The sequence below is a fragment of the Stegodyphus dumicola genome, chromosome X2, assembly GCF_044657685.1.
Source record: "Stegodyphus dumicola isolate Sdum_Otavi_A_Nest chromosome X2, ASM4465768v1".
Taxonomy (NCBI): Eukaryota; Metazoa; Arthropoda; class Arachnida; order Araneae; family Eresidae; genus Stegodyphus; species Stegodyphus dumicola.
In genome coordinates, this window is record NC_140781.1 from 114,688,805 (window position 1) to 115,265,520 (window position 576,716).

Below are 576,716 nucleotides of genomic sequence, written 5' to 3' on the forward strand. Positions count from 1 at the left end.
ATAACCTCTCCTCCTCTACATTTGTTTTATTTCAATGACAGAGTACTTCTTGTCTTCTAGTTCATTTTTAATTTCTTCTATTTCTGTGGTTAGCAATAGCCCGTTAATCACAGCTTTTAAGTTTTTATCCTGTGGAAGGACATATGAATGGTGTTCTATTTTTAATTCTTTTAGAGTTCTGACAATGCTTCTATAACTGTACTCATCCTTAGCTATAACTTTGATACTTTCCCTAAGTGTAAGACCTATCAACCCTAATTTCTTTTGATGGAAAATTTCTTTGATTTTTCCCCATGTGAAGTTATTCTCCCTGAGTACTATAGGTGGCAATCTAGTGGTTTTGGTCGTGTTTTCAACCTCTGGTTGTGTTTGATTTTCATTACTGCTACTTTGATTGTTATCCGCAGTGTTTGTGTCCATATCGACATTTTCTGAATTTGTATCATTAACCTGAATTTCAGTATTAGTAACCTGATTTTCCTTATTAACCTTGTCAGAGTTTAACTGAATGACAGGTGAGATTAACTGCGTATGTGTGCTACACATGGTCTCTGAATTTTGGATCTTACCGTTTGGTCGCCTTTTCTGCGTCTAGGTGTATCCTCGTCTGAGCTCGTATCTTGATCGAGCGTTTTTTCCTCTGTACTAGTTGTAGTGTCACCATTGATTTTTATTGGGCTGCGAGCCCTCTCATTTTCATCATAACTAGTGCATTTAACATGGTGTATCTGCATTTCCTCAACTTCTGAAGTATTATCCAATTTTGTGTTTTTCTGATCCTTTAAAGCCTTAACAATATCGAGCGAACTTAATAAGAACGCATAAAATTTACCTTCAATATTTGAAAGTGCACGTTTATCATTTTTGATTTGTTCTAATTCATTAATCCGCGCTGTGTAGGTCTCTACAAGCCTCTCCATGGTCGCATCGGAATCTAACCAAATACAGCCTCAGGTAATGGAGTCCTGCACTCCGGAATAGAGCCTGACTCGATGGCCTTCTCTACAGACGGATGTGTGCAAGGCCCCTGACAATCACCCGAAGCGAGAGCTTGGGGGTAACTATGCACAATGTCAAATCCAAAAAACCTTAAATTTGATAAATTAAATGAAATTAATTAAATAATTAAAAGAATCCAATTCAATTTACACTACACGTGCAAATACACTTAACTAGGGGCACTCAGGCTAATGGTATAAACGTGGCGAAAATTTTTCATCAAAATTAAAAATAATTCAAAATAATCCGAGAATAATTTTCGTGAATGCTAATTAGCACTTCACAAAAAAAAAAAAAAAAAAAAAAAAAAAAAAAAATACAAACCCGCAAATAGCATTAAAAAATGCTGATGCAATCAGTTTATCCGCGCACGTAGTCACGCTAAGCGAGCCACGATGTACAGACAGGCGTACTACGTCACTAACCGGATCTGGTGGCAGGAGCAATTTCAATCGACGTGCTACCCAGGCCCCGTCCAACCTCCGAATGATTCCCTAATGCATCGAAATCGAGTGAATGGTTAGGCGGCAATTAGTAGCCTCTGCTATAACCGTCTCTGTTATATTCTCTGTTAGATATATGCCCTAAGGCGTTGGAAAAGAATTCTAAATAGCAAGCGATTAACCAACTAGGCGAAGCTTGAGCAAGTACTCAAGGTACGTGAATTGTGAGATTTAGAATTTGGAGGTCCAAGCATCTGGTCGTGAAGGAGTCACCTAATTGGTCGCCGTTCGAGCCGTGATAATCCATCGCTAGTCAGAAAGAGATGATTCGTTGAGGCCAGCCACGTGGGTGGTCACCCACCCAAGTATTGACCCCGAGAGGAACCGCTTGGGAATGTAAGGCCAACCTAAGGAGATGGGAAGTAAATTAATGAAGTTCTTGTATTCTTTCGATTCTCATCGGCTGATGAGAATTATTCGCTATCTTCGGCGAAATTCATGAGGGCCATTGCTGTTCTGAATCCTGCTGTGAACTTTTCTGCAGTTGTATTAGCGGCACGTATCCTCTCTACATGGTTCACTATGATTCTGAGAAAGTTATTAATTTTTGGATCCTGGAACCATTCCATCGTTTCTTTATATTCGGTCGGTGGAGGCTGCAGTTTTATATTTAAATTTCTTTATGCTGAATGGCAACTAGTTCTGATTCGTGATTGCTAGGTTTTGGTTACAAAACGTTGCTCGTAGCGTCGCATTTTGATAGCTGGAAAATAAAATGCAATAAACTTAGCTATTGGTTTATAATTCATGCTGTTCCTAATCATAAATTAATTTTAAACATTAGTAGCCAAGGCCACATGTATATTCTCATGGCTTATCGGTAAAGGTGTACCAAAAAAAAAAAATCAACTGGCAAAATATTAGGTACTGTTCTATTATCGGGACTGGATTAACAAATGTATGCATGTAGGCATGTATATACATATATGTGTATGTGTATACACATACATTCGTACTTACATATATGAACACATACACACATACATCCATATATACATGCATACATATCTACATTTCTGAATTAGGTCCTGATAAAAAAACAGGGCTAAATATTATACAGAAATAGATAAATTATGTGTTTAATAGACAATAGAGTGGCTATTAAAATAACGCCCTCATTAACCGGTTAAAAATTTTTTACCTACTTCAGCACAGCCTCTTTTTGCTCAGACATTTATAGATTTAGAAATTTCCCGTGAGGAGACATCAGTAAATTTTCAAGTCCTTGCTACATAATGTAGAGTTTTATGAAATTAACTAAAACATATATAATACAGAGTAATGACACATTTCTATATTTTAAAAAGAAATTAGAAGGCATTCATAATTGGAGGATATCAAAATCAAAACGTATTGATATGGCAACAAAATGAACTGAAATATAAACAGAACCTTAATTTAAAAAATGTTACGATACTTCTTTAGTATTGCAGCTTCCATTTTTTAAATATCAAGCTGTCATCAGAATTATTGCCAAGTTCATGTCTCATGTACACTTTGTTGTTGCACTGCTTCCTCAATTGCTTTTAATATGGCATAAGAAGCATTCCAAAGTCTCAAAGATTTTTGCTATATTAACTCTGCAAAATAAGATTCATGATGATAGTAAAACGTGCCTCTTCGATTTTTATTCTACCACTTAGCGGAGCTCCAGTCTTTCTATATTTTATATATGAGCAGCTGTTGTTAGATCAAGAAAATGAAATTTATAGTCCACAGAAAAATGTCTGTTAAGCTAGTATTTACCGGTTCCTGTCTTTCATATTCTCACCAGAAGTTTGAATAAATTGTCACTCCCTCATGTAGACGGTCAACAACTTTTGGCATAAGTGTGGATGGCTCTCTATTTAGAAACTGAGCGAGAAAGAATTTTTCAGTTTTTGTCATATATACAGTATTGTGGAAGAAACATGCCAGGTTTGGTTTTTTGCTGTACGAACAGATTTTTCACTATGTTCAAAATTTTTTCAGCGCCGCCTAATTCACATATTTGGTTGGCGGATCATATGCAGAGAATACATCTCTCTCGTAAAAATGTTTCGCTGCACCTCTAAATGCTTTCACTGGTGTGAAATTTTACTTATGTCCATTTTGCATATTCGAATGTGATGTAAAATACGTGCATTTCTTGAAAGAAAGATATAGCAAGCATCTTCCTCACTTCTCCGTAAATTCAGAATTTTAAGATTAAAATATAAATAAAATTCATCAACATGTAGACTACTGAGAGCTCTTCTTGTGATGAGAGAATTCTGAGTGATTATGAATTATTAGCATTTGCATGATAAGAAATATAATATGGTTTCCTCGAAGCTCTTCTCATTACAAGCAAACTGTAAATCATCATTGTTGGGGCTGCCAGATGTTTCAGAATAGTTTACATTGACGATTTATCAAAAAATCTTGACGCCTTTAAAAAACAGGATCCATAATAATAAGGAAGAAAGAACATCACATCCTCACCAAAGCTTGGTTTAATTTATTTGACTACAGCACATAAAGGCTATCAACCTAAAACGATGGATGTCTTTGTGAAGGACTTTCTGGGGGAAACTGGCTCGTATATACTCTAGAAAAGCCTGGAATCCATCTTTGAAGGCATTTTTTAAATTGATATTAGCTTTCTATGAAATCACCTTGGCAGCTTCACAAGGGCTCATTCATATTCAAATCTGAATGTATTTCACAGGATAAAAATTTGTTATCTAAATTTAGTGTGGGTGCAATATATTTTTCAAAACTATTCAGAACAAACTTATATACACATTAAAAATTCTGAGCATACAAAAACTAAAAAAAAAACCTTTCAGTAGATCTTTTGTTTAAATATAATATAAGATAGTTTTTCCATCCAAAGATTATGTAAATAATTTATATTTAAACCAGATTCCTTTCAGATATACAATAAAATAATACAAGTTGTCACATTTATTACAAAATGTCCGTAATTTTAAATTAATTAATTATTCATTTGAATAATATATAGAGAAACAAATATTAATTTTTTTTCTAATACAATGATGAAATTAAAGCACAAAACACTAATTATTAGATGAAATGTATTGGAAATATTAACAGAATGAATTTAAAACTGAAATCTCATGTTTCTCAGTGATTTAAAATAAACACAAGAGTATATCGAAAAGCTATACATGTTAAAATGTTAATATTTGATATGCATTTAGTTAGCATATGTAGTATTTTCAAAAAATTATCTCTGTTTCTGAAATTCATATTGCACAAGCATGTTTCAATTTATGCGCAGAAATTTACTGAGCATAAGGGGCGTATCTTTGATGTGACATCATCTTACACGTAGTTCGGATGTCACGTGACCTCCGTGCGCGTTTGTGGATTTAGCCCAACCCAATTTCGACATGTTGGGCTTTACGGTTTCAAGCGAAAGTTGCGTAAGCATGTTGCAATCGTAAGCACATGCAATCGTAAGCATGTTGCAATCGGTTCCGTATTTATTATTAAATAATAAATAGTACTGCTGGAAGTATAGTTTCTCAAAGATAGGAACTGTCAAAAGGCATTAAAATTTTAGTGCTTTATTGAAATATACTTTTATTCTTAGTTTCTTTTTTATAAAAAATTGCATAAGTGGTTTTTTTTTTTTTTAACTCATTCATGAGATTTCCGTCTCATGAAATATCTAAAAGTTGACCCTTTTCTTGAACTGAAGTGTTATTTAGCATTATATTCGAAACAGAAAACGGATCTCATATCCAACTTTCATTTTCTAAAGTTTTAGAAATGTAGGCATAAAAACTTTTAACAAGTTTTTCTGTATCTTCAATTAGTTATTTAATCAGTGACTGATTATTTTCCTAGAGAAACTCTTCTGATATTGGTTAATGAAGAAACTTTCTTGCTTTTCACGTTTTTAATTATACTGTCTAATTTTTTCATAGCTGTATATACTTTGTCATGTACAGTAAAGGAACTTTGTAACTTTGTAAATTATAATTCAGTTTGTTCAATTTTCCAAAAAATATCGGAAGAGTAAAGTTATAGCCAAAGTTCATCAGTAAAATAATGACGGCTCTGAAGTGCAAATTTGGTTTCTGTCAGGAATACTTGGGCCTCTGAACGAGTCTAGTTAAAACGTATTCGCATGACAGCCATCGCACTTCAATGTGTCAAAGGAGCTTATTTCAGTTACTACCCATTTCACTGTATAAATTGTAAACAGCAGCGAATTAAGAGTCCAAGATTCAAGAAGATTCACTGTCTTCACAGCCTGAACTAAATCCTACCGTTATACAACGAAGAAAGAGGAGAAAGAAGGGAGAAAATACCCAATCATTAAATCCTGGTGGTGAAAAATCATCATCCGCCACCTTTTAGTTCGGACGCCACTGCAGAGTCATTAGGTTATGTTGGTGCTGGAGATGTGAACAATGAGCAATGCCCTCGCCGGGACAAGAATCTAGACCTCTCAAATATGCGCCAAATGTGCTACCGTTACACCACGAAGGCATGCAAAAAGGAGGGAGAAAATGCATTATAAGCTATCGAAGTGTGAGGTAAGGGAATAGGTGAACCACAGTAACGCTCCGAATCGTCAAACTAAATCTTTGGAAAAATATAGTAAGGATTTTAATAGTATTTATTCACAGAACCGTAGCTAGCATATGGGCTCTGTAGCCGGCGTCATAGGCACGAATTTAAGGCAAGTGCCAAAAACGGAAAAAAAAAATTGTGTATCCATCCGAAAATTAAAGATTACATCAAAATGTTAAAAGAGGCGCCATTTTACATTCATTTTAAACATTCATTTAAATATTTTATGCATAAAATATACCCCTAAAAATAATAAATTGTAATGTACCCTTAGTGGCATATGAAAGCGAGAAACCATACTTTAAAACATAGTTTCCAGACTTTAAAGTCCACTTTTTCGAGTTTTTTCCCCCCCGTCAGCAATCCCTACGATTTTGCTCAGTGCTCCCTATTCTTGCAAGAGCAATCAATTAGATATCTTTTGAATGTGACCTGTAGGCTGAATACTCTAGGAAAATTTTAGGTATTTATTGCACTTTTACTACTTGGAATTATTAAATTTATAGTCATCATATAGTGTAGAAACGGAACGGTAATGATTGAAGATTTATTTCTCAAAGCATTTATCGCGCAAAGTGGCGTATATTGAAAGAATATGTTGCTGGAACTTACTGGATATAAATTACAAGTACGTATATGTAGTCGAGTTTTTTTTTTTTAATTTTTTTTAATTTTTATGTTTTCTCGGAATAGAAAACGAACACGCACAGCTCGGATAATCTTGTGCCCAGAGCTCTGACTGTTATGATTTAGTAAGAGTTCGTAAAGATTCCAGAGTTAGGTATCAGTATGTGTATTTGGTATAAGTTTTTATATTTGGTATTAATTTGTGTATTGAGTCTGTATATTAGGTATGAATTTTTACAAACTCCAATGTGACTCCAGTGTTTATATAAACACGAGAATGTTTGCTTCTAAGATATTTAAGTATCAAAATTTCCAAGAGTGTCCTTACTGCTCACTTATTTCTCAAATCCCTCTTAATTCATGGCCCTCGGACAAGGAATGCCACCAAGATTCTTCAGGTACAAGCTGTGGGTGGTATCGCCTACGCTGGGAAACATATTGCTTTAATGGCACATCTGAAGTCAACAGATCTGATGAGAATCTTTATTTCCCCCTTTGTAAAATTTTTACTTTTATTACTAAAAAAGTCAGAAATACCATCTTAGTTGGAAAAAAAGGAGAGAATGAGAGGTAAGTTTTTGATAATAATTATCGCTCTGTCAGCTGGTAATGAAGCTATATAACGTTATTAAAAATTTAGCGAAATTATATTCCTTCGTTATGTGCTCCGGGAGCTAAACCGCAAGTATTGATATCCCCAAAATTTAAAAACTAAGTTTTTGATACTAATTAACATTCTATCAGTTAGTAAAGAAGTTATGTAACGTTATTTAAAAATCCAGAAAATTTCCTTCGTTATGTGCTCCGGGAGCTAAATCCCAAATATTGATATGACAAAAATTTAAAATAATTTTATAATTAAATATCTAATGTTAAATTGCAAATGAGTAATGAAAAAATATTTTCATGAATATTAAAATTTCATGTTGTATTTTCTGTCTTAAGGATAGATTTGGAGCCTGAACAGATGATAAAACATATTCGCATTTTTGTGCTTATTCAGAAAGTACTAGTAAACGCAAAATCAGAAAGTTTCTAATCATAATGCAATGTTTTGCAGTAAGAAGAAGGAAACGAATTTCTTAATTACTCATTGAGGTTAAGTTCTTTTGTGAGCCTATGTAAAAGTAGGTCACAAATTTAACATTGCCAAAAAACTAACCGTCAGGAGAAAGAATTTCGAGACTGGATAAGTAAAGCTTTGCTCAGCTGCGAAAGAATCGGATATGTCTCTCTTACGAACAGCAAAATATTCTGCCCAAAGAAGCTTCCATTTCCTGTTCTAGACGGTCACGTGGCGACAGCTAGTGAGCAAAATCGGTGGAATTAGGATTTCATTCTTAGTTCGTCAGGACTACCTAAATTCAACGTAATTTTGACCGAATGTATTCTGGGAAAATGGAAATCAAAGATTTTGTACCTCTATTCTTATGCCACTAACTTGAGAGAACATTTGGTCTGGTAAACTTAATTTCTTACGAAATTAAGTTTTTAGTCGCAAATATCTCTATTCTGCAAAATGACTACAAAGAGTATTATTCGCCATAATGTCTTTCCGGAAGGTGATATTATTAAGTGTTTCCTTTCCATTCCGCTAAAACACTTTATTCACAAACGTTCCCATTCCGCGTGGTGACTAAAAATTGTGTCCTTCTTTTCATAAATAAATATTTTACAAAATGATTATACTACAAAGCAACCCTATTCCGCGAAGGCTGTTACAGGCACAAAAGGGCTTTAGAGGAGTAATTTATCTGACAGGAAAGACTGTGGATGGTCACAATATTTAACGTTTCTTTCTGCAGGAAATTTATATTTTTAATTATTTTAAATAAAACTATTAATGAGTCTCGAACCTGGACCTCTCGATGACCCGCCGAGTGTGCTACCGTTACACCGCAAAGGAATGCTGGAAGGAGGAAAAAAAATACCTCATACATTTTTATGCCTGAAGTCTCAAATAATTTCCTATACTTAGAGTTAAAAGTTCAAAATCGTTACAGTTAATGGTCTAATTATAATTAATGGTCTAAGTTAATCCAAATACATGGTGTAATATATTCATATTCAATACATGGTTTAGCAAGATTAAATAACCTGTCCACTTCCCCAATAATTCAAATCAGACGCAAAGTGTTTATGGAACGAACCACCAATCTCATTAATGAAGCAAAAAATAATTTCAAAGTTATGAGCACAAATTTGTTAACTAATTGGACGAAAAATGAAGTGAATACAAAATTAATGCTTTTGCTATTGAATAAGGGCTCTTACTTAAAACGGAATCATTGCTTTTGCTTTTAAATTAGGGCTCTTATTTAAAACGGCAAAAAGAAAATTTTCTGCTAGCTTTATCGATAATTAAAGGGATAAAACCTTTTTCAGTATCAGCTGTTCTCAATTACTCGAGTAGGCTGGTATATTGATTGTGTGCTGCTTACGAAATTCTTGTATAGGGTTCCGTGATCACTAACCTTCACCGCAAGATTTTCATCCGTATATCTGCTTTTGAGATATTATATTAATAGAATAAATTAGTTAGAATTGAACTGGTTAGAATGAATTTTTCGCCCAACTGGATTTTATTTTGATTAAGACTAGGGCTAAATGATTTGCTAATGAGGCTAGCATTAAGAATAATGCTCGCCTCAACTGATGGATTCATTCTTTCCGTATATTTTTCTTTTAAGCTTAGTAGCCATTTTCATATTTCATGCCATTATTTCTAATTTGCGAACTACTTTGTATTCATTAACCAACTATTTATATTTAGCAAGAATTTACTGGAGAAGACTGGATAATTTTTCCATCCTAAGCTTTCGGTCTTAGCTTCCGTTCACAGTGATGTACTAGGGCATTGCCAGTGTCGCTAAGAATCCACTCCAAAATGCCAGGAATTATGTAATGTTTCATGAATTATGATGCAGTCTCTACTTCTTTTCGATTGTGCTGATTAGTGATCAGTCTGGGGACCTATCTTCCGGAAAATGTACATTACTCCAAGCAATATGCACTTAGCAATATGCGTAGTCATGGGTGATATTTTAACAAGCAGTAATCTCGAGTAAGTTATAATGTTAGACTTCTGTGATCAAATCATTTGCCTTATTCACAAAATTATTAACTTCTGAACTTATGTGTTTCGTTAAACTACAGTAGCTATTTGTTTTAGGTACAAATTTAGTAAAATTTGCATATTTTTTAGGATAAATTAAATTTTTATGAATTTAAGCATAGTTCTTTACAGTTACAGTGTTTTCTGGACAACTTCTTTACAGTTTAAATAATTTTAGACCTAGTTATAAAAAAATACATTAAAAATGATGGGTATGATACATTATTTTTGGTATAATATTTTACGTAAGAGTCATGTGTATACTGTTCTCCTTACACTTGAAATCAAATAAGTTTATTTATTTAATCGTAATTGAATAAAATACAGTCCGCACTCATTGGATTTAAATCATAGCACTGCAATGATAAAATTTTAAAAGCGTTAATATAAATTATGGACAGTAATTGCCAATGATTATATTTGTGGTTGAAAATACACAGTTCATTAAAGCTAATTATTTGGTAATATGAGTGCATAAAGGATCACAGAGTGTCTATGAGTGTACTTCAGGAATTGGTACAATTTTACTAAACACTAGAAAAAAATGACCCGTTACAAAAATATTTTAAACAGATTTACTAATGAGAATGAATTAAGGTCTATACGATAAGTTCCTTCAATAAAAATTAGAAGTTCCTTTGTCAAAGGCGCTAAATTTTAACATTTCTGATTTGTTCTAATAACATTTATTTTACAATCTTTGGTTGACTATGAGGTAAATGGTTTTATTTTGTTTTAATTTCCCAAAACGAAATTAAAGTAAAACAGTTCTTGATTCCTACGTTATTCAAGTTGCGGTTTCATACGTGCAAAGCTGTTCAGAAATCTTGTAAATTGTAACTCTGGAAATCGTCTGTCGCTTATTACTAAGTGAAACGAAACATTACAAGAAGGAAAACAAAACATTAAGGACATAGTCCATAAAGAGAATTTTCATATCTTATTTTCTCTGTTAACATTCCAGGCTACTTCCTTAAGAATTAAACTCTTATAACACATAGAAAATAAGAGGGAAAATCTAATGCAGCCACTCGTTCGCCGACTGTTGAACTATCAGTGTATAGGAGTCGTATTTGCTCTGCAGCTAGTGGTGTGTGTTGTTACAAGAACCAACCAAAAAGATCCCACCCATAGAGAGAAGGAAAAAAAGAGAAAAAGAAGTGTCACGTTAAAAATATACTCGAAACAAAACTTTGAACCTTATCTCATCTTTAAAAAAAAAAAAAAAAAAAAAAAAAAAAAAAGAGAAAGGAAGGAAGTGGAGGCGGGACTGAAAAACGAAACGCTAACCTCTTCACTCCTTATCACTATATTATTTCAACAAGCAGGAAATAAATATTTCAGCATGCAGAAGACTTTTTGAAAAGTAAAATGGAAAAATAATACAACTGAACCTAACTCAATCAAGAAACTCATATTTGTCACAAATTTCAAATTTTAGCTACCCAGTGCAATAATTTGAAAAGGAAAGATTAATAATTAGCATTTTAACCGTCAGTATAGCGTAGAAAAGTCTTACAATGAAACAGAATCCCTTCGAATTCGATTAGAATCAAGAAAGGCTGCAGAAACGTAGGAAATTATTCAGTTGCTTTAAAAGGAAGCTAAACACTGCGAAAACATAAATAACATGTAAACAAAATCATTTTCAAATTCAATTTAGAAATCAACCATATGAATATTAAACTTAATTAAATTAACAGAGCAAATCCAAACTTGAAACGAACGAAAAGAGAATTAAATTACCTGAAAAACATAAATAGAACCTAAAAGAAAATTAAAAGAAGCCTAAAAATAAACTATATCAAATTACGACCCGACAGTAATTACCTAAATAAGTTATATAGTTTACATAGGGTTAAACCCGCATTTCATTTAATAATATTATTGTCATTTATAAAGAATTATATGGGAAATGTTGATCGTCCTTATTGAATAAATATCAGTTGCTGATATAATGAAAACAGGAAAAGAACAATGAAGCCAATGAGATTCTGAGAGGTTTGGAGGACTAGACTAGATTATTTGGATTATGGCAAAGCTTGGCGAGGGATTATCTGCCTAAGGGTTGGGATACATTCGTGGAGGACGTTTTAAGGGAAGCTGGCTTGTACACATGTTCTACATGGGGAAAACTTCCACGCAGTTAGTTGCTCGCCGAAATTCGAACTTGCGTCAAACTACTAGAATTCAGCTGTTTTAACGCTCAGATGAATGACTCTGAAATTATATCCCTAGTTACTTTCCGCCTTTGTGGCTGTTTATAACTGTAATAACCTTATATACGTTTATCAAGACACAGATTGATGTGACTTGTAAGCTTAATATAGACAACTAAAGTAAAATTTTATTAAGCTTTTTTTTTATTCCGATCTACTGAAATCAAAGTGAGTTTAACTGCATAGTTGTAAACTAACTACGGGCATAATTTGAAAGGCGAAGTAATAAATTACACAAGGCACATAATTACAATAAATTACAATTGGTTAACAAGCGCATTTGTAAATTTTTGAATAAATGTTATATCTTTAAAAGAATTTCTTTAAAATAGCAAGGAAAGTAGTTGCCAGAAAATGTACGATTTCGGAAGTTGTAGCGCAAATTTTAAACTCAGGCGTTTAACGAGTTTAAATATAAAACATGCAACAACATTGAATTTGGATAACTACTCTAGCTGCGAAACATGATAAATTATAATGCAAAGCGTGTTAAAAATACTATTACAACTAAGGAGAAATAAAAAAGAATTGCATCTTCAGCAATTTTGGTGTTGACTGAAGATCTACGTTCGAATCCTTGTTAAAGTAGAGATTTTACGACACCTGTATAATTCTGTTATAATGATTCACATTCTGTATAATGTTGTAAAAATGCAATAATACCGTGCGAGTTTGCATCCTGTTTGTGATGTCAGAACTCACTATGAAATTACTTTGGAGACAAGCTTTTTTTTTCTTTTATCCATGGTAAGAACGCTATCTAATCATAAGTACGGAGGCAGAATTAAACATGCGAAAATACCAGGTTTCGAAGTCATGTCATATATTAAAAGAAATTCTAAGTTTCGCTAACAAATTTTTTAATATTCTTAAAACAGTGGATTTTAATTTTGGAAACAAATTCTTAAATTACAAAAACGCTGAAAGCGGAACAAAATAAAAACGTATGAGAACTACAATAAAAGTATACACGCAGGCTATAAAGCTGTTAATATGCATTACCTTATAAGGTACTTCTCTCGCCTTCTTTGTGTGGTGGTCTGCACGCTGGGCGCATATTCCAGGGGTCCATGTTCGATTCTCGGCGAGGGAGTTGCTCCTTTTACATCTTTCTTGCTTCGAAAAAAAAAATACCTAATGTCTCTACAACTTTATAAATTATATTCTAATACTCTTTATAACAGATCAGTCGTTTATGAAGGTAATATAATTTGTGACTATGAGTGTGGATTCTGTTAAAGGAGGGGCCACTGATAAGAAAATCTTCAGTATAAGACAAATAGTGGAAAAGACCAGAGAAATTGACATGGTATTCATTATTTATTCATAGATTTTAAAACTGCTTATCATTCAGTTTATAAAAAAAAAAGACTTGTTGATACTATGAGTGAATTTAGATCCCTGAAAAGCTTGTTATACATGTTGCCATTACCTTAACACAAACCAAATTAAGAACAAAGAGACAGAATATTTTTTCAGAACCTGTTCTTTTTACAAATGGTTTGAGACGACAGAGAGATGTTTTGGCTTGTCTTCGCTTCAATTTAGCTGTTCAAAAAATCATTAATGACTCAAAAGTAAATACTAGGAGAGGTAATTTTATTAAATCAATTCAAGTTTTTGCATTTGTGGATGATATTGGCATCATTGCTAGAACTCCTGAAGTATTTAAAAGGGCATCTCTATCCTTGGAGGCTTAAGCTGCTAAAATACACCTTAGCATCAACCGAAAAAAAAAAAAAAAAAACTAAATCTATGTAGAAACTGATAAACATAAATTTGAAGTTGTTGAGTGTTTTACATATCTTGGCTTTGTAATAACTATAGGAAACAGCATTTCTTCTGAAATACGTAACAGAGTAACACATACTAACCTACGCTTTGGTTTAAAGAAGTATCTGGAATCACACTTTATTAAAAGAACAACTATGCTGACAATTTACAAATGTTTAATTAGACCTGTATTGACATATGGAGCTGGAACCTAGACACTGACTGAAAATGATAAAGAAATACTTGCAGTTTTTGAGGGAAAGATTTTGAGAAGCATTTTTGAAGGTATTCAAATAAGAAGAACCAATGTAAATATCTATAGGACATACGGGTGTCTAGAAGTCACAAATTTTGTCAGCACCCAAAGATTAAGATGGACTAATCAGAATTACCGAAAATAGAACTATCAAAAATTCATCAGGTACAAGCCATTAGGCACCCGAAAGAGAAGGAGACCAATGACTAAACTGTCTGAAGAGAGATTTGTCTAACTTAAAGGTAATTAATTGGAAAACTAAGGCCAAGAGCAGAACAGCCTGGAATGAAATTTCAAAGAAGCCCAGGGCCCATCGTGGGCTGTCAAGTCACTGAAGAAGAAGATATTGTTACGAATTTGTATATAGATATATGTAGAGCAATTATATGTGAAATTGTTGTATTTTTATGTGTAACGTTACGCGAAAAAAAATTTTTAGAGACACAGCTAAGCAGGAAAAATAAGAATACAGGGACAAGTCTATTTAACATTGACTAAATGGGTATCTCGGTAATTTGGCCAGATATCACCAAGCTGGCACCGGTTTTAGTGACTAATTTTTGTCGCCAAATTCGGCGATGAATCGCCAAAAGTCGCTAAACTTGGCGACATTTTGGTCCGGTTCCTGTATCACCGTAATAGGTATCATAAATGAATACATATAATTGATTACTATATTAGCTGTAACCGTAATTTGACCCTAATATTGCCTTCCAGTAATTTCGAGAAGCAGAAAGTACTAGAAATATCGCGGCAGACGGATGAAAACTATATAAGGTCGTAGAGAACATCTGTTCTCAGTTGTTGTAAGGTGTTAGCTCAGCGTGAGTTCGGAATACTGAGGCATCTCCGGGTAGCTTTCTCTTTAGCTGCGCTTTGCATTGCACTATGTTTAACGTTCATAGTAGTTTGAAGTGTAGTTACTGATTGTAATCTGTGATATTGGAAAGAGTTGTAGTACTATTTCTGTGGAAAGTTCCAGAACTCTGAAGCGTTTCTTTTGTTAAAATAAATTTTATCAAACTCTCATCGAACCTGTATGCATTCAGTCTATTACGAACCCGTACGCACTCAACAGTGCGCATTCAAAATATTCAAATATTGCTGTCATTTCTTAACAACTTAAAAACAACTTAAGTATTATTATTATTAACCATACAAGTTAACACACCGAGTTAACAAACTCACGTGTGGAGTACTCATTAATTTGCAGTTCCAATTTACTTATAACAGAAAGATTTACTTCTGCGATACAGTTATGCAGATCAAGCAATTATTACATTAAGAAATTAGTTTGAAATTGAGTTTTCCTTTTATAAATACGGCATTCTGTATTATTTTGCTTTTAACTTGAATAGCACGTATTTCATTACTGTTTTGCTCTGATTTATTTACTGCAGTTGATATTGTTTTACGAAATAAATCTTTAGAAACAAACCTGTTTCAAGTCATATTGGTTATCGCCTGAAACGCATGAACGTGATTGAAAAAGATAATCTAAGTATATCAGAGTTTTAAAATTTTCCTATTTCTTTTGCATCTTGTGTTAACTTCAAAAGTTTTTCGTTGTTGTTTAAGTACTTTAAAATTAATTCTGGAGATTTGTAAACTGTTCTAGCAATTTTAAGTTGCCATTTTAAATATATTATCTACCTGCTTTGGTGAGCTTCACTTATTGCTTTTTTGAAATTTGAATTAGCTTTCAGGTTTACAATATTTTAGATAATGCATTAGTTAACGTACTTTAAATTTTTCTCGAAAGATTTCGTTATTTGAATTGAAATCTTTCCATTTCTTTGAAAGCAAATTTATTTTTATATTTTTCCTTTTTCGTATTTTATTTTTTATGCTTTAAGCTTCTTTCTTTTTCCTCGCTTTAACATTTAATCTATATAAGCTCTTTTGTTTTAAAAATACCTATTTTACAATTTTTTCACCTATATACGTATTTTTCATTTATTTTATTATATTTTTCTCAGTTATGTTTTGTGAGATTAAGTTTATCTAATATTATTGTTATGTTTCCTGTCTTTCATGTTTGTTTAAACTTCTAAATCTTAGCTTTGAAGTCATTTTTCGAAAATGATTTAACCCGAAGATCTTCGTGTAGTTTTCGTCATATAAAAGCTTGCAGAGAAAACAAATTATGATACTACATTTTTTCATAAAAGTAAATATTTAAGAAGAAATGAATTAATGCTGTAACTGCATCTATATTTTCTTAACGCACTTTACAAGAAATTCCAAAAGTATACATTTTCCACGCATTCAACTATTTCCATGTGCAATCATTATGAAAACAAAACAGTAAGGCTTATTCATACTTTGTATCCAAAAATAAATATTCTATGAAACAAACTAACAGTATGAGAATCATATAAACTGTACTCTTGAATACGAAGTCCACGAATTTGGAATTTTCTAATGGCTTCGGGGAGGGGGATTACCGCTTATAGTAAATGTTTCTAAAGACATTTCTTAAGTTTCCTTCAAAAGAGTTTTCTTTAATCCATTGGATTTTTAACTTACCTTGTAAGGGTTTCCTCCTTCCTCGAAGCATGTTCGGCTAGCAATCGGAAAGTTCATAATTCCGATTCTGAAGAGGACGTTAGGGATTTTGCTGTGTTTCCTGCTCCGATAAGCACGTAATCATTCTATAGTCGCATCCAACTAAAATGTGGCGGGTGATAACCGTCACCACTTGGACTTGGCTACTGGATCCAACTCCTTCCCAGTAAGTCTTTAAGTGGTAAAGCATGTAAAGAATTCTCTTCTTCCTTACCGAGTGCCTTCGAGGTGTAATTTAAAGCTCGGCACCGACTAGCAATCGGAAAGTTCGGAGCTCTAATGCGGGCCCTGGCATCGTTGATTTTGTCATGTTTATTGCTTCGAAATACCCAACTGCTTTACAATGGCGACCGAATAAAGACCTGGTGGATGATAACTCGTCACAATGTGGATTTGAAAATTAGATCCGCCTCCTCTTCAGTTTAAGTGGGAGAGGATATGAAGAATTTTTTTCTTCTTTAGCGCGTGACTTCGTGGTGCAACTGGAAGTACGTTGGTCTAGTATTCGGAAGGCACAAAGTTGAAATGCCGAGGAGAACATCGCAAATTTGATCTTGTTTCCCGCTTTGAAAAGAATAATTCACTCTACAAGCTTGTAGAAATTAAAGGTTATTCTTGTTTGCTACTTACATTTAGAGAAAAACATCTGTATGGATTTATATAAAATAATTCGTTTTCTGTACGTGGAAATTCAAAAGCTGCGGAATGAAATTTTTATTAATTTATATGAAATAAAATTTTATTTATTTTTTATAGCTAATATTCATAAATTTAATTTTTTTACTCAAAACTGATTTTTCCTGTTTTCAGTTGCGTAAAAGTTACTTTGGCTGAAGTAGTGATGTAAATGTCCTTTCGAAGTAATAAGAGATTGCTTTTCAAACTTATGCCATTCCTGTAAATTCCATATATGAAACCATTTTAGAAGTTAAATAAATTAAATTAAATTTATCAACTAACACAATGTGGTATTAAGCACATTTCTATACTGAATCTTCCAGAAACCATCGCAATTCGGATAGTGTGGAGTAGGGGACGTTTCTGACGGTGACAGAGGGAAAGGGAAATGGAGAAATTCTCAGCACAGGAAACATTAGAAATACAGGAAAATTTAAAAGTTCTGAGATAGAAAATAGACAATAATCAATTTTGACAGTTTTAGAGTTACATGATTCAGAGGAAAGGACTGACAGACTAAAGCTCTTTTCCCCACCCTGACATATTTCAGCAAAATTCGTTATTGAAGACAGATTTTTTTTGAATACCATATATATTGAGCTTAATCATCTTAACAGTCTGTGGTAGTTAGAGATTTAATTACAGGTACTGTAAAATGTAAAATAAAAAAGTGTATTTCAGGAATGAAGTATTGTTAAAATGAAGAATGGAAGGATATGAAAAGCTAATTTTCGAAAAAGAAATTGTATTAATTTGCGTGCTGTGCTTAACGTATTTTCTGTTTCAGGAAAGGCTTAAATAAATATCAAATATAAAAATTACGGCTAATTTTGGGCATCTTGAGGGAAAAGTATTAATTAACATTCAGTGTAATCTAAAATCTTTTAATATGTATTCTTTCTATTGCAAGCGTTGATTTAAAGCAAAATTATCTTATTTTTCACATGGTTTGATACAAAAAAGGTTAATTCATTTACACCGTAATCTTAAGTAAAGAATGTGAACAAATTACAATGGTTCAATCTTCTATTTGATGCAGTGAGAGAGCGAAAACGGCTTTCAAACATATACTATCTTTTTAAATTTTACAAAGCAAGTTTCATTAGAAATTAATTAATATTTTCCTTATTTCTAACAAAATAAATTTCAGTTAATCCATTAAGACAATGTGGAATGAAGTGATATTCCATATTAAATCTTCCGAAACTACCGCCTCTCCGGTGTGTAGGGTGGGAATAGGTTACATTCCTCGCGATGGATGGAGGGAAGAGGGGGAAACAGCAGAAGATCTTTGCAAACCTTAATTCTCCATTCTCCCAGAGCTCTCATATTGTAATTATCCTTCAGTTTACTTACGTACAAAAACCCCGAGGGCAAATTCTGACGCTTTATTATTAACTTTCACTGCAGAATATTTTCCTAAAATCATATATGCGGCCACGTTGAACTACGACGAGACTAGCATATTACTAAGCAAAATATTTAGTAACTTATCTCAGGAATTTGTAGATATAATATTAACTCTACCCATAAAAGCGTACGGGCATTAATTTTAATCTTTATGAAGTCTTACAGTTTGGATGTCTATTAACTAATGGCTTAACCAGAGTTAACTATTACGTTTTGAATTATTACTCCTACTGCATCGAAAGTAACTCCCAAAAGATCTTAAAAAAAAGGTTCAAAATGCATTGATACATAATTGCAGAGAATTTGTTTTACGTTGCTCATTATCTTTTTATTTGAACTGTACTATCGATTTTACGTTTTGTTAGCTGTCATAAAGATGTAAACGGGATACGTATATATAAAAATAGAGTTTTTGAATTTAGACAGAGAACTTTAGAACTTTAGACAGAGAACATTCTGGACGTTGTGATATTTGTCTCGCCCGATTCTGAGACTTGCGCTATCCGGCGGCAGCCTTTTTGCTAGCCGAATTCACTCGGACGCTTAATATCAATTAAGCCAAAGCAAGTTAAGCTTTTGCACCGTATAACTCCACCGTTAATTAGTTCACATCTGTGTTATCTGAAATACCACAATCTGCGGTGATTTAAATTGTAAGCAGAAGCCAAGCCTTACTGAGTTTAAATAAAATGTTTGTTTAAACCTTCTTCTGAATCTGTAGTTACTTTAGCAGAGGAAGCGATAAATCGTCTGGCAGTCTTTGTAGGATTCAAGGAGTTTAGTATGAAGAGAAATATTATATACTTAGACTACGAAACAACCAAAATACAAACGAAAACTTGGTTTGCAGACTTTTCTGTCGTTTACAGCGTCAGAAACAACCCAATACACTGGATGGACACGATGATCAGAAACTCTCAGTCTGAACTTATCCTAACTGAAATTTGAGGAATCTAAGCATGACACACTGCTAATAGAACAGTTCTAATACTATAACAGTCATCATTATTCTACATTACAGAGCAGCCTGTAACAAAGAGCAACAAGAATCTTCGTTTCAGCAAACAGAAGAAACAACAGGTAAACTAGGGATATTAAATAATAATAACTTTTTGCTTTAGTTTTCTCTCCTGTTGATTAGACACTAATTTATATACTTCTAGAGAGCGTTCCGTAAGTAAAAAGGCAGCAAGAAAGAAATAAAACAGAACTTAACTTTTAGAAAAATAAGTAAATCCCGACGTCTTGACTTTAGCTTATCGTTCTTTAATTTGTCAAATTTAGCTTATTTTAAAAAATTTGAAAAAGAAACATTTTATTTTCTTCTTTTAGACTTTGACTTCAATTTTTAATGACTATACGTTTACTTATGCACAAAAAAACACGTATTTTTAATACTTTGCAACCTTAATAAAATAAAAAAAGAGTAATTAAGCGATATATACGCAAAACTAAAAAAAAAAAAGAATGCGCAGAATAAAAGTTGACAGTTTCAATAAAGTGACGCTAGTTGGCATGATTAGACAAAAACTTCCCTGTAAAGTAATTAATTAAATTCAATAAGCAAAACTTGGAGTAAAGGATTTAGGGATGAATAAAATGGGGTAGCGAAAAATATTTTAGAGATATAGGGTGATAATTTTTTCACTGTTTTTCTTATGATTTACGAGAATGTAAGTTAAAATAAAATGTAAATTCATCTTTGATCCAGGTCCTGTCAAAATAGGTACTTTAAGCTCCCACAATTATTATTTTTTCAGAACTGAAAAAAATTAGACTTCGGTTAGAAATGGGGGATTAAACTATTATTCCGAGGATTAAAATTTCAATGCATTAAAATTTATAATTAGTAGTTATTTTTAGAGGAGCGAGGTGTTAATTCTACATAAGTACTCTTGTTTTAACGTATGCATGCTTAATATGTTACATTCTGCTACCAGAAACTGTTAAATAATTATAGATTTGACAACTTACTTTCTGTATAACAAATTATTATAATTTTGTGTATTACATATTTTGACATATAACGTATAACAATTTTCATATTGTGTCCCAGTCTCTAACAGTGCAATGGTTGGGGTCTGTGATTTGAAATAAACTGAGCCTTTAATGCCAAGTGAATAACTTGGAGCTAAATGCCGTTAAATTCAATGAAAGTACCATGCATTTGAGTGGCAATTAGAATATTCATTGATTCACATGCGAATGCTGAAGAGCGGTTTCCTGTTTGCATTTACGTACAAAACAAGAAAATTTATCTGATGCATTTTTATTAGATTAATATACCTTATACGTATATTGTAACTTGTTTTGTAATTGTGTACTTAGTCCTGATATATTATTAGATTATCTAAATTATTCACAGTCGTTTGAGTGAATAATTTAGATAACTTTAGATATTTTGCTGTGAGTTATCTCACTTGCTTGACAGTAAAATCAGAAAAGGCCCACGAAATTCATTATGGCAAGGAGAACAAGATTGCTCCTGTCGTTAGCAAGAGTCTTGAGCACCATGCAGATGACAGTAGGACTTCGCTCAGTTCCGCTCCCCCAATTTTGATGGAGAGAACCCCGTGGGGGATGGGTCCGAAGGTCTCCCACTCTCTTTCTCTACTAGCGATTTCTCAAGAGGACTTTCGGCTCACCATATATTTAGAGTGCTACCATGCCGCGAAGACACTATACATTTACAAACATCCATGCCTTCTCCAGGATTTGAACCCGGGCCCTTCGGTACCGAAGTAGGCTCCCCTAACCACTATACCGTTTAGGAGGCCTTTTGCATTTAGTTTAGACTATCTTGAACTCTCCCTTTCCAGAAGAGTGCATACTTAAAAAATTAAGTACTAAAAAAAAGAAAGAGAGAAAACAATATTTGCATACGAAAGATATTCAAGTGAGAAAATTTGAGAAATGTGAATAAAATATTCATGTTAGTTAAAAAAAAGCTGGAATGCGCACATTCACTTCCTAACCAACACTTTACTAACGAGTCAATGAATCAAGATATCATATAAGGTGTTTCTCCCGCCTTCTTATCGTGCCTTCGTGGTGTAGTGGTCTGCATGCTGGGCGCGTATTCCAGAGGTCCGTGGTTCGATTCCCGGCGAACGCGTTGCTCATTTTTCATGACTCCTGCAAGAAATACCTAGTGTCTCTACAATCTTAGTCTAAAATTTTATAAATATTCGTAAAAAGTACGTGATCCATTACTTTATGACGTCTGAAATTAAAATACATTTTAATATTCTTGTTTGTTTCCTAATAAAAGCAATTAAACGCTAGGGATTTGAGTGCACACACTATCATATTTTCCAATCTTATATACTAGATTATGCACTGATTATAATTTTGTTACACATGAAGATCCTATTCCCGAAAATGAATCAGTTGTGATTGGCTTCTCTTTTACGATTTAATATTACAGCAAAGTGGGCGGTTCATTTAGAGTTGGGCTTTTCTAAAAAGAACTATGAAGAATGCTATTACTATTAAACATTAAAAAGTACTTTTTTTTATTTAAAAAACCTTATTGCTATTCGCGACGAAACTACCAATGAAATAAAACAAAATTTGTTATCAGAAAGCTTACTAGAGTCCGATAAGGTAAAATCCGTTATGGAAACATCCACCAAAGCCTAACAGGTAAAGTTATTTGAGCTCTTATGGATTTTTAAGTAACTGACATTGCTTTATTTCAGTCATACTGAGTATCAGGAAATAAAGCGATTGAAATAATTCTCTTATGAAGGAGAAATTATCTTATGAAGTGTTTCCCCAACAGAGCTTCTTTTATAAATGAACACAATTATAGCTTATTTTGCTTCCAAAACTGTTCAGCCGAAAGGATATTGCTAATAATTAAGGAGCACCTGGAAGTAACGTACTTTAACAGATCAAAATATACACTGGTGTGCAAAACTGAAGCAACAGGTGTTCTTTTTGCCATAACTCCACGAGAAACCATCTGAGTGACATGAAATTCAGAAATGAGAGACAGCATTTTGTATTTAAACGATGACAAAAGCACAGTTGCTCAAAAATGAATACGATGAATATAATACGGAATCAAACAAAAAAGACTTTATTGAACTCATAGTACCGTTACATATCGCCCGATGGCCAACTTTCAAAGGGATGCAGCATTCAGGACGGCTGGCGAATAGGCCACCTTTGTGAAGGCGTCTGGACACAGTAAACGGCGGGCAAGTGTCACCCCGCTGCTGTACGCAATTGCTGAGCTATGGCACTTTCGGGCTCTTTTCGCTTGCAGGACTATACTATATCGGTCATCCACTGCAGTTGTTTTCTTGGACGGCCGCCACCAACCTTTCTATGGCTTGGAAGACTTTCCAAGCTTGCGAAACGACACTTTTTTGTTGATTCCGAACTCTTCAGCTACACTGGTCACACTACACCCCTCCTCCAGCTTTCCGATCATTCTTCCATGTGTGAAAACATCTAGGTGATTTCTTCCAGCCATATTTCACGAAGGAACTCACTTGCACGTGCATACGTGCATCGAATGTCTTTAATTGCGTCTCCGTCCTTCCTTTTTTTGCAGTATTGAGATGAACGCACCAACTGTACGCGTTTTGCGTACGCTCACGTCGCCTGTGACGTTTTGTTCCGGACATTTGCATACGCATGACCTTTTTACCGAATTGGGTGTTCATTGTACCCCTTTTCTGCAATTTCATTGCTATCTGATTAAAATTTACGCTGTTGCTTAAGTTTTGCACACCAGTGCATGTGTGCTGATGGTAAACAAATTTAAAAATATTATAATCGGTTATTTTGGGTAAATAAAATTAATAATGCGTCATTACTTAGAAAAATATTATAATCGTTCATTTTGGATAAAGAAAATTAATAATGCTTTCTTACGTAGATAAACATATAACTACAGCTTGTGAAACGTACATTGCTAATGTTGTTTTGATAGAAGTACTGCTGCGAATAAATGTTTAGTGCATGACTTGATTGAAGTCACATGAAATATCGACATACTTTTAGAGTCCTACATGATATGGAAGTATTGTGAACATTGTAACTTTTAAAATATTTCAACATTTGTTTAATGACAATGGCAGCTAATATGTTTCAGTTACAAAATGTAAAACAATAAAACATTTAATTTGACTCTTGTGTCTTTTGCGAAACAAATAGCTTTTTTTGGAACCAAAAATGGCGATAACTTGTGAATAAATGTCTGTTTCCTCTTGAAATAATGTCTTCATCTTTCGGTGTATTAAGTACGTGATAGTTATTCTTGTATTGAGATAGTCGATCCTTTGACATGTTTGCAATTTTTTTTGTTCGCAAGTCTTGAAAATTTACCGAATAGTGAAACAGAGGAGGTGCCGCTATTCAGGAGAAAGATGTCAGCTTTCTTCTAAACAAAGGAATATTGTCAAAATGTAGAGAATGTTCCAAATCCCACCAAATGAAATTTTATATTATTGAGGGAAACATGTTGTGTAAGAACAACACTGAAAAGAAATCGTAAGAATGATAACAAATTATTGATTTGAAAGATACCTGATATACTCCGCTCGAAGTCACAATTTATTTACTGACATCCAGAGTAAGATCACAGGTACTTTGACAACAGCTAAAGTAACAGGTACTCAAAGGATTGTCAAAATTATTCTGGCGGAAGCCGAATCTCACAGTTTCAGTTAAAACGAAAGTACCTTTACTTTTCTAGTGATAAGAAAATATTCGCTGTCATATTTTTAGAAGTGGAAACAAAATAAATAAATTTTAGTAAGTAGAACTCAATCCTATACTAAACAAATTACTTGATTGATTTAAATAATTAAATAAAAATATCATGCAGTTAAAAATGCTGAATGAAAATGATTTTGAAATAAAAAGAAGACTAAAATCAATATTATTAATTATTAAAGCTCAAATATTAAGAAATTACTGCGTATGAAGCCGCATAGTCTTTTAACCAAGTCAAGAAAAACTAAATCGAAATTTCTTAAAATTAGGTAGTCGTAAATTTTCATGCTTGTTTACATATTTATTAAAACAAGTGTCAACAAAAGCGGATAGGAATAAAAACATTCTCAGACGAATAGTTATTCTTTTTTAAAATTATTGCGAATTCTATTATTGAAGTTAATTGAATGTCTTTTTGTAATTACTGAAGCATTAATTAGATAATGTTAAACAGATTTCGATTGATTTTAGACAGTGTTACAGAGACATATCTAGTATTACGAAATTAATTAATATCATGGTCACTGTATGCATTTTGCTTACATACATCGAAACTTGCAATTCAAAAAGACATTCATTGCAAATTTGTGTCTGCGAAGAATAGTTTTCAAATCACCTTACAAAGGGATAATGGTTAGTGACTCTGACTACCGCACCGAAGGCCCGGGCTCGAATCCTGGAGAAGGCATGGATTGTTTATAAACATATTGTGTCTTTGCGGCACAGAGGCGCTTTAAATATAAGGCTAGCCGAAAGTCCTCTCGTGTGGTTTAATGGTAGGGGAAGAGGAGAGGGAGACCCTCAGTCTCATCCACTGGGTAGATTTCTCTCAAAATTAGGGAAGAACTGGGAAAGAGCGTAGTGTCACCTATATTGTGCTCAAGGTTGTTGCCAATGGCTGACGTAATATTCTACTCCTTGCCATGATATATTTCGTAGACTTCTTCTGATGATGAGGTCAGATAAGTGAGATTAGTCGCAACAACAACGCACAGTTTTCAAATCGAAATGAAGAAGGAAGGAGGTTTAAAGATGAACAAGAAAGCCTAATTTTTTCACAGGTTTCAATATTTATCTTTCAAATTATATCAAAAACCTTAATTTTTTCCCGAATGACAGTTAGTTACCTTCTTATCCCTACAGAGAAGCAAAACAATAATTAAAAATTTACTGTTAACCACAACTCTGGATTTTATGGAACTAAAGATAATCACAGTTAAAACTTATGCTAATTACAGACATTATGTTCAAGTGACAACAAGTGAAATTTAGTGATTTTAATTTCGTCGAGCTCCTTATTATCCCAAAGTAACCCCAATTAACTAGTTTAATCTTCTCCAAGTGCTCATCTTCAAAGTGTAAATTGAAACACCATAAAATGTTGATAAGTAGTAACTTCACTTTACAGTAAAAGTGATTAAGTCTAGATCTTAGTCACGCGTTAAGCCTCTTTCCACACTATAACAAAAAGCAGGAGTTAGTTGATCCTTAGCTCAAAAGAGAAATATCACCAGACAAAACCAAATGACTAACGGGAAAAGCTCTAAGTAATTTAAAATAAATTAACGGTAGCCTGACAAACTTAGTACAAACTTTTCCAATTTTGGAAAGATGACTGTTTTCAATGGTTTCGCTACAAATATTATCTTCTTTCTTTTTAAGTAAAATTTTATAATATTTAAAAATTAATGAAATAGTAGTTCAACTTAATTTCAAGTTTAGAAAAAAATCAATTTGTCAAAAACAATCAATATTCATATACACACATGCACACATGCAATCAATATTCATATACACACTGTATATATATATATATATATATATACAGTAAACAGAAAAAGGATACAATAATAATAATAAAATACATAGTAGTGTTAGGGACACTGTTCTTTAAAATTAAACAATAATATGAAAAAATAAGATCACTGATTAAAGGTTTAAACTTAATGTACAATGGCATAGTTATTTATGTTAATTATCTGCAGCTGAACCCTAAACTGGAATTCTACGCATAGGTTAGAACATGAAATATGTAAATTAGACTACTGAAAACATGCTGAATAATTAAGACACAATAACACGCCGAACAAATACTAATTCAGAAGTCAAACAACAAAAATCATCGTTATATTTTCAAAAATTCACAGGACTAGTTTCGATGGATTTACCGAACCTCCATCCCCAGCTGCAAAAGCGCAAATGAACGAGATAGGATATAATGACCAGATAAGATAAGAAAGCCTGGACAGAAAATAAGCTAGTGGCGCCATCTGTTGATGAAACCAGAACTAAAACATTATTTCTTTAAAGGCCGAAGGCAAAGATGGATTGGAATTAGGATCGTTAACTAGAACAGAAAGATTTTTTTGAATGAAATGCTTCTAGAAAATCCAGTGCTCCAATGGAAGATGTTTTTTGAATAATTTTGGCAGCAGAAAAATTGAATGTGTGATTTCAAAAAACATCTTCCATTGGAGAACTGGATTTTCTAGAGGCATTTCACATTCAAAAAAGCTTTCTGTTCTAGTTAACGATCCTAATTCCAGTCCATCTTTGCCTTCGGCCTTTAAAGAAATTATGTTTTAGTTCTGGTTTCATCAACAGATGGCGCCACTAGCTTATTTTCTGTCCAGGCTTTCTTATCTTAGCTGCTAATTATATCCTATCTCGTTCATTTGCGCTTTTGCAGCTGAGGGTGGTGGTTCGGTAAAACCATCGAAACTATGAAAATATAACGCTGATTTTTGTTGTTCTGAATTAGTATGCTGAATAATATAAGCATTTTGGTCAATTTTTGTAGGATCCAAGATAAGATTTTTGTGCTTTCTTATTTTATAATGAGGGTAAAAGTTTCCTATGTGTAACTATACGGATCGCAGGACCACCTAAAAAGTTAATTTCGTAATTTTCACAAAGCAGATGTTTTTAAAATTTAGTAATAATAACCAAACATTGATATTTGCTTCATTTAAAACATTTTTGTAACTGGATGTATATATCTAAGACAAGTAGTTGCATAAATAAATGCAGCATAATGACTTTTCTGGATGCAGTATTTACAATAATATTTCTGGATGCAGTTGTAGAGTCATTAGGTTATTTTGAAGAAGGAGTGCATGAAAAATGAGCAATGCTCTTGCCGTGACTTGAACCTGAACCTCTCAAATACGCGCCGAGTATGCTAACTGTTACACCACGAAGGCACGCTGGAAGGAGGGAGAAAATACCTTCTAAGGTGATTCTAAAATATTTTGCCAAGTTTTTCGCATATATAGAGAGATGACTCCTTGTGCAGGTATAATTTTATTAGAAAAGTTGAGTAGACTTGCTGTTCAGTTTCTGAGACTGTTGAAGCTTTGTCCGTGTTTTAATTGTTGGATAAGACGCTTAATAAAAACAGAAAATATTAAAAGTAACGATTAATCAAATATTATCTGCATATGTTTTAAACAAAGTAGCCTTCGTATCACTTTAATTTCTATACTCTGGGTAAGAGTGGAGAAATAAGAAACTTTTTAATACACTGGGTAAATTCAGAAAAATAAGAAGAGGTAAGACGACTCAAATCAAAACTCTAACGATAATCAAAACTTTAAACAAAATCTATTCTGGTAGCTTGCTTCGAATAACTGCTCACGTTTCATTCGCAGTAAGAAATACCGTTCGGTTCAATAAATATCTTTCGCTTTTGAAGTTTCACATTATTCTTTCTTTATTTAACCAAAGATATTTGGAAGTCCACCTTCCAACATAGGAAACTAGATGAAAGAGATTCTGCAAATACTCAAAAGAGAAATAGTTCTAATTATTGAGCTAATTTTCGTGTAAAGAGAATCAGTTCCAATTATTTGCTAATATACATTTTTCACTTGCAGTAGAAAATACCTTACATTAGTTTTAACTACAAAACTTCTGTATCACATTTACCACATGTAGCTAATCCTTATGAACTCAACATCAATTCTAATTGCTTAATGTAGAGCAACTGCGCACTTTTCACTCATAGCAGAAACTATATCACAGTCATTTTGTTTCAATAAAAAATGCTATGATGAAAGAAATGTAACACAGTCTTGAGACCAGAAACCTTCATCAACATAAAGCTAACTTCTGTATTTCTTATGATGATGATAATAATCCTGACACGAAAGAAATTTCAGGTAATCGAAGCACAAACTATCGATTTTTCTTGCGATTGTTATCCTTCCCTCTGTGATATCGCTCTCGTAGGAATATTAGGTTCAGTGCTTTTCCAGAGTTGAAATAACTAGTAGAACACAGGAAAGAACTTTAGATCCCCTTTCTCCACCGGATCATAATATTACGGAAAAACTGTAAGAGGATCTATTAAATTTTTAGCGTAATGCATGTGTTAAAATATTAATATTGATTGATTAAATTAATAAAGTCGTTTCAAATGAGGTTACTGCAGTTATAGCTCTACTTTTGATGAACTCAATTTAAAATAACTGTGACAAAAGAATATTAAAGAACATTATTATAAACTGTGATTTTTATATCAGAACATTATAATCCTGCACAGTTAAGCACTGAGTAGTTAATTGAATTCAGAGACAGTTTTAAGAATTAAAAACTATACATTTTAAATCCGAAAAATAAAAACAAATATTAACTTGGAAACTACTTTTGCTTATATAATAAAACCACTGAAATTACTGGCATAGAAATTTTGTTCGTTACAAATAAGTGTAAAATCATGGTTCTTTCACTGAAAAAACATATTACGCTTATCAGCTTCAACGCCATTTGAACTTGGAAGAACAAAGGTTGAAAAAAATGGACGGCTTTATTACTACACCTCTGTATGTTTTACCATGCGATATCGCAGAATAATTAAAAAAAATCACTTATTATTCTTTATCTTTTATTCCATCGGCTGTCTTCAGAACGTAAATTATTTTAAGTATTAAAGCGTGATTAAAGATTATTTAGCTAGTCAGAAAATGAGGAACAGCTGTCTGCTTAGAAAGCGACTATCTTACCCTTAGGGATAATGAAGTGAGCGGGTGAGTGTATATTTTCTCAAATTTAATACTGAGTTTAGACATAATTTAGTCTTGTTAAAATGTTGGGGTGTCGGAAATGTTTAGTTAATTTTCTACCGATTTAATTATTGTGGATTATTTTAGTTTGTTTCTGATTTCTTCGTAGCACTGGCCAATCTGTTTTGAATTCTACTTTTTTAACTTTATAGAAATTCTAGAATAAAATTTTAAGCTGGGGCTTTTCTTCTAAATTGTTACTGTCTCAAAAGCAAGCATTAAACAGCGACACCATTTTTTTGCTTGAGATAAATTCAGTTTGATTTAAATGAGAACTTTGTAACACATTCTTCCAAGTAACTTGCAGATACAAAATTCGCTAATATAATCTCAACTAAGCAAGACATTTTAGAGTAATTAATAACGTACTGTCGAATTTTCTTGTTCTTTTCGGGATTATCCAAAGGTACACTCTACTGAAAAGACTGACTAGCGAATTCTTTCTATGTCTTTGAAGAACAAGTACTGCAGAAGAACATATTAACTTAGAGAGATAACTTAAGAACAAATAAAAGAGGTTTAAATAACCTTTTTTATTTGAACTAAACTTAATAAAGGTTGCACTCACTCAGTGCTCACAATTTACTACTTGTGGCTAAGTAACTCGAACTGAAAATAAAAATGGTGTATGGTGTAGTGGTGTATTTAATTATGGCAAAGCACACTAGGGCTATCTGCCTAAGGGGAGGGATGCCTTCGTGGAGGACTTTCTAAACGAAACTGTCTCGTACACACGTTACACATAGGAGAAAACTACGAAAACACCCATGCAGCCAGCCCGTTCGCGGGTTTCGAACCTCGGACCGAACTACCAGTGTTCAGTGACTTTACCGCTCGGCCGCTGGTGGGCGGAAAAAAATAATAATGTAAAATTTCAATAAAGTAAGATGGGTACTCGACTGGCTCTTAATTATCTAAACCACCAAATTGGCTTCACACAGCAAAGTCGAACCTAGAATATCAATATAACCTGAAGAGGGTGTCTAACATCAACTATTCAAGTACAGAGCTACTTTAAACAAGCGTCATCAATTCGGAACTAACTCTCCTACTGTTACTCTTAAAACCGCAACTTAAATACAATTCCGAACTCAGATTTACATACTACGCCATTAAAATTTACATTCTGGCAGGAAACTGAGATCAGAAGAGAAAGGAAAGTTTCACAACTAAAAATAATTAGTTACAATAAAATAAGGTCTTTACAGTAAAACTTTTCTCTATCTACGCTATACCATCATAATTTAGACAACAATTATCGCGATGATCCGTACAAATTGCCTTCGGTAAAAGACTACAGAAATTCGTCCTCAGTTTGATTTGTGTAATGGGCAAAAACAGCATATGAATTTTCTATTTCCTTTACACGTGAGGGAATAGAAAACAGGATTGCATTTTTTTATTGGTCCTTATCAAGAAAACTGTGTTCTTCACGCACGCCTTTACGATTTTTTTAACTATTTTGTTTAACAAATAACTGACTTCTTGATAGTTCAAATCAGCACAATATTATCACCAACATATTTGTTGGCAATTTTAGATTCAAGTAAAAATTGAATAATTTAGGAAAGCCTGCTCTTTCAAACAATCATTAGAATAAAACACTAATTTGATAAAAGATTTTATTTTTACCAACCAATACTCAGGATAGTAGACCGACAATGCAAAAACTCAGCTTTGTCACTAAGCTTTCGTATTATTGATCACCCGAATTTAAAAACACGTACGAAAATTGAACTCTATTAATCATAATACCATATTGCTAAACAGACTTTGCTTTGACTTAAGATACTCGAGCACGGGAAATTGGGTGCCTAGAATGGATGAAATTATACAGTATTTGCCCAAGGGACTTGATTAAATCATGCAATATTGCGCCGTGGACTCATGAAATTTACGAATTTTATGGGATCTGTATTTAATAATGAATTTCGGCTTTAAATGATCTCACTGTAACAACGCCTGGAAAGAAATTATATTTAGTATGAAAATTAATCCCTGTGTGTTTCTGAAAATGTCCACCAGAGGAGATAAGACACATAAACAATAGCAGTTCGTCGACGGCTTAATTGCCAACGAATGGGCTGGCTGATTGGAGTTTCATGTTTTCCTCATATGTAAAGCGAATATCAGCCATTTCGTCCTAGAAAGGCATCTGAAATACTTCTCCTCTTAGGAAGATAGTCCTCGCTTGGCTTGTTGTAATTAATTAAACAAACGAGTAAGCATCTCTGAAAATAGTTACTTATTTATTTATTGGAATATATTGTGGGATGTTTCATGTAGTAGAGTAGTTATGTTTATAAGGTATTTCTCCTGCCTTCTTAGCATGCCTTTTGTAGTGTAGTGAACAGCACGTTCGACGCGTATTCGAGAGCTCCGTGGTTCGAGTTGCAGCGAGGGCATTGCTAATTTTTAATTTCTCCTGCTTCGAAATAACCCAATGTCTCTACAGTGGCGCCCGAACTAAAAAAAGATGGTGAATGATAATTCTTCATCACCAGGATATGGCGACTGAGTCCTCTAAAACCCCAGTCGCCCTTTAAAAGGGGGGGATTATATAAGGTATTTCTCCCGCCTTTTTAGTATGCCTTAGTAGCGTAGTGGTCAGCACTGTCGACGCGTATTCGAGAGTTCCGTGGTTCGAGTCCCGAGGAGGGCATTGCTCATTTTTCATCTCTCCTGCTTCGAAATAACCTAATGTCTCTACGTACTGTCTGCCTTTTCTTTAGCTGCGTTAATTATAATGCATTTGGGAGAAAAGTGCATCGAAATGTCATTTCAGTCTGCTTATTTCAGGGAATAAATTCAAATGACTGCACGACAGTATGTTTAAGAGTTAATTTTTACCTAAATGAAACAAGTATTCAATGTTTTTTTAGTTACATGGACGATCAAAACAGCTTACAAAAACAGGCCTGTATCAATAATATTCAAAAATTTTTAATAGTTAAAGCTTCTTTCTCATATTTACATGCAAATTCATAATTTTTAACCCTCACGAATATTTAGAATTTTATGTTCTCTGCTCTTGTTTCAACACCAGCACATGTAAAGTTGTTTCCTTCGTACACAGTATTTTGCTCCAAAGAAACAGGTTTTACAGGCTGAGATGTTCTGATTGGTAGTACTGAAAACACTCTGTCATTAAAATCTCTGAAAAAGTTATAAAACGTTTTATTTCTATTAACATTTAATTATGTGAAAAAGAAGAAATTTTCGTTCTCGGATAAACTGTACAGAAGTACACTAAAAAAATGAGCCTTGCAGCGTATTAATAACATTTAGGGGAAGTAACGTAACATTCGTAAGTTCATTTACAAACTTAATTTTAAACATTCAGGCTATTAGATAAAGTATTTGCTTAGTCATTCGTTTGCATTTCAATTCATCCAGTCTAACCCACAACGCTACCCATAATTCCAGTAAGATTTATATTTGCAGTTCTCGCTCCTTACAGTGAAACTGTCATAAAAAAATCTATATCCTGTGTAAAATGTTAAATTTGTATCATGCCATATAATGCCTATAAACTCTTTATCAGTCAAAAATTTTCACATTGAACTTCACACGCTATTTTGATGAAATTTGTGGTTGTTAGATAATTTAAACTATATATCAGCGATTTCTTGCATAACAATCAATTTAAAAATATGTTACATTAATAAGGTATTTCTCCCACTTTTCTAGCATGCCTTCGTGGTGTAGTGGCTCTGCACGCTGTTCCGGTATTCCAGAGATCCGTGGTTCAATTCCCGGGGAAGGCGCTTGCTCATTTTCCAAAAATTACCTGATGTCTCTACTGTGGCGCCCGAATTAAAAAGGTGTTGGATGAGGATTCTCCACATCCAGGATTTGGCGATTGGGTCCCCTAAAATCCCCAGCCACCCTTTAAAAAGGGGAGTATATAAGGCATTTTTCCCGATTTCCTAGCGTGCCTTCGTGGTGTAGTGGTTCTGCACGCTGGGCCGGTATTCCAGAGCTCCATGGTTCAATTCCCGGCGAAGACGTTTGCTCATTTATCATTTTATCAGCTTCCAAAAAATCCTAATGTCTCTAGACAGTTATTAACAGGAATCATTCACGTATTCCGAAGTCTTTCTGACACATAATTTAACATAAAAAATAGCAAAAATGCTGCTGATATTAGTGACAAAAGCATGCACAGTTTACTATGCATCACACAGTAATCTGTTCCCTAAATTGTTTCTATTACATTAATAAGTAAGATTAAAAAACGGAAAATGAGCATTTTAGTTTCCGAACGAAAATATATAAATGCTTTATTAATATAAAAAAGATCACAATATTAATGTTTTTTATTGCTATTGAAATCTATTAGGAGCCAGACAGTTCGTTCACAGGATGGTGTTTGTAGGCGATGAATCAAGTATTGTAATCTGATGTTATGGTCCCTTGAAGAGCTTAATATCATTGAAATGATGTATTCAAGCCTTGGGAAATTATTACATTATGTTTGATTTTCTTGATTTTAAAATAAAAATATCGCAAGAAATTTATTTTCATTTGGTTTTCACCCATAGAATGTTTCTTTCTAACTCAATGTGATAAAATAAATTTTGAAACGATACGGACAAAGCAAAAGATTTTTCACAACATGGGCAAACTGAATAAATGAACATTTGTACTTAACTGATAGACATTTGCTCGTAAAGCATGTAGAAAAAACAACAATCTGAAAACTAGAAATCATCAAATGTGTCGCATGTGTTACAACTAGAAGGCATTATGAGTTCATGTGTAGGAATTGAAAATTTACCATTTTTTATAATTTATGGGTAATGCTAAAAGGAACATGCGTATTACGACAATTAACAACTACTATTAGTAATAAAACATTGCTGGGAGAAACAACTACAATTAACCTTTGAACTAAACGAGGATGGGCATCAGCAGATGGAGCAATTACACATCCACGTATAATAGTAGTTATCTGCTTAGAAATGTAAATACACTACCCATTAGTATTGAAAATTGTACTGGAAAAATAGTATCAATAGCCCTTCAGTACTGGAAAAATATAATTACTTACTAAAGTTTTCAACCGATGGCCGGTGATATATTAATTTGTATTAATTATATGCAACTGAAAGAAAAACTGGACTTCCACACACAGATTAGCGAGGTTAGCGTGTAAGGATCCTAAGTTTTACTAACGTTTATTTTAGTTTAAAACTTTTCTAGCTTTCTTATTTTCCATTTCCGGCAGAATTAAATGATTTAACTTGTTTATGCAAATTGTACTTGCTAACCCCCAAGTATTTAAGTTGTGGCTTTTTGCGAAGAGTTAGAGAGAGGGAGAGGAAGCGAGCCGCTTGCCACTGCTTTCTTACGAGTTTTCAATCAGTTGCTGCTTGCTTTTAAGGCCAGAGGTTTAGTCCTTTTGATATTTGAAAACGTATTGTAGTTTCAGCAGTTCGGCGTACTACATACGTACCCTTTTAAAATGGCCAGTTTTAGTGTTAGGCATTTGTATACTAATTCAGAGTTAGCTTTTAGTTAGAGTTTTAGTTAGTGGTTTTATATTTTTACGTTCAGACCACAAGTGGTTGGTCTCTGTATCCCGAAGTACGGGAACACCTGTAAAGTAATAGAAAATAAAGGGTTCAGTATACCCTTCCTGCACATGTCGTCTATTCCACGCAATCTGGAACATAGCTATAGTAAGCTCCATGTTCTTATTCAGGATACGTTATATTTCCGAAGCAAGTTAAAAGACATACAAGTCCTGGCAAGCGTATGAAATGTACAAATTAGGCGTCTGACAAAGTGTTGCGCAATGGACGTATTAGTATGAAAATTGTTGCTTGAAGCTAATGGGACTTTTGAGAGCACGATGAATATTCATTAGTTATGATTCAAAAGGTATAATTTAAGCGAAGAACAAAAGTGCAAGTTAATTGGTAGACACGTAAATAGACGTACATAAATGGAACAAAATCTAAATATCCTTCGAAATATCAAGTCACGAGCTTGGAGCGGCTTTCTAAACAGTGAACCAGTTCGCAGATAGCTTGGTCAAGGGCGGCCAATCTGAAGAAAACCGCGAAGCGACTGCAAGAGAGTTACGTTCATTCAGGCTGCGACAGGAATGAACCGTTTTACTGCTTCACCAAGGCTTCATGAGGTTGTACCTGATGCGAGAAAACAATGGTTTGTGTCCTAATCCATGGTTTGTGTCCATTTTCCAAAGGTGATATTGTTGCCATGTTCAATGAAGTCACAAGGAATTGGAAGTGTACTTGTTACTGATGAGTCTAGATATAGCTGCAAACGTGTTTCTTTCCTTTGTTCATAAAAGACTCCATTTGCTCAGAAGCGAGTTCATGGTTTGGGGTTTGAGATGCCTTAGACCACCCAATCTAAAACTTTCTAAAATGTGGCGTGAAATTTACCAATTTATAAAAAGTTTGTTATATTTCATAAAATCAAGGTGAGAGGTTTGTATTTTTGTCAGAGGTGCCCATACGCCCCGTTGAAGAAAGTGTTTATATGAAACATGAAAGATATTTAAATTTCTATAAATTTGACTTTAAATTCAGCATTTTTGCGATGAGTCAACTGGAAACATGATAACTTACGCTAAATAATGCTGTACAAATTGATGCTATTCATTTTTATATAAAGACAGTTTAAATTTTACTTCTGTCAATAAACTTTAGTTTAGAAAAGTAGTGTAATTGTAGGGTTTTGCTATTGTGTTTACTAACCAGTTATCGTATTCGTTTTTGCTTTTACTGACACTTGTGCATTAGTTATTATATCGAACACCTGAGTTTAAGAAAGCGCTTTCAGCAGTAATTTGCTTATCTTCTTAATACACTTCTCTCCCAGCTTGAACCGGCTATGGGCTATGTTATTACGTGAATTGAAGTCTTTGTTGACCGTATTTGTTCGCGTAAATTGAAGGTCTAAGCCAAAATGTATATACAAATTTTATTTTGTGAATCTCATAGTTTAATATATAAATTTTAATTTGACGTTTGTTTTTAGAAACCCTGCGAGTAACGGAAATTGTTATGTTAATATATTGGTTGTCGAAATTTTTAGGCTAATAAACTAATAAAACGTTTATTTTAAACATTATGTGTTCGGTGTTATTTCACTGGAAGATTAAGATGGAGTGATAAATCGCCTGAATATATTCACCGAACCAGAGTTAATATTTTAGATAGGGTACTGTACATATGAATAGCTGGTGTTGATTAGAAGCTTACCAATAACGCAACAATAAATTAAAGCATATTTTGCATGCTGAATGTGTTATAAGTGTTCCTAACGTAAAGAGAACTTAATTTGTAATTTCAACTAAAAGCTTAATACATTAATAACAAAACACGTTCACTATAGTGGCTTGCAAATTGCATACGACTAATTCGTGGTAGTCTAGCCTATACTATAATAAATCATCAGAGTCATCTTAAAATTCTTTTTGGCGTGGAGAATTACATCCATATTCACAAGTGTCCTACAAATACTACATATGAAACATTCCAAACCTTTCCTCACAACAATTTTCTGCTTTAGCAATTTCGGTATAATAAAAGCACATCGTACAGGGCGAAGTGCATTATATTAAGCTATCTAGTATTATCAAAAACTCGAAAAATAACCGAGAATCACAGCTGATTACCTTTTACTCAACTCTCAATTTAATAGTTTGACAAACGGTTCAAGTGGAACTGTGCAAAGTCAAATATAATTTTAAAGCAAATACTCGAGATCACACCAGGAGGAAGTAGCTGCGACTTTCTTACAATACACCAGTTTACACTGCAGTTAATTTTATGCAGCCATTACCTGCTATTATATTTGTCTATATTTATCTCATTACCAAACATACATACTATCTGCGCTTACATCTTGACAAGTTTAACATTTTATAACTTATTTGTTATTTTATACATAAAAGTGATAAAATAAATAAACTAGAATCTACAATAGCATGTAATGACTTTTCGATAAACATTATGTTTAACATTCCGTTGATATTTATAACTTACGTAGTTTTTCTGAGGTTTTCTTCAAGATGTTCTAAATGCTTATAAAGCTTTCTATCCGCTCATTTCAGATCTGCTACAAAGGCCAAATCTGTAATAGAAAATAAGTTTCTTGATTAACTTTCGTATAAAAATTAAAAATTAAAGTACCAAAAACAAACCTTCCTACAAACTGGTAAATACTCCATAATAAGCAGTGTACGTAAAAAATAAACTATTTTTAACTTTATTTAATTATTAGGAATTTAATGTTATTCAGCATTCATTGCCAAACAAAGAAATAAATATGATGCACGTACATAAGATTTAGTCATTGTTATTACTTCATATTCATATAAAAGATTTTAAGAAAAAATATACATTACATTATAAATAATAAAGACATAATACATAATAAAATAAAATAATAATAATTAATAAATGCACAATACATATTTACATAAATGTCACTAAAATACTTAATAAATATATAATACATATTTAATAAAATTTAAAACTAATACTGTGAATTACAATGAGCTGTTAGAGTACACAAATTAAAATTATGCAGTGCTACTCGCGATAAGATTTTTGCGCAAAATATGCATGCGAAAAAATGCTACTTTTTAACAAAATATATTCTTAATTGTTAAAAAAGATTATAATCTAAGAACAAATATATGCTATGCATGATTTGTTATAAAATATTTTTATTTCCTTTTGCACCTCATTAGAGATATTGTTTACCTTCTGTTACGTTTCTGTTTTGTTCAACGATAATTTCTTCACTATTTTTTGAAAGACTTTCTTTTAACTGAGATATATTGACTGAGACAGAGACTGAGATTTGAATCTTCTGTTTTGGGCATGGCAATAATACTTTGACACAATCATCATTATAATTGACTGGGATATTTAAATTCACATTAATTTTTGAGTATTTTATCTGTTATTTCTGGAAGGAATCTTTTTATTTGCTTTACGCAAATCACTAAAAATAATCGCCATCATAATAAATAAATCGTATTTATCATTTTTACTCATTCTGTTTTCACAATTGAAAAAAAAAAAAAAAAAAAATTCTAGACATAAGTTTTGTTTTATTCTTTTCATTTATTCTTCTTTTGATTTGCAGCTTATCATGCTACATTCGTCACGGATTCATCCAGCATAAATTTTAACGTAACATCTGTAGAGTATAAATTAACATCACTTCAACATACTGCTGTCACTATACTTTTGTTTAATTACGAATGGATAAGCTCAGAACACTGATAGATTAACAGAGTTCAGTCCTCGAACAAAATGTTCGACTCCAGACATTTACTGCCAAAAAAATATCATTATTACTTATGATTGTTGTGGCAACAGTTAATTTGGTTTCTATCACCTGGAAACATTTTTATAGTTAGTTAATGTTTTGCTGACGATCCCTGATCACTTCGTCAGATATCCGGCTGAGAGGGGGGACGCATATTTGGAGCACTTTCTTTCGGATTCATTTCTAATTTCAAATGAATACACATTCTTTTGATTATTTAATAGTCATTTTTTATTCCATCTTTAATTAATATGAATTATTAATTTATCTTTAATTCATTTTGAATTTAAACTAAAACTAACAATATAAAGCACAGTACATAGTTACTTTCCTTCAACTTTGCTAGCATCAGGTACTTTTTTTTTATCTCTATTTGCCGCTTTAACCAGAGTTTATTTCCTCTTATCCTGTCTCCCTTTGAGCAGCTTCTGCTTTAATCGCCCAAATTTTCATCAGGGCAATATAAGAAAAGTTGGAAGGCACTGCATTAAAAGACATCGTATTGCTTCGTTTAAAATATAAAGCAAAGTTAAATTAGAACATTGTTAATTAGAACTTTGAAACGTCTTGAGCTTGCTATCAAATGGGCACAGATAACGGTGTTTTCAACTTTAGTTAGTGGTTGTTATTACCTGCGCCTATTCGATTATAATCTCTTCGTTTACATAGTTTTCAATAGTGTTTTAAGCTAGCTTGAAATAATGGCTCTAGGAAACGAAAACCAGAGCTATATTTAGATATTTCTTCATCTGAAGCAAAAGGTTATTTGAGATTCTCTATTACTTTAAGTCCTAACACAGTAGCTTGTATCTGAGTTGAAAAGTCAGTAGACTTTTGGTACATTAGACAAGGTCCAAATTAGCAGCAAATGGTTTAGTTGTACCTCTGTTTTCGCGGTTTTTTCTATTAATTCTTCACGAAGACATCCGTCCTCTTAGACAAATAGCCGTTGTGTTTTTTGTTGCACTGTAACAAATATAATACTATATATTTTACATAAATGTTTCCTCATAGTTTAAAATATCTAGAAATGATGCATGTAAAAGTTTATATTTTTAGATGAAAAACATTTAAAATATTTTAGCTTTCTAATTCACTCAAGCTAACAAATAACAATGAAATATAATAAATAATAATATACTAAGTACAAAAATAAATTGTGCTATTTCCCAAGCTGCTCCATTTAAATTACCTACATCTGAAGACATTACATTTTAAAATCAAAAGATCTTTCTCTTAATTTTTCAATTCCACAATTTACTTGTGAAATATGTATTACTTTTATCAGTTCTTTTAAAATATATTATTGAAAAATTAGTTCCTTTGGGAATGATTCTTCACAATCTCATTCATTAAAACTTCTTTTCCATTTCTTATCAAATTTTGTGTTATATTCTTCTCTGAAGCTCAGGTTTAAAACCTACCAAAACAAAACTGAAAAATATATTTAAAAATGAGCTAAAAGTAATCTAATATTCATTTTACCTTTGTCTACTGCAAAGAAATTAGATAAGCTCTTATTAATATACTGTTTAATATTATTAATTACACACTAATAATATTTATATTTTCCCAATGCAGGTCAACAAGTTAAACGTTTCCCCCCTCAGCTTTGTAAAATAAAATTTGCAACTTTCATCTGGGATACTGATACTGGAAATTCATCTTATAAGCTAAATAACATGGTTTGTACTTGTAATCCTTAATTAACGCTCGTGACCATCAGCAGTGAAAATAATATGACCGCTGAAAACTGGTAGCTTGGCACGGACTCAATTCCCTACAAACGAAGGTGATGCCTTTTCAACTGCTTAACATGAATGTTACCCGATTTCTCTCATAAAATCTTCCCTGAAGACGGATAACCGCGCTCGTGCATTGCCATAATCGATAAATTAATCTTTTATATTCGCTCATACTTTATCATTTCAAGTGATTTTAACTTCTGGATTTCTGTTAGAGGAAAGGCTTAGTTGAGCCTCAGTAGGACTTTATATGAAAGTTAACCACTATACATCTCACTACACGGCAAAGGTTATTTTAAAAAGATGGAATAAAGGGATGGTAATGCAATACATTTTGTTTTCAGTCAGGGATTAATATCCCTAAACCGTTTTAGTGAATTTCGTGCGTTTAACCTGCAGAAATAAAATTAGGATAAGAACCACCCCTTACGTTGTTCATATCCAAAAAACGTTTTAGATGCTAGCATAATTTCTAATAATTTGAGCTAAGGAACCTTTCGGAGGGTACTTTCTTGTGGCAATAACTACAGCGAATATCTGCAGTATGGGAGTTAGTGTGTACGAAAGTATGGGTGTCAGGACGTTTAAGAGGCGGATTAATTCTATGCCGTTAATTATCCTAATTATATTATTTGGCTTTTTCACATCCAAAAAATCTTTCTGTTCTAGTTAACGACCCTAATTCCAATCGCCATTCAACTTCAGCCTTTAAGAAAATTATGTTTTAGTTTTCTTGTTTCATCAATAGATAGGGCCAGTAGCTTAACTCCTGTACAGCCATTCTTACCTTATCACTATATATTATTTTGTTCATTTGCACTTTAGCAGCTGAGGTTAATAGTTCGGTAAAACCATCGAAACTAGTCCTGTGAAAATTTGCAAATACAAGGCTGATCTTTGTCGTTTGACTTCTAAATTTTTGTTCGGCGTGTTATTTTTACCTGAATTATGTATACACTATATTTGTAACTGTTCGTAATCATTATATTTTTTTAAAGGTATTGAAATTACCTATTTGTTTGCATTCGAACACTAAAAATGCAAATACAAGAAAGAAGGAAATAAGGTATTTCATTACCTTAAAAATGCTCTTGTTCACAACCTCCTTGCTCTTTAAAAGCATGACATATCCTCCATAAAAAGGGGAATGTCTTATATACGCATACTTTCTTTTTTTAAGATGCACATAAGTTTAGCTTTAATTAATACTTTCACGGAGGGAGAAAGTCCCCTTTCCCAATAAATCCTCCCTTCTTCCAAACTTTCAGAACTCATCGTTCAGAAGCTCCCATTAAACTATCATTGAAACTTCAGATATATAAAAATGAGTAAAACACAACAGCTTCAGGCACGGAGCATGTCCAGAAAATTTATCTTTTATTTCGTCTAACTGCTTCTTTATTATCGGAACTGCGCTCAAGTAACCTATCACTCACAAATGGTGGGTGAAGAAGATGGGGTTGAGAGGCATTAAGTTACTGCCGAACCACGGGCAATCGCGTGTTTTGTGTGGCAAACTTTTATTTTCTAATTATTTAAATTACTTTGTATTAGAGAGTCTCATTCGTGCCAATCTGTTTTATTTATTTAGTTTTTATCCTTAATGAGAGTTTCATTTAAGTAAGAAGAGAAGCGCTGGAAAAGATCGATTTTTGTTAAGAAGCCTATGTTACGCGGAGTAAACACTGATGAAGGCGTTAAACAGCGAATGGTACTATAACAACAAGAAGAGAGGAAGAAAAAAAAATCACAGAGGAGGAACACATTTCCGAGGCAGTACAAAAGCGCTTAGAGTGGAGACACTAGCTCTCACAACGCCAAATAATAGAAATTTATTATTTTGACGCAAAAAAGAAGAAGGAAAGACAGTCTGTTATTCATGGCGAAAATTAATTGAAAACGTACGAGGATTTCAGGTGGTATAAAAAGAAAACAGCTTGGAGAGGCGTGCCGAGTTGGAAGCGAAGCAAACAGAGTTTAATGAAATCTGAGTCTTGAGACTTGAAGCATGCAGCTCCGAGAAATTATTCCGATGTCGATCGAAGAAAAATAAATTGAAAAGCAAGAAATTAGGTTCTCGTTTTTATACGTCTCTTCATGAAGCATGACTTTTGTTTCGGAAACGTGCTTTTTGGAAAGTTTTTCTCGACAGAGATATTTTTTCAAAATGTTTTCTAAGATCTATACAAAAATTCCACTCGAACCTTTATAAATGTAAAATACTTAAGAAAAAGAGCTTGTGATAGTACCCAACAGAAACTCTTGAAATGTGAAACAAGATAACCTCTCTTCGACACTGAGCATAGACAGAAACACGTTCTACTATTAAACAGGAAGATAAGATTTTAAGTATCAAATACCTGTTTAATAGTATAAAATAGTTAAGAAAATAATATTTCCTATTTACCAATATAAAAAAAAATTCCTTTAACAAACATTTCTAAAGTGATTACTCTAAACATCATCTTCACTGAACTTCATAACAAATTAGCGTAATTAAAAAATATTACTTTTCTACCAAATATATATAGTAATAAACCCATAATCACTACAGAAGAGCAAAGAAACTGGTAATTAATGTGAGGCATTTTAATGCAACTAAAGAAAGCAGTTTCAAGAATATGCCTTATAAGTTTTAATACTTAAATGTAATAGAATCTCTGTAAAAAAGATATCTTAAAGTTGCAAAAGCAATTATTATAATTAGCTGCAAAAATAAAATGAGAAACAATGATAGAGTTTTCTTTCTTGACTATATGGCTAATTAAAACATGTATGTTAAAATAAAAATGTTAGCTTTGTAAAAACGGGCAAACAGTTTTTCTAGCTGTGTATTTATTCGTCCAGATAACTTTAAACAATAATAATTGATATAAGGACCTAAAACTTTGGAATTAGTAAGCAAAAATTTAACCTGCTCATGTAAACCGGATCTTCTATATCGGATGTTCTTGAAACAAACGAAGTAAAGAAAACGAGTAATGTGAAATACTATTTAACAATTAATCATGAAGCTGATTGGAGCATTTTTTGATAAAGAAGTTGTCTGTTTTCAAGCTACATTTATTTCAGCACTTGATTTTAATGAATGTCATAATGTTGGTGGAAATACAGCTCATCATATATAAGTCTGTTGTTGTTACTTGTCTCACTTGTCTGACGGTAACATCATAACAAGTCCACGATATGCATCTTGGCGAGGAGTCAAATATCGTTGGCAAGAGCCTTGAGACCCATACAGTGACAGCTCGAATTGAGCTCAGTTCTGCCGCCAATTCTGAGAGATAGCATCCTTGGTGGGACGGAGTTCGAGGGTCTCCTACCCTTCTTCCCTACCAAAAAGCTCTCAAGAGGACTTTTGACTCGCTGCATATTTAGAGTGCCTCCATACCGCACAGACACTAGACTTTTATAAACATCCATGCCTTATCGGGCATTCGAACCGGGCCTTTCGGTACGGCAGTCAGAGTCACTAACCACAATCCCGGTTGGGTGGCATTTTAAATCATAATTTCCTAAAAATGTTATTTTACTGTTCTGCTTACTGATTTTTTTAAACTGGCTGATTAAAATTAAAAAATTTTTTGAATAATTGCATAAACAATATATCTGTATAAAATGAATAATTATTTAACTTCTGACATAACGATTTTGAGATCTACAATTAAATTTGAAATCATATGATTATTTCAACTCCTCATATTTCATTATCTTAATTAAAATTAAAATGATTACGTATGGTTATTACGAATACTTTTTAAATATATAATTAATTATACATATGCCTTTCAAGGAGACTCGGTACCTTTTGAATGTTTTTTTTTATTTAAGCACTTTCATCTACTTTTTATGAATATTATTAAATGGTAAGACAAAATGATTTTAATCTGGAAAAAAATTTTGCTACTAATTGTTTTTTAAATTAAAATATTTTGAAGGAAAATTTAACAATTAAAATGCCTTTCTTCCCCAAGAGGTTTCAACGTTTTTACAAAAAATTTTAAAATTTTATTTATTAGATTGCTCTCAGTAACCTTAAGGATCGATTTTGCAATTAATGAATTAGTTGAGAAAAAAATAAAAACAAGTTTTTATGTAAAAGCTTTGAAAAAAAATATTATCTCAATCACATTTTCACTTCCAATAATTTTTCTTTTCACTATTTTCCAAAATTCGACCTTGTTTCTATTAAGTATATAATTTTAAACAAGCAGTAAAAACATTAAATGATTTTTATTTAGTCCATATCTGTGTAAGGTTTAGGACTTTAAGTAAGAGGATTCATCGAAAAAATGCAAACTGAGAAAACGCAGTTTAAAGAATGTTAATTGTCTAAGCAGTCATGGAATCATTTAAATTTTTTAAAAAAATTTATTAGTAAATTTCAATACACACACACATATATATATGTAAGAAAAATAAAGAAAATATAAAAGATTAAATTAGCAGTGTAAATTAATTTCCCTTCTAGCAACATAGCTCTAGAAAATAGCAACATCTATTTGCACTGCGTCATTTCGAGAAAAATCTATGTCATATGACTCGTTGCAAAAGCAATTATTATTAAATTGTAATTCTGGTGATGTAAATTGAACTAAAACTCAAGCAGCTAATAATAATTTTACAGAAATATTAACTATCCAATCAAAATGCTTTGAGAACCAAAACTAACTCAGTTTGACTTGAGATTTCATCCTGAACATTACGTACTTTTTTTCTACGCTTTGCCTTATCTGGACTCCTTCTTTTTTGCTGCAAATCTATCAAAAATATAAGCCTTTTGGAACACTCACATTTAATGTGCCGACTTGTGTGTAGCCGCAAAATGTTGCTGAAAATAAAACTGAAGATTTAATCTGCCTTCGCCTCCAATTTCCTAGTCATTATGGATCAACACTTCTACACCATCAAAATTCCTGGTCCTGGTCATTGCTTGAGTTTGAATATATTACATATATATATATACATAATAAAACCTAGTACTATTCAATTGGTTAATATACACATGACAAGCATTTGTTTAAAACCTTATCTGATTAGAAATACTGTAAAAAATTATAAAATGCAAGTAGAATTGTTTTACATGTTTTTGTTTTCTAAAACGCATTCAAAACAATTTTATTATACGAATTAATCATTATGTATTTTCTAAAGTACTTATAGTCAATATTAATAATATTTGTTTGTCATTTTGTTCATATTTTCGAAAACTAAAATTTGAAATTTGAATATACATAAAACATTTTAGTTAAAACCTCTCAGCAGGCTATGTGATTTCTTCTCTTTTTTTAGCCCTTTGGTCTCGTACATTGCATTGAAAAAATTGAAAATCGGTAATTTCATCGATTTTGTGAAACTAAGTACCCTTAACTTATAAATATAATTTTATACTGTGTTATTAATATAAAGAAAATAAAGTGCACTTACAATATTTGAAGGCAGTTATGTTTATTAAGCTATAATTTCTCAAAATTATAACTTCCCTACCTGCGAGCACGATTTCTCTGAAACCATTGGTCAGAATTTGAATAAAGTGTTCCCAGTTGTATGAACACTATATGAATATGAAATGACCAACAATTATATATCTCACATAAAGCCCTTAAAAATAACATTTAATTTTACATTCAAAAGATATTTGATTCGGGGGTCTAAAAAAACAGTTTTTTTTAATTCTAATTCTTTAATAACTTACGCATTATTTTTCATTTTTGAAAAAAATAGTTAAAATAATTATTTGTTTATCTACAATGCTGAGCGAAGTACGTGCTTCAATTTTATATCGATGACGAAGAAGATATTTAAATTTATTTTATTTGAGGTGTTTTAATATCTAGAACATAAAGCGAATGCACATAATACAATATCAAAGATCGAAAACAAATATGAAATTTCACCATTAAGAAACCAATTAATTATAAAGAGCGTCATATTTTCCCATTTTAAGGCTATCTCGTACCTTTAAATTTTACCAGGTTTATCACATAGTTAATATGTGAAACAGAAAAATTTGATTCCACGGTTTTGTAGATTATTGAAATAGAAACTAAATAACAGAGCTGTAGATAAATACAGAGCTTTCGTCTTCTAGCTTCTTACTGTTTCTTTTACCTAGACAGGAATAAAATAATTATTACTCAGGAATATAATGTTTCATTAACTAATTAACTAAAGGAAATATTTTGAAAGCTTTAAATGAAAGGAAATAATTTAGTAATTGATGAACTAAGGCTAATATTACGAAAGATTTAATTTCCTCTCCCCGGTTATCTTTCATATAACTCAGTTTCAATTCAAATATACCAAAACAAAAATAATGCTTGTCTGCCAAATATAACGGAAGGTAAAACATCACATACAGCGGCATTCCTTAATTAAATTTATTTAACAACTTTTCCAATCGAAAAAATTTCCAGTTAGTTGCTACTACAAACACAGAAGAGTAATACAGATTTTGTTAATCTCGTTCAAGTATGATCAGACAGAACCGGAATGACAAGTCTGTTTTGGGCCAGCACTGTTGAGTTAAAGCTTTTAATTACCTGCAAGTATTCGTAATGAGTTTATTACTAAAATTAAGTGAGAGAATAATTAGCTGCATTTGTATCAATAAAAATTTTGTCTGAAAACTAAAGAGTAAAAGCGGATGCTCTGTTAGGTCATGTAAAGTTCCGGAAGCTAATTTATATAAATAAATTTAATTAATTTTTTTTATTAAGCTTGAAATGGATAATTTAGCTATAGAAGAGCATTAGCTCTCTAAAATGCTTATATGGAAGCATTTCTGACAGAAACCGGTCCGTATTAACGTTACACAGAAGTAAAAGCGCAAAATTTAGATAACTCTTTGTTTTAGAATCAAAGAGCAACACGGAAAAAAATAAAATAAAATGGAATAAATTTTATATCCTTTGTTACTAAATAAGTCAATATTGCCCTTAAGAAATATCACCGGTCGAGCGGCAAGATCGCTGAACAGCAAAGGTTAGACTCGAGTTAAATCCCGGCGAACGGACTGGCTGCATGGGAGGTTTTGTCCATGTGTAACATGAATACGGGTCAATTCCCTTAAAACGTTCTCCACGAAAGCATATTTCCCCTTAAGAGTCCTGTAACCTTTGGAGTAATCCAAATAACATTGTTGTGCAGCAAATTCTCTTAATTATTTAATTTATGACTTATCAAAAATTAATTTATTAATATTCTAAATTTGACATTTCTGCCAATGTGGAAGTCTCGTCATATCTAAAAGGAGTTGCAGGTGGGAATTTCGTCCTCTTGATGCTTTTGGCCATGTTCGCTTGATTTTCACGCTCTCGTGGTTGCTGTTATTTTTGTCACCTCAGCTTGGCGATGGGAGTCGTTAGCTTGGGTTCTCGTGGCTATAGCCCGAGAACAGATTTTTTTTGCCTACTCATGCTTCCCCTTAAGGAAGCTTGTTGCCAATCGTTACGAGAAAAAGACTGTATCAGATTAGATTAGTCGATTAAAGTAAAGTCTTATAAGAAAGAAAAACAAAAACAAAAAACTTCTCCAGAAATGATTTTTACTCTACCAATATTCTTCGGTCGTCTTCATGCAGAGTTCATCCTCACCTCAGACATTTTGTCACCCATGATCCGAGTTTTTTATTCCATCTGGTCTGAAGGAGAGAGGACCTCCAGAAATGATTTAGCTTGTTTCTACCAAAATTCTTCATGCAGAATTTACCTTCACTTAGGATATTTTGCCATCCAAGAACCGGTTTTTTTTATTCCATCTGGTCTGAAGAAGAGAGGATCTCCAGAAATGATTTAACTTGCTTTTACCAAAATTCTTCGGTCGTCTTCATGCAGAATTCACCTGAGCCTCGGACATTTTTCCACCCAAGTTCCGCTTTTGTTTCACCTGACCTGCGGAAGTCAGACTGAAGAGAAGATAAGTTTTATTTTTTTTTTGTTTAGTCTAAATTTATTCGGACAATAACTACCATTTTCTGCCTTGATTAATTGTAAATTTAAATTTTTGGTTCCTTATTAAGTTAGAAGAAAGTTTAAGTTGCTCGGTTGACTTGATCAGCTTAAGAGTATAGTTGTTTTAATCAGTACCTATGGAGATTTTCTTTGCAATGAAATGATGATAAGGAAATTTTAAGTTCACTATACCTAAAAAAAATCTTGTTATAGTTCTTAAACTAGTTAATGCTCCGAGACTAAGAGAATTTATATTCTCGTTCCTGCTGCTAAGTAAAAGTCACTGGAAGAAATAACTTAGGGCAATAATTGTAAATTAAATACTGCTTGTATGAATTAAGTTGAGTGTAGATGATCCTTCTAGGAATTTTGTAATGTTGTGTTTTTGTTTTATTTTTTTTTTTAAATGTGAAATACGTTGGATAAATATTTTGTTCTACGAAACCTTTATATAAATACCCTTTATAAAGTTAATTTGATTAAGTACTGTAACAGTGTTCGGAGAAAATATTAAACTAAATAGTGCCTTAAAGTGCAATCAATATATATATATATATATATATATATATATATATATATATATACCTATGTTTTTTTGATTTCTTTCGGAATGAAATATTTTTTTAGGTAGAATATTTTAAATATTTTTATATGTTTTAGAAGAACTCGATTTGATAAATAAATATCATGCACTTCTTGGGATAACAATTGTATGTTTTATTTAATTATTACTCATGATCATCACCAGTTATCAACACGAGGTTATTCCGGTTTATATTAATCACAACGAAATGAATACAATGATTTAGGTTAGATTTTAGGAGAATTTAATTTGTGTAAGGTGTCTTCTTAAAAGCCCCTTAACAACATAACCTATTGTCTTTAAATTTCTCAGAGGAATTTCTGAATATTCCTTCTCCCTCCCCACTTTTTTATTCTTATATGTATGCATATGTGTATGGAATATACGAACAGAGTATATTTACAGTTACTTATTTTCCAGTATATTATACAAGAAAATACCTAATAATCTTGTGAGGATTTATTTTGACTACTATTTATTTTGAATAATAGTTAATTTTAAAGCAACTTTCCTGTCGCTGTCTTTTTCATACGTGCTTTTAACGCCAGAGTGTAAATGAGATAGCACACGTTTATTCAGATTCGGGAGAAAGATGTGCTATTTAAGCGAAGATTTTGCGAGCTGAATTTAAAGCGTGTTCTGCCTACTTGAGGCCACTTTGTTACTGTGACTAAATAGAAATTACATTCTGTGGTGTTGAGTGCTTCTAGCTATTAAGCTCGTCTTGCCGGCTTCTACGAGCCAGAGCCTTCCTGCGCATTTACTTTATCATGTCAGCCGTTAAGCTAGTCTAAATTACATTTTATTTTAAGTTTAATATTACTCTTTAAGTTAAGCCAGAAATATTGTCTTATGTAAACCCAAGTGGGGTCGTATGATCGAATAAAGGGTTATTTACACCCTTCATCTGACTTTGTCTGTCTACCTTTAAAAGACAGAGGATTATAAGGACAATTTAAAGGAAAATTCCTCTACAGGTTTTCTAGAGCTCGTGAGTTTATGCTACTAAAGATAGTGAGGCTCTATAATCTGTTAGAAATAAGAAATTAAAGCTACATTGCAAGTCTTTGGAAGAATTAAAAAATTCTAAATAAATATCGAAATGAAACGCAGAATTTACAATTCTGAACGTATAACGCGTTAAATAATGCAATACACGTTCTATTATTAATGAAATTGAATTGATAATGTACTTTTAAGCTGTATTCATAACAAATACCAGGTATATGCTGACAGCACTTGGTGACTCAACATAAATTTGAAAAACTGCAAATATTTCACTATTTCAGTTTGTCCTGTAACCGTAAAGATTACTAGAAACTTGTGTCCTTAATTTATGAATATAGCCATAACTAGTATCATATACATATATGTATATTTATGCATGTAAAGAAATTATACTTAATTATATATATAAAATTCAGACAAAATAATCAAATCAATAATGTTGGCAAAAAAGCTAACAGGAAAAATATAGATCAAAGTTGAAATAAAAAGCAAAGCAACATAATAAAATAACACAATAACATTATAATATAACATAACATCAAGGAACAGCTGATAAATTTTGATAGAGCCACTTTTCTGAATAATATGAGGATGATTATCAAAACAGATTAAAAAAAATATCAAAAAGTGAGTGTGAAAAACAAATTTAAAGTAATTTAAAAGAACAATGCAAAGAAATTAAAATTTCTTACATATCGTTATTAAAGAATGCTAATAAAACTTTTGTTTTATTAGCATTCACATTTTTTTAATGTATCATCAAGACATTGAACATTTTTCTAATGTATCATCAAGACATAATCTGCTTGGACGTGACCCTAAACGAATTATACTCTACAAAAATTAAAAATTATGAAAGTAGGATTCTCGAAATTAGAAGCTAGAAAAACGATTATGCAAATTAAAAAACAGCTTGATAGAATTAATATGCTTAATCAAAGAAAGAGCAGAAACTGCTAAATAATTGTTGCAAAACAAAAAGTAATTAAATTTTAAAGTAAAAATTTCTTGAAATGAAATCAAGTTGTGTTAAAAGATAATTTACCTAAAAGTAAAGCAAATAAGAATCTTCTAAGATAGTTTTTGCGAAAATAAAATGTTTCCAAAATGAGGAAATAAAGAAAAAAAAACTATGTGAAGGAACCAATAAGCCTAAATTTTGTCATGTTAATAAAATACATTTGAGATATGATTAAATTGAAAATAAGCCAAAATTTAGAAAAAGTATCATTTAAGTAATAAACTAAACAGAACAGAAAAACCGAAAAAAAAAAAAAAAAAAAAAAAAACCGCTTAGAATAACTATCCTTGTATATACTGAAATTTTTAGCATGGGATTGCCAAGAAAGAAAATGTGATGGAAGTAAACGAGTAGAATTGTAGGTTTGCGGTTTGATAAAATAGAAACGTGGCTCTCTTGAAAATGTTTTGGCTGAAAAAGACCAAAGACTTTTCAACATATGTTATAATACATTATTATATTATTATATTGTTTTATTTTTGTTTCTATTTTGGTTTATATTATTCCTGTCAGCTAATGATATAATTATTATTTCTTGATTATTTAATTAATTTCGCAGCGTACTTTAATAATTAATAATTTTAAATTCTTGTTTACATTCCCTTCGACTGTGTACGTGACCGTGCGACACTCCAATGGTGAATTCGATTCCTTTTATTGTACAATGTCTTTTGATGTCTTTTTGTCTTTTGAATCTCTCAGTGATCTGTTTAAACGATTAGTCAGCGGTTAAGCTTCTGTTAGATCTTGAGAGACCTTTTAGAATAGGTTGGATTTACACAGAATGTATTTCTTGGCCCCCAACGTGGGACTTGAACCCATTACCTCGACATTAACAGTCTCGTGCTCTGTATTCTTTACATATTCGAGATCAAACAATCACTTTTAATCTTTTAATTAATGGTCAGCTGTCAATGAATATAAAACATAAAAATTCATAAACTTTGATTTAAATGAATATTATCATAATGCTCATACCCGGATGTTAATCCTGGAAGTGAATGAAAACTAATTTAAAGAGAATTACTACATAAGAAAATAAAAACAAGCTGATAATCCTTGTGCAAAATGTCCTTATGGACTGTTTCAAGCAGCAGTCCAAAACATTATCAATGGAGCCACGTTTTTGATTTTTAGCTGGAAAAATTGCTAATTTCAAAATTCCAAATGAATTTTTAGAGGAAAATTAAAAGAATACATGTAAAATAAAAATAAATAATTTAAATTTCAATAAATTATTGATTTGAAATTTAAGATAATTTCTCTTTCTTTTTCTGCTTCTAATTAATGTGTTTAAAAACATATATATGTTTGTGTATGCACGTATTTGAATAAATACAAGACTCTTCCCTACAGTTATAATTGCATGCAGAGTAAACGTTTCCATTTCAGCCAATTTTCAAGCACCGGAAGCTAAAGTTTAAGCAGTTTTAAATGGTTTTTATTGTCTTGTTTAGGCAGGTTTCATTGCATTTCAGATCAATATTTAATTTAAATTTCAAGCGAGGCAAGTGGAGAAATCAAACTTATTCAACCGTGAATGGATACAGATCTGATGATGATAATTTAGGGGGTTCGAGAGCTTTCATTTCTTCACTACACAATAGTTAATCTACTTATTATCACATTCTTTAAAAAGTACCGAAAATGCCCATGCATATTTACCCTTTTAAATATATTACTATTAGATGTGTCAGAAATAATCAAAGTTTTGCATATAAATGAAGAACTTTGATTAAACATTTGAGTTTCAAAGGGCGGAATAACCTAACATTATTAAATTTAAAAAAAAAAAAAAAAAAAAAAAAAAAAGACGTGTGCTACGCAGCTTCATTCTCTTTTTCTCCTTAATTTTGTATTTTGATTTTTATTGTAAAGCATTTAACGCATTACACAGCATATGAAGAAACTTAAATCGGATTATTTAACTTCAGACAGCGCTATTTAATTAAGGTACAAGAGGGCCAATTAGCTTGCTGTTTCTGTATGAAAAGAAACATGTTACATTGATCTTTTATGAGTTCTCTCACTCAGCCGATTCTCAGTGTGTTGCTGTACTAAATCCTCCCATCACAAGATTTAGAGGGTCAACTGGTTTTATCCCGAAATAATTTCACTTCAAAAGAAGACTTGAAGCATTTGCATTGAAAAATGCATTTGACTGTGTACTTAAGTGAAAGGCGTGAATTATTTTAGCATGATTTCTGTTCAAAACAGCTATGTCTAACTTACACATTTTTTTTTTCGCTGAAGAATTCATTTTTCATTTGCACTTGTGTAAGTAATTGATGTTTATGAATCTAATCCTGGAATGTCATTAGATAATTTTATCCAAGTTTTGACTGAAAGCAACTCGAGGAATGGTGAAGAAACTCTGAGCCAAACATAAAACATCCTGTTTTAGAACCAATCTGACGGACTGATTCTTATGCACAACATTTTATTAGAGAATTCAAAAGACTGCTGTTAGCACCGGGTTACGCGTAGATAAGTAATCGAAAGAGGGACAGACTAAGTGCAATCCTGTACACGAGCGATACAAATTTATCCTTAAGTGTCTGAGTCAAACTTTCTGTTATTAGATAGTAATCTAACTATTCAATCAAAATAACAGAAAAGTTACTTGTTAGCACAATATTACCCAGAAATGTTGATTCTAAAATAGTGCTCAAAATAAAAGGATAGATTCTGAAGCGTTGCAATTTGATTGCTAATTGAAGGATAAAAGTAAAAATGATGCTAACTGTACAAAAAAAAATCAAGATGATGCTTTTGAGTGGAGTAATTTATGCTAATTTTATTCGGTTGAAAACCCAAACATACTGCTACACGGCTATCTGAATATCTGAATATGAAAATGAAACGGACGCGGACAAATCATAAAAGAAAATATAGCATGAAAAATGGAAAATTTCTAAACTTGCAAGTGGTCAGATGCCGCAATGTCGAAATATCGTTAAAGACAATGCGGTCAGATGTCGATACATCGGTAAGTTTCAGAAAAGTCCCATACATGTGGATCCCTCCGAAATGCTGAATATTTTTTGAACGATATCTATATCTATAACTATCTAGCTATATATTGCTGGAAAAACCATCGAGGGCAAATGAGACATCTAAATACTCTTATGTTTCAGTCCTAGAATGAAAGAATCATTACTCAGCTTTTAGACAGTTGGCTTTGGGCTTCAGCAGCTATTGAGTTTGAATAAGCAGACTTGCTTATTCAAATGCTTATCGAGGGATCCGTGAGCACGGTCTTTAGGTGAAAAACCACTGCATTGTCGGTTACCCTATAAGGTATTTTTCCCGCCTTCTTAGCATGCCTTCGTAGTGTAGTGGTCAGCACGCTCGAAGCGTATTCGAGAGGCTCGTGGTTCAAGTCCCGGTGAGGGCATTGCTCATCTTTCATCTCTTCTGCTTCGAAATAACCTAATGTCTCTACAACCCTTTCAAGTGGAGAGAGACTGAAACACGCAATCTTCCATCGTATATCTTCGAAAGTCGCTGTTTACATGATGGGGTTTATTTGTTTAGTGGCATCATGAAAGACAATTGCACAGAGTTCCCTACTTTTGAGACAATTCTGTACCTTCTCAGAGGATAAAGATAAGATATGCTCTTCCAAGTACAGTAATATCTGAGCCTATAGCATAAGGTGCTATAGGCTCAGATATTTTGTGCATTGATGGCAATGTTCAATCTCGTGGAGAAGTTAGTTGAAATTGGCCCCATTGTTATCTGACCTTAAACTTATTCAACGTGTCTGAGAATACTCTAAATCCGCAAGTAGCGGTATTTCAGTTCGCTCTTCAGAGCCTCCAGAACCTTACATTCACCTTTTTAGAAGAACGGCATTTAATTCCACAGGACTTAATTGCCACTTTAATTTATAATATAAAAAGCATATGTTAAGTGTTCATTTACACAACTGAATATCATACAATATAGTAAATGCTTGTATACAAAGAAGCATGCCCTTATAAGCCGTTTACGTTTAATTTCTACATATTTCTTTATGCTGTAATAAAAATTTAGTTTCATTTTAAAATTACCCTTTATTGTTCTTAAACTCAGAACGCTGGTATATTGCTTTAGACATGCTTGAAGATAATTCTTGAAATATGGTTTTATAACATGCAACTTATACATTTTAAATATGAATACAGTATTAGTTTGGTTGTAAGACAATTAGTTATAGAAAAGTTTTGTTTTTACACTTATACAAATTATATACTTATTGTTTATATGATTTCGTTTCAGTGTCAAATTAAATATTTGATATTGATTAGATATTTGACAATTATATCGGAAATAACAGGAATTAAAATTTTGCAAATTAATGTAAAGCTACGAGTTTGTGCATCTCATTTAACTTTCTGTTGAATTTCGTTCTTATATTTTTAGTTTAATTACGCATCTTAAATATTTAAAATGCATTATTTTGTTAGTTAAGTCCTCTTTTTATTTTGCATAATTTAAAAGTTAAAGAAAAGTATGGATTTATTAATATCATCTTCTGACCTAAGTTAGGATCACCACTGGCGGAAGGGATAAGTCTGCTGAACACTGGTTGTTTGACGTTTGTTTGAAGAAAAAGATACTTGCATTTTTCCGAGGTTTCCTTCACGCATAACGTGAGTATGAGACAATTTACCATTGAAAGGCTTCCTTGAACTCCCCCTTTCCATTATACAGACAATCGTGGAGTGCTTTGCCGTATTTAGTAAACAGCGATCAAATTATCGGGCGAGCTTGTCTTTAAATTTACTGTTTTCACTTACAAAACGTACCAAGACAGTAAACAATATACTATTACGTCTTTGTATTAATTTTTGTGTATATCTGGCATAAAGGTTTATTTCCAATGGCTATGCAAAAAGTTACATAGAAAGTTACAAGTTCTGGCAGAAAGTAATTTCTGAAAAAATAAAGGAAGTTTAAATAAAGATTATGACCATTTACAAAATCGTATTTATTTGAAACTAATTTGTCTGCCAGTTCTGAATTCCCAAATTCCCTTAAATGAAAGCTCGGTAAGCCTCACAATTACCGCTTATTTAAATGAGAGATAGGCAAGACCTATAACTAGTCAGAAACAAATTTATGGTATATTTCTCAAACTCGTTTCAAACAAAAACCTTGGGTATGCATGCATATGTATTTGCAGCTAGAATTGCTTCCTCTGGGGAAGTTCATAGAAACAGTGCTATGAATAACTAAAGCCTCTTATTTGGGAGATTTCTGGAAAGCATTCCTTCGTAAGCTTTCAGGAAGGTGATTAATAGTACTTCGCAGGAACTTTCACATAAAGCTCAGAACTCTTTAGATCCGAAGAATTATTTCTAGCAAATGAAACTGGAAGAGAAGGAGGAAAAGACTTGTTTTACACTACGGTACTTCGATTTCTTTCCATAACATTTCCTTCTCAAAGATATTCATCGTGAGACAATTAACACTAAATCTGCATGTTCAGGCATACGTATTGATATATACGACAAATAAAATAACAGATAATAAATGAGATGCTGAAATTTCCTGCGCATGTGTAAAGATATTGAAAATTTTAGAAAATGAATTAAGTCTAGACGTTCTGTATAATGTAAAAGTAACCCAAAGCAATGTGAAACTAATTAAGAATGTAACATAAAGTTACCGTAACTTAAGGGCGAATAATAATGCAAACTGTATAATTATACACTTACTTAGATTAGTTAAAATGACTAATACGTTCTTTATTATCCAACTAAGCCGCAACATTTTAATTAATTAATTTATATATTATTAACTACTAAATTATACATTATGTAATTGCTATACAAGTTTAAGCATTAAGATTTAGCAAAATTTTAGATGTAAAATAAGGCAAAGATTATCGAAGTTTCATTCCCGTGAGTTTATGATTTGAGAAGTGAAAAGCTGTTCTTGATAAGTTTTGCATATTTAAGTTTTTTTATTCAGAAAATGTTTTGCTTTCTGGAGATTTAGCCAAGATCAATCTTTTTAGTTTTGTTTTACATTTTTTGCAAAATTTCTCTTATGGTTTTGGCATGATTGTAATTTCACTTCGTAAGATAAGGATGAGTTTTCAGTAGTGGTTAGTTAAGTTGAAAGAAACCTTAAATCCCTTAAAATTTTTAAAGTTTCTGATGTCGAGAGTGGTGGCATCTTCTGCTACTCATGTTATGCAATTTAAAATAGGAAAATCTGTTGAACAACCAGAATATAAAAAAGAGAAGACATAATACTGAAAATAATTACCCAGTAGTTGATTAAAAATGACTACATTTTCGTATTTATTAAATTCGGTTTACGTTTAATATGTTAGATTAGTTGATGACTTGATTTACATTGAATTCGAATATGAATTAAACGTCTGAAAGACACTCTATACTTAAAATGGTAACAAATTAATATGAGATGTTAACTGCATTTGATCCACTTGCCAATGGACATGTGGATTAAATTTATTACAGTCATTGATTCTGAAGCATCAAATTGAAATTAATTTGAGATATCAATATTCATGTTCAGGTTTAAACCCAGTACTTTACAAGCCAATTAAATAGCTACGCAGAAACCTCCTTGATGTATCTAGTCATAAATAAAGTGAAGAAAATTCGTGACAGAAACTGTATTTTTTGCCAATAGACTGTCTTCATTTAAAATTCATGCAAAGCACGAATTTAATTTCCCTTCTGCAACAAATTATATTTTTTAAATATTTTCTGTGACAGTGATCTGCAAGATTATGATTTAGATTATAAGGTATTTCTCCCACCTTCTTAGCAAGCATTCGTGGTGTAGTGATCTGCACGCTCAGCGCGTAATTGAGAGGTCCGCGGTTCGATTCTCGGCGAAGGCGTTGTTAATTTTTCATCTTGCCTGCTTCCAAAAATACCTAATGTCTGTACAGTGGCGCCCGAACTAAAAAGGGTGTTGGATGTTGATTCTCCTCACCCAGGATTTGCGGACTGGGTACCCTAAAATCCCCAGTCGCCCTTTAAAGGGGGTTGTATATAAGGTATTTCTCCTGCTTTCCTAGCGAGCCTTTGTGGTGTAGTGTCTTAGCGCGTAATTGAGTGGTTCGCGATTCAATTCCCGGCGAAGGCGTTGATAATGTTTCATCTTGCCCGCTTCCAAAAAATCCTAATGTCTCTACAAGATTACGAGCAGTGCGGTTGCCGTGGATTGTTATATAAAAATGAACCAGTTGTTAAGACAAGATGAATAAAGGAACAGAATGTTCAGATAGATATCAGTTAAACTTTAACTAGTTTTGGAAAATAATTTGTGCATAGTTTGCAGGGTCAAGTTCTACGAATCCTAAATAGATTAATGCTTTCATTGACAATTTGCCTTTTTTCCTTCTGTTGAACTAGCTAAGATATGAAGCCTTCACAGTTTCACCTAGAAAGTATTTCAGTGAATACGTCTTTAGTGATAAGATATGTTACACGATGAGATAGAAATTTAGGTAAAAATGTACTCAGTATTCTCAGCACATATGTAACGAATTATTGTCAGCATCATATGCAATAAAATAAAAATAGCATTAGCAATAGCATCAGGATGCTATAATCCTTGGGATCGTGCCATGCCATCTAAAGCTAAGATTAGTACGCGCTGATATATTTCATTATTTGATCAGGCATATGCATTATCATTTAATGAGATATGAAAATTACAACTCTATGCTCTTGCAAAAGCTGATATGTTTTCCAAATAATGAAAAGAAATTCAACGTGGTTAGTTTGATTTCATATGATTATAATTCAGCACCTATTAACCAATTTGATGCACATTAAATTCAATGGGAAATCTAGTTTCAAATGCTATGAAAAGAGAGCAATAATGTCATTGCAGTTCCGAAAAAAAAAAAAAAAAAAAAAAAAAAAAAAAAAAAAAAAAAGATTTTTGAGAAAACAGCAGCTGCATAGCAGAAGTCTTTTATGTGCTGGAATTTTCATGATTCAAGCCGGTAACCCTTTTCAGCGCCCAATTCGTTAGTGTGAAAGAGTTCTTCTTTGATAGATGGCATAGCTCTCAAGAGCTGCCTGCAGAATTGAGAAGATATTGAACTTGACAATTATTGCTCTCTAATGCTTAATTTTTTACCAGCTGCTTTTGATTTTCAGAATTTTTTACAATATGCTAATAGAATGATCTTTTGGTTTTTCATCTTGAATTTTATCATTATGTTTTTGCTTCAGTCTTAAAAATGAATGCAGGAAGGAACAAATTAAAGCTTGCTTTCTGTGGGAATTTTCAGATGTTTCTACATTTAATTTTTTAAGAGACTTTAAGTCAAAAATGATTAGTGTTCATGTTACGTAGGGACTAAAAACTCAGAAAAGCTCATTAGTCAAGCCCCTAGCCAGGATTCGAATCTAGAGCGAACTATTAGTAGGGTTTTATCCACTTGGTCAATGGTTAACCTTTTATTGGTAAGATATTGATTATATATTCGTTATGCGAGTTTGATGGTATCATCAATAACATGATTAATTTATACGGCTGTAAAGATATAATGATCTGTGTTTATTAGCAGGCTTTCTTAAATCAAGGATTTATGTGTTATGGTTGTGAGGTTTGGGAGATATGTTAAGAATGCTTCATTCATCTTCTACATGATCTCAAGAACTGCACTATTGTGCTTTTGAGAGTTTAACAAAACATATGTTGGAGAAAGGGGGCAAGAATTTGACTATCGTATTAACATTATTTATGCAAGTAAGCCATGTAGAGCACATCCTACTGATAAGGGCTGTACATGTGGGGGTGAAGTATCAGTGTTTAGCGATCTTATCCACATTAGTACTGGTAGGCCTGCAAAGAGCTAGTGCAAGCTAGCATGGTTCTGGTTGACATCACTAGAATACATAGTGCATAATTGCCTCATTTTGTGATGTTGTTACTTAAAATGTTTTTACTATAAAATTTAATACTGTAACTAAAAAAAAAATCCAGAAATTTGCATTCTCTAAGAAAGTTCTGAATCAGAATTTTAACAACAAACCTTAAAAAAGAATGAAATGTTTCCCTGTTTATAACTTCTTGGGGTTAGCATAAACGTTTGAAGGCTTATAGAAAATTATTAATTGAATATTTTAAAGTTATACGCTTACAGTAATACCGAAAACTTTGTGAGCAGAATTAAAAAAATGAGAATTCATAAATGAATTCTGTCGTTTGTAATTAGAATCTTTACCACATGTACTATATTTTACAACTACAGATTCCTTTAGTATAACTTAAGTAACCCCTATAGAATGATCGAGTGGTAAACCAATGACCAAGATCACTAATGACTGAGCCAATAGGACTTTTCACAACTTGGGTGTTTCCTTTCAGGTTCAGTTCCTAGTTATTGACTGGGCTGATACATGGAATCTTTGCAGTTTTCCTCATGTTTACAGTAAGTAATAACCACTTTCATATAGAATACAGTGGATAAAAATGTATTGGCAATTGCCTACAATTAATAATATAAGCTAACAAAGGAAATGCTTGACAATTTTAGATGGACGTAATGAACACGCAAATCTAATGAAACTTTCGTTTTAATATACCGTTTGCGCAAAATATACAACAAAAACGTAAATTTGCATGTCAAAAAAGTATTCGAAAGATCATACAGAAAAATGGGGGAACAAAATGTAATATTTTGTATTCATAACTTTTGCATTTATAACAGCTTGTAATCTATTTTTCATAGAGAAAAACAGTCTTGGTTGTACTATTGGGAATTTCGTGCCATTATTGTAGGGGTATATCCTTAAGTTCATCTTTACACGAAATTTTATGTTTCCTGACTTTTAGGTCCAATTTGCGCCATAAATGTTCAATTCGATTTATGTCAGGGAATTGAGGTGGTGTCTTTAACTGGCGACGAACATTATAGAGTAACTACTCAAGGGTGAGGTTCGCTGTATCATTAGGGTCATTGTCCTGTTGTAACACGAATGCTGTTCCTTCGCCAAGTTTTGGGGCACTGAAATTCAAGCTATAGCGTAGTATGTCAGCGTACGTACATGCTGTCATAATACCATCGATGAAGCACAGGTTACCAACTCCGTTCGGGTGCTGCCATACTGCCGCAAACTACGACGCTCCCTCCACCATGTTTCACAGTCGGTGTTAAATGTTCTTTTTCCAGTTTGGTGTTTGACTTTCTCCACACGTATTATCGTCCATCACTTCCGAAAATGTTAAACCTCGATTCGTGGGAGAAAATAACAGTGTTCTAAAACTCGTCTGGTAAATTAACACGAGATTTTGCAAAATCTAATCTCTTTCTCTGATTGAAAAATTCTGAAATGAAAAGCTCCTTTCTAGCTGCCCTTCCATAATAACTCCATTCAAGTATAACATTCCGTACAGTCTGTACGCTGTGTAGAGACTTTAGGATTTTTTGGAAGCAGGAGTCATAAAAAATGAGAAACGCCTTCACCGAGAATCGAACCACGGACCTCTGGAATACGCGCCCAGAATGCAGACCACTACAAAACGAAATCTTGGGTGTGGATAATCATCATCCATCACCCTTTTAGTTCGGACGACACTGTAGAGACATTAGAATATTTTTATAGCAGGAGCAATGAAAAATAAGCAATGTCTTCGCCGGGAATCGAACCACGGACCTTTGGAATACGCACCCAGCACGCAGACCACTACACCATGAAGGCACGCTAAGGAAGCGGGAGAAATACCTTATAACTGAAAGTTTTATGTGAAATATTAGCAACATCTTTGGCTAACTGGAGTGCACTTAGTTTAGGGGTTTTCCTAAGCTCTTTAATAATGCCCTTTTTCCCTTGCAGAAAATATTTGAGGCTGACCACTTCTAATCTTATATTCGGTCGATCCTGTCTAGTTGAACATTATTACAACTTATCCTCAGTTGTATTCCTATAGCACGATAAGTTAAACCCTCATTTCTGAGCTGAATAATCATGTTTTTAACATTAACATCCAACTCCTTCGACTTCGCAGCCATTTTATCACAGTATTAGTAAAATAACGCTTTAAAAGATTTAAAGTAGCACTGCAGATTTTATACTAACAGGGTTTCTTATCAGTCTAAACACGCGAACTCAACATAACAAAATTCGCATAGCAGTTAGAACTTTGCCAATATTTTCTTGACATGCAAATTTACGTTTTTGTTGAACTATTTTGTGTTAAAGGCATATTAAAATGAAAGTTTTTTTAGATTTGTGTGTTTATTACCTCTTGTGTTCGTTATGTCCAGATAAAATGGTCAAGCATTTCCTTTGCTAACTTCAATTATAGGCAAATGCAATACTTTTTTTTATTCACTGTATATTCCGAAAGGTTCTCATACTCATCTCAACTTTAATATTCGCAAAATATTCTTAAAACTACGGCAGTTATCTTTTGTAAATTAAACAATCCCCAGTAATGAGTAATTCATAATTTGTCGAATTTCGATCTTAATATAGACCTTCCTTGCAAAGTGTCAAAGATGCGGTAAATATTCAAAGTAGTTACGAAATAGGCTTCAGTTTAGTTGGTTATGACAAAGCGCGCTAGGGCTGTCTACCTAGGCAAAGGGATGCCTTCGTGGAGGACCTTCTAAGGGAAACTGGCTCGTATACGCATTGCACATTGGGGGAAGCCACGAAAATGCCCATGTAGCCAATCCGTTCGCCTGGAATTGAACCTAGGTCGAAACCACCAGTGTTTAGTAATATTACCCCGTGGCCGCTGTTTATCCTACTACTGAAATAGTGAAATCTTGTAACGCTGGGAAATGCTGACAAACATAATATTGATTCCGAGTACTTTCAAGCGCTACTCGATTTTCTTATTTCAGCATTACTTTGAATGTTCACCACAAAGATCTTTTGATATTTCAACACCATACTTTATGTACAATTGATTGCGTCAAAAATCGCAGCACTATACTTCTTTGTTTCTAATGTTTTACGAACTGAATAGAAAGGAACATGAATTAGTAGTCCAGCTGAGATGGAAAATTTTGTAAGAGATAAATGTCTTGCCTTCACAACTTCTTCGCAATGAGTTTTAACTTTGCATGACGTCAAAAGCTAATGAATGTATTTGGTATTGGTATTCGTATTATTCAATTATGGCAGTTACACATGGGTAAAACCACGAAAACGCCCATGCAGCCAGCCCGTTCGCGGGATTCGAACCTCGGACCGAACTACCAGTGTTCAGCGTCTTTACCGCTCAGCCGCTGGCGGGCCTGAATGCATTTGGATTTGTTAGATTATGGCAAAAAAATTAGGATTATTATGAAGTTAGTGTACGTGGGCTGTGTCTGGTTTTAAAAAACTGAACTTTTTTACACGCCCCGTGTAGCTACCCTAAATTAAATTCCGTCATTTAATTTCTGATCTTAATAATTGAACCGTTGTTCTTTAGCTGTTTATTTAAATTTTTATTACATGATAACCCTCGAAGCGTTTGAAATAAACTCTTCAGAATCTGTACCAATGTTTTAAACACAAGTCTACTAATTCTTGTGCTACACATAGGTTCTCTAAGGAATTCTTTTGCTTTGTTAAGTTAGTAGCAAAACCCTTTCCTCAACAATTCAAATAATTTTTATAACACGAAACCCTCGGTATTAGGAATCAACGCATGATCTATTTTTACAGTTGTTCATATTTGTTACTCAAGACGACCCAATTACGAAGCCTACAATGGGAATAGTCTGCCCATTTGCGGTTCATGGGTTGTAAATTGGGAGCGGAATATTACACATCAGTGGCTTAAGAATAACACCAAAAACAGTAAGAAGATAGAAAAGACCATCGATTTTCGATGTTTCCTAAGCACTTTTCTTTTATCGTCGCCGACGGGATTTTTATTAAAGACGTTCATGTTAAGCTAAGTGGGAGAATGCTTTAGTGCCCGTTTATAGCTTGGCAAGAGGCATTATTAGCATCTGCCGATGTGAAACAACCATAAATTGCCTGCTTTTAAATTTGCTTGAGTTAAGCAGATGCTTGCAGACTCAGATGGATGTGACATTAAGGGGGACAGGGCTTGTCCCGTGGGTACTTTCATTCATGCTTCATTTCTCATTGGTTCTCTTTGCTGCGAATTTTCTGCTCTTTAACAAGCTCAGAAAAAAACGTATTATACCCGAAAAGTGGCCGTTCAAGAAGTGGAAAATGGAAATCTCAATGTTCCCCAGGAGGAAATATTCTCGATGTGAGAAACGCTCCCAAGGATACTTTGTCGCAATTTAGAAATGCTGCGAAAACCATTTTGTCTACTTCAATAAAGCGATATTTATGGCCCCTCCTGTTAAAATAAATCACAGAACCTATTTGCTCCCAAAAGAAGTTTTCTAATTAGTAACGAATTATTCCCGATCCAAATATGGATAAATTAAATTTTATTTGATTTCTGTTAAAATTTGGATTTTTTTTTCTTTTTGAAAGTGCACACAGTTCATGTTACGAAATTCTATTAAATAATATCTCATGAAAATTCTTCATGTTGTTTTTGGATCGCCAGTCTTCGTCTTTAGGCATTATATTAGATGTGTAGGATATCTAATTTAAATAATTCTCACTGAATTAATTACACTTATAAATTAATAAGTTACTCTTTGCAATCTAAAGAATTTTAGATTTATTAAATCTGTAAGAAAGTACTTGTTTGTTCTTCCCCTCATTTCTGCGGAAAACATCAAACAGAATAATCAGTATAGTAATTTACCTACACTGCAGCGGGATGCATATAATTTTGATTCCTCATTCAATGAGTGCTAGGTTTATAACACAGGCTTCAAAAATGCTTTGACATTAATTTAAAATTATATTTATGTGGGAGTCATCAACGTCCAATGCTGAATTAGAATACCAGGATTATGACGTCATCAGTATAGCATCACCCAGCGCAGTAAGAATCATCCCAGACAGCGCTGAGACCTGGTCGAGAGTGGAGGGCAGATGTGAGCAGACGGCTCACACGTCTTCAAGAGTTTATTAACTTAGATTGTGCTTTTGATGTTATGCCTTTACATCATTATGTTAATCCTGCATACCGTTAACTTCATCTTTATATACTTCTATTTCTTTCTATTAAATAAACCATTTAAATATTACTTCGTGCTCTCATGCTGTGAATCAAGTCAAATTCTACAAAAAAATATGGCGCCCAACGTGGGGCCTCGAGTTCCAGAATGTGCGAGTAGTAGAACTGTTCTTACAAGTTCTTCGATTTTTTGGATTACTCGTATAAAGTGTGGATTACCCAATTGACGACGATCATCTGTCGGGTGAGTACAAAACTTTCTTTCCAATATGAAGTTAGTAGAAATTCCAGAATTGAAAGCAGCTTTAAAGAACAGTAAAAGTTCTGAAATCAAAAGTTTGCATATGCTTATTTTTAATACTGATGGAGACCGAAATAACCGGAAAAGATTACGTGAATTTTCTGGGTTTATATTTAAACCAGATTCTGAAGAATTTAATAAGAAAATAGATGAAGTGCAGAATAGTTTTACTTTGAATGAGTTAATTAAAGTTTGCAATGTACTGTGCATAAATTCAGAAGGTTTAAAAACGGAAGTCGTAACCCGAATTGTCTCTTACCTATGTGATTTATCTGTATTATTTGAAAATATTTTGCATGAAGAAAATAGTGATATTGAAGATGAAACTATTAATAAAATTTCTGAAGTAATGCTTGATGATAATCAAAGAGACAATCCTGGTTTTAACGAATCTCAAGTAAATAAGAGTATGCAGCTTCCAATTCAAGATCATTTTAAACCTCATCTTAGTTTTTCTGATATTGAAAGTATTGTTAATCCTTTTTCTGGTAATGCATATGAAAATGTTGATAAATGGATTGATGAATTTGAAGATGTTATAAACTCTTTGAAATTGAGTGATTTGCATAAATTAGTTTTTGCTAAAAGATCATTAAAAGGTAAAGCGAAACTATTTATTCAGAGTGAACCTAAAGTTAATGATTGGTGTAAGTTAAAAAAGCTTTTGAAATCTGAATATGGTAAAGCTTTTAATTCTGCTGAATTGCATGAAATGTTATGTAAACGTAAATTAATGCCTAATGAATCTTTAGATGAGTATTTTTTGAAAATGAAAGAAATGTGTTCGCGAGGTAACATTGAAGATGCTTCATTAATTAAATATGTTATTGATGGTATTCCCGATTCTGTGGTTAGGAAAACTATACTGTATGGTTGTGAAACAATATCTGAATTTAAACAAAGGCTTAAAATTTATGATAAAATGAGATCGGACAATGATAAGTTTAAAAATCCGAAACCGAAAGTAGACACTCAAGTTAAAGATAGAAGTAAGCTTTCGTCATCAAACCGAAATCAATCTAACGTTAATAAGGTCAAATGTTTTAATTGCCAGGAATTTGGGCATTATTCTAAGCATTGTGTAAACAAATCAAAGGGTGTAAAATGTATAAAATGTAAGAAGTTCGGGCATTATTCAACAAACTGTCCAGAGCAGACCCCCGAGACACATTAAGCAGCTTTATTACAACGAATTTCCGACAAGGATAGAATTATGAAGACTGTAGAAATAAATAATCATTTAGTTGATAGTCTAGTTGACACTGGTTCAGATGTAACGATATGCAGCGTAGAGTTACACAAGCAGATTGGTTTTCCTAATTTAAATTGTAGCGATATCACATTAAACGGAATTGAATCAAAGCAAACGTACCCCATCGGCTTTTTCATTTCTGATATTTTAATTGATAGTTTTTCACTGCGTACTAAAATTTATGTTGTTAAGTCATTATGTAATCAAATTGTATTAGGTTTGGATGTATTGAGTCAGTTTAACTTCTCTTTTACCGAGAATGGCCTTCAAATAATTTCTCATCGGAATAAAAGTAATGTAAACTTGATAACTGCTGAGTCATATCGAAATTCTAACGTTCGTTGCGTTATGGGAAATTTGAATATTGCTGTCTCATTGAAGAATGTTTATGATCCTTCGCAATCGTCTGGCGTCTCTGTTAATGTAAACAAAAGTCCCGAAAGCGGAAGTAGCGCGACGTTTAATTACCTTTCACATCTGGTGAATACTATTTCTGTCAGCGAGATTGATTTATCGCATATTTCAAATGCAGAACATAAAGAAAGACTGTGTAATTTAATTAATTCGTACCAACCACGGAAAAATAGACAATCTGACTTCAAGATGCAAATAAATTTATGCGATGATATTCCTGTCTGTCAAAATAGAAGATACATGTCTTTCGCGGAACAAAAAGTTGTTGACGATCAAATTAAGGAATGGTTGAAAGAGGGCATAATAAAGCCTAGCAATTCTAATTATTCGGCGCCTGTTGTTTTGTGTAACAAGCGTAATATTTCGAAACGTTTATGCATAGACTATCGGAAATTAAATAAGAAGATTATTAAAGACAAATTTCCACTGCCTTTAATTCCGGAAGTACTTGATCGCTTAGAACAGTCAAAAGTCTTCACGACACTAGATTTGAAAAATGGCTTTTTCCATGTAGACATAGACGAAAATTGCACCAAATATACCGCATTTGTAACACATAATGGTATCTACGAATTTCTTAAAGCTCCTTTTGGTTTATGTATTAGTCCAAATGTTTTTCAAAGGTATATTTATTCAGTATTTCGTGATTTGTTAAATGAAGGTGTACTAATTATTTATATGGATGATATAGTCATACCGGCTAATGATGAAGTTGAATGTTTAGACAAATTAGAAAGAGTACTCAAAACTGCTTCGGAATACGGATTACAAATAAATTTCAAAAAGTGCCAATTCTTAAAACGTAAAATTGAATTTTTGGGACATGTAATTGAAAACGGAACTATTCGACCATCGCCTTCCAAAACTGTTGCTGTTCGAAACATTCCACAACCGCGTAACTGTAAACAACTACAAAGCTTTTTAGGACTAACAGGATATTTTCGTAAATTCATTCCTCAGTATGCTAAAATAGCTAAACCTCTTAGTGACTTGCTTAGAAAAGGTATTGGTTTTAAGTTCGATTCCGAACAACAGGAAGCTTTGTGCAGATTGAAAGAAATTCTCTCTCAAGCACCTGTTCTACACATATTTAGGCGAGGATATCCATTAGAACTTCATACTCATGCTAGTAGTCAAGGCTTTGGTGCGGTATTACTCCAATTGTCTGATGATGGTAATTATCACCCAATCCAGTATATGAGTAAGAAGACTTCACCGCAGCAAGAGAAACTCTGAAGTTACAAATTAGAAGCCCTTGCAGTAATAGAAGCTCTGAAGAAATTTCGAAACTATTTGTTAGGGACTAAATTCAAAATTGTAACTGATTGTAGTGCTTTTCAGAAAACTTTAGATAAGAAAGATTTAACTCCTAAGATTGCAAGATGGGCAATGTTTATTGAAGAATTCGATTACGAAATTGTACATCGTTCAGGAAGCCAAATGAAACATGCTGATGCTCTAAGTAGAAACGCTCTAATTTTAACATCGTACACATCCGATGTAACTGAGAAGATTCGGTTAGTACAACAACAGAATGAAGATGAACATGCGAAGTTAATCAAGAATTTAGTTGAGAAGGGAGAAGAAAATGGATTCTTCGTGAGAAATGATATTTTGTACAAATTTGAAAATGGTAAAGATCTTCTAGTAGTGCCAGAATCCCTACAGAATGAAATCATACAGAAGGTACATAAAAAAGGTCACTTTGCTGTAGATAAAACCGTGAATGCTGTAGGGCAAGAATTCTATATTCCGAGACTGAAATGTAAAGTTGAAAAAGTAATTGCTAACTGTATAGAATGTATACTGTACAACAAGAAGCAAGGAAAAGCAGAAGGATTTCTTCATCCTGTACCGAAAGAAAACGTTCCCTTGAGTACGTATCATATCGACTTTATTGGACCTCTTCCATCAACGAACAAGAGATACCAACACATTCTAACTGTTGTCGACGCTTTTACGAAATTTACTTGGTTCTATCCAGTGAAATCACCAACTACGCAAGAAGTTATTTCAAAATTGAAGCAACAACAGACTGTATTTGGAAATCCAGCCAGAATCATTTCTGATCGAGGTAGTGCCTTTACATCGAAAGAATTTTCAGCTTATTGTACTGAAGAAGGAATAGAACATGTCAAAATTACTACCGGTATTCCAAGAGGTAACGGACAAATTGAGCGAATTCATAGAATTTTGATTCCTGTTTTGTCAAAATTATCACATGAAGATTCAACGAAATGGTTTAAGTATGTTCCAGATGTTCAGAGAATAATCAACAGTACAACTACGAGAAGTACGAAATATTCACCGTTTGAGCTTCTCATAGGCACGAAAATGAAGAACAAAGAAGATTTGAGAATTAGTGAGATATTGAATGAAGAATATCTAAAACAATTGATACAAGAACGTGATGAAATAAGAGAAGATGCGAAAAACAACATTCTAAAGATACAAGAAGAGAATCGAAAACAATTCAACAAGAAACGGAAGAAACCGAAACTATACAAGATTGGCGACTTGGTAGCCATTCAGAGAACTCAATATGGGACTGGTTTGAAACTACGACCTAAGTTTCATGGACCGTATAAAATCATAGCTGTTCGATCAAATGACAGATATGAAGTCGAGAAAGTAGGATGCCATGAAGGACCGAATTTGACATCTACTGCGGCTGACCATATGAAGCCATGGTCAAATTGATTTGATGTTTGTATCAGCTCAAAGCCTAAGGACCTGATACTCGTTTTTTTTCTTTTTTGTTTTTTTTATATTATCTTTGCAGGTACATGATAGTGATGTCCATTCAACAGACATCGAGGACGATGCCTCTTCAGGCTGGCCGAAGCTGTGGGAGTCATCAACGTCCAATGCTGAATTAGAATACCAGGATTATGACGTCATCAGTATAGCATCACCCAGCGCAGTAAGAATCATCCCAGACAGCGCTGAGACCTGGTCGAGAGTGGAGGGCAGATGTGAGCAGACGGCTCACACGTCTTCAAGAGTTTATGAACTTAGATTGTGCTTTTGATGTTATGCCTTTACATCATTATGTTAATCCTGCATACCGTTAACTTCATCTTTATATACTTCTATTTCTTTCTATTAAATAAACCATTTAAATATTACTTCGTGCTCTCATGCTGTGAATCAAGTCAAATTCTACATTTATAAACTCTTATAAGGTATAATTATTGCAAAGATCTAAAATAAATCGCTAGTATCCTATCCTTTAGCTTACCATTTCACAATCGCGTTTAACCCAGTAAATGAAATAAAAGATGCATAAGAATCATCTTATATTTTTCAAAGAAAGAGCTAAATATCTGTCATAAGTACACTTGCTAATCGGCTACTCAAAACATATTCTCATTTCTACTGAAGATTGCAACAACGTCTAATTTATTTCTGAAAATCGCAGTATTCTTTTCCGGTTTTATGCCAAATTTATTACATTTTCCATTTTCTAGTTTTAAAATGTATATCAATAATTATATCAATACTGAACTACTCAGTTCTTTTACAGTATACTAGACAATTATATATTTCCTAAGTTGCGTTATAATTTGCAGAAAATATTAAATTTTAATATTATTAGTTACTTAAAGTAAGAAAATAATAAAAATTAACATTTTTGGGAAGTTGATGATCAAGGATAATAATGTATAGAGTGGATACAATTATTGTTCATGAAATTGGTTTTAGGAAAAACAAATTGGAAGCAGATGCATGCAAATTCTATCCCGTTTATATCATAAAGTTTTATTTTAATTTCAACTGAATAACTACTATTTTAGCTCACCTGTCCTGAAACACGTCACTCTGTCCAGAAAAGGCAAGTTACCTTAGAAAGAGTGGGCATTATTTTAACTCAGTACTTGTTGTGTGTTCTTACCACTAACGTAACTACTACTAGAACACAGTTGAAATACCAGTTGCATAATTTTTGGATTAAAACTTAAGAACAGCAATCTGCAACTAATTCTTGCGGAAATGAAGAGAAAAAGAGATGAAACTTTTTTCACGAGTACCTAACCCAGTGGGCCAATTGTTCTTTCGATGGCAAATAGAAAGAAAGAAAGCGTACCAGTGACCCAGGGGTAAAACCGTTGAACACTGCTGTTTCCACTCCGGCTCATATCTCGACGAGTAGGCCGGTTGCTTGACGCTCCGGTGGAGTTGGATGATGCATGACGCTGCGTTGAGAATGAAAGCATTTGTACGCTACTGATATGCACAGTAATCCATAATAAGTCCCACCGTTTGAGACACTGAGTGCAGAAGTTGGAATTAGGCACACATATTTTTGTGCATTTTTCATATCAAACCGTAGAACTGATATATGTCAACTCCTTGATATTTTGATGACGTAATGCCGTATCAGCTCTTTTAGATTTTAATTCGTTCAGTTAGATTGTTTCGCAAACTAACTGGATCTAAAGATATGAGAAATTTACTAATGTGATCCAATCCATTGGATTAACGGTCCTAATTTATGATTTGAAGTATACTGACGAGTGAAGAAATATTTGTTCGAACTCGACATAAAAAAATGGCCCATACCTGTAAGTCCAACTGTTTCATACATGTCGGATGCATAAGAAGTTGATTGCTGATTCTGAAATCAACAAGATTATCAACACATCTTGGGTACAACAGTAAAATATAAAAATGTTAAAAATCAAAGATTTTGATTTCCGGAATTTTGTTTTGCAAGCACAGGTGTGTCCATGGTAAACAAAAACAACAACACCTTTACAGGTATTAAAATATGTAAATTAAAACAGCTATCGGTATGTGATCTAAGGTGGTGTGGTGTGGTGTATTTAATTATGGCAAAGCACACGAGGGCTATCTGCCTAAAGGGAGGGATGCCTTTCGTGGAGGACTTTCTAAGGGAAACTGGCTCGTATACACGTTACACATGGGGAAAACCACGAAAACGCCCATGCAGCCAGCCCGTTCGCGGGATTCGAACCTCAGACCGAACTACCAGTGTTCAGCGTCTTTACCGCTCGGCCGCTGGTGGGCCTGTGATCTAAGGTACGTATGTATTAATACAGCTACCTTCGCGCTGTTTGGCGAATTTTTGCAGATAAAACGATAAAAGACACTTATAAGGTGAACGTTGGTTTTCGCGACTTTTTTAAAGATTCCCAAACTACCGATTTTTATCATAAGCTGGCAAACATTATCAACACTCGAAAAGTGAGTGAGTGAGTGCACCGCTATGATGGCAAACATACTTTAGCAATTTAAAACACAAATTTAAATTATTAAATAAGGATTACATGACACATTAAAAAATAAAATACTTACGTTCGCCTCCAAATCTTTCTGCAATATTTTTGCGCTATTATTCTTCCCAAGAACACAGCCAACTGTTTTCATTAAAAAGAATATCAGAGAATTGCAGAGACTCGGCATAGAACAAAACTCGGTAACAAGCGGCTATCTACCAAATACATCTCCTCATTGTTCCCTTTAGAGATTCTGCAGCAAAATTCTGTATTCCTGCAGAAATTTTATCGCAGTTTCTTTCATTACTGGCAAATTCCACAAGTGCCTGTTTCAAAATTATGTTCAAGGCAAAAAAATATCTCGGTTTGTTTATAAAAAATCATTGGAACTGAAAGAACGCACATAAAAATAGCGCCGTTGCTTGACTGAAGGACTGTTACGCACATGGTTTCCAGAGTTTGGAACATCCTGAAAATTTGGCGACTTCTATGATGGTTGCGATGACACGCAAACGTATTTTATCTAACTTCAATGAGATGTTGAAACACGAGGGCATCAAAAGGAAACATGACGTTGATTAAAAAATAATAAATTTTCGCTTTGCTAAACATTTAACATTCCGAAATATCAAGGCACTATTTGTTGTTCATAAAATTCCGAGGACAACTGGAATGTTCGAAACTTGCAATCGACAAATGAGTCTCGTACATGCTTTTGTAATGTGTCATCAGTTGCTTTTAAGTTATATTCAGGGAAATGGAACATCGAAGACAAAACATGATCAATTAAGTGTTACCATTTTCAGATTAAGTTTAAGTTATTATGCTATGAGATGTTTAATCATAAGTCTACACGAGCCCACTTAAAGCTCTTTTATGACACCAAAAGTAATGACAGAAGCCAAAAATATGTTAAACTACTATTTACACAATTATAAAATAACGGAAAAAATTATATTGTTTAATGGTATTTGTACTGCTATGGTTAATTTGCATTGCTATGTTGTTTAATGGCTGATTGTCGGGTATGGAAAGCATACACAGTTCCAGAAGCATACACAGAAGGATACAGAGTTCCTCGCCGGGAGAGGGAGAACTTTTGAGTCTCCTCCTCTCTTTATTGCTATAATTTCTCTTTTGTTCTTAATAGAAGAATGCATATTGAGAGAATCTTCAGAACTCGCAACAGAGATTCTGAGAAATCAAAGTATGCCTCTCGAGCTTCTCTTTTGTCAGGCTCATGTTGAAACCTTTTACGTTTATGGCTTTTGTTATTATGTTTTATCTTTTACTAGCATCTTATCTTCACCGCCCAGACGGCATAGTGGTTAGGGGAGACTGACTGCGATACCAAAGCGACCGGGTTCCAATCCCGGATAAGGCATGGATGTAAAATTGTCTGTCCTTTCATAGGATGGTAGCGGTGGCCGCCGATTGGGTGCCTCCACAATGAAAAGGTCACCACTCCCGTCCACTAGTAGTCGTTAATGCCGTTATAGGCAAATGCCCGCCATTCGTAAAAAAAAAAAAAAAAAAAAAAAAAAAAAAAAATAACTTATCTCCTTATAATGTTGGGTACTGGGCTTCTTCAACGCTTATTTTCAAGGTCTGTATTAAGTAAGAGTTCCCATCCATAACATTTTATCAGCAGATCTCTACCGTATATGTAGATTAAACTACCTAATGACGTGATACTGAAAATTATGACGCACATTTATAGACAAGCAAGAGAGATGTATTTTGTGTGCTAAGAAATTACACGTAAACCTATAAGGTTTCTCCCGCCTTACTAGCATGCCTTCGTGGTGTAGTGGTTCTGCACGCTGGGCCGGTGTTCCAGAAGTCCGTGGTTCGATTCTCGGCGAAGGCGTTTGCTCATGTTTCATCTTGCCTGCTTCCAAAAATACCTAATGTCTCTAAAAACCTAAGAAGCAGAAGCAAAAGGAACACAAACAGTGAAAAACTGAATATAATAATTCCAATATTTAGTAATCAATATAATAATTAGAATATTTTTATCCAGTTTTCCAATTAACCAATATAAACGAAGTTTCGATAAGCTCATTTACAAAATGAAGTTATTGAAATTCAAAATATTTGTTTCCTTGAATATTATTTGATTGCATAGCGTTTTCTGCTTCAAGCACCATCGAAACTCTGAGTGTTGTCAGCACGGTAATGGTTTTCGCTGAAAATTTGTATTACTGTATTGCTATATCTTTGTTAATTCTTGAGAAATGATACAACTCAAAGTATAGTACATGAATTAGTCTATGATGTGTAACGTGAGTCGTTACACGAAACAGGGTGTATCATGAAGCTATTCTCTGGCTGCGTGGAGGTAAACGATCTGAGTAACCGTTAGTTTCATGAACTTAAATATGAGCAAAACTCCCGCAGTAATGGGAATTCAGTCTATTTAGGAGGCTTTAAGCTTTAATTTACCTTTTTTTTATCTACCTTTAGATGTAATAACTACTGCGATGTATTGATTTGTAACAAAACTGATACGATTAATTATGTGTTTTTAAATAATACAGTCATAATATCAATAAATTTTCAAACTAACTCTAACGAAACAAAATGCCATTATTAATAGCTTACGTAAATATCTTTACATCTTGACAGCTTACGTGTGCCTGACAACTTTGTTTAACTGGTTAAAAATAAATAAGATGATAATGTTATTTGAAATTTATTTTATGAAACTCTTAAGAGTAAAATGTCATTCTCGAATATAATATTTAGCGAGGCCTTTGAAAGCATTAAAAATAACCCCAAAACAACGCCAAAAATTAACACTGTCAGATATAAAACTGTCCTCCAAAATTATTTATATTTTCTTTTTGCACGAAAACTGAGTACAAAATAAAGTTTGAGTGAAGACTATATATATATGCTTACAATAAAACAATTATTTACAACACCAAAAATACTCCAGGCTTGAAGAGAAATTGATTGACAAAAGTACTTTCACTTTTCTTTCTTCACGTAAATGTTCTCTTCCCTCTTTTGATAGAGAGGTTCTCACTTAAAATTTCTTTTTAATTGAAACTCATTAAAGTTTAACATCATTAGAATGGATAGTTTCAATATTACAACAGCCCCACGCTCAAGGCGGTTCAATGTGATCAGCGACAAGAAACACCTAAATTAAAATTTTGACACAAAGCTTCAATGACAGCTGTACTAATACCAATTTTATTTGTAGTAAATTTATTTCATGACCGAATGAATGTACGAAATATAAAAAATATTATGACACTAACAAAACAAAAAGTTTAAGGTTAAAAAATAAATCAGATGATAAAGTTATTTTAAATTTATTTTAAGTAAGTCTTACGCGCAAAATGTCTGACACGGGAAAAAGTCAAGTTTCTGTTTCTAAAATAAATTTCCAGGTAATTTGAATTAAAAAGCAAAGGGTGGTTATAAAAACACATCCCTGGGATATGAACCCCTAGAGGCTTAAACGCTCAACCAATCAAAATGAAATTTCAGATATTGTTATTTGAAGGTATGTGCTCGAGACTATGATGATTTAAAACAATGGTAACGGTGATTTTAAACAATGGTCTCACGGTTACGTTTATAGTGGAAACATTTCGAAATTTTTGAAAGACAACACACACATTTTTCCTGAACAAATTGGCTCAGCGTATTGACAAACAATAAATGGCGTTGGAACGATACATTTATGACGAAAATTACTGACGTAAAACATTTGTAAGGAAGAACATTGTAAAGGACCCTTAACATCATAGAGAGGCGGTGCATTGACGCACTTTGCATGCTTCGAAGAGGTCACTTCCACAGTTGTGATAATGTGCTCCATGACAAGTGCTCGGTATACTTTAATGTTTCTGAATTACGTAATTCCAGAACTGTGTGGTTTTACGGGCGTGATCGCCAAAAGTGTCGATAATAAGAATATCAAGTACAAATTAATTTTGCGTAAATACTTAAACTAAAATTTGGTGTTTAGTACATTGCATAATCATTACTAAATAGATTAACAAGACTTACCCACTGATGCATGCATGAGCCGAATATTTTCTTTTTCCAATCTCATATTTATTTTAATACACATACTTTCTGGATTAAATAAGACACATTTATCACACACATATAAATACTAAAATATCATAACTTAGATACACGCAATGCGATAACTCAAATGGAATGTCTGTGGAGTGCCGAAGCGTGACTATTCGCGCAATCCTGTCCCATCGAATAATTTTGCGGTTGAAACGTGGTCATATTTATCTTCGTATTATCGCGCTGTCTGGTTACACACTTATAAGCTCTTCTTTTTTTCTTTTTACATTCATATTATTTTTGCACACGTCATATCACGTGGTGACACATTGCTGGTCAAGCACATCTTGAAGTCGAACAGTTACTTATATTCTGCTTGCGCGTTTATTTTATGTTATTCACGTCAGCCGGACTTAGTGAGTCTCAAATCAAACACTCTACTTTAAGTACTGGATTTCTTCATTCTGCTTCTTTCTCGGCAAAATTAGACAGGAACAAATGGCGACTGCTGAGTGTGTGTGGCCCGAAGGCCCACACATTCGCTAACACGACGTCAGGCAGCAAGAGGGGAAAAAGGAAAAAGAGAGAGACAAACCAGTCCTTCCAGTTTTTATACCTTTCGACGCACGTGCTCGCGCGTGATAATGATACAAGAATCGATGTAGCCACAATGTTCTCACATTCCCTCCGGCCGAAGAAAAAAAAAATTGTCCCATCACTGGACAAATGAAATCCCTCTCTGCTGGACACACTTGAACTTTCGTCTGCATTAGATACACATTTCACACCAATCTTTACATCATTTGCAAAGGCACTGCACTTTATCATTTCGTTGGCACTCCATACATTCCTCATTCTATGAACACAGTTGAGCTTTCGTATGCACTATCACACATATTTCACGTTAATATTTCACATTGCTTGAAAAAAAAAACACAGCATTTTAAACATTTTGTGATATATATTTTTTACATTAGTATTATTCTTTTACGTACTCATGCATGTCTACTCTTTCCTAAAATATCACCACAGATGCGATTCCAGGCAATGAAAATTTGGCACTTAAGACACATAATTTACAATTCACATATGATTAAATATCCAATCAATCACTTAAACTAAGAACATTTGCATTATCAATTTTGATGGAACTCCTCTTAACCATTGTTTACCTTATTTCATTCTTTACATTTTAGAATCACATTCACTATTTCATTACATAGCTACTTTTATCATTTGATCATATTCATTTTACATATACATTTCATATACCAATATGTCATGAAATTGTTACAAGCTACATTTGTATTAGATCCACTACTAAATTAGACAAGGAAAATTGAACCACACTCTTTTTTTTTTTTTTTTTGAATCTGCTACCTAGTAATCAATGAGACCCTGCATAGTATAATCCAATTCTTCTGGTATATGGACCAGCCAACTCTACCAAAATCGTGCAATTAGCGCTTTATTACACTAAATTGATCCATACCACACATGATCATCATTCATTATCTAGCTTGTACACATGCTACATTCTAATCATAATCACAATGTCTTTACATTTTTTTTTTTTGATTTGCTGATCGACAATTTACACTCCTAATCCTCATCTTGTGTTGAATCTACTCTTGAAGGCTTTTGTAAAAACAATTTACTTACGTGAACTTTAGTGGTTTTATTCTCTAATTGTATTATATAATTGTCATTTCGTAGCTTTTTTATGATCTCATATGGCCCCTTGTATTTTGGATGTAGCACCCTTCGATCAGTAAATTCCTGCATAAAAACTTTATCCCCTGATTTCAATTCTGGAATTTTTCTCCCTTTCAAATATTTTTTTTGCACAATTAAAGTATTCATCCTCATTTAATTTTACTTGTTGCTTATCTCTACTCAATATTTCCTTTATTCTTTTGGAATATTCCTGGAAATCTTCTGCTAATTTAAGAGGATCATTGCTATCTATGGGAGTATTTAATGTTCTACCGAAAAATAGTTCTGCTGGTGAAAATTGAGTTACAGAATGTTTAGCATTATTATAATACAGTTTAAACATCAGTACTTTTTGTGGCCATTCAAATATTTTGTTTGATATTGCTGCAACTGATTCTTTCATTACCCTGTGAACTCTTTCAATCAACCCATTGGACTGTGGATAATAAATTGAACTTTTTCTGTGTTCTATTTTAAGCGATTTTAAAAATTGAGTAAATTCTGTGGAACAAAAATAGGAACCGTTGTCTGATAACAAAATTTTTGGAATGCCATATCTGGCAAAATAATCATTTAAAGATTTTATGATGGATTGAGAAGTGCAGTTGTTTAACGGAACTGTTTCCAAATATCTGGAATAATGATCAATGATAGTGAGTACATAAAACTTATTATCTATGGATCTTGGCAGTTTACCAACTATGTCTATAGCTATCATCTCTCCAGGAGCAAGATCTTTCTTAGGAATTAGACGTGGCAGAGTGTTGTGAGGTCTAGACTTATTTTGTAAGCAATCTGAACAATTTTCTACAAAACTTTTCGTATCGCTGTACATACCTTTCCAATAATACTTTGCCTTTACAAACTGATATGTCTTTTGAATACCAAAGTGAGGCGCAGGAACTGACTGTAATACATCTTTAATTAATGTCTTAGGAATTAGAATTTTATTCTGGATACTTCTGTCTTTCTTTCTCATATTTACAGGTTTTAATTTTATGATTACTACATCTGTATGACTATCAATAAAATATTGTTCTACACTTTCTTTGTGGTTATCCTGTAATTTTTTTATAATTGATTTTATGTCTGGATCACTTTGCTGTTTACTAATTATGTTTTGAATAGACAAATTATCATTGGTCTTAAATATATTTACATTGTTTACCACTACATCCTCTGAAACTCTTGACAAGTAGTCTGCTGGGTTTTTTAAACCAGGAATATGCTCCATCGTGTATTGAAATTCCTGTAAATATAACAACCAACGTGCTACAATATCTGGCTGTTTGTCAAGACTAATATGGAAAGTCAGAGGTTTAGCATCCGTTAATATTATAAATTTTTTCCCATACAGATGTTCGTGAAATTGCTTTACTGATCTGAAGATTGCATAAAGTTCTCTCCTAATTGAAGGATATCTAGCCTCAGCAGGTGTTAAAATTTTTGATTAAAATTGTACTGGGAAAAACTTTTCATCAGTTTTTTGCATTAATATGCCACAAATGGCTGATCTAGAAGCATCGGTTACTAAATATAAAGGTTTATCATTTTCTATTGTTTTTCATTGTGGGTTTTTCTAAAATTAATTCTTGTATTTTATCTAATGCATTTTGGCATCTCTCGTTCCACACGAATGGTATATTCTTTCTTGTTAAATTTACTATTGGCTTGACAATTTCTGCATAATTAAAAATTAAGTGTCGAAAATAATTTACTATGCCTATGAATGTTTGAACCTCTTTCACATTTCTTGGCCTAGGAAATTTGGCTACTTTCTGAGTATTCTCCTCTGAAGGAGCTAAACCATTCTTATTAACCGAAAAACCTAAATACGCAATCTCTTGTTTACATAACTGCAATTTGGCTGGGTCTAATGTTAAATTAAATTTTTTTAACTTGTCAAACACCTTTTGTAAAATAATTACTAGTTCATTTATACTGTTAGCTGCAACAATTATGTCATCTAGAAAATATTGTAAATTTGGACCCTGCAATTCACCTAAACATTTTGATATTAGAGTATGGAAATAAGCAGATGAATTTTTTGCACCAAAAGGTAACCGAGTTGGTTGAAAATTGCCAAGTTCCGTGCAAAAGGCTAATTTTTCTTTATCTTTCTGATCTAACTTTATTTGAAAAAATGCTGACTTAAGATCTAGCACACAATAATAACTTTTACCTGCTATATTATGCAAAATATCTGAAATCTTAGGTAGACATATTTGATATGATTCAGTTATGCAATTTAACAATCTATAATCTACTGCCATTCTAAATTTTAATTTGCTAGGATCAGTATTAGGTGGTGCTTTCTTTTTGACAAAAATTACTGGAAAACTGTAACTCGATGTCGATGGCTCTATAATACCTGCTTCTAACAATTTGGCTATCTCCTCTTGGGCATATTTTTTAGCAATGCGAGGAATAGTGTATGGTCTAGTTTGAATTGGAAAGTTATGTAATAAATTAAATTGTGGCACGACAGCATCAGTCTCACCCAGAGTGGTGTAAGATTTTGAAAACACAGCTGAATTTTTCATGAGCATTTCAATCATCTTATTTTTTTGTTCTGCTTCTAAATGACTTAAATCAAAATCATCTGGGCTTAATTCCTCCTTTCTTAATTGTTTAATTTCTTTTAAAGTTATATGGTTAATCTGCAAATTTTGTTGCTCTCTAGGTTTTTCAAATTGTTTTTCTTCGACTTTATATACCTTACCAATCTTTTCACCCTTTCTTAGAATAATTGCGGCATTGGAATTGTTTTCAATTATGGTGAATATATATTGCCTGTCACTTATCTCAACGGCACCATAAATGTGGTGTTACGGGCGTGATCGCCAAAAGTGTCGATAATAAGAATATCAAGTACAAATTAATTTTGCGTAAATACTTAAACTAAAATTTGGTGTTTAGTACATTGCATAATCATTACTAAATAGATTAACAAGACTTACCCACTGATGCATGCATGAGCCGAATATTTTCTTTTTCCAATCTCATATTTATTTTAATACACATACTTTCTGGATTAAATAAGACACATTTATCACACACATATAAATACTAAAATATCATAACTTAGATACACGCAATGCGATAACTCAAATGGAATGTCTGTGGAGTGCCGAAGCGTGACTATTCGCGCAATCCTGTCCCATCGAATAATTTTGCGGTTGAAACGTGGTCATATTTATCTTCGTATTATCGCGCTGTCTGGTTACACACTTATAAGCTCTTCTTTTTTTCTTTTTACATTCATATTATTTTTGCACACGTCATATCACGTGGTGACACATTGCTGGTCAAGCACATCTTGAAGTCGAACAGTTACTTATATTCTGCTTGCGCGTTTATTTTATGTTATTCACGTCAGCCGGACTTAGTGAGTCTCAAATCAAACACTCTACTTTAAGTACTGGATTTCTTCATTCTGCTTCTTTCTCGGCAAAATTAGACAGGAACAAATGGCGACTGCTGAGTGTGTGTGGCCCGAAGGCCCACACATTCGCTAACACGACGTCAGGCAGCAAGAGGGGAAAAAGGAAAAAGAGAGAGACAAACCAGTCCTTCCAGTTTTTATACCTTTCGACGCACGTGCTCGCGCGTGATAACGATACAAGAATCGATGTAGCCACAATGTTCTCACAAACTGCAGGAGATAAATGTCGTTAATGGTATCGCATGGATGCAAGATGGTGCTCTTCCACACGCCGCCACATGTGTTCGGTAAAGTGCAACAGCACTTTGGAGATAGAAGAGTCATTTCCCGTAACTTCGCAGTTCCATGGCCATTGCGATCCCCTGATCTCACTCCAACAGATTTTTGGTTCTGGGGTTATATGAAATCTAAACTGCACATGTCAAATCCACAAGGTTTGTCAGAATTGAAAGATGCCATAAAAAGTGAAGTTATACTGATTTCTCTTGTGTTGTGACTTACCTCATTTGTCTGACAGTAACATCAGAATAAAGCCAATAAATTCCCCGGGCAAGGCAAGAAATATTGCGCCTATCGTTGGAAAGAGCCTTGAGCCCCATACAGGTGACAGAACGACTTCGCTCAATTCCCCTCCCCCCAATTTTGATGGACCCTAGGACCGACCCTAGGACTTGACGAGTCTCTTGGTGTAATTATCATGTTGGCAGATATCATCTGATACCTGTTATTCGTAGTTACAGCTAGTAGGCAGAATGGCATTTTTAACAATTCTCCGAAAGATCACAGTGCTAGATATACATACAGTTTTACATATAGTACTATACATTTCCGATGCTAGGATGTTAAATACAACTACTTGTTATGACTTACTTAGCTCAGTAGTTACATTTCCTATTTGTTAGATATTACTAAAGGTTCATTTTGCTACACAATTTCAAGAGGTTATTTAATTAGTATTGTGCTTAGTTAACCAAAAAAGGTTAACAAAGCACAATACTAATTAAATACATAATTCAAAGTTGCACAAGGTTAATAGATCCTGTTATGAATTAAATACAAAATTCACACTTTTACATAAACAAAAATTACAATAGAATCGATTAAGATCAATATACTCAAATGACATTTCGATTTTCTGAAATTTCATTTCGATTCGTTGAGCGGATAGGTCACTAGGTGTTCATGTATCGGGGAAGTTTTTTATTCCCACCTTGTATTTACTTTCGGCTGGTTTTTATTTCTTTTAAATACAGATGGTTTAGAAAATTAAATTTTCAGAAAAAAAAAGATTTTTTCGATTAAAACTAATGTAAAATTATACCAAAATGTAACTTTATGTTTAATCCAGGTGAACGAGCTGCAATTCTTTTCACATAGAGTTTGAAACCGCAGTGTTTCCTCATGAAAACTATTTACTGATATTAACGATTTTCTGAAAAATAACTAATACGTGTGGTCAGGTTTTGTGGTGTCTATCCAAAATGAAGTATAATAAAATCGTTTCGGAGATGTAGTTCTGGAAACTGATGAGCTTCTATTTTTTCAGGAAATTTCCTCCGTTCCAGTTTCCTTCCCAGCCAGTTTCGATTATTATTTAGGGAAAACATTCAATACCTTTTGAATCAAGAAACGTTTCCAGTATGTCCAGCTATGCGAGATGTCAATAAACAAACAAATGACTTAATTGAATTTTTCTCAAAGTCTTTTCCGTTTTCTGGGGCAAAGCAATTTTACAGCATCGAAACAATCCCTTATTTGGATTTTTATTTTATCATACCAGCCATTGGTCAGGATCGAGAAGCAATTCATAAAAAGTCCATTCCAAATAGAACGCTGTAAATGACACATTCTCTCCGCGATGAAAACAATTTAAAAGATATTGACAGTTTTTGGAGAGCCTTTTCAAAATAAATGGCAGAAGATTCCGTTCCCTTAGCAACCAACAACTGTACTTTGTTTTATCGCTGGAGTATTTATGACTGGATAGGCATAAATGGTTTTTTTTCTAGCAGTAAATAGGGACTCGACCTTATACATCATGTTCATTGGCTAATATATGAAGAATTTATAAATTCATTTGCATTTAATTCGGTCTGAAACATCACTTTTCAGTGTGATACGAGTGATTATGCTTAATTCATTTGGCTTCAAAATAACTGCTAGCAGTAACATCCAGATCTGTAAAAGGTAACAGATATTTAAATGAAAAGATTGAAAGAAAGTAACAAAGAATTTCTTTCGCTTTTAGCATAATTACCTACAATTAGTTTTTTCAAGAAGGAAATAAAACTAATTGCATTTTACATGCATAAAAGTATACAGATCTGTATATCTATACACCTTGTGCTGAGTCATTTATCAACTTTAATTTTTTAACGCATGATAAAAATCAAAGTCTGAAGTACATAGTTTGCTTTTTTAATAAAACTTGTTTTTAAAATGGTACATAAGCTGCATATTACGCACAAGCATTAATTGAAAAGTGGCAAAGGAGAAACTTGCACATCCGGCGATAAATCACTGAGATGATGCAAAATAAATAGCCTATATAATCGCGTGAAAAATCAAGGTGATCAGCAGAATCAATGAATAATTTGCGGTTTTAATCGCATTCATCATGTAACATTTACATTTATCTGATTCAGTTTTCTGGACAGCAGTTCTTCATCTGGAAAGCGAGCAGTCTCAAGATATAATTAAAAAGCATTGGTCAGCTCAGAATTGTTTCCCTTCTTTGCAGCAATTTGATGAGGTGTGTTTAGCGTATCAAACACATGTGGCCAACGCTATTTGAGGCAATGAACGAGTACTATTTAGCTTTAAAAATATAGAAGAATAAATGTATATTACAAAGTAAATGTCTTTGCCTTCATTAATGAAGTGTATTAAGGCAAAACGTATGTCAAAAACTTTTTCATGTTGGCCCTGTATGCTAGCAAACGCATAGGTTATCTTCTTCATCTTTTTACTATACAGCTCTTCTGAACTTTGAAGACAACGTCATGCTTGGAATAAAATAAGTGATTGGGTTCTTTTTTCCTTTCACTAATTATTCGAGCTTCAGCTTGATAAATAAAAATTGTAAATAATTTATTTAGAGAGAACCAGGAGGACAGTATCTCTCGTCAAATCGAAAAGAACGAGATTCCTCTGCAGGCGGTAGTTTAATAGTAATATTAATAGTAAGAACATAATAATATTAAATGAATGTATAATTCTGCACGTGTTTTGGAAAGGCAATTCTAACTCTATACATTACAGAGACAAAATCTGGCACTTCTACGTTAAGCTTTCCTGTGAACCTACCGGTCTTAACTTTCTGTTAATAAGCTGTAAGGATTTATATTTATTTTTACTAATAATTTAAATTTTAGTTCAGACTTTCCTATAAGCCTTCATTCCCCTAATTATCAGTGCCAGAATAGTTAAATTTTGGTAGCGCGCGTGGAAGAATGCAAATTCTACCTTGAGGAGAAAAGTTTAAATACCGTGTGTTTAGAAGGAGAGTTAGAAAGTTGGGTTCTAGCTGCCGTCTCTTCCGTAGTTACGTTTGCTGATTGCTGGTTGAAGTGGCTTAACTGAATTTATCTGCTGCCACTAGTTTTAAAAGAGGTTTGAAGTTCGGGATTTCGCTGAGCCCTGTAGTCTAGTTATATCATTTGTTTTCATAATCTTCAAATTTTTAGTTTCTATTCTCTGACTTTCAGTTACCGCCCAAATAGAGGCGAAGTTTGTTAGCGTCAAGCAGACGCATTGTAAATTTTAATTTCATTATTAACACAAGTTAATAATGGGTTTGAATCCTTTTTCTGTGTAGTTTCCTGCTACTCCTGTATCCAGATAGAAGTTAACCCCCTGGACACTACAAAGCGAAAAATCTGATTTACAGAGACCTGTAACTGAAACGACTTCTTTTAAACTGAAGAATTTAAAGAACAGAATGTCGGTACAGAATCCAATGAGACTGATTACACTGACAGATGTATTACTTGACAGCCATCACTCTCAAGCCTTTACTGCTTATGACGAAGAAGGAATTTATTGGAGAGAAACGTTACAAATAGTCTGATTATGAGTGTGCACCTTGATGCTGATTTTAAGAAGTCGTTCCTATTTCATATTAATCACATCTATTGCATGTACAAAGATTTTTCTGCTAATCTGCATTTCATTCTTTTCCAGCGTACGTTTTAGTTTGAATTCTCTCTCTCTATAAGCTGCGTGTGTATTCTCTAGGTTACTTCGCTCTTGTGTTTTGTTCAACATTGATACTTTTCCTTAAATTGGATCCTCTTTGAAACTTTAAAAAAGTTCTTCGTGCTGCTGATCGTCAAAAGCAAATATTATTTTGAATAATATTTACGACGTTATCATTATTAAGCTAGTGCCAGTTTCAAAAAGCATAATGTTTTAAAAATGTTTAGTTTGTTTACTGATTGACTTTTATTATGAAGTTCATTAATATACTCCCATTAATACAGGGGAGGTTTGACTAAATATTTATCATTCAGCTTTTGTTAAAGAAAATCGTCGACGGATTTGGTAACTTATTGAAGCAAAGCATTTGGCGACTTATAGGACTAACTAATTCATAATAGTGCTGAACAAAGGGGGAAGCAAATCACTACAGCCAACTCAGTTAGCTGTCAGAAGCTTAATTCAAGATGAACTACTAGTATTTTCTCACTCTCAGTACTCTTATCTCTAAGACGTTGAGAAAACGTTATTGATTTGGATATATTCTAATAAGTCGTAAATCATCGAATACAAAATTAATGACAGCTAGTTCAAGTTATAACATTTGTTTGAGTCTGGTTTACCAATCAAGAATATACTTTTCTTTCTGAAAAAGGGTTATCTTCAAGTAATAGGGTACGACAATGTGACAATTACAATTATTACTATTATTACAAGATTCAGTTTTGATGTTCCAGTCGTTATTTATGTGTTGTTGTTTTGTGTTGTGTTGTGACTTGTCTCACTTGTCTTACAGTAACATCAAAACAAGCTCACAAAATTCATCGGGGGAAGGAGAGTAATATTGCGCCTGTCGTTGGCAAGACCCTTTAGCACCATACAGGTGAAAGTACGACTTCGCTCAGTTAAGCCCTCACTTTTGATGGGAAGCCCCGCAGGGGATAGGTGCAAGGGTCTCTCCCATCACTTTTTCCCTACCAGCAACCTCTTGAGAGAACTTTCAGCTCTCCATATATTTAACGTACCCCACACCGCAAAGACACTATACATTTACAAACATCCATGCCTTCTCCGGGATTCGAACCCGGGCCTTTCGAACCGCAGTAGGTTCCCCTAATCACTAGTGGTTAGGGGCTTGCTATAGTAGTTTGGAGCCTGCTATTGTGATTAGTCCTGCTTTTTACATGAACAACGCCCGCCCATGTTCTTATAAGCCAGTTTTGTGATTTTTCAGCTAAATGTGTCTAAATTTATGAGGCAGTCTGTAAACTTGAATTAGAGAAAAATATTTTGATACAGAATTATGTATTAATAGATAGATATTTGAAGGAATACCTTGTGATTTATCTCACGACGGACAATTAGCCTAGCTGTATTACCTAATACAATCCTATGCTTACATCAAGGAAAGAAAAACAAGACAATACGAGTACTACAGGGGAATTAGCACGTCAGCTCTTACTGTTCGCTTTATTGAAAAAAAAGTCAAGATGTTGTTTTTAATATTAAATGAATATAGAGTTTCATATATTACAGAAATTCAATTTTAATTTCTAGCCATTTGCAATAAAAAAGAATATTTGTCAGTAACAACCTATTTTTTAACAAATAGGAAACCTGAATAAGACGTTTTTCTTGTTATTTCACTTATACCTTTCCAGAAAAAGCAGTTTTCAATTATTCAGCTTCCACTTATATGATCTATAATGTATTATATTTTGGTGTATTTGAAGTCTTGAAAATAAGAATAGAGAACGCAAGGTATTGGGAAGTAATGGTAAATCATGTTTTCCGTCACAGCCACAGTTTTACGCTTGTTAGTGTGCCATCGAAGAGAAAGGAAAATCATGACACAGAGAGGACAAACATGCTACTGAACAGTAACTGTAAGGTATATTTCTAATTAATTTTACAATTATCTTTTAAGAAAACAGTAGATTCAGGAACTTAAGCTAGAAATTCTGAAAGTGCGACGAGCTCACTTACAAGCCAGCAGACTTCATATTCGCGGTTTCGTTAGAGAAATGTTTAGAGTAGCATTTTTTTTCCAAAGAAAGGCCTTCTTATAGTCGTTAGTGAATTCCGTTTTAGCAAATGTTAGAACTAGAAATATATCACAGAATTTACTTAAATTCTTTCTTCTACAAGAAGAATTTGAAGATCGACAAGAAGGCTGAAATGCAGATGTAGCTTACCTTTTATCAGTTTTTAATATAGAAGTTGCATCTTTTTGATCTATTAAAGACGAAATTGGATAATACAAAGTAATTACATCATTAAATAATTAAAAATACCTGAAAGTGCGTAAACTGATTATTTTTCAAAACTTAACGTATAAAAACATTCCAAGGATTTAAAATGAGGAAAAATGTATTTTCATTTAGTTATTCTAATTTATTACCAGTATTTTAGTTTGTTTATTTAATTACTTTATTTTACAATGGCTCTGATTATTCAAATGATTTATGTCTTTACCATGATTAATAAAATATGAATGCATATTACGTTCTAGATAATTTTTCCTAATCAAAGCTACAGGAGATATTCTAGAAAAATTTTGCATGTCAACTGTAGACGAAGGCTTCCGTAGTCAGAAAGGAAATGAAGCGTCTAAGGAAACGACTTTCCTCCCTTTTGTTTTGATGAGAAAATGCTTTTCATAAAAGAAATTGTAAATTCTCAAAATTTGCAAATCAGAGGAAGAGCTGTTCTGGGACGAAACGCTAGCAGTTTGCTTCAATTTGGACGATTGGAAGAAAAAGAAGTTCTCTAAATTGCGTTGGGAATAAAACCCTTTTCTCACTTCATTACTCGAGAAGATTTTGAAGGAAAAACAAATAAATTGAAATATTTGGGAACAGTTTCTAAGCAGAGAAATTCAAGCAAATGTTTCTCTTTTTTACATCTTTCTAATTTATAATTCAAGTTAAAACATGGGGTTCTAGTTGGAAGCATATTTGAAGTTAAAATTGCGGAACACAACAGAATATATTCCGCTTTTGGAGAATACATTTTCCAGTCTAGTAACACATGCTAACTGTAGTTTTGGCTTGTTTGCTGTAACTTAATGAAATATTTGTAGCCTTATTCTTATTATGTGCAAATTCTTTTTCATCTCTAATTTAATTGTTGATAAATCTGAAACATTTTACACCATTTTTTCCTTTGTTACTTGGGATACTATGGTCTTCATGGAATGTCAAAATACGAAAAAAGTAAAACACCTCCTGCTTTGTACAGTTCTATTATTAATTGCAGTATGCAGAAATCTGTATTTTTGGACTAAAACTTTATACTTTAACAAAGCATTCACTAATTCCAAATAATTTAAACTATGTTCCTCCTATTATTTGCTGTTCATTCTAAGCAACATTCTAGTTTCTAAGTTAAAACTTATTTATTATTCATATTATTGTATCAGATTAGTTTTTTCTGGATCACCAGTGGCCGAATGGGTAAAATTGCTGATGGATTGATGTAGTTTTGTTTAATATCTGACATAAAACTGTTTCTTAAACTACATCGTTCAAAAATATTCAGCCATTTTTCTTGTTTTCCATGGTAAATAATTGACTTGACTAAAGCCTGCTCCCATTAGGTAAGAAGAAACAACAATATTTTTTTTGTGTACAAATTTTTGTTTTAGGATATTTATCTCGGGGTATTTTTAAATTTCAAAACTTAACGCGCCCATGTGTTTTGAATAAGTCATGACTTTGTATGATATAGATTTATATCAATAAACAATATCAATTTGAATAATAACTTTTTTTAATCAATAGTTATTTATTATGGTGATCAGTTGTCGGTACATATTTCACTCTCGAGCCCAGTCGGTACCTTGACATCAATCACTGCCTTTAAATTCCATTGATCCCTGGGGGGTGTCAGTAGCGACACCTTTCGGAACCCCTGACTTGGATGATTAACTGCTGGTGTATTTATAAAGTTAGAAGGGATAATATAACCTTTCTTAGTCACTTTAATCGCATTCCACTACGCGTGCTGCTATGGTGTTGGAGGTTAACACGTGCGAAAACCCGTGGTTCGAATCCCGGAAAGGGAACAGTTGATTTTTCATTCTCCTGGTTTTGAAAGACTTATCAGTCTCTATAATAGAACTTGCAAAGGAAAATTATTTCAGTTATTCTTATTATTAAATTTGATATGACCAACAAATTTTTAATTTATAAAAGGAAAAATTGTGCTTAATAAATCGACCAATCATGGATAGCAAAATTCACTTTTGGTTTTTTTTCTTTCCAGAAGTAAAGGATAGACTTTTAACGAAATTTGTTATGACACAGGTTGATATACAGCAAAAATATGTAACTGACAACATTCATCGTACACATGAGTGATTGTGCTAAAGGCTCATGGGTGGGGGAGGGTCTAAGATATAGACTGAAACAAAGAACAATAAAAAAGGACTAATAGGAGATATGGTCTGCTCTAGCAGTCATACAGCTCTCATAATGTGACTTAACAGTGAGAAGGAAGTAGTGTATGAGTCCCTGTGGCAGCCTGCCCACTCTTGCAGCAGTTCTGTTTTCAGCTACTAAAAGCTTCTGGAAAGAGAAAGGAAAGTTGAAATTACTCCTCCAAGAGCGGCACAGACATTTTCTAAAGAGTTTAGGTCCGGAGATGTGGCTGGCCAATCCTTTCGGTTAATGTCTGCGTTTTTCAGGAAATCATCCATCAAATTAGCTATGTGTGGACGATTGTCATCATCAATAAAAATGAACCGAGGGATAACTACAACAATGGAAAGGCGAACGTTTTAAATGATTTAAAAATAATATTGAAAGATTAGTATTCTCTTTGGTATGACAGCATTGAATCTATTTTATAAACACTTTCAGCAGAGATTTATTTCATTTGAAAGCAATGCCATAAATTAATTAAATTACTGTTATAGGAACTCGAAAAATAATAGCTGAAAACATCAAAATATCTTTTATCAAATACAGCTGCAATATTTAGGTTTTATTAAGTGATTTGATTGTTGCTTTCCAGAAAAGTATACTCTATGCGTTTCGTAATTTAACAAACATGTTTAAGCTTTAAACAGGTTGTAACTGCTAAATATGAGTGTTTATTTCTTCTCAACCATATGATTCTCAATCTATATTTTTGCATAAAGTTGTAAGTTATACTGGAATATAACAAAACAAATACAGACATAAATTCAAACTAAAACTCTATTGGAATGTTACTTTACCTCAAGACAATTTAACTTATCAAAACAAGTTAATTTGTTCCCTTCTTTGTCCTTTCTCTTTTTCATTACATATTGTCTATCGAAATAGCAGGATCGTTACATATCTAGTTGTCCGAGATTTCAGCTCCTTTTTTTCTACACGATAACAAACACATACTGAAGAGGAAAGGAGGAAGTATTAAGCTAAAGTTTCAAAACACTTAATGCAAATAATAAAAAACTTACAACTTTTCAACCATAAAAAGGAATTAACATTAATTGAATCTTTTTTGTGAAAGAAGTCGAAAGAAAGAAAAAGAGATTAAAACTATGTATTGTATATTACATCATATAAGTCTGGTTAATTTCCGTGGCTGTTCGATCCCAATAAAAAGCCTCAAATCTAAGCATCTGCATACTGTTGCGTGAGTAATGGATTGGATCGTAATGGATTGAATGCACAAGTCGATAAAAATAGTTAATAAAATTTATTCTTATCCCAAGAAATAAAACAAAATGCTGATATTTCCTCAGAGATATTCGTACAATATTACAATATCTCACAGTAGTTATATTTTAAACTACTAAACGTTTAATAGAACTCAATTAAAAACAGAAAAAGCTTATCCAATCTCACCGCGAATTCGCTACCATCAACAACAAGAAATAAATAAAAAACTGAATTGAGATGTTTTATTCCGGCTTTTGTAAGGTTTTTAATCTGTCAGGAGAAGCTTCTCGTAATTTCTCGAGTTTTCTGGAAAGCAAAAGAGTACAATTACGATATATCTATTTATTAAATGCGCGTGCTCCTGTATTTTAACTTTTCCGGCGTAGCTTTCTCTTTAAATAAGTCTCTTGCTGCATTACACGGGGATATAAAAACAATTTTAATGAATTTTACTAAAAATAGCTAAATAAATACAAAAACCGTAACAATACAAATAAAAACTAGTGAATCGTAACTGGTATTGACAAAGTAAGCGCAATTAAAATTGAAACGGTGTAACAGTGAAGTATTTTAGATAACACACTATTGTTATATTATTATATTTTATATATTTTCCTTCTCCTTTCTATTTTTCCGTAATTTCACTAGAAAAATCATATTAGGTGGAGTTTATGTAACGGGCGAATGACAAATTTAGAGAGAGTTAGTTTTGGAAATGCATCAGGAAAGCAGTTTATCTCCCGAACCGTTCGCCTGTGAGCCGTTTGAACGGTTTCTGGTAAGTATTTTCTTGTATTAGGCAGCATTTATACATATAAGTTGCAAATATTTGGAGATGAGCTGTGTAGAGATTAAATCTATTTGTTGTATTGTATATATTTAACAATTTGCATTCCAAAGACCCCTCAAGTAGCAATGAATAAGCTTTGGTAAATTTTACTTGTGTCTACGAGACATGGTATTATACAACTATTTTCTCCTGTGATCTTAAATTTCTAGTCTTTTAGTTCGATGATAAGAAGATAAGTTATTCAAACCCTAGAAATATTAACAAGGAGTAGTTAATAGGTAACTGTATTTACTTTTGCAACTGAATCTTTAAGTCTACTGTATCTTCCCTCTGCAATAAAATTTAAGATGTACCTGAATTTTAATTTGATTAGAAAGAAAGGAATAGATTTTGATTTGATATTTAGTTTAGCCTTTAAAGCCTAAATTGTGATTTAACAAGTTTTACTTGTTTCTCTCACATTTATGTGTTTATTTAAGGTTTAGGACTATTTGTTTAAGGTTGGTGTAAATAACTGTCGATGATAATAACTTGGCAAGAGACATAGCGGCTACTCGTTAAATAAAAGGTCAACAATGAGGCTTTTAATTACATCGGTCTTTATTTTATAGGTGTCTCACTAAATACTGTGTGCATGCATAAAAGGAGCTTTATTTTCACAGAAGTATTTTCTTAATTGGAGTTAAGTATTTCGAAAAGGAGAGATAATAGGAAAGGGAAGGTAATATTTTCCTTCTAATAATAAGCATATTACTTAGCACAATTTATATCAACTTTCCATACCTCGCCACAATTGTAATAATATTTTAAGAGAAAGGTAAATACATTCCACAGCTAAACATCAAGATCTGACGACGATAAAATCTTATCTATGGCATAATGGTATTCGGAGTATAGTCACAACTTGCTACGAAATATGCCATTAGGATTTCAAAATCTGCGAAGGGGAAAGGATTAGATAAATCATATGATATGTTAAACAGTGATGATATAAAACCGAAGCGATTAGATGCATGCAATTTAAAAGGGATGAAACCAATATCTTTAGGTAGCAAGGTAGAGATATTATCATTTTTGCCTAACATTTCTAAAGCTTAGAAACAATTGGAAATCGTTTTAACAGAAAAATGAGAACTTAATGCAAACTGCATGCACATATTTCGGGAAGCTACGCGTAGCTTTACGATATAGCACTCGCTTCCATATTTATCGGATCCAACTAAAATAAAAATTCCGTTATCAAATTATAAAAGGGGAGCAGCTGTTAGACTGCAGGACAAAATGCATTTTGATTCATAAATTTTACATCAGAATCATTGCAATAATTTAAAAAATACAAAGAAATTTGGTAACATTCGAAACAGAGATAATTACCAAATAAGATGGATGGTAGCAACCGATCCAGATATCAAAAACCATATAACTACCATATAAAACGTTCGCATTTGAATTACAACTCCAGTTTATGATATCCTTCAATTTTCTGGCGTTGTGAATTTCTTTTCTTTCAAATAAAATGAACTGAAATTTAAATCAGTCAGTAGGAATTATTTTCTCATTCGAATTGAAATTGATATTTTTTGAAGAAGACGGTGACGTTTAAGGAAATCGGATTCTTTGATTGATGAGAAAATCTGCATAATTTTAATGGAAAAGAATTTAAAAGAAACTTCTAAGTAGCAGTAATGACTAGCAATGGAGTTTGATAAATTTTCTGTTTTCTGTCATAAAATTTGTGTTTCAAGTATAAAATTTAAGCTTTCTATTAGTTTAAACTGTGAATGTAAACCTCATTAACAAGTAATATCCCCTAAGAATTGCAATTCTACAGAATTTGAATTTTATTAGTGGAAGAGAAAATAACTTTGAAGTTGAATTTGTGGAGAATATAAGAGATTATTGATTGCAAAATTGCGATAACAGCGAAATGATTATGATTATTTTGGTGGAAAGTTATTCTTGATGATGGTAAGGAAAAAAGGCTTAAAAACTTTGTCATTGACAAGAGAAACAACAGTTTTCAGTTAATTAAGTTTCTTAAACATTCATTGCGAAGAACAAACACGAAGTGCACGAAATACGTATGAGTAAAAAGAAATCATCTTTGTTTAGCATAGCGGAACATTTTGGCGTGGAATGAAAGGCAAACAAGAAAAACTTATGTGACTAAAATTAAGCATATTAAGCATTACTGAAAATCAAATCAAGAAATATGATTCAAAGATTGAGCTTCCAGAAAGAACTGAATGATGGGAGTCATATGATTTCATAACAGAGCAAATAATTCTGTTGAAATTAGAAAGTACGAAGGTGAGGGGGGGGGTCGAAGGGATTCTAAATTTATAGAGGCAGGACAAATGGAAAATTTTCTCTACTTTTTACTCTAAAAATTTTCAAATGTTTCGTAGCTTCAAATTTAAAGTATAAAAAGTTTTCAATTAATGCATAATTTGAAACCTGCATTAAATGTGTAGAGACATTAGACATTTTTGAAGCAGGAGAGATGAAAAATGAGCAATGCCTTCGCAGGGACTCGAACGACGGACCTCTCGAATACGTGTCGAGCGTGCTGACCACTAAAATACGAAGGTATGCTAAGAAAGAGGAAGAAATATCTTATAGACTTCCCCTTTTAAAGGGTGACCCAATCTTTAGGGGACCCAATCGCCAAATCCTGGTGGTGAAGAATCACCATTCACCACCTTTCAGTTCGGGCGCCGATGCAGATTTATTAGGTTATTTCGAAGCATGAGAGATGAAAAATGAGCAATGCTCTCGTCGGGACTCGAAGCACTGACGTCTCCAATATGCGTCCAGCTTGCTGACCATTACCCTACGAAGGCATGCTAAGAAGGAGGGAGAAATATCTTATAAATGAAATACAAATTTAAAAATATAAATTTTAATACAAATTAAAAAATATAAATTAAAAATACACCTATATTTGTCAAGGAAATACAAACGAAATTTAGAAAATGAAGTACATAAATAAAACTCTTAAAGGTTATTTTATCAACATAATTTGATAAAAGGTATTTGAGTAACAGTGTAAAGAACAGAAAATGTTAAAAGAAGAATTAAAATTACCATCATGAACCTTTTTTAATAGTTGTAGCACATTACACTACATCTAGCTCGAAACTTTGGGAATCAAATGCAAACTAATTAATAGATGATTATTTAAATTTTAAACTCTTGCAATTTGGAATGCTGCATTGCATTAAATTTATTTCCAGATACAGAAATTGAACTTTTATGTAGCTGTATTATTTCTCGAAAATAACGGCAGCATCATAAAAATACTATATCATTCCATCAACTCCTTAAATGTATAATCATGAATTATATTAGTCTTCCCAAACAGTGAAACTGAACCAAGAACTTGATTTCAAAATCTAAAAAGCATAATAAACAGTTTCTTTTATAAAGACGTCCATAAAGGCATCCCACAAGAAGCAGCTGCAAGTTCTTTACCTAATAAATTACCCACATATCAACTTCTCAAAACATCTTTTATAACGGTTAGCAAATGTAAAATTTTTGAACTGTGCGCTTATAAAATAATTTGTAGACAGAAAAATGTGAAACAGAAAATGTGTTTAACAGGTCATTAATGATTTAGTTGCTTTTGATCTAAAAACAATAGTGATGTTAATATGTATAAAATAATTTTGAGTCAATCAAATATTAATTTAGAAGTCAAACAACAAAAATCAGCGTTATATTTTCAAATTTTCACAGGACTAGTTTCAATGGTTTTAAAGAACCAGTATCCTCAGCTGCAAAAGCGCAAATGAACGAGATATAATGATTAGGTAAGATAAGACAAGAAAGCCTGGACAAGAGATAAGCTACTGGCGCCATCTGTTGATGGAACCAGAACTAAAACATAATTTCTTTAAAGGCTGAAGGCAAAGATGGATTGGAATTAGGGTCGTTAACTAGAACAGAAAGATTTTTTTGTATGTGAAATGCCTCTATAAAATCCAGTTCACCAATGGAAGATGTTTCTTGAATAATTTTGGCAGCAGAAAAATTGAAAGTGTGATTTTCGGACCAACAATGTTGGGCAACAGAAGACTTCTGTGTTTCCTTTTTTCTAACATATGTCTCATGTCCCTTAATGCGAAATTTTAGGGCTCTCTTAGTTTGGCCAATAGAAATTAAAGCACACTGGCAAGGAATCCTGTAAATACCCCAGGAATTCATATCCGGAATGGGGTCCTTGAGTATGGAAATCGGAATTTTATTGATAGGAGAATAAACGACCCGAAAGATAAATTTCTGCAAAATACGTGCAACTTTATAGCTAATTGATGGAAAGAAGGGAATGACAACAGAATTTTTATAATCTCCTAAACAAAGAGTGTGCCTTTTGGTGTGTTGAGATGAGAATTTTTTAACTTCTTGATTAATAATGTTGGGGTGAATGAATCAAATATATTAATAAACTTGAAACTATGTTTATAACTCTTTTTAAGTTAATCACAAGTGACAAAAATATTTTCTTAGGACGTCAGCAATAGTTTAAATGACTAACAAAATGAATGGAAATCATGCATTTGTCACAGAACTACTTAAATATATGAACAACATGAATAAAAAAACACTCACTCACATACAGTATAAATGAGTAGGGAATTTAAGAGATATTTATGAGAAACTTCGAGATACACATGTAACTGCGAGTTGCGCGAAACAGTATGTAAATTTCAAAAGAGGAAAAATAAACAACATAATTTTCTTTTTCTTTGATAATTAAAATACTCGAGATATTATTGCACAAGAACAGGCATATTTTATAGAACTCTGGCATTCTTAGATGCATAAAATTCGTATTTCTCCAATGTTTTCATCATTATGTATTTTACACCTGCTTTACTTATTGTCGAATTACGACGACTTTTGAAATTGCAAAATTTTGTAACTGCTTTGTTTTCCTACTACGAAGATTTTTTCCTTATTTTCTTTTTTCCCAAAGTGAACCTGTATGACAAGGATTTGAAACTGTAAAGTTTTGTCATTGCTTTCCATATTTCTAACACAATGTATTATAACATAAAATTTTTTCTTTGCTTACTTTGCTCACGTTTCATTTGGATTTGTCACATGTTTATAGTCTTTTTGTTATTTTTAGTAAGAATTTTCACGCTTTCAAAAAATGATGAATTGATAGAAGGGGAAAGCATGAACGAGAAGGGGAACCACGAATTGTGAAACAGTGTTGTTTACAAATGCCAAGCGCTTGATTATTACGCCATTATTCCTGTCTTGGAAGCATTAATTGACGACTTCGAAAATCATAGCGGCTTGAATCTACAAGTCGCAAAAGAAATAGAGAATGCATTGACATGAGATTGGTGAAAAGTTAAATACACCTATGAAATTCGTCAAAAAATTAAAAATAATAGTATTGGACTAATAGTGATTATTATTATTTTACAATTTTTGGAAAACGGGGCGAAGTCCATGAAGCTAGTTGATACTCAAACTTCGTTTGGAAAAACTTCATGCACTAGCAACATTGATGATTCCAAAGCAAAAACTGATTAATAATAAATAAACTATGGATAGATTTATATATTAATGAGATTAACTAACAGGCCCTTGAAATTATTATATGCAGTTTGTTTCATTCCACAATACATTCAGAATGGTGAAATAAATATTTTACCGTTATATGTAATTTTAGCTCGATAATCCGTAATATCTGATAATCCGGTATCACTGAAGTCTCGTATTTGACAGATTCAGGGACATTTTCTGCATGCTGACTTTTGATAATGACAGCGAATCAGGAAAAACTTGTACGTACCTAAAAAACAATAATAGCGTTCTTCCATCTTACCCATTGTAGATACTAACTGTTCTGAATTTCATGACTGCACGTCGGCTATCTGATGCAGCATTTTAAAAAATGTAAAATACCAACTCACATTTTCTCTCTTCTGTCACGAAGATAGGAGTTAAAGAAGTAATTTTTTAAGAACTAAAAACAATACTTTTAAAACATTTTAGAGTACTCATCTTTTAGAATGACGAAATTCAGTAATGACACTATCGTTAAAGAATGTTTTAATTTTATTATATTTTTATTCGTTTTAAAATTTAACTCTAAATATGATTTCCGTAATCAGCATCGGCTTGTTGTTTATAAATTGCGAATAATTATGCAGCATAGTTTATCGAGTGAAAAACCTTAACTTAATATATGTTTTAATTAATATTATACAGATTGGTATTATACATAATTTGCATACAAAACGAAATCATCGCTGATTTCGACGATCACGTTTATTACGTGTTTGGTGATTGAAATTAAGTATGATGTTATAGTGATGTGATTATGTGATGTGATTGAAATTAAGTATGATGTTATAGTGACAAGTATACAATTATATCTAATTATAGAACGAATATATAACTAATTTAAGGTATTGTATAAATAATTATCAGCTTATGTTATTACATTATTGCACTAAAATGTTCAAATAAACATGCTATAAGACATATGAGATGGAATAATTTGGAGGAACTTTCTTTAAGGTAAACATTCGTGGAACACAGATTAAGAGTAAATATCTGTCAGATGACAAATTCACCCCAAATACTTATCTAAGACGAAATAATTTATACCCGACATTTTAAAAATGCCTACTACTGCAGCAGTTTTAAAATGACACTTTTTACTATACACACAAAAGAAAGGTTTTGTTATTTTTATTTATTTTATTCCAAAAAAAGAATTAAAAAATATGGCCATGTATTTGGTTTGAGTAGATTTAGGTATTTTTCCCCTCCTTCCAGCATGCCTTCATGTTGTAACGATAACACAATCGGCGGGTATTTGAGAGGTCCAGGTTCGAATCCCGGCGAGGGCATTGCTGATTTTTCACGTCTCCCGCATCAAAATAACTTAACGACTTTACAAATAGCACCCGAACTAAAATGTGGCAGACCATTATTCGTCACTTCCAGCATTTGGCGACTGGGCCCCCACCCAATCTCCAGTTGCCCTTTAAAAAGGGGGCAGTATATAAGGTATTTTCCCCCTTCTTTCCGCATGCCTTCGTGGTGTAACGGTAGCACGCTCAGCGCGTATTCGAGAGGTACAGGTTCAAGTCCCTCGAGCGCAATACACATTTTTCACATCTCCTGCTTTAAAACAACCTAATGACTTTACAGTGGCGCCTGAACGGTGACGGACGATAATTCGTCCGTTAATTGGCGATTGGGTTTTCTAATCCCCAGTTGCCCTTTAAAAAGGGAGAGTATATATTTTCTTGCCCCTTCCAGCATGGCTTCGTGGTGTAATGGAAGCACACTCGACACGTCCAGGTTTCGAGTCTTGGCGAGGGCATTGTATATTTTTCTTGTCTCTTGCTGCAGAATAACTTAATGGCTCTACAAGGTATAAAAAATGTCCAATGTTTTCCCCTAAAAGTTGTAGGAAACCTGTAGAACTGTAATCAACGTGTTTATCTTACATTTTGCTGTACTATATACTTTACTACTATAATAATTTTGCTGCTGCTAATACTTCGTTAAAATATAAATGGCGAAAACTAAATTATGTTCCAACAGTTTCCTTTTTTTGTAAAAACAACAGTTATTTTTCAAGACTTCCGTAACACACATTCAGTTATTTTTACATCCTGAGATAATTTACGGCAATTACTATAATTTCGTGTTGAAAGAGAAGTGTCAGCTTAAAATTACGTAAAATGGAGGATGTCACGCGAAAGGATAAACAAAGCTAAAAGAAAAGTCTTTTGTTTGTTACTGTTTCATAAAACACGCTCAGCAAGGTTTGCCAAGGATTTAAAATTGGATATAGGCGGAGAATTCAAATATCAGAGAAGGGGGGGAAAAACTAAAAAAAAATAAATAAAATAAATAAATGTTTAAATAAAAATAAACGTATTGCACTTAATTTTGAGCGGAATTAAAGGGAAGTAGTTTCACAGACGTTAAGCTAGCTTCAGAGTAAATTTTTTATTAATGGAAACTAGTTTATTGTTTAGAAATTGCTTAAAATTAAATTTTATGTTACGAAGATAAGGTCGTTTTTTCATAGTAACCACTTAGGAAAGAATACTGGAATAGGTAAATAAAATAACAGAAAGAAGGTATATTATACGATTTTATTCAGTGAAATATTAAACATTAACATTCATGAGATTAAGTAAAATATTACATGCATATTATCATACTAAGTTGAAAACTAGTATATGTTTGTAGTAGCTTGCTTACATCCATAATTAGCATGCAGAATTACAGCATGGAAAAGCGTGGACTGTAACAAGGCTTTTGTCTGTGCGGTGCAGCTTGACGAGGACTTTAAGTAATGGGATCAATGCTTATTATCAGAATGCAGAAAAGTTATAGCCGGTTAACTAAGAATGCCATTTCGGCATCGAAAATTTGGTAGCCCAGCTCCCATAATTTAGAAATTCCGCAATGGAAAGGCAGAGGAAATGAAATCGAAGAGACAAACTGTCTTACGGTCGGTCATAAAACATGGACTTGTCAATGATACTTATAAGAGTAGGGATATAAAGTATTGCGACGAGAAAAACCAGGTACAAGAACATGCACACGAGCATCAGGTATGACAATTATATCAATGAAAAATATTTTCATGTCTGATGCCCAGCTATAGCTGGCTGCTGCAGTCGTGGTGCCTATAGGAACTTGCAGCAGCTAGTTGAAAATTATATATAGACTGCAGCAGACGTGCAGCTCTCAAATTCTGTGTTGCTATTCGTTATTAACATTTAACATCGACCGCCTAAAACATAGATGCTTTCCTACTGCTGTTATGGACTTAATGACGGACATGGGAAAGCACGAAAAGGGGTTAATAAAGAATTTCCAGGATAGATTAGGTTGACCTCAGTGACAAGTACATGTAAGCCCCAATGAAGACTGAGTCCTCATATTGAGGCAAGGTGACTACAGAGTAAACCAGCTTCCATTTTGGGAGCACTATATACAATGAAACGTTTATTATGGGAAGCGATAGACTGAGGAAGTTGATTACATTAGCTGTTATCTAGTCATCCACCCCATAACATTATTAGCGTTAATTTCACTGAAATACGATATGTTAAAAACATAATATGACGTGAATCACAACCATACATGGAGATATTGCAAAATTACTTTTCAATAAAATAATGCACTTTAATAATCTTTTAATCGAGTTGAAACCGATTATTCGCAAAATGTACATCTCTTTGCTAATCCACTGACAATAATTTATGCTGTATGAAAAAGGAGCATTAAGTTGTAAGGTTTACCACTGAGTATTTGCAATTATGAGTGAAAAACCTTAAGAACTAGTTAGCGAATAATCGCTCCGAGGTTCGAAACCCGCGAACGGACTGCATGGATGTTTTCGTGGTTTTCCCCATGTGTAACGTGTATACGAGCCAGTTTCCCTTAGAAAGCCCTCCACGAAGGCATCCCTCCCCTTAGGCAGATAGCGCTCGAGGCTTTGTCGTATATCAAAACTGGTAAATAATCGCTTAAGTTCGTGTGACAAGGAAAAACAAGATGGAAGGGTAACTAACGCTTTATTATTCGAATAAGATTTAAACAAAACTCCGTCTTGGAGTGTACAATAAAAGCCGACACTTGGGCTTGAGCTTAAGAGACTAAGAAATAAACTAAAACTAAAATTAACTAAAGAGATATAGCCGAAGCTATCAAGATTCTCATCGAGTTGGCCCCTTAACTCTATTTGACTACAATTTTACTCAGATTCATTAGATCAATTCAGATGGTATAAGCCCAATTCCGGCAGAGACCCTTCTTCTTCTTCTACAGGGTCCATATACACCTGAAACATAGAATTCTGGAAATTAAGATTCGCGCTAGCTGCGCGTAAGAAATCCACGCCTAATATTACTGCTGTGAGTAAATTTTTCACAACCAAAAAATTCACTTTTAATACTTCATTTTTGATTTGTACGTTGAGTGCGGTTTTTCCCAGACATACGCACTGTTTACCTTGGACAGCAATAACTTTTTGCGCAGTATTTCTAAATAATCTATAACGACGGAAATGTTTTCTATAAAATTCTTCAGAGAGAAATAAACACTAAGCCCCTGTGCCGAGTAAGGCAGTAGTTGGCGCATTATTTATAAGAATATGTATTTCAGGCATGGCTAGATTTTTGTATTACAATCGTATTTAAATGGATTTCTGAGGGGTCTTTCTTCCCACTCGGTGACCGTTGCCCCTTCTCGATCACCGGTTCGCGTTTAAATTCTGATTCCCAGCCCCCTCTTTTCGTTGATTTTTATATCCACGACCCTTAGGTTTATTCGCCCTCTTGTTATTGGAATTTCCAACCTTTACCCATCTGCCTATACGCAATCTGCTGAGTTTGCGGTTTCTTCTGCGAAGTAAGCCTTGAGTACTGGACTGACTTGCACGCGCTTTCTCCGAGTTTCTTGTACTTTGGAATTTCGCCGCAAGCTGGAATAAAACTTCTAATGTTTGCGAATTACGTACTTCGAGGAAATCTTGCGCTGATGGTAGAAGAAGCTGTAGAATTACTTCGACAAGTTCATTATGGGGCCTCTTCCCATATAATAAGCTGAAAATATGAACTTTTCTTAAAATGAACTCCGTCAAATCCTCGAAACCGTTTTGATATTTACTATACAATGCGGCTGGCTTCTTCGATGCACGCAATGTTTCCACGAGGAATCCAAACCCTTCTACTGGATTTGTGAACGTCTGAGGGACCTGAAAGGTTGGAGGGGTCAAAGTGAATTTCCCGGACTCTAACGAGATGGTCCGTTATCAATTTTTCGGGGGCCAAATGTAAGATTTACTACTGAGTATTTGCAATTATTAGCGTAAACCTTAAGAACTAGTTAGCGAATAATCGCTCCGAGGTTCGAATCCCGCGAACGGGCTGCATGGGTGTTTTCGTGGTTTTCCCCATGTGTAACGTGTATACGAGCCAGTTTCCCTTAGAAAGCCCTCCACGAAGGCATCCCTCCCCTTAGGCAGATAGCGCTCGAGGCTTTGTCGTATATCAAAACTGGTAAACTGGCGAATAATCGCTTAAGTTCGTGTGACAAGAAAAAACAAGATGGAAGGGCTTTGAGAGAGAATAGCCAAAAGGCAAATCAGAAACTCTGATTCTCTCTCATTCAGCAAGTAGAACTTCGCGGTTTAAATACCGCTCCTCCTCATTAAGTATTCAGAGTGATTCCAAAACTACATTCCGGCCGGAAGTAGTAAGTTGAAGTTAAGAATTTGACAGGAAAGGAACTTTAACTTAAAATTTAACTGTTAATAAAATTAACATAATCCTTACAAAGTATTTTGCGCAACTCTCAAGATTATATTTGCCATTTAATCGATTTGTTTCTTTGCAGTTTTCTCGTTTCTTGACAAATACACTGGCTGTACAAAAGCTATTATTATTTATTAAATTGATAACTGTGAACGAAGACTTTTAAGATCATTTATTTATTACGAACAACAATAACTATAACTAATGCTAAAATATACCTGAAATAGTAAATTTGCAAATGGGATTGTATGAATGGAAGATTAGTGAATTTTATTAGGAATGTGTTTGATTTTCCTAATTATTTCACCTGACTGACAATTAAATTCGTTATTTTTCTATTAAGTTTCTGAATGTTGCAACTATTCATTTAAATTCTAATTGCTTTTATAGATGCTTATTCAGTTAAAGATTAGTTAAGTATTTCAACAGAATAATACGCGTTGACTTTCGCAACTGAATTTTACTATGCCCATCTAGTTTAATGAAACTGGATTTAAAGACATTTATTGATTTTTGAGACTTTTGTGATTTTTTTCCCATTCGACTTCAAAAATCTGTTGTCCTTTAAAAACATGTAAGAAGAATTAGTGTTTTATTGACAAGTTGTTAGAAAAGAATTACACGGTTTTAACCCGCGGGAAGGCGCGTGGGGTGTATCATACCCCAACCCAACATAAAAGTGGAATATTCCTAACTTGTGAAACTGAAATTCTGTGCTGCTTTCAGTAGCTGAGTTTCTAGTTGTGGTTGACTTTCAGAACCGCTTTTTCTTTGCCTGTGTGTTTCAGAAAAATATTTATAGGTATTTTGTTGGAACTGGGGTATGACACACCCCACGCGCCTGTCCGTGTAAGTGTTTTTCTGACTGAATATTTAGTTCAGAAATTTATTTCTAGAGTGTAACAGTAAATATTTCTACTCGCAAGTGATTTTAAAGTACATGACATTAAATTCTTAAAAATTTCTAACTGCATTATGGTAAAAAGAAGTAGTCCCTATGAACTGGAGATGCAACGCATGCGAGATTTATTAGAAATATTTGAAAGCGATGAAGATTGCATTTCGGAAACTGAAGATGAAACTAAGAATATTTTCTACAATGTTTTGGTTTCGAAAAAGATAAAACATTAATTCCTGATGTTCCTAAAAAAGGAAAAACTATTCTTATGCTTTATATAACGATCATTATAACATTATAACATTATATAACGATCATACTATAGATGATACTATTGGAGAAAATAACACGTTAGGAATTATATGTTTTAATAATATGACTAAAGGAGCAGTGGATATGGGGGATGAAATGTCAGTCAATTATTCAATTTCCAGAATAACGAGAAGGTGGCCAATGGTAATTTTCTTTCCTGCACTGAAGGTTGCTGTAATAAATGCTTGAATTATATTACATTGAACTGCTAATCCACCAACAAGAAACATAAGTCTGTTTTTGAAGGACTTAGCATTACAATTAATGAAAAAAAGTATTGAACAAAGATCAGAGATTAATACTTTTCCAAGAAATTGGCGTACTGCATGCAAAACAAAAGCAGAAGTTTCGATGAAGAATTAAAACGAATACATGAAATTAGAAACAACTAAGTATGAAAGATGTGTTAAATTTTTTGCCCTCGCGCCAAGGACAGAAGAACGTGAATGCAATGTTTAAAATGTGAAAACATTCTGTGCCAAGAACACATGAATGTATTTCGTTCAAAGTGGGAAGAAATAAAAAAAGCATGGTGTATTAGAGATGCAATGAAGCATAGAGGCATGATGTTTATTATTTTCATTTATCTTAATTTTAACTCTAAGATTATTTCGGAAATTAATTTTTTGAAACCCAATTATTATTCACTTATTTATAATACACGAGAACAACAACAACAACAAAAAAAACAGTTTTAAAACTAAATAATACTATTTTTATTCTATTTTAAATATTGGGGTATGTGATACCCCACGCGCCCGTTCTAGTAACTTTTCTTGGTGCGCCTTCCACCGGGTTAATATTCAAATAAATAAACGTGTAGTAATTACAGTTATTTCTTCATGTGCTAAATACAGCATCTACAATCTTTTTTGATAAATCATTGAAATTGTATCTTTTTTTCAATAACCCTGTCTTATAATTTGAGTCAAAAGCTTAATGGGTATTAGTAGTTACTTCTGGTAACTAAAATTTAAATATCTTTTGATTATATTAACAACTTACCTTAGCAATTAAACATTCTTTCCTTCATTACGATAATTAACATACATTCAGTTTTGGGTATTAGTCTAATTTGGTTTATTTTTCAAACTGACTTCTAAATTAATATTTGTTCGTCGTGTTATTGTATCTGAATTTAATTTGATTAAAAATTTATAACCGAACAACTGTCTTTCATTGCAAATATATTTCAGTACTTTCTATTTATTTTGACATGTAGGTAAAGACATTTATTGATTTTTGAGACTTTTGTAATTTTTTTCCCATTCGACTTCAAAAATTTGTTGTCCTTTAAAAACATGTAAGAAGAATTAGTGTTTTTTTTGTAATAGTGTGATTACAATGGAGTATGAATAAGCAAGACAAACAATCTTTATTTTGATATGCTTAATGTTTTTAATGTATGTTTCGGAATGTATAATAATTGACATAAATTGCTTTTGTTTTAATATACAACTACATGTAAAAGTTTGATAAATAATATTTATTTTCACATACTTTTAAACAAACCTTTTAAACCTTTACTACTCTACCTTTTAAACAAAATTTAAGGAAAGCGAACTGAGTAAAATTACCTTTATTTACTATCATATTTGAACTTAGTAAAATTATATTTATTTTTAGCTGAGTAAAATTATCTTTATTTTGATATGTAGGCGCATTGCAATAAAAAGTCTAATAAATAGTCCTTATTTCGATAGTTTCTAGCTTACGTGTTTTAAAGAAATTCTAAGCATATTCATTTGCAGCATTTATAACATATTTTTTGTAAAACATATTTTCCTGAATTAATAATTTATCATAATGAGACACTTACATTACATTAATTTTTATTTTTTAATAATTTGCATAATATAGACGATGGTGAAGCATAAAAATTGTTCATCGTGTATTTAGAACCGTACCGTAACAAAAACAGTATACATGTCTACGAATATTCTAAGAACATATTTCTTCCAATATTATGTTTTTAAAACTTTACTGTTTAGGGTGAAATGCATTCCTAGGAGAAAAGAAAGTTTCTATCTATGAAAAATTTCACAATCTCCCAAACATTTTTGTCAGACGTGACATAAATACATTTAGAATAAAATACTTCAGTTTCCTCTGCACTAGTTCAGTATTCAGTTCACTAAAAGCTTAAATTTTAGTTCGCTGAAGACAGTAAAGTTAAAAATGTACGTGAAGTCTTCGTCAGAGGAGGATCAGAGGTAAGGAACCATTTTAATTCAGGTAATTGTTTGAATATTTATTATTTAAATTGTAAGGATTATGTTAATTTTATTAACAGTTAAATTTTAAGTTAAAGTTCCTTTCCTGTCAAATTCTTAACTTCAACTTACTACTTCCGGCCAGAACGTAGTTTTGGAATTTGCTGAATATTTAATGAGAAGGAGCGGTATTTAAACCACGAAGTTACTTACTGAGACAGAGAGAGAAACAGAGTTTCTGAACTACGCGCGTCTGCCTTTTTGGCCGCTCTCTCTGTCTCAAAGCTGTTATTATGCTCGGCCGTACTAAGGCCGTTGCTAAACTTCGTAGTCAAATAAGTTAAGGGGCCAACTCGATTTGAACCTTGATAACTTCGGCTATACTTCTTTAGTTAATCTTAGTTTTAGTTTAATTCTTAGTATTTTAAGTTCAAGTCCAAGTGCGGGCTTTGCTTGTACACTCCCAGGCGGAGTTTTGTTAAATCTTATTGGAATAATAAAGGGTTATTTACCCTTCTCTCTTGTTGTTTCCTGTCTTCAAACTCTAGCGATTATTCGCTTATCAGTTACTAGGTTCCTCACTTCCAACATTAACTTAGAATTTCAAGTGAGGGACCTTGAACAAAATGATAACATTTGGAAAGATTACGGAAAGATTACTTACAACATTTGGTTGCAGCTTATATAAGGATAAATCATTATGTGTACTTACTCAACTCAGTGAGAGAAGATACAAATTTAAAAGAATCTGTTTGGCAAGGTGCAGTAGAATCTTGTCAAACGCAGGGGTTACGTTATTAACTCATTGCGCGTATAGTAAAATCGTGTTCCTTAAAGTAAGCTTCCTGTGGAAAAACTGTGTTTGATATAATTCAAATTAATAAAGTATGTATAATATTGTAATTAAAAGGAAACAGAAACGAAACAATTGTTAATGAAAGGATTTTTATTACGCCTTAATAAGTACGTGATACAATCATTTTTTGAAGAGATGGTTTTGCTTAGGATAATGACTGACGAAACTCTTTACAAGTTTCGCGACATGAACCGCCAAAGTTTTCAGTGCCTCTCAAAGTTATAAAGTATTTTCTCCCTCCTTCCAGCATGCCTTCGTGGTGTAACTGTAGCACTGCCGGCAAGGGCATTTCCCATTTTTCATGTCTTCTGCTTTCCTCTACAAAATGTACTCTTCTTTCTTCATTTGGGTCGATCACCTTTGCAAAATCAAACAGTTCTTTAAAGTTAAATGTCCATCATCACTGCTTTTACTTCTAGATGCTGCTATGAGTTCTCTTTATCTTTTATTCATCATTTCTAGATTAATGTTTTGACATATTCTTCTTCCGTATCTGAAAATCCTTTGTCACCATTTGCTTTTAAAATATGTAGGATCTCGTTGGCTTTACTTGTCAGTAAGCATTATATGATAATAAATGAAAGTTTGAATGAAATTTTTATGTTGGACAAACTAAATGGAAACAAAATAACGCGTATATGCGAAATTGCATTCTGCAAATCTTCGTTCAGCAAGGGTTTACTATACTACGTGAATTAATTTAATTACAAATAACCAGAGACAAAGCACTTAAAATTAGTTGAAGCACTAAACAAGCATATTTCATATGTAATTTGGGAGAAAATCTAAATTTTTAAGGAAATAAATGAAAAGTATGGAATAACAAATCTAAAATTTTTGTGGATATGATATGAGGCGCTGGTCATGTTAGTGGAGCCACTCCTTTACAGTGATTGGTAGTTGGACGGGATGCTTTTAAGTTACGTTGCGTTTAAAACTATACATTGAACTAAAAACACATTTAGCATAAAGCTATGAAAGCTTTGTTACAATAACATAACGACAATTGACATCAATGTTGAATACATAGAAACAATTATTTAGAAGACAAACAATTATTATATTCATTATGGGAGGATGTTTGTAGCAGTAAGAGTCTTAGGGCTTACTGAGTAGTCTGAAGCAAGTCTGTCTGGAGCAAGTACTCATATTTTGCAGACTGGAGTAGTCATTACCTTTTAATTTTCTGTTGTATTTTATGTCCTCTAATGCGTTCTAATTGCAGATGATATCAGAAGAGCTGCAGAATCATTAGTCAGCCTTCTGACTTCGAGATGCTTTGATGGCAGATAAAACGCAGATTAGCTAAAATCTAGTGGTCGTGAGGCTAAGGCTTTTGCAATGTCGAGTGGAGGTATTACTGAACAAGTTATTGCTTCTGTAATGTCAAAGCACGTCTTCTCGTGCCTCGTAACAACTCGAAAACTGCTACTTGTGAGAAGACCGCATACATGAATTTCTTAGTCTTGTGTCGTCCACCGCAGATATTATATAAAATTTTATGAATACCATATGTATATATCTTTTACGGATGTATTGCCACATTTTGAAGTTTATAGTACCACAACATGATGAACATAGTGATCTATAAATAATATAGTAAACCTATCTTGCACGTTATCTTCCCGCAGTACGATAGACATTTACTGATAAGAGATTCACGTCTTTACGAAAGTTGCAACCAAAACTAATTTATTCATTAATAAGTTGCTAAATTTTACTATTTTGCATCCAGTGAAATGAAAACGGATCTAATTATCGTAAGTTAAAATATTGTTACAGTTTTTGTATTGATTTATTTAGTTTGCTATTTTTAATAGGAAAAATAAAAAATACAGGAGCACGCGCGTTTAATAAATATATATCTCGTAATTGTACGCTTTTGCTTTTCGGGGAAAATCGAGAAAGTGCATTTAAAAAGCTTATATAAAGAGGGATCAAAACCTCTCATCTCAGTTGTTTTATGAGTTTGTTTAGAAAACTGCTGTTGTACACTATAGCGAATTCGCGGTGAAATCTGATTAGCTTTCTCTACGTTTCTCTGTTTTAAATTAAGTTCTGTTGAGGGATTTTAGTAATTTAAAAGATAGCTACTGTGAGATATTGGGATATTGTACGAATATCTGAGAAACTTTAAGCATTTTGCTTTATTTATTGTGATAATAATAAATTTTATTCACTTTTCACCGGAATTCTGCATTCAATTCATAACGAACCCGTACGCACGCAACAATATATTTCCATTTGTAAAGCCGTTGTAAAAACATATTTTGTGTTCCAAATAAACGTATGCCCAAAATATATTTCAGTATAACACTGCTTTTATTAATGTATATGTAACATAGACGTGCATGTACCATATTGCATTGTGGCAAGTTAAAAATACTACAAAAACAGAAAAACCTTAACTGTACTACATAAATTGTTACGCTTTTGTGTTCCGTTTGGGTACAATTTTATTTGGGACACATACATAAGTAAAGAAAAATACTTAATGCATGCCCACTTTCTTAATGATTACTCATTAACCTATTGGAAAACACGGAACAAAATGACATGCGTTCAATATTCAATTAGTGTCGTCTAACGTTCGTAAATGAAATACGCGACGGAAGAGGCAAGCTATAGAATAATGAGAAGGTTATTTTTGCTGTGAAATACTGCCCTAAATTTTACTCTTTCTCCTTTAATAAGCCCATTTCTTAATTCTATTACTTGATATGACTATTTGTACAGTAACATGACATACATATGTGTTCATCATTTTTCTTAAGTTTCCCATTCTTTCCCAGATAACTAGCCTCACTGCCTATTCCGCAGATTTTAAAAATGAATAAATATGTCAAATATTAAATGTATTGAGGCATACGGGTTGGATCTTACTGTTGGATCTGAGAGTTGTAATATTGTCGGGTATTACGCCCAACAATATTAACTGGCGAAGTTGGACCTGAAATTAAATTAAAACTAGCACGAATGGTACCAAAAGATAATAGTGGTTTTCAGATTTTCAGTAGATAATCAGGCATTCAGCAGAAACAAAATCCTAAACTAAAATAAAAATAGGTGGTAGCCAATTTAACATTTGTGATCGTAATTTCCTAGGAAGTTGATTGTGTTGTGTTTTTTTTTTTTTTATTTTCCGGGACTGTGCTCATGGCAGAATGATCGAGTAAATTATAACAGTACACAAGAAAAAAATAATGCAAGCAAATTTATTAAAGCACATGGCTATTATTCTTAAGTAATAATTTTCCCAAATTCTTAATTATTAACTCATTATTTTTCTACTTATAAATTCAATTTTCTAATTATTAAATCAATTATTTTCTGCTTATAAATTCAATTTCTGTTACCGAAAATTAAGTTATGAACAATGAATTAATTCTATGGAACACAATTACTATAAACACACAGGATAATAGTACACCACATATTTTAGTACTTTCATTGATCATGAGGCAAAGCAAAATTTCAAAAATATTTCATTCGTACTTATCGTAGCTACACTATTATTGATTTTGCAATAAAAACAGGTTTAATACCAATAAGAGCTTCAGACAAAACACATTCTTGGTTAATACCAGTACATTTCAGGTACAGAAAATGTGTGTAATTAATAAGCGAAATCAACAAGGTAATTAGCGTTCAAATTTTGTTGATTAATTTCCAAATTTTTCGAACTAGTTAAGTCTAGAGATGTGCCAATATGACAATGAGTATTCCTAACATGAACTTATGTAAAAAGAATTAAAAAAAAGTACCTCCCCACTGAGCTGTCCAAGGTCGAACCTTGCAAGACATGAAGGTCTCTTTTCCAGGGCCGAAAGGGAACACGTGTCTTCGTTACAAGCAGACATATCTGCATTCTTGTGTTTGCTATCTTCCGAAGAAACAGTTTCAAATGTTATGGAGGATCTCATTTTTCTCCATAGCTAGATCTGAAGAGATAGAACTACTAGTTCACCAGAGCGCAGGACCTTGATCATCGAGCGCGAGACCACGGGGTAACCCTAAAGAAACGTCGTTATAAGTATGCAACATCATCTGGCAACCTTTAGCAGGCAAGAATCGTTCGTCATATGCAAGAAGAGCATACAGAGATTCGCTGTAAGGAAATAGAAGCTAGGAAAACACCAAAGTTCTTTTCACAATGAGGCGGAAAATTAGACCGCCGTTCCCCGTTCCGCGACCATTTGGGCGGAACAAAAGTCAGTCGCACACGAAGAATTTTTAGCTCCTTGTAGACCTTCCAACAAAAGTGAAGTCTTTAGATAATTTTCTCTAACTCGTTTCTTCAAATTTATTCTCGTAGAGAGTTAAAATAATCCTGGTCGGAGGCATGACTCCCCTAGCAGCCGAGGAACAAAATGACTACTTCTCGGACCTCAAAAGAACCACCACCTATCAAGATGCATACGAAGACAAAAGTGACCTACGCTTCAAATTTTTCTCCCACTCTCACAAAAACCAGCTACCACAAAATCTAGAATTTCGTCCCCTTTGTAGAGACAAAATTTCCACTTTTTCGTCCAAATTACAAAACAAACTGCAAGCGCAACCAGCCAAGTCCCCCGGAGACAAACTGGATCTCTCTTTCGCCAAACCAGTGACCTCCAGTAGTAAGAAAACCATTAACTCCTGACTCGTGTCACGTACCCTATGTACCTTCTAGCAACTGAGACAAAGAATTTCTAGAATGTTCTAAAGAAATGACTCAAATCTTGAAAGAGTCGCCTTTCAAGACACGGCAAAGGCCCACCAGTGGCCGAGCGGTAAAGTCGCTGAACACTGATAGTTCGGTCCGAGGTTCGAATTCCGCGAACGGGCTGTCTGCATGGGAGTTTTCGTGGTTTTCCCCATGTGTAACGTGTATACGAGCCAGTTTCCCTTAGAAAGTCCTCCACGAAGGCATCCCTTCCCTTAGGCAGATAGCCCTAGTGTGCTTTGCCATAATTAAATACACCACCACACCACACCAAGACACAGCAAAATTCACCTTTTCTTGAATCTTCTCACAAAGAAAAAACGAAGTTTTATTGGTTAATTTAAATAAAAAGAAAAATATCATTGAAGCATTGTTTTTTTCCAAAATGTAAAATTTAGATAACAGAATGTTAATACATTAAATTAAATAAATCCAAGAATTAAATAAAGTTCTGATTTTTCTTAAATAAAAAATATAATTAACTTGAACTTTTCTCAACAGAAATTCAAACAATTATCAGCTTAACAGTGTGTTCGTTTTCGTAACCCTTACAGCTAGCTCTATAGATTCTAAATATTAGGCGCCAAGAACTTCCGTACAGGCGTTAACGCCATGGAAGTGAGGTTTTAAGATTCAGGAAGACACGAACACAGTAAAATTCAATTTAAATTTGATATACGTAACCATTTGGAGCAAACGAGCTGCATGACTAAGTAAGACGTGATAGTAAAGATGCGAATTAAAACCCAACGTTTTAGTTAAACTACACTAAATTGTCACAAGTGATCAAATAATTTCATAATTTTACCATTATTGTATTGATAATAAGAATCAGGAATATTTACCGCAGAACAGTTCCATTTATCAAACTAATTCACTTTATTCATTCGTGGATAGGCATCCAATTAATTCTCAGCATGGTGTGAAATAACTCCTTTTTTTGTTCTAGAAATAAGGAGCAGTGCATTAGTTTTTACAATTTATAACTAGACCGCTTTAAAAGTCCTACAAGTTGACATCTTAAAAAATTTGCAAAATAAAATACATAATCGCCTTTCTCCGACTCCCATGATACTGATGACTTCATTAGCAGTGATAGGTATATTCAAATGAGCTGACATTATCACCAGAGCAGTTAATTTATCATTGCCCCGAAAATATGTTTTTTACACGGTTAAAAAGGAAACTGACTGGAGAACAGTTTTTAAGGCTTTCTGCAGGCAATGAATTTTCTAGGAGAGATATTTTGTCGCAGACAGACCGCAGAACGGAAATTTATTTTCATGCTTTTCCCTCCAATATTACATTCGCGAATTCTTTCAGTTGAAAGGCTTTGTTTTTAATATGTCGCATGGTTTTCCTTTGCAGCTATCTAGTATTCTAGTTTAACGGCAGGTTTGTATTCTTATAGTATAAAAAGTTTAAAATATATAATACTTCAATCAAGCATTTGAACCTTAGTTAAAACTTAAAACATGAACATTAATTCTCACAAATAGCTTATTGTTGCAAAAACAAGTGATATGTGAAAAGAATTAATTCCTCTGTTTGAACTCTGAGAAAATATGATGAGATAAGAATCGCTTTTTTTTCTAAAATGTAATAATAAACTTTAAATTAAAGCTAAATATAAGAAATGCATAATACATAATGTTAACTACATTAGACTTCCATGTTTTCATAAACCCGGGGTATGATTATAAGTATACAGTTTATTTGTATGCATAATTCATGGCCTTTTTATTTATCAAAAGTAATATCAATAATAATATAAACATAGGAATTATTTTTATGTAAGATCCATTTTGCAATATAAACGAAACAAAATTATTTCAAAAATATTCATTTGAAGAATTTACATATACTTCTCTAGTTTTCTGTATATTTTCCTTGCCGTTTTTAACATTTATTGCAATGAATAACGAGGTTTTTGAATACTCCTGTCTCTTCCGCTACCGAAGACAATCAGTTAGTCACCGTCATGTTTAATTATCAGTTTTTATTTCTCCAAACTATTTCCTCAGTTTTCTCTTTACGTGAATTTGGGTCTCAAATGCCTTCACCAAATAGTCAGTACTTACAGACGGACGACTGGAGAATGATTCATTATGATCGTTTCCCGACCTTTCTTGAGCAGGCTTACCAATTTTCGCATTTTACTATCAATCACTGCACTATCGTATCGTTGCACACTTCAAACATCCAGCAATGAATATTGCAGCTTTAATGTTTCTTGCTATTAAAAACCGGGTGATTGACCGCCTTTCACTGTCAACGGTGAGCTTGATTTCCTTAAATATTTTAATCTCATACTACTAAGTGTACATACGACCTCCTGAATACAAGGATCATCGGATTCTGCGGAAAGAATGCCGAGAAGCAACACATGCACTTATTCTCACGCAAATGTGAAATTTCAAACTGTACTAACAAACAAATCTGACTTAAAAATAGCAATATTTATGCACATTCACATAGATCCGTTTGAAGTCCTTGCATATATACTATGTGTAATAATTTTAAAAAGAAAATTAAGATGCTTGCAATATGGCCGATTTAACACATTTTACTTTATTCTTGAGAAAGAAACATAATCTTAAAATTAATCACACATCATAATCTGCGCATCCGTCTTGATCCGAATTTTTGACTATCATATGCTTTATGACAATACAATTGATAAAAGAGAGAGATAAGAAGCGACATATTAATAGAAAATCAAGAAAAAGCAGGAATACGTCGTATTAAAGATAAAAGCTGGGCCAGAAGTTATCTAAGTTCCCAATTTTCCTACTGCCTGAGAATTAACAGTTTAGGCTCCAATGGAAATTTTATTCACTGAAGCCTTTATCCAAGTGCCTTTAAGTTTATGTAAGAATCACATTACAAGGATTTATTTTGAAATGATGCTATTTAGAGAGATTATAAGCAGTTACTATTTTTAGGACGGAAAGGAGAAACAGCTGGATAAATAAACTAAATTTCCCAACGGTTAATTTAAAATCATATTTTCCAGTTATTTGTAAACTGATGTTAATTAGTAAAGATTATTAAAACATATTTTCAAACAAATTTTTGCTTCTCTTATTTTATTTACCTGGTATCAAGATATCGTAATTGTTTTTTGTTTCCTGCTGGTGGTACTGAAATTAAAGGGAATATCTTAGAATCGCAGAAATACAGTGTCAAGTACGGGTACTAAAAATTTAGTTGCTGTGTCATCTCTCGATGAAAAGATTAAAATGTCAGAGTGTCTTACTTTCGTCTTTATGAGAGAGAAATTACAAATATGTGATGAAGAAATGAAAACTATGGTTAATTTGGTTATCACTTTATTTACTATAAATAATACTTCTCTATGTGCAATTAATCAGCTTTTCGGTAATATATATATATACACCTATAGCATATTTAATGCAGTGTCCGCTAGAATCTGTCCATACAACTTCAGTCTCCTGTTGTAAGGGACTTTTCTCCTTTCATTTCGTGTACCTTCGCAATGTAATTGGAAGTACGTCCGGCTGGCAATCGTCGGGTTCAGAGTTCGAATTCCGTTGAGAGTAATGCTCATTTTTCATGATTCCTCTTTCAAACTAAGCCTGATGAATTTACATGGCTGGTATGGCAGTGTACAAAAAGAATTATTATATAATAACACAGACGGCAGAAATTACCAAAAACCGATTCAACAAAATTATGTTAAAATATCCTTTTTTCAAAAATGCAATGCATATATATATATCAATGTATGTATGAATTAAATCTTCACATAAAAACTGAAAATGAAAAAAAGAATATTAAAATTTAAAAAAATTAAAAAATCGGTTATGGAACTCAAAAATCTGGAAATCCATTTATTATTGATTGGAAGACAATGGCTGTTAATTAACAAATGTGATTTCATATTAAAATAGCCCACCAGCGGCCGAGCGGTAAAGTCGCTGAACACTGGTAGTTCGGTCCGAGGTTCGAATCCCGCGAACGGGCTGGCTGCATGGGCGTTTTCGTGGTTTTCCCCATGTGTAACGTGTATACGAGCCAGTTTCCCTTAGAAAGTCCTCCACGAAAGGCATCCCTTCCCTTAGGCAGATAGCCCTAGTGTGCTTTGCCATAATTAAATACACCACATCATATTAAAATATTTTAGACCTAATAAAAAGGTATAATTTAAGTTGCGAAACCTACTTGACATAGATAGTCTGCTTCCAAAGTTCTAGATCAATTACTGGAACTTACAAGCAATGCTAGCAATGCTACCAGAGACAAAGCTTGAAATATTTATGCAGTTATCCCGTGCAATATTCGTGTCTGACTGATACAAGCGCTTTTTTTAGCACTGGTTTAGCAATCATGGAAGATGCGAAGTTTGAGGTCGGCTTAAAAAAATCAATTTTTTATTAGGATAAATGCATTTTATTAAATGGGGTTTATGTTGAAAAACTGCATTAAATTTCTAGAAGTTTGGAAATTACACCCAGGATACAAAATAACCACTGAGAAGTATAAATGCTACCGCGAGGTTTCCAATAATAATTGTACACACTTTGGTTACCGAAATCACTCTAGTCTTGATTTTTTTCAAGCTGTACTTTAGCAATTTACGTTATTAAGGTAGACAATGATGCGGCAAATTAAGTTATCTTCAATTTTAGAGCAAAATCATTTTTTCCTTCCGGTGCTTTCAGTCATAAATTATTCATCTTCTAAAAACCCGAAGAAAAGAAACTGTTTCGAAGCATTTGTTTCGTCAGAATTTCTTTTTTTTTATAATTAACTACATAAAAAAGCTTTCCTATTCCCACTTGAGCGTCATTGTTCTTTAATGTCGTAATGAGTTCTTGATTGCGAAAAAGGTTTATTTCCAACAAAAGGTGTCTTAAATAAATGATAGCACACAAGACAGTATTTTAATGCGAAAATCTTCACATTCAGAAAATTAAGGAGAGTAAATACAATACCCTCTATTACATAAAAAGAAACCACTACAAAATGCTATTATGCAACTTGAAAACTTTTTGCATGGAGTTTAATTCAAGGTTTTTACTTTTCACAAAATACGTTTTATCGTTGCAAAGAATAAAATTAATCACATGGACATTCTCTAGATAAGCAGCACAATAATTCTAATTGAAAACAGAATAGAATAAATGTGTAAAATTAATTGCATCAAGGTTCTCCATGTAACCTCAATGACCTAAAAAAAAAGAAAAAGAAAAACGCTTTTTTTCTTAAACAGAATCGCAAGAATTTAAACATTGGCTCATAATCACAAGAAAAAAATTGAAAACGAAAGCTTTACAATACAACCTTTTCCACGTAAGTAATAAACACAAATTACCCATGGATTTCAGCTTTCTTTCTTTTCGAGCATTAGTGAGTAAGGGGAAAAAAATCTGAATAAATTAGATTTTGCTTCTTTTATTAGTATAACACGAGTAGCACCTATCCGTTTTAAGATAATTCTATAGGAAGCTCGGTGCAATAGTTTTATATTTTATAGTTTTAAACCAAAATTTTCTGCAATTTTTCTTTTTTATAATTTATAATTTTATCAAAACTGTGATCCTAAGTCCTCACATTTTTCCCTTGAAATTCCATTTCGACTGTGGCAATGAAGGTTGGCTGAAATAATCTATAAATAGACCGATTTTGAAGTTTTTCTCTCTGCTGTTTCTTTTGTGCTACCAAAATTTGACAATATCATTTTCAGTGCTCTTAACAATCCTCTCGACGGCAAACTCACAGAAAACATTCTACTTGCAGTCATCGCAGAGGACTCTCTTACAGTTCTTGCTAGAGACCTTAACTCAATGAACGTCGACTGGGGGTGCAGAAGCACTAATTTTAACGGTAAAATTCTATACAGTTATATTCATATCATCCTGTTAACTCCGTATGCTTCGCGGGAAGCCACATACGTGCCGAATTGCTTTAGAAAACGTCCGGACGTTCTCGACCTATTCGTCTTTAATACTTTTAATACTTCAATTTCAGTGGCTCTTGAAACAATAACTGAACTGTCTTACAATCATAAAGATTCCCGAAGAAATACGAGACATCATTAAGTATATAAATAAGCTCAGAAAGTACTGGGAAAAGACACGAGATTTACTAGTTAAGAAAGAAATTAACTCCGTAAACAGTCATATCAAGAAACATCACTAACTGCAAGAAAGCGTGCTGGGAAAAAACTCTCAAACCTGAACTCCAGCTATGGCTTCTTCTGGTACTTTGGCAGAAGGCTGAAACGTAAGCCCTTAAGATAGAGACCTCTGCATTAGGATAATCAGAGTGCATGTTCCCATGCGGAAAAATCAGAAATATTCGCAGATCACCTCGAAGATCAGTTTTCACCCAGTAGAATTCCTAGCAATCCACAATTTATTGACAAATTAGATTTCACAGTTAAAATATGGATGGAAACCGCAACGGCAAGGAACAAAACAATACAGCAATAGTAAATAAAACAGTACAATAAACTGAATATGAAAAACATTTTTAACATATAGGCTTTCATTGTGAATAGTTTTAAGATATTAATAAATAAATATCATAAATTGATCTTCTAATACTTGTTTAATGTTCCCAGGTTGAACAACGCAGATTAATTTGCATTTTTTGGCAGAGTTGAAGGAAAGCATAGAAGTGCAGAAGGTGGTAAAACTTTGAATCATATAAAATTATGTCCACACAGAAAAACAACTTTTTAAATTCTTTTGAAAGAACAATTTTAATACAACAGAAATAATAATACTACAGTGAAAAATATATAACACGAATCATAATGTATTTTACCCCTAATTATTAGACTTCAGATCTTGATAAATTACAATTTGACTTTTAAAAATATATTTATTTAAAATCTTTTGTTTACATAAAAATATATTTTGCTTTGATAAAAGTGATGGTACTGTTCTGTTATGATTTCATTTAAAAGTCTGGAAATTTTGTAATTGCTGGCGGAACAAGGAAGCAACGTTATACCAGATGATATGAAAAGTATTAAAATTAATACATGCCACTGAGAAATCTAAACATGTAATGGAATGAAATAATTTAAGGCCAAATTAATCAAACTTGCTACTGCCGGAGAAATCATAGAAATAGTGAAGAAACGTAACTCATGAAAAACTGCTGGTCTAGACAAAAATTACTGCTACGATGACTCAGAGTTTTCTGCAAAACCGCTTCACCAAATTTACCAGCATAATCAATGCCAGTCTCACCTGTTCGCACTTCCCAACTCAGTGAAAAACAGCAGTACTTACCTTGATTCGTAAGCATAATAAGGACATCACTCATCCTGAGAGCTATAGACCAGCAATTCTACTTTCCGGACTTAGTAAAGTGTTTGGAAACGTGATCCAAACCAGAATCCGAACATACTTGACCCTTCTGCCGGATGAACAGTTTGCAATATATGCACTTCAGTGTAATGGGGATAGAACTAAAAACGCATTCTATGCACTTTGTTCTTCAAATAAAGTGGTGAGATCGTTGAATTCGCTCAGTTATCCACAATACGGAAAGCGTCGCATTAGCCTATTTGATTTTTGTTAGCAAAATTTTCGTTTTGTTTTGTTGTTATTTTTTGATTAGCAAATTTTGTGTTTTTTGTACTTCACGACTGCAATTGTCTGCTGTAAAAACTTGATTTAGGAAGAAATTTTCACATCGGTCTCTCCTGACAAGTTGATATCAGCCATATTCACAATCATGCAACCTTCCAAGCAAAACGTCCTTACAGCTCCGAATACTGCCAGCTCGAACAGGAGTCAATCCTGTTCGATCCCTGTTCTAGGAGTGGGTAATTTGCGCGTCTCCTGCCTTCCTTGGATGTGGTAGCCCTTTTTCAGGCTCCCTCTCTGGAATCTAACCCTAATTTCCCGTCACCCGTTACGACTATGGTAGGCGCGTAACCTGCCATCGACAGCTAATAAGGCAGACACTTTAAAGATACTTCGCCGGGACGAACCCGTGCGATCAGCCCAAAGTTATACAGAGTCATCACATGATACGGACATCATGAGCCCCGATTGGTTTTCGTCCAATAAACGCGTTCGCCCCAGAGGGTTGAAGCTCTGCTGAATGTATTACCTCTAGAATTGCCACAGTTATCCCTGTCACCCGTTACGACCATGGTAGGCGCGTAACTTACCATCGACAGTTGATAAGGCAAACACTTGAAAGATGCGTCGCCGGGATGAGCCCCTGCGATCAAAGTTATACAGAGTCACCACATGATACGGACACGAGGTCCGATTGGGGTTGGTCTAATAATAGCGCTCGTCCCCAGAGGGTCGGAGCTCTGCTGCATGTATTAGCTATAGAATTACCACAGTTATCCAAGTAGTAAGGTACTATCCAGGGAAAATAATAACTGATTTAATGAACCATTCGCAGTTTCACCTTAATACGGCATGTACTTAGACATGCATGGCTTAAACTTTGAGCAATATAACTACTGGCAGGATTAACCAAGTAGCAAGCAAAAGGCGGCAGAACGCCGTCTGTGTGTGTGTTTGTGATTATGGCAAAGCCTCGAGGGCTATCTGCCTAAGGGGAGGGATGCCTTCGTGGAGGACTTTCTAATTGAAACTGGCTCGTATACACGTTACACATGGGGAAAACCATGAAAACGCCCATGCAGCCAGCCCGTTCGCGGGATTCGAACCTCGGACCGAACTACCAGTGTTCAGCGACTTTACCGCTCGGCCGCTGGTGGGGCAGAACGCCGTCTGAGTTGGAATCCTGTGGCTTCCCACGTCCAAGGAGCACTAGCGACTTGTCCTGTCTGATTTATCTGGGTTGGGCGGAGTATGAGCGTACGCGTTGGGACCTGAAAGATGGTGAACTATACCCGGGGCAGGACGAGGCCAGAGGAAACTCTGGTGGAGGTCCGCAGCGGTTCTGACGTGCAAATTGATAGTCAGATCCGGGCCTAGGGCCGAAAGACTAGTCGAACCATTTAGTTCCCTTCCAAGTTCTCCTCAGGGTAGCTGGCGCTCGAGATTCAGCCTCATCCAGTAAAGTGAATGATTAGAGGCCTTGCGGCCGAAACTACCTCAACCTATTCTCAAGCGTTAAATAGGTGATTATCCCGCCACAGTCACAAAGCCTGCAGCGCTTTCCTTCCATCAGACGATCCACGCCTGTCGTTAAAGAAAGAGAAAGTACTAAAACAACTATAGGGTCACACTTCAGGCCCACCAGCGGCCGAACGATAACAGCTGCTGAACACTAGCGAACGAGCAGTCCTGGAGAACGGGCTGGCTGCATGGGCGTTTTTGTGGTTTTCCCAATGCGTGACGTGAGTACGAGCCAGTTTCCCTTAAAAGGGTTTCCACGGAGTATCCCTTCCTTTCCGTTGTGCAATGCCTATTGGCGGAGCACGTAATAAAGAAAAAAGGGGTCACGCACTTCTTTTCAACCTATTCAAGCTTCCATTTCTGCGGAGTTCACTATCAAAGAACATTCATCGTCACGTGCAGTAAGGCCCAAATTTCCTCTTGTGCTGGCGAAAACTACGCTTCTTCCAATAGAATAGAAATAAAGTATTATATTCGTATTCCTTCTCTCTCTCATATTTTGAACTCTTAGCTCGCACGCGCTGAAGAAGCTAGTGTAAATGCAGTCTGCAGGACATGTCGGGCGACTTTTTTTCCCTACCCGATTCGGAGCGACAGTTTTCATTAGCAAGGCCTTCGTGTTTCCTCATGTAATTATTTATTTTCTTACTTATGAATATCTTTAATCTCGTCCATCAGGATATTATTTCCTCATCGGATGAAGATCTCTAGGATGAAGAAGACTTTGTAAATTCGGAATTGAGCATAGCGGCAAGTTTATTACGCCCTTTTGCTTCGAGTCACGAGTTAGAGCACGGAGTGTAGTTTCGTAAAAGAAGAGAGAACATTTTCATTCTTGACAAGTCCTACAATACTATATTGCAGACAAGACGTCGAAAAATAATTAATGACTTTTGCGATGTTACAAAATTTCATTTCTTTCTTCGTCGGGTTCTTCTACGATGAATTCGCGAATGCCAGTATGTGAGTAGTGACTACATATTGTCTAAATTTCTACCACAGTATTACTGTTGTGAATAAATAAATGTCTCATAGGTGAAGATATTACATTATTCGTTTTGACACTAATAGTACATATGGAAGCCAAGGTTTACCTTTTACCCAGTTTTAGGTTCTTAAAGCATGCCATTATCAAATTGTAATGTTCTCTTCCTTCCGGGTTATTGTCAGTCTGAAAACAAATCGCACAGCCAAAATCAAACTTCAATTATCTCTGAAAGTTGTCACCCAATATTTAGAACAAAAATACAAGACGGATTCTAAATAGAAGTTACATACAACAAAACAAGTAGGAAAGTATCTTCAACACGGGAAAAGTGAAACTAGATGCGAAAAGTTTACATTAGAAACACTAAGCTACCCTTGGTTGAAAGCAAACACCATATTCAGCTATATTACGAAATTAAATAGGTAAGGGTCATAGTTTGGAATAAACTAATAAAGTTTTGAGAGAAGTAATAAAAGTTTGATGTTAGTTAATGAATTAGATTTAAAAAGGCGGTTTTAATATAATATTAAATGAATATATTTTTGGTTTCGGAGCCACGATTTTATTGACACATCTTTTTATGTAGCTATTAGAACATTGTAACATTGTAAAAGGAAAATACTTAAATTAGATATGCCGCATAAATTTGCTGCTGTGCTTGAAGGGAATTTCTCTTTCACTAAAGATTTTACGTTAATTAATAAGCCAAGAGTAAAACAATTTGTTTCGAGAAAAGGTTATTCTATTTATAGGTAGAATTTAATTACAGGAAAGCTTACGTAGAAATTCTCAAGCGGATTACAACTGTAAATGAAACTACAAGGAATTTTTTATTTATTTATCGTACTTCTAGCATAAGAACTAGTGCAAATAACTATTTCTTTGCTTTATTAGAAACTGGTAAAAAGGATCAATTGTTCCTAAAAGAAGCCGAATAAGTTTGGACAAGATTCCTGTGAGTTCCTTGACAAGAGTCAAGCACTCTATTAGATTAAAAAAGAAAAGCGAAATAAATGTGGTAATTTTTATATTGAGTTGATTCACTAATTTCCACCATAAATGTAGCTGAAGAATTTCTAAATGCTAGGGAAAATATGTGAAGTTTTAGTTTTGGGAAAATACATAAAGTTTACCTTATTCATGTTTCAAGTTTAAATATTTAGTTTTTTACAATAGATAGCTAAATAGCTAACGCTAAGTGAAGTGTTGAGTTCTAGCACTATATTCAACAAGAACAGATAAGCCTAGAAAATAATAACAATAATTCGTTTATTTATTAATTTTTTTTGTAAATTACGTACCATTAAAAATTAGGATCTAGAGCTGGACAGGAGAAGCTAACGATAGCACATAGAAGTTACATTCTTTATATTAATTCAAACAGGAAACAAGAGGTTCAAATACTAAATTCAGTTTATTTTGGCTTGAGAGAAAAATACCAGTTTGTTCTTTTTCTATGTGCTAGAACAATTAAAATTGTCACCGATATTTCGAGTCCATTCTGAATCTCATTTCAGGACTTTAAACGATGGAATTCAACCAGATTGAAGAAAGGATTAACTATATCTGCGTAGATATTAGAAATTCAGAAAGCAGGCTGGTATGCCATTTTGTCTCTGAGTTATAATTTAGTATGCCCTAGTCTAAATTATATTTTGATCGTACATTGGTATTAACATAGAAAAATCATTTTCATACTTCTGAACCAAGCAAAGCTTTTATAATTAAGTGATGAATACATGCCACAGGTAAATAAGCTTGCCATTTTATTAACTTGTTAAAACTTTTGTTTGGAACTGTTTATAGCTTGGGATGATCAGTTCTTTAACTGCAGAAATAACGATAATTATGTAGCTGAACCATGAGAAATCTAAATATTTAAGAAATTAAAAGAATTATCAAACATGGATTGCTTACACAAGATGATTCTTTGAAGCTATTACTAATAAAATAAAGAATTACTAATAAAATAAAGAATTACTAATAAAATAAAGAATTACTAATAAAATAAAGAATTACTAATAAAAATAAAATCGAATGCAAAGACTACCTTAATGAAAAATGGCGACGGTGCATAATGATAAAAATAATTACATTCTTGTATACCAAAAGCTGTTAAAATTTTAAAATTTAACTCGATGTAAAAAGCAGTAGAAACCCTGACAACAAAAGTCTTTACCCACTTGGCTCATTACAGGCTGGAGGGTAAAGTTGCTAAACACTAATAATTCGAAATATATGTTCAAATACCAGCGGAGGCTACATAGGCGTTTCTGTGGTTTTCTCCACGTACGCCGCTACGAGCCAATTTACCTTAGAAAGTCTTCTACAAATTCCCCTTAGTTTATTTTTCGTGTTTTAGAGTTCGTAAATTAAGAAAAAAAAAAAAAAAAAAAAAAAACAGTTTTGTAAAATCTTGAAATCTAACTTTCTATATTTTGCTTCGGTCCATATAATAATATTCAGGAAAATTTTATACTTATTAAACACAACAAAATGCAAAAGGTGTGACTCTCTTAAGATAAAAATTGACCAAGATACTTATTTTTAAAACTAGAAATCCTAATCAAGGACGGTACATAAATTGAAGAATAAGTGTTTGCATTTGCGATTAGCTAAAACAAATTAAAAGTTCGGTAAAAAAGGGTTATGCATATAAATTAAGTGATGGAAATTGCTATGCATATTTTTGTGAAAAGTATTGATCAATATAATGTTTTTCAAAAAAAGAATTTTGTTAACAAATTCTTACAGAATTCGTGTTCTACACTGACTACCAATAAGTATTTGGACACCTGTCATAGAAAAGGAAAACTAACTTTATTCAAAATCAATAGTTGGTAGAGCCTCCACGAGAGGTAATTACAGCGTGGACCCTCCGGGGCATACTTTCCACAAGTCTTTGTGTGACAGCTAGTGGTATTTTCTTCCACTCGGCTTGGAGAAAACATAGAAGTTCCTTCACCGATTTTGCAAGGGTAGTGCACCCCTGAATTCGGTGATGCAACTCGTCCCAGAGGTTCTCGATAGGGTTCAGGTCTGGACTCTGGGCAGGCCAGTCCATTCGATGAACTCCATTGGCACCATACCAAGCCTTGGTTAACGCCGAAACATGACAACTGGCATTGTCGTCCTGAAAGTAACAGGGGTCCAACCCGTAAAACTGCCACAACGTAGGAAGCACATTGTCATCCAAAATAGTGCAGTAGGCATCGGAGTTGAGCTTACTATGAATGGGGACCAAGGGTCACAGCCCATACCAGGAGAAACACCCCCAGACCATAATTCCACCTCCGCCGAACATGACTGTTGGCACAATGCACTCTGGCAGGAGACGTTCTCCAGGTAGACGCCAGACCCAGACCCTGCCATCCGAACGGTAAAGGGTGAACCTTGATTCGTCACTCCAAAGAACCCGTTTCCACTGATCTACGGTCCAATTTCGATGTGTTTTGCACCACATTAACCGAGCAGCGCGGTTGGACTTTGTGATCAAAGGCTTATGGGCAGCAGCACGACCATGAAAACCAAGCAGATGTGCTACCTTTAGGATGGTATTCATTGAAACAATACTCCCGGATGCCTGTTGAAACTCCTCGCGGATGAGGGCCATCGGTTGGGTGCGGTTCTTCCGAATTTCTCTGGACAGCACTCGCCGGTCTCTATCTCCCAGTTTCGTTGGTCTGCCGACTCCGGGGCACATTCCGACAATCACCGCTCACCTTCCACTTCTTAATCACATAAGCCACTGTCGATTTTGGGTACTTCAGATCGCTAGATATGTCCCTTAAGGATCGACCACATTTGTGAAATCCGATAATTATACCTTTCTCGAAATCAGAGAGCTCCGAACTGCGAGGCATCTTGCATGCGACTAAAGCCGATGCTCTTTCCTACACGATATATACCGGCGGAGTCCGTGACGTACCTTAGAACCGCAGATATCGTCATTTGCATAGGTGTCCAAATACTTATTGGTAGTCAGAGTAGAAAACGCAGGGAGGCTTCACTGTTGTCACATACCTAATTTTTAGTATCACTTTCATAAATAAGAAATTAAAAATATTTTACCGAACATTTCCTATGATTTTTTCTGTGTTAAGTAATAAAACTACATGAAAATATTAATAACATATTCTTAGGATTTGAAAACTTTTAAAATTTCTTATGTAAAAATTCTTATGTAAAAATTCTTTCGGTATACAATGTGTATCAAAATTATGAATTATGGAATGTCACATGTCACGAAATCGCAAAAGAGTATTCATTAATTGGCCTTTAAATAAAATAAAGTTAAATTCGAATTATTCTAATTTATTTACTAACTGATCCCTGAAGGAAATTTGAAAATGACGTCCAAAATCGAAAATTTTAAAATTAAATTTGTCAACCAATTTTGGTCATATGAGAAATGAAATATTTTCTCATTTTTAATTTTTATTATAGTACAAAAGTTTTTCTAAATATAAGTATCCGAACCGGGGGATCACGTAAAAGTTAATTTCATTTTTACATGATTGATTTCTTTAAATTTAAGAATACCAAACTATGAATATTTGCGCCATTTAAAATACTTTTTTAAATTTCAAGTTTTGTAACAGTCTACTACTAACGGTCACGAAAATAAAGGCAGGATGATGGACACGCACTATATAGTTGTTCAGGACATCTAAATTCAGGTAGCTAAATAAAAGGAACAGCAGCGATATAAAGTAAATATTTCGGAATATTTATAGCGAACTGCATTACTTTTGCATGTACATCACCCAACGGTTTAATACTTTAATACTTCCTTGCTTAACTTGGGTTTTCAACAGCTTTCCAGGAAAAATATTACTAGTAAGCGGATTTCAGTTGGAGGTATTATATTACATATTTAGAGTATTTAGCATAGTCCTTCTGTTCTCAGTATTTCGAGTATATTAATCGCGTGACTGTGTTCGAATTTGAGGTCTTCTTTCTGGAACGAAAGTAAATGACAATAATTTATTTTTCTTTATTTAGTAAATTAGATTGATGCATAAGTAATGTGATCCATTCGCAGAATGGCGAAGGGGTCACTAAAATAGGAAAACAGTTCAATAAAGAAATATTTCAAACTCACAAGACAGAAAGTTTAATCATAGGACCTTTTTACTACACAATACCTGCTATCAGAACTGATTTCTGAAGATAATACATTTTTTTTCTTTTCTTTCATTCTTCCTTTTCCCTTTTTGAAAATCAATGGTCGAACGTTTCTAAAAATAGAAACAGTTCATCTTTAAACACATGCTGTTTCAAATGTATGCTTCTTAAACAGAATGTAATTTTTAAGATCATTTTCATTTAAGTCGTTTAAAAGAAATATTGTGGAAGTGTAATTACAAAACAACGGTTAAAGTGTTATTGCAGCATGATTTTTAAATTGCTAAATAAATGTATTGCAGATGTAGTTCTAAGAAGATTTAGCACAAATTAGCTATGTGCCGTAATTCAGCCCATGGGTATTTGCAAGACCGTAAGGAACATAAATAACTTCTAGTTTTCCAGGTATGGAAATCTTCTTCTGAAATAACGTCAATATCAGGGATAATCTTTTGACAAAGTTTGATGCGGAATGGCAAAATTCACCTACATTGAACTGCAGTAACTTATAAATAACCTATTGCAATCGTTAAATCTCTCTCTCTTTCTCCTTTTCTTTTCTTTTTTTACAATTAATAAATTCCAAGAAAATTTCAAAGTACTATGCTTATTTTAATTTACATAAATTCATCATAATGAATACTTGAATACCACATACCTGAAATTAATACATTGGAAAAAATTAGCAGTTCATTATAAAATATAATATGGCTACTTACCGTTTTCGTAAATAAATATTTCTCGGTGAAATATGTAAAACTAAAACAGTTGATGTGAAAAAATAATCGATATTTCGATCTATTGATTCAAAATTATTTTCCCCTCCATTCTCTGTTAAGGGGGATTTTAATTACGCCATATTCGCTTAAACAGGATTCTAGTGCAACTCAAAAATTACATACTATAGTTTATCATTGAATATGTTAATTACTCATAATTTACATTCTCAGAAAAAAATATAACAGAGATAAAAGAAATCTACCTCTGAAATAAAAGATAAAAAAAGTCTGATGAAACTTAGTATGTAGATGTGTTTAAAAATAAACTTTTAAATCCCTAAGATTTTTATGATCATCATTACTAGCTTTGTGATTTTTCAACGTTGGTTTTATCCCGTGTATGCTTCAAGACTCGAAACAAACTGAATTTAAAATTAGTTCTGATTTTTCCAACAACATTCCACACAATTGCATTACTTTACATTATTGCACAGAGTGAATGATGCACTGAAGTACGTCTATCTTGTGGAATGAACGAGGGGATAAAAGTTTGATTTTTTTTGGGTTCACCAATTAATACTGAATTATACATTTTTACAATAGTTAAATATAATATCTCTACACTGATTAGATAGAGCTCACCATTCTTTTACACTTTTACGAGAAAAATCTCCTACTGATTCATTTTTAGTTGAAAGCAAAATCAAGAGCGAATTTATCCGTATATTCGCTTTACGGGACTATATTCAGTTAAGGGCAAACAAAAGTTGATATAGTAAATGTATTATTATTATTAGAAAAAGAGAGGCTGTGAAAAGTGGTGTTAACATAGAGTTACGCCTTTATGTGTTATTGGTAGTTGTAAAAGAGATATTAATCGAACGAAAAAGCGATAAAAATCACATTAAGGTATACCATTTTATGACAGTTATATGTTATTTAGCACAAAAGGGATACGAATGCTCAAGGTTTCACGATCTGCATAATTTGCACAAAATATGCAAATTATGCAGATCATGAAAGGAAGAATGTCAAAGGTTCATATATTTTTGTTAAATGTAAGGTTATAAGTTTTTAAGTGGCCGGATGAGGTTACTCGGGTCTTAATAACTATTGAGAGAATAGCTTTCAAAGCATGAATGAAAAAGAAACTACAAAAAAAATTATAAGCAAATGTAATTGGTATAAATGGATTTCATAGTAAGCAAAATACAAAGAAAACTGCAAAAGATAAACACTAAAAACAAACCTATTTCTCTTCTTATGAATGTCAGCACTGCAATAGATACTATGCTTAACTATTCTGCTATAATTTGATTATTTAATTATAAAAATGCATTGTAAAGGATTACAGATTTATATTTTTTGTTTATTATGATTTGTTTAATTTTAAGTAAATAAGATTTCCTAAATTTACATAATCATTCAGGAATTTCAAAGAACTGTATAATTTTCCGAAACATTCGCTAGAAATCCTTGGAAAGAAAAAGCTATATAGTTCAGACATCCTACAGTCATTCGTGTGCACTCATTTCAGCTTTTCTCTTTCCATCTCAATGATATTATTAATATCAATTATCGCACCCTCCGTAAAAGTATTTAAATGACTACCAAAGAGAATTTATGCTAAGAATTTTATGCAAATGTCTCAGGATTTTATCACTTATAAATATAATTCTTGTATACGATGTGTAATTCGTTGTTTCGATTTTTTTTATACATTTTGAAAACAAGTTTATTTGTCTTTTTGCTACCTTTTGTACATATAAAGAACATTATACAGCTTTCGAGCTCATTCGGAAGTGATATATATCGTGTATTATTCAGGTCATTGACTGATATAATATGGCAAAACATGTTCGTATGCTAAAATGTTCGTATTCTTTGGATTTCGAATATCTGATGTTTCGACAATGTTCTGATTTGCAACCTGTAGAAAAAGTAAAGGGAAATTGCATCTACATTAACAGTATTATTGGTTATGATAAAAAGGTTCTTTTTTACGGCAAAACAGTCGAGAGATTATCTGCTATAGAAGGGCCCGTTCATGAAGAACTGTGTCGTATTTTCATATGGCCCAGCTCTCAAATGTTTAATCGATTGCATACCCACAGAAGAGGTCAATCAAAAGGCCTTATACAGCCATTCAGCTCAGCTACTGAAACCTCACATTGAACTAACTACAAATATTAACTAACCAAACTCACCAGGCAAGAAGTACGTCCGGTTTGAAGGAAATAAATTACACTGTTCTGCGTTTAAAACCGTTTTATTCTCTGATACGATTCTGGGTATTTTATTTCAGATTTCATGTTGCTAAATCCATTAATGACATTTATCATTCATTATCGCCCTCTAATTTTATTAAAATCAAGTATATATACCAGGGTTGGCCAAACTTCATGTAAGTAAGAGCCGCACGTTTGAATTCAGGAATGTTCGAGAGCCGCATCTAGATTTTCTAAAAGCCACAAGTTTATATTTACATCATTATAGAAGTAGTGGAGGAGGTTTTAAATAGAAAGAAATCCCTGATAAATTTGTAAAAAGAGCCTAAACTAATTAATTACTTCCTTTTGGACACTGAATAGTTTTAGTTTACCATATTTCATACATATATTTTATATGCACGAGCCGCACGAATTGCCTGCGAGGGCCGTATCAGACTCGCGAGCCGCACTTTGGCCACCCTTGATATATACTAATGTTTGCCAAGAAATAACTTTTAAAATCCCCAGCCATTTTATTTACAGTCTTAACAATCAGTTTTTTAACATTCTGTTTTAAATGAATTTAATGTTAAAATGAATGTTTTAATTAAAGCTGAAATAAATAAATCATTTAATTACTTATTAGGTTTTTACATGCTATACTTTCTCAGTATGCGTAATACGAGTAAAGAATTTTTTATGACGAAGTTTTTCCCGGCTCGAATATTCCATTTGCTTAAATACATGCAGCAAATATCAGTAATGCCATAACCTGTAAATTGCCTCAGATAGCCGACTCGTGATTTTCATAGCTTCTATTCTGAAGGAATGATGATCTGTCATTAAGTTTCTACACGTTTGCAGCTACAGGAACAGCAATCAATTAATTTCCACTGAAAAGTAAAAATTATCCTTAAACTTATTTTGGATAAGTCAATGATATAGCGTTTTCTCAGTTGAGTTGATCTGGTGAATTTTCAAACTTACAACGATTTTGTCCTCCTATCTCGAGATACTACGTTATATATATGCCGAGGGGAGTGCCACGATATGGCAAGATTTGTACCACATTTTCCTCTGCATTCCTTCCATGATCATTTCCTATGATAAATGTGTCACACACTAAGGTACAGAAAAATCAATAACTTCGTTTATTTTTATGAAAAAAATCGATGCAGATGATATTGACCCTACAAGTAAAGACTGGGCATATTAAATAATAATCCTATCATAATACATGATATTAACTTCCCAATAAAAAATTCTGACAAATTTGCATTTGCACACGCGTTTATTTATAATGGTATTTGTCTCGAATCCGTTTTCCGACTTAAATGATCAAAACATTGTTATTCAGCTTCTAGGTCTAATCATCATGTTAGCAAACCGAGAAATGTACAAATAACAAACCGAAATTTAAACGCACACTTTTGTTAAAGACTCCCCATAACACACTCATTAATCCTTGACTACTGTGATAATAATAACTTCGTTCACAGTCATTAAAGCTTTCTCATGGCTACTGCATTTTATGATATGTACCTAACGTATTGTAAGACTGAAATTTATAATTATCATATGACAAAACTAATTTCAATAACTTTGCCTTTTCCTAATTACAGATGCCTCTTTCTTATAAAAAGCAAGCAGTATCTCAAAAATGGTAGGTGAAATAATATTTTTAAGATCAATTTTAGAGAAAATTGTGTTTAAAATGCACAGAAGGCTCACCATTTTTATACAGATAGTTTTGTTGGAATTATGATTTAAGTCAAAATATTTCTTTTCATTCTGCCTTACGTTTGTCATTTGTTTCGCCAAAATTGTATTTATACGCAGTTTAAGGAAACCCTTATGAAATTCGGAACTCCTTATGAAATTCTGAAGTCTAGAAAATCTAGGGGACAAAGTTTCACGATGTTTTAGTTCACTTTCTCGCTTGTCCATCAAGATTAAACTGAAGAAGAAAAGAAATCTGGGGAAGGGAAGTAGGGAAAACCCAACAGAGATCAAAATATCTGCAATCCAATGCCATGAAAAAGCAAATAAAAAGCAAAATGAGGTCAGATAAGACGACAAAGTAGTTTTGGCAGAAAATTGCACCCCACAGCTGCTCGTGGCGAGCTTGTGGAACAGGACATGAGAACGCATTCTTTGAAGAAAAAACAAGGAACTAATTCTGTGAGGTTTTCTATTCTACAAAATAAGTAAGGAGGAAAACCAGTAGAAATTCCAGAATCATATTTCAGTAGATCACAAAATTAAAAGGAAAGAAGAGAGCAGGGAAAGCGTTTTCGGGATCAAGGATAAAGAACATATTTCGGTAACGCATAATATATCAAAATAAAGCCTACAACATTTTATACAGGAAACTACTTTTTGTACCACAGGGTCTTAGTTGTTCAAAGCAATATATTCTGAATAGGAAATAGGAAGTGAATTTAGGAGAACGGCCTCATAAAGTATTTTCACCCTCATTTTCACTTGCCTTCGTGGTATATCTGAAAGCACTCTCGACGCGTATTCAGGAGGTCCGGAGTTCGAATTGGGGCAAAGGTATTGCACTTTTTCATGTTCCTGCATCGGTATAACTTAATTACTCTACAAACTTGATTAAAATTTTCCCAGAAAGAAATAGCTATATTAAACAGAGTTTCACTATTAATAACTAATTCAAAATCTTCGACTTTCGTGCTGAATAATGTGCTAGTACATTATAGATTGTACTTGCTTACTTAAAAAACTTATGAAAATTATTTTCTGTCACTGTCATTAATCTATACAGTTATACAAGGTTAACTATTTTTGAGAATCCAGTTGCATCCGTTTGGCTCCAAGAAGCATTTTTGTTTCAAACTTGCAAATGAAAAGGAAATTTTAAGGAGGAAGGGAAAGAGATGAAGCTATATAAGTATTTGTTGATATGCGACAGTCATTATTATGCTTTATTCACAGTTAAATTTAATTTAGACATTGTACTGTCTTCTCTTTGTTACATGTCATCAAGCCAGAAACTTACGCTAATTAGGAGTATGCCAAAGAGGGTTTAAAAGATAGTATGGCTAACTGCAACTCAGGCCTAGCGGTGTGTAAAGCCATCGAGCTACATGGGAGACATAATACCTATATGTATTTGTTGGAGTACATAGTGTTTTCCGTTTGTCGTTTTATGGTTAGTAGGTGACTTTACAATCAGTTGAGAGGAAAAACCCTGCATCTTATTTGAGAGAAACTATTTTGTAATAATTGCATCACCCAAAGCGTAGTTCCAAATTTTTAATGACATCGCCGAGAAATCAATCGACCTTTTGCTTTAGTTCTAGCTCTCGAGACATTCTAGCTTTAGTTCAGTGAAAAAATGAAATATTTTTCGCTGAATTTTTATGCATTTGCGTGTAAGCTAAAATTAGTCAGGGTGATAATTCACCAATAATTTAAGAAATAGCTCTGTGTGAAGAACCATTAGATAGACATATTTTATTAGAGTAATTAAAAATTCAGCTTATCGAAGTTCGAAACTGTCTTCTTTTGTACCCATCAGAAGGGGAGCGACGTGTATCTTTTATAGCTGTAATGCACTTTCAGATTTTGCTTCACATAGGTCCCTGTTTTTCGGGAACAAAATGTTTTTCCTTCAACACAAAAAATAGGTCAGGCTCGAGATCGATAAAGTTTAATTCAAAATTTAAGTATATTTAAGGTGGCTGTTATGCCTGATTTAAAATTTCACTTTGACGTGTTGCTCTTCCAGTACATTTATTTGATATATATGATGTTTAGCGGTAATAGCTAAATACTGAGAGTTAATAATAATCAGACAAATAAAGATGTCAAGCCCTTGTTAATGAGCAAATAAGTGGAAATATGTTTTGTAGTTTTTAAAATTAAATTACGCAAATACTTTTCAGTTAAAAAATAAACTAAAGGAAGCTTGGTTTCTCTACTTTATAGTGGTATCATTTTCACTTATTTTCTTATTGCTTAGCGGTGCATGGAAACATTTCCAGAGAAGTTATTCAACTATTCTAATTTTGAGAAACGTCGCACTTACGAAGCTTATAAAAATATTGTTTGGTAAAAAAATAAATTGTGACATCATTTAAAATTGTGCATTGTTTTCTTCTGTTATTAAAATATTTGCAATGTATCAAATGAAATATACGTTTCATATTATCAGATATAAGATTTTGTAAGGAAAAATTTAATATAACTTAAAAAAGCATTTAATTTTTAATGAAGCCTTATGACAAAATTTAAAAATAATATTAAAAGCTGAAAATAATCGAAACAGTATAATATATAAATATGTTTTGAAATAGTTTTTATAGTTTTTACTAACAACATAAAATATATAAATTGAATTCATTTAATAAAATAAGGATGATTGATTCATGCACAAAACTTTGTTAGTTTTTCAATTTATTATTTTTTTCTTAGTTAGAAAAATAACGTTTTGTTTTCAACAAATACTTAATGAAAATTGAGGATTTAGATTCCTTCTAAACTCATGACAAAATTGTAGAATTTTATTGTAAAAATTGTCTGAGGAATTAGATGAAGCAGTCACACATTAGTTTACTCATTACTCTAACCATATTTTTAATGTTTCCTAACTGATAAACTAAGAAAAGATAATTAAGAACAAGTTGAAAGTAAAGAACCAGGCTTCATTCTTACGTTCGTTTCCTGATACGCATATTTGCTTCAGGTCAGTATGTAAACATACAGTTCTAGCGATGCTAATGTTGGTAAAATTGTTTAATTTTTATGATACGTGCAATTTAGAATGAAAATCATACACAATCGATTATTTTTGATATAACTATATGATAGGATATAACTATATGATAGGATAGTGATAACACGAGGAATTTTTCCAAAGTTCTAGGAGCCTGAGTATAATTTTCTTTATATCATCAACTTTCTTCAATATTATATTGCATTATTTCAACATAATCCCCATTTAATTTATCTCAACGAAAACCTATTTAAGCAGTAGTTAAGGAACCTTTTTAGTGTCTGCTCTGTCACTTCGTATGGCATGGTTAATCTCTCAAATCGAACATCCTGTAAAAATTTTTTTCAATGTGGGAACACAATACTCTTGCAGACATTGAACAGTTTCTGAAGTTTTTACACTTTCTTTTCATTCGTATCTTCTCCGGTTGCAAATGCAATGCTACAAAAATGAACCTGTATTAGTCAAACAGTTAAATCGAACTAAATAGTATTGCTGGGAATAGCTACAGAAACATGTCAAAACTTGCCCATAAGTTTTAGGAATGAGTTCTAGTCCAATTCCTATACCTGTGGAAACTGATCTAATTAAATATCTCTATGACCAGCAAGGAATGATATTCAAATAAAAATAACGCAGAGCAAAAATATTCGAAAGAAGGGCATAGATTTAGAAAACATTTTCGAAAGGTTTCACTTTAAATCTGCAGAAAATATGCACACACACACTCACACATACAAACACATATATATTATCTTGAAAAGAAATTTGCTGTGCAATCCGATAATTTGAAGCTTCTGTGTATCAGTGAAGTTTTGGTCCTTCAACGTAAATATAAGATTAAACAGAAAAAATAAATAACCTTTTGTTAAATTTTATAGAATTCAAAATTTAGCATTTATAATCTTAGATTTACAATAAGAACCAGAAAGAGATCTAACTTACGTATTCAATTTGAGTGGTCTCTGATGAAATAAACTAATAAATGAAATCCTTCTTTTTATATTTTATTTCTGCAACAATATTATTTTAGTGGTAATGTCGTAGCTATATTCACGTAATAGGTACATTACTTTTCTTCTTAAAATTTATTCAGGGTAATGGTTTCATATTTGGAAGTGCTGTAGTAGTTTATTTTTACTTTTTCGAAATTTAATTACGAGGTTTTGATCTTTAGCATAAGCAATAAATTAAATTTTAACATTTTGCGTTTGCGTTAAAGCGTGCATTTATGTATATGTATACAGAACAAATAACTAACATATTTCTTAGATAGAAAATCAAACGATGAAAATATATAGCATAACAGAATAAAGTGATATCAATACTTATAACATTGACAGCGCAAATAATGTTTTTAAGAATGAAATTGGAAAAAAGAGGAAATGAAGGAATAATAATAATACTAATACTACTACTAATAATAATAACAGAAATAATAATATTGTAATTATTACCGCAAATAATTACAGTAATAAGTAAAAATGTAAACACGCAGTACGAAATGCAGTCATTAATAACAATATAACAATAAAGATAACAGGAACTCGATAAAATTCTCAAAAAAAAAAAAAAAAAAAAAAAAAAATCAATTGCAAGCTCTGTTATATATGTTTTAGAGCTTTTCTTTCAAAACGTTTTCTCAGCTTTGAAAAAATGTCTGTCCTTGTCACCACTGACCTCAATGAATTATGCATAAATTTGTTCTTTATAATTGAGGTAACACTACTTGCTGATTGTTTATGCATAAAAATGTAACGTAGGATATACACAACTGCAATATAAAGTGGATTTAGTCCTGTAGATTATTTTTCATAAAAATAAAGTGAAGTATTTTTAACAGCTATCTAAATTTATATAGACTATAAGAAAACAAGTTATTTAAGGCATCTTCAAAATTCGCTACATAATCCAGCATGAAATTACTTGCTTCAACGGCCTTTTTTTTCCGCACACCGAGAAGCCAAGTAAGGCATTATGAACGGAGTTAATAACCCTATATCGTATTTTACGAGCTGTTTACAGTACATAATTGTGTATTTACAAATAATTAATGGCGGGGATCCGGCAACAAAATTGTCTGAGTCGAAACTCGTCTCTGACACGATCGAGTGAGAGGCAGTTTTATTTTATTTTCTCTCAACAAAAGCTTTGTTCGAAGAGGGAAGTGAGTAATTGTTGTGGAGCGTGGGATCGATCAATACAGAAGTGACGCAGGTCTTCGGTGCTTAGTCATTCTCTTCAAAGTAATACGCACTTTCCAGTTCCCAATTAAGGGAACCAATGTGAAAGTATTAATCGACTCTTTCGTTACAGGCAACGCGCCGGGCTGCACTTTTTTCTTCTTTTCCATCGTCTCTGCCGCTTATCATTCTGCTTGAGGGGCAACTGCATTACATCAGATGAAGGGCTTTGGGAAGGGCTGAGACACGACGGGGTAATGCGGCAACGGGCCGAAAGAGTGTGCGGTCTTTTCACATCCGCAATGAGTGATGACATGAGAGCAAACTGCAACTGAACTGTATTTGGGATTCATTCTCTCCAATGTGTTGAACTTCATCAATTAATTTAGTTTCTTCGTTAGAAAATAATTTTAATATTCTCTCTTTTTTTATCAAAATCAGCTTCCATCAGGAGCATTCCTTAGATGATAATTATTGAATTTTGCAATCATAACTGAATTTTATCAAATAACAATAAATAAATGACTTACCAAATGATAATTACTGAATTTTATTCAAATGATATGAAGCCACTGAATGATACGAAGTAAGATGCAGTGACAGAACTGTGCAATATTTGTTTCCCTGAGAGAAGATATACCTCTTTAACGAAGAAAATCGTAAAATATCATTTAATTCCTTTATTTGAGTCAATTATGAAAAATTTCAAATTTCTTATTCAATCATATTTTGGTTGCACAGGATAACAGCAAAAATTCATACTAATAGGAGACACAATCCATCCAGGCAAAAAATAAGAAAAGTAACTTGGTTGCCCATTTTATGTAGCCTAATATATCTTTATTATGACGTAAGATTACTATATTTTATTTTTTCATTAATTGTACAAGGAATGGGCTGTTAGAGCTACGTAATTTGTTTCTGGATTTTGCAATAACACATGCCTACGCCAATCGTGAATATGTCTTACGCTACCACATTACGCGCATAATACTTCGTCTAAACACTTTTGACTGTTACATAACATCAAAAGTCAAGGTGATGATAGAGTGAATTAAATAGGTCTGCTTATAATCCATTTTTTATTTAAACACAGTATTGTATATAAAAATAAACTATTTGATAACAAAAGGTAAACATGATATTGCATAAATATTGAATACGCAATATTATTACAAATATAGCATTACTACACATGATACTAACTGCCCAAAATAACTGAACAAAATGTTTGTCTATGTTATTAATACTAAATATGTTACTTAACAAGCACGGACTTGCTACTGACATGAAGTTATAAAGATATTAATTATAACCATTGATTACTAATCATTATAGAAATTAACTTCTACCAGTTGTAGATTTATTTCATCCGCTATGAAAACTGGTTCATGTAATCGAGGTCTTCTGCAGTTTTTCAAATTCCGTAGGACGTAGTTTCACCTAAGAATAATTTGAATATGATCCAGTTTCCGTCAGACAGTATTTCATGAAGTCATCCCTTCCCTTAGGAAGATAACCTTCGGATATTTTGCTATAATCTAATTGATACCGCAGTTCTATAGAAAATTTAATTTACAAAGATGATAGTAAAATAAATGAATACCCGTACTGGCAGTACCCACCCGCTTTGTTTCTATTTAATTTCTTAATAATGCAATTCTATTTAACTAATCATTTAACTAATCTTAGAACAAACGCCTTCCGGGTCTTTGTCCTTAATATTTTCAAGGAAAGTTGAGCTTTGCATCTCATCGAGTTACTCCTAGCTGGTCAATATTAAACAAGCCATCACTAAACCTCTTTTCCGTAATCTAAATAATCAAACACATCCGATTTACAGGATGTAAGCAGCTGCTTCTACTTTTAGTGACGTATTAAAAAACGGAATCTTATTTCTGATCTATTAAAGTTGCCTTTGCTAGCCAAAATCGTTTCTTCTTGAAATGCTTTTACGTTTTCGGCTATTTTGTTAAATAATTGGTGTGGGAAAGAAATGACTGTGTTTAGAACATTGCGGTTGATTAGGTTTTTAAATCAAAGCATCTAAATATGTTTTCATATCAGCAATTAAGGGTTTCTAATGATATTCGTATGCAGAGTAATAAGTTTTTGATGTTAGAAACGTTTATAAGAGAATCTTCCCGAATTTGGGCCACTAAGTCTCCTCACATAGCAACTAGGTACTTACTTATTCAACATGCTGTGTGACAAGATATGCCAGTTCATGAAAAATGAAGTATTTAATTCATTTGCAAGTAGCATGGCCAATGGTGAGTTCGCAGAATGTTGCCGTTTGAAACCCCGTATGATCGTTATATTTCAAATTACAGTTACTTGAAAACTGAGTAATTAAATTTAATAAAGTAATTTTAATTTTAACTAAATACAATAATCGTAGTTCTTAATATTTTGCACCTCTATTTTAGTTTCTATTTACTCGTATATATGTGATCGATAAAAGTTATAACATATTGAGCTTATGATGTATCCAAATGAAAATTGTTATGCACATTTGCAGTAGAGCTGTAGATAATGGAAGGTATTTGCACTGCTACATATTCTTTGCTTCGATACTGAATTATTTGCTCTTTCTTAAGTTTTGTTCAACATTTTGATTTCTTAGTTTGCAAGGTATTCTTTTCTTGTGAGTTCATCCTCTACTTGAAATCTTGCGTTCACGCAGACAGAATTTCATCTCTGAATTACAAAAATAAGCGACTTCAGATGATTTTCTGCATAAAGCAATTTATTGTATCCGGGTAATTTCTAGATGGCAGTTAACTGTGGGTGAATGTGGTTTGAATTGTGTTCTTTACAGGTGATTTTAGACTTTCTAGCTGGTCAATTATAGCAAGATTCAAACTTTTCTATTACTGTTAAGTAATAACTGCTTTTTTTATTTTTACTTCTGATCAAATTTCATACTTAATTTCAAGCTTTAAATAAAGAATCTTTTGTAAAAACGGCTTGAAGAACTATTTTAACTGAATATAAAACGAAAAGCATCTTGCATAAGCCTACAAGAAAACATCCGCAAACAGATAAAATTCCTAAATCCTAAGCTAATTTAAAAATCTGAGCAACAAAAAACTTCTAAATAGTTGAAATACAAAACTAATTTTTTACTGTAAAAGGTATGTGATAATTTAAAATTGAAATATTCTAAAGCATGCTTGTGAAAGTCATATTTCTATATGTAGGAAGTCATTTAAAGTTTCAAATACAGGTGGAGTAAAATGAATAATTTTCGACATTTCCGATACAGACGTAGAAGGTAATGTAGAAATCGATTCCGTTATTTTGATTCGGTTACCGAAGAAAAATTTTGATGGTATTTTAATAACGAATTTGCGTGCTTAGATGTGTTATCGCTACATAGAGAGATAGAGTGAAAACGAGGTAAAAATATGCGATGCTGTACTTGAGCAAATGCACTAGATATTTTTCTGCCAGTATATTTCATTTTATAATGTTATTTTATACAAAATAGTAAGATGCTTTTTTCCACACAAAAATATTTGATTTTCACTTATTTTCCGATTTCACTACTATAGAAAACATTTCCTAATCTTAAATTCAGCAAACAAAGTCCGTCGTTATTTATTTTTTCTTTAGTGTTGAGAGTTTCATGAGTAGTGATATATTAGTTAAACGATACATCTACTGTTGGTCATAAGACTTAGTCATGGATGTCACAACAATTTTTATGCTATTTTAATTTTACTGGAACTAGTAATAGGATATAAAACATCGTTTCATAACGATGGCCAAGAAACAAAATACAAAAGCATATTGTGGTGAGAAACTGGATCACCCTATCATGATAAGTTAAGAGCCCTAAAAGTTTCGAAGAAAACTTATCAGGTTCTAAGTTTGTACTATAACTTAGAAGCACTTCAGCCCTATTAGACTCCCAGGCTAGGGTTATCTTACTGTCTGTAAATTTACGACCAATTCTAATGACATTTTTAAATAATGTTTTTTTTATTTAAGCTTGAATCTAACAGAAAGTACAACTTGTAATTGCAGTCAAACTTCCCCACTTGCGAGCATTAAATAACATAAATAGCGAATTTAAAATTTAAACGGGATTCGTAACATGGCTAACGCACACATTAGCCTAAATCGTTGGTTCAAAATGGCACTATTTGGCTTCGGCTAGCAAAATGGCTAATGCCGGAATAGTAATGTAAAGAACTTGACGACAGGAAGTAAAGGGGCGAGACAATTGCTTATTGATTATATACTGTATAACATCTCGAAAAAAGGTATTTATTTTGCTAAACGGTTGGACAGATAACCTCAGCAGAAAAATGTTGCTTTTTCGAGAAAACGCTATAGCACTAAAGTCTCACATTTCTCAGTCTACGATTCACTAATGCAAATTTCAGCTTCTTCATCGGCCACATCAAGCATGGACCCAAATGACTCAATTTTTGTTTAAAAATTGTAAAACATTGTATAGAGTTTTATTTCAAAATATGTTTTTGTTCTATACTTTTTCGGCAAACTTCATAAGAATGAAAATTAGCTTGATGTATAAATAAGAATCAAATTTCAGAGTTTACCAGTAAGCAACTGAATTGACTGTTTCCTTGCAGTTCTGCTGTTTGCATTAGCCTGCCGGCAAAAATTGTTTGCTTTTATCTACATTTTCAGTTTGATAGAGGGAGATAAAATGATAAGATATGCTTTGTTCATACTGTGAATAAAACTCTCAGTTTTCTTGAATTCTGATTTAGAAGCTTGTTGCTGTAACCGGGAGTTCATGGAAATTCAGTTTGCTATAATTTTAGTTTATGCAACCATCAAGTCGATACTCTCAGAAATATTTTCTTTTCACCTTACTTTGGTTGTGATACCTTTAGTAAAGTAATCAGATGGTACATGGGTCAAAATTCGCCTGACAGGCCTTTTTGCTGTGATTAATTACTTATTTTATACTCTAAAATTAATAGCTTAGTTATACAACTGAAGCAGTACATGTGCAGTTTATGTTAAGCGATGATAAGGATTTGAAGTATAACGTCAAGGAATGGTTTGCAGGCTGAAAAAAACAATTTTTTCTACTGGAATCTGGCTCATACCAGATAGGAATTTTAAGTACATTGAAATCAAGGGGAAATATGTTAGAAACTTGAAGAAATGCTTTTTCGTTTTTATCTTGTACAAACGTGCTAGGCTTAAAATTTATTGAACGTCTCTTGTATAACTTAAATGCAATGTTTAAGTAAAGTGCCTCAAATTCCTAAAAGTTATTCTAGTGGACTATGTTTGGTTCAACAAGTAGTTATTCAAGCTTCGTCAACTTAATGGTGATATTTCTGTAAAACGCTCATAGATGTTACAAAAATTTGTTAAGCGATTTTCATGTTATCGCAGCTAAGAGTTAGCACTTTAGGCTACTTCTCGTTTTTGTCACATTTGTGTTTATTCGAAAAATTTGCAGCGACTTTCATTTATGAGTTTTTTACATCTCGTTTAAATGAGGAACTTGGTATGCATTTAAAAATATCCACTTGAATCCGATTTGTAAACTATTTCATTATAACTCTGAAGAATAATACCACTCTTTCTAATAAACTAGCTTTTATAATTTTTTAAAGGGTCACGCAGCTATTTCAGTTACACCCGTTTGCTTGTCTAATTAATTTTGGGAAAGCCCATCAGATATATCTGCCTAACGGAAGCAAATTTTGGGGAGACCTGTATAAGGGAAATTACCTTCTCACGTTACATAAAGAGAATCCCGAAAACGCGCTCACAGTTAGTCCACCAGACGAGACTCAAATATAAGTCGGATGAATGACCTATCTGTCCTGCTACTAACAGGCTCCATTTCAGTTCAGAAAAACGAGTGAATAATTTAATATTGCGCTTAGCAAGTTGCGTCGAAAACCCGATTATAATTTTGTCTGCATGCTTTAGGTGACATTTAGTGGTATGGCGATCGCCTGTTTATTTTGCTTTCTTGGTTGGCTCAGCGCGAGACTTAGTGAGAGTTATTTAGATTAGTCTGCCTTGAAATAATTCAAGGCAAAGACCCATAGAGCGTCAGTTGTCGTAAGGCAAGCTTAATGAGATTACGCTATTCAAAATTGAATGGGAAGAAAGCAGACATATATTGTCTACTCATATATTAATTTTGTTTATTATTGTTTCGTAAAAAGTAAAGTTTCTATGAAATTATGAGCTTAGTTTGAAAAGAAATTGATTCTCTTCAGTCTGCAATTTCTGTACCTTAATTTAATTAATATATCTATATTTATATAGAACTGGTAATATTTAATTGTTTATATATATATATGTAATTGAAATAATATATAATTATATCTGCCGAATATAAATATGGTGGTAAAATTCAATTATCAAAACATAGGATGGCATTTATGAACGTAAACCCACATTTAAATCTCGAACACTTTTTAATAAATAGCTGAAATTTTCCGATTGACATTCCAAAGGGAATGGTCGAATCCATCTGTCATTTAACTCTTTCAACTGTGAGAAAACTACCGAGGATGCAAAACGTATTGTAGACCAATAATGCATCCGACCAATAATACTATACAAAGCTATAGGAATAAAAAAGAAACCAAGATGAAACCGCAATTGTTATCAAACACATTCAAAACATGGAGGAAAAAACTTAAGCTGTGACAAATATTCAAAATTTTAAAACATCTTTGTATAAAATGCCTTGGCAGGAGGCAAAACAGCTGTTAGAGCATCGAATGATATAAACATCTTAGGGATATGCAATTTATGCGTATTACGGTCATATAATTCTTTAAATTTCGACAGAGTTATATTAATTTGAGTATTTTAATTGTAAAGGAAAGAATAAAATATAAATTTTGTATTTATTTGCCTTCATACGGCTTTGGATATAGATTTAAATTTTATTTCTCTTCATCCTTTCTGGATTATGAGTACACCTTTTTTACATCATTTGTGTTTTTTGTACTGGACATTAGAATCTTTAAAATATAATTTTCATATATTTAAATAGTTTTAATATAAAATAATAACAGAAGAATCCAACTTTCTGTTGATCATCCAGAAATTTACACTAGTTGTCTAAGAAAATATTTTTATCACTTTATAATTATAACTTAGTTTCACAATAATCAATGACATGGGCTGGTTTTTAGTTACTTATTTCACATCAGCCTCATTGCTGTTTTGGTGTCAAAACTACAGCACGTCGAAATAAAAATATAACTTTAAAAGTAGTTAACTAAATATCTAAGTGATTTAATTGGGAATTACCGATAAATAATATGCAGATTCTTCATTATTTAATTTCTTTAAATATAATACAGGGCTGTAATATTTGATGGCAACATTTCGAGAAGTGAACCGATATTTAAAGTTTTCAACACAAAATGCCAAAACAAAATTAATTTCCCTTTTGGGGTAACGCCCTTTGGGCTAAAAAAAAAAAAAAACCTTTGCAGTTAATTGATCTTTAAAAAATAAAAATCTTATATGTTTTGATTTCATTTTGTAAATTTATAAGGTATTTCTCCCGCCTTCTGGGCATGCCTTCGTAGTGTAGTGGTCAGCACGATCGACGCGAATTCGCGAGGTCCGTGGTTCGAGTCCCGGCGAGGGCATTGCTAAAAAAAACCTAATGTCTCTGTAGTGACACCCGAACTAGAAGGTGTTGAATGATGATTTTTCACCACCAGGATTTGGCGATTGTGTCTCCTAAAACCCCAGTCGCCCTTAAAAAGGAGGAATATATAAGGTATATCTCCCGCCTTCTTAGCATGCCTTCGTGGTGTACTGGTCAGCACGCTCGACGCGTATTCGAGAGGTCCGTGGTTGGACTCCCGGCGAGAGCATTGCCCATTTTTTATCGTTTCTGCTTCAAAAATACCTAATGTCTCTACAAATTGTCTTATAAATGTTTGACTTTAAAGTATTGTACTTATAAATTTGATTCATACAAAGTAAATACTTGCTACAAATGTAGTGAAATACGCGTTTCATGGCACTTTATAATATTTTGTACTGTTTGCACTTCTTTTATCATAGTTATTTTTATGTATACTTCTTAGCATTCAAGAGCACCTTTCTGCATGCGTAAAAACGTGATTTTCTTTGTCGTAATATAGGTAGATTAGACTTCGTGGATGAATTTATAAGAAAAATTCTTATTTATCAGCTAATAAGTTTGGTACTCTCGCTTATGTGTTTTACTATATTAATCATAATTTAACTGACTTTAAGTATTTTTAGATATTAAGATAGTTTATAACCAAGCATTTCAGAAGTCGGTGGCAATATCTCATTAATATTTTTTGGAGAGTATCTTTTTGTCAGTAGATAAATCAAAAACTTAAATTTAGTTACATTTTAAATCTAAAAATAAATTGAGTACCAAGTAGAAGTTTAAAAGTCACGGGCTAAATATCTAAATAATCACTAGTTTAATTAATTTACATTTTACTGCTAGCATTTCGAACTAGTTACATGCGCTCTAAATATTAATAAAGTGTTAAAAAGTAATTATAATTCTCCTTTCAGCAGTTATTTATGTTGGGCATATTATTCATATATGTGAGAAGTTGCTGGATATATGTATGGTCAACTCCAGGGTATTATCCTTTTTTCTGATGTCCGTTAGTTAACGCTTGTTAAAATGAGAAACGCAGGTTAACATATCATTAGGACGGAAGTCATAATATGCTATATATATAAACGTTCATTTATGAAATAAATTGTGTAGATTTAGTTTTGAATAAACCGTTTCTTCCCACCATTTATTACACATATATCTTTTATTTATTTAAAAAATTTTTTTTCATTACATAAGTAGATGTTTAGAATTTTGTTTCTTACAGTTTTGCTTCAGATAAAAACTATATATGCTTATTTTTAGTCCAAAGGGGCTTTGTTCCTGAAGAACTATTGTTTTCGTTTTGCGATTTTGCGTTGAATCACTATAAACGGTGAAACACTTTTCGAACTGTTGCCACCAAATGTTAGAGCCCTGCATTATATTTGAAGAAATTTAATGATGAAAAATCTGCATAAATGTATGTAAATTTCTCGCTTTGTGATAAAACAACGTTACACAGAGCTATCGAATTTTGAATGACGTAATCCTCCTACGAATATAGGCATGTGAAAGACCAAATTTGAAATCTGGAATTTGTTTTATTGTCCATTTATATTTTGTAATTTTTGAGTAATAAACTCAACGGTTTAAAAGCGAGCAACGGCAACACTCTACGGGGAAAAAACCTTTCTATCTCCAGCGCGCGAAACTGTGTATCGGAAATTCTAAAAATATGCTCATTTTAAAATTATTTTGCGACACTGCTATTGAACTGAATTTTATGGTTTAAGTGCAAAGAACATGATATTTAATAAATAAAGAAAACGCAGAAAACGTTAAAAAACGCCCCTTTGGACGTACTTTAAAATATGAAACCTTTCAGGTTTTTATTTTTTTGTTATGCATGTCCTCTCACCTCTGTTTCATTATTCCTTTATGCATTCTAAAGAAAACTCGTAACATTATGGTGTAAAATATATTTCGAAGGTATGTCTACAGAGTTTGGAAGCACCTGCAAAAACTAGCACGGTTTTCTTTAAAATGTTTTTTGTAAAATATAATATTTCACAAATGAAAAATGAAGCTTAAATTTGAATAGTTTCAAAGATACATTTGAGTTCTAATATCTTGCAGTAGATGTATAAATTTAGTAAAAGACGGTAAGAGAGGACGGACTGAAAACATATAGATTTCTCTTCTTCTACACAAATGCTAAGATTTTTGAGACGCTGTCTATTATACATGCTTGACAAGAACTAAGAGAACTTGCCAATCATGTCTATGTTTAGGAAAAGTATTGAACTAAAGCTACTAATTATGCCACTGAAGAATTATGCAAATATTTAGAGTCGTATACGTAATCATAAACATGGGTGTTTGAGGAGCAGTGATTATATGTAGGGGGTGATTTAGGCGATTTGTGTGCTCATACGCTTCAGGATATTTGCCGTGTGTCTCGCAAGAGTTGAGTAAAATTTATAAAGTATCAAGTCAAATGAGTAGCCACGAACACATGTATGACAGAACGAGATGAAGAATTTTCGGCAGATTGGAGGCAGGCCAGTCGCAAGCGCAGTTGTCTACAGAGCTTCATATAAGGCCCCCAGTGTCGTTTTGAAAAAATTTTGAAAACAGATTCAAGATACTGGATCCATAACGAGAAGACTTAAATCAGGTCAGGCAAGATTCACAACGACGAATGAGGTTCGTTATTTGGCACTTTCAGTGTGGCGACACAGGACTGCTACAGTTTCACAATTCTAAGTGAGCTCTATGCAGCCACTGAACCCGAGTTTCACGTTTTGAAGTTCACAGAAGGCTTTACGAGGTTGTATGCCAGAAGACCCGCTATTTGCGTTCAGCTTATTCTGTCAGACAAGAAAGAATGTATACATGGTGAAGACAGTATAGATGAGAGTCGAAATTTAGCCTGGGCACTGATGTTCCTCGGACTTATATCTGGAGAGAGCCTGGAATACGATACCATCCCTTCCTCATCACGGAAAAAGATTATTACCGTGATGGAGGTATAACGGTTTGGTAGCGCATTATGATGGACAGCCGCACACCCTTGCATGTGTTTGACAAAGGCTTCGTGACTGCTATGAGTTACAGAAAAGAGATCTTAGAGCCCTATATTCTACTTTTCAGGGGCACAGTTAGTCCTGGTTTCCTGTTAATAGACGACAACACTAGTCCACATAAATCTCAGCTGGTTGACGATTAACTGAAAAGTGAAGATATTCGCCGCATGCTTTGGACAGTCAGAACTCCTGACTTGAACCCTATAGAGCATGTCTGGGACTCTCTTGCATGGGAAGGTAATTTCATCTCTCCATGACTTTTTGAGAACCATCTAGAAGTTGAAAACTGCCTTGCTGCTGGAGTAGTATCGAATGCTCGAAGACTTCTTAACTGCTTCCTGTCCAGTATCCGTCACCCTGAGTTACCTCTCTGGTTGTGAGAGGGGATCATTCTTCATATTGGGCGTATTTTCCGTTCGACATCAACGTGGATTTTGGACATGAACTTTATTGATAAGCATATATACATAAAATAACGTTTAAATGATTCTTTCTCTGTTATAAATGCATATTCATACCAAATTTCATTAAAATCTGTCTACTAGTTTTTCAGAAATTCGACATAATGTGAAAATTATCTTTCGAGTAATTTTGAGCCACATTGTAATATTAATACAGATTAACAGAAATGAAATTCGTTAAAGGAATTAAATTTTCCCGTCCAGTACTAGATCATTATTTCAAGAAATATTTTGTGTAAATTTATTTACTTATTTTATTTGAGAATGCCAAATATTATAAGCAATTATAGAGCAGACAATTTATGTTCAATAATTGTCTGAAGTAAATTCACAGCGAACATGCTTAACTCTAAAATCTAAGGTTTAAATCGGAAATAAAAAAAAATCCTGAAAGGTTCAAGAAGTTTTATATTTTATTAATAGTTAACTTAGAGAATTAAAATTATTAAGCATTTAATCGTTGTTTGATTTTGTTGTGGCAAAGGAAAAAAAGGGAAGCAAAGATATATCGCTGAAACGTGTACGGTTACTGGGTTAATTACATATTCGATAATTTAAGTGAACGAGAAAATAGCAAGTGCAGCTTAACGTAGACTAAGTGTGGCTGCTTTGATTACATACTATTTTCTATATTGATTTTGATTATGCTATTCAGTTCTAGTTAATTGTCTCCAGGGTTTTGCATAGCTTCTTCTTTTTTGCTGTTAATTTATTTTGGTTTTCTTCGCTTATTTGAAATGCTTTTGTAACTAGTAACTTGTTCTATAACTTACAAAACCTGAAAAAGAAATAGAGTGGAGAAAAATATATTAACTATATGTCAGATTTTGTAGTTCACCTTAGCAGTGATTTCTATTAGTAATTATTTACTAATTATAATTTTAGCATTTTAACAACCTTTCTTCATATTTCTTGATAGCACAGTTTTAAATCAAGAAAAATGGAGAAAGCGCAGGAAATTTTTCTTTAATTCGTTATTGTGTTCTCTTAATTAAGCCAAACTTGCATACGTGAATTAGTAATCATGCTGATATAATTACTTAATAAAAGACAAAAAGTAAGCGAACATATTTGATATTTAAATTAGTTCAGTAATTACATATCTATCAGTCATTGGCTAATTTTTCTTTCCTTCAAATAACACTAAAATTAAGTTAAGCTAAAGAATAACGAATAATCTATTAATTTAGAAGTCAAACAACAAAAGTCCGCTTTATATTTGCAAATTTTCACAGGACTAGTTTCGATAGACTGAACCATCACCCTCAGCTGCCAAAGCGCAAATGGATTTGTATTATTGTAGATTCAATACGTTTAATTTCATTTACTGTAGGAATAACAGCAAGAGATCCGGATAGTTGGAATTCCGGACAACTGGAATTTCACGGCATGCATTTAATTCCCAATTTGTCAGAAACAAAAAAATATTCACTCTTGTTAAAAAAAGAGCTTATTTCATATCTCATTCATTTCATGTCTGCGTGCAAAAAACGTTTTTTCAGGAAAAAAACATCGGTAACCGAGTCGTTAAGACCGCTGAATGCTACTAGTATGATCCGGGTTTGAATCCTCACGAATGGGTTAGCTGAATAGTTACTTTTTGGGAATTATCTTGTGTGTAATATGAATATGAGCCAGGTTTCTTTAGAAAGTCCCCTTCACGAAAACGTATCTCTTGCTAGCTCTCATAGGTTCTGCAATATTGAAATAACCTAACCTTAAAGAAAACTCCAACACAAATAGGAATTCAAGAAACTCAACATTTCTTGCTATTAATACCAAATAACTGAGTGTCTAGTTCATACCAAACAACTGCGTCTTTAGGAAAAGGAAATAGCCACCTTAAGAACAGAAGAACCTCGATTAGTCCATATAATTGCGATAATAATCACTTTGAATAATCTAAAGCTCGGTTACTAAAGGCTAAATTTTAAATTATAGAGTCATTACGTTATTCTGAAGCAGGAGACGTGAAAAATGAGCAATGCCGTCAACGGTACGAACTCTGTACCTCTAAGATACGCGTCGAGTATTCTTCCAATTACGCCTCGAAGGCATGAAATGGCCTTTCCAAATGATGTAGAGGAAAAATATCTTATCATGCGATTATTGATTAATGTACTTAAATTTGTTTGAGTGTATGGAAATCGTTCTCTAAACTTCTAACATTACAAATAAACAAAGAAATAAAAAGATCTTAATGAATAAGTTTGAATTACACCTTAAAATTGTGTGGAAAGGAAAGCGCGGGAAAAAATATGCTATTTCATCTCTTTCGTGCTAAGTAAACATTTTAATTTAACACTCGTATAAATGTGTTTTGTGGAATTTTGTACATTTAAGAGAATAAATACACATTTCTGCAAATGTTTTGGCATGAGATACTTTACAGCTACTACTACTACATTTTACCACAATATTTTGTATGAAATTAATTTAGAATAACGAAATTTTGTCGCCAAGTTATTTTCTGCAACCATATTTAGTAGCATGGTGTTCTCGAATATTAGTGTTTTTCCCTGGCTGGCCTTGCAACGGTAATGATTTCTAAGACGTTGATTTCTATTCGTGTTTTTATTTATTTCGAGATATTCGGTAGGCATTCAGGCTTTCTTGCGTGTCCGCCAACCACTAATAAGCACTCCATACCAATAAAAGAGACTTAAGTTCATATAAGTTCATATATTATAAAATATATCCTTATGTTTTTTAAAAGAAATATGATATTATGTTAGAACTAAAATATTTCGATTATTATTTTTAGAGAAATCATAAGAACTTTTTAAATACAGTCCTGTATTTAAGTGTTTAGAGAAGACAATTTAATGTGATATAATTTTAATTTGTCACAGGAAAAGCAAATCTTATACATTTAGTACCAGACGTGATAGACATATATTTGCCTTATTTCATTCGAGTATTTTTAAAAAAATGAAACAGCACATTATAGTCTTTTTACTGCCACTAAAGGAATTGGAAATCATATCGTATTATACGGTTATAATGCAGTAATAACAGTTTGGAGAAGTAGGAAAAATTCGGAAAATTTAAGAAATTTGGGCCTTTCATTTTGGGAAGGGGAAACCTAAAATGGAGCTCCCTCGGCTTTTCAGTACATTATTTCAGAATTAATGACATACATAGAGAGATTCATGTAAGTACATAAAGCAGAAGTGTAAAAGACTGCCACACATTTATGGATGCGACTGATCAATATTTCTTCACTTCAAAATATCGACAACAAAGTTACTTTTATTCTTCAGGTTCTTAGACTTAAGCGCAGAAGAAAGGATACTCGGATAGAAAAAACTTCAACAGAAAGTATTCGCAACAGCTAATTATTTTAAAATTAATAAATGCGTAACTTAACGGTTTTTGAACTTCAGTATTTCCTCATATTTTCTTATATTCAACACCCACCAGCGGCCGAGAGGTAAAATCGCTGAACACTAGTACTTCGGTTCGAGGTTCGAATCCCGCGAACGTGCTGGCTGCATGGGTGTTTTCATCGTTTTCCCCATGTGTAACGTGTATACGAGCCAGTTCCCCTTAGAAAGTCCTCCACGAAGGCATCTCTCCCCTTAGGCAGATAGCCCTAGTGTGCTTTGCCGTATTCTCAATACACCACCCCACCAATACACACCTTATATTCAACAGGTTATAAGGTTATTTTCCTTTCTGCATGCCTTCGTGGTGGAAGCATAGTCTACGCGTATTCGAGAGGTCGAATTCGAGTCCTAGAAAGGGCAGTGCCCATTTTTCATGTCTCCTGCTCCAAAATAACATAATGATTCTACAAGGTGTGTTTTGACATTGAAATAACATAATTATACTATAAAGTAAAGAATTAGGTGGCCCCCTCGCTTCTTCATAACATAACATCATATAAAGTAAAGATAAATTTAACAATAAATTGACTTGGTTTTGCAGAAAAAATTTATGTATTTAGTGGGGGTGGAGCTCTAATACAGGAAACGACGCAAAAACAATCATTTTCGAACAAATGTGTTCCTGAGAAGATTATGAAGAATAAACATTAATATGACGAATAAGATAAGGCCAGAAATAAGAAATTTTTTGTTAGTAGCATGATAAGATTTGGCATGGTAAGAAGGTGTCCGCCGATAACATCGCGGCAAAAACATCGCGGACGAAAACGTCGCGGAGAAAACAACGCAAGGCGAAAACGTCGTGCTACAAAACATCGTGGGAGAAAACATCGCAAAGAGAAAACATCTCAGTTTTAAAACATCGTGGTATAAAACATCGTCGTCGAAAATAAAGCGGTTCAAAAACTTCGCAGTTTGAAAACATCGTCGCCGAAAATATCGTGGTAAAAAATAAAGTATCTATAAATCATCGCATGACGATAACATCGCAGACATGCTTTTTTTCAGGTTTTAATAATTATAAATGGATATTCCCATAATGATTTGTGAGCACAAGGTGTAAAGAAGGATAATTTTTACTTTCACATTTTTTTATTAACTAATAAATTTTTGCTAAAAAAGTAAGGAAACTTAAGCATACAAAATTAAATGCAACTTATAGATTATACTTTTCATGAAAAATTACCAGTAAAAACTTTATAAAAATGATTTATTATTGGCCTTTGTTAGTTAACTATGTCGGTTTAAAATTCTATTAAGTGCTATAAGTTGCATTCATTTTCTATGCTTAAGTTTCCTTTTTATTTTCTCAGCAAAAATGTATTAATTAATAAAAAATATGAAAGTAAAATTATACTTCTTTCCATCTTGCGCTCACGAATCATTATGGGAATATCCATTTACAGTTATTAAAGCATTTCTGCGATGTTATCGTCATGCGATGATTTGTAGATACTTTATTTTTTACCACGATATTTTCGACGACGATGTTTTTAAATTGCGAAGTTTTTGAACCGCTTTATTTTCGACGACTATGTTTTGTACCACGATGTTTTAGAACTGCGACGTTTTCTCTTTGCGATGTTTTCTCCCACGATGTTTTGTTCTCGCCTTGCGTCGTTTTCTCCGCGACGTTTTCGTCTGCGATGTTTTCTCCCACGATGTTTTGTTCTCGCCTTGCGTCGTTTCCTCCGCGACGTTTTCGTCTGCGATGTTTTTGCCGCGATGTTTTCGGCTGTAACCGGTAAAAAAAGCAAGCAGAAAATGGTATTTCATAAACTGCACTTCTGAAATTAAAGTTACTCTGTGCTGTTACAGTATCAAGTAAAAGAAAGGGGCGGACTGAACTGAATTACTTGAAATATATCAAATCATACGAAGGCTATGTGTCTACGAGGAGTGATGTCTTCACTGATGACTTTTTTTAAGAGAAACCGGCTAGTTTTCACTTTACGCATGGGAAAAATTAGAGTTACCATCATGGAAAGTTTGATCTTGTATGACGTCATCGACTCTAATTCTACTCAAAAGCAAATTGTTACGTACTCCCTTTGAGTCTTGTTTCTCCTACTTCTGTGAATAAATGACGCCAGCGTTGGGAAGAAGCTAACCTTGGAAAAACCATTAAAACTTTCATGCAGTCAGCTCGTCCGTCAAGTTAGGAATCAGGTTTGAATTATCAATGCTCAGCAACATTCAGTAAAATCTCGTCCATTGGTGAGCTGGAAGTTCTACAAGATTGAACCCGAATGGTGAAATCTGGGGAGTTAGCAGTATGTAAAATATTAGTTTCATTCTGTTTCTTGCATCAAAAAAATTCGAAGATATCATGCCAGTCTCTGTTAAAATGTGTAAAGCTTTTCGATAAAATTGACGCCAATCCAACATTTTATTTGGCCTTATTTGAAAATTTAGATTAGTACATTTCCCTTCATTATAATATAAACGAAGGTTGCTCAAGTTCCCTTTAGAAAAATCACTAATTAATGAGAAATCTGCTAAGAAAAAAAGAAAAGCTTTTTCTCCTCAATACCTTAGGAAAAAAAACATTCTTCGTTTGAGCGTAAAATAAATTAAAATGCATGTATTTTTGATTAAAGTAGCAAAAATAATAAAGATTATGGGATTTGCATCAAAAATCGTACTATATATGGCTTAAAACTTACCAAAGAATAAAAGCTGAGCAAAAACCTAACCTTATCCTATTACTTCAACTATTAAGTGCAGATATGACATATAAGTATTTTTTGTCTTTTTGCCCCCGCCAGTGCACATGCCATGCACCAAACCTTACATTTCAGACACTGAATCATACTTTCTTCACAGGCACGCTCTGGCTGAAAGTCGCTGTACACTGGTAGTTCGGTTCGAGGTTCGAATGCCGCAAACGGGCTGGCTCCATTCGCATTTTCGTGGTTTTCCCCATGTGTAACATGTGCAACGTGCGAGTTTGCCTTAGAAATTCTTCCACGAAGGCATTCCTCCTCTTAGATAGATAGCCCTCGTGGCTTTGCCGTAATCACATAAAACAAACTATACATTCTTCACGTACTTCGCCATAGAAAACCAATCTCCTTTACTTTTTCCGGCTTTCGTTTTTGTAACTTCTGGCTTCCTTTTAACTGTGCCTTGAATTTTAGACTTCATTTCGATCTCAGCTTTTTGCGGGGAAAAGGTTATTATTATAGACAAACGTATATCTTTACGGAAACAGTGAGAAACATCTCCCAACTGTGGAATGGGATATAAAGCATTTATATCCTATTTTATTTTGCTTTGACTCAACAGTGAAATTGATGCGATAGGTTCTCCAGAAAGAGTGCCGATCAGAATTTCATCGGTAGTCACCTGGTGTGCTGGAGGAATTGTGTCAACTGGATTGAATTGGATTATTTAATTATGGCAAAGCACACGAGGGATATCTGCCTAAAGGGAGGGATGCCTTCGTGGAGGACTTTCTAAGGGAAACTGGTTCGTATACACGTTACACATGGGGAAAATCACGAAAACGCCCACGCAGCCAGCTCGTTCGCGGTATTTGAACCTCGGACCGAACTACCAGTGTTCAGCGTCTTTACCGCTCGGCCTTTGGTGGGCCTGTGTCAACTGGAGAGCTTTCAATAGTGAGTAATATCTCAGCTTGTGCTAATTTACCACCTGATGAGTTTTCATCGATTAGAATAAAAATGGAAAACTGTTCATCCTGAAATATGTGTCAGTTGCATGGTCATAAACCTGTAGAACTGAAACCCCTTAAAGCAGTGCCCAAACGAATGGCTTTGGGAAATGCAACGCCCAGTTGTCTAGAAATGGTAGCTTAATTAGTTACCTTCTCGGATTTGTTCGTAACAAACAGATTCCGCTACGATATATTAGGTTTTGAGAGATTTTAAAAAGGTCTATCTTGAGGATGAAGACGGTGTGATGTATGAACAGGAAACGGTACTTTTCCGTTTTGCCGGTGCAGGCGATAAAGTCGTCAATAGTGGTACAACTGATACCAAACGGAATATCCTCGCTGGTAACCTTTTACGCCTCATTTTCAAAACAAGTCGCAGCTATTTCTTATGAGATTGATTGTTTCTCCCAATACTGGTTATAAAATTACGTAGAATTATTACCAGATAGCTCAATTTTATGACCTATTCGCGGTAATTTAGTCAATTAGGAGGCAATCACACCGCTCACCCGAAGGCGAAAATATAGAAAAGGCAAAGTCCAAGGTTAAATTCATGAATTCTAATCAGAATGCACTAGCGAAGTAAAGCAGTGCGGTTTTACATAATTTCTGAGTAAGCTATTCGTACGAATTGAAATAATTCTTGCATTTTAAATTTGAATTCCAAATTAAGATTTAACTTGAAATTAATGTAGATAATTATATTTTTGTAGCGTAGTTTACGTGAGATGAGATCACTCGGGATCACGTGATATGAACTGGCGAATCAGGATGTGGAACCACGAAAGCATAGTAAATTCTTAAATTAATGTCTTTTTACAAATTTATTGTCTTTTTATAAAATTCTAAACTATATTAAAAAGTTTATGTCTTCAAAATAAACAATTCTTAGAACTAACATTTGATAAATTTTTTTTATGTGTATACTGTATCGTGTCGCTTGGCGAGATTTGCGCCGACGAAATGTTTCCAAGAAACCCAGGAAATAACAGCAGTCTTATGTTATATTCATGTGCAACTTGAATCGCGTCAGTATTTATCGGATAAGGGGCATGACCATCTGAACAAATTAGAACTTGCTGCTTTTCGGTAACTCGGTGTACTTGATGAAATGGTCTAACCACTCAACAGAAAGTTCTGTTATTCATCTAATTCTTTGAGCACGTAAATATGAATCCTAGTGGAGATCCTTGCGTGAGACAGTAATTCATGCGTTTAAATATCAGCACTGAAGGCACAAACTTTATCAGCAGCATTCATGCAACATTATGCATAGCATTGTGGCACTCCTTCTTTCGCTAGTAAACGCTTCGTGTTTTCCGATGGTTTGGGGACTATCGAAAGATCAGTTTCATCAACATTTTATATATGATGAGCAAAGCATTTGTGCTCATCTAGTGTTGCTTCGAACTTGTAAAAGAATTCATAAACACCTTCTTTATTAAAACTTCTATCTCTTGCCGTTGAGGTTGCCTTTGGAGTGCATAAACACGAGGATCTTTGCGTACTTGGAATAAGGAAGGATAGTCTTTCGCCATTTTCCCCCAGCAGTTCATTTAAAAGTTAAAAAGATGCGGAAGTTTATATTTTTCAGCTAATTCAAACTCCATATTCCTTAGATCGGTTGCTGTGATTCCAATAAAACATGATTCTAATGTAAGAATAACTATGTCTTGTTCTATTTCTTTGGGCCTTCCAAGTCTGACGTGCCATTAAGCTGCATTAATTCTTGAAGATGACGTCGGAGAGTCGATTTAGGAATTCCATACTGCCTATGAGCCTTATTAAATCTCATTTCGTAATTTGATTAACGCTTCAACCACATCTTATTGTTTCCATTTGTTTTAAATTAGTTTTGACATTTTGGGATCTGTATAATAAAAACAAATTAAACATCATTTTCCATTCTATATGTTATCGTTCCAAACTAGTGCACTTACCAAACTGGTACCAAACTACCGAAGTTACCAAATTTGTGCCATAACTTCTACGGTTAGTTAAGTTGTACCAAATCCTAAATCATAGCGGCTACGATTTAGGAATCTGACGTTGTTATGGTTTAAGATGTTACTTGAGTTGTATTCCAAACGAAACATCACGGCGCTGTTCTAACCAAATAACCGTTTAATTACTACAGAAAAAGAAATATGCACCAACAAATAATCTACTTATTACAAAAGCTAATAATATACGTAAAACATTTTACAGAAAGCAGCAAAACTTACTTTTTAGCTGCGTGAATAGAAAGCGGACGTTTTTCGTTGAAGGCGGTGTGACTGAATGAATACCACATCACACTCATCAGAAGCACTGCTTTTGGCGCTTTTTAAAAATATTGACCTTTTCCCAGCAAATACGATTTAAGCACTGCTATGACTTGAGCAATCTTCTCCTAAATATACATTTGAAAATTAGAAACAGAAATCCAATTTCAGTCAAAAATATATGTGAAGAATTCTTTTTCTCAAATTTTATAAATGGAAGAAGTTTACATGACTTTCAAAGAATTCAGATTAAATGAAAATTCCCTTACTTTATGCCTTAATGTTCACTTTTAATTTGCAGCCGATAAAGAGATCACATTGCCATTAAAACGAGGGATTTTATAATTCATCTTCTGAACATTCACTCCCATTTTCTGTGAAAAAATACTTCTTTTCCTAATTTATTGCGGACATAAGTGATCAAATTTCAAAGTCACGCGAATAACGCTATAAATCCCATGCATTTATTTTAATAAGGCAGCCTTCGAGTTCTCTCCAAGGGGCTTAAGATGTTTAACCGAGTAATTGGCTTTTAGGATCACAACACTACTGCTAAGATTTAATGGTTTTGTAGATTGAAAATCCATTTTCGGGAAAATGTAAGATTTAAAATTAGTATGATAAGAATACTTTTTACTTGAATTGTATTTATTATCCTAGAAATAATAAAATAAATTGCATGCAATATTTTAAAATAGCCGGATAACGCTTTTGGCTGGCAAAAGCTCTTAAATTCTATATTTCTAACATTATTATATTTATAAAATAATGTTTGAACTAAATTTTAAATCTATTTTAGATTTTGAAATTTCAATGTGAACATTAAAATGCGGCCTCCCAGACGGTATAGTGGTTAGGGAAGCCTGACTGCGATACCGAAGGGCCTGGGTTCGAATCCCGGAGAAGGCATGGTTGTAACTGTCCGTCCCCTTCATAGGAGGCAATGGTGGCCCACCTATTAGGTGCCTCCATAATAAAGAGACCGCCACATCTGGCCTTGTATAGATTAATGGACTGTGCTACACTGTAACTGTTCACAATTTGCCATTGGGAAAAAACATTAAAGTGCGTATTTCAATTTAAACATTAAAGTTCCTTTTAGAGAGGATTTATATTTGACGGAAAGTTTTATTTAAAGCCAAACAATTAGACGAACCCTCCCAAATTCAATGCAGTTTGGATGCCTTTTTCCCATTAAAAGCCGCAGGTCTATGCTATGCATCAGTGCTTTTCCTGCTTAAGTAAAAAAAATCTCTAGCGGTAAATTTTCTCTGATGCAAAATACTTTGCCACTTCAGAAGGTAGAGAAAAGAACTTACTTGTAAGAGTAACGGTACCATAAGTGATAAGTGATAAGTGACGGTGGACGGGGGCACTGTCCCTTTGCCGTAAGGATTAATCAGTACAGCACCACGTCCACCCTTATCTAAAGTTGGCTAGAGATTGCATATAGCTACGTATAGAACATAATAATTATTTCTGTAATTACGCAAGTGAGCTTGGGGGAGCTTTCATGCAGGGCTAGTACATATACACTACATGTGTGCAGAAGGCGGTTGCAACTAAATTACTTCAGTGCACGTATAGTGCTGTGCATATACATATTTACATAATTATGACATTGCATGTCTTATATATACACTATGCAATACGGCACTGACAAGTAAAATTTCATGCTTTCTATACAGCGCTTTTACCTTGAGAAAAGAGAGAGCATCTTTTCGACAACGGCCTTGCTAAACGAAATGTTCAGACAATTCACACAAATATAGGTGTGAGATACATACATCGTATTTAGGGTATTTTTAAGTGCCATACCTATTTATTGATCTAAAGTTTTGGTGGAAGGATACAGTACAATGCAGCATAGAAACAATAAGCAAGAGGTTTCGAGAATAGTGGAAAATGCTAGTTTTCACGTTTCTTGAGAATACCATAGATTTACTAACATCCTCGTAATTCATAAAAAATTAACAATAAGTGTACATTTTGCGAGAAAAATCTTCTATAAGGAAAGAGGATTTGTCGTGTAACTGTTACATTTGGATTTGCTGTGTAACTGTTAACTTATTTATAATTGATATTTAATAAGTGACTTTCCCTGTTCTCGTGCGAAACTTCAAGAAACACTTTTAACCGAAATTCTCTCGGACAACGGCTATAATAAACAAATCAGAAAAATTTCTTCTTCGAGGGAAGTCGAAATTTTCTCACTTCCCACGAGTGACACACGTGTGTAGTTTGAAAGTTAAGGGGAGCTGGAACCGCGGCTGTCCGCCATCCTATGACCCGAAGGAGGGTAGTAGTCTGCGAAAGAAAATCACTCGCTTTTTAGCTTACAATCCTTTCCACTAACTTTTTAAGAAATCTAGCGCATTCAAGAGAAAATTATGTTTAAATGATACTATATTAAATTCATTAAGAATTAGCACACAAAAATTAAATTCATTATGCATTGTGAAATAATACACAATAAATTATGTTTTGGATGAGCGAAAAAATTAGCCCATATTTTCTCTTGTTGATTGCAAGTCGATTTTTTTATCTATTTCTGTATTGTTGTGCATTTGTTCTAATTTATTATTTACTTACCTCATTTTTTTTGTTGGTTGGTATTTTTTCATATTTTTAAAATCTTACCTTACACTGTTATGTACTTGTTCGTATATATTTATCGTCTGATTTAGTGCATTGTTTGTGTCATTTCATATATATTTCTGATTTAGTTCCGTTTAATCTTGAATTTCTGTATGTTACTTTGTTTTTATTATTTGTATTATTTCATAAAGCTTTTAATTTTGAGTCGACTTAAGTTGGATTTATAAGGATAGCTTAAGTAGAACCGGAGGAATGAAAATACGTCTTGCCTAGCTCTAGTCAACATGATGTTCATTATGGAAAGTCCCAAAATCATGTTTTGAGCGCAAAGGAGAGATTTTTCGAAAAGTTTCCAGCTGTTTTATCTAGACGCATTGATAAATAGTATAAAATGAAGCTGTGAGCAGCCATAAACAAGTTGGGTTAGAATTCTTAACCAGTTGCAGAATTTTGAGCTATTGAGTTGTTAACCATTTCAAGCACTCAAGCAAAAATAAAGTTTAAGGTTTTCCGTTTACCTGACCTAGTTATCTAAGGAAAGCTACAGAGAAACATTTAACATGCGACAATGCAAAATTGCAAAGTGCAAAGATAATCAGTGTCCACAAAAGTTCTTACTTGGTCTTTATTTTAACAACCGTTTGTCGTAATTACATACTACTAGTTGCAAAAATGTTTTAAATGGCCCAAAGATTTATATTTTGACATTTTTAAATTTAAAGAAATTAATTTTGTACAAAATAAGAAATTGAACATTTTGCACGTTACCTCGAGTCCCTACATTTTTATTACGAAAATTTAGTACTCATTATAAAAAATAAAAAAAAAAGAAAAGTTTGATTCGTACTGAAAAAATGGATTGGTATATTTAATCTGAAAATCTGCGATTTTTGACGTCATGTACAATTTGTATTCAGAGATCAGTTAGTAAATAAATTCGAGACCTCGAAGTTCATTTACGCCTACAAATAACATTAAATGATGCTGTTTTGTAATTTAATAGTACATTTCATTTATATATATATAATGTTGTATGATAAACCGTATACATTTTAACAATTTACATTAAAGTTACTTTAAAACAATTTTCGGAATTAAACTTCCTACCTATGGGTCACTCTTTTTAGATACTTCTACTAAAATTAATATTAGGAGATAATATAATCAACATTTCTTTAGTAAATATATATATATATATATATTTACTAAAGAGTCAAGCAATTCGGTATATATATATATATATATATTTTACATTTGGTATGACAAAGAAAATTTCACACAAGTAATTTATAAGTTTAAAAGTATGTTATTAATATTCTCGTGAAGTTTTAATTACTTTAGAATCATAATATGGGTCATTGTACGGCAATTCCTTAAACTACAAATATTTTTATTTTTAATGAATGCAATTTATATTACTAGGTCGCTGAGAACAGAAATCCTATGAGATTCTGTGAATATGATCTCTATTTTGAAAGAAAATTCTATTAATCAATACGTTTCGCAATTATCTGCATATAAATGCTCTTCGCGTAATCTATTAATATCAGAAACCATTTTCTAAACTGATATTTTGCTTTTAGTTACTTATACATACGAACATTTCGCTCCTTAGTTTATGTATGATCCCCAGATATGATCCGCGACTTTAAACCCAAATATGCTGGTTAATTCTTCGGGCTAATAATATCAAACTTTTCGGTTTTACTTTTTATAACCAGTATAAAATTTTCCTAAATATAAATATAGCAATCGTGCGAACGTATAAAAAATTAGATCTCGAATCTTACAAAAAATTAATGTTTCTTAATTTAAAAAGCAAAACATGATTTTTTGCGTCGTTTAAAACATTTTTGTAATTAAACGTTTATGTCTACGACCATAATAAACTCCGGACAGCTTAAGTAGGTTCTACTTAAGTTGCAAAATTAAACTCCGGGTAGGGACTTTTGTGGACATGGTATATATTTGCATTAACTATTCCTTTTTTAATGACGCTTAATTTAATTGCATGTTTCGTACAAACAAGATCAATATTTTTAAATATTTCTTATTGAAATAAGAATAAATTTATACAAATGAATTTGTGCCGGGACTTCCGCTTCTTAACTTATTTAGATTGCTGCAGATTTCTCTTATGTCACATCTTTAGAATTTACTTTATGTTCATGGGTCTTTTAGCCACTGTGATAGGTCTGGTATAAGAATTATACTTAATACATATTGGATGTGGATATAAAATTGAGGATATGATTTGTTTTAGCGAGTATCCAAAAAAGGAAGCGGTATAGAATATTTATTTTAAACGCTCATGGGGAAGGTCTGAAGAAATGCTTCTAATTTGCTATAAAAATATTCAGATAGTGCAGTTCAGTGAAGATATATAACAGGCAGTTGCTGTGGAATATCTACGCAACACATCAAAATTTTGAAAGAATTTTACAAAATGTAAAATTTGTTGTAAGTTAAAAATTATTCTGACGAAAATGCATTCAGTCTTTTTTCCCAATTGTTCAATAAATTCAACAATATTTTCGTTTTTTCCTAGCAAAAAATGCAAACCAGCCGTATAAAATTTTCTTTCTCTCGGAATATCTGAATACACACTGTTTATCGAATCAAAGATTTTGCTAAAACAAACGGAAATAGCAGAATTGTTTTAAAAGTACTCCGGACGCGGGCGAACAACAAATAAACCTAGAAAAGTATTTGAATAAAACCATAAAGATGTCTATTAAGCAGACGGTAACTGGGCTTTACTTTAAAGCAAAATAGAATTCTTTATCCTTAAGAATGTCTTCCAAGTGCAGTTGGAGACGCCAGATTAAATTTTGATGTTCTTGTCAAAATAGAGCAAGCTTTCATTTGCTTTATGTAGGATCATAAAATCTTTCTTGATAGATGCATACTTTCAAGATCTTAGTGAAAGTAAAATCAAAACATTTTAATCTATTGTATAGGTGACTTCCTCAAGTACAAGCCCGCAAAGTGTGTTAGTATTTTTTTTTTTTTTTTTGAGTGGACGAATGATGATGACGCGAATCAGAAGAAAAGTAGTGTGCTGATAAATATAGAGAAATAAAAGCCTACATGTTTACTTCAGCTCTGTTTTTAGATTAATATCATGCTAAGAAATGAAACCAGGCATTCGGAAACTGGATTTCTTCCTCGACTCTAAGTAGTTGGGTACATCTAGATACTGTGTATGATTAGATACTGTGTATGATTGAAGCAATGTTTTATTTCAAATCTTCAGACATCTCAGGAGTTAGGTATCTTTTCTTTTGCCTAAACATGCGGTTAAGTTGGCTAGATAATCCAAACTTGACACTAGTATAATATGTCTTTAATAAGAACTTACCTGATCTCAGGAACTAAAAGCTTCAAATTCATTGTTGAACGTCCATAAGAATCGTATAAACTTCTTTTCGGAAGTTGTTGAATGAAAGAGTTTCATAAAATCATTTACCATCTGTTAGAGAAGTGTGCACATCATAAACAGGTCTACCCTCATGTCTCATTACTCGTTGAGTTTGCGAATACTCTCTGTAAATTGTATTTTCAGTTTGCAAATCTAGTAATTATTATTGAATTATAACCTAGTGAAATAATAACATTTCTTTATTTAAAGTAACTGGGCATCATTTCAAGAGGAAAATATATATTATAAATATATAGAGAGAGCATCGACAAAAATAATTTTATATAAAATATTTTAATATAGTTTAAAGTTAAATCTAAAATATCTAAACTATTTTAATGTAATTTAAACTAGTAATTTAAAGTGGCATTTGCATCACTAACATATTACTATAGAATAAAATAATACGCTTGCCAATGTTTAAGTTCATTTTAAATGGTTTACCTTAAATATACACAAATTCTGAAAATTATACTTTTTATTATTCAAGCAAATAAGTAACGCTGCTGGATTGTTTTGAAAATGTTGATTAATTTATGCATTAAATTTTAAGTTAGTTCTTAATTTTGCCGAAACCTGCCATTTCAATAGTTTTGCTTCTGATATGATTTAACACATTAATTTTCATTTGAAGAGCGATTCTGCTAAGAAGATTCAATTGTTAAAATTTTGTACCTACAAGTAGACTATAGCTTGAAATAGATTAGAATAGAAATATATTTTATTTTCCATTCTTTTTCGAATTAAATGGGATTGTAGTTTCAGTCTGAAAGCATGAAAACACTTGTTATAAATCTTTTGTTGGAATTTTTGCGCAAAGAAGCTAAACTGAGTTTACCAGGCTCAGCCGCTCGCTATTGAACTCTGCAACCAAAATTACTGGGCGGCATCGACAAGCAACAGTATTATTGAAAATCGATAAAAGAAAAATGGAACTATTAATTATCAGATGGAAACTGCAGTTCTTCTGAAATTGTGATTTCCTCTTTCAAGGAGCAGAAAGAAATATGTGGTGACGAATGTGAACGAAGATTTAGAGATGGAGGAGAAAGCAGAGTTGAAGGATAAATCTCAATTTGTGGACGCAATTAATTCTCTTAGAGAGACAGGAAAGAGAGGATCACTTAATTTAAAACGGAATTCTCGAAGTATTTGCAAGTTGCAACTCAAACAATTAAGAAAAGGCATACTTCTGCAGTTATAAATTTCTGCAAATACAGAACTTCTAAGAGACAGCCATTATTCCCTAATGTAATAGAGTAATGGGCTCCTCGATTGTAGTCTTATTTTTGAGCCTGGGAAAAAGTGAAAGGGTAAAGTAAGCATCAGAGGTCCTATTAGTCTCAATCATCACTTTTTTGTCCGTACCACTTTTGTGTACGTATCCCTATTGTGTTCTTATCACTTTTCAAGTAAAAAGATGTTGCCACCATATTTTATCACAATGCATTATTTTTTAAGAAATAGTGTAACGAATATAAAAAACATGTATAGAAATTCAAATAGAAGGATGTTGCTACCAAACGTTATCGTCATAGAGTATTTATTTTTTAAGAAATAATATAGAGAAATTTAACACTCTACCAGGAATTCGAACTATATTTTGTTTTTAAATACTTTGTGAGTTTGCTGTTAAATTTTTGAGCCTTAAGTATGAAGAAAGTGATGTTTAATAAATAAAGTGAAACATGTAAAATGTTAATAATGAAAATGCGAAAAAAGTTGTGCAAGTTATCTTACTAAAAAAACTGAGTGTTGATATGATGAACCGAGAAAAATTGAAAAAAGTTAAGGGCAAAACAATGTATCAGAAATTCTAAATATATGCTGCTTTTTAAAATTTACTACTTTACAGTTAAATTTTATGAGCCGCTAAGTACAAAGAAAGGGATGTTTATTATATAAAGCTCAAAAGATATAAAATTAATAATAGAAAGATTAAAAAAGTCATGTAAGCCATCTTACTAAGAAAACTGAGCATGCATATGATGGACTGCAAATAGACTAAAAAATTAATAGCAAAATTCTAGATTCTAAATATATAATTTGAAAATTCTGAAAATGTAATCCTTAATTCTAAATATGGCTGCTTTTCCAAATTTTATGGGACGTAAGGGAGTAGGAAGCTATGTTTAAGAATAAAGTTAAAAATGGTTATAAGGCATTTTCTTCCCCCTTCCAGCATGCCTTCGTGGTGTAAGGGTTATCTCGTATTCGAGAGGTCCAGGTTCGCGTCCCGGAGAGGACATTGCGCATTTTTCACATCTCTTACTTCAAAAATCCTAATGACGCAAAATCCTTCAAAAATTCTAATCCTAATCGCTACAAGGTAATACAATTTTTGTCAGCAGGGGTGAATCTAAGAGCAGACTGATAAACTGCGCTTTCAGCGAGAGCATAAAAAACCCAACAAACCCTAATAACCTTCTTGAAATAGTAATCTCTTCAGATTTTGTTTTGTAATGAGATTTAGTTCCTGAGAAAGGTTCCTTGAAAACTTTCACATAAAATATTAAAAAATAAGAAAATCACAAAGTGGAAAACATGGTATGTTTCCCTTAAATATTCTCTGTAAAAACTGCAAAAGATTTAGAAGATATCTCTTGAAATTTGCCTTAATTAAATAATCCAACTGAATCGAATCTTAAATAAAAGACATTTTTCAAAACGGATCCAAAATTTCACGTATAATACTGAAAAGTGTAATTTTTCCGAAAATTCATTACACACACGAAGCTATTTTACAAATTAACAGCCTACCTTGTGAAGCTGCGAAAAATGTGCAAATGCAGAATAAATTTTAATAATTAAAACATATCAGTCAATGTAAACTCTTTATACTTCAAGGCAATTTTTAAGGTATGCGGGTATTAACTCTAAGTTACCGCCTTATCACTCTTTGTAAAATATCTTAATATATATTCAGCAACATATTACAATCCAGTAGGTACCTAGAATTTCAGGATCGTCATATATGGTTTGCATAAGAATAAGTTATTCGCTGACGGTATTTGGATTTTAAGTTCTTTGTATGTAAGAAAGAGATTTTCCAAGATATGTCAAAAAATGGTAAAAGATGCACGGTTTCATGTTTGTAACTTTCGACTTCACGTCTACCGTTTTACTATTTAAAAGTAAATTTCAGTTTTGGAAGGTATAATAACTCCCTTTACAAATCCGTAGGAATTAAGAAAAAAGTTACAAAAAAAATTCAATTCAGGGTATCCTTGGAATTTTGCAGATAATTATTTCCGATGTTTCTAAAAATACTGCGTAAAATGAAGCATTAGTTTCAATGAAAGTTTCAATCATACTTTAAAATCTTTCTGAAATGCGATAACTTGATTTTTAATTAAATTAACTTTTATCATGTCAGTTAATGTTAAATGCATTTATTGCGCATTTCATTCCAGAAATAAGATGAATTATAGCTAACGGTTTCAAAATTAATTAACGGAGTTATATAATTAACTTATTTCACATTCGAAGATCAAGCAATCAACATTAGTTTGTTTTCCCATTGCGAACGGCCCACCAGCGGCCGAGCGGTAAAGTCGCTGAACACTGGTAGTTCGGTTCGAGGTTCAAATCCCGCGAACGGGCTGGCTGCGTGGGCGTTTTCGTGGTTTTCCCCATGTGCAACGTGTATACGAGCCAGTTTCCCTTAGAAAGTCCTCCACGAAGGCATCCCTCCTCTTAGGCAGATAGCCCTAGTATGCTTTGCCATAATTAAATACACACATACACACACCCATTGCGAACATGATTCATTCCTGAGTATTTTTCTGTAAAGTATTTGATCCATAGACTATTTAAAAGCCTGTTATTATTACATATACCATTTATCGGAGATAATTTAAATACCTGTTATAATTTTATATACCATTATCCTTTTAATGAGTTATAATGCAGGGTCTTCTATCTCTTTCATTCATAAAGGAAGAATAAAATATTTATTTAATCTTCAAAATATGTTTAGAATTATCTAATTTATTATAGAATGACTGACTGCATTAAAAAGCCCAAGTAACTAACTCCTTTACTGAACTATTCAGTGTGCAAAGCGTATTTTAATCAACACGTTATTTCTAATCTCGAAGCTTTCCCGTGCTTCTGTTATTTCGCCTATTTCACTAGAATGAATTATAAATAGCAAGCAAGAAACTAAGTTTAGGTGAGAGAACAAGTAAACCTATCCTGCCATATTGAATCTCTTCCGTTGCGGTCTTTTTTCAGCGCTATGCTATGATTTTAATGAGTTTAATTTTCATGTCACATTACTTTAGACATTGCGGATTAGCGGAATCATGTTGTGAGGCCTTTAAAATTAAATTTTGTTGCGTAAATGATTTGAATCATAACTATTTATCCACCTCTATAAAAGCGAAAATATGTTTTTTAATTGCATTAGTTTCCATAACTTATTTATAGGTATTTAGAATTTTTTGACGCCGGAAAGCATAAAGAATCTGAGATGACCTCTCCGGGATTGGAACTCTGAACCTTCCGATTGCTAGCCGGATGTACTTACGATTACACCACAAAAGTATGTGGTAGGAACAAGAGGAAGAAAACAGTTCCTTACAAGGTGAATGGTATCCATTGACGCAAGAAAAACTAACAAGGCAATTTACACTTAAAGGTTTACTCTGCAAACTAATATTATCAACTATTTGCACAGAGTTGCTCGAGGGAAGTAATCAAAGTAAACTGAAAAACTTAAATTGATGAAATGTGATTAGATTTCGGTTCCAAAACGTTCACCAGATTAAAGTAGCTCTAAGTAAATGTTAAAAAGAGAAAATTAATATGACAAACTGGCTAGAACTTCAATTCAAAAGCCTACTTCAACAGGTGCAGTAATACATTAATATCTTAATAGCTAATAGTAACAGTTGCTACTGCAAGCGACTCAAACCACGTTTTAATCATAATTTCGAACAAGTACGAATATAAAGTTTATTTAAAGCTTGGGTAACTTAGGTTTCTTACTTGTCTTCTCTTACCTCATTCAAACAAATTATCATGATACGTGTGATACAAATTATCATCATACTACTGTGCAACGTAAACTTCAACAGCGTACAATGATAAAATTTAGCTAAGTATTTATTCGTTGCTATTAAAACTCAAAATTTAACATTAAGTAAGGAGAATCTGCTAAGAAAGATTAAATTAACCCAAAATGACATCTAAAATACTGAGATTCCGCTATAATGCTCTTTGAATAATGCTAACTTGTGAACGGATAAATCAAATCACTCACGAATGTTCAATCAGGCAGCAGTTCAGGAAGCAAGGCTCACGGTTATTGCTACATAGGATGAAGAATTTCTTGGCATAGGTTACTAAATATTTATTGTATTCTCTATTTATGCTTATTTCACTTTTAATGAATGTCGACGAAAAATAGAAAGCACAAAAAAGAATGGAGATAAAATATTTCATTAATTAATTAAAGTTTAACCGGTGACCTAATTTCACTTCTGATGAAGGCTAGCGGAAGAAACCGGAAGGCTAGGAAAGAACTAACATAAGTTTGTTTCGCCTATGTCGGCACCGGCCACTTCTAAGGCCAGATGTGGTGGCCTTCTTTATTATGGAGGCACCTAATAGGTGGGCCACCTCTACCTCCTATGAAGGGGTAGACAATTTTGGCATCCGGTGCCTTCTCCGAGTTTCGAACCTGGGCCCTTCGCTATCGCAGTCAGGCTCGCCAAACCACTATATCGTCTGGCGGCACTAACATAAAATAAATGATGAATTTAAGTGAAACTCAATAATTGTTTTAAATGTAAGCTATTTTCTGTTTCATATATTTTGGAGGCTGAAAAAATTCCCTCTGCTTATTCTTCCTTTTCAAAAGCAGAAATCTTAGAATTACATATTCCTTTATTGAAAAGTTGATAAATAATTCTATAACGATATTTCTTCATAAATAATTCTATAAAATATTTCTTCATAAATTTTTCTACAAAGTTCCTTTATAGAAACACTGTGAAAATCATTCTCTCCATATTGATTAACTGGGAAATAAATGATACTTCGATGGATATATCTAATACCCAAAGAAGAAAAAGAGGCACTATCGTAGTTCCTCTGCCAACGCCGATTTAATATCAGTGGTAGTAACTTCGATTTGCTGTGTTGTAAGGTTTTTTTGCTACTTACCGCAAGCCTTCGTAGTATTAATGGAAAGCACATCATCCGGCTAATTATTCGAAGGTAAGAAGTTCGAACCCCTGCAAGGGCACTGCCATTTTTGACGTTTACTGTTCCAAAATAAAAATTGCAATGACTTTACAATGTTGTTCAACGAAAACGAAGAAGCAAATGATCCTGGACTGAAAAATATTTCTTTCAACTGAGTGAAAACATGTATTATAATGAGGTCATATATTAAATGACTTACAGCATGAGCTCTTTTGCATTGACGACAAGCAATCTAGGTAATTTTGATCAATATTTTACGTAATCATGATCCTACTTTTATCGCAGTTTTATTGTATCACATGGCAAAGAATATAATACAATGGCATTTATTTTGCCCGTTTTGTTTATTGACGGAAAGCAATATGGGTTTAGGATCTAAATCATTTTTATCATTATTTGGATGTGTGACGGAATTTAAATTTTTCAGACATAATTAATTTTTTCTTTAATGTTTTCTGAGGTGCGAAACTAAGATTAAAAGACAATGTGGTGTTGGCATTTGCATTGAGAAATTTGATTAATGCTCTGACACTCTTTCGATGCTAATAATCCTTGCAGGTAGAATTTAGGCCTCATTAAGGATAATACTGAAGAGTAAATATATAACGGAAAGAATTAGTATATTTGTAGTCTTTGACACTGTAGCGGTGTCTGTTGTCTGTTAAATGAACCGAGACATTAAATGTGCACTTAATCTTCTTTTGGAAGAAATTTTCTAGGTAGAGAGAAGATTCTTATATATGTGGTCTGTGTTTAGACTCTTAACTGATACCCGTGGGAAAACAGCATAAGTAAAGCGACCTGTAAAGGACTCCATCTCATTGATTTTACTACCTCTTGATTACTTCCTGTACTTCTTTCTTCATAACTTCTTCTGAAACGGGAATCTTAATGCCGATTGCAGCTGCTCCATAGTGGATTAGCCTGTAATTTTCCTGCTCGAAAATTGCCTTGATGTTTATCGAGAATACTCCAGCAAGAATTTTGGCCACTATAAACGTAGGTGAGAATACCACGATTATCTCCGTAACATAAGCTATCTGAATTCGTAGTAATTCTTAATTTTTTCTGGTTGTGTTGTCATCCAGCTGGACAGCCAGTAGTCTAAAGGATCGTTTTCTCTACATACTTAGACATAAGTCTTTCATAAGCTTCTTTTTTGAGCCCCACTTGCTTTCTACTGGAATATAAGGAATATTTTAAAGAGGTTATAATGTATTTATACCGCATTCTTAGCATGCCTTCGTGGTGTAGTGGTCAGCACGCTAGGCGCGTATTCGAGTGGTCCGTGGTTCGAGTCCCGGCGAAGGTACTGCACATTTTTTCATGTCTTCCGGCTTCAAAATAAACGACTCTACAAGGTAATAGGATAGTAATGAATGTAGTAATAATAAAATATACTGTTGGTTTCCAAGTGATCAGACGCCTGCGAATTTATGCATTCACCGGGAATGACAAATGAATTCTTGGTTATTTAGCTATCTCATCACCAAGAACGTTGCCCAGGGTTCATAAAATATAGCATATAGTGATTTCTCTAATATAATCCTTTATTAAATATATGTTAGTGTAGAAATGATGGCTTGAATATTTTGAGATTTCCAACTGGACACATCTTGAGAACGGCATTTTCCTTCCTATTTGCACTACTACCGTTATATCGGAACTTAGTACTGCTAATAGTAGGAGCACTGGAAACGAAATTATAAATGCTGTTTTAGCATTGTGACTAAAATAATTCTTTCTGAGTTTTATAAGGGTTCCACTCAATGTGTTCTTAAAATATGGTGTTTAACACATATCATTAATATGTCCTTATTATTTTATGTTTCTTCTCTTGAAATACAGCACTTCAAAAGTGCTGTGAATGTATTTGCAGTATAGTGTTGTTATCCATCTTTAATGCACTTTATTTTTCTAAAGTAGCATTTAACATTCTCTTTATATAATTGTCGCATATATGTAGTGATGAATTTTATTTGTGGTTCCTGTTTTGGCAATTAGTTTAAGCTGGGCGCCTTTGCTTTACAAACATTTGTCTGATGCTATACGAACGTTGTACTCTTCTTTCCAAATTTAACCATGTGACTGAAACTAAGCACTTGTGGCCCTAAATCAGGGATAGGTAAATATTTTTTTCCAGGGCTCAAAAGGTCTGTTTTAGGCAGATTGAGTCGTCGCAAGTTGCAATGGTGCTTATGTGACGTATAACATACGTCACATAACGTATATAATACTGAAAAGTGTAAAATCCGCAATTCAAATTCAAATATAAAGATAGAACGCAATATAAGTATACTTTTGACTAAATACTGATTTAAACAATATTATGAAAATTGGCGGTCCCCGATTATGTTAAACTTAACCTTTAATTACAAGAAAACGAATAACTTCTCATAGAGATTGCATAAATAATAAACTTAAAACAGATCCTATTTCGGCAGAAAACTGAAAGTCTAATATAAACAAAATTGAAAGAACCTATGAAATACAAAGTTGAAAAAACGCAAACTTACTGAAATCATATGGCATTCTTCAAACGAAAATTTACTGAATTCATCAGATGACCAAACTGAGTTTCATGTAGAATTCACAGTGGCTCTGAAGAAGCCGAAGATGGAAGTTCTTGGAAAAAGTATGCGATAAGGTTCAAAGTGTCTAATAGCAGACAAAGTATTTAAACATATGTTCAAAAAATCCTGTCCTATTAAACTTTGTGTGCGGGGAGTGTCAAATGTGGGCGCGGTCGTGAAAATTACTACCATGGGGAAGGGTAATCTTCGAAGTTCAAAATGGCGGCTTTAAGAAACTCTAAAAGAATGCTGTATATATATATAATATTGAATGAACTGAAATTCATTGAAATCGAAATCGGAAACAAGTTTTTCTAATACTTGCGCAATAGCTGCAAAGTATATAAACAGTGGTAAATTGCATGAAATTTGCAAAAATGTTAAAACCAAAACTGAAAACTGAAAAATGTAATTTATATCTTTCGCTGCATCTTCATTTTATGTTTGGTGCAACGAAAGAAGTAAATACATCAGCCTTTTTCTAAACTAACAAAAATCACAAATTAAAAAATAGAGTTTACTTAAATAATTTCGAATTAAAATGTAAACAATAACATAAAATGTAAAGCAATAGACTGGAGATCATTCATCTGAAATTAAGGAAACGTACTTCCAGGTAATAATGGGTTACGCAGGAAAAAACAGGCTCGCGTACTTGCATAAGCAGAAATAAGCGCATCCAGCTTGCCTTGCGTTTTGCGATTATAACTACCATACAAAATCCATGATGACCTAAGTAAAAAACCATGTGAAAGAGGTTACGTTCCAGAGACATTAGGATTTTTTTGGAAGCAGAAGACTTGAAAAATGAGTAGCGTCTTCGCCGGGAATCGAACCACGGACCTCTGTATTAGCGTGCTAACCACTACAAGACGAAGGCATGCTAGGAAGGCGGGAGAAATACCTTATATACTCCCCTTTTAAAAGGCGACTGGTTTCGGGGACACAATCGCCAAATCTTGGTGGCGGAGAATCATCATCCACCACCATTTTTAGTTCGGGCGCCACAGTAGAGGCATTAGGTATTTTTTTGGAAGCAGGAGACTTGAAAGATGAGCAACGCCCTGGCCGGGAGTCGAAGCACGGACCTCTGGAATACGCGCTCAACATGCTGACCGTACACTACGAAGGCATGCTAAGAAATACCTTATAACGTTTATGTTATTCTCTTGAGTAAAGAATCGCAAAAGTGAAGGCTTGCAGTTGCTAAACAGGACGGACCTTTCTGGTGCTATCCTATATAGATTAGAAAATTAAAACACACTGAAAAATAAAAAGTAGAGCATCCAGATGTTCTTTGCCAGTTGCAAAGCAAACCCAAAGCGGAATAGTCAGATATATATCATACAAACTCAGTAAAATGGAAAATAAAAAATTTTCTTAAATTTAGATGCAAAATGGTGGTTATGTATTACGCTCAACTGAGACCCGAAAGTTAAAACTATCTGTTAGTCAGTGATCTGCTACATGAAATATGATGAAATGCCCCAATTTTATGTAGGTTTGGTTAAAACTGCTTCGGGGCTTCCGGCAAGCTAGAACTTGCGGGCTATCTAAAGTGATCTCCTTTAAAATTTCGTTTTTAGGCAATTACAAAGTCATTGCCACTCATTTTATTTAGAAATGAAAAAGTATCGACATTTATGTAATATATTTGCACATTAACAGTTTTCAAAATTATGTAATTTTTCATAACCAAATTGAATACAAGCGTAATAAAAATAAGGTTACACTTTCCTTTCTAAACAGTGCTAGTCCTTGCTTCGAAAGAATACTGATTTTTTAAGTTTCAGCATTTGGTATCCGTGAATTGAACAATACACCCCGAAACATTTAACCAATTAATTTTTTATACCTTTTTTCACATTCATTTACTTGGACCTTTCAATAAAGCATAGCATTACATTTCCAGGCTCATTGTAAGTGTATAATCACATGCCTACCTTTTAAATTACTTTATTGACATGCTTAAGAATAATGTACCCGATCACAAGACAAAGAAAATGTAAATGCTGTGATTTCTTTTAGCAAACCAGATATCTCAATGAAACAGAGGGATCTCTTTTAAAGTTTTTGAGCTGTTTAGATTTATATTATAGTATTTTCAAGTTCATTTATAACAGACGTAATACTTTCAGATCTAATTTACCATATGATATCACGAAGTTTTGAGGAACTTTACTTGTCAGATGATAGGTCAGATGCACATGATTTTCAGAATTTGTTTGTATTTTACAGATGCATAAAATAAAGTAAACAATATCTGGCCGGCATCGAAAACAAAGTAATACGATTGTTCAAAATTTAACTTCATCATTAGCAACTAAATTGAAAATAATTTCATGAGTCAATTACGCATTGAGAACAATTAAGAGTTTGAGACTTTTCTTCTGCTTCCTGGCGCCGGAACCTATTCTTTTTGTTGCATGCAAGTGAATCTGGAAATACTTCTATTATTTCATTTTTTTTAATGTCTGCAGTTACACGAATGGTTTTTCCTTTTGTAACTCGTATTCTGTTATATGACACCCTATTTTAATTTCTATCTTTGTTCTTTAAAATTGAAGAATTTGATGTCAGATTTTGTTTTGAGAAATTTTATTGCTACATTCGTGGACTTTATTTCCCATACTAATATGGTGTTTATTCAAAGCGCACTGTCGCCTTGCGTTTTCTTTAAAAATGCTCTCAAACAAAACCTTAGTAGAACGCAGACACTACTTTAGCCAGAAATCCTTAATCTATAATTTTATTTATGTATTCACATAAATGATGGTTGTGGGTTTGTCAAATTTGGAAACTATTTAAAATATTGCAAAAATATCCTAGATAAAAGACATACGTTCGGGGACATTAACGCATTCTGAAATCGAATCGTGGAAAAAACTTCTAAACTCTTTATTCATGTTCAATCTAACCTAAAATATAGTAAATTGATATATTAGAAAGCATATTATCTCACAAAGAATATAATTCCTTCCTAGTAAGGGTGTATTAGACTCTGTGTTATAAAATATGCATATTGTCTAGAAAAAGCAACTGAACAGAAAAGGAAGCTTAAGAGCAGAATTTAACTTGTAGCATTGTAAGGATCTTAAGTTTTACTAACGTTTATTTTATTTTAAATCTTTACTATCACTTCTTATTTTCTACTTCCGGCCAGAATTATAAGCGTGAAGGAGTTTATGCAAAGTTGTCTGGCGAACGCCAAGTATTTAAGTGTGGCCTTTTTGCCAAGCAGAAGAGAGGAAGCCGTGAGTTCGAAGCAGGCCGCTTACCTTAGAAGTTACGCAGTTGCTACTTTGCCTTCCAGGCCAGAGGTTTTAATCCTCTTGATAAATTAAACGTATTGTAGTGTTCACAGTCTCTGTGCTACATACGCTTCCTGTTATTATAAGGCCAATCTTATTCTAAAGTTAAATTAGAGTTTAGTTTTATTTTGATATCTTTTAAGTTAGACCCCGAGTGGAGGGTCATTGTATTCCGAAGTACGGAAGTCATTGTATATAAAGAAAAAAATAAAGGGTTTTGTATACCCTTCGTCTGTATCCTGTCTACTTACTACAATTAGTGAACATAGCTTTAGTAAGCTCTCTGTTCTAGTCAGGTCATTCTATGTTTCCGAAGAAGGTTAGAAGAAACATTGAACCTGATAGTGGCGCCCGACGAAGAATAACCATGGCCGAGTTTCAAGAAGAACCTGTGCTGCCTGCAGAAACAGCTCAGAATCCAGAAATGCCAGCTGCCGCCCTGGAAGGATTTGGGTACATTGTCCAGACCATGCGCGCTTCGATGAAACCAGAAGCAACGTTTAATGGAAACTCACAGGTAACCAGTTTTTTGGAAAAATTGGATGACCACTTCATGCTCTACCCCGTGCACGAGTTTCAAAAAGTTACCTTAGCTGCCAGCGCTTTGAGGGGCCAAGCGCTTAACTGGTTCAAATGTATCGGCAGAAGTCTCTTGGGTCAAGCAGGAAGTCCCACCTATACCTACGAAAATTTCAAGACTGCCCTACTAAAAGCCTTCCCTGTTGTAAGGGATCGTGCGAAATTAGAAACAGAACTTTTCAGTATATATCAACAAAGAATGGAAAACCTCTCGAGTTTTATTTTAAGAAAAATTCACGTTTTCAAGCTCTTGTATGGAAACCGTCCGGATCCTGAAATAATTCAAGTGATTTTGCCGAGGTTACTACCCCAAGTGCAAGACTTTATTGAATTGAGAAATCCGACTACACTGGAAAAATTATTTGAGCTAGCAATCCAGTTTGAAAGTAGAAGAACGGCGGACGTCGAAAGAAGACGCCAATATCAACAGCGAAACCAATTTGGTACGCCAAGACTACAGCAAACTCAAGCACATGGCTACGGAGAAAAAGCGAATCAGTGGGCAAGGAAACCCGAGCATTCAAAAACAGCCGGCGAACGTCGACAGTTCAATAGCAACCCAGGAAAAAAGTCTCAAGGCCAGTGGAGAAAGAAGGAAAGCACCGAAAGGAAAAATAATTTAAACTAAAACGGATTTCTGCTGACGAGAGGGTGCGGAAATCCGAAGGCCACGAAAACCCCTCTTCCTACAAGTTAAATACAGTAATGGTGAAAAATTTAACTCTTCCGAAGATTGAAGTCTTGGTAAATAATATCCCGGCCACCGCACTCCTGGATACCGGCGCGCAGTGTTCCTGTGTGGCAGAAGTCTTTTTTAGAAAGTATTTTCGCAAATACCGCATATATAATGCGGATAATACAACAGTATTAGCGGCGCAAGGAGAACAATATAAGTGCGTAGGTAAAGTACCTTTGTACATCCGTATCAAGGACGAACAAGTAAAGGTGATGTTTTTTATAGTAAAGAATTTGCAAGCACACTTAATACTAGGAATAGACTTTCTTTCAGACGCACAAGCTACACTGGATTTTAATGAAGCGTCTCTTAAGCTGACGATGAAACCAGTGCGTGTAGAAAAGGTTGAACCGCCAAGGTTAAATCTCGACCACCTGCCTAATGACGAGCAAGATAGAATCCGACAAGTGGTAAGTGAATTTGCTTCCTTATTTAGTGATATTCCAGGATTTACCCAGGTTACTAACCATAGTATTGACACCGGAGATGCATTGCCGGTTCGTCAAAAACCATACCGGTATGATAAGAATAAGGAAAAAATTATAGAATGGCATATTACCGATATGCTACGTAAAAAGATCATAACGCCTATCTCAAGTAGTTATGCTAGTCCGGTGGTTTTATGTAAGAAAAATAATGATTATCCTTTGGAGCATCCAAAAAGGTGGAGATTCGCTATTGATTACCGTAAATTAAATTCCATAACGAAATATCCGGTATATCCGTTACCGATTATAGAAGAAATTTTAAGGAACATAAAATCAACCAAATTTATGACGACTTTAGACTTAACGAATGGTTATTTTCAAATAGGGATCAGGCCTGAGGACGTGCCTAAGACTGCTTTTATAACCAAGTCTGGCACTTATGCATTTTTGCGAATGCCGTTTGGCCTTTCAGGCGCCCCAGCAACATTTCAGCGATGCATGGACATTGTGTTAAGACCTGTTCTCGGAAAGTCCACATTTATCTATTTAGACGATATCATTATTACTAGTGATAATCTAGACCAACATGTACAGGATTTAAGACAGGTGTTTTTTTTATTAAATGAGGCCGGTCTAAAAGTTAATGTCGAAAAATGCAAATTTGCAGCCCCTGAATTAAAATATTTAGGTTACAAAATATCGCAAAAAGGGATCGAGACAGATGAATCAAAAATAATCGCTGTACAAAAGTATCCGACTCCAAATACGGCGAAGAAGCTCTCTTCTTTTCTAGGACTTTGTTCATATTATAGGTCCTTTATAATAGATTTTGAAGCTATTGCTGAACCATTGATAAAATTAAAAAGGAAAAAGGCAAGATTCTCGTGGACGGCCGAAGCCAATAGTGCTTTCGAAAAATTAAAGCAAGCATTAACGCAAGCCCCGATTTGAAATTTCCTGAAAAAGATGAGAATTTAGAAATTTCAGCGGATGCTTCGGATTATGCGGTAGGAGCGGTACTTTCGCAAAATCAGCAGCCAGTGGCATTTTTTAGCCGAACTTTAAATCAAACACAAAGAAACTATTCCGCGACCGAGAGAGAGGCACTTGCAGTTCTGTTAGCAGTGCAAAAGTTCCGAGTCTATTTTGGAAAGGCGCCGACAACAGTATATTCTGATCATGCGGCGGTAACTAGATTGTACTCTGGGAAAAATTTATCCCCAAGGTTAATAAGATGGGCACTCAAGCTGCAAGAATATAATCTGGTAATCAAGCATACCCCCGGAAAGGAAAATATCGTAGCAGATGCCCTATCACGAATTAAATTAGACGAACAGGGTAATACCGTAAAAGTTGCAATGCTGACAGCGTGTACAATAAATTTCCGAGAAACTGTAATAACCGAACTGGGTAAGGATCCTGAGTTTGGAAGTATTTATGAGTATTTGAAGGATCCTGAAAATTTTAGCCACCAAGATATTGTGGCGATAAGAAATAGGGCGGCCCATTACGAACTAATAGATGGTCTATTATTTTATACAAAAACTACGAATTCCAACAACGAATTTCGACCTGTTATCCCAGCTAGTCTTAGATTAAATATCCTGCAAGAGCTCCATGACAGCCCTTTAGCTTCTCATGCTGGTATTCGAAAAACTATCCAACGCGTACGCGAGGCAGTCTACTTTCCTGAACTGCAAAAGTTAACAAGGGCGTATGTCCAGTCCTGCCCAACATGTCAAGCCGTTAATTATATTAATTTCCGCCCGGCCGGGTTTCTAAATAGTATTAAATCCGAATTTCCAAATGAAATAATCGGCATCGATTTATTGGGCCCTTTCCCAAAAAGTCAGTTAAACAAAAGTCGCTATCTCCTTGTTATGGTTGATCATTTTAGTAAATGGACCGAAATTGTTCCCTTAAAACGAGCCTCCGCGAAATTAGTTACTGATTCTATTTTAAATAAATATATTTTAAAATACGGGGCGCCCCTAAAAGTTATATCGGATAATGGTCCTCAATTTGTAAGTAATATATTTGAAGACATGTGCCAAAAACTGGGCATACGTCATTTAAAAATGGTCCCGTATCGGCCGCAATCAAATATAGCGGAACGGGTCAACAGAAATATAGTGAAAATTATCCGTAGTTATGTTAAAAATTTTCATAAAAGCTGGGATAACTATGTCAATGAATTTGCTTTCGCCCTTAGGACCGCAAAACATGATATAACGGGCAAAACTCCTGCTGAGTTATTTCTAGGCAGAAAGGTTATAACACCGTTAGATAAACTATTTTATGTGCAACAAAGAGCCCCAGAATTTAAAATGGGTGATATAGAAAAACTAATAAAAGAAGCAAAAAAGAATACGGAAGTAGCACAAAGAAAACAAAAATTGTATTATGACTTGAAACGACGGGGAGTAACTTATAAAGTAGGGGATGAAGTACTAAAAATTAAGCATTCACTTTCTTCAGCACCAGAAGATAAAACTGCCAAATTTTTTCCACGCTTTGAAGGACCATATGTTATAGAAAAAATAACTCACGCTGTTGTAGTGTTAAGGGCAAGAAATGGTGAAACCTGTTCCGCAAACATTGACCAGATAAAACCATTCTATGACCGTAATAAAATGCAAATCTTTTCAGATCTTTTGCAGGATCCGGTACGGCAGACACCGCAGGTACAAGTTCCAGAGGTGGGAAAACGACAAGTACAAGGGCAAGCCAATGAGAGACAGGAGCAAGTGAAAAGAAAATTGCCCCGCGGAAAAATTGAAGGTACAAAGAAAAAGAAGCCGTTCCACCGTCCAAAAAACAGAGTGCACGAACACCCCCAGAATGAAGAAGGGAGAAGGACGACGTATGTGGAAAAGACAGGGAGAAAGGACGGCAACTATAACCCGGCTGTGAAACGGAAGATTGACTCATCCGACAGAACTCTCCGCAGCAAAAGTCGCCGAACTGCGGAAGGGCCATCAGCGGCGGAGGAAAAAGTACAAGAAAAATTTGAACGGCCAACAACGAGGTCCAAGCAGGATCACGACAGAAGGTTCCCGGTTCCACCAAGACCAGCTGCCTTCAAACGGCCAAGACCACAAGCAGAGCACAAAAGGAAGATGTTCAAGGGTGGCCGTAGTGGTGAAAAACGGAAGCTTCCAGAGGAAAGCACTGAAGGGCGAGCCCGTACAAGAAGGAGGATCAACCAAGCTACGGTCTGCAGCACCTTTAAAGACTGGGCCCAGAAAAGGATGTCTGAATATTACAAAGATAAGTAAAATTTTATGTTACTTTACAAACTTAAGTTAATCTTTCATTCTTACTGCAAGTGGCAGATTTCAAGAAGTTTTACCTCATGCGAGGTCTACCTTTATCGCCAAAAGGGCGAGAAATGAGTTGTGACCGATTTTCTTATTATGTTTTTCAATTACTCGCGCGTAAAACTAAAGTTGATGTATAATAGCGTTGTATAAAGACTTAAATATTGTAAAAAGTTATTGTATAAATTTTATTTAAAACATTCTAACAAGAAAGAAGTTTTAGTCTGAAAGACTTTTTGAAATGTAGTATTATTTCAATGTAGAAAGAATTGGCACTTGCTTTGAAAAGAATAGAAGTTAACAATGTACTACTAATGTATGTTTTCAAATGTGTAAAATTAACGGCATCTTGATATGTTCTTGTATACATGTGAACTGTTATTTTGAATGTTAAGAAATACCGTGATATGGTAAAAGTGAAAGTAATGTTAAAAATTTGTTATTCGTGTGACTGTAAAGATTAAATCATGGTGAATATGTGTTAAAGGTTGAATGATGTAGTTAGGCTCTCTTACGCTACACTTTAGAGTTAGCCACTTTCAGAATAGTACCTCAGGGTCTAGAGTTGAAATTAGGGTGTGTTAAGAGGTCTCGTATGTTGAATTTTAACACGTTAGTGTTTTGATTGTAGGAGGAAGTGTTGAACACATAGACAGAAACACATTCGTGTTTGGTGTTTTTACAACACATGTCAGACAGCACGGGGAGAAATAATTAAAATAGTCATGAATGAAATAAGAATGTTAAGAAAAGTATATTCTATATGTTATTTGCAATGTCATTCTGTAACATTTCATTAAACTAGTTTTCCTTCCAGATCTCTGGAAGGAACCAGGATTGAATAAAGCTCCTGTTTAGATGCAGTACAGATGAAAAAGAAAAAAGATTGTTGTATATTCCAGGAGCTGCTATTGTAACAAATTTCTTTCTTTTAAAATTTTCTAGTTTCTAGCTAAGTTATGATTGTAAAAGGTTGGCCTCGCGTTAGTTTCTAGAGATAAAAGTTTTCAACAAGGTCGTTTTAGACCTCAGTTTCAAACTAATTAACTCTGGCGGGAAGTATGTAAGGATCTTAAGTTTTACTAACGTTTATTTTATTTTAAATCTTTACTATCACTTCTTATTTTCTACTTCCGGCCAGAATTATAAGCGTGAAGGAGTTTATGCAAAGTTGTCTGGCGAACGCCAAGTATTTAAGTGTGGCCTTTTTGCCAAGCAGAAGAGAGGAAGCCGTGAGTTCGAAGCAGGCCGCTTACCTTAGAAGTTACGCAGTTGCTACTTTGCCTTCCAGGCCAGAGGTTTTAATCCTCTTGATAAATTAAACGTATTGTAGTGTTCACAGTCTCTGTGCTACATACGCTTCCTGTTATTATAAGGCCAATCTTATTCTAAAGTTAAATTAGAGTTTAGTTTTATTTTGATATCTTTTAAGTTAGACCCCGAGTGGAGGGTCATTGTATTCCGAAGTACGGAAGTCATTGTATATAAAGAAAAAAATAAAGGGTTTTGTATACCCTTCGTCTGTATCCTGTCTACTTACTACAATTAGTGAACATAGCTTTAGTAAGCTCTCTGTTCTAGTCAGGTCATTGTATGTTTCCGAAGAAGGTTAGAAGAAACATTGAACCTGATAGCATCATTAGGTTATTTTGAAGCAGGAGATGTGAAATATGTATAATGCCCTCGCCGTGGATCAAACCCTGAAAATCTCGAATATGCATCGAGTATGCTTCCAACTACACCACGAAGGCATGCGTAAAGGAGGATGAAAATATCTTATAAAGTACTAAATTTATAACTGGAGGAGAAACAAATCAGTGTAAAATTTAAAATTAGGCAAAAAATAGCAACCTTAGTTTGAAACAGATTATGAATAAAATTCTCATGATTTCTGGGATGCTACTAATATAGAAAATTTTCTTGTGTCTGATTTCCCTTGATATCGATACAATTTCATTAAAACTCAATTCCAAACTAAGGTTGTTTTTTTGTCTAATTTTAAATTTCCTTTAAAAGCATAATAGTTTCATGTCATTAATTTGATCGCCATTAGAAGCTTATTCGGAGATCCGAAAATTGCAGTAGCTTCAAACTTTTCACGTTCTTCCACACAAAAGCGATTAAACATTAACATATGCCAGATAAGAAGAAAGGATAGCGATTATCATTGGGTGTCTGTCCAACAGGGAGCTAACAGCAGCCCATTTGTCATGGCTCTGGAGCCTGATAATTATAATTTCGAAAACTCTAAGTAGAGAAATACAAAGAAAGGTTTAAGACCTGTCCTTAATAATATTACCTGTCAAGAAGTCACAATTTAATTAGTACTGTGCAGGTATGCAATAAATGTTCGGTATTAGGCCTTCCCCAATTGTGGGAAATGGGGGACCCATTAACCGGGCATTGGGGCTATCTTAGTTATGAAATTATGCTCTCTGAAAAAATTATACTCCTAATTGTAATTTTTAGTATACAGCGAATTTGTTTTAAAAATAACTAAGCAATATATTTTCGTAAAAAGATTGCTTTTATAATGTTTTGACGATTTTGGAGTCCAGTACTTTAATTCGGTAAATTTAGAACGTCAGAATGAGAAGAAATATTAATTTAGGCTTTTTAGTATTCTATTATTATTAGAAGATTTATGTATATACTATATATTGCATATTTCAATACTGCACTTGAAAATTTAGGTATTTCTTCCAAGCCATTTCACTGAATCTCAGGGTACATCTAATCCCATAATTTCTTTATTTGGAGTATAATATTATTCACTTCGTTTAAGGTAGTTTCCATATTCTCAAGGTATGTACCAAGTCTTGTATTTAGAATATTATATCCTGTATTCCTTTTAAACCAGTTTATATATTCTCAAAATGTATACTTATTCTTGTGTTTGAGGTATTACGCTAGAGTCTTTAGAAAAGTTTCATAATTCTTGTTCAAAATGTTTAGTTCAGTGATACTTTGAATTATATCTATTTAAGCTACAAGAATTGATACTTAGATTCAATTATTTGCCACTGAAATGAAACGAAATATTTATTATCTCTTAATGCAAAATGAATTAACCGTTAACAAAGAACTCCGACTTAAAAATGAAGAGATATATTTTATGCTTTTGGTCGAAAGACTATATTTATTAACATTTTCATAATTCCGATGGGAAAAAGGAAATACATAGAGAGAGTTCAGAAACCTTATGAGATCTTCCCAATAGTGAGCTTGGAGATTAAAATTTAGTTCCTTAGGAATATAATTTTTATGCAAAAGTATATAAATTAACGGGAATTGTGTTTTTAAATTTAGAGATCGGTTGCATATTTTGAAATTTTCATTAAACTTTCTCAGGTATACATATCTGCCATAATTATATTTGAATGTAAAAGGAATTTCTACGATTGAAATGCACTTTTCACAAAATCTGTAGCCTTTGTAATTTAAACAAAAGTTGGTTTTAATGCATATATATTATGACAGCTTATCTTTAATGTCTTTGATTACAGTGAATTCTTTTAGCAAATAAGAGAACTACCCTGGATCAAAGCAGATCGTTTCTGGGAAGGCCACGTTCTGCGTAGGATAGAGGGCGCTGCAGTGGTAGGATCACGTGCGGATGTGCGGGAGCATCTTTTGCTCCTCTTCATCACACCGCATCCAATCGCTAACACATCACTTCTGATACCAGAGCTGGCGGCACATTGTTGTGGACGTTACACACACTATCTACTGAGCACATCATACAAGTATCCTGGGCCTGGGACCTCCATGTTCAGGTCTCAGACTGACAAACTGAACATTCTTCTTCGCTATCACTTTGCAATATTTACTGTAATGACAGAGGTTAGGAAATATTATCTAACATGTGAATCGAATTATATCTCGAATTAAAAAAAATTATAGGAGGGAAGAAGAAAAGAAAATTTTGAGAAGAAAAAGAGGAATAAATGAAAATTTAAACTTTTATAACACTCTTCATAGTGTCTTTGAAACTTTTTCTTCGTGACTTTGCTATATTCGGGTTGAAAAAAATTAAAGAAACCCGGATTATTGAATTTTACTCAGAATCAGGAAGACGCAATCTTTATTTTCCCAAAATTGGTAAGTTTTCAACTATTTATTTTACAACATAATTTATAAAAACGTTTTCCATTATATACGTGTTCGGTAAACAGTTAAAAATTCGTCTAATATTTACTCCATCAGAAAGGCTGATATACTGTATTTTTGTGTTTCCGTTTGTTTTTAAGAAATTGTGGATAGTATTATAAATACTGTATTTTTTTAAATATGTAAGGTTTTTCTCGATAAGCCATAAATTTAAAACATATGTTACTTGTAAAGTATATTAACCGTACGCAAATTGTTGTCACAAAAATATATTTATAGATATAATACTTAGGTGGTTTATAGATTTATTACTCATGCAAAGAGGATTTTATTAATCATGGACTGCTTTTCTCTGTAAGATTCCTCACGTTCTGGTGGACTATCAAAACTTTTCACTCAGTCTTACATACATATTTTTCAGTCAACAATTTTTAAAAGAAACATTTTTACGTAAATTTAAGTAAGGCTAAAATTGTCTTACATGGGTTCAGTAGTGAGGATGGATAAGTTACTGATGAATTCATTTTAGAGGAAAAGAAATTTTCGAAGTTGTCAGGAAAATAATGTGAGAAATTTATCTTTAATAATATTTTAAAAGCGATATAAGACTTAATAAAGAAGTTTGGGAGAATATTTCACTGGAAGCTGAAAAATGTTTCAAGAAGTTCTGTTTTTAGTGGGGGAAAAACGGATTAGTCGGAGTGTAATGATGTTACTTACATAAAAGTTAAAAGAAAACTTACTTTGAAATAGTATATATTTGCAATAATTCAGCAAGAACTGGTAAAAGACGAAACGCTGGTAAATTCAAAGAGGTTTTTAAAAATAATGAAGAAGGAAAAGTTGCGGAAAATATTCTGAGAAACTTCAGAACTTGACATACAAACACGCGTTTTACAAAACACATCTTTTCTAGATAACTTCGACAGTATGTTACATTGTAAATTTGAAATATAATTTCCTCGACTTCTTTTGCAAATTTCAAGAGCATTTTTATTAATTTTTATTTTATTCATATAATCATATTTGTGAATGGTATATTCTATAACATTATCTAAATGATTTAAGATCAATAAACAATCTTCATATTAGTAAAACAAAGCATTTGAATTTCTACCAACGACAATCGATATGCTATTTGTAATTACTGGATTAAAGACATTATACAAATCGCATCTTATTTTGAAATATCAAAAACTGCAGTATTCATTCAGATCATGACCACTCTTCTTACATAGTTTATGTCCATTCATGTCTTCATAGAAGGAAGAGAATACTTAAAATATGGGGCAAAGTAAAAAGCAAAATACTAGAAACAAAAGAAATGAACAAAAGAGCTGAAACAAAACATATCCTTGCAGATTACGTTTCCCTTCACTATTTCACTTTGAATGTGTTTCAAACACTGCTTTGAGAAGAAATGATGAGAAAAGTATGCATTTAAAATGTTATTGTATATTAATAGATTGTGAAAAGTCTCTGAGTGTGATTGTGATAAAGTGGTATAAGTTCGGAAAATCTGATAGTTTTCCCCGGATTCGCGCGTAGATTCACGCGTATTCTCGTGTATATATTCGGAAAAATTGTTTTCAGAAATTTTTTCGCGAGGGCATTCTGTTCCATACACAGATAATCTTATTGTGTTGGGCTGCAAGCAAATTTTCTTTCCCCTCCATTTGATTGGCATGGTTTTTTTATATTTAAGGTTTTCCTACTATATCGCACTGTATTATTATTAGAATGAAAAGCCAAACTTAAATTGTTCATTTGTGAAACGATTTTGGTTAGAATGTAATTCAAACAACCGATAAAGAAAGTAGTACAGGTTAGAGTGGATTAAAATGAGAATAGCAATTTATTTAATGTTATTAAAATCCACTTAAGCGCTAAATAAAGGCAGCAGTGCCGTACTCGTATATTATATCGTTGGAGCAGGGCACTCGTATTAAATCTAATAATTAGAGTATTACAGCACGTTCATATCTTAGCATTAGATGATAATTTTTGCCCTAATTTAAAGTAATTTAGAATATAATTAATTCATGTTACTTATTTTTATGTTGGGTATGTTATCATTTCCCTGAGAAACTTGATTTGAATTCTGTTATGCGTATGGTTTAATTCCAAATATGTAATTAAAGAGCTTATGCTATCATATCTTAGTATGTTAATAATAGTTTTACGGCAGTATATGGGGACTGATTTTAATTACATACTTTAAAAGCGTCTTTTGGAATATCCTGATATTTTAATTTATGTTTCACATCAATAAATTAATGATACATTTAAATCTCACATGTTCATTGAAGGTAATAAAAATTGGTTTAAACTCAGTATGCTGCCATAAAAATATAGCGTTACGTTACAGTTCCTCACATATGTCTCAAGTTAAATTGTAACTGTAGTACTGAAATAAACTAGGAATAGTTTCCTAATATTGCGGTATAGTAGCTTAATTTGCATATAATACAGCAGAGCCATGAGTTAACATTTTTCCTTTTGGTTTGAGAATTGAGAGTTGCGCTTGAGTATGAATGTGAACCATAATTTCATCTTCGTTGTATGGCAAGTAGATTAATTGCTCCAGTATATGGTTAGAAATGCAATTTAGCGTCGACAAAGATGTGGGCGGATGCTGCTCTTAACACTAATTTGATTGTGTCTTCTTGACAAATTATGGCACTAGAGCGTATCGTCGTAACTAATCTCATTGCATTTAGTTAGGTCTGTGAAGCCACATGACATGTTATTACATAGTTTTCTCGACAAATATGAGGCAGATTAGTTAAAGTGCGGAAGTGTTCGCTTGCGTGTGTCAGAAAACAGCAATCAGTCTTATTCGGGAATCATGCAAGCAGCACTTTAACTATGTATTGTTAAGTGTTTTATTAAAAAGAAGCTAAAGAAAGTATAAATAGCTTATCAAGGCACCTGCAACAAATAGAATTTTATTTTAAAAATTATCAAAATCTCAGATGTTAGAGCAAACGTGATATATGAAATAACCCTACAATTTGGTTCCCACAGTTGTTAACAATCAAACCTTCTATGAAATTTATTGCATGGGATGTATGATGGAGCTTCATTAGATAATTGAAAGTTATGGCTACTATGAATAATTAATAGTTATTAAAAATTCCGTTACATTAGAAACAAAAACTTTGCAAAATCAGTGAAATTTTATCTTCTCATCCTTACGTCAGAAATTCCTTAATCGTTAATGCAGCAATTATTTAATTTGTTAGGTTCATAATATTAAATGTAACTGGTACATTGCTTATTCATTAACATTTTATATTTTGCTGTAATAATTAATAGATTAGTTTTACGAAATAAATACGAATATAATTTTTGAGTGCTTTACGGATAATCTACACCTTCCCTGAAAAAAAGGAACTGAAACCTAAAGTGAGTAAAAAGCTTTAATTAATTTGAACATACATTTGTTTTAGAGTCTTTTGAAAACAAATCCTTTCTTTAGATTTAAATTTAGAAGATTTTGGATCCCTTAAAACCTAAAATAAGCTACGTAATTATTATGCCTTTATGGAGCAAATTTTTACTCATCAAAAGTGTCGATTTAGCAAATAGTATTTAGAGTTTGGAGTTTTTGAAGCTCACGAGAAGAAAAGGCTGTATAAAAATAATACCCAGTTTTGAAAATTTTGATTTGTTAATATATGTCATTGTTTTTCATATTGCAAATATCCCTTCTCTTAGAACTAAGTTCACGAGAAAAAAAAATCAGTTAAAAATATTTTTTAGACAAGCAACTACCAAAGTGTTATACTTATAAGGTTATACTCCCACTTCCCTAGCGTGCCTTCGTGGTGTAACGGCAGCACGCTGGGACGGTATTCCAGAGGTCCGTGGTTCGATTCCAGGCAAAGGCGGTTGCATGTTTTTCATCTTTTCTACTTCCAATTAACCTAATGACTCTACATACTTATTAGTAACTTCTGATCATAAAACAGACACACCGAATTTACTGCTGATTCTTGATTAATGATAATTCTTGTTGCTAATCCGTATCTGTAACTTCTGATTCTTTCTAATTTTTCATTTCGATAATATGTGTTGTCAACACAAAATGGATGAAAATATTTATATTTGCAAGAGTATTACTTTACAACAAACGTCTTTCTTATTTTTGTAAACAGAATAACTTTCTCCTTTCTCTACTATTCTGTTAAGCAAAATAACAAAATAATATAATACACTAGCTGTTAACTTGTTTCTGGCTTTATTAAAAGTTAGAATTAAAACCTATAGAAATTCAGTGTAACAGGTTTAATTACGGATATAAGCAGAAAACCCAAAGGAGAAAGAATTCCGAATGTATTCGTGTCATCAAGCAACATGGTTTCTCTCTCGCTCGCATTAAGAGAAATGTGTCTAGAGAGAGAAAGGATGACACTTAAAGGTTAAGTAATTAATACGAAGTTCTGGGAATACAGAAATTTAGTATTAGAAGTATTCTGAATCTTTATTAAATTAATATATCTAAATTAATATGCTTCCTTAAATACATATGTTACCTCAGGTTTCTGAAAGACTGGTTACAAACATTGTACGGAAAATCTATCCCTTAGAATTTAAAGAACACTACAAAAGTTTAAGGATAACAAATGATAGTACTTATACAGATTAACTGTATGATTGAAAATGGAAGTTGTTTATGTTAGATCTTTGCTATGAACTACCAAGAAACGTAGTCATAGTTTTTTCATGCAGAAATTCTGTTGGAAAATGTAAGTGTATAATACGTTTCTGACACTTCAGTGTCAATACATATTCCATTGTATTTACTAATCCCCCTTATCCTTTGATATTTAAAAACAAATATGACGTTTATTATTCCTGACATTCTGAAATTTTTTCAAGTTTTTGTTTGTTTATGAATCTTCCTTTTGACGTCTGTTTCTACAAATAAAAATTTCTGCTTTTGAAATAACTTTACTATGAAGATTATTATCAAATAATCAAGCTGTAGAGATATTAGGTATTTTTGGAAGCAGGCAAGATGAAAAATTAACAACCGCCTTTGCCGGGAATCGAACCACGGAGCTCTGGAATACCGGCCCAGCGTGCAGACCTATTACACCATGAAGGCACGCTAGGAAGGCGGGAGAAATACCTTATATACTTACTCTTTTAAAGGGCGACTGGGGTTTTTAGGGGACCCAGTCACCAAATCCTGGGTGTGGAGAATCATCATCCAACGCCCGTTTAGTTCGGGGGCCACTGTAGAAACATTAGGTATTTTTGAAAGCCGGCAAGATGAAAAATTAGCAACCGCCTTTACCGGGAATCGAACCAGGACGTTCGCCGGGAAGCTCTGGAATACCAGCCCAGTGTGCAGACCTATTTCACCAAGGAGGCATTCTAGGAAGGCGCGAGAAATACCTTATAAAGCAACTAATTAATTTGGGTAGTTAACTAATGGCTTGAAAAACTTTCAAAATTTTAGAAAGGCTTACAGTGAAAAAAAATCTCTCAAATGGTATCATTTTCAAGGAGAATGTCTTCCAATAAGACTTTTTAAAAGGAAATAGTTTATAAACCGGTATATCTTAAAAAAGTATATAAGTAGACAGCTTACTAGTTAGCCAGAATTGAAGCTGAGGTAGTGAGACAATCTTATTCGCTTAGTTTTTCGCAAGTTACCACAAATGAAGAAATAACTTTCGAGAGAATGAGGAAAAAACGTTAATTAACTGCATGAAGTCCGGACGAAAAGGGCCCACCAGCGGCCGAGCGGTAAAGACGCTGAACACTGGTAGTTCGGTCTGAGGTTCGAATCCCGCGAACGGGCTGGCTGCATGGGCGTTTTCGTGGTTTTCCCCATGTGTAACGTGTATACGAGCCAGTTCCTTAGAAAGTCCTCCACGAAGGCATCCCTCCCTTTAGGAAGATAGCCCTCGTGTGCTTTGCCATAATTAAATAATCCAAATCCAAATCCGGACGAAAAGGATTAGACTAAAATTAATGGAAAATAACCATTCAAGGTTAACCATAAATATCCTTATAAAAGGCCAGTAAGTAAGTTTCTTTAATGGTCACTAATATTTCAACTTTGTTGAGATATACTGCTGGAATTGGTTGTTTACTCCAATAGATGAAAGCTTTCGAAAACGTCTAACTTAGATATTTGATCGATATGAGGCCTTTAACCTTAACTGAATTTTTTTAATGAATCAAATTTCAGAAATGAAATTAAACGATGCAGAGTCTTCATTTGTTAAACTAGATTCAAATATCTGAGGTATAGAAAATGCCAGATAGATGTTTTACAATTTCATGTGAGAGGAAATGTTTTATAAGTTTCTAAAAGGTGAAAACTGAGCTCAGTGTTTTCATGCAGTGAAAATTTACATCGCCAACAACATAGGTAACATACATGTATGCCTAATATTTATCGATTTACTATTTAATGGAAGTAACTGTAGTAATCTGATTTCATTAGCTGTCATACGAATCCAATTATAAATCAACCCTGTGCGAGGAAAGGAAAGCTATGAGGTGTTATCTAAATTAGAAAATGTAAGTATTATCATAAATGCCCAGGCGTTATGGCTCAGAATTTCTGCTACTCATTTATTTAATCTTTAATAACGACTATGCACCACTAAGCTTTCACAGATGATATGATTTAACGGCTGAGATTAATAATTAGGTTGCAAAATGAACGAAACCTGTGTTTACCCGCAGTTTCCCGATCAATACTTCAGCAGCGAGTTACAGTAGTCACCAATTTTCTAAGTGTTAGGGAAATTACTTCACATCCGCATGAGATCAAGGATTTCTAATTTGACATCTTAAAGTGTAATGTTCTTTGAATTATTAAACGAAAATTAACTTTCCAACAAACTTCCGAGTTAATTTTAATTTATTGCATCATAATTGCAACTGTAGTACGAAGATGGAGTGTGCTGTAGAGAAGACAAATTTAAAGTCATCCGTTGTGTTAGATACAAAACCAAGGGTATTTTAAAATGTAATTAAAATTTAACAATGGCAATTAATTTAACAGTTTTATTAATTTCAGAAATTAGGAATGATCTAAGGACTATTATTTTTTACTTTATTGTACAGCTGAATAATGCCATGATTCTTTAGAAGTTCCTTATATTTCCAGCAGTTCCCCTTGTTCGCAATTTTATTAAAAGAATAAAACCTTAGAAAACGCAGGCCTTTGAATCTGGTTCATGTCAAAGGAATGGAAGAAAAGGCTTTTTATCAAACACAATAAAAATACTGCGTTTAAACTTTTAGACCCACTTTTATTTGAATTTTAAAACATTTCCTATTATGCTTTTAAGTATTCACTTTATATGGTTTTTTATTTCTCCAAAGAAAGAACTGAGTTTTATGCAAGCATTTTTATCTAGCGTAAATCTGTTTAAACGTGTAATGAAATATTCAGGAAGCAGGCGCTCATTCACCAGATTGTTAATTATTGTTCATCTGGGATAGCTTGATTCTGATTAAGGAAGAATGTTACGATAAATCCATTTTGACTCAAACTGAATTATTTGAACTTAATTTTATACTTATTTTACAGCTTATTGATTTCCAGCAAAGCGTATCACTGTTAAAGAATAATCCCGACGTTCCTCAGCTGTATTAGTATTTCTTACAAAAGTAGCTTGGGAAAGTTGATGCATTATGTGACATGACAAAATTAATCCCTATATATTCCATTAATTTCACGCACATAAAAATAGTGGTATTTCATGAAGTTTCCATTATATTAATTTTTGCATGAACCGTGAAAAAAAAGCAAACCTAATTATATTTATCTTTTTACTTTTTTCATCATACAAATAATGGCGTGCTGGTATCTAAATGCATTGCAAACGCTTTGCTGGCACTGCTTTTCCCTTGTGAACTTATGAAATTCAGATCTTCAACATTTATTGCATCAAAATAATTTTGAATTGTGCCAGATCATCATTTCGAATAATAACAAAGGTGAAGATTGTAGGCCATTTGAACGCAGGGCAGGTAATTATAAAAGCAGCAAAGTGCTTGAACATTACAAGAAAGAGAGTGTATATCGTCAGGAAACAGATTACAAATTCTAAACATTTGCCAGGAAGGAATAAGCCCCTAGAAGAAAAATAACCCCTTCTCAAGGTCGGTTCCTCTTCGTAACTGCCTTTCGCAACAGGAACGTGGTTGCTAAGCAGCTGAGTTTAGAACTTGCAGCCTTTGGTTTTTGAAGCCTTCGTTTTAAATTTCGTATCGCAGATAACTGTATATAGAAGACTTAATAAGAAAATTTCTTATACCAGAAATCAAGTAGCTTGTGCATTACTGACCTCATAACTAAAGAAAGAACTTTGAACTGATACAGAGGACTTAAGGTCTAGAGTAACGAACCTGTATTCCCTTGGATAACATACCGGGTTCCAGTTTAACATCTCACAAGAAACACATTTATATCTGGAGGGAACTAGAAGCGCAAAACATTTCCCTCAACATTAGGGAACATGACCGATATGGCGGGGCCAATGTGGGGGAAATATTCAACTGTATGGGGAGAAAAAATGTTCAGCGGACGTTCTTCCCTACATATGTTCGAAATCTGTCTGACCAAGAGATATTGAGATGAAGTATGATACCCTTACGGGAGGCATTTCAGAGGTATAAGTAGGATTTGCTTTCTTTTTATTGATGATAAAACTCGACCATAGCAAGCAAACCTGGCTGATGCGTTTCTTGAAACAAAAAGTATTGAGTAAAAAAGTGCCCAGTCAATTCTTTTTGTTTTAAATAACTACAGAAAACTTACGGTATATCTTTAGTAACTGCTTTTAGATATTTCATTAGCTTGAAGATTATAATCTATTCCCTTAAACTCTTATCATTTTAATCGCAGCATGATATTTCTTTGTGATATATGTGCAACGAGCTGATAATCACATTCAGTAGTAAGGCCTATTATTCCCTTCAGAGCAATCTATCTTTCTTACATTTAAATGCCACACATAGTTTCAGTATTATTTACATCATAAGAGAATTTTGTATCACATATATTCATATTAAGTTTTCAACACATGTATTTTTGTAATGCCTATATGAATTAATCAGGCGTATATGTTAAATATAATACTTAAAACAAGCAAAGGAAGAAGTAAGATAAGGTATTTAAAAAATGGACATCCATAGTTCACTAAATGCAATCTTACAGAATGCGAGTTCTAAAAAGAGGCAAACAAGATGCCCTTTTTATCCCCGGCTTCTCGTATTTTCTTGTAAAATCACGGGTAACGTAATGCCCTTAACATGTGCTAAAATAAATGTTTTGTAAAAAGCATGTAAATATTTACTACGGAATAAATTAAATAAAAATCACTTTCGGAGTATTTTCATTATTGATTTAGTTTTTGAGAGAAGTTAATACCTGCCATTCTTCAGATGATGAACATTAAGAAATATGGCAGGTTTCAAATTTTATGACGTGGCACATTTTACCCTAACATCGATAAGTTTACGTGACATTTGCTGCCTTGCTGACGCTCTGAACAGCCAACATTCTGTCAATTACACTGTAGCCGATGATAAATTAACTTAATCGAGACTTAACTGAGATATTTTTATTCTTATATTCAACAAGATAAAAATGACTTTTTGACAGTAACTACTATGGCAGCATCGTAAAATGTTACTGAAAAGAGCTGCAGTATGAGCATAAAAGTGCTGAAATTTAGCCCAAAAGAAAACATTATCTAAAATTACAAATATTCTAGAACATTTTGGGCTATTAGTAATATGTTTTACATATTTTTTGAATAAAGCAACAAGCATGAAACTCTTACTTATTGAATGACACTGGGTAAAGCTAAGTTACTACGCAGAAGCTTTCCGATCTGCAACTTAAATGCTAAGAAGAAACAATTAATTTTTATAACATTAATTTACGGATACTGAGTTATGGTTTAGAACTGTATTATTAATAATAATTAGCCCAGAAAACTTGCCATTCTTATGAAAAAATAAACCATAGGAACTCAGTCATTTTGCTGTTGATTCGAAACTAAACTCAGTTATTTTGTTGTTGATTAGAAATTAGACTTTAAAATCTCCAGTTTTTAAAAGAAATGGAAAATATGTATTTCAATGAATATGGTGTTTGAGTGAGGCATTTTTCTCGTTAATTTTTATACAGAGCGGGGATTCCAAATGCCAGTAAACTATGGAGGTTAGTGACTGTATCACCTGCTTAGAGGAGTAAAATTTGCAGGCGCAAGAGCCCTTTTCAGTGGATAGTGACAGAAAGAAAGGTTACCCCCAGATTTCACCCTCAGGAGTGTATTGATCCCAGGTAGAATAATGTGGAAGTACAAGCATTACATCCTTATTAAGTTGAATGCCTATAGCCAACGACAGATGCCTCAGTATTCCTATTCATGATTCTTCGGGGGTTTCAATATCTGGTACGACAACAATGAAATAGGGCAACAATGAAAAATGATGTTGAGTGTTGTAATGGAATACAGAGGTTGATAGAGCGTAAACTAGAAATTTAAACCAGGCAAAATAATACTTCTTTGAATTTTGTGTTTTTTCCTATGAACTACACTCAAAATTACCTCGCAAATTAGAGCAGCAAGAAGTGTAAAGAGTAATGAAATTAATAACATAGTTATGCATCTTACCTTGTAGGGAATATACATTTCATACTGGTGAGGCCACGTGAATGACAATGCAAAATGTGCTTAAAATCATAGTAATTAGAAACGTTTGTCTCTAAATTTTAGGCGCTGATTGAGTATAAAGATTTTTTGAAGATTAGAATATCCCAAAAGATGATTTGGAGGATTATATTTTCTTATGGATTATATGTATTTTGAGACGCATTTGGCGATTACCTACTAAAGGACTTGCAGAAGAATAGAATGTAATTGATGAAAGAGATTGTAAAAAGCGCACCAGATTCGTACACGTAGCTAAACGTCTCTCGAGGCAGGCTAGCAAAATAAATTCACACGAGTCTTAACCTCGCGTAAGAGTTTTCCGAAACTAGTCTGATTGTGACTATGAATTCAAATACTAACTTTATGCGTCTTTTCAGTGGAGTTGGCCAAATACGACGATTAGATCGCCCGTCATGCGCTAGAGTCGCTCATATGACATCATAAAGATTGAGTTCTACTTATAGCATAATTTAAAATAAACTTTTCAAAACAAACTGGCTACTTTAATAACTCAGTAAGTAATAGAACTATTGGTATTTGCATATAGACTTTCTGATTTTAAGTCTAAAAAATTAGCAGGTAAGATTTGTATCAAACATAAACTCTTCGATAAATGAGAATTAATCCACTTTGTTGGTAATTCATATATAAAAGTTTAATCCATTTCGACAAGTACACAACACAGCTTTGCTTCTTAAGATGAAAGCCATGCTTCTTCAGAAGCATTCCCTTATGCAGGAGTAAATGATCTTTATTTCTCAGGAAATTCATGAGAAAATAAAATAGAACACGCTTCTTTAATCATGTGAGATCCTAGTAGCCACTGAAATATTCTAAGCGTTTAATAAGACAGATCAGCAAGGGAAACAGTTTTCCATGGGAAACTGTCGACAGTTTAGAGTATAAATTTTATTAAAACAAGGAAATTTATGTATTTTAATGCAGAGAAAAATTACTCTTACGGAAGCTACTGTTTTTCATTTAACAATAGTCTTGTTAAAAAAAGGATTTGATTGATGCATACTATCCTTGCGAAAAAAAATTTTGATTGCCACAAAATTTCTATTCAACTTTGAAGTAACGCAGCTTAGGAGTATTGTATAGTATAAAAGCTTTTATTTTAAACGAATGCGTCCAAAATAAGCAACTTCTGCCAGGAATGATAGAACACATCTTGCATTCTTTCCTTTACACAGAGCGAGGCCAATTAGCTGGGAAATGTGGATGAGGAGTAGCTAATTGGTACTGATACCCGCCTAAGTACTTCTAAGGGAGAAGATCCGTAAGTATATTGTGTAAGAAACAGAACAAAAGAAGAGAGGAGATAAAATAGCAGGGTAAGTACCTCACTAAATGCTGTTTTTGTAACTCATTACAACAGACTACGCCCAAGCATTTTGAAATGCAGTGATTCTAACAGTGTCTTGAAGCTGACAAGCAAATAATTAAATATAAAGATTTAAATCTACAGTTTAGACAGGTAAATATTTTTTTAAGGTTATCAGCACCAAATTAATTGATTGCTGAATTTAATTGATTGCTGAATATTTTTTTGCTTAGAGGAGAAGCCGTTTTAATACCATTAGCTGTATGACTCTTGAGGAGTTCCGAGATAATGCTGTAATTTCCTAAAGCTCGTGAAAATAAACGTGTTTCAGTGCAGATTATCTTTGCTTTTGTACTACCTTGAATAAAAAGAGTCCGTTGGAAAAATAGATGATTCTTTCACAGAAAACTATCATTAGATACCTAATTTTGCCTCTGGTTTACTAACAAACGTGTAATTTCGCGAAGTTATAAAAGAAAGTTTCTTAGAATACGGATAAAAGAGCAAGGAATTGAAATACACCTTTTAAGTCCTAAAATGTAGCTGAGACGTACCATATGCATAAAAGGTAGCACTTTTAGAGGTAGATATGGACACTAAAAATTGAGACCTTTCAAGCGACAAACACTTATTCTTCAATAAATTAATCATACAGGAATTGTAATTTGTATTCTATAACTATCTGACCAATCAATCTATGCACAGGTTTCTAAATAGCGAAATAATTGTTTAACTTAATTCGAAAATCATAAAGAAATCTTACATTAAACTATAAATAAATATTTTTTCTACACGTATTGATAGGTTGGTAAGTAAACGATATTCGCATGGCAGACAGAGAGGACAGAAGCAGAAAGTTGACATTTAAATCAGGAAAATCCTGTCATTTATTAAAACACTGAATATTCACCTGTTAAATTTCGTTAATGCTATAAAATCTGAATCCACACTGTTTGACAGAGGAAATGACAAACTTTGAAAGAATTGTCGGAAAGAGACAAAATTTGGCTGGCACATAGACAAGTATGTTGCAAATAAATTATTTTGCCTTTGCCCATTTCTATGAGTTTAATAAAAGGACACGCTTCGTAACGTAACCTGGCTCAATCAAAGTCATATGATTATCAAATCCAGAGGTATATTTAGTAACAAGGCTTGGCCTTGTGTCTTTATATTATCGCATTATTTATTGCCGACCATTTAATAGAAAATAGAGTACGTATTTCCTTTCAAGGGTGTTTGGCAGGGGCACGCAATTGGTTTGGAAAGAATTTATAGAAATTCCTAAAAATTGTTCACGTACAATACGATATTTTTATTTCAGAGATATTTTCTTTGTTAGGCTTGAAAACATTGGTACGAAACCATTGCAGTCTTCCATGAGGAGGAACGAGAAGGGACAGTTTTCTCAAGAGATGGTGGGATTGCTAAGCTGCCTATCACATTTCAAGGTAAGAATCTATGCCCTTACTGGAACTAACAATCTGTGTCGTTACTGTAACGTGCAAATCTCCCTATTGACTTGGATGAATCTTGGTAGCTGTATATATGTTATCGTGAAAGACCGAAATTGGAGAATGTCGACTTTCACCGGAGAATATCAACATTCACCAAATACGTCGGTGAAAGACCGAATATTTCACTACATTCTTGTATATTCGGACCCTCACCGGTGTATGTCGACAATCACAGATATGCTCTGGTGAAAGTCGAAAAGAGAGGTCATAATGGGCCATAATAGTTTAAATTGTTGCAATAAATAAGATTTGAATCACATAATTTAGTTAATTTAGTAAATTTTTTATTACTGTTATTTTATTTTCTCATTTAGAACGTACTGTATAATTAAGTAAGTTTTTAACTTCTATTATTTTCCTTTCTCATTTTGAATGTATTGTGTGTTTTAGGTTCTCATGTTCTTAAGTTCTCATTTCAAGTTTCAAGTGCGTTTATTCGCGACTGAATTACGGAGAAGAAAATATAATATTGTTATATGTTCTGACCGGTGTAAGTCAGAAATAAGAGTATTTGGAAAATATTTCGGACATACACCAAGAGATCATGTGAATGTTGACATTCACCGGTGAAAGTCGACATTCTCCAGATTTCGGTGTTTCACCGTAACATATACACAAGAAAGCTGCAAGTCCATCAGTTTAGAGGCGCCGCGAACGTCTTCTGTCAAACCTTCCCCAGCCCTACTTCGATGATTAACACTTTGTTTGACCAATGTTTCTTTATATGAATCACAGTTGTTGTCTGGTATTGCGTGTCAGCCAAACAAAGACGCAGAGGCGTCTAATTACGCAGGCCTCTATTGAAAAAACGCAGAGTTATGATGAAAGCTGCGTTGAATGCATAGTTTTGATGATACGAACATTCTCGGGGAAGGAGCGTTTTATCTCTCAAGTCTCAAACCCTCAAACTTATAAAAATGAACAGTAAATGATCTTTATTTTATATTACGGTAATGAAAAACGATATGTCCTTTCATCCCTTCCATTATCACCTCTTTCATTTGGGACTACCATGATTTTCATAACCTTTTCTCAGTCAAGCAGAATATATATATATATATATGTGATATTAGCTTATCAGCTGAAGCTAAAATAAAAAATTCAAATAAAAAATTTTGCGCTTAAAGCTGCGAAAAGGAAAAACTAATTAAAGTAAAAAGAACAAACGAAAAAAGACCTATGTGGTCAAAAACTTTGCGCAACTTTGCATTGTTCTGCAAAATTTCGAAAAAAGTTAAAGGAAAATTCCTAGTTCGTACGCTAAAAAGTTTCTTAAATACTGTGGTTTCGTGAAAATATTAACATAAGCAAAAGGTGCAATTAAATGTGTTACAAAGATAAAATAAACAATACAAACACTTGAATATTTACAAATAAAAATCAATGCTAATAGTAAGCAATATGCTAATCAAAGTAAGGCATATTTAAAACATTAGAATAAAGTACGAACAAATGATTTAAGCAAAAATATAAAAACTAAGAAGCGGTAAATGGTAGATTAGCCTAATTCGAATCTCATTATAGCTCTTTAGGGGAAACTATTTTTAATGAATTTCGAATCAAGCTAACTCCATATCGCGTTTCGCCGAAACAGACAATTGAAACTGTATACGAAACACTTTTTATAAATTATTTGAAAAACTTTGCCACAATCTTTAGTCTCAATTCTCTGTTCCAATTTCCCGACGCGTCCGCTTGAAGAAACACATTAAGGTGTAATAAAAACTATAGATAATGGAATGGTAATGCCGATGAACAAAATAAATAAATAGCGATTTGCCTATTAGTCAGAATATACAAGATTTTATGGGAGGACCTACTAGCTTATAGAGTTTATACTTTGTAAAAGTACCAAAAATTAAATTTAAAATTTAAAATAATAATAATAAAACAGAGGAATTTAAGTAAGGGTCTTGTCAAGACCAAAAATCTATATAAGAGAAAGAAATTTTTTTAAAAAAACTAGACCTGGAGAGGCGCCGTCTTCATAGTAGTAAGATCAAACTCAAAAGAGGGGTGGAAGCCTCGAGTAAGCAAACTGCTAACCAAATAAGGCAAGATGATGTAAAAAGGGGGAAAAGTTATGAGGAAACAGCCAATGAAAAGTGACTGACCGTTGGCAAAAACCTGACTCAGTGAAAGGGGGTATATATATATATATATATACGTGTGTGTGTGTGTGTGCGAAAGATTAAGTGGATCGCAAGCATATGCAATGGAAACATCACGTTAATAACGGATAGGGTTCACTCTAGCTGAAATGCCTGCTTGACAACGGCCAGTCAAGCTGTCAATAGTGTGGTTGATCGCTTGCTGTGGCAGTAGTGCTCATTCTTGTAGTAATGAATGGCGAAGTTGGTGTAGGATGCCTGATTTCGTACTGCGACCTGCTCCGTCTTCCCAACATGTCCCACACATGCTTTATGGGATTCAGATCCGGTAATGTAGCAGGTCACGGTAGATGTGCAATAGTATTACTCTTCGGAAAACTCCTCCTCATCCGAGCTCTATGCGGGCAGGCATTATCGTCCAAAACCTGCACATTGCAGTGGTAAAACAACGCACGGGAGGGTGTAGAATTATGTCACGATATCAACCGGCTGTGATGAAATCACGTAGAGGTCGGCGCGGCTGTTCGTTGATATCTGAGCTCCTACAAATAAGTCTTCTCCTCGGCAATAGTCTCTTTCGTCGATGTCCTGGTGCCCGATAACGTGTGCCTGGCTCTCGCCATATCATTGATCTTCGGGAAGTGATCTGGATGTTAAATCGAGACTTGTCCATGAAGAGTGCATGGCTCCACTGCTCTGGTGTCCATGTACGATGTTCCCGGGTACAATTGCACAGAGCTCTGAACACGTGATGGGGACAAAGGAACACAAAATACAGGTGGTCAGGCGTATAATCCAACGCCATGCAGTCGATGGAGCACAGTTTGTCGGGATATGGGCCTTCCTGCAACAGTAGAAAGATGTGATGCTGATATAAAATGCATGTTTCTATTCATCTTTTACATTTGCATATTTTCTTTTAGCGTTTGTTGCTTATGTTTTGTGCACGAGTGGATATATATATATATGCATTCTGTACATATATTCTATAAATCGAAGGAGTATAATATATGCAAAATGGTTCATGTTTCAAAATAGTTGCATGTGAACACTTGCTATTACATGTAAGTAATTAATGCAGAGAAAATGATAAAATCAAAGCAATTTTTTTTAATCGAGATAAACAACATAGCTTAGGTTAAAACTCTGAATCCTTAGGCAAATGACGTCACACATTATAAACGTACGCCATTAATTAGAGAGGGTTTCGAAGCTCTGAGTTAGCAACGTGGTTGGATTAAATCTAGCAACCGATGCGTTGCGCGTATCTTAATGACGTATTGGTACTTACGCCTATAAGGGCTAACTAGATGACGTTATCGCAACCTCTGCCAATTTGGATTGTCATTAATTTAATTTAAATTTACGGTCGCTCTGTCAACATGTTTCTGTTTGAAACTGGAATATTTGTGTTCGGGTAATGAACTGAAACATCTTGTTTATAAAAATATTTGTAACCGAAGAAACGAAAAAAGACATATTAATAATAAGAAAAAATAACTGACATATAAAACTATAATGTTTAATTGAGGTAATAAAGTACTTTTAAATTAATTCTTATCCGCGTCTTCTTCTTTCGTCATTCTCCTCCAGAGTGCAAATTAATTTGAGTTTAAATACCGAAAGAAACTGTTATTTAGGATTAGTATTGTGACAACCACTTTGTACAGCCTGTTAGCCTGAGGGAAAAGGCTTATCACCTAGAACATCAGCTGACGGGTGCTAAATTTTGAATTTAGTTGAGTGAAGGGTTAAAATCTCCGAGTTAGTTGCAACTATCAAGATATAAGCCAATGTAAAATCTCAGAAAGAAGTATAATAAGCACGTTAATTAAATTTTACGTCTTATATATTACTGAATTGTAGGATTTCTGTTATGTTTGGACTTTCAAAATCAAATACGAAATGCTTTAAAACTGCGCATTAGAAATTTACATTACAATATAAATATCACATTTTATTCATTATATACAAAGTTAGCCTAAAAGAAATGCACAGATTAAATGCTTATACCCGGGAAAGTGTTTGTTTTTATCAGAAAGCATCTAATGCTGTTTTGTAGAGAAACACTTTAAGTTTTTGACTTCCCCTTTTATTAGTCTCATGACATCAGCATAACAGGAGAGCTGTTGACGTCTGGTGGCATATATGTCCATTAAGCAGACAGAAAAAGCTTTTCACGCTATATATCAGGAAAATGGGGAAAGATTCGAGCCTGAATCCAGTTAATATTGCATTTTCGGCCACTTGTGTTCCTATTTGAAGCGATACATCAACATTTTTTTGTTGCTGTTGTTGATTAATAAATAATTAAGATCAGTGACATTAGTGTTTGAACAATTAAAATGTATGTTGCTGTTGTTTAAAGTTCTAAATGTAGAAATTTAAATCAGATATATTATGTAATTTTGAAATACAGAGAAAATATCAACTGTAGGGTATTACTATTAATTTTCACTGAACAGTTATTTTATGTTTTGGATATTTAATGTGACTTCTCATTTCCATTTCCATACCAGAATGTAAATGAGGGAAAAACAGATAGTATTTAAAGTAAGGCTTCCTCGGTTTAATTCAGAGAGTGTTCCGCCTCTCTAGGCCACATTACTAGGTTGCTGCTACCTGAGATACGATTTGTAGTCTTCGGCCTTGTATTATAATTGCTGATATTGGGATATCTCCTCCAGGTAGATTTGTGAGCCAACTTCGTGGTAAACTGAATTGTGTAGTCTTTGACTACTAACGTATTTTAAACTTGAACTTACTGTTATTTTAATTTATCTCGCCACAAATGGTTGGCTGAATTATAAGCACGAGAAGTGCATTTTATGTTCAAGTTCTGATTTAATAAAACAGGTTGTTTCAAAACATTCGGAAAACTCTGTCGTAAATTTTTAGCGTAATTTGCTGTCAGTCTATCTAACATTTGGATGGAATTCATGATAGCTAACATAACTAAATTTTATACCACAATTAATGATTAGTATTCTTTTATCGATGAAAAATTATTCAATATTTCAAATTAACGTTTTAAGTTGAACGAAAATTAATCTGGTTATCAATGATTAAATTTGTAGGTACGTATACAGTCGACCATAATTCTTTTATTTGGTCACTAATCAATAGTCAAAGAAAATAGCCATGAAGCAGACTGAAACGACTAGTGGAAAAAAATAAAGTAGACTTAATTGGATTTTTTTTGTGAAGGAGTTTTCAGTCTCCAATCTTTGTGAAAGAAAAAAAAAATATTATTGATCACTTTGCTTACCCATGCCAAATAGAGCACAATTTTGCTTAACTTGAAGGATGAACTTCATTTCCCTAAGGGCAGTTGCCCTTTTTTCGTTGTGGCAATTTATCTGACATGCAAATGTGATATGTTCCTGAACCGTTTATCTTCCCGGTGATCTATGCCTTTGCTGTTTTCCCCTCTTTTATCTGAACAAGTAAACGCTTATTTGGAAGTATGAATGCAAGTTACCGTCTGGAGTTGAAAGCAACCAAAATATTCAGAAATTTTCGTATTGGAATAATATATCATTTCAGGCATGTTTTCTTTTTAGAATATTATAGTTTCGTAAATATTTCTTTTTAAATGCAAATGTCTAAAAAAGTTTTACTTTCTTAAAAGAAAACATTGTAAAATACGAGCATAAAAATCTTCCTAAATAGGATAAAAAGAAGCATAATGTAGAATTTAAAGATATGTCCTTACATATCAACTGAGAATTTACATTCAAGATAAATTGCTTTGACTTTTCGGAATAAAAAGCATTTTACTTAGCGGGTGGATTTCATTATTATAATCACTTTAATCTTGTCGAGAGATTGATGTATAAAGCAGTAGCTGTGTGAAATTTTGCTGAGCTGCTACAGTCGTTCAAATGCCTAGTAAATATAATCATCTGAATATATTTCATAAACTGCAACCTGCAGATTTTATTTAATTTAAGCAGCGCCTTTGCACTATTGGACAAAAGAATCAAACAAGCTTACCTTAATAAAATAAATACTTTTTTTGTGGGTTCGAAAATACCACAGCTGCATCTTGCAACAACTAAAAATTGTTGCTCCTCGTTCTGAATTTCGTAACTGAGTCACAAAAAACAGGCCTCGTGAAGAACAATGGGTTTTCACCTGTAATCCTCTTAAGCTCCAGTGGTGACCATACAACATTGCCCAGTTTCATCCTAGTTATGATCAAGGACATCTCTTACGTCTCCAAAGGAGGTCTCCTTCCTTCTGTAAGTTAACCTATGGCTAAACCATGTTGCTAGAAGCAGTATCTACTTGAAGTTAGGATAGAAGAATGCGGATCAAAGAGCAAGAAAATAGCTGCAATGACTACAGCTATGACACTTGAGAGAAGTTACTTATTGCTTGCAGTCACATCAAAATTATCGGAGGTATAAGAAGAGAAAGACTCTTGCGGAGAAAATTTAAATCAAGAGAACGGGAGGGAGAAACGTATTAGGGAGCAGAATAATCGAATACATAAATGCAACTACCAAATGAAATATAGATATTAAATAAAATACAAGTACTGCATTGTATGCAGTATATTGATGCATATAAATACACTAACGCAAGCACAATTACAGAAATTCAAGCACAGTTACCGACATATACAAACTGGCAAATATTGAGGCAGGAATACAAATAAGCTAATAAATACATACGCTAATAAAATAATGAAAAATTGTTTACTGAAAAATAACTAAAACCATAAATATCGTGAAAAGGGTATTTGACAAAATGCAGTGAAATTATCTGCATTGCCATTAATAAAACTGATGTCATTAAGTTACATTACTCTCCTCTAAGCTTTTAAAGTAATAAGAGTTCATACTGTTATTGAAGAAGGTGTATGTAGATGCAAATTTTTGATGTGGATGCAGTCATGGTGATACTGAGTACAATTACAAATATATTCTGTATCTCTCCGATTTTGTCACAAAAGGCCTTCAACCAAGCCAATACAAATCATGTTGGCTTGGAAGAGTTGCGCGACTATATTTTTCTAAATTTAATTTTAATTTAAATTTTTTGAAAAAATCATATGTCATTCTGCCTGTCACTTCACAGTCGCATATTTTTTGCAAGATAGGTGAATATGTTCTCCGAACGTTTTAGAGTAGGAGCTGAATTTGAAATATATATACCGCATACCTTTTGATTAGTTCCAGAGAGTTTTGCTAAATAGTCTATTTTTTCCATAAAAAGCTTCAACGCAACCGAGGAACACAGTACAATGCATCCAGCTCCCTTCTTAGTTTTGAAGAGATTCCTGAAGGATTCTCGCATCACCTTCAGTTTCAGCCCTTCGACAGGACTTTTAAACTGATGAGTTTTTGAGATATTCTCACATTATGCTAACACCACAATCACAAATGCCCATTCTTTACACAGCCTTCGTTGCTTCATAAATAGAGGTAAAGGGGATCATAGACCACCATAATAAATCACCAAGCATTGTTTTCTGTTACTAGCCTTTTTTTCAGATGTAAATTTATATCTGTAAACAAAGGGTTTGTTGTTCTACACAATAGAATCAGCTCCGCTATATTCTGCAGCTCATCATTCATCATAAGTAGCTCATCACAAGTAGATCGTAATATGTTGTAAACTAAATGGAACAACTATATTATGATAGGATAACAGAAACAGGCTGAATTAGTTGGATTTGTACTGAGATGTTAGACTTTCCATCACTATCAAGCTGCATTAACTAGTGCTATTTACTTTTAGGCGATTTGTGAAATATGCATATGTATTACGCACAGTCTTACAGATCTGAATATATAAGAATTATACTATATTCTTATAAGCTCTGAATATATAAGAATTATATATTCTTCTATTATTATGCCTGAGACTTCACATAGTTCTGTCAAATGTGTTGCTAATTTAGTCATGATGTTATTTACTTTTGCTATCAAGTGCGTAGTCATGATCGGGCTGTTTTGAAAGCGAGCTTGTTGTTGGTCAAGTTCTTTAAATGAAATTCAGATGTTAAAGGACATTTAAAGATATTATAAACTGCGTCTCCTGTTTTACCATATACACAGATTTCTGTAGAGGCAATAGTTCTCACATGAGAATATGTCGGAAAAATTCCTATGCATGACATGTCCTATGCATGACAGTAACGAAGATTAAGTAAATATATGCAAAAACAATAGCTATATGCAAACACTTTTATTTTACAAAAAGAAATACTTTTATAGGAGCTGAAGAAAAAAAGGCAAGAATTTTAAGTTTTGTTCACGAGTATTGATCTTAAGTTGTTATTACAATTTCGCGGATAATATCCAGGAAAGTGTATCAATGTCTAGGAGAAGTCTTTTGCCCGATTCGAGGAAGTGGCGGGCGATCGGATGGATGGAAATTGGGATGTCATAAGCTGATGCTGCTGGACGTCAACAACCAAAAACAACAAACATTCTGAAGAATACAGGTCTGTATGCAAGACGATCAGTTGTTTGTGTCCTCTTGAACCAAAGACCCAGATGTGCCCGTTTATCTTGGGCAAGGGAACACGTCTCCTGGACCAAACAACAATAGGCGTCTATTCTCTTCACAGACGAGTCCAGGTGCACATTGGAGAGTCATTCGGGCTGTCAGATGGTCTGGAGTAAACAACGCACCAGATACAACTAATTCCACATTCTGGAAAGACACAATTACAGAGGTGGAGGAATAATGGTTTGGGTTGGGATCTCTCTTGGTGGTCACACTGACGTGCATGTATTCCATGGAGGAACTTTGACTGGTGTGAGATATCGAGACGAAATCCGTGATCAATATGTCCGCCTATATGTCTCTGCTGGTGGTCCTGCATTTCTTCTCATGGACGACAATGTGCAATCGCACCGAGCTCGGGTTGCTGAAGAATATCTTGAGGGTCACGGTATGGAGCAGATGGAATGGCCAGCTAAATCTCTGGACCTGAATCTGATAGAGCATTTTTGGGACTACCTTGGGATACAGGTTGCTGCTTTAAGTCCCCCTTCAAGTTCATTTGATGAGCTTGAACAAATATTACTCCGTGTCTGGTCGTTGCATCTCATTTCACTGACCGATAACTTAATTGACAGCATAGAACGTCGCTGCCGCTGTTGTATTGCAGCTAAGGGTGGACACATTCCTTATTAGACCCCATTTAAATTTTTTTGGGTTCTCCTGATTTGTCAATAAGTTCTGTAATATTCAGAATATCCTTACTTCTTTTGCAACTGATTGCAATACCTTTTTTCTAGAGTTTAACGCATTTATTTACAATTATTCCACAGCTTTTTAAAAGAAACGCTTTTTCCGGTTCTTCGGAAGATTCTTCAGAATGTTTGTTGTTTTTGGAAATGATAAAACTGCCGGGTCTTTTTTGTTAAGTGTGTGCTTTATCAGACTGTGAGAAACCGTCACCCATACTTTTAATAATGTTTGAAGAGGAATAAGTTGATTTTAACAGAGCTACATTTTTTAATTTCTTAACGATTCCATCAGTTCTTCCTGGATGCCGCATGGTAGAGAAATTGATCTTCCTCTGCGGCGGGATTTATTATTTTTATTATTGAATCCGTAGACGCCATTTATATATTGCGTAAACAGGTTAATCTCTTTATGTGATCTTTGTTAGGAGCTGTTCAGTTTGTACATCTTTTGGAGTGCTAGATTCACAGCCTTTTTTTTTGTGAGATTACTACGTAGCGGTCCGATAGTGACATCATGTATACGATAACACTGATTTATGAAATATCGTACTCCTTAGATTTCTTGGAAAAACTTATATGAGATATTGTTTCATCTTGATTCTATGTAATTATGTTGAAATAATTACCTGATATCGCAGAAGATTCTTCTTTATGAAGTATCATCAGGGATAGTTTTCAGTCTGTAGCCTGGAAAGAAATGTAAGAATTAATGTCCTTTTTAAGAATATTAAATATAAGCCGAACCACAAAAATCTAAAAAGAAAAACAATGATGAAAAGGTCAGTTCTCTGGATCAGACTTTAGAATATGACGTCAGTGATCGCCTCTGTGCATTATTATTGCATCCTTTTGAAAAATTTAAGTACAAAAAAAAAGAAAGTAATTTCCTTCTGTGAAATACTTGCTACTTCGTCTTCAAATAATTGATTGGGGGATGAACTATTACATACACTAAATTGTACTATTTGAGAAGTGATGCAAATTATTCCTGTTAGCATAAACTTCCATAAATGCACTTAATTACAGTTATCAAATTACGGGCCAAAATTTACTGTTAAGTGCTAAAATGATCAAAAAGGTAGCGCTTTCATCTGCAGATGATTTTATCATGCCTTGATTCCCGATCAAAGCTTATCACAGCTGTATAAGAAAATTGCAGACTGAACTGCAGGCATTTTTGTTTCTATGGTCATGTGAAATAATTTAAGTATATTTCACTTAAATCACTTCTAAACGAAAACTATACGAACTATTTCTATACGATTATATACAAAAAATATAAAATAGGCAGTTGAAAACTTTTATTTTAATCAAAAATTTAAGCAGTTGCTAAAGGATTTGAAAACATTTCCTTTAAAATAACTGGATGTCACTGTTTGACTAGTTTTCTACTTCATTGTTCACCTCAAGATGATACAGGTATCAGAAAAAGATAAAAATATTCTGGTTTATACTTAAGTTTTTTCCCTTAATGTGTTTTGCAATATTTATAATCAGATAATCATCCTAAACTTATATTTTTTCTTTAATCGTTTAATCGTAGGAAAAAAATAAAACTATTGCGTTATTACCACAGATTTGTCAAGTAACACCAATGGTTGGTTATTTGAATATGGCAAAGCACACGAGAGCTATATGCTTAAAGGGAAGGATGCATTTCTAAGAAAGAACACTTAAAAGGAGTTTTAAGGAGAACTGGAGGAGAGAAAACACCTTATATATGGGAAAAACGACGAAAACCAACCACGCAGCCAGCCCATTCGCGTGCGTTCGAATATAGGAACCCTTCCATCATTCAGCGGACTTGAACCGCTCGACAAATGGTAGGGTCCGTAATACTAATTACGAAAGATGGAACATAGCATACTTTTGTAACAAGATTAGGAAATATATTTTAACTGCTAATATTTTAAAATTCTACTAATATTCTTACATTTTTTACTAAAAATTAGTTTGTCTAAAGCTGAAAATATGTGCATAAAATATTAAAAAATTAGCTCATGATATTTTCATTCTTAGAAGGAAGTAGACCGTGGCGAAAATTTCTTTGATATTATAGGGGTACGTTTTTCAAAATATCCTAGAAGAGCTAAGATTGTCTAGTTTTAATGTTAGAGTTAGCGTGCTTCTTTCATATTTACATTTGAAAATAAATGGATTTACAATATAAAAATTGCTATAAAAAATACAAATTAAACTGACATAAAAATATACTTTTCCAAGGAAGATCACTTCAGTTTAGAACACATTTTCATAAAACTGAAAATGTGAGGCATTCTGTATCTTATTAAACATGTTATATTTAAGGAATTTTAATAAAACTCTTAAGTATTTCATATGATTTACAATAATATTGATGAAAAAAATTTCGAGATGATAAAAAATCTGCTGAAGTCCTTAAACGTGTAGAGTAAAAATTAGCATTACAATAAAACCATGAACACTGGTAGTTCGGTCCGGAGTTCGAGTCTTGGGAAACGGGCTGGCTGCATGGGCGTTTTCGTGGTTTTTCCTATGTATAACGTGGATACAAGTCAGTTTCCCTTAAAAAGACCTCCACGAACCGTCCCTCCCTTTCCTTGTAGTGCCTAAGGGTAGGGCACGTAATAAGTAAAAGAATAAAACTTGAAAAAGTACTCAGCCTGAGAATTCATATGCATTGCACGCTATTTTCTATAAACACAGCTAAATATCACAAAGGAAAGGAATAATATTTTTTTAAAAAAATATCTTATATATTTAAAATTAATATTGCATAGTAGATGCTTTCTACTGTCTTTGTTTACTTCTCTAAACTTGTTTAACTCTTCTTATAACTTTTATTATTTTGTTTTAAATTATCTGTTTCAAGCTTTAATAAACATTTTAAAATTCATTTCATTTATCACAACTGTAATTAATTAGTAAGAGCATTTTCTTGTGGAATATTATTTACAAAAGTTAAATTATTTGTATGGATCGTGATCGTACGTTGACGTGAACGTTGTATGAATCGTACAAAGGGTTAATTGTTTGTATGGATTGCGCTTTTAAAAAATGCTCGATAAAATGTCTTATCTAGGAAACTCTCTCACTTAGAGGATTCTACAAACTGTTACACTGAATTGAGAATAAAATGCTTCAATTCAGATTGAATTAGAAATATTATACTACAGCACTTCCCTCGATACTCTTTTTAGGTTCCCTTTGTTGTTCCAAATCTCTTATCATTCTCAGCAAATTAAATTACGTTGCAAGAGAATTAGGTATGAAAATCCCGGGTATTCCGATTTGAACGAAAAAAAGATGTTCCCCGCTCAGGAGATCAACAGAAGTTGAATTGATTAGGCACCTGAATATGAGGTAGCGAATAGTCGGACAAAAGGCGATACGAGTGGTGAATTTTGTGAGAAGACATAAAAATTCAAACAAAGCACAGCAGGTAAAAAACCTTCATAAAATTTAGCCTTCTTCAATTCTTTTCAGCTCCCATACATGAATGCGTAATATTCCTTAGGGATCTGAAAATAATGGCCACGGAAAAGTAGCACAGCACCGGAAAAGTAGTTGCGCAGCTTAGAAAATAGGACTAGTATGAAAAGGGAGTTGCTGGCTTTCATGGACATCAAGAGAAAGCCCAGAGCTCGTGTTCTGCCAAAAGAATAAAAAATAATGCTTTCAAAGAGATTTCGAAATACTTTATATATCTTTAGGAAGGCGAAAATGTTAGGCAAATTATCTGCAAATAAATATATAATAAAAAAAGTACTCTACATAAGGGTGATCATTTTCCTGATAGCAGTGCAAAGATTTGAAAGGTAAAATAATTATGTCATAAAAACGTGGTTTATAACAGTATAAATACTTTCCCCTGCTTTGCAAGTTACTTTGTACTTACCATCTTTGTACATTGCAAATCTCTATTTTTTCTTCTAGTAGTATACAGACAATCGAATGTATTAAAATGTTAATTTTTTATAATTCTAGCTACACTGTGTTTTCGAAGTTAGAATTGGAAAGTCAGTTTGAGTGTGTTTTATCAAATGTGCTTGCGTATAAGGATGAGTCCAAAAGTATTGATAAACAAGCGTAAGAAGCTTATAAAAAAGACAGTTCAGAACACGAAGTGTAGAATAGGTGACCGTGTTCTGTGACGTCAAATTGAATCAACGTAAGCTTTTGAAGCTAAGGAACCACAGAGCGAAAGCGATCACGATGATGGGGAAAGACTTCCAATTCATTGCTGTATGAATTGCTTGAGAAATTTGAGCATACGAATGCCAAACACATATATGATGGAAGATAAAGTTGCAAATGAGTGAAAAGATTCAGTATACGTTAAATTGAATGAGCGCACTGTTTTGTATTTTGTGTTGTTATGCCTTTGTGTTTATTTTTATTGTGTTTTGTATTACGTCAAATTTTCTCCAGAATGCGGTATATCTATTCTGGGCAATTGTTTTCTTTTGCTTTAGTTTACGGTGATCTGAGTATGTAGTCATTTATTTTCACAAAGAGCTCTGAAGAGAAAGAGCATATCCTCTTCTAGAGCTTTCCGGACTTGGCAAAAATTTGTATACCTTGCAAAATGTGGCTGTTTCGAAACAAGTTTAGAATTTTTGGTTTGAAGGATCTGCGAGTAATTTTTTATGCACATTAACGTCCTTAAATGAGATACGATTATATAACTTACTTAAGCGAGATATGCACATATAACTTGCTGCTTAAATTCCTTTTTGGTCTGTCTTACCAAGATTTGCTTTCGCTTTTCTTTTGCATTCCTTCACAGTTTCTTTAAGCATTCGCTTTATTGGTATATTCTCTTGAACTGAGCAAAGTTTTTAAGCTCCTTTTTCACACTGGAGTACTTTCTTTCAAGAACATCCCAAAATCATTCAATACCTTTAACGGGTTTTATGATTTGCTTGACTTTTTGGTGTTTGTGTCTTTTAGTGTAAGATTTTAAGCCCAGATCTCTTCAATTTAATGAGCAGGTGATTTCCATATATTCAGTTTTCAAGCAGGGTACAGAGCAGAAATTTGCAGTTTTTCGATGCACTTCTATTTAACAATTTTCATAGTCTGTGTTCTACATTTTCGACTTACTTTTCCAAGTTTCTGTTTGACATTTAAATATTGTTGCTCTTCGTTTTAAATATTGTTGCTCTTCGTTTCGTTGCTCTTAGTTTTAAAACTCAATAAATTCTTGCCTTTGATATTTTAGTATACTTGTGATGTTTAATCATAGCATTTTTGCTTCTTTTGGCATCACAATTTTAAAAGTATATTTTTTGGTTCTTAATAGCTTTTGTTAAATGTGCTGTGATTTTAGAAACACTTCTAGTATTCAATTTAAATTGCTATTGCTTTGAATGAAAGAAATCGTTGTTACCATGGCAAATTGAAAAAAAAAAAGTGCATATTGATCTTTATTGGCCCATACGTAACTAATGCAGTGGTCTCAGCTTTATCTGGAATCCTCTTTATGAGTAAAACATTAAATGAAGCTCAAAAAAATAAAATTAAAAGATTATAGATAAACATTTTACTAACATTTAATTCATGTCTTTGCTTTATCAACTGTTTAGTATCTAAGTTTAACCATTTTGAATGGTTTGTTTTGCCTGTTTTTATGAAAAATTGTTTTGCAAATGCAGTTCTTACGAAAACGTTTCAGTCATACTGTTAGATTTTATATTAAGCTTTACATTTTATCTTAAGCTTTTATCTTAAGCTTAAGCCTGTCGTTTCTGCATTAGTTTTCATTTCACCTTACTTAAGACGTACGTAAATTTAATTACTATAAAAAATGACGCAAAATGCGTAGGAATGTAGTTATTCGCTTATAGCCTTGAGAAGTTGCGGCGTTTAACGGCGTAAGTGGTTTCACTCGCTCTTTTTCATTGTAACAGCCATTTGCTTGCAGCTAGTGTGCTTCAGCAAATTTTTAATAACATAGGGTTTCAGCCCAGCAGCCGCCGAACGGTACAAGCCGCTGAACACTGGTAGTTTGGTCCGGGGTTTGAGTCCCGGTAAACGGGATGGCTGCATAAGCGTTTTCTTGGTTTTCCTCATGTGTAACGTGGATAGGAGCCAGGTGCCCTTAAAAAGACCTCCACGGAGTATCCCTCCCTTTCCGTGTAGTGCCTAAGGGCGGAGTACGTAATAAGTAATATATATATATATATATATGGGGTTTCACTGGAGTGCATATAGGGACACCCAAATAATTTGTAATCAAATAATAGAAGTATTACTTTAAGCGCATTTTTATTTTTATTTATACAGAGATGAAAGAAGGAGAACATCTGGAACTGGCCTTGAGTCATGAAGGTTGTCATCTGAATTAGATAATATTTTGAGATGGTCTAATTATACCTGTTGTTAGTGCGTGATTAAAACATTGGTTTTTACGAAAATTATATTTCAAGCTTTTTATTTGGTAAATTGGACTTTCTTCAAATTTTTCATATCCACGAAAATTTATCGTATTCAGGTAATGAAATAAAGATCAATAAATTGCTTCCTAAAGCTTTCAGGATTTTAATATTTAAGCGTTTCATGTTTCATTAATTTTGTTTTTCTTTGACAGACGGCGTTACGTTCTGCTTTTGCTTTGCTTCGAATTGCTTTCAATAAAAATGTTATCCCTCCTCCTATTTTAGGAAAACAATACGCCAAATTTAAGCCAAAATTCAAAATGTACGCCAAATTAAATTTGCTCTTTTGTCATATTTTAAATTGGCGCACTTTTGTTTAATTAAAAGAAGGTATCTCACAGATAACCACGTCTGTTCAAAGGTTAAATAACAGATTTATTTAAACCGAAATTCAACTAACTTTAAAAAATTAGGTAAATTTATTAAGGCAAAGAAACCCGAAAGCTATTTCTGTACGGGAAGGTATACTTTCACAAAGGATTTTATAAGGGAAACTGGCTAGTATTTACATTACACACGGAAGAGTCTCTTGCAGTTGACCTGTTCGCCGGAATTCGAACTCCTATTGAAGTGCCACCTTTAAACGACCTTACCGTTCGACAGTTGGTAGGCATAGAAATTTAAAGAATATATGATGTGAATGTTAAAAATCAGAATTTTCACGACAAATGGAAAGCTTCCAAAGACATTTTACGCGATGGAGTACTTCTAGTGTAATATCAATTCAAAAAAAGAATTATTCAACTTAGAAACTACTTCCAGCACTAAGGCATTACAATATTAGTTTTCGAATACAGTTAGCAGATTTATAAAATAATGCACTGAAATTTAAAAATGTCTGTGAAAAAAATGTAACTTTCGACCCATTCTCTAACACCGTTATGCGTTGCAGTTATATGTATTATTTCTCTTCTCTAATGTTCACTTTAGACTGTTCAGATATCGATTGAAAGAGTAGGAAGCCTTACAAATTCTAAACGATAGTTTCCTTAGTCAGCGGAGAGATTGGATTAAACATTTTGTTCACAGGAGTGGAAGCGATACTTGAGGCTTAACAACCTGAGACTTTAAAATAATAAATTATCATTGACGAAAATTTTTATAACTACTTAGTTGAGCGTTCATAAACAAACATTTAGATATATCATTTTAAAATTAAGAAATACGGTTTTAGCAGAAGAATTACTATTTGAATTTTTAGCTAAAGTTATTTTACCTCTGCGAAGTTCCCGAAGAATGTTTGTATATCAGACAGTCATCCCTCCAGTATTTGTTGGTTACTGGTTCCGGATTCAAATCCTAGTTAAAGAAATTGGATGATTATATTTCAAGGAATTTGGTTTTTATTCTGTTACATGATTTGATATCAGCATGCGATTAGCGATTTAATATCAGCATCCACACGACGATTATTGAGCAATATACGCAAGGATCGATGAGTGTAAAAGAAAGCTCTGCTACACAAGTTTACTTGAAGGAAAATGTGACTACGAAGAGGTAAGTTTCACATCAAGACTAGGTCTATTGAAAATAATGTATTTCTTTTTGTCTGTTGAAAATAAGGTGTAAATTAGTTGCTTAGAAATAGTAGCGTTTTTATTTTAGACTTGAAGTTTTCATTTTGAATCGATTCATAAGATCTTGAATAATATAAGTATTTTAAAAAGATTAGATTTTAAAGTTTTATTTAATTTTTTCCCTGACGAAAAGGATAAATATTATAAAGACAAGTACAAAAATATTTCACCATAATTAATACTGATTTTAAAGGACAGAATAAATAAATAAATATAAAACGTTTCAAATATTGTATCTTTACTTTGCAGCTAAGATTACGCAACATTTCGTATTTTATTTATTAAAGCATAATGAATAGCTTACTAATTGGAGACTTTGCTTTGCTGAGACATCCAAAAAGTTTAATTATATGTCTAGAAAGGTTGTGAGATTCCTTCCTTTGAGTTACTGCTAACTGTGTGGAACTTAAGAACTGGTAAGCGAATAATCGCTTAATTCAGAGAGATAGAAACGTAAACGTACGAAGGGTTAATTGCCTTTTATTATTCAAAATAAATTTAGCAGTCGACTCCTTCTTGGAGTTTACAACAAAGCCTCCACTTGGGCTTGAACGCAGGAATACTAAGAAGTAAAACTTAACTAAAAAGATATAGCCGAAGCTATCAAGATTCTAACAGAGTTGGTTCCTTAACGTTTATCAAGGGCATAAAGTACAGCCGAGCGTAATTATAGCTTAAGAGAGAGTAGCCTAAAAGGTGAACGCGCGCTACTCAGAATATCTGGCTCTTTAACGAAGTCAGTAGAACTTCAAAGTTAAGTACTTCTCCTCCTCATTTGCATTTGACCGCGGTTCTGAAAATACGTTCTGGCCGGAAGTTGTAAGCTGAAATTAAAAATACAGAGGAAAGTAACTTTAACTAGAAATTAACTGTTAGAAAATGTGGTATAAGCTTTACAAGGTTACTCTCCCTCATTCTTGAAAGTGCTTTCATAATATTCTTTACCTTGTTTTGAGAAATTGCCTAGCAGGATTTAAAGAAATAAATAAAATGCTCAAGTAGTTAAAGCATTAAATATAGAGGGTGTCGCAAAATTAACGCAGAATATAAATTGCGTCAAATTATTACCCGAATATCGTATGAGACATAGAGGAGATTTTGCATGCGTAATGGATGCATTTACTTTTTCAAAGCATGTCCCAACTTTATCAATTCACACATAAATAAAGGTTAATTTTATAAATTTAAATCCCAAGTTATTTTTGGGACATCCTTTATAAAGCACCAGTTTTTGAATTTCTGCTTTTGAGTGATACTACAAGTTTAATTCTTATCTGAAAAAACATGCTAATATTCCTTCTAGTCAGCATCTTGTAATGCATTTGCCAATTACTATTATTGTTATTTATTATTTATTTTTGCTATTATTATTATTATTTATTTGTTATGATTATGATTATTTATTTGTTATGATTATGATTATTATTTTATCTGTTATGATTATTATTTTGTTTGTATATATGTTTATTTTAAATTTTACTCTGCTTTAATTAATTGTTCATTTATGTATAAAGTTTTTTTTTTCCTAAATTACGCTAGCATTGTAACTTTACTGGCTGTCCCTTCACTTCCTGTTTTAGCCGTCATGACTTCCCCCCTTTTTTGTTTTAAGTTTACAAAGCTTTCTCTAAGTTTAGCCTTTCCTCTCAGCCCCTTTTAGTCGATAGGCTTTGCTTCATTTCGCCTGTTCCCCTTCTTTTTAGCCGTAATAGCTCTCCCCTTCTTAGACTAGTTTTTGGCTTTTTGTTTCTTTCCTCTTAGCCGAAAGGCACCCCTGCTCTATTAGCCGCTTGGCTGCTTTTTTTTTTTTTTTTCTTTAAGCTCTTTTGCTTAGTTGACGTGCTCTGCCCAGTTTTAGCCCTATTGGCTCTTGCCCACTTTGGTAGTTAGCACCTGTCTCCTCCTGCCTAATCCGGAGTGAGATAACGGAGTGGTTAGAAACGTGGATTCCAATCGTTACACTTTAACAATCGTTTTGTAACAATTAGAATAATTACAAAACACCGCAGTTGCTTTCAGTAGCAGGAGCGGTTATAAGAGTTTGTTGTTGTTGTAGCTTCAAATCCTACCTAAGTTTACTCTAAGCAAAACAAAACTCAGTGGCAAAACAGCCCTCAGAGAGCCATAGCCTGCAGTGCCCTGGTATCTGCTTTCTTGACTGTGGGCGCCGGAGTGCATGATATGCCTTGGACAAGTTCTCAGCTTACCGCAGGACCCTGGCGTTTAGTCCCCAAGCGAACCTGGTACTCTTTTTATCTACCTGCTCAAGGGATGAAAGGTTAGGTCAAACTTGCCCAGCCTGGGGATCGAACCACGGACCTGTGGTAATGCTGCGAGATACGCTAGCCACTGCGCCACCGGGCCTTCTTAAACATACTGTAATAACTTTTATTTTCGTAACTAGCTAATATCTAATCGAACGTCAAATAACCGCGCGAAAGTTAAAATTAAATTAAATTATTTTCTAAAACTTTTAGGTTAATCTTAAAATAAATACAAGGTATTCAACTGTTAAAAAAGCAAATGATTTAAATAGACGAAGATACAATTTACATTTCTTCTAAAAAACTTGAATTCACATTGGATTCCTCCATCTAATCCTAAAACCTTAAAAAGAAGAAACAGTCTATCATCGCTCAAGAAAGTACTAGCACGTAAAATGCTAGCAGGGATAAGGATGCCAGAATAAACCGAAAACTAGTTTTCTGTTACTGTACGCTCTACAGGTCATCGTTTCGACCCACTGTTATGAATGTATCCAATTTGCATTCTGACGAACGCTGGTGGAAAAGTAGATGAATAAAAGAATTAACATAAAATAGTGTGTTAGATAAAATAAACTTTGTACTCGTTTCCACTCAAATTAGGATAATTCGAAACGAAACTCTTTAACACCCTTGGTAGACAGTTTCTAATTTTAATTTTCTCTTAACGAAGCTGGTAATAAAAAAAAACTTTTACATTACTTGTTCTTTTACAAGATCTCTCTGAACTGAGTTTGAATATTTATGGAAACTTCCATGTAACTTTTAGATAATTTGATGTAAAATTAAAGAGTACAGGAGATATGTGAAGTCAGACTCTCAGTCAAGGAAAGGCTACTCAACTGAAGTAGTGCGTCCTTGTATAAGTAACTGTATTGTATTATTGTCATATTTCACAAATAATGATGGTATGATGTAAAATATGTATAAAGAAGAAAAAAGTAAAATCCATATATTTGAAAAAAGAATTAAAAAATAAATAAAATCTGCCATAAATTAGATACAGTCATGTCCTTTTCCAGAATCATTCCTGTGGGAATAAAAATCATAAAGACATTGATAAATCCATAGATAGCCTTAGAATCATGTCTTTCCTTAAGCTGTCCTCTAAATATGCTTATATGGTTCAGATAAGTTGCGTAGATCGATTTTATCAGACGCGCGGCTAACATACGTGAGAGACAGAAACGGCGATTACATTGTCACCCTCAACATAGTACTGATACATCGGGAGCCAATACATCCATAGGGTTCATTGCAATGATCGATAGGTAAGAGAGCTGATCTACAGGGAGCTGTCGTACTTTCGATTCCCTTCAGAGAAGATGGGAAAGAATTAGGTCACGGTCACGATCTCACATTCGTCCACTCTTATTCATTGCATCAATGACGAAAACTTCTCTCCATCTTGTTTCTTGTCACACGAACTCAAGCCATTATTCGCTTATCAGTTATTAAGATACTTCACGCTCAAATGTAACGTAGCATTTACAAGTGGGGAGCTCTACACAATGTTTAATTAATAAAGAAGTCAATAGAATAACTAATGATTTAAGAAATGAACCCAAAGGCGAAAATGGTTTCTACAAATTCCTTCATTTCCGAAGGGAAATATGAATAAATTAAAAATGAAATAAATAATAATAATTTATAAAGCCGTTCCTTTCCCTCGACGACTTCTGTTACCCACAATTTTATTACGGCCCCTTTCAGTTTTGAATAATATGTAAAACTAGGCTGGTCACTTTACAAAGGTCTGCTTTAACTCTAGAATTAATTATCTTCGGTACTACATAACTTATCAAATGTGTTATAAGCTGAAATATCTGTAATGAATTCAGCAGTGCCGCTAGGAACTGCAAATAACATTTCTGGTTGCACTATTTCCGAAAGAACAATTTTTATGAGTTTTTCTATAAAGAGTTGTAAGAATTATGTTAATTTTATTAACAGTTAAATTTTGAGTTAAACTTCTTTCCTGTCAAATTCTTAACTTACTTCTGGCCAGAACGTAGTTTTAGAATCACGTCTGAATATATATAATGAGGAGGAACGGTATTTAACCGCGAAGTTCTACTTGCTGAGTTAGAGAGAATCAGAGTTTCTGATTAGCGCGCGTCCGCCTTTTTTTCTACTCTCTCTCTCTATTATGCTCGGCCGTACTCAGGCCCTTGATAGCTTCACAGTCATCTCGTGTTTAAGGGGCCAACTCCATTAAAACTTTGATACCTTCAGCTATATCTCTTTAGTTTAGATTAGTTTTAGTTTACTTCTTAGCCGCTTAAGTTAAAGCCCAAGTGTGGACTTTTATTGTAAACTCTAATGGAGTTCTGTTAAATCTTATTGGAATAATAGTTATTTATCCTACCATCTTGTTTCTTGTCACACGAACTCAAGCCATTATTCGCTTATCAGTTATTAAGATTCTTCACGCTCAACTGTAACGTAGCATTTACAAGTGGGGAGCTCTACACAATGTTTAATTAATAAAGAAGGCAATAGAATAACTAATGATTTAAGAAATTAACCCAAAGGCGAAAATGGTTTCTACAAATTCCTTCATTTCCGAAGGGAAATATGAATAAATTAAAAATGAAATGAATAATTATAATTTATAAGAATTCACTTAGTTTTACCAAGCAGCTATTTATGTTAATGTGCTTTACTGCCTTTCTCGTTTCCCATTTTCCTGCCAGAACGTCTCATTTCAGGGGGGACTCATTTCAGAACGTCTCATTCATTCAATAAAATCAGAGCGTGTTCCGCCAGCTGAAGGACACCTTGATAATTGATTCTCTTGAGAGCAGTATTTTGCGGCGGTATGTTATTCTCGTCATTAGGCTTGTCACGCCCACATTAGATCAGAGCCAACTTGCGCGTTCTCTTTGTAGCTGTTGGGCTAACTTACCTGTTATTTAGTTACGTCTAATTGGTTACTTTTGTTTTCAGCCATAAATTCTGGCTGTTCTGTAAGCACGAGCATCTGTTAACCTTTATTTGAGTTAAATAAAAGGGTTCTTTTACACCCTTTCTTAGTCTCTGTGGTACTTCACAAGACATAGTGATAATTCATTTAGGTCTTAGAATTCTCGTCTAGTCCACCAAAGAACACGGGACTCCACAAATTAATAAACAAAATTTAAATAAATAATAATAATAATAATATTAACAATAAAGTAAGATATTATGTGGAAAATAAGCTAAGATTTTCGAACTGATTGCTTTGCTTTGAATTATTAAACTTCAGTTTATAGCTAGTTTTGTGACTCATTTTATTTTATTCAATTCTTCGGATACATAATAATCAAATATTATTAAAGCGAAATAATTATTTCTTAAACATTAATCAGATATTTAAGGAATTGGTAAATAATTAAAAATTCCTTAAATACTGTAACACTCTTTCTTTTATTCTTATTTATTCAATTATTTTATATAACATTGTTTGATATGCTTCGCATAAAAAATACTTTTGTCCACTTTTGCTTTCTTTCAAATCGTTAGACCATTTCACTCTGTTAAAACGTTTAAGCGAAACACACACTCGCGCAATGCAGTTCGTAATGCGATGGCAAATAACTCTTACGTGATGGCTCAATGATTTATAATAGGCTTTACAAGTGCTCTTTAGAAACTATATTATGTGAAAACTTAACTATGAGTCTAAATAATAAAATGTTTTTACAATTTATCTTAGATAAATGTAAAATATTACAGTTTCGTAACTTTTAATTCATTTCCGTCTCAAAATATCTTTATCTCACCACAAATAGATATAAATGAACCATCGTTAACAGTTGTAAAAGTTTCCAAACAAAAATATTTTGAAGAAGTTCCTTACGTCGCTTTGGAAACGCTGCCTTTGGTTGGACAGAGATTTCTCAAGGGATGTTTCAGGTTGCCATGACAACTAAGATAGAAAAAGGTGGGGGGTAAAGGGAAGACGTTTATTGAAGAAGAAATATTGCGCTTTTCAACCGCTACCCAAGATGGATTTACCCTTTCACTACAAAGTTCTCTTCTCCCCTTTGGCCCAGTTCTGATGGATGGGCTCAAATAGCAATTTCATTTCCACATTACTTATTTGTTCGCACCTAGTCCACTTCTCAACAGAAGAAGGTTAAAAAAAAAGACATCTTGATTACTCAATAAACGTCATCAGTTTTGGATTTAAAATCAGGTATTTTTAAAATTACTTTCCCGCTTCATTTTTGCCATAGAAAGCAAACATTGCGAGCAGATTTATATATATTGGAAGAAAGAATACAAATGGAGTAAATTGCCTTATAAAATATTGTTTTACTTATTTTTTGATTCCCTCAGAAAGCGATTTTATTTATGAAATGAGGATTACAGATACAATTTTACTGATGCCCTTAATTTGGGTTACTTAGATATTTTGTCTAAAACTGATGGAGTGGATAAACAACCAGAAAGCTGAATAAGAAAAAATAAAGTCTCATAGATTTTAAATAAAACCCCATATTGATTTGACCTGCAGTACTGAACAGATAGAAGACGTGATTGCTAAAGACGATTTCACTGAGTACTTTCCTGTTTCCAAATCAAAGATATTATTCATTGATTGGTTATTTTATTATAGTTTATATAATGTTACTGTTAAAAAACATAGTAATTGAATTAAATATTTCCTTATTTAATTGCACTACTGTATTCCAGAAGTCTATGTAAAATTAATGCGCTGTGAATTTTAAAGTTGCGAAAATTAAAAAACAAAAAAACAACAACAAAAAAAAAAAACAGACTATTCTGCTAATAAAAAGTAACTAGAGTTTCTTCTTTACAAAAATACCCATGAAGTCATATCCAAGATTATTTTACCAGGTAAGTAACTCATTAATTTCTGTATGCGTCCAATACATACGGCATTTTTGTGGCAGGCTGTGATAGAAAGATGAAAGTATAAAAAGTGATTTCAAATTTAGAATAAGCGCTAGATCTGTTTATGTAGCATAAAGAAATATTAAGCTTGGAAAGTTTTAATAATGTTCTATTGCAAGGTTAATTTAGATAGACAACCATGGAAGAAATTAAAGACTTTCCTCTCATGTTATTTTGTACACTGATCAACATGTCAATTTAGTAATATAAAGGGCCAAGTTCAAATGCTGGAGCACAATCATTTTCTCAAGGCTGTTCTCTCCCTAAACATCTAATATCTTTCTGGTAGCGCCCAATTTAAACTGTGTGAACAGTGATTCACCAGCGGCTTTGAGTGGTCGGTTAACGGTTGCTTCCGCCTGCAGTTGTTAAGGTAGACCAAAATGCAAGGAACTAGAATGCTTTTCTCGTGTGCTCTATTGGTGTAGCGGCCAACATATCAACCTGATAATCTGAAAAGCCATGCTCAGTCTTTGACAAAGAGATAGCCACTTTACATAAAGTTCTTCACTTCTTCAACTTCCAAATTCTTAACAGATAATGAAAGTGATTGCAATTTTGAATCAGTCATTAGAGGAATGTAATAAATCAAAGGTACCAGTGACTTCTGTATGTTCGCAAATTCAAGTTCTGTATAGCACTTCTTAAGTGCAATAAAGAGATGAACATGCTTTAAGCAGCATATCAGAATTTTTAAATCAAGAAATACATTAACCTTGAGGTTTTATTACGCAAATATCTGCAAACTGTTGTCTATCCTATGCATCGCAACAGCTATGGGCTAACTGGAGAGACTGCAGTTTGAAGAAAAACTTATAATGTATTTTATTGATTAATTATAGAGAAAATCTGGGGTAATCTACATATTAAGAGAAAGACCTTCTTAAAAACTTTTAATGGAATCTGTCTCATATTTATATTACCCCCACTGCGAAAACTCCTTGCTGCCGCTTCAACCATCAAGACATCATTTAACAGTTTTCTACGTCTTTAGCCATTTGATCTCTCTCGCGGATGTTTATAAAGAAGAAATATGAATCTCGGTGGCTTATAGAGACACTGACCACCGTTTCGTGCATCATAAAAGTAAAATTCCTATTATATACAACCAATCCAGATTTTGAAAAACTGATTGCTTCAATATCGAAGCATTCTGCTGTACCCAGATTGGCTGAGGCCAGTCTGCAGTCTCTGGCCATCGCAAGGACTGACACTCGTGATGTTACATTACCTTGACAGAAGGGAGCGATGTCTCGCAACAGGTATCTGCCTGTTTGAATGGAAGAAATCTTATTCAATGACTAGTTTTTTGTAGACCCTGAATGACACTGGTACGGATATTCATGGAGTAAGTGTTCTAAGATTCTAAGAATACCTGTCGACTGAGCCTATCCTGATGCTGTCTCTGAGTGTGGAGTCACGTGTTATCAATATCAACTGCCGATCAGCTCTGGTTCTTTTTACGACAATCTAGGTCCGTCATGCTTGAGCGCAACAGAAATTTCGAGGCCTAGACTAAATGTTATTTTTAGCCCAATACTTGGATCATCAGCAGATAAGTTAGTACAAGCATTTGAGGTGCACAAATGTTAGACACGACGCACATACCTCTCTTCTTTTGAGAAGCTGGGACGCATTACAACCCATCAAGCGAATGTCTGTATTCGATGCCATCCAAACAAAGATGAAACGTGAATCCTGTTCAGCTACCACATGGCTGCAAATTTTTTAGGGTCCAATTCGAAGCTTTAAAAGTATATTTTGTTGTCAAATCAGATTAATTTGAAACCATACAATTAAAATTATAATTCACAAACTACCTCTTTGTGCTTTGTAAGCAAAGCAGTTTTGTATTTTTGTAAGTACTGGTTTTCTATTCTTTTTCTACGGTATGGCATCTTCTCTGTCAAGAAATCGTTATTAAAGTTTTGGTTTCACGCGATTATAAAAACAAGTGATCCATGATAACTAATGAGTATACATTTAAAGAATGTTTTTATCAGGTGTCAGCACTCCTAAGAACATTATTTTATGTAATAGCTTGCGTTACCTTAAAGTTTGCGTATATTTCTCAACATTTCATGATTCTTACTGTAAGTTATCAGATTATTTTCAGTTTTCACGTCTAAAACTAATCTCCTTCTGAAGTAAGTTTCTCTTTTTTACAGAATTCGAAAGCCAAAAACGAAGAACCAAAGAAGTAAGTAAAACGTTTTTTCATCCAGTCTATATAATTTCAGACTATAATTTGTAAACATAAAATCTAAATGAATTTAAAATTAAAAAGATGATTTTAGACATTTTTAATTAATTTTGATGTATAGTGTGTTTGAAAAGTAATTACCACTGAGACAGTTTCTTCTTCGTGGAGAAATAACTGGGGTATTGCTTCAGAAAACTGCTTTGTCACTAAAGTCACACTCACATTTTTTGCTTTATACGTTACTTTTTTATATGAATTCTGTACTTGCATTCGTTCTGCTAATGTGTATTATCTAATACTATAATTCTGACTTGTAGATATTATGTTTTATTGTCTCATTACTTTACTAATTTAAATACTTTTAATCAGTAATATTTCTTCTGTGTTAGCTATCTATGAATCAATTTTTAATAGTGGGGCACAAGTTTGTAGAGTCAATAGGTTACTTGGAAGCAGAAAACATGAAAAACGAGCAATGCTCTTGCCAGGACTCGAACCTAAACCTCTCCAATACGCGTCGTGTGTACTGCCGTTACACCACGAAGGCATGCTGGATGGAGGGAGAAAATACCTTATAAGTTAAAAAATTGCAATAAGAATAATAGAAAATTTCCTAAGCAAGACTAAAACTATGTGTAAAGTGCTGATAATACAAAATACACCAGCATTGTAATAACTACATTACCATTTTGTCAAGGAAAACAATAAAACAATATAAATCGTCAAAAGTGTAATGAGTATCACATGAGAAAAATCTAAGATGTCAAATGTTAGAAAAGTAATGTTTCCAATGTTTGTCATTGTAACCTATAGCCATATAGAGTGAGACACTTCTTCCTTGCATGGATTATTTCAAGCCTGTTCTAGTACTTACTTGTATACTTGTCTTGTTCATATGAAAAGAGAAATTCGTCATAGCTGGGTGCTTTCATTACACTCATTTATAACAAGTGATGATGACATTGAATTTACAGATTTGATATCATTTGTCATATATTTATGAACGGTGTCAGTAACTATGTCTTTCTGAAATAAACTAGAAATCTCTGAAATTCTTAACAGGACGTTTAGAGATTTCTGGTCTCACACATTTATCACACTATATTCCTTTTGCACTACACAGCTCATAAAGAGTGCCATGTGTTTTTTCTGGCATTATGCATCATGTGAAATATGCGAATATCACATGAAAAATTATCGAATACCATTAAAATAATGAGTAACTTGAATTTCAAGAAAATTAGTGAATGGCACATATATTCTTAAAGCTTCAGAATTTCTACTTTAATTGAAACGTACATTTATGCTTTGAGATTAGGTACATCGCTTTTCCGTTATTTCAGCCAGATATCATATACTCTTCTACAACACTTAGCATTGACACAGAACTTACCTTGACATATTTATGAATAGTGTCAGTAATTGTGTTTTCCTGAAAGAAATTAGAAATTTTTGAAACACCTAACAAAAGTTTTACTCTTTAATATTGCTTTTCTTGTTAAATAAAAATGTTAAATAATTTTTGTTAAGCAAGTTAAAAAAAAGAAATAGTTTTGAAAATCTGAGGTTTACAGTAAAAATATATAACGGCATTGTTAAGCATGATTTTGTGTTTGCAGTCATTTTATGAAAAAGCTTGTGAATTCAAGTTGCATTTAATAGAACGAGCATTAAACTAGATTAAAATTCGCATATTGATACATTAAAAGACTATTACATATGACTGAAATAATTTAAGGACATTTGACATAAATCATTTCCATCAAGACGTTTGTTAAAAGTATGGTTCAATAATCGATTACGAGTTGCATTTAATTTTTGAATTCCTTTAACAACAGCGCACGTGAAAGATATGCGAAGAAAATAAAGGAATAAAAGAAAGAATTTTATCATGAATCTCTAACTCCTTTCAGTATTATCAATGCATGTATCTCTATTTCCAAAAGTAATTCAGATTAAATTTTTAAATAGAACTATTTGCATTTAGAATATTTTTTAAATTTTAAAATGGACAAGCATTAGCAAGTTACATTTATCCAGAAGCGTAACAGTTAGAAAAAACTACTCGTACTAAAAATACTTATAAAAAAAAGAGACATTTTTTAACCAATACTTCAAAAGGAAATGAATGTAATTCAAAATATTGGTTAAAATGCTTTCTTTGAAAGGTGCTATGGGAAAGGAAAATTAATAATGTGGAAAAACTTTCCTCTCTATGATCAGTTCTAATTAAAAATGTTCTATATATAACATTCACTCAAAACATTCTAATGTAAAACAATCTTGCTTCAATGGAGTAGTTGCGTAAATTGAGTATAAGTGTGTATTTAAGTAATTGGAGCGAAACAGAATTAAACAAAATTCTGCTAAAAAATAAGCAACAAAGGTAAAACACGGAATAAAACAAAGGCTATTTAATGGATAAGCGTGAAATTTATCCAAGAGGTTGGTGGGGCATTACTAGACTACATAGCAAATAATAAAGCAATTACGACCATCACATAGAAAAATATCAAATGGGTCGGAAGAATGTGCAATGAGAACATTATGCTAATAACGGGTACGATACCTTCTAGCTGAAATGCATGCCTGACAACGGCGAGGCAAACTGGCAACAGTGTCGTTGATCGCTTGTTATGGCAGTAGCACCAATCCCCGCAGTAATTCATGTCGGAACTCGTGGAGTGTGTCTGGCGGCACACTGCGACCTGCATAGTCCCAACACGTACCCCACATGCCCTCAGCGATTCAAGCCCGGTGATCTAATAGGCTATGGCAGGTGTGGAACGATGTCACTCTCCAGATAACTCCGCACCACTCGAGCTCTATGCGAGCGGGCGTTATCGTCCATAAATATAGCGTTGTTATCCATTGGAATAATAAAAGGACGCACAAGAGGGTGTAGAATTTTGTCGTCATATCGGAAGGCTGTGATGTAACCACCAGGAATCACGTAGAGATCGGTGCGGCCGTTCTTTGCTATCTTAGCCGATACGAATAAGCCTCCTTCTCTGTGATGATCGCTTTCGTCGATGTTTGACGTACGATAGCGCGTCCCTGGCTCTCGCCATATCATTGCTCTTCGGGAATCGTTCTGGATGTTAAATCGAGACTCATCTCTAAATATTACGTGGCCCCACTTCTCTGATGTCCGACTGAGATGTTCACGCGTCGAATTCAATCTCGTTCTGACATGCGATGGAGACAAAGGAACACAAACCACAAGTGGTCGGGAGTACAGCCCATCTTCATGCAGTCACCACTGTTTAGCGGCATATGGGGCCGTCCAACTTCAGCAGAGATATGCAACGCTAGCTGACGTGCTTTTCGTAATCTACGGCGTCTTTTACGTAGCAACAGTAAGCGATCGTCTGCCCTTGTGGTAATCCTCCGGCTCTCAGACCCACCAGTTCTAATGAGGTTATGATTCCTTTGATAACAATTCCATAACACATTGATGATACTACGATGCACATTCAGTTCTCTTGCAACAGGAGATTGTCTTGCACCAGCTTGCAACATCTCGACAGTCCTCCAACGCATTTCACCGTGAAAATGGTGTCTGGTTAATGCTTTTCGCTTTGCCCATCTCGGATTATACGGAACAATTGCTGCTTGAGGACTGACGCATAGGTCGGGAATGCGCCTTTTAAAAGGGTTGTGATGTGACTGCGGTATTACGTTTTATGCTAATTTTGGTTGTCTATTTGCATTCGGCGATGCTGCCTCTACCTCATATGTAGATTGTATGTTTTAATTTCCCTTTTTACATGCGTACCCTTTCTTTCAGCATTTTTTGCTCGGTTTTTGAGCACGAAAGTATAGGTTTAGAACCTGAGAGATTTGTATCTTAGGTTTCTCGAGAATGGAGAGGAAAGTATTTTCAAATCTCATTTTTCCTAAATTCTCTATTAAGGGATGCATATTTTTTATTTGCTAAAAATTTCCCATATCTTGTCTATATGAATGACATCAACGGCAACGAACCTAGTATTTTGTAAGGGATAAATGTTTGAGCATTGTACCTTCGCGTCTCAAGAAAAATGACATACAATTTCTACTTAATTTTATGTTGTTAATGTTTCATTTGAAATAAGCGAAAGAATTTTAATTCTTTTAGTTTGAAACTAACGATTAGCCAAATCATTATCAATGACTTTTGTTACTGCTGCATTTCAAATACCCTTATGCCATAACAAACTACTTTCAAATACACTAATATTATTACAAATTATTACATTAAGTACGTTCATTTTGAAAGGCTTATTTACTAACAGCAAGCTTTATACAAAATAAAATTTTATTATTGACCCACTTACTGCTGTTCTATATGTCTTTCACTGCTTTCTCAGACATTACCATTAGTTTACGAAATAACTTTAAGCCGCGTGGTTTAAACAGTTGTAGAAAAATTAAGTTACTAAGACAGACCTATTAGCATTTTACTCTCTAATTTGTTCTAACTGTTTTCTGTGCCCTAATTGTTACTCTGCATTAGTAGAATTGAAGGCTAAGCTAGACGATGGAAATATGAGGTTGGTGTCACGCAAAGGTTTTAGCACTACAGAAACGGCTACTGCATTATTTAGTACTAAAAGATGTAACAATACAGTCTTTGGTTTCAAAGTAAAACGCATGTATTATCATAAAAAGCTTAATTTAGTTTGCGAATATTAAATTTCTGCTCTGACCACATGAATCTTTTATTAGTAGCCGTGATCCAATATAACGAGAGGAAAAGAAAAAATAAAATAAGCAACTACGATGGGGGGAATAGAGTAAGCCTTTCATGCTTTTCTGAAAGGCTCCAGGTCCTTTGAACAAAAACCGCAGAAAGAGATATGAAGGTTCCCTGAAAAACGACGGTCGTCGGTTGAGGTCATCTTCAGGTCCACTTCAAACACTACAATGTCTGGCTAAGACGTCCGAATGTGAAGAGGATGAAAAAAGGAAAAATTTGCTGAGTTATTTGATACTCGAGAGCTCAGACTTGATTATCCTTTTGGTTATTACTTAAGAGGATTTCTTTGAAGAAAGTTTTATTTCTTACGGCACGTACTTTAACGTCTGTTTTTGATGTATATTTCGGATAACGTGACATTGTGACCCAACTTTCACAAGATATTTTAGAGAAGATATTTCGATATAATAAAACTTTTATCTTTTTCCTTTAAACCGTTCGCTTCGCTGTGCTTAAGAATAAACCTTTTGATTAACTCTTGTGTTAATAATAAATATCTGGGTAATAACGTTCTGATAAAAACCGTCTTGTCGGCTTAGATTTCGATGTTGGAGATTTACTCATTTTAAAAAACATCAGATTCGTTACAGATACATTAATACTGGAAATACCATTTCAAAGAATATTCACATTATTATACGAGACCGGAATACTAAGTCACAATCTAGGCATTTGTTATTTTGTCATCGTTTGATACTTGAGAAGAAGAAAAACTGCAAGTTACGTAAACTAATATGTGCAGGAATTCTTACGGCTGTGTACTTAGGAATCCGTTATACAATTTATATTAAATATTTCATTTAAATTACGCATTCTATGGAAAAAGGCATATGAAACTACAATTAAACATTAAGGAGTTTTCTTAAGGGCAAAAAATGAGTATTGGATAATATACAGCTGGATATTCGTTGTTGCATTGTGATAACCTTCGTAATAACTACTAATTTACTTGCGGAATTTAGTGAGATGCTACCAACTGCGATTAACATTTGACTAATTTATTATTACTATCTATTTTTTTAAGTATTATCTACTTAAAGGAAAAATAAAACTATATTGGGTAAAAATCCTACTATACGTTTTTTATGTTCTTGTTAGAAAACAGCTATTTCACACTCATTCTTTTAATGCTAAATTCTTTTCTTCTGCACTAAGTAATTTTAGAGTAATTTAAATTACTTACACTGTAGAGACAGACATTAGGTTAGTTTGATGCAAGACATGTGAAAAATGAGCAATGCCCTCTCCAGAACTCGAACCACGGACCTCTCGAATACGCGCCGAGCATGCTGACCACTACACCACGAAGGCATGCTAAGACGGCAGGAGAAATACTTTATACACTCCCTCCTTTAAAGGGCGACTGGGGTTTAGGGGACCCAGTCGCCAAATCCTGGTGGTGAAGAATCATTATTCACTAACCTTTTTAGTTCGGCGCCACTGTAGAATCATATAGAACTTTTGAAGCAGGAATATTGAAAAATGAGCAATGCCCTTCCCGGGACTCGAACCACGGACCTCTTGAATATGCGCCGAGAGTGCTGCCCATTACACCACGAAGGGACGCTAAGAAATCGGAAGAAATACCTTGTAACGCCAAGCCAGTTTTACATTAGTATTATTAGTCTCCCGCGTGTTATTAAGTAATCACGAGATCATTATTTTGAATTTTTACAGTTTCCATGAAAAGAAAGTTATAAAAAAAATAAATATCATAAGTGCTCAGAAAAGTAGAAAATTTTATTTCTTCTAAAATAATGTACTACTTTTGTGCCGATTAGATAATTCATAAATAAGATCCGTTCATATAGTAATTGACATAAAGGACTCAATAAACCAAATCTAAAAAAATAATTGATATGAACTATTATTTTTTAAATCTTTTACCTGTGGAGAACATTGATAGAAATGCTTAACTCACGAACATATTATTAAAATATCCATGTTTTTAAATAAATACCTGAATGTAACATGCTAGAGTTAGGTCTAAGACAGACCAGAAGTTTTTATTATTATTTATGTTTAGTTTTTAATCCAGAAAAGTACTCCATTTAACTTTAGAATTATCCTTATATCCGTAATGCTTTTAAAAACTGTAACTACGTTCATTTCAGATTTGCAGTGTCGGCAGTGCTTATTTCAAAAACCCAAGAAAATTTTAATTACTCGACTGGGATTTTCTAAGGATAGGCATAAAATTAGGATGCGGCTAGCTGACAATATGAGTCAACCAGTATAATGTATTTTCTGTCTTGCACATTGTCTTCAAAAGCCAATACTGATTTAGAAAGCTGGAAAATTTCTCAGATTCGTTTTAAATCAAATTTTTATGTGAAGCGTGATTTAATATTTTGATGTTTCCTTTAAATTATTACTTTCTAACTTTTGAAATCAAATTTCTAGTTTATTTTAGTAGAGAAACTAATGACAGGAAATTTAGAAATTCTAGTGGAAAGTAATTTGCCCACCTCCGAAAATATAAGTTGATACAACAGTAAACTCGTTTTTTCTCAATATGGTACAGTTATTTTTTATTATATAGTTCGCAGCAGAAAATGTAATTTGTATTCCTAATAAACGCAGTTCAGATCTTGAAAATTTTGGGGAAGCAAGTTATTCATTTAAAATTCCTGGATCTCTTGGAGTAAATTGCAGTTCCAGATTACTGAATATTTATTCAGTTAGCATGATTTATTATGACAGATTACTGATTGCTTTCGCGGTAAGTAAGTAATAACAGTCAGAAGTTGTTGAAAAAATACAGAACAATGTTGTGGTATAGACATTGACTGAGAAAAAGTGCCTGTCAGAGGCTTTCAAAATTAATGAACAGTAAACGTATCCTTTACCAACCTTCAGCGTTTCCTAGACTGTCAGGAGAACAACCAACCATTTAATACTGTACAAAAGACCATTACAACATTGATATATTTCATCGATACATGCGTCGAATACTGTTCCACGGCACTGCTGCTGGAAAGGTATCATTCATCATCTTTCTCCATGCAAGCACTATTGAACAGCTGACAAATCGGACATATAAGCACACAAGATGAAAATGGATAAACGTAAGTAGTTTATCACCACCTTTTCTTCTCAGAAGTGATATTGAATGATTAAAATACGAATAAAGATAAGACCCTTCAAAGCACCTACATTCTGCAAACATCTTTAAAGATTAATCATAAAACGTCAGGAAAGGCGGAGGAAAAAGGAATTAATTTACAATGAGTAAATTTTTCTATGACAATGAACGTGCATTAGATTTGTAATGTTACGCGTCTCTAAATTATTTTCCCCCATACATGTATCTAAATACGATTAAAAAGAAACAGTTTTCAAGATTTAGACATAGGAAAAGAATAATAAATGTCTAGGCAATGTTCTTTGCAATAAAATTAAACCTGTTTTGAAATGTAAGGAGTTAAATGAGCGATGTTACACGAAACTCTCTACTATGATATGTCAGTTGAACATATTATTAATTAGGCTTCAGTCGCTGGTAAAAGTGTTTGATTCACTACTATAATATTGCTCTAGAGAACAAGCAAATTGATTCATATGTATGAAAAAAACTGAATTTAGGGGTAATTAAAATTTATATTTGACATTGAGTAAAAGAAGTCATTCTTAAAGTAAACAGAGTTTCGTGTTATACAGTTTTCGAAAAGAAGGCTAATTTAGTTCCGGAAGGCACAATATTTCCCTTAGAACAGTACAAAAACAAGTGATGGTACTCGGAAAGTGAAGATCTAGAATAAGAATATTTTAAGTGAGTGATTGTTTCAGAACTGACCATGTCCTTGAAAATTATGATTGGTTCCTACTTTGTGTTGAATTCTTTCATGAAAATTTTCTTATTGAATGAAGGATAAAACAAAAGATTTAGTGATCTGAATATTAAGACATTCGACAGAAATGTATACAAAGATGCATTTGTTGGTTACAGCACTTAGAATAATACTGCTCACATTACAAAAGCATGGATGAAAGTAAGAATAAAGAGAAAGAATTTTGTCTTCTAACTACCCACTATGCATTTAAGCTTACGAGGTAGTTTTCATATATTTGTACTAATTAAGTACTCTATTCTTTAAAGCGCACTAATTTATTTAATATGGTTTTTATTTCTGATAGCGAGGTTCTGTCTTTCAATATGAAGCAATAATAAATGCGTGTTTACATGAATTCAAAATAGTCGATATGCAGAGAAGGTAAGCTGAGTTATGAATTTTTCACTAAAGTCTCCAGATGTTTGAAACAAAGCAAACTGACTGTTTTGAAACTTTACATCTCTCTCCTTGAATTCTAGAAAAGGGTGTTAGTTTTGAACTATAAGCTAAGAATCTTTCTGTGAGGTACATTTATAAATTTATAGAATGTTAGACTAAATCTGCTATTCCTTTGCGTCATTATTTTATACAGTATTTGAAAATTCTGCAGGCATAAAATATTTTCATTGAATCATTTTCTAGTTAAAGAGCTGAAAACTGAGATTATTATCTTCTAAAGCTAAAACAAGAGGAAAGTACTGAGATAAATGTTATTAATAGGAATTTAAAGTTTAAAATAATTATCACATTATCACTTTTATATAAGCTACTTGGAATTATTTTCATTTACGTAATTCTCATAGCATCGACAGGGTTTGGCATCTGTACCATTCACTTAACAAAAATAGCAAGCTAATTGTGTTATGAGATGTTAAATTAATTTATGACTACAAATGGTTTTTAAAAGCTCCGGCTGAAACTGTTTTATTAAATGCTATGCTTCGTATTATACTCGAGAGTAAAAAAATGGTACCTGTCTAACTACGAAACGCCCTAATATTCTTCAAAAACCACGCTTTAATGACGTATCAGTCCTAGAAATATCGTAAGTTCGGAGGTTATGAACCATTACAAATATGATATGAAAAATGATAAGATTCCTGGAAGAGCTTTAAAAAATGAGAAATTCTCGATTCCAGTCTCTCATCGGTTTTCAGTTGTTTTCTTTTTCCGAATGGAAACAATTGCCTGAATGTTTATTCGTTTCTTCCTGAAATTCAGTTAATTGTTATATTTAAAGTTACGAGTGGCCTACGAGTTGTAAACATTCCTGAACGGTTCTACGCTTTTTGGGGCCCACCAGCGGCCGAGCGGTAAAGTCGCTGAACACTGGTAGTTCGGTCCGAGGTTCGAATCCCGCGAACGGGCTGGCTGCATGGGCGTTTTCGTGGTTTTCCCCATGTGTAACGTGTATACGAGCCAGTTTCCCTTAGAAAGTCCTCCACGAAAGGCATCCCTCCCCTTAGGCAGATAGCCCTCGTGTGCTTTGCCATAATTAAATACACACACAATTCTACGCTTTTTGGTTTTAATCACATTGTTAAGAAAACTTTCGGAAGCTAAAATCCTAAAGGCTTAAATGCTAATCCCGTAATATTTGTAAATAAATAAATTCAGGTAGCAAGAATCTGTGAAAAGGAATAATTTAGCAACAGATAAAAGTTTAACTAATTCAATGAATTGTAAGCTACTTTATATTGAAAATAAATTAAAATGTCAAAAAATACTTTCTGAAATAGATGTATTTATCAAGCAGCTTCATACGAATGCAGTATGTTAAATAATACGATTTCAACTGTCTTTTAATAAGATGGCAGATTCAAACCTCTTAATACATTCAATTATATTTCTTCAAATCATATTTTTTCAGATTTAAGTTTCTTTTTCCACGCTGTTATTTCATACGAAAAAAGTAATTATATTTGGGAAAAATGTTAAATTTCTTTTTATTTCGAAGCTGCTTGTAAGTTACTATAATCACATACTCCATTTTATTCAACATGCATATTGTTATTCACTATGTTGTAATATAGTTGTAAACACTAATACCTAAATTACTAGTTCTGTTCAAAATTATTAGCTTTGGTTCATTCTGGCATTTGAAGATGATGGAAAAAAATATATTAAAGCATTCAGGAAGGAAAATAACTAGCAAACGTGGTACAAATGATTCTGTAAAACCTCAATAACTGGAAGGAAGTGATGAAAAGCATCTCTTGGACTTATTTCCAGGAGAAGTTATTCCAGAAGTTATCCTTCAATGACTATCGTAATTATTTGGACCAACAACACTTCAGTAGAACATTCATCTTAATTTCATGCATCATTGCACACTTCTAGTAAGAGTGTAACAAATATATTTGTTGTCAAGATATGAAACATGATATCTCTTACACATACTTGACGTGGAGATTGAATATAACAATCTAAGAAAAGTAGATGCAGTGTAATTAGGAAAAAAAATGTTTTGCAAAGATTTTATTGCAAAGTATTGAGTACGAAAAACGGAAATGTTTGCTCCTCCTGCAAGATATTGTGATGGAAGGCGTGTAAAGTGTGATAACGGAAAGAACGTTTATTTTTTCTGAAAGAATATATATATATATATAGAAATTTTTAAGTATTAGTTTACATTAATTCATTTCAAACCAATTATAAAGAGACTGTAGCGTATGTTCTTTAATATTTTAATTTTTAAATGTAAAGAATCTTATTAAATTTTGAAGCATTAGAGTTTTAATCTTTTAAAAGGCTTTCTTTTACTTTGTAGTAAGATGTAGTATAGAAGAAAATCGGGGGGGGGGATTTCTCCTCTCTGTAATAAACATTTCCAATAAAACTAAAGTATTTAAGTTTATTTAATCCCTTAAATCAAATGAGTGTATAGTTGAAAGATTAGATAAACATAAAAGGATATTTATTTAAGCTCATCGATTTAAAATTACCAAAAGTTTTTCCAGGATTAAGAGTCATGAATTTTTTGTAGGACTAAGAGACTGTTGTGAAGATAAGATGGTATAAACGTTATTCAGGTATTTTTGTTCTTAATACACCATCTACGCTCTAATTTGAGAGTCTTCTGTCGTTTTTTTCTTATGTTTATGATAACAATTTCTTTAAAGAAATTGGGAGATGAAAATCCTCTGATATCGAAGATATTGTTTCTAAAGTCAGGGAGTGCAAAGCTCTAGAATTTCGTACTTCGAGATGTTTTTGAACGAAGCTGAGACAAAGCATAGAAAACGTGCCTAGCGTTAGACAGACAGGCCCTTGAATCATGATTATTGTTACCCACAGAAGGGAAGGCCTGGTGAATCATTAACAGCAACTAAAATGAGAAATTCATGCAATAAAATTGGTAACATTAGATTGATTCTGAGAGAAGCATGCTTTATTCATGGAAAATGCTATAGTAGTAATGAAGAATTACACCTTCAATAACTAAGGTGAGAACTCTACAAATGTTGTAAAGCAAAATTATTAATAATTGGTTAATCCTGAGCAAAGCCAGGATATCTAAAGCCCTAGACCACAGTATTCTTTCAAGGACTGAAATTAAATTTTTGCATGTAAAAGGAAAAGATTTGATTATAAGCAGATATATGACGATTTTAGGTCCCCGTAAAGCCTTGGGCCTTATGATCCTAGAGGGTAATCAGACCCTGTATAAAGCTTATTTTGTTCATGTAAATTTTTTTATAGAAATGACATGTTTATCTCAGAAATACATGAAATATTTACTCTGTGTATGAATGACTACAATGCCTCTTTCCTAACTGTGCCTTTTAACTGAATTTTACGCGCTGTTGCTTCAGAAAGCGAAATGAAATTTTAAATAAGCGCGCAAATTTGCAAAACAATTTATAGTAAGTATAATAGTAATTTAACAAGAGAAATTTTAATAGAAATAAGTGCAATCTTGCTCGTAAATAACAGTGTACGAACTTAATTAAATCTGTGTACATTCAAAATCAATAACACCAAGAATAAGTTTTACTCTTCAAGAAGCAGACGTAATTGTCTCTCGCCCTAACTTAATAACGTAAATTCATCTTACCCCGGTGGAACACTCATATTTGAGTTTATTCTTAATTTATCATAGCAGTTTAATTTAGAATTCGGTTAACATATGATGAATCAGTCGAGCAGAAACGAGAAATTTTTGAAGTACTAAGGTAATAGCGAATTCATACTTCTATAAACTAAATAAATATTACATGGCCTTTCTTTCTATTTTTAATTATGTATTCATTAATTTTCATACTTCTGGTCAGAATAATCTATAAAGAGTTATAAGGTATTTCTCCCGCCTTCTTGGCATGCGTTCGTGGTGTTGTGGTCTGCACGCTGGGCGCGTATTCCAGAGGTCCGCGGTTCGATTCCCGGCGAAGGCGTTTGCTCATTTTTCATCTCTCCGGGTTTCCAATTAACCTAATGTCTCTACAGAGTCATGATAAGAGAGAAAATCAAAACAATAATTAGTTTTAAAAATAAAAATACTTTGCAATGAATTTAGCATTTTCAGTTAAAAATACAATAAATTAGTTTTAAGTTTAATGCAATCACACAGTACTTTTTTCATCTTAATAAATATACGTTTATTTGTATGTAACCCGTTTTATTTGTAATAAAAGAAATTCAGTTTTGTGGCCTGTATTAGATTCAGAATTTCAATAAGGACAAGTAATGAATATTTTTAATGAATAAATGATGGTAGTATATTATATTATTCTGAAAATATATAAATACTACAAAGTTTTATTTCACTGAAATTTAAAATGCATATTTAATGTTAGTTTGCTTTCCAGGAACTTAAGAACCAAAAGTAAATTGCTACAAACGGTGACCAGTTTGTTACTTATTTTATAATAAAATTCTACATAATACTCTTTCCGTTTTAAAGCGTATAGAAACAAGAGAGAAATCTGCTGCTCAACGGGGATAATGATTGGTGACTATGACTGCTGTACCGAACGGCCCGTGTTCGAATCCTGGAGAAGGCATGGATGTTTGTAAATGTATAGCGTCTGTGCGGCATGGAGGAACTCGCAATTTGAGTTGAGTCGGAAATCCTCTCGAGAGATTGGTGGAACTGTTAGAGAGGTGAAAGAACCTCAGAAAATTCCCCGCAAGGAGCTCTTCGTCAAAATTGGGGGGGGCAGAACTCACAAAGTCGTACTTTCACCTGCATGGTGTCCAAGGCTTTTGACGACGACAAGCACAATCTTGCCTCCTTGCCACGAGGAATTCGTGGGCTTGTTATGATACCAGAAAAGCAAGATTAGTCACATTAAGAACTAGAGAAAGCTGGATGATAACTAGCCTTCCTCCGTCTAAATGACATTAGATTTAAATTACGACTGTGGAAAAAAGTGTTGGCTACTGGGGACAAGAAAACATTAAATTTTAATACTTTTGTCACTCATAGTGAAAGGATTTAATGAAATTTGATAAAAATTTGAAATTAATTATTATGACAACATTTACCATAAGGAAAGGTACTTAATAAATGCTAATTGAAATTTACTATATTTTTCTTAAATTTATCAGAATTTTTAGACAGAATTTCCTTTGCTTGCAGATAGCAAGTATATTTGTAAGTACATATACGTATTACTTTGAGCATCTGTTCACATTTGTTTGTAAACGTGTATGTGTCGGCTCAGATCCTGTAAGAAGTCTCAGTTTCATCTTATTTAGTAGCAAAAATACACTAAAGTATGAAACTAATATCAAACAGGTTACATCATCATCGTTTAAGAAAAACAATAAATTTCCAAATATCCAAACTAAGCGGGACCACAGTCCATCTAAATATTCGAAAAATCTAGATACTTTGAGGCTATTTAATGCAATATTTCTCTCATTTAATTTATTTATTTCAAGGAGCATTACAGAGAAATTCTGGTATTTATTAACTTCATAAATCATCAAATATATCAGCTAATATAAATTTAAATATATCAAATCTCTTTAAATACATAAAAAATATATTTCTTGCATATGTCTGAAAGCTAAATTGAATCAACAGTTTAATAGTAAAGAATACACTTTTGATACATTCAAGAAAATCTATAATTTTTTATTTTTGTTTAATTATAAATTTTTGGAGAATTTTAAAAAGCCGTTTACTTCTTTTAGATTGTTGATTGAAAGTTTTTACGATATTTTTTCGACTAAAACTATAATTTTTAAGGAACTTTTAACAAAGATGGTAAAATTTATTATGTAAAAAAATGCAAGTTTACTGTTTAATTGGCCGTTGTTTTTATTGTTTGAAAGATATGATTTTAATCTAGAATTTTCAATTTTTACAATATTTGTTCTTTTTAATTATTCTAATGTTTTTAAAATTTGTATAATTTTGGAATTTTTGATTTTAAGTTTTGAGAACTGAAATCGCATTGGGTTAAGCTGTTGGCTTTATGAGAAAGAATGTAAATATTTGTGCATAGGAAACTGAGTTTTATTTGTTGTTTCATTTTTATTTTTATAGTTTTCGATTTTGCGCTTAAACAGTCAAGAAGAACGAAACGTGTTTTCAGCACTCCTTCATTGTTCACGTTTCAGTGTTTTAAATTCTTATCCCCTTGCGAGCAGATTTGAAACATTAAAATATGACTTCTTGCAATGCAGTTTTCATAATTTAAAGGTTTAAAAAAATTTTCAGTATATTTTTACTAATTTAATTTGCTTAATACATCTTTTAAAAATTTAGCAGTATTTTTACGGTTTCTTTAAATTCAAGTTAAATGTTTCTTAAAATTTTCCAGGATCGTATATGAATTAATCGTCTCAAATCTAAACGTATAACATTATTTATGTTTTTAGTGTTCTAAAATAAAACATTTCTAGTGAAATATATACTACATCTGTTTAATGTATTAAATAAGCAATCTGAATTAAACTACATTAAGCTGAAATAGTGATTGTTCATTGGCATGTAACAGTATATACGTAATAATGTTTTTTACTTAATATTTGTAATGAATTTTTAATTTAATTTTAAAGATTGAAAAAGGAAGTTTTTTTTTATAAAACAAGTCTTTTTTAACCTTTTTCAGTTTTATTATAATTTAATTTAAAAGTTCTTTTTAAATAGGTATTGCACTGTATTATTTTTAACTTCTTTTAAATCAACGAAAACACCAAAAATGGTTTAATAAATTAACAAAAGACGTAACTTTGTTTGACTTTAATAAAAGATCATGGTGTTTAAATAACTGGAGTGTTACGGATATCTGGAATTCATTTGTTAGACGTCTACTATATTGTAATTCGACTCTTCAGGACAAACGCTCTTTATATGATCAATGGGCACAAAAGGAGCTGTGAGTTACTGCAAATTTTAAGGCTTTTATTGTATTATATTATTATATATAATTATTTCTAAACTGAATAAAATCCTTTTAATCACCCCATCTGCATATATATTTCTCCTCTTTCCTAAATGCGTTTTGCTTTAAGCACTTTAGTGAAAAAGGTTAAAAGTAAAAAAAAAAAAAAAAAAAACTGCACGTTTGAAAAGAAATAAACTGCTAGTTTAGAATACAGCTACCAAAACAACTGCTAGTTTAAAATATAGCTACTGTAGTATATATACATAATGCATTTTTTTAACAGTAAAAACTAATGGTAACGTAGCGAAACTGCTACGTGCAATGACAGAAGCTGCAAAATTAAGCTTCAAACAGGATGCGATATCCTTCTGCTTTCCTGCGGAATTTATCCTTCGAAAGCTCTCTTTGAATCGCACCAGAGAGTAAATATTTAAGAAGCTCTTTAACCAGATTACCGATATTAATCTAGATTTTAGCTTAGTTCGAAAGTGACGTAGAGGCATTCATGAAAATCAGAATTGCCACATTTAATTCCTAGTTGACTTTCACTACTTATTCCCCTCACGTGCATTTCAGACCCTCATGCCATTACGTATTACATTGATCAAGCCGTACCATTAAGGATTTTCTCTCCGCAAATCCCACGTACATTTTGTGAGTCCCGAAGGGGTTAACCACTCGTTAAGATACCCTACTCTTGAGTAAATCACAGGCATTTGCTATAACATTGTCCGATGGCATAGTGGCTCATGAATTTTGGGTTCCCGGAATTGCTTTGCATTGGATACAAAATCAGGAGTAAATTTGAAAGTAAAACATTATAAATCAGAGGCCTAAGAATGCTGAGAATTAAGAAAAGAACAAAAGGTAGTTCAGTTATAATACGAGTGATTTTATGCAAAACTTGATTGAACAAACAACAAACAGTTGAATTAATAAAAGTTATATTAATGAAAATGCAACTTTGAATAATATCAGTTTCAATCCCTGGACTTCATCTTTGACTTTTAATCATCCTCTTGGATTTTTAAAATTTTATTAACTTCAGTATACTTTATGGTATGTTCAATACATTAAATATATTTTAGAAGAGCTATTTACTTCAGTTTTTATCGCAACTTAATCAGGTTAAAATGTATTTGCCAAACAAATAGCAAAAGAAACTTTAACTCCCTGTTATAACTCAATCATAACCAATCTAAATCTTGATATATCTTTATTATCTTTATTTAATAAAATACAAGAGCTATAAAGTGCAATACTTTAGCATTTCATGATTTGATTAAGTCAATTAAATTACGATTATGTCTTAAACATGTCCATTAAATGGATTGTATTTAAGTTATTAAGAAAGAAAGTGTTCAGAAAATATATTCTGGGAATTTTAGAACATAGGAATAGACAACTTTAGTTTGTATTTATTTTGTTGAGAAAGTAATTATTTATTCGATAAATATTTTAAGAACATATAACTCAGTGAAAATTTCCATTTTTATTTTTCGTGTATTATATTCATGAAGGGTTATTTAAAACGGATATTTTAATAATATTTTTAATTACATTCGAGAAATATATGAATAATTGCACATGAATTTGAAACTTGCTTTCGCTTGAATTTCATATGATACTGATATGAGGCACGAAAAGTATTATATTTGAAGAAATCTCCGTTCTTAAGGTGCAAGGAATGAATTTTTCTGCATAATAATGAATTTTAATGCTGATTACCTAAAATTTTGAAATAAAAATGGAATTTAGCTCCATTTATTATCAAAAACAGATAAAATAAAACGAAAAACATTAAACTTGCTAGAAAAGTGTATAAAACGTTTTGGAAATAAAATATCTAACTAAACTGAATGATGAATATGCAAAGCTTCAAGAACTGAAACTTTGATGAAAATTTAGAACATTTCAGCAGATAAAAATTTTATCAATTGTCTCTTCTGAAAATTTCCTTACTATAATTATTCAAAACATTTATTGTGAGAAAGAACAAAAGAGTGCATTATTTTGTTGTGTTCCTCCCTTTTGTCTATTAACTAAGTGTTGAGGAATGCACTTCGTTGCATTGCATTAATCATTGATTTATCTTAAAAGTCCCCAATCTGCAAGTTGTATGATCATTTCTTTAGTTTCCCTTGTATAACAATATATAGATTTATGTGAAACAAAGTGCGCTATTTAGAACGAATATACACTTAAAGAAGTGTCTTGATATTTGTTAATAGCAAAGGTTTTTATGAAAACTTATTTCACTGTTTCAATTTATAAGATTCTTTTCCAGCCCATTATATTGTGGAAATAAGATTTTTTTCTAGATACAAATATACGCTGCATATAAATTTTTCTTTTATGACATCAGTTAGGTTTAAAATAGTAAAACAGGACTTTTGATAAGAAAATTGCAAAGTATAAATAAAAATTTTCTTGTTAATTTTAATGTATAATATGAATTATGAAATCACTAATATCTAAACAACTAAGATAACATTAATAAAAATTAAATATGTAATCTCTTTTTCTTAAATAACTAAATATAATTTAAGATTAATTGCATTTGTAAGAGGAAAAAAATCAATTTCACTTTTTGTTTTCATGGGAAAAGATGCAATAACAGGCCACTCAAAGGCTGGTAATCAGCGCAAATAGATAACCGGAGAAAACAAGCTGATTCAGTGTTGAGTAACAGCTGTCAGACGGAGAATTAAATTCTCAACGCGAAAATCTCTGCAGTTAGCTTTTATTCTTTTCAGAAGTTTCTATTGCTTCATACTCAGAAAGACGATCAGAATTTCATAACTAGTTTTGTTAACTTGAAAGTATGATATGACTCATCGAGATTAGTTATGTAGGATAACACGTGACTATATATTGCAGCATCTAAGCTATCTTGTCTGTTGAAAGTTTAACATTTAAATGTATTCTCTGATCTGGACTTACTATTGCGAAATGTTCAATAACACATGGCATAAGTTTATAATTGCGTTCACTTGGTTTCAATATATTCTTAAAAAATACATAAGTTTTCTTCTTTCCTAGTTAGCAAAATTCCCTACTCATTTTACTCTTATAGTGTTTCTTCGTTAAAAATAGTGTTTCATTCTGGTTGCAGTGTGTTTTTCAGAACCTCGCCACATTTAAAAATTCACTGAATTCACTTTTGTTCTTTTGATGACATAACGTTTACTTATGATGCTTGAACCAGGAAAGGAAGAAGTTATTTTCGAGGTTAGAATACTTTTACAAAGATTAATTTCAAGACATTTCTGCAAGCAAACCGCATGCTAAGAACATAATATCATGTTATCTATTAAAAACTGCGAATGCATTTAATTAATGTCTTAGATTACAGTAACTTTCGTAGATTAATTAGGGAAGGGCTTAAGATAAAAAGCATGTCTTTAAAAAAAGAAGCAGAAGGTACGCTTGAAAAGCTCAAGTGTTTACTTATTTAAAGAAAAGAGGATAACCTCTAGGTAAGACCTGAAGCAGCATGTTCGATACATGACAGATATCTTTGAAAGGCATGAGAAAATTATATATTTGTACCTGTTACAAAATAATAGTCTAAACTACATATTAATTATATTATATCTGTCAATTTTTCAGCTTGCTTGTAGAAAAATATCGCTCCTATACATTTTAGCTCACTTAGTTACCTTTAAACCTTGTTGATTAATTAACTAAAGATGGATAAAAGGAGAAAAAATAAAAAATTTATAAATTCTTCGAATTAAATTTTTTTTGCCTTGTAAGGAAGGAAAAATATTTCTACCGTTTGTCCTTACGATGTAAACGTTAGCGCATATAGCTAGTAACTTAAAGATCTGCAGTTAATTCCCATTGGGAATGCAGTAGACTTTTCAGGTTTACCGCTTCAAAAATACATAATAGCCGCCCAACCGGGAGAGTGCATTGCGACGTTGACTGCTGTACCGAAGGATCCGGGTTCGAATCCCGGAGAAGGCATGGATGTTTGTAAATGTAAAATGTCTGTGCAGTTCTCCCAAACGGTTGGTGGTAGGGAAAAAGAGTGAGAGACCCTCGGGCCTGTCCTCTAGGGCTGCTCTTCATCAAAATTGGAGGAGGCGGAACTGAGCGAAGTCGTACAGACACCTGTATGTTGCTAAAGACTCTTGCCAACGACAGGCGCAGTCTTGCACTCCTTGCCACGATGAATTTAGTGGGCTTGTTCTGATGTTACTGTAAGACAAGTGAGATAAGTCGCAACAACAATAACAAAACACATAATAATCTCTGTTGTTATGTGTTTTGTTGTTTGTCTCTCTCTCAAACTAGAATGTGCTGGGATATAATTATTTATCATCTAGATTTAGTCGACTACTTCTCGTCCCAGTCATCCTTTGAATAAAAAGCAGAAATGTAAGGCATTAAAAACATTCCTTCCATTTGTAATTATCCAATAGTGGTCAGCACGTCTAGCAAGCAGAGGGGAGGGTCTGGGTTATATTCTAGGAAAAGGCATAATTGATCGCCATTTTTGCTCTTTAAAAATAACCTAATATCGCCCACAAAGTTATCATACTAATGTTGTTTACATATATAATTATCTTTGCTGATGCAATATTCTTTAAGTAAAAAGCAAACTTAAACATAGCTTTAAAAACTATAATTTCTTGGACGCTTTGAGAGAAACGTCAAGATATGATTTTTTTATGATAGAGTTTTAAAAAGTGCTATACTATCCGTAATTCTGTCAATCTTATAAAACTTACTCTGCAAGACTCTCTCAAAAAGATTAATGTAATGATTATGACTTAGTTTCAATGGCATGTCATCTATAATGCAAAAGCTCTCAACGTACACTTATTACAGCAGCGTTTGAGTCATTCTACCTGAAATTCGAATTTATCATTTTGGTAATATCTGCGACTCCCGATCTGGCATCATGCCAGAAAGCCACCGACAAGAATTTTAGCAAGAACCTTTTTTACTGCTCTCTTGAGTGATGGTTTCAGAATCTTTCACAACTGTAGGTATCACTGGAGGCTATGGATAGGGAACTTAATCACCAGATGGAGCCAAGAACTACAAAATAAACACTCGTCAAGAACGTAAATTCTTAGATTTTTCAACCAGCCCTTCAATGTTTTTTCATCTATTTGAAGACCTTTCGGATTTTAAGAAATAATGGAATAAGTGCACTTTCACAAACTAAGCTTCATGTTAATAATTGGATAAAGGTTTAATTTAAACAGACCAAGAGTCAATTCAGTAACTGGGTTTACATTCGACAAATTTCGTTGGTGATATGAAATTATGAATATTTTTAACTCTCATTTAAAATATTTCAGAACATTTCATACATTTATAAATGATCAAATTCATCTTCTTATTGCATTAATCTTTATATTAGGGTTTAAACGTTAGAGAATGATCTTTTTTCATTAACGAATTAAAAAGGTAATTAAAATAACTTTTTCTCTAATAGAAAAGCCAATTCCCACTGAATAGCCGGTAGGTAATATTATTCAGTCTCACAAAACTGCCAAGCACGTTCAGTTTATGAAAATAAAGTCAAAACATTTAAATAAATTAAACAGAAATTCTAAAACATGATTTCTTTGGAAATAATTGATTCCTCTTGTATTGTCATTATGGGCCCACCAGCGGCCGAGCGGTAAAGACGCTGAGCACTGGTAGTTCGGTCCGAGGTTGTAATCCCGCGAACGGGCTGGCTGCATGGGCGTTTTCGCGGTTTTTCCCATGTGTAACGTGTATACGAGTCAGTTTCCCTTAGAAAGTCCTCCACGAAGGCCCCCCTCCCTTTAGGCAGATAGCCCTCGTGTGCTTTGCCGTAATTAAATAATCTAATCCTTGTATTGTTATGTCAAATATTGATCTTATAATATGTTATTTATGGCCTTCGATCGCATAGAATCAGCAATAAATATCTAAAAAGTCATGTTTTTGAACTTTTCAATTAAAATTTATTTAGATAAGATTAATCTTCCTTAGATTTCTTTTGCTTTAAGATAATGCAAGCTTATATAAATTTTAATAATTTGCATTTCTCCTTTTAAATGATGTAATTTACTTTCTAAATACATTTTCGGGCCACCAGCGGCCGAGCGATAAAAGCCGCTGAACACTGGTAGCTCGGTCCAGGGTTCCAGGTTTGGCGAACAGGCTGGCTGCATGGGCGTTTTCCCCATGTATAATGTGAATACGAGCCAGTTTTCCTTAAAACACCTCCACGGGGCATCCCTCTCTTTCCGTGTAGTGCTTGAAGGAGGAGCACGTAATAAGTAAAAAAATTACATACATTTTCCGTTTTGAAAGTTATGCTTTATTTCTCAGATAATATATTTAATTGGATAGTAGAAACATAGCCTAAGATAATAAATTACGAGGTAATGATAATTTAAAATCTATTTATTAACTATTATATCAGAGCTATAAGTATTTATTTCTGCTCTTAATATAATAGGATATTATTGAGTATGTTGTTTCAAATATTTTAAGGGTACTTATGTAATTTCAAAGTACTGTTTTGAATATTCGAGGTGTTTATTCGCATTTCATATGAGATGAATTTAGACCATGGCGCAGCATTGCTGAGAAGCGCATGATGGCCCTTTTCACCAGTGGGAAGTAATAAAGATGTTAAGAGCAGACATCTGGTGAGTGAGTCTAAGCTGCGTGCATTTGATTGTTAAACTTAGATCTCAGCAAAGAGCATTAAGGGTTCCTTTCAAACGAAATACGTTTTTTTGCAAAATACTTGTTAGTTTTATCGGAAGTCACACACCTTTGCATATGTAGAAATCAAGCTTGCTTAAGAAAGCAGAAAGATTAAATTAGGTTTCTGAGTATTGCACAGCATTCAACGCTATCTGCCTAGGGGAGTGTGGATTTCTTGAAAGACTATCTAAAGGAAACTGCATTTCTTGAAAGACTATCCATAGGAAACTATCTCGTTTTCATATTATTACAGATGGGGAAAAATCACGAAATCAGCAGGCATGTATCCAACGTTCCTCCGTATTCAAACCCGGGTCGAAATACCAGTATTCAGCAGTCATCGGTCATAAACACACGTTGGACTAAAGCAGACAGAAAGTATTTATTAGTGAACCTTTCATCTAGAACCAGTTTAAAATCCATAAAAATGTATAAAAATAAAAAGTTAAAAACTACTAAATATTTGTTTTCTGCTTTTATGAAGGTAACGTATGTTAAATACTTTATCTTATCGCAGCTTTATGCACGTTACAAAAATCAGTTATATTTCATAATTGGTTTAAAGTGTCATAAAACTAATGCAAACTAAACTTTGTTTTGTATTAAAAAAACTGCTATAAGAAGAAATAGTACATGTAAATTAAAGCTTGCTTTGAAAGCAGAAAATTACATATTTAAAAAATGAGTTTTGCTCATTCGAAGCAGTGTAACAAATAAGAAAACTATAAATATAAGAAAAAATAATTAAAAAAATGATTTTGAAATCATTGATTAGATAAAAAAAGTAACAAAAATATCTAATTAGAATATTAATTATTTTTCTTCTTGAATTTTATTTATTTATTTATTTATTATTAAAAACACAAAGAATTCTCCAAGTACCACAAAGAAATAGGTATCTGTATACTTACTTTTTGTATTGTATTTTCACACAGTACAACAAAATAAGCAATAAAGGAAAAATTTAAAACAATATCATGAAGGATTACACAAGTTTACAATTAATTGACAAAAATAGTCAAGGGCACTTCTCTCGGAAATAAAATGATAAAAGTCTGGAGTCCAGCTAATATTTTTCAGTGCCAGTTTAAAGATAATTCTTTCACTGTTATTATTTGGAAACATGTTCAACAGTTTCCTCGCCACCGACGCTGCAATCACAAAAAAGTCTCTGGACACAATTTAAATCTTCTCAGATAACTTTTGAAGTTCTCGTGGCCAGTAAGGAATTGGGTCATTTTATAATTTGTAAAAAAATTATAACATGAAGTTCTCATTTTGATGGAAGGGGAAATTTAGTTAAGTTCCCTTTATTTGAACTAATGCATACTTGGTTCCACAACTCTACAGTATTATCATTCATGACCTTCTTAAAATGGATTTAGGGATATTGAAAATAATATCATTTTCGCGTTTGGTAGTAGTCTTTTCAGGAAAAGCAGGCCATTTTTCTCATCAACAAATGAATCCACGAACAAATGCAAAAACATCCAAACTGTTTTTATTTTTTTTTCGGTTTTATTTGTCCATCTTTTAGGTTTTTTTCAATCTCGACAATTATGTTATTAGATTAAGAAATACATTTCAGGGTCTCCAAAGCTGAAAGATAATCGGTACAAATGAGAAATCTGAAACAGCACTATTCTGTTCAGAGATCCATTTGACGCCGAATTTTAAACACAAAATTTTAACTATAAAAACCACTCATTCCTCTCGAATTCTAAATTGAAAGTGCTGGAATTCAAAACCATTGCTAAAGACAATAAATGCGAAACCAGCTTTGCCATAATGTTTACTGCCATCTGAATAACAAGTTACAGAGAAATCATCTGCGATCATTTGAATTTTATTTGACCATCTTTTTGATTTTATTTGATCATTGATTTTTATTTGATAGCCCGGAGAAATGTTTTTAAAATATGAAGAAGATACTTGACATTTAGAAATACGTATTCTATATTTAACAAATGTAACTGAATTTACATATGATTCCACGCTGTGATGATACAAACATAAAATCGTCGTCTATAAATAACATAAATACAAACATAAAATCATTAGTAATGGTCTATTGACTATATTTATTTTTTATATCGTTTCAGTCATATAGATTTTAAATTAAAGGGAAATATATAGATTTGGGGTTTGGTTAATTAGAGTACAGTATTGACTTTTACTTCAAAGGATACACATCTGTAATTCCCTGGTGATATACCCAGTTTTTCGTTTATTTTACTTTTATTATAATGCTTACACTATTATTACTCTATTTCTTGCAATCATTTTATTGTCAAGTGGCTCTGAATGAGGGAGATTCACATTATTAAACACATTCAATCTGTTTTCAAAAGCAAGCTTGACATTTTCCATATATTTTCGGCATCTAAATCAAAACGCAAACAATATGAAAATGCTTGGAATGTCAGGCTTCGCAAACAGTCATTTTATGCTGTGCTATAATAATTATAGCTTCTGCCTTTAATTTCTGTATAAATATCGTATTCAGCTATTCACAGAACAATTGAGAAAAATATGAAATGAGACTGAAATATGAAGTGTAAAGTACTGCTTTCGCGAAAGGGGAAAATCTTGTATATGAAACAATGTTGAGTTGTATTACTGAGTTTAAACATCTAGGAAATCCGAGCTTAACAAGGCTGAAAGATTGAAAATATTATTAGATTTCTACGTTCATCTTTCACTCTCCCCTGTGCAAGTTAGAAGCATTCCATTAATTTTAATGTCAGAAGTGGAGAAAGCAAAGTTCATGAAGGAACTACTAAATGAGATTTTAACACGTCTACGCAAATCGTTTCGTAAACGAAATAGTTAACAGCATTATTGTTAATCTGGAAAACCTAATTGTCTTAATTATCTGCATTATCATAATCGACACATTTATATTAGACCGAAATGTAAATAAATTTGAAATTTCCTTGGCTAGCCACCCTTACTCTTGCCAAAGATGTAAGACTACATCCTAATTACACTTTATCCAAATATTGGATTAACCTTTCCAGACTGGGAGACAAACTTTTGTCACATCTTTAACTTAGGAACTAATAACACAAAGTGATTCTAACAAGCAAGACATTTATTCGCATTCCAACTTTAGGTTTATAAGGTACTTCTACCGCCTTCTTGACATGCCTTCGTAGTGTGGTGGTCTGCCCACTGGGCGCATATTCCAGAGGTCCGCGGTTCGATTCGCGGAGAAGGCTTTGCTCATTTTTCATCTTGCCTGCTTCCAAAAACACCTAATGTCTCTAGAGTGGTGCCCGAACTGAAAGGGTGATGGATGATGATTCTCCACCCCCAAGATTTGGCGATTGGGTCCCCGAAAATCCCAGTCGTCCTTTAAAAGGGAGAGTATATAAGGTATTTCTCCCGCCTTCTTGGCGTGCCTTCGTGGTGTGGTGGTCTGCACGCTGGGCGCGCATTCCAGAGGTCAGTGGTTAGATTCCCGGCGAAGGCGTTGCTTGCATATTTTTCATCTCTCCTGCTTCCGAAATAAACCTATTGACGCTACAGGTTACAAAACTAAAGTAATATTAACAGAAGCTTAACACCACTCCTTGCAGCTAGATAAATCAATAGCAAATCATTATTTGCATTAACAAAACTGAAACTGAAAAATAAAGAAGCCCAGTGGGACAAGTAACAAAATTGTAAGTACAAACGAAATCCACCATCTCTCATCACAGCACTTCGGCAGGTAGAATCAGAGTTCTGCCGCTTCTGCTATAATTTTTCAATACTCGCTCGTTTAACTTAGATACATATTTGTTATTTACATTTACTTGACTTTTGCATTTATTGTTGAATTTATCAAAAGAAGGGGGCGGAAAGGACACTCGTGTGCAAAATTAAGAGAATTCGCAAATTATGTCTGTTTTTACGAAAGTATTGAACCAAGGTGTAATTTATATCGCTGAAAAAATTACGCAAATATTCAGAGTCGAATACGTAAGCATAAACATGCGTGTCTGTGCAGCTGTGATTGTGGAGGTGATATTAGCACACAAGGAGTATTCGGCGATTTGTGTGGTTGTACTCCTTCACGACATTCGCCGAGTTTCTCGCAAGCCTTCTGTAAATTCCGTGAGATATCAGATAAAATAAGTCGCCATGAACGTATGAAGGAAGGAGCGAGATGAAGGATGGACCGTAGAGTGAAGGCGCACCAATCATTAGTGCAAGTGGATACAGAGCTCAATGTAACGCCCCAGGTTCGTCTGCAGTTTGTGAAAACAATTTCAGGACACTGGACCCATATAGAGAAGACTTGGACAAGGTCTATCATGATACACAATGACGAATAAGGAGCGCAATTTGGCACCTTTAGCGTGACGACACCGGGCTGCTACAAATTCAAAGCTCTCATGTGAGCTGCATACTGCCACCGAAGGCTGTATCAGATAGGGTTGTATGCCAGAAGACCCTCTGTTTGCGTCCTGCTCACTGCACCACACAAATGAGTACCTTTAGCAAAGTGCAGCCAGCATGCACCATGGACCAAACTTTATTGGAGCACCGTGCGTTTTACAGATGAGTCGAGATTAGGCCTAGACACTTATTTGCAGCGTACCTCTATTTAGAGAGAGCTTGGACCACGATATTTTCTCTTCTTCATCAGGGAAAAGGATCATTACTGTGGAGGTATAAGGGTTTGGGCAAGCATTAAGATGGATTGCATAATGAGCAGCGATTATGTTGTATTTGACAAAGGTTCCCCGACTGCTATGACGTATAGAGCGAAGACTGAAGAGCCCTATATTCGACTTTTCAAGAGCGCAATCTCTCCTAAGTTTATGTTAATGGGCGACAACGCACGTCTACGCTGGGTTCAGCTGGTTGACGATTACTTGGAAAGAGAGGATATTCGCCGCACAATTTGGCCAGCCATATCTAACCTTAAACCAACAGATATCTAAAACACTCTGGAGAGGACAATTTCATCTCGCCATCCGCCTCCGAGAATCATCCCGTCCCTTAAAAACTGCCGTGCTGCAGGAGTAGAATTGACTGTAACAGTGGCTTCTCAACTGCTTCTTGTTCAGTATGCCGTCACGTTGCGCGACCTGTTTGGCTCTGAGAGAGGGCCATGTCCAATATTAGGCTCATTTTCAGTTCACTATCATAACGTGGATTTTGGACATCCATGCATTATGAGCTTTGCTGATAATTATGTGTACATAAAATGACTTTTGAATGGTATATCTCTATGGAAATAATGTGTGAATTAAAGCAAATCTTGCAAAGAAATATGTTCTGCAATAATTCGTTTTTCAATGTAACTCTTATAATTTATTCCGCATAGATGCGTATTAAAGAATTTTTGGTTTGACACTTAGAAATTGTATTTACGGTCAAATTACTCAAAACTTTGTTGTTGAATATTTGTAAATGTTAGCTAGATGTTTTCAAACTGTTCCTATTTATCCTTTCTTTTTATTCTTTTTATTAATACAATGAAATGTAATAGATATCCGGTTATCCAAAATAATGGTTTGGATAGCTGAAAATTCGCGTAAAACGGGAGGGAATTCAGGATCAAAAGTTACGAATACTAATTATATCATCAGTTTTATGCGATATATATAAATTACTTTTAAACCTTTTCTTCAAACACTCTGTAACAAAAAACCTCCACGCACCAAGAAGGAATCATCCGATTGCTTTGAAATTTCGTATGCATAAATGTTTTGACCAAATATGCAAATGACTAAAATGTGGTGTCCAATGAATGAATAGTGCGATCTTCAGCTCGTCGGAACTGCGCATCCAGCAGATGTAAATAAAGCGCTGTTTTTTAACTGTTGTTAAAGATTTCTGTTGCATTGCGATTTAAGATACCTTTCAACAACTGAAAAAAATGCCTCGCCACAGGATTCGAGCTCATTACGAGCAACTGTCAGACATTGAAGGAGGTCGTATCATTAGATTGAAAGAGGCAGGTTGGGCAAATCGGAGAGTCGTTCGTTATATGCTTCAAAGCGATGCGGCGATGAGAAGATGCTAGCAAGAATGGGTGGACAACGCAGAATTCAGCGTCATGATGGTAGCGATAAACCAAGGACCACAACAGATCGGGAGAACAGAGTGATTGTCAAATCAGCTGTCACAGCGCCTAACTCATTGCTATCAACCATCAAACGTGCGACCCGCACACGAGTGTTCACCATGACCATTCACAGACGGCTGATAGACTAAATCACGCTCGTACCGACCGTTACTCCACCTGCCACTCATGCCTGCACACTGTCAACAGAGATTACAGTGGTGTTTGGTTCGATTAGGTTAGAATGATGCTGACTGGGGACGTATAGTCGTTAGCGACGAATCCTCCTTCCACCTGTAACGTGACGATCATCGAAGACGTGTCTGGAGATGCCCAGCGCAGCGTGTTGATTCTGCTTTCACTATTGCACGCCACACAGGCCCTCAACCAGGAGTTATGGTCTGCGGTGCCGTTTTCTTTGATAACAGGACTCCTTTGGTCGTCATTAGAGGCTCACGCACAGCACAGTGGTACGTCGACGACATTCTGAGACCTGTTTTGCAACCGTTTCTTTTTCAGTACCATAGCCTTATTTTTCTGCAAGATAATGCCAGACCACATACGGCACGTGCTGCCGTGAACTGTCTTACAGCTTGTCAAACACATCTTTGGCCAGCCAGATCTCTCTCCCATCGAGAGTGTCTGGGATATGATGGGAAGGCGACTGCATCTACCAGGGAATAATGATGACTCGACAACTGTAGCAATTTTGGCAAGAAAACCGCAGATACCATCCGGGAGATTTATCAGTCTATGCACCACCGGGTGGCAGCTTGCATCCAGGGTAGAGGTGGGTCAACACTTTATTGAGCTCGTTACTTTATAACTATGTAACTCTGAAATAAATCATTCAATTGTTCTGAAATTTTAATCGTTTTCTATTCTGTACACAATCTTCCTATCCAACACTGTTTGTCTCTATCGGACAGCTCCTTCTTGGTGCGGCGATTGTTTTTTGTTATAGAGAGTATTTTAGTAAGACTGCAAGAAAAGTAAACACATCTAATTTAAAACAATGATTAGGAGCAATAACGGGATAATTTTCGTTGACTGCAATGTTTGAAAGTCTTAGTTGCTTCTTTTTTTACTTCCTTCTACGAAGTAAAGGAAGTATTGTAATTTCAAAAGATTTCGATTACCAGATTTCGACGGAAATATCCATTCCGACCTTTTCCGGATCCGTTTTGACTATTTCTTGAGTAATGTCTGTTCGTACAGACAGAACAAAGGATTCTTTATTACGCATATGTATGTACTTCGCATAATTCAAAAACGAATAGCTGTAGAACTTTGGAATTTTGTATATGGGACTGCTATAACCACTAGTAGTGTACTTCTCTTTTTTACTTCAAACTACAAATAAATGTTAACCCACCCCCTCACCTGGTTTAAAGGTCTTTATCTGGCCTTGAATTTCGCTACCGTTGATCGTAGTAATATACTTTCAATCACAGTATAAGGTATTTCTCCCACCTTCCTAGCGTGCCTTCGTGGTGTAGTGATTCTGCACGCTGGGCCGGTATTCCAGAGGTCCGCGGTTCGATTCCCGGTGAAGGCTTTTGAAAATTTTTTATCTTGCCTGCTTCCAAAAAAATACCTAATGTCTCCACAGTGGCACCCGAACTAAAAGGATGGTGGATGATGATTCTCCGCATCCAAGACTTGGCGATGTGTCCCTAAAAACTCGAGTAGCCCTTTAAAAGGGGTAGTATATAAGGTATTTCTCCCGCCTTCCTAGCGTGCGTGCGTGGTGTGGTGGTTCTGCACCCTGGGCCATTATTCGCGATGTCCGTGGTTCGATTCCTGGCGAAGGCGTTTGCTCATTTTTGATCTTGCGTGCTTCCAAAAATACCTAATGTCTCTACAACAGGAATGTTTTAAATGACGACAACTTTCATGATTTGGCATGGCACTGTCGAATTAAAAAACAAAGTGACAAATAATGAAATCTAAATTTTAATGCTGTTGTGGTGGACCACACACAAGTGAAAATATCGTGTGTGCGGTGTCCGCAAGGCACTGTTTCCAAGCTTTTAAGACGATTGTAATTACTAGAAGCTCTTTACATATATATGTGTAAAGAGCTTCTAGTATATATATATGTAAAGAGCTTCTAGTAATTATAATATATATGTTTTTCAGTTTAATAAGGCAGTATTACGCAAACTCACAGATGTACAAAGCACTATACGGGGTCAGATGCGCTACCTTGCGACAGTAACCCAAACTGTTTTCCGGTTTCTATATTAACATTCGGAAAAGTTTTATACTCGTTATGAAAAATTAAAACACAAGAAGTTTGACTTCAGTACGACAAAAACTGACCAGGATATTTAATTCCAAAATTTGCAACCTTTGATATCATTTTCAACTTGCCTCGAAGGATCGATTAATACAGAACACCAATCGTACATTAAGAATAATTGTGGGAAATAGGCCGTTCAAATAAATTATACTTTGTCCACATCATATTTATTTCAAAATGGGATTTTACTTGCTTGCATTTGTTGAAATTTATTATGCTGCAATTGCTTATAAATATAGAAATAGGGGAAAATTATATTATACATACGACTTCTATTTTTTAATGCCAGCTGAAAGACAAGTGCATGGGATATAAAGCTTAAAAGACCGTTTAATAAAACATAGGACAATTGAAATGCAAAAATCACAGTTTCAAATTTTACTTTGCAAAATCATATGAAAAAGATTTAGTGAAAGCCGTAAAAGGTATTGTGCTAATTAAAGTTTTCTACTTCTTACCTTTTTACAGAGAAATGAATGCAAGCACAAAATATATCTTCTCCATTCATTAGCTGACACAAAAGACTTTTGCATTTATTTGCGTTAACGTAAGTGCATAAATAAGTTCCTAGTTTCATTTAAAAGAAAATGCTAAGGCATTTTCTTTATTCCAGATACGAAGTTTTTTGTCAGATGTTTATGCAAATCAGTTGCTTTTTATTTTTCTGGCTTTCATATATGTCGCAAGATTTAGCTATCAGTAAATAGGAAACAGCTCAAAATTAAGTCCTTGGAATTCAATAAGCCCAAGTCTTTACTTCTTCCATTTATTCTAAGGAAACGTTTTCATACTATAACTACGGTTTTTTTTTTCTGGCAAGAAATATAGCTTGCAGCTAGGATTAGTATTCTTATGAGTTCCCAAATTTGCAGAGAAAACATTTTTGTAATAGAAGAAAGTAACTATGTGAAATAAAACATTCCTTTGAAAAAACATTTTTAATAAAATTTTAAAGGCGAATTTTTCATTTCTAACAATTTGTTTTTATGAAATGTTTTAGCTATTTTAATTTGCATCATTATATGTTAACTACACTACCGTCAATAAGCTAGGATGAAAATATTGAAGATATTATCTCTCTTTATGTATATGTATATTTCCACAAAATTAGTAAAGATTACATAATTCTGTATGCAATTTACCAGACGTTACCAATTAATGGCCGACGCTCCGGAAAGTTAATATTTCACTAATTTCATCTTATGTGTTTTGAAGAGAAAAGATCGGCTGCTTAGAGTTTTGCCACTTGTGAAATCTGCTTGTATTTCAAATTTCAGCAAAAAATTTCTCCAAGAAGCCATACCTCTACATACACAGAGTCACTAAACGCACTAGTCTTCTTTACTGAAATTAATAATCTACTTCTTAAAACTATTTAAAATACATGGATTTTTAAATCTTAAAGCACAAATTTGTTAAAATTATCATTTAATGGATCATTTTGGTGATCCCCGTATTACATACGAAATAAGAATATTATGATTTACTTTCTAACTAAACGTGTCTCTGATGTTAATTTTTACTTTTTTCCCTGATTAAAATAATTATTAAGTTACAAAACGTGCGTGTTTTATTACTTCACATTTTAAGTACATATTGTAATTAAATTGTAATAATTTCAACCATAGCATTATGGAAACTATATAAAATCTAAGTAGTGTAATTTCAAAAACTATATAAAATCTAAGTATTGTAATTAATGAAGCGTTCAAACAAGCCTATAATTGTCAAATCTGCATTAACTAAAGCACTAATCATAAATTATGATTGAAACAATTTAATAATAAGATACAATTAAATATCTATGAAAGAAAGATGCATACTATACTTAATCTTTTTAATATGTTTTAGCTACATATTAATCACCGGAAATAGTTTGCTGAGAACTGTGCGCTATAACATTTCTTTTCCAAGGCATTAATTTTTGGCATCATTTATGAGATCTTTAGAAAGGAGCTGAAGAACCAAGCTATAAACTGGACAATTTGTGAAGGCTTCTTAATTCAATTAAATTTAAATTTACTCACAGATTTTGAGCAAAGAAAAATAAAACGTTTTATGGTAATGGCTACCCAATCTATTTTTAGATTCTAGTTCATAGTATATTTTGTAAATTTTATTTTCATGGCATAATAATATATGTTAATAATGATAATAATATATTTTATTATTAAATGAATATTTTTGTCATTTCAACCTTTCCAATAAACTTCTGAAATTATTAGAATAAATAATTACTGCAATAGTAAGGTCACAGGTGTTATATAATACATTTATGTGACAGTGGAAATCGTATAAAAATCAAGACGTGGAAACGCTATGTGAAATTATATTAAAATTTGAAATTTGTTTTATTCTAATTATAAACAAAACCCTACCGAAATGTAACAGTTTTTCCAAATATGAAAGTTGACTTCAACTGTCTAATTTCATGTTTTCAGCATTATGCTATCATTCAACATAATACTGGAAAAAGATTGGATATTTTATAAACTGTTTTTGGAAAGTTAGCAGGCCTCTCAGCAGGGCCTACCAAATATACTGTCAAATGCAAATATAACCGTAAGTGTCTGGATTATAACCGATAATCCGAACAAAAAATTATTCAGTTTAGTACTTATTCTAAGTGTAATCTTTCCATATATCATATGTTGTTGTAGACATTGCAGATGCCAGCTAAGTGACATAGATTCTAGAATTTGTAATCTTTGGACTCTTCAAAGGAGCATTTAGAACAAAAGATACTTCTCTCGGATTAAAAATTCATTCAGACAGTGCCTTAATAATTCAGGGACCAGAAAATAGAACTATACGCTACAGAAGCTCTCAGCCACATGGAAGAATATATTGTAGTGGTATGGGAGTACGTTGAGAAACAATACTTGTAATTTCAGGTTTTTTCTCGCACAGTTACCCAGAAATGAAGTCAGTTCGAATAATTACTATCTTGATACTTGATACTATCTTGATAAGTATTTATATGGGATTTCTACTGCTTAAGCATTACTTTTCTGTAACCTGATGTAAATCAACAGTAGACCTTGTGATGAAGCATGCTTAATGGAATTCCCGTAGTGAAACATCTTGATTTTGAAATGACATTTATCTTTGTGTATCCTTAGAAAAGACATTTTGTCTCTGTAACACCAAGTCCGCAATGTGTATAGGAGACCAGAGTTTTTCAAGAGCCTGGTCTTCAGAGAACTATAAAATAGAAAAACTAAAATTTCTCATTTTTAAGGGTTTTAAAAGTAGGTGATGACCTTAAAGAGAATGGGAAAATCAAAATCCACAGAAGATGATTTTGCACGGGCAAGACCTGAACGAAAGATCTGGAAACCATCTTAGTATACATTTCTCTAAGCCACTGAGATATGGTTTGTCCTGCACATTGCTGTGAACAAACGCAATTCAGTCAGCAGGAGAAATAAAGAGTTATATCATAAGAGAAGACGCGGATTACTTCATTCCACGAATCCTCTTCCTGGTACTTGCAAGTCAATTCGAGTAATTTCATTAAGTTAAAAATATATTGTAAGTTTTGAAGACGAGATTTAGAAGCCTTTCAGAGTTCAACTGTCTCTAGAATTTTGATATGAATTAAAGAAACTGATGAAAACATTTCGTGTCATTAACCTTCGCCGCTGTCTCGGATTGAGAATCATCAAGTAGGTCTACTCTGGGTAGGATAGTTTCAAGAGTACTGGAACATTTTACATCAGATTGTTGAAAGGAGTTATAGGTAGGATTTGTCCCTCTATTGACAAGATGGAAAGCATATTTAGTCGAGGTTACTAAGTGATCTAAGTTGCATCTGATGCACGTGGATTTAGCATCTCTCGGAAATTCACAAGTGTATAAAAGGTGATCCTGAGCACAGTAAATACAGCGTGGTAAGAATCATGTTCTTCTAACATCCATTCTGTCCCATATTCGAGTTTTTTTATAGATTTTCCTGCTTTACTCATATCACTTCACACACAATTGGTTAAAATTTAACAAGGTAACTGGTAACTAGCATTTGTTTCTTGAGCAAGAAAAGTTGTTTTCTCCAGACAATATTGATAGTATAAAAATATTATAAATAATGGGTAAAGGGAGTACCAGCGATTTAAAAAAAGAGGGGAGTTTTATATAATAGAAGTTATATATTTTGTAAAAATTGAAGGCTTTTTAAAATTTTAATCATACTTACAGTTAGTTTATAAATTACATTTGAGGATTAATGTAAATGAAAAATGCAGTATAACGAAATTTATTTATGATATATAAATTTTTAAAGACTCAGATATTTCCTATTTTTAAGACAACAACACGTACGTTGTAATGAAGCACAGTGTTCTCAAGCAAATTATTACGATAGCATGTGTTATAATGTATTGCAAATACGGTGGGTTTTAACTGATACCCCACCAGCAAGGAAAAATTGTTTTAACTACTAAGATATCAAAGCTATCAATGTGCATCGGATATTTTCTATTAATGTTTTCAGAAAATTGAGATTTTCAACTACGATTCTGGAAATCATAGTGTAGGCGCGATAACTATGCAATATGGTGAAATGCGTCTTCTAATATAGAGGAGATGTACCCCAGGTAAGTGTAACGATGGTGGATGGGTTCCTAATCTGTAAGAATTCTTATTTATAGTAGTCTTGTTTTAATAATTTGCATTAAGGTTGGCTTTTAAGCCAAAACTATCGTGCTCAAGTGTGGTTCTATCCATGAGTTTTCCAAAGCCGGCAATTTGCTGTTTGCTATAGCCTTCACTTAAAAGCCTGCATTTAACCTAAGGCAACCATGTGTTACTTCTTTTGACCTATCTGAAATAATCTAACTAACGTTTGAGCTTTATCCGCGTTTTCTGTTTCTATGCGCATTTTGATTTTTTTTGTTGGCTACAATCTGCATGAAAATCAGAACTAATAAACATTTGTGATTAAAAAAAATATTTGCTTAAAATTTTCGCAAAATGCTTTAAATTTGTATTGATAATATCACAGTTTTAGCATCTTCACCGATGGATTAATACCGATAGATTTTTTTTGGCTCAAAGTTTTAAAATTTTCAGCAGATATCTAAAATAAGTCTAAAGGTTAGCTCGAGAAATTTAAAACTACGCAACTATCTATTTCTCATTTCAATGAAAGATTCCTCCCACAAAATGATATGGAATAATTTTTTTTCGACAAAAAAAAACCTTACCTTTCAAATTTGCTTTAAACTAAACTATTCTAATTTAAAAACAAGGTGCTTTCAGAAGCAGACAATTTCTGCGAAATCCAGTCTGTCACAAGAAAGTCGGTAGAAAAAGTAAAACATCCGTCAGCCGAAAGGGGAGAATCTCTCAGGGGAAAAACGCTCTTAGGATCTTCTAACATATACGGATGAAACTAAACGCTACATTTGCTTTTAGTGCCATCGAATGTGTTCCTCATCTTGCAGTTTCTAAAGTATCCAGTTCCTTTCAATGTCTTCCTTGTTTTCACCTCACGTTCACCTTCATTTACATCCTCCATCCTTGCGAAAAGATTGCGGCGCTTGCTGCCGAAGGCCAAACTCACCCGGAATATTTGCTTTCGTCTCCGTGTGTTTTTTACGGTTACCCATCACGTCAACTCTCATCAACGTCCCTTTACGTGATACACTCTTGTGAGGTGGCACTGGATGGGCAGGACGAAAATGACAGAAGCCGGAACCGAATTTATTGAAAACTTGAAATATATAAATAAATAAAATAACAATAAAAATGAGTTTTTTTCCTGAAGATTAAAAATTGGATGTTAATCTACGTCACATAAAAATAGTTTTGTATAAATTCTAATTGTTTTAAAGAGAGTTTCGTAGAATACAAATGCAAAATTAATGAATAGAATTCATATGAATACTAATAATTAGCCCAAAATATAAATCACTTTGTTTTTTTTCTTTGACTTAAGAGAGGCAAAGGATTAGCAAATTCTTGTGAACAATCATCGAGTTTTAAAAGGTGGATACATTGATAATCTTAAATGTTTCTTGAGCTAATTTTATATAGCTTATTTTTCATTGCTCGTTACCTTTTTAGCGAGCAGTTACGTTCGGTAATTTTCAAACTAAAGGATTACTTATTTAGTTAATAAAATTAAGTCATTTATGACTTTACAATATATTTTGCCGAGTTATTATTACTAGGAAATTGGCAATTCAAAGGATTCTTTTATTTTTTAATAAAACAACATCCTTTTAAAATTATAACTGAAATTTTTGGATTTAATATAATATTCTGATTTTATATTTAATATAACTTTCTGATTCATATAAAGCTAATCATACTTCATCCTAATAATAATTTAGATCCATTGTTTAGGTAGATATTTCAAATATTGCAGAAAATTCCTCGATTTTTCAAAAAATTTCTTCGATATCGGTGAATCAGGATAAAATTACAGCTTTACACTTTTATTAAAGACGTTATCAGATATCACGTGATCTTAATTAATCCAAAATCCGTAACAGACGTAAAGCGAATTGTGGCTGTGTCTGAAAGCCACTACCAAGTCTTGGAAAGGCTTAAACAAATTTTTTATTTAAACAGACTTTAGAATGTAAAAGTTAAGACCTGAAATTTGAAGATAAGACGTGAAATACTAGTCAAATACTGCACAATTTAAATACCTTCTAAGCTGTCTGAGTAATTCTAACCGGAGCGTCAAAATCAATATGTCGACAGCGAATAACGCAAAGCCAAAAAATTACAACTATCAAGCTGGTAAAGTATCAAGCCTACCATGCATGTGAAGCCCAGAAACACCCTCTGCCTGAAAATCCCAAATCCATAGTATAAATATTATCTAAATGATTGGCATTTTAGTGCGGAAACAGAAAGGCAAAGTTATAGCAAAATCTGAAATAATAAATAACTGGTTAATCTAAATAATAACATTGCAAAGTGTTTAAAACCGTTAACTCAATTTGTCAAAATTCATTTAACCGCATGGAGGGATGTTGAACTGTGCTATACACTTGTGCTTTAAATCCTCATACGACCTTTATTTTCGCAATCGAAAGTTGTACACATATATTTCTAACTACAAGAAAATGCTTTAAATAAGGAAAATATTCATCTTATAACATATGGGAATTTAAATAATTAATTAAAAATTACGAAATTTAATTTGTTTCATGAATAGTGACCCCAGTAGTTTTAATTAGTAAAAGTTGATACCTATTCTAGAAAATGAAACTTGAATTCTCCGTACAACAGCATTTGACAGGGATACTTATAGTTTAGGTTTATATTCAGGGATCGTACATATACTGAAGGGCAAAATGTTTAGTCAGTACATAACTGAAAATGAAATAACAGTTTAGAAGGCGAATTCTTGTGTAAGATAAGTAAAGAATATTGCTATGCAAGCTATATTGCTATATGGTAAAATGCAATGATCAACGCATTTTTTTTTTTTTTTTTTTTTTTTTTTTTGAAAAAGGAAATCGTATTCAGAGAATCTTACAGAATTCTGTTCTAGAAAACAGCGGAAAGCTTCAGTATTGGAACTCACACAGTTATTGGTATATATTTTTTAAAATGATAAGCACTTCTAGCTATAACATTTTTTTTATTATTAGATTATGGTGCTAAAGTAATAAAACTACATGAGAATAAAGACGTGTGTTTAGTATCTGAAAACATACAACTTACTTGCGTGAAAATTTATTCGGCATAGATTATACAATAATATTTTAAATTGCACTGTTTACTGATTTAGGTTTTGTTTGGAAAGTAATTACAAACGTGGCTCAGTCTTCGGGAAGCAAATCAGACACAATAAAACATTCGTAAAAGGCATTAATTGAAATGCTATGAAAACATGATATGAGCGAGTATGATTTTGAATGGCCAAACTGACCTACACAATGAATGTTGAAATGCACAGAAATGAGGTCATCCACCCTTATGTCAAGTTGTTTAGGGATGCAATTAAAAATAAATTACTTGTAGATGATATCATATTAGGAGGTTATAACGTCAATTGTTTCCTATACCACTGTCTAACACATTTTCTATGTTCTTATTTAAATTTATTTTATGTAGAAATAGGCAGTGTTTAATTTTGAAGTTATGTCACGGCATGAAAAAATAAAAATCTTGTGCAAAGGTCCATCTTCTTCGCTACAAAATCATTCATATTACGTGAATTCTACTTATAGTACCATTTTCTGCCGTAACGAAGTTTTCCTTATGTAGAAAAATATTCGATATTCTTTTTATTAATGCCTATGCCTCACGGCAATTTTAACGATACTCAACTATGTTCCTAAATGAGGATATCTATGTGAACAGATTTAAGTTAATTATTTTCCGTAGCTTTCACAATAACTAATTTACTGCGGTAATTACTTCAGTGTACTCGTGTTTAAAATAATTGGTTTCAAAGGAAGTATGTTTATTATTTTTACTTATTACAAAATATATTTCAGAAGAATTTCTGAATTTTTTAATTTCTAGATGCTGAAACCGAAGAAATCATTAAATTTAGATTTCAAAATAATTGCCTGCTTTACGTTATTCTGGAGATATGAATATGCAATGCATGCCAGTTAATTAGTAAAACAGAATGTGTACATAGGTGTTGCGAAATGAAAGCATGTCGAAAATAATGCTTAAATTTCTGGTCTTAGAGGCAGGTCTATTTTCCTTCTAACGAGATGGTAATTAAATCCAAATTAAGAAACATATAATAAAAATTCTATTGCACATATTTAAGAATATTAAGTGAAATTTGTAAGATTCCATTGATTATTAATTTTAACTCGCTATTATTCTATCAAATGGTATAGACTTTAATTTTCTTAACGACTTATAAAAACGCACAAACTGAATGCAGAAATAATAGAATAGCAAGTAAAAGCAACCAAAATTTTTATTTATTTCTGAAGACTTAGTAATATGTAACAAAAACGGAATTACGAATTAAGATTCCTCTGCAGTTTTGAAGAACTGAGATATATTTATAACTTCAGCAAGAGAAGCTCAGCATTAAAATCTAAAGGTTTAAGAAAAAAGAAAAAACTAAACATCAAAGAGGTTGCTCGAAGATTAAGAATTCATCAACCTTATACCACAACTAACAAATTATGAGCAACTTACCGCTTATGGGGTGCCGATGGCTTTGCAGTTATGGCTACTGACTAAATCCTCTGAGACGTGCACGAAGGTAATAAAAGTCACTAAAAAGTATATAATTTATCACTTACGTCACTAAAACTACACACCTGTTTTTCAGCACATTTTCTATATAAGTACTATTACGTATTTTCTATATATGTTGGTATGTGTGAGTGCATGTCTATAGCCTGTGTTAGTAAGTTTGTAGTGTATGTATCTAGTATTTCCTGTGTCGAAATTTTCTCTTTACATAGTAATTGAAAGTACTAAACAGATTTTCATAATATACTAAATAAACTTGCAATGTAATAACTGTATACAATGCTAATAAAAATTGTAAGGTTGAAACGGAAAGCGGAATGCAAGACTTAAAACGTGTTAGTTAAATTCAAAATGTTATTTTCTGTTGAGTGTATAATTTTAATGCATTTAAATAAAAATATTTTATTCACAAAATAATCATTATTAAATGCATAAATTAAAATATACGAGCAAAATATTTAAGACCCTATATTAATATATGTAGAGAATTGAAATCATCAAGATTTTACATCAACAACTAGTTTACTTAATATATTGGTTTTCGTGCTATTAATTTTTTTTTCAAGGCATATCCTCATTTACGCATAGATTGAAATTTGTATATTACGTTTACTCGCACAATTTGTGGTAAACATTAAGGTACATTCCAAAATGCCTTTTTCTCTAGCAATTCTAGTATCCCTTACTCACTTCCAAATATTTCTACTAGAAGTGTAGTTGACGATCGAAATATATTTGAAAGTGTTATTTTTGGTTTCTTTCTCTTCATGCTTCATACCCTTATGGCATTTTCTGATGTGTGTTCCTAAATTCAATAAAAGTAATGGAATACAATACAATCGATAGCGAAAGCACTTGATGTTGACATTCCATCAACGAGCACCTCGAGATGTTTTTCTTCATGAGGCTGCTTCAAATCGCAAGTGGCGGCTTCCGTTGCCTGCGCTCAGGCTTTAGTTTCCAGGCGTCTCATGTTATTTCGCAAAGCGGAAATAACATAAACCTCGAAAACCGAAGAGATATTATTAAATAGAAGCAGGCTACCGATTTTCTTGGATGTCCACGCTATGCGGAACAGGTTTTTTTTCCTCTTACTATTCGGACCACAATCTTATTAGGCACTTTTTTAAAAAAGCTTATTTTCTGAAGGCTTTCTAAATCAATGCCGCACTCTTGATTTCTGAGAATGATTCTATTTTTAGGTCTTTTGTTATGAAGTTATAGGAAGGAGCAGTGCTGGTTTATAAGGAGGATATTTTCGGGAATGTCGGCAAGAATTGAGTTGAAAACAATCGGATTGTGAGGGCAGGGTTTCCTGCAATGTAAGCTACGGAAAAAATATATTTGAGTAAGAAAAGTCGATTTGATATAATTGTACTAAAATGCTGAGCCAATACATTCCGATGGTTGTTTGTAAGCTATTTGTATCCTTTGCTCTGGAAGTCTAGAAAGCAAATAACTACTCATGGTTCATTCATTATCAAAACTGAGGAAAGCAATGGGTTTGGTTTTGGAAGAAATTTTCACTGTATTTTGAACTTAAAAACTATTTTAAGAAGAAATCTAATTATCACAATTTCTAGTTATTCGGATTTTGTGATCTTCTCTTTCGAAGCACACAAATTTAAGCTTGCTTTAAGCTTATTTTTGTGATGCTAATTTTTTCCCTTATTTAAATAAAATATAAAGGTAAATTAACTGCAGCACACGCTTTAATAAATTATTAAATTAATTTAGGTAAATGTATACAAAATAAATAGCGTACCATGGATAACAAAAATGTAGTATGTAAATAATAACAGGAAAATCATTATATATCAATGAAGGCTTTATTTTATATTTTTGCTCCGTGAATAACATAGACTGAACAAACAATATGAGATTTTAGCAATTCTTTTTTTAAGCAAAGAATCTTGGTTTTAGAAACACACATGCAGTCTGTCACCTTCTACTAGCATTTTGGTTTACGATGTCATTGTTGTGTTTCAGGGAATGTTTGCCACAAGGTGCAATATTACCTCAATTTGCGTACATGTTTTGCCACAAGAAATTGTTAGCATCTTACCTGTAGTCAGTTATTTTTCGGTCGATTCTGGTTATGCGGACGTTGTTGCTAAGAATTTTGATATTCATCAGCAACCCTTCTTTTTTGAGTATGAAATATTCTATTTTTCATTGTCGTTTACTTTAAAGAAAGTGTACATTTAGCCACAGAAAACAAAAGATTCCTAATTTATCCATATTTTTCCAACATCCACATGGCCGGTTTTAGTCGAGACAACTGCAACCCTGTAGAAACATTGGGTTACTTCAAAGGAGAGATGAAAAAGAAGCAATGTCCTCGCCGGGAGTCGAATACGCGTCTAGCATGCTGACCACTGTACCACGAAGGCATGCTAAGAAGACGAGAGAAATACCTTATAATCCAAACTCAGAATTATTTTGTCATTATGAAATGTTCCGTTCTTTGTCGTTTGATTTGTCACCCCCATTCCGTTTTTTTATTTCTAATACCCATAAGAACAAAGTAGCATGCTCCATTCAGTCTGTTGTTTATAAATAAGGGTGGTAAAATGTTCTTTATATTTGTTTTCATTTCATTCACTTCAATCTTATATCAAAAATTTAAAATCTAATTCATGATTTTTCCGATTTATTTTTTCGTCATTTCATTTCAAGCGTAACGTATTGTTGCGTGCGTACGGGTTCGTAATAAATTGAATGCACAAGTCCGATAATAAGTTAATAAAATTTATTCTTATCAACAGAAATATATTAGAACTCTGGAATTTTCCTCATAAATGTTCGTACACGTGTTCACAATTTTTCGCAGCATAATAGTATTAGTTATAGCTTCTAAAACCGTTAAATACAACGCAATGCAAAAAGCATCTAAAGAGGAAGCTAAATCAGATATATCAGTTCAGGCGGAACTAAACAACTCACAGCAACAGTAACTAAGCAACTGAACGGATATGCTCTTTCTCCGGCCTTTTATAGTTTTCAACAGGTCGCGAGGAATTTCTAGAACTTTCTGTTTCTCGAAATTACTAAAATGCAATAAGAGGATGGAAATAGGGTTACAGCTAACATAGTGGTCTATTACATTTATTCAATTTCAACACAAATTACCAAGATATGCATTTACTCAATGCTTAATGCAGGTTCCCCTGTATTTTTACTTTCCAGCCTCACGGGGCTCCAGCGAGTTGCTTCTTCGAGATAGTGGAGGACGTGGGACATATGCCTGTTTACCTATGTTATACGCCAGGCGTCCCCGTCCTCCGTCACCTGTCACCTGTATTCTTACTTTTCTTACTTTACGACAAATGAAAACTACGCCATCTCTATGTCGCTACTTTTCGGCGATGTTGGAGAAAGTGACTGTGATTTGCAACTCTCTTCAGATGTTTAGACTTCCAAAATCGCTAGGTAGAGTAAATCGGCTCTCATCGATAAACTACACTCAACCTCAATTGTTGAGCTGTCTAGACATTGTATTACTGTTACCAAGGAAAGCGCCGTCTCCGACTACTATATTCCAATGGATGCGACGTACTAGTCGCTGAGCAAAATAATACATGTATGTAATATCCATGCCCAGTAAAAATGATATAACGTAAATGCTTTGCATGTTAATTGTGATTTTTTCCAAATGTCAGTTAAACTCATGACACAATGCTTCTAAAAATCCGGGAAACCTGGACCATTCTCTTTTGATATATGATACTGGGACAGCATTCTTGTGTTAGCTAAACCGATGTGCATTGTCTAATAGCTTCCTGTGGAATGCTGTCATGAACTTCACTGATTCCCACATGCCCATAGAATATCATATTACATACATATGCGTTAGCTACTGCACTGGACTTAGGCTTTTTTCCGACTGTTTTTTTTTTTTCAGTCGGTTCTGCCCTTTCGTTCCGTTGTTCATTTTCCCGTTTTGTGTTTTATTTTTGTATACCCTCATAACATCTCTCTGTGATCGTATCGTCCTGTTTTTGTCGTACATGCTAAGTGAACCTTTTCTATATTTGCTTAGTTAAGGATCAAAACTAGGTGCCTTATGTAAGATGTCTAACTTTAGATGACGGCACTTCTGTAAGAAAAGGAAGTCGTTTGATAAGCAATGGCCCGTTTGATCTGTAACTTTCTCATTAATTGTCATCAGCAGTGTTCAAGTAAATGTTTATCTGCTTAAATCCATTCTTGGGTAAGCTGAATCCTGTCAGGGAGATAGCTTGCCGACATTTAGAATGCAATTCAAATCGTTTAAATCTAGAGTTACAAGCTCTCCGCAAAGACATTTCTCCTAGAGCAGAGTTTTTCAGATGCTTTGCTTTAAAAAATTATTTAACGTATTTCTTTCTAAATTTTACTTTTATGTTTGAATTTCGCGATGTGCAGCCATTGCATTGCAGTAAATATTGCAAAGTGTTAGCGTTAAGGACGCCAAAGCACATCAGTTGCTGATTACTTAAAATATAACACAACCGTAGCATCCTTCTGAGGGACACTTAGTTTCGAACGTTTTGAGCTCAGGATGGATTTGAAATGAAGGTTTCAATTTAAATGTGAAACTTGGGCTAAGGAAAAACTTAGTGATTTGTGACATAAGCTAGTTGCAGAGTGTTGTTTAGCATAAAGACACAGTTCAAGAATTTCGTTGTGAATTTTATAAATCTCAAGCTTTTTAAAATGTATAAATAAACAAACTTGTTAAATAAGTCTAATATTAAAGTGAAAAAGCAAAGACTTTAAGTAGCGTGTATCTAAATGTATCCCAAAGAAGAAGTACAATTTACGAACAACCTTTTGGATAAAATATGACGGAATTTTGTTTACAGTTATAAGGAAAACACTGAATAAAAAATGTTGAAAATTTATTTATTTTTTAAGTTATATTACACGTAAAGATTAGACATAATGAACAAATGTTTATTCGGAACATGATACTTAAATCGTGAAATATAGTACTGAAAATAAGTTGGAATCTTTAATTAAATGATTGCGTTTGCTTAAAATGAGATAAACATATTTTCATGAAGTGTTTTTGACAAAATCTCAATCCCTTTAAAATGTATAAACGGACCAAATAGCGCTAAATATATTATTATCTTATTAATTTGTAGAGTCATTAGGTTATTTTTAAAGCAGAAGTGGTTAAAAATGAGCAACGCCTTCGCCGGGAATCGAACCCTAGACCTCTGGAATACGTACCCAGCGTGCAGACCACCACGAAGCCATGCCAAGAAGGCGGGAGAAATATCTTATAAATTCATAAAAATAAGTTAATAACATATCATTATTTAGTTGAATGTTAACATGGTAAAACAAAAGCGTAGTTTTACTTTGGTAAAACTCATATTTGACTCTTATATTTGAAAAGTTTAGAGGCATTCTCGTAGTGTTCAAAAGATTTCTGTCATATCAGGTATATTTAGCATTTCTTTCTTCCTTTTTATACCATGTTTGGAATCAAACATAAAACGGATATTATAATTTTCTTTTCTTTCAAAGGAGATTTATTTTATGCAAAGTAACTAAAATTAGAAGAAAATATTGTATTTTGTAGAATAAAATATATTTTATAGGAGTAAATAGAACCTTACAATATATATGTATATCTTGCTAAAATGCATTTACTGTAGCTTATGTTGTTATTGCTTTTCGTTTTAATCTGAGCTTGAGGTAATATCAGTCTCTAAATGGCTTTTGGAAACGAAAATATTGATATTTTATTAAAAGGAAAGAAAAGAGAATAAGAAACATGAAATATTGCTCTATAAGAGAAATTCTTTTCATAAGAATTGGAAAGTCCCCCTCCAGGAAAGTATTCTTATTAAAGTTATAGCTAATGGAAGAATTATTTGATGTAATAAAAGACGTGGAGAGATCACTTGTAATTCAACTTGTAATAAGCTTTATTATTTGAAATAAATTTTGATTTAAGCCAGGCTGAAAGCATGAATGAGGGACATTGAATAAATAGATCCAATGATTTGAGAAAATACTAAATAAGCGTGGATATCATTTTCTTAACATCAACACAAAATATATGTAAAAAGCAATTGCTTACAAAGATTAATAGTTATTTTAATCAATTATCTATTAATGAATTACTAAAGATGTTTATGATAATAATTAATTAAAATATAAATACAAATACTTTTTGTCACAATCCACAGAAATTAACTTTTTGAAAATTTCTTCAAATACTTCAAATACATTTTTGTTTACTTAAAATTATTATAATCAGAGGATAATAGTGAAAATATGAAGCAAAAAGTATTACATTCGTAATTTACTCATATATGCTCTGTCCACAGTAGTTTTGTAAAGCTAAGAACACTATTTAAAACTTTTTGTTATACATATTTTGATTTTGTAACAAAGATGACTATGGTAAGGAAAATTTTACATATTATTATTGAAAACATATTGTAAGCGTGGAAGATGAACATAGATTTTATCCCTATTGCCTTGTAAGCTACAGTGCTAGAATAATCGCATGTAATCCCTAATGTTAAGTTGCTTTAATGACTAATTAATTACTTTCAAATACTGCAGAAATATAGATCTCACAGTAGAGGACTTCCATTATTCAATGCATTGAATTTATACCCCGAAAAGCTATTTAAATTTTGTTTTATGGCTGATACTAGCCATTTTAGAGTTTCGCCATTAGTAAGGCCAGAAGTGAAGATTATTTTATTATGGAGGTACCTAATAGGCGGCCATTATTAACTCCTATGAAAGGGCAGAAAGTTTACATCCATGACTTCTCCGGGATTCGAACCCGGACACTTCGGTTCGGCAGCCGGAGTCACTAACTACTCTCCCTGTTTGGGCGGCTTATTTTAAATCATTGTGCCACTAATTTAAAACTAATTCTGTTGCCTTTAATATAATTCAGAGAATAAATAAATATAGAAAACATAATATAAAAAAAGGCCTGTACTTTCTGTCTACATTTTGCATGATTTTTCCTACCTCACTTTGAGTTCTTCTTTAAAGAGTAAAGAAATAAATTAATTACTGATTCAGTAATTTGAGAATTTAAAGAAATAAAATAATTCGGGAAGTGCTTTTATTGGATGAGATTTTAACCACACGTTATTTGTCGGGCTTGAAAGCTGCTTTTATATACTGATCTATCAAGCAATAACCTCCCTTCAAATATTTTATATTAAAAGCTGCAGTTGGGATCTGTGTACTTGATAATGTGTCACGATGTCTTAAGCGTTTTAATCATTCATAATTAAAATTAAGCTTCAAACAATCAGTCTGTAGTATGACCTGAAGTGCCTCAATTTTAAATACATTTGATCAAAATGTACACGAAACGTAAATCTTTACCAGCAATAAAACTGTTCCAGTTGAAAGCGATGACGAAACTTAAAGTACTTATGAAGATTTTTTAGTCCATCTATACCTAAGCAGTTTATGTTTAAAGTAAATATTAATATCGAAAATTCCGCATAAGGGCAACAAAAATATTTAGAGTTTTTATTACACCATTCAAGTAGGATTTGAAGAAAAATTCTGAAATTCAAACTTTTAGATGCCATAAAAACGTTTAACCAGCTAACGCATGCATAACACGCCAAATGCGACTAGAAAAAAATGCAGCATTTAGTAAAATAAAAGTAATATTTTTAACGCATCGTCAAGGACCCTACCGAAGTTTAAAAGTTAAATGATTTTGACAGGCAGTTACGTAGAGTAAGTACATCCCTTAACTAAATATATTCATTCAGTTTAGAATAATTTCCATGCAAAAATTTAAGTAGACTTTTGTTTTGCACAGTTCTATTTTGACTGATTATTTTCTCATAAACAGTCTAATAAAAGCCTTTGCATAGCTAGAACAAATAATGATCTTTCTCATGTGAAATGCTTTAAACTGTAGACGACAGTAATATTTTTATATATGTGACAATTCTAGAAGAAAAGGAAAATATCCCGAACTATTTCCAAAAGTATGAAAACAGTTATTTTGTTTTCCAAAAGTGAACATTCTGTTCTGCAGCTTGTTTAACTTTGGTTTTAGACGAGGAAAAAAGCGCCATTTCACAGTCTATTCTCCCCAGAAATCAAACAGTACTAAATATTTCTCACTTAAAAATATTGCTTAAGACTATTCCGATCGATAGTTTAGCTGATGCTGATTGTCGATGTCCGGTAGATCAAATTCTAGAAATCGTGAGGTTAGGTTAACTGGTTATAAAAAAGCACACGAATACTATCTGTCTAAAGACAAGCACGCCTTCTTGGTGGATTTCTAATTAAAATTGGCTCGTATTCACTTTACCCACAGAAAATCCCCGAAAACCGAATACGCAGCCAGCCTTTTTCCTTTGAATTTGAACTCGAGTCAAACAATCAATCAACCAGCATTCGGCTTTCTTACTATTTGGTTACTGATGGAGCAAATTCCATAGAAGGCAAGGCTTTTTGTTTTTACAGAATGTCAGCTTTAAAACATCCATTTTTTTTCGAATATATTTTTGAGAGGTTGATTTAAGAAAAAAAAGTAAGGCAACATTACAATAATCCACCAGAGCGTTCTCTTCAAAATTGGAGTGAAATTAGATAACTATACCGTCCTCATTGGCGTTCAAGGCCTATAATCCTGACAGAGGCATCTCCTGATCCATTCATAATTATTTATGAGAGCGTCATACCAATATTTGGACATAAGATTAGCAAACCCAGTATCTTTAATGAAGTGCAGATGTCAATCTAAGTTTGTTAAATGACTCAGATGCGCTAAAACCTTGTAAGGGTATGTAATTTTGAAGTAGTATGCAAGTAACTCCTGAGGCAACCTTTTGCGATCCCAGAGAGTTGATGCCTCTACGTAAGTGGAGAGCGTAGAACCAAGACCTGTTTACCTCTGTTAGTCACCAGGTGTGCTCATCTTCGGTCCCTTGTCATACGTAGATGCCACTAAGACTTTCTAGAAATGCGCTGCTGGGTAGACTTCAGAGGAAATATTCTTATTTAGCATTAAATACGTTTCGTTGCCAGCAAAGACACAATCTAAGCTAAACGCTTTTCTAAAGGGAACTATATATCATGACATAGCAAGCAGTTCATAATAACATTGTATGGACTTTGATTCACGAGTCAATCTGCGGTGAAAACTGGAACCCCAAAAGAGAAGTGTTCTATTTTCAGAGCTACAGAAAGCGATTTTTATCTATAAATGTCGGATATCCGTAACATGCCCTAAGGTTTGTGGGGCAAGTGGTGTGCTGAGTCATGTGCACCATCGCAAAAGTTTCTTCAACCGAAATCTACGATCTTCCCTCACATGAGATTCTCTAACCAACTAGCAGGCTACAATAATTATGCTTTTAGAAGATTAGAGACAAAGGTGATAATCATCGTACTGTCAACATGTTGTGGCCTAAATATGAATTCGAAACTTGATTTTTAGATTTAAAATGAAGTGGCCGACTACAGATATACTTAGCCCTTTCGGGCAGATTACAGGCCTGAAAGAGTTAAGCTCCTTATGCTATTTAGTCACTCTCGCATCTTAAAATTAAAGTAAATTAAATAGACAAAGCGTTTATCGCTGCTTAAATTTTTCGTAAAATATATCACTAAATTCTTACTGCTAAGTGTTTATATATAACTAAATTGTTACTGTTATGTTAGTAATTTCTACTGTTACTCTAAGTATTTTGGCATTAATTACAGTGTTTAGAGATTTAAAACAAAATTAGCTTTCAATGGTTATATTCTCCATTTATTTGTTTTCTAATTTCCTCTATTATCTTAATGTTTTCTGTTACTTCAAATTAACTAATGTAAGTCATTTTTACATATTTTCCTCAGTCGCATTTAAAATTATATACTTTTCCCAGAAGTTGCACTTATTGTAAAGAATGTATTTGTATTCTGTAAGCATAAACGCTCTAACGCTTTTTATCTGTCAAAGTCAGTCGTTTTTTATTTATTTATTTATTTTTTTTACTTAGATCAAGACAGATATCTGAATACCCAGTTAAGAAATCTGGTAGTTCAATAGCGCATTATGAATGATTTATTTAGTACCCGACAGTCCAAATTCAGGGCAGTTAGTGACAAAATGCAGTGATTATCTGGTAGAGAACGCTAATTAATTACAGTTACTTTTATATGTGTTTAAATAACAATAAACTATAGACTACACCTTTTTCAATTAAACACAAGTTATTCAGTTAAAAGGGAAACGTAATTTAGAAAGCCATACAATCTTAACTAGAAGGAAATTCTCAAATTTATTTAGCAAGATGTAAGTAAAGAAAGTTAATTAGTCACATCATATATTAAAGTTCATTCTGCTAAACTTTCTTTTTTCCCTCTCATTTCTTAAACTGTTTTAGGGAAATAAAAATTTCCTTATTTTGAATGGAATTAGTTTGCTTGGAAAATAAATTTTTTGAGGCTGCGCTGTAATTATATACAGTTTAATGACTTTTGTCTGAAGTACTTATTTCTGAAGTAAATGTACTTACTAATTTTATGCGCTACATTTATAACGGTCTCATATAATATATTTAAGTTTAAATTAAAACTGAGAATATAATTTATTAAAACTTGTTTTAATTAAAAGCAAATACAACGTTAAAAATTTGTTTATTTTGCAAGGCACAGGCTCTAATGTCTTAAATTTTGTATTTATTTATTAAGGTCCTAAGAAGTAGATTATTCATTTATATCTACCTTCATATAATGGATGGACTGCAGGAAAACCTTCCTTATTTAATAAGATAAAATGCTATTATTTAAAAGTATTTTGCTTGTGATTTGAAGGAACAAAAATATTGTTTTTAATTTAGCTTACATTATTGCTTTTCATTTTAACAATAAAGATGAGTACATTCGTAATAATGCTCATATGCATGAAAATGTAAGTATTAATATTTGTGAGAAAAATGTATTCTCAAAAAAGTAAAAATTTTCTGTCTTAAATGCAGATATCAGTTATTTCAAACTTAGCACAGAATATGCATGCAGATATATATATATTATATGTGGTGCCTAATTTGTTGCGAACAAATTTATGTAAAATATCACACGTGTTGACAACATAAAGCGTACTGCTTGGATAGTAGTGTTTTGAACGTTATGCGTATGAAGTCTCACCTTGCGCATATAACCCTCAGTTAAATTAGAATTATATAAATAATGAAATTAACAAGCATTAAAAACCTCGAAATCCAATTATAAGGATTGTTTTGCATTTTCACAAAGGCACTTAGTACTTTATAATCTATATAAGAAGTAATTTTTGTAATACATTCTCTGGAAGAAAGGCGTACGTGTTTTATGACTAAGGAATGTATAGTAAAAGGCTGAGGTTGCAAAAAAAAAAAAAAAAAAAAAAAAAAAAAAAAAAAAAAAAAAAAAAAAAAAACGGATTCAAATGTCTCAAAAAATTGCCAATCCATTTGACTTAGAAATTTGATGAATATAAAACAACGGGTTACGTGTCGAAGGTATGTATCAAATTGACTTTTTTCCATGAAACAAACTGAAGGAATGTTAAAGAGCTGCTCACACTAAGGTTTATCTGAGTTAACGCAGACATCTGACACCAACGACGCTTCTCCAAAACCAGTTTTTTTTCATAGCAGAGCGAGTTGAAAAATCTGAACTTCAGGCATAACGGAGCTACTCGACACATAGAACCGACTCCGTTATCGCAGATAAATCCCAGTGTGAATTGTCCTTTACAGTTAGCCCTTGTCTTTAACAGGCATATTTTGTTACGCTCTTTTTTTACGTTTCTTCAACCAACTTTAGTGCAAATGAGAAGTAGTACCTAATAAATAGCATACTTGCTTCTTTTACATTTGTCAGGCTTTTTGCATATTATTCAATACCCAAAAATATACAAAGTATATACAAAGTTTCTGATAAGGAAACCTATAGTTATTATAATAAAATTATATATTATATTAAACTACTAATACAGTATATAATATTAATTAATTAATATATATATATGTATAATAGCATATAACATTACTTATATTAAAATATTAAGATAATACACTATGTATGAATATTATATTAAAATGCAAGTGATTTTGTGATAAGATTTTGCTTACGGAAAACAACATGATTCACATAAGTTGGTGCAAATCTTCCAACGGCCAACTGAAGTATTAAAAAAAAATCTGAAAGGTTTCAGATTTTAAATTACTTCCAAAGGAGCATTTTTTAACGTTCTGTGTGTTACTTTTATTTATTAAATATCATGTTCTTCGCACTTAAACTATAAATTTCAGTTCAATAGGAATGTCGCAAAATAATTTTAAAATGAGCCTATATTTAGAATTTCCGATACACAGTTCCGCGCGCTGGAGATTAAAAGGTCCCCCCCTCCCCGTAGATTATTGCCATTACTCGCTTTCAAATCCTTGAGTTTGTTACTCAAAAATTTGTTAAAGTTTTACAAACTATGAAATCGATAATAAAACAAATTCCAAATTTAAAATTTGGGCTTTCAGATGCCCATATTCGCAGTAGGATTACGTCATTCAAAATTCGATAGCTCTATGTATCGTTGTTTTATCCCAATGCGAGAAATATACATATATTTATGCAGATTTTTCATTATTTAATTTTTTCAAATATAATGCAGGACTGTAACATTTGTTGGCAACAGTTTGAAAAGTGAAACTGACATTTATAGTGATTCAACAAAAAATCGCAAAACGAAAACAATAGTCCTTCAGAGACAAAGTCCTTTTGGACTAATAACTAATTGTCAGAGGCCATTCATATCATGAGAAGGAGATGTTTGATGATAAATATCTATGTTTGGTCACTTAGAATTCGTTTTTAGTTCTAGACGGAAACACAAATAACATTCTATATTTCAAAGTTTCTATTTCCAGACTCAAAATCATAATATTCAGCCAAATTTCAAATCGCGAAAATTTATTCCACCTGAACCTCCAAATTTATATCTTCTTAACAAATTAAAGGGCTGCGTTCCGTCCCCTGAAACACTTATGTCTCTAATTAAGTCAACAGCTCGAATTTAAGGACTGGGATTAGACTTGAGAACAACCGGAGAATGGCTTTCGAACGATTATATTACGAGAGGCAGATGGCGAGGGTTAAGTGCGCAATGGAGAAGATTGACTGGCTACTTAATAAAGCTGATCACCTTCTGGTCACCTAAATGAACGCACGGAGATTGCATTTTATTGAACGTCTACTGCGCAAGTAAAGACTTGGAGCTGAGTGATATTTTAATGAAGCTCAGTCGGCAGTCTCTCTTCACGGTTAACAGACGGCAAAATTAAGAAGGTAATCAAAATTCGCCAGTTGGCTATAAATATTCATTAATAAAGATATTATTATATACTGTAACAAAAGTTACTTTTAGACAAAGATATGATATCTTTAATCTATAATTGCATCATACACGAGAAGTGTCTTTTATACGTCGTTCAAGGAACGGCTCGGAAAAGGCGTATGACCAAGAGAGAGAGATTGAATTTTTTGATAATTGAAATTTTGCTTTGGGACTATGATATGTGTATTTTAACTGTAGAAACTGGACTGTTGTTATACTTAACTTTTTTTCACTTTTTTAATTTTAATGGTAAGCTCTTCTTTACAGTGGTAGATTTTTAATTGGAAAATATGCCTTTAGAACAAGAAATGCACTTCAGGGGCTGATGTCTCACACACGATAGCAGATTTAATAATTTTTTCACTGTACTTATCGGTGCTATATAAGAAACCCGAATACGTTTCTGCTAATGGGGCACCAGTCACCAGATGTACGCCAAAGCGCCAAAGTAGTCGTCCATTTATAACGTTTCATGAACTTTTGCACATTGATGACATATATGATGTTTAATGAGCGCAATGCTGCAGATGTACGAGATGCCGAATTTGTGCAATCCTCTAAAATTTTAAAAGAAACTAGCTTTCTGTGTACATTAAGAAAACAATAATTTCCTTTTCCACGTATACACAACAATCTGTTTTGACTTAAAAAATCAAAGAGTTGCACAAATTTGGCATCATACTCAGCCATGGCATTGCTCGTATTAAATATTATACATATATCATTTATGATATGTGAAACAGTTATTCTGTTTTTGAAGTTTTATGTTCGGAAACAAATGGCTATTCAAAATTCAGATTGCTGCAATGTCTCTCTCCGAACTAGTACTGTCGAAGGAACGTGGCGAATCTTGTTATTCCCTTAAATCAAATTGTGATGAGTCCGCCCGGATAGCTACATGAACAATATAAACACTTGACTTTCATCATTAAAGCAGAAATTATCCGGAGCTAATAAATCGCTGCTGATATTAATAAGTTAGTAAGAGCATCTGTCTTCCTAAGAGAGGTTCAAGCTTCATTTGAAAACCAGATAATTTTAATGTTAATTTCAAACTTCATCCACAGAACTCCCGTACCCTCTTAATTTCTATCGCTCTTGAATACAGCAATTAAACTCGACTACCTCTTGTATAAATGTATTAAAAGGAATTTCCAATTTTGTGAAGCATAATTAAGAAGTATTTTGCTATAAATAATATCAACAAATAATAGTGTTTCCTTTATAATGTATATATATATATATGATTGATGAGATAATGACATAATAATGCTTAGTAAAAGATTTTAAACGTAAATTGGCTTAAAGTGTTAATACTTTCCGTCTGAGTTATCTTCATTTAAAAACGTACTTAAGGCGCTCGTAAAGTTTAATTGAAGATGTGATATATGTAGAACAATAGCAATCGTGTATTAATTTTTTAATGCATTAAATGAAGAAACCTCGTTTGTCACAGAAAGTTGGAGTTAATATCATTGTGATTCCATTAAAGTAAGAAAAAAAGTTGTAAAAACTGGCGAATATACAGGAAAAGGTTATAATGTGAGTCTAGCAATTTTTCAGCCTCTGATTACCTTGCAACGTCAGTTTCGTTGATGCTGAGGAATTTATCCCCTATGCATTAAACACATTTGGCAGTTATAAAAATTCCACATTTTCTTGCAATTTCAGTAAATTCTTTCTATTCACGCCCATTATCGACGGAACTTTAAAATCGCTGAACACTGGTAGTTCGGTCGGGGATTCGAATATCGGCGAAAGGGCTGCTGCATGGCGTTTTTGTGATTTTCCCCATGCATACGAGCCAGTTACCCTTAGAACCCCTCTACAAAGGCATTCCTTCCCTTAGGCAGATAGCCCTCAAGTGCTTTGCCATAATCAAAACAAACCAAACCTTCTATTTCTTGGCGTATATTGACTATATTTTTCTTAAAAAGTACTCTATGTAGGCTGCCATCATCTTAGCCCTAGTGTATTTTGTTATGATCCAATAGAATCAAATCCTTCATTTCTAGTTATACTTATTTCGCTTATTACAGTCTGTTATTTATGTTTTTAATATTGATTTTAATAAATTAACATAATCTCAGTTTAAACCGTTTGAAAATACAGGTAAATTTTTAACAGAATTTTTATGTTAATTGTAATACATATTTTCCTTCTTTTATATATTTGTTTACATGCCTTTGGTTTATTCGTGATTTTGAGTTAGGCCTGAGTATCGTCCATAGAAGTGCCCCTTCTAATAAAGAATTAACTGTAACTGCTTTCGTTTAATTAAAGAAATTACAGAGGACACTTTTAAATAAAACTTGAAACAAATTTCATTTCATTTCATTCATTATTTACACTTTATCTTTGCAGAAACTGAAAATAAAGACATTTGTGTGACGTTTCTCAATTATATCTTTATCTTTTAGATTTCAATTAATTAGACTGAGTGCTTGCGATCATTTTAACAATATTTTTGAGAGATATGGGATTGGATTCTGCATTTCTTAGAGAAATGGGATTGGATGTTTTTCAAGATTTAGTGGGATTGTTTCTGACAGTATATTTTTTAGCAACAAGCCTATGCATTTAACATTCTTGTTGGCGAAATGTGTTCTCATCTCAGTAAGGTAAAAATGGGAAAAATATCCGTGAATTTCAAACGTTTCCCCTTTCTGAGCTTGGATTCAATGAATCGTCATTATTACTACAACAATTATAAGTTTTAAAAGTGAATGTCTTTAGATGAAAAATCTAATTTTTATGAACTATACAAGAATCTACTAAATTGTAGTTGCCAGCCAATTTAGAATGTTGCTTATTATAGCTATTATGCTATGTAGCGGAAAAGACAATTTTTAGGGAAGACACAACGTTATCGTGGGATTGGATTATTTGATTAAAGCAGTGCTACAAGATGTAATATATCAGAGATAAGGAATTCCTTTGTGAAAAGCGTTTTAAGGGAAACAGGCTGGTATTCCTGTTACAAATGGAATAAATCTCAAAATGGATCTTATCCATTCGGTCACTAGGGGTCCATCTTGTTGATGAAGAAACGTACAAAAATGTACAACACATTTGGTCTCTTGTAATCTGTGCCTAACTTGATTCTTGGATAACGCGCTGACTACATGAGATTCTATGATTCCTTCACTTCTAAGGAAAGTGCGAGGAAATTTCCCTTAGAAAATTCTCCCTATCTCAGTTAGTATCATACTTAAGCAGATAACCTGTTTTGCCATATTTCGTTAAATAACTAACCACGTGAGATTTCCCTATTATATTTCAAAATAATGCGAATAATTAATATGCATTTATTAAAAATATAGTTAAAATGTTTTAATAAACCAATATTATGAATAATTTATTTAATGAACCGCTAATTGATAAATTGTTTTCTCAGAGAATTCATTAGAAAATTAAGTAAGAATTACAGTTTTAGTTTTTTGAAATTAAAGTATTTAATAAATGTAACTTTTATTATGAAATATGAATTACGTGTTTATATTTGTAGTGAAGCCAGTAAACTGTATGTTGAATTAATATACATTTTCGTTCTTAATTTTGTATAGATTTTAAAACTGAGTAAAGAGAATCTGATTACGTACTGTCGTCTCTTCGAATTTTAATTGAAAATTGAATGTGATCGCTCGAAAATACATTAAAAGTTTAGGACACCTCGGAATATATGAAAACTCTTATATCCAGTATAACCAAGTAAAGGTCTGCAGCCTTCTTTCCTCGCCCATTAGACACTTCTGGATAACATATATCAATATAACAGTAATAGCAAATTAATAAACTACGGGTTATATCTACAAGAAGCATCTTGTTACAAATCACTAGAACAAACATTATTTCGCACATATTTATTTATGACTCATTGTATTAAACTCTGACTGTCGAAGTTTCTTATAACAATTACAGATCCTCTGTGTGAGAATCTTACGTCATGCGACTCCCATCTAATCAGTTACTATTTTCAGTCCACATACTTGAAACATATCAAATATTACTGACACGATGATATGGATAACATGGATTCTGTGTTCACCAATGTGGGAAGGCAATACCAGCTCAGGCGTATCTTTAACACAATCCTTCCTACGCAAAAATTCCACAAGGACTGATATTTGGGCCAGGTTATGAGACCAGGTGAGGAAAGCATTGATGCTTGCTGTTTTGGACTACAGATTGGATGTACATCGCGTGACGAGAGTACCTAAAATCTATCAGTTATAATGTATGACAAGAAATTTCTATAATAATCAAAGTATAATTTGATGTATTGTAGGCAAATATGGGTCAGTTACGTTGTTTGCTCCAACCATTTATAAAGGATTATTCTTTTTTGCCTACCCTAAAATTCAAAGTATCAATATGAGGATGAACTTAATTCGAATTTGCACATTTGATTAGAGAAGATTCTTTCTGTGTACAATAATGTTTGTATTATTTCACATAATTATAAGAGAGTAAGGAATAGTTTATTGCAACATAAGCTCCAAATACTCTCATGTCCATAAATTAAGGATAATGCAAAATCAGGCAAAGGAAGAGTTAGAAGAAAAACAAATTTGACTTATTTGTAAAGTTTATTTATTAAACATAAGGGAAAGAGCAAAAAAAGATGCTATATGTTTGATATTATTAAAAAAATTAGCGATTTTTTCTCCCTGGAGCAAATTACAAAAAAAACTTATTTACAAAAAACCAATATTACATGGTTGGTATGATTGTTAATGCATTGTATGTCTCCCAGACGATGCAATACAGTCCGTACAACGCTTAGGCATGCTGAGCATCAAATTATCGATCTGATCTTGGGGGATATTACACCACTCAAAAAGCAATGCTCTCCGAAGTTCCGGTAGACATGTAGGAGGAGGTTGACGGGCTGCAACTTGTCGGCCAAGCATGTCCCACACGTGCTCTACTGGATTCAAGTCCGGTGAGAATGCTGGCCAGTCCATACGAGTGATATCCTCCGATTGAAGGCATTCGCTTACGATGTTTGCACGGTGAGGACGGGCGTTGTCATCCATAAACACAAATTGTGCGCCCATGGCGCCCCGAAACAAACGTACATGTTGTTCCAAAATGACGTCCCCATAGATTTGGCTTGTCATGGTACCAATTTGAACATGCAGGTCAGTTCTGGAACCCAGAATAATTCCACCCCAAACGAGCACTCCTGCACCACCGTAACGGTGTCGTTTAATGATATTTTCTTGGTGGTAATGGGTACATGTAGCTCTTCATATGAAAGTCCGGAGAGAATTAGACTGCAAGCTACACCTGGACTCGTCAGAAAACATCACACAAGCCCACTGTTGCGGTGTCCACAATGCATGCTCTCTACTCCAGGCTAACCGTAGGTGACAATGAGTTGCAGTAAGTGGAACGCATCTGACAGGTCTACGAGCATATAGACCAATCTGCCTTAAGGGTCTGTACACGGTCTGCCTTGAAATTGTCGTACCAGTGGCTGAAGAGAGCTGACGAGACAGGTCTGAGGCTGTGCTCCGCCTGTTTCTTTTGGCAGTAACTGCCAAATACCGGTCCTCATTCGCCGTTGTAACTCTGGGGCGACCTGTGCTGTAACCTCTACTCACATTACCATCATCTTGGAATCGTTGCCAAAGCCTGGAGATGACACTCTGGGCAATTCCAAGTTCGTCTGATACTTCCAGTTGGGTACGCTCACATTCTAGACGGCCGATAATTCTACCACGTAAAAAAAATCATCAAAATGCGTCCTTTGTGTCATAACTATTCGGTTATTGCACTGAAATGCTTATAAAGCGCTTGCGAACAGTTTTACTTCTTTGACTGTATTCTTTATATATCACACTCTTACACTCTCGTGATTGTGACGTACCATCGGTGTCATCTGGTTACTTCCTGAAATTTGCATATGATTCTTGAAGATGTTTGTAGTGATTTTACAGGTGATATATTTATTTTAGAGTTCGATTTCCGCGTGACTTCGAATTATCCTTAATTTAAGGACATGAGTGTATTTGAAATCTTTTTCAGCCAAAAATAGATTCACTGGAATTTTTTTCGAATAATAAAAAATCGATTAGAGTTTTATCATTACGCCTCTGAAAGTACTTTAGCGTGTTTTTGTGATTACCAAATGACAAAATTTTTAATCAGACTTCATAATATGTTTTAACGAAATGAGCATATTTCAAATTGAGTTACCCATCCGATATTCACCTTAATTTGTAAATGTGATGTAAAATATATGATAATGATTTATCTCTAATTGAATTTATTTTTTAAATTTCGCTTATTAATGAAGAATAATTTTACATTTTTGCTAAGAATCGATCGTTTCAAAGCTCATTCATTTATCGATTCTTCGAGCTAATCAAAATTAGGATAAGATTCCTAATGATTAATTCATGAAACTGCCTCTCATTTATATTTGAGATCTTTTAAATATCTCATGTTACGTATTTGGAAAAAAATGTGTAGAGCCTAAACACCCATAAATAAATGTGATCTTTCACGTGATTCAAAGAAGCATAATTTAATTTGCCTTCAGTAAAGCGAATCAGCAATCACACTCAACGGTTGACGCATGATATGAATTGCTAATGAGGCAAATAAGGGAGAACAAATCTAAAAATTAACATCAGTAATGATTAGTTCTTTTCTACTCGAGTCTTTCAAGTAATTACATGAAAAAAATGCAAAGAGGATAAGTTAAATGCTTGAAATGTAAATTGTTTTACTTAGAGTTTTTTAAAGTGGTTTTTTTGGATATTCAATTATTAATTGCATAATTTTTGTAATCTTTACAGAATTATACATCAGGGTTAAGAATGAAGAGTAGGATTTATGATCATATTTATTTCATGCATATTAAGTATTCTTAATGAAGACGTACATAAAAAAATCACTTTTCAGTTATATTCGTTGAGAAGTCAATTTACCGAGACTAATGTGGGATCGAAATGTGTGGAAAAAAACTTAAAGAAAGGGAAAAAAACTAACCATTTAGCATTCGTTTACACTTAATTACAGTTAACTGCATTTTGCCTTAGAGACAGAGAATGTTTTAGCATTTGAAAAATCTAGCTTAAAATTTTTGGCATGAAAAACTAACTATCATTACTTTTTAATTCGGTCAATAAATGGAATGAAAGTAAAATCCTTAATAAAATATATGTGTATTTACTCACATTTTAGAAATGTCTTCAAATTCAAAATTTAAAAAATGTCTGTTACTCCTGCTGCTTATCCAGATCACTTTAAAGAACGGTAGGCGAATGAATAATCATGGGGGATGGCTAGGATATGTACCCGTCTTTGTGCGCATACTTCGGGCAATATTAGGAGCAGTATAACATTTATCCCAACCTCGCCAGACCAATTTTGGTTGAAAAAGCTTTAGAGGTAAATTTCTAGGGTCTTGCATCTCTTTCTTCCTGTAACTAACTGGTGGAGAGGACACCAGCTTGTCGACGAGATTTAAGTTTCTTACTCCTTTTCTTTAACTCACTAGGAAGTGAACTCTAATCTTGTAATGTAGAAGCAATATTTGTCGACTAACATAGAAATGCAGGGGCTTTCAAATTAATCAATTCTGTATCTGTTCTAGAAGAATATTAATCGCATGCATATCGGAAACGGAACCAAGTGAAATTACCCAAAATTGTAAATTAAGAATAAAAGCTAATGACATTTTTAATGCCTTTCTGTCATAATAGAAGGAACGATATACGAAGATGTTTTGTAATAATACTGTTTGGAAGCTTGAAGCATAACCTGTTTTATCATCCGCGCTACAGAATTGCTATTTCATTTTTAAGTTTTTATTATTCTGAGAGAGCAAATGATGATCTAGTGTTACAAATGATTGTATCATATGATAGATTCTTGAAATCGTGATGCAAAAAATGAACTCTAATGCAATTAAAGTATGTTCTGAAAAGTTATCTTTGGAAGAGAAAGATATAAATGTGATGAATATGTAACTAAATGTAAAGAGAAAAATATAAATGGGTCAAATTTGAGAATCTGTGATATACATAACTAAATGTAAGAGGTTTATTGTAGAATACGCAAACACAGAAATAATTTATGAACGTAGAAAGCCACAGTTGTGGAAAATGTGTTTATCTAATAATAAAGTGACTATGTTGTCTCATACGAGACCAACTGCAGAGCCCCTAGGGATATATTGTGGAAGTTAACCAGTCTATCAAGAAACAAAGTCAATAGCAAACGTGGAGTAGGTCACTCATTAGTATGAAATTACGCATTATATATACACCAATTACTGGAGTTCAAGCTCCGAAATGCAAATACGTCAGTATCCGACCACAGGCATAAATAGGGCTTGAACAATGCAAAGCCTAAAATCTGCAAATGGAAACAACTTTCCAAAACTATAGTGTTAAGCGTTAAAAAGTTATTTTGGTGTTTAAGGAAGTTTTCTATACAGCTTGTGCTATGCCGCGAAAAATAATTGTGTTCATTCAACTAGACTTTTAATAAAGATTTTCGAATTTATGAGAAAACTAAGGGGGTAATATCAAGGAAATATTTATACTTATTAAACAGACTTTATAATAATAAAATTTTGAGAGTAATATATAATTATCTAATTCTAAATATAAATAGTTATTTTTCCTATACCGACTGATAATTTGCCATTAGCATGGTTCTCTGTGTTTGAGACAACTACTTTGAACTTTATTCACATTGTATAATATAAATACTAGCAGTTTCAATATTCCACAAAGGCATCTCTCATCTCATCTAATCTAATTCGTTTATGATGTTGAAATTTTGAGCGTATTACGTACTTGATTAATTGAATAGCACATGTCGACTGCATAAAGACAGGGATTTCTTTGTGAGGATGTCTTAGGGAATTGTATTTACATTAGACGGTGTGTAAAATTAATAACGCATCCAAGTAAAGAGCTTTTACGTTATGAAAAAAACAGAGAATATATAAACGTACATCTCTACTATACTTTTATTGAAATTTTCTGCAATCATTTACAGACAGTTATAATTTAATCCGAGTTACTTTTTCATGTCAGACTTATTATTTATAAAATAGTGTTTCCCCATCTGTGATCCGCAGACCACAAGTGGTTCAAGAAGCTTACACATGTGGTCTTCCTATATATCCAAAAAATCAAAATATTAAATTCAAAATAACTGCATATAACACAGTGTAGCAGAAAAATCTCAGAGTTTGAAAAATACACATGGCAGTAGCCTATCGCATTTTCTCTCAAGACTGACAAATTGCGAAGTTTATCAATGGTTACCTTATTTACGGAATTCCCAATTAAGTCTTAGCTACAGGAGAGGAATTTAAAACGCTATGGTTGTAATTCTTCTAATCTACATACATCCAAACAAGGAAAACAGCTATGCATCTATCACACTGATGAGTACCAACACATTTTTTAATTACTAAAGTCAAAATTATTCAAACTCGAGTAGCCTTGAATTATTAAAAAATCTATTTTGTTTCTGCTATCTTACTTTATAAATACCAAAATAAAATTAAATGAATTTAATTAATTGTGTTTTAAAACAATAAGTACACTGATATGAGCACACGTTAAAAATTGCTTTCCAAAGCGACAAGAGTAAGGTGGTCCACAGAAGATTCTATTTTATAACAGTGATTCATGAAGCATATATAAATATGTTAAAATTTTATTGAAAAGGTATATCAACTAAGGTATGATACATTAAAACCTTTACTAGAGTGTTCCCTTTCACCCTCTTGTACCTATGAAAGCGATAGATGTGGTATTGCCTATTCCTCGAGAAACAACTAAGAAATGAAGAAATGTATTCCTGTAACTGTACATCATAATGTTCCTAGTTCCAGTAGGTCACTAATCACTAATAGCATCCAAATGCCAGCAACATCACTAATTTTAGATTTTGGGTAAATTACTGAGATAAACCAGAATTTTATAAGTACAAAAGAAGCTGGTAATGAGAATAGGGAAATCATTAAAAAACAGAGTGGAATCAAATATAAAATAGAGGACTGTGGGAAAAGAAAACATTTAAAGACGCAAATTAATACTGTCTCTCTACTGACAACTGCGAGTCACTGTGGACATACTTATGGCCATCAGTCCTGACTGGTGAGCTAAGGAACTCAAATACTTCAATGAGTCTGCAATAAGCATAGAACATACGCAGGATTGAGCAATAAACATTCCTCTTCCAGTCCAGCTACATTGGTTCGAAACAAGAAAAAGGTGCTTGAAAAAATGCAATTGAATGTGTTTGAGCTGCTATTTAACTACGCTTATACCAAAAAACGTAAGTCAAAATTCATTCAAAAATATAGATTATAATTAAACTAAATGCAAAAATAGCAAATGCAAACACTTATTTCAGTTTCTGAAATTCACTGTGTGCTCATATTAAGTACTGGAAGCCCTGGAATCAAATTTGCTTTTCGCTGCCTTGTGAAAACAGGTCTTGACAAAGCCCGCTTTCTCCATCTTTATGATCTTCCTGAGATACTACAAGGTCCTTTTCACTATCATCAAGTAAGTCTGTGTAGTGCAGATTTTATAATCTGTATCGGAATTTATGCGTTTCAGCTGTCGTCATAGAATAATTTTAGCATCCAGATATATTATTTTTTTGCTTTGGTCCTTAGGTTTTCGGCACTTCGTGGATAGTTAATGAGTAGTACTTGAGGTTGAAGCTATGTTCAAAGATCAGTTCAAGTCGTTATATATAGTGCCACTCAAGGTTTTGTTGTCATTCGACCACGATTGACATTTCTTTCTGCTACCGGAGAAGTGTCATATACACTCACTTGATGAATGCTCTTGAAGGCAATACGAGAACTAAATAACGCTCTATGATATAGGGAAATATGTCAGTGTTTGGGTAAGTAGATGTAGTTGAGCTGTAAGGTTTTTCTCTTTAAGTCTCAGATGCTGATGTGTAAGAAACTAAAATTTATTATAATAATCTTAAAGCCATTAAAGCCATCCATCGATATTTTTCTTATTTCTGATTGGAGATGAGGCCTCTCCAAGCACTTCCATGACACCATATGTCTTAGAGTAAGTTCTAAACGTTTTAGCCGTTGCCTTGTTTTCTCACTATACAGTACTTCCAAAGGACAAATGAATCTTATCAAGGTACTACAGCTTATGTGTAGCTGGCGGCAAACTGAGCATTATGGATATTTACTTTTCTCTAGCCATAACTATCGAACCAGAGTTGTGTATATGCTTGTAATGCAAATCTAAGTCCTAAAAACTGGGGAATTTTCAGTTCGACAAACATTTCTCCGAATTGTGTAAACTATTGAGTAAAAATGCTACTTTAAACTCAACCAAATGGACGAGCTCGTTGCATACAGCCTGGTAGACTGCATTTCAGTAAAATCTGAGACATATTTATTTTTGAAGAGATTATTGAGTGGATAGCTGAAACGGCCAGAGGTACTTATGCAGAAAATGCAAATGATTTTAGAAGCGGTTTAGAAAAAAATAGGGATGTTACTTGCTGCTTTCCTGTATTTTCTATGTGTACGAAACCATACTTAGGAAAATAAAAATTCCTGTCTACTCTCTGTTACAGTCCTTGACAACCAAAATACTTATGATTTACATATCCCGCATCCAACAATAAAAAACAATTGTGAAAACTTTCTTTGTTAACCAGGAGTTCTCTTTCAAAAGGAATCCTAAATAGTTGTTCAAATGGATAAACGATCTTTACATCTGTTAGAATAAATATAGCACCAAGCTCTGAAGGGCAAATTTTAATTCAAAGACGTATCGATGCCATTACATTCAGCAAGTTGAAATGCTATTTGTTGCAAGTCGCCAATAGTGCAGCCAAAATATTTTTGTTCTATGATCAAAAGATAAGAAACGAGCTCTTCTTCGATTTGTTCTCCTAAAACTGGCTTTCTGCCCAATTTCATGCAAGTAGCTAAAGCTGGCGACAAATCTTGTTTTCGACAAAGTCTGCCAATGTACTTCGGAATGTGTTGAAAGTCTTGACCCTTTTGAAGTTCTTGTCTTCTTTTTCCCACATGGCAGTAATCGCTTACTCCAAGTCATCCGAATTCCATGATTTTCATTCCTTTGTTTAGTGTACCTAAAAGTAGTTATGAATATTCTTGAAAACGAAGTAAATTTGTTTTGTAAAATCAACAAACCTAAATAAATTAATTTTGTAAAATAAACAAAACAAATCTGATTATGGACTAGAGTAACAGCAATTAAGGCTTTCAAACGTAAACACAAATATTTTTTATGCAGTATACTTTGAAACATAACAAAATAATTTTATTAATGTATCTAGTTAATATATATAAAGTTAAAAATCTCTTTTAAAGAAAATGGGCCTAATTCACATACTTTCACACATTTAGAGAGAACAATAGTCACTTCATGCAGCATATTTCAATTGTAAACACGATTGCATCAGAAAAGATGATTGAGAGTAAGACTTAATGAGGAAGACATTCTTCATTAAGTCTCCCTCCAGAGGTTCTGTGCTAGATGGAACTCTGACAGGACTTTAAATTTATAATAGCCCATAATCAGACCATTGCTCTTATTTCCTCTCCCTTCTCTAAAAATATTCTAACGTGAGCTCTTCATTGTCAGTCATGTATGCTTAAGGAGGCTATTGTAACACACAGTGTTCCGTTAATAAAATGTTTCTTAAAAGGAAATATGTTTTAAAGCAATTTATATTTATAATTCACAGCATGACCTCTGCATTCACTCCCTCTCTCATGGCATAAAAAAAATTCTGATGAAAAGTGTCGCTTTTGCTTTCATTTTACGGATTTCGAGGACACGATATGCATTTTTGTTGATTTGAAAAATTCGCTTTCCTTTAAAAGAGATTAATAATGACGACATTTTGGTAAAAAAATGATATCTGCCTCAAGACATTAATTTAACACTTTTAAAATTTTAATACACGAATAGAAATAAAGCAGTGGTTATTTCGAAGTTTATGCAAAAGAATAAATGTCTTGAAAGTTAAGCGTTGGCTAAGTAAGTTTTTCCCATTCACTTAGCTAGAGAGAGCTAAATATAGACTTGAAGCTTGATCGGTTACAGAAGCCTTCAACAAAGAATGGAACAATCTTGAAGTAATAAAGTAATTTTAAGCAAAATAAACAAACTTTGGAGCAGCACTTTTATTTACTCAGGCTTGGTTTTTTATTATTTTCATTCTGCCTCAAGGTTTTGATGTTATTTTTGAAGCTTTTCTCTCCAAGGTCGATTTAGTTGGGAGGGATTTTTTACGTCCTCTTAGTATGGTAATTAGTTCTTATCTGGCAGCCAAGAGGTCGTATTTTGTTGTTTAACTGAACGATACTTGAATAATTTGGGGAAAAGTAGGGTTTAAAAGATGAAACGTGTTGTAAGTAAAATGCAACAGTTTGATTACAGCTTCGATAGGAAAGCATTTTCTTTTGTTAATTAAATGACTTGGCAGTTGTTTGAGAATTAACTCTTTGGAACATTTCATTATTGAAGTTGAGGGTGGAAGATAAATACAAGCACATACGGGTTGTTAAAAAGTCATGGATAAGGGCGTTGTGTTAAAAAATATTATGGAAATAGCTCATTGTTTTTGCATAGATTGTTGGAAAACTTATATGATGCTACACGATAAGATAATCTTATGAACCCTGGCTTTCCTTTTCGTCGACTTATATTTCTGCTGGAGATATTGAAAACAATCAGTTACAAAGTTGCATATCGTTTCAAAATTAACAATAACGAATACATTTCTTGAGAAAAATACAGAGAGAAACACTGAAGTCAAGTGTTGTTGCAGTATTTTGTTTCGGCTCATTCCACCCCAAACAACGTAAGATTTAGAAACTATTGAAGAATAAAACTAGCTTTAGTCTGCTTAACATTTAGATGTTCACGTTAAGCGACGATGCATGCTTTTTTTCATTCAAAAAGATTTTTTCACGTGTTGCTAGAAATGCTATAATCGTAAATGTTCCGAAAACAAATGTGCGTTACTTGAAATAAAATTTTACTCTTCTTTATGCTCAATTTATAATAACTGAAATTTTTACTGGCAGTTTTATATACTATTTAAAAATATAAATGTCTTCAAATAAAAAATACACGAGTCCAAACATCACTGTAGCAAGTTAGTTGATACAGAAAGAAGTAAAATTAAGCTTCTCGATAATCTGTAATGCAAGTCTATCTGCGTAGGAAGAGCGGTTTTAATTGTCGTTGAATCTAAATGTTTCACATCCACTTAATAGTAATATGTCAAGTAAGATTCTCTGTAGATTATGATGTGAGTGCATTACCTAGTGAGGCAATGTATCATAAAAGCAATCTGCCAAGGTAATATAAAATTTGCTCATAAAACTAGTTAATAGGCACTTATCACAACCTTTCGCATCAAGCAAGTTTTACTATCAAAAATATGTTTAGAACTGATAAAAAAGAAAAACAAGTCATGTTAATATAAGGCTCTGTTATTGTTAGAATGTAAAAATTTATTTAAATTCAATTAGATAATTATTCTAACCTTATAAATTAGCTTTTACGTTTGTATGTTTTGCTATATTATAATTCTGAATGCTATAGTAGTAAAACTGTTAAATTATTTTGTGTTTTAATATATAAAGATATTTTACTGTGAAATGTGAAATGTAAAATCTCCATGAAACATCTAATACAATTTGAACGATCTGAAAATTTCGTCCTTAAATAATACTCGTATTAATGCAAATATGCGTAATATATTTTTCATTACAAATGCGTTCGTTAAAAACAATATAAAATTATGTATTAATACGACATACACTGGCATGAAACACTGGAGCCCCCTAAACACTACCAAGACCTTTTAATATGTTTATCATTCAATAAATACGGAGGGCCTGGAATAGATGACTTAAAATTGTTTTAATTTTGCGACATATTTTCCTAAAATAACTACCAATGAATTATGCGTGCTACATTTTGAAACCAAGCACAGTATGTTGCATTAGGAAAATAAATGGAAGTTGAATGGAAAGCTTTTTATATGAAATTAAGAGTTGTAAATTTAAAATTGGACTAGAATTAGATTTTTAGCTTAAATATAAACAAACACACCCAAAGATATATGTATACACACATAGTGCTAGAATTTTTTTCCTTTATTTTTATGTTTTCACTCTTTTAATTATTGCCAAATTAATTCTGAGTCTGATAAAGTAAATATTAAATGCTTCCGAAAGCGAATAAAAATATAATTTAATAAAGCTATAGAGAATATGAAGGAAATTATCGCCTAAAAAATTCAAAGATAAATTTGGAATATGAATGTGCACTATTGCGGTGAGAATAATTGACAATTTAGAAAGCTAATGTGCACGATTGTGGTAGTAATTAATCGGTATTTATAAATAAATGCACTGGAATGTCAATTAAAACTTTAAAGAGAAGTATAAAACAAGAGAATTATTGGTGATTTCATGAAAATATCCCGACTTACCAAGGGGAATTGGAATCTATTGATACAACTGTCAGCAATTCATGACAGCACATTTTGTCATCACGCATATCTGAAAAAAATCCCTTTCCAATTTTACATTTCTCTTCAATTTTTGAATATTCGAATTACACCTTATAGTTTTGGATATGCGAGATGATTCCCCGACGCACAGGCTATGGAATGACCAATGGATCTTTCTATAAAATCATTAATAATCTTTCTATGGAATCACCCAATAATTCTCTTTCTTGTTTTATTCTTCCCTTTTGCATTTTAATTGACATTCCGGTGTATTTATTTATAAATTCTATTAATTATTACCACAATAGTGCACATTAACTTTCTAAATTGCCATTATTTTCACCACAATAGTGGACATTTGCAATCTAAATTTCATTTCGAATTTCCTGGAAGATAATTTCCTTTACATCTTTCCTTTCTGTCTTCCTTTTCAATAAATTTTAAAATTCACTAGTTTTCAAGTTTTTCTTTATATATATATGTATATTAATGAATCTTAAAAAGTTAGGATTAAAATACCTAGAAAAAGCTGTAAGAATACTTGAAGGCAGCCTATCCTTATTTTCAGAAATACATTGCAAAAATAAAAAAATAATAAACAGTTTTTGAACCGAAAATGTTTATATAACATGAAAACTCGAATCGTATGAGTACAAAAACATTTGCTAATCCGCTTTGTTCAAAGCTTCAAATAGAACTTGTTGTATAATTATCTAGCTATCTATCTATCTAGATAGATATACAACAAGTTCTATAGTGTATATATATATTTATCTACATAGATAGATCTATAGTATATAATAAGGTATAGCTCCCGCCTTCTTAGCATGCCTTCGTGAGGTAGTGGCCAGCACACTCGGCGCGTATCGAGAGATCTGTGGCGAGGGCATTGCTCATTTTTCATCTCTCCTGCTTCAAAAATACCCAATATCTCTACAACACGCACACACAAAGATATATATATATATATATATATGTATAAGAAAAATAAAGGATATGTAAAATATTAAATTAGCAACGTGAATTTCCCTTCTCAATTCTATCTATCTAGTAACCTGTCTTCCTACTGTGTCATTTCCAGAAAAATCTAATTCTGATGATGTAAATGGAACTGAAATACAAAATTTAACCAATCACAGATTAGCTGTACTTTGTCTTGTATAAATAGCTAATAACTGCGTAGTTTCTCTCTCTTTCGCCTCTTCGCCTGCGCACTGACAGCTTGTCGCTCAGCCTCTGCTAACTATTCGCTATTAATTAAAATGTAATTGAGTATTTAAAATTACGGGGCGCGTTTAGCACCCCCTAATCTTATACTGTTATGTATTAAGAAATGGGTCATTCAAGAATATATGATGTTTAACTATCAAGCTAGTATGCTTCTAAAAATTCATCCGATCTTCATTACGCCATAATGTCCAACCATCTACACAGCAGATTTTTCGGCCATGACTAAAAGTGAATTGTTTTTTTCTTCCGCCAAAAGTACAATTATTACATATATATATATATATATGTATATACACATACCACGCAGGTGATCACAAACGCACAGTAGAATCAGAGAACCATAGCGTTGTTCTAAAACAAAAATACACTAGAATTGATTTTTAGGAAAATTCATAATGATAACGTGTCACAGAAGTGCTCCTGTCTTATTGTACCATTTTAACTTCAACGCTAGATAACGTATTCGCATTAAATTATAAATAAACTATATGTTTTTGTTCTCGCCAATTTTGTATAAAATAGATTTATAATAAGTAGTCAGGCCAAAAATAACATGAGCCTTTTAATCTTTGGCTTTTAAACATCAGGTTCAGTAAGGTATGAAATGAAACTTACATTTGATATTTACTTTTACATACCATACATTTCTTCTATTAGTAGTAATTGATCCAAAAAACTGTGAACCATACATGAAATAACTAACCAAAATTTACTACTATGTTTTGGCAAATGTTATGATTTTTATCAACGAAAATGTGAATTTAAACTGCAGTGTGTTTTTAATTGCGTGATTTTAATCTCTTTTGTCTTCATTACTAAGGCGAAGGAATATTTACATTTTAGGAAATTAGTGTACTTTTTTAAAAATGTAATAAATTTCTTTTGACGTCTAATATTAAAAAATTACCTATCGGATTTATTAAAATGACGGCTAATAAACCTTTACGTTAGAAAAGATATATTTGCAAAATAAATTCTATTTTTGTATTATACTAAGCAAGAGCCATATAAATGAAATATGGATTTAGAAGAAAGAGAATATCGCTGTTCTATTGATTCAAAACTCACTACTGACAGTAAACATGTTGAATACTGAATACTTTATTGTTCTTTCTTATTTAAATCCATCACTATCTTTCTCTACATAATATGCTCTTGATAATCCTTCAAAATACAATTTGCAGTGCATATTTAAGCACATATGAACACGATACACTTTACATTAATTAACCGATAAACTTAATTATTCTCACCTGATGTCTGTGCTTTAAAATATATTAATATGTTTAAGTTGACGTCTGGCAAAGACTTCGCCTTGGGATTACAGTTTATCTTGAAGCGTCTTTTGACGTGAACTGATCAGGATGGAGAATTTCCTTATCAGCACTCAACAGGCGTAACAAGTTTACTTAATTTAAAGACACTAAGCGTCGATGAATCAAACTGCGTTTGGATTTAAAATCAGTTTAGGGTTTCAGGAATCAAATTTCTGGAGAGTTATGAAACTTATTAAATTTATGCTCTTTGCGAATAAGTTCTGACTCAGTAAGATTTAATAAGGAGTTTTGTGATAACTAAGTTGGCAAAAGTAGCTGACAAATTTAATTTAAATACATGCGATACAAGAATTCTGAAAGGTAATGCGAGAATGCTGAAATTTAGACAGTACTCCTTTTGAGTAAGCTTTATGGTGCACATTAGTGATATAGGTACACCCGCACCGTTTTCTTCCTTTCCCATGTTTTAGTTGTCGCTTATCCCTACTGCTTTTGTCACTTATCCCTGCGTCTAAAAGCCATTTATGAACATGCTAATTGATTGTAAAAGGTACAGAGATGCTCTTTTCGTTGATCAAAGACCTTGCGTACCAATGATGACAGACCCACTCTTTCCAAGATTAATCTCAGTCCAGATCGAGAACACTGCGAGGAAGGGATTTCGATGGTCTCATACACTTCATCGCTTACCGTCAGCATCTGAATGGGACTTTCGGAGCCACTGATTTCATATGCGCCCCCATTTAGGAAAACAGCAGCATACGCAGTTCAATTCGGATTTGACTAAGCACGTTAAAGGGGCAATAATATATTTAGATTTTTTATTAAATCTGGTGAATGGAAACCAAACAGCCTCAAATTGTAACGTCGTGACTCCCTTATGCATCTCTATTTATTTTGTTGGGAAGACATGGAAGTCGTATTATACCAAGCCCAGTGCTTCGCTTATTGGTCTCAGGTTAAGTTCTGAAAATGAACATAAATGTTACTTCATCACATATATCAGCATGAATTTTCTCTTTGAAATTATAATATAAAATTATTTTATGTATATAATCATTTATGTTTTGAATATAAACATATGTAAGATAAAATTAAAAATTATGACTTAAATTATCAATAGCCCCGCAATTCCTCATTTTAATTTGTCTATCTTCTCGTTTTGTTGGAAATTGTTCATAATAATTTTTCTGGATTGCGTCTTTTCGTTTCATGCTTGCTTAAGTAATCCTCCTGCATTGCGGATGGCTCTCATCCAGTTGCAGGTAGAATTTAAACAAAGGAAACAATTCTATAAATACCGCTGTTACTCTTTCATAGCCCCATTTTCTCCCTGCTTTGCCTTACTGCTAATCATTCATAATTTCCTTTCTGCTTCGTTCTTTGTCTAAGAAGATATGAGCTTTACAGAATTGTGGCGTGCATAACGCGTGTCAGAAATAAGCTAATGTGTGAACTTCTTTTGCAAATGTGCTTGTGTTCTTTATCGGACATCTTAGTTGCTTTATTACACTGTATCTAGAATGTCCATAAATCAACATCGGTAGGTGCATAATTCGAAAATGAGAAGTTCTAGGATATTTCATTCCATCCTTCGATCAATTGACTTTATTCTCGGCGCACGGGTCGTCTACATGTACGAAAAGCTTTTATTTGTGGATACATTAGCAAAAAGAGTGAAAAGCAAAATGTTAATAATTATTTTATGATCATTGCACACGTATTTCCAGAAATTAATACACGAAGCATCCCTCTCAAGCACCATCCTCTGTGAATATTGAACAAAATAAAACAAAATATAAAACAAAACACCAGGCATAATAAACTCGTTATTACATGGAAAAGAGACAGGCTGATGTGGAAAGTTAAATAGGATAAAATTCAATCTTAGAATGATGTTAGGTTAAAAAAAGGCTGAATTTGGAGGAAGTTTGGCACGAGTCCGTTGAAGTATTTAGAACATTTCTATAGAACTATTGCAAATGTAATGCTGAAGCATTGCTAATGTATTTCTAATTCTAAGCAGCATCAGCTGTATGTGAAATTTGTGTTTCTATAAAATACACCGGTGGCTAGTAGAACTACAACACTAACAAGGGCAAAACATAACATAACCAAGTTTGTTTCCAAAATTCCTTGTAACACAGATACGGAAATCATTAAACATTCATCTACACTAGGTGAACAGAATGAGCTATGATCAGTTTTAAATATGACCACCAACAAAGGAAATAATCGCTGACATACGGCAAGAAATAGAGTCAAATAGACTTTGCATAACAATACAGCCCAGCTAGGTGTCAGTCTAGGTTACTGTCAGAATTCGCCTGTTGTAAACAGTGGCGACCTTCGTCATACCAGAGAGTGTGATACGGCAGACCAGACTTTAAATCGGGGGAAAATCTAATGAATCCACTGGCCAAGACAGAACAATCTGATGTCCACTGAGGAAGTGTCAGACTTTGAATGCGACGTGTGATCACTACTCTTGTAGTAGAAGACTCTGGGAGTGTTTACGAAGATGCGGGGTAACAACAAGTCTCAGCACATAGGTAGTTTATGGCTGACTAATCAGAGTGCCAGATCTGTGTGCCAGAAGCGAGAGGGATTCATATCCAATCGCATTCCGTATCATGAATATTGAGCTGGGCTAGAACAGTGATGCATAAAGTAAGATGTCTTATGAGTGCTTCCCATGGTAGCCTCATACTCGCATATGTAGTACATCATGATGTTGTATGCAGCTGAACGCAACATTAAGACTATATTGTACCGTATAAAGAAGGCAAAGCAACGGCCGCCTCGCAAGTAATCCATGATGATTAAAATGACACCTCATTGAGTATGCAATGACTTCTAGTGTATCCACACCGTATTTCTACGCTAGGCAGTACGGTCTGTGCGGAACATTCACACGATGTGTCTGTCCACTCTGGCATTGTTGTAAGAGATCCTTCCAAGACTGCATATCGTTCATGCCACCCTTTATTTTTCCTTCGGTTTCAAATTCGGATGACAGTGATCAGAATTTGATCAATCCGAGCAGCAATGTTACAGTACGCAATCAAATTTGAATAGTCTCATTTCTAATCAAATAAACACTTAGAAATAATATTCACACATGAAAAACCATTCCTCTCTTCTCCTCTTTTGAACTAATTCTAGATGAGGTTACAGTCATCCATTGTTGCATATTTTTTGAAGTGCTAATCATTTTCTTGCGCTATCCGCTTCATGTATAATACAACTTTTGCTTCGATTCTACTCTTTCTTTACGGAGCTGCAAATATATTAACGAGTAGTAAAACACAGGTTTCACCCGCTTCAAATGTACAAATTGATGTAAACTACTCGCGCATGATTTATTATTATTTTTTTATCCGAACTCCTTAAGACGTTCATGTATAATGGTATTAGCAGTACTAAAATCTTTTCATGTCAAACTAAAATTTAGTTTCATAAATTTTAAAATTCTGGATAAATATCTTTTTAAAGGATAGACATTAGGTACGAATGTTTTGCCGAATTTCTTTTATGCTGCTAATTTTTTAATCTTCAGATAATAAAACCGTTTATCCTTGAAAAGAGTAGTCATGCTGTATCCAGTGTTAATTAGTTAACGTAAGGTAACTTTGGATTAAAAGCGTTTGCCCAAAATTAATTGTTTGAAGATCTTAAATGAATAAATCATGAGTTAAGAGAAAAAATAAGAGGAACATGCTATGTACTTTAAGACTGCGAACTAATCATAATTCATTTATTTTATTTTATTCAGCAAAAGCTTTACATTTTTTAATAAACGTTAGATGTGTGCAGCATTTAATAAATTATGGGCCAAAACTCGATAGTCTAAATGCAACTGCCCAATATCATATGCCAAGTCACATATGCTAAGTGACAGATTTCAGAAGAACATTCATGTTATAAAAATGAATCTTTAAACATAGTTCACCATCTACCTGGCTAAAGTTTACTGTTATTAGCGATTTATTTCTCGCACTGTACTGATATTCAGAGGAAAATACTATAGGAATTGAAAAGAAATAGCACAGTTAGAAATAAAACCGATTGAAACAGTCATCTAAATCTATTGCTCGTAGCAAATTATATAACTGAAGCACAACTTGAAGAATCTGTCTGATTAATCGGAAACAAGAATTATAATTACAGTTTCAATGACAGATATTCAGCAATCACTTCTAACACGTGCTTGTCAAAGGGTTGGACTGGAGAGCACTTACCAAGACTAAATTAATTTGCCTTCTTAAGAGCTATGTGAGCTTTAATCTCCATTACGTGTAAGTCAACTAACAAGGCAAGCTAAGAAATGAAATGTCATAGGAATAACTCAGCTTGGTTCTCCTAACTACAAAACAGTAAATAAATTTAATTGGACCGTGTATGAGGCAGTGGATGATGAGCAGAGGACAACCTGGAAATTGTGGTAAAATTTCTCAGATATATTGGGATGCAATATAAAAAATGAAATCTTCTTTGAATTTTCCAAGCAAACTGCGTGTTAATTATATTACAGAAATCGTCAAAGTTTCTTTAAGTAATTTAAATTTTTGAATCTTAATTGCATTCAATTAATCGTTAAGTTATGAAGTAATTCAATTTACAGAATTAAAAAAAATAAATAAAAATGACAGTTACTGAATAATAATTCATAGAAATAAGACTCTAAAGTTAGATTACCTAAAGGTAATTGCCGTTTTTTAATTTAATTAATTACTTATTTACTCAGCTATTAGCTTAAGTAAATTGTTTCTTCTGAAACAACACCAGGCTTCTCTAGAACATTTTAAAAATTATTAAAATTTTTTATCACTTCCAAGCGTGCTGCTATGAATGGATACTAAAACAATCAGAAAATTGACATTCACACACAAAGTTCCTCAAATTCGAATTGAATTGTCTAAGATCTAAGACAGGAATTCAATTTTTTGGTGGCAGTGAGAACGGGCAGAGCAGCTAAAATTTTAAAAGAAAGTGAGTACAAATAAGTTTTGTCACACGTCAATGTGACATCTATAGCAATTTTGTGGATAATCTTTTTATCAATCAAATTTCCTCTCTACACATATTCAGTCTGAAGTGACAGTCTTAAGACAATTGCTGTGAAGAGAGACAGCTAACTTGTGACATGAAAAGTCATTCTTGTCATAGAATTCTGGAAAAAAGCATTGCAGAGACATAATTGTTTTCACTAGTGCTTTCAGTACTTTAAAAAGTTTTAAAGTTTTATTTTCAATTTTCTTAGAAATTTTTATTTTGGTCTACCATTTTTACTTTTTTCTGATATTTTGGAAAAAGCAATTCTTTTTTAACCTTAGCCTCAAATGTATAATTACGTGACTGCTAACTGCTAAGTGTTGTGTGTTGACGGTCAATTCATCACAATATGTTCTAAGTAAATTTGCATACTAATGGAGTGAAATTGTGTTCTAAAGCAAAACAGTTAATTACTTACTTCTTCCCGGCTAGTTGAGCCACTATAGATAAAAGTATGACCAGAAAAATTAAATTTTTATTGAAAATGCTGCTGTTATCACAACTCCATCTATGAAGGGAAATGAGTCCTTTTGTCCAGCAATATAAAAGGATCCTATCGGCATATAAGAAAACGTCGCCTTTCTAAAATTCTTCGCATCACCAGTGAGATTTGCAATACGTTTATTTTGACTTTAATTCCTTCCCACAATGGTCCAAAGATATTGTAAGCCAAATGTGCCAAAAGTTATCTAATGGTGTTATAATATATATATATATTTAATTCTTTGTAATTATAAATACAAATATTAGTATTATCAACTGCAAATGAATTCAACGTCTGGTAACACAGTTTCTGGCGTGTAAATGCTATATAAGTATTCGAGATAAAGTAGCAAACTTGTTTTCTCTATTAACTGTAGAAAAGCGTGATCAGTATCGTCTGAACCAGAGGAAAAAATTTTTCTAGTTGAAAAAAAAACATGTTTCATACTAAAATAAAATTTGAATCTTACAAATTAAAGTAAAATGTCTCGTGTGGATGACTTTAATATTTTCAATTGATATAATCAATGAAGCAAATTGTTTCCATCTATGTCTTAGAATCATATATGTAGCTAATTGTGAGAATATGTATATTTTTATTATATTTAATACTTTGAAGTCAAAATACATAAACGAGAAGATATAGTATCTAATGTTTGAACATTCGCTTGTACGTCTAAAAGCCTAATCTATTGTTATCTCACGAAGGTGGTTTAAAGAAAGTTTTAAATGAAGTTTTCTCAAAGCAAATATTTTCGCAGCTCATATGTTTTAGAAAAGCTGTATGGGTCTCATGTTATGTTACGAATGAAGAAAAGCAAAATATTTAGAAGAATCTATGTTGTTACATGCTACAAAAATGAATGCTTATATTTGATATATACTACAGTAAATTAACATTGTCAAATATGTTTGGATATAAGATAATTAAGAAGTTGAAACCTGTGATAATATTTCATCAAAAAGTGGAACTTTTGCCAATGTGGATCTTAATTTGCAAAAATAATTTTTAAAAATTCGTTGTTCGTCAAGTTGATAATGTTTCATGAAAAAATGGAACTGTTGCCAATCTGGATCTGAATTTTCAAAAATTATCTTTAAAAATTCATTGTTTGTCAGGTTCAAAAAATATTATACATGTACCTTTATTAAGGCTCTTTAAATAATTTAATGCAAAATAGGCTAAAGCATTGAAATTCGAGCTCAATCAACATACTAAACTTTTATTTAAAAAATCAGATTTTTTTTGCTTTAGAAGTTTTTAATTTAAAATAAACTAAAAATTTTAACACATATTTGTTAAACTGATATTATAAAATGTATATGTGCAAAATTTCTTTTTGAAAAACAAAAACGTAAAAAAGAACATTTTAAAATTTCACTCTGTAAGTCAACAAAAAGGAATGAAATATTTATAATGTCTAATCTACGGAATATATCATTTTCATTATTATAATGAAATTAATGTAAAAAGTTAGCATAATGTGTTTTAATACTAATATTAATTAAGAATATTCTAGTTTTAATTTTAATATAGAGGGTGTGGTAGTTTTCACAGCGTATATCACGTATCAGTAAGAGTCAGATGACATAACAACATGACCCAAAAATATGATGAGACAAACCTTGACGATACGTTAAAAAGAGCAAAAAATAGTTTCCGATTCCATTTGGAAGAATGAGTTGTGGAAAAGCCATAGTCTTTTAATAGGGGTCATATTCAAACTTTGAGTGATAAACGGCATTCGTGTAAGTTCTACTTGACACAAATGATTATAAGTGTGATTAATATGGTTATCAGTGGCGCTGCGTCGTATATTTAAAGAGATACTTGATAATTTGTATTTTTAGAATTTGTATATAATGCTAATTTGTATTTTCGATTTCTATTAATATTCTAATTAGTATTGATTCTTGTCCGAAAACAAGATCTTAGATTTTAGACTGTGCATCTGATGAATAACCCAGCAGGGACAGTTTAGTCAGGGAAAGAAGTATCTATATAAACATAATTTTGTTTAAAGATTAATATTACCATCTTAAGTTACTGAAAGCTTTAAAATTATCATAGAGAATATTCCTTTCAGTATGTTCAGTTCTGCGAAATTTTTAATTTTGTCAGTTATTCACGGTTAACTTCTCTGAATATAATTATACTTAAGTATACTCGTTATATAGAACATTTACAGAAGGAAATAGCTACTTTCATAATTCAGATTGAGTAATAGTACTATTCCTGACAGGAATGTAATTAGTGGAATACATTATTGAATATTATATTACTGTCAAATTCTTTGAATGCACTTCTTTCATTGAAATGAATGAACTCTGAACGCCAGACTTTCTATAATCAGCCTTTTACATTAAAATCCCCTACAATACATAAACGTCCTCGGGGTATCCTGAGACTGTTGCTTACGTGATAAGCGCAGATCCTGAGGACATCCCAAAATACCCCCGAACCTCCTAAACACATATTCCCGACTGCTTAATGTCACATCCCAGTATATCCTCAGGAAATTCTAAGTCCCATTGACAGAGATATTAATATTAAAATGAATCGTAATATTTCGTTTCTTAGCTAATTTCTGTAAAAGCATTTTGCAATGTCTTTGCTAAGCAATGTTAAATCATTAAATCTTGTCACTGCTATACATTCTGCTAATTCATCAAATTCTCTGCTGGCAACGTTTCTGTCTGCAAACCTTTACATTTAACACCTTGTATTTAGATACATTCTCTTTATACTCTCGAAAAATTTAGATATAAGTAAAATCACGTTCGCTGGGTTTAAATTCAATCCCATATCTCATTTTAGATATTAAATGTGCATCACATGAATTTTTTTAAACTTCCCATAACTCTATTTCTTTGTATGCATTTAGGTTTTGCCAAGCAGAGAAGTTAATCAGCCAGAAGTTGTACATCAACCTAACTGATCTAATAATATTCTACACTAATACTTCAAAACTTATTTAAAACTATTTCACATACTTAGGCAAAAAATCATTAGTTTATATTTCGAATTAAAATCATTTAAAATATAATTTCTCTTTTACTGTTATGCATTTGAAATATGTTATATACATGTTTACTTTCAAGATTAAGTATATCGTTCGATGTATAAAATGCAATGTATACTTAGTTAACGCACATTGAAAATCGTGGCACTATAATCTTGGTTACCTCTAAAGGACACATTGTTTGTAAACACCCTTCATGAGTGCTTATATAAGGCATGAAAGCTTCTGAAAACTACTCATCGAATTCATGAAATACTTACTTTGTAACAATAGTAGTCCGCAAGTACATTCTAAACAAATAATCTGCTTTGATGCTAAGATTATATTAATGAATGTTTTTCCAAATAACTATTTCGTAATAATATTTCATACTCCATTTTGATAATGAAACAGACATTTTCTTTTCACATTACGTAATGTGTACCTAAACAACAATATTCAGAAACAAGGAAAGCAAAATATAACGCTAATAACAACCACTAGAATTAAATAACACTTGTGTTCAGAAGGTACGTAATGATTACATGAAGCGCCAGAATAATCTGTTATCACCAATAATTACTCACAATTGCATGCTTAGAAATATAGGTCTATTTGTCTCAGAGGTGAAGCTGAATCACATTAGATATTCTAAATTCTGCTCAATAACGCATTTCGGAGTTTTCGATGGTTATTGGAGATCCAGAAGATACGGCAATTCTTTTAACATCTTCCATTAAAATATTTTAATGAGCAATTAAAATCTTAAGCTTTCTCGTCCTCGGATCTTAGGCGTGAATGGTGAGAACTGTAATCAACTGAGCATTCTCCGTCTGCCGTTTGATGAACGAATAATTTCCCGAAATGACAAATCTACTCAAAAGACTACTCCCACATGACTGATTCGGTCTCGACTTAAGAACATGAACTTAATTGCCCAGATTGGGGTTTATAAAAATGGCCTCTACTTTCGTTTAGTGCAGAAAATGTTCTTTTAAACATAAGCTTCAGTCATACTTCGAATTTCCCAACTAACGAGGAAATAATTTTATAATTTTACAGCAGTAGAATAAATCAATTAACTGATTTTTAAATTGTTGAATAAATTTTATGTTTTTAGTTACATAAATGGTAGTCTATAATTTTAGAGTACAACATAATGTTAGAGTAATTTGTAATGAATTCTGTCTATTTGTCTAGGTACGTTTTACCACACTTTGTAAATTGAAAAATTGCACTGAAGAAAAAACTTCTTAAGATGTGACGTGATTTCACTAAAGGTAGGAAAAATACTTTTCTATTCTGATGTTGTTATTATCTTATGAAAATTACATGTGTATTTAACTGAAGAAATAAAACTGCATCTTTTGAGCTTTACTTAGAAATACTGCTAGACATTTTAAATGCTGTAAATGGGAAAGTGAATATATTTGGCACCATGTATATGATATTATAAGAGTAGCTGTTTTTTAATACCATTTTGTATTTTAATATTTGAAGCGGAATACACTCATATAAAAATTAAGGCATTCTCATGTTTTTCGTACATTATGAGCTCTACTCCATAACGGCAATTATATTTTATCACTACTCCTAATTCCCATACCCTGGCATATTACTACCAAAATAACCTCACGAATACCCATGGGCGGACCGAAAGACTTCCTATAATTAACCAAGGTATTGTGCATCGAACTGGAAACAGTATGACGTCGCTACGTGCCATCCCAATCTTGATGGAGAACTACCTGTGAGTTGGTGTCCAAGGCCATAGGATCCCTTTTTTTTCTAACACCAACCTCTAGTAGGAACTTTCGACTCGAAAAATTTAAAGTTTCCATATGCAAGTAAAGATATTGTATAATTATAAACATCCTTGTATCCTTTGAGATTCAATTTAGGATCCAACGATATGGCAGTCGGCTTCGCTAATCACCATACCAACATGGGCAGTTTGCTGGTTATGTTATATATCTGAAAATTTGTGTTTTAATACTTTTTAAACTTTGAACTTTGATGACTGTAGTGCCGGACCAAAACTAACTAAAAATCAAATAATTCGAAACAAATTTAATTCATATCGTATATCAATCGACATTCTTATAAACATTCGTATAGTGGTAGTACAATTTTAAATTTTAGGTTCGCGTTGTGAATAACCTATGCAAAGGAAGAATCAATAACCCCAAATTCAATTAAACTCCGTGTTTTTTAAAATCCTTCCGGCTCAAACAAATGGAGGGACATGACAGACTACAGTAAATTATACACAACATAAATACACAAATGCAATTAAATTTTAAACACACATTTATTAAACTCTTGACTATTTTATATAATTAAATAATAGATAACTGATCTGTAATCCTACCACATACCACATATTTTTCTAAGCAAAATAACACATAATACTACACCAAATTACAGCTTACATTAATTAAGATTAACATTATCAAATTCTACTGTATCATAAGTGTAACACTAGTATTTCTCCCATTTCATCTTCTAACTTTAAGTATTTATCATGGTAATTCACTTTAAGAACACTGATAATTTCCACATCGATTAATTAATTTAAGTAATTGCTCAAATTTCAACAAACATTAAAATGACGACTCTTGCTTGAGTATTAAGATAATTATTAAAGTAAAACAAATAAAAAAAAACAAATCACTCACGGGGTGAAGTCCATACCGCTCACACACTTTACTCGGGAATACCTTCGTATACTGATTAATAAGGTGAGTAATTAATAAGTAAGTACTTACAAGGTATGGAAAGATTCAGATACTGAGAGAAATTCTCACTAATACAAATATGAAATATGTTCTTAATTTACAGATCTGAGGTGCACAAAGAAACCATTACAAATACGTAATATTTTCAAAAGTTTGAAACTTTTTGCTTAAATACGGTTGGAGCCAAAAGATATTATTATTATACAATTAACATGAGACATTATTATTTTACAGTTAACATGACATTAAGCATTGTTTATTGTTTATCATCTCATGTTATCCAGAAGCTGAACCAGTCGGTTAATCATATGCTTTGACACGTCCAGAATCAAAAGCATGAATGAAGAGAGTGTGTTTCAAAATCACATATGTGGAAGATATGAAACAACACTGGATGCCGTGTATTGTCCAGTACTAGTATAACATTTGATTGCCAGGTAACACTGACAAGCATTATGATTTTTGTAGCATTATTTTAAATATTTTAAAAGAACGACATTATTTTGAACGAATATAATCATGCTTTCTAGTGATGGAAACGCGTTCATTAACAAGAAAAGTGCTCCTTAACTGAATTATTCAAAATACGCTTATTAAACTATTCAAAAATAACATTTTAACTTCCCGTTAAGTAGCGGCAAGTCTCGTTCAAGGCATCGATAATTCACCTCTTATAATTTTGATAAACATGAGCCTTTTAACATTTCTTTTTCTGTAAAGAAGACTGATTTCCTACCAAGTTCCTTTAAAATACACAGAATTTTCTCTAACATCTATGTCAGTAGGAAACTGTATTTTGTCTGATTCGAAAATTTACATATATTTATTATATACAGTCACGCAATAGTTTGTTGAGATGTGGAAACAGAACCTAGAAATAATATTGCACATGTTTGAAATTTTAAAAGTTGTGAAAAAATTGCATAATAAATGCCTGCTTTTGACAACATAGAGTTTTAATAATTCTAGACACTAAAGTACCTAAAAATGCAGATATTTTAAGGAGATTCTTGATTGCAGTTTAATTCTTTCAATCCAATTTAAATTGCATTAAAATATATTCAATTTTACTGTTTATTTCAATTACAGATGAAAATAAACTGTTGAAAATATAAATAATAGAAACTTATATGAGATCGTTACTTCTTGAAATAAAATTGTAAAACACGATTTTTGTCTTATCGAACCAATTTAAATGCTAAAGAACATTTTCCAAAACATTGTTGATAAAACTGTTTCACTAAAAAGCAAAGTAAATAATTATTTAAAGATTTCTAAAAATTAGAGTTGTTTTTTTGCATTAATTTTTTTATGGCATTAGTTTTTGGAATAACTGTGTTATGACCAATTATTAGGACAAGTAATTTCTCACTCTTTTCCTAAATGTGAATAATTTTACAAATTTATTTATTGCATATGAAAAGTTACTGCTAAATGTATTGTTAAAATTATTATACTCTAATTTAAATAAAAAATTATTCGATCGGAAAATCTACAAACTATGCTTAATTTGTTGATGCGCAGGGGCATACGTTTTCTTGTTTGCATCAGGTAAAGAAATATCCAGTCACGGCTGTGGATGGGACTATTAATTATTAATTTGCAATTACAGATCAAGTTTTATCTCCGCAAAGGCTGATAAAAGATTGATTGAGAGAATTTCATGAACCTGCACTAATGACTTATAATCTAGCTTATATGCTTGTTAACATTCTTCGTTTTTCTCTTTTTTAAATGCAATGATTTTTATTTTTCTCTTTGGTTTAAAAATACTCACTGGAAAGATTTAATCACGACTCTTTGTAACTTTTACCGAGATGGAACAGAAATCAACATTGTGCATAAACTGGAAATAAATGAATACAAAAAGTTTAAAAACAGCACAAATATTGAAGTCTTTGACCAAGAGAAGTAGTAAAGTTAAAGCAAGCGTTATGAAAAGAATGAGAAACTAAATAATTCCACTTTGTCTAAACCTATGTGAAAAGGTTTCTTCACTTATAATATAAAAAAATGTTAACTTGCATTTAATCACTTTTATTTTAATAATATTTAAAATAATTTCGTGGAAATTATTATAAGGTAATTAAGTCATGGATTACAGGATGTTAATTCTAAACCAGTTATATTTATCTTTCCTTTATTTGTCGATTAATTTAACGTTGTACCTAAAATCCCGTTTAACTGAGATAATGCCTGGAATGACGTCCATGATTAATTTCAAATCGCAATTAGTTCGAAAGCAGTTAAAAAGCACAACAAAGAGAAATAGCCCATATTATGATTAATAAAAAATACCATCAACAGTTTGTTTACATTTTTTTAGGATTGCAAGGATTTGAAACATTTGCTTTCGTTGCTGTTAACACTCACACATTTCTCTTTGTTTTTGTATTTTACGTAGGCATTTTTACGCTGTTGTACTGGTACTGTAATTTTCTCACAGCTGCAAAATAAACAAATATAATGTACGTTTTAGACAGGACTAATTTAATCCATAAAGTACCCCGGTTGCTCGGGAGATGGCTGTACTTTCCAGTGCTGGATACAAATATTTTGATTCTGAAAAGAAAAGAAGCGATTAAATTTGCTCATTTACTTTGCTTAATGTTAATTTCATGTTTAAAATACATATATTCATATTAAATATTTCTGCTGTACTATAAAGATGTATGTTATATTTAAATCCTTCAGTAACTAAATTATATTTACTCGACTTATGTTACTTAACATTATGTTATTTAACAATGATTTATTAATCCAAGTATTCAAACGATACTCATTACTCGTGGTTCCTCGTGTTTAACTTCAACGTGCAGCTGGGATATCATTTCCTAATTGAATAATATACAATAACACCTATATGAAATAATCCAATATTCGGAACCCTAATAACTGAGTTCTAACTATTCATCCAGGCAACGGAGCATATATTCCATCCTTTATATTGTATCTGCTCTAACGCTTTCGCATCCCATGTTTCATCTGTTAAGCTGATAAGCGGAAATGCTTGTTTCTGTCAGATCAGAATATCAATAGATTCCTTAAAGGAAAATCTTCAAAATGCTCTCCAAACGCAAACAAAGGATGCTTTGATAAATATGAGATTATTCTAATGCTTAATAGTTCAGGCAAAATGCTTAATTGCTTTAGATTCGTCTACAGCTGCTAGAGCATTCTTATTATTCTGTAATTCCAATGCACTGCGCTCAATTTAGGAACGGAATTATTGAAGCTGTACTGCAGGAAACATAATCCAGCAGAGCATCCGCAAATTATACAACAAAGCCTTTCCCTAGGGACTGAGCCAGCATCTGAATGCTACAGAAACGTAAAGGGGCAAACACAGTTATTGGAACCAGGAGATATAGCCCTTGCTTTGCAGGTTACATATTCGCTAATAACTGATATCCAATATAATTGCGAATTCTCAAATTAAGATAGGTTTGCGTGGGGGAGATTATTTTAATGGATTTTAAGAATTCTTTATTTCATTTTCATTTGCGTTTGCACTGAGAATGTTTATTCCTACTGAAATTAAAGGAAATAATTTGATGCATTTTCTTGAATGGGAAATGTAATCTAATTTCTAAGAACTAAATTGATTTAGCTAGTTTCAATAATGATAATATAACTCCCGGGAGAAAAACGTCTGTTCTATTCAATAATTCATACTCTGATCACCAAATATGTCATACACGTGAAACATAAAATAGCTTCAAAGATGTATTTAACTAAGAATAAAACCATTGAAATTGATTTTAAACTTTCATTACACTCTTTTTCAGGTAAGTGAAAAGTTACTTTCAGCAATAATGATGCAATACTTACTAATCGTTTAATAATTCTTCATTACTTCCTTTCCTTTCGTCTATAAATATAATCTTGTACTGTACCTTATTTTTTCATTAATGTAACACATATTACGATATATGTAAAATTCTGACTTCAAGAGATAAGAAATATATTTTACTTGTTAGTTTCGAAATTGCTAACATTTAGCATTCTTCTTACGTTAATGGAAATATGTACGAAGTTTCAAATCTCTTTTTTAATTCATGTATTTTATCACTCATTTATCCAAATATTTCCTTCAAAATGTTTTGCCTTATTGCCTGTATTTATTTTTGATGCAGTCGTTTCCTTTCCAGTAAATATTTAAAGATTGCAATAGATATCATTTATGGATAATTGAATAGTTTTCGAATTAAATGTCTAAGTGGGAAAATTAATTTCTTTAAAAATTAAAAAAATTCAATTCACATTCGTTTATAACGCATTTTATAAGCGAATTATAAAACTGTTTAAATTTTAATAAATGTCTCATTTGCCACATCATGTAACTGTAATTTGAAATACTTGGTAACCAATGTACTTCATATTTGTGTCAATTACATGCATAATTCATTTAAAGTAAGTATTCAACTTCATCAGTACCTAACAAGTGCTTAAATTTCAAGACCTAACACGTGCTTTACTTTTATTTAAACCTGATGAGTGACATTAAATACCTTATAAAAATAAAATTAAAATTAAATACTATATCATATACCATCCTACATAGGATTTGTACATCTTAGAATTTTAATTTCTGAAAACAGGAAAAAAAAAGAATTTTTTTATTGCTAGTTTTCAATATTTTTTCTTTTCAGTTATAAATGAACAACTGAATAAACGTTCGAAAACTGGAAATTAAGAATTTCATATGCGTTTTCAGACTAAGAAAATAATTAAACTGCAAAAATACCATGAATTTGCTCTACCGGAAACAATTTACGGTTGTAATTCCTTTACTACACAGGAAAAAATTATTTTAAATATCTGAGCATTGAATAAAATAAATCACATTTTAAATTAGCAAGATAAAAAACATTTGATTTAATGTTTCATATAATACGAAATTTAACAGCACGGAATGCATTTCATACCATGGATAAAAACTGCAGTAGTTGATAAAATAAACAAGCACACGTAGATAACTTTCGCCACTACCTCTTATCGAACTCAAGAACTAATATAAACATTGTAGCAATTGAGCTACTGAACATAGTTTCTTCTCTAACGGCATATGCGTAGTAATTAGTAATCTGTTACTTATATTCAGAGCAATTAACAGCTTACGCATTCTGAGATAGCAATTCTTAGACACACACGATTCTTTTTAAAATTATAAGAAAATAGCTTTTACTTATAGCAGTACACGTAATGTTTTTTCTCATAAACCGTTTAAAAAGTGCAAAAATTAGCTACTACTTTTATTTCTAAAGGAAATACTGTTATTTGCGACATTTATCTGCAAATTAATGCAATTACGGCCATAAAGTGTTCTTAACTAATCACAAGTGCTACGATAATGAATATTTATTGGCTCATGTCACGGTGAATTAACATCACCTGATTGATCGTATAAAACTAAGGTCTCAAGTTTGTTTTATTTTATTCTGCAAGTCAATTTAAACAAACCTAGTAGTCCCTTGCCTTTCTCTGGCTTAACCCAATCCTTTGCAGGAGTCTTCTTTTATTCTTTGGTTGTACCTTCAGTAAACTTTTTTTCTATGTTTCTAAATGAGTTGTACCTCTTGCACGTAGTTTCCTCCGATTCCAAATCTCGTGGGAGTCCAGTAAATTGATCTCCTGTTCTCTACTTACAATGAACAATGAAGATAGCGCTCTAAAAGTCTAGCTGAACTGTTTTCTAAAGCATGCCTCCTGCTTTTCCGAGGAGCTTAGTGAACTCTCCCCTCACTTCAATAAAGCCTTTCGAAATTGCAGATATGAGTCACGACTGGGGGGTTTAAAATTAAAATTCAGAAAGAAAGAAATACATTTGTATATTTGAATGATGCTGATGTATAAATTTCGATTTCTGTAAATTAAAATACTTTCTAATTAAGAGCAGTTAAAAATAGAGAATGTATTCAGTGGAAGAGAACTAATTCTGAATTATATATTTTATTTTGTCATCTCTGGATTGTGTTCTTATTTAACTTGCAGCACATAACTTGAGACTGCTGAGATTAGATATGAAAATATAGTTGAGCACTGAATGCCAAGGGTGGCAAAAAGCTGTGTTGATACAAATCTGCGTGTGAATTTTAACTCCCTCAACTCTTAGCAATTAATAGCCGCCGACTGGCTATAAACTACACCAACAATGTAATAGTCGATTATGAATAATATAAAGAGAACAAGTCACAAGCTTCGTTTGCCTGTTTATAAAACGCATTGTCAGTTTGTCAGTATATACTTTAATATTCTCATTTAGGTGACAAAAAATGCAGGTGAAATACGTATTAAAGTCAACAGACATAAAAAAAATTGTTGTCAAAAATGAAATGCTTAAAACCTCTACGGTACATAGCAAGTGTTTTAAAAATTGCTATAAATGGCATAGCAAGTGTTTTCCCTCCATATGATTTAGAAGGACACACTTAGATCCTCTAGGTAATATTAATTATAGCATTATTTACGTTTTGGTGTGTTACGCAACGGCTACAGTAATGTACTAAACTTGAAGAAAACTAAGAATTGTGGAAGTTTGTGCTCTACAGCAATGTGTGAATTTGCTGAGTTGGCTCTCAGAACATCATCGTCAAACGTTGTTTTTTGAGTAAATACTCATAACAACCAATACTGGCATCAGAAGTTGAGTATGGAAATTATTAAATAGAAAAATATATGTTACAAAAATTTATTTTTCGTTTTTTCTTTGCTTTTCTTGACTTTTCATTTACTGCATGTGAGGTCACGTTAAGATTGTGTATGTTAACATGTTAGCAAACTTTAATTTTTTATGACACATTTACGTTAATTTTATGGTAATACGCTGTAATATAGACCAGTATATACATATAATATACGAACTCATGACACACATAATGTTCAAATTTCTTTCATTTCTTGATTACGGAAATTGTATGTTAGATTTTTCATATTTCTCTAAATCTCCAAATGTTTTTCCAATACGATTTCAAAAGACGTCTGTACGTTAGCGAAACTATGCAAATCCGAAGAATTGGAGGCTCAGTTGCATTTGTACGTATTGTTCTTGCTCAGGCCATTATTATTCCATTTGTATCTAAACCTAAGTCTTAAGTTCACTTTCATGTCAGAATTCGAGTTTCAACAGAGGGAAGCTTAAGCTGTTCACAGTTTAAAATTGCTTTAGTATATTCCAAGAAAAATAAATTTTTGGAGCTGTTAAAATCTTTAAAACGTGCATAGTTGATTGGGAAAATTTTTTCAAATCTGACTGTAAGAATATGAGGTTGCAACTGAGCTGATACATGAATTTATATTCTGAAAACTTACTAGGCAAGTAATCTGATATAGTACGACAAAGACTTTCAAATGATTAAGCAAACTTTTTTTATTAAACTGAACGTTTAACAGAAAAGGCACGATTTGTGCTATAAATAAATCACTACATGTGGTGATGTAATTTATTCAATAAGAAAGCTACTTAACTTTAAACGTTGATAAAAGTAGTCTAGGACTGCACAGGCAATAAACTAAGTTATACATTGACTCAAATAATTTAATCGGCGCTTAAGTATAAAGCAATGGGCTGCCAGAGAATGCAGAATTTAAGATAATATCTTTTAGACGGAGCTGGCAAAACTCTCTCTGTCTAAGATTTAAAACTATCATTAAAATAATTAAAATACATTTAAAGCATTACTGTTAAATACACTTAAAGGTAATTTGCATTATGGTGGGGAATGCGGAAAGAAAAAGTTAAAATAAAGATAAAAATCATAATAAATGGTTAATTAACATAAGGGTCTTACAAGGTGATATTCATAGTTCAAATATAGTAATTTATTTTTGGAGATGTAATGCTTTTCTTAGAAAACTGCAAATAAAAATAGAAAACGAAATTCAAAGCAAATGTTGTCGAAATCATAAATCAGAGTTTTCAGCTACGCGATATAAATGTTAGCAATCTACCTGGGCGTTAAGGTAAATAATTAACAGTAGCAAAGGAGTAAGGTTACTTCTTAATTAAATTCAATTTGGTCTTTAGTGAGATCTGCAGGTGACTCATCATCTCATCTGCTAACGTACTGCAATCCAGAAGAAAGACTTTTTATTTAACACTTTGAACTTAAGATATGTACGACTTGTGCTTACAGAATAATATCGTCGGCTTGGACGGTTAAACTAACATAAAATATGAATTAAAATTCATAGTAATTCTTTGTTGGATATTCACAACTCGAAAGCCTATCAAACTTCAGCTCAAAACTAATTAAACTGAGCTAGAAAATCTGCTATCAAAAAACTAACGCTTTTTAAAATGCTTCTCAGAGATGGCAACGGTCAGCGTCGCTGCTCTCTAACTTTCAAAAACTCTATTATTATATACACGTATCTAATTTATAATAATAAAATAACAAGTATAATAATAAATATCGAGTATAATAATAAAGTAACGAGTTCATAAATATAAAACTTATAAATAAAGTAAAATATAGCTGTCTCAGGTAGATAATTTTGCTAGAGCACATTTAAACAGAAAATGGCTCTTATTTAAGCATACGGAAAAGAATACAAGTTCCCATTCAGAGTTATAGCAGGAATGAACGCTAGGAAAAAAAGCTATCTATTTGGTTATTTTTTACGTCTGTGCTATCATTAAGAATTTGGCCAAGTAATATTATCTCACACTTTCAAAGAATTTCTCTAAACCTTTTAAGGATTATACTTCTTTGAATTATCTCCAAAATTCCGATTACGCTCATGAAAATTGTTTACTCCTAAAGAGAAAGTACAGAAATATTTTTTCAGTTCTTTTCTTTTCAAGCAAAAGCTTTTAATTGACTCTTTGCCAGTATAACATGCTTCTTTCGCCCTAAACTAAAAGCAAAATGAATACATTATTATAATTAAAATAATACAATTTAACCACTTTTTGTAATAAAAGATTAAGTAAAACAATGATTGTTAATTTTCATTATCTTTTACTCAGAAAACAAAATTCAAGCCGAGCTCTTCATTCTTAATAAAATAAATATCTTATTACATTACATTTTATGGAAAACGGATAAATACGAAGCTTTATTAAAGAATATTCCAAAGGCATAGTAAAAAAGCTCATTTTGTTAAATTAATTTTGTTTTCCAATCAAATGAATTAGGTGGCTTTATTATAATTTAACTCATATACTTAAACTACTGTTTTCGTTTCTCTTTGAAATGCCCCTTGGCAAGAAATAAGAAAACTTAAGTGCAAAAGAAATCGATATACGGCAAAAGTGTACTGCAAGATCTAGCAATCTAAGATGAAATCAATCATACGCAAGTCGCAGGTAGGCAGACGCCAGATCATAATTTCAGTTTTTACCTGTCAGCTGTAATGAGTATCAAACTGATTTTGTTTAAATTCCTAGCTTTGAATTTAATCTACGAGTTCTTGAGCTACATGTTTCTACTTAATTTTGCTATAAATTGCAGGGATTTATATTGATTTTAAATAACCAATTTAATTTAATTTTACATTCTTTTTTATGAGCATTCATTTCCCTATTTGCCAATGCCAGAAGTTTTAAATTTGGTAGCGCGTCTGAAGTAATGCAAATTCTACCTTGAGGAGACATAGTTTAAATACCGAGTGCTAGAAGGAAAGAGAGAGAGAGTTTTGGGCATTCGCCGTCACCTCTGTAGCGTAAGCTTCTACTTCTGCAATTATTGTTCGTTTACGTGGCATAACAGCTTTTACTTTGCTGCCACTAGTTTTCGACGCGGTTTGAAGTACCAGGAGTTTTTTGAGTCACGTAGCTTAATTTCTACTTCTAGTTAATATCTTTGATTTTTTAGTTTCGTTCTTGTTATTTCAGTTATCGCCCGAGTGAGGCGTAGTGTTTTAGCGTCAAGTTGACGCATTGTGAATTATAAAGAGGTTAATAAAGGGTACTTTTAACCTTTCTCCTGTGTAGTTCCTACACGCATTTACTACACGTACAGTTGTCACTTAGAAGATAACCAAGTGGGTTCTTACAAAATAATTAAAACGAAGTTTGGATTCAGAAACAAAAGGCAATTCCTGATCTTTATCAGCCGTAAAACTGAATAAAGTAATATTGTGCAAAGTATTTAAAATAAATATTACAGCTGAGCATTAATTGCTAGTAGTTAAACTACAGTACTATATTAAAAATACTCATTCAGCTGGCATTTAATTTCTACCCTCCCCCAAAGAAAAAATAACCAGTTCGATACTATATAATACAAGTATTACGAAACGTGTAAAAGAGTAAGGCACATTTTATATTTCCAAATGATCTTTTTCCTTTTTTGATTTTGAGAGAAATTTACACAATCCAGAATTACTTTGTTTCTTAATGGGGGCTCACACAAAGTCCATCTCCCTTTGTTTTAGCTTTCTAAGGGACAGCTTTCTAAGGGAAACTGTTTCGTATTCATCTTATTTTTACATGGGCTAAAACAACCATGGAACGAACCTGGGACGAACAACCTATTCGTCAGTTTTTAATAACTTGGTCAGTAGTGAAAATCACGGAAGAATTTGTCCTATATTCTGTCTTTAGGCGAGTGGCTTATGACCTTTTACAAAGATTTTTAATGAACGTAGCCTTATTTACAACCTACAAGTACGTTTCTTAATGGAAAATCACATTATTCAGTGCTAGCACACTTTGCAACATCTTCACGTTTATAAAACCTACTATTTTCAGTTCCATTCTTTGAAATGTCAGAAAAATATTTAGCTTCAATTGTTTGGCCTTTACAGGATTAATTAATGTTTTTCAAACTGTGATTTACATACATTGTAGTCTGCGATTGAGACTGCCAAGAAACAAACATTAGCAATACGTTGAGTTACAGGAGGTGCCAAAATTTAGTAGGTAAGCAGCAGCTTAAATTCACTTCATAGTCGGAAATATTTGTGTAACTTAAATTAATGCACATCCAAATTATCTGATTTGAACAATATCCTTAAATATTCTGAATCTCTTCACACGAGAAAGTTCAATTTGAAACATACATGGGTCACATTTTAGATTCTGCATAAAATATTATCATAGTTATTACCAGTACATTCTGAAGTGCTACCTTAAATTTGCTTCGGGCGAAACTACTAATAAATGCTTCAGCCATTTTTTATTTCTCCATGCCTTATTTAGACTTTTTTGCTTGTTTAAGATATGTAAAATATAATTCGACAACTTTCTGTTAATTGCCCTTCCACAGTTTTGCTATTAAAAATATGAAATACTCCACTGTATTTGTTTTTCAGTGTTGTAGATAATCAATCAGCAGCAGCGCTTTCGTAACCAAAAACACTAGCATACCTTTAGTTGATGATGCTGACACGTTTTCTCATAAGAAAAAAAATCACATTTCTAGGTCATACGTTTTTTACACAGATGATAGAAATGTTGTAGCCATGTATCACTCGTAGTCATATACCTAAAAAAATCTTTTCTAGAACCGGCAGAAGCATTGTCAAAATTTTCTCCGAAAGCCTCACATGATTTGATTTCTTTGCTTCTTTTAACATTCTGAGTACCCATCGGGAGAAGAAATATCTCATTACCAGATGTTTTCTTAAAACTGATTCGATGCTGCTAAAATGATTCTAATTGTTTGTATTATCTAATTTTTTTTTTTTTTTTTTTTTTTTTTTCGGCAGTAATTTCTTCTGAAACTGATGTGGATTGATGACCGGAATGTAGATAAACTTGATACCAAGTTCTTCCAGGGAAACATTCTTGTGACGATTTAGTAATTATAGACTGAGCTGAAGCACATTCTCCTAATAATGAATGACCTTTCTGGACATATGCTTCAAACATAATTGTCATCAAAATGCAGTTTGGTCCTTTTTTCTATTTTGGACTGATGTGATTCAAATTTTTTATATTTGTAGAAAAAAGTTAAAAGCTATATATCATTAAGTCATTTATTATGAATTCTTTCAAACAGCTGTATAATATCGTGCGAATATGTCACCTAAATGTATGAACTTAAAAGCTATTTTCTCTCTCCTTCCAGCATGCCTTCGTAGTGTAACAATAGTTTTATTTTATTAAATCTCCCACCTTCTTGACATGCTTTCGTGGTGTGGTGGTCTGCACGCTGCGCGCGTCTTCCAGAGATCCGTTGTTCGATTCCCGGTGAAAGCGTTGCATAATTTTCATTCATCTTTCCTGCTTCCAAAATACCTAATATCTCTACAACAATAACATACTAAATGTGTATTCGAAAGATCCAGGTTCGAGTCCGGGTAAAGCATTGCAGATTTCTTTAGTTATCTGATATGAAAGAAATCTAAATGACTCTGCGGTGGCGCCCGAACTAGAAAAAGTGAATAATAATTCGTCATCACCAGAATTTAGCAACTGGGTTTCCTAGTCCCCAGTCGTCCCTTAAAAGGGCGAGTATATGAAGCAGTTTCTCCCTCATTCCAGCATGCCTTCGCGGTGTAATAGCAGCAAAGTCGAAGCGTATTCGAAAGGTCCAGATTCGAGTCCCGGAGAGGGCATTTTCCAATTTTTATGTCTCCTGCTTCAAAATAACCTAATGATTCTACAGTCTTCTTATTCCTTCTTCTGCAAGCTATTTTATTGCATTTTGTAAAATGAAGCTTTTTTGCTAAATTCTTTTAAATGACAGTTCCAACAAATCTCAGCTTGAAATCTGTGCAAGACTTCTCCAAAACTCTTATAACGCAGAACACCTAGAGCAGGATATTACTTCAAATCTCAGAAATCTTACAGTTCTGTCCCTTCATCTGCATATTAACTTAATTTTATTCTTCATGAATAAGTTTTTATAGCATTCTAAATTTATCTTAACAATGTAAGGATAAAGAAACATAGCAGGATAAAAATCTATCATAAAGTTCGAAGGCTGATGCAACATTCTGGTTCACTTAATACATATTCTTATCTGAGAAAGTATTTATTGCAATTACCGCTCTAAAATACACAACATCTGTGAGGTTTTCCGAAGCATGTTAAAATCTTTGTAGACCTAAGGCTAAAGTGTATCAAAAATATGTCGTCTTTTATCTGATAATATTATTACTTGCGTAATATTTTAGTAAATTCCCTTCCTGTATGCATTTATTAACAAAACTATAAAAAAAGTTTCGCAAAGGTATTTAAGAAGCAATATTACAGAAAGGCGAAGTTTTATCTCGAATTTAAACCTTAATCAGGAGAAAACATAGTTAGTTAAAATCTTTTTTTTCCTGTTAAGGCTGTTTGAACTCACCAAAGTGTGTTGTTCAGTTTCTATATATCTGAACTGAATCGAAATAATGCACCAAACTTTGACGATATAATATTGTGCAACTCGTATAAAATGAATTAAAGCTTCTGCACATGTTGTCTCATAAATCTTGCTTTTACACCTGCCTCTGGCCTGTCTCTGCAATGGTTTGCAATATTCTAATCAGAACGTAAATCAGTATTTCGGAAAATACATAATTCAGCTTCTCTTTGCAGTCGAGATAAAATTTATAACACATTTCGGAGTCAGTTATTTTTCTATAGAAAAATAAATTTCCTCTTACGCATTTCTTTGCTCGTTATGAATTGAAGTTACAATAATAAATGCATAACAAATAAATAAGCGCATTCCAAATTTTATTTTCCTCCTTTCATTAATTTCAAAGCTGATGAGCGAAACGAGAAGCGATTTGACGTAATGAGCACTTACCTCGCTTTTAAGAGTATACTAGCTCATTAACATTGACATAGGAAAGATAGCATCAAGAACAAACGATCGAAAATACTTGGTGAAGTGCCAGCAGCCATTTATGGTTCGTCTCGAAACACTGTACTGATCATCAGGCAAAGAGATTAAGATTACCTCCAGTGATATTAGATTTTCTACCAAGATTAGATTGAAAGAGATTAGGAAAATGCATTTCTGAAATGTGTAAAAGCTCACCAGATTTATATCAACAAATAAGTACAAAGAAATAGCTCTCTACAGAAATGAATTTTCAGCTTTCCTGAAGTTTATTCTATACCATATAACACATCAAAATGTTTTGTGCTATCAATGCAAAAACTCAGTGCTCACAAATAATCATAAATTAAAAAGAAAATTTGTTAACAAAACATTTGGATTTGCGACTGAAGATTTTAAAATACAACAGGTGCTTTAAAATTTATTAAGAAGACTTTAATAAACGCCTACTGCCATCTAATGTTTCAATGTTTATCCGTTTACATATTTCTTTCAGTTTAAGTGTAGAGTAATTAGGTTTTCTGAAGCATAAGACATGTTTAGTGCCCTCCCCGGAATTCGAACACCAGGCCTCCCGATTGCTAACCAGACGTGCTTCCAATTACTTCACAAAGGCATGCGTTAAGGAGGGAGAAAAACCTTACAAGATGATGCAGGTTTATGAATTCGGTAATACATCAGCACATATACTTAGCGGTGTCTAAATTACAAATATTTTATTATTAAAGTGTTGGAGCTTCTTCAGTCTTAATTATAGCACTTACACAACTGAGCGTATTTCCTGTGATGTGTTTAAATGTCTGTTCATCCAGAAAATACGGAACTTTCATAAAACATGCCTTTATCATCTTTTTACAAGTACATATTCTTTCGAGTACCTTTTCCTATATGCTATGAAAACTTTGAGGTGGCTGAGGAACATGCTGGAGGTTTGCGTCATGTTTCTGGAACCTATTGCATGTTTGTAGTGTTCCATTGATCTCTTACAGTAAGATATAATATTTTTAAGATCGTACGAATAACTGGAAGAATATTAGAGCAAACATATCCCATACCTAGCAAAATATAAACCGGAATAATCCTCTAGCAAAACATATCTCAGATCCAGAGGCTGTATTCAATGCTGCTAAAGAACCGTACTACACGCTTTGATTAATATCTATACGAAAGATGATATAACACGATTGTCGTTATATGCTGTTTCATATAGATACTACAGATAGATTACTTCAGCCGTTTATTGTATGAATGAACGCTGGACTAATTTGCACGAAGGTTTCTAATTCAGGAGCCGGCGTGTAGTTTATTTCCATTTTCTTTCGGTCAAAAGGTTGGTTGAAATCAACCTTTTCTCCAGAAGAGTTTAAAATTAATCCACGGAAATGCCCTGTTTGTCGAAGTGCAAAGCATAATATTTCCCGTAAAAATGAAGTATTTCCTGTGTTTTCTTCAATTATATTGTTTGCCCATGTGCATATATAAGGTGTCCTAAGATAAATCAAACACAAAACAGGTAAAGAACACATGAATTGTAAAGCGATACTGTACAATGTAGACCAAGACAAAGCAAACAAAGTTACAGAAGACACCGAAAAGCTCTAGTGCATTCAATGGCAAGACAGCTGGACAGTAGGCGCACCACATCCTTCCTTGAAAACAGTTCACTCAGTTTTTCGCTTGATAGGACTGTCTCGAAGGATCTACTGTGTGCACCATCATTTAATCTATTAACTTATTATTTTTATCCTGTAGAAAACTGAAGGGCAAGTTTTACCAAAACAATCCACGAAATCCTGACGCACTCGAGCAGAATATACGTAGTGCCATCAGCAACTATCCAATAAAGCGATTTACGCATGTCGCACTGAACATGATTCATCCAGCCAAACTATACCTAAACAATGACGGTCAACATTTCCAGCAGTTTCAGTGAAGAGACGGAGGAACCAACATAAGTAGGCTTTTTTCTTTTATCTAACCGTATGATGCAGCCCTTACAATTCACATGTTCTTCACTTGCCTTGGGTTCTTTTTAAATTTTGGACCATCTTTTATTTCCTATGTCTTCTTTATCTGTTAGGTTTGATCCCTGGGCAATGTAAATATGAGCAAGCTTTACTTCGAAAGTCTTTCACAAAGACATCGCCATCTTTTGCAGAGTCGTGTGTTTTGTCGTATTCAAGCAGACAAACAAGTAATCGTCACCTACGTTAACTACATAGTAGTACATCTTGAGAAAACGTTAACATAATAATATCTTTTCAATTCTCCTTGTTTACTAAGAAGTGAAATCGAATGATTAAAAGACAAGTATATGTGCATAAGATCAATTATTTTTGAGAGAATAAAGAAAATAAAAGTATTCAATATTTTGTGAAATAAGGGTCAAAACAATTCACAAGATTTGATCCACTTAGGTAATATTATATATTCATAAAATCTGCTGTAGAGATTTGTCAGAATTTTTCCCTAACAAAATAACAGCTCTAAAGAAACGCTAATTTGTTTCCTCGCGAAGTTACAGTTACGCTTTTTCCGTTTCTCCCTGATATTTTGCGCCTGTAACTGTTTTCTTTGCAGTAGATCACTTACTACGAAAAAACAGCTTTTACAGGCTGTGATTTGACTGGACATCGAAACTATTCTGACATTAAAATATCTGAGACGGCTATCAAACCTTTGTTTTCAGTTACGTTTAATTATAGCCATTGATTAATTGGTAAAATATTTTTACAATAGCATAGCAAAGATAATCTTTGTAGCATATGAATATTATCTCGCTGCAAATATCAGAATCTTCATAAATCCTTAAAATATTGTATTTTAAAACCTCGTATTATTAGATAAAATGATGGATAATGTAATTTTTTACATCTTTCACTCAAACGGGTAACGTTACTTATGACTTCAGTAATAAGATTTTTTTTTCTTCCAGCACTCGCATCAATATATTGTACAAAAGTCTGTATAATTTATAAAACTGTGCATCCATGCTATGTATGTATATAAATGTTCATATTTGTAGGATTAAATTCTTTATAATAAGAAATCTCTGGTATCGTATTTTATTTTGCTATTTTCATTAAAGTTATAAATTTTTCAGTATCTTCAAAAAATAATACTTCTCGCATAATGCTGTATTCAAAAACATTTGATACGTAGTTAATGGTTAAATTCGTGTGCTGAAATATTTTTCTATTTTTTTTTAAAGATAGTAAAGTAAATCCACATGTATTCACTATATGCCTCCAAATGGATCTTTCCCTTTTATTAGAAATTAAAAAAGGCTTTTAAACATTATATTTATCTGGGATGAAATTTTAATACATTTTCTGAAATTTTAATAAGAGTTAGTAGAAGAAGAAAGAATTATTAATACAACAGAGAAGTAAAATATTCAATACGTTACATATTTCGTATTAGGTCGAATATTGAATAAGTCTTTCGTTTAAATGGTACCTGTTACGCAGATGGTTCGTGGGTTGCAGTTGTTATCTAGAATATCTCAGCAAATTAAAAATTTTACTTTCTGAGTTTTTAATTAAAAGTATGATAATAATCCTTTGTGGTACTTGTGATGCCTAGATGTGAAAAACTACAGCGAAATTGAAAGATTACTTATACAGGGTGTCCCAAATAAAATTATACCCAGCGCTTGGTTTCGTTTCTTTTTATATATTTTTTTTTATTTGGGACACCCTGTATCTTTTAAAATGATTAAAGACCTAAGCTTTAAACATTATTTTTGACGCAAAATAACGTTTCAAAGTGATTAAGCATCGCAAAACTTATTTATTGAGTAATTCTGCATATAATTAATATCTCGACATTCTGCAAAATCTGTTTCTTAAAAAAACACAAAATGAATTGCAAAATATACAACATATATACATTATTTACAAGAGTAATCATGATAAAGCTGGTATTTTGAAAAGATAACAAATCATTCGAATTTTGAAGCCTCAATGCCATTTCTCTTACGCTCGTGGATTTGGAAAACTTTGTCTCACTGTAATGAAAATTAAAAGCACTTAAAAGGTAGCTATTATTTGCAAGCTCTGAAATGACTTCCAGTTGCAATCTCTCATTTAAATTTGGTATAACTAATCATCCATGATTTCTTGCTGTACTTTTATGCAGATGCTCTAATAAAATCTCATAATTTGATTTTGGCCCTTATACCTCCGTGAGAAGAAGATACCTCTTAATTATACCTCAATGGGAAGAGAGAAGCTTGAGGGACGTTTGCAAAATTGCAAGAAAAGTAAATGCAAGCTAACATTGCAACGACAAGTCCTCCATGAAGGTGCTACTTAAGCAGAAAGCCTGCAGATGGTTTGATTTAACTGAATAAATAGTAATTGTTTTTCTGTATAATGTTTGAGCAAGTCATGAAATAAATAAGCATCATAGGATCTTCTTCACTATTTAGCTAAGATGGCTGTTTACGATGATCAGCAGGAAACTATTTAACTATTTAAATACCAAATACGTAACAATATATAAGGATAAAAAGGATCCATCTTGAAGTAATCTCTAAAAGGCACATCCAGTTCGTCTAAAAAAACGCTTTATGTAATAATTTCAGTTTACTTGACATTCGCTTCAGGGCAATTCTATCTTTTTCTTCCAGAATTAAAAACTAACCTTATACCTATAGTTGTTAGAAAAGGAAACGAAATATAATTTTTAAAATTGTTCTTCAGAGAAAATGACTTTGATAACGAAAAGATGACGCTACGGGAATTTAAAGTTTAAATAAACGCTGTTTCAGAATGAACAATTACAGTCAAAAATGAAAAGAAAAGTTTTAAAGTTTTAAAATTAAGAATTATTTTAACATAGATTAACACATAGATATTATTTTAATATGCATCAGTATCTACCTGACATATAGTATATAAATTTTGCGACATAAGTATACATAACTATACATATGACGACATATGTATAAATTTTTCTGTCCATTAGACAAATTGAAGGCTTGAAAATAGATTCCCTTTTGCTATTCCTTGAGGGCATGCATTCTGTACTTCTTCTTGAGTCTTGCATAACACGTGACCATTCGAATTTGAAGAATTCTTTTCGTCCGAAATATTGATTGCGGATAGAATTTCGATGAAGAAACTTCGTGAGGAATGGTTCTCACTTTTAACATAGAACTTCAAAATTTTGGATTTAACAGAAGTGTTCAGACACTTCCAAGCCTATTCTTTCCTAACTGAATATTATAGCTTCGTCTTTCTGACGAGAGAAGTACATAATCTGAACAACTGCAAAATGATAATTATGCCTATTTTCTGTAAGGAAGCAATTTCTGTTTAGTAGTTAATCTGTGATATACGTTTTTAATGGTTCGAATGTTTAATTTCCTTACACAAATTTCAGAAAATGATTAATAAAAGGAAAAGAAATGTTTTAGGAAAAAGATTGTTTTAATACTTCTTATTCATATTGTTATAAACGTTCCATAGCTACTCCTTTCTTACGGAAGCGTTATTATTTTCATCTGATAATACGCCTGTTTGTAACAACATTTTTCTCCCTTTGTTTACTGATAAATAATTATACATATTTAAGATCAAACGTTCGTTTTGGTTATTTTGCGATGCTTTGGATATTTAAAACTAAACATGTGTATACATTATTTACGCATGTACTTTGATTATATATATATATAGAGAGAGAGGCATATGTATATATATATATATATATACATATACATATGCCTATTTCTTTGCATATAAATGATTCCCAACCGCTATGTTACGTTCTTTATATACACTATGTAATTTTGAATGGTACTATTCTATTTAATTCCAACAGCAGAAAATGAAAAGCGTTTCTGATTTTCCACTTCATTTGAGAAAAAATAAAATTATTCATAAATCTTTGAAAAGTGTTCATTGTTCATTTATTGATAGTGTTATTTCCCGATTTTAACTCCTTCACGACGGGTGTATCTTATATGCATCAGCAGTGAATCCTCTTACGCGACGGCATGTCGCTTAGCATGCTTTAACATTATCAAAAGATTTTACCTAAAAGATAAATTTTCCTTCCATTTTCAACTGTCCTAGAAATAGGACGATGGTAAAATCCACTGGTACCAAATTCTCATCAGTTTAGAATAGGGATAATCCTTTCTTTATCTGTTACATTCCAAATACTGCTGTTCTACAACTAACCCAGGCACTTTAGTATAACTGTCAGGTGCACATCACGTGACAGACAGGTTTGTGAAATGTGGGGGGGGGGGTTGACTAAATGTTTCAAACATTGATTCATGTAGTCAGTTTGTATTCTGAAATTCATTGAAGTAGACTAAATTTCTCTCGTTTTTGCATGCTTGAGTTTTGGAGAAGAATAAAAATCCAAAGACACAAAAGAAGAAACCAACTAAGAAAATCGTGAATGAGCCATTATCTCATATAATTGTCCAGAATTTGCTGTCAATAATTACAAACCCTGAGATACATTAAGATTTATATGGCTAATTTCTTTACTTCCCATGAGCTACCTGTTCTTGAAAATAAAACTTTCTTCCCTACAGGTACTGTTAGGGAACATATAATGTCTAAATCCCCACTTATACTCTCTAAAACAATGTTTAAAATGGAACGCGGCGCTTCAGAGAGCATTTTTGATTCAAAAAACAAAGTTGCAGTAGTTCGATGGAATGACAGTCGTGTTGTTTCAGTAATGTCCAATTTTAAAGAAACAAAAAGTTTATCAACCGTAGAAAGAAGAGTAAAAGGTAGCAGAAAACCAATGTGCATTGCATTCTGCAATAAATATAAAAAAAGAGATGACCTGTTTGATAATCATGCAGCAGCGTATGTTACTTCAACTAAAGGAAAGAAAAGATACTGGCCTTTATTTGTTAATACTTTTGAAACAGCATTTGTTGCTTCATGGAAGCTCAGTCAGTTATTTATTTAATAAGGATAGTCTGAGCCTGCTTGATTTTCAAAGACACATAACATTTGCCTATTTGTTGACTTTCTATTCCAAGAAAACCATCTTGCAGAAAACTGGGTGTTCAACAGGTTAATGAAGATTTTCTAAAGCTTCAAAATGAACATGTTATTGTAAAAATCCATAAAATAGACAAAGAAGATGTCAGCTAAAAAGTTTCATAGCACTATCTGTAAAAAATGTAATGTTGGGCTATGCTTAAGATGCTTTCTCCCATTCCACCTAAGTAAGAATGATTAGCAGTGGATTATACCGTTGTCTTATTTTTAGGACAGGCTGTACTAATAAAAACAATAACAATTTGATAAGCGTTTTGATTTTGTATGTATAATAAACTTAGAGAAACACATATTTAAGAATTTAATGAAAAGTATTAATTTTTTCAATGCTTGGTAATATATGGGTTAAGCATTTTAATTTAATGTTAAAAAATTAGTGTGCAGTTTTCACACATATTCATATTTATCAAATTAATTATTCCAGAATTTCCCTGTTGGTACAGCCGAAGGAGCCGGAATAAAGTATTTAAAATAAAGATTATTTAGAATTTCTAACTTATTATTCGGGGCAATTTTCAAAAACTGCTTGACATGTTTGACAGTTTTGCGTCCGTTAGTTCAAAATTTCAACATCTAAAATTATCTCTTTTAAAACTATATGATGTTTTTAATGATTGAGAAAAAAAACAATTCTTTGCCGCCTTTTAAAATGAGTGTGATAAAAAATTTATCAGTAGTAAATTTTCTGGTCTTTTTCCCCTTTACCACATTTTATGTGCGTAATATTAATTTTTCTTTGCGTAATAACGATTTTTACACAAAAGAACTTTAATTGCAAAAGGTTAATTTTATTGGCTACCTAGTGATATCCATAGAAATGCCACAGAAGTTCTTCTGATCTTGGTCATTAGAGGCTAAATACAAAATCACGTGGAGTCCATACAGGCATTTTACTGAAACATAAAGGAATTTCAAAGAAGAGTAGAAATTATAGGAATAAAATGACGTGTACTAAAATGATTACGTTCAATTCACTTACATTTCCTTTTGACTTGTTTTATTTGCAACACCTTTTCAGTTTTAACCACTCAACGATATCGCTTCATACTTAATAAAGCACAAATGATAAACCCATAAAAATATACGTATAGGTGCACATTTGTTTTGGAATGCTAAATTCATTATTGTTGAATGCAGCTTAACATTGCTACTTTATCGACTCAGCTGACGATATTTGTTGTATCCATTAACACAAAATGACTGCACTCTTGCATTCCCTTTCAGTTTCCATCATTCCTATCTGTCCACATTATCTCGAATACCTGAAATTCTGCTTTTATGTTAAGTGTTAACATTGTCTTTTAATGCAATTTTGTAAATACATGTAAAATACAATTACTTGTAGCTTACTGCATAAGTTCACCCCGACCTGGCATGTGTATTATTAGCAGCTACATTAGCATTATCTCTCTCCCTCGTTCTTCTCCCATCCCCTTTTCCGCAGCCCTATTTAACATTATTATCCTCATCCCCAGTACTTCAGTTTTATTGACCTGCGTTCTCTCTGTAAAAGACTAGAGATGTATCAGCCGAAATGGCATCAGATTCTAAATGGCGCAACTCCCGGGTGGAACCTATCTGGGCGGCACTAGATGTGTACGTTTAATTTTTAAAATTCGGCCGTTTTTCACTTTAATATCATTATAGTAAGTACTCGAAGGTAGATGAAGAAAGCAAATAATAACTAATAATCTGCATGGCTTTTGTTGTAAGCAGAAGTAATTTTATCATTTAGCAATGTTAAGGAAAAATAAAGTAAAGAAAATCTAGTTTTAAAAAACAAAGCTGTTAGTGTCTTTCTAAAATATTTATGCTTAGGATTCAGAATTTCTTTCAGTATTCCATGCATTGTTGTTTAGAATAAAACAATAGGCTTGCTTTAAAATAATAATTCAGAAAATTTCTCAGCATTTTGAATATTTTAAGTAAAAGAAATTATTATACATTTAAGTTTTTGATACTGTTAAAAAATAAGATAAAGTTTTCATTACATGTAAATTGAAATTTTGTGACATTGTAGTTATGACATACAGAATAAAAAAAATTCTTTTATGATTACTTTTTTAACGAGTGAGCGCCTTTTCAGCTTTTTTATTTTCCCACTAACATCTAAAGTACTTCTCTGCTACATCTTTAAATCTTTTACATTTCACTCAAGAGAAACATTTCTGGAACCGCAGTTTGAAGTGCATTACGGCACAGCAATTTAGTTTACACATAAACAGCGAGTTTGTAATTTAGTTTCCGTCAGTGGAACCTGAACCATGCAAACGCAGATTGCATCTGCAAGCATGTGTTGAATGAAATAAGATGAACACAATTTCCCTCGGCAATCAACTCTGAAGAATAACTCCAGGCTATTTCAAAATTCATTTCGAATACTATGTTATCGCAATTTAAAACTCTTGGGTATCATCCAGAATATTTTCTCAACTTTAGTCACTCAGAATTATCGATTTTCTAAAAGGAACTTCAGCATGAAGGTAATTCAAAGCTTATTGCTATACATTATTTCACTCGTGTTTTAAGGTCGAATAACTATTTAGAGAACTTATATTCAGAATAATGAATATCCTGATATTTACACATTTATATTATTCTTAATGGATTTGATTAATGATGTAGAATGTATTTTTTATTCCCGTTCAACTTGTGGTGCTTATTTTACAAATGATGCATTTTAACGTTTTGAGAGCATATTCATAACTGATAATTAAATGTGATTAGTTATATTAAAATATCTGTAAGTAAGCTTATAAGGATAAAAGTAGATTAGCATAAAATTACTCTAATCTTCTCAGCCTGTCAAAAGAATTCCAAGAAAAATTTACTTTTTCAGTACTAGAATACTTTTTTAACGAGACATCTAAAGGATTTATTTGGACTTCAACCAGAAGATGCAGAACTAAAACAATTAGCAAGAATAATTTTTGCTTCTAGCGGGGCAGACAGGCAAGAATGTTTCAAAGTATATAGAAAGCAAATGTTAAATTTAAATCCTGTGAACCTATTGTATTGCTTGATCTTTCACGATTACTAACTTAATTATCAATAACAGGAAATTTTCCAAGTGGTAGAAATAGCACTAAACGCAGAAAATAACAGAGGCGGTTTTACCACTGAGGTTGCCAATCCCGTCTTCTAAACTTTTAAGGTATTTCCTCTTCCTTACCTCGTGTTTAAGTGGTGCAAATGAAAATCACATCCAGCTAGCATCGGAAGGTCTAGAGTTCCAGTCTGCGAAGACACTGCACATTTAGTCCCTCTCTTCCTAAAAAAGAATCCAAAGGTCTTTCCAAACTTAGATTATATTGCTTCAATTTAAAACTCACTTCATTTACATATTCTGATGGAGTGACTAAATAGTATGAATGAGGAGTGACGAAATAGGAATGATTTTAACATAGGAAATAACATGTTAATTAAAATAAACGGTATAAGCTGAACTCTACTTGAAAAAGTAACATTGTTTTATTGTCTACCAGGTACAGATTTTGCTTTTATTTTGTCGCAATCCTAGGTCAGGATTGATAAATATGACGTGTTTTTTTTTTTTTTTTTTTTTTTTGTATGTGTTTGTTGTTTTTCAGTTTTGATGTCGCTCGTCTAAAAGACAACCTCTGTAACTTAGGCCAGTAAAAACCAAAGCAAGGAAAAGAACATTCTGTGGAGTTAGAACAGCAAAAGCAGTGTGAGAATCTTTACACTACTAGGCAAACAACTAGATTGAAACATATTTTCAATTCCTTGGGAGCTTTCTGTTTTATTAGATATATCCTATAGAATAAATATTTTTGAATGGAATATTAAGCGCTCTTTCATAATAGAATATTCATTTCATCACAACGGCATATTGTAAACCTTCGATTACTCGAACATCGCTTAGTCAAATGAAATATCAAATTACAGAAATTGATGCTAAATTTGATAAGTTAAATTTTTAATTGATAGAATTTCCTTCTGATTCGTTCAGTCTCAGATAATCAAAATTTGACAATATCTTTAATAATACCCGGATAAGAAAAAAGTTAGTGTCCAGATGTAATGAATATGAAATTTTAGAATCAATCTCATCAAAATCCTATAGATAATCCACAGAAAAAACGAGAGATTGTCTTTCCAATATTTCATTCTAAGTTACACCGATTTGAAGACATCAATATAATGTGTGACCAAAAATAAAGAAGACTGGTTAGTAAATAGTATAGAGACTGACAGATTTTTCGATGGAGGAAATAAGGAAAATCTACAGTGTCTTCGCCAGGATTCGAACTACGTTATCTTCGTTTTGATAACCACTTACAATACGAGGACACGCACGGGTTAATACCATAATTACTTATAATCTCCTATGACTAAAAGGCTACTGAGAAGAGGTATTACAAACAATCGATAAAAATCTGTGTGTCAGCATTCACAACACTTTTAGCTCTAGCGCAGTTGTAAAAAGTATACTTGTATCTAACTATCTATATCCAATACATCTAGATCTATATCTACATACATACATATATATATATGTGTGTGTGTGTACAATATCTATATCTATCTATCTCTCTCTATGCATGTCAAAGCTGAAAACATGAAAACTCCCCTGTATCCTTGTCAATATTAAAACTACAGGTCTTCTCACAGCTAACTCGGTGTGCACTTACACCACAACAGCATGCATGCGACAAAGCAATAATTCCTTACCATATTACCAATAAAATGGGCGTTGACGTAAATATCAACCATGTGTTTTTCGAGAAAAGGTAAAAATATTTTATCCTTCTCAAATATTTCTTCGGTTTCTGAATGTATATGTAAAATATTTATCAAAATTAAAATATCGTTTCCCAGAAATCTGTAGACTGACACATTGGCCAAGGTGGATTATGAACAGAGAGAATGACTTAAATTCTTTGTTTTATCCTTTGCCTCATATAAAAAATGCATACAATATAGATAATGGGAAATAAAGTAGGCAGTGTTTCTTGTGTAGATTGCTTAGAGTGCACGCCTAACTAAATCTTAATTATAGGAAGCGAAATCTTTGAAATATTGTATTAGTTAGAAGGCGAAATGTTATTTTACCGTCTGTTAGATAAAATTAAAATAATACCCTTTGCAAATACATTGAGTAGAAATATTCTTGAAAGAATGGCCACATTTATGTATTTCGAAAAAGCAAAGAATCTGAGAAAATCTTAAAGGAAATTAGAGAAAAAAAATTAGAAGCTATGAACACGCTCTTTTTTAAAGAGCAACGGATTCAAGATTTCTGCACACTTTTGATATATGTTTTTATTATGGGTTTTAGAAGTTATTTTCTTCAAAAATTCAATTATTACAAAGATTCACTATGAAACATTCATTTATTCATTTCAGGATCTTTCCTGATTTTCTATAAGCGTTTTCTTGGAATCTAAATAAGTTTTTTTTAATGTAAAAGAATATATTTGCTATTAAAATTGTTATTCCCGACCACTTTACCCCTGACTTTTTTTTGTATTCATTTCCTGTAGTCTCTAGTAAAACAGTTTAGTTTCTAACATCCTGCACTTTAGACGTGAATATGTCTTTGCAGTGTTCATTCCTGTTTGAAGATTTATTTATGTTGGTTTGGCTTATGAGTACAGCTCTTAACTCTCTTGGCCATATATCTCTTGGCCATAATAAAGTAGGCAGTGTTTCTTGTGTAGATTGCTTAGAGTGTACGCCTAACTAAATCTTAATTATAGGAAGCGAAATCTTTGAGTTCATTGAAAACGATAGAAAATTCATTTAATTTATAAAATGGAAAGTATAAAAGAAAATTGTTGAACTTGAATAATAATTAAATAAAGATAAAAAAGAAACATAAAACCGAATTTTACTGAGATAATTTTTACACAGTTGGGTGATTTATTTTGAGCTTTAATATATTCTATGGTTTTCCAATCAGTTTCCAAGACAATTCAGCTTTGGTTTTTGCTTTTAGATGGTTGGCGTAATGTAACCAATAGCGCTAGCTCTATTGAACCTAATTATAAAGTGCCATTAACTTCCTTTCTCAAGTTATCGAGATGGATGGGATACGTGCATGCAGACCAAGGCTTAATAGCATTTAACATTAATACTTTGTAGAGATATTAGGTTATTTTGAAGCAGGAGTACATAAAAAATGAACAATGCTACCCCGGAACTCGAACCTGGACCTCTCGAATACGCGCCAAGTGTGCTAACCGTTACAGCAGGAAAGCATGCAGGACGGAGAAAATACCTTATAACTTTAATCAGTCTCTTCTTGAGCATTACAAAAAAATATATAAAAATAACATTCTACTTGACGGAACTAAAATGCGTAGTTCAAAGATAACCCTACGAGGAACCACAATTCACAGCTTGTTATCAAGTTAAGCATAAAGCCTTTAGCTTGTCAATTTAGACAGAAACTTTTCTCGTCGTTACTTACTTCAATGTGCATAATCAACAGACACATTTTCCATTGGTTCCATTCGTATGATCTACCACGCTTATGACCAGACATTGACTGCGGTTCTTCAAGTCCTAACTCAGGAGGAGACAGATATAAGACAATCGCAGGCTACTGACTGTCTGACTGACTGACCAACTACCAGTTTCAGTTAACAGCTTAAATCCCTACGCTCTTCTCAAATTCTGCATAAAGAGTTCGTGACTAAGTTCGAAGTGATAAAACAATATGCAAATTGTCACAAGTTAATATATTTTAGTTCCGAGGTTTCTTTAATACTTTCTGTATGTTATTCGTATCGTTTTTTTCTTTATTTCTATGATATAAAAGAAGCAGTTTTTGAGACGGCAGATCATTAGATTTTATGAATAATATCTAGTGAATTTAGTAGCATGGCAGATATTTCAAAAAATGTGAAAAAGTATTTAAATCTTTAGAGTTTCAAAAACAACAAAAAAGTATTGTTAGAAGTTAGAAATTTTCGCCGTACTAGCATATTGATCGTGTCGTGAGAGAATTGTATTCTATAGTCTTTCTTTTTACTTGCTGATACATTATGCATTTACAGCTGTCTTCGAATTCTCTTTAATTAATTTATTTACACAATGCATCATATTACTTACGAAGCATTAATAGGATATATAGCTTTCTAATGAATTTCCTTGATAAGTATCTTCAAAAATCATTCTTTAATCAAATGAATTATTTATATTCAGAACGCATTGAAAAATTAAATTCCAGTTCTCTAATTCGAAAACATATGGTGATCAATGTAAGTATTTTTCTCTCCTTATAGCGTGCTTTCGTGGTATAAATGGAAATTACGCCCGGCTAGCAGTCAGAAGGTCGGAAGTTCGAGTCTCGGCCCGGGAGCACTGCACATTCTTTACATTTCTTGCTTCGGAAACCGTAATGACGCAACACCTGTACCTATTTTCAACCAAATGCTGGCCTAATACCTATTAAAATGTTTTTCGATTTTCATCACGATTAACCAAGACTGTAAAGAAAAGAAAAAACGTCAGTGTGAAATTTAGAATTAGGTCAAAGTCATCTTTAGAATAACGTTGGTTTTAAAGAATGTGAGAACTTTTTATGAAAGCTGTAATGAATGGAACTGACAAACTCTGAAGAATCAGCAGAATATTTTTGCTGCTAGAAAACTCGCGTCGAATTCTCATGAACTGCACAGAGATTTTCTGCAAAAATAATTCCACTCAGTGATGAATTTTATCTAATGTTAAACTAAAGTTTAATAACAAGTTTAAGATGTTAATTTATTTTGTATAAATTATTTTCATTGAAAAAATATTTACTTAAAGTCTTTGCGTATAAAATCTCTTGTAAATATTTTAATTTTTTTCATGAAAACTTAAGTGCTTAATTTAAAGCCTACTGAAGTTCTACTGACTCGACGTACAAGTGAACAGACGAATATTATGAAAATTTAGAATCCTTCACAAGATGAAATGAGAAACATTGAGAAATAAATCTACCGTAAAATCAGTATTCCAGTTAACGTTACATCGATTAACGTTAGATGACATTATAAACGTTATGCTACGCTTTTGCATCACTCAGCATACAAATTGATTGCCATATGCCAGCTTTTAAGTCCTCCAACTCTGGTAATGCGAATCTGAATACGTAACATTAATGGAATGTGTAACGCGGATACGAGAGCTAGTTTCCCTTAAAACATCCTCCATTAAGACATCCCTTTCCTTAGGAAGATACGTATTGTGTGCTTTGTCGTGAACAGGTAACCTAACCAACACATAAATTGTATCCTATCTGAATAGCATCAACCAACATTTGAGAAAAGTTTCTACTTCTGTCTATGTAAAAAGTTATTTTAACTTTATTACCTCAGTCAGTATTGGAATGGCAACGAAGCGGCGGGCGTGCTTGTGAAATCTGCAGCGATTGACTCCAATAGACTGAAAAACGTAGTAAGTGTTCCGCAGTCCTATTTAAAAAAATCACGCTCAATAGCCTTTTACAAGAATGGCAGAAAAGATGGGAAAGGGAAAGCTCAGGGAGGCGAACCTACAAGTTCTTTCTGAAAATTACATGCTCAATGAATACATACAGCGGAACACAACCTCAATTCTACACTCTCCAAGGTCCCTTCCCACATTATCTTAAGAGATTCGGCAAACGAGCATCAGAATTGTGTGAATGTGGTGCGGTAGGAGATGTAAATCACTACCTCTTCAACTGCCCACAAACCGATAAACTGCATTTAAAAATGTCAAGCAGTGAATACTGGCCGCAATGGGCAGAGAATATCTGCGGCAACAAGCAAACGAAAACTAAGATAGAGGAAATGATCAGGCTATGCTCAGCAAGATACCAAGAGATTCTCCCCCTCCCTTGAGAATTGTATCTTCGAAGAATAATTTTAGTAGCAAATCAAAATACTACAACAAATGAAAATCAACACTAGAAAAATAGTTCACCCCGGAGAATAGTAACAGGACTGTAATAGCAAAACTATTGTAATGTAAGCATATTACTATCCAGTTTGTATGTACTTGATAAAAATAATATTGTAAAGCAGTTTAAAATGACATTGAAAATCCAATCAATATGTAAATGAATTCCAAGTTTACTTTGATTATCTCAGTAAAAGTATTGTAATTATGAATTCAGATAATGTTTAAATGTGCACATAACTGTCATGATTTTATGTAACTATCACATGTAAATTATACAAGACAATGTTTGTAATTAACATATCTATGCTTATACACAGGCGTTGTATGCCCATGCAATATTTATATTTATTTTTTATACGGAAGAAATATTCCCTTCTACCAGGATGACTATTTACACTGTAAGACAAACAAAGTCAGGTCATTGGTTATCTCAGGCTGCGCTCACTCAATATTTGAAGACCTTAGAAATGATTCGGGTTGTGTCACGAACATTTCTAAACGTGACGTCATTGTTACTTGTTAAACACATGGCAAAAATAAAGCATTATAATTGATTTTTACATTTTAGTAACTTGTTTCTCAAATTTTCTCTGAAATGGATTATTTTGAGTAATGCGACCGTTATTAACATAGCAATAATTTTAAATTTATTCTTCAAGAAATTAGATAGCTGTCTGAAGGAATAAAAAGATTACTGTTAAAATAACGATTGTTCCACCGAGACTTATTTTAAAACTGGGTATTTTATCCACAGTGCTGAATTTTAATTTCATAATTTTCAAAGAAAAATAAAGATTGTGAGCCAAAATATATGTTTCGAAATTATCATTTGATTAAAATACCGTTTATATTTGCCTCTGGAAAATACAAGATGTATAATATCGGAAGCCTTACGGAAATTTTAAAAGAGAAATCGATTTTTGCCTGCATTCTAAGTAAAGATCTTCATTCTTGCGAATGATGTTCTTTAAGACTACTCTATCGTAACAAGCATTCTTCAATGCCCAGCGGAGTGAGTAAGTTAAGAGCAAATACATTTTTTTTTTTTTTTTTTTTTTTTTTGCGACATATTTTCTTGCACAGTTGCATGCGTTCTCGTCATTTTGTTTTCTCCTTTATGTTAACATTTTTACTTTGTTTTAAAGAGCAGTAGCTTAAGCATTTTTACTCTTTATGGAATTATATATTCAAAATATTTAGTCAAAATTGGAAGATTCCTTGCAAGCACAAAACGGAATGCTTTTAGATGTAGCCAAATTAATATTGTTATCAAATGTCGAGTGCTGTCTTGTTTTTAACGTTTTTAAGCACTTCCGGATAAAACATCTACCATAGTCAAGGTTGGTAGTGGGTTAAGGCATCATTTGAATTTCAGTAAATATTGTCAAAACAAAAATGAGACAGTAGCCGAATTGTGGAAGACCTTAAGTACACTAACACCTAAGTGGAGGATTTGTAAATACAGTAACATACCAGTGGCGGTGTTTTTTACATGTATGTTGTTTCCAAACCCAAAAATTTAACCGTCATGCTGTTAGTTTACGGGTGTTTAGTACTAGTTTATAGTATTATAAAAACCTCTAATATCAGCGCAGCGTCTATTTTTGACTAACAAACGTTCACGAGAGTTACATAAAAGTCAATGTTCAGTAAACTAAGCATAGAATCGGGCTCAGTTAAAAATTTGAAACACGTAACAGCAGTGCTTCTGGGCCAAACGAAATCGCAGAAAATCTGTTTCTAAGTACCCACCAGTTGACCGTGGACTAATAGCATATGTTAATCCTTAGAAAATCGCTTCTGAGCTTCAAATAAGTTTTTTGAGTGAAACGTCAAGTATATAAAATGTATAAAACAAGGTTCCCAACCATTTTTGTCCCGAAGAACACATTCTATAATATCAATTGGACACATCATTTACTTTTTCAAGGTGCATTTATAGTTGGAATTTTTTAAGGAGAATACATGTATATAAAAAAAGATCGCATTTCGCTTTGTGCTGGTATCTGTGTTGGACGCAAATTCTATTTCATTAAAAATGAGAAAACATTCACATAGAATTTTATTGAAAACTAACATATATTTTATTGTGATCGCACAGCAACGGGCACACGTTAAACGATCGGCGGGAGCCCTCATGCCAGCGGGCATAGGTTTAGAAACCCCTGGTCTAGAAGAAGCCCCTATTTTGATTAAATTAATGTGTTCGTGTTACGAGGGACGCAATGAAAGGTAGTTGCATGTAAGAGCTACCTCAGCAAAAATTTGCAATTAATCACACGGATGCCCAAACTATATTACTTACAAGAAAACACCTAGTAACTATGAGCACGAATCAGATAAAGTGAAAGCTTTCTTAAAGCTGTCAAGAGAAAGTTACTGAATATCAACAAATATAACTCATGATTCAGCGTTAAATGCAGTAGAAAAAGCTCCCACAGAAAAAAATAAATAAAAGTTCATAAAAAAAAACTAGCTCCAACGCCCCAACAATTTTAAACATCGACTGGTGAGTATAAATGAGAATCCTCTCATTCGACGGGACTGGTTAGGTTAGGTTAGTTATTTGAATAAGGCAAAGCTATCTGAGTAAGATAGCGGATGCCTTCATGGAGGATGTTTTGAGAGAAACTGGCTTGCATTTATATAATACATGGGAAAACCACGAAAACCAGCCATACAGTCAGCCCATTCGAGTGAGTTTGAAGCAAAGCCATGTTCGAACTATCAGTATTAAGCTGTCTTAACTACTCCGACATCGGTGGGCCACTCGTGGGAAAAAGATCATTGGTGGTTTCCACAGCAGTACTGCGAACATAATCAGGGATTGTCCCAACCAAATTGTTTACATACCTGTGCTTTTCAAGACATGTTGGGAGGATGCTGATGCCTTTTTCATGTAGTACATTATGGAAAAGCTTTCTCATCTTCTACGAATTTTATTTAATTTATTTGATTTTGACAAAGTACGTCAGGGCTATCTGTCTAAGAGAAGGGATGCCTTCGTGAAGGACTTCCTAATAGAAAGTGGTTCGTATCCACGTTACACCTGCAGATACCATGAAACGTTCATGCAGCCTACCTGTTAGCCTGAAATCTAACACAGAGCAAGGTTTTACCACTCTGCCTCTGGTGAGTCATCTGCTACGAAAATAGCGATTTGTATGAAATGTATAGAATGGGGACTTTAATACAAATTTTTATTCTCTAGAGTTATAAATGCAAAGCGAAAAGGGCATAATATTATTCAAGTAAAATATAATTCGTCGATTGGTGTTGGTTTTATAATAAATCTGTATCGATTTCGAGGAAGCTTATCATGGTGTTTCTTTTCTTGAAGATAAAAACTCTCCGCATTTTGTGATCGCGATTGGCCGCTTTTGAACATAGAATGAAATAATCGGCGAAACGAATCTCTGTAAAACACACAGAACGTTTATTGAACTTAAAAATAACGTAACGTAAAACAAACGAAATAAAAGGAGCTGATCAACAGCTTCATACGGCCCACAGCAAAGCCAGTACTGAGCTTTTTTTGAAGACAGGAATACAACCACACTAGTTGAAATGAAGGACTATTATTCCCTCAGGACTTACTCTGAACTTCTAAGTTATTTAATTAGTTTTTCTGAAGAAAATTAATCAGATAGGTGCATGTCGGGATATATATATTATACCCATATCCTAAGCAACCAGTCAGAACTCCTCTGAAATTGAAAATAGACACAGTTTTGAATTTTCCATCGAAAAAACAATTCCAGGAATTTTTATGTCAAAATTTTTTTAAATATTTAAGAACGATTGGCTTTAAATATTTATCACAGTCTGCATGTAAATTAAGCAGATAATTATCTCAAAGGGTTTATAAAATTTGTTGGCAGTTAACACAGCTTCATCCTTTCAAATTTCCAGGAATATAACTAATTAATTTTATTAACAGCTGAACGAAGCTCTAAATAAATAATCCCATGGAAAAAAACGAAAGAAATTTCTGTGAAAAGGGCAAAGATATCGAGATTCATTCACTTAATGTAATTTTCTCTTGTTTATGAAACTTTAAGCATTTGCGATACACATATTTTTAATCGCATTTGAATTAGATGCCTTTTAGAACACGCAAGAAGCATTGAGATAGTTCATAAAAACAAAAATTTTAGTCTATCATAACGAAAACTATTCAATTGATTTCAAATTGACTCCACTCAATTTTCGTAATGCTAACCACTATCAGAAGCAATCAATCTATGTCTTTGAGAAGGAATTTAAAAGAGTTATTTTAACAAACCCTTCTGCCAAATGTCCTTAATTTGGTTAGTAGGAGAGGCTTTCATCTTTCCTAATTTTCCAGCCAAACGTAATCCCCTCAAGCATTGTTAATTTCGGTACAATAAAGTTACTCCTTTAAACATCAAACAAATGGCTCTAATACTTCTTTAACCTTTAAACTGCTAATTAGATCCCCAGCATTCTCAAATATAATAATAAATTTATCTTTCTCGAGAATAGCTTCTTATCTTCTACAGATGTTTTCTGTACAAAACCGAATTTGCATTCATTTCTTAAAAAAACTGGCTCTAGATTACGTCTTACGTCGTATATTTCTATTGATTTACCTAGCGTCCAGCTTCCTACAGTTTTCAAAAGCTGTGGATTTAACGTTTAAGCGCACATGTTGCTGACATGTATCATCAGAACTTCGAGCTTCATTGTTGATTCCTGCCTAATGTATATTCAAAGAGGGGTGTCCTTTGCGTACAGCACTACTCAATAACAGACTTCTAGTCAGCTTTTACACAGTTAGATACGTTTCTATGTTTAATATTATTTCGCTGTAGATTAGATAGATCATTAATCAAATATTTGTGCACTGGGTTTGCAGATTTATTCCTAGCTGTTAAAGTTCTGTTTATTGAAGCACTGTCTTATCCACAAAATAAATGCACATATACTATTATAATAAGGAAGTTTGTTACAAGAAGCTAATTTTCGTATGAATTGAAAATAAAGGTCTTTTTTTTATAAATTACCATTTTTTTTTAGAATTTAATAAAAACAGTATATTATCTCTTTATTCGCGCAACATATCTCTAATAATCCTGTATTCGTAAAAAATAAATAGGTAAGCATCTTTATCAGCTATATTTTAAAAGTTCCCTACGAATAGTTAAATTAGCAGTTATATTTAATTAACTGGTGCAGTATACAAATTGCGGATGCATTTGGAATAAGTAAGAAGGAAATGACAAATAAACTATAATAACATAAAAAAAAATAAAAATTGAAATATCGTTAACGTTCTTGGAGTTATATCAATTTCAGATTGCAAAAACGTTACCTTTGGTGTTCTAAATTTCAACACAGTTTTTTATGTGTATATCTATATTTTGCTTAGAAGTTGGATATGTGGGATCATAAATGTGTTTGATTCACTCCCTTGAGCTCTACGATGGTAATATTCTTCACAATTTGTGAATCACCAACACTCTTAATGACTTGGATCACTTGCTATGTGAATACAGTATCTTCTCCGCATTTTTAATATCTCACTCAGTCTCAAAATTAATTTCATTCATTCAAATCCTACACTTCGAAAATAGATGAAAAATTATGATCTCCCGACTTCCAGAAATTTAGGTTCATTTTAGGAAAAAAAAAATTCCTTTCCATTCTTCATGCAAATTACGTTAGTTAATAGATATAAAAACTGAAATTCGTTAGCAAGAAGTTGGAATCCAAATATTAAAAGAATGGAATTATTATTGTTTTAACTAAAGCTCAAAATATGCTTATTTGTATCTCTTCTGAAATATATCCTGAAAGAGATAACAAAGTCCACTTAATCGGAAGTTCTACGTCAAGTACACTTACACATTTGTTATACTCACCTCTGTAACAAGTACCAGATAATACCTAATTCTGCGAACTCCAAAGTTTTAGTTTTTTACGTATTGAATTTTTGGTTCTTGCTACGTCTTCGCTGAGTGACAGAAAATATAGTTTCGGAAAACATATTAATCCTTAACATCCTTGGACTTTATTAAAGTATCTTGATTTAAGGAATTTTCACTAAAGGTTTTTCTTTCAATCTGTTTCGCAAAAGACATTGTCCCTTTTTCACTTAAGTTTTTCTTTCATTACTGAGTTAGGAAAGTGACAATGACGACAACATTGGAATCGTAGTGGTCCGTCGTCTAACGAGTTCTCGCAGTTCCCATGGCTGCCGCAACTTGTCCTAAATGCTTTACGCCCACTAATGACATTCCACTGCGTCTAATGGTAAATTCTCGGATGCACCAGCTTGTTTTTCTTTCCCCTAGGTAAAGAAGCTCAAGTTTTTGTTCACTTTTTTAACTATCTGCTTGAAATCTTAGATCTCATCGAAACTATACTCCTGAAATTTTGGCGTTTATATATTAGAAATGCACATGTAACACTGAAAAATGACTTTTAAAAACATGAATAAAAACAGAAAATCAAGAATAGGAAAATGGATGTATTAATGCATATATGATGCTAAAAATGTTTTTTAAAACATAAAAGGAAACGGCAAATAAAGAGCAAGAAAAAATAAAACGAGCAAATCTAATCGAAAAACAAGAAATTGTAAACCTGCATGCGTAGACGATAGGTTTCTCAATTTTTGCAGTTGTTTCTTTCAAGACTTTCCTGGAAATTCTGAGAATGATTGAATCAATTCAGAATATCGACTGTGTTTACCTAAATATTTAAAAAAAAAGCCGTATGTAATCCCTTTTTCTTTCTTTTTAAGGGTCTCTTTGCTACAGTGCAAAAACCACTTCATTCGCGCAAGTAGAATTCTAATTTACTCCTTTTTCCCCTTGAGATCATTACTAAAAAACGAACCATTACTTTATTTTTAAAATTAAAACTAAAATAATATATAATCCTGTGAAATATATTATTTCTCAAAACTAAAGCAGTGAGCAAAAATTTACCGGAAAACGTGAAAAGGAAATCCGATTAGGGATTAAGCAAGGCATATCGTAATTAAATATTGCAGATGCAATGATACTAACAAGATCGCGATATTTTTTAATGTTGCTGGGAATTGAGGGGACCGCTACCTTCTGCAAGTTGCTACAAAAGTAGGGATAACTTGAGCATTCTTATTTGTATTAAATTTTGTTTGAATTCAAAGCTACATTGATTGCATTTAAAATATAATGGTTGGCATTACAAATTAAAATTAATATTACTTTATTGCATATGCAAATAGCCGTAAGTTTCACGAATCAAAGAAGCTTCATTTGTTTAATAGAAAAGCGTTATATTCGTGTGTTATGTTTCCTTCTTTTTGTAGGCTGTATTTTAAACTTTAAGCATTTTGATATTTCCTTTTGATGCTTTGTGCCACCATAAGTGTTGTGCCACCAGCCGACTATTTTTTAATAATCTTTGATCTTATGAAACATAAAATTCCCCAAATCAATATTTCTATTCCGTTTACATTATTCAGTACTTATATTTTGATCAATTTTGATGAATCTGACAACTTCTATCTCGTTTAATATATTTTAAGATTAACAATACTTGTGAAATTATATTATTGCCAAAATTAATTTAAACTGAAGCAAACTAGTTTGAAAAAAAAAGGAAACGGACATGAGTAACAAATTCAAAGCAATTTTGCTCATTCCGTTTAGAATGCATTAGATTGTAGATTTTTCTTTTCTTTTTCTGTTACCTAGCTAAACTTTGGAACCATCAAATATAAACCTAATATAAATAATAAATTATTTAATACTATTTTTACTGACACTGTGTATCTACTACAAAGGTTTACATGCCAAATTTCCTTAAATAGTGTTTCTAGATGTATACTTACATTTACTGAAGAATCTTCCGTTAGTGGACATTCACGGGAACAAAGAATTTGGTCATTATTGGGAAATGCCAGCTAAAGGAGAGTGTTGTATTTTAGAAACAAATTTATAATAACAATACAACACAGTAGATAAAGTAACAATAATTTTACATCATTAGTGACTTACGAGTGAAAATTTTAAAAAGAATTATTAAAATAGAATTTCGAATAAAAGAAATTCAAATGAAAATATAAATGAAAAGTAATTTAGATTCTGTTTTAAAGGAAACGTAGTAATACATATGCTTCCAGATATTGGATAATTATTAAAAGTAATTCTGTTTACATATTTTGTTGCTCAGTCCTTTTTAGATGAAGTCTTAGTTTGTTGGCTATTATGAGTTCGTCAGAGTACCACAACAACTCAGAGAAATGATTTTTATGTGCCTTAGTTATTTCAATGCAGCATCGATTACATTAGGTTTTTCCGTATGATCTTTTACTCCTAGGTATCACAGTATATTTTCAAAATATGAATCATATAGCCTAAGCAGTGGGCTTCTCATATCAACATTAACAAATCAAAGGAGAATAAAAAAGATATGCATACTTCAGAAATCTGTGGGACGTAATCTGTTCTAAACAAAAACTGGAACTTCAATATGAATTGTACAAAAGTTGCGGAAGAAAGCAAACGGCTTTCATCATTTCAACAGTTTCTTGACATAGAAACAAAGGAAAAGCTGAGATATCATCAGTGGAAATACTTTTGGGGATTCAGCTTTGTATTACTCGGACCATTATCGCTTTGCAAACCATTTCGTGCTTCACATTTCTTAGAATCCCTACCCTTATCCTTCCAAAATCCATGCTTTCTAGCCGGGGCAAATGTGTTATGGAAGTAGACGCTTCTTTTATCAGTTTCTTTTTCCCTTTGTCTTTCATCCATTCTATAGGAATACCACTAGCATTTTGCAAATTCATGGGTATTTCAAATTTTTTAGAATTGCTTACTTTATCTATATGGATTCCAAACTTTCTCTTTAGAGTATATATTGTGAGATCTATCTCTAGCTGTCCACATACACTAACTTAGATCCTAACAATGAACCTGGCGAATTCTCGCACAGGCGTGAATTAAATACCAGCACAGAAGAAGGGTGAAAAAAAACCTTTATTAACTCACACTAAATTAACAGAAAGCACGGACTTCGTGCGTTACAAAACACCGTTCACTTGCGGCGATAACTAAACGTAGACTAGAATACAAATCAAAATCTGAAAAATAAACGACTGCAAGAACGCACTTCAAAATTTCTCCTAAGAGTTGGACTCACAGAAATCTAACCGGCGTGATACTAAACAGATATGACCAAGAGGCTTACTAGCGTGACCGCGAAATAACAACGAAACGTGTGCTAGGCTATCGAAATACGCTCTGAATAAACTGAGATAATCACACATTTAAATAGCACTTCACTTAACTTTAAATTTACATCCTGGCGAGAGAATGTGAGGGAAAGTTTGAGAAGTTGAGAACAGGAAAACTTAAAATAAATTTATTATGCAAATTAAGAAAAACCCTACAATATGATATGAAAGAAGGCGTTTCTTTACTAATATTTCTTTTAATCTCTTGTCTTCCTGTGTCTTAAAACTCTCTACAAAAATGGTAAAACCAATAAGGAAACGTTAAAAGCTAGTATTCTGTGGTGTACAGGAACACTTTGTACTCCAATTTATAGGATTCTTAACTGCGAGTAATTAATGAGTATTCGAAGATGAAAGCTGACATTAAAATGGAAAAGTCTATGATTAGTTTTTGTGGTACTGGGCAGACGTTGCTTTCATAGTTTCGAATGTGCTGAAACTCATTCTGGAGACTCATCCCAATAACAACTTAAAGTGACTGACAGAGTGATTAATCTAAAAGAATTTAGATTTTATATGATGCTTAGTATCCTCATTTAGGTCCGTTTCAATTACTCCAAGTGATAGTATTTGTAAGTTTAGTCCAAATCAGAAAAATTAAAATCTTCATCTTGAATGATATGCTTCTGGAGACAAAGTACAGAATTTAAAAACTTAGTTTAATTAAACACCAAATACCTCGTTAATTTTAAACTAGTATTCGTTATATAGAGAAACAATATTTCAATTTTTAATTGCATAATAAACAGATAAAAGTGTACAAGATACAGATAGGCCAAAGCTCTGTAAAAATGGGACGATGTAAGAGTTAAGAGTCACATGTCCCAAAAAATATGACAGCAAAATGAGCTTAGAGTAAATCTGGTATAGCACAATATGAAGGGAAGTTTGGCTTACGCCACTTTCATATGAAATTTGCTTTAACTTTAATTGGATCATTTGTCTCGTTTTATTGTCCTGAAGAAGGAGTTTTTGCCCCAGATTCTGTGTTATATACATAATTAGATATAGAAAATCTATATGAAAACAGGAGAGCTTTCAACGAGGAGATAATTTAGTATCTTTGTGCTATGTGTAATATAATAAAAAAAACTTCTAATCTTAAAAACTATGATTCTGAAAGTAATAAATTCTTGCCTTGATGGAGTTTGAACCCGGAAAGGAAAAGAGAGCATGAGAATTTAAATTAACCAAATGCATATGCGAAATTAAAAGTAGTAAAATTACTGAACCATGTTTTTATAATAAAGAAATAGTGTGATCATCTAATCAATAACTGTGTTATTTTCTGAGCTACAATTTCTTTTTGCTTTGATTGTAACCTCATTTCCGGCAAGCCGTAAATTTCAATTGCAATGTAACAAAAATAACATAGCGAGAATAAAGTAGGTAACGTAGACGTCTTCAGAAATACAAACCTCTTTAAAGATGATTCAGAAGTCAAACAACAAAAATCAGCGTTAATTCACAAAATTTTCACAGGACTAGTTTCGATGGTTTTACCGAACCATCATCTTCAGCTGCAAAACCGCAAATGAACAAGATAGGAAATAATGTTTAGATAAGATAAGAAAGCCTGGACAAGAATAAGCAAGTGGCGCCATCTGTTGGCGAAACCAGAACTAAAACATAATTTCTCTAAAAGCCGAAGGCAAATTTGGATTGGAATTAGGATCGTTAACTAGAACAGAAAGATTTTTATGAATGTAAAATGCCTCTAGAAAATCCAGTTCTCCAATGGAAGATGTTTTTTGAATAATTTTGGCAGCAGAAAAATTGAAAGTGTGATTTTCGGACCAACAATGTTGAGCAACAGAAGACTTCTGTGTTTCCTTTTTTCTAACATATGCCTCATGTTCTTTGACGCGAAATTTTAAGGCTCTCTTAGTTTGGCCAATGTAAATTAAACCGCACTGGCAAGGAATCCTATAAATACCCCAGGAATTCATATCCGGAATGGGGTCCTTGAGTATAGAAGTTGGAATTTTATTGATGGGAGAGTAAACAACCCGAAAGTTAAATTTTTGCAAAATATGTGCAACTTTATAGCTAATTGATGGAAAGAAGGGAATGACAACAGAATTTTTATAGTCTCCTAAAATAAGAGTGTGGCTTTTAGTGTGTTGAGATGAGAATTTTTTAACTGCTTGATTAATAATGTTGGGTGAAAAGCCCCTGTCAATAGCTATTGCTTTTAAATAATTTAGTTCTTCATCAAGGGCTAGTTTGGAGGAGCAAACTTGAAGAGCACGGAAAACATAGGAATAAAATGAAGCTAACTTTTGTTTAGTCGGATGACATGATTTAAAGTGTGGTGGAAGGCAAACCGATGAAGGTTTACGGTAAACTGTAGTATTGAAGTTGGATGTGTTACGTGTGACCAGAATGTCGAGAAACGGAAGAGAATTGCAAGTCTCAAGTTCAAAAGTGAACTGAATAGCAGGATCAATAGAATTCATTGTTGAAAGAACTCTATTTAAATCATCTTTATTACCTTCAAACAGGGTAAAAGTATCGTCTACGTAGCGGAACCATGCCGGGAAGTTTAAAGTTTCAAACAATTTTGATTCATAATAATGCATGTAGATATCAACCAGGATGGGACTGAGGGGGCTTCCCATGGCTAATCCCTCAGTTTGCTTGTAATATTTATTTTGGAAAACAAAATGTGTTTGTTTCAAACAGAGTTGAGTGAGAGAAATTAGCTCATCAATTTCGATGCAAGAGAAATGAAATTCGCGAAGTCTGGTTTCTAGACATCTTAATGCACCCTCCACTGGGACATTGGTGAGTAATGATTTTACATCAAAAGAAACCATGAGTAAATTACGAGGAGAAATGTTTTTAACTTTTTTTACAAACTCTATTGAATTTTTTATGGTGTAAATGTTATTGTCTAATAGAGTGGAAAATCTAGAAACTAAATATTTAGCTAATGGATACGAGGCAGTACCTAAATTTGATACAATAGGGCGGAAAGGAATACCACTTTTATGAATTTTCGGAAGAGCATATAATCTGGCACAATTCGCAACAGATGGGATAAGCGAATGTTTTAAGTTGCTTGAAATGATTTGCGAAGATTTGATCGCAGTTTTTATTTTGCATAAGTCCGAAGGTGAAGGATCTTTAGGGATCGGATTATATGGTCCTTCGTTTAAGAGTTTAGTGACACCATCGATGTAAGTGTTCTTATCCATGACGACTATCTGACCACCTTTGTCGGCCTTTGAAATGACAATATCCGGGTTAGAATGAATCTCGCGCATTGTAGCTCTTTCTCTCGCAGTTAGATTTGGTTTCAAAGGTTTATTATTGAATTTCACATTATGAGCGATAAGATGCCTAATCATTTCTTTCTGTGAATCTGAAACTTTACTGAACTTGAAAGCTTTTTCGATAGGAGCCAAAATCTTTGGAATCGAGGGTTTACAGGTTTGTGAGAAGTTAAAATTATATTTTAGAATTCTCTCTTGTTCTTCTGAAAGACTAACATTAGAAATATTAACTATTGGCTTGATGTTTACAATGGGAAGATTTTTTGAACTACTTGAACTGGAAGACTGTAAAAGAAGTTTTTCGAATTTAACTGCAAGGGTGTTTTTATGACGGTTAACTGCATTCTCCGTTCTAGACCAAGACTTTTGTTCAAGGGCAGTGAATTTTGGATATGTTTTAGCGAGTTCCAGATGAAGCTTATAGAGTTCATGTTCAATTTTGGACAATTTTTGACGTGTATCCCTTATCACGGACCGAAGTAAGGCAAGTTTGCAATTTAACAGAATTCTTGAAACGCGATTCGAAGGTTTTTGATTAGATTTGATTTGAATAAAATTGGGGATCAATTTTTTACATTTACATTTAAGTAAAAAGTCAAGATGATTCAGGAATTTTTGCCGTTTCAGGCGTAATTTAGTGAAACGATTAACGGATGAAGGCATGATAAACAATGCAGAAAATCAAACTAAATTAACTGAGCAATAATAAAGTACACACAAAATAGCAGAAAAATCCCTCACTGAAATGAATAGAAAACAAAATGTTTGTAAGCAAAATGCATGAAATCAGACAAGCAAAGCACAATATCCAAATGTACAAAACATAAACATAACTTGAAAATTGCAAAAATGTACTCACCGAAACTCCTACAATCACAAAATGGCGGCCACACCACGTGCAAAAAAGAAAGCAAAAATTTATTACAGAATTATTATCTCTCTTTAAAGATAATAATTCTGTAATAAATTTTATTTTTTAAATGATTTGTAAATAGATTTTCGACGCTTAACACAGCTATTTTATAGAAAACACATAATTATGCGACAGTAATTTCTCCCACTTTTCAGATAATAAAAGAAATCTTGAAAACATTACTTAGTTTTTACTCATACGCACATAATTTAAAATGTTTACATGTGTCCACTAATATATGCATAAGTATATAAAGCGGTATATATTAGTGGATATATGAATAATTTTAAGATATATATGAATAAGTTTAAATAAACCCAGATCACTTTATTATTTCTCTGGCTTGTTAATACGTATGTTTTACTGGTGTTCACCTGCTTGATATAAAAATTACATCCCATTTAAATTTCAACAGCTATAGCAGATTGTTGCAAATATTATGCTGTACAGTGAAAGTGAAATATTTACATCCTTTTTGTTTTGAGCCAATTAAATTGTCCTTGGCCTTTGAGACAAAGAGGACATTTTCAACGCATATTTTTACAAAGTAATATTTTTAAAAGTAACAAAGCACATAGATAGAAAGCGTAAAAAGTTTTTTATTGCTTCATATCAATTAGCTGTTTAGTCCAGCTTTTGTTACAGTGGTTGACTCCATATTATCAATCTTGTTTCCGTTAAAATTTTGATTTGTATATGTATTTAAATAGTTTATGAAGGAAAGTTTAAAAGACATAAAAACATACGAAAAAATAGAAGACTTAAATTTATAAAATTTTTAAATGAAATATTTATAGCTATACCTAGGAATAATAACTTGGGAATTGGTAGGAATTTCATGAGCGAATATTGTGAAATTAAAAATATTTAGCTTGGTTTTTTCATCTTTAAATATTTGTATTTATTTATAAAATAACACAGATAATTGTATAATCATTAAATTAATAAGTATATGAAATCATTATTTAATTCCAAATATCTTTTCCTGTACCAGTTTTCATCAAATTCTATTAAATCATCGTTAATTTGTAATTACAGTGTCTCAGCGTAATTATTCCATATTCTGCCAACATCGAAGTAAGTTATTTCCCATTCTACAGTCTATTAAGCTTGTAAGGTCCCTCACTTTGAAATTCTAAGTTAATGTTGGAAGTGAGGAACCTAGGAACTGATAAGCGAATAATCGCTAGAGTTCGAAGACAGGAAACAACAAGAGAGAAGGGTAAATAACCCTTTATTATTTCCATAAGATTTAACAAAACTCCGCCTGGGAGTGTACAAATAAAGTCCGCACTTTGGACTTGAATTTAAAAGACTAAGAATTAAACTAAAACTAAGATTACTAACTAAGTATAGCCAAACCTATCAAGGTTTAATGAGAGTTGGCCCCTTAACTTATTTTACTACGAAGCTTAGCAAGGGCCTGAGTACGGCCGAGCGTAAAAATAGCTTTGAAAGAGAGAGCGGCCAAAAAGGCAGACGCGCGTAGTTCAGAAACTCTGTTTCTCTCTCTGTCTCAGTGAGACTGAGAGTGAGACTGAGAGTGTCTCAGTGAGTCTCAGACTGTGATCCGAATGTTGCCATATGTACAATGCTATATGTAATAATGTATCATATTAATGTGTAACCAGAATTTTAAATGTAAGCAGTAACTTATATAAGTAATAATTTATGTGTCATCAGCAGGCAGTAACTTATGTGTAAAGTAGCAGTTATGTATAGTGCAACAGTATATGTGTGTAACGCAACGGTGCATTGCAACTATGTAGTATATTCTCTAACTGAAACAGCATTTTGTTTCATACTCCGCACTGAATAACCCAATATGAGTGAACTGCGATCTGAATGTTGCCATATGTACAATGTATTATGCAATTGTGTATCATATTAATGTGTAAGCAGTATTTTTCAGTATTTGTATCATAATAATGTGTAATTATGTATCAAATTAACGTGTAATGTAGCATGTATATGTAACTGAGCATCATATTAATACACCATATTAATGTAGTCATATTAATGTAAGCAGTATTTCATGTGTAAGCAGTATTTCATGTGTAAGCAGTAATTTATGTGTAAGCAGTAATTCAGGTACAAGCACAAGCAGTAACTTATGTGTATGCGATAATTTACGAAAAAGCAGAATTTATATGTTATCAGTAGGCAGTAATTAATGAGTAAGTAGTAATTCATGTTGAAGTATCGATAAACTCCCGGTGCGTTCTTATGGGACCACAGGGAGTTGTTGCGTCTGGATAGGGGAGGGTGTGGGACATATGCCTGTTTACCTCTGTTAGACGCCAGGCGTCCCCGTCCTCCGTCACCTGTCACCTGTCTCTGTCTCAGTAAGTAACTTCGTGGTTTAAATACCGCTCCTTCTAATTAAATATTCAGCAAATTCCAAAACTACGTTCTGGCCGGAAGTAGTAAGTTAAAGTTAAGAATTTGACAGGAAAGGAACTTTAACTTAAAATTTAACTGTTAATAAAATTAACATAATCCTTACAAGCTTTCCGAAGCAGCATACATGAAAACCAGCTACATCTTCTGATTGCTAGCCTGATGTGCTGTGGATTATACGCGAGGGAAAGGAGAAAATCCCTTATATTCTTATCCACTTAAAGAGTGACTGCGAGGGTGGAACGAAACTCACTTGTCAAATTCAGGTCGTGATAAACCATAATAGCCTATAATTTTGTAGGGAGCCACCTGCTTCGCATCTTAAAAATTCCGACAGGAAGAAATAGGAGGGAATCTATTATGAACTCGCCAAGATTCGAACTCAAGAACTTTAGACTGCTTGCTGGAAGTGCTTACTCCTAAACAGCAAGTAGTAAAGAAGAAAATTTTTCTTTATGATGTATTTTGCAGATATTTTGTATCTCAAAGAGGTCGCGCAGACCTCTTGAATAGCTGGTAGTATATCCGTAGTTCCATTTTTAAGACATAATTTTGGTTAACATAATTTTGGCCAAGTGGCAACTTGTAGCAAAAAACATAAGAAATTTCCAAGTTGTTCTCTGTGTTTATCAAGGTATTTTAAGAGGAATGTAAAGTCTCTAATACGTAAAATAGCTGTTGTAAAAGATTATGCATTCTACATGATTTAAATCACTTTTTATTCTATGAAAAGAGCTGAAATGCTTCAGTTTAAAAGTGGTATAGAAATTAAATTTCATTCAATATTGAATTTTGACTTTAAGCATTTCTATAAATATTAATGAAATGAGTGCTTCTAAAGTAATGTTTTTTCTCCTAATATAAATAGTATGTTTTGAAAATTACCCTTAAAAGAGTAACATGTAAAGCTATTTTCGCCAATACTTAGAGGGGAATATATACAGTCAAAATTAGAATGTTTACATATGGTCACACAAAAGTAATTAATTTTAATCTGGTAATTTTGATCATATGAGGATTTTTTTTCATTAAAAGTGGGGTTTGGAAATCATTTTTCTTCAACGACTTTCTTTTACGACTCTTATATCTAACTAAGTTTGTTTATTTTTATTAAAATACACAACAAGATTAAAATGAATGTGTTCGTAGTTTAAAAGTCTACAGTGCATAATTCATTTTCTAAACAGGAACCATGGGTATTAGAATAACCATTAAAGAGGATTTTACTCATTCAATCGTTTTTTGGAATATTTTATAAACGTATGTACAAGTTATTTAAAGTTTATAAACGCATGTACAAGTTATATGTAGGCATGTATCTAACCATATTTAACAACTTTCGACTTTCACTTCTGTTCATTAATTTATTTGATTTTTCCAGCATTTAATTCTTAAACTGTACAACATGCGAATATTATAGTGTTTTTCAGCAGTCTCTGAACTGGAGGTAAGAATCACTTATCCTTCTGCTTCCCACTTACTCAAAGTTTCAAATATTTTAATGGCATTAAGGGATTTTAATAGTGAGAGGACACTGTTAGATTAAAATGACAAGAGAATCACCCTTTACTGTATACTTTCTAAAATGAACATCCGCGTTTTCGAAAGAAAGGACATACAGTCGAAAAACGATAAATAAGCAGAAAGATAAGCCAAATGGTGGAAACATGTGCACACAGTCATGTTTCCAAGTACAAGGTTTGGTTTGGTTTATAAGATTATGGTAAAGCACTCGAGGGCTATCTGCCTTAAGGGAGGGATGCCTTCGTGGAGGACTTTTTAAGGGAAACTGGCTTGTATACACGTTACACATGTGGAAAACTACGAAAACACCCATGCAGCCAGCCCGTTCGCGGGATTCGAACCTCGGACCGAACTACCAGTGTTCAGCGACGTTACCGCTCGGCCGCTGGTGGGCTCCAAGCACAAGGAAACATAATATTAACATCGGAGTATAAAGAAATTTCTAGAAAAGTATTTAGAATCTGTAAGAAAATTCCTATATTTTGCTTTTCATTTGGTACATCACTAGTGTCCTTCACACTTTCAGCTGTACCTGTACCTGCTTTTCAAATTTAAATGTAATGTTTTATTTTTAACTTAATTAATTTACGCGGACTAACTATACCCTAATTCTTTACATCTGTAGACATGAAAAAAGTTGGCTTAACATGCCTAGATTTGTTATATTTTAAACCTGAAGCATATTATATTAAATTTGCTTAACGACATTTTTTATAATAATCCTAAAGGCAAATCGGCTGCCGAAATTATTATTTATTATCGAAACGTCCTATAATTACCCATCTAGAACAAGAACTTATTTATTATCCAATGCCAAACAGAATATATGAGAACAGAGCGTTTTTTATTAATTTATGCTAGAAGATTAAAGAATTAACACTCATTAACTTGTTAATGAATGCTAATTCTTTAATCATCTACTCACTTTCTTTTCCTTTTCAGAATTTTTTTAAGAGATTCCAGCAATTTTTAGCCTTCTTTTTATTTTGCCAAATTTCAGTACAGTCATGTAATGCATTAAAGTCATGACGTTTTTAATTATGAATTGGTTATTATTAATTAAGAAAAAATCACAACAATGACGATTACTCAAAACGTTACTTGTAGAATTTAATGAAGCTGAGCCACAGTATACAACATATAGTAAGATATAAAATAACATGAAAAGACATTACTGCACAATTATGGTGTTATAGAAATTGGCATATGCATAAAATGAGCAAATCGAATGTCTCAATTTGTTACAGGAAAACTACCTTCAATATGAAGTATGATCTCCCTAGAAGCAACACAGCAAATACAGCTATTTTCTATGCTGTCAATTGTGAAATCTATCAGTTACGTAGGAAGTGAGAGCCACTGCTCTTGCAAAGCAGTTGCAGGCGTGGCAAGAGTCTGAAGAGGAGGATTGAGAGCAGATATAAGTCTTACTAAAGTACACCAAACATGCTTGGTATGATTCAGGTCCGGTGATCGAACTGGCCACTACATGCGCTGAATTATTTGCTGCTGAAGATAATCATCCACGATGCAAGAGCCCTTTGCGGTCTAGCATTGTCGTCATGTAGAAGAAATTTAACACCTATTTACCCGGAATAAGGGCGCACATAAGCGTCAAGGATGTCATCTCTATTGGTCTGAGCATTCATGGTTCCGCGTGGAAAGACATGGAGGTCTGTGCGTCGAGCCAAAAACAATACCAACCCAAACACAGACACTGCCCTCTCAGTGTGCATCACTTTCACGGATGTTTGATGAATGATAACGGACTCCATGTTCTCTCGAAATAAAAAAATGCCTACTATCGCTTTGGAGGCTAAACCTGGATTCATCCGTAAATAGAATATCCCTCCATTGATCATCTGGTCCAGTGGACATGTTGACGTGCCCACCTGAAACGTTCCCTTCTATGACGTGACGTGTGCGGCACGTAAAAGGCTGGTCGCCTCGCGTACACCCTCTTCCGTGAATCCTTTTACGCACAGTGTACACTGACACCAACCTTACAGTGACTGCAGCAAGGGAGGATCTGAACCTCGGAGTTGAGGTTCTTTTCTTTGGTGCCATAACAACAAATATCTGTCATCAGTTCTCGTCGTAGCTGTTGGCAGACCTTGGTTGAACCTCCTGGATGCCTGGAATCTGTGGTTGGAAATTATTGCCAAAGTCTATGAACCACAGAAAGACTCACATTTGGCCATCTGACTACATCTATCTGATTTTGTCCTACCTCTAGTCTCCCACAAGCTCTCCATCGCAGTTCTTCGGGTAAATTATGTCTGGTTACGTCAAAGGGTTTCCTTGAACTCTGTAGGAGGTATATAATAAAATGTTCACAATTTTACATGCCTTTGTTAAAATTTGCCTGCCAACATACATGATTTATATTAATCTGAGCATTACTTCCTGTCATCCAGCCATAATATTCATGAAGCTAACATTTTGAATGACGAATATGATACTTACATATCTATGTGATAAATGTATAGAGGGTAAATTGCATATTTATAAGGACTCGAAGAATGATATACTAACACAGAGCAAAAACATTTTGGAAGAATCGGAAATAAAAGTTTTCATTTGACAAATGTCTTTATACTAATTCAGAAGTCAAACAGCAAAAATCAACGTTATATTTTCAAAATATAACTCTGATTTTTGTTGGTTGACTTCTGAATTAGTTTTTGTTCTGCGTGTTATTGTCTTATATGTCTTTATTTTAACACACGGTCAAGAAAAACGACATGTAGAAAAATAACAAGAATTTTTATTAAAAGGGCATAACATCGAGAAAAAAGTTTTGTTAACAGTCTAGCATTTATAGGAAAATAACGATTGCACCCTTCCTTTTTGAGAACAGGAGACAAATGGAAAAACTTTCATGAGCTGCTCATCTACTGCAAGCAGTTGTCGCATTTGTCTGACACATTAATGCTGTTGGTTTATGATATAATCATTGCATTAAATACGTTGCGAGTTTCACGCCTTTTACCATAATATCATAGAGACTGAGCTTAGAATGTGTGAGACACAGCAAATGTGAAAGTCTTCAAAGAAAGGAACTGACAATATTAATTAAAGGAGTGTATTAGAGAGATGCAAAAAATAAATACGCGGTCTTTTTGAATGGAAAGGGAAAATTATCCTAAAAGAGGGGGAATTACCGAGGTTTTATAAATTTTTATAATTTTGTGATGCATATATCCCTTTCAAAACAAATATAACATAAAATTGTGATTGTTTGACCATTTTATAAAAAGATTTCCCTTTCCCTGCTATGTCTATTTTAATATTTTATACTTTGACTTCTTTTTTTATTGAGAGGCACCAATTGCCGACTTAACCTTTTGATTAAAGTCAAAAGGTTAACTCCTGGAAAGAGTCATTTTACAAACTCCTATAACGTGAAGAGAGCTAGTTTCCTTTAAAACAACCTCCACGAAGGCATCCACCCCCTAAGACAGATAGTCCTCGTTTTACTTTGCCGTAATGCAAGTAACTTAATATTCAATCAGATAGCCTTCCATTGCTTTAACATAATGAATTAGTCGAAATATATTTGGAAGTTTAATAAGTGAATGGAAATGAATACGTAGTTATTAGTTATAATTATTGTTACGGATTTTGCATTTATTTAGCTATTTTTAGTAGAATTTGTAATTAAAATTGTTTTATATTCCCGACCAATGCAGCACGAGACTTATTTGAAGAGGAACTACGCCGTAAAAATTAAAATACAAGAACACGCGCATTTAACGTTTTAATAAATAGATATCTCGTAATTGTATTCTTTTGCTATCCAGAAAAATCGAGAAATACTAGAATATTCTTGTGCAGGATTAAAAAGATTATAAAAGCTGGAGGAAAAGATCTCAATTCAGTAGTTGTTCAGTTGTTTACTTTGTTATTGATTGTAGCGAATTCGCGTTGAGATCGGATTAGCTTTCTCATTGTTTTGAATTGAGCTCTATGAAAAGTTTTAGTAGTTTAAAATATAATTACTGTGAGATATTGCGATATTGTACGAATATCTCCGAGGAAATTTCAGCATTTTGTTTTATTTCTTGGAATAATAATAAATTTTAGTAACTTCTTATCGACTTGTGCATTCAATCCATTAAGAACCATTACGCACGCAACATTATTATTTGGAAAATGAATTAGAAATGTATAAATTATTCGTCTGCACTTTACGACTTAAGCATATTGAAATTTAAATCTATTGTTTAATAATAAGTTCTTCATAATGGAAAGTTCTTGTACTTTTATCATATTCTATTCTTTTATTTCTCCTCCTTCTATGAGAATACAAAATGAAGAAACTCCCGTTGGAACGTAATGCCACTGTTCTTTCAAAATATAGTAAGGCTAGGAAATTTACTTTATTTTTTTTGCTGGTAGGAAAAGGACAGTAAACAAGCTCCAATGCCCTATTTCGTATTTTTGTCGAGATTTTCTTCGTCGCGAAGTCGTTTGGCAGCGTTAACACGAAATTTTACTGACGACAAAGTCTCGTCTTTGTCACAACCTTCCCTAACAGGGCATTAAAGTCAGAAGAGCGAAGAAATCACATAAGGACAGTACATTCCTTTAAATTCAGGGCACTGTCAGAGACAGATAAATACGCTTCAGCTGCTTTTCCTCTTCTCTTGAATAACTCAAATACTTCCTTCCTTGCTGAGATCACCTTCCATTCGAAGGCGTTAGAATGCTGCTTTCTTACCCTGGTAAGTCATATAAGGAGCTTACGCAAAGGGATTACATTAGAACGTAAAACTTCTTGCATATAATTCGAAATATAAAACATTTATTTCCGAAATGAATATGAAGCTACAGTATCAAATGAGATAAATCTGCTACCCACTTGCGGCTACGGCAGAGTCTACTTTCCTCTCGCAAAATGCATTTCTTAAAAAAAAAGCTAAAAATAAACTAAGATGATATAACGTTTTGAAGCCTCACATAACGAGAACAGTAAAGAAAAAACTTGAAATTTCTTTCTCTCCTGTAGGTTTCGCATAATGTTTGCATCGCTGTTTAGAAAGAACGGATAGGTAGGAAAAAACTTTACAAAGAAGGGATCTCATCTGTCACTTCCTATTCTTCACCATGATGATATAAGAAATTTCACGCCTGAAATTTTGCATATTTTAAAACAAGAACACTTTCTCGCTATTCATATACATGCATGCAACTACGCTTTATGCTGATGAAAGATTAGAATTTGATAATTTATATAATATAAAATAAAAGAGAATAATGTTTTTTTCAGTCTTTAAGAAAAATATGTTAATTTTGACTTTTGGTAACTGGAACTACTTGAGTTTTGATTTTGATTTGAGATCTAATCGCAAATACATTGATTTGATTAAATACATTATGGTGAAAAAATATGTGCATTTTCCTAAATTGCCTTTCTATTCATATAAATAAAGAGTTTCGAACCTTTTTTCATCGTATAAATATGGCTCATGTAATATAATTTAGGCAGGTTCCCTGTAATTCGTTTTTCAAGGCAAGTTTCCTGCATTCAGAACCAGTTTATTTTTTCATAAAAGATCTGGGAAGGTTTTCATAAAACGGCCTGAATAAAAAACTGAAATTTCCTACTTGTTTTAAAAGATGTAACGGGACCTTAATTGTTGTAGTCTGAACATCTGCTTTATTAGATTCGTTTTATAAGCTAGACCTAGAGATCTACAAGGAATTTTAATTAGCACTGACAAATAATTTAATTAGTCTATGTTGATGGTAGTTAATTTTATCAATATTAGCCCCAATTATATGAATGAAGTTAAATTGGTAATTCACTATAGCGTTAACGTGACATGAAATGCAGCTGCTGAATTGTTTACGACGTGTCAATAGCCAATCGAAACCTTCATAACCGTGTACGGTTTCTCTTAGTGTGCATAACAAATTATTTTAAGTTTGGTATTATAAGTATTTCTCACGCCTTCTTAGCATGTCTTCGTGGTGTAATGGTCATCACACTTGGCTCGTATTCGAGAGGTACGAGTCCCGGAGTAGGCATTGCTCATTTTTCATGTCTCCTGTTTCGAAATAACCTAATGTCTTCACAGTATCTTTTTTAAGCTTCTCATTTTCCCCTTGCCAGGATGCAAATTTAAAGTCAAGTGAAGCGAGTATAAATAAAGCCAAATCTAGAAGTTTATTCAAAGTGTGATTTCGCTAGCCAGCGCACGTTACTCTTTTTTCCTTGCTGCTGTTTACCTAAGTTACTGATACGCCTTTTAGACATTTAATAAGTCTATCGCAGGTAGGTTTATGAGTCAGTTAGCCTTAAACTAAAATTGTTAGTCCAGCGCTACTACTCATCTTTGAATTTATTGTTACATTATTCTTAAGTTCCCAACGCAAGTCATTGGTGTTATTCTGAGCACGAAGTACGTGCATTTGTGTTAAGAGTTTGACGAATAATAAAGGGTTTGTTTTAGCCTTCTTCTGTGCTGGTATTATACACGCCTGTGTGAGAATTCGCCAGATTTCCTCGTTAGATCACTTTAACTGCATGATAGCTAAGAAGGTTTGATCTTACAGTTGTCTGTTTCATATTATAAAGTATTGTTATATATGAATGTGGTTTCGATTAGAGAAATTACAAGTCGTGTGAAACAATTTTTTTTTTTTTGTTAAAAGTAAGTACTACTGGAATGCAATCACAACATACATATCATGAATCTGTTTATGAAAGCAGCCAGAATGTTTACTCTTTCGCATTTAAGGCAATTTTGAATTATATATTATATTTAGTTCGTGATCTGGTATTATAGGAAGACATTCTATAATACCTTCTCATCCTATAAGTTGATTCAAAATGATAGATCGAATTTGTAATCACTATCTTTAAAATTTAAGACCACAGAGCGATAAACATTATATGAGAGGAAAGGATAACTGCACATGTATTCCCCCCAATGTGTGTCTTCTTTTAATTTTTCGAAGCGAGAATTAACGATAATCATAACATTGCTTTACTTTCTACAGCGTGTCTTTTGTTATGGTCTCTGCAGCAACAGCAGCACGAGTTTTGAGATTATTGTTTTCTGTAAGCAACTTAAGATCAGCACAGTGTCTGAAATTTTATCAATAATGTTATTTATTTACCAATATATACAATTAAGTTATCGAGGCTTGTTCAAACGTTTTAGGGTGTTTTCTTTATAAACGTATTAAGAGTTAGTTGAATATTAATCATCAGATTCTTTTTCTTCACTTTCACTATTTCATTTAGCTCTTGTCGCAAAATTAGGTATTCATTTGACAAACATGACATTCCACTGAGCTCATTAATAGCTTCGTCGTTGGCGTCCAAGTTTAGTTCGTTCATTAGAGGCTGTCTATTTCATCTGTGGTATTTTCTGGAGTTTGTGCAGAAATTATAAAATAATTCATATTTTGTGGGCATAAATGTTTCTAAGAAACTTATTTACTCTTTATTTCAGCCCATTAGTCTCCAGTATTGTTTATTTTGTCACATATGTTATAGTTTTCCAAAATTCTCTTAATGTAAGACCACATCCCTGCTAGTTATCATGATGGCCTGATTTATTGTTGTCCTCGTATATTATCATTTAACTCTCACTGTTTTATGCATGGACTGAATGAGGCAGGTACTATTGGGAGAAAAGAAACACTGATTTCTGGGTATAAATTCTGCAGAGATTTTGCGTGTCATGGCTTGCTTTCTAAGATCAATAATGCTTTAAATGGTAAATTTTTATCTTTATAACAGTTTATCAGAGCTGCTGGTACGAAATGGAAAATGAACTGATGTTTAAATACTAACACAGTAACCAGTTCTACAGCCTGCCTTTCTACTTTCTGAAGGCTTTAAGTAAATGCTTGCTCCATAACGTTTCAAATGTCGTACAACTTTGTATCATTAATATGATCATTAACATTTATTGCTGATGTGCTCGCACGGATTATTTCTTGATTGTAATTGTGTTTCTAACCTCATAACACCGGTGATATAGCACGCTTCTTAACTTAAGTGAGAGCGAATTCATGGAAGCAAACAGTTTTTTTGCAATATCGAAAATTAAAAATTTGAATTCTTAAAAACGTGCGAAATAGTAAATTGTACTAAAGTAGAAAGTGCGAAAGTAGAGGGCCGCCTGTACTTCCAGCATAAAATTTACTGTTCCTTTAAAGCCTTCGAAAAATACTTTTCTCTACTCTCTTCTCATCCCTCGGGCTTTTATTTTTTTCAAACTATTCTTTTTGAGATTATCTGCTTCTCTCAGAAGGCAGGCTGAAGTATTGTAATAGCTTCTAACTCGATAACTCGAGCATTATTTTTAACGTACATTACTGTCGTGACAAGAATCTTGCCTTAGGCGAGAAACAGACTGGTGCTAAACCACGCACTTGCCTCGTCTTTTTCTCAGCCCTCCCTCAGGTAAAAAACAAGGAGGGGTGCCAAACCGCATCATCTAAAATTATTCATGGAGCTGTTATATTCTCCGTATTGTATATATGTATAAATAACACAGACAGCCCTCGTGTACTTTGTCGTGATTCAAATAAACCAATGCACCAATGCATATATATAGTAAAACGCATTTACGTTTTTGCCTTAGATGAAGAAGTACTTAGACGCAATTCTACATAACCATATAATCTTATTAATATAACTTAGTAGTATATATACAGAAAGACAAACAGTTCAATAGAATTTAGTTCGATAAAGAAAAATGTTTGAGAGTATAAAAATACCGGACATCAGTGACAGAAGCAAATATCTTTGAGCTCTAAGACATGACAGTGGTAAGTCTTGCTCCAAAGTGGTGAAGCAAGTAAATGTCTTAATTGAAAAAGTTCGAAAACAAAGAAATAAATAACAAGTACGATGGTTTAATCTATCGCTTGCTGATCTCCTATCTTCTATTTATTTTAAATTAAGAGGGTGTTTTAGACCTTTTATCCAGCTGTTTTTAATTCTGCTTTCATACATTTTATTCGCTATTATTATATTTATATATTATTATTTCTTATAATTAGATACCAAAATCTTCTCGTAATAATTATTATTTGTCTTTGGTTGTTTCGTATTAATTATAAACAGCAGCAAATTTTCCACACATCTAATTTCTACGATTAATTTAAAAAATTATGAGGTTTTCTAAAATTATGATAATATCAAGTTTTACCGCAATTGAGGAATATGTTCACGAATTTTGATTTCATTTTTTCTTTTTTAATATTTTAATTTCTCTTACCAATGTCAGATTATATTTGAATTAAAAGAATTGTTATGGTACATTTCGTTAGAAGTTTCCTCAAAAATACATTGCTAAGTAACTCTATTCCAAAATCCAAGCCAGAACTTCTGATTACCATAAGGTTTGCTAGACTTCTAGAATAGGAGAAAAGCCGTTTCTCGAAACCTCTCCATGACCTGTCACTGTTGACAAGAAATTTTCAAAAAGAAACTATTCATTTTTTAAACCATATGCTACATAACGAAGAAAATTTCTATATTTATTTTATAATGTAAAAAAGCGCCGTCGAATTAAATGTTAATCTTGATATAAAATAATGATGGTGACTACGTTTGCAAACTCAGATGCAAATTTCAGTTACAAATACCTAATGAAGTGCTTATTTAATTATATACTAGCTATTTTTGTTATTGTATCGTTTCTGTAGACATGACCTATTCCCGGAATATTGTATGAACATAATTTTTCGACGTAATAATACGACAATATAATTTTTCGTGGAATTGTAGGTATAAATCCCAGACCGCGAACGTTTCGCGCATTTTTCCTTCTCACTAAGCAACATTTCCTCGAGGGAGAATTGAATGTTATTACGTTGGAATTTTGCTGTTTATTTTCGAAATTTTATTCTTATTTCAATCTCTATTGTTCTCCAATATTGTTATGTAGTAGTTCAGATAAACCTTTGAAACACCTTAACCAACTTAAAATGTCCCCAAAATATTAACTTAAACTGAAAAATGCACCAATAATAACATCGCGTTGTGTTCTAAGAAATTGAAACAAAAATACATGTAGGGAACAACTTGGTTAGCAAGAATGTAACTAATTCATTAAAACGATTAGTTGCTTTTTTTCTTTTGATATAACTCTTTTAAACAAAAAGAAAAAAAAGGAAAAAATATGTTAAACCAAATAAACTCCCGAGAGATGAGGCATTAAGTAATTATTCGTTATTAGACGTTTTTTATTGCCTTAAGCATTAAGTAATTAAGTTTATAAACACTTAGTAAGTAATTATTGACTATTAAACGTTTAGTATTTCCTTAAATATTAAGTAATAATAAGTTATAGACTATTTAGTATTTCCTTAAGTACCTATAGGCTATTAAGATTTAGTATTTCCTTGAGTATTAACTAATAGAACACCTTCAAATGAAGAAAAGTACTCAGAGACATTGGATGCTTGAAAACAAAAGGAAATTCTCCTTACAAATGGGATATCGTGTGAATAGCAAAAAAATTATACTTATCTCACCACTGATAAATTTATCTCACCGGATAGTAAAGTAAAATGATGGTACTATGGATGAGATAGTCTGGCAGGTTCCAGAGTTGAGAAGACTTGCATTTATACATGGTTTGGAGATTCACAGCAAAGCAGCCTGGGGAGGGTTAGATGATAATGAAAAATGATGGTACTAAGGATGAGATAGTCGGGCAGGTTCAAAGTCAGCACGATACACAGGCGAAGAAAAAGCAAAAAGAGAACTCTGTTCAGCCTGCAACCCGTTTTAAATAGTCAAGGCTGCCACATGCCAGATAATGCTCTTAAAGAAGAGAGAATTTTCCGCACCCACGCTACGAAAAAAATACTACGAAAATTTCTACTTTTTCGTTAATCAATTCAACCCCTTTCGTCCTTGACGCTACAGAAGCCCCCTTTCCCTCAAAAAATAATCCTTTCTCCGCGCTTTCCAGTACCTCAAAATAGGATGTTAAAACCGCTTAGGTGGGTGACTAGACAGTGTTAGAAAATAAGTTTTGAAACCAAAATATCTCCGCCGTTTCCAATGTAAAGATATAACTTATTTGCAAATAATTTTTCAATTAATTAAGCGAGCTTGATATCCAAAATCGATGAAATTAACGATTTTTAATTTTGTTTTGTTAACAATACATTAATATCCTTACTACACTGAAGAGAAATTTTGAAATGATCTAACAATAATAAGCATTGTAGAAAGGTTTTTAAAAAATTTTATAGCCCTTGAAATTCTACAGTTCCTCAGTGTTTATTTTATTTTTACTTCTTGATTGTTTCCGTAACTTATTAAAAATCAGTGTAAAAGAAGAGGAATGTAATTAAATATGACTGCAACTATCAGCAAACTCTGTTTATATGTATAAACTGATTTATGTAAATACAAAGTGAAGTTGAAAAAAAATTCACCTTTAAATTGGCAGGTTTATGTATCATATATATATATATATATATATACGATATATTGTTTACGATAAGACACGAACAGAAAAAGGTGGCGTAACGAAGTGATTAGGTTCTTATCGTAATTTAATTACATTTCTCCCACATTATTGCAGTAGTGCTCAAAGGAACATTTAACTCTTTAATTATTCAAAATACACCTAAATTAATTTAATGCAATTTATATACGAGAACAAATGGCTAAAAGAAGAGAAGAAATCACATATGCTGCTGAGTGGTTTTAAATGAAATGTTTTATGTCTGTTCAAATTTCAAATTTTGCTTTTTGAAAAAATGAATAAAACCACAAATTAATATTATCAGTAGTATTTAAAAGTGTTTTAGGGAATATATTATAATTAATTCATCTATTAATTTTTTCAACGTGTTTTAAAAAACCAAATCAGTTAAAGAAAAATTCTACTTGCATTTCATAATTTTTCTGCAATATTTCTGGCCAGATAAGGTTTTTAAGGCCAGACAAGGTTAAAGGTAGTTTATGTTTCTATTAAGTAATTGAATAGTACTAGGTTTTATTTTATATACATGTGTATTGAAATTCATTAATAAAATTCTTAAGAAATTTAAAATGATTTAATGACCATTCAGACAGTTTGCATTCTTTAAACTAAGTTTTCTCAATCTGAATTTCTTAATAAATCCTTTTACTTAACGTCCTAAAACTTATTCAGTTATGGAATAAATTATTTAATATTTTTAATTTTTGTTTAAATTATATATTTTATATTTAATAGAAACTAGGATACTAAATTAAAATAGAAACTAGATAACTAGATATTTAATAGAAACTAGATATTTAATAGGATTACTATTAAACTAGAATATTACTAGGATGGGTTTTTCAAAATAGTGAAAAGAAAAATTATTGGATGTGAAAAAGTGATTGAGATGATATTTATTTCAAAGTTTTTACATAAAAAATGTGCTTTTTATTTTTTTTCTGAAAATAATTCATTAATTTCAAATTCGATCTTTAAAGTTATTAAGAACACTCTAATAAATAAAGTTCTTAAATAAAAAAAAATATTCAACAGGTACCAAGTCCCCTTAACCTACGTTAATAAATGCAGGTTCATCAGAAAGGCAAAATTCTACTTCACATTTTGGGTTAAGTTTCAAATAGATAATTTAATATTTGTATTTTTAAATTGCAATATACTTAAAAATTGCTGAAGACGCATGTCCCTTTTAACCGAGAAGGTAATCGACCTTGTTCGAAGGGCTTTTTTCAAAATGTTTGTTATATTTCTGAATTTATAAGATTTTTTTATTGAATTGCACTAATTCCTCAATATAATCACTACAAAACTGATTAAAAAATTCATTATGTTCTGAAATTTATGGAAAACACTCAAAATTTCATATCGAAATTAACTAAAACATGAACCACCACTGTCAAGAAAATGATGATAAAAAGATACTTTTGACTTTCTTTTATATATATTAACCATAATCATGCAATGAATTAGACTAATTAGAAAATATTGATTCACTAGTAATGTATGGCTAAATATGTTAATCAATATACACAAAAATTTAAAAAAAGTGCATACACTATTGAAGAAAATTGCATACACTATTGAAAACTTTAAATTCTATACGGCTGATGTTTTAAATCTTAGTTTATAACATGCATAATAATATACAAACTCTGTATGCAAAATTTTGAGATTTTTTTAAGAATTTTAAGAATGTATGCAAAATTTAAAGATTCTATAAGGAAATTCAAGAGTTATCATAGTTTCTGTGAACATAAATCACATAACTATTCACGTTGCCAAACGAAAATGAGAAAATACATATTAAAAATACTTTTTCTGATTCTCCAGACTAACTGAAATGCTTGAACATCGCTAAAGCATCGCTAAAAATCCTCATGCTTTTAAACTATAATCTTTCGATTTCCAATAGTAGCTTGGTCTCTACATAATCTTATGGTGGAAAAATAGATTAATTATATCAAACAGCCTATAGCGACCGTAGAAAGTAGTATGATCTGTTTTACTGTTTGGTCTCCAGTCGTTGTCTGATGATTATGCTGCCTGAAAATGGTGCTACAACCAAAGAAATTGCATCGACCTTACAGCAATCATACACTTATTCCATGCGTCTAGGTGTAACTATTACAATTTACTAGTCGGATCTTGCATTGTTCGACAGGTTTTCACAAACCTCAAGCAAATGGGTGTTTAGTTTATGTGTAGTTTTATGCGAAATGCTTTTTGTATATAGTTACCATTTTCCTCTAATATGGAGTTGAAACACCATTTTCAAGCGCACTTACCAAGCACATTATTACACGCTGGAGTCACTCCTTTCTGTGGGTTTTCATGAATTGCAATCTTTCTCTTAACTCTGGTAATTAAATCTTAATGTTCGAAAACAATCCTCTATTGCATTTCCCAAGGGTGAAATTTTTAGCTCCTTTATCACCTTTCCATTTGACCAAACGCAATAATTTTTAGAGCATGATGAGTATTTTAATAACTGGATTACTTACTCTAGAGGGATAGTATAAAACGCTAGATTCTGTATTTACAGACTGATCCATATCTCCACGCGGTGAAACTTCTTTCTTAATATTCTCTGCTTTATTTTAAGAATCTTTGTAATCGAAGCACATATTCATGGATCAGCATTTGCGGAAATAAAAACAGCAGCCAGCATTTCCTCAACCATGTATAACGTGGCAATAAAACAAAATCAGGTGCCTTGAGGTTTCTAAAGAGTACCGTACTAGGTAATACAAGGTTCATGCATACAAACTAGGTTTATAAAAAGTATTTATTAATTATATAATTGTTGAGAAACGCATGGAATGCTCCTCAGGCGGAATGATTCGGGAAATATTCTTGTAAATAGAAACGTATATTATGTTTACGTTAACAAAAATATACTGGTAAGAGAAAAATGCTAAAAATGAACACAATGTGCAACATTTCGTAGCATTAAACGTGGATAAGAAGATATACGATGAAATCACACACATTGAGAGTAAATTTTCCTTATTTGGGTCGATGCACAAGGGTAAGCATTTATTGATAATCACTGTGGATAATCGTTGCTACTAGCATGTTAAATTGAAAAGTCTTAACTCTTCAGAACTCATAGATACTTGTGAAACGCATAGATTAAATTCGAAAAGAAATTTATCAGTGGCATTATGAAGTTTCATGTTTAACAACTTTCGATTAGTAATTTAGATTAGATTTATATTATTAAAAAGATTTTTAATTTCAATAAGCCTTAAAGCTGAGAATAAATTTTTAAATCACAGCATGGGTTATTTCCTGAACTTGAGGTTGGTTGTGCAGTCACGTTACAGCACAGGTTAAAGTGGAATTTTCGATTGAAAAATGCGCACTGTATCAACAGCTATTTTTCAACTTATATTTTCTAAAAGGTAGACATAGTAAATAGTGTTGGTGTATTTAATTATGGCAAATCACACGAGGGCTATCTGCCTAAGGAGAGGGATGTCTTCGTGGTGGACTTTCTAAGGGAAACTGGCTCGTATACACGTTACACATGGGGAAAGCCACGAAATGTCATAGTAAAAGCACAAGGAACTGACGGAATACTGTAGATGCGTGATTATACCCATATTGAAGAAGATTTTGATTGCGCAGTATGCTAGTAATGCTAACTTGGTAATATATAAAGAACTTGGCAGTCGAGGCAGTTTTAATTCCATTTTTATTTGCAACTGATATTTGTGGCCACAATCACTTGGCACTCTAGTCGTGCCTTTCCACAATAGATTTACATTTTTGATATTGTTGAGATAGAAAGCAAGCCAGCGAAATTACATCTTAGCACAGTAGAGAGCAAAAGCTGAAGTGCGTAGTTATGCAGTTATGCAAGATGGAAGCACGCGAAGAGAAAAGTTTTGGTTTACAATTCGGTGATTGGTCGTCAAGAGGCATCTGGTATTAACGGTTACGTAAGATCGCATGATTAATTTGAATGACGCAATGCAGATAAGTTATTACGATTTTAGAATAGAGAGGAAGAATTAATGTTTATAGTTATAATTCTGATTCATACATTTTTATCTTACATATTCCCCCCTTCAAAAAGAAAAAGGCGTAGCGACAGAGAAGCCTTTTTAAAGAGTTAAAGCACTAGCAAATGTAAAAAAAAAAAAACATAAGTCATCAAATTTTTTTTCTGTAAAGTATAATTTATAAAGATAATTTTTTTTTTAATAAATTTTTAATTTTTAGAGTCCTATTGAATTTTTCAGCATTTCAGTCCAAAAGTCTTTTTGTTTCAGAATTCACATAATCATAATTCTTCAGGGAAGGTTCTTGTTATCGCAGAATATCACAAACACTTTTACATAATCATTACTTATAATTAAATGTAATGCACATAAATATTTATGATACTTATTTCTATACTGATAAATTATAATAAATAATAGGATTAATATTTTCAGAATTTATGGTTTCACCGTTATCATCTTTCATTTACAATTCCTGATTTTACCAAACTGGAAGCCTCGCAATACTTCTAAACAAACATATCCATCAATAGGGCTGTCCTCTTGAGCTAACCAGTGTGTTCTCGGCTTAATCCTAGTATACGGTGCACATGAGAATTGGCGAAATTCGGGTTAAGAGATTAATAAGCGCGCCAATTGTGCTAATTAAGCCGATTTTGGACGCTCTGGAGGAGAGTGCATTTGGGAGCATTTTCGCGCATGCTCATTAAATATTTTAAATTGAGAAGTTTTGATTGGTGCAGATGGAAGAGAAGAATTATTTCAAACCATTGTTTGAAGTTCCGTTAATCTTCGGTCTTCGGCTGAACTGAATGAGAAAGGATAACGTATGTTCAGGTAAAATTTATTTATCTTTTATTTTTTGTGTGGTTCCGCCGAGTTTCTGATTGGTTAATATTTTTTTAATTAATCGGTTTTTGGTCAGATACTGAATATTATTTTAGTTTGATAACGTCTTTTATTCTACAGTTCGTGTTGCTAACGTATTTTGTTCTACAGTTCTATTTGCTAACGTATTTTGTTCTACAGTTGGATAACGTTACTTTTCGATTATGATGTGCAGTGCTATGAATTGCGAATATTTAAAGACGAAATTTTTTTGGAAGTTAGAACTGGAAGGAAAGCTTGCTGTAATTCAATGGGCAGTAGATGCCGGATTGCTGCCGAATTTTAAAAATCGCGCCATGGCCGCACCGTATACTAGGATTTGGAAGGAACGTGGAGTGCTGTTAAGCGTGGAATGAAGGGGACGAAAAAGGTAAGCGAAGAGTTTGACTCTTATTTGGTGGTATATATGTGGCGGCGCCTGAAAAATAATAAATCGTCATCCAAAAAAATGAAAGACTTTATATTTGCACTAAAAGCAATATCTCCGCCACCCGAGTTTGAGGGCCATGGCATTTGAGTTATGACACAGACCCTAAAACATATGTGACACTGAGCCATGGTATTTAATTTATTATATTTCATATGTGAATGTTTTGTATTTGTTGCGATGCATGTTGAAAATTATATTTTTATTTGTTATAAAGTCTGTTAAAAATTATTTTCAATTTCTAAATGCTTGCGTTTTTTCCTGTGTCTCACCGTATGCTTAGGATTTATTATCTTATGATTATCATTTTGTTTACTTTTTTTGCCAACTCACACTTGTGGTGACGCTTTACTTTGAGGTTTCCAAAAATTTGGCGACAAACGTAAACGCATCATTTTGGTGTTGGCGACAATTTTAAAAATCTCGCCAAGGCCGCACCGTATACTAGGATTTTACCCACAATCACTTGGCACTCTAGTCGTGCCTTTCCACAATAGATTTACATTTTTGATATTGTTGAGATAGAAAGCAAGCCAGCGAAATTACATCTTAGCACAGTAGAGAGCAAAAGCTGAAGTGCGTAGTTATGCAAGATGGAAGCACGCGAAGAGAAAAGTTTTGGTTTACAATTCGGTGATTGGTCGTCAAGAGGCATCTGGTATTAACGGTTACGTAAGATCGCATGATTAATTTGAATGACGCAATGCAGATAAGTTATTACGATTTTAGAATAGAGAGGAAGAATTAATGTTTATAGTTATAATTCTGATTCATACATTTTTATCTTACATATTCCCCCCTTCAAAAAGAAAAAGGCGTAGCGACAGAGAAGCCTTTTTAAAGAGTTAAAGCACTAGCAAATGTAAAAAAAAAAAACATAAGTCATCAAATTTTTTTTCTGTAAAGTATAATTTATAAAGATAATTTTTTTAAATAAATTTTTAATTTTTAGAGTCCTATTGAATTTTTCAGCATTTCAGTCCAAAAGTCTTTTTGTTTCAGAATTCACATAATCATAATTCTTCAGGGAAGGTTCTTGTTATCGCAGAATATCACAAACACTTTTACATAATCATTACTTATAATTAAATGTAATGCACATAAATATTTATGATACTTATTTCTATACTGATAAATTATAATAAATAATAGGATTAATATTTTCAGAATTTATGGTTTCACCGTTATCATCTCTCATTTACAATTCCTGATTTTACCAAACTGGAAGCCTCGCAATACTTCTAAACAAACATATCCATCAATAGGGCTGTCCTCTTGAGCTAACCAGTGTGTTCTCTGCACTGGTGGCCCAGGGTGCCTAGACAGTTACTTGAAAAGGCCTCCGTTCCTTGCATTAAGGTAACTGGCCTTTGAGAACTGCATTAATACAGTCCAGAATAAAAAAATATAATAAAAAATTTACACGCATTCATAAAATGAGAGCCTCCAACATTATCTTACTTGAAGAGGGTGAAGGGAACAACTGTACAGAGGTAATTACAAGCCTCTGCTTAAGAACCCAGTACTCCCTCGACATACACTATACTTAACGTACAATCACCCATAAATTTAACATGCATTTACCAGAATTTCATATTACATATCTGTAATAATTTCACTTATTTTTTACACCTTTATTTTTAGAATAATTATAAAATTCGTATTCAAAATTCTCAACAAAATTTCAAAAACATAAAAACTTATCTTAATATCCTTCCCTATGAATAATTTAAATAGCTTAAAATTAATTACTTAATTTGCTCACACATAATTATGAAAAATTAGAAAAATTAATGAACAAGAATTTCAGATTTTCTCAAAACAAATTGCAGAAATTTTAACGAAAGTTGAAATGAAAACTATAGAATCCGCAGCACATTAAATAATTTAGTTCCTGAGCTAGATTCACACGAATGTAATAATTTTTGAGCTGTTGAAAAAGCGGAAGTGCAAATAATTTTCTGTCGCACATACTTGCAAACACTAACTCGGATCTACCTTGAACCCGCTGTAATGCTGAATTCCTAAAAGTTAATTCACTGATGATTTAAAGCACTTTTTTTCTAAATATTGTAGAGATCGGCGAAGCAAATTGAATATTCCTTTTCACTAGGCATTCGAACTTCTCAATTTATCGAGAGATTACTTTCAATCCGTAAACACTACACAAGATTATTTTTTGAAGCACTTGCAAAACACCACAGCAGAAGAATGATCTGTTATTTTTTAAACACTGATAAAACAAATTTGATGATTCACTTCTTTCACATTATCTTGGATTTACACAAAACGATGATTTGAAGAGCTGAACTAAATTTTCCATTGAGGTTTCAGGCTGCAGGAAACTACCCTACCGGCTTAATTGTCATAATAAAAGCAAAAGGAAACTGACGGAATACTGTAGATGCGTGATTAGACCCATATTGAAGAAGATTTTGATTGCGCAGTATGCTAGTAATGCTAACTGGGTAACATCTAAAGAACTTGGCAGTCGAGGCAGTTTTAATTCCATTTTTATTTGCAACTGATATTTGTGGCCACAATCACTTGGCACTCTAGTCGTGCCTTTCCACAATAGATTTACATTTTTGATATTGTTGAGATAGAAAGCAAGCCAGCGAAATTACATCTTAGCACAGTAGAGAGCAAAAGCTGAAGTGCGTAGTTATGCAAGATGGAAGCACGCGAAGAGAAAAGTTTTGGTTTACAATTCGGTGATTGGTCGTCAAGAGGCATCTGGTATTAACGGTTACGTAAGATCGCATGATTAATTTGAATGACGCAATGCAGATAAGTTATTACGATTTTAGAATAGAGAGGAAGAATTAATGTTTATAGTTATAATTCTGATTCATACATTTTTATCTTACATATATATATATATATATATATATATTAGTATGTATTACTTATTGCAACTAGATGTTTTGGAGCCCTTCCAATTTTTCTTCAAATTGCTTGCTACGAAAACTGTAGAAATTAAAGTAATTAAATTAAAACTTCAAAATAATTATTTTAAATGAATTTATACAGCTACAGTGAAAGTGCATTCAGTACAAAGAGAGTATGCAATAAGCTAGATAAAAATATTCCAAAACGGGAGATTTAAATTTAATAAAGTAACAGAGCATATAAATGGAAATAGTCTCCTCGGAAATGTGAAGTGAAATTTAGCAAAGAAAGCAAAGTAGTAATTACTAATTGTAGTAACTTTTGTAGTAATTATTAATAGTAATTTTTAAAAGAATACCCTGGTATTGCCAATTAAAATGTGAATTAAAAGAATAAAACAAGAGAGTTATTGCTGGTTTCATAGAAAGATAACTTATCAAAGAGAAATGGAACCTCTCCATACAACCATCAGCAATTCATGAAAAGCGCGTCTCGTTATCTCACATATCTGAATAAATCACTTTTAAATTTTACATTTCTATTCAATTTTATAATATCCAAAACACATTTTAAAAATTTAGATATGTGAGATTATCTCCGAAGAGCAGATAGACTATTAATTATAACTATCTGATCTGATGTTACTGTCAGATAAGTGAGATAATTCACAACACAACACAAAATACTTAGAACTCAAAATAAGGAAAAAAAAATGAAATAAAAATAAGATGCAAATGAAAAGGAAGAAATAAACTAATTTGTCCCAAAAACAAAAACTTTTTTACAAATTATTAGGCCAAAACTAATTTTAAACTCTACTTACATTTTTGCCATAACAAAAGAAATTCCAAAATGGCGCTATCACAGGAACAAGTATAAGACGCTAAGGAATCTCATTAGTAAAGCATGGCACAGTCCATTGTACTGTTGTTTTATAACTGCTTCTATTTGGCTGGAATTGAGACTGGAAGAGGTTGACATTAGCACAAATTTTCTTCTAACGTGGCAATACAGCGAAAAGGACAGAAAATGATAGTAAATATTATACTGTAAGAACTGAAAATTTAAGAAATGCAGAGAAAAATTGAAACTGTATGGTATGAACTGCATAATTAAGAAATGCAAAGCAAAATTGAATTAATTCTGGATGGAAGTTAAACCGAAAGGATATAAAAAAAATCACAGCTAAAAAGGGTGCTTGCCAGAATATTCACAGAAAATATTTTGTAGAGTTTAATTACAAAATATACAAATCTTCAAAGCTTTCAGGACATCCTTTGATGAGCGTAACCTCTCTAAGGTTTCGGATAAGCTTATCACTACTTTTTAGTTTAAAGATTGAATTAGATATTTAACGGCAGCTTTTGTAAGATAACAATTAATAAAATATCTAGGTATGCTGCTTTCTTTAAGTACTTGTGTAAGTAAAATAATCTCTTCTTTTAAGTTGTCAACTTCTGAGCATATTTTTTAAATCTATTGATTTGGTTGAGTGCATTGTTACCGATAGCGTTCCTAGAGATATTGGAGTTCCAATTAAGTTTGATTGTAAAAATATTAAAGATTCTTCTTTTGTCAAAAATTTTAATTGTTCTATTATTAAATTTTAGTAAACAATTAATTTTCGTTAAATTTTAGTAAATAAATTTTAGTTTTTATCTAAAATTTTAGTAGAGTATAAAATTAATTTTGGAGTATTAATTTGTAAAAATTAATTTTTACACTTTTATGATAAATTAGTTTATTTCTTTCTTTTCATTTGCATCTTATTTTTATTTTAACTTTTTCTTATTTTTAGTTTTGAGTATTGTTCTGTATGACTGCTATGTTTATTTTTGGATTTATTTGTTAATTAATAGTCTTGCCGCACGTCGAATTATCTCACATATTCGATGATATCCGAATCCCAATTTCACAATATCCGAATTTCATCAATTTTTAAGATGCAATTCGGTTATTTTAAATTTGAATAGAAATATAAAATTGAAAATTTATTCAGAAATGCTTGGTGACGAAACGCGCTTGTCATGAATTGTTGATAGTGTATGAAGAGGTGCCAATTCCTTTTGATAAGTCGGGATCTTTCTATGGATGCAGCAATAATTCTCTTGTTTTATTCATTTAATTTACATTTTAATTGGCAATTCCAGTGTATTTTTTCACAAATTCTAATTAAAAATTCCCACAATAGTGCACATTTGTTTTCTAAATTACACTTTGCTTTTCCTAGGACATAATTTTCATTTATCATTATAATTTTCATTTAGGAGGTAATTTTCACTTTATAAAATTAAATATTATCTCGCACGTAATAGCGCAGGATTTTATTTTTTGGTCCTATTTTTGTTCTTCTTTTTTTTTAGCTAATAACAGTTATATTGTTTTATTCTTTTAACTGGGTGGCAATAGACAAAATAAAAAATATTTTATCATATGTTACCCTATTGATGAGTTCTGCAGGTGAACAGTGAATATTCTTATAGTTCGGTTATACTTATCTAATGAATGCATTCTACTGGCATTTTTAACAATCAAATAAATGTTACTTTAATTTTTAGAAAATACATTTTCCTAACAGGCAGCCATTGTTCCATATAACCTTTACAATATGTGAATAATAAGGGATTGGGTCGAAAAATAATTGCATATAAACGAATAAGTAATTGCCTGTTGCTTGAAATTATTAAATAATGAATCGCATTCATACGTTGCCATTTCCCCTTCCCTTCTTTTATATTCAAAAGGAAAATGTTTTTGGTATAGAAACGTAGAATAACCTTAACGTAGAATAAAAATTTTTCAGTAATTATGTAAATGCTTAAATTTAATAATGCTGTACGTTATCTAAAGCCAGGAAAATTCCGAAAGCATTTTAAATAATGTGTACTGTGCATCATTATTTAGCTTTCTTCTTTTTTAATTTGTTTTTGGTCTTTTTCGCATATCGGGATACAATTTTATGAATACAATGTAGTTTAAGAATGCATGTCCTGGCATGTAAATTTTGCGTATGAAAAGTTGAAATTTAAACTTAAGTTTTTTCCTGTAAGTCGTCCATTAATAAAGTAAATGACATAATGGCATATTTTTCTAAATTCAGGTTAAATGTTTACATAATCAAACTCAGTACAAGAATTTTAGGAAACGGGAGAGGGTGTGCGAAAAGAAAAAGAATAAAATAGTAAAACTGGTGAAATGAAGAAACCGCAGCTATCAAAATATGAATTGTTTTGTTTTCTAGCTCTGTCTGTAAAGCTAAGTTGATATTAATAACCTGTAAAATTAATCGAAATTCGATATAAAATCTCATTTACCTAATGTATGAATTTTCTTGTTTTAGCTCAATAAAGGCATGAACACAAAATAAGAAATTCGAGAAGTTGTTCAAGTTTTGAAATAGGAAATTAAACACGCTGCCCGGAAATGAATATTTTTGTAACTTAACAAAAATAATAGCCATAACGAAGAACTTAGAAAATTTGATATCTGAATCGAACAAATAAATATTTGGTAAAGAGGATTTAATCTCTGAAAGTGTAAACAGAAGACTCTGATGAAAATGCTTTATAATGTTTGAAACATTTCTTTATTTTACCATAAGTTTTAATATCAGACTTCTCAGATCACATATAATTTTAAGAATAATTTTAAGATTTTGTTTGACCTGTGATTATACTTGCTTCGATTGCTGCATATTTAAATTAACTCGCTTTATTTCCTATTTAAATACATTAAATTTTCTACGTTGAATTTTGTATTCAGCTTTTTCTATATTAAATTTCAAATTATTTAGCATTTCACTAGAACGAACTTAAGTTTTTCTTATACTAACTGAAATAATCATAACAATTATAACTACTTCATGCCAGGAAGTCTGTAGAGAATAATCTCAAGTTTCCTGTTAATATGTATTTTTTCATACACAAATTTAAATTTCTATCGAAAAATTGCGTTGATCGCAATTGAAACGCAATTTCCCCTGCAAAATAAAATAAACTTCTCTTATGTATGTTCACTTACGTTTCAAACATGCATTCAGAAATTTACTTCCCCCTGAAGCTTTTCCATAGCGTCAGTTTTAACTTTTCTGTACAGTACCTTGCTGCATTTTGCATTATGTTGCCAGGTTTTTCTGGAAGCTTCGGGAAAATGTCAGCTAGGGTTTCAAATTGTATTTGCCTAAAACTCTGAAAAGCGGAAAAATTGCCAAACATTAAAAAGTATCGACAATATGGTGAAATAAATTATCGCAAAGATTAGTCAAAAGAGTTGTCATCTATATCTCGCATTTATATGGGCTATTTTCTCGATTTAAAGTTTAATTAGTTCAAAATCTACAACTTTATGCAAGAAATGAACCTCTTACAGATAGAGTAAATGGCCATAATTTGATTTCACAAAAATACTCTGAAATCATTGCATAATCTGCGATAAATATATGCAAAAATGGTATTTACCTATTTTCCTGTCGCCCGTGAAAGTTTCTTCAAGCTGCGCGATTTAGCACCAACTGTGGATAAGGATAACTTCACAAGATATATAACATCTGCTCTTTCGTTTGATTCTTGATAAGCCGTGTTATGTTTTGGTTAAGAAAATATAAATTAACCGTTATTACTGTATTTTTCCTTGGATTTTAAGAACAACATGAATTCGTTAGCTGTCGAATCACTTTTGTGATGTGCTTAGGTTCACTTAACAGGTCGAAAGAGCTAATATATGTTGAACGAGGAACACATTAGCTGTATATGTTAGAACTAAAAGGGTGTTGGATGATGATTGTTCACACCCAGGATTTGGCGATTGGGTCCGCTAAAAACCCCAGTCGCCCTTTAAAAGGCGGAATATATAAGGTATTTCTCCCGCGATCATAGCGTATATGTTATATATAGCGTATATGTGTAGTGTGTTATGTATAGCGTATATGTGTAGTGGTTCTGTACGCTGGGCCGGTACTCCAGAAGTCCGTGGTTCGATTCCCGGCAAAGGCGTACTGTTAATTCTTCATCTCGTCTGCTTCCAAAAAATACCTAATGTCTCTAGAGCTTTTCGCTTTGTTTTACAATCCCTATATGTATGATTTTGTAATTCATGCTGCAATTTGTATTTCATACAAAGTCAATTTTCTAGCACTTTAACTATTCCAGCATTTCTGGTATTCACTTTATAGCATTACATTGCCTTCGTACTAATACGTTGAATTCTCTAGCATTGCTTTTATACAGATATATCTGCACACAATCACCTGATTTATGTCATGATTTCATGAATACTACCTCACATTTTGCGCTTTATAAGTTAGTTCTTTACAGCATATTAGTTATTGCATATATACGTTTTTGCTGATATTGATGCTTCCATACATTCATGTGTTTAATTTGTTGCTCATAAATACAACATTACTTGTAGAAATTATATTGCAATGGTAAGGCTTATGTTATATGTTCTGATATTTCAGTTTATAACTAATTCAGCAACTACTGCCATGAGTACTATTTGCTGAATTAATTGATGCGAAAAAATGCTTTTAAACTTTTCCTATAAAAGTTCTGGTTTGTGATAATTAAAACTACTCGTAATTTCCTTAGATTTCAGTTAAGCTACGTATAGCACTGTTGTTCTTTTGAGAAAGGCAAGAACAGCTAGAAAAATTCGTTGCATCAAAAAAGGCATTGGCAGGAAAGTGCATCGCAAGACCTAGCCACGTACTTATCTGTCCAGAAAACTACACCGTCGTCCACGTTATGCATTATGCTAATTTTTTTTTAGTTTGATTTTATTACATTACGGCAAAGCACTCGAGGGCTCTCTGCCTTAAGGGAGGGATGCCTTCGTGGAGGACTTTCTAAAGGATACCGACTCGTTTACACTTTACACATGTGGAAAACCACGAAAACGCCCATTGAGCCAGCCCGTTTGCGGGATTCGAACCTCGACCGAACTACCAGTGTTCAGCAACTTTACCGCTCGGCCGCTGGTGGGCGCATTATGCTAGGATTTCTGAAGAACTTTGTTAAGTTCTTTAGGCAATATGAGTTGTTTCTCAAATATATAGTTAGAATTTACATACCTATACAACAAAACTTCTAATATACTGGTGAGACGCGGAGCAGCCTCTTTGAAAAGAAGTGAAAAAAATTAATATAAAAAAAATGTGAGAGCTTTCAGATTTTGCTTTACGCCCAGAGGGGTGTTTTTTTAACGTTTTGTGGGTTACCCTTATTTATTGAATATCATGTTCTTCGCACTTAAACCATGAAATTCAGTTCAACAGCAATATTGCAAAATAACTTTACAATGAGCATATATTTAGAATTTCCGTTTCACAGTCTCGCGCGCTGGAGATAAAAATGTTTTTTTTTTAGTTCAGTGTTGCGATTGCTCGCTTTGAAATCGTGGAGTCTGTGAATCAAAAATTCGTTTAAGTTTTACAACATGTGAAGTAAATAATAAAACAAATTCCATATTTCAAATTTGGACTTACAGATGCCCATATTCGGTGGAAACGTACGTTATTCAAAATCTGATGGCTCTAGGTACCGTCGTTTTATCACAATGGGAGAACCATACATACATTTATGCAGATTCTTCATTATCTAATTTCTTTAATTATAATACAGTGCTGTAATATTTGGTGGCAACAGTTTGAAAAGTGAACCAACATTTAAAGTTTTCTACGCAGAATGCAAAAACGGAATTAATAGCCCTTCTGAGCTAACTCCTTTTAGGCTAAAAAAGTATTTTAATTTCGCCATTGCATTTCTACCGCTTTATTTATATGCTTAATCTAAGGGTATGTTCCTTAAAAATTTAAAATAAAGCTTTCTTTCTAAATTTGATAAATTTCTAATACTGGTAATTTAACCATGGAAAGTCTGTTTATCGCAAAAATATTTTACGAAAATAGCTAAATAATTATAATAGTAATAAATAAATCTGAAAGCTTTCAAATTTTATATTACATCGAAAGGGGCGTTTATTTAACATTTTGTGTATTACCTTTATTTATTAAATATCGTGTTCTTTGCACATAAATCATAAAATTTAATTCAACAGCAATATCGCAAAATAATTTAAAAAGAGCATGTCTTTAGAATTTCCGATACACACTCTCGCGCGCTGGAGATAACATTTTTTTCGTGTTGCCATTGCTCGTTTTGAAATCGTTGAGTTTCTTAATCAAAAACTCATAAATACTTTACAAAATATGAAATAGGTAGTAAAACCAATTCCAAATTTGTGCTTCCAGATGCCCATATTTGGGCGGAGACGTACGTTATTCAAAATTTGATGGCTTTAGGTACCGTTGTTTTATCACAGTGCGAGAAACATACATACATTCATGCAGATTCTTCATTATTTGATTTCTTTAAATATAATACAGGGCGATAATATTTTGTGGCAACAATCTGAAAAGTGATTCAGACTTTTAAAGTTTTCGACGCAAAATGCCAAAACGAAATTAATAGCCCTTTGGGCTAATAAAGTCATAGTTTCAGCTAGAATTTTGGATAAAGGAAAATAAACTGAAGTAGTAAATGCAGGGTAAATTTAGGGATTTCAACATTATTCACTTTACAGTATCTCCAGGGCGAAAAGTGTTCAATACCATTCACCTGACTCGAGTCTCAGGACTAACAACCAACGTTTTATCGCTGGGCCGCTGATTGGTCTGGACGATTAGTTTAGTTTGGTTTATTTGATTATGATAAAGCACGCATTCCTACCTAAGGGAGAGAATGCCTTCGCGGAAGATTTTCTAAAGGAAACTGACTCCTATCCACATTGCACAAGAAAAGTCACGAAAACATGCATGCAGCCAGTCTAGCCAAGGTTGAACTACCAGTGTTTAGAGATTTCCTCACTCGTCCCCTGGTCGGCCAAAAATTGAACTAAATTTAACTTGTTGGATTAAAGGTCTAAGGGTTTTCATAGTCTAAAGCTTAAATTTTCGGAAAACATTGTTCACGTCTTACGTAACTCTTTCAAAATCAGTAAAATTAATTTAAAGACAGCAGAATTATAAAGCAGTATATTTTTTAACATAATAAATTAAGATAAAATCTCTCAAGTTTCAAATTTTGATCAAATATATATGAATTTTTGATACGGTAATCTAATTTAAACACTTATATTTAAGGTAATGAAAAGCAATTAAATACAGGTAATGTTCTGTAGTAAATTACTATGAAACAGTGCAACAAAAATTTTATAAAAATATTTATAATCTTATTAAACTTATAGTAATGTAATTAGGGATTCGAAATGCATAATTTCAAAATTTTAGACTTCTGATTTCCTGACGATTCTATTGGTTACTATGTTAATAACTAATTGTTTGTTTGATCACTCTATAAATAAAAATATTTGGCGAAAGATAGCATACAATCAGATCAATTTGTTTGTGAGATGCCATTTTTCTTGAAGAACGTTTTATTGGTCAGTCTCTCATTTTCCTTACCGAAAATAGTTAAGGAAACACTAATCGGTAAATAAGTAGAAATAATAACAACATTAATTTTGTTACCTTTCAATTGGGTTTTTCTTTTTATTTAAAATTTCTGATTTGGTACTGACAATTAATTTTGGTTAAACTATAAATCAAACTGTTCTAAAATCAAAGAATGCTTTTATAAGAAAACTATAGTCTCTAAGTGATTCTAATTGATACTTACAGGAAATAAATATCCCTTATGAAACAACGTACGCTTACAAATCTTTCTTAGAGCTTATAGCACTCATATACAAAGAATATTATCGAATCCGCGAGCATGCACCAACCCCTTTATTAGACATACTTCCTTTTATTTATAGTGCACCACTAATGTACGGAATGCTCGGATATTTGAAAGTTACAGCTTCACTGCAATGAAAGCTTCACCATTCTCCGAACCACTTTATTATATTGCCTTGTCTATACTTTCCTTCCATTAGTGGTATGTGAGAGTGCAAGAATTCTTAATTTTAGTCTCATGCTCTGCCTCATTCGATGCGATGTTTTCATTTTGTCTGGAATTAAGTGAATAATTAGTGAAGACAGAGCTACATAAATGCACTGAAAATGAATATGAACTCTATTTTCGTCACACATCCTAATAAGACGATCCTCTAAAAGCGAGAGTGGTGTAAGTCAAATTTCATTTCGAAAGTCATTTACCATTCCATTTCTTCTTATTTAATATCCTAAAAATAATATTAATTAAAATTACATGTTTTATGTTAAGGTAACCAAATTATGCGAAATGAATGTTTTAACGTCTGCCATATTAAAAATCTATATGTGTTCGAAAGCCTGCGATAGTTTGTAATTTGTTACAGGAGCAGTTAGAATTTTCGGACCGAAAGCATCAAATCAAACTCTGCCCTCGCCGAGATTCGAGCTGCAAAGTTTTGAGCTGTAGTTCGGTAGCTAATCCCTTAAACAGCTAGAACACAGATGTGGAAAATTCGATAATTCTTTGAACTCATACCCAAAGCCAAAAAAGTAAGCAAAACGTAAGCTAATAAGATAGCTCCTCTTTAGATATGCTTAAATAACTGATAAATTTACAGTGATTTTAAAACGTGAAATTAGCCTTAAAATAATCTTAATTCAAGAAGCAGAACAGAAATCAGCTCTTACTTAAATAAAGAAAAATAAAACCAAGAGGACCAATGTCATAGTCAGTCTGTTATGACTTGGCTGCTTTTCAAATTATCTGTCAGGTCTTCCACATCAGTCTTTGGCTTGTTTCTTAAAGTTTCATTGCAACAATTGAAAATCTTACTAAATTTAAACAATCTGTCAGATAAACACAATACCTTAAAAGAACGATATTATTGCAGCCTCATCTTGGGCTTGAATCCCAAATAAATAGCTACAGCAGATTGGAGTTGACTTAAACAACTAAGTAGCTTTATGCGCTTTTACTTTAATTTCTTCTGAATGATTATTGTTTAAGTTAACAAGCTCTTGGTTTTCTCAGTTTTGGAACAAATCATTTTCTCTAGAAAATGCAAATTAAATTAGCATGGGATGGAGAAGCTGAGTAAGATGTATATATTAAGTAGTAGCAGAATGTTTGCTCTTTCTGAAATTAGCACACTATCTAACATAAAATTTAAATGGCTTGCAAACTGTGGCTTTTATGAATGAAAAATTACGTGTAAGCAGATTATTTTGATAAGAAATATTCAGTAATATTCTTGAAATTGAGCTACTCGTATAATAATTTTAAGTGCTGTCAATCCAAGAAACAGTGGAACATTTGCAATTGTAAGTGATTATTATTTTTCATTTGTCAAGTTGAAAAAGCGTTCAGGACTTTTATGTTATAATTAAGTTTTTGGCATGAATAACCGAAAAAATGTTAGTTTTCATAAAGCAGGCTAACGTTATTGATGTTTTCTCTGTTGTTATTAGGTATATTTAAGCTGTGTTATGTTTGTTATGTTTTACTTTTGACTACCTATGGCTAAGCAAACCTGAAAAAGATTGTTAGTGGTTCCATATCGGATAAAACAAAACATATTATTGAATGTGTATCTGACACCCTTAAAACATAAAATTACGCATATCTCTGGGAACTTCGTACCTGAGAGGTTATGGCAGTTTTTCCATTTAACTTATTAAACATAATGTATAACTTAATAGTTGTAATTTGTACTCTATTGTGCTATATAAAATAATAGAGTTATACTTATAGGCACCTTTTATCTGAAGTATTTAAGCCCATTTCATAAAACCTACTACATTATTTTCTGAAATTTTATAAATGAAAGCACATATACAGGATCAACATTTAAGGAAACATAGACTGTAGCCACCATTTTCAAGCACCCAGTATGATATGAAATTTAGACTTTCACACAAATAGATACTTACATATATATGTGTGATGTACCAGCTTTTGTCCGGAATAAATAGATTGGTGAAGAATCATAAATGTAGTCGTAGCTTAAATTATCAGACGGATAAGTTTAAAAAAGACAGGATCCATTTATTATTATTCAGGAGAAATAGCAGTTACAAAATCAGATATCCGGAGTAAATAAAAAGAATTACTAATAAATTTTTGTATGAAGTTTACTGCATCGTGACATTTGAGAAAAAGCCCCGATATTCTTTTGCGAGTCCTTTTATAGTCTCTAGAAAGGCGGAGCTTCCAAGAAATGACGTCAGCCATTCCAGTTCGCTAAATATTTCCAGAACATTCTATAACTGTACGTGTAGAAAAGGCGGGAAAAACAACTTGACTACGAGGCTGTGAATTTAATTCCACGTACTTTCAAATAAGAGACCGTCGCCATTAAAAATGAAAAGAACATACAGTTCGAATTTTAAGTGTATTCTTGACTATGGAATTTTATTATTACATATATATATATATATATATATATATATATATATATATACAAGGTGATGAGCGAATAAGCCCTGATTTCAAAATTAAATAGCTCTACAACAAAGATCGATATAATTATGCGGTAAACTGTACGTTTATTAGCAAAACTGTAAAAATGATGTACAAAAGTTTAGAAAATTTAGTTACGAAAGTCGTTAACAGATGGCGCTCTAATCGCAATGACCTATCAATAACCTTTAAAAATGGGTTTCGAACTCTAAAGTGATCAGTACGAGTGTTGGCTAGTGAAAAAAAAGACTAGCGTAGAAAGTGAAATAATGGATTCCATTGAATAACATGTTTGTTTGGTTGTGCAATTTCACCGAGTAGAACACAGTCCTACTGCAACACGTCGCAGTTTTCAAAACCGATTCAGTGTTCCAGTTGAACCCGAAGCGAAACCCATTCGCATGCTCTTCGCGAAATTCGAACGGACTGGCAGCGTGGCTGATGATTGAAAGGGAAATGTTGGGCCTAGGCAAACTGTAGTCACTCCTGAAAATGCAGCCAAAGTTTCTGGAATCGTAAAGTAAAATCCTAGGAAAAACATCCGATGGATTGCATCAGAGACAGGTTTGAAGTACACGAGCACGCAAAAAATATTAAAAAATAGCTTACGGCTGTTTCCATACAAAATCCAAAGTCATCAGGCCATACCCATGAAAGCTGTGCAACAAAGTGTCGACTTTGCGAATCAGAGTCCAACAATGATCGACAACGACAGATTTCATGTGAGCTGCATCTGGTTCACAGATGAGGCACATTTTCATTTGAATGGAATCGTTAATAAAAAAAAAAACTGGAGATTTTGGGAATCCGAAAATCTTTATTCGTGTGAAGAAAAAGCACTGCATTCGCCTAAAGTTACTGCATGGGCTGCGGTATGCGCCAGAGGCATTATCGGACCCTTTTTCGTACGAGAAACGATAGCTACTGAACGTTACGCTACAATTTTGGAACAATTTGTCAGCACTCAATAGCGTTGGAAGATCGACCAAGCATCGACTGGTTCATGCAACATCGAACAGATAAAGTTTTTCGCTTTCTTCTTGAATACTTTGGGAATAGAGTAACTGCGTTAGATTACCCGCAATTTACTGACACAGGAATAGCTTGGCCTCCATATTCTCCCGATCTGAGTCCTTGTGACTTCCTTCTGTGGGACGCATTGAAAGACACTGAAACCTTATCGAAACAATCCCGCTACTCTAGATGAGCTTGAATCGTTGATTGGTGTTGCATGTGATTCCATTTCCGTTGAGACATTGCAAGACGTGATGTCAAATTTCATTGTTCGCCACCTCATTGTTTCGAACGGTGACCATTTTGAAAAAAATTGTATTTTGATTGCAAAGGCTGCTTCACTTTATTTTTTTTTACTCTTTTCAGGAAAAGAGTTTTAGCGCAGAGCACCATCTGTTAACGATTTTCGTAACTAAATTTTCTAAACTTTTGTACACCATTTTTACAGTTTTGCTAATGAACGTACAGTTTACCGCATAATTCCATCGATCTTTGTTGTAGAGATATTTAATTTTGAAATCAGGGCTTATTCGCTGATCACCCTGTATATATATAGTAACACATAATATATGCATGGCTTGAAATTTTAAATCTAAGTAGGGATTCCCTGCAAAATATAATTCCCAACATCATGTTTGTTCTTGGTTACTCTACAGCTATGGCTCTCAAAGAGTATGGGTCGGGAAACAATTTTTGGTTCAAAAACAAGAAAATACTTTTTTTATAGTAGCGCCAACCATATTTGGCGATTTTAGATTTGCGCCAAGACCGTAGCTCAGCGGTTTACCTCCCCTAAACACTATACCATCTGAGTGGCGCATGGAGAGGTATAAGAACACGCAGTCGGTGCTAATTTAAGATCACATGGCGAGGTATAAGAACACGTAGCCAAATTATGGTGAGATATCTAGGTTGATTGGAGGTTCTGTCTCGGGGGCCGCTATAATAAAGAAGTACGCAATTTTTGATGGAGTGTGAAATCTTATTGAATACATTTTTTATTATTATACTTATACTAGCGACACTCTCCGGCTTCGCACGAGTATAAAATATTAATGGATATTTTAACAATGAATCGCAGTTCATAATCTTTTTCTGAACTTACATACCTCACCTTAAATTACGATTTTTGAAAATAATTTCCCTAATATTAAATTGATTTAACTCTAAATTTTAACCAAGATCTTAATAGAAAATTCCAATCCATAAATTATGGTTTTATTTAATCTAATCTTATCTAACCTTATGTACTTATAATTACTATAAGTGCGATTTAAAAATTAACCTTAGAGTAGAATATTATTTATATTTTAAAACTACTGTCATACAATTATTTATCGTAACTTATAATTACTGATACGTTGTCGCGCTGAAAGCTAGAGAGCTCCGATAATAAACGCGTCCGATCGCTGCTAAATTCAAAGTGCTATAGGGAGAACCGCGGCCTCCGACGCACTATTTATAGGCACGCTCCCGCCGCCCCGGCCGGCCGGTACCGCCGCAAACGCTACGTCTCGCAATTTTTAAATCTGTAGACCTTTTTAATGTGTACAATACTTAGTACATTATTTTGATAAATCTCGTAGGGTTCAGCCTGCGTTTGCAATGTAAGCGGAAGAAATGTAATTATTTACGACATCACATTATAAACCTAAAAAATAACAGTATTTCTCCACTATTTAATGGATGTTATTATACATATAAACCTTCCATTTCAATCACTCTATCTATTAAAAAAACCGCATCGAAATCCGTTGCGTAGTTTTAAAGATTTAAGCATACATAGGGATATAGGGACAGAGAAAGCGACTTTGTTTTATACTACGTAGGGATATATTTACATTCGATTATATATATACTTATATATATTTACATTCGATTACATATATTTGTATATTATTTATATATGTTTATCTACAATTCTGAAGAAAACATGTAATTATCAATTAATTTTTAATAATTGTATAAGTGTGCTTATTATTATTTCTTTATTGCATTATTTTTCTCTAAGTCTTCTTTATACCTTTCGTCGTTCGGGACAATTATATGCACACGATTCGCAAGCCAACGATTTTAGAAAACACTCTTTTACAACACTGATAGCCAAGCCAACAATCTCCAGCTATCGATGTCGAACGCAAGAATATTGTTGCGTTTTTCTTTTCTTCTGACACCAGTTGTTATGTTATTTTCTTCCTTCACGGTTGTACGGGGTTCGTGGATTTGGAGTGAATAACGACGACACTTGATGAAGCATCGAAACACACTTTATTTACCAATATTAATCAGGACAGCTTCAAAGTCACTTTTTAGAGTCGTCGAAGATCTACTATAAACACGCTGGAACAATCAGCGACACAGGTTATCACGGTGGAGACAGCTTCACTGCAAAGCATCAGAGTACAGCTCTCGACTCTGCTTGGTCGTTCTCGGAACTCCACGTACTCTCGAGACTCTCCACGCTACAACTCGCGATGCACTCGACGACACACAGAGCACAGCTCTCGACTTTTCGGTTAAGTCGTTCCCGGAGCTCAACACGCTCTCTCGACGATGCACTAACCACGATACATTACGAGACTCTTTCGGTGCACTCGACGACCCACTCGGCACTCGTTGCCCGGCTGTCAACTCGGTCCACTCCGCAGGGATTGACTCGCTAGACGAGACACCAACTCGATACTAACTATCTCGCCCTCTAGACAAGGCACACTCTCGATACTCACTGACTGCGGACCAGCAGGATTTATAAAGCTTCTGGCTTGTGTTCGAGAACATTCTGGGCTAAACCGGTAAGAATTCGTTACAGAAGATTCTCCATCCGTCTTTGGCATATCGCCAATTTTGTCGCCAAATGGGCGATTTCTCGCCAAATGGGGCAACACTGCCTTCCCTTGCCATTTTATGGCAACCCTAAAACTGCTTTGCGGGGAAGCCATCTTACCGCGCCTGTACATTTCGTAGCGATATTATTTTAGTGCAATAGTGAAAATGAATGTAATAAATGCATAATTATGTAACAGTTTTGCAGTATGATTTAATCTTGAGTTGCAATAAAAATTGCCTTTAAACTGAAACGTTTTATTTGAATCTTGGACTATGCAGAACAGGTAAAGAAAACTATCCAGCTGTACTATGGAAAACCTTGAAGAGAATCTGCTCCCGATAAAGGAAGAGATACCTTTATCGGCAGCATAATTTAAAGGCGATTTGTCACTGAAATGTATAGCTTCAACTGCAGAATTGCCTAATCTTTTAGTTGAGCAGAAAAATATCTAATCTTCCCTTAAATAGAGCTTCAGATAACGGAAATATCACAGTGAAGTTTTAAGTCTTACTTATTTGAAATGATCTCGAAGGAATCATTTGAGACATTAACTTTTCAGGTAATCCATGGTTAGCTCATTTTTTGAATAAAAGATGGTAAGCATTTAAGTGCATTTTTTTTTTAATTTGGTAGTGATTTGTAAGCTGTTAAACGAATGCATAATGTAGGGTTAATCAGGAATGTTTGTGCATGTTTGATAGCATCATACGAAGCCAATATTATGGTTAGGGTTGGAATACGATAGTGATAATGGAAATTAAAATTCTTAAAACTGATGAACGAGTTAGAAAATTTTGATCAGACTAGTTTATTGGCTCAAACTATTTGCTATTTCTAACACTTGCCTCAGTATCATTCCAGTCAGTAATCAGTCATTACCTATATTAAATTGAAACAAGACCATTTGCAATCCAAATACCAATGTTGCAACTGAAATTTGTTGCTGATCACTATCGCCATTTGGTTAATAATATAAACTCAGACACTTGATTATTATTCTGAAAGAAAATATGAAATATCAAACTTAATGTCCAGTTCAACATTTTTGTTTAAGTAACACAGTACATTTACTTCAAACATGCAGTTATATTTCTAACTCGCCATGTAGGTGAATTCAAAAAAACATGATGAAATATAATGTTACCGTAACAAAAACAGTAAATATAATATACTTTGATATAATATTCATGTAATAAGATTCAAAAATATATTTTAAGTAAAGGTAAATTAATGTTAGCTCTGTTACTTATAAATCTAATGCCAAGTACTTAAAATATATTTTTGAAATTTCTCATAGTTAATATGAGTAAAATTAACTTTATAAATTATATTAATTTTAAAACTTTCAAACAAATTTTACAGTACTACCACTAAGAGAAAAGATATATTCAACTTCCGTGTTTCATTAAGTTCTAATTAAGTGATATTTCACTTTCACAAACTGCTTCATTTGCTTTTCCTCCAACTGATCACTTGTATTTATACGATTTATAGGCAGTTCTGGTTTTATTGAATTTTCCAGTTTTGCAGTGTAAGCGAAAATTTAAGTTTGATTCCTGACCAGGAATTTGCAGAACGAAGCATGAAACGCATTTCGTAGTTACATAATTTCATCGAAGTTCAGAAAGTTGCAGTAAAATTCTGTCCTAGGAATTGAGCGTCCTGTGTTTTCCTTAGCATACGACGTTGCTCCATTATATTCTTATAATAAATTCTGATATTTAAAACGTCTAAAGTGGATATTGGTAATATAAGTCCGTATCAAACCATTTCTTAGAACTTCATTATTCTTTGAAAGTGATGCTTCAGAAGTATTCTGTGACGTCAAACTGCATCCAGGTTTCTTTCTTTTTGTTTATTCTTTCGGTCACATTTGTGTGCTTAATTTTTGGAACTTTTCATAGCAAATACGAAAATTGCTTTTGTTTCGTTTCTTAATAACCTTCAAAATTAATACCAAATAAATTTCTGTCGAACAAAATCTTCATCTTCTTCGAATACTTCTGAACTTTAGATTTAATTTTGTCCAATTAGTGCAAAAATTACTCAGTTGTTTTCATTTCAAGAATTTTAGGAGGAATCATATTCGTTTGCATATTGAAGAAGTATGAAATAATATTTCCTTCTGTTTCATACATCCCGTCTCTTGTCACTGATCATATGAGTAACAAGCGGGTATTTTTAATGGTATAACACACATTTCCTCCCCTTTTTTAACTCTAACATAGAAATGTGTACATATATTACAAAAAGTTAGGAAAAATACATAACTTCAGCAACCTGAGCGGAAAAATTACGAGGTAGCCCTCAAAAATGAGTCCGAAATTGTCAAAATCAAAGTGTTCATCCTTCTAGAGTTAATGAATAATTTGCATAGCATTTCATATCTTAATGGAAATTTAAAGTTTTAGTTCATTTTATATTTATATACTACGTAGTTGTACATGTGTTAAGCCTAAGCCTAACTTGTAAAATTGAAAAGTGTTTTCATTAGGTACTTAGCTAACCATACAACTTGATATTTTTAAAGTAACTAACATGTTTACTACGTTTGAAAACATAGTAAACATGTTAGTTACTTTAAAAATATGTATGTATTATGTATTTAAAATTGTATTATATTGTATTTGTACAATGAAAACAGCTCTATTATAGTTTTTTAGCGAGCGATAACTGTAAAAAAATTTCAGAAGTGTTATATTTCAGAAGTCTTCTTTTGTTGTAAAATTGTCTAAATATATGTTATCTCCAACTATCTAACACGTATAATACTGTATAGAACTGTTTTTATTATTCTTTTGCATTTAAAAAATATACTTGTTACTGTAATAATTTTTTACTACTTTACAGGAATATGTATAGACGCCAAAATCAAAATGAACTTCCTTGATGAATTGAAATGGATCGCCACGATACTAGGATTTAGAAGTTGCTTGGAAACAAATACAGTTCTGAGAACTTTCAGTTTATAAGATTTGTGCTACGTTCGAGATAAAACGAAATAAGAAGTTCTTTTTCCTGTGTACTTTATTTCTCATTAACGTTTAAAAGATAGATGCTTGAATTATTTTAGTATGTATCAAGAAGTTTATAGCGCGATATCGTAACAAGAAGAACTGTCATATAAAAAATGCTACCTCAGGTAATGATCCATAAAAACACAATTACTCAAAGTAACAAGCAAAAGAACGGAGCGGAAACGAACGTTATTTATGTTTTATCATGAATATTTGTTACGCGTTTAAGCACCGTGTAACAGCGGTGGAATCCAAGACAGACGCAGAAACAAAGAACATATAAATATGCTAAAAGAAGTTTTGAAGAGGATGCCTTATTATGCTTACGAAGAAAAGAATTTCGGAATACCTTGTGCTTCTTGCAAATGCATAAATAGTGCAAAATTGCGTGAAAACAATGTCAGGAAATGTGTTACTAATTCCAATTACATGCAATTATGCTTTCATTTCTTGTACTCTCATCCAAACGTGGTTTCGTCTTATTCAGTTGCCTAAGAAAAAATAGATTAGTGTCTTTTTAATCGAAGAAGAACAAGTATTTATATTTTCAATCACCGTGTAATGAAGTTTTTCTAAACTTCTTCTCAACAAAATTAAGCATATCAAAAATATGAAAATGACAGTTACTTAAAGTACTTTTCCGATATTTCTTATAATGAGAATCTCACAGACGTATTTGATAATACACTTCTGAAACAATTTGAGAAAAAAAGCCATTTTTGAGGTCAGCGCATTTTTCCGACTTCGTCATTTTCATAAATGAATTAGAATAGTAGGATAACGGGAAAAGTTTTCAATGAGTAAATGTGTTTTCCTAAAGATATTATAAATCATGCAAATGGAGGTGGGGAACACAAAGATGAATCGAGAAAAGGACGTAAAATACGATTTAAAACTCCCCGTAATGCGTTTTTCTAAATCCCCGCATCGAATCAACTGTTGAAATGGTAGGGAAATAATTTGAATAAATTGCCGTCTGAGGAAGTGAGGGCGTGAAGTTAGAAAAGAATGCTGTCCGGGGGATTTAATTGATTCGCTAAGTACCTTGGCCAACAGCCTTTGAGAATGAAAGCGTAATTTCTGAAGAATGCTGTTCGCCGTTTTGTTATTGATTGCGTGGGTGTTTGTTACGATCGGAGGTACAGCTCCTCTTTTCTCAGATAAGGAGGCCCACCTGAAAATTCCAATCCGTGATCTGCCGGTGCAGAATTCTGGAATAAGTCCGCTAATTTTTCGCAACTCTGATTCTATGATGCTGTCATCTCATCATGAGAAGGGGACTGCAGACCGGAAGCCGTTTAGAGGTAGTCTACCACTAGTAAATCCAGATGCTGGTAATGCGCCAAGAAGAGCTTTCACTGATCGAGGAGGTATGAATTCACCGTCTGAATTCCAGTCTTTTCACGACGTAGAAGACATTCCCACCCCAACGAATATGAATCGCTCTTTCCAGCATAATGGGGTGAATGGGGATAAGGTGACGCATCTGTCGCGCTCCGGAAGCCACAGGGATCTGCGCACGAAACTGCCGAGAAGAGGGTACGAGATGAGCACACTTGTATATGATGATGATCATTTCCATTACGAGACATCTTTCGCCGAGAAAACTGATTCTCTCAGAAATGATTCCACGGCGCATTCATTTACTCCCGACTCTAGAGATTCATCTTTAAATCATGAAAAAACACAGGAAAGCAGCATGAAGAGTAAAACAGGAAGTGGGTTTAATATGACAACCGTACCTGATATACTAAATCACACTGATAAAACACCAACATCTTATAAAGCTGAGAGCTTGGAAGGAAAAAGAAATTCTTTTCAGACTGATTCCGTTACGGATATTAGTGAAACGAAATATTCTCAAAAAATGTTAGATCATAAACCTGTGAATAAATTAAAGTCAGGTGACAATTTTGATACTCCGAGTAAAATCTATGGACAGGCAGACACACTCATAAATATCGAGAAAGAGGATGAGAAACGTTATAGGAAAGAAACCATAAATACAACTCAAGCTGAGTTTATAGATCCTCAGATGCAACCGATAAAAGTAAATGCATTTAACAATAATGGGAATTCATCAATAGCCGTAAAGTCTACTAATGCATTTTTACTTCACAAACATAAACATCCAATAAATTCATCCAACACTGCAGTTTTAATGCATGATCAGCCGCGGGATAAAAACGTGAAAGATTTAAGCCAATTGCACATGCAGCAAGATGGCATTTACGAGATTGTTACATCTGCTACTGCAATGTTTTCAGACAATAGTGAAAATAGTAATGATGTTGATATGCTCCGCAACGAAGGTAGTAGAGAACAGCGCGGGGAGGTTTTCTTTAAAGTAAATCCAACAATTACAATGCAGGCTTCAGCAGTAACGACACATGACTCCCATATGAATGATCCACCATTTCGAGGGCCGAATATTCCACCAGAAATTAATCATTTTCTTAAAAATAAAGACAAAACCAAACTTGATTATCACAACATGGACCCTATTGTTGAAACACCATCCTTTCAACCTTTGAACCTGGATGCAGACTGGAAACAAGCAAAACAGCGTTGGGGAGTAGCTTGGGATTGTCACTGCTACATAGTGGGATCCTTGTTTTTAATTATTGCTATTTATTCTTTAATCAGTTTATTAAGAGTAAAAACATTTGTTACACTCTTGAGTACTGGTTACTACATAACAGTAAATTCAATAATTTTTGTAATGTGCTTATTAAGAGCACTTTATTTGTTATACGATCCTTATAATTTGACAGGAAAATATCCGACTGTAGTGTCACGGATACTTCTCAATGTAACTTTTCCATGCCTAACCTCGGGCTTCTCTATTTTAGTGCTATCTTTTCTTAATTCTACAAAAACGCAGTTTCTCTGGTCCAAATTTCAAAGACCATCCGTTTTATCTCTCATCATTATGTTTATATTTTCAATGTTTTTAACAGTGGAAGTAATAGTTCACGTTTTAGATGTATCAAATGTGCTCCTGATAGCGTGTCAGATCCTCCTTCTGTTGGGAGCAACTCTCTCTTCAGTTTGTTACTTTTTTACATTTAAAAAACTGCTTCACAGGGCTTTAAGAAAACAAGGTGAAATGATTCGACTCACCTTTACAAAACTTCACATCGATGGAGCTCAGTTGCCAAAAAAACTTCCAAAACCAACTCTTGGTCTTGCTGTTAAGCTAGTATTAGCAACCGCTGTACTTCAACTTATGTTATGCTCGATAATACCTTTTGGAATGATTTTCTTGCAAGGGCTCTTCATTGAACTGAAACGTCCAGACCCTTGGTTGTGGTGGGGTTATCACTTATCGTGCAGGATACTTGAACTAATGATGTGTGGCACAATGTCTTTCATTGCAACTCAGCCCCAAAAACATTTTGAAATTGGTGATAACCGATTTTGTAGTATACTCATGTGGTTTCCTTGTAGCACATTTGCTGATTGTTTTACCAAAGAAGAAGTAGTTGATTTTGAAGCTCACTCAGACAATTATGCCAATCCTCAAGGTCTTCGAAATACAGGATTTAACTTAACAGCAAATTCCAGACGTCTTCAGACGAATTCCTTACCTACGTTTCGGACACCTTTGAATGATGTTGATAATAATTTACCAATGCGAACTTTACCCTGCACTGGGAGGCATACAAACCACGCAAGTGCACTATCTCTTCTATCATACTATAGGTAAGTGCCAATATATTTTGTAACTTCAAATACCTATAATGCCATTTATGTATTATTCATATCTGAAATATATGAAGTTTAACTTTATAATCACTAAAATACATGCCAAGAATTAATTTATCATATAATAATAGTGTTATAATAAAATGCAATAAAGCAAGTCAGCTTTGAACCAATTTATGAAAAACATTTATCATCTTCAATAAGAAATTAATTATCTTTAATTACAAATGAAAAATATCCAATTGATAGTTGCTGTCATCTGAAGCTGATGAAGAAACAACAGAGAAAAAGTAAAAAGTATATAAGAGACATTTAAAGAGAGAACATTTTCAGTTTATTTCTTGTTTTCTTAAAACGTTTGTAATATTCGATTTTCACAAGCTCTAATGGTTGTTAATTGCGCTGTCATCTTTTTATTTTACAGAAGCTTTATGCAGGTGTTTGAGATATTGACAATGATATGTGAAATTATTATTAATATGTCACATGTATCACAGCATCAGTGTTTTAAGTCAGTCAAAGGCTTCTTCCCATTAATAAAACAAAAGAAAAAATTAACAAATGATTTTATTAAATGTCTTTCCTTAATTTATTATTACATTTTCTTTACATAATTTGAAATGTGTGGCAGTATAGCTCATTTGAAATGTCAGTAGAGTTTATTTGTTTGTTTATTTGTGCGTGAAATATAGTTTTAGATAGTCACTTTTGGATTTTTAGTATTTCCGGTTATTCACGCATGTCCCTACATAAACCATTAATTAATGTTGATAATCGGGAACTGAACTTTAAGCAGGAAGTACGGAATAATGCTAGCAGCGAATAGATAGTTATTTTGTAGAGTCATTAGGATTGTTGATGCTGGAGACATGAAAAATGTGCAGTGTCCTTGCCGGGACTCACACCCTGGACCTCTTGAACACGCGTCCAGTATTACACTATGCTTCCAATGACACCATGAACATGCTTCCAATTATATGCTTCCAATGACACCATGAACATGCTTCCAATTACACCATGAAAGCATGCGCAGAGTTGGGAGAAAATACCTTATAAGCTTTTAGGCTAATTTCTTCCTTTTAAATTCGTTTTGAATTTGATATATTTTCATTTAATGTTATTACTTCACAAAGCTGTGATATCATTAAACTCGCCTTATATTCAACTATGTAGCTTAAGATTTTATCTTCAAAAGCGTATACTTACTCCTTTTGCGTTCTTCTAATCTTGTAATCTTGGACCTTTTGAGTCCTAGCATGAATAATGCTTTGCTGTGATAAAATTTTATGGTCTTCATCACTCTGGACTTTCTGCGTCTATCTATTGCCATAACTATCGTATGTAAGCTTATTTCCTAATTTAATGCTATATGACGTTCTATAATGAAGTTACTGTTTATGAGTTGCACAAAATGCCGAAATCAAGAAGCTGTATAAAATTATTTTGTTTCTATACTAATTTCACACAAATATTTCTATTCAGTACAATATAAAAATATTTAATATTTTGCATTTCAGTATATTCTCTATATGATCATTAAAAGAATAATGATAATTTGGGCTAAAATTAACAAAAAAGTAACTAAAATTAAAAGCGCAATATCATTATAAAATCAAGTACGATATTTTATTTCCATCAATATCAAGTAAATAATATTATTTACTGTATTTATATTGCATCATTTAGGCAGCTATTATTTTTGGCATTTCGGAGTAAGACACTCAAAACTAAAAACAAAGAGGACTGATTTTTGAAAACAATTTACTTTTTCTTCTTAAAATTTGATTATCTGAAGCAAGTTTTATATTTTAATGTGAAGTTACATAAAATGTTACATTTTAAAAAGAACCTTGTACTCAGAATTTGCGTTACAGGTTCTACTATAAGTGTCAGATGCTGTCAAAACTTTGTAGATAAGGGAAGTAAATCAGTTAATAAAAAATGAAAATCGCAATAAGAAAAAAATAGTTTCAGACTGAATGAATTTATCAGATGATATAGAATTCTATTCTAAATCTTCTCTTTTATTTATTAACTTAAAAACGGATACAATCATTGTAAAATGAAACAGAACATTTTGAAAAGTTTAGCTGCTAGTCAACCCTGATAGCAAAATTTATTCAATTTGAGAAGTGACTGCGGTTACAAATCTCATGCTTAAGCAGCATAAACTATCAAAAACATACTAATTCAGAAGTCAAACAACTAAAATCAGCGTTATATTTACAAAATTTTCACAGGACTAGTTTCGATGGTTTTACCAAACCACCATCCTCAGCTGCAAAACCGCAAATGGACGCAACATTTGCGGTTTTGCAGCTGAGGATGGTGGTTCGGTAAAACCATCGAAACTAGTCCTGTGAAAATTTTGTAAATATAACTCTGATTTTTGTTGTTTGACTTCTGAATTAGTATTTATTCGGCGTGTTATTGTGTCTTAATTATCAAAAACATGTTGTAGTATTTATCTTTATGATATTTCATTAGATGGTAATAATTTGTGTCAAAAATTTGCAATATTGCATTTAGAAAGAATTTGCAAAATCAGATTTATTTCACATACAGAAAAGAAAGTTCGTATTTTACAAATAAAAACCTTTCGAAGCTTTGCGTTCATAAAAGCTCCTAAACTTCCCTTAAAGCGTAGTTCCTACAAAAGGCACTATATCCTAATATTAAGTTCAAAGCTCTAAGGCTTCAGTTATAATAACAGGACTGTATCAATTTCGTATTATTTGATCAAGGAGTGCATTTTAAATGTTTCATTTTTAGGAGAAGATATATTTCAAAACAGCTAGATGTTTGTCATTTCTCCATTAGTGTCTCCGTAACGTAATGTACTTAAATAATGTATGCCCACCATATAAATAAATAAAGCAAAACAAAATTTAAAAACATTATGTTATTACACTTTAAAGTCTATTTCCAATTTTAAATATTTTACTTTTTATTTAACAAAAGCAAAGCGTATGAAGTATAGTTGAACAATCCTTGCAAGAGAGAAGATTTAATTAGTTGTTAACGCTTCACAGAAAAGTACATGAGGTCTGTCTTCCTTAAGTTGCATGCCATTGTGAATAATATTTTAAGGGAAACTCTACCATTTTCAAGTCGTACATGGCAACTCCATGCTTTTTCGCTGATAATAAAATCCAATACGAACTACCAGTGATTAGCAATCTTATGTTTGTCTCTTCAACCACAGGTTAGCTGAGAAGAAGATATAAATTTACACTATGAGATGTACTAATTAATATGTAGAAATAATATATTTGAGAGCAACTAGCCTTTTGTTTAAAACAAATTTATCAAATAACTCATTGTTTCAATCATTGGTTTAAAATGCAAAGCAAATAAATTAATTACAAAAGATAATTCTAAATGTAATGAATTCTTCTAATTTAAATTAAAAATTAATTTAAAATAAAGTAAATTTTAAGAATCTGAATTTAAAAACATTGGCTGTATCAGTTTAATTTTATTTCAAATTTAAATCTTAAAAAAAAATTATTCTGGCTTGGAAGAAGAAACACGGTTTCATTTGAAGTTTTTTTTTTTTTTTAATTTGTTCTTTCAATTGCCTTTCTTCCTCCATTATTTATATTTTTAAGAAAACTTTTATTTCAATTCTACAGCGAAATATAATTTTACTTTTACTTGCTCTATATTAGGTAATGAATTTGAATTAACTCCTTCTTTTGCGAGTGCGTACTTAAGTGTGCGTGCTTGCATTAGTGCGTGCTTGTATTAGTGCGTGCTTGTATTAGTGCGTGCGTCTGTGTGTACATACCTACATTAAACAAATTAAACTAAGAATGATAATAAAATTACTTTAATATTCGGTAACATGTGGTTATGTTTAGTAAGAGTAGGTTATCTTTATTGCAACCAATTTGGGAAAAAGCATTATTTTTTAGATCTTTTCCACATGGTATTTTTATTTATTGAAATTCAGATTCTTTTAATGAGCAGAAATTATTTTCTATACATTAAACAAATTTTAACTGCGTTTTAAAGTTTCCGTAAAAGAAGATAATTGACGAATTTTTTATGCGAATTAGTCCTTAATAAATTAAGTGGAATTAATCTACATTGTGGACTCTACAGCACACCGTTCATATTCTCCATATTCTAATTGTGTTCATTTTCTGATAGCAGTTGATTGCGAGTCTGTTTAATGCCTAAGTAATTACTGATTTTATTTAATGCACATATTTTCGTTAACTATTTTTAAATTATTTCTAGTTGATTCTATAGGAAAATAACTTTACTTTAAACAAAATTTGTGGGATTTACTCGAAAAAAATAACCTTTATATTTTACTATATTTTTATTCTTAAACTAGCAGGTATTGTAAACGGGTATTTTGCTAAACGAAATTATAGAAGATGAGGAAATGAGTTTAATTATCATACTATGAAATATAATTAATTCCACTCTAATAAAAAAAACCACATACTACTAAATGTTAAAAAACTACAAAAATACTAAAATTGTTTTAACTTCACTAAATACTAAAATAATATACCACATAAACTAACATTAATACTAAAATGCTATACCACATAAGCTAAAATAAGTACTAAACACATATGGGGAATTTCTGTATATATCAACTGCACAACTTTCGTTGATTGCAATAATCACGTATAGATGAGTAATTTCGGTTTAGACGTCCAATCTCTTGCACTGCTAAATGGTGTGCCTGAAAACGAATAGGTAAAAATGTATGACTAGCTTTTCTTATAGAGAAAGAATTGGTCCTGAGGCCACAGCTACTGAGAAGAGAGTCTTGCAGTAAAATCTCTTGTAGTAACAAAAACTCTTATTTAAAATTCCGAAATATAGAGTTCAGTACTAAAACAAACAGTATTTTTATACATATGTAATGATTAGGTTTATTAACTCCCAGTTTTATTTTAGTGTAAAATGTTTTAATAAATGTGTCTTACAAAGTGTTGCTTGTCTATGTTATGCAATGTTATTGTAAATTTCATTGTTTCCTGAGTTCTGATGATACGTAGTATATTTGTAAGATTTATTTTACACTATTATTGTATAATAAGTCGTGTAAGATTTATATCATGTTATTTTCTAATTTACAAATGTTTAATGTGGTATTTTAAATGAGGGGCAGTTCCTTTTTTTTCCAGTGAATAATTTTTTCTTACTATTTCTTTGTCAGATTTGTTACCCTGTTTTCGCAGTTGGTTTGCTAAATTTTATCTGTACAGGCTTTCTTATATAGCTAATCGGGCTACAGCTAATGTTATTTTAAGGATAATCTAATGGAAGAAAATAAAACTGAGATTTCTTTTTCAGAAATACTGCAAGACAAAATAAATATTCACCTTTCTTAAACTATATCCTAAACTATACAAAAGGTCCTATATTCGAGTAAATACGGTATATGACCACATATATATTTGCTGATAATGAGGAAAATCGAATGTGGTTCCTCTAGAAATAAGTTAGTTGATGAAAATGCTAAGTTACAATTTAATTTCTACTTTTATAAAAGTATTTTAATTATTAAATTGAATCTCTGTATTTAAACACTTTAAATTATTTTTGGTTTGACTGAGCAGATTATACGCCAGCTTTTATAGATTTCTATCTCCGTTTTGCTAGAGTTTAGTTGTAAGCTCTTTCCCACATTACATTAAATTCTTCTTACTTGGAGGAATTTTCATCGCATATGTGTAATGCATGAGCACAGAGGACATTTATATTTCTTTGCTTATTTCGTTCATATTTCATTTGAATCGTAATTAAATTGGCTAATACTGTAGAAACTATAATCACTTTAAAGCATGAAAACCTGAAAACAGTATATAAACCTTTCATGTGTTAAGAAATAATCCGAAACAAGTTATCTAAACATGTGATTTCCGTTTCTACGCAATATCACTGACTGTTTTGAACTAGCTACTTTAAATTCCTTTAATAGTCACTTAAATTGCGATTTAAAATCGCATAACATACGCAAATGGTCAGAAATATAAACGCACACTTGAGAAATTTAGCATAAGAAATCTTTTTTTGCTTAGAAACAGATAAAATAGTCATTCACAAAAGTATTTTTCCTTCCGAAATAAAGCCCACCAGCGGCCGAGCGGTAAAGTCGCTGAACACTGCTAGTTAGTTCGGTCCGAGGTTCGAATCCCGCGAACGGGCTGGCTGCATGGGCGTTTTCGTGGTTTTCCCCATGTGTAACTTGTATACGAGCCAGTTTCCCTTAGAAAGTCCTCCACGAAAGGCATCCCTCCCCTTAGGCAGATAGCCCTAGTGTGCTTTGCCATAATTAAAATACACATACACAAATACCTTCCGAAATAAAACTATTAGAAGCTATTTTAGAGTATTCCTTGAAGAGATTTTCTTAATCGATAAAATAATTTTCTTAGTATTTTGAATCGAATTATAGAAGTAATATCAGAGATTAATGTGATTCTAGGTCTAGAAAAATAAATATTTTGCATTTGAGAGGTGGATATTGAAAGTCAAAAATGGTCTTTCTCAGCGCAAAGGAACAGCGTAAGGAGGAAACAGCGTCTCGGAAGAAAACAGCGTAATTTCGATGCAAGAGAGATGGTAAGGTTACTTGTATATTGAAAAGCATCTGAGGGCTACTGCCTAAGGGTAGGAATGTCTTTGTGGTGAGCTTTCTAAGGTAAAATGTCTCATATTCATGTTATTCATGGCAAAAACAACCAAAAGCACCCAGGCAGCAATCCCGTTGCCCTGAATCCGAGTCCTGTTCGAACTACAAATATTCATTGGTCTTAACCACTTGACCACTTGCAGGGCAGCAACAGCAAAACAACAACAATCACTGGATATTTAAAAAAAGCTCAAGAATTTGAAGCAATAAACAGTGATTTAATGTTCGCTACATAATTTCAAAGTAAAGATTGTTAATTTTATACAAATATTTTAGCTTCTCGTTTGCCTTTAGATTTTATTTAAATAAACTGTATGTATTTAATTTTTTGATTCCATGGAATCATAACTTTGTCATTTAAAACTGCTCACCTTAATTCAATTTTTTAAGTATCTTATTAACTTTGATATAAACTATTGTACTTTTATAAAAAACGTAATGACATTTTATTGAAGGTTTACCATTCAACGGCAGTTTCGTTTTGTTCAGAGAACTAATTGTCGCCTTACGCTCCCCTTTGCCTCATGGTAGCCTTTCCAAGCTAAGTGATGGTCTTGCTTTAATCATTTATATTATATTTTCTTTTTAACGAGAAGAAGTGAAAGCGAAATAAGAAACTTTTCTTATATTTATATCTTGCCTTTCTGAAGATAATGTGTCAGGGATTTAAGAAATAGGGGCAGCCAACCGGTATAGTGGTTAGCGTCGCTGACTGCCGTACCAAAGTGCCGGTTTCGAATCCCGGGGAAGGCATGGATGTTCGTAAATGTATAGCGTCCGCGCTGCATGGGGGCACTCTAAATATGCGGCAAGCCTAAATTCCTCTCAAAAGGTTGGTGGTAGGCCCTCTAACTCGTCCCCCCGCGTTGCTCTCCATCAAAACTGAGGACGGCAGTGAGCTAAATCACATTTCACCTGTAAGGTTCTCAAGGCTGTTGTCAGCGAGAGACGTAAACTTGCGCTCCTTGCCACGAGGGAGTTTTGTGGGTTTGGGTTGACTATAGGTCAGTCCAGTGAGCATTAGTAACAACAACAAGAACAAGAAATAGGGGAAGTTGGTGATTGCTTCTTTTTTAAGAAAAAGAGCTCGTTACTTTGCGCTAATTTATTTCGCTCAAACTTTGCGTAGTTATAGAATGAATATATATGAATCTCTCAAACTTCAGCAAGAAAAATCAAGGCTTAAGTGAGATTCATATTTTGTAAATATTTTCGCTTTACGAGGACGTCGATGTCATACATTGAAGGGCGGATGCTAAGGTTTACGAGACTTGCGATCAAATCCCAGTGTCTATTCACACAGGTATTTGGTGCTGTTGTTTAAAGCTTATCGTTGTTATTAATTCTTTCAACTTTTTTCCTAATTCTTAAATAAAACATTTATTTGATAGAAGTACTTTTAAGGTAATAATGCGGAAAATAAATGTAATTTCTGTTAATTATTTCGTGTTATTCTTGAATTTTCTTAAAGAGTCTATGTGAGCTGCAAAATTTTTAAGTACCTCATGAAACTAATTTTATCTAGTTATGATTCCAAATATGGGTCTCAAAAGAAAACATCGACACAATTGTACCGCTTCCGATATAATGTTATCACTATTGGCATTAGTTATAGGTTACCCGAAAACTAATAGAAAATTTTAGTCCTGACCGAAAGAAAGTCATAAGACAAATTTAATAGTTATGTACTTACATCGACTTGAAACCTCGAAGAAAGCCTCTGGTTCAAGCTGACTGGTAGAAAGTATAAGTTTTAAAACGCAACTCAATGTTTCTCCTTCTAAAGAAATGGAATAGAATTCCTGATAGATAAAAATGAAGAAGAAATTTCATTCAAGTCTCTCTTTAGCGAAGCTTTAAATTATGTAAACTATTTAAAACATTAGATTTCAATTTAGGAAACTGTAGAGAAACTAGCTGTAAAGAAACTTGGAGTTCCTAACCAAATTTGTAGCATACGCTTTTCGTAATATTTCTATTTCATTTTATACAAATATTACCGAGCACTTATTTTTATTTGTAACGAGTAATGTTTATAATGTGAAAACATTAATAACTGACATACCACATTTCTGCTTTAGGATTTTTAATAGACTTCAGGAGCCTGTAATAGGCCAGTCTGTGTAATTACTATCACCAACAGTCATCTACTTTAAAACGACCTTTCAATGAAGACCAAATTTGTCTCGAACCATAGGTTGTCGTCTTAGGGAGAGTTCTCAGAAAACAGAAGTTTACCTTCTATAAATCTTCAAAATCTCACTTGATGAAATCGAAACATGAAGTAAATACAATTTATCATTTATATTTATATTAAAAATCATATATGTTAAATATGTGCGTGTATTATTGTCCACCACATTTTAGTTCGAGCGCCACTTGTAGAAAATGTAGAAATTTTCGATCTTGAAACGTAAGAAATTAGCAATGCCCTCGCCGAAATTCGAACTCCAAACCGCACTCCCCCCTTCTTGACTGCTAGCCGAACGTCTTCCACGAAGGCCCGTTGAAGTAATATATTACCACAGTAGATCGTGGTAATGAAGGAGAAAATTGTTTAAAAATACATATCATTATCTTCTTTGAATGACGATGTTCTTTCGGTGTTGCATACGATGTTAAGCTTTTATATTCTTATAAAATGTCACTGACATTTACATTTTACTTTCTTGCATATGATCCATTTATCATCATTGATGACTATGAGTTTTAAAAGCAAACTGCCGTTCACTTTTCCAAATTCATATCGATAATTCGTGAAGAACACACTAACCCATTTTAGAAATCTTTTCATCTGTTATTAAATGCTGATGCGCCGTTGAATATATGGCTTGCAGATGCTCATATACACTTTAGTCATTCAATTAGATTTTACTCTATTGGTATACGTAAAAGAAAACCACATATCTTAAGTTTGATTCAAAATATGATACTTATATAGGAAATCACTTGAGAAATTTTACAATTCCTTAATGCTAGTTATTAAATTCTTTGAAATGAGAAAATAAAAGCGCGAATATACGCTAACAAACTAAGCGAGAAACTCCAGTTTACAATTACTTAATTATAACATGTAAACAAATTACATCTAAATAACGAATTATTACGAACATATGTTAACAAATATTAAATGCACTGTTATTGACAAATAAAATGAAACATATATTAGAAAAATAAGCAAGTGCAATTAAAATAACTAACAAGCAAAGCTTCACAACATTGCAGTTGTAAACATCAATCGAACACACTGGACAGCCATGGAGATCACGAATAAGCTAGCGTAGGGTTGCCTAGTCGCCAATATTTCTCCCCGCGCCAAAGGTACATCATCAAGCATGCGCAGTAAGCGAAATTCGCTTAACACTGTTCAACTCAATGTGCGGTCTGCCATTACGCATCCCGTAGCGTTATTCATACAGGCCACAAATTACGTAAATAGCATAGCAAGCGGAGTATTTTAAAAGTAGGATGTAATCTTAATTAAAAATTCAGAGAAATTCTCTCCGTGGTACTGCACACTTACTGAAAGGAAGCAGCTCGCACAACAGAAATGGCCGAACGTTAGCCGAGATCGGTAGTAGTTATAATTTTGAATGAGGTTTTATTGTACAGTCACATTCTACAGAATGTGACAGCATTAGATGTAGTTGATTGTCGAACAGCCATAAAAACAGCCATTAGATGTAGTTGATAGTCGATAAGAAGACACATCATGTATTTTGTTACTACTTTTAACCGTATGACCACAAGTAGTAGCAAATCTAGCTTAGCGTTAGATTTCACTTTAAGTTTTATATTGTTATTTATTTAAGTTAGGCATTAATAGATGGGATCAGTCCCCAATAACTAGAGATAACGTTCTATGTTTTGCCGTTAGGTTTATCAATAAACAGTTCTTTTTTACTTAAATACCCTTAGAAGTTTCAACATTGATGAGAAAATAATGACAAATATGATGTTAACGGAAACTGGACTTGGTTTGTTATACTGACATATGAAAATGAATAGCAGCCATTTTTAACTGTTTCAGCTTGGCAAAACTTCGAGAAATACAATGAATTGTGCACACCCAGTCAGTGATAAACTTATATAAATATCCCGACTTACATTTGGGAGTCATCAGTATAGTATGTAAATAAATTTAAATATTGATTATTGCATAAAATAAGCAGAACAATGCATGAAAAATAAGAAATAATATCTTTTCTGATAGATGTGTCCTTAAAAGACCCGAAATAGTTGCACCACTTAAATAGCAATAGCCAAAGTAATCTCAGATTGAAAACTTGTTTGCAAGCGAAAATTTTATTCATTGTTAGGCCAAGTCAAACTTCTGAGTTTGATAAAAAAAAACTAAGTCTTTGTTTAGAATAAGATAAAACAGCATTCTTATTTCGGCGTAGGTTGTTTTTTGCCTTACTTAAAATTTCAAAAAATGATTAGTTATTGAATATATTATTTTGTTACCAATATTAGAAGTTTCTGAAAATTTTATGAATCACGGAATTAAATCATTAAAAATTAGTAAAAATTAACGTTATGTATAGCAGTTAATAAAATTTAAAAATTATGTATCTTTCTCTTTCTAGTCTTTTTAATACTACATTTTTTTCATTAAAATCTAGTAATGTGTCCTTATGAAAACAGTTAATTAAATAATGCCTTTTAATAGTCAGCAACCTAAGTTTACAATTCTGTGAACTTCTATACGTAACACTAATTTTTACTAACTTCCAGATTTTTAAAGTTTCATTCTCACTTTTTCAGTAAACATTTTTAGTTAATACAAAATATGAAGTAAAGAGGTAAATATATTAAATATGAAATATTGGTTTCTTGTGCTCACAAATCATTAGATGAAAATACACTTCGAACTTTTATACTCTAAAAACGCATGCCTATGATGTTATCATCAAGGGATAATTTATAGGCGCTCTATGTTTTACCACCAAATTCTGTATGATGATGTTTTTAACTGCGAAATAGTTGCACCACTTTATCACGTGTCACTATGTTTTATACTACAATGTTTTAAAACTGCGAAGTTGTTGCAACACTTTATCACATATCACTATGATTTATAGTGATGTTTTAAAACTGCAACGTTTTCTCCTTGCTTTCTGTTCTGTGATGTTTTATATAGTGAAATTTTCATCTTACATTGTTTCCTTCACTAATGTTTTTCGCAGACACCTTGTTGTCTCTAGCATTGGCGCTAGCTCATTGAGTGGGAGTTTGACAGTTTTTATCATATACAATATATGTACGAACCAAATTCGATACAAAGCTCTCCATGAAACATCTCTTTCTGGACGTGCGTTCCTTGATTATTTTATTGTTATTAAATAATTCCAACTTAACAAATTTTTTATTTCAATTTGGATTTTGATTCATTTTTTTCATATCCTGTAGAAAAAGCATATTATTAATCATTTAAGTAACATTACAATGAGTTTATTTAGTATTCTAAGTAATTTCTAATAATTCTTCTCTAATAAATGAATACCAATAGTTCAATAATTTATGCAGGTACTTTTCTCTTTATTTATATCCTCCCACCTTGAAACAATTGGCAGAAACCACTGAAAGTTTGTAATCATTTGGAAAACATCTGCTTGTATAAATGTTTTGCTGATGTAACGGGCGTCAACGCCTGGAGTTGTACAAGGCCCGTGTGGCATAGAAATTTAGAAAACTTTAATGGGCAAAGGAATCAGTTTTAGCGAACAGAATCACAGAGATTAGATTTTGTGATTTTGATTATCACAAATCCCTTCTTTTTTTACTCGCTTGCATTAATTGGCAGTCCTTATTGCATTAAAAGGCTGCTCTTTTTTGCCCAAATTATACATTATGATGTACTCGAGTCCGTAAAGTCCTCAAATCATTGTCTCATAGCATGGGTATCAATTAAAACAACCAACATGGCAGTTTCCAAATATCAGTTTATAGATGGGGGTCGGTTTGACTGAAGTTTTCTTCCTTTTTCTTCCATTGGCGGGCCCTTAGCCGACTTCGGCTTGGCCACTACTAAGGCCAGAAGAGGTAGTCACTTTATTATGGAGTCACCTAGTGGGTGAGCTAACTTTGCCTCCATGATGAGGACGTACAGTTACAACCATGCCTTCTCGGGATTCGAACCCGAGTCCTTTGGCATTGCAGTCGGCTCACTTAACCACTATACTGGCTGGGCGGCAATTTAATGAAAGTTTGGGTACATTTTTGTTACATTTTTCTCCTCAGTTCTTTTTTTTTTTTTTTTTTTTTTTTTTTCACAATTACTGCGCTTATAGATTGAATAAACATTTTGATGTAAGCATTTTGTTATGATAAAAGGAAATATTATTATTATGTGACCAGGAAATGGTATACTTACTAGATTCCCTTAATGAAACTGTTTAATTAATTGTCTAGTGCGATACCTTTAGAACTTAAGGTGTGTTTTGACCAAGAATAGAGCAAGTATGTTTGCAGCTCACATGTTCTTGGAAACCTATCTTGGACACACGGTCACCTTTTATAAACCACAACCACTGAGCTTTCTGTTACACTTAAAAAGCATTAAGCGAACAGAATCTGTAAAGATATAAAAATGCAAACTTTTAGCGTTGTATCTCGAAGAAAACGAGCGACTTCACTTGCGGAAACAAGAATTCGAGTACAGGGACTCATCAAAGAACGTGAGACTGAGGACTTAGTATTCTTTGTCGTGAAAATCACAGTTTTACTCAGCCAATGCAAGTAATTGCTCCTCTGGATGCTTGGGAGACAATGTTGACAAACAAAAAATAAATTTGCTTCAGAAGAAACTCAGTTTTAAAACCAGCTTCTTTAAGTAGGGATCACGTTTGCAGTCGTGGAGGCCAGAAAAACAAATTTAAATTTCACATTTTTAAATTAATAGATAATGGTATTTATTCCTTATTTTATCTGTCTAGTGCAAGTTGTCTTAATGTTCTCTATTACTTTTTAATGAATTTAAACTTATTTAAATTTTGTAATTTTTTTGGGAGAATTTAACGTGTATTCTTAATACATCTGCGAGAGGTATTTACAAAGGTTATTATTACAGAGGTTGTATATATATTTTAGAAATAACATTTATGCATTCTAATTAATATTTTAAATAAAAATCTTAATTTTGTATGTTGATATCTGCTTTTATACTCTGAAATTGTCAATCCGCATCTTAATTTTTAAGATAAAAGGCAGATAACAATTTCTACGATAACAGCAGAGATAATTTTGCTACACCACTCTTTTATTGTTTTCCACAATCATCTAGTATTTTAGGTCCCAGCTTATAAATATCTCGTATGATCATTCCATATAGAGAACACTATGTTAGTGGGTAAACACAGTGGGGTTTTTCGCATCAAAAAATGTGAAAAATCAACTATACGTTCTTCGATATTCGAAGATCTATCTTCCAGACGTTGGATAGACGCGCTAATTACTCTACAAGAGCACACACGGAAGAATGTGAAAATTCCTTACATTCTCGCCCCACAAATCCTTCCAATGCTTGCTGGGCATGTTACTGCTTATACCTTATACCATAAAAGTCCGCAAGTGAAAAATGCGATAATTCCTATATCTTTTCCCAACAATAACAACAACAACAAAAAAAAAAAAAAAAAAAAAAAAAAAAAAAACGAATGGGGGCGTTCACGAGACCTGTTAGTAATGAATAATATGTGGTAAAGAATTATCGTCCACCATATTTTGAGTTCAAGCGCCACACAGACATTAGGGTTTTTCGAAGCAGGAAACGTAAACAGGCTAAGTGTGCTGTTTTCAGGACACAAACAAAGGATTTTAGAATTGCTGGTTTGCCGAGGGAATGCGATAAAGTGAAGCTTTGGCAAAAATTCACGGAGTTTGTTTTATTTGATTGCGGTGAAGCATTTCAGGGTTATCTTCTTAAGAGGAGGGAGGCCTTTGTAAGAGGAGTTTCTAAGCGAAACTGGTCTTGTGTACACGTTACCCATGGGAAAACACAAGAAAACGGCCATGCAACCAGCCCGTTTGCGGGATTAAAACCTCGTACCGAACTACCAGTGTTCAACGAATTTACCGCTTGGCCGATAATGGGCCAACAGTTAAATTAAATATTATCTTGCATTCCTCTTGATTCATGTCTCACACAATCTTTTAGACTAGAAAGTTATGCAAATTAAGTCATGCGCAAACAAGTTGAAAAGTTAATAAGAATTCATTTCAGTATAGGCCATATTCCTTAAAGAATAGTCTTGCTGCGCGCAGTTGCTACCGCCGGTTCAGTTATCTTCGATGGAAGAGTTTGGTAATCGTTGCAGGCCGCATTTAGTTATTTTACCTTCCAAGGTTAGACGATATAGTCATTAAAGAAGACCAGTTGCTAATCGAAACCCAAGTGTCAGGATTCCATTGCCCCCTATTAAGCTTGACCGTTAAGTTCTATTTTGCTTTCCTCCTCTTAGCGGATGCTTCTTGTGCCGCACTCTGAGCAAATTTGTCTGCAATAAAACGGCTCTATAACTGGTGGGTTTGGCTATTCCTAATGGTATTTAGCGAAAACGTGTCCGTCATGGAACAGGTTCAAGGCAACTTGCCTAATTGCTACAAGTTGAAAAGTAATCCACCCTTTAATTTCGTATATTTTCACTTTAGTTGTAATCCATCGAGTGGTCAGTGTTTGTCGAGTTTTAGTCTATTTTTGATAAGTCTATTGCAGAAATCGCTATCATTTTGACAGTTACAAAATGTCACTGGATATGTTATTAGGAAAGCATCCACATTCTAATTTATTTCAGTGTTTAAACGGACGATACTAGCCCTTTACCATTTCTTTTAAATTATTTTAGTGTCTATCATGCAATTTATGCATTTTAAAGACCATGTTGGATGTTATTCAATAATCATTGTCCATTATGCATATATTTGAGCATTTTATATGCTTTATGCATATAATAAATTTATATTTATAGCATTGTCTGTTTGTTCACTTCAATTTCATTATAATTTTTTTGCACTTCTTTGCCTTTTTTGTTATTATTATCATTATTTTGTGAACTGGATTTTAATCATCATTTTATGTTTTATTATAAACTCACTCTAGGCTTACAGATTTGTGATATAGTTTGCTGTCTCTTTGGCTCACTGTAACTTTATATATTTTATGCCAGGTAAATCCACTAAGCAAAAATACAACTGTTTCTGTTTTCAGCCATATGCCTAGAACAAAGACGAGGAACTTTATTCTAAGCATGTGATATTTTTTTAATCTTTTAATATCTAAATCCTTATTAATTTTTTGTTCATCCTTAGCATAGATATTTATATAAACATTTCTGCTCAATTGATTTATTTTCGAATCCGTTACTTTCTTTTTAAAGGTTAAGTTACTCTTTTTCCGTTTGCAAATGCAGATTTTGGAGGTTCCTTCTTCACTATAGATAATATTAACTACTTTTCATGACGAAATACTAATCCCATGTGCTTTACAGAAAATTTTAAATATGAAATAAGAATGTTTCTCATTGAAAAAATAAAAATCATAGCTTTCAAACCAAAAATATATTAACTTATACCATTTTTAATAACAATAATATTTAACTAATTTAAGTTAAAAATAATGAGTTGTTGCTGAATAATTCTTTAACCTTTTAGATTTTTGTTCATAAAGTTCATTCTAAAAATGTGCGAACACTTTCCATTTCTGGGCTACAAGTTCTGATAGTTTAAATTTTTGTTTAAATGAGAAGGGTCTCCATAACAGAATGAGATATTTACGAGTGAAAAATAATTGAGAAGCTCAGGTTTACAGAACTATCTGAGTAAATCCAAATTCATAATGAAATTTGTATGTTTCCATTCTAACGACTGATGCAGAAAAATCTTGTAACTAACTTTTCCTTTACATTTTTCAAGCTTCCATACATACGTGTTTCTTTTTCTGCTTTTTCATAAACATAAGAACCCAGGCCATTTTATAATGATAAAACTGTACTAAAATATCAAGCATGTATTCTACTCACTTTATGCTGTATATGAACTTTTGTACTTTAAAACAATTAGTAGCCTTGCTCCGTGGGATATAGAGGATAATTTTGTAGTCATCGTTACCATTAACCATATATTCAGGCGAGAAAGAAAGGAAAAACTATTTGACAAAGTCTATCATTTAATACTCTCTATTAAGTACTAAATTTTCAACTAAAATTTAAAGCACTATTTTATGTAGTGAATGTGTAGAATATACCTGTTGCAGCCCCCCAGAAAAGTATATATTAGTATTTTAATAAAATTCATATTTCATACGTTAAACATGTTCATAGAATTAACAAGAATAAGCATAATGTGAATTTAATCCTCGATGTAATATTCCTTCAAACTAAGTTATCCTTAACTTGAAAGCAAAATTATTACAGCAAAATGCTTTTGCATTTTTACTGTAAAAATTTCCATGCGTTCGATGCGTGCTTACATTATCTTGTTTATTTTGAAACGTGGTTAACATTTAATAAGATATGTTTCATGTGTTAAAAATATTTATGGTTCTTAGGATTAAGAAGAAAAATTGTAATGGGCATTTAATCCATAATCTTCAAATTGCTTGAAACGTAATCAGTCTGAAAGGCATTAAAACAGGTTTTAACCTAAGGTTTTTCAACCAGAGGAGAATTTTTCCCTTTTGGTGGATATCATAGTTTCGGGGAGGGAGGGAATGCGGTGAGCGTTTTGTTTACCTGTTAAGTATTTAGCTTTAATTTATGAATATACAAAACTACTTCTATTCAAGTTTTGGTATTTGTCAACATTTCCTATGCTTATTTTCTTTAATTTATAAAACAATACAGAATAAAATTATGTAATTCAGTAATTGTATATATATGTTTCGAGTTTTGGAAAGGAAAGGGTATGATAGTCTAGCACTAGGGAAAGGGGTGCATGGGACAAAATAGGTTGAGAAACTCTCTTCTGATGTCTTTGATGCATTCAATGCGTGCTGTGTAGGAATTTTTATATTTTGAAACATGGTTTAACGTTTTAATAAAATATATGTTTCATACATTATACTAACGGGCATATTCATTAAGAAGAATTAATATAATCTGCACTTAATCTGCGGAATATTAGTTTTTTAAACTGCATTATATTATTTAGGTTGAAAGACAAAAATATTTTGCTGTTATTTTACATGTTTCATGAAGAGGATTTATTTCATCTGTATAATGAAACGAACAAATTTCTGCTGATGAGATTATGGCTCAAAAGGGGAAATGGAAATTTTTCTGTTTAGCTGTCTATATTATGGTACTGTCTGTTCTTTTATTTTTTATTGAAGTGATATTTTATTATACACTGGTTATCATAAATTAAGGTAAAATCACAAAAATCACGATTATTGAAAACGTTACATGTAGAATTTAATTAAACTTACCCACAATATACAACACATAGTAAGGTATCAAATAACATAAAAAGAAATTACCAGACAAATATGGTAGTATAGAAATTAGCACATGTATAAAATTAACAAATCGCAGGTGTCAGTTTGCTAGGAAAAGTACCTTCAATATGGATTATGATCGCCTCTATAAGCAATACAGCACATACAGCGATGTGTGATGCTTTCAGTTATGCGGTCTATCAGTTCCATGGGAAGCGAGAGCCATCGCTCTTGCAAAGCAGTTGCACGCGTGGCAAGGGTCTGAGGGGGCGGATTGAGAGCAGCTAAACGTCTCCCTAAAGCATCCCAAACATGCTCGATAGGATTAAAGTCCGGAGTTCGAGCTGGCCACTCCATGCGCATAATTGTTTCCTGTTGAAGATAATCATCTACGATGCGAGCCCTGTGTGGTCTTGCATTGTCGTCCTCAAACAGGAGAGCATCACCTATTGCACCGGCATATGGGCGCACATAAACATCAAGGATGTCATCTCTATAAATTTGAGCATTCACGGTTCCCCTTGGAAAGACATGGAGGTCTGTGCGTCAACCCAAAGAGATGCCAGCCCAAACACAGACACTGCCCCTTCCGTATGCATTTCTTTCACGGATGTTTGACGGATGAGAACGGGTTCCAGGTTCTCTTCATATCAAATAACGCCTACTATCGCTTTCTAGACTAAACCTGGACTCATCCGCTAAAGAGAACCGCCCTCCATTGATCAGGCGCCCAGTGGACATGTTGTCGTACATACTGAAAACGGTCCCTCCTATGGCGTGACGTGACCGGCACACAAATAGCTGGTCTCATACAGACCACCTTCGTGAAGCCATCTACGCACAGTTAATGTTGACACCAACCTTCCGGTGGCTGCAGCAAGGGAGGATATAAGAAGAGTCGGAGTAGCGGTTCTATTCCTGCGTGCACATAATGTCAAATATCGGACATCGGCGCTCGTCGTAGCAGTTGGCCGTCCGTGGCTGAACCTCCTAGATGCCGAATCTGTGGTTTCAAATTGCCTTCAAAGTCTATGAACCACAGAAGGACTCACGTTTAGCCATCTGAGCACTTCTGTTTGAATTTGTCCTGCCTCTAGTTTCCCAATGGCTCTCCATCACAGTTGTGCAGGCAAATGATACCTGGAGGTCATTGTTACGAATTGGCTATCTCACATTTCTGATGTCACTGTCACAGGGAAATATGTGGGCTTGCTCTCAAAAATGGACTTTTATGCTCCTCGCTGATGACGTATTCCGAAAGCAACGCCACTAATTTGCATATCGTAGTTTTACTCAGCTACTCTTACTTGGCAACGTATTCAAATTTTACACGGTTTGGCTTATTTTTGAGGGAGTTATCGTTATTTTTGTAATTTTTTCTTAATTTATGATAACCAGTGTATTAAGTTAAAAGCAATAAAATATTGATATCATATCCCGATGCTTTTTATTTGTTTTTTTATTATAAAGAAGATTAATTAGAATTACAAAAGAAAAAGTGATACAACTAATGTGATATAGCTGGAAACCAAACTGGAAATCTTTGCTTTCTAACGCTGTTATTTTATTGTAATTCTAAATGAAAATCTACACAAGGCAAAGAATTCGGCTATGAAAATCTACTATTCTTAGCATAAGAGAGAGATCTTTGGGAGCACCAGAAACGATTAAATCCAAGAAGAAAGTTTAGACTATTCGAATATATCAAAGCACGCAATTCGATCGCAATCTAAAATGATAATTCAAAGTTACGTTAGATTATTTGATTATGATAAAGGTCTATCTTCCTACAAAGTGCTTTCGTGGTGAACGTTCTGAGGAGAACTCGGTTGGGTTGTTGTTACACATGCGAAAAATATTCATAAAGCCAGCCCGTTCCCCTGGAATCGAACTCGTTCGAACTCCCAGCATTTAGGGTTCTTAAACAGTCTGCCACAGGTGAGGGCTACAAGCTCAAAGAAACCGAAAGATGGAAATTTATACATTATGACACATTTTTAAGAGAAATTACGAAAGAGCAGTTTTAAGACACAAATTAACTAACATACATTACCTGATAGTAAGACATTGTGCTGAAAAATATTTATTTGCTTCGCTCTATCAACTAACGTCACCCTATCGGCTCTACTAAATACATTCAAAGCAGAAAGTCGAAATCCTTCTTCTGTGATCCTACACAGTATCACCTGACAGATTAGCAGTTACTTATCATATTGATTTGTTAAGTTTTACATTAGCCATACACGAACTCAAGCATGCACCATTTGTCCGAAATGTTCCGAGACTGGACGAATGAAAACTAGAGAAAACTTAAGGTTTTAATGCTTGACGTGTTTTACATAGTCTCCCCCCACTTAAATACAACGTACAGAACGTTTATACAACCATATGAAATTATCAGACCAAATACTTGTTTGGGATGTTAGTCAACTTGGGTGCCACTGTGTCTTTATGTTGGTTATGTCGCAAAAGCGTTGGCACTTTAAGGGAATTTAGGGAATTTAATTTTAAAGGAATTTAATTTTCGGGAATAAATAAAGTGCACAAAATCCAGTGAATATGGAGGGTGGTTTACAACTGGCACATGTTTCTTTGCTAGAACTGCACTATAAACCCTAGCCTTATGAGCAGAAGCATCGTCGCGCAACAAGAAAAAATCCTTCTTATTATCTCTTTCCAGGCGAATCCGCTGAATCCTTTTGCCAACCTATCTATAAAACTGGGAATTTACAATGATGCCTCTCACTCATCGTTACAGACCTGACATCGCTTATATGCTAAGAAGAAACTTGGTTTCAAAACATTTCGGACAGACTGTGTATATTGTTCTGCAGACGAATGTGGTTCCTGTGTACCGTCAAAGCAACTGATAACGTTTATTCAGTTTCTAATTAAGTTTCATTAAGCTGTGGGTCTTGATCTATTCAATATTCAATGTCCAGGAATTCACCCCCAAGCCATCAGTCAGGCTTCATATTATCAGAAAATTATCAGAATATTTTTAAAGTACAAATGCGAGGATAAAAATCTACTCAAAGTAATTTTCATTCATGACATAATTGTTTCCAGGAAAATTTTAAAGTTACTAGCAAAAACAAAGCCACTCTTTTAGGAAAAAAGGAATTGCTCTGAGTAACTAACTTGGAAATAAACATTCAATACAAAATCGTATAAAATGAATCTTTTAAATGAGCTTGATTAACTTAAGCTTCTTTTAATAAGTTTCAGGACAATAACGATTCCAATAATTATTCAGGAAAAAATTATGTAGTTACAAATGTAATTAAGTAATAAGATAATTTCTTCCTTCTTTCATCATGCCTTCTTGGTGCACACTCGGCGCATGTTCAAGAGGTCCAGGTTCGAGTCTCGGGGAGGGAATTGGTCATTTTTCATGTGCTCCTGCTTCAAAAAATCCTAATGATTCTACAAATTATTTCATCAATATATCTAATTCAACATGTATTTTATACAGTGTCAAACTTCAAACTTGAACGCGCAACTGAAAAGTCAGTTAATATGCAGTTTTGAAAGAAGCTCGCACTTTACCTGCATGCAATCTGTTGCATATGAAATCAGAATGCAAATGTAGGTAAATCTGTTGTTTAGACTATGAAAACAAAAGCAGAACGAGAATTCGTTGTTTTTCTCAGCTTCCTCGTTTTTTATATACATTAGTGCTTCGGGACAATAAAAAAAAATTAAACGAAGACATTCTTAACTGCATGAAATTATCGCTTGTATAAGTTTTAAAATCTTCAATATTGCCTCAAAGATAATAATAAAGGGTCTTATTCGCTTTTTTCATATTCGGACTCGTAAAAAATCCTTCTTATTATCTCTTTCCAGGCGAATCCGCTGAATCCTTTTGCCAACCTATCTATAAAACTGGGAATTTACAATGATGCCTCTCACTCATCGTTACAGACCTGACATCGCTTATATGCTAAGAAGAAACTTGGTTTCAAAACATTTCGGACAGACTGTGTATATTGTTCTGCAGACGAATGTGGTTCCTGTGTACCGTCAAAGCAACTGATAACGTTTATTCAGTTTCTAATTAAGTTTCATTAAGCTGTGGGTCCTGACCCATCCAGCGATTGAGCAATAAAGTCGCTAAACTCTGGTAGTTTGACTTAGGTTTAATTCCAGGCGAACAGCCTGGCTTCATGGTTTTGGCCGCATATGTAACGTGGATGCGAGCCAGACCTATAGAAGGTATCCCTCGCCTTAGGCAGATACCCTTTGCGTGCTTTGCCGTTAATCAAATAAACCAAATCGTTATCGTACCTAAGAAGTTACGATACACCTGATCAATAATGTAAAGTAATTATATATTGATGAAACGATTACATGTTTTATATAGTAATGCGGAAGTAGTGAAAAGTACTTATATACAATGAAAAGAATTAAAAATAACTCAACAGACGCTCCCTGTGCCCTTCCTCCATTATGTTTCTACATTTTTCTTTTGTATTTACATGTAACTACATACTTCCCGAGCACTTCCTCTAAAGTGTAATTTAAAATATTCCGTCGAACAAAATTGTTAGCTGTAAGAAATGCATCTGATAAGAAACAATACTTCTGTGTTTCGATAAAACAGTGCTTTAGTTTTAGTTTTTACTGATGTATTCAAATAAATATTCTTATAATTAGGCTGTAGAGTCATTAGGTTATTTTGAAACAGGAGACATGAAAAATGAGCAATGCCTTCGCCGGGACTGGAACCTGGACCTCTTGAATACGCACCGAGTGTGCTACCGTTACATCACGAAGTCATGCAGAAAGGAGGGAGAAAATACCGTATATATTCGTCCTTTGAAAGAGCGACGGGGGACTAATGGACCAATCGCCAAATCATGGTAATGAAGAAATAGTTCGGGCACCACTGTAGAGTCATTAGGTTATTTTGAAGCAGGAGATATGAAAAATGAGCAATGCTCTTGCTGGGACGCGAACCTGGACCTCTCGATTACGCGCTGAGTGTGCTACCGTTACACCACGAAGGTATGCAGAAAGGAGGGAGAAAATACCATATCAGGCAAAACAACAACTTTATTTTTGGCGTAGGTTTCGATCGATATTCTTGGTATAAATACGGTCATCGTTTCTCCTTCCTTGCAATTTTTTGGGGGAAGCGGGTGCTCCTGAGGAAGAGATGATCGCCATCGAAATCGATGTCAAGTTTTGTTTCAAATCTAAGGTTCCTGCCTTGCCTAATTAAACGTTTTACACTGACAAGTGTCTCTTTTCTCTTGAAATGTTCTTATATTTAAGCTATTGTCTTTGTATTCTGACTGTTGATTTTAGATTACAAAATGACAATAAATATATGCAGTTACTAGCATTACATATTACGGGCACAGACGAATACAAAATGGCAAGGTATGCAATAAATATGTTGGGTGTTATATACAAAAAACGGATGCCTTATTCTACTGTATATCATTTCTGTTTTGTGTTTTCGAAAACGTTGAAACACATGAGAGTTGTTAGTTTAAAAGGGATGCCTTCGCGGAAACTATTCCTACTTCGCGGAAAAACTGCCTCGTATTAACATTATACTGCTGCGTAAGAAAGTGTTTTAGGACCTGGTAAACTACGATATAACGTGGTATGATTGTTATTAAACAAAGGTTATTAAGAACCTGCTTAAAAGGAGAAAAATCTTGAAGATTATAAAGAAAAAAGGGGTTCTTATTCTTAATGATGAGAGAAACGCATTAACATATGAATTCAAACTAAATAAATTGGCACCAGTTCATGGCAGCTGTTTTCGTGGAAGTGTGAATAATTCAATATCTAAAAATATTTAACGCATGAATATGCAATGCACACATTTGTCAATGCCTGATAAGCTATTTTATCCCTTTGTCATTTCTATTCAAAAATTTAATAGCATCCGATGCTACTTTTTTATGCGCGTTAAAATGTTTCCTCCTTTTAGACAGTTCATTTATGGATTTCAAATATTGTTATCACCCTCCTCAACGCACAACGATTACCCTCTGAGAAATTTGTACTTCATTCAACTTTCAGACATTTCATTATATCCTGAAGGATTATTTAAGACACATTAGGATTTATAAATTTCCTCAAATCAGCTACAAAATGCTTAAGAAAGTTCAGAGCTGTTTTATTTTCTTAAACTCAATGCATCTCATGAATATATACTAAGCTTCAAGAGTTCAATTACTGATACAAAATACGGCAAGGTTTGTTTAGGTCCAATTACAAAGGAAACGTTGGCACGAGTTTAAACCAATTATGGTGTGTTGCCAATTTAAAGTCTCCTGCATTGACATTAAAGCAAGCAGAAATAAAAGAGAAAAAAGAAGTGAAGGAAAATTTATCAACCGCTGTGTGAATAATTCAAGACAAGATGTTGTTTATTTCACTGCTATTCAGAGAGACGTTTTCCAGTTTATTATTAAAAGTTAAAATTGCACTTTATCTAAAAAAGAGTACTCGATTATGCATTAATGAAGCACACTAATCTGTTATTATCGTAGCTTAAATTGTAACATTCAGCTTTTCTGACGTTAAAGTAATAAATTAGTATTAATAACAATAGCAGAAAAATTTCAAACATTTAGCTTTATATGCTCCATGAAAAATAACATTAAATGGCTGTCGACATCAGATGGCTTTCTTTTATGTACTTTAATAAATGTATTTCTTGTGACACTTTCATTTTTAATGAATATTAGCTGTTTCGTATTTGTGAAGAATTTTCATCTACCACCCGCTAGTGAAAAACAGCTTGTTATCATAATATATTAATAAAATAATCACTTTATTAAAAACGATAACTATTGTAAGGGATATTAATAATATTTTTTGAGAAAGAAGCAGGCTGAAAGAATTTTCAAATATTGTGAACTATATGAGTCATGTATTGAAATATTCCAAACTAAATTAATCATGTAATATCATTCAAAGCCAAAAGCAAAGTAGTTAAAAAAGATATAGAAACTTATACCAATATATTCAAGCAATCTATACCTTCCATAATGATACACTAAAAGAAACCATTAATAATTTACATCGCTCTCCGAATCTCTGAGTGTATTTAAAATTTCGAATTAAATTATGGGCTTTTATTTTGGGAAAACAATAAATTGAATTTTGATATTCATGAAACATTGTACTCGTAGCAGAAAGAAAGATATATTTTAAACTATTTAAATATGCAAAAGAGTAAATTTTCTTTATGTTTTCAGGAAATTGTTACTTAAGAGGATTACCTTGAATGAAATACATTTTGATAGCATAGGTTCTAAAATAAAACCAGCTACGAGTATCTCGCTATAAGTTAAGCAAACCATCAAAAACTTAAGAAGTAATGATAAACTATGGCAGTCTATTATCTGGAAAACATCTGAACAAATAAAAAAAAACAAAGTCTGAGATTGAACAAACCGATATAATAAGTACATATTTTTGAAAACATACTTTAAAATGTTATGTCGTTAACTTTATTAAATTTTAAGAGGTCCGAAATCTTTATAACGCATCTCATAACGGGATGTTACTTAAAGAAAGTCTGGAAAATAAATTATGAAATGTATCTTCTCTATAATATTTTAATTAGGAAGAATAATTATAATATTACTTAGTAAATTAAAAAGCTACAGTATAATTCCTTTAAAATTCGGTTACTTTGTTAAATATTTTGAAAAAATTCGAATCATATTTTTAACTTTGTAGGGTTTATATTTATTTTAACTAACATTTATTTTAAGTTTAAACTATCTTTCCTGTCAAGCCTTACTTTCCCCTGGAACTGCCAATGCCAGAGTATGTAAATTTGAGTAGAACGCGCAAGGATTCAAATTATCAGCGGAAGTATTCTGAGTTAAATAGAAAGGAAACGAGTTCGAAGTGTGCTGTTCTTACTTCGCGAGCGCGGAGGTAGTTAGCCAGAAATTGAAGAACCACGCGTTTCGGCCTGTGTGCTTGTCTCGGCCAATTGTTAATCGTTCAACGTGATATTCAAAGTTTGCTGAATTAGCAGCGGTATTGTAAAACGCGGTGAGGTTAGTTACGTTTAGAGAGCCTCGTAGTTAGTCTCTTGTTATTATTTCTTGATAATTGAATTTTCAGCATAATTTATCTATGGTGTTTGTCTGCCATTACAGAATTAACTGCTGCTTCAATGTCTGTCTGTAGTTTATCCAAAGTGTTCGGTAGAAAAAGCACGTACACAGAATCTTTGACAAACCCTCATACGCTTATGGACAATAAGGAGCTTTAGTGCTGAATCTTAGACGGAAATCACGCTGAGAGGTTGTAACAGATTTTCAACACGGAACGGGAGACCACAAAAAGCTTTCTGCGGTTAGTTTGTCATCTAGACTAATAGCATTGGGAGTTGGACATAACCCAAACGAAACTTCCATTCTCTCTCGTTTGAGTAGTAGACGAGTCATTCAGATACGATTAACTGTTTTCAAGTTACAATGGGTAAAAGCACACAAATATTAAGAATACTGCATAAATATTTAATTTCTTCTTTTATTTTTTGCATGTTCTGCAAAGAGGTTCAGATGAATAAATAACCTAAAGGCAGTGATAAACTTAAAACAATACTGGTTATATAACTTAAAATTTTATCTTATATTATAAAAGCTATCCTATGTTAGTATGGTATAGTATATAGCAGTGGCTCTTAACCTTTTGACTAACGCATACCATCTAAACAAAAACTGTAAACCTTTAGTACCACCACTAAAAAGTACTACTGCCACCACCATTTTTGAACAAAGTTCAGATAGGATAAATTTATGAGTGTTAGAGAAAAACCTCAATCAGGATGTTGGAGTTTTAATTTTTGAATTTAATAGTTAAAATACTTTGCTTCTTTGCGTACCACCGGTTGAGACCTCTGGTATATAGTATTAGCCAAATTGAAAGAGCATTAAACTTTAATATTACTAGATCTTCGATCACTAATCAGAAATGGGTTCTTAAGAAAACTTTTTGACTGTGATTCAATGAAAATTATCTACAGAACTTCTTCAGTTCGTGAAATAGATTTTTCATGAATCCTTTCACATTTACTTTTATCTTACTTAGTTAATGACAGGAATTCCAATCGAGTTCTTTCTAAAAATTTCAGAATGCTAATATCTTAGCGGTTTGAGAATTTCATTAATTTTTCTTCTACGGAGAACATTTTCCTTTCCTTTTTGCTTTGATTCCCGCATTTGTTTCCATGTAAAATTGTCGCTTCTGCAGCTTTTGCAGAAATTTCTTTACGCGTGAAAATTAGGGACGTATGTCTTATTGTAATTGAAATCTGTAGATTTCCATTGAAAGCCTGCATCTAGCTAAGGTTGCTTTTCACCAAATTCTAAACACTGTGTTAACTAAATCTTCAACATATCTCGAATCGTGTTTTCTTCCTTCTTTTGGGGTCTCACCAGAAGTAAGGTAATCTATCGATTTTATTAATACACCAGCATTATGATCCAGCAGTTACCTTAAATTCAATGTATTGAAATTGCCCAAAGTTAGGGTGTTTTCAACTATGTTCTTCAAAGTTTCAAACACTTTTGGAGCCACTATTAGTTATATAAAGTACAGATCAATACCCGTACATGTATTCTGTTTTCCGCTTTCATATAATGTTCAAAGCATTTAGTGAGATATTAAGTACTTTAATATAACTTCAAATTTGTTTGAAATTATCGAACTCAGTTTGGGCTAATACGGGCAACGCGTATTATAATGACCGCTCATTACAGTAATTGTTCCGTTATAATAACCAGTAAAATCAAGTTGAATCCATTTCCGTTACAACAACCACTCCTTATAATATCCCTCTTTTTTAGGATGTTAGGGATCATTAGAAAGAGCTTTAATTACGTGAATTTTCTGGGAATTCCGAAAACATTTAGACTAGGGGCGGGACCTCTGAATCCCCGATACTACGAAACCTAGGAAAGATCCAATATTTAAACATGCGATTCTTCATGTTTTTTCGTCATTCGTCTCTTTCAGTTCGTTACCTGAAAAAAGTTTAACCAGTTTAACTAAAGTTTTAACGTAAAGTCAGTTTAATTGGCGTCCACCAGAATAGCTTATTAAAAAATGGAATTGGAATGTTGCTGTTTTAGTGGACCTGAATCATGAATACCGGTATGTGGCGCCTTTGAGGTAACAGATTCTTAATTTTCTGGAATGGTTTAAATGTTCCCTGTTTAGGCTTTATCTACGCTAACTCTTCAAATTATTTTACGCTTATATACTTTCTTTAATTTAAAGAGCCTCTATAATTGTTCTTTTTTTCACATATTTGGTATCATGTTCCTGTTAAGCACATCCATTTTTGGAATAAAGTTCATGAGCCACAATGTATTGCTGCTAGTCCAGATAGAATTGTTGGAAGAACTTCTGAAATTCCTGGACTGAAATCGTATCTATGCAGCCATACCTTCTTTGATGATCGAAAATTTATCCTAAGTAATTGTTTCACATAACATAACAGACACAAATTCTCAAGGGACGAAATCAGAGGAGTATGAGAATAAGGGAGAACTGCTGTTTCGTGCTCGGCAAGTTCTAAGTGCACAAAAATGTGATACTCAGGATCATTATCAAGGAGAATGAGCTGATGTGTATGAATTTACTGAGTTGCATGATAATGATTTTCACGGACAGGCAGAACTGCGCATTCCCAATCTTTTGGATGGTTCTAACCTGTATAAGACGTCATGCACGCATGCCATGTCAACAGATTTCCTCGGCTCAGCGAAGCTGGTACCAAGATATATTAAACCAGCACACAGTTGAGAGTCCTTATACCTGGATCCATATGCATTTTTAAACTCATTATGCATCAATCACAAGCAACAGCTGAGATATAAAGAAATGGAATTTACAAGTTAGCGTCAGTTGGGGATCAAACTACCAGTTCCTACCTGTCAGACGTTGAGTTGCAATTAAGTCTGAACTGTAGGTATTTGAACAAAAGAAAAGTGTTGTTCTCATCCTTGTAGTTTATATTTCTTCTCTTTTCTGTTAACTAGAAATTTCCTTTCATCAGTTACTTTCTTACGCCACCAGCCAAAACTTATAACTGTTTCCACTTATGACATTTTTCAAACCGTGTCATTAAAGCTTTCATATGTAATTTAAGTTGAAGAATTTTATTCCTCAATTCAGAATCCAAAAGATTAATCTTCCATAAATACAATTACAGGTTAGAGGTTAATCGATTAATACAAAACAACTTAAGAGCTATCTCGTATGAGAAAAGGGATCTACTTGGAGGACATTTTAAGAGAAACTGGCTCGTATTTACGATGTATATAGAGAGAACCACGAAAACGGAAACTCATATGAAGCCAGTCCGTTTGCTAAGTTTCTAATGTCAGTCCAGCTACTAGAGTTCAGTAATTTTACCACTTGGCCGCTGGTAGATCCATAGATCAGTCAATAAATAATACAATTAAAATAAGACATCCGCATATTTTGAGTGCAGTAACCACAAACACTGCATCGTCTCGCCTTTAAATAATTTTTGAGATTTTCTTTTCCCAATGCTATCTTCATTTCTCTCTCTTTCACAAGTATTATAGTACCACTAAAAATGCTGCCAATTAGTTTCATCAATTTACAGTAAATTAGCTAAAAATATCAAATAATATATAAAGACTCTATTCTTTTGACACACTCCTTTATGTTTCTAATACATCTTCATAATAATAATGATAATACATGTTCTTAATAATTCTAATATATGTTCTTAGTAATATGTTTCTAATACGTGTTCTTAATAATAACGGTTGGTTATAAAATGAATTTCTAACCATATTAGTGTTCTTACAAAAGTATTTATTATTCCTAAAATAGTAATAAATATAGACATCAGTTTTTACCCTGAAAATAATATTAATGTTTGTCTGCTGTTCACCAGCAGTAATTAATGGGCAAGGGAATATTTTATGGATAATATAATACGATGCCAAATCTAACGGATCTTTAGAAGAAGCAAACTAGGACACCTCACCAAATATTGCTGCGACTTCCGATGCACTAGGAGTTTCCGAGATATAAAATTGAAAGTATTGATAATGTATAGAATAAAAACGCTGCATCTTGTAAGGAAAGAAAAACATACTAACATTGTTGGCTTGATTAACACGTCATCCAATTTGAAAATTCAAAACTGACTATTTAGATTTTAAAACGTCTTTAGATATCGATATTTTTCATTGATCAGAAATCTTGTAATAGAACTTGTAATACACTTTTAATTAAATACATATTTCCATGAGGAGTGTTTTTAGACATTACTAAAAATTACCCCAATTATGTCATTAAACAAAAGAAAATAATTACGCAGTTGTTAACGCAGAGTAGAAAACCCAAACGGAAACTTGAAAATCCCCATCAATCAATCAAAAAATAGATAAAATAAAGCTTTGTGATTTGCTACGGATGGCAAAATCTGGACTTTCAACATTTTCCTAATGAAAGCGGATGACTAATGATTTGTTTCTACGTTAATTAAGGCAACTAACAGCTTCTTAAACAGTTGATCAAATAAATTGATGTAATTTTACCATGAGATTCGATGTTGCATTTATTTCTAACAATATTATAGGATACTTTGTTAAAGTATACAGTAAATTGACGACTATTCTGTAGAATTTGAGGTTCATTCTCTTTAATATTTTTCGCTCGTTAATATTTTTCATTCTTATGTATGCTTTCCAGTGCAGACAAGAATATCTTAGTTCATATTATTTTAACACATTATTTAAATGTTAGATGATCACTGAAGGTACCAAACTTGCTTCGATAATTTCTTGATTATTGAGACATTATGCAAATGCCATTAATTTGATACTTAAATGAAGAAAATATACTTTAACTCTTTCTTTTATTACTTTCATTCATTTTATTAGCCGTAAAATGTGATTATACTTTTTAACACTTACGGTCGTAAAAGTATTATTTATAGCTTCTTTATGCTGGTCTTTTATAAGAAAAAATAACATATAATGCTACTTAACGTTTAATATTTCACTAGGCTACAACTATGAAATCCAAATCACGTCTACATCCCAGATATTGTAAGCCTACCAGAAATATTTTGAAGAGAATGCATTATCTAATAGGTTTAAACATTATCACATTTCTCTCAGTAAAACATTTTACGAAGTACGTGATAATTTCACAATTTTTGCTGCTATTCAGTTCTAAAACAGAGATAAAATCGATCCTATTCTTAACAGCTTCACGGAGAAAGGAAGAAAAACTCCTTATCAGCTCATTTAGATCATATGCCCTTTTCTCGGGAAAGTAAAAGTTTATATCTTATTACGTAAGAGCTTTCAGCGAACGTAATTAAGCACACTTTAGTAAATGAACAGTTTCAGTGTAGGATTATATTTTATGGTTATAATAATAGATGTTAGATAGAGGTCATATACCTTTTACAATCTCCCTGTTGAATATTACATATTTATTGGATAAAAGGGACGGTCAGGACGAACACTCTTGCAATTTTTACAAAACTTGGGAGTTTGGCATAATTTGAGTCGTAGAATCGAAATATGGAAAAAAATGGTATGCCTTTTTTAGTGAAAGACCTATTTTGTGTCCAAATCCCTGTATTATAACAATGCTATATATAAATCTAATACATATTCTAAGTTGCGTTTTGGAAACATGAAAAACGCAATTTGAATTTCGTCAGTCGCCCCAGTAGAACGGGAGATATAAAATTGTCCCCCCCCTCTTTTTTTTTTTTTCGCAGTGTACATATAACAATTAGACCCTGTTCACATTAAATTCCACTGAAGAATTTCATAAAAACATGAACTCATTTTGCATTTCATTCGAAAGAGAATTGTAATTTAATTCTCATATCAATTAATATATTATGATGAATGATTGTTTTCCAAAATTATTACTATGGTTTATGCTTAACTTTTACTCATTCTAGATCAAATGACATATTCTTGGTATTTAACATTTAAAACGACGTTTGTTAGAGTACGTATGCCCATAGTTAAAAGTTTATGATTTTTTAGAGATTTACCAAGCACAGAATTTATTATCCTATTAAATAGCACAGTACTATAAAACATGAATAACTGAATACATAAGCAAAGTATTCTTGCATTTATAATCATATGTCCTATACTTGAAGTACTTCATTTTGTCGCTGCAGCAGACTTTTATTTTTCTTATTCGTTTAGATTTCTCTCATATTCCGCCTGTTTTCCGATTTGCTCTTTCCTTCTGGATACATGAAAATTCATGGCTAAATAAACAGGGCGAAAGAAGAGAATTTAAGTATGTTTGATTACTTGCTAAAGTGATTTGATTAACTGAGATCTCAGCATATCTGCTATTGTCAAGACTTACATTGCTGTTTGGAGAACATAGTGATATGTAATATTATATCTCTTGTTTTGAACAATTAGCAATCAATCGGAATTTGATTGAAAAAGATAGGTCAATTTAACTGGTGTAACATCTGAACAGAGGAAAGCCCAATTAAAACTGTAGCTTCAAGCGTTAAGTTACTATGTTATTGAAAACCCTTGTTTCCAATTCATATTTTGGCTGTCTGACTGTAAAACATAGTACTACTGTTAACTTTTAACTAATAAAACCGGTTCAAATTTTAAATATTTTAAGATATACTACTTTATAAACTTCTATATTAATTAAATTATTGTCTGAATTTCGAACTCATTAAAAGTAGGTGAGGTTATTTGAACAAAGCAAAGCACACAAGGACTGTATCTGTAAGGGAAGTGTTTAGTTAGATTACGTTAATTAATTAAGGTAAAGCAACTCGAAGGCTATCTGCTTATAGGGATAGAATGCCTTTGTAAGAACTTTTCAAGGTAACTTGACTCACATCCACGTTATGCATGAAGAAAAATACGAAAACGCTCATGCAGATAGTCCGTTTCCAGGATTCGAAGTCGGGCCAAATTATTCAGCTAATCCACTCAGATTCAGTGACTTTCTAGAGATATTAGGTTTTATTTTGATGCGGAGACATAAACAATGCCCTCGTCGGGACTCGAACCCCAGACATCTCGAATTCGCGTCGAGCGTGCTGACCACTACACGAAAGCAAGCTAAGAAGGCGGTAGAAATACCTTATATACTCCCCCTTTTAAAGAGCGACTGGGATTTTAGGGAATCCAAAAGCCAAATCCTGGTGGTGAAGAATCACCTTTTAGACCAGGCGCCACTGCAGAGATATTATGTTTTATTTTGATGGGAGAGACTTGAAAATTGAGTAATGCCCTCGCCGGGACTCGAAACACGGACCTCTCGAATTTGCGTCGAGAGTGCTGACTACTACACTGCGAAGGCATGCTATGAAGGCGGGAGAAATACCTTATAACTTTAATCAGCAACTGTATCTCCCGACCATGCTCTGTACCACAAGTTCTGTATGCCTTAATGATAACTTTTTAATTAACACCGATGCGTGGCGTAAGTGCGTCCTGTGGAGGTGTTCTTCTCAAGACGGTTAGTGTGGAGGAGCGACACCAGTTCTGCCAATGGCGATGTATTGGTGTTTCTCACACTTATTCCTGTCCTGTTGGGTCGCTGGTGCGCACTTTAAAGATAGAGATGCCTTCATCAAAGACTTTCAAAGAAAATAGTTTAATATTTACGTTAAACATTTTGAGAAAAACAAGATAGCCAACTATACAGTTAGTCCTTTCTCCTGGGTTAGAAACCATCTCGAATTACCAATGTCCAGTGTTCGTACCTGTTGGTCACAGGTTGAGACATTAAAAGTTAAGGAACTAAGAGTTAGAAGTAAATCTAATCCAAACCACTGAAACACTAACTATCTTTACACGCTTCTTAATTCTGAGACTTTAAATAAACATCAGTATTGATAGTGATGATAGTATTTTCTAATGAGATTGGCTCCTCAACCCGAATGAGACGGTCAATTAGGTATTAACCTCTTAATGCTCTAAACAAAGTTAGCTCGGTACAGCGTACTTAATTACTTCCAGTAAATACGTTTAAGAATATTTTTTTTCAGTTTTGAATACAACAGAAGTATCCGCCACAGTTTTCAGTTAAAATAACGAAAGAGGTTGTGTTGAAATAAAGAATAAATGAACAGGCGGAAGAAAGACTACTATTTTATTTATTAAGAATGAATTTTATTGGTGCATTGGTGTATTAAGTATACAGTAAAATTTCAAATTTGACATCAAACTAATTTTACAAACTAAATAAATCAAGGAGTTGTCGTGAGAATCCGTTCTTATTCTTACACTTACAGTAAGTCAAGCATTCCTAAATCATTAATTTTATATGTCTCATCTAGGTTAATTTTGGCGGTTAGGATATATCTGCCTTTAAGTTATTCATTACATTCATAATCTTTTTACATTTCATTTTCTTTCTTTCTTTCACTTCACTTTTTTGTCTGCTTTGCAGGTAATGCGTCACAATTCAATGTCCAAGCTGTGCCAAAATAATTCATTTCTGATTTTGACATCACTGCAGTCGACTATCCTTATTTATAAATTGGCAAATTAGCAAATGTTTAAGCGCTAAAGATCAACCACGCGAAAGACATTGTTAAAATGCTCATCACTGACTTTATTTTAACAAGCTCAAAAACTTCTGTTGAAAGAAAAAGGGCAAATAATCCATGCTATTCTCATAACTGAAGCTCTGCATTCTGTAAACATATTGAAACATTAGAAATATGTAGAGGGTTATTTATTTTGTGAAATTCAAACTTTTAGAAAGAAAACACCAATTAAGCTGATTTCATTATCTGAATATTTTAATGAGAAAATATTAATTTTTAATTACTAAAACATTAATAATTCAGATTTTTTTAAGCTTACTGTTCTGTTGCCACATTTTCATTGTTTAATACGTAATTTTATTAATCAATACATCTACCACAATTTTACTTCAATAATTTTAACTGAAACCAATAGGATAAAACTAATAAGCAAATCGATTATAGCTGTCAATTAAAAATACGTCTCTTACAGAGAAGGTTTCACATATATGGATTCCAGACCGGTCTGAAAAACATACAGCTTATTCTGCGCACTCAGTTGCTTATATATTTAGCTATACAGTTTATAATATTTTATTAGATGTAAATAATGTCGTCATTACTTTATTGAACTGTTTTCTTCAATGTTTTATAAATTTCCTGCATACTCATTGAACCAAAATCATCACAGGATTTCCACTTTACGTACAAAAGCAAACTGTTGCCACAGTTGATCTGCGTTTCGTACGAAAAATTGCAGTTTTTTGCAATTCTTGCTCACGCTGATTCAATTCAGTTTTATGTTAACCCTTGTAAAATGTATTATTGTTTTGATCATTTATTCAGTGTACCATAACTGTGTTAGACATTTAATACATTATCACCGGATGCATAAGAAACGTATATCATTTGTACGGCGTGATCGTTCAGTACGAAACATCTTCTCAGAAGAAAGCGGTTTTCAGATATTCGCGTAAGTCTGGCCTCATTTTTCAGATGTTAAATTACTTCATTGTTTTTCAGCATCGCTAATCCGGTTCGTACCTACAAAAAGAATATGCATTTTCTTACACGAGCTGTTGTTAAATTATGAACAGACAGTGACTGAAAACAATTATTTTTTTAACCATAACTCATACAAAAAATATAATCGAATGAACTCGTACATGAATAAATACATGCAAATTAATGTTATGTATGCAACTCTTTGTTAAAAATTTCATATTTTTGTTCAAAAATCGATCATGTGAGGACTCGGAATTACATCCTTTTAAAATTCTTGAAAATAGATTAATATCATTAATAATGTACATATTTTTTATCAGAGAAGTTTTGCAGCTAATTTTTTAATCGCTGTGTACTTGTAGAAGAGCAAAGTCATCTATATATTTTTAATGCTGAAAATTCAAGATTGGCAGATCGTTATTTAAGACAATCGTCTCCGCAGAAGCCTAAAACTACTGCTAAAACTGCCTGAAACCGGAAGTGATTATCTTAGAATAGTTTTAGCTGGAGCAGTTAGTTTTCTGAACCTCTAGATAACTACAAACGTAATCCATGTAATTACAAACTTGATCTCTATAGAACTGCAAAGAACCTCTATGGCGAGCGTTAGACTTTCGTTTGAAGTGTATTGATGATATGTGTGGAAATTTATAACAGTAACTGATACTGAAATTATTTATAAACTTTAACAATAGAAGCAAAGCAGTGGCCTTTTAGAAACATACCTTACATTTTTTTATATTCTTTAATATCAACGCTGGCATGCACTTAATAATAATTTCTAATTTTTTTAGGTCAAAGAGGACTCTAAGCTTGTCGACAAACGAAGGTCTGGAAGATTTGGAGAGGACCCTTTGCAACCAAACTATTTCTTCATCTGATGGGCGGAACAGTCTTCGGCCAGCTTCTATGCTTTATAAAGACAACGGTTTCATTCGATTTCGAAGAGAAAACGATCCTGAGCAACCGATGGAAATGAGTGATGAAGATGACCACATACAAGAAGAAGTGGACACCAGTTTAGAAGATGCTGATTCAACAAAAGCAAATGTTGGATCTAGTTTCCATTCATTGCTTGAAGGAGATGTAGTGCAAAGTACCCTGTCTCCTTTCTTTCAGATTGGTTATAAAAGACGATTTCGAAAAATGAGCCGCGTATCAATAGAAACAACAGATTATAGTGCTGACGTATCTTCCGATCAACTCAGCAATGTGGTAAATTTACGAAATGGACTCTCGAGTAGTGCACTTGACTTTCACACTCGAAAATATGGAAGCACCTGCAGTTCTGAAAGTGCAGCCAACAGTTTCGATGTTACGTTTTTCTTAAACAGTAATTCTTCTCAAGAAATGCAGACTTCTCCTACAAGCACCACGCCTGCATCTTTGAATGTCTGCTCTGCTTATCGCAGTGAAACTGAAGATGACAAAACATCTAGTGTAGAAGGTCATGAGGTAATGTTGCGAAGTGTTTCTCCCATTGTAAAGCGAGCATCATCTGGTAGGTTATCTCTGAATTTAAATCTGCATAATACAACAGATAATAATCATTCCAATGGACATGTTAATGTTGCATGTGGAACAGAAGACATAACTCCAGATTCTGCTGTATATCTTGATCTTCATCTTTCTCGTGAGAATTCGGTGAGTCCTAAAGCATCACAAAAATCGTTTGTTTCAAAACTTCCTTTACCTTCAAGAGTTTCACCTTCAGACTGTTTCACAAAATCGACTGATGGCATAGGATCTTTAACACCGGAGACTGCTTCTATGCAACCGTCACCTTCAATTTCTCCTACTAGTCAGTCACTCAGTGAACTACGGACAAGTAATTCGTACGTTTTGATCCCTCGAGTCAAAAAGAACTCAAGGGGGCTACTTTACAAATTAAGAGGCTCAACATTCTCTCTCAATGCTGCAATTTATGGTTATGAGCCTCTAGAACCAGTTGGACATCCAAGGAGTTCTCAAAGGTACCAAGAAAATAAAAGAAAATTGGAAAGATCTTCCAGCGATCGAAGACCCTTGTCTGAGGGTCAGTTGGAAGTTCAACCTCATATAACGCCTCTAGGTGAGCTGTGGAATCAAGTCACCAGTACGGGCTCTGGTCTGTTAGGAGATAGCGGTCTGCTTGGAGACTGTGGTGTAGCCTTAGTAGACGTTGCTTCACAAACTGATGATATTGATTTAAGTGAATGCACTCATAAAACTTGTGCTCATTTAAAGAAAAGTTCAGCATCGACGGAATCGCAATCATTTCTTTCTACGCAGCTAGTAGACATTAGAAAATGAAAAAAGCAGTTCTGTAAAATGGGAGATTAGTATGTAAACAGAAATGAGGGAGCACTCGGTCAAACTAGTCATCAATAGTAAAAAAGGAAAATTTTATTTTAAGTATATAATAAAAATCTGCACGAAAATTTTTGCGCACTTTAATCGTTGTTAATCTTTTGAACTGGAAACAGAAGTGAATTCAATTTGAATTTATGATGAATTAATGCTTATTAATTTTGGAACTAATTTGTGTTGTCTTATATATCAATGTATGTTCAATTTCAGTAGTAAATCGTGTGATTTTCATAAATAATTTATGTGACGTATTTGTAATTTTAAATTTCCAAACCATTTCTGACCCAAGTAATGTAATTTTATTCCGATAAAGCCATGCGTATTTATTGGCAAAATATTTGAAAGGATCTTTATGAGAATTGTAAGGGAAAAAAACAGAGAGCCACTAAATTTTGAAAATATGTATAAATATTAGTCTTCTATTAAATTTTAACAGTATAAATGAAACTAAAGGGAAAATTGCAAATATTGTTCGGTTTTACAATCTAGGATATGATTAGAAACTAAAAAAATGCTTCATAATAATTATAATTATGTTATAATAAGGCAAGTAAACATAGTTATCATTCGAGTTTTGCGACATGGTAAAGTAATTGAGGATATGTTATAAGCGTTTTGTCGAGCAATTTTAGGAAGCAGAATGCAGATAATTTAAGCAAAAATTTCTTTCATTTTCAAGGAAATAATCAAAATTAATGAAATCTCATTCACTATGAAAATGATACTTACACTTGTCAATGATCTCCTAAAATTTTTATTTTCGATTGTGAGATCTTAATTACTTCAATTAGTAATGCATACATTAATAATTTGAAATGAACACGCCAGTGTTCTATACTCACTCCGAAATGCTCCTTTCAGTATATTGTAAATATAATTCAAAAATTTAATATGACAATTTTTGCATCGTATTAAATTTTAATACCAAAATATTTCAAAATAATTTTTGTAGTTTTTATAAGCATATCTTAAAAAATTCTCTTGTTAAATGTTTCGGCCTAATGTTATTTTAGCAATTAGAACTATTAAACGCGGGCCGCAATTTTATCTCAACGAAAACAAGCACCTGCGCAAATTTTTCTTTGTAAAAAAATGTTTTCATACATAACTACTATTCTGCTCCGTGCTGGTGCTAACTGTTGATTACTCTTTGTATTTCGTAAGGTAATTTATGATATTTGCCGTTCTCGATAGTTAAAAATCATTTACATTTTCCACTGATTACTGTGAAAACGAAAGATTCAAGTGGTGCATATGAAAATCACTTAAAACTTGTGAGCCAAATGTATATTAGTACGCGTATTTACTACTTAGAATTTGTATATAAATTTTCATTATTTGATTGGAGCATACATAAGTTTCAAAATCGTTTACACACTAAAAGAAATCAGTGACGTAGTAAGCTTAATCCTCTAAATTTAAGTTCATTTTTAAGTCCCACACAGTACGTAATATGTAAAATATTATTTAAAAAGTACCACTAAAATTTTATTAATAATTGGAAATTCATTAACCTTTATTAATATTTTTCAATAATTTCTGCAGGTATCTTTGACTGTTGTGATAAACGTATAAAAATGTTTTATTTTAAAACTGAAAATGAATCAATCCTCTCCTCATGCAATATACTAGAAATAAAACTAATAATAAAAATCTTTTAAATTAAAGCTTTATGTTTTATATAATTTTATTCATATCTTTTAACTGCCTCAAGAAATGCATGTTAACATCTCTTGAGACAGCTTGAGGAGGTGGTGAAGTGCAACACTAAAACTCATTTACACATGATGCAAAATGTACTATACATGATACAAAATCATCGATAACTTCCTCAGTGTTGTTAAATTAAAAGAAACTTGCAGGGCAATACTTTAAATTTGCTGATCTAATTAATATATTTCATTTTCGACGTTGTTAATTTTCAGTTAGTGTACTTACTGAAGAACGAGAAATTTAATGTAAATAGAAAAAAATTCCGAAACTCTACTATATGATAATTTATTTTCGTTATTTTTTCTTTCATTAGAATAACACTATAATAATGAATTTTTATAGAAATTAATCACTAATCAATGTATTTATTTCTAACGCAAAATTTTCGTCTTCCCTGCAATTTTAACTCATTTTTTATTGTTGAAATCATACTGCGGTATTAAAGATTTTTAAAATCAACAAAATACTTTCCGTTTTCAATTATAAACACTCAAAAGTGAAAATGCGAGTAAATTTCCATGAATGTAAAAATAAATACCAGTATTATCTTCAGCCGTTATGCATTAAGTGTTCTCAAATTGTACAGTTTGTTACAAATAAACGCCTATCTGAGGTTAAATTTTGACTACATTAATAAGTTTGCTTTATTTACATCTACATTCCGTTCATCTCTTCAAAAATACTGAATTCTGTAGATTTTATTACAAGTACTAGAATTAAAGGGAAGAAGAACTTCTTTCATATAGCATGTGAAATTTCACATGAAAGAGACGAATCCTATCAAGAATATTACTTGAAATAATATGACAAGCTAAAGATCTTTAATACAACAAGCTAAAGATCTAGTTAACGATCTTTACAGACAATAATATACGGACTTCCATATAGTACAGATATGTTCCACACACATAATTACTTCGAGGAATATTGTAAGGAAAATATCCGCAACATTTACAAATACATCTTTTGTTATCCCACATATAAAAACATGTTCTGCTTACATAATTATTTAAAGAAAAATATCTGTATGTACATCTTTTGGTATTTCATATACGAAACGTATGTTTCCTTTATATGCTCCTGTCCCGTAGCATTACAGACAAACTTCTGTAACATCTAAAGGTATAAATCCGGCAAGTTTACAATCAGTACCCTTGTTAATGATTACTCAAACATTCAATGATGCACAGATGACATGAGTTTTCTTATTACAATAACAGAACTTTTACAGTGAAGTAGTTAACTTTTATTTAATTATGGATCTCACTTTAATGGCCTAGCTCAGGTAAAGAATCTTAACTCACATCGACCTCTCAAAATATAATTTCTACCAAACTTAGCAAATATTTTTTCCTCCTCCAGTAATATAAACAGTAAAATGAGAATCGTAATTAAATTCTAGTTCAAGAGAACGAAACAGTCAATCAATGCATATTAAATTAACACAGAACTCCTTGCTATGTTGTCTTTTGTTTAGTTACTTTTTTCATAATTCTGGATTTAGTGAGATACAGGAAGAAGAATGGATAGGAAAGTGAAATGAAAATAAATTAAAAAGTTTAAAGAAAACAGACATGTTAAGGAAATCATTAAGTAATAAATCTTCAAATAATAATAAAATCTTAAAATATATACATCCTCATAAACGTAATAAACAATGCTTTGACTGTTGTTTTTTCTCAGTTTTACAGCTAACATATAGATGTAGATAAGTTTAATGCAAAATTAGTGAAAGCGTATTTCTTTGCATTAGGTGAGGATTGCAGAGAGTTTATAAAATGAAACAATCCATTCGTTCTTTCCGTATGTCTTCTAACAAATTTTGGAATAGCTTGTGGGAGAAAACCCGATCAACATATAACAGAGCATGGAAATTTTACATTTAATTATTTGAGTGCTTATTTGTGGAATATGTTCTGCATTTGTATGATAAAGATGTTAAAAAGTGTTATTTCCTAGAAAAACGCATTTTTCTCAATGAATGTATTCGTATTTCTGGATGATTTAAAACTTAATAAATGTTTTAAGAAATTTATCTATTATATCTCGCTTTTATTACTCTTATTCATACACGTTTCATAACACGTATTCTTTTCAGAAACATTCTGATTTTTAAGTAACACAGAAAGATCGCACTTAATTCTATACCTTTTTTGTGCATTATGCGTACATACAAACCTGCAAATCTGATAAACCTTTCGCAGGATACTCGGCAGGATATTGCTTAGCAGGTCACTCTACATTATAATATTTGCATTTAGTCTTCGTTTTTCCGATTAATCACTGGAATGAGATTCATGCTATTATATGTCATTTATTACTATCAAAACAAATACAGATTCTAGCTCATACATTAAAATATTTGAGAGCTTCACGAAATACATTTTAATAATTAATACATATTTGTTTTATATTTTATATTTTATTGGTATTAGCATGGTTTTTAAAACCTTTATGGATATTTTACTTAAAAAGAAAAGATAAATAGAACTTGTCCTTTACAATTGACTAACGAATTTGATTATAATTCCGATGCTAAATATTTCTGAATCTCTATGCAAAATGAATATTAGTTAATTTAAGTTTTAAAAATATTCTAAAGAATTATAAAATATTCTCCAATTTTTATGCAAGCAGTTAATGTTTTACAATCTGCCATATAACTTCAAAAATTAAAATAGAACTTTCAGAAAGGTAGAAAATTCTTTCAACGTCATGGCAGCATATCAAACTGTAGGTTTCCGACTAATTTTCATAATACAAATGAAAGTTTTTATGTATCAATGATATACCAGCTAATGTGATATTTGACAGAAATAAAGAGTAAGGTATTTTAAGTGTTTCAGTAACCATAGACGAGAGCGTTTTGTCTGCATTACTTGATTACTTTTAGAGCTCTTATATCGGCTTATAACGTATTAAATAACGAGAAAATTTCTCATAGTTCCCTGCAGACAATAACTTAAAAATAATAAAAATAACAGAGATAATTCCTAAAGACTGTAGCTAAAGGCAAATGTTTAATTCATCTGAAGTATGAATTTCTCTAGTTTCAATTATTTATCACAAAATACAATTTTCTGGAATTTGATTGAAAACTAAATGCAAGTTTTATTATTCTAACAGACCTGAGATATAAGAAAACATTATTAATGATTAAAGCTATTAGTCAACAGAAAAAAAGAATTTTAAATTTCGTGTGAAAAATAATTAATAAGTATAAACGATGATTTTAAATACCATATTTTCAAATAATTAAAAAATATATACAATGTCTTGAAAATAACAAACAGTATTGAAATAGAAGTTAGGTCAGAATAGCTAATTCTTGTTACTTTTGATACAAATTTTAATAAAATGTTTTTTATTATCAAACTGCTGACTCTGTGAGGTGTTATTTAAAAGGAAATTCAAATCCCATCATTTATAACAATCTTACACTAAGTTTTGATTAATAAATATAAACTCTAACATTGTACTGCTGATCATTTACTAGTTAAGTCTAAGAAGACACCTTTTACTGTTTCCGAACATCATTAAGTATTTTGGAAATGCAAGTAAGAAATTCTATTCTACATAACACAAAAATAGTGAACTTACTTTGAAAGTCTGAGCCTAAAACGTATATATTTACCACACCCATACTTTGAAAAGATTCTTTTCGAGTATTACATGAGTATGACCATTACTCCAATCAAAAATCGAGAATAAAATTTACTATACATATGTATAACATTTAAAGTTATAAAAGGAAATTCAAAATAAAAGTCCAGAGCTAAAGCAGCCGAGAAAATGGAAAATGTAATTTGAGCTAACCCATTCCTACTCTCCAGGATATGCCTTAGAAAAATTCAAATTAAATAATTTAAGGTAAAATTATGGCTAGTGAAATGTAATTCATAATAGATACAAAATTTGATGAAAAAGGCCTTGGGGTAAATTTCTATAAATGATAGATTTTAAAAAGCGTATGTCTAAAACTTGAAATTCAATAAAAAAGGAAAAACTGTAACAATGATTGCTATAAAAATTAGAAACTCTTGAAATAAACTCATCACGGGGATCAAGGAGTCCTCTAAAAGCGATTCTGTTATTTCTGATAGTTAAGTCACCCTGATTTTGCATTTAGATCAAGTATGTTTTCAAAAATAAAAACAATACCCTCATACTTTTCCCAAATCCTCAGCAATGTAATGAAAAAAATTGTAATTTAAAAATTTTTTTAATTTTAAGCTGAATGTGAATACTAGAAGTTAAAACCTTATAAAATTCAATTAAAAAACCAGTCAAACAAAAGAGATGCAGCAAAAAATGCTTTATAATATAAAAATAAAAAATACTGAAAATCATTACAAAAATCTTGTATATATATATATATATAGAGAGAGAGAGAGAGAGAGAATCTAGAACTAAAAGTCACCTCTAATGTTTTACAGAGGAAACAATGTAATTACATACAGTTCATGATCTCAGAACCATGTAGCCATTACCGCTTCCTTTTCGAGCGAAAATGGAATTAGATGCGGCATTTGAAATATATAGATTAGCGAAAAAACTATCGGTGAGAAAATGTCTTGGTGCGGTGAGTAATTCTTGCAAATGATGAAATATTAAACAAATTATGGGTAAGAAAGTTTTGAAAAACTAAAAATAAGCAAAAAAGGCAAAACATGGAATAAAATAAAAACTATTTAATTGATGTGCGTGAAAATGATCGAAGAGGTTGGCGTGGCATTACTAGACCACATAGCAAACAATAAAGCAGAGACATACAAAAACACATGTATTATGGCCATCACACCGCGAAAGACAAAATGGTCGGAAAAATGTGCAATGGAAACATCACCCTAATAATGAGTATCATACCGTCTAGCTGAAATGTTTGTTTAACGACGGCGGGACAGGCTGGCAATTGTGTCGTTGATCACTTGCTGTGGTAGTAGGGCTCATTCCTGTTGTACTGTATGTCAGAGCTCGTTGAGAGTGCCTGGAGGCACACTGTCACCTGCTATCCATCGTCCCAAAATGTTTCACGTATGCTCTATCGGATTCAGGCCTGGTGATGTAACAGGCCATGGCAGATGTGGAATGGTATCACGCTCCAGGTAACTTCGCACCACTGGGCTCTATGTGGGCGGGCGTTCTTGTCCCCAAATATCATGTCGGGTGTCCACTGCAACGATAAAATTACGCACAAGAAAGTGCAGAATTTTGTCGCAATGTCGGATGGCTGTGATGGAATCATGTAGAAGTCGGTGCTGCCGTTCGTTTCTATCCCAGCCCATATAAGTAATCCTTATTCTCTGCAATGGTCTCTTTCGACGATGTTTAGCACCCGACAGCGTGACTCTCTTGCCTCTCTTCATATCATTGAGAGTCGGTAATCGTCCTGAATGTTAAATCGAGATTCATCCGTAAAGGCTAAGCGGCCTCACTGCTGTGTTGTAAAACTACGATGTTCATGAGCCCAATTCAACCGCGCTCTGACATACCATTAGGACAAAGGAACAAAACCGCAGGTTGTCAAGTGTTCAGTCCACTTTTATGTAGGCGGCGTGACAAAATTTGGCGGGATATAGGCCGCCCTGCAGCATCAGAGAGATGCGACGTCAACTGTCGTGCTGTTTGTGATCTACGGCATCTTACACACAACAACAGGAAGAGATTGTCTACCCGTTATGGTAATTCCCCAGCGTCCAGACCATCATCTCCTGTAAGGTTCTGATCCTCTTGATAATGATTCCACAACCTGCTGGTGATAATATTCTGCACAGTCAGCTCTCTCGCAGCATTGTCTTGCACCAACTTGCAGTGCATTCCATCATACATATGGTGTCTTCGGCTCATGATTTCAGCTTTAACTATCCCGGCTTAGACGGAAATATTGCTGCTTTCGAACTGACGCTTGGTTCTAGCATACTCTTTTTTAAGTGTGTGACTGCGGCAACTGGTTTTATGCTAGTTTGGGCTGTCTCTTGAGCCTTCGGCGATGCAATCCTAACTCAGATGTAAATTTTGTGCTTTAAATCTCAATTTTACATTCGTACAATTTTTCTTAGCATCAGTTGCTTCTTTTTTGAGCACAAGTGTAGTTAATAGGGCACTGTCAAATCTTCACACTACTGTGACTACTGCGGCTCAAAAATATTTCAAGAAAAATCTTGAAAATTATTAATAAATTGAATAGTAGATTTTTTAAAGTGACACTTTGCATTCTAAATTGCAGAACTTTCTATAGCCAGTTTAGAATATTCAGTAACAAGATCATTAAAGGAAAAAGAAGAGGTCACATGAGAAATAGTAACATACTGTCTTTAGATACGAACAAACTTCAAAGTAATTTAAAACTATATAGTTAATGAAGCGAGCTTTGCGAACAATATCTTCAAACTTTACACACATATACTCACAAACATTTTCTTCAATTTCAGCATTTCTACCAAACACGTTGGGTACTTTTCCATTTTGCCAGCGCAAGCGATAAAGTCTCCAAAAATGGTACAACCGATGCCAAATGGAATATCCTCGCTGGTAACCTTTTACGCCTCATTCTCAAAACAAGTCGCAGCCATTTATTATCAGATGGATTGTTTCTTTCAATACTGGCATACAATTACATAGAATTTATACCAGATAGTTCAATGTTATGCCCTAAGACCATTCGCAGTAATCAAGTCAATTAGGATGCAATCACACCGCTCACCCGATGGCGGAAACATAGAAAAGGCAAAGTTAAGGATTAAATTCATAATTTTTGATGAGCATGCATTGGCGAAGTAAAGCACTACGGTTTTACATAATTTCTGAGTAAGCTATTTGTACGAATTGAAATAATTCTTGCAGTTAAACTTGTATTCCAAATTAAGATTTAACTTGAAATTAGTGCAGATAATTACTGAGAGAATTAGATTTTTGTAGCGTAGTCTAAGTGAGATGAGATCACTTGGGGTTACGTGATATGAAGCGGCGAATCAGGACTTGGTACCATGAAAGCAGAGTAAATTCTTAATATCGTTTTAAAAATTTTTTGTATTTTTACAAAATTTTAAATGATATTAAAATGTTTATGCCTTCAAAATAAAAATTTCATGGAACTAATATTTGCTAATATTTTTTATGTGTATACTGTGTGTTGTCGCCAATAAAAACTGCTTGGCGAGACTTGCGCCGACGAAATGGAAAAGTACCGAACGTTGTAATATCCTAGCTAAATTAGAGTTCTTTGTAAGTTAGAATACTGAAGAACTGTATAGTGACTGTTTGCTCAGTTCTTGTAGCGTAAGGAATAAGGCCAAAGAAGGATTAAATTACCCATTATTCTAACTCAAAATGAATTAACAATTGGTCTCTCTCTGGAGTACAAAAGGCCTCCACATCGGCTAACCCAAAAATAGAAAGTATAAAATTAATCTAATGCGTAATAAAATTATCAGCCGAAGCTGCACAGAATCAACTGACGGAGCTGGCCCTTATTTAAAGATACCTGCGTATACTCGTAGGCACGTAGAAATACGGCAATAGGACAGTAAGCTAAGCTTAGCTTAGCAGTAACAACGTGGCCAAAAGACAGAACACGCTCTCCTGCTGAAGTGACCCATACGTGAGCTTAAATACCGGTTTCTACCTCATTTGCATAAATCATAATCCTAAAAACTCATTCTGATGAGAAAACTTAGGTGTGAAATTGGAATGTATAAGAAAGGCTTGTTCCAAAATAAAAATAACTACTAGAAAATTAAAGACGCACCCTACAGGTTTCCCCATCAGAATTTAAATACTCGAATTAAAAAGGTCTTTAAACGACCTTTTTGAGAGTTTAAATTCTAATCTTAAATTCTTACACTGCATTTAAATTTAAATCCAACTTTAAATTTTACTTTTTAAATTCTACCATAAAAACTCTGAATTTAAGACTCCCAACTCAAGATTCTATTCCCAGAATCGAATAATAACTAATGAATAAAGAAACATTTTACAGTTACAATCTTCTTTTCTAGAACATACATCATTTTCCTGAACGATCTGCGACTCTTTCGAATATTATCTGGAAAGTAAAGTTATTAGTACTTCTATTCACAGTGCGTTTTTAGGCACATTTTTCAAGAAAAATTTAACTTTTCACAACATTCATTTACCTGTCATACAGTTTTCATTCACTCACAAATTTAATTTCCCTAACGCTCTCCAGAAACTTGTTCTATAAACGTCCCAAGCGCGTTTCTGTGATGTGGTGTTTCAAACAAATTACCACTTGAACATCTTCCTAAATGTTAAATCAAATTTGACTTCCGAGATCTTAATTAACACCTTACCTTCACCACTATATATAATGAGCTAACCTCGAAAGTGCATTGAACTTTCGAGTAAACTGGAGACCCTAACATAAGCTCTTTTATATTTTTCATTTTCTTGCAAGTAAATCATCAATAATTCATCAACAGTAGTTAAACTTTCAAGCATTTTTACTTTTAACATGATAAACATTCACTTTTGAAACACAATAACTTTAGAACACTTAATGCATATTTACACACAAAATACGAAGAACTGCTCCATGTTCAGTTGCACTTTGCATCAGCCGTACATAGTTGTTTTACATTATTTACAAAAATTTTGCCAACATTTCTAATTTTAATTCTCGCAATACTAAGACTTTTCGACTAAAATCGTGAATATATTAAACTATCGCGAACTTGTGAAAACAAATTCAAGCTTCTTGCTTTCATCAGTTCAACAAAAATGACCTCGCTCGAGGCAAAATCTAATTTTGAATAGCAGCTTTCTGCTCGTGATGTAAAAAGCTAAATTTTGACATAAAAAGGGAAAAAAATCACTTATTTTTTGCTTTTTGAAGTCCGCCATTCTTTTCTCCAAAAACTCTTGCCACGTTGGGAAAGAATTCAGGCTTTGGACTCTGACGCTTCTTCGAGGCTGACTTTTAGCTTGTAGCGGGGGATCTTTCCTTTTTAATCCTCTGTCCATTCTTGTCCATTCTTTCTCCTAGTCTGTGAAAATTGAAAGTCTCCCCTCTCTTCTCAGGCTACAAACTCCTGCTCGTGTCAGGCCTCTGGATCTTCGCGTGAACCGAGTCTCTTACGCTTCGATTTTCCCTATTTCTGGTGACGTTGAGCTTAACTGGGTGTTTGTACTTCATACGCCTTCGGGAAGGTCCTTGGCTGATCGGCGCTGGATCTTCTACTGCTCCACTTGGAACGCGTTTCGCTGGCTTCACACCAACTGTAGGTAATTGCTTCCTTTTCTGCGGCGGTACTCGCTCTTTCTCCTCGTTGGCGCCTACTTTAGCTCTCTTCTGGCATTTATCTGAGGTAGAAGTTGTCAATCCTTTTTTTCTCTGGAACGACTCGTTCTGAAGTTCCTGCAATATTATTTCCTGGCTCCTATCCAAGTTCCTGAAAATATATATTTTAGTACTTAAAAGTCACTTCTCTCGTAGCATGGCTTAACTTTATCAACATTTGCAACACCCTAGTGTTCATTTTTATCCTTCAAATATAAGGTTGTAGAGACATTAGGCTATTTTGAAGCAGGAGACGTAAAAAAATATGCAGTGCCCTCGCCGGGACTCGAACCTCGGACATTAAATACCTTATAAGGTTGTATATTTTATTCTCTCTATGATTAATGGACCTTCGAATTTTGTATCAATTTTTGCCAGCTTATTCTCAGAAGCGGATGATAATGTATGTTTCAGTTTTTAATACCTTTCGACTTGTATTGTTTTGTGCCTGCCTTCTCTTTCGGTCGCAATACACTTTCTGTTTCCCCCTGGTGATATCTGAACTTTTAACCGTCTTATCAATTATTTGTTATATCCTTTTTATTTTGAACTTAGCCTCTCTTCGATGCACAAAAAATAATTCCTTAATAATTTTCCGCAGGTTTTCGTCAACTAGAATTCCATATATTTCAGATTCCAGAGGTGATCCCAATTTCGCTGGAAAAAGCAGTGTTAATGAAACAATGAACGGAAAAAAAGACGTGGCTTTTAGTTCTGGATTACATATATACGGTATTTTTAATGGTTTTACAGCGTTTTGCGTTTTCCTATTATAGATATAAGAGCAGTGCATTTTTAGAGCATTTTTAACACAGCATTTTTGCCGGTTTGATTTTTTTTTTTTTTTTTTTTTTTTTTTTTTTTTTTTTTTTTGTATTGATTTTTGCAATATCGTAACTTCGGTCGTATTCACATTCAGCTTAAAATCTAAAAAAATTTCTTAAGTTGATTATTCTTTTTTCATTACATTACTGAGATTTCCGAAAAAGTAAATACCTTTTGATTTTTGAAAGCATTCTTAATTTAATACAAAATCAGAGAAAGATAGGAATCAGAAATAAAACATGACATAAAAGCTTTTAGAATACTCCTTGATTGAAATGGAAGAATGACTTCTAGTAATGAATCTTGATCAGTCTATTGGAAGACTTTTTAATTGTTACATCAATTGTTTTTACATTTTTTTTTCACTTTTCCAATTTTTACTGAACTTCAAATTTTAAGCATTCTCTTTTTAAATTTGGTTTTTATAGAAGTTAGTACAACATTTATTTCTATTATGAATTACATTTTATTACCCATAAATTTATCCTGAATTACTTAATCTGAATTTTTCTAAAACGTGTCCTGAAGATTAGTGATTTATTAGACTAAATTGCAGACAAACAGATAGCTAGAAGGAAGCAAGAGAATTTTATATATGTAATTCCAAAGAAAGAATAACTTGTATTAAAAGCAGGTAAAATTAATCGATAATTAATGAAAAACCAGTTTTTTAAATCTTAAAACCTGTACAGGAAACAAATTAATATACATAAAATAATAATAACTTTAGCTGACAAAAAGTACAAATTTAATAAACGGTTGGTCCATCAATATTCACGCCGCAAAATAGCTTTATAACATTTGTCAATAAATTAAAATGTAAAATACATAAAAGTTTTATGATATAGCAGAATAATAAAGATTACTTTAAGTATGCTTTCATCAGAGAGGATTAATTTGATTAATTAAGATTATTTTAAACATGTCTTCCCCTCCCCAGTGTGAATGCTTTTCGAGAAATGTTTATTATTCTTTATACCATTAATCTTTTATAGCTTTTATTTTTCTAAATTTAGAATGGTGAAAAATTGTGTTTCATTGCCTGAATATTGACAAAGTAATAATTTATTTTTATTATTTTTTTACTTATCAGTTTCTTGAGAATGTTTAAATTATTTTTAATTGCTTTCACACGCACCCATATATATATGTGTGTGTGATGTACCAGCTTTAGTCGTAACTTAAATTATCAGACGATAAGTTTTAAAAGAACAGGATCCATTTATCCACAAAATCAGATATCCAGAGTAAATAAAAAGAATTACTAATAACTTTTTGTATGAAGTTTACTGCATCGTGACATTTAAGAAAAAGGCCCCGGTATTCTTTTATGAGTCTTTTTATAGCCTCTGGAAAGGCGGAACTTCCAAGAAATGACGTCAGCCTCGTCAGCCATTCCAGTTCGCTTTAAATATTTCCAGAACATTCTATAACTGTACGTGTAGAAAAGGCGGGAAAAACAACTTGACTACGGGGCTGTGAATTTAATTAATTCAGCGGCCATATTTGCAGCAGTAGGTCGCATTTTCGTCGCTCCTCGTGTTTCGTCTTTAGCAGCGGAAGTTTTTATTTTCAGGTGCTGAAACAAGTTTTATTATTTAGCCCACATCAGTAGGAATACGTAGACACTAATGTTTTGGTTCTACGACCAACGGTTCATTAATTACGGATTCATTAATTTCTCAGTTTAACATCCAACGGGGCTGAACCTTAAATTGTTTTTGAGCGACCGCCGGAAGCCGAATCATATTGAATTTTATATCGCTGGAAAGAGGACCTTACAAGGAGTATTTACAGACAAGTTTCAAGACAATTGGTTAATTATACCGCTAGTAATTAATTTTTAAAGTAAGTGATTCTGCAGCCACGAGGTGTCCGTGACCCTCGACCTTTTCAAGCGATCCAACGACCACCTGCAGTCCAGCGACCCCCCGGCGTCAGCGACTTCCTTTCTATCAACAAAGGGGAAAGAAGACCAACAAAAGGGACTGTGTTTTAATTCGTCTTTTCGCTAATTAGGCAACTAACTGAAGTAGCTCTTCGGAACCTTCAGTTTTGGACTCCTCATGTGACAGGGATTACAGGGATATAAATTTCAAATTTTTTGGACGACTACAACCCGAGTTTTCATTTTTTGTGACTTTATTTTGGACAGGATTTTCACCTTCGCGCGCCTGTGTTTACGTACAGTGTTTACCTGATTTATGTCCATCTCTTGGATTACACAGTAACAATATTTGAACGATTTCTGCAGAAACTCATTATACAGAAGAAGAGCAGAGAAAATAGCGGCCAAGTGTCAATTCGCTTACCGCGGCTGCTTATAGATAGTACAGAGAAGGTTAGCAATCAAGGTAGGATTGCCTGTTTCTAATTAAATCAATTAGTTTAATTAAGAATCGCATTACTTACTGGTTAGACTCGGCTAATTTTAGTCATTAACTTCATATTATAAAATAGGCTTCAGGTATAACACCGGATACTGTATAATTATCAAACTACGTCAATTTGTGTCATTTTGTGCTATCTAATAATATCTATAACTGCTATGTTAATTTAATTACAGTTTCTAACGCTACAATTTTGCTGTGATCGTGTGCATTTAATTTGTACTCTGCACAGAAGGCTCTAGCTCCCATTACAAATCTGTTTTATTTACCGCAGTTCAAACTGGCTCATTAATTATATTAATTGCCAGTATAATTCTCTTGTATCAGTATTTGATAATATGTTTTTACGGAATGCATAAACAGTAGCATTTCTTATCAGAGCATTATAATTTAGTTTCTCTGTACTTTATTCTAAACTTTTATGTGTGGTAATTGGCTTACCAACGTGTTTTAATTAGGCAGTAATTAAACATAAATAGTAATACTATATTATTTGTGTGTATCCCTGTGCATATTATTTATTCCGTGAATGTATTATAGTGCTATTACAGCATTCTGGTCACCTTTTGATTATTCTATTTTATTAATTAGCATTAATTAATTTGTTGACCATTACAAATTTCTTCGAATAAGAGCATTAGCGTTACTTAAAGTGCAAGTGTGTGTGAATTACGAGCAGAGTTAGTGTCACAGTGAAATTTTACTGCAGTGAAAGTGAATAAGTGATTATTAAGTGCTTACAGTGATACGTGTGCAAGCAATTAGTGCACAAAAAGTGCATTAGTGATTAGTGCTGATTAGAGTTAGTGTCACAGTGAAATTTTACTACAGTGAAAGTGAATAAGTGATTATTAAGTGCTTACAGTGATAAGTGTGCAAGTAATTAGTGCACAAAAAGTGTATTAGTGATTAGAGTTAGTGTCACAGTGAAATTTTACTACAGTGAAAGTGAATAAGTGATATTAAGTGCTTACAGTGATACGTGTGCAAGTAATTAGTTCACAAAAAGTGCATTAGTGATTAGTGCTGATTAGCACAAGTGCATTTACGTTCAGTGAGTGCATTTACGAGCAGAGTAAGTGTCACAGTGAAATTTTTACTACAGTGAAATGTATAAGTGATCTTTAAGTGTAACAGTGATACCTGTGAAGCGACTTCTGTGTGTCTCTATGTGATTTTACTCTTTGTATCAAATTCAGTGCGCCATCTCAAGTCCACAACTGTTTCTCGCATTGTATAGTGCAAGTGATTGCTACTATGACACGGCCATCAACCTCAGTGGCTGAGTACGACAATTCTAACTGCGACTCTGATCCGGCAACTCTTGCTGGCTCAGAATTAGACTATCACACAAAAATCAATAAGCTCTGCGAAAGTCTTAGAAAAACAGCCTCCATACAAAGACGAGGCAGATACCTTCTTCCTTCAGACGTAAAGGTATCTCTCCTGGATTTGATAGACGCAGTGCACACTTTGGCACTCGAAGGTCCAAATTACATACCGAAACCTGAAGCAGCAGACGCCTGTACCAACACTCCCTCCATAGTCTGTTGCGGTTCATTGCACGGCACAGCTCCCAACGATTCATCAGCGCTTAGCGATACCGTCGTCAGAGTCAAAACATACGCGCAAGCAACCAGACCGAAGCCAAAACACACGGTTTTAATTTATCCCTCTGAGGGTACTGCACAGGGTAATAAGGACCTAAAAGCTGTCCTTAACAAAAATTTCCCTATTCAGAAGCTTGGAGTTAAAATCTCCTCCATTAGAAATCTACAGAAAGGAGGACTAGCTGTAGACTGTGTTTCCAAAGAGGACGTGACCAAGCTCACTACTAGTTTACAAAGCACGCAGGGACAAGTAATAGTCAAGATCAAGCAACCACTGACTAGACTACCACGAGTGGCTATCCACAACGTATCTCCTGACGTCCAGCCAGAAGATATAGAAAATGCACTCGCCTCAGAACTCCACCTCACCAAAACAACAGCCAAAGTCATGTACCGACTCAAGGACAGAGGAAACACCGTCAAATGGATACTTGAATGTCAACCAGCGGCATTTAGAAGCCTCCTCCAGTCATCCAAGCTCTTCATTGGGTGGAGAGGACATAGGATTGCTGAGCACTTCGACACAAAAAGATGTTTCCGATGCCAGGAGTTTGGCCATCTGCAGCAAACATGCACCAATAGAATCTACTGTGCCTTCTGCTCTGGAAGTCACAGTGTTAAGGACTGTCACGCCAGCAGGCCAACATGCATCAATTGTTCAGACGCCAACTATAAAACGCGCAGCACAATGCCATGCAACCATCCGACCTATGATACCAACTGCCCAACGTATGGACGATACATCGAACGCGTCAGAAGGAGCACTCTCTATGAATAATGAACAAGAGCCGAACAGCACGACAACAGAACAAGCGATACGCGGGCCAACCCAAGAAACTTCAAGTGCGGAAGCTAATTCTAATCAAGCACAGATAAAGTGCACACAAATTAACTTACAACGGGCGGTAGCCGCGACCACGCAGGTAGTCCAGCATGCTATTCAATATAACTTAGATATCTTGATAATTCAAGAACCTTATTGTCGCGAGGGACAAGTGGCAAGCCTACCAATGGCATGGAAAATTTTTCAGAAGAAAGCCAATGCAGAACAAGCACCACGGGCAGCCATTGTCTGCTGCAACCCCTCCTGGTCTCCATACGTAGTAACCACAGAAAGAGACTTCGTTACTATTCTAGTCATCTTTGAAGAGCAGCAATTCCTCCTAACCTCCGTCTACTCCCCGCCCACGGAAGGTCTTACGGATGTGACTTGCAACTTTATACGAGTGAAACAGAAATGCCCAACAGTACCTCACGTCGTTGGAGGAGATTTCAATGCACATAATACTATATGGGGCTACCAAGACACAACGCCTAAAGGGCGAGACATGGAAGACTTTATGGCCTGTCACGATCTACATTTACATAATAGTCAAGGGGCACAACCAACCTATGACAATACCTATCATAAAGGATGGCCTGATCTTACACTCTCAACTGCTAATTTTGCCAACAACTTTAGCTCATGGGATGTTCTAGATGATGAGAGTAACTCAGATCATCGATACATCCACTTCACACTAACACTTGAAGCCAGCATTAATATCCTCCAGAGATTCAAACTACCGGGCGGAAAGATACGACGACTGAAGAATGCCTTTCAGGAGCTCCTCATCAGAGAAGAAGACATACTAGAAGAGCTTACCAACCCCCAAGAACTGGATGATTACACAGACCACATTCTGTCATTACTCAGACAAATATGTCAGCAGATCCTCCCTACAAGGACCGCCAAAAAACTCCAAGGCATATCCTGGTGGACGGGAAGACTGAGAGAGATGAAACAGAGGTGCAGAGCTCTGCGCCGCCGCCTCAGATCTGCTACCAACGAAATTGTAGCTTCCAACATCCTTACGGCCTTTCGGCAAGAAAGGGCCGCCTACAAGAAAGCAATTCTTGAAGCTAAAATTAACAGCTGGAGATCTTTCTGCACCAGTAACAGTAATCCATATGGAATTTTACACAAACTGGCAACGCAGAAGATCTTCCAACCAGCGCAAGTACCAGTTCAACCAACAGCACCACATACTATGGACGTAGCGGCCTCCACCGCCAAGGAACTTTTAAATGCTATCTTTCCCACAGATGATACACAAGCAGATACTTCAGAACAGAGGCAAATTAGAGAAGATACAAGCTCGCCATGCACACCGAACGATATACAGTTTTCTGCACAGGAGATACGTAATATATTCCGGTATCTGCCACTAAAAAAGGCCCCGGGTCCAGACGGACTCGATTACGCAATTATCAAAGTTGCATATCAGGCACGACCATCCTACTTCCATAAATACTACAACCAGCTTCTGCATTATAAAATATTCCCCACAGCTTTCAAAAAAGGCAATGTGGTATTATTTTTAAAAAAGGATAAAGACCCCCTAGTATCGAGTTCCTTTAGGCCAATTTGCCTTCTGTCGGCGATGGGAAAGATTTACGAGAAGCTCATCATCAACAGGCTAAAATTTCATCTACATCAATACCAAAGCATTAGCCCAAGACAATTTGGCTTCAAACAAGGCAGTTCTACCATTCATGCCCTGCAGCGAATCCATGAAGTCATAATTCAGAACAAATCGCAGGGCTACCAGACGGTTTTTATATCGATAGATTTGCAAAGTGCGTTCGATACCCTCTGGTGGCCTGCCATCAGGCAGGCCCTCAGAGAGGCAAGATGCCCAAGAAATATCTTTCAAGTTCTGGAAAACTATCTGGCAGACCGGCAACTGATGATCTCTAACAACAGTAGTACTGTTTCAATAACACAAGTGAGAGGATGTCCACAGGGGTCCTGTGCAGGGCCTCTGCTATGGAACCTCACCTTTAATAAAGTCTTAGAGGCAAGGTGGCCACAACATACTGTGTTAGTTGCATACGCGGACGACGCGGCATTACTGGTCAGAGGCCGCACACGCGCTGAGCTTGAAACCCATGGCAGTGAGTCATGCACTATCTTTGCCAACCTCTGCGAAGAGCTAAAACTCAAAATATCCACCACAAAGTCCACTGCTATCATCTTTCCAAGAAAGGGTACAAATCCAACACGTAGCCCATGTATCAAACTACAAGGCCGGAATATTAAAGTCGTAAAAACTTTAAGATACCTTGGGGTAATATGGGACCCAGGTTTGACTTGGCTTCCGCATATCCAGGCACAAAAGATTAAAACATCTGCAATTGCCAGGAGATCACGACAATTCCAAGGCCGGAACTGGGGACGGAATCCCCACATTCAAAAGGTACTTTATAAAACTGTAGCTGAGAAGGTGGCACTCTATGCGGCAGCTATATGGGCACAACCCATGACCGCACGCAAGGTTAAGCAACTCCTATCACTACAGCGCCCATTCGCCATAGGCTTATGCAGAGCCTACCGCACCACTGCAACTTATGCAGCACTCACCTTGGCAGGCATCATACCACTTCATATCCAAGCGGAGCTAGAGGCCACATATACTAAAATAATACATCTACAGAAAGACGCAACCTTTGCAGGCACCTTACATAGCCCTGCAAATTACGAACATCCATGTACTCCTCTCCACACGCACCCAGCACACAAGGGACTTGGCATTCACACTGTCCTCAAACCGTCACGAATTCAACCAGAAGGAAACCCTAATATGCACGCGTTCTACACAGATGGCTCGAAAACTGCTGAGGGTGTAGGTAGTGCCTTTATATACTACAGGCAAGGCCATGCTGCACACCATTGGAAAGGGCACCTCAATCCAAATAATAGCATTTTTCAAGCAGAAGTAGTTGCCATAACAGCTGCCATTGAATACGTGGCGCTCAACAACATCACACATGTGCAGCTTTATACAGACAGTATGTCGACACTGCTTGCTCTTGACAAACATAGTCACGCCTCCCCGCTGATCATACGACTGCAGCATATCCTAAAAGATAATCGGCACGCACATGTTGACCTAGTATGGATTAAAGCCCATGCAGGTAACATGGGTAATGAGACAGCGGATGAACTCGCTAAAGAGGCTGCTTCGAACCAAAATGCCAGACCGATATCAGTATCAGCACCACCATCTTTCCTCAAAAGTCAACTGCGAAATGCCGCTATCCAGTGGTGGCAAAGAGAATGGGATCAGGGCGACACGGGAAGGAGAGCGCATAGCTTCTTGCCAAAAGTAACCACGGAGCGCCTTATGGCAATTGCTCCCCTTACCAACTTCATTACTGGTCATGGTCCCTTCCCGGATTACTTCTACCGCCGCACCATCTCAACCACGGATCGCTGTGTTCGCGGGGGTGAGGGGTCACCGGACCATTATATCTTTCAGTGCCCACTCACGGAACAGTTCCACTTCCCGATACCAGCCAATATCTCAGCATTTCACAAGTTCCTAGCCAGAGCGGCCATAAATAAAATCTGCAAAATAATAACCACCATTGCAGCATATGGCCAGGACCTCTGTCAACCAGAGTAATATGGCTTACATGCATTACTTGCACTGACATATGCACTCTAATGCTCTACCATCTAATCTCTGACTGCATAGGGAGCAGAAGAAAATTGAACACCATTTTTAGGTGTTCAATTTTCTTCTTTTGTTATAACCTATTAAGTGGTTTTTTTTTTTTTTAAACCGTGCCTGTATGTTAATTCAAATGTACTTCAAATGCCAGATGTCAAACAGTTGCCCCTGTATGGCCATGTATCCACACTTATAACTATTAAATAAACTCCAGGGGAGGACGCGGGACATATGCCTGTTAACCTCTGTTAAACTTCAGGCGTCCCCGTCCTCCGTCACCTGTCACCTGTGAATTTAATTCCACGTACTTTCAAATAAGAGAACGTCGCCATTAAAAATGAAAAGAACATACAGTTGGAATTTTAAGTGTATTCTTGACTATGGAATTTTATTATTACAAATATATATATATATATATATATATGTGTGTGTGTGTGTGATGTACCAGCTTTAGTCGTAGCTTAAATTATCAGACGGTAAGTTTTAAAAAATCAGGATCCATTTATTATTATTCAGGAGAAATAGCAGTTACAAAATCAAATATCCGGAGTAAATAAAAAGAATTACTAATAACTTTTTGTATGAAGTTTACTGCATCGTGACATTTAAGAAAAAGGCCCCCGATATTCTTTTGCGAGTCTTTTTATAGCCTCTGGAAAGGCGGAGCTTCAAAGAAATGACGTCAGCCTCGTCAGCCAATCCAGTTCGCTTTAAATATTTCCAGAACATTCTATAACTGTACTTGTAGAAAAGGCGGGAAAAAGAACTTGACTACGGGGCTGTAGATTTAATTCCACGTACTTTCAAATAAGAGACCGTCGCCATTAAAAATGAAAAGAACATACAGTTAGAATTTCAAGTGTATTCTTGACTATGGAATTTTATTATTACATATATATATATATATACTGTATACACAGAAGTATTAGAATATACTATACAGTATCTAAGTAAGTATATGTATATGTATGCATGTATGTTATTATGTATTAAATGTTAGTATAATTAGAAGACATCAAAATAGTAGAACATTTTATATACAAACCTTCAAGTACAGATGTATTAAAATGCAGAAATACTCGGGCCTCTCTGCCTTCAGATGAAGGCTATGGCCACTAAGCAATGGAGCAGTTGATTAAGCCCCTTTTAAATCTTTCACTCTTTTCCTTGTATCATATGAGTAGTAAAGTAAGGAAAAAGTCTACCTTATCTGTTTAAAGATTATTTGAACAGAACTGACTGTCGTGTTGTAGGTAAAGATGCCGGGAAATATAATGTGAATTGGAAGAACGTGAAAGTGTTCAGAGTCAAAGAACAGTTAGTTTATATATTTTAAATGTACAAAAATAAAAATGTGTCTCTATATAGCTTCTCTCATTATTCTACCTTGAGTAAAGTACTAAAAATATTTCTTAATGGTCATTATTGACTTATGGTTTTTATTGTCAGTATCAGCGAATTAGACTCATTAAAAGTCTGTAATGGTCATTTGAAAGTTCGAAAATAAATCTTAAATTTGTGGTTTTATCAAGAAATTGGTGCACATAAGTTTGCATCAGCTTCTTGCGGAAGAAGCAAACTTCTAGGCCAATGTAGACATGCAAACTGTCACAGAACACTGCATTTAATTCTACGGCTGGAAATTCTTTCCATCAGCATTGTTTAACCAGCGGGGGATTACAAATTAGATGCAATTTCTTTTTTCTATTCTCTTTTTTTTTTTTTTTACTTTTAGAAAAAGAAAGCAGGACTAAAGAACATTAATAAAGGTACAATTTTGATCAAGAACTGAGGATTTTACTGGTAGGGAAATGTTATTCGTGGATGCAATTGCTTATAGAAATGAAAGGTAGTATATACAAAAAGATTAAGGTGAACTTTTTTGTTTTTCAGGTTACATTAACTAAACTAAACTTTATGAAATGAATATATATTGCAATAAAATATTCAAAATAAAATATACACTTAATAATATTGCTAATAGCAAGTAACATGTAGCCCCTACAGATCTTTCGAGTGCTCGCTAAAATATTTAATATACTACAGGACTCCCCATGATGTATTCTACTGATCTTCGTAAACATGATTCTTTAGGTTGTCATACTGCTTGCAGTTGATCTAGAAGGATAACCGGCGTCCTAATTTACCGCAAGGGCACTGGTTATTTCTTCGAAGATCAAACCTACACTGATCGTCACTAAAATTGCAACACCATGAATGAAAGCAAATACAAAAAAGATATCTATTGTAAGTAAACAGTATGGCATGAAGACAAAATGATTAAATTTGTGAGCAGTTTGGGGTTTTACAAGGGTATGAAATTAGTAGAAACAGCTGCCACGGACCTTAATCGGTTAGGCATGAAGTCGAACTGGGCTTGAATGACAGAAACGGGCAACTCATTCCGTGCTGCTTCAAGTCTATGTCACACTTTATCAACTCTATTAGCTAGAGAAGGGTAGCGGGCCAGGCTATCAGTAACCCCTGACCAGGTGTTTTCAGTGGGTGACAGATCTGGAGACCGTGCAGGCCAGGGTAGCAATCGAATACCCTGTGTATCGAGAAAAGCCAGAACACGACGTGCAACATGTGTTCTTGAATTATCTTGTTGGAAGATGGTGTTTAGCAGGCCTCGATATAGGGCGCAACCACTGGAAGTAAGATGTCAGAAATGTACCGACCTGTGTTCAAATTGCCGTCGATCCGAACTAGAGATGTGCGTGTCGTGTACCTAACGGCTTCCCAAACCATCACACCTGGTGCAGGACCCCTATGCCGATATCGAATGCAAGTAAGCGACGTGCGGTCTCGTCGGAGCCTCCAGACACGTATACGGCCATCAGATTACTGCACGTTGAACCCTGACTCGTCTGAAAAGACGACATTGGGCCATTTCTGTATCCAACTTTCTCGTTCGGCGCACCAGAGTCACCGTCTCTCTCTGTGCTTGTCAAGGGAAGGCGAAGTAATGGTCACCGTGCTAATAGTTCACGCTACTGCAAACGTCGATGCACCGTACGAACGGATACTGAGCGTGCTGCAAGCATGCCCATTTCCTGATTAATTGTCCGTGCTGTGGTTGTATTGTTTTGCAGGGCTGACCTCAAAATATCTCTGTCCTCTCGGGTGTTAGTGACAGGAGGACGTTGAGATCCTGCATGCCGTTCAGTATGACCTTCAGCAACCCATTGACTCCATATTCGCATGACAGTGTTTGAATGTCTACCAATGCGGCGGGTGATATCATGGAATTATATTCCACACTCTCGATAGGCAACGAGCTTGACTCTATCGAATTCCGACATTTGTTGGTAAGCATTTCTTCTTATTATTTGAGGCATAACACGATATTCAGAAAACACTCTGACCTTACAAAACGCTTTCCGAACGAGAAATTCACTACGCAACTTTTTTATGCACTGCTTCAGCTGTCGTTTCTCCCACCTGCGTCGTCTAAATGCGTTGAAATACTAATAATTTGCATATCCCAACCTCTTTTTCCTTTCGTGTGATTTTGAAGCTCCTCGGATCATTCTTTCCTGGTGTTGCAATTTAATGGCCAGTAGTGTATTTAAAATGCTATTGCTATTTCTGGCCAGTCCTTGATATACAATTAGCAGTAACTTTTAAAAACATAATAGCATTCATTAAATTCTGCATGCAAAGGATTGTGTGACCATGAAACGTAATTTCATATTATCATCATCCTACGATTTGAAATTTTAAGACAAATTTATTTTTATTAGTGAAACTGTAAATTTATATAATAGTACATAATGTCAAAAGTCGTGTTATGAACTATTTTTATTAATGATTAAAAAACACATTTCATTCTTGAGGTTGAAACTAATAGTTTGTAAGGGATAATCAAAAGTTTCCATATGAAGACCCTGTTTTGAATAAAAATGAGAACTCGGTTAATTATCCATTCCAGGTAGATGTCCTCTAAAATTTGCACATTCTCCTCCGAGCTTATGAAACTTGAGGGAAATTAACTAAGTCTATGCAGACGGCTTCTTTTGGATACCGTCCGACTGGGAAATCTTACTTTCGGAGACATTTAAGCTGTCCAAAAATGAAGAAATCTCACAGCGAGAGATGTGAGCTGTAAGACAGGCTTCCCCATTTAAAGGGTTCAACTTCTTTCTCTAGACTAAAGCAACATATATAAACACATTATTATACACTAAGATGAAACATTTAAGTAGATCTCAATGTGACTCTTTGTTGTTGTTTGTATAATAAATTACAGTAAATCATGCCAGGATATCGATCTAAGAGAAAGTCAGCTTGCTTGGTAAATTTTCTAGGGAACGTAATTCACGCATCAACCAACTTATTCTCTGAAATTTGGACAGTCGTAATGCTAGTCTTCAGTTCGTTTTTTTCTTTCCCCCCGCTAGTCGGCCGTCACTTGGCTTGATTACGAGACATAAATCGGTTTACCCTGAATACTCTTTATAAAAACTTTAACATTTTCATTGCTATTGCTATCTACAGAAGCTTAAAGAGCTTGTGATTTGTGTATTTTAAGCATTAACTAAATGTTGCCAGAGGAATCTATTGGTTTTTCAGGAATTCACTCCGTATCACTGAAATCGGTAATACTTAACATTAATTTTAATACATCATTACGACTTTTAGATCACCAAATATAATTGCAAAAAAGGCATCAGTCATAGATGAGCAGTTTTTGTCCGAAATATATAAGCTATAAACTCAACCACGAAATGAGAGAGAAAAAATTAAATTCATTAATGCTTTGCAGGAACGCTGCTTTGGATTCAGAGCAACATCAAATTACACTTGATCAATATGGTTAATCGTAAAACTTGCTCTTATCAGGTATGAGTGCTTTTAGCTGTTGATCCATCATTCGAGCTCAGTTTGTTGAAGACCATTTCCAGATTTCACAAATTCCTTTTTTGTACTTGCCATTGTTTCAAAGAGCCTGAATCCAAAGGTCAGAATCAAATTATTTAACGGACCTTAACAGTCCGTCTATTTTAAGACAACAAATTTTGGGAAACTCCACACTAAATATAAAGTGTTCTTCTTGCTATTTACTCATTATTTAAATAATTTTTATCTGATTTTTACCTTTTACTGATACTCTGACTAGATCTCAAAGCTGAAACATCAGGAGGCTGATGGAATCCAATTGTAAAATCCAATTATAAATCCAATTTAAATCAAAGTGACCAATTATAAGTCAATTAAAAGGATTTATTTAAATTTTAAAAAATTCAATGTACGGATTGAGGCAAAGTATGGATCGTTTCCCGCACCTAACCTGCTTTGCACATCTACTCATAGAAGAATGAGATTTAAAAACAAGTCATAATCTCCGAATACCTGCTGTGGAAAGTCTCCTTAATCTAGAATGAAAAATGAATTTTTGTTCCGACGGTACTTCTAAGCTAAGTTTATTAAGTTTCGATCCCTTGCTTCAACGATTTCTGTTCTGTTGATGTAAGATATTTTACATCAAATAAAAGGTTTACTTTTCTCTGAAAGGCTATTTTTTTTAAGAATCTAGCTCATAGATATGCATAAATATTGGAAATACTCAAATATTTTAAACAGAGATTAAACTTTTCTAGTACAAATGTTATTAGTGGAGATTTGAAGGAGAGTTCAGAATAGATTTAGTTATCAAAGTAGAGCCCACATAGTCATTCATCCGAATTCAACCAAAAGTTACGCAAAAGATGGAATTAAAAATACTCTACTTCTCCTCTAAAACTTCTCTAGAGAATCGGAAAACTTTAAATTCCTCTATTTTGCAATCGCAATTTTGAGAGCGATCTCAGTCAGCTTAAAATAATTTTGTTTAATTTAGTAAATATTAAAAGGAATAAAATATAAATCTTCTTTATAATATGAATGTTATTAAAAGTGTAATTGTTTTTCTTCTATTACCGGTTGAGATCTCAGCACACATCAAGCCTGAAAATTAAAAAAAAAAAACACATAGGTATATTTATACATTTTAAAAATAATTATGTAGCAGAATGTTTTCTATGTTTCTTTATTGCCATTGGCCAAGAAAAACACACTAGAATATTTCTCAAATGCCCGGCTTCCAAAACTTTAGAAAATATATGTATGTAGTAATTTATCACTTGGCACATTTATTCACTTTATTTTAAATTCGGGCTTCTCTTTAATACCCTTGTGTGAAAATGGGCTTGAAAAATTCGCAGAAATAAGGAACAGCAGAGTACAAAGACCATCAGCAATACATATTGCATATATTATTTAAAACAATGTGTTGCTAAATCCTTTTTTGACTGTTCTCAGGTTTTGCTTACGATGATGGATATTTTATATAAGGTCTATCCTAGAAATGCACCGCAGGAAATGGATGTTAACTGCAAGCAGATTCGCTTTGGAAGACCTGAGGGAGAAAAGTAACAGATTTTTATTGGCATAAGAAATAGCGTCCTCCGTGGTTTTTATGGCTACATAGTCTCGCCTGCTTTCAATCAAAGTAGACGTCATTTTATCCCAAGCATACACAGAAAAAATTAGATTACTTGCACCTACGGACAATCATAACCCTCGTCCTACATTGATTTGGGAAATAACAAAAGACATCCTATCCACTGTGGCAAAGATGTCAGAATTATTACTTCTTCAAGAAACAGCAGAATGAGATTTGTGTCTTTAATGTAGATGATAAATATAGAAAATGAGCTTTATAAATAACTCCAAGAAACGAATATATTAATATATAGAAAAGGCAATTCTGAGAATAATAAAAAAGTAAGGAGAAGTGTATGTATCAAGAAAACTAAAATAATGGGGAAGAAAAGTCAGTTTTTTCTCCTGTTTTCTGTGAGGATAAATTTATCACAGACTAATAAATAAAAGAATAAAAAATATATAAAAATAAAGGATAAATATCTTGCTACAAATTGTTTGGAAATGAGTATACTGAGATACAGCGGTTTCTTATGCTAGGTTATATGAACAAAGTCTGAGTAGGATGAGTGTAGCTTAGTAAGAACTGTAAACAATATGGATGTACAAAATGCCTGTTCTTACTCCAAAGTTGTCTGGGAACGTTCGAGAATTTATGGCAAATCCTTCATCTGACCTTAAAAATGGGTGCTAACCACTAAATCAAAGGATCAATCTGCTTTTTATTTAATATTTTAAAATTCTGCTCATGTTCCCCTTATACATGAAAAGAATTACAAGAAAAATATTATTTGCTTAAACATAATCTTCAAAAGAACTTCATAAAAAAAATAATAGTAAATGAACATGCCAAGTTCGTCAAAGAAACTTCTATACGCAACATCAGGTCATCTCCTCGTAATATTTCCACATGCCCTATCATATGCGCTCAAGAAATATAACGCTATGATCAGCTTTTGTGCTTGCAGGGCAACATCAGAAAATATGTTTTGCGGGGGGAGGCGGACTGCTATATCGTAAATTTTTAGATCATACTGCGCATCAGTTCTTCGCACAGTCGACGTTGTAGACCAGTGACATTAACAGAAGAGCGATACGCACGATCGTATCAGAACGATAACAAGTGGTCACCCAAAGAAAATTCCAAATTTCTTCAGGACGCAGCATTTCTATTAATATAATGCATTCGTGCCTGGACGACATTATCATATAGGATCATTCATTAAAAAGTAATTGATTTTAAAGTTTCTTCAATGAATATATCTATGGTTTATAAAAGAAAAACCTTAGAATAAATAGGTATTGCTAAGTAATTTAAGAGCTCATATCAAGCGAAATACTTCAAAGTAAAGCATCATCCAGCCTCCTATTAAATAAATGTACAACGATGTTGGCCTTCTTTGCCGTTTGGTGAGAAACAGTATCTTTTTTAATGCTATTGTTTTTAAATCGTTACTATATTTTTCTGCGTGCATAAATGATGTCATTTTAATTGCTGAAGGAAGAATGAGTGATTCTCCAATTGTATGAGGTTTTAAATTTTTTGCAATTAAATACGAAACTTTTAAGGATGCCTGTAAATCCTTCTCAGGAACTGTTGTATATTTTTTCAAAAACACATTTTAATTTTTCATGCTCTCAGCTCATTCCTTAAAAAAATTCTTCAGATTTATTTATTTAATCTTTATGTTTAGTTTCTGAGGTACTTTTCAGTTTCACTGGCGCAAATCTCGCCAAGCAGACTTTGTTGACGACAACATACAATATACACATAAAAAATGTTAACAACTGTTAGTTCTAAGATTTTTTTATTTTGAAGGCACAAACATTTTAATATCTTTTAAAATTTTGTAAAAAGCCAATAAATAAAGATAATAAATTTGTAAAAACACGTTAAGAATTTACGATGTTTTCATGGTTCAACATCCTGATTTGCCGGTTCGTATCACGTAACACCACGTGATCTCATCTCACGTAAACACGGGCGGCTAAAACCGTGGCCTTCGAGAAACAAGGCCCTACAGTTCAGTGACGTTGAGCGTGTGACGTCATGCCAGAGAGTGCATCCCTCCTTGGGGTGAAGAGTGCACCCCTTCTTGCGGTGAGGGCAACGCTGGGTCAAAGGTTGTCAGTCGCCATTGCTTCGAAAGAAGAGGTTGAACTGAAATTCTTGACCTAAAATCTTGAGATATTAACTGCATTCCAGATTTTCCTGCAGCTGGATATATTAAATTTGAGGTTTTTGGCAATTTGTAAGTAGTTCCAGAAACAATATAATGCCTTACATGTGCTCAGTGCCGCGATGTAACGGCAATTACAAATCTGGACCTAAAGTGCACATTTTCGCTTTTCGTAATGATGCCGATTTGAAAGAAAAGTGGATCCGTGCAATAAAGCGAAAGGACTTCATTCCAACTAAAAATAGCAGGGTGAGCTTTTATTCTTATGATTTCATTGATATTCAAAGAAAAATTATATAAATTAAATATTCAATATGTTTAATATGTCTGTTTTTAAAGCCAAAATCATTTCCAATGAAAAACTAGTGTTAAATATAATAGTAAACAATAACTAGTGTAAAATATAAAAGTATACAATAAATCATTGCTAATGTAAATAAGCAGTATAATAAGCTTTTGTTTCCTGCAATTTGTCTTAAAGTGAATTCTATAATTTTTTTAATAAATGCATGTTGCTTCATAAATTGCATGTGAATATTTTAATGGGTAATTAAGTTCATAATACGTTAGTATTATTTAATGTATAATAAGTTTTACTTCATATACTGCAGATTAAATATTCAGTAGAAAATTCAGTACTTAATATAAAGCGATAATCGGGAAAATATACAAAATCTGGAACTTAAAATAGCATTTGTAATATCTAATTTATCTCGACTTTTATTTTAAAACCACTTGTCATTGTAAGTTTTAGAGATATGAAAGTAATAATGTTTTTCATTTAAAAATTCAAATTCGTGTGCTTATAATATTTTAAGGATATATATTGTTAAACCAGTTGTTTATAAAACATAGAACTATTTTTTAAAAAATTTCATTTTTATAAATTTGTTATTACGTTTTTTATATTAATAATAATTTAAAATAGATTTTTGGTTTTGATTCTATAAGAATTCTATTTGATTCTAATTTGATTCTATTCTATAAGAATATTGCTCACTGTAAGTTTAATAATTATTTTTATGAACAGGATTTTTTCAGTAACACCATTTTAAAATAATGCTGGCATTAAAAATTATCATAAAAAATTACATTTTAAATTATTTATACCAATAAATAAATGACGAACTATGTCTTTTTTAATATTTAGTTTATTGTAAAAGACCTTTTTTACACTAGATTTTGTTTTAAAAAATAAATGTAATAACCGAAAATGCTCGTTCTTTTATCTTATCGCCATACTGAACAAAATTATGTACTACTTAGAAAAGGCTGTAAAGAAAAATCGGGTTCTTGTAAAATGCTCTCTTTATTCATAGTTTTCATTTTTATCTATAAATGAAAAATAATGTGCAGTATTTTCAGTTCGAAAGCATAACATTTTTGCGTTATAGCGTGTAAGTGTTGAAAAGTTTATCCAAACTATAGAAGGTAAAATGGGATTGAAATAAATAATTATTGATCACCCAGGTGAAAATTTTTATCAAGCGTTAAGAAAAATAAGTTCAGATACCTGAAGTCTTAAGCATGATATTTAATAAATGCTAAGATAGTATCACTTGTTTAATAATTTCCTGTTTACTTTACATCGGAATAACATAAAATTAGCTTTTACTAATAAATAAGCGCGCTTTGAGTTCGCTCGCTTTCAGTGTAGGAGAAAGGTTTCTTCGCACTCCATACGGTGACGTCACGAGAGAGCTGGACGGCCTTGTTTCTCGAAGGCCACGCTAAAACCCGCCGGGAACTGAAGAAATTCAACCAATGAGAATAAGCTACCGCCGGAGACTGTTTTTGGCGACCAATTTTTATGCCAGCAATTGAAGTGTTTGTTTTGGATTTATTTTCCGCTCATATTCCTCTTTTCGTATCTTTTGATTACGTCTTTTTCGCATCAATTTATAATAGTTTTCTAACTTTTATTGCTATAAAAGACAATGTAGTGAATACGGAAAATTCGGTGGATTATCACGTGAAATGTGTAATAAAATTTCTAGCCTGTTCCCGCAAAAAAAGGTGTATGGTGTTGTATCGCAAAAGTTTTATGTTTTATGCTAAATTGTACATTTCACTTTATTTTGTGGCACTGAAAATTACAGAAAGAATTTATTTTTTGATCATCAAGAAAAAAAATGCACATGAAAAAGGCTTATTAATTTGGCCTGTGCAGAACATGTGTTGCTTTTTTCTTTCTTAATATATATATATATAAGTATTTATTAGGTACTCAAATTTAGCCAACAAAGCCACATGCAGAACATATATATATATGTATTAGAAGATTCCTAAATAATAATAAATAATTTGATTGAACTTTTTCTAAAATGCATTACGTTTTTGTGTGATATTTGATTTTTAAGAAATGTAGCATGTTGAATAAATTGATAGTAAAAATCTCAAATGTACTGTATTTTTGAAAAGGTTAATATGAAATTTTATTAAATTGTTTTGTTTATCTAATAAAATCTGGAATTCTTTCCCAATTTCAAAAGAAGGATGTGTGAAGGATTAATGCGTGTAACAAATAGATTTTTAGAAAAATTGTCATTAGCATAACATGAGGAGTGTAAAATGGGAAGATCTTTATAATGTAATATAATGCAGTTGATAATCATCTGAAAAAGAGCCCATGAATGGTAAGACTGATGAACACTGATAGTTAGGTTTATATCCTAACTATATATTTGGACACCTTTTGCTTAGCTTATCTGGTCTGATGATCTGTATAAAATGGTAAATGAAAAACAAAGTATTTGTACCCAATATTAAGTCTGATCTGCAAACAAGATTACTGTGGCTGCGGAAACCGACATGCCAGTGAAATATATGTGTCATGTAGATATTACACAAAATACATCAGCTAGAGTACTCTTATCAAGCAGTATGGGGACAGGTACCATATAACCAAATATGTACATATCAAACATTTGTAATTATGTATTTTAAAGTTATAGGCTTCCAATACAATTATAATTTATATTTCTGTAATACTTATGAGTCTTCTCTGAAACATACTTAAGGCAAAAATAGCAGCTTAACATAAAATCTTGTGTCAGTTTTAAGAAATAACTGACGTAGGTCCCTCTTCTTCAATAAAAATGAAAAAAGGTTTTTATTCCTGGCCTTTTGAAGAACAGATAACAGATAACACTCAAAATTAATAAGAATTATACAAATTCTGCATCATTCTAAGCCTTCTTAATTTATTTTAATCTTGAAATTCATGACCTGACAAATTCTGTGACAACTATATATTTTTGAGAACCTGGGACCACAGGTGGATTTGTTCGAACAGCATTCCAAGTTCTTCGATTACATGCTCGAAATGACTCTGCATGAAAAATTTACAAATTAAATTTGTCAAAAGCTTTAGAAAGTGAAATCTAATGCACTCAGTAAATTTGTTTTTTCTGTGTGAGGAAATCAGCTTTTTCATTACCATCAGTTCTACAATGGAAATGAGCCTGCTTGGCAATTAGTCTGAGTTGAAAGTGTCTTGAAATTTCTAAAGATGTCTGCAAATATAGCTTTGATATATATACAAGTGAAATCTATTTAGCCTATTCTTAGTATCAGTAATATTAGGTGTTTTCAACATTAAATGGGGTACAAAAAGTCCATTATGATATCTTCAGTGATGAGATGTACGAAGTTTGCACGCGTCCTTTGCTTAATTTGTCCTTTGTTCTTTTTGTTTGCTTATTACTTATTCCAGGGAAAAACGTCTTGCATGTTGTAACCGTACTTTAACATACGTTAAATTTTACATTAAAACATGAAATATAAATAAATTATTTTAGGATTTCCATCGAGATGGTTTTAACATGAAAACTGCATAATGGAATTCCTAATAGTGTAAAGGAAGGTATAGTTATTATAAAGACTATTAGTATTAATAGAGGTGAAGCTAAGCAGGCTTTAAGCTTAACGAAAAGTGTTTCCACAATAAGACCTTCTTTGACTCACATGAAGTTTTAGATTTAAAGACAATGCTAAATGGGGAAAACTTTAGCAGAATAGAAAATTTTTGAAAAATCTCTGCTGGTTCTTAAAACCTTACAAATGATCAACTGATGTGAGAAGAAAAGTGAGGGGCAACTTGTGGCACAAATTGTGCACATCATGAAATTTATTTGCTATTTTATGTAATTTCCATGATATTTCTTATTTAATTTTTTTCATGCACAGTTACTATTTGTTTTCCATTTTTGTAAAAATTAAAACATTTAAAAATTAAACATAATTTGGTATTTTGAATTTTATAAAATAAAGTGTGTGCTCTTTGTTAATATTTTAATATCTCACCACTAGATATTTTAATCAAAATTTTATCTAGGTTGATAAATTACAATTTAATATATATTGCTCAAAATATCAGATTATGTAGCATAATATGAATATTTTTTAATAAATTTTTAAACTCTGTAAATTTTCTTTTTTAATACTATATTTTAAAATATTTTTTTGCGCATGGATCATATGGATAATCACAAAATATAACTTGAAGTTCAAAATTTCAAGTGTTTGTTTTCTATGTATAAGTAAGTTGTTTTTATCAATTTAACACTTCATCAATCATTTCTTAACATATTAAATATAGCATTAGTCCCTAGGAACCAACCTTAATTGTTTTTCTTCTATTACCGGTTGAGATCTCAGCACACATCAAGCCTGAAAATTAAAAAAAAAACACATAGGTATATTTATACATTTTAAAAATAATTATGTAGCAGAATGTTTTCTATGTTTCTTTATTGCCATTGGCCAAGAAAAACACACTAGAATATTTCTCAAATGCCCGGCTTCCAAAACTTTAGAAAATATATGTATGTAGTAATTTATCACTTGGCACATTTATTCACTTTATTTTAAATTCGGGCTTCTCTTTAATACCCTTGTGTGAAAATGGGCTTGAAAAATTCGCAGAAATAAGGAACAGCAGAGTACAAAGACCATCAGCAATACATATTGCATATATTATTTAAAACAATGTGTTGCTAAATCCTTTTTTGACTGTTCTCAGGTTTTGCTTACGATGATGGATATTTTATATAAGGTTTATCCTAGAAATGCACCGCAGGAAATGGATGTTAACTGCAAGCAGATTCGCTTTGGAAGACCTGAGGGAGAAAAGTAACAGATTTTTATTGGCATAAGAAATAGCGTCCTCCGTGGTTTTTATGGCTACATAGTCTCGCCTGCTTTCAATCAAAGTAGACGTCATTTTATCCCAAGCATACACAGAAAAAATTAGATTACTTGCACCTACGGACAATCATAACCCTCGTCCTACATTGATTTGGGAAATAACAAAAGACATCCTATCCACTGTGGCAAAGATGTCAGAATTATTACTTCTTCAAGAAACAGCAGAATGAGATTTGTGTCTTTAATGTAGATGATAAATATAGAAAATGAGCTTTATAAATAACTCCAAGAAACGAATATATTAATATATAGAAAAGGCAATTCTGAGAATAATAAAAAAGTAAGGAGAAGTGTATGTATCAAGAAAACTAAAAAATGGGGAAGAAAAGTCAGTTTTTTCTCCTGTTTTCTGTGAGGATAAATTTATCACAGACTAATAAATAAAAGAATAAAAAATATATAAAAATAAAGGATAAATATCTTGCTACAAATTGTTTGGAAATGAGTATACTGAGATACAGCGGTTTCTTATGCTAGGTTATATGAACAAAGTCTGAGTAGGATGAGTGTAGCTTAGTAAGAACTGTAAGCAATATGGATGTACAAAATGCCTGTTCTTACTCCAAAGTTGTCTGGGAACGTTCGAGAATTTATGGCAAATCCTTCATCTGACCTTAAAAATGGGTGCTAACCACTAAATCAAAGGATCAATCTGCTTTTTATTTAATATTTTAAAATTCTGCTCATGTTCCCCTTATACATGAAAAGAATTACAAGAAAAATATTATTTGCTTAAACATAATCTTCAAAAGAACTTCATAAAAAAAATAATAGTAAATGAACATGCCAAGTTCGTCAAAGAAACTTCTATACGCAACATCAGGTCATCTCCTCGTAATATTTCCACATGCCCTATCATATGCGCTCAAGAAATATAATGCTATGATCAGCTTTTGTGCTTGCAGGGCAACATCAGAAAATATGTTTTGCGGGGGGAGGCGGACTGCTATATCGTAAATTTTTAGATCATACTGCGCATCAGTTCTTCGCACAGTCGACGTTGTAGACCAGTGACATTAACAGAAGAGCGATACGCACGATCGTATCAGAACGATAACAAGTGGTCACCCAAAGAAAATTCCAAATTTCTTCAGGACGCAGCATTTCTATTAATATAATGCATTCGTGCCTGGACGACATTATCATATAGGATCATTCATTAAAAAGTAATTGATTTTAAAGTTTCTTCAATGAATATATCTATGGTTTATAAAAGAAAAACCTTAGAATAAATAGGTATTGCTAAGTAATTTAAGAGCTCATATCAAGCGAAATACTTCAAAGTAAAGCATCATCCAGCCTCCTATTAAATAAATGTACAACGATGTTGTCCTTCTTTGCCGCATATTTTCATGGTGCAGTTGGTAGCACCCTCGGCACGTATCCGAGAGGTCCAAGATTTGATTCCCGGCGAGAGCATTGCTCATTTTCCACGTCTTCTGCATCAAAAACTCTAATGACTCTACAAGTAGCGCCAGAGCTACAAGGTAGTGGAAGATAATTCGTCACCATCAGGATTTGGCGTTTGGATTCCCTAGTCCTAGTCTTCCTTTAAAAGGGAGAGTACATAATGTAATATTTCTCTCCTTTACACATGTTTTCGTGGCATAATTGGAAGCATACTCGACTCGTATTTGAAAGGCGAGGGGTTCCAGTCTCAGCTAGGGTATTGCACATTTTTCACGTCTCCTGCATGAAAAGCCTTTATAGCTCTACAAGTGGCGCTAAGTTGAGCTTAACATAAATTGTTATTTCAATGACTTCCTTTTACCGATAAGGCAATATTCTTTTTTAAAAGTTAATGTAGCAGACAGCAAAAGCTAATGAACATAAGGCGGTCTGAAGCCTGGAGGGGTCAAGAAACGTAGATCAAATGCTGAGTAGAAACAAAATTAAGATGAAAGATTAGCATTTCGAATTTTATCATATGCAATTTAAACAGGCTGGGAAACATAGAACTTGTATACTATTTGCCAGTACGAAATACATTTTCGTTTTTATTTTGTTATGTTATGTTCTTTGGTAACAAAATATAAATTCTTTACCATTTAGTAAAACAAAATGCTTCACTATTTTGTAAGCACATTTAAAATTTGTCGACTGGCTCAAAGAATTTTATATTTCCATCTCACAACGAATTATTTACCATGAGGTATCTCTTTTCAGTTGAATATAGTATGTAAATTTTAAAGCGAGGCTGGGAGCACATTAGTAAATCGAAGGCAGATCTATTTAAGGCGTGTTAAATTAAGATACACTGCTTAACAAATAAGTACTTATTTAAAAATAAGTATAGCCTTTTTAATAAATTTCAGTGCTATATTATGAAGATGCTTTATAGTTTTGACTCAAGTTTTGCATTCTTAACAGGTTTTTACTGTGAAAATTCTGCTGGAAGCATCAATTTTAACAACTGATCGCAACTATTAAAACATCACTTATGATAATCTTAATTAATTTATAACTGGTGGGAAAATACTGCTAAAGATTTGTGTTCTTAAGTTAATATTGCTCTGAAGGCATTTCTTTAGCAAGCACTATTTTACAGGTTAGTTACATTTTAAAAAGTTCATCAGTATTTTCATGGATAATAGTTGTAGGATTATTTACTAATTATATACCGTAGAGAACGAATGCAAGCAAAATCATCGTTAAGTGTTGAAAATTCAGCTCAAGTATTACGTTACCATCAGTTTGGATTTCTTAAGATGTTTAACTCTCTCAAGACTATTTCTTAAGCCTAAATCACACCAGCTTGTTGATGTCGGCAAATAATATCCCTTATAGATTATCTGTTGTTGCATCAAAACTTGACATTTAAGGCAAAATTCCTTAAGACAGTGCAGAATGAGAATATACGTAATGTTAGCAGCTTTTTCACTTACGTTTTTTTGCTGGAATGAAAGACTTTATACTGAATTTCAACCTCAGTGGATGAATAATTACTCTAGGCATCGAAAACTAAGTAGCGATTTTTTTCTTTAGCATCTGAGACTTTTTCTGGCTCTTTAATTACAGATTGTAGAGTATCGACCATCACATCAATGCCAAAATTGGTAACCAATTACATCAAATCGGTGGCAGCAATCCCTTTTCCTCTCGTCGAGATACGCAGTTTTTACAGAAAATGCTGAAAAACTTTCAAGTAAGTTAATTGGAATTCAATAGACTGTAAGTAATTTTAGAGTATAAGAAATATAGCTGAGAAAAAAGATATCAATATTTTTTCACAATTCTTTGCAAGAATTAAATTTTTTTCTAGTTTTAATTTTGGAGAAAAGAACATTTATCTCTCTCTTTTCCTTAAATAAAGTCATTCTCTGTTATATCAAACACGATTGGTAACGAATATTCAAAAATGACGAAAGACATTTTTGATTCCAGCCAATTTCCTATACATTTAATGTTATTTTGCATGGCTACAGAAAACCTCAAAGCGAATGAAAACGGGATATAATGAAATTTACGTATATCTTTGACTAAATGTTTTTATATTTTTTTCCCAACTTCTGCAATATTTGATTGAAAAAGCATTAACCTTTTGATGGTCATCAATGAGAGAAGCTCGTATTTCGGTTGGGCCAAAACGAATACAGCTCGCATTACAAATTTACGACTGACACACATCGTTCGTATTTGGGGGGTGTCTTTTATATCTTTACATATTTGTAAGCCTCGTGTAATAATATCACGAGTGTAATATCGTGTAATAATATCGTGTAATAATATCACGATCAGTTTCCTTATAACTAAAAATAAAGGGAAGCAGTGAGAGCACTTTTACATTTATTAACAATATCAAGACTCGACATAGCAAATTCAGTTAGAATGCTTAGCAGAGAAATTTAAAAATATATCGATGTTTGACTGCGACGGTATAATTAAAGTTATATTGTATTTGAGAGCTACAATCAGCAACAAATTACATTTAAAATTAAATGGTGAACCGGTCGTCAAAGCTTACGACGACGCTCATTGTCAAGAGGTACCTCTGACAGAAAATTCACATCATGACACATATTTCAAATAGGGAACAGTACGGTATCGTGGACAAGCAAGGAACAAATACATCGCTCTAACTTTAACTTTCAAGGAGCTACAAAGAAATAGACAACTAATGGAAGACTTAGGTTTCCTTAAGTAGGAAGCTAACATTTTACTCGAGGAGAACATATCCTGCATAAATCTTTCCAGAAAAGAAAATGGGAGCAGTTGCACTATACACACCGATGTAGAATATCAGGAAGTGTGTGATTTACACAGTCAAAGGATTGTCAAATTACAATAGTGCAGTAGCAAAGTGATATACAAATGTTCACAAATCATTTGCCTAGATCAAAACAGGAAATTTTGTTGAAAAGAATTGGTCTTCTTCCGGATGACACAGCTTACCGAGTGGAGATATTAGAATCACCATTGAAAGCAAAAAACGAGAAAGCTCCCCATTTGACGTTACCTTCGCCTCAGCTAATAGCATGAAATTACTAGAATGACAAACTAAACCTTCTTGGTCTCACATTAAAAGAACACTTTCATAGGATTCTACAAAATTGGCAACGTAGACGGCCAATTTTGTAGAAGTAGGACTTAGAAGTAGGACTAAGGACATTTTGCTTCTTGCCGAAAGTTAACATGGAAATCAAGATCCACCGTGCTAGCCTAACACTTCTTGATAGGTTATGGGCAATTCCCAGTATACCTCAACAGATTAAGACTTAGGGATACTCTCTTCTTCAAGTGCCGAAAGCAAGGTGACACGAATCATTATTACTTTTTATTGCGTTAATACAAGAATCTGGGACTTAAAGAAACCAGCGCAGCATGCCTGGGCAACATGAACGTCCAACACATTCAAAAATAGAGTAGTCTTTGGTAAAATAGAAGAAATCTCAAGTTACTGCCTAAGAAGAAACCACCGTGAATAATATTATACTTGAAATGATCAGAATTTAAATCCGATAATCAGGATAATGTTCGGAGTCTGCAGTTATCAACTGCCAAGTTTATCATATAATAGCAAGGCTTGTTTTCATTTAGGAAGAAGTATAAATCTGAGCGACTGTTTCAGATATTCAGAACGATGATTAATATGAACGATTATTAATATAAATATTGTTAATAAGAACGAAAATTAATATGAAGAGCATTTAATTTTGAACAATAATGACTTAATAATATAAAACTAATAGCAGTTTGTAAAATATGCAAACTGCTATTAGTGCATAATATTCAACATTGCAACTTTGGAGATTTTCACGGTGTGATGGTATATAATTCCATTTGCTTCACCTCCGTGGTTTGAAGCCATCTTTGCGGTGCACTCAATCACTCAGGAGATCCTTCTTTCCAGTTGTTCCTCAGACCTTCTTATTATAGTTCCATGCTCACGATGAGATCGATACTAAATGTGACTGGAAAATTCTATGGACGGACAAAGCGCATTTTGATTTGGATGACACATTTACCACACTCAACTGTAAGCGTGTTAGTTACAGAAAATTCTCAGTCTTTTCTTTAAGCTCCGTTACATTCATCTAAAGTAACAATACGGTGCGAGTTTTTACAAGTTCCGGCTCCACTACTGGTCGAATAATATAGACTGACTAAATACTAAAAGTTTGACTTACATTCATTCCCAGGTGAAAGAGCTGACTGCATGAGTAGTTTTCACTATATGCAACGTGAATATAAATCAGTTTACCTTAGAAAGTCCTCTTGTTCTTTGTCATATGCAAATAGCGAAAACACAGGTACCGACATATGCTCCATTTTAGTCCAGGAATATGCTGAGTTGTTGCAGAGTTTCAACATGCCCCTGCAACAACATCAGAGCCTCCAAACAAGTCTTATCCAGAATGGCTCTCAGTCATACGTAAATATCTGCGTTGAAAAACTGCTCAAAAGCGATTTTTCACGAGAAACTTTCACCAGCTAGTACTTCCCTAATTTTAGTCTTACTTGAGTTTTTAGGCCTGAACCGGTGAGAAGTTTGACTCTGGCTATAGAAAAATATTGGGAGCATTAAATCTTTGCCAGATCTAAAAGAAAGTATATCCCGATTCGTGAGCATGATTTCAAGACCTTATGCATGATTATTAGACATGGTATTTTAATATTTTAAATGCTAGCTGAACATATTTTGCCCTTAATTCATGAATTAACAGTGTAGTTAAATGTCAGATTTTTAATAAATCTGAAGTGCGTCCTATAGTTTTGCCTTTTGATGCTGATGTTAGTTTTGCCCTTAATTTCTTTTTCTCACATCCTTAAAACCGTATTAAATTTCATAAAATTATGACGAATACTTTCGGCGTTAGAAATCTTGGAACATGTGAACTTTAATTTAACTTTATATATGTATATATACATATACAGACAAAAAGTTAGAAATTTAGAAATCATCTTACACAAAGACCCCCAAAAAGTGAAATTTAGATTTATGTTTTTAATAAAAAAACTTTTTGTGGTATATATGTACATATATTTAATATTAGAGGCAAACCTGGCAGTAGATTTTCAGTTAAAAGTCTAAGTAATATAAGATCGTATATTTCCAAAAATTTCATTTACAAACTAATTACGAATAAAGTTGGTAACTATAACGCGTCATTATTGTTTTCCATTTCATATAAAAAATACATTATGTACGCCTGGTTTCATTTCATTCGCTTAAATAGTTTTGGTTATTATGCTTTGTTATTCGTTTGCATGCTTCGGCTCTGTGTTTCTATTAATGGAAAAAGACTTTTACAATATCGTATATTCCGCATCGGCACACATCGGCATTTTATTTAACACTATTACCCTCTTGACCGTAACACCTTATGGTCACATTAGCATACAGACGCCAACTAGGCCAGGATTTAATATCCGACTTTCCCAATATTCGGCATTTTCATCTAAATGCTAATTGAACATGAAGCGCATACAATTTATATTCTCCAGTTTAGGTTTAATAATCTCACCCTTAGGTTTAATTAGTCATCCTGGTCGGGTTGATTTTAATCACTGCTTTCAAATGGAAGATAAGCAAAGTTCATTAAGCAAAGTCTTTTTAACCTAATGTGGCGTCGAAAAAGAACTGCAAAGAGATTTTATCCCATCTTTTTGTGATCCGATATGTTACGTAAGCTGAGCCTCTCATTTCGGTGGAAGAAATGAGAAAGCTCTTTTTAATCTTTCTAAAATATAAAGCAATCTTCTAATAGAGATGGAATCAAACAATTGTACTAAGAATTAAACCATTATATCATTGGGATAGGATTTTGATGTGAGCAACATTTAACTTGTCTTCCGAACAGTATTTTTAGGACGTTTTAACGAAAAGAAAAACAAGAATTTCACATTATGAACTATACCATTACACATACCTATGCTACGGTAATTCCCCTTTCATTCGATCAAGCATTAATCCACTTTAAAAAAAAACATAAAATTAGATTTAAGCTAATGTAATATTTTTATATCTGTTAAATATACTTAAAATTTTAATTACGATTGAGCGTTGAGTTTCTAACTTTACAAATCATTTCACAATTAAAATTCTGCTCCAGATTTTATTACTTTTGATTACCGTCATTGGGACCTGAATGTTAAACTGCGTAGATATCTAAGCAGAATTGTACCCAGACTGACCGCCATGCAACATAACAAATGGGTATATTTTAGAAAAAAAATTAAGATAATTCAAACTATTTAATAATTTAAACTGTGATGCTATTGAATGAAATTACAAGAGAATTAAAAATATATAAAATGTCGACACATACTCAATGTCTGAAAATAGTTATTCACTCATCTAACCCAAAGCCTTCAATATTATTTTGAAGATAGATGTTCTGCATTAGGGAAATTGTCATTTCTTGACAACGGCAAATAACCTACATCTATATTACGTCCCATGAGATAAAACTCTCGCATATTTGCAGAGAAGGATAGTCATGCAAGCTCGTTGAATGCAGTATTCTTTTTAGGCTTTGTTTGTTCGCGTCAAATAATAGGGGCCTTCCAGTTTTCACATTGGTACTACATTTTAGTCCTTCTCATGTATGCGGCTGATGAGAGATATTAAATCATACCTTCAGTTACTTTACAACTACTGGCTGGCAGCAATTTTGTGAAATAAAACATTGTAAATGTACTTCAGAAAAGAATCTATTAACAAATATATCTTGATTATATCTCAATCATAGATGAGTTGTATAATTTTAAAATATAAATCCAATACTACAGACTGTGACAACTCTGAAAAATGGAAACTTTCAATAAAAAGATACGAAAAGTTAAATTTGGTATAAAAACCAGAAAAAAAGCCAGTGTAAAAAATATTATTCATAGGTAATTAGTCTTCTTTCTAAAAAAAAATCATATCTGTACAATTAACTGAGATGTCCTTCATTAAAACTTCTGGAAAAATATAAATAAGTTTAGAAACAGCTATTTATGTTAAGTTTTCGGCTACAAATTCCTTGAAGACCTCTTATGCACAAACTTAAACCAGATACTTTAAACAAAAACAAAAAGGTTACAAAAAAACGTAAAGATAAAAATATGAGCTTCAGTTAACATTTTATAGAAACTCTGAATTCAAAATTTTGCATTTAACGAAATGAAATTTTCATACGTTTCTAACGTTTTTTTCTTTGGTTGAAAACAATTTAAACCATATAATTTAGGCAGATTTTTTTTCAGAATTTTTACTAGAATAGAAGATAACTTACTGATTGAAACTTTCCCGTGGAATGACTCTTAGAAAAAAATTTAAACTTACTAATGCCTTTACTAAAAATAAATCAACATCTTAAAGCATGGTTTACATGATTCACTTTTTAAACAGGTACTATGAGTCTGTGACAAACCATTCAAACAATACCTTAGCCGAAAAGCCTTTCTTATACACCTTGTACAGTGATTTCAAAGGATTTATTATAGTGGTTATAATGTATTTAAAATGTATCATTTTGTTAGCGATTATCTTTAGTCCAAAAGGCTTTTGTCCCTAAGAGACTTTGTTTTCGTTTTGCGATTTTGTTTCGAATTACTCTGAATGTCCGTTTCACTTTTCAAACTGTTGCCACCAAATATTTTCGCCCTGTAATATATTTGAAGAAATTAAATAATGAAGAATCTGCATAAATGTATACAAGTTTCTCGCATTGTGATAAGACAACAGTACCTGTAGCCACCGAATTTTGAATGACGAAATCTTACTGCGAATATGGGCATTTGGAAGCTCAAATTTGAAATTTGGAATTTGTTTTATTTTCGATTTCATAGTTTGTAAAACTTTAACAAATTTTTCATTAACAGACTCAAGGATTTCAAAGCGAGCAATGACAACGTTGTACAGAAAAAACACTTTTATCTCCAGCTCGTGAGGATGTGTATCGGAAATTCTAAAGATAGGCTCAATTTAAAATTATTTTACGATATTGCTCTTGAACTGAATTTTATAGTTTAAGTGCGAAGAACATGACATTTAATAAATAAAGGTAACACACAAAACGTTCAAAAAAGCCCCTTTGGACGTAATTTAAAATCTGAAGCCTTTCAGATTTTCTTTCTTTTTTTTTTTTTTTTTTTTTTTTTTTTAATTATTATAGTAGTATATCTTTGATTAACAGAAATCCCTATGTGTATTGATCCCGTGTTGTCTATTTCAGTGTCTCAATAAAACTTATAAATAGTGCATATCTATAATAACATTACCTGCTAGTTATATACCTTTCCGCCAGTCTTCCTGGTGTTTATTTTAAAATATAAACTGATTCTAATTTATTATGATTCTTTAAATTGACAAGTATAACTGAATATCGGACATTGAAGAATTTAAGATGCTCATCTTGCGAATGCTCTTAATTGCAGTTTAAAGCTTTTAAATGGTTGTGAATGGATAATAGAATATAATACCTGAACTGAACAATCCGTAACTAGCATCAATTTTCATACTACTGCATTAGAAGCAAAGAGACGAATATAGCTATATATGCTGTATATAAAATAACGATAATAATGTTTCTAGAATATCCATGCATTTCCTATAATAGAAGTGGTAATTCGTGGATCAGAAGTTTTAAGCTTTTAAAAAGTAGTACACAAAATACTTTGGAAATAAGTCGTTTTATTTCTTTTTAATATATTTGCTTTCTCGCGTCAATAAAACGTTACCTTCCTGGAAACCAAATTTTCGAAACAACTAAATAATTGCACCAGTCTGAAATTTGTATAACAAAAACATAACTTCGTCTTTTTCTCCTCCGCTGTTAAATCGATATTCATGCAGTTTTGTATTGGATACTTTGGAAATAGGAAAACGAAACAGTTGGGTATTAAAATCAGGCAAATAAAGGCAAAAATCTTACTTAGTTTTTTTATGCTTTAAATAATAGGTAGTTTGGAATACAGTACGAGATGCGTTGTCATTAATGAAGAATGATGCGAAATTTCGCAGTCGTATTTTGAGTTTAACGTCTCTTTCTAACAAACAAATTACCGTAAAGCAGTCCGTATTTAGTTTTCTACTATCATCAAAAGCAATAGTTAAAAGGTCACCAGATTTACCAAGAAAAACAGTAATCATTTTATTTGAAGCATGTGCACAAACAAGTTTTGTTTCACTTTGAAACATCCAAACAGTAAAATTGTTACTTTGTTTTGAGTTCAATATAATACATCCAGGTTTTTTTCTCTCATTTTCATAGCAAAGACCGTTTTGGAGGCACAAAAGTTCTACTTTTTAAGATTTATTTTGCGCCATTTGAAACGAGCATTCTTTGAGATTGAGTTGAATTGTGTGAACTTTGATGAGAAAATGTCTTTGTCTCCTTTAAAATCATAATTTTAAACTCAATGTATTCAGGATTTTAAAACGGTAGGATATTCCTCGGTTTGATTTTAAATAGCGCTGAGATCCAAAGTGATAATATATTACACAACATCAGTATTTTCTTGTGTCACCTCAGTTCGTAGCTGAGCTAAACGAAGTTCATTAGCCCGATGGCAACATCTACAGTGGAATTTTTTAAACCAGTTATGAATCCTTGCTTTGGATGATACTTTATCACCAAAAATTAAATTAATTCGATCAACGCATTCCTTTGGGTCAAATCTTGTCGTACTAAATTATATCTTGAAACCCATCCACTAATATCTTAATATACCGTCAAGAAAATCTAACGCAATCTGTTCAGCTGGTTTTAGATGAGTTGGTAAAATGCAAACGCAGTTCAGGACTAATTAAATTAATGAGCCACCATCACAACATACATTTCACATACATAAATTTAGAGAAGACACACTGATGAATGAAACTTGACTTTGGACTGAGCACATAAACACAATCTTTACAGTTCGGGATCTATTTCGTATAAGTTGTTACACCTAAGCAAACATTTGAACATGTAAATTTTGGAATATAATGTAAAAATAGATTGCTTAACTATTAACATTTATTAGTTCATGGAAGTATGCAAATTTTCTTCTTCAGCGGTTTAGCGGATAATTATCAATCTCGAATGAGCATACACAAGATTGAAAAGAAGCATCTGAATACTAGAAATCAATGTTTTTGTAAAGCGTAAATTTCAGTTAGTATGATTGGAAATCGCTTAACGAAGAGTCAAATGCATAAAAGGAAATGACGGTAATTGTTGGAATTATATGCTGCAGTCTTTCTTTCTTTTTTCCGTTTGGTTTCGTTTGAGACTGCGGCAAAGCACACGAGGATATAGTTTGTTTTATGTGATTATGGCAGAGTCTCGAGGATTATCTGCCTAAGGAAAGAGATGCCTTCGTAGAAAATTTTCTAAGGGAAACTGGCTCATATACACGTTACACATGGGAAAAACCACAATAACACCCATGCAGCCAGCCCCTTTGCGGGATTCGAATCTCGGACCGAACTACCAGTGTTCAGCGACTTTACCGTTCGGCCGCTTGTGGGCTAATGCACTCTAGAGAGTGGTATCTTAGTGTATGACTTTCTGAGGGAAACTGAGTCGTGTACACGTAAGACATGGAGAACACCACAAAAACGCCCATGCAGCTAGCCCGTTCGCCTTGAATCGAACCCAGGTCGGAACTACTAGTGTTCAACGACTTTACCGTTTGACCGCTGATGGGCTGATTTATTTCGAAAAAGATGTGTTTTCATGATACATCTTTTACATGAAACAAGATCTGTTGGAATGCTGAATTCAGTGCTGTTCTTGTGGGAGGGACAAGATAAAACACTGTGATAAGTATCATCTCTTTTTACAGCATACAGGCATATGCGCAAAAATCACTCTTCTTAAGTTTTCTGTGCTAGTATCATCGGAGATCAGAGATAAATCAGAGATAATCAGAGATGGTAATCAGAGATAAACTGAATGAAGAAGTTGGTACAGAATCGTGAGCCGCCTACTCACCTGGAATGGAAGCAAGGTCGAACGACCAGTGTTCAGCGACTTTACCACTCGACCGCTGGTGGGCCCAAATTTCCAACTGGATGAGTTTTTTTTCCTAGTGCCGTAGTTTCGACACATAGAGAATTCCAGCCACTTAAGAGTACAGCGCGGCTTCGCAGTAAAATCTGGCACTAATATAAAATAAATGAAATGATACTATACCGATAAGCCGGTATCTCTTTGTGTACAAGAAGACGAGCAAACGCAATTCCAGTTTTCACAGTTTCACAGTTTGGGGTTTCTCCTTTTTTATACTTCTTTTAAAGGGACGTCACTAACGCTCATTTTGCTTATGTGCTGCAGTGTTAATAACATGTTCTTTTCTGATCGTATAAATTGCGTCGGTTTAGCTTGGTTGATTTGATTACGACAAAACACTTGAGGATATCTAATTAAGGGAAGGAATGTCTTTGTGGAGGACTTCCTAAGAGAAACTACTTCGTATTCGCTTCACATTAGAAGAAAAACACGAAAACGCCTTGCAGCCAGATTGTTCGCCAGGAATTTTATCCAGGTCGAACTACCAATGTTTAGCGACTTTACCGCTCGACTGCTGGTGGGTCTAAATTTCAAGTCCGTAGGATGCGTTTTTTCTAGGGTCGTAGATTCAACACATACGGAATTCCCGCGACATTAGTATAGAGAATGCAACACGGCTTCGCCATACAAACTGGCGATAATGAGAATTAATTCACGTAAGCAGAGCTGTTCATACAATGGCGGGCTTGCAGTCACACTTATCTACCACTCATACCAAAGTATTGGTGCTGGTGCTTCTGTCCTCCATCACTTGTCACCTAGTGTTGAAATTCAATTCTCAGTGGCAACCAAAAACTGAGCTTTGAAGCTTTCATAATGGTAGACGTATTTTATTTATATAACTTCCATGTGATTGAATTCTTAAATGTTTCAAAAGTGCAAAGCTATTTTAAAATGTTTCATATTATACACTGATAAATAAAGCATACGTAATGCGTTTACTTAATTTATTAGGGCATAATTTAACGTAGTATAAACAATCATTACTGCTACGGTGTGCTAACAAACCTTTATTACAATGCAACACAGTAGCGATGGGTTGCATTAGATTTACGTCTACTGCTCAGCTTAGAAAATAAGTCTTCTACCCATTATAAGAACATAGATGAACCTTTGAGCTACAACATAAGAAACAAATATTAGTAATATAAAGTTGCATCATGATAAAAAGTGGTGAGAAACAAGATACAATATTTTAGGAAAAACGAAAATTGCGAGCAGAGGAACAGGATAATATAATCAATATGTAAATTACCTTTAGTTATTTTATAATAATAAGCACTTCAACTAAAGTTTAATTTTTATCCTACGGCTTGAAGAAGAGATAACTATTGACTTGATTTGAATGACTAAATTATTAATGGTGCTAGCATTAAAATTTACGGAATAATTTATTTCATTCACAAAATGCGTATGTCCAAAACATTAGAGCGGCATATTCTGCATTTAATAAATTTGTTAAAACATTGGGTTTTTCAAATCAGTGTAATTCTTTTGAATGTTAAATATTTACAGTCTGTATCGATGAGGCAGCCCTTAGGTTTATGATAATTAGCTATGAATTGGAATCCTCATTCCAATACTGTATTTTCAGTGCGCTTGCAAATATCATTTTATTACCTATTTTCAGTTGTTTAATAAGAATTTCATTTATCTGGCGTCAACAGTAATAATTTTGAACTAACTACTTATTTCTGCACACCTTTGTTCTCTTACAAAACAATGTGGGAATTTCCTTTTGAAGTGGCATGTTCGCTGAAGCTTTATTTATGTGCATTTTTCATTTAACAATTAATTGCATGCCCTGGCAATCGAAATTATAACAAGGACATCGCCTATTTTTACAAATTTTCCTAAAAGAAATATTAAAAATAGTAGTAAAAAGCGACATACTGCTAAACAAAGAGTTGTCAGTGTTGTACGCATTTGCTGAAGAAACACTGCAAGAAAGGTTACGTGATTTCTTCTTCCGAAATGTCACTGAAAGCTGTCTCATCAGTTTTCGTCACGCAAATTCAATTATCTAGAGTGCTCATCAAGAGAAAGTTCGCATGATTTTTGCTGTGTAAAATAAGCGAATTATCACGTATCAAACATAAAAGTCGAAAAATACTGTATAAAGCAGGAATAAAACTGTATAGATAGCACACTGTTATGGATGCAGTGAATGAATCGCTTCAAGGATACTTAAGTAATGCCGAAAAGGAAGAGGTGAGAAATAATGCATGGATAGCCCTCTACACGGAAATGAAAGAAACGATAAGATCATATGAATAGATATTAGTCATATTACTCTTACCAAAAATAAATATATGACTTCCTGATTCATTACAGCTATAGAAATAAAACACTATAGAAATAAAATTTTAGGAATACTTTATAAAAACAGTCACAAAATGTAGACTATGTTTAAGAAATCAGAGATGTAGCGGATAACATCGGACATAAAATCAACGATACATTATAGGTTTGTATTCTTAAATATGCCACAATAAATATAATGTTTTGATGGATTAAATATACAGTTTTACAATTATTACGTTATATCAAGTTCCCCTTGAGATGTTTTCTCAAATAATGTGCTGAATGCTTTAATGTTAATTTTGTTTGAACATATTTGGATTTCTTTGTTCTAAGTTGTTTTCTTTCGACGAATGTATTTTTCTGCAAATTCAACCTTACAGATCCTAGGCATGTATTCCGGTGTACCGAAGTTCTGTTTATGCTATTTCAAGCATAAAATCGGGTATCAACAAATGCTGTAATATTGTAATCATAAAGTCTTTTCTCAAAATGTTTTTCAGCTCATACATCAACTGTTGTAGTAAAAAAAAGAGTAGACAGTCTCGAAACATTTTTCGAATAGTCATTGAGTTGTCTATGGTGGTCTGCTAAATTAATGAACTTGAATTTTAGAATTATGGTTAACAACATTATAGCCAATGCAAATTATTAAGCCAATTATTATTTAACCTCATCTGTAATCTGAAACACTGAGTGTATCCATTACATTAATAACTTGGCTACCCTATAGATTTAGTACAAGATTTTTGCACATAGATTTGCTTTCCAACATAGTTCGTTTTCATGATAAAAATGTTTTGTACAATACTCTGTCTTGGGCTACTCGCCTTTTTTCCAAAATAAGTGACCTATAAATGCATGTTCTGTCTCTCTAAAATTGGAAATTTGAGCAGATTTAACAACTGGTCATATCTATTTAGAACTTGCCAGCGGACAAATTGCGTATAGAAAGTTGTTTTTCGTGCATTACCTGAACAGAAAAGAAAGCTGCATTTAAAGAGGCGGTTATGATAAAAATTCGATTATAGCTTCAAGATTATCGTTCAACTAATAATGATTAAATTCGTATCATTTAAGAATAATGCGATGATGCAAAATTTCCCGCGATTTTAACTAGGAATTTTTTTTTTCTTTCTGAATAATAATGATGCTGCAGATCAAAAAATTGGAATGGGATTCTTTTGCGTTCTTTGTTGCAGACAAACAGTTGCGTATCTTAATGTAGCTAATAACGTTGGAGACTAAATGTTATTTTGCACTAAGATGAGAATAATTTGGAATCTCGACAAATCACTAGTGAGTTTGCAATGGAGATCAACAAGGCTCAAGTAACGGAGTTGGGAGACACCTTAGAAAAAATGCAATATAAGAGGTCTTGTGTGCCGCACATCGAAATCAGGCTATTGTTACATTTGTTTCTTTGCCTGTCAGCTCCCGCGAATAGTCTCAGCAACACCAACTCCTTTTGACATATAATTATTTCATTAGATGAAAACTGAAGATTTTATGCACTGAATTTTTCAAGTAGCTTGACTACAGAAGACACCTTGCGCAATAGAAGATATCGGGAACAGAGCTTCATTTCTGTTTCACACTCCACACTTCCGAATCTGAAAACATAGAGCCATAATCATACAACGTTGTGCAGGGGAAACGCAATATCACTAGCTACATTTTCACATACCGCTGCCTACCTGATGATTTTTCGACATCCACTACACCTTAAATCCTTGCTCATACTGGACTAGTATTTAATGAAGAAGTGGAAGTGATCTCCAAGAGAACAGGTACTGAAACAAACATCTGTCTGCAATCCAAGAACGAGATTGCATTTTAGAAAACCGGCAAGGAGCACAGTCTGAATGTAGGCAACACGGACCATAGACCATGGGAAACTTTGCTAGTATCCATTAGCTCTCTCACTAGTGGAAAATCATATGTGGTGCAATTTTTCCCTAATAAAGGCTCAACTGCTACATAGCTGTACCGTTGTTTTTTCAGATAAGTTTGTATTCCTTTATTAGAAGAGACTAAAGATCCAGAGTATTCATTAAATGAAATAATAATGTCACACGCCCGTTTCAGGCTTTGATTATAATGTCACATGCCCGTTTCAGGCTTCCAAATTAAAGTTGTTCGAACGTGGTTGATAGACTAAAAATATATCAAATAACAAATGCGTCCAATACATAATGCAGCAATCTATGAATTTTCATTGCCTCATCAAATAATACTGTTGCTGCTCCTGTTCTGAATATTCTTCAAGACATTCTTGCAACAAAGCAATCAATATCGCAAATATGAAAAATCCTTTGGTTTACTTTAGGTATCGTCAAGTGTTTTGAAACTTTTTCTAACTTGTATCCCGTGAATTTTTCTTTTATTTTGTAAATATTTTGTGAGCGATGTGTAATTCTGCCAAGTAACGCCTACTAATGACGACTAATATTTATTTTGTTCTGAGAAAATATATCAATCTTTTAAGTATTATGTATTTTATTGCCACTATGAAACATTGTCCACTGTAAATATATATCACAAATCGGTCAAAATTTGAAACCGCTTAGCATTATTAAGTATAAGAAACTGGACAGTATATTTAAGTATTTTGAAATACTTTCCGTTATAAATACATATTAAAATTTTGTCAAGTATTTGTAAGTGCATAACATAATTATGTGTAACTGGGCGATCTTGTCAAAATATGTGTAATTATACAGTATTGTTAAGTTTTATAAGACCTGTTAAGCATTTGTAACGTTTATGATATAATTGTCAGACATTTTGAACTGCATAATATTGTACTTATTTTAAATTTCTGTGATATACTGTCTCGAATATGTTGAGGCTGTTCTTCAAAATGGTCATACACTTCCAACTTAATTCATAAAAAATAGCCTAACCTATTTATTATTTAGCCGTTTTATCATGAAGAACGTTCCATTGGGTGCACCACAATGATCAATTGAATTACATCCTTGAGAAAGAGATACTGCCTCTTTGATGAAGAACACCCCAAAGCACAGATCCGAATGTCTTCTGCGCTTTTCCTCTGTAACTAATCTCTCAAGAGAACTTTTTGGCTTAATATCATTTTAAGTGCCGCTATTTTGCAAAGACACTATGCATTTACAAATACCTTTGCCTTCTTAGACATTCGAACCCTCCAAGGCTATGGTATCCAGCTTCTTTACTGTTATTCGAGCAGCTCAGCTCTATTAAGTATCTTTTCATCATTATTATACATTTCCGCTATGTTTCCTGTCTGATGATTAGGTGTGACAAATTGTGTTTTCGCTCTCTTGAAGAGTTCCTTTTTTTTTTTAATTCGTTCCTCACTGCACTAAGAACGGCGTTTTTCAGCAATCGTAATGAGTTCCAAATAATACAACTTCATTGGCCATACATTTTGAACTTGGACATGCGTATATATTAGCCAAGCATCATTTATGCCTTTATTTCACTTTCCATTCCTACATAATTCGCATGACATAAATTTTTAATACTTTTAACAATATTTCACTCACCTAATTAGGAAGATCACTGACAGTTCGAATAGGATTTAAATCCGGAAAACTGGTGACTACATAAGTGGTTTCGTGGTTTTCGTTAGTATGAGCCCATTTCCCTTAAAATATCCTTCATGAAGGCATCCCTCTGCCCTATGCGAGTAGCCCTCACGTTCTTTGTTTTAATCAAACTATTATGTTCTCACTGACTTTTCTCACGACACGCTCTACTGAGACTTTCTAAGTTCTTCTACGGAAGTGATCGAGACTTCCCCATAAATACTGGTTCTGCCTCATTTATATATAACGCGATCCAACTGGTTCTGATAAAGAATTATAGGCGGGAAACAAGTAAATAAAGGAAAGCTGTTTCAAATTAAAAATAACTATTAGAAAATTGAAAGAACCCCTACAAACTGCTTTAAAACTGGTGAAAGACTGTGTGAAAAATTATAACACTTAATGTTAAGTAATTCATTTAATGGCTTGTAAATAATGTGAAGGTAACTTCAATGAGTAGCAATTTCAGTCCAAATGTTTATTGCTGTTTTTATGGAGCTAGTAATTCACTAAGCACTGAAATAATTTGGGAAGCAAAGGTAACTTTTTAATAGGTACAATAGTGTAAAGGTGTGTAATAGTGTTCTTATTTTTGTTGTCTAATGCTATTTTAATAAAATACTACAAATGAATAGCCAGATTTCTTCATGAAGAACAATTTAAGGAACACTAACTCATATTTATCAAAGAGATGAGAAACTTATAATTTAAAGGAAGTGAAGGAAATATAAAGTATTTAAAGGAATATCAAATTTCCTTTTATAACTATGAAAGTAAATAGTAATATTTAATTTGAAGCATAATAGTAAATAAAACAAAGGCATAAATATCATTAATTTATTAACAACTTGAAACCGAAAAGTAATCCAATCTCTTCGGAATTGCAACGAAGCGATCATTTCAAGAATAAATACATAAATTACGTGCAGTTACTTAGATATAAGTTCAGACCTCGAATAATATTTTACTTTATAATATCATTTCTATGTTTGCTCAAACTTTCTTAAGCTGACAGACTTGCTTGACGTTGCTTACAGTACGAGCTGATTACTTTAAACTCCAATTACTTGATATATTTTATCTGTTTTTGATAGGTATCTGTATAAGGTATTTCTCCCGCCTTCCTAGCGTGCCTTCATGGCGTAGTGGTTCTGCATGCTGGGCCGGTATTTCAGAGGTCCGTGGTTCGATTCTCCGCGAAGGCGGTCGCTAATTTTTCACGTCTCCGGCTTTTCCAATTTACCTAATGAGTATACAACTGAAGACATGCCAGTTTCAATTAAGAATACATTGCATAAACATTCCTGATATTTTATTATAGGGGCAATTTTGAGTCTACAGCTAAACGAAGATTGTTAAAACGAGATATAAGAAGCACTGCTAGAAGAACGAAATATTTTTTTTTTATTATAACCCCCTATTATGGCAACACATTCCTTTCAGATTTCGAACAGTGTACACAGGTCAAGGGAAAAGATTCCTTCAATCTTTTAAACCTACTCACTGATAGCATTCACGATATTATCATAATATGCAAAATGGGACAAGAAACAGCCATTTTTCAGGTTTTTAAAAGAAAAACGTCACTTGTTCAACCAAAGAAGTGTGAGATAATACTTGGAATCCTATATCCGTAATAATAGCCGTTGCCTTAGCAGAAGTGTATTATTTAAAACTGATTCTTTGACAACTTTAGCCTTTGTTTTGTTATTAATTCTGCATGAATCCTTCTGTGATTATTTTTCAGGCTTGAAAACAATTCATTATCAACAGTTCTTTAAGGCCCGAAAAACCTCTCCATAACTTTGCTTCTAATGCTGACATGCACAGACGTATTTCCCGTTATGCTCTCGTTTGTTCTCGGGTTGAAAACAGCGAAATGTTCACTTTTATAAAAATGTCAGAACCTTCTATGATTAATAACTTCACTTACAATAAACGAGGCACGTAAGGCAAAAGGCTAAAAGTATTAGCCACACCTTTTCGGAAATATAAGGTGTCATGTTTGTCCCGTTTGAGGTTTCATTTGTTTATTTTACAGAAGTAGTTTCAAACGTATACGGCCTAATTATTTGAAAGCAGCTGAGGTGCCGAAATTTTCTTAATCACATTAGAAAGGTTTTTTTTAACAGAAATAAATTTAAATTTAATTTATTAAATACATATCAAAACGCACAAAAGTAGTCATAAGAATGACGCAAAGAAAATCAAATCCAGTTTATATTTATTTTTTGCTTAAATCTAAAGGTTGGTATCTACAAGAACTGTGTTAGTTAAGCTTCACAACTCAAACATATTGACAGTTAAATATTAAATTTTCAGACGGATATTTATTGCAGATAATTCTAATATGTTGAATCAACCACTAAATAGTTTACGTTTAACTTAAAATAAACATACTCGTATTACGAAAACTTACCAAGCTAGATAAAATTTGAGAATAAGTAATAATAACCTTTTATCGGTGCTATTCGGTTTCGAGGGCCGTAAAAAATCGCCAAACTATTGTTGATGCCAATGCTGTCAAAAATAATTGCGGCAACCCTAATGAAAGAAAGGAAGTATAATAGTAAATAACTATCTGAAGACTCATGTTTTAATTTAGATAAAAGGTTAAATTCATATAATACATTTTATTATTATAATTTATGTAAAAGGCTAAACATGACTGAATGGAAGCATAAGAGTAAATAACTATTTCAGATCATTATTATAATTTATATAAAAATTGCTAAACATAACTGAATGGATGCCTGTATCGCTATTTTGCTACCAACTTATCGCTAAAGCATAATTTCATCTCGTTGGTTGTTCAAACGTAATTTTCTATAATGAATGATGCCTTTTCTTTCAAAATATTCTCGGTAAAGTGCAGAATCGCTCACTTATTTGTTTGCCGCTTTCTACAAGGGTAAAAACAATTGGATTTTTGTCAATTTTCTTTTATTTTTTAAGTGAAAGTAGGTCGATGTACATAGATAAAGTCAAGGGTGTGCGCAGTGCCATGTTGGTACAATTCTAGGATTTTTTTTTTTTTTTTTTTTTTTTTTTTTTTTTTTTTTTTTTTGTAAGTGAAAATAGGTCGATGTGCATATGGATACCGAGTATGTGCAATTCTTAAAAACGCGTCAAGTAGTGGGTGATTCTGCACTTTACTCAAAATTCTATTGTCGAGTTTTCGTCATGGGCAATTCCCAAATTGTTAAATCCATAGGATATCAGAAATGGATTTAAAAATTAAACTAGTATTTCAATGGCGTCTTAAGAAATATAGAACTATATAAACTTACGCAATCTGAAATCAGCGCGTACGCTAGATTTGGCGCTTTTCCGCGTACATTTTCGCTGCAATTTTTTTACAACCCTCGAAACCGAATAGTACCCTTTTATCTTTCTTTCATTTAAATTTTTCTTTAACGCATAAGGAAAAAATACGGATATTTGTAGTTAAATAATTATGAACTTCTTGCCACAACTTCCATCTGCAACACTTCATCGCATTTCGATTTAGATAAAGTTTGTAACCTTGGAGAAAAATTAGAAAAAACTATTTTTATCGCGAAATGTAGATGCTCGCTTATCCATCTGGTTCTTTTATTATACTTATTAATTTTCTACTGCAGAAAGGATTATTCATATATAAATATATTCATAAACAAAGCGGTTATTTTTGTTGCAAAAATTCGTAACTGAGGGTATTTATCCTTCGCGAAGTGTGAAAAAAGATTAATCAAATCTGAAACTTAGAATCCTTGAATAAGGTTTATATCAGAATATAAATTAATTAGTTCCATTTGAGGATTTTGGGGGCATTACTCGCTTTATTTAGAAATGAAATTAATGTAAAATTGCACACAATTATTTAAATCTTAAATTCTTCAAATTCTTGCCATGATTCTTGACTCTGTTCAAAGTCTTGCCGTGATAATATCATAATAATGCTAATTAACTCACGTATAATGTACTGCTGGAAGTGTATTTCAAATGCAACGTGCCGGGTAAAATTGCTTCGGGAACCGTATGTGATCCGAAGGCCACCAGTTTGGGACCAATGACCAAACCAATTAAACCCCTAATTAATTTGTAGATTAGTATTGAGTGTATTAGTGTACAGTGTTGAAAATTAGTGTACAAAATATTGTTACAATAAGTCATTTACTTTTATGAAATGTTTCGCGTATGTAGTTTTAATTATGGACACTAGGGTAATTATGGAGCACTTCAAAAAAAGAAAAGACGTCAGTCTGCAATAAGCGAGAGGATGAAAGAGGAAAAAAAGAAGGTGGAAAAAGTATGGAACCTTGTAAAACTGTTTTGCACTGCATACACTTATAACATTTTAAATAAATGTCATTTACTAGTTTCATCAGTGGTACTCTGAAAAATCTTCATTTTAAACCCAGCGAAAGGACTCTTTTCATGGGAGCTTTCGTGATGTTCTCCGTGTGGAAAGCAAATACAGTTCAGGTTCCCTTAGAAAGTCCTTCAGGAAGGCATCGCTTTCCCTTAGACGAATAGCCCCACTATTCTCTGCTGCAATCTAATAAATGCAACATTCATAGGCATGCATTCTGAAACAAATGGACGCATACATTCTGAAACAAATGGAACCTGACATTCTACGCATACATTCTGAAACAAATGGAACCTGACAGGAATAAAATAACGAAAATAAACCGAATGCAATTCGCAATAAAATAACAAGCGGAGTTAAAATGTTGCCCGCGTAACTGCCAGCCGTCATAGTGTCTTGAAGGACGACTAAAGGTGATCGTGTGTCCCAACAAATCGCTCCCCACACTGCCGCACTTTCTGTATTGGCCGTATGCCGCTCGACAACAAATGCCGAACCGGCCGCTGGCCTGACCATCTCCACATGCATGTGCGTTGTTCATCAACAGTGAGACTGAATCGGGATTCATCGCTGAATATCACACTCCTCCAGTCGGTCACACTCCAGCTTGCCCGAGTTCGGCAAAAAAAAAAAAAAAAAATCAATCGACACTCTTTAATGATGTATGGTCAGTGGTAGGTGTCTTAATGGACATCAGCATATACCAGCGTCGGGCAGTCGTCCAGAAATGGTTTTCTTTGATGCCACCGAATGTCTGGAAAGCGGTAAATGGCGTTAAATCAATGCTAGCGACGTATAACGAAAATAAACCGAATGCAATTCGCAATAAAATAACAAGCGGAGTTAAAATGTTGCCCGCGTAACTGCCAGCCGTCATAGTGTCTTGAAGGACGACTAAAGGTGATCGTGTGTCCCAACAAATCGCTCCCCACACTGCCGCACTTTCTGTATTGGCCGTATGCCGCTCGACAACAAATGCCGAACCGGCCGCTGGCCTGACCATCTCCACATGCATGTGCGTTGTTCATCAACAGTGAGACTGAATCGGGATTCATCGCTGAATATCACACTCCTCCAGTCGGTCACACTCCAGCTTGCCCGAGTTCGGCAAAAAAAAAAAAAAAAAAATCAATCGACACTCTTTAATGATGTATGGTCAGTGGTAGGTGTCTTAATGGACATCAGCATATACCAGCGTCGGGCAGTCGTCCAGAAATGGTTTTCTTTGATGCCACCGAATGTCTGGAAAGCGGTAAATGGCGTTAAATCAATGCTAGCGACGTTGTTGGTGCGAAGTGTCCGCTTTTATGATTGCGCGGTTCTCGCGCTCATTTGTGTTCCTGGCACTCCCTGACGGTACACAATCCCTTCCGTGATCCATTGTCACAAACATCCAGCAACTACCATATGGCTCTGACCGAGGTGGCGGCCGATACGCCTGTTCGACCAACCTGCTTCTCTGAGGCCTACTACACACCCCTTCTCAAAGTATGACAAATGCTTGTACTGCCACCGGTTACGTCCCAGAAGCATTCCTAGTCCCAATATCGACCATCCAAGTCGACAGATTCATTTGAATAGCCCTAGGGTACAAGCAATCATGCTTTTAAACTCTTCCAGATGCGCATCTCATATCCATACAGCGCTTACCCTTGTCTCATTGGCGTCAAAATTTATATCATTTGCATATCTCTTACCAGACTACATTCTTGCCGAGTTTCGTGATTGTGGCTTGAATTCATCTGGGTGGATATAATTTTTTGTGACAAAGTGATACAAGAATACAAGATACAAGGATTTTTAATATATGTTTGTTTTAGTGAGTGACAAACATAAAAGGGTACAACTTGTATCGAATAAAAATTTGTAAATAAAATGTGCAATATATGCAACTATTCAAGTGAAAATTAGTATATAGAAGTTCACCTACATTTTGAGGTATATTTTGAATTTGAGTAAAAATTTAAATCATAGGATCAAATAAATGTACCATTCATGCTTAAGTATACCATTTATTGTTATTTTACAATAGCTCAGAAGCTAAAAAACGTTCTTCATCATGAAGCAATGATCATTAAAGTCTGTGAGTGCTAAATTTTCTGATCATGCTGTGTATTAATCTTAAATAATGGTTTAAATAATCCATTAATCTTAAATAATGGCTTCATTTTCAGTTACATCCATAAGATTAACTTCACTAACATTTACACTTTTACAAGATAAGTAATTTATTACACATACAACATGCTAACTGAATTTATTTTTAACTACCACATCCATTAAAATTTCAGCGACTTCAGAAAAGTGTACGTTTTTTTAAAGTGCTTTAGAAAATTCAGCAAAGTAAATTGATTCTGTTGAAACTTGGAAGGGAGGAAGATGAAAAATGGAACCTACAGGAGAGGCATTTTATTACGCTCAAAAACTGGTTAAGTTTCCGAACGAAATGAGATAAAATTTATTGCAGTTATCTCCTTTGACAGCGTTTGTTTAGTTTCGGCTTTAAAATATAGACATCAATTTAGATGAATTTTTGGAAATACGCTCTTAATTTTAAAAATCGTAATAATTGAAGAAACTTAACTATTAACACCCCCTTCCTTTTAAATCTCTTTTAAAGTTATTTTTCTTTTAAAGTTCGTTTTTTAGTAAGAAATGGTTTTTCTTTCAGGGACTGTGTCTTTAAACCTTTGCCTTCTGTCTTTTAAATCCCAAGAAGTTAAGTTCATTTTTAAGTAAATATAGAAATAGTTGGGACTCCTTTAATAATTCCATAGAAAATTTATAAGGCTGATTCTACCCACTTGACTACAAACATTTTATAAAAATACTATAACAATTAGTTCAATACTGCAAAACCTACTACGTTTAGAAATTTGAATACATTACGAATTCATATCTTGTTGAAAATGTGGGCACTTGTCATATATTTGAAAAGTGAAAGTTATGCTTGAGTTCCTTTTATCACCTAAACGATATTCTCTAGGAACAAAAAAGTGGTAGAGACATTAGGTATATTTTTGAAAGCAGGAAAGACGAAAAATTAGCAATCGCCTTCTCCGGGAATCGAACCACGGACCTCTGGAATACCGGCTCAGCGTGCAGAACCACTACAGCACGAATGGACCCTAGGAAAGTAGGAGAAATACCTTATAAAGTATTAAAACGTATTTTATCAATACGTTGAAATACCTTATCCGTTATTTATTCTGTTACTGGGATATGTTAAGCAGCGTGTAGTTACTATTCTTGAGATGTCTATCAAGCTCACGTCCTAAGAAATAAAGGCTAATCTTTTGAATATGGTAACAGGTAGTTTGGCGACATTTTGGTAAGGCGATAAAGGTTACTAGCTAGGACTTTAGCAGTGTACATGGATAAAGTCAAGAGTGTGCGCAATGCCATTTTTGTGCAATTATGGGATGTTTTTTAAGTGAAAATAGCGCGACGTGTACATGGATACCGTGTAATCGCCAAGTTACCATAATCCGAAGATTAAACGAAATAAATTACAGAACTAACCCAGATTTAATTTGCGAATCTTAAACTTGAATCTAGCTCTGGTCATTTCACAAAAGAAGTTACCCCAGGTTTTAATACTTTTGAGTTAACCTTTAAAGTACTGCTAATATTTTTGTGCAATTCTAAACCTTCTTTTTACTAGGCAAATAAACTAAGTCTAAAAGGATTTGTTAAATGAAAGCAAAAATTTGAAAGCAAAAATGTTAAATTACGAATTCCAAAGTGCAATGCGAAGCAGTTACATGCAGTTTTCTAAAAGGAAAAAAAAAATAATTTTAGAAATGCGCTCAGCTTTAGATCCGAAATTACAGCTTATAATACAACTGCTACAAATGAAGTATAATACAACTGCTACAAATGAAATTTCGGTCAAAAATATTTTTGACCGAAGTTATTAAATCAATCTTGTATGCACTCCACGCTTAAATGGCTTGCAAGCTTAAAGAGCAAGAAACAAAAGTAAAAAATTTCCAATTCCAAATACGTGGAAGATGGGAAAAGAGAGTGCAATGGTTATGATATAACACTGATCGTCATCAAAGAACGGATAACACATATCAGAATCTATTAATGTTTCTGAATCCATTTCTGAGTGAATGTCAAATAATTTTAAAAAAACACATTTTGCGTAAAAATTAAGCCAAGTAATGATAATTATGAAACTGCGTTACCAAAAGTGGACCTATCCCGAAGCAGCGCCACTATGTTGAACCTGAGAATAAAATGGATCTTTAATCGAATAAAACATTTTGGAAACAAGAACAAACTAACAAAGCAATAACAATTATTTAAAATACAAAGCACAGACTTTGAGCTTCATACAAAGTCCACTATAACTAATAAGACTTTGTAAGATGAAACAATTGATAATAGAGTTCATGACTGTGGGCTGTGATAAGTCTTTACCACCGAATTCTGAAGCAATGCTAAGCAACAGCAGAAAATGATGGTTTCAGAATAAAAAATTTAGAAGCAAAATTAATCAGTAACTTAGTTTCCTTATAACAGAGTTATACTAAATACGAAAGCAATGCATGTTAAAGATCATTATCAAAATATGAATGGACAAATAATAATAAGTGAATAAAATGGACAAAAATGAAGAATGCTGATTTACTTACACAGCACGTAATTTCCATGGAAAATAATGAAGCCAAACTGTTGTCAATTCAACTTATGGAAAACCTAAGTAGAATTAAATATTGTTGCTGCCAGTCCGGTAAACACGTTTCAGGGCAAAGATAACTTCAATTTTGCGAATGTGGGTTAAAAGCCTGTCAATTTAATATAATAAGGAAGTAAAATATTAGACATAGAGTAATATTTTTAACTACTAAATGCATAATTGTATATCCAGTTTTAGTAGCTTCGCAGTCCATAGCAGCAGTAGATTACGAAACTAAAGCAGCAGTCCGTTACACAAATACTACTTTACTGAAATTCGTTTTACAAAAATGTTACTTTACAAAAGGATTTTACGGTAATTAATAAATGCTGAGTAATGGGACTAAATGACAGAAAATATAGCATATGGCTTAATAGGCCAAAGATCTTCATCTTAAAGGCTTTGTGAGATATTATAAAAAAATTTAATAAAATTTTTAATAAAAGCGATAACTGACGTTAATATATTTACATATTCATGAAATACACTCATGTTCAAAAATTAAGGCTAATTCAAAATCAGGCAAAGGAAGAGTTAGAAGCAAAACAAATTTGACTTATTTGTAACGCTTATTTATTAAACAAAATGTAAAGAGCAAAAAAAGATGCTATATGTTTGATATTATTAAAAAAATTAGCGATTTTTTCTCCCTGGAGCAAATTACAAAAAAAAAAAACTATTTACAAAAAACCAATATTACATGGTTGGTATGATGGTTAATACATTGCATGTCTCCCAGACGATGCAATACAGTCCGTACAACGCCTAGGCATGCTAAGTATCAAATTATCAAACTGATCTTGGGGGATATTACACCACTCAAAAAGCAATGCTCTCCGAAGTTCCGGTAGACATGTAGGAGGAGGTTGACGGGCTGCAACTCGTCGGCCAAGCATATCCCACACGTACTCTACTGGATTCAAGTCCGGTGGGAATGCTGGCCAGTCCATACGGGTGATATCCTCCGATTGAAGGCATTCGCTTATGATGTTTGCAGGGTGAGGACGGACGTTTTCATCCATAAACACAAATTGTGCGCCCATGGCGCCCCGAAACAAACGTACATGTTGTTCCAGAGTGACGTCCTGATAGATTTGGCTTGTCATGGTTCCAATTGGAACACGCAGGTCAGTTCTGGAACCCAGAATAATTCCACCCCAAACGAGCACTCCTGCACCACCGTAACGGTGTCGTTCAATGATGTTTTCTTGGTGGTAACGGGCACCTGGAGCTCTCCATATGAAAGTCCGGCGAGAATCAGACTGCAAGCTAAACCTGGACTCGTCGGAAAACATCACACAAGCCCACTGTTGCGGTGTCCACAATGCATGCTCTCTACTCCAGGCTAACCGCAGGCGACAGTGAGTTGCAGTAAGTGGAACGCATCTGACAGGTCTACGAGCATATAGACCAATCTGCCCTAAGCGTCTGTACTCGGTCTGCCTTGAAATTGTCGTACCAGTGGCTGAAGAAAGCTGACGAGACAGGTCTGAGACTGTGCTCCGCCTGTTTCTTTTGGCAGTAACTGCAAATACCGGTCCTCATTCGGCGTTGCAACTCTGGGGCGACCTGCGCTGTAACGTCTACTCACATTACCGTCATCTTGGAATCGTTGCCAAAGCCTGGAGATGACACTCTGGGCAATACGGGTCCATACGGGTGATATCCTCCGATTGAAGGCATTCGCTTATGATGTTTGCAGGGTGAGGACGGACGTTTTCATCCATAAACACAAATTGTGCGCCCATGGCGCCCCGAAACAAACGTACATGTTGTTCCAGAGTGACGTCCTGATAGATTTGGCTTGTCATGGTTCCAATTGGAACATGCATGTCAGTTCTGGAACCCAGAATAATTCCACCCCAAACGAGCACTCCTGCACCACCGTAACGGTGTCGTTCAATGATGTTTTCTTGGTGGTAACGGGCACCTGGAGCTCTCCATATGAAAGTCCGGCGAGAATCAGACTGCAAGCTAAACCTGGACTCGTCGAAAAACATCACACAAGCCCACTGTTGCGGTGTCCACAATGCATGCTCTCTACTCCAGGCTAACCGCAAGCGACAGTGAGTTGCAGTAAGTGGAACGCATCTGACAGGTCTACGAGCATATAGACCAATCTGCCCTAAGCGTCTGTACTCGGTCTGCCTTGAAATTGTCGTACCAGTGGCTGAAGAAAGCTGACGAGACAGGTCTGAGACTGTGCTCCGCCTGTTTCTTTTGGCAGTAACTGCAAATACCGGTCCTCATTCGGCGTTGCAACTCTGGGGCGACCTGCGCTGTAACGTCTACTCACATTACCGTCATCTTGGAATCGTTGCCAAAGCCTGGAGATGACACTCTGGGCAATTCCAAATTCATCCGATATTTCCAGTTGGGTACGCCCACGTTCCAGACGGCTGATAATTCTACCAGGTAAAAAATCATCCAAATGCGTCCTTTGTGTCATAACGATTCGGTTATTGCACGGAAATGCTTATAAAGCGCCTGCGGACAATTTTACTTCTTTACCTGTATTCCTTATATATCACTCTCTTACACTCTCGTCATTGTGACGTACCATCGGTGTCATCTGGTTACTTCCTGAAATTTGCATATGATTCTTGAAGATGTGTGTAGTGATTTTACAGGTGATATATTTATTTTAGAGTTCGATTTCCGTGTGACTCCTAATTATTCTTAATTTATGGACATGAGTGTATAATACATGTCCAGTATTTATCTTCTCAATGAGGTTTACGTAAACCTCTTTATTTGTAACTTAAAAAGTTTTAGAAGTATCTAATGTGCAGTTTTATGCTTTCTGTTTTTATAAAACCTCTTTGCAAATCAATAATCATAAATAATTCCTTTTATGTAGCATCGATATTTTTGAAAATATTATTTTTAATTTTGCTGGTCTGATTAATGATATCTTTTTTTTAAACTTTTTGGCAGAAAAAGCACCATTTTCGACTTAACTTTGACCATGATTCCATTTTTAGCTTCGAGCAAAGTTCAGGTTTGGTAAAGAATATTTATAATTTTTATTAAACACAATTCTTTTCAAAATTCCTTGAATTTTTTCCTATAAGTGGGCTTAGAAAAACTGTACATTGAGTTATGTATTAGCTGCTTTCTACTAAAGGCTAGCATATTATTATAATAACTTTCTCTATCTTTTTCCATCTCACATTTATTGGAATTGAAATTTTTTGAAGTGAGGAGGAATTATTTTTTTATTATTTAAGCTGGTTTTCTATAAAGCTTGTTTTCCATAAGCTTGTTTTCTTTGTTAAAAACATAATTCATAAAATTATAAAATTGATTAACATTTTTGGTATTTTTCTTTACTTATCCATATATACGTGCACATACACACACAAACGTATATATATTATTATAGATTCAGCCTTTGCTTAAAAAATTAGTTAAAACTTTATACTTTGTGATATGAATCAAACTGGCCAAGTGTTGATTGTTTATGCTCAATAATTGATTCTCATTCCTCTTCAGATTTTTTCTTTTACTTGTACCTGGAATCAGTTCTGACTCAATACCTTCCTCATTTCATAATTTTCAATTGGTTCTTGCATATAAAGACGACGAAACATAATTGCTTCTATTAATTATTGTTAATTGATCGAAAAATAATTTAGTTCACTTGAGAAGTCGGTTAATTTCGTTTAGTGGTAATAATTGATTCTAGAATTTTTCTTAAAATTTTTGTCCTTTACAATTTTACCATATTTTCTTAAATTTAATTTTAGGACGTTCTTACCATGTTTTTCAATTTACTTTTATTTTAAACTTTATTTATATGCTCTAGCTCGTACTTAAAGAACTGTTTTACTTCGATAGCTTTAAAATTTCCAGTTTTCTTTTCTATTCCTAAGAGATAATTTTGTCCTATTAAATAAATAATATATACAGGGGGTCCCGTAAATGTTGCGATAAACTTCTAGGGGAGGTAAAGCACATCATAAGAATTCGGAATTGCATAGGAACCCATGCACGGAAACGTCAGAGGTAAGTGGTAGCAGAGGTAAAAGATGGGAAAGGAAACAAGAGAGTGCTTAATTTGAAACATTTATTGGACATGAATACAAATGGTGTACGATAGCTTGAATGTTACACCAGAAGCTCGACGTCCGCACCATCAGACGCCAAACATGCCTGAAACCGACGGACCATTGATTTCCAGTCATGTTCAAATACAGCGGAAGTGTCTTTGATTGTAGCTACTACGCAGGCAAGTCCACGAGATCCATTTCAACACAACAAGATCATGTTCAACACAACACTCAAAAAGAAATCAAGGCTTGAAAACTCCGGTGAGTGTGGAGGCCAAGGAACCTGTCCACCATGCCCAATCTATCGATGCGAGAATGATCTGCTCAAATGGCTACGAACATACAGTACAAAATGAGCAGGCATTCTAACACATCATGTTGGAAACACATGTTGCGCCTCGCATTTGGTGGATGGTCAGACAAGCCCAGAAGAACCTGCTTCAGAAAGATGATTCGTGGCATTCACCTTGGATGGTAAAAGGTACGGCCCGTCTAAGCAGTCGCCGACCAAACCCGCTCATACATTAATTTTGAAGGATTGTTGTGTCGCGTGGTGCCGCACACCGTGGGGGTTTTCTTGAGCGCACAAATGCTGATTGTGGTGATTGAATACGCCATCCCTACTGAATGTAGCCTCATCCATGAACAACGCATAAGCTGGGAAATTAACTTCTCAGACACTTTCTTGCAGAACCATTGTGCGAAAAGCACACATTCAGGATGGTTATTGGGGAGCAGTAACTGAAACCTTTGGAGAAGAAAGGCGTGCGAGGACTCGGCGTTCAGGACACGCTGGACACAGGTACGAGACATACTTAATTAAGAGGCAATGGCACGTATCTTGGTCCTTCAATTACTCTCCACCGACCGAGCGAGTCAATCGTGATATGCCCTCATTTGTCCTGCCACTTCTGAATGACTAGTAGTCGCACAAATTTTGATGCAGACTTGCAAACAAACTGTGGTGTCGTTGTGTCTGTCAGGGAAGCCTTCTCGATTAATACGTGCAGCGAGTGGTCCATTACTTTTATGTATTCCATACACTATGTGCATGTCTGCAAGCTATCCGTTCCTATAGCGTTTCATGCTCTTCGTATGTTGCCTACCCGCAAGAATGAAGCAATCCTCACTTTCCACTAGCACTCTCCTGTATAGCAATATATATATATATATAATCAATTAATCAAGAGATAATTATAAATCAATATTAAATTATGAAAGTGTGCCTCCCTCTAACAGGAAATATATATATTAAAATTAGAATTAAAACATGAACATTTCAAAATTTCAACAAAAATAAAGCAAATTTAAACGAAACATTTTCAATAATATACATTTTAATTTCAAATTTCTCAACTTTCGTTTATATAGTTATGCATACATATATATATTACTTTTAGGCTTTTTAAGTCCAAAATTAATTTCATTATATATATAAACTCAAATTACTAGATAATTTAACCCTAACAAAGCCGCATAAATATTTTGAGATTATCCTCTCATTTTTCAGAAATGGATGGTCTGAAGTATTTAAGCGGCTTTTGTTAGGTTTAAATTATCTACTAATTTGAATTTATTTTTAAAATTAGCAGCTCATAGCGCTTTTTTATATCTAATTTCTCTCCAATTTGTTCTTGGGTTTTTTTTTAAAAAAGACGATTTTTGAGTTATTTATATATATATATGTTTGTATGTATATATGTAAGTAAGTATATCTGTATAATAAAGCTTTATAATTTTGGACTTAAAAAATTAATTAAAAGACTGCGCTATATATATATTGATTATTAAATAATTTGAAAGTGAAAATAATTGGTCGTTATAAATTAGTCTCACTACATAAACATCGCCCTACAGACAGTAGAATAGTTTAATAGCTTTGAACATAGTTATTAGTAAAAAATTTCCACTTTTAGAAAGCGTTACTTCTCGCAAGATAACTGATAGCATTAAACTTAAAAGTTTGAAAATATTTTGAATATACACAGACAACAACAACAACAAAAAAAAAAAAAAAAAAAAAAAAAAAAAAAGACGCACCACGACGCACCGAGAAGATATAAAGCAAACTGGACACAAATTGATATGCATACAGGTTTCGACGGAAAATGCAAAATTTTACATTTTGTCCTCCAATAAATGATCCATTTTCGCTACAGCGAAATGGCAGGATATTTAAGAGGATAAATTACGATTCCAGGTCATAAATTCTTCACGAATTTCATTCCGTGTAGACATTCTGGTAGACAGTAACTATGCATCGCATACAGGTGCGCGAACTATATGCGCAGACGTCAATTTGAGAGAGTTCGTGTAGTTGGCCTCAAAAAAACCGGTTGGTCTTAGCGAATAGCTCGACATTTGAACAGGAGCGATGCCACTATTAGACGATGTTGGTAGGAATGGGTGAACCATGGCCGCACACAACGTCAAGAAGGAAGCTGTAGGCCTAGAGAAACGACAGAACGTGAAGACCGACCAATCGTCAGAGCGGCACTCACAGCCCCGGATGCATCATTATCATCGATTGTACGTGCAACTAGTGTTTCAGTGACTGCAAGAACCATTCATAGATGGCTCACAGAAAGTGGGCTGAGGCCTTGCGCCGACTACCATTGACCTCTGTACAACGTCAAGCCCGTTTGCAGTGATTTCGGGCTCATTCGCACTGGAATGTTACTGACTGGAGTAGAATAGTCTTCAGTGATGAGTCCCGCTTTGAATTGAGCCCCGATGACCAGCGAAGGCAAGTCTGGAGACGCCCGAGACAGCGGTGTGATTTGAACCAGACTTTCTTCCGGCAGAGAGGCCGACAACCAGGACGGTTATTCTACGCTACGAGAGTCGACAGCAAGTTGTGGGCCGCCAGATGTCGCTGCTAGTAAAAAACAGGTCTGCCCGACATCCTATATTCTCTGAGTACGGAAGTTGTCGAAAGCGCGTGAAAAAGTGTTGCCGCGTCGTCAATCATGGTTGTGCAGTTGTCGTACTAAGTAGACAAGGGCTTTGTATGTGTTTTCGCTGCTGATTTTTTTCATATTTAAACGAAGAATACGGTCGTAGATCTCTAAATCAGTGGCGAATTTATAAGAAATATATTGATGCTTTTGCTCTGCCAAAAGATGTTTTCATTGCGTATTTCAGATTGCCAAAATTTATAGTTATTTTAATTTGCGATGAACTGAGAGAGTATTTGGAGCCACGTTCAGAAAACAAGAACGCAATTTCTACTGAAAGAAAGGTTATACTATTACTGAAATTATAGATATAAATTGTAATTGTATGCTTTAAAAATGTAGAAGATAATAAGTTTATCAAGCACATAAACCTTCTTCATTTAATACAAATATAGACATCCAATAAGCTTCTACTCGATTTATGTACAGCAAGAAGTAAAATCTAACAGTTGAATACCTTACCAATAATCCTGTGAACACAAAAAGGAATGTTGTTCATTATTACGCGAAATTCACACTACTGTAAAATAAAAATTATAAAACTATAAAATAGCTTTATAATATTTTTTTCAGTAGCTGTACTACTATTAGTGTGATACTTTTAAAAATAAGTTTTAGCTCAGAGGGGCTATTAATTTCGTTTTGCCATTTTGTGGCGTTTCACTTTTCAAATCGATGCCACCAAGTATTATCGCACTCTATTATATTTAAAGAAATTAAATAATGAGAAACCTGCAGAATGTATGAATGTTTATCGCACTGTGATAAAACAACGGTACCTAGAGCCATGAAATTCTGAATAATGTAATCCTCCCTCCTAATATAGGCATCTGGAGGCCCAAATTTGGAACTGAGAATTTGTTTTGTTATCTATTTCATATTTTGTAAAGTATTTATGAGTTTTTGATTAAGAAACTCAACGATTTCAAAGCGAGCAATGGCAACATTGTACGGAAAAAAACATTTTCATCTCTAGCGCGGGAGACTATGTATCGGAAATTCTAAAGATATGCTTTTTTTAAATTATATGATATTGCTGTTGAATTGAATTTTATGGTTTAAGTGCGAAAAACATGATATTTAATAAATAAAGATAACACGCAAAACGTGAAAAAAATGGCCCTTTGGAAGTAATAAAAAATCTGAAGGCTTTCAGATTTTTTTTTTATTTATTATTATTATTATTATTTTTTGTGTGTGTATGTGTGTGTGTGTAATTTTATTACGTTTTAAAACTGGTTTCTAAGTGAGGACTTTCTAAGGGAAACTGGCTCGTATACAAGGTACACATGAGGAAAGCCACGAAAACGCCGGCCAGCTCGTTCTCGGGATTCATACCTGGGACCAAACTACCTGCGTTCAGCGACTCTACCGCTCGGCGGCTGTTGGGCTTGTTAGCAGAATTATACTGCATTATTATTGTATTATGCTCTAAAGTAACAATGCTATAAGACTGAGGGTTTGTTCATGGAATAGTACTTTTGTAACCTATTAAAAAATCATTGTTTCTTTGCAAATTAAAAAAAAAATACTGTTCATAACATTCTCATTTTTATATTGTTAAAGAGATATTGATTATTATTAGTTTTCCATCTAAAATGTGTCGAAATGCTGGTTTGAAAAGGACTTCAACTGCAGGAGATCTACACTGATTATTTTTACTTTAGTACTTGCACTGTGAAAATATTACTATCTTTTAATTATTTTCACAGAATAAAATCTTTTGAGAAGGAAGACTATTTAAACTGAGCAGTTCTTATATATAAAAAAAATTCAAATAACAGCAATGTAATATTAAAAAAAGGTATTAATAATTATATGACAAAAATTGCAAAACGAATTAATCACACATACAGGATAGATTAGTTTAATTTTGGTTATATATTTTATATTGAAAAAATATTTTCTTTCATGTCAATTATAGAATAAATTATTTAAAATTAAGCATTTTGATGCGTGTGTGATAGTTGAATGCAGCAGCAATCGGCCATACTGTAATAGCGAATGAATTTTATTTCTTTTCCTGAAAGAAATAATTTTCATAGAAAAAGAAAATAAAAAAGGTAAGAAATATTAAGAAAGAAATATTTTCTTTCTAATTTCTTATTTAAAGAAATACTTTTTCAATAGTAACTCTAAAATAAATTGCGGGAAAACAGTTTTAATGTAAGCATGGAAAATAAATAAATAAATAAATAGTTTGCTATTAGATTGTAATGCAAATTGATCATATTATAAATTTAAATGAGTAAAATTGTTTATTTCTAAAAGGATTTGAAGTAAGCTTAATTTATTTACTTTTTATTTACCATTGCTTTCGAGGTATCCCATATCACTCTTTATTTCTTAGCTCTAAATTCCTGCGTTAAGTTTCCCCTTAAAAAAAGGAATTTTCCTTCACATAACACAGCAGCATATTTTGCTGCGTGTTGGTCATAATACTGTTTTGTGCAATTATTTCCGAACTACAAATGCAGCGTGTGAGTTAGTGAAATAATGGGAGAATATTCCTAGCCAGCGCGCGCTATAAATTTGTCACTCGTCTGTACGGCGATTGGTCTAAAGCTCCTTGAAGCCTTGTCCCCTTTCGGTAAAGTTAAATGGACCCACCCGCCCACCAACTGAGGACCAGGGATTGGCTTTCTCCGATAAGTCGTGATGGGTGTCCATACCGGTTTCTTTGAGTCAATATTGTTCGCTCAAGTTGTAGACAGATTAAGTGATCATAGAATGGGCGTTCTGGAGTGATGGTCTGGGGTGCCATTTCATTTCATAGTAGGACTTCTTTGGTTGTTATCCGTCGCAACCTTACAGCACAGCGGTATGTCGACGAAGTTCTAAGGCCCATTGTGTTGCCCTTCTTGTCACGCCACCCTGGGCTTACATTTCAGCAAGATAATGCCCGCCCCCACACTGCATATGTTTCTACTGCTTGCCGAACATTACCTTGGCCAGCAAGTTCGCCATATCTCTCTCCTATTGAGCAGGTTTGGAGCATTATGGGCAGGGCGCTCGGGATGTTGACAATTTAACGCTCCAGTTGGACATAATTTGTCACGATATTCCTCAGGAGGACATCCGCAACCTCTATCAAACAATGCCAAGCCGAACAACTGCTTGCATAAGGGCCAGAAGTGGACAAACGCTTTACTGACTTTTTCACTTTGTGATGCTCTATCACTTCAATAAATCATCCAGTTTTTCTCAAACTGTAATCATTTGTTTTTCTGTACATGTTCCGATTTGTTCTACCGAATTTCGTGCCATTCGGATAACTCCTTCTTGGTGCTTCTGTTTTTGTCTAAAAGTGTAAATCAAGGTGAACTTTGTAATGTAATACGTTATCGCTTTAGTTTTTATTATCTTAATTTAAAAAAATAATAAGAATATCGCTTTACCTATTATTTAAATTTTTTAAAGCTTTATAAAGCAAAATAGTTCCATGCCTAATTTATTTTCACAACTTTTTATCCGTTATCAATTTAACAAAACACGAATTTAACACATATAATATGTACGTAAAAGGATATTCGTTCATAATAAAGACTATGCTCTATGCAAATAAAAGTGTAGTTTTCCTGAAGATATTTATGTAAACTTAAACACGGAGAGCAGTATTTAATTAAGTCCTTTTCTCGCTATTACCCGTTTTCAAAAGGACTTTTTAATTCATATTTAGTTAATTAATTGCCTATGTGAAACGCGCCTTAGATTTTTTCTCCCGCAGCGATACTAAACTGTAAGATAAACTTAATAGAGAAACCAGGAAATTAAATTAAGCGCGAAGGAGAGGTTGTAAGACGATATGAGCCCGAATGTGCATAAGAGAGAATAATGGAGAGTCCCAATCTGGCGGCAGAGCGCTTTAGGAGAGTGGCGGATTGACATCACCAACAATTGGTACTGATAACGATATTTTCCGTTCACTAGAGAAGCAGATGGAAATGAAGAGAACACGAGATGAGTGCTGTAAAGAATCGGAAGCAATTCAAGTCATTCGTATACGTTCTAGCACAGAAGATAGAAGACGAATAAATTGATCTGTAGAATCACTTGTTTCTCATCAATCTATAATATTATTCACGAGAGATTGTTCTTCCTTTCTGTTCTTGTTAATACTTTTTACATATAAATATCCAAAAATATGTAATAATAGCTGATACCATAATTCATTCGTAAATTTCCACGTTCTGGGAAAAGTTCTCCAAAGATAAAGTTTCAAACTTATTTTTCGTAAAAAAAGAAAAAAAAAAAAAAAAAAAACTTTATGTATATGTAAGATCGCACTTCCAAAATATGTTTCATGCATTTGGGTCAACAAGTTGCAAATTGTGAATATAAATATCAACAAATAAAATAAATAAACACATGTTACTATAACCAGCATACCAGAATGCAAATGCGCAACCATTGTATCGAATCATATGGTTACAGCCGAAAACATCGAGGCAAAAACATCGCGGACGAAAACGTCGCGGAGAAAACAACGCAAGGCGAAAACGTCGTGATACAAAACATCTCAAAGAGAAAACATCGCAGTTCCAAAACATCGTGGTACGTCCAAAATAAAGCGGTTCAAAATTTTTGCAGTTTAAAAACATCGTCGTCGAAAATATCGTGGTAAAAAATAAAGTATCTACAAATCATCGCATGACGATAACATCGCACACATGCTCTTTCAGGCTTTAATAACTGTAAATGGATATTTCCATAATGACTTGTGAGCGCAAGATGGAAAGAAGGATAATTTTTACTTCCATATTTTTTATTAACTAATAATTTTTTGCTGAAAACGTAAGAAGGAAATTTAAGCATAGAAAATTAAGGCAACTTGTAGCACTTAATAGAATTTTAAACTGACATAGTTAACTAACAAAGGTCATACAAACGCAAGACGACGAAAACCACGTGGAAAAACAGACTTATTTTTTACTTTCTTTTTTTCCATAAACAGGCTTATTTTTAACAAAGGTCATTAATAAATCATTTTTTATAAAGTTTTTACTGGTAATTTTCCATTAAAAGTATAATCTAAAAACGTTTAGAAAAAGGAAGCTACCTAACTGCATGACCTTATCTATAAAAAATTGCTAATTATGAGATTATTTTCTTCACATTTGTCAATCTAATACTCTTATAATGAAAATTATTTCTTGTTCTGCTTCAGTTTATTCTTAAGTATTAAGTTTCCTTCTTACTTTTCAGCAAAAATTTATTAGTTAATAAAAACTATGAAAGTAAAAATTATCTTTCTTTCCATCTCGGGCTAACAAATCGTTATGGGAATATCCATTTACAATTATTAAGGCCTGAAAAAAGCAGGTCTGCGATGTTATCGTTATACTCGTATGATGATTTGTCGATACTTTACTTTTTACCGCGATATTTTCGACGACGATGTTTTTAAACTGCGAAGTTTTTGAACCGCTTTATTTTCGACGACGATATTTTGTACCACGATGTTTTAGAACTGCGATGTTTTTTCCCCACGATGTTTTCCAGCACGATGTTTTCGCCTTGCGTTGTTTTCTCCGCGACATTTTCGCCCGCGATGATTTTGCCGCGATGTTATCGGCGGACACCAATCATATACCTGTACAATATTTTTCTGCTATTAATCAGTTTCAATAACTATAATTAATTTCCCTGCCATGTTATATTCCGCGAGGCTTTGTATTTTAATTTCTGATCTGTATATAATAATTGTTTTATTACTATATACGATATCAAATAAACTTATTAACCTGTTAATTGTTACTGATTTGATGATAACTCTGTAGAGTCATTAGGATTTTCGAAGTAGGAAAAAGGGAAAATGAGCGATGCCCTCACCGAGATTCGAACCTGGACCTCTTGAATACGCGTCGAGTGTGCTACCTTCATACCACGAAGGCATGCAGAAAGGAGGAAGAAAATAACACCTCCTTTTAAAGGGAAACTGGAGATGAGGGACCCGATTGCCAAATCCTGGTGGTGAAGAATCACTATCCACCACCTTTTAGTTCTGGCGCCACTGCAGAGTCATAGAAACTTTTTTATGCCGGAGACGTGACAAATGGGCACGACCCTCTCCGGGACTCAAATCTGGACCTCTCGAATACGCGTCGAGTGTGCTACCGTTAAACCACGAAGGCATACAGAAAAGAAAGAGAAAATACCTTATAACTAATTAACTGATTTTGTATATAATTTCTTTCAGTTTTACACTTTTAGGAAGCCAGTCACATCTTTATTAGCATCAGGAAGCAAGATGAACAGTTTCCCTTTGCAATTGGTTTGAAATACATGGAATACCTGCATGTCTTGGTCAGACGACTAAGACGACATCTGCCGTACTTACTCGTTGTCATAACATTTTGACTAAACCATCTTTGGAAATTAGTTTTTTGTGAGGAAGATGATCTGAAAGCAATATTATTTTAGACTGCCTTTTTTTTGTTTAGAAAACTTTTTGGCATATTTTAAAGTTCTTACTATTCAGTTTACCATATGAAACATTCGAGCTTAAATTCAAACATTTTTTCCTGAAGCTACATCTTGGAGTAACACAAACTTCAAGTTTCCATATATCAACTTTTCTGAACTTTAATTCGTTTGTAGTTGATAATTCGTGATATTAGCAATTTTGATGCAAATAACATTTTAACCATAGTGCCATACCGTATTAATTATCATCTTTTGCGATAACATATTTGTGCATCTGCAGAAATATTTTTTCTGATTATTATTATTGTTTTGATTTTTGAGGTTCTTGAGAGTGATACTCAGTAAGGTAAAAAGTATTTCCCTACCAAAGAAATAAGTACATTTGTTGTAACTTGAAAACATAAGATATAATATTTGCTTTCATTGCGTTTAACAAAACAGATTAACAACATGTCAGACTGTGACACTTTAGTAAAACTATATGATGTATAACAGATAAATGTGCTTGACTAGTACAACAGGAGCTGAATCAACCTATAGGTCATTTAGTTAGGCAGGTACTTGGCGGCGTAGTAAATTTCCGGGATACTGTGCTAGATTCCTGTTACAATCTAGTCTTCCTTAGGTATATTCCACTGCAGGTTTCCCTGCCTTGAAATTGCCACACCATGTAATGGATTCACGGCTGTTGGCCACTTCGATAAGGCACCTCGGGAGGACATACAGTCTTCACCCCATTTCTTGGATTCCAGAGCGGTATTGTATACTTCACCTTTTTCGGCTCAGCGCAGTCTCAAAGGAGGAAAACACATGTCCCAACAATTATGAATCAAGTTTTGAGAATTAATTTTAACATTAGAATTTTAGTTGTAGTGTCAAATATATTATATCCTTTTCCAATTTATGCTTGTGTAAGTGGCACTGTTTTCTTAGGAAAGAACATTTTAACTGTTCTATCATATACTGACTTTATTCATCTTTCTGATGTACGCATTTGTGTTAGCTATATTATTTGCCCTTCGTTTTGACTGTTCATATATTGTAGGGTTTATATTTATTTTAACTAACATTTATTTTAAGTTTAAGCTATCTTTCCTGTCAAGCCTTACTTTCCCCTGGAACTGCCAATGCCAGAGTACGTAAATTTTAGTAGAACGCGCAAGGATTCAAATTATCAGCGGAAGTATTCTGAGTTAAATAGAATGGAAACGAGTTCGAGGTGTGCTGTTCTTACTTCACGAGCGCGGAGGTAGTTAGCCAGAAATTGAAGAACCCCGCGTTTCGGCCTGTGTGCTTGCCTCGGAGAATTGTTAATCGTTCAACGTGATATTCAAAGTTTGCTGAATTAGCAGCGGTATTGTAAAACGCGGTGAGGTTAGTTACGTTTAGAGAGCCTCGTAGTTAGAGTCTTGTTATAATTTCTTTGCAGGTTCTTATTCTTATTTTGTGGCCCACCAGCGGCCGAGCGGTAAAGTCGCTGAAAACTGGTAGTTCGGTCCGAGGTTCGAATCCCGCGAACGGGCTGGCTGCATGGGAGTTTTCGTGGTTTTCCCCGTGTGTAACGTGTATACGAGCCAGTTTCCCTTAGAAAGTCCTCCACGAAGGCAACCCTCCCCTTAGGCAGATAGCCCTCGAGGCTTTGCCATAATTACACACACACACATATTTTTATTTTACCGCCGGGTCGGCGTAGTTTGTGAGCGTCAAGAGCACGCAATTGTAATTTCTTAAGTTGAATAAAAAGGGACTTAAACCCTTAGCAAGACTCTGTCTATTTTCCAGTTTCAACAGTCACCTCTTGGTTGCGTGCAGGTTGGAGGCGCCAACTCTACAATATGATCAACCCGTATTAGATAAATATAATTCTCCTCTACTTATCAGATTTGTGGCGGTTCAGCACTATAAGATTTGTGGCGGTTCTAACACATTTTCTAGCCTTAGCTTCCCTTTACTTAGTTTTTCTTCTGCTGCCGTAACCATAGATTTGTTTCCATCTTATAGCTAAAATAAGCTTTCACACTTTTAATTCATTTCAGAGACATGAGATCAATGAAACAAAGCCTTTTGTAATCACGTATTGATAAAGTGTCGTATGTCGTGTTTCAGTTAACTAGATCTGAAATTTCAAAAGACATCATGTACAGTGGCCGGTACTTGAAGTTATGCAGTCTTTTGAATATTTCATAAATCAAGGCTCATTTTGATCCCAACTAGATCATGAAAAGTAATATGGACGTCGAAGTAATTGTAGCATATCATTAGTTCCCATAATAGTATCATGATACAAATAATGTCTATGTGGACACCACGAAGACGATAATAACGTAATATTCGACTGTTTGAACACCTTGCGTTTTTAAGACAGGGAGAAATGATTTTCAACCTTTCACACTTCTATTCTTGTAAATATTAATTAGATGCAAATTTAATTTCCTAGCTTTTGCTTAAACATTAAATTATTAGCAGTTAACCTGGTAGCAGGAAATGCATTCATTTGGCAACGAAGTAAAGACCTCAGTAATATAATTTAAAAATAAATATTAATAATTTTGCTTGCATTGTAACATTGTAAAGCGTTCGTACTTCTATGATTACAGAATTTCATGCATTTGCTTACTATTATGCTGCTATACTATAATAAATTATGCATATATAATATATATACGAGTATATGGTATGTTATGTATATACTATATATGCATTTATTATGTATATATATGTACATACTGCTGTAAAACATAGCATTATGTTAGAAATGAGTATTCGATTACCATAACACAAAATTGGCTAATGTAAAATACAAGCGGAAACGCCATACATCCATACGAACTGAAACAGCAATATCTAAAGTCAACAGTTAAGCAATTCATTACAATATAGCATACCTCTAATAATATAAAAATTTCTTTTATTAGTAACAGAATTAGTTCAGATCTTTCAGATGTCACTTTTATTAGTCACAGAATTAGTTCAGAGCGATCCTTTTTATTAAGATAAACTTGAGGAAAATAATGTTAAGTTCTGTTTGTGATGATTTATATTTGAGCAGTTTGTAGAAGTTTAAACTGCCTTCCTATGATTTATATTTTAGATATTATTATTTCTGTAACTCCTTTACTCTTTCCTTGGATACATTCGTCTTATAAACATTCTAGATTTAAAATGTAAACACAAATTATAATAAACCAAATATTAGTTTCATTAGTGCTAAAAACTTCAAATGATAGATAAATCTATTACAAAACATGTTCATAATACTGAAATTTAAGCTAAATGTTATATAATTAATCATGCAGAAAAATAAATGCAAATGGTGTTAAAATATTTTGCAACCAGCAAAATTGTGTTTCAAGTAATCTTATGATTCAGAAAGCACTTACATATTAAAAGTAATTTTCTATGTATGTTTGATTCCTCTTATCAAATAGTATTTGAGTTATAGAGTACTTTGACTGCTCAGCTTGTGCTCTAAATTGCCTATCGCAATTCAGTAACTGAGAATTCCATTGATTGTATATGCATTTTCAATGGTTTATATAAGTAATCAGAAAAATATTTAGATTACTTATTTGAGAATGGTCCAGGCCACGAGGGCTACCTGCCCGGGAATATCTTCATTGAGGATTTTCTAAGAGAAATTGGTCCGTATTCGTGTTACACATGGGGAAAGCCACGAAAATCAAACACGCAAGCCAGCCTGGGATTGCATGTGGGTTGAACTACTAACATTCAGTGGTCATTAATTACTTGGCCACTAGTGGGCAAATCAGAAAAAAAGACTCGCGACATTTTAGGTTTGTTTGTTATCTGTAGCAAAATCAATCACTAATCAGTCTAAAATTTATTAGACATCAAACAAAAAGGAAAATAAGCAATTACATGTGACAGTAAGCTTCCACTTAGCATCCAGTTCCGCTTATCAACTGAAAATGGCAGTCTAGCTTCATACAAAGAATTTTCTGGAACGTTCCATGGACTTCTCCAATATTTTACTAACGAGCATCAGTCATCCGATTTGCAAGTAAGCAAAAAAAATTAGATTCAAAATAAATTTTTATCGGATTTATAAACGATTGACCCTTTCTTCAAGAAATTTGAAAAATTCTGGAGTGGAAAAAGAAACAAAATACAAATAAACAGAAGATGCCAGATGGATAAGTTGGATCCAAAAATGAAATGCACACAGACGTTTGTCAAGAAATATAGAAATGAAATAAAAAATGAAATTTTAATAAGATTACTTTAATTGATTATTTTTAATAAGATAATTATTTTATTAATTATTAATTTTAAAATATCATAAACTTTCATTTAATTGTTCTGTAACATCACATATGCGAAATGCCGGACAGAAATTTGCAGGTGGAAGCAGGATCCCTTATTACACATGCACGGTGATATAACAGTTATTTAGTTTTCTCCTTAATTCGAACTATTAAACTAGCTAAATTATATTAGTTCCGTGACTGGTATTAGCCTCATTTTGTTTAATATGATAACATAAATAATTATCCGTAAACAGTAAATTTGAAGCTTCAAAATAGCATTGCTTTGCTTTTGAAGAGACAATACTTGTGGGAAATCGACTCAAATCTCGAATTTAAACTTTCCCATCGCTCACTGTTATTTAAATTGATCTCAAATAAAATTCAAATTGTTATTCAGAAAGAAATTCGAATGTATTCAAATGAAATCATTTCACTAGCGCAAAAGTTAAATAAAACTATAAAATACGTCAGCATTTCGAACAGTATCTTTAGTTTTTATTTTCATACAGAGCTTTCCGGCCATCAGGAATTAGTTAAAAGGATATTAACTCTTTTCCCAATGTATATATACATGCACTAATTTATTCCATGTCATAGTTTCACCAAGACTAAGTAAACCGCTAGATTTACTAGCAAATTGCTTTTCCTAAGAAGGGAATGGATATACCCCAAGTAGCACAGCAACGTCGTAACGACGTTGCAAACTCGTCGCGGATATCGTTGCAAAAACGTTGCAATATGTCGTCGTTAAGACGCCCAGATGTCCGCGAACATCCACTGTTTTGCAACCGTTGGAAAGACGTATTTATTACGTCTTTGCAGATGAGGTTTTTGTCGCATAGACATCGTTATTGCATCTTTCGCAGGTGATATTTTGGTTGTGAAAGCATCGTATCACGACGTCTTAAAGATGCCTAAATGTTCGCAAAATTCCATCTTTTTGCAACAGTTGTGAAAATGTCGTTATTATGTCCTTGTGTTACATATTGATTTATGCAGAAAAATAAGTTTAATAATTAATATATTTTTCTTCTTTTTTAAACTTTTGTATTCCTTGTACTTTTCTAAAGTTTAAATATTTTATCATTTCCTGAAAACCAGAAGATAAATACAACTTTTTCTCTTTAGACTAAATATGCATAATTAATAATAGCTTTAATTATTTTCAGTACTTTAAACTATATTTTTTAAATAACTTAAATTCTAAGTTACGATTATTTAAAATTTCATCATTTTTAGCCCTTAAGTGAGAGTAATTATGAAGGTGGTTATTATAAATGTATAACATTAATAGTAGGTTTTAAGTAAATAAAACTCAATTAGACATAAATAAAAGTAAAGATATATATGTGGGTAAAAAAAGAGCGTTTCTGATAACAGCATTATCACATTTCTTTCTGTTAAATCTCAGAGACATTGAAAATTGCCCCTGTCATGATAAATTAAGAAACGGTTCTTCAGGTAACATAATTAGTATTTTACCTGAATTCAAGTATAAATAAATTTATTCGCGTTTCACAGTAAAAAATATAACCATTAACTTCTATATCTCCAAGATATGCAAATGAAAGACAGTATAAAGTAGTTAATAAATGTGATCAAAAATATACCTAAATCTAATAACTTCCCATATTCATATCTAAAATGAAACAATAACCGAACAAACAACATACATGACAGCACTATTTAAGAAAAAACATGAACTAGTAGTGTTTGAAAGTATAAATAGCAGAAGGAAAACAGAACTAAAATTTCCAATTAAATAAAAAAAAAATTTGTGTTTTTTAAATAGTAAGCAATTAAAAGTGCAATAATTATGGATTGCAGTATTTACTAGTAATGATGTTTCTTAACACCATTTCTTTCGATCATATGTTAATATATTTACTTATTTTTAGTTTCTACATTTTAGAATAGTGTTAGATTACAATGATTATTTCATGCATTTTTTATAATCAATAACTTTCCTTTTTGTTACTGTACAGAAATAATTGAAGTAATATAGTATACGATAGTAAGCTAAGTACGTTAAAGCAAGCTCTTCGTTAAATAGTACACGATGAAACTTTTTGTTTCTATTTATTATGAATTTCTTTGTTATCACAAGCACATAAAAAGTAAGCGGAGAAAATAGAATATACTTAAATTTAAGAAAAAATAAAACCTGATTTCCAACATTCATTTATTGAGATAATCTAATAAACATACATAACGGCAATATTTAAAAAAAAACGCGAATTACACAGTGTTTGGAAGAATAGATACCAAACGAAAAGTAATAAAACTGCAATTTGCAATCAATAAAAAATATTTAGTGTTTTTAATATTACACAATTAAATATCACATAATTATGGATTACAATATTTCATAGAAATGCTAATGTTTCCTTAACACTAATTTTTCGATCATACATTTCATACACTGTTTAAAATCATTAACCTTTTCTGCATACTGTACAAAAGACAATATACTATAGAATGTGCATTATTATTAATTTTAATAATTAATTAATTGCTTATATTATACATATATATAATTCATCTTCAGCAGTCATATTAAGTACTGGTACCAGTCCAATAATTTCTTTGTATTTTGAAAATAATGAACATACCATAACAGCTTGAATTGTTGTTGCTTCTGTATTGATTGCATTAAAAAAAAAAAAAAAAAAAAAAAAAAAAAAAAAAAAAAAAACAGAAAGTGGCTTGCCGTTGTATATTATTTTTGGTTTTATATGAATTAATTCTAAAAGCCAACTTTTCAATATCAACGCAATAATCGATTAATATGAATGATTTGCGATATAGCACTTAGGACGTTATAACTGAAGCACAAAGCTAATAAGTTTATCCAAATATTGCACCGCTGGAACCACAGCGATTGGAGACAGACTCTATTTCCACAGATACACTATTTCACGAACCACAGAGACACTATTTCACGAACAGTATATTCCACAGACCACTATATTCCACGAACACTAGATTCACGATAACAGATATTCATTCACACACAAAATAAGGACAAATTCAGCATTCTCACGATAATTTCACTCGCTGAAGGCAGTTGAAGTAAATAGATACAGAACAATGAGAAGATTCACAATACGTTCTTTGATTGACAGCGCATTACATTTAATTTTAATATAAGCAATATTTTTATATCAACCCTTTGCTTGATTCAATTTCAAACATGAAGTAAGTCTTTTCAAACGCCTTACAGATGACATCTTTACCCAATGACTTGAAAGAACTGCTAGAATCTGAATTAATTGCGCAGTTGTTCGAATTTGGCGCTAGCCAAAGCGCGCAAATCTCAAGATGTTCGTTTATATAAGCACCCAGTGAATAATGTGCAGGTCTGCTTCTCCTTCCGCCATATATATTTGACAGCCGGGAATTCGTCTTTACTTCAAAAAAAAAAAAAAGTCATATTTCAGTAGTGAAATACACGTGATTTGCATTGATTTTGGAAATATGATTTTTTTAGTATATAAAATGCATAACTTAATAACTTACTTTACAGATTAGTTTCATTTTTAAATATTTTGCTATAATATTTATAAAAAATATTTTAAGTATTAATTATTTTACTAAAAAATTTTGAACAATTATTTAGCACGTATTTTTAGTACTAATTAAATTTAATAAATCAAAAGTATTTATATTAAATTTACATTTCATTAGATGAATCTACCTTACATTAATATATTTTGATGAAATAAAGTAATGAAACATTGCAAAGTAAATCTTATGCGAACTTCAAATTCTTGAAAGGGCAGATTTAGTCTCTTTTCATTCTAAAAAGAATGCTGATGAACTATGGGTTTCGGCTATGGGTTTCGGCTTCCCTGTTCCGAGTAACTAAATCTCACTACAGGTCGACTCTGCCTTTGGGCACGTCGTGGAGGTTCAACCTCCACTATTACCCTCCAGCAGAGCCGCGCACCACCTGGATACGACACCAGGCAGCACCGGTCGTCTAATGCTCCTGCCAGTCGCTCGGGCGAGCCCGTCGCAGCGGGACATTACCCAGCGACCCCGGGGGAAAACCCCAAGGGTTACTAGCACCACGCCGCGCTAGGACGTGCCAGACTACGAGGCCGGCCAATAAGTGACCTTTCCCAGAGCCTTCAGAACCACCAAGTTCATAAATTTTATACCCCCGTGGCCGAGACTGCCTAGGTACAGATCCTAGCCAGTAGCTTCGCAGAGTTCTCTACGTCGACCCCCGGGGGGGAATGCTAATGAACTAAAAAAAAAAATGAAAAAATGAAAAAAATGCTAAATGCTTAAACGGCCAGGTCTAAAAGCGGTCATATCATGACGTTTCAGCAACGTCGGCAAATATTTTGCGTCTTCGCAACATTGTAAAGACGTCGTAAAAGTTACCACGACCACTTTGCAACTTCTCGGACCAGTTTGCAACGTCGTGTGCTATATTTGGATAGTTAAACGTGGGATCGAATCCCGGCTAATGAGCTGGCTACATGGCTGCTTTTCGATTTTCCTCACATATAAGGGGAATAATAGGCAGTTTCCCTTAAAAACCACGAAAACGCCCATGCAGCCAGCCCGTTTGCGGGATTCGAACCTCGGACCGAACTACCAGTGTTCAGGGTCTTTACCGCTCGGCCGCTGGTGAGCCTAATCTAGCGGATAAAGTAGTTATTGAACATTCATTCTTCTCTTTTGAGTTCCACCGAAGTTTGAACAAGATGTTTGGGTTGTTTTATGAATGTGCATCTTAAACACTACTCAGCTTTCCAATGAAGGCTATTCTTATATAAGCAAATCATTCTAGAGAACTCGCCACCAAGGTATACCACATTGAAGATAAGCTCTAAGCTGCTACTTGTCGCATTTAACAAGTAGAGTAGCTATTCGAAAACTTGCCGTATATTTTTAAAATATATATAACATAGTTAAATTGCTGTATAGTTTAAAAAGCTATATGTTTCTAGGATTTAAATCTAAGAAATAAGGAAATTAAATATTTTAAAAAATATTTTAAAAAGCTAAAAATTTCTAGGGTTTAAAATCTAAAAAATAGGATTAAGTTAAAAATTTAAGTTAAAGGATAGCATATTTTATTAAGATATTATGCTGATTTTTTTATTGTGAATTTTGCTTTTATCAGCTGGTTGAGCTAGTTACATAAACTCCATATGTATTTACAGCATCCAAATCAGTTTTACAGAGTAAAAATTTTATTAAAAAAAGACGTTCGAGTTCAGTTATATGTCTTTATACATTTTCTTACTTATAGATTGAAAGAAATGGCTTAAATTCATTTAGAATTGTCAATTTTTTTATGCCAAATCTAACCATAAATTTGTTTAACTCGAACATCATTTGCATGTGGCGGTTTTAATGATTGCAGTAATAGGTGGTATAAGTTACGTTCGTTCTATTTATGCTATTTGTAAAGGGATATTAAGCGGAGGCTAATTTAGAAACCTTGTTCTTTTACACCGTGTAAAAATAAAAACGTTTTTTTCTCCAAGGAAAAGACATTTACCTTACTTTCATTTCCTGAAAGACTTCATATTGCAGTGTAATATTCCAATTCAAATGAAACTTCCAACTCAGGGCATTCAGTGACATTAACCAAGGTCATTCTCTGTTTGGGAATAAGAGAACTTCTTTTGTTTCTTGGCAATAGCTCGAAGCAAGGTAAAAGAACTCCGAAAACTAATATATATTTTATTTCTTGATGTCCAAGGTGCTTTATCTGACTTGAGATCAAGTGCGTCGAAAGAGAAGGTTACCCTAGAGCTACTGAATTTTTTATTCAGAGAAGGAGGATTATCATGGTCAATTTCGTTTCATCCTGAAATCAGGGTGCAGTTGGGAAAATACAATTCAATTAACCAGCAACTGAAAGCATTGTTCCTTTCTCAATCTAATCCTAAGTGAAAGCTATGAGCGATATTTCGTTCCAGGATTTCTTTTCTCCCAGGGATGTGAAAGATGAGTCTTTTCTTGCAGAATAACGCTTTATTCGTATGTTACTGAGGTTAACCTTCTTTATTAATTAAATAAGTAAAAAGATTATTTTATGTTTCGGATGGAAATTTATTTTTGAACCGTTTTCGAAATAAAAAGAAATATGTAAAGTATTTCGATACTTTGTAGGTCTTATACAGAATTTTTTCTCTAAACCTTTCCGAACATTTTCCTGCAAAAAAGATGGACTTTTGCTCAATAGGGTAGCCTTTAAATGAAACAAATACACTGGTTATCATAAATTAAGGAAAAATCACAAAAATAGCGATAACTCCCTCAAAAATAAGCCAAACCGTGTAAAATTTGAATATGTTGCCAAGTAAGAGGAGCTGAGTAAAACTGCAATATGCAAATTATTTGCACTGCACTCGGAATACGTCATCTGCGAGGAGAATATTTGAGAGCAAGCCCACATATTTTACTCTGATACTGACATCAGAAATGGGAGATAGCCAATTCGTAAAAATGACCTCCAGGCATCATTTGCCTGCAGAACTACGATGGAAAGCCATTGGGAGACTAGAGGTAGGATAAAGTCAAACAGAAGTGGCCAGATGGCTAAATGTGAGTCTTTCTGTGGTTCATTGACTTTGGAGGCGATTTCAAACCACAGATTCGGCATCTAGGAGGTTAAGCCAAGGACGGCCAACTGCTACGACGAACGCCGATGACCGATATTTGACATTATGTGCACGCAGGAATAGAACCGCTACTCCGAGTCTTCTTAGATCCTCCCTTGCTGCAGCCACCGAAAGGTTCGTGTCAACGTCAACTGTACGTAGAAGGTTTCACGAAGGTGGTCTGTATGCGAGGCGACCAGCCATTTGCGTGCTGCTCACGTCACACCATAGGAGGGACCGTTTGCAGTTCGCGCGACAACATGTCCACTGGACGCCTGATCAGTGGAGGGCTGTTCTCTTTACGGATGAGTCCAGGTTTAGTCTAGATATGGAGAGAACCTGGAACCCGTTACCATTTGTCAAACATCCGTTAAAGAGATACATACGCAAGAGGCAGTGTCTGTGTTTGGGGTGGCCTCTCTTTGGGTGGAGGCACAGACCTTTATGTCTTTCCAACGGAAAACGTGAATGATCCGGTTTATAGAGATGACATCCTTGATGCTTATGTGCGCCCACGTGCCGGGGCAATAGGTGATGATTTTCTTTTACAGGACGATAACGCAAGACCACACAGGGATCGCATCGTAGATGATTATCTTCAACAGGAAACAATTATGCGCATGGAGTGGCCAGCTCGATCCCCGGACTTGAATCCTATCAAGCACGTTTGGGATGCTTTAGAGAGACGTCTAGCTGCTCTCAATCCGCCCCCTCAGACCCTTGCCGCGCTTACAACTGCTTTGCAAGAGCAATAGCTCTCGCTTTCTATGGAACTGATAGACGGCGTAACTGAAAGCATCACGCATTGCTGTATGTGCTGTATTGCTTCTAGAGGCGACCATATTCCATATTGAAGGTACTTTTTCTATAGCAAACTGACACCTGCGATTTGTTTATTTTATACATGTGCTAATTTTTATACTATCATAATTGTCTGGTAATTTATTTTTATGTTATTTGATACCTTACTATATGTTGTATATTGTGGGTAAGTTTCATAAAATTCTACATGTAACTTTTTCAGTAATCGTGATTTTTGTAATTTTCCCTTAATTTATGATAACCAGTGTATTTCAGCATTCAGAGATCCTATAGTTTATCAATTTCTTACAAGTAGTGTATGTAGAAGAAACGTTGCTTGATGCCGCCCAACCGGGATAGTGGTTAGTGACGCTGACTGGCGCACCGAAAGGCCTGAGTTCGAATCCCGGAGGAGGCATGGATATTTGTAAATGTATAGTGTATGTGCACTATGAACGCACTCTAAATAGGCGGCGAGCCGAAAGTTCACTAGAGGTTGGTGGTAGGGGAATAGGTAATCGAGACCTTCAGACCTGTCCACTCCGGGGTGTTCTCTGTCAAAACTGGGCGCAGAATTGAACAACGTCATACTGTCAAGTGTATGGTGCCCAAGGCTCTTGCCAACTACAGGCGCAATCTTGCACTCCTCGCCACGGAGAATTTCGTGGCTTGCTCTGATGTTACTGTCACACAAGTGAAATAGATATATTACAGTCACAACGTTCCTTCATATTTTCAACGTTCATACAACTAAGGAAAGTCTTATTGTCAGAAGGTAAGAATGGAAATTTTCCCAGAGAACTTTCTAGGGGAAAGTGGACAGTATTCAAGTAAAACGTAGGGAAATCTACAGAAACATCTGTACAGCTATCCGAGATTTAACACAAGGTCGAACCTATGTTAATCACCCGCCGCTAATGGGTGGAATTGTTTCACGAAATTAAATTTAGTTAACTAGATGGCAGGATAAATTAAAGTGAACATAAAAAATACGCTTAATGCTGAAACAAAAAGTAACTTCAGAATTTGTCCAGAATTTTTTTTAAATAAGTATATTTAATGTAATTTTAATTTAATGGCAGGTTAATTAATTTAATTTAATGGCAGTTTTGAGAGATTTTATAATGTTTACGAAAATGGTTACCATACTCACTGAAACAGCAGAAATTTCATGCACTGGAAACATTTTGTTAGAACAAAAATAACTCTACCTGGCGAAGCGAGCGTCGTCGTGTGATAAGACCCACTAGTGGTGAGTGGTAAAACCGCCAATACAGTTAATGGAGGACGGGGCCACCATCTATTTTTCATGGGTTAGTCGGTTTTGCCCCACGTCCGCCACTATCGAGCGGAACAGTACCCGGTAGAGAAGCAAGCATCTACAGCACGTATTGTATATTTGCAACTGTAATTTCCGTATTTCATTTGGCAGCAGGCATCTTTAACACTGTAGGTTACATTCTGACACTGAATGGTACTAAGAATATATACATAATAACATTCGAAAGACTATATTAACATACAATAGAATACAGTAATGTAAATAGGCAGTACGAATACAACAGAAATGACACAATAAATGTATCAAGTGCATTAAATATATACGACTAATACATAGATGTATGAGTGAATCAACAAATTCGGTTTTTTAGTATGAATAAAGTGATAATTATGAGTAGAAATGGACACTAAATGCGAGATGATGCTAATAATAACGTTGTAAAATTCCTAGCGGCAAAAATACATCCAATTAGAACGGTACAAATGCACAAAAATTCATGTTCGAGACATGAAACATCTGTTCGTATGTATAAGAGTTAAGTCACATTAGCTCATATATCTTTTATGCTAGGGAAATGCTATACTATATATAAAATGTCCATTAGGATATTATACGTTAAGGTTATTCTATAAAATAACTCGCTATGCTGTAAAATATACTGTTATGTCATAAAATAAATGCCGTAGTAAATTGTTATGCCCTGAGTTATTTTATTACGCAGTGTAACTCAGCTGTTCTCCATTTTGGAAGAACTTATCCATTATCTTGTAGATTTTCTGTATTAATTAATGTTCCTTAATTACGTATTTGCTGAATGCTTGTGGATTGTTGCTCGGAAACTTTATATGCAGCCCTCCTGTTATTTGGCAGTCTGTTTGTTAAGCAGTACTCCAGGACACCAGGCTCGTTACATATGCAACTGTCAATATTTGAAATCCCAAATCTGCAGAAATATGTCGGGAAAAGCTCCTGTTAGCTGATATGAAGCTTGTTAGGTGTATATTTACTTTTGGTGTACGATAATGTGTGCATCTTCCTTGTTATAAGGCGTTTCTTGCCACAGCGTGTATGCTATGCTGTTGAGTTGATATTTAAGATATGAAACTGGTAGCGGAATTTCTTGAATGTGAGCGTCGCTGCTATTGGCAGTTTCCTTTCCTAGTTTGTCTGCGATTTCATTGCTTATGTTGCCTATATGTTTTCTCTTGTCCAGTGAAGATTAATTTGGTGTTGTTGCAGTCTTCGTAGGTGATGCTAGATTTTTGTTACAATTGTTGATACATATGAAATGTTTACGAGGGCGTACTGGTTAAACATACTGACGGTATAAATGCGTGGATAGCGTATACTTTCTTCAACGATATATTTGAGTGCTTTGATTATTATTAATCCCTCTGCTTCAAAAACACTGTCATGAGTGTTGAGATATTCTTTCCGATGGCATACGATCGCACTGCTGTGGCTCAGATGGACAAAGACACATCTACTTCTTCATTCATGCTTGATTTGTTCTTGCATATTGTTGGCAGATCAGCTTTAGAGATATGTGCAGGTCGCGTGTGTACGTTTTCTCCCTGACCTTTCGTTGTAGGATAAGTATGGATTTGTGGCGTTGGGCATACGTATAGGTCTAAGAAAAGATTCTCATCGACTTAAGTTACTTAGGTACCGAGCTGGGTGATTTGTTGTTAAACTGCTTCTTGTTCTGCTGGAATATGTTATGGGAGAAAACCTGCTGTAACGTTTGCTTCAGCAGTCGCCGTAGTCTTACGTACTTTGCAATCATTAAAGCAAAAGGAGGCTAGACAAATGTTCGGTTTTTCGAGCTTTCATAGTCGCGCCTATATGGGTGGGGTATATGTGGTTCAAAATTGAAAAGAGAAAATTCCGCTCCCATAACATTTCTAAGATTAAGATTTTATATTTAAAACTTAGCATAAAAGTTTATTCAAAGCGTAGAAAACTTAATAGATTAAAATAAAGGATGTGAAAAGATGAACTAAAATTACAATGCTATGTATTTCAATAAACAAATTATGGTTATTCCTTCAGTGATACTCTTTTTCTTTCTATGCTGTATGCTTTAATCTAACTGTATCTTGCACACTGCATTCCTAAATTAAGTCTTTAGATTGTATATTTAAAATGGTAAGATAACGCGAGGGTAGAAATATAAGGTTAAATCTAAAGTATTTAAAAAGATGGAACCACTTTTGAGAATTTCTGGTATATCGAGGTTCAAATGTATATCCGAGATGTAAAAGGTTCTCTATAAAATAAGAACAGAGAATTTTTCTGTAGTTAATTTTAATTCTTTAACAGCTAATAGGTGAAAATTCTTACCACTTTTAGGGTTTAAACTTCACAAGGGTATTAAACTTCATCTTCGGTGGATAAATATCCATTTGCTAACTAAATGCATTATCATTAGGAAACAAAGTACTTCATCCTAACTGAAATTGAAAATACTTTTATTTAATACTGTATTTACTAAAAACATGAAACAGCGAAATAAGAATGGCTGCTGGCAGATGTAGATCATCTTAATAATTCTCCTGCGAAATTGATAGCTCTGTCTTACCCTTCAAAAAGCAATATAAAACAACACGGACCATCTCCTCCCCCCTGCTTAACCCGAGGTCTTTATTCTTCCTTTCATTTTCTACTTTTATTTTCTGTTTTGTGATTGTTTGCTTACGAACGAAATCGGAAATATTAGCGTAACAGCATCTCATTATTTTAAAGAGGTATTAAAGATAGGTACTTTTCTTTAATTTAGCTATGAAGAAGTGCATTTCAAAAGCTAATAAAATAAAGAGCGCCGAAATTTCCTCCGATAAAACGATAAACATCGTAATCTTTCCTTCATTTTATTTCTTCGTAATTCGAAAACTGTTCCATTCCCCCTTGTATCCACCGTAGTTTTCTAAGTTTTATTCATTTCTAACAATAAAACAAAAAAAAAAAAAACAAAAAAAAAAAAAAAAAAACGAGGAGAGTGGATGATTGATGGATACCGTAACAGCTACGTTACTCTAGTAAATTATTGGAATTGATTTTCGCTTCCGCTGGAGTTTCGAGTTTTTTCAACATCGTCTTTCTAATTTTTCAACTGTATTTCAATACTAGAAAATGTGCCCTGTGACTCGAATAGTTTAATATTTAAAACATCTAACTCAAAATTTTACTATTGTTACGATGTTGATAAAGCCATGGCATATCTTGTTTCGAAAACACTATTAATTTGAACTGACCTTATTACGTCTCTGCTGTATACTAATACAGGTGACGAGTTTTTTTAGTAGCTAAAGGATCCTTCAGGGAAATATGGTGGTCACGTGCTCAATAACTTTTCATAGCCTATATGATGTCATTTTAATGATAACGGTAATTCATTAGCGATGGAGCACTAAACCACTGAGCAACTTCTCCTTCTAACAATGATTTTTAAAGTGATGATGTCAGTTGCGTTTAGAATAAGACGCTAAGCCTCTAATGATTGGATTTTAATAAATTATCTTATATATCATGACTTAAATATCAGGTCATCCTATATCACTACGCGAAGGCACAATTTGTACAAGAACGATCAGACCCATTAATTTTAATTCATAAGCATCCTTGGGGACAGTGGCTTTTCAATAGAACAGCCATTCACACACTGCAGGATTGCCCACCATAATGCAGTGTGCTAACTATTTCTTAGCTTAACATAAGCAGTTTTTCTAATTTTTTGTTATAAATCCATTTTAAATTCTATCTTAAAACGTTGTATTTCGAGTTTTAAAGAATGTTCGAAATGTTATGTACTTAGATTGCACCGGTTATATTCTTCTTTTAAAACAATGCTGCTGTTTCACTTTCTTTCAGTAAACATGGTTCCAGTCGAACTTTAACAAGACAAAACTGAAAGGATCCGATAATAATTCCTTGTGATCGAAATTTAGAGCTAGCGATTTCCGAGGTTTATGCCAAAATATACAGGGTGTTTCATAGATCAGGCACAAACTTGGAGGGGTGGTGGAGCGTACTAAAACATGCATTTTTTGTATAGGAATGCAGGGTCTAAAGTGACGGGTTAAGGCAGGAAAAAAGACACGAGAGAAAAATGTTTTTATGTACAAAATCAACGTGAAGTGCTTCTTTTCAGCAATACAGTATTCACAATAAATGTTCAAAAAAGGGAACACTAACAGTAATAGGAACTACAGCTGCGATTGGCTGGCAATGCAGCGATAGAGGGCGATAGTGAGTAGGACAAACCACGATCCGATGCATCAGAGGATCATGCGCAACTCTGATGTCGAGCGTGATGGGTGAGTTTATAAGGTATTTCTCCCACTTCCCTAGCGTGCCTTCGTGGTGTAACGGTAGCACGCTGGGCCGGTATTCCAGAGGTCCGCGGTTCGATTCCCGGCGAAGGCTTTTGCTATTTTTCATCTTTTCTGCCTCTAAAAACTCCTAATGACTCTACAAGTTTACGCACAGGGAAAATGCTGACATGCATCTCATGTATGGTGCTGCAAATGGGAACGGCAGAGCAGCGCTACAGTTGTACCAGGAACTGCTTCCAAACAAACGCATGACGAAGCACACAATGTTCGAGAGGTTTCATCGGTCTCTCTGTGAAAACGGGTCATTTGAAGCCATCTCTGACACTAGGAGTGAAAGAAGTGCACGACAACCTCGCATTTAAAAATCCATCTTGAACATTGGGCATGAATCACCTCAGACAAGTACAAGAGCTATTGCACGTCTGTGGCTGAATCATTCCACCGTTTGGAGAGTATTGCATGAAAATTGTTTGCACCCATACCATTTGCAGAGTCCAAGCCTTGCAAGAGACAGATTACCCTCTTCGAGTTCATTTCTGTCATTGATTCTTGCAGCAGTATGCGGCGCAGGCGGATTTCTCGTCGGATGTGCTATTCACGGACGAGGCAACTTTCTCACAGGACGGCATCTTCAATAGCCACAACATGCACATGTGGGCAACTCATAATCCACACAGCACACGTCCACATCCATTCCAAACCCGCTTCTCCGTGAATGTGTGGGCGGGTATTGTTGACGACAACCTCATAGGCCCATACCTCTTACCTGCACGTACAAATGGCTTATGTTATGTTATCACATTTTTCTGCAAGAGGTACTACCGGAATTGCTACAAGATGTTCCGACTGTCGTTCGTGATCGCATGTGGTTGCAGCATGATGGTGCACCAGCCCATAACCACGTGCGGGTCCGCAATTACTTGGATGGGATATTTTCGGGCCGATGACTTGGCCGTGGTGAACCCATTCGATGGCCACCCCATTCGCTAGATTTATCCAGCTTGGATTTTTTTATGGGGTCATCTGAAGAGCATCATTTACGAGACTCCTGTTGACTGACTGGAGGACTTCGTTGCACGACTATCCATTGCGGCTGCAAGCGTGCGCGAAATGCCTGTCGTTTTTCAAAATGTGCGTCAATCCCTTCTGCGACGTTACCAAGCTGCTGTCTGGTTATTACTGCTGGCGGTCGCAATTTTGAACATTTATTGTGAATACTGTATTGCTACAAAGAAGCACTTTGTACAAAAACACATTTTCGTTCACGTGTCCTGGTTTTTTTTTTTTTTTTTTTTTTTTTTTTTTTTTTTTTTGTTCCTGCCTTAACCCGTCACTTTAGTCCCTATATTCCTTTAAAAAAATTATGCATGTTTTAGTACGCTCCACCACCCCTCCAAGTTTGTCCCATGATCTATGAGACACCCTGTATATATACATATATACTGAAACTAAGCATTAATTAGTGATGATAAAATGAAACTTTTGAAGAAGCGAGATTTCTGGCAGTCATTGTAGTAATTGAGATATTTAGGAGAACACAAAGTTGACATCTTCGACCGATGACCTGGTGAGGATAGTATAACTTCGTGGTAGAAGGATGAATGATTTTCAGGCATACGAACCGTGATTTAAAAGAGAATTTATTCTTGAAAGTCTTGAAAGATATTTTTTCCACATCATAACATTACGGCTGTGAATTAGCACACCAATATCTATCTATGACGTACTTACAATTCTGAAACAATAGAAAAAAACCAAGCAGCGACCAGATGATGTTAAGTTTTGCAAGCGAGAAGGGGCGTCCATGTGCAACAAAGACCTTTTATACCAAGGCATGATTACATTTCGGATAATATTACAAGAATGTTTACATTGAGCGAATTTATCAGATACATAACATATTAATATCCGAATGCTGGTTTAAAATTTCATTGCATTCCACGAATGAAATTACTGCGTAATTATTCCTGGAATAATCTATTATTAATAATTCCTGGAATAATTACGCAGTAGATATCAGATGAGGGATCACTTTTCAGAATTACAGGAAGTAAAGTTTATATTAGAAATGTTATTGCTTTGCTATTTTTAGAATGAAGAAGGAGCATGTTAGAGGTGTTAAAGGACTATTGTCAATTTAGTATTAGAAATGTAGATATTTTACACACACACACATATATATAGCCACATTCTTAAATATTTATATATATATTTAACGTATGCGTTTTGTTAAATATGTGTGTCAAATACATTTATTTAAAATATAATTTATAACATATTTTAATCATGGGCATTCCTTCAATACATACCAAACGCTGAATAACTAATACCACGAAACCCATCACTGTAAACCTTGACAATGATGTTATTTACAATCTAATGACAAAAACAAATGTCTGTAGAAAACGATAGAAAAATTAAATTGTATGATTTAAAATAAAATTTTATGGCGTATGTCCACTAAATCTAATGTTTTCTTTGCATCTGATGCTATAACACTTTCATTCAGCAGAAAAACACTATGTTAATACATTATTAAACACATCTTTGTTACAATAGTGAACGCACATAATTATTAAAACAAAAAATAAGACACCGTCATCTCATTTCTTACATAAAATGTATTAAATATTTTTAAATATAGGGGGAAAATGTGTATAAGCTCAGTGAAGTGTCAACTCAAAAGTAAAATATATAGACTGAATTTGTAAAACAAATAGTAGTTTTCTTGAAAGTACATCTTTAAATATGCATGAAAGTAACAGAAAGCTGCCAGCAGCAATGAGTAAATAATTAAAAAAAATGAAGAAAAGAAAATTACTTCTCATTTCAAGATTTTACAAAGGAGATGATTATATTTTTCTTGATTGATTCTCCAAAGGCGGTGTAATACTTAAACATTTATTCAGATTTCTACAAAAGATGTGCTACATTTAACAACGTTTTCTGTTCTCCTAAGAGGTTTAGAATCAATATCATTTAATACACTTTAGTTGAGGAAAACGTTCCCTTCGACTAATCTAAATTTCGAATTATCAAAGTTCTGTTGTATTCAGAGATTAGTGTGCAATGAGGATTTTATAATGCACATTTTTGCAGTGTTTAGGGCATATTTCTTTATTCTGATGCTTGGTTGCGTAGAAGAAAAATAAAAATTATAAGATAGTATGCAATTGTGACTTTACTAGTTAATGAAGGATGCATAAGCATTCAATAAAACCAGGCAAACAGTTTAAGAAAAATGTTTGAAAAATCACGCTTTAACGCAAAATGATGCAAAAGTTTGTTTTCCATGCATAAGTAGATTAAAAAGTGCTCCCAAAATTCAATGGCCCATGAAAGCTTTCGTAATCTCGGCACATTAATATTGAAATAGAAAAATAAAAGCCCTTATGGCACCGCAACTACGTTCGTAGTGGGAAATTCAATAGAAGTATTTTTGTGAAATGAAAAAAAGTAATGCAGTAAGTGCAGGTTTTATTCTGCGGGTACTTTCCTGAATAAAAATTACACATATTCTGATTTTTATTCATGATTTCCCTGAATACACCATTCAGAATTCCTGATTTTTAATTCACTTGTCGACAAATATTTCCAACATGGCTGATTTTGATACTTTTTTATTTCAGATGTGACGTGCTTTTAAAACACATGTAACCGCCCAACCGGGATAGTAGCTAGTGACTCTGCGTGCCGTATCGAAGGGCCCGGGTTCGAATCCCGGAGAAGGCATGGATGTTTCTAAATGTATAGTGTCTATGCGCCATGAGAGTATTCTAAATAGGCGGCGAGACGAATGTCCTCTCGACAGGTTGGTGGTAGGGGAAGAGGGGTGGGAGACCCTATACCCCTTGTCACGGGGGTGCTCTCTCTGCAAATTTGGGGCGGAACTGTAAATCCAAGTTGTGACCTATATGGTACTCAAGGCTTTTTCCATCGACAAGCGCATATGACTCTTTGCCTCGATGAATATTGTAGGCTTGGGCTGACCTTTCTCAAAGAAATGAGAATTGGTAACAATAACAAACGCATGCATTCATCCATAAAGTGCATAAATGACGAATATCTCCAAAATGGAATATAACAAATTTCACGAATTTTACATATTTTACTATCATGGTTTTAAATCCTTAATTACTAAAATTTGATAACATAAATGACAATTATAAACTATTACGACTACTCTAATCTTAAAGTCTTTACCAATTACTTAGTAAATTTTGTCAGGTATTTGCATTGTGTTTGATAAAATCAACATAGTCAAATAGACGTGTTTCGCAATCAAATATTTCAGATTTCAATTTACAAGAACAACATCATAGAATATTTTATATATTCCATTCCTTATTGCTTTCTTCTCTTTGTTTATAATGCACAAATACAGCTCATGAAACCACTTCAAAGATGTATATTCATCGATGTTAACATCAATCCAACAACAAACACGACCTTGTGCCTGTTGTTAAGTCGATGCTGGAGTAATTTTCTCTTCTTGTATTACATTGATGCTGTAGCAATTTTTCACTTGTGCTGAAGAAGTTTTCATTCCCTTAAGCATCTTTGCAGATCAAAATTCAGGTACTGTCAAGCCTGGCCTTCTTGGAAGCCACTTACTCCTCCACCATTTACCACTGGTGTACCCAGCGATGCTCAACTTAGAGACAGCTTGATTTCTTATTTTTAGATCATTTTATGCAGGGATTAGAGTCACTAAGTTTCTTAGAAGCAGGGAAGGTGAAAAATGTGTAGTGCCCCCGCCGGGGCTCAACCCTGGAACTCTCGAAAACGCATCGAGTATGCTTCCAATTACATCCCAAAGGTACGCGGATAGGAGAGAGAAAATACCTTATGTACTCTAGGCGACCCGAACTAGATCATAAGGTCTATTTTTAGACCAGGTTGATCGGGTTTTATTCCTCTCATGTGTACCTTATATACTCCCCCTTTTAAAGAACAGCTGGCGATTAGGGGACCCAATCGCCAAATCCTTGCGGTGACGAATTATAGTCCACCACCTTTTAGTTCAGGCGCCACTTGTACAGTCATTAGGTTTTTTGTTCTTGAAGCAGGAGAGGTGAAAATGTACAATGACCTCCCTAGTTCTAGAACCCTGGAACTCTCGAATACGCTTCAAGTACACTTCCAATTGCACTTCAAAGGCATACGGAAAGGAGAGAGAATATACCTTATAATAGTGTTCATAAATTCTGAAAGTATCAAATCGAAAAGGAAATTATTTGCTTAATGTGTAGGAAACTAACAATTTTTCATACTTAATGAGTAACTTAATATTTCCTTTGCAGTGGCATTACTGCCATTACTGGGCATCCGTACCATTTGGCTTCACAGATCTCCCAACATTTTCCTGTGCTTAAATTTTTGAACCTCCGGAGTTGTCTTTTTACCTAGACATTTGCCTAAAGATGGATAGGCTTTATCCAAAAACTACGGAAATATTCGAAGTTATTATGTGTAAGTCAAAACAAAAATTCTTTGTGCAGTATTTCAAAGGAAAGCTACTCAATGTGTGCTGCTACTAACTTCTTTGCATTTTTGGATTATGCTTACTCCACTTGCACCAGAAAACATTGAAGTGGTAACTAAACTTTTCTACTTAAAGTACAGAAATATGACAGGGGCATGTATCAAATTAAACAAGGTTGTTTTTGCAGTTCAGGCTGCCTCTTTATTTGCAGTATTGCATGAAGAATTTACTAAATGGCGCATAGAGGAAAAAAAAACATCAAAGGCAACAAATCCCAGATAGAGAAAATATCTGAAAACTTGCTTTTCTACAGAATCTTCGAAATTATACTATCGACACTTTTATTGCTCATAATTACTCTAAGTTATCCATTAAACACTAAAAAATAACTATAATTTTCTATATTAGGGAAATAACTAGTTTTTGAAGGTAGGGTTTACTGACTTCATGAACATCAAATAAAAGTTACTTATTAATGCGTGTACATTAGGTTTTCTAGTTGAAAACTTAATATTGAAATTTATCTGGATTACAAACACGACCAGTTGTTTCCTTGCCTGTTACACGTTAATTAAATCTGCCTCTGTATCTCACTCTTGACTTGCATTGTTGTAGTTATGGAATAGTGCATTGATTTGTAATAGAATTTAAATTTTAATTTATATTTTGTACCCTAGGTCTTTTTCATTTTCATACTGAATTTTTCGAATAATTCCAACTTTCGGAGAGATATTTAGCCTTTATTAAAGACTTACATGATTGCTAACTTTGTCAGGACTTGTATGTCTTTTAACTTGCTTTGGTAATATAACGTATCCAGAATAGGAACAGATAGCTTCCTAAAGCTATGTTCCAGTATGTGTGGAATAGAAGACAAAAGCAGGAAGAGTATACTGAACCCTTTATTCTTTATTACTTTACAGGTGCTCCCGTACTTCGGGATACAGAAAGCAACTACTTGTGGTCTGAACGTAAAAATATAAAACTACTAACTAAAACTCTAACTAAAAAGCTAACTTTGAATTAGTATACAAATGCCTAACACTGAGAGTGGCCTTTTTAAAAGGTTACGTAGGTAGTACGCAAACTGATGAAACTATAATACGTTTTAAATATCAAGAAGACTAAACCTCTGGTCTTAAAGGCAAGCAGCAACTGATTGAAAACTCGTAAGAATGCAGTGGCAAGGCGGATCACTTCCTCTCTCTCTCTAACTCTTGGCAAAAAGCCACAACTTAAATACATGGGCGTTAGCAAGTACAATTTGCATACACAAGTTAACGCATTTACCTAACTCTGGCCGGAAGTGGAAAATAAGAAAATATAGTAAAGTTTTAAAATAAAATAAACGTTAGTAAATCTTAAGATCATTACAAATTACAATGACATATTTTACTCTTACAGATCGAATGTAGCGTTTTTATTCAATTCGAAAATTATGGTAAACTTTTTTTTGTCTGCGGTTTTCAGATTCACTTTTCATTGATAACATTTGAATTTAAGATATGTATAACATAGAACTATCTCTTGTAGCAATGGCGCTTCCGTGAAAGCTTCCTAAAAAAAATTAAGTCGTATGTATGCTACCCTGGAAAGCCACTGACTCGTTTATTGACTGAAACCAAAACTCTACCAGTTATGGTACGTTGCGCAAACTTTTGAATTCGCTTTATGCGAGAGCAAACATTCTCACTTGGACTTCGATAGTTTAATCGTCATTGAAATAGCTAAGAGCAGGTAAATAAATTCTCATCCAACCGGTTTTTTTCTCCTTTTTATGATATAGACGAGGCCAACCAGGGGCCGAACGGTAAAGTCGCTGAACACTGGTAGCTTGGTCCGAGGTTCGAATGGCGCGAACGGGCTGGCTGCATGGGCGTTTTCGTGGTTTTACCCATGTGTAACGTGTATACGAGCCAGTTTACCTCAAAAAGTCCTCCACGAAGGCATTCCTCCCTTTAGGCAGATAGCCCTCGAGGCTTTGCCATAATCACATACACACACATACAGACATCAGATAGACGATACTACAGGAGACGAACTTCGTCCTCGGTTTTCCTGTGTTGAACATCTCGCTTATTGTCGTGGCGTTCTACTTCTAAAGGTAGTGTGTGTATGTGTATTTAATTATGGCAAAGCGCACTAGGGCTATCTGCCTAAGGGGAGGGATGCCTTTCGTGGAGGACTTTCTAAGGGAAACTGGCTCGTATACACGTTACACATGGGGAAAACTACGAAAACGCCCATGCAGCCAGCCCGTTCGCGGGATTCGAACCTCGGACCGAACTACCAGTGTTCAGCGTCTTTACCGCTCGGCCGCTGGTGGGCCTTCTAAAGGTAGAAAATGAGCAAAGAGCAAGTAAACTTTAAGAGCAAGTAATCATAAGAACAAGTAAACTTTAACTTCTGTAATGTTATTTTGCGATTAGCTTTTTCATGTATATAATTGGGATGGTATAGAACATGGTGCAAGAAAGTACAAAAGGATTTTGCCATTTTTGTCCGTCGCCTTGCGCTGTCGTCTATCAAGAAGTCATCGTGAAAGTATTTTGACTTGAATATTTCATGAGCTCATATAATCCTCAAATGTGAACCTTTGATTCCGTTCTCTGAATAACTTTTTCATTCAAGAAAATGTTCCGTGCCATTTTCATAACCTTCTCCTCGAGTTGTCGTCTATTAAAATTCAGTTTGAAAGTTTCGTGTTTTCTCCATACTTATTAACATACTTACTAAAATTAACCAGCGTTAAAGCAAAATTGTGCCATCGCAACAGATATTTGATTAACAAGTTATTCCTATGGATGGTTAAAGATTGTTGAGTGCTATCACGAGTTTCCTTCGGAGATCATAAATTTCTGTAATAATGGTGAAATGTATTTACTTTGTTAAGTTACTTAATACGATCCAGAATATTTCAGTGGTTATTGGAAAAGTAAAATAATCACATGTGAAAATTTTTTTTTTATTGTGGCCCTATGTATGCAGAACAAGGAAGAAGTAAGTATAATTTTTCTTTCCATTTTATAGTAATAAATCTTGAAAAGGATTAATTTCCTGTGATTTTAAAATCATGTTATTCGTTAAACACTTCGCAATGTATTGATTTCTATTTGAAGAGCGTTTATTCGTTTGGGCACACTCTGGAATGTAATACTTAATCGATTTTGGATAATTCCCCATTTTACTGTATAACTCGAATTAAATATCGATATAACACTTTACTCCATGCGAAGACTGATGGATTAATTTCTTATCAAAAATTTATATTTTGACTTTGTGTCGTACATCGGGAACAGTCCATGAATGAATGAATTTTGCTGCATTTGAACTCGTATATAATATCCTTTTCTATACTAGCAGAAATTAAAATTCAGCAATTTCTTTTACGTAGGTGTTGTTACAGTTGCCGGTACTTTCTTTATTTCTAGAGTTTTTGCAAAGGTGAAAACATTAATATAGAGGATGTTACAATTGATTGTTAAGAAAACTGCGTATTCTATTGAACAGACAATTTTATAAACACATTATCTGTTATTATTTTTTTATCTGTACCATAGCAAAGATTAAAAAAATATTGTTTTTTTATTATTAAGTAAACTCGAAGGATTGAAGTTTTGATAAATCTCAACGGGAAAATTTATTATGAAAGATTTATAGCCTTTATTTTCCTTTTCTAAAATAGTCGATGATATAAGGCAGGTTTTTGTACGAGCAGATGCGTATGTAGTACCAGAACTTGAGTGCCGTAAAAGTTTTTGGTGATTCAAATGATGTCTTAGGCGATAGACCTGTTTCGCTGAACATTTGGCGCTACTAGAAGTAAGCCTTCACGTCAAGCGGAATGGAATGATAACCCTACGAATTGGCTTCGAGAGATGAAAGAAAAAGCTGATTGAAAAGGTGGGGGAATAATCAGGATGAAGAGAGCATTGCATTCGGCTAACGAAGAAAAGAGATTTAACCGGATAATACTTAAATGCGGTTGCTTTGATACAGAAGTGGAGTGTAACAGAAATAAATCAAGGATAGAAAAGCTTACTTATAATCTATTTTAAAATATGAATCATTGCTATCTAAAAGCTTAAAATCGCAAATACAATGAAAAGGTTATTTTACCTCTTAACTCTCGAATTTAATATTCTAAGAACAAGACGATGTATAAGAATATAATGAGGGACTGGTTATTGCATAATGCGATGCAATAACCAGTCCCTCATTATACTGGACCCAGTTATTGCATAATGCGATGGCACTTGATATTTATAGATTAAGTAAACTGAGATTCCCCGGTTAAAATTCATGAACCGCAGACTGCTGGATAAGTAAAAAAGAATCATGATGTTGCCAATAATTTTAACAAAAATTTAATTGGAAAATATTTACCTCGTGCATCAAATTACACTTTAGTTCTTCATATTTTTTGCCACATATCACAGATGATCTTGTGAGATATCATTTATTCAGGCGTCAGATCTTCAATCTATAGTTAAGTTTTAGTCAACGTACGTTAAGGCATATCTGACGTAATTGACTAATACGGAACTTTAATATACCAAAGATTTTTTTAAAAGCAAGATTAATGACAACTATAATGTATAGAATTTCCGCACATTTTTCTTTGCATAAATTTTAAGTAATAACATTTTTTATCTACAATCTCTAAAATTTTATCTTCTGCTAGATTCACAGTTTAGCCTATTTATTCTGTTTTGGATCTTGATGATGGTTAAGAACTTTTGAGCTCTTCATTGGAGTTCAAGGGACTGAGTCCCCGTTGTTGTTGTCGTTTCCAAAAGTCAAAAATAGGAAAAGTAGTCCTAACATAGAAAGGTCAAATAGGACAAAAAGTATCTAAAACAGCCTTAGCGATGTCGACGATCCTCGAAGAATATAGAAGCTAGCACTTCGGGGAGACAAAATCAATTCTGAAAAGCTTGGCCAGTATGGCAAGACTGTTAAAGATGTGTACTTGAGAAAGTTGAGCACCAGGACAGTGAAGGCAGACATTATAACTTCGTCGACCATCAGGAGATATTTTCATTCCTTTGAAGTGTTTCGTTCTCAGTCTGGATATAGTAAATTAAATTATTCGATTGCAGTTTTGTTTGGGAATAAAATTTTTCTTAACTTGTTGGAAGATGAGTCTTCAGCTGGCTATTGCATCTGCATCGGCTAGGGTTAAACCGTTGGAAAGTGGAGTACCATTTCAGGTTCTTTGGCAAGGTAGTCTTTGCTCATTGCCAGAAATACCAACGTGCACTTTAATCCGCTGTGGGGTGCAGATTTGAGGACAACTAAATCCCTCTGATTTTATCATTTGTATAAAATGAAGAATTACTTTTATGATTGCTGATATATTTGATAAATTTCTCCAGCCTCATCAAATTATTATGGTTTAAATCTGAGAGTAAAAGTAACGGCAAAGAGACAAGGGGAAGGAAACAGCTCGGTAAATTTCCTCAAGCAAATCTTTCAAACAAGTAAAATTTATTTTGAGGGGGAAATCCATTGTTAGCTTAGTTATTTATTTAATGAATGAACACATTAGGTTATATAATTTATATATTAATAAGCAACAAAGCAAAGTTATTTTCGCCAACTGACATGCAGCAACTGATAAGAACATCTAAGTATATTACACGATTTAGACCATCTTAAAGGTCCTGATATTAGTAGACTCCTGGTATTTTTTAAATAAAACTTAAGTAACAGAGGAAAGCAAATTTTATAGGATCGCAACATAGTAATATTTCTAAATTACAAGTCAAATGCCAATTCAATTAATTAAAAGAAAATTAAATCAACATATGTCCCAGCCACGTTTTAGAAAATTAAGATGACTTCAGGTATCGTAATATTAAAGCTGTCCACTGACATATCTAACTTTTCCAGAGTTTATTAATATATTATTTATCAAGGTTATTCCAGATTTAATTTTAAATAACGCAGAATACGCTTGGTATTGTGGAGCACAAAACAAATTCTATTTTATCTTTACCAACAAAGCCACTCGCAAGAGTTTATGTCGATATTTAGTCTTTATTAAAAATAATAGTACTGTTATGGATACGTATCCATATTTTTGCTTAACAAAAGTGCTGCCAAGTGCGCATGTTTTTTCATTTCAGTTCTATCACTGCGTCATAGATGAATGTCTTAACTATTAGGTTCAACAAATAGTCTGTATATTTAATATTTAATCTAAGCACTAGTTCTAGCACTAGTAGGTAGCACTGGTAAGCACTAGTAGGTAATCTTCCTAGATTGTCAAATGAATTCCCTTCCCATCTTTAACTTAAATTCCAATAATATGATAAAGTGATAACAGCAGCGGTAAAACTCATTAAAAACATTAATTTTTTCTACGGCTTGAAATTACGAATTCTAAAATGTCAACAGAAATTTAATATCCGCATCTTGTGAGTTAGCAATGCATCAATACTTAGAATATTTACAAAAACAATACTAAATTGGAGAACTTCGCTGCTGTGCGGAGCCACCGTTTAGGGGGAGCACCAGCAAAGTCGAAAGCCAAAATTTGCCGACAATCAATTGACTATTAAGGTATATAGACTCTGAAAGTTACATCGCTTCACGGTAGAAGTTGCCTATACTCTCTATGTTAACTTAGACTGTCCCTCACTATTTAAACTTAGTTAATTTGCATTTCTGGTGTAGCTGACAGAAATTAAAAGTGCAAGGAAGATTTAACATAATTTGGTGTTAATTAATGTAACTAAAATAATATGTTAATTAAAGTAAACTGTATAAGTTTTTCTGTTTTCCTAATTTTTCAATATGTGTGAACATGCATGGACCATATAAATTGTAACTGAATGAGAATGCAGTGTTACTATTCATTATGTATATGTGAATAACATTGATGTATGCTATAAATGTAAAGCGAATATTTAACACGTACATCTATAAGGTATTTTTCCCGCCTTCTTAGCATGCCTTCGTAGTGTAGTGGTCAGCACGCTCGACGCGAATTCGAGAGGTCCGTGGTTCGATTCCCGGTACTGCTCATTTTTCATGTCTCTTGCTTTCAAAAATACCTAATGTCTCTACATTCCTTAAACTATTCTTAATTTCCTTCACGACCCTCAAAGCTTTTTCCCAAATCTTTTTATTTGCATTTTATTCTCTGTATCACAATGCATACGTAACGTTGATGCACATTTTATTTTTTTTACTTCAACTGCCTTTAAAGTTGGTAAAACGAGCCGCATATAATTTAATGTTCTGCTGACATGCATTATTATTCGGTATCCAGGCGTATGATTTCCATTAATTCTAAGGAAGGCCTTCATTAATTTGGCTCCTTGAAAAAGTATTTAAATGAGCTTAATTCACATTTACATATTTTCTCAACATAAATGTGTTGCTCTACCTTCTTAAGCAAAAATAATCGTACGTGAAAGTAATTGCTTTCTACGTATCAAACGTATAATTCTTCAAAAGTCATAAGTAAGAGAACTCTTAATCTTTTTCCTCAGCAGCTGTAGTACGAAAGTATAATTCTAACCAGAATGTATAAAATTTAACTTCCACTAGCTTCGTAAAATATAATGAAATATTCAAATTTCGTGGCCGCTGATGACTTATTATTCATGAAATTCTTGAAACTACCTTATTTAATCGCATCGAACAAAATGAAAGGTTGAATTTGGTAGAACTTATAAAGGTCTTGTTAGCAGATTGACAACATCCGCACTCGAAACCCGATCGAGAGAAAAATTACACTGAATAATTGTAAATAATTGCAACAATTAATAATACAAGAATTACAGTAAATAATAATATAATGAATGTAGGCAATTTGTTGTAGCAGAGGTGTCTAGCGTTATCTAGCTTCTATAAAAAATTTTTTTTTAAATGTTCATTCTGACAGGGACTGGTCACATGTTCATGTTCATATCGGGAACATTGCGAAATTCCATTCAGTTCATTCAATCCATTCTGTGTTTGGAAATCTATCAAGGAGCTGCCAAAATTTAGTGCTTTTATTGGCTTTGTCACTGAAGGGTTTTCAACAGTATTAAAAGTTTTGAATTTTAAAGCAACTGATTCTTTTATGTCATTTCCCGGTCACTTAAGTATTTCCGACAATATTAAAAGCTCTGAGTATTATCTTTGATGTTGCACATATATCAGAGATTTCTAACTTTAAAAATAAAAGGAATACATTACCTAATTAAATTTTTAATAAAAGAAGTTTAGAATAAACACATCTTCACTACTTCACCACTTGCCTATAACTCGTTAGACCCTGGATTCCAACTCTACTAAAGGTATACCATAACGTCGAAGTATATTAGATATTTATTTCTTTTTTTATAACTTGACCCTATTCCTTTGATTTCCTTTTTTATTTAAAGTAATTGAACTGTTTCTGAAGAAAGGAAATAAGGTAAAACATTTTGGAGAAACATAGCATAAAAGCAGATAGTAATTCCTTTAATTTTTCAAACATTATGTTACTCTTTTCGTAAGCACATGACAGATAACTAAATAAGCACAGTAATCTATATCGAGCTACTAGTTTTCAGTATTAGATTACTATCTAAACTGAGCAATCAATCAATTTCTGTTCGCCAACTGAACTCAATAAGTACACCAATCAATCCAAGAATGTAAAAGACAGGCAGGGAGCAATTACTTTACCCTTAAAAAACTGTTGTCTTTCTCTTTTTATAAAAATCGCATAATAAAATACCATAAACGCAGAAAAAAAAGTAATCTTTCTTTCTGAAAATATTTTCTGGCCGTATTGCAGAATTTACGGCCTATATCGTTCTCTTGAATTCGAGAATAATAAGTGACCAATAAAACTAACTTCTTATTATTAGAAGATTTGAAAGATATTGTTTGCAACATACAAGATGAGTTATCTATCTGGAAAGTGATTTAATATGAGGTAAATTTTCAAGAAATGTCTGAGCGCGGGCAGCGTCTACTTTTGAATTAAGTCAAAGCTCAGTATTGTATATGATAATAGAAGTAACAGGGCTTCCATGGGATAGTGAACAATTTTAAATGCTTTTACTAACAAAATAAATTTGAACTGGATGAAAATATAATGAATTTTGAATTTGAAATTCAGCATAAAATTCAGATCTGTGTTTTTCATTCGCTCATGTATATTTTCTTCTCCCGAACTTCCCAAGCCGACGCATTTTAGAACATTGTTTCAAGCTTTAATTCTCAACCATGCTGGGAGGAGGTGTACGGTGACCGACAGAGCTACTCAAAAACGTATATGAATGTGAGTGATTTCTGATTAAAATTATGCTTTTGCATACTTATTCAAAATTTTTGTCCCATTTCAAATTTTTTGTATCTTTTTGGCATTCGCTTTGTTCACTGGGGAGTTATCCTAGAGCTATAATATTGACATCGCAAAGAAGACTTTCTACAACTCAACTTTTAGGGTCGTTGTCTCTTGTTTCACATAAACTATATTAGATCCTACAATGACGTGGCGAATTCTCTCACAGACGTGAAGAAACAACAAACGCAGAAGGGTGAAAGTTTATTAGTTCAAAATAGTTAACAGAAGGGCACGGTCTTCGTGCGTTACAAAGGCACCGTCAAACTTGCAGTGAAAACTGAAAACGTAGAATATAATTCAAGTCAAATCTAAAATAAGTAGTGATAGATAGTACTTAAGTTACGCCGCCTAACAGGTGTACTCACAAAAACCTAACATGCATGCTGATAATTCCGATATGGCCAAAAGGCTTACTAGCGAAACAGCAACGTAACGTGCGCTGGCTAGCGAAAACACTCTCTGAATAAACTCAGAGATTCACGCGTTTAAATATACATTTCACTTAACTTTAAATTTACATCCTGGCGAGAAAATGTGAGGGGAAGTTGAGAAGTTTAGATAAAGGTATCAACTTAAAATAAATTTGTTATGCAAAATAAGGAAAACCCTACAAACTCTTCTCCCAGGAAAACAGTCAGTCAATCTTCACCGCTGCTGCGTTGTAGTGCACTGTTCTCTTATGTTCTTGATTTTGTTAATAGTGTTTATATTAATTAAAAGTTAATTAAACGCAGCAAATTATGGAGTCATATGTTTATCTACGTGATATACACACATCATGAATCAGCTCAATATTTCTCGAATTCTCTTGCGAATACTGCTACTTAATGTCATTTATGATTTAATTCCTTCACTTCGCCTTCGTTTCTAACAACGTTTATTCGTCATTATTATAGTATGCATTTTTTTGTTTTGAATACTGATATAATTTACGCACCTAAATGTATTTATGCTCCCGATTAAACTGCTTGAAAATACCAGTAAATTCTGAATTGCATTTTTCTATTAATTATTTTATTTATTCCTCTTTCCTGTGTTTTTTTAAACTGCTTTCAGGTAAACCATGATTTTTATTAACCTTGGACATAGTATCTAGTATTGCCCTAATGAATTGGATGTCTACTGTACCTACAAACTCATATCACATAAACACGGTATTTCTAAGTGCATGAATATCAAATCTATTGTAGAAACATTATTTTTCATTAACTATATTGGGTTCTTAAAATAGTAACATTTCATACATCATCTAAGCAATCAGAAACAACAAACACATAAAACACTTTGCTGATAAGCTTCTATTTCTTATTCTTCAATTACGATAGGGATTAAAGTACAAAAACCTTCTATGTCAATAATATACAGTAAGATTTTATTGTAATTTTGCCCACATCAGAAGTCTTCAAGAAATAGTTGTAAGCACACCACTTAGTTTTACTATATTTATACCATTTTATTAAGCTGCAACGAGAGTCGATAAGAAATATTTTCATATACGCTTCAAGCTCGAAAATAATTACATGAAACTCTGAGATGATGTATGCAAAAGTGACTTGAAAGGTGAATAAATCTTTGTAATTAGGGCCATCTCTTAAATTCCTATTTTCAAGCTTTGATATGATATTTAATAGCTCGTTTTTTCACTATAAGCCCGAGCGATAAAGTCGCTGAACACTGGTAGTTCGGTCCGAGGTTCGAATCACTCGAACTGGTTATCTGCATGGGCGTTTTCGTGGTTTTCCCCCATATGTAACGTTTATACGAGCCAATTTCCCTTAGAAAGTCCTCCATGAAGGCATTCCTCCTCTTAGGCAGATAGCCTTCGTGTGCTTTGCCATAATTAAATACACCAACACCATTAGTCACTATATACACACATGAATGGGGCATTTTCTTTACCTTATATCTGCCATTTTCCTAAACCAAGACAAAAATAACATATCTCTCTTTCAATCAGTTTCCTGCATTGATGCAATATACAAATTATTTCAGTATCGATATTATAATTATCTTCAACCACTTGATATTTTAAAGTTTTTTTAACCATGTTACATAATACAGAAGCAAAATAACTAATATGACATGCTAGAAAACATTTCTAAATTCAAATTTCGTTTTAAAATAAGAACAGTTACAAAATAATATATTCCGCAACTAAAAGTTGAATTTACTTAAGATAGTTCTTCGATTAATTTCTTAACTTTGTATAAGTCAGTTCTTAACGATGTGTTCTAAAATTACGAAGCGAAATGATGCGTCAGTTGAAACTCTCATACAGAATCACTTAAAAAGTTATTATTATTATTATTTGAATCTGAATGATAAATCCTCTGAATGATAAATTCTGAATTACAATTGTCAGTAATTGTTCTTAATTGATGATAACATTTAGTTTTGGGGGCCCACCAGCGGCCGAGCGGTAAAGTCGCTGAACACTGCTAGTTAGTTCGGTCCGAGGTTCGAATCCCGCGAACGGGCTGGCTGCATGGGCGTTTTCGTGGTTTTCCTCATGTGTAACGTGTATACTGGCCAGTTTCCCTTAGAAAGTACTCCACGAAGGCATCCCTCCCCTTAGACAGATAGCCCTCGAGGCTTTGCCATAATCACACACACACATTTAGTTTTGGTATGTGGAAGAAATATATTGCTTAGTCTTCATGAGTCATGATCAGTTATTTTTCAAAATGAACATCGGAAACTATCATCGCGAGGCTTTCCTTAATTCTTGTTACGCCTTCTTGCAAATAGCTTTTGCCGAGATAAAAACTGAAAATCTAAACAAAATATTGCCTCTAACAAATATACTGCCTACATTTTATAATGACGAACAACATGAGATCGCAGTTTTTATTTTGATACAATGAGCATTTCAGAAGACATGTAATTTTATTGTCCATTTTAAAGAAACCCAAGAACACAAGTCCATTACATCACACAAACTTCCGGAAAACTCTTCGTTATTTTCAAAGAACGTAATAAAATGCATTTCATGGTATTCTACCGCTGCTCGTTTATGGCCTTTTTATACGTTCTCTAAAGAATTTAAGATAATTTGATTTCTATTTACTTTTGTAGTTTGAAAGCACTTTATATATAGATATATTGCATATACTATATAAGATACAGTTATATCTCAGTATATGTCCATTTTGAAATAACACATCTAACTTGGTATACGTCCTGTCTGGACGCGAAAGTTTTTGTCTCGTGTACGACGTATGTTTGGGATACCACTTGAGTTCGATGAGTCATGACTGTGCCCATTACACTTGTTTGCCTCTTTCAAAACAATGCAACCTGACCCTGAGAGTCAGTACACTTATTGCTATTATTCAGCAAAGAACATGCGTCATAACTTTGAATATTTAAGTGATTTTATGTTTTCTAGGGTAAATATTTTGTTAATTCGTTAACAATGAATTTTAGAAACATAAATGAGATGAGTCGAACAACGAAGAAAACGATTAAGTTCACAATGAAGGTGAAAAAGGGGATAGGTGAAAAGTATAAAATAGTATGCGTAATTCTGCGCTTGGTTATTGCATACCGCACGCCAAGTGCGATGTTGTCTACGTCTGTGAAAACGTAAGACGCTATTAAAGTTGCGAAGGGGCGAAATCAATTACCAAAGATCAGAGACGTTAGAGCATACTGAAAAATTGCTTTTTATTCAGATAGCAGAAAAGCATTTATGTGTAGTGTCATGCCAGTGCTTCATTTATGTAAAGTGCATATTTCACCCATCGCATTTGTATTTTAGTATTCACCAGTGTTATAATAATAACAATAGGGTTTTATAAAAGAACGGATTAATAATTTTCCTTTATTTTTAATTGGGAAAGTTCATTTGACATACGTCCAAGGATCTGGAACGGATTAAAACCTTTTCATGTTGGCTATAGAGACTAATTTTTTTATAAGCCTGTAAGGATTATGTTAATTTTATTAACAGTTAAATTAAAAGCAATTAGAATTTAAATGAATAGTTGCAACATTCAGAAACTTAATGGAAAAATAACGAATTTAATTGTCAGTCAGGTGAAATAATTAAGAAAATCAAACACATTCCTAATAAAAATTAACTACTCTTCCATTCATACAATCCCATTTGCAAATTTACTATTTCAGGTATATTATAGCATTAGTTATAGTTATTATTGTTCGTAATAAATGAATGATCTCAAAAGTCTTCGTTCACAGTTATCAATTTAATAAATAATAATAGCTTTTGTACAGCCAGTGTATTTGTCAAGAAATGAGAAAACTGCAAAGAAACAAATCGATTAAATGGCGAATATAATCTTGAGAGTTGCGCAAAATACTTTGTAAGGATTATGTTAATTTTATTAACAGTTAAATTTTAAGTTCCTTTCCTGTCAAATTCTTATCTTCAACTTCTTACTTCCAGCCATAACATAGTTTTGGGATCACTCTGAATACTTAATGAGGAGGATCGGTATTTAAACCGCGAAGTTCTACTTGCTGAATGAGAGAAAATCAGAGTTTCTGATTTGCGCGCGTCTGCCTTTTGGCTACTCCCTCTCAAAGCTGTTATTACGCTCGGCCGTACTCAGGCCCTTGATAAGTTTCGTAGTCAAATAGAGTTAAGGGGACAACTCGATTAGAATCTTCATAGCTTCGGCTATATCGCTTTAGTTAATCTTAGTTTTAGTTTATTTCTTAGTCTCTTAAGCCCAAGTGTCGGCTTTTATTGTACACTCCAAGACGGAGTTTTGTTAAATCTTATTGGAATAATAAAGGGTTACTTATCCTTCCATCTTGTTTTTCTTTTCTTGTCACACGAACTTAAGCGATTATTCGCTAACGAGTTCTTAAGGTTACTCACTTTTAACTGCAGTTACACAGTGGAAACCTCACAAGTCATTTAATCAGTTACTCAATCAGCAAGAAACAGTAAAGTAAATCGACATGGTCTGTCATTTCCCACATTAAATAGAACATTTTAAAAGTCTGTAGTAAACTAAATTTTTTAACCTTATTTTATGTTATCAACGAAGGAGACATACATATCCCAGCCGGTGACTGGAAACATGCTCACAGGAAAAATGCCCACAGGAAAAACGCCCACAGGAAAAATGCTCACAGAATAATGCTCACAGGTATAAAAGCTGATAGGAAAAAAGCCCACAAAGAAATATGCCCACATAGAAAAACGCTCACATGGAAAAATGCTCACTTAGAAATATGCTCACACTCAAAAAAGCTGACATGAAATATGTTCACATGGACAAATGCTAACATTAACCTTTTCAGGGGCGGTAAATAAAAGCATAAAAACTGTAGTAAAATTTTGCATGTATTGTAATATTTTATACCACTGCACCTGTACGACATTTTTTTTCTGTAACTGCCAATAATTAATTTTCGTTTCTTTACCCTATTTTTGCATAATTTAGATTTGTATGGATAGAAATTGATGTTTGAATGTAGTTATTCAAGTTTGAGCCAAAAATGTAAAATTTCTGCAGAAATTTAAAATTTTAGAAACAAAATTAACATTTTAGGCCACTTTGATGCTGCCTCTCAGTTGAACATTATGAAGCAGCCTTCGAAAAATCTTCTAAAACCACAAATTGTTTCCAAGGCTCTCATAACGCACTAAATTCATTATTTAATTGTAAAGCCATCCCAGTATGTGGTTTTTATTTGACGGGCTAAAAAACGATTTAGCCTCTCAGCGTTTGTTATTAGCTAATGTAAATACAGGATGTACTGAAGTAAAAAAAAAAAAAAAAAAAAAAAAAAAAAAAAAAATAAAAAAAAAAAAACATGGAAACTTACATTTGGTAATCGTGAATCACGTAAGAAACTATGATGAAATCGATGATAAAATTAAATATTTTACGTAATGTAAATAGAATAATCAATCTAAATTCTCATTCATTATTCATTATTCTTCTAAATGTTTCTATTATAAAATGTGTAACTTATATTTATTATTTTTTTATATCTTTAACAATTAAAATTTTAATAAATTTTCACTGTATAATATTGTTTCATTTTTACCTCCTTTCTCCTTTCCTTTTCTTAATTCGAAATGGCCAATTTTTTATTCTTATTTTAATTAATTAATTTTTTATTAATTTATTGCTGAACCTACACGTAAGTTATAAAGTTTTTTGAAATACATTCTTAGACAAAACAATACGACGCACTAAGAAGGAGTTATCCAAATGGGACGAAAATCGGTAGAAGTGATGTACATGTACAGAAAAACAAATGATTACAGTTTGAGAAAAATTGGATGATTTATTGAAGTGATAGAGCTTCACAAAGTGAAAAAATCAGTAACGCTTTTGTGCACCTCTGGCCCTTATGCAAGCAGTTATTCGGCTTAACATTGATTGAGAGAGGTTGCGGATGTCCTCCTGAGGGATATCGTGCCAATTCTGTCCAACTGGCGCGTTAGATCGTCAACATCCCGAGATGGTTGGAGGGCCTTGCCCATAATGTTGCAAACGTGCTCAATAGGAGAGAGATCCAGCGACCTTGCTGGCCAAGGTAATCTTCGGCAAGCACTAAGGCAAGCAGTAGAAACATGTGCAGTGTGGAGGCGGGCATTATCTTGCTGAAATGTAAGCCCATGGGGGGGGGCGTGACATGAAGGGCAACACAACGGGCCTTAGAACTTCGTCGACGTACCGCTGTGCTGTAAGTTTGTGACGGATGACAACCAAAGGGGTCCTACTATGAAATGAAATGGCACCCCAGACCATCACTCCTGGTTGTCGGCCTGTCTGCCGGAAGACAGTCAGGTTGGTATCACACCGCTGTCCGGGTCGTCTCCAGTCTCGCTCTTCGCTCGTCATCGAGGCTCAGTTCAAAGCCGGACTCATCACTAAAGACTATTCTACTCCAGTAGGTGACATTAAAGTGCGAATGAGCCCGAAAGCACAGCAACGGGCTTGACGTTGTACAGAGGTCAATGGTAGTCGGCGCAAGGGGTGCCGTTACGTCAGCCCCCTTTCTGTGAGCCGTCTATGAATGGTCCTTGCGGTCACTGAAGCACTCGTTGCACGTACAATCGATGATATTGATGCATCTGGGGCTGTGAGTGCCGCTCTGACGATTGCTCGGTCTTTACGTTCTGTCGTTTCTCTAGGCCTACCGCTTCTATCTTGGCGCTGTGTGCGGCCGTGGTTCACCCATTCCTGCCAACATCGTCTAATAGTGGCATCGCTCCTGCTCAAATGTCGAGCTATTCGCGCATATCGTTCGCGCACCTGTATGCGATGCATAGTTACTATCTACCAGAGTATACGGAATGAAATTCGTGAAGAATTTATGACCTGTAGTCGTACTTTCTCTTGCAAAGCATAGCTAGTCAGCAAAACAATTATAAGAAGAGGATATTAAAAAATACTGCTGAAATTCCTAGCAAATGTTTATTGATAAGCGTAATGATGTGATAATCCTAAAATTAAACCCTAGATTAAAAAGCAATGGATTTAGGAAATAAAATTTTACTTCCAAATTTCTTAGTAAAGACTTGTATAGGAAGTGCTCATGCTCTACATTTTGAAACCAATAAACTTCACAACGAAGAAATTGTGAAAACTGAATGTTTGGAAAACAAACCTTAATCTTAAAAACTTGTCACACTTAATATTAAAAAACCTTAATACTTCGTGATTAACTGTTAATATTTTCGAAATTTAATATTCCCAAAATAATATTATCAATTTTTACTATACTGAAATTTGTATTAGGAATCAACAGATAAAATTTTTATTTGGCTGAATTCGAAACTTTCCTAAAGGATAAAAATATTGAACACAGGAAGAGTTCTATTTATTATTCTTAGTTTAATGTACTCATAGAGCGAGATCATCGAATAATGAAAGAATATAGCTTCTTTATCAAGCAAGGTAATAGAGTGGTCGGATAAATGGGCATTTTTCAAACTTGATTATAATAATTCCAAGCATGTATTTCAATGTTTTACACCTGCATAGTTATTTTTTGGCAAAGAAATAAATGCACCATTGAATATAAACGATCAGCCAACAATAATTGAATAAATCTTTCATAATACTTAACTCGTCAGAAAGGACATACTAAAGCTACTAAAAATTTACAAAAACAAAATGAACAGATTTGCTTTAAGAATCAAGAAAAATTTTGGAAGACAGAGATCACCAAATTTTGATTTGGAAATAAATATTTTTAAAAGCTAAACAACCTCCTCATATTTTACAATCAAAGTACACTGCATCTTTCAAAATAATAAACTCCTTCGCAATGATGATTATGTAATTCGAAACTCAGACGAAAATAAAACAAAAAGAAATCGTTAGTAAATTATTGGAAAAGATTTAACTGAGGTTTAATATGGAAAATTGATAGCATTTTTATCGAGTTTGTTCTTCTTGTTAGCTGAGTGTACCAAAAAAATATTATACGGAGTTGTAAATTCTTAATTATGTAGTGGATTAAATTTCTGCAATTCTAGAAATCTTTCGTCCGGTACAGATGTAACAGAGCGCACACTTACCTCTGCCCGTTTAGACAGTTTCAGGCTGGTACAGACTTCCCTAGGGCGACTGAATTAAAGAAAGGGAAAAAGAAAAAGAGAGAGTGAACGGTGTTTTTCTAAAGCACGAAGTCCGTGCTGTATATTATTTTAGTTTGAGTTAATAAAGGGTTATTTTCACCCTTCTTCTGAGCTGGTATTTATTTCATGCCTGTGCGAGAATTCGCTAGGTTCATCGTAGTATCTAAGTTAATGCATGTGGACAGTTAGAGATAGATCTTTTAAATGTTTCTTGCTAAATTTAATTTTCATTTTGTTAAGTTCAAGATTTATGTTGTACTTATGATATTATGTAAAATTTAGTGATACAAAGATAGTGGTGGTCAAGGAAGAAGGTATGACCAATTTTTAATGTCTTTGGACGTTAGAGTAATACAAGCATTTCAAGTGTTTCGGAATTTTCAACAAACAAGAGAGAGTATGATGCTTTGATGATGTGATAGTATGATGTGACGACAAGGTTCATTCATCGATATCGTTTGCGCACCCCGAGGAGAAATTCTGTCCTTACCAGTTCTTTCACTGAAGGTCGAGAAACAAGAAGTGGAGGAGGAGGATTTATTTAGTTCACCTTTCTTCCGTCGGTCGTTGCGTATGAAGCATCTGTTACGGGCTGGAAATACCTGATACGAAAATTTGCTTCAAGATGGATAACAAACTGGGATAACAAAAATAATACTTTTGATTTATCAAACTCCATCCAATGAATATAAAGAGAATAACACTTCTTTCTTTAGATTTGAGATGAAGACTGTACGTGCTGCAGTATCTACTGATATTCTTTAGTGTCCAAGTGGCCATGTTATGGATAAGCGGCGGCAAAAATAAAATGAATAAAAATAAAATAAATATTTTGATTTACTTTCTTAAGAATAACTATTCTTCATTAATTCAAATAGTTCTTCTAAAAATTTTACAAATATTAGGCAAATTTCATTGATGGAGAGAGATAGACTAGCTGGACAGGGCCACTATCATCGGTTGTGATAGTGTCATGGTTGTTCTAATCTGACTTAATCATAGTCAGTACAAACGAACTTTGTTAATTCCTCCTTATTTTTAGGTGACTGACAGATGTCCATCGTGTAACTAAGATTTTGTGTTTAAGGCACTGATTTGCCTTACAATCCTTGGTCTACTATAATAAATATCTTCACATATGAATGATTGATATTTCTTCATTGGTGTTACATTATTTTGAGTGAGTAAGCTGTCTAACTAAATAAAACTCTGTAACTCATCATTAATTAAAGGGTTATTTCTAAAATAAAGCAGTAGTCTTTAACAGCCAATAAAGATAATAAAATTATATTAAGATAATAAAATTCTCTGCAATATTTCTAATTTAACATTTTTGCTTAATCTGCTTAATCACGGCATTCAATACGGTAAAATTTAGTTAAACAAATATTTTCTCATGCTATCACAATGAAATTTATATATTTCTATTCAGCTTCTCTGTTCTGCTAGAATACTTTCTCTTACTCCGTTGTCTTTTCTTTAAATATATTACAAAAACTGAACAGAGGGAAAAAGTAGTTATTAATAATCAGGCTCACGCCTTGCGCCGTTATAGCTATGTAGTTTTACCATTGGAATACCAACTTGATGAATCGTAGTTTCAATGCTGCTGTAGTCAATTCCTAACTTATACAAAAGACGAAGACCATAGTTAATTCAAAATCACATTAGTCTGATATCAAATAAAATGGAAAGAAAAACAACTCATATAGCAATTAATAGAAAAATTTTAAAAGTATAATTATCATATTTTCAAACAGCTTATTCTGAGGAAAAATTTAATTTGATTGCATAAACTAATCGGTATTCAAAACAAAAATAACATATTGTAAATAATGGAAGAAGAAAGATCATTAGATATAAAGAAATTAGGTAACAAAATAGACATTAAGTAACAACATTTAAAAGTTTGAACAATATCATGTATTTCAAACTGAACAACGTTTCTTTAGCCCGGATTACATAGAAATAAATTACGCGCTCTTGTGGCTAAAACTCCTAAATATTCTGACATCATTTGTAAGGATCTTAAGTTTTACTAACGTTTATTTTATTTTAAATCTTTACTATCACTTCTTATTTTCTACTTCCGGCCAGAATTAAAAGCGTTAACTTATTTATGCAAAATTTGTCTGGCGAACGCCAAGTACTTAAGTTGTGGCTTTTTGCCAAGCGAGAGAGAGGAAGGAGTTAGTCGAAGCAGGCCGCTTGCCTTAGAAGTTTTACTCGGTTGCTGGTTGCCTTCCAGGCCAGAGGTTTAATCCTCTTCATAATTTTAAACGTATTGTAGTGTTAACAGTTCTCTGTACTACATACGGCTTCCTGTTAATATACGGCCAATCTTCCTTGTTTATTATTCCAAAGTTAAGTTATAGTTAAATATTTTTATATTCTTACGTTCAGACCACAAGTAGTTGGTCTCTGTATTCCGAAGTACGGAAATTATTGTAAAGAGTGAAAAATAAAGGGTTTTGTATACCCTTCTTGTGTATCCTGTCTACTTCCCACATTTACTGAACATAGCTTTAGTAAGCTCCCTGTTCCGAGTCATGGTCTTTGCATGTTCCCAAAGTAAGACGGAACATTGAACCTGATACATTTATCACTACAGTTGTCTCACGCACTTTTCATTTGCTTTCTGTATATTCCATAGACAGTTTTGTTTTACGCTGATAGTTTTCGGTAGTAATTTTGCGCACTTCTGCAGTAAACAATATAACGTTTCAAATAGGTCCCAGTGAAATCGGTAACTCAGTTAATCCGATTGCGGTTTATTGGAGTTGTTGTACTACCAAACAAATGTTCACTTTTTAATTCTTTAGCCAGATATTGCTAGGTTGATTGATTGATTATGGCAAAATTTGTAAGAACCTTCTAAAGAAAATCTTCTAAAGAAAATTTCGTGTATCTTTAGATACACGAAACCAAATCCCAAAACTCCATGCAACAAGGCATTTACAGGCAGGGATTGCCTGTGTTCGTGGCTCTCATCCTTATAGTCAGTGGTAAGCCCTTAACAATGCATTGAGTAAGCGTTTATGCAGAATTCAAAGCTTTAATCCAAAAGAATGGTAACATAATTTTCAAACTTTTTCCTAGTCAATGGAGCATTTCCTGGGTAATGGATATACTGGGCTTATTACGAATCTAAAATGAAATGACTAAAATCTATTTCATAATGGACTAACTTATATTTATGGATCATTAATTCCCAGTATCTAATTCTTAAATGCATATTTACATGTCTTGAAGCTTCCTTTTAGAAATAAAAGGAACTAGAATTACTTTTGTGAACATGTGGATACATTTTCACATGTCAAAGAGTATAATTAATAAAATAGGCTCTCACTGCTTTGCATTATGTACCTTGGCCACATAAACATAATTCACTCTTCTTAATATCTTACTATTTCTTAAATGCTACGTTTCTCGATTTCAACAGGAATAATTTCTGAAGTTGAGCAAAGCGTCTGAAAACACTAATAAGAAAAAAACTACCCGAGAAAAGAAGAATTAAAACCACTAACACATAAAATAATAAAAGGAAGGCAAAGAAAAAACAAGCAGAAACCTACAACAGAAAGAAAAGCACAAAAAAAAGTTTTAAAGTAAAAAACGATTGGACCTCTTCATCAAAACGAAACCTTCTTAGATATTTTATCTTGGATGAAAGACCCTAAACTTTATGTGTTTCAAAGTACTTTTTAAATTGTATGCTACAAACAATGTCATAAAATATGAATTAATATTTACAAATGCCCCGAATTTGACTTGAACATGAATTTGAAGTCTGAAGTCCTACTTGAAAATTTGATAGTAGTGTGAATTCTCGCATATTTATGAAGCAGTCACACGTTTTTGATAGATAGCTCAAAGAGAACACAAATAGCAAAATAGCTAGCTTTTTGATGGAATACAAACAGAAACTCATAATGTTACTATACTTTTGAATACTCATCATCAATTATTCTTTTAAACTTTTTACTGAGTATTTCGAAATCAAAAACACATAATTGCTAATACCATGAAATTAATTGGTAATATTGCTCTGGAAATATACGTATATGTAGCACTTGAATGATTTCAAATTAATGGCAACGCCGTCTGACTCTTTCAAATTTAAAGATAATGATACGCAAGGGAAATAAAGCAAGCGTAATGATGCAAAATTGAGATTTTAATCAGCAATACAAGGCAGTAGTTTTCTTCTATAAAATGATAAAGTTTTTGATTGCACTCTTTGCAAAGTGATTTCTGAGTTAAATTAGAATAGTTTCGTAAAATGTAATGAGATTAGTTAATACTCAAGTAATTTCCTGGAATAAAAACAGTTAAATTAAACAAATGGAATTAAATAAAATTTAAGAAAATGAGAAAAATAAATTAATAGTAATACGAAAGGAAAGCAGCAATTACTAAATTGCATTTCATGTTCCTTTCTTCAGAAATGAGGCAACTGAAGTACAATAATTGTAACTGCATTGCGGATTGTATTTCTGTGCTTTTGAGCTGACTTTTTTCCTTTGATTTGGATTTATCAGATTACGGGAAACGTATGTAAGAGTTATCTCCTCTTAAGGAGAGAAATACCTTCGTCGTGGATATTATAAAGGAAACTGGTTCGTATTCACTTTACATATGATGAAAACGACTGTTCATTTCTGAGAAGCTAGGACATGTTTTCCCAGGTTGAAATTAAATCTTGCGTTATGTATTATTATATTATTACTTTTTTCACTTACAAAAACTCGCAAATCACTACAGACCGCTTAAAACTCAACATATCTAGTTATAAATGAAAAACCTAAAAAGCTCAAGTTATAAACTTTGCAAAATGTTCAAGTTATCATAATTTTAATGCTTAAAAAGTACTTTCTCTCTTTATTTTCTTATTCTAATCACTCAACGGTGTTAATAATTTTCTAACATAAAAAAGCCATTTAAAATATTCAAAATATTTGAATAACACGAATTTTTGCTCTATTTTGTATAATTGTATTTAATTTTCTTTACTTGTACTTAAAATAAGACTCAAAATAAGACAGTATGTGTTTAAATATATTGAAAGAAAATAAAAATTACTATAAAACGGATAAATTTTCTGTAAGTTGACAGTTGATAAAAAGTTGCTCATACATTCTTGCATACTCTCCGCATGGCAGCAGAAGATTTATGTCTAAATTAAACGAATTATGGAACTATCGCGGGCACATGTTTACTTGAATAGCGGAAGACGCAGAAACTGAATAGAGAAATTTTTGAAAGAACCGTGTTTTAAACAAACCATGGTGGTGTGGTTGGTGTGGACCATTTTGCAATTAAATCCATCCAAATTAAACATTCTCTTCCCGTACTATTAATGAATGAATAGCACGAATGCGTCCTAATAGTATAAAATCCAATTAAAGATTTTCAGATGTTCAAACAACAATAATCAGCGTTAATTTTTAGAATTTGCGGTACTAAGCAGAACTTGCAATACAGTGGAAAATTTTACTATTGAACCTTCTTTTTAAGCTGAAAGACTAAAAATTAAAAAAAGATAATATTTTGCTCAGGCAATAATTAAAGATATTCAACGCTTTCTGTAGAGCAATTACTAAAGCTTTTCATAAAGTGCAAGACCTACAGATACAGTCTTCTAACACGACTTTGCTAATTTCAAACTGTCAAAACCAATACCGTCAAAATACAAAAATATTTTAAGCATTTGTTTATTTGTATTAATGGATTATACCAATATACACTATAACTATTTGCTCTATTTGGTTATGAGGAGAGATGCCTCTGAGGCGGGAACCTAACTCGTATTGACGTTACACAAAACGAAAACCACGGAATACTCACGCTGTCAGCCTTTTCCCTGGGATTCAGGTTCGGATCCAGTTGTCGGTGTTTAGATGTCTTATTTACTCGATATTTTAAAGAAGGATTTACTTGTTACAAAAATAATTTGTCTAAGACATAGTCTGCGTACAAATTCATTAGCGTTTTTTATTATGCTTAGCATCATCCGAGGTTTTTTTATTGTTTCTTATACTAATTCCTTCTCATCTAGTCAATGCTAGACCAAATCCAGTAATAACTTGTTAAGTACATTTAATACTGTAGGAATGTTAGATCAGAATTATCTATATTAATGCAAAGCATTTACGATAAGAAAAAGCCTCGGCATTCCTTCACAGGCCAAGAAAACATTTTGCCTGCTTCCCAGCTGAATAATTTTAAACTGATCGCTTCACAGTCTTGACAAGACAGTTTGAGATTTCCCCTTACACACGAAATCTATGAGAAACCACTGAATGGTTTTTGGATAAAAATGAATTTCGATACTCGAAGCTTAACGTTAATCTCACCAAAGGCAATTTATTTGGAATTATACCATGTTATTTTCTAATAATACGAACTGCATATTGCTGCACTTTTTTTATTTATTCAAATGACTTTTAGAACATGCTGATACATCTGAAAGCCGTATTCTAAAATAGGATCAATCAATACTGTGTCGGTCGTTTATAAAAGAATGAAAAGTTTTTATCTTTAGAAATATATACGCAAGCGTAAATTACTTTTTTCACCTAGTGTAAATAAATATTGTTCTTAAATTATAAATCATTTTAATATGTTGATCGTTTGTGAATTCACGACAAGACTATATATTTAAACTCCTGCCATGCTAGGCAAAGTAAAATTAGATTCCTTCTTTAACGACATTAGGAATCACCAAAGTGCGTCATACTTTTTAACGCTCAATAAAAAAATCTTCACATCAAATTACATTACTTGTAATAGAAAGGAATTTGCATATGCTTACTCATAATTAACATAAACGCATATGATTTGAGTTTATTCATTTTTCGATAAAATTTCACTTCTAAGATTCTAAAAATATTTTGTTCAGAAAACAGCTTTCTCTCAAAGGTTTCGAAAGAGCATTGTTTGAGAACATTTGGTCCAGATAAATAGCGTGACTGGAGTGAGACTGACAATTTTTAAAAGTGAGTTATTTTAATATTGTAAGATAAAAACAGAAGAATATATTCGATTGTCTAAGGCTTTGGAAGTAAAAATTGAGAATGCATTTATTGTTTTGGAAAATAACATTAATAATCCACCATGCGCATCACTTTGTTCAATAGCGTTCTGCCACCATATTTCCTGTAGTTGTATAACTGTGGTTTCTGATCAAACTTCTGTAACACGTGGTTTTGGTTTTCAGAGGCCTCTTTTTAAACTGGCTAAACACCATTCATGGAGTTCTGAAGATCCAAACACAAATGCTAGTCTGATAATTCCATGTCCAGACTAAACAGTACGTGCATTAAAATCTCCCTGACGAGTACTTTCAATTTCTGACGAGTCATTAAAGATGTATGCGACCTGACATTATCAGCTTGGTATATGACACTCTTTCTGTTGAAACATTGCGGCCGTTTCTTTTGAACTGCTTGGATGTAATAGCTAATTATCAACATTACATACCTGAAAAGCATTTTCAAGACCAGGAACATCTACAGGGCTGAAGAGTATCTCGAGGAGAAGCATGAATATCTTGAAACGTCTTCATCCTCTTGGAGTATATTGGAGCATCTCGAGGAGAATCTGAAATGACCATCTTGAACATCAAAGTTTCCAGAACGAAAGAAACTGAACCACCTTTTCCTGTGGCTTTTAATAGCGTATCTTGATTATAAACAGTAAATATTTCTTCACCGACTGAACAGCATTTGTGTCCTTATCGAAATAAAATTTAAGGTTTAGCGCAGTTTGGGGAAATATTCATTAATCTTCACAGCGCAATACCTTGTATATGAGTGTAAGAATCCCAAAATGTTTTGCACATCTGCTGGTTTCAAGCTCAGTCTGTCAAATACCATTCGGTCTGAACTGTTGAGACTCATAAACACTGAAATTTGGACACTAGCTCTATCTCATGAACAAAAGACTTAGTACGTTTTAGAATATCCAACATTTTTAGTAAACTCCCCAAGTATTAATAAAACAATTACAGTTTTACATGGATTGGCATTTTTTGTATGGAGAATATTCAATTTGTATTTAATCTCTCTTCACATTTTCTGCAGTATTTGAGGAGTTACAGAACATCATTTCGAATACTATTCTTCCTTTTTTGTAGATAATCTTCTGATCAGAATTAGCCATGCTTTTAATGCACTCCAAAAGAAAAATAAATATAAAACAACCAGAGCGATAAAATTTGAAGAGTAGGTTAGCTAAGGTGTTAGACCACCACGTTCGATCTAAAATACTCCCTCACCTGTCGGTGTCCTTCATAAAAGAGTCTCATGCTGTTGTAACATAACTGTCGCTTGTAAATGATGCTCTGGGGCACTGAAAGTTTTTAATGTATTTAAGAGCACTTATTCTGTCACCATGTGCTCCTCGAAACCTATGCTTTCACCGTACGTCAAAGCATAATGAATATTCAATTTTCGACTATCTCGGACATTCCCAGTTACTCATATGGGTCGGCATATGTTTGTATAAACATAAATTATTAAACTGAAAGTCATCTGAGAAACAATGCCACATTTGAGAAAAAAATCTGCATAAGAATACTGGGATATTGTCAATCTTCTGTCAATCTGCAGTATGATGTGAAAGGAAACTAGACATTAAATAAATTGAATGAAAATAAAATCTTTAACTTCTACTGACTCTTATACATATTCTCAAAAGATTCTTTCACAATATGCTATAAGCATCTTTTGTCATTTAACTGAGTATGGTAAACAAGATTCTGTTGGATCCCTAAGTTTAACTAGAATTACTGAAATGATGCCATTGATAACGCATTTAAGCTTTAAGTATTTATAATATTATATAATTATACATAATTATTATTGCATATAAGAACTAAAAGAACTGCATGAAATTCTTCCATACGTCACGCGTGCCTTGTGCTAAATTCAATCTCAGAGAAAGGATTTATCTAAAAATTGAACCTTAATATTTTGGTATAAAATACTAAATTTAAGAATTGAGTTATGAACACTTTTGAATTGAATTTTATCCTGTTTAAAAGTACTTGTTCAAAAAAATGAATTATTAACACCTCTAAAGAAATAGTGTTCTTAAATAATTCCTTTTTTAATTCAGATAGCTTGGATGGGATATTTTTAAATAAGAGAGGGCATGCTTTTGTAAACTGTGTTTCTTAACTGTTTACGGTATAGCAACTGAAACTTCAAGTCAAGATCAAACATAAATTTTGTAAATATTTTTAAAAGAAAGTAGAAATATGAAACTGGTTTGGTTAGAAAGTAGAAATATGAAACTGGTTCATTTGTCCCTAAAGGCAATATTTTTCCTATCTTTTAAGCCTGTTTATTTAAAGGGGTGTGAGTTTTGAAAAACGTATATTGCATAAAATTATGGCCTTATTTCTAAAATTAGATGTCAGGATCCGTATAAAAGGCCCATTACAAAATACCAGTAAAAATAAATATATAAAGTAATAACTAATAAAACAATAACTAATAAAGTTGTAGACACATTAGGTATTTTTTGGAAGCAGGAAAAATGAAAAATTAACAAAGCCTTCACCAGGAATCGAACCACGGACCTCTAGAACCGGCGCAGTGTGCAGAACCACTAATCCACGAAGGCAGGCTAGAAACGCGGGAGAAATGCCTTATAAAGTATTCAAATTAAATAAAAGATAGAAATATCAATAATATAAATTAAATTCATGATAAATTTGTGAATAATAGTTAAAATTTCATAAAACTTGAAGGAAAAATTGTTCTATATTAAGTATAGAACATTATAACATAATTACAATAGGAATTACTAAACATCATCACTGTGTAATTGAAAATTCATGTTAATACCTATATTGTAGTAGGTAAATGTGTGAATCTGTGTAAACATGAGTAAACATTTTCTAGAAAGAGTAATAATGGTGAACATATATCATTATAACCAGACAATATATAATCAAGCTGTTGCGTTGGGGAAAATATAGCAATATAAACCCATTCTATGACTAAGGTCCAGTGTAAAATAACTAAAATTAATTACAATACAAGGTATGTAAAATCAAACTAACGTTTATCTAGAGGTTACAGTTATCTAGAGGTTTATAGTAAAGGTTTACAGTTACAATTTGTTCAATTTGGGTGGTGGCGGGCATCAAAGTTAACATTTTTGGCTGACATATCAAAATGAACAGGCACATACCTCATAATGATTTAACATTCTAAAATTATGGAAGAGGCCCTCTCCGAAAGTACACGGGCATTCTTTACATTCAAATTTTTCTTACTGCAATTGAAGGGTACAATACTAGGAAGGAAAATCTGTAAAATAAAAAAAGAATAAGAGAATATTAGTTAAATGCTGGTCCTGAGGCGGCTGCCTTTAACTCCGCCATTCTGCAATTTCCTTCAGGCAGACTCCTGAGCTGCTGGTCCCAAACCGTCATTTTAATATCGGCGAAAAAGTAAACCTTCAGCGGCGCAGGAGTTTTTCTCATTGGATCTAGTGCTTTATCCTAAAAGACTCTGCTTTCGTCTCACACTCAGCAACCATTCCATATTTCTCAATCTTCGTTAGGAAATTTTTCGACTTCTCAAATAGGTTCTGTGACGATCACGCTGCGATGCTTCTTGTTTTCGCTCTCTTCTCTCGTCCCGTCCCAACTCTGCAGCAACTTTAGTACCGGGCGCGATTTTGAAAAAATTGGCGAAGTAAGATGATCGGAAGAACGCCAAGCACAGTAACCCAAACAGAGAAATCTTCACGGGAAGGGGTTTCCCCAACTACCAGAAGATGCCAACTATCGCGTTTCAGCCATGTGGCCTCCAAGGCCACTCCGCTGGGTCAACCTCCTCTCTGCTGATGGAAAAGGGAGGAAAGCACTAGCCTCGCCCGGGGTGTAACTCCACTATGGCCATCTCCCTAGCCAACGACTTTTCACTCTCATAAACAAACTATCCGTAGAACATTTCCACGCTAGAGATGTCACAGCAAAAGGGGTCCCGGTTAAGCAAATTCTGCACGTGGCGCAGTCATCAGGACATGTGGTGAAGACATCAGACATGTGTTAAACCGCTTGGCGAAAGAATTTTGGGGTGAAGAAAACTCCAGATATGGGATTCTGAGAATGAATTCCAAGCCGACAGTTTGGGTGGGAAAATTACGTAACCAGTGAATAGTTATTCAATACAATAAACAAATTTAGGACATTATAAATTAAACTATTACATAATTAAATTCATTAAAAATGTCAGCACAATATAAATTGTTTCTTCAGCAGAAATTAAGTATACACACTCATTATCTAGATTGAGTTTCAATTACTATTGATTTACCTTACCACCAGTCAGAAAATATGACTTCAAAATACTTTAAAAGAAAGAGGGGTAAAAATTAAGTTACATCAAATAAAATAAAAAAAAATTAACACACCAAAAAAGGGCAGCAAAAGGCTTTAAAATAATTAAAGTTAAACAACCTTAAGGGTCAAAAACAAAAAGTACAAAAACAGAAACTTAAGTCCCTAAACTCAAATTAAAATTAAACACCTTCAACTTAAGAAAACTTTTAAAGCAACCAGACCTAAATTTATTACAGTTTAAACTTACAACCAACTTTAAACAACTAAGCAAAAATTAATAACTTCAATTACTGAATCAAAACTGAATTAAGTAAGCAAATAATTTAAAGCTTGAAAATAATAACAATTAATGCACAACATAATTATGAAAAGTGAATAGATAAATCAATATATGGTGTCAAAGATTAAAAAGAAAGGTAAATATTTTAGGTACTTTTCCGTTTCGCCGGCGCAAATCTCGCCAAGCAGACTTTGTTGGCGACAACATACAGTATACACATAAAAAATGTTAACAAATCTTAGATCTAAGAACTTTTTATAATTTCGAATATAATAAGAATAAGAATATAATAATTTATTTTAACAAAACAAAAAAAAAAAAAAAAAAAACCCACAATAAATTAGTCAATAATATTCGAGTATTTGGACTTTCCCCATAGACCCAAGATGTCGAACTATAGTCATTTGGCTGCAGCCCAGTCGTTAGGCTAATTGTATATGCAATGTAATAGTATATGCAATCAAACTGCTTGCATATACAAGTTTGAGATTAACTTAATATATATGAAACATGTAAAAAATCTTGCAAGCGAAATCCTTACTTTCGGTGTTTGCAATTCTAAGCCGTTGGAGTGTACGTTTATAATAATTTCGATGATAATGATGTCGTAGTTATTAATGATGGCTACGGAGTGGCGTAGCTTGGTAACATATAGATTGTGAACAGTGATTGCCAGTTTAATCCTTTCGCGACGGGAAGCGCAAACTTACGCTTATCGCTGAGGAGGGCAATCTCTTTCGCGAGTGTCTGTCCAGGGCCTGGAGGTTTTTTGCCATCAAGTCTAAATCCATGAAGAAGCAAGAAACGCATTCATTTCCCGGTCGGCACGCCGGAGTGTTAGAGCGTTTTCTCGTGATATAAACATTCGCGTTTTTATATCCTTTCGAATCCCTTTTGTATTCTTTTTTTGCTACTATGTAGAGCCTTTTAGAGTTACTATGTGAGGTTATATTACGTTTTGTATTGCTTTTATTTCAGAAAGCCTTCAGTTTATTTATATACTTTGTAAGACTTCGGTTTATTATGGCGAGCAAGCGTTTTTTATCAGACGAATGATAAATGAGTCAATTAGTGATATGAATAAGCGATGATTCATTTCCTAAAGAGTTAGGAAGCGGTATTTCCAGTGATTCTCATATGAACATTTTGTTAGAGACTGAGTTCCCTGAATGCCTATCTTCCAGTTCACGTGAAAGATTTTACTTTTTGTAAACTGACTTTCTTGTATTTTTTTATTAATTTAAAAGTTTATTAATGTATTTTATCAATTAAAACTTTGGAAAAATTTGAATAATGCTTCCGAAAATTATTTCTCAAAGTAAGCAATTTTTTATATAGTATTTTCATGTAAGGTAAAGGAAAAAGATATTTAAAAGCTGATTTCAACATATAGGATAGCTTAAAGAGCCATCATAGAGCATGGTATTCGTAAATATTCCTTTTCCCTTATGTTTATATAATCAAAAACCAGGTGTATGTGAGTCATGCTATTCTCATTTTGAATAGAAAGCTACATGTATCTGAAACCATATGGACCTAGGGTGCCATCTTGTGCGAAAAGTTATAGTTTTTAAAACCTTCTAGAATACTGGCACAAATGTGTGACGGCCGGGGGTGAACGAGAAAACGCTCTGGCACGCCAGCGTGTCGGCCGGGAAATGAATACTTTTTTTATTGGCACGTATACGTGACAGACGACGCGAAATAGTTAATGTTTTCTTTAATTGTTGATAAAAAAAAGGTTTTCCTAGCTAAGTCAGGGCAAAAAGCGCGTTATTTCGTTTAACAAATTTAACATTTTTTAGACATATCTGCAGTAAACAACAAAAGCGGCTACAGCCAGCCAGCTGGAGAGAGAAGCAGACAAGGAATATGGAATTTCAATATTAAGCTTTGGTGAAGTTTCATTTATACTTTTTTTGGTTAATTTTAGGTTTCAATTTGTAGATTTTAATGTTAGGATTGACTAAAGCTGTATTTACATGTAATACAGCTTTTACATGTAAGTGCCTGCATTATTAGTCTTAAGTAAGAGTGATGTAAAAAGGATTAAATTTGAAATGACGCAATTAAGACATATTAATTATTATTTTTAGGACAGAAAGTCAATTTAAACAGGAGGCTTAAAAAAGACTCTCGTAAGTTAAAGTAAGTAAGGATTTACATATTTTTCTTATAGATAAATTTGCACACTTTGCATAATACATTTAGTTATTATGCAATTTAGTATTATTAGTAGTATATCTTAATTTATATATTTTTTCCTCATTTACTCCTTTATTCTATTTTTACTATTATCTCTCTCTCTGTATATATATATATAGAGAGAGAGAATGGTAATATAGTATTTATATACATGTTATGATTTAGGATACCAGAAGACAAAAGTATTTTCACTCATAGCCGACGTTCAAAATAGTTAAAGCGTTGAGGTGCACATCTAGGTAGTTGCAATTACCTGTTAGCCGCTGTGACGATTAAACACACTTTATTTAGGGACAAAACAATTCTTTAGGATGTAAAGTTCCTCACTTTGTAAATGCTAATTTACAGTTGAACGTGAAGAATCTTAAGAACTGCTAAACGAATAATCGCTTAAGTTCGTGTGACAAGAAACAAGATGGAAGGGTAATTAACCCTTTAGTATTCAAATAGGATTTAACAGAACTCCGTCTTGAAGTGTACAATAAAAGTCGACACTTGGGCTTTAACTTAACCCATTAACCGCCAAAACTACAAGGAATGTTTCTTTTCTCATGAAAATAATAACAAATATTAAATTAATCATTTATAACATAAATTTACATTGAAAATAAAAAAATGCTCTTACCTGTGGAAAAAGCGGGTGTTGCGTTCGCGCAACGTCAGCAGAATAAGACTAAAGATGTTTAGAGAGTAGGATTGTACTCGTGTGATGTTTCTTTTGAGTGGAGCGCATGATTACTTTTTAGCTGTATAACGTTTTATAAACTTTATAACTTATGTTCACTTTACTTGTAATTAATTTAATATTAAAATATACATTGCATTTCTTTTACAAATACAGATTATTTCATTTGAAAGATTCAAGCATGAAAAGCTTGATTACAATCATGATGTAAAGCTACATTACATACTTTGCATCTATAAACAGTCTGGCTATGGAACTCTTTACAACAAAGTCTTTTGTTATCAACAGACTTTACGATAAAATTTCTACCATCTCCATGCAATGGTTTTTGAATGCTGAATTTACTAGGTCTTCCTGTTGCTGATCTATTTCTGGCTAATTCTACACTCTCAATAGGAGTTTGCAAAAGAAAAAATGCATTCTCGCGTCTGAAATCTAAAAGAGACTTTATATTTCCAGCAGTAAAGAGTGGTGATATTTAGTAAGTTTAGATATGGTCTCACCTCATATAATTTATCAGTGCTGTCAATTTGACTATTGTCAAATGCAAATTCTGCTTCATATTCCTGTACTGCAAACGTGATATCAATTCTCGTACAACAGGAACAGAAATGTCCTTATCAAAAGACCAATACGACCAATACATTTTTTCTTGAGGTAAAGAATGATATCCTGTAAGCAATAATCTTCCAATAAATCTTCTCATATAGGCTTCATTTTTTTTCCTGTTTTGCTGAGCGTATATATTTGTCTGTTCAACGAGAAGAGAGTAAATGTCTAAACCAAAACGAAAATCGAAAATCTGTGCACTAGTTTTACCTTGTGTTTTGTCTTTTATAATTTCTCTTCTATCTCTTTCTTCATGTTCTTCCTGAGACATAACTAACAGTTCCTTTTTTATTCCACTTCAAGATTTCAGGCTTCTGCTTTTTAAACTTTTTAGTATGGCTATAACTGCTTTTAGAAGGCTGAAACTTACTTCTTACGTGAATTTCAACTTCTCGAGTAGTATCATTTGTTAAAATATCATTATCATTATAACACTTTTCTTCGTCCTCTTTCGTTCTGATGTATACTAAACAGGTGTAGGGTAGGCGAAGTAATAGCGTCAGACTAAAGCTTTGCTTCATGCTTAAGTTCTCATCCTTTATTAGATCTCTTTTTTTTTTTCTGTCGACGATTCCTTCCTCAGAGAAAGAAAAAGGAAACTTAATTCGATGACATGTTCACTCCAAAACCTTTAATCCACATTTTTATGTTCTTTCGAAAAATCTGGTTCTCTCTCATATTTTAATAACAACTTTCATGACTGTGATGCTAGCAGCTGACAGCATGTCACCCGCCATTAATTACAATTTATGCTGGTTTAATCTTTCCTTTTGAAAAAAGAATAGTAGTGCTATTTGCAACCGCTTTTATGGGAAGTAAAGCATATTTTCACGAAAGGAAAGAATAAAACTAAGAAAAATTTGATTTAGTCTTTGGAGGATAACCATTAATTATACGTAAGATTTTATAAAAAACTTAAGCAATTTTTTGCAGCTTAAAACAACTCATAATTCGTAATTCTCAATTAAATTTAGATCTTTTGCTGTTTTCATAACTGATAAGTTTATTCTCGTACCGACTCTACAGCTCAGTTAAATCGGTAGTGTGTATTATTTATCATCCTTATTTTAAAAGCCCTTTTAAAACAACATTCTTTCTTGCTTCTTATTTTGGTTGTAATCTCCGTATGTAAAATATGCGGAGCTTGCAAAAAACTACTATAAAATTCAAACATTAATAATAACGGAAAATAAATTTAAAACATTATTAATTAGTTTCAGTCAAAAAGATTTTCGAAAACACGAGTGTGAAATTTAATTTTGATGGAAGTTTATAAATGTATTCAGAACAATTTTAGTCTTGTTTAATTTTGCATGACAGCTGGTTCTTAAGGTTTAAGCCACACAAGATTAAGTATATAAAACAAGGTTAATTTCTTACGAATAGAAATGCAGAGTTATTTTATCATAATTCGTGAGAATATTGATTTTCAAAATTTAACACCTCTGTTTTTCAGTAGATAAAATTCTTTGATTGAAATGTGTTATACAATACAGCAATCGGCCAAATAATTTCCTCCGCCATGTTTGAAAACGTGTTATTCCCGCAAAAACTGAAAGAGAAAGCATGCTTTGCGCAGCAGTCTCCAAGGTCCTTATACCCGAAAAATTCAACTAACGAACCGAGAATGTTTCTCCTGTTTTCGGAAAATACCTCAGAGGTAGAATTAGAGCCTGAATGCTCGGTTCACTGCGTAAAGGAGGAAAAGTTAGAAACACTGCGAGTTTTTCATGATAAAGTTTATACGGAAAGAAGCTTCGTGTTAAATTGAGAGAAAATTTTTTTTTCCAATGTAATTGGCAAGATGGCTGAAGAACCTTATGGCTTGTTACCGTGATTTCAGCAGGGAAACTTCTTTATTCTCTCTTAGAGAGATCGTGAGAAGGAAACTGTAAAAGCGCTATCTTGCTTGCACTCAATAAAATAGTTTCCTTAATTTCTTTCTTCTAGAAAAGACATAGCAGTGCTTCCAAACTAAAGCACTTTTTAATTTAACTTTTTTAATAATTTAACTAATTTAATTAACACACTTTTTAACAATGTTTTTTAATTTTACGTTTGAAGATTAATAAGCAGTTATCGCCTCTTTCTGTGTATGCTTTCTTGTTGTAACTGGGAGCACACCGGGTTGGCAATAGAAAGTTTCGAATCTCGGCGAAGGGAAATATGATTTTTTGGTGTTTCTCGCTCTGAAATAAACGCAATAGCTTTAGAGATGAATCATTTTGATGACAGAAAGGTTTTAATAAAACCTACACATCAAAACGAAATTATTGGAATTAAAGAGGACATAGAATAATTGTCCACAAAATTTTAAACATTATGCTTAAGATGTTAGCATTTTCTGTCGATTACAGAGCCATCATTTGTTTTCTGTGATTATTTTACATATAGTCTGAAACTTACATAAAAATGAGAATTTTAACTGGGGCTTGTAAAACGTAACTTGTAAAGAAAAATAGGAATAAGTTTGAAAGAACTCAGATTGTGCCAGGCTCATTGGTGCATCCTTAAATTTAGTTGTGCGATTACTGGAGGTATCGAAAGGTACTGTTTCTAAAGTTATACAACCTACAATATTCACTGTAAAATATCCTTTAAGAGGCATTGCTATGGAAAGGAAACCAAATTTATTGAAGGATATTAAAGAGGTTTGTTACGTCAAAGGGACCAACAAAACAAAGTGTGACAAAGTTAACTGGTGCTTCTATAGGAGATAATTTTGATATATACACTGCAAAAAGAACTGAATAAACGGAATATATACGGAAGAGCCGTTGTCTCAAAACTCCTTGTTTCACAAATAAATGCAAATGGAAATTATAATGGTGCTAACAATGTAAAATGTGGAATTCTGATCAATGGAAACAGATATCATTTTTTAATTAGTCAGACTTCTCCATTTCAGGTCGGGTTTATACGTGGAGAACAACTGCAGAAGCTTACACTAAAAACTGTCTGCTTCCTACCCTGAGAGACAGTACTGGTTCAGATCTTGCTTTGAGGAGTCATATCATGGCACGCAGCAGGTCCAGTTATTCCATTTATAAGCAAAAAATAGTCTTATTTTACTTGATTATAGCAAAGCACCTGATGTTTATCTGCCTAGGGGGAGGGGGAGAGATGTCTTCATGGAATACTTTCTAAGGAAAACCCGGCTCGTATACACTTTATACATGGGGAAAATCACGAAAACGGCTATGCAGCCGTTCGCAGAAATTCGAAGTTTTCTTTTTTTTTAAGGAAACAATAAATTCACTGAATGCAAAAAAAAAAAAAAAAAAAAATGACTGTTTTATAGTGTAACTCTAATAAATATTGTTTAATAACATGCTTATTTGATAGAGTATGATAAATCACACGCGGGCTATCTGCATATAGGAAAGAAAGCTTTCATATAAAACTGTCTATGAGCAACTGGCTCTCATCAACGTAATGCATAGGGAAAGCTACGGAAACGTCCATGCGTAATCAACCAGACTATTGACTAACCAATCTGAATTGGAACTCGGGTCAACCAAGTAAGACTCAAATACTTCTAAGATAGATGTTTGAAATGATGTAGTATTTACGTAATAACTTGCAGAGGTATTAGATTTTTTTGAAGCAGTAAAGATGAAAAATGAGGAATGCCCTCGCCAGGATCTGAAGTCCAGATCTTTCGCTCATTAACTGAACGTACTTTCAGCTACAGCATTTCGACACGAGATATGGAAGGAGGAAATAGCTTGCAAACTGTTACGGAGACTTTGTTTGATGAAGAAATAACTATGGGATGCTCTGGAAATTGGAGACTGTAATATGATTAGTTGTAAATGAGTTAATATGAAATTTTTGGTCTTGTTTCTATCCATGGGAATTTTTACTAATGCTGTTTCTTAAAACAAACCTAAATAAATCTTATGGTTATTGTAAATGTGTTCCATTACTGGCCTCTCTGAACTAATTTGCTACCTTTTTTCATATTATTTGTCTATTGATTTCAACTTTGCACTTTGACACAATTCTTTTTGTGATGAGGAATAGTTTAGTAACATGGAATTTACAACATTTTGGCATGTTTGGGAATATTCTGTGATTTCTAGAAAAGAAAACAGTTTCATATTTTGAAAAGGTCAAATACTAAAATTCACTAAACCAAAAGAAGTCATAAGGTTTAGTTAGTCATAAAGTTTGGGAAAAAAATTTCGAGATAAAATGTAATTAAAATATTTTCCTCTAGAAACAAAATAAATGGGAATAACATTTGCATATATTGCAAGCTTCAGACCATCACATAGTGATAGAAGGAAGGCCAGAAACTAACAGCGAGGCATGAAGATTTTCTACCATGCTACTCTCCAAACGTTAAGCAACATAAATAAAAAAAGTGAATAAAAAGGAAAATGTGTATTCAAATTCATTCAAACTTTCCTAGATAATGAGGTATAACAAAGATACTAACATTAAGAAATGTAAAGAAAATGACTGATAAATGAAGAAATAATAGCAGAAATTAAAACCAAGTGACTTTTGCTGACGAAAACGTTTTGTCGGAGGTTTATAAGTATGAAATGTGCTGACTTCTGAAAATAATTCACAAGAGCGTTGATTTATACCATGAATAAAATAATCTACGCTGGAATGGGTTATCCGTGTCCATTCATGAATCACACATATTTTTAACTTATCAGTATTCCAATGGGAATCATGGAAAGAAAGTAAACATCTTTCCAAATACTTTACAAACATTCGTGATGGGAATCAAGTAAGAGGTTATCGATATCTATCTCATATGAAGTACTGCTAATGTTGTCGATTCTCAGTCAACAGTGCGAGCCTGGTGAACTCGCGTTTTTGCCTGATCGCAGCATATGGGGCAACGTATTGAGCAATGATCACTACATCGTACTACAGTCAGAGTATCTCAGGGGAAGCTGTGGAGATGAGACATGGACAACCCTCTTAACCTAACCGTTCAAAGTACCTGTCTCGTTTCGTGCAGAAAGTAGTTTGATAGCAATTGTGGGTAATAGTGATTTTCAGGAGTTGTCCAGACGAGTAACCATGAGTAGCAGTCTGCAAGCAAAGACTCCGTCATAAACAGCACAGTACTCTGTTGTTGTCGAGTGCAGCTGAGGTGGTCTCGATACACAAACTGAGACCTGTTTAAACGGGTTCTTCTGTGCGTGTGAACCACTAAAAACTAAAAATTGTCATCTTGCATATAGTTGACATGTATGTGGTTGTTTGCAAACAGTTTGTTCCAATACAACTCTTCCTGTTAAGGCTGAAAGGTCAAAAGCAAACTTTTGTGAAATGATAGAAACGTTACTCTAGCAGACGCAGAAAATGGTCATCTTAAGTGGTTGTCATCCTTAAAAGTCCACTTAGTTGTCTTTACGGCACAGCTGGTACGGTTTCATGTCAGCTTCAAATATGGCAAATTGTTAATTGATTAATATTTAAGGCTCGTGAAATGTCTGATGATCGCTGATTCTTCTCGAGAATCTCTCTTTTCTCATCACTTGATAACAATCATATTGTGTTATCTATTCACGTTTCAAATTTTGGCTATTTTGATTTTTCTTTTTAAGTCCGCAAAGTAGAGACTCAAATTCTTCAAGTAGGACACCGTTTTTTATCAAGCATGATTCCTTTTAAAAACAAGTTGATATGCAAAACTTTCAAGGAAACTCAAGGAAAACTTGTGACTACATTTTGTCTTTAATACTGAATATGATGTTCTTTCTGTTTGTTATTGAACTTTTGGAGAGCAATTTATTTATTTCCAAAAGTTTTGTTGCGGATCAATTTAATATTCAGGTACCTATTTCCTGAAGGTGTCTTTGAAACTATTTGATATGTGATAACACAATGAATATAAAATGTGATTACTTAATGAAAATTATAAGAAACACTTCGGATTTTGTTACTCCACAGTTTCAGTATAAAAACAGCCTTCCATTACAGTAGGATTTCCCACTTATTAGCTATAATTTGAGTTAATTTTACGAGTTGAGTTTATTTACGAAAATGTCTTCTCTATTATTTTGTAGAGACATTAGGTATATTTCTGGAAGCAGAAAAGATGAAAAATTAGCAAACGCCTTCGCCGGGAATCGAACCACGGACCTCTGAAATACCGGCCCAGCGTACAGAACCTCTACACCACGAAGGCACGCTAGGAAAGCGGGAGAAGTACCTTATATACTCCCCTTTTTAAAGGGCGACTGGGGTTTTTAGGGGACCCAGTCGCCAAATCCTGGGTGTGGAAAATCCTCATCCAACACCATTTTAGTTCGGGCGCCACTGTAGAGACATTAGGGGTTTTGTTTTTGGAGCAGGAAAGATGAAAAATATGCAACCGCCTTCGCCGGGAATCGAACCACGGACCTCTGGAATACCGGCCCAGCGTGCAGAACCACTACATCACGAAGGCACGCTAGGAAAGCGGGAGAAGTACCTTATAACCTAAAATACATGCCTAAGTTTGATGATGTTTGGTATCGTGGTTTGAGATAGAAATTCATACTGCAGATAAAAAGCTGTATAATTGGAATAAGTGCGAGAAAATTATTAATGCCCATAATAAAAATGTCTATTTTTAAGATAAATGTATTTAAGATGGTATGAGAAAAAAATGGTTGATGTTCGCATTCATTCCATGTCTGAAGTTAATTCCTATTTCTTTACTTAAAAGAATGCTTTTTTTAGTTTTATACAAAATCATAAACAACACTACAATTATCATTAGTTATTGTCTGTTTATTTTCTCATTGTAATCCACCCCATAACCATTTGAATATCTGCATTTCAAATTCCAGTCTCGTAAGAGTAGATTAGCATAAATAAATAGCTGAAAAAATTCAGCTCTTTTTCTCCCGATTCCTGTACAACTAATGAAATTCAAAGTCATTTTTATCTGATCTTTAAATGCGAGTAATTCCTTCCTCTTGAACCACAAAAAAAGTCTAGCTAAATGAGAAAAAGTAAGGACGTTAGCATCAAAGCTCTGTGCAACCATAATATACATATAAAAAAATCCATTAAAAGACTCTGGAGCGAATAAAAACAAAACTTAGAACCAAATGTGGCTCGGAACAGTTTTAAATCTAATCGCCAGATGACCCGTTAAACAGTCATTTTCATTCGGGAAACGCGGGCGATAGATTTAAAACCCATCTGCCTTTACGCTGAGGAATGAAATCAAAATGAAAAGAATTCTTTTGGTGATGGTGGAGAAAGTATTAATTTTTTCCCTTGATGTTTATTATATTTTATCCTGTGATATGATTTTAAATGAGAATAGATAAGTGAAGTACTGTACACTTTCTCACACTCATAAAAGTATTTAAATAAAGTATGACTTGCATATTAAACAAAGTATGGTGAGCACGAAAATATCTAGGATGTCTTCTGTGTTACATAAAATATGATAAACACAGTTTTATTATATAAAACTGCCCAAATTATCTACGTACGTCTCGAGCAATGTAAAAAGTGCAAAATTATTTTTTGAGAATTCTACAAAGTGCAGTGTTGCTCAAGCAAAAATGTTTAATTATCCTTCGCATACTTTGCATAGTAAGAAAATACTCTTTAATGTAATAAAAATTTCTGATACTGATTTCATAAATATCTGAAATTTAATAATCTTGTTTATGGGGCATTTCAGTTCTAAAAAGCCAATAAATCTTGTAGGAAAAGAAACACCTAAAGTAGAATTTAAAATTGGAGAAAAGAGCCACTTTAAATCGGTGCAGATTTTGAGTAAACCTCTACTGATTTCGAGACAGATTAGACATTGGTCCCTTTTCTTTCGGAACGAAATGCTTTTACCTTATCTATTGCAATCGTGATTAAACATAGATCCATCTTCATTAACACTATAGGGTTTTGATTTCAGTCAAAATATTTTATGCTCTTGAAGAAAAGGATCGTGACATGATCACTCACGAAATTTGAAAAGTGTTAATGGCATTTTTTATTTCTCTAAATATTACAATATGATGTTCAGTTAATTATTCTCAAATCAATAGCTTATTCAGCAGCATGCAGGTTAGCAGAGTAGTAAAGTAGAAAATTACTACATATTATTATCGAGCTGCTATCTAGTGTGTACCGATTGTGTCGATTACACACTAGATTGAAAAATTAGCGCAGCTGACTATTCCAGTGATATGATTGAATATTTTAAACTTATTTATACTAAAGGTTTTAGACAAAAGAGTTTAAAGAGACATTTCTCTACCGAGTTTGTAGTGTATAACGTTTCTGATAAAAGTAAATTATACACAGGAGTTGGACAATAAAAGTGAAACACTTGCATTTGGAGTTTAGTGATTAGTTAAAACGTTACTGCAATGTAGACCATCTTTGTATGAAGATTTTCAATCAGTTTCTCTACACGTCAATAGGCCCACCAGCGGCCGAGCGGCAAAGTAGCAGAACACTGGTATTTCGGTCAGACGTCGAATCCCTCGAACGGGCTAGCTGCATGGGCGTTTTGGTGTTTTTTCCCATACTTATGAGCTAATTTTCTTTAAAACGTTCTCCATGAAGACATCTCTTCCCTTAGGAAAATAACCCTTGAATGCTTTATAAGGTATTTCTCCAGCCTTGTTAACAAGCCTTCGTGGTGCAGTGGTCTGCACGCTCAGTGCGTAATTGAGAGGTCCGCTGTTCGATTACCCGCGAAGGCGTTGCTAATTTTTCAGTTTTCCCGCTTCCAAAAATACCTAATGTCTCTACAGCTTTGGCGTAATTAAATAAACTAAACTAAACGTTAGTATGCATGTTGAGTGCTTCGAGAAGCCCCTTTATGTGAAAGTAATTATGTAGCAAGTTATGTTTGAAAATATTCTGCATAAATAACTAGAGTTATGTATCAAGCATTCTCTACGTTTCAGCGTACCCCAGATTGTGTAAATGTATTTTTGCTTGTAAATCTCATGCGAAGTTCTTGCTGTCTCAGTAATTCCACTGCTGCATAATGTATGTAATATTATGTACGTAAGCTCTGATAAGAGTGGAAACGCTCAGGATGCAACATGTTCGTAATTGAGGCAAATTTATTTTGTACCATTTTTTTACAAGACAAATTCCAGACTACTATTATGCAAATGCTAAATCTCTGGTGAGGCGAAGGCTAAATCTCTCTAAATCTATGCAAAGGTTTAACTCTGTTAAGTAACTAGGGTCCTCATATTTTAACTTTAAACCCATACTGTGTGTGAAATATATTCGCATTAAAATTCTCCATTATATTTTGTAGACCGAAACCTCTTTGAATGAATTCTGGCTGTATTAAGTGGCTGGTAATGAGACGGCCACATATTTAATCAAATAGTTAGTCAAGAAATAAATAAAATTTTGAGTATTTTCTTAATATTTTGTAACAAAGTATATATTTATAGTGTTTCCTCCTTAAACTAAATCTCATAATTTGGTGTTTTACGGCTGAAATTTATAAGTGCGTAACAATGTCTTTCTATTTAAAACTGGACATACAGGCAGACTTTAAACATAAGTCCGCTTAGAATTCAGATGTATATCCTCAAACGTTTAACCTTTTTCACTCTTAATGTATCAGGGATTCATAAATATATTCACACATAGCAGAATACTTGTTTCCAATGACAGCGACATAATTAAAATCTTCGTTACATTGAATAACGCACAAAATTATTCAGAACCTCTGAGGTACATTTAAATGAGTATATATGTAGCTCAGAAAATTTATAAATACAAAGGAGCTTTGTATGTCTTGACATTTGTCAGTAATAACATAAGCATGTAAGGCGAAATCTTTGATTTGGTATAAACGGAGCTCGTTAACTTCAACTTAGTCAATTCTTTTCATAAAATTGAATTAATAAAACAGAATATATATCAAAAGAGAGCTGATTAGAGGACGAAATAAATTTGTTTCGAAATCCAAAGAAGATTTGAATTCTGATTCAGCATTAATCACTAATATAAATCTCCAAGTTTTTAATTCTTCTAAATAACTTATACAATGTTTAAGGAGCTCGTTTTATTTATATTAATTAAACCTGATACTGCAGTGCAGAGTATTTATACTAAACGAGAAAATAATGTTTTCGTCTTCAGCTTAGTTGATTTTATGTTATTCTACATATAACGTAGATTATTTTTATTGTTAATGAAATATAATCTTAGGAGTTACAGCAGCATTGTTGGAAAGGTATTTGTAGAGCGTTTTGATGAAATTGCGGTTGATAACTTTTGAAAAAGAACACAAGAATTACCTGCCTGAGATGAGAGGGCCTTTAAGAGGATATCTGCCTATGCCTTTAAATGATGTCATATTTTTATTAAGCTTTTGTGAAAATCATGAAACTGCTTAAATATCCAAGACCTTCAACACCGAGAACTTAACTCGTGATGTAGCTACAGATGTTTTAGAGATTTAGGCAAACCCCACTAATGAGCTTACTACAAAGATGTGGCTCCATTTCGTTAAATCAATGGTTTAATTAATCATAAACTTAACATCACAATTGACGAAAGCATATCTAGGAGAACTACGCGAAAGAAAGAGATACAATTTTTGGGGGGGACTGATTATTGATGCCAAACAGAACAGCATTATTTTTAAAGAAGTAATAAATGACAAGCACTTAATAGCTTAATATAACAGATATTTTGGAATACAACAGCAGATGCTCTTGAGATACAGTCAGTTTCCACTAGTGAGCTTACTAGGAAGATGCGACTCCGCTTGGCTAAATCAATTGTTTAATTAATTCTCAATTTAAGACTGTAATTGCCAAACGTTTTTAAAAGAGATCTATGGCTA

The 576,716-nt window shown here is 33.2% G+C and overlaps 1 protein-coding gene, 2 long non-coding RNA genes and 1 other non-coding gene across 8 annotated transcripts; 2 read left to right on the forward strand and 2 right to left on the reverse strand.

Moving 5' to 3' along the window:
- Positions 1-127,651: 127,651 nt before the first annotated feature.
- LOC118182257 (uncharacterized) lies at positions 127,652-233,283 on the reverse strand. The gene is made up of 5 exons (XR_015039208.1): positions 233,150-233,283; positions 215,826-215,908; positions 208,817-208,877; positions 157,994-158,160; positions 127,652-127,846 (listed from the first exon to the last, which is right to left on the reverse strand). It is a non-coding gene; the product is annotated as an uncharacterized LOC118182257 (long non-coding RNA).
- TRNAS-CGA (transfer RNA serine (anticodon CGA)) lies at positions 145,133-145,205 on the forward strand. The gene has a single exon. It is a non-coding gene; the product is annotated as a tRNA-Ser (tRNA).
- LOC118182256 (uncharacterized) lies at positions 184,868-438,828 on the forward strand. 4 transcript variants are annotated; one of them, XM_035351575.2, is made up of 6 exons: positions 184,868-185,312; positions 198,694-198,802; positions 225,521-225,552; positions 306,883-306,962; positions 393,223-397,094; positions 433,526-438,828. In XM_035351575.2, exons 5-6 carry the CDS (start codon positions 394,477-394,479, stop codon positions 435,021-435,023), a joined length of 4,116 nt encoding a protein of 1,371 aa, XP_035207466.2. In that variant the 5' UTR covers positions 184,868-185,312; positions 198,694-198,802; positions 225,521-225,552; positions 306,883-306,962; positions 393,223-394,476; the 3' UTR covers positions 435,024-438,828. The 4 variants fall into 4 exon arrangements, with proteins under 4 accessions (XP_035207466.2, XP_035207467.2, XP_035207468.2 ...); XM_035351576.2 differs by lacking the exon at positions 198,694-198,802; XM_085809839.1 differs by lacking the exons at positions 184,868-185,312; positions 198,694-198,802 and adding an exon at positions 215,654-216,106.
- Positions 307,981-366,163, reverse strand: LOC118182258 (uncharacterized). Of its 2 annotated transcripts, none has more exons than XR_015038997.1 (3): positions 365,977-366,163; positions 345,926-345,997; positions 307,981-310,982 (listed from the first exon to the last, which is right to left on the reverse strand). It is a non-coding gene; the product is annotated as an uncharacterized LOC118182258 (long non-coding RNA). The 2 variants fall into 2 exon arrangements; XR_015038998.1 differs by lacking the exon at positions 307,981-310,982 and adding an exon at positions 332,189-332,452.
- Positions 438,829-576,716: the final 137,888 nt, after the last annotated feature.

Excerpts from the sequence above, each read along its gene's own strand:
- LOC118182256 (XM_035351575.2), top strand. The coding sequence starts at position 394,477 with ATGCTGTTCGCCGTTTTGTTATTGATTGCGTGGGTGTTTGTTACGATC. Across the intron at positions 397,095-433,525 it reads TCTCTTCTATCATACTATAG|GTCAAAGAGGACTCTAAGCT; the intron begins GTAAGTGCCAAT and ends TAATTTTTTTAG.